The 576716-nt window shown below is 41.4% G+C and overlaps 2 protein-coding genes across 7 annotated transcripts in view; both read left to right on the top strand.

Annotated features, from left to right (window-relative positions):
• Positions 1-69495, top strand: part of abcb7 (ATP binding cassette subfamily B member 7) — a 100700-nt gene extending 31205 nt beyond the window's left edge. The window contains exons 2-17 of one of the 3 annotated variants that reach the window (XM_043704996.2): positions 6189-6269; positions 10153-10236; positions 13451-13570; positions 25102-25234; positions 28393-28661; positions 29420-29508; positions 29606-29693; positions 30993-31167; positions 35527-35684; positions 35914-36077; positions 43091-43220; positions 49073-49244; positions 56508-56611; positions 59077-59184; positions 61384-61579; positions 69213-69495. In XM_043704996.2, the coding sequence (XP_043560931.1) occupies positions 6189-6269; positions 10153-10236; positions 13451-13570; positions 25102-25234; positions 28393-28661; positions 29420-29508; positions 29606-29693; positions 30993-31167; positions 35527-35684; positions 35914-36077; positions 43091-43220; positions 49073-49244; positions 56508-56611; positions 59077-59184; positions 61384-61579; positions 69213-69235 (2094 nt within the window). In that variant the 3' untranslated portion in view covers positions 69236-69495. Of the gene's footprint in view, positions 1-6188; positions 6270-10152; positions 10237-13450; positions 13571-25101; positions 25235-28392; positions 28662-29419; positions 29509-29605; positions 29694-30992; positions 31168-35526; positions 35685-35913; positions 36078-43090; positions 43221-49072; positions 49245-56507; positions 56612-59076; positions 59185-61383; positions 64426-69212 lie in introns of those variants that run through there. The other 2 variants (XM_043704997.2, XM_043704995.2) reach the window with 2 other exon arrangements.
• A 26338-nt stretch (positions 69496-95833) lies between these two features.
• Positions 95834-403816, top strand: LOC122557364 (neurite extension and migration factor). 4 transcript variants are annotated; one of them, XM_087991913.1, is made up of 7 exons: positions 95834-95970; positions 364394-364518; positions 368979-369133; positions 376618-380920; positions 381759-382101; positions 397432-397546; positions 401584-403816. In XM_087991913.1, exons 3-5 carry the CDS (start codon positions 369100-369102, stop codon positions 381922-381924), a joined length of 4503 nt encoding a protein of 1500 aa, XP_087848039.1. In that variant the 5' UTR covers positions 95834-95970; positions 364394-364518; positions 368979-369099; the 3' UTR covers positions 381925-382101; positions 397432-397546; positions 401584-403816. The 4 variants fall into 4 exon arrangements, with proteins under 4 accessions (XP_087848039.1, XP_087848037.1, XP_087848040.1 ...); XM_087991911.1 differs by lacking the exon at positions 397432-397546; XM_087991912.1 differs by lacking the exons at positions 95834-95970; positions 397432-397546 and adding an exon at positions 203947-204015.
• The last annotated feature ends 172900 nt before the right edge of the window (positions 403817-576716 follow it).

The following is a 576716-nucleotide window of genomic DNA, read 5'->3' as shown; positions in this document are numbered from 1 at the left end:
TGGCTACTAAGGATAGCTAGTCATGTCGTTTCGTGAAATCCTAGAGGCATGGCACTCATCCACAGATTCAATCAATAAGCACATCGACCTGGACCCAATATACTGGCCACTGCAGCGGACAGCGGGAACTAAGAACTGGAAGCAGCAGATACAAATCACTATAAATGCCGGAGGAAACATCACAGAAGTGCTTCACAGGAGGCTCCGAAGCACTGAGGATGTCTCCTAGACAGGGGACGAAATGTCTGCAACACAAATTCCCAGCTGAGCAAACAGAACCACAACAATGAGCACCCGAGTTACAAATCTTCTCCCAAACTTTGAACAAATGACTAGTATATGTAAACTACCCACAGTGATGAAATTACTTGTCGTTTAATCATGATGAGGTGGCACCTGTGTACCCTTTAAGTGTCTTATAATTGCTTAGTGAAGTTTAAATAAGCAATCTCCCTTATACCTGAGATGCCGTCCTCTGGTTGCTTTTTAAAACCAACTTCATGTGCGCTTTCAGTGGCGCACACACCTGTTTCCTAGAAGTTTTACAACATCCCATCATAGAGTCATAGAGATGTACAGCATGGAAACAGACCCTTCGGTCCAACCCATCCACGTCGACCAGATATCCTAACTCAATCTAGTCCACCTGCCAGCACCAGGCCCTTATCCCTCCAAACCCTTCCTATTGATATACCCATCCAAATGCCTCTTAAATGTTGCAATTGTACCAGCCTCCACAACATCTTCTGACAGCTCATTCCATACATGTACCACCCTCTGCGTGAAAATGCTGCCCCTTAGGTCTCTTTTTTTATATCTTTCCCCTCTCACCCGAAACCTATGCCCTCTAGTTCTGGACTCCCCGACCCCAGGGAAAAGACTTTGTCTATTTATCCTATCCATGCCCCTCATTATTTTGTAAACCTCTATAAGGTCACCCCTCAGCCTCCAACGCTCCAGGGAAAACAGCCCCAGCCTGTTCACCCTCTCCCTGTAGCTCAGATCCTCCAACCCTGGCAACATCCTTGTAATCTTTTCTGAACCCTTTCAAGTTTCACAACATCTTTCTGATAGGAAGGAGACCAGAAATGCACACAATATTCCAACAGTAGCCTAACCAATGTCCTGTACAGCCGCAACATGACTTCCCAACTCCTGTACTCAATACTCTGACCAGTAAAGGAAAGCATACCAAACGCCACCTTCACTATCCTATTTACCTGAGACTCCACTTTCGAGGAGCTATGAACCTGCACTGCAAGGTCTCTTTGTTCAGCAACACTCCTTAGGACCTTACCATTAAGTGTATAAGTCCTGCTAAGATTTGCTTTCCCAAAAATGCAGCACCTCGCATTTATCTGAATTAAACTCCATCTGCCACTTCTCAGCCTATTGGCCCATCTGGTTCAGATCCTGTTGTGATCTGAGGTAACCCTCTTCGCTGTACACTATACCTCCAATTTTAGTGTCATCTGCATACTTACTAACTGTACCTCTTATGTTCGCATCCAAATCATTTATGTAAATGACAAAAAGTAGAGAGCCCAGCACCGATTCTTGTGGCACTCCACTGGTCATAGGCCTCCAGTCTGAAAAACAACCCTCCCACCACCACCCTCTGTCTTCTACCTTTGAGCCAGTTCTGTATCCAAATGGCTACTTCTCCCTGTATTCCATGAGATCTAACCTTGCTAATCAGTCTCCCATGGGGAACCTTGTTGAACGCCTTACTGAAGTCCACTTGATGACATCTACTGCTCTGCCCTCATCAATCCTCTTTGTTACTTCAAAAAACTCAATCAAGTTTGAGAGATATAATTTCCCACGCACAAAGCCACATTGACTATCCCAAATCAGTCCTTGCCTTTCTAAATACATGTATATCCTGTCCCTCTGGATTCCCTCCAACAACTTGCCCATCACCGAGGTCAGGCTCACCGGTCTATAGTTCCCTGGCTTGTCTTTACTGCCCTTCTTAAACAGTAGCACCACGTTTGCCAACCTCCAGTCTTCCGGCACCTCACCTGTGACTATCGATGATACAAATATCTCAGCAAGAGGCCCAGCGATCACTTCTCTAGCTTCCCACAGAGTTCTTGGGTACACCTGATCAAGTCCTGGGGATTTATCCACCTTTAACCATTTCAAGACATCCAGCACTTCCTCCTCTGTAATCTGGACATTTTGCAAGATGTCACCATCTATTTTCCTACAGTCTATATCTTCCATATCCTTTTGCACAGTAAATACTGATGCAAAATATTCATTTAGTATCTCCCCCATTTTCTGTGACTCCACACACAGGCTGCCTTGCTGATCTTTGAGGGGCCCTATTCTCTCCCTAATTACCCTTTTGTCCTTAATATATTTGTAAAAACACTTTGGATTCTCCTTAATTGTGTTTGCTAAATCTATCTCATGTCTCTGTTTTGCCCTCCTGATTTCCCTCTTAAGTCTACTCCTACTGCCTTTATACTCTTCTAAGGATTCATTCGATCTATCCTGTCTATACCTGACATATGCTTCCTTCTTTTTCTTAACCAAACCCTCAATTTCTTTAGTCATCCAGCATTCCCTATACCTACCAGCCTTTCCTTTCACCCTGACAGCAATATACTTTCCCTGGATTCTTGTTATCTCATTTCTGAAGGCTTCCCATTTTCCAGCTGTTCGTTTACCTGGAAACATCTGCCTCCAATCAGATTTCAAAAGTTCTTGCCTAATACCGTCAAAATTGGCCTTTCTCCAGTTTAGAACTTCAGCTTTTAGATCTGGTCTATCCTTTTCCATCATTATTTTAAAACAAATAGAATTATGGTCGCTGGCCCCAAAGTGCTCCCCCACTGACACCTCAGTCACTTGCCCTGCCTTATTTCCCAAGAGTAGGTCAAGTTTTGCACCTTCTCTAGTAGGTACATCCACATACTGAATCAGAAAATTGTCTTGTACACACTTAAGAAATTCCTCTCCATCTAAGCCTTTAACACTATGGCAGTCCCAGTTGATGTTTGGAAAGTTAAAATCCCTTACCATAACTACCCTATTATTCTTACAGATAGCTGAGATCTCCTTACAAGTTTGTTTCTCAATTTCCCTCTGACTATTAGGAGGTCTATCATACAATCCCAAAAAGGTGATCATCCCTTTTTTATTTCTCAGCTCCACCCAAATAATTTCTCCGGATGTATTTCCAGGAATATCCTCCCTCCGCACAGTTGTAATGCTATCCCTTATCAAAAATGCCACTCCCCCTCCTCTCTTGCCTCCCTTTCTATCCTTCCTGTAGCATTTGTATCCTGGAACATTAAGCTGCCAGTCGTGCCCATCTCTGAGCCTTGTTTCCATAATTGCTATGATATCCCAGTCCCATGTTCCTAACCATGCCCTGAGTTCATCTGCCTTCCCTGTTAGGCCCCTTGCATTGAAATAAATGATGTTTAATTTATTAATCCTACCTTGTCCCTGCCTGCCCTGACTGTTTGATTCACTTCTGTTCTCAGCTGTACCCGTCTCAGACCGATCTCTTTCCTCACTATCTCCCTGGGTCCCACCCCCCCACCTTACTAGTTTAAATCCACCCCAGCAGTTCTAGCAAATTTCCCTGCTAGTATATTAGTCCCCTTCCAATTTAGGTGCAATCCGTCCTTCTTGTACAGGTCACTTCTACTCCAAAAGAGATTCCAATGATCCAAAAATTTTAATCCTTCTCCCATACACCAGCCCCTCAGCCATGCATTAACTAGAGCCACAGACACTCAGTGCTGCTGTATTATTCGTACTTGCCTTAACTGCAATTTGCTGTCTTTGTTTCTGGCTCCCAGTATGGCCTACTCTTTCTCAGAACATTATATTTTTTTAAAAATTGCATTTATACAATGCTTCGTATAACTACAGGGCTTTGTGTATGGGAAAGCATGTCTCACTAACTTGTTTGAGTTTTTTGAAGAGATGACAAATGAGATTGACGGCAGAGCAGTAGCCATCGTCTGTATGGACTTCAGCAAAGCATTCCACAAGATTCCGTATGGTGAACTGTTTAGTAAGATTTGGTCAAATGGAATCCAGTGGAGGTAGCCAATTAAAATAAAATTGGCTTGTAGGTAGGAGACGTGGTGGTGGAGGTTTGTTTTTCGGACTGCAGACCTGTGCCCACAAGGATCGGTGGTACGTCCGCTGCTTTTTGTCATTTTATATAAATGATTTGGATGAGAATATAAGAGATATGGCTGGAAGTTTGCAGGTGACACCAAAATTGGTGGTGTAATGGACAGTGAGGAAGGGTTATCTCAGTACAATGGAACCTTCATCAGATGGGCCAACGGGCTAAAGAGTGGCAGATGGAATTTAATTTAGATAAATGTGAGGTGCTGCATTTTGCTAAGGCTTATACGCTTAATGGTAGAGCCCTGGGGAGTGTTGCTGAACAGAGACCGAGGAGTGCAGGCGCATAGCTCCTTGTAAGCTGAGCCACAGATAGACAGGGTGATGAAGAAGGCATTTGGTGCACTTGCCTTCATTGGTCATAACATTTTGTATAGAAGTTGGGATGTCATGTTGCAGCTGTATAGATTTTTTGTGAGACCACTTTTGGAATACTGTGTTCAATTCTGGTCACCCTTCTACAGGATGGATGTTGTTAAACTTGAGAGGGTACAGAAAAGATTTACAATGAAGTTGCCAGGGTTGGAGGGTTTGAGCTATAGAAAGGCTGAATAGGCTGAGGCTATTTTCACTGGAACGTTGGAGACCTGGGTAATTGTAAAGAAGGCATGAATAGTGTGAATAGCCAAAGTCTTTTTCCTAGGGTGAGGGAATCCTAAACCAGAGGGCTTCGGCTTAATGTGAGAGCAGTGCCTGTATGGAATGAGCTGCCAGAGACCGTCAAGGCAGGTACAGTTAAATATTTACAAGACAGCTGCATGGGTATATAAATAGGAAGGGTTTAGCGGGATAAGGACCAAATGCTGGCAAATGGAACAAGGTCAGATTATGATATCTGGTCAGTGTGGATGAGTTAGGTCGAAGAGTGTGTTTCCATGCTGTATGACTTGAGGCATCTTGAGAACTTTAAAATCAAGAAGGCACTTTTCTTTATGAAACATTGTAGCTGCTCTGACACAAAAAATTTGGTCATCAGTATTAGCAGAGCTAGCACTCTCAAACAACAAGAACCAGAAAATCAGTTTTTGCCATGGTCGATTTGAGGCACATTTGTCGGCTAGGATGCCGGGATAACTCACTCTCCGTGCTTCAGAATAGCGGCATGGGATCTTTTACAGAGCAATCTATGACAAGTTTTAGTTATTCTTGACATTTCTGGCTGCTGGCTTCTTTACGTGAAAGTCATAAAGTAGGCTTGGAAGAAGCAGGCCATAGTGTTAAAGTTTGACCTGGTGCCTAACCCAAACGTCTTGACTGGCTGCTGCCTTTTCTGGGTTTACTGACACTTAAGGCTGTAAAATCATTGCCGTTGTCTCTGCATTATACGTTGTACATACAAAATAGCTTCCTTTTATATAGCATGTAATCCAAATTATTGTGAGCTTTGCTACCAAGCTGCCGAGATTACTTTTATTGTAAATTGTATTCAAAGAGAATAATCAGCCAAGAGGATAAAGCTTATGAAGATTGCAAAACTATATGTTCTCTGTAACTGTTTCTATTTATATCTCTTTCTACATTGTGATGTCATTCTGTATTGGCCTTTTTAGAAAATGAATTGTATTCTGCACATACTTTAGCACAATACATCTCGTTTAAACAAGGTGCTTCTGTGATGCTTGATTTTTATAATTCTGGTGCTGAGGCATCAGTTGACATCTTGGTGTTGCTAAGTCCATTGTTCACTGTGGAAGAGACAAAATGCAATTGTTATTGGAAACATAAAGACACTGAATTACAAGCTTGAATGGTGTGCTTCAGCAAGATTTCAAATATTCAGTTGTGCTGCAATACTTTTGTTCACCTTATTAGCTACTAGATACTGTCTTAATAATCTCCATTTGACAAGTATTTCCACAGTAATTTTATTTGAGTGAACTTTACCTTATTAATTTTCTGCCTAATAAATGCACAGCTCCATCTCTATTTAGTAAATTGTCTTTGAAAACATTTGGAGTAGCTTTAAGATTTCGATTAATATTTTCTGTGTACGAAAAGTGCTGATGCTTCTTTTGTTTTGCATATAGACTTCTCCAACTTATTCAAGATTTGGAACCTTGCAAAATTTGAGGGGAGAAACTGGAAGGCATATATTGGAGACTACAAAGGTTGGATTTTAGTGCTCTGTCTTTAGTGTTCATAGGAATAAGTGGAGACAATTGTATGGAAGAAGTAAATTTGGCTAATTTATTTACCTATTAATGATTTTTTGACACTCCTCCATCTCCTACATAATTTAATTGCAGTCTGTTACAACATTCAACATTTTTATACTTGGAATGATGAGACTCCCTGTGGAATTTTCTCTCTTTGCCAGTTACTTCTTGTCATACTATATATGGTTTGACTAAAACAGTAATTCAAATAATTGGCTTGCATTGCCTCCTCCAAATTTTCCAAATGTTGGCCAATGAAGAGAAAAGAAAGAGCACTCCAGGCTGTTCCTAGAACACTCTAGCCATCAAATTTGGTGTGTAAAGTGGCCTGGCATGCCAAAGCTGCTAATGTTTAATCTATATGTTTGATTTAATTAATTTATTATAATCATTATTGAAGTATATCGCATTAACCATGATCAGGAAAGAGGAATTGATTTACAATTTTTATTACACCTTTCAAAATGAAATTACTAAAATTTATCCAGTGGGCATCTCCTATTGTTCCAACTTTGTGGTAAGGAATAATGTGTCTCACTGCAATCGGAGGAAGATGATCTGAGACTGAAAACCATGAAATTAAGCAGAAATTGGAGGTGTTTATTAATCTTCAAATCTTATTTCAGAAGTAATAGTGCGAAAGAGAAATTTTAATTTGTTACATTATAATAAATTAGTCTTTAATCAAGTGGCTATGTAGAGATTTGAATTCTCCCACTGAAGTTATCTGTGCAAATGTAAAACTTGTCTTAAAATTCCATTTTTTGATTTATAAAATTCAAGTTAACAATTTGATTCATTGTGCAGGGCAGCATGGTGGTTCAGTAGTTAGCATTGCTGTCTCACAGCGCCTGGTTCAACTTCAGCCGCACGCGACTGTCTGTCTGTGTGGCATTTGTACATTCTCCCCGTGTCTGCATGGGTTTCCTTCAGGTGCTCTAGTTTCTTACCACAGTCCAGGCATGTGCAGGCAAGGTGGATTAGCCATGGGAAATGCAGGGTTACAAAGATAGGGTGGGGGTTTACACACTCGTGGTCAGATGAAAGAATTTTAATAAAATAACTCTTCCGCATAATGCATTGTTGAACAAAGTACAGGTAAATCAATGATATTGTCTTTTGTTCTCTGTGGAATGGGATCTCTCAAGTGCAACATAAGGTTGAATATTACATACCCACACTGGTAAGCCAAGAGACTAGCTCACCCCCACAATGTGAAGGATGGGTGAATGCCCAAATTGGCACCATGCCAAACATTTTTAAAAAATAAATTAAGGTTCAGTGGAACTTGTTCAAAGCCTAGTTGACCTTGATAGTATGCTGCCCACTCAATGATTTGTTTAGCATAGGAGCAGCTGTGCAGGAGCAGGCAGTTGTTAGTTTTATAAAATGGATGGAGTGTGGAGAAGAAAGAAGGGTTATTATCTTCAGGGAGTGACACATCAAGAAGGATATTCCTGAAGGTGTACCCACCCACCTTCCCATAGTCCCTCCCCAATGGCTTTTCTTATCCTTCCCAACTGAAAGTGTTGGACTTGAAGCATTCCCGGATCCATACTATATTTTCGAGGGCTTGCCTGACTAGAGAGCTTGTGGCACTCCCAGCACCAATGGAGCTGCTGACCTTTTAGATTGGTTGACAGCTTCTGAGAGTGGATCTTCCTGCCCTCTCCTGTGTCGAACTCTCACAATTTAGCCTAATCAGTGTATTATGACTGTAGGCAGACGTTTTTCATGGCAATGCAGTCACTCCACCCAGAACGTTCAGTCTGTGCTTTCAAATTAACTCTTTGTCATTTGCCACTACCTCCTGCCATGAATACTATCTGTTGTACTTAGTTTGGAGGCAAAGGGTTATGAGTGGAATTTGTCATTCAATTATTATTGTACAGTTCTGACACTTCAGACCAGCATTGGCATAGATTAAACACTTGCCCACTTCTGGACTATTATGCTTTATGAGCCAGAGATACCAGCAAGAAGGCTGAGTGATTTCTACCTGTCAATAATGAGAGCATTCTAAATGTAATATTTGTTATCAATATTAATGCTCTAGAACACCACAGTCACAATACACTGAGAAAACGTGGCTGCTGCCCCTGTTTTGCTCTTCTACTTTCTCATTCTCCATCTAAAAGTTTTTAATAACACTTGCCAACTGTTAAGTTTCTTTACTCATGGCATTCCTTTATTTAAAATAAAAGGCTGGACTGAAGTGAATTTCTTATTTAAGTGATGTATAAGCAATGCACCCAGGTTAATTTTCATCTTTGATTTACTGCAAGGAGATAATCTAGTAAAAAACTAATTCCTGTTGAAATCACATTCATGGAGAGTGCAGCAGTGGATTGGAGTTTTGGTTGTGTTGCGTAATCTTATTATTGACTTTCTGATCATGTTTTTTTCCATTGATTAAACTTTCCTGTTTATCAGTGAGCATTATTTGCAATACTGGAGCTTTTGCTTGTTTATATTATAACAGCCAGGTGAAATGGGGTGATAGGTTTCCCATTTTTAGCATGTGGCTCTTGCTTTATTAAAATCTAATTTACAAGATCAAAATTAAGTAGACAAATTGCATGGGTGAAAGAGAAAATGTGTAATTTTATTACATATTAACCCCCCCAAAAAAATCAAGCAATCTAAACACAATTCCTAAGTTTAAAAGGAAGTAAGTCTAGAATAGGCCATACAGTTGAACTAAAAATTGTTGGTCTTTCAGGAGTTACCTGAGGCAAGTTTCTTAATTGTTGACTTGTATTTTGCAGCAGTGGCGAATTTTAAGACCTTGAATTTTCATTGAATGGTTGCCCCAATTGCTTCTATGCCGGGCACTGACTTGGCGATTGAGAAAAACCAGGAGAGACCATGAGCAGAAGTCAGCCATGTAGCCCATTAATCTGCTCTGCCATTCAGGGATCATGGCTAATCTGATAATCCTTAACTCCACATTCCCCATAACCCTTGATTCTCTTACTGCTTAATCTGTTAATCTTAGCCTTCAATATACTAAGTGATCCAACCTCAACAACCCTCTGCGGTTAAAAAGAAAAATTCCACAGATTCCCAACCCTCTGAGAGAAGCGATTCCTCCTCCTATGTCTTAAATGTGCAATCTAATATGCCCTCTGGTTGTCGACTCTCTCACAAGGAGAAATAGCTTTTCTACATGCATCCTGTCGTCGTCTAAGAATTTTGTTTCAATAAAGTCTTATTTTTGGATATTCCGACAAGTATTGGCCCAATCTCTTCAACCTTTCCAGATAATGTAGTGCCTCCATTCCTGGTGTCAGCCTTGTGAACTTTCTCTGGACAGCCTCCAATGCCAGTATATCTTTCTTGATATAAGAGGCCCAAAACTGTTCAGTATTCTAACCAGGGTCTGACTGGTGCCTTGTATAGTATTAGCAAAACCGTCCTACTTCTATATTCCTTTCTCAATGAAATAATAGCCACATTATATTTTCCTTCCCTATCACTGCTGAACTTATGCGCTAGCTTTCATGATTCGTGGACAATGACTCCCAAATTCCCCTCTCCTAACTTTCTACAGTCTTCCTCCATTTAAATAATATTCAGCACTCTTATTCTTCCCACCAAAGTTTCATTTCAGTTATATTCAAATCTACAGCCAAAACATGTGTTATGAAAACAGTTGGCTGTAGCTTTGAATATAACTGAAATGCAAGTTGGCTTGTAAGTGTGGTATTCAATGTGTAATGTCAATGAGTTAGTTTCTAATTTTAGAAATCAGTAACATAATTTCTGTTAATTTTTTTGACTTTTGGCTTTGTTCTGTATTTTCTTTCTTATAACTGCCTTGTTTTTCTTCCAGGGAACCCAGTGGTGGCAGTTTGCAGGTAAAAGGACAGACTGGCATGGGCATGCTGGTGGAGGCCTTCATACCGACCCCAAAAAAGTAACGTATCTGTTTGTTGTCTAAACTCTGAATGCAGTTTTATTTTCAAATCTGATTTGTCTTGTAGAGGGATATTGTTTTTATGAAATATATTTACTATCCAATTTGCATCTCTATGAATAATTTCAACGAAGCGTTTGTTAAGCACTTTTTAGTATGTTAAAGGTGCTATGTCAATGCAATTCATGAAATCTTTGTTGCAATCAATAATTTTTAAAGTCATAATTTTGCAAAGATGAAATAGGAGTGTCATTTGTGCATTTATACAAAAAATGTTGAGGAAGGGTAACAAATAAGTAATAAGATTTTATTCTTCAAGTTGTTTATTTTGCAAGTGAATGCAGCATTTTTATTTGGGAGGAAGGCTGGCCTAAAAACCTGATCTTGCAGTTCATGTAAGCACTTTGAAGATTGCAGCTTGTGCATCAATTTCATATGACTTTAATCTTCATCCTTTATGCCCCACCCTAGTATTAATGGAGCAATTGAAAAATCAGGTGAATTTGTCTCATTGGATAAGACAATTTAAAGTGATGCATCTTGATATACAATTGATTTTTGGTTCATTGCACTTCAAATTTCTTCTATCTTGTGTTTCTGATCTTTACAATTGAGTACTTTTATTCTTTTAGCCTTTAGAAGCCTACCCCTGAGTTTAGGCTAATATCTAAGTGATTTTCTTTACTCTGAAATAGAGACATTATATTTGTAATCGTTCATCCCTCTGGTGCAACATTTCTATCCAAGGATATTTGAAAGACGATTTTATTCAGCATTCTGAGTTGAGTTTCACCACATTTTCAGTTGAACTTCTTTATCTATAATTATTCCAAGTAATTGTTTCAGCTCCCCTGTGTATCCTCTAATTCACATGAAGGCATGCTTCTGTGGAAGCGATGAAAAAGCATACTCTGCCATTCTTTTATCCTCGATTAGATTCTTTTGTTTCTCAATTATCACATTATCCTTTCTAATGACTTAACTTTGTATTGACAAGATCCTGTCCAATTTCCTTTTTATTCCTTGCCAGTCTAAATTAATGTGTCCTTTGGTCTTTATAATCTTTTGCTTCCCCATTATATTTTTTCCATATATTATTCTTAGAATTAGTATAATTCACCACCTCTGACATATTTGTCCCTACCCAAACCCCATCAACTTTAATGTAGCTTTCTCTTGAGTGTGTTAATAGTCTGTTGATTCAGAACCCTTCAGAAATTCTTAGAAGTGACAGTTCCAAATAGCTTGTTTTGTGATTGGAAAATTGTGTATTTGCAATTAGAGTCATAGTTATACAGCACAGAAATAGATCCTTCGGTCCAACTCATCCATGCCAACACACTGTCCTAAACTGACCTTGTCCCATTTGTCACATATCCCTGAAACCCTTCCTATTCATGTAACCATCCAGATGCCTTTTAAGTTTCATAATTGAACGCACCACCACCTCTGGTACTTGTACCACATACCCACACCATCCTCTGCATGAAAAAGTTGCCTCTCTGGTCCCTTTTTAAATTTTTCCCTTCTCACCTTAAACCTATGCCGTCTGGTTTGGACTCGCCTACCCTGAGAAAAAGGATCTCGGCTATTCACCTTAAACAGATTCCTCATGATTTTATCAGCCTATTCAGCCTCTCACTATAGCTCAAACCCTCCAACCCTAGCTAAATCTTTCCTGACCCTTTCAGGTTTCACATCTTTCCTATATCAGGGAAACCAGAGTTGAATGCAATACCCCAAAAGTGGTCTCACTAATATTCTCTACAGTTACAAAGTGATGTCCAACTCTTGTACTCAATCCACTGACCAATGGAGGCAAGCCTGCCTTCACCACCCTGTCTATCTGGACTCCACTTTCGAGGAGTTATGCATCTGCACCTCCAGGCGTCTTTGTTCGGCAAAACTCCCCAGGAATGGATTTTATGGTCATTGATGGAACAACAGCACTCTGAGCTGCATTTTCACTTTCACTAAGTAAGGTGGAATTTTGTGCTAGTCAAAGAGGGTCTGCACATGTCCATCAATAGAGACATTTTGAAGGAGGGTCAACAAGTTATTGCTTTTAAGTATTCTCATAACAAACCAACAAATGAAGAGCTCAGTTTTCTCATTTTAAGCAAAATTTCAAAGACCGAAATAAACAATTCATGGAAATATAGGATTAAAGTCAAACCAAATATCATAAACTTGTTAAAACAAATTATCTTACTACATTTGAATTTGAATGTTTTATCATGATGGAGATATTTGATATTCCAAAAATTAGCTGTTCAGGGACAGTGTTTATTCAAACATCACTCTGAACTTAATGCATTATTAAAAATCCAATTGTTCATCATTCAACAAATTTTTAGCTTTCTTGAGAGATTTTATCACAAATCTAATAGTGAAAAAGAACTTACTGTATCAGATCATTGATGATTGGATTGATAGCGTGATGTAGGACCTCACTGGGCTGTGTGTGGGGAAACATGGAATCACTGGCAGTTTCAGGATTTCCAGACTCCTGAAGTAGCTATCAGTTTGAGGAATGATCATAGCATATGCTAACCATTTCAATGTGATTAGATTAGATTACTTACAATGTGGAAACAGGCCCTTCAGCGCAACAAGTCCACACCGACCCTCCGAAGAGCAACCCGCCCAGACCCATACCCCTACATTTACCCCTTCACCTAACACTACGGGCAATTTAGCATGGCCAATTCACCTAACCTGCACATTTTTGGACTGCAAATCCTGTGCAATTATGTTAGTGTTGCTGACTGTTATTTTTAAGTCTTGAGTTTTGAAAGTTAGGTAAGTAATTATTTTGCAAATTTCAGCAAATTTGTGTTGCTTTAGCAAAGCAATGAAATATTTTTAAGGATTCAGAAGACCTACAATGTTGTTGTTCTAATCTTTTGAAGCTTTCTCGTCATTAAATTTCCTTGAAAAATTATAACTGGAAATAATTTTAAGCATCCTTCTCCATTTCTAAGTGTAACTACAATAATTTACTGGAAGACTTGGGCACCCAGCCATTAACGAAATACATACCAGTATAATTCTTACCACAAGGGTGACTCAGCACTTGCTGCGTCTGTTAAACAAGATCATTTGCATTGTCAACTCAGTAACCATTAGAAACCCAAAATGTTCATGTTTTTGGAGTTCTTTTTATCAAAATTGAAGTTTGAAAAAATACTAATTTTGTTAAATTATCTTGCAGTTGAAAGATGTTGATACAGGAACAATTCTTAGGGCTATGTTGACGTATGTTTGGCCAAAGGATAGACCTGATCTACGTACCAGAGTGGCTTTGTCTCTTGGCCTTTTAGGTGGGGCAAAGGTCAGTAATTTGTTCATATTTTGAGATATGCTGTGTTTGTAACTTTATCTTTGCAGTTTATTTTGAGCATTTTATTGTGCCTTCCAATTTTTAAAAATTTTTAAAATGTTAAATAATGTATCAAACTAAAATAAAAGGAGTGGACAGCATTTACAGAGAGATGGTCACTCTGCAGGCTAAGATTCCACAGCGGGAGGGATGACCACCAGGCAGAGAAAGAGGATTAGGCAGACACTGCACAAATAGCAATACTCTTCTAGATATGTTGGGGGAATGGCCTCAGAGGAAAATAGCAAGAGACAAATTTTTGGTAGTGTCTGCTGCATGACAGAGGAGGAATAATTGTGAGAAGGCTATAGTAATAGAGATTTAATCATAAAGGGGATAAATCATTTGCAGCCACAGAAACTATACTGCAGGGTTGTATGTTGCCTCCTTGGTGCTAGAGTCAAGGATGTCTTGGAGAGCCCACAGAATACTGTGGATTGAAATGATGAACAGGCAACAGTTATTGTACACATTGGTATTAATGCATAGGTTGAACAAAGCATGAGGTTCTAAAAGCAGAAAATAGGGAGTTAAGCATGTTTTAAAAAGTAGAACCTTGAAGATGGTGATCTCCAGGTTGCTATCAATCCCGTATGCTAGTCAGAAAATATAGTATGATGTTCCCTTTCTGGACCTGTCCACCTCCATCAATGACGACCGACTTAACACTGACATTTTTTACATGTTGGCTATATAGAATAGTCCATCTTCCGTAGTTACACCGGTACCACTCCCCATCTGTTCCTCTGCTACATTGATGACTGCATCGGCGCCACTTCGTGCTCCCGCGAGGAGTTGAACAGTTCATCAACCTCACCAACACATTCCAACCTCTCCTTAAATTCACCTGGACCATCTCTGACACCTCCCTCCCCTTCCTGGACCTCTCCATCTCCATCAATGACGACCAATTTAACACTGACATTTTTTACAAACTCACTGACTCCCACAGCTATCTGGGTTACACCTCTTTCCACCCTACCTCCTGCAAAAATGCTATTCCGTATTCCTGATTCCTCCGTCGTATCTGCTCTCAGGAGGTCCAGTTCCACCACAGAACATACCATATGGCCTCCTCCTTTAAAGACCGTAATTTCCCTTCCCACATGGTTGAAGATGCCCTCCAACACATCTCATCCACGTCTCACACCTCCACCCTCAAACCCCACCCATCCAACCGCAACAACAACAGAACCCTCTTAGTCCTCATCCTCCACCCTACCAACCTCTGCGTAAACCGCATCATCCGCCAACATTTCTGCCACCTACAAACGTCCCCACCACCAGGGATATATTTTTCAGCCTACCTCTATCTGCCTTCCACAAAGACCGTTCCCTCCGTGACTACCTGGTCAGGTCCATGCGCCCCAACAACCCATTCCTCCCCCACTGGCACCTTCCTCTGCCACCGCAGGAATTGCAAAACCTGCGCCCACACCTCTCCTCTCACCTCCATCCAAGGTCCCAAAAGAGCCTTCCACATTCATCAAAGTTTCATTTGCACATCCACCAATGTCATTTATTGTATCCGTTCCTCCCGATGCAGTCTCCTTTACATTGGGGAGACTGGACGCCTCCTCGCAGACTGCTTTAGGGAACATCTCCAGGACACCCATACCATTCAACCCCACTGTCCCATGGCCAAATATTTCAAATCCCCCTCCCATTCGGCCTCCTCCACCGCCACTCCCTCGCCACCCAACGCCTGGACAAAGGACGCCTCATCTTCCGCCTCAGAACACTTCAACCCAGGGCATCAATGTGGACTTCACCAGTTTCCTCATTTCCCCTCCCCCTACCTTACCCCAGTTCCAACCTTCCAGCTCAGCACTGTCCTCATGACCTGTCGTACCTGCCTAGCTTCCTTCCCACCTATCTGCTCCACCCTCCTCCAACCTATCACCTTCTTCCCCACCTCCATCCACCTATTGTACTCTTTGCTACTTTCTCCCCAGCGCACCCCCCCCCCCCCATTTATCACTCCACCCTGGAGTCTCCCTGCCTCTTTCCTGATGAAGGGCTTTTGCCCAAAACGTCGATTTTCCAGGTCCTCGGATGTTGCCTGACCTGCTGTGCTTTTCTAGCACCACTCTGATCTCCAGCATCTGCAGCGCTCACTTTCGCCTAGAATAGTATGATGTCAGTTTAGTATGTGACTAAAAAAATGGAAATTTCATCTTGTGGGAAAATTGAGAACTAGTTATCAATTTAAAAGAAATTAGGAAAATGTTGTTTCTGAGGATCATGTCTTTGGAAGTCTCTTCATGAAATAATTGACAAAGCAGAATCTGATTATTTTTTATGATAGTGATTCATAGAATCTTAAGAGGCTGAAAGATTATTGGGGTAAATGATAGTGGATTTTTTTGGTTACAACGAAATCAGCCATAATTTAATTGAATGGAAGAGCAGGCTTGAGGGGCTGAATGGCCCTACTTCTCCTGATTCATGTAGCTATATGTACCTTCGTTATGACTGTACACATTTCTCAATTTCTTTCACTAATCTAATTTAATCTAATACTTTGGTAATCCTGTCAAGGAAGAGCCTTTATGTTTGTGCTGGTTTCAATTGAAGGAATTTAATCTCAATGTTAGTAAGGAAGCCATGATTAGACTTGTTTTGCACATTATTTTATGCATTAATGAATTTGCTGTGATTGATGAAGTGGTTATAAATCACAACTCCAAATGATCTGTTTCTGCAGCTAAGTAAAGAATGTTCACAATCTTTTAGTATTTACATTTGATCAACTTTGTAATGTAATAATCTAGTGAATGTGATTTGAGTAAAGGCACTAAATTAAAATAAAGTTAAAAATGCAAGAAATAGTAATTTAAGAAATGAACACTGAAAGAAAATGAGGGATTTAAATGAATTTTAGTCAGAAGAAGAACCAAAGTCCAAATAATTGTGTTCCATCTCTGTTTTCATGCAAAAGCTTTTGCTTCAATCCTTTTTAAACTTCCTTTTTTGCCAGGCAATCATGCTGTGTATGCTGTAACACATACGAGCAACAAGGCGACAAGTTATCAGTTAAAATTCTGTAGGAAAAGAGTTTTTTATAGGATCCTGACAGTGTGGAAACAGGCCATTTGGCCCAATAAGTCCACACCGACTCTATCCTTGCATTTCCCATGGCTAATCCACCTAACTTACACATGCCTAGACACTCTGGTCAACTTAATGTGGCCAATCCACATCTTTGGACTGTGGGAGGGAACCAGAGCACCCGGAGGTTGGTAGCAAATAGGAGGATGCACTTCATGCTGATTTTTCTCCAACTCAGCTCCATTCTTCCTCACTTCCCAAAGTTAGTAATGAAGTTTAGTGTGGTCATTGAATTTTGTGTTTTCACCAAACTAAAACAGATTTTTTGGCAACTAATTAAACAAGTTGTATTAGCATCCATTTTGTTAATTTTTAGCTTAGATACCTTGTATTCGTGAAATAGTTTGTGGAGGCTGAAAGCTAAAGACAAAAAAAAAATCAGCTACAGTTCATAACTTGTCACAAAGCTAAATTATACAAATGATTTACAAATGACTCACGTAAGACTTTCTTTTGTACATCTGAGAAGCCAGGGAATGGAACTACATAATTTGTTCCTTCAGAGAACTAAGACCAGCACTACGGGCAGAATGCCTGCTCAGTGTTCTCTGCTATTTTCTGAAAGTCAGAAATTTTAAAAAAAATCATCTTCAGCATCACAAAGAGAGAGATGAATGTTCCGGATGTGGTGGCATGACATAACTTGACTAATAATCCAGAGGAGAAAGTGAGGTCTGCAGATGCTGGAGATCAGAGCTGAAAATGTGTTGCTGGAAAACTTTCCTCATTCCTGAAGAAGGGCTTATGCCCGAAACGTCGATTCTCCTGTTCTCTGGATGCTGCCTGACCTGCTGCGCTTTTCCAGCAACACATTTTCAGCTAATAATCCAGAGGCCCAGGGTAATGCTGTGGGACATCGGTTTGAATCTAAACATGGCCGCTATTAGAATTTAAATTTAATTAATACGTCTGGAATATAAGACTAGTATCTGTAATAACAACAATGAACTATCATTGATTGTTGGAAAAGCCTATCTGGTTACTGTTCTTTAGGAAAAGAAATCTGCTATCTTGATCTGGCCAATAGTTCAGGACTCTCAGGAATGTGGTTGATTTTTGACAGCCGTCTGAAATGGCTGAGCAAGCCGTTCAGTGCAAACGTAATGGATGGACGACAAATGCTGATTTTGTTAATGACACTCCTGGTCCCTGAAAGAAACAAAAGAGGAAAAATGTGTTTCTTTATTCCAACCATTACACTGTGTAGTCAATATTTATCTCTTTCAGAATCTGATTACTCTGCCAGGTATCTTCCAAGAGATCCCAGTTTTTTTATTTTTATTTGCTGCCTCTGTGAACTTTGTTTATTTTGGAGCTTGAAGTCTCCAAATGCAAGTTGTTTCTTTTGACCTGTACTTGCATGGGTCCGAAGCTAGAGGGATCCAAGTTATTTTCTTGTCAGGGTCAAGACACTGGGAGGTAGGGAGGGTAACCTTCAGTCTTAATATTAATATTCAGCAACATAAAGTGTCTAGTATTTAATTATTTAATATTTAATTAAATTTGTCAAGCTTGTTCTGATCAAAATAAGACTTGTAATTAAACGTGCAATCTGTTCAGTTATTACTTGAAATCTCTTTCTTTGCATGCTTTCTTGGTAAATGCAATTTTTCTCTTTAAAGATGCCTTCCAAAATTATACTGATTTTGTTTACAGTTTTATAATATATAGTTATGAAATTAACTGTATACCCTGTGCCCTGAAATCATAGCTTTATTCACTTGGGACACATGACTGCATTGCCCCTAAGCAATTTGGTGTTCTATCCTTATGGAATAAATCATATCATGCAATATACAGTGTTCTTCACAAATATAGGATTTTGTCTTTTGATCTGTGCTTTCCTTAATTTTAAGTGCAGAATTGATGTGCAGTTTTAGAGCATGTTTGCAATGTTTTCATGACAGTTGAAAACAAAACACACTATCTATTTCATTATTCTGTTTAAAATGTATTGCATGATTTTAGCATGTGACTAATTTTTTTTGTCTGTTTATTTGGAAGCTGGCTCTTGTGTATATTAAGTGTGTGTCTAGCAGTCTATATGCACAGTAGGTTTTTAAGTCTGTTAATTGATCCACTAAACAAGTTGTCTACTACATAACTCATGTTGCCGATGTTATATATCATCACTGGATCAGTCAGCCACAGATTCAAGTGGCATAATGGCTTCATGACATTCTCTTATCTCAGGTAAAAACAAGAACTGCAGATGCTGGAAACCAGAGTCTAGATTAGAGTGGTGCTGGAAAAGCACAGCAGGTCAGGCAGCATCTGATGAGGAGGAAAATTGATGTTTCAGGCAAAAGCCCTTCATCAGGAATCTCATGCCAGTGGTAGCCTTTGGTATTTTATAGGTGATTTGTGATTTTACCATTTACTACTAACAAATCTGTTATCAGATGTCAATTTCACTGAACATTCAACAATAAGAACCTCGTATTTACTTTACACCTTGAACATTGCTGGAAAAGCACTGTTATAATGATATAATTTTTGACAGTCAGCAAGGAGATATTAAAGTAAATTAAGGTTAGAAAGGTGATATTAAAGGGCATCTTAGAGGCAGAGAAGATCAGATAGGAGATTTGGAGCTTTGGGTTTTGAAAGCTTGAATGCCAATGGTAGATCAATTTATAGTTGGTAATGCTCAGTAGACCATTAAAGGAGTGCAAATATCACTGAAAATTGTAGATCTGGAGGAGATTAGAGATGGCATGGGACAAGCCATTCACTGATTGAAAATAAATTTCAAATCAAGGTATTGATTAATCCTGGGATCAGCATATGTCAATGAACTCATGGGTGATTGTGAATGCACTTGGATGTAAATAAGAAAAGGGGCAGTGGAGGTTCAGATGGCCTTTATTTTGTGGGCAGTTACAACATGGGAGGCAACCCAAAAGCAGTACAGTAAGACAGTCCAGTCAAGGTATTGACAAAATTTGAGTTCTATACTATTGTTACATGGCTGCATTTAATAACTGAATGGAATCTACTAAAATACAACATGTTTTTCTCTTTATACGGTATTTAGATTGGTTTAGATTAGATTACTTACAGTGTGGAAACAGGCCCTTCGGCCCAACAAGTCCACACTGACCTGCCAAAGCGCAACCCAACCAGACCCATTCCCCTACATTTACCCCTTCACCTAATACTACGGGCAATTTAGCATGGCCAATTCACCTGACCTGCACATTTTTGGACTGTGGGAGGAAATCGGAGCACCCGGAGGAAACCCACGCAGACACGGAGAATGTGCAAACTCCACAAAGTCAGTCGCCTGAGGTGGGAATTGAACCCGGGTCTCTGGCGCTGTGAGGCAGTAGTGCTAGCCACTGTGCCACCCACTGTGCCACCGTGCCTGTCCTTCATTCAGCTACAGCCCACTTGATCATAGGAAACTTAAAATTAGGAACGGGCCACATTTCCAATTGGAAGTATAGACTCCCTTGAATCACTGGTGTGCTGAACGTTTTCTGGAGTGGCCTTTGAGCAAGGAGTTTTTTTTGGTACTGTGGTCATCAGTAAAAAGATGAATACTGTGGAGCTTTATGGAGTTTCCCTTTGACTGCATGGAAGAAGTATCTTAGTTTGAGCCTTGTAGGATGTATTATGAGCTGAAAATGTGTTGCTGGAAAAGCGCAGCAGGTCAGGCAGCATCCAAGGACCAGGAGAATCGACGTTTCGGGCATAAGCCCTTCTTCAAGAATGAGGAAAGTGTGTCCAGCAGGCTAAGATAAAAGGTAGGGAGGAGGGACTTGGGGGAGGGGCGTTGGAAATACCTATCGCATTTCTAACGCCCCTCCCCCAAGTCCCTCCTCCCTACCTTTTATCTTAGCCTGCTAGACACACTTTCCTCATTCCTGAATAAGGGCTTATGCCCGAAACGTCGATTCTCCTGGTCCTTGGATGCTGCCTGACCTGCTGCGCTTTTCCAGCACTACATTTTCAGCTCTGATCTCCAGCATCTGCAGTCCTCACTTTCTCCTCGTTGATGTATTGTGACTCATTTTCCATGCGTTATTTTGCCTTTATCTTTATCTGTTCTCTTTGGTTAGAAACATTTATTTTCGTAGAAATTTACAGCACAGAAGTGAATATTCGGGGTGTAGGTTTGTTCTCTGAGCTGTAGATTTGATATCCAGACGTTTCATTACCTGGCTAGGTAACATCATCAGTGGCAAACCCCAAGTGAAGCGAAGCTGTTGTCATCTGCTTTCTATTTTATATGTTTGTCCTGGATGGGGTTCCTGGGGTTTGTGGTGATGTAATTTCCTGTTTGTTTTCTGAGGGGTTGATAGATGGTATCTAGATCTATATGTTTGTTTATGGCGTTGTGGTTGGAGTGCCAGGCCTCTAGGAATTCTCTGGCATGTCTTTGCTTAGCCTGTCCCAGGATAGATGAGTTGTCCCAGTCGAAATGGTGGGTTTTTTTCCTCCGTGTGTAGGGCTACGAGGGAGAGAGGGTCATGTCTTTTTGTGGCTAGCTGGTGTTCATGTATCCTGGTGGCTAACCTTCTTCCTGTTTGTCCTACGTAGTGTTTGTGGCAGTCCTTGCATGGAATTTTGTAGACGACGTTGATTTTGTCCATGGGTTGTATTGGGTCTTTTAAGTTTGTTAGTTTTTGTTTGAGAGTGTTGGTGGGTTTGTGTGCTACTAGGGTTCTGAGGGGTTTTAGTAGTCTGGCTGTCATTTCTGAAACTTCTTTGATGTATGGAAAGGTGGTTAGGGTTTCTGGCTGTGTCTGGTCTGCTTGTCATGGTTTGTTCTTGAGGAATCTGCGGACTGTATTTTTTTGAGTATCTATTCTTCTTGAATACGTTGTATAGGTGGTTCTCCTTTTTTTCCGAAGTTCACCTGTGCTGCAGTGTGAGGTGGCTCATTGGAATAGTGTTCTGATACAACTACGTTTGTGTGTGTTGGGATGGTTGCTGTGTAGTGAAGTATTTGGTCAGTGTTTGTCGGTTTTCTGTATACGCAGGTTTGTAGTTCTCCGTTGTCCGTTCTTTCGACTGTGACGTCCAGGAATGTAAGTTTGTTATTGGTTTCTTCCTCCTTGGTGAACTTTATGCCTGTGAGGGTGTTGTTTCGTTTTGTGATGACAAAGGTGTCATCTACATAGCGGACCCAGATTTTTGGTTTGATGGTTGGTAGGGCTGTTTGTTCTAGTCTTTGCATTACCACTTCTGCTATGAATCCTGATAGCGGAGATCCCATGGGTGTGCCATTGGTTTGTTTGTAGATTGTTGTTGAAGGTGAAGTGGGTGGTGAGGCACAGGTCCACTAGCTTCATGATGTTTTTGTTAGTAATGTGATTGATGGTGGTTGGGGTGTGTGTGATGGTCTCTTCTAAAAGTGTGGTAAGTGTTTCCATTGCCAGGTCGATGTTGATGGAGGTGAACAGTGCTGTTACGTCGAATAAGATCATTGTTTCGTCTTCCTCTATTTTGGTGTTTTTCATGATTTTTAGGAATTCCTACGTGGAGTGGATGGAGTGCTGTGACTCTTCTCCTAGGTATTTCAGTCTTGCGTGTAGTTCTTTGGCCAGTCTGTAAGTTGGTGTTCCGGGTAGTGAGACTATGGGTCTGAGGGGGGCTCCTGGTTTATGGATTTTTGATAGTCCGTAGAATCGTGGGGTGTTGGTCCCATCTGGTTTCATTTTCTGGAATTCCGTCTTGTTTAATTATCCGGAATTGTGTAATTTTTTTAGGAGATATGTAATTTTGTTTCCTAGTTGTGGGGTCGGGTCTAGCGCCACCTATTGGTAGGTGTTGGTGTCTGCGAGTAGTGCATTGGCTTTCTCTATGTAGACCCTTCTGTTCAGGATGCCTGTGAGCTGACCCTTGTCTGCAGGTAATGTATCGATGTTTTTGTCTTTTTTGAGGTTTCCTAGGGCTTTCTTTTCTTGAGTGTTCAGTTTGTTTCCTTCCCTCTTTCGGCTCAGAGTAGGTGCAACTGTCTGTCTGATCGTTTGTTGTGTTTCTTCCGTGAGTTTGTTGTCCTTCAATGTGGTTTCTAATGCCACTAGGAAATCCTTCTTGTCAGCGTCTCGGTAATTGAAATTTAGTCCTTTTACTAGTACCGTTTTTTGTGTGTCTGATAGGGTTCGGTCTGATAAGTTCTTTATCCATGCCCCTGTGTTATCAGTTTTGTCTTTGTTTGTGAGTTTGTCAAGTTTTTTCTTCAGGTCCCGATTTTTCTTTTTCTGTGTTTGTCATTGTTTGGTGTTTATGGCTCGTTCTACCGCGCCTGTCCATTTTTGATTTGTTGCTTGTTTGAATAACGGTTTTTGGCGCGCAATTTCCCATTTGTATTTTTGGGGTCTGTGGTGGGCGTAATTGATTAGTTCTCGGAGCATTCTGCGGCCGTTTCGTTCTGATAAACTTCTGGCTAACAGGCTAAGAAAAGACATGCCAGAGAATTCCTAGAGGCCTGGCACTCCAACCACAACGCCATAAACAAACACATAGATCTAAATACCATCTATCAACCCCTCAGAAAATGAACAGGAAATGACATCACCACAAACCCCAGGAACCCCATCCAGGACAAACCTATAAATAGAAAGCAGGAGACAACCGCTTCGCTTCACTTGGAGTTTGCCACTGATGATGTTACCTAGCCAGGTAATGAAACGTCTGGATATCAAACCTATAGCTCAGCGAGCAAACCTACACCCTAAACCTCAACCTGAGCTACAAACCTTGCAAAAAAGTGAATATTCAGTAGAGTAGGCCTATGCTGGCCTCCAGATGTCATGGTGGCTCAGTGGTTAGCACTGCTGCCTCACAGAACCAAGGGCTCAGGTTCGATTCCAGTCATGGGTGACTGTCTGTGTGGAGTTTGCGTGTTCTCCCCCTGTCAATGCGAGTTTCTGCCGGGTGCTCTAGTTTTCTCCCATAGTCCAAAGATGTGTAGGTTGAGTAGGTTGGCCATGCTAAGTGCTGTGTCGTGTTCAGGGATATGCAAGCTAGGTGGATTAGACATGGAGGGTCAGTGCAGACTTGAAGTGCCGAATGGCCTCTTTCTGCGCTGGGATTCTATGACTCATGGTCTTCCACTTCATCTTATGCTGTCCCTTTTTGTTTCTTCATTTGTACTTCTCTAGTTTTCTTTAAATGGATATTTCTCTTTAGTTATGCTTTTTTCTGCCCTTCCTCAACTTTGATCATGGAGAATGTAGAATCTAAAGGCCAGGTTAGTCAGCAGGTATGTTGCTCACTCAGTATATCAATTGACTAGTAAGATTTTAGCATGCAAGTATTAACCTTTATTTATTTTCAAAAAAAACTTCTCAAATGTTCTGTGGCAACTGATAATTCCTAAATATCTTGTGACAATCTGATCTGAAACATTTTCCAGTTTTGTGTCGCTCAAGTGACATCCCTATGTCCTCAAGAGTATGTTTTTTTTAAGTCTTTGTTCAGATCGTACCCACAAAAATGGACGTGAACATAGCAAGGGAATCATTCAGCCACCTGTTTGTGCTTTACTGGGCAACCATATCACTGGCTGCATCTGGGATGTATGATTACATGGAGTTCTTTTTCTTCATCTGTGTATCTCTTTCCCCCCCTCCCACCACCACCACCACAAAAGTTCAGTTTATTTCTAGCACCATCATAGAATTGAATATCTGCACACTTAGAAAATAGCAATGGTGGGTTTTTTTTAAAGAGTTGTTGTGATTTAAATGCAGAGGGCTAATTAAGTTCACAAATTTTCCTTTGCCTTCTTGCTGCTTTTTTGATCTGCACAATGATTTGCAGCCACAAAAGGAGACTATTTGGCCTGCCATGCTATGTGTAATTTCTGAAGCTTGGATGAATATTGAAAGAAGTGGAGGAAATTTTAGCCTCTGATCAAACTTATGCCCGTGGGTAGCTTCTAGTGGCTGGATGAAGATTGACATTAGTAGAGGCTATAATGTGAATGATGGTGTGGGTTTGCAAATCCTGGCCTGATTTTAAAAATAAACATTGGGTACTTGTATCAATCTGTAATATTGGTTTGATCAGAAGTGGCTTTTTTTTTAATAATAAAAAGACAGAATTATATAGATCTGCATTGTGTTTTTATGAATGTATTAAATGTTGAGGTGCAACTGTTTACTTTAATACATAAAAATATGTTGCTGTCATTTTTGTTTAAAGTAAACATGTAAATACAGTAGAGCAATGGCATCAGCTGCCAGCTATTAGATGTTGCAATGAATTAAATCTTTACTGCCAACTTTTTACAGCACCAAGGACTTGACATTTAGAAGTGCCTCTAGGACCTTTATTCAGGAAGCTGTAAATCAGTCAAATTATTCACTAGGTGTAGTGTTCAACCTTTTGTAATGTTTGCTCATGTGTCTTTGCAGCTCATGAATATAATGGTTCCCTTCATGTTTAAATATGCAGTGGATGAACTCAACCAAATGTCAGGTAGTGTTTTGAACCTGAATGATGCAACTAGTACAGTCATCACCATGGCAACAGCTGTCCTTATTGGCTGTAAGTAAAATATTTTAATTTGCTTGACAGATGTTGACTTTCTTGCAGTGCAGGTTGCAATGAGTAGCAAACGTTTCTGGCAGGAGAATTGCAGAGAATTTTCTTTTCACTTTGCATAAATTTATGCATTGTGCACTAGATTCTTACTGGAATGATTTGAGTTTACAGATTATATCAAAATATATGTAAATCACACTTCTGTTGCAAAGAAAAGTGAGACATAATGTGGCAGGAAACTAAGCCTGAAAGGGTAATAGATTTATCGTTTTAAATTTGTGTGCTGAAGCAAATAAAAGGGTTAGACCTTCAATCTACTTCATGTGATGACTCATTGCCTCATTTGTTTAGCTGTTGCAGTAGAAACCCTAATGGTGCGGGAGAATCAAACAGCACAGAAAGCAGTTACTCGGTCCTTCATGCTCATGTTGTGTCTGTGGAAGAGCTCTCCAATAAGGCCAACTCCCATACTGTTTTTCCATGCATGCACAACGTTTCAGGTGTCAACCCTTACAGACAAAAATGGGTTTAAAACTGGGTAGTAACATAAAAATGGCAGACAGCATGTACAATATTACAAGTATTGGATGTATTTCAAGTACAGACCATTCTGATGGTCTCAATTTGTAACGATCACTTCTTTTTCGTGTCAAAACAAAAAGCAGGCCAAATGTCTTTTGTGCAATTGATAACGCCGTTTTGACTGCGTTAGTTTTTTTTTCCTCTTCAGTCGAAGACACTAATGACATTCCAAAATTACTAAATAATCAAGGGGCAAAAGAAGGAGAGGAAATAAACACTAAGTATCTCAATAGAAAAAGTGCAAGTGAACCTTCTGGGGCTAAAGGCCAGTAAGTTCAATGGAGCTGCATCCCAAGCTATTAAAAGAACTAGCAACAGAGATAGTGGATGGACTGGTAGTAATTTTCTAAGAGTCCTTAGATTCTGGAAATATCCCAGAGGATTGGAAAACTGTCAATGTAATACTTTTATTTAATAAGGGAAGAAGACACAGAACAGGTAATTATAGGCCACTTAGTTCAATGTCTGTTACTGGGGGAAAGTATTTATGCCCTTTTCTCAAAAATAAGAAAGAAGTTTAACTGAAATTGACAATACAAGTATTGATTTAGATCAGAAGATGCTCTGGCAGTTGGGGGAATTTAAATTCAGTAGGAAAAATTCTGGAATTAAGAATCTAATGATGATCAATGTCTGGTTTAAAGAATGACTAGTAATAGTGTAGCATTTAGAAATATGTAACAATCAGAGTCAACCTGGCTTCATGAAGGGATAATCATGCCTCAAATTTAATAACTCTTTAAGGAAATAAACAGCATGATAGATAAAGGGGAAGCAGAAGATGTAATATATTTGGATTTTCAGAAATCATTTGATAAGGTACTACACATTAGGTTACTTAATAAGCCAAGAGCCTATGGTGTTGGAGGGGGTACATTGGCATGGATAGAGGATTGGATAGCCAATGGAAGACAGACAGTCAGGATAAGGGGGCTTTTTCAGGATGGTAACTTGCAATCTGTGAAGTGCCACAGGTTTCCATGTTGGGGCCACAATTATTTACAACATATATTCATAACTTGGATGAGGAAACTGAATGTACTATAGCCAGGTTTGCAGATGGCACAAAAATAAATGAGAAGGCAACTAACAAGGAACACAGAATCTATCTTGGAATGTAGATATATTAAGTGAGTGGGCAAATGGAATATAATGTGAAAAATAGTGAGGTGATGCACTTTTGCAGGAAGGATATTATTTAAATAGAGAGATTCCAGAAAATTACAGTAGAGGAATTTGGGAGTGTGCATGAATCATAATAGCTAATCAAAGTTCAGTGGTTAATAGGGAAGGCAGTTGGAATAGGAGAAAGTGAGGACTGCCGATGCTGGAGATCAGAGTCAAATATGTGGTGCTGGAAAAACACATCAAGTCAGGCAGCAGCCGAGGAGCAAGACAATCGATGTTTCGGGCGGAAGCCCTTCAGGAAGGATAAAGGCTTATGCCCAAAACATTGTTTCTCCTGCTCTTCCAATGCTGCCTACCCTGCTGTGCCTTTCCAGTACCACACTCTTGAAGGTAATTGGAATGTTGGTCTTTATTCCAAAGGTAATGGCATAATAAAGTTTTTTGCTAAAACTATTAAAGGCAATCCTCAGACCACAGCTGGAATACAGCTTAGGCCCACTATAATCCATAAAAAGGTTGATTAGGCTGATACTGGGTAAGGAGGGACTTTTTATGAGGAGCGTTGAGTAGGTTAGGCCTTCACTCATTGGAATATAGAAAAATGAGAGATGACTGTACTGAAACAACAATTCTTAGAGGACTTGACAGGGTAGATGTGGAAAGGTTTCCCATTTTGGAAGGATCTAGGACCTGAGGGTATAATCTCAGAATAATGAGTCCCACATTTAAGGCACATGAGGAATTGTTTCTCAAAGGGTAATGAACTACAGAGAACTCTAAAGAGTGTTAAGTATATATGAGGCTGCGATAGACACATGTTTAATTAGTACAGGAATCAAAATGGAGTTATCAATTATCAGATCAGCTATGATTTCATTAACTGGTGGAGTAGACCTGGGCTGCTCCTATATCTTATGGTCTTGAGAACGCTGACTTGTTGAATTATCTTTCTTGCAAAGTGGAGTTTGGCATCTTTTATTCATAGCTGAGTTTTAATGGTGAATCTATTCCAACAAAAGGCTGTGTCAAAACTAAGTTACGTACTTGCCTTGATCAATATCTATAGTTTTTGTAGGGCTTGTTAGACAGAGCAGCTATCCTGTCTAACATCTATTCCAAACCCTTCCAAAGTCAGTATTGATGATGCCATTGTAATGTTCTCTTCGGGATCAACTAGCTTACTAATAGTTTATTGAAATTTGAGTTCTTTTTAGTCTGCATGGCTCAGCCTTTAGTGCATCAACTTGCTGAACCATCAGAAAATAATTGTTGTGTTGTATTTTTGCTAATGTATTGTATGTGTAACAAAGACATAAATAATGTCAGTCATAACTTATTGTTCAGTTTTGAAATTTGATTAAAATTTTCATTTTCTTCATGAAGAAATTAACTTTGAAATGATGAAACATGTTTTCAAAAGGTAATTAGATTTTTCTAAAATTCCTTTGCAGATGGTGTTTCAAGGGTTTGTGCAGCATTCTTCAATGAACTCAGGAATGCTGTATTTGGCAAAGTAGCCCAAAGTTCTATCAGGCGAATAGCCAAAAATGTCTTCCTCCACCTACACAACTTAGATTTGAGTTTCCATCTCAGCAGGCAGACTGGTGCACTCTCAAAAGCTATAGATCGAGGGACAAGAGGTATCAGTTTTGTCCTGAGTGCCTTGGTGTTTAATCTTGGTCCCACCACATTTGAAGTGCTGCTTGTCAGTAGCATTTTGGTAAGTGCTGCAGCTTTTTGCGCTGTTTTCAATATTTGTGCCCTTTGTTGAATAAAGTATTTTTAATAAATATGGTGGATCAGGGAATGAAATATAGTATCAGGGATTGTTTACTACAGGAGCATCGATGAGACCATATCTAGAGTACTGTCTACAGTTTTGGTCTCTTTAATTAAGAAAGGACAGAATCGCATTAGAAGCAATGCTAAGAAGGTTCATTGAACTAATTCCTGGGATAAGGAGGTTAATTTGTGAGGAAAGTTTAAACTTGCATCCAGAATGAGTGGATAATCTTGATGAAACACATTCTACGGCACACTTGCTGAATGGAGGTTTTGCGTTATAATGAGGTTACAACTAGGGATACAGTTTAAGAATGAGGTCTCCCATTTAAGACCACGATGAAAATTTTCTGAGTATCATATATCTATGAAATTCATTTTTCCCCAGGGAACAGTGAAGACAATGTTCTTGACTAACAAGAAACTCAAGTTATTAGGGGTAGGCAGAAAAGTGGAGATTCTCAATTCCAAAGTGAAATGGCTGTAATCAGACCAGTCATGATCTTATAGAATGATAAATCAGGCTTGAAGGGCCAAATGGCCATCTGTTACTAATATCTATGCCTAAATGTATCAACTCCTCATTAGAATTCATGTTCAAATGCACAAAACTGCATTTACCTAAAGTTAACAGTAATGACTATAGCAAATTGTAAATTCTAGAAATGTTTCACTTTAAATGTTTATTTCTTACAGTATTATAAATGTGGTGGACCATATGCGTTAATAACTCTGGGAACTTTAACTGCATATTCAGTTTTTACAATTGGCATCACACAATGGAGGTACTGTAGCAATGTTAAATCTATTTCATTTCAGTTTTCTTCTTAACCAACAGTGTCTTTGTGATGACTTTAAAAATGTTTAATTTCTCACTTGTAGGACTCGATTCCGAATTGAAATGAATAAAGCTGATAATGATGCAGGCAATGCTGCAATAGACTCGCTCCTGAATTATGAAACTGTGAAGGTAGGATGTGTAGAATTGTTTTAATGATTCTAAACAACCTTGTATCAAAACAAAAATAATTCCATCTTTTAAGATTATACAATTTGGATTATTATGCTCTTCCTCCCCTGCTCTTGTTACAACTCTCAATGTCAAAGTGTTATAAAGTAATTAACACCCCTAGTATAAGCAATTCTTTGAGCGTTGGCTCTATCATATGAATTTAATTTTATTCCCTTACGAGCTATGAGCGATTTAGATTATACGTCTTAAAGTTTGATTGTGATTGTGTCCAAAAACAAACATTAGACACTGTTGATAAATGTAATCATTGCAATTGCTCCAGAATTAGTGACTGTCTTGGATGTAAGAGTTATTATGCAAGAGTGAATTTCGTGGTACTTAAGGTTTAGATTTTTGCCACATGGATGGAAATGCTGGTTTGGCTGCAATATACCTTTTCTCAAAGGTAGGTTGGTGTAATATTGGCAGAATTCTCTCTCTCTAAGCAACGCTTGCTCATGGAAGTATAGTAAACTTCAACACCATATCTCAAACTGCTCTCTTTGCGATTATATTGTTAGCTGCTGGGAGAGTAGCTAAGTAGGCAATGTTTTACACCAATTGCAAGTTAACCCAGGTGTGAGACTAAGCTGAAAGTATGTATTTTAGCTATCAAATAGTGCCAATGGTGGGAATGTAGTAAACATGACTAAAAAGTTCCTTTGTTACGTTAGTGACACACTAGGGAATTCTCAAAAAAAATTGATAATGCTGGAAAACTTAGCAGTCTGGCAACATCTGTTTACGTTTCAGATTTCCAATGTCTGCAGTATTTTGTTGTTCTTTTTGGGAATTTTCAAATTTCATCCCAGGTCTGCTTTAAATTGATGTCACCTGGAGCACTGAAGAAAAATATTGGCTTGCATGTTGAGAAGGTGAAAATTAGCAAGAGGTAGTGCTGCTAGTTGCCATACAATCAACTTTGTAGTTGGACATTGGATGATCAAATTCGTTTTGGCTGCAATGGCCCCATAGTCAGGTTGTCAATGCAAACATTAAAAATGCAACTTTGGAAAGCTGACAGACACTGTCTGACATCCATGGAAATGTAACTTGGTAGGACCTCGTACTTTCAGAAGAACGTCAAAACATAATATTGAGGAAAAGATGGGAATATCTTAAGAACAGATGCCTTAGATTCTGCGGAAAAGCTTTTCAAACTTATACTTGTTTTTCTATAAATTTAAGAAAGCTCTTGCTGTGCAAAACTAGCTATCCATTGGCAAAAGAGTACTGTAGTTTAAATTCCTCTTTCAGTATTTCAACAACGAGAAGTATGAAGCGGCAAAATATGATGGATACTTGAAGACTTATGAAAATGCTTCTCTGAAGACTGCCTCAAGCCTTGCAGTACTGAACTTCGGTCAGAATCTTATTTTTAGCTGTGGCCTGACTGGAATCATGCTACTTGCAAGCCAAGGAATCCTAGCAGGTACTGTGACTAAACTGGCAAATTTGCTTTAAAGATTTATAGCCTGGACATTTGGATGTGTTATTCTTTGTAAAGTTCCTCCCCTCATTTAGTTGGTTTGTTTTTTGAGTATTAATCCTACTTCCTACTTTTTTTAAAATTCATTGATGACCTGCTGAAGAACCAACTATGTTGGGTCCCAGGCGATATCTCCCAACATCCACCTGTGTTTCTACTTGTTGGAGTCTATATTTACTTTGAGGACCGGGAAGTTGCTTTGCTACACTTGAGGAATAGTGACTCACTGACTGAATTGTTGTGAACACCAGTGGCAATGGCTGCAGGCATAAGACCAATATGCTAGGTTTCTGTTTATTCATTTATAGTATATGGGCATCGCTGACAAGACTAGCATTTATTGCCCATCAATAGTTGCCCTTGACAAAGTGGTTGTGAGCTGTCGCCTTGAGTTGCTGTTGTCCATTTGCTGATGTTCTCATGACGTCATCAGTGAGGGAGTTTCAGCGTTTTGACCCAGGGACAGGGAAGGAATAGTGAGAAGTTCCAAGTCAGGGTAGTCATGTGTATCCTGCAGGTAGGTGACCTGAGGCAATTCAGTGCCTCGAACAAGCAGGAAAATTACTTGACTCCATACAATTCTTGAAATAGCCTATTTAGGAATAATTTGAGAATGCTTCTGTTTTTCCCTCCCGCATTCCCTTTGTCAATTATGAAAAACGTAATTAAATAATACATTTTTGTGCTATGTTTAATCTATTAATTTCAAATCCAGACACCGTTCTCATTATTCATTGCATCAACAGCAATGAACTGACGACTGATCTGAAAATCGAAGGAAGTTTTATTTGCTAAACTGCTATAGCCCTCAGAGCCTAGAAATTCCTGATATAAACTTTTCTTTGAATATTCAGTGTGATGACCATTTCATTTTAATAAGCATTTGAAAAGTGATAATTACAAGTCTTTGTACAAAAACTGCAGCATCAAACTGCAATCACGACAAGATGACTGTGTGTCCTGTTTTTACCAATTCAAAACAATAGGAAAAATTGATAATGTTACTATAATTCAGTGTGCCATATTTCTAAAAAGTGATCTTTAAGACTTTGGTTATTACAATTTAGGCTTATAGCATTAAAAATGCATAGCATTTTAAGCTGGAGTTCTGACATTTTTCTTGTCTCCTTCAATAACCCTGCCATCTTCATATTTGCATCCTTTTGTAAAGATGATCTCTTTGTTATTACCAGCACATAAAAAGCACAAGTCAGGAGTCTGATGGGTGATGCAATCGCACTCAAAGCTCAACAGCATCCAGACTAAAACTGCCTGATTGGCATTTCTCACTTAGCTTAAACATCCACTACTGATTTTTCATTGATGCACATATGATCATATCAGAAAGATAGGTGGGAAAGTACACTGGAAAGTGAACACAGGCTGTATTATAGATAGGTTAATTGAGTGGGCAAAGCTCTGGAAAATGGACTATAATTTTGGAAAGTGTGAAATTGTTCATTTTGGCAAGAAGGTTAAAGTATATTATTTAAATGATGAGAGCTTGTAGAAGGATCTGGGTGTCCTGGTGTATGAATATGACAGACTAGTATGGAGGTACAGCAAGCAATTAAGAATAGATGCTTTTTATGTTCACTTATGGCTAGGCCAGCATTTATTACCCATCCCGAGTTGCCCTTGAGAAAGTGCTTTCTTGAACTGCTGCACAAGGTAGACGTGCAATGTTAGGGAGATAATTCCAGGATTTTGACCTAACCGCTGCTGAAGAAATGGCATTATATTTCCAAGTCAGTTTGGTGATTGGCTTGGAGGGGAAGTTGTAGGTGGCTGTGTTCCCGTGTATCTGATGCCCCACCTAGATGGAGTTGATCATGGGTTTGGAAGATGCTGTCTCAGGATCTATGGCAAATTTATGCAGTACCAATCGGCCAATGCAGTACCAATTCCTGATGCTAATTCATGTTTGTATATTCAGTGTTAGCTGCAGCATGCACTACAGCAACTTGCCTTATTTCTCAAACTACTTCAGTCATCTTGAAGCAAAAGAACATCACATGCATGGGAATGCCATCACTTCTAAGACCAATACCATTTTTATTTGGACATTAATTATTGCTGGGTGAAAATTGCAGTGTGGGAATACCTTTACTTCCAGAAAGCAACCCATCTTCCCCCTACTTAGAAGCAGTTTGGGATAGAAATTGGTGCAGGCATGGAACCAATAATCACATGCCAAGAATGGGGCAATGGCAGGAAAGAACAACTAAAGCTGTGGTTTATATCAGCAAAGTATCGTTGAATAGGTCAGACTTCCCTCCTTGTTTCGACTTATGCTTCCTTCCCCTGTCCGAATTAAAATTAGCACTAATGCTCAATGCAGTAACTGATAAATCCTGTTTATTTTTAATAGTTCATGGAATGTGGGCATTGCTGGCTGTACCAGCATTTACATAATCAGCACATCCCTAATTGCCACTGGAGTGACTTGCTTGTTGGGGCCGTTTAAGAGGGCAGTTAAGAGCCAACCACTTTGCTGCTGGTCTTAACTCGCACAGAGGACAGAAATGTAAGAACAACCGATTTCCTTCCCTGAAGAACATGAGTAAACAGGATAGCCTTTTACAACAATAAATTACATGGTTGCCATTAGAGTAGCTATTCACTCCAGATTTTCATTTATTCAGATTTCATCATCTGCCATGGTGGGTTTCAAACCCACATTCCCAGTGTCCTTGGCCTAATCATTTTCAGCTGCTTCAGTTATGGCCTTCCCTCCAACATAAGGTCAGATGTGGGGATATTCACCATTACTTTACAATGTCAAGCATCCACAAATATCCATTCTCTCCACCACCAACACTCTGTAGTAGCAGTATGTACTATCTTTAAGATGCATTGCAGCAATTCACAAAGATCCTCAGACCACCTTCCACACCCATGACCACTTCCATCTAGAAGCACAAGGGCAGGAGATACAAGGGAGCACTATCACCTGCCACTCACTGTCTTGACCCGGAAATATATTGCCGTTCCTTCACTGTTTCTGGGTCAAAATCTTCTACTTTCAACCCTAATGGCATTGTGGGTCAACCCACTGCAAATGGACAATTCAAGACAACAAGTCACCACTGCCTTCTCAAGGGCAACTAGGAAGGGGCAATAAATGCTGGCCAGCCAGCAACACCCACATCCCACAAATTAATTGAAGAATTCGCCTGGCTTTCTTGGGTTACTAATCCAATGACAATGCCCCATGTATGCTCACATTCAACTTTTTGTATTCTTCCATTGGCTGTGGATGTCATTGAAAAGGTTAGAGTTTGTTGCCATTTGTGATTATCTGGAAGCAGATGTCGTTGAGCTACCTTCTTCAACTGCTGCTGTCCATGCGATGTAAGTATACCCATAGTGCTGGTAAAAACTCCACCATTTTGATCCAGCAATAGGGTATAGTTCCAAGTCAGGATGGTATGTGGCTTGTTGAAGAACTTGTAGGTGGAGAAATTCTCATGTGTTTGCTGTCCTTTTTCTTGAGGAGGTTAGCTTGCCTGTGATTGGAAAGTGTTGTCAGAGTAGATTTGGTAAGTTGCTGCATCATGTAAATGGTGCACATTGTTGCTGCTGTGTGTCACTGGTGGAGGGAGTGAATCTTTAAGTTGATAGATGGAGTGGGGTCAGTAAGGCAGGCTGCATTGTCCTGGATAGTGTCAAACCCAGTGTGTTTGAGATCACATTCATCCAGCCAAATTGAGAGTATTCCATCATCACCTGACTTATGGCTTGTAGATGGTGCACAAGCTTTGGTTGTTGAGGTGTTACTCCCTGCAGAATTCCCAGCTGATGACCTGGTCTTGTAGCCACAGTCCAATTCAGCTCTAGGTCATTGGTAATAACCATCAGCTTAGGATGTTCATAGCAGGGATTCAGTGATGGTAATGCTTTTGGATGTCGTAGAGTCATAGAAATGTACAGTATAAAAACAGACCCTTCGGTCCAACTCATCCATGCCAACCAGTTAGCTTCTTTCTTGTTGGAGACAATCGTTGGCTTGCACTGCGCAATGGAAAAATTACATGCCACTTATTAGCCCAAGCCTGAATGTTTAGGTCTTGCTGCATATGGGTGCAGACTGTGTCAGTATCTGAGAAATTGAAAATGACTGCTTTTTTTTTAGCAATCATCAGCAAGTATCTCTTCTACTTCATTAAATTCACTGCCTTTTATTGGTTAATGCGAATATTGTTATATAGTAATAAGCTCCTGTTGAGGTCTTTGTTAATACTACTTCAAGTTGAATTTATGTCTATATACAAGTTTATGGTAATACTCGTTCTTTTGTAGGTACACTGACAATTGGAGACCTGGTGATGGTAAATGGCCTACTTTTCCAGCTGTCTCTTCCCTTAAATTTTTTGGGCACGGTATATCGAGAGACACGACAGGCGCTAATAGACATGAATACTTTATTTACCTTGCTAAGCGTTGATGCAAAGATCAAGGTAATGTGACACAGTTGTTGAAAGTCAACATGTTGATGTAAGACTCTAACTTCCACATTTTACTTTGTATTCTAAAAAATATAACTTGAAAATGTTTAATAATTTGAGACCTCTCCTTCAGTTTTTTAAGATGTCCCAATGGGAAATTAGATGCAAGTCATCTTGTGTCTTTTTGTTTTAACCTTACATGTTGCTCTTAATTCTTAATTTTGTTTTTTTGGGTTTTTAGGATGTAGAAAAGGCACCAGCACTGCAGGTTTCTCCTGAGAAATCTGCGATCACTTTTGAAGATGTTTGCTTTGAATATATCGATGGTCACAAGGTCCTTGATGGAGTATCATTTGAAGTTCCTGCTGGGAAGAAAGTGGCAATTGTAGGTGGGAGTGGTTCTGGGTAGGTAGTTATTTACACTAGTAATCTTGCCAATTCAAACTTTATTATTTGAAATTTGCCTCCACTTTATTTGACTCCAAAATTTTGCTAAGTTATCTATCAGATGCTTTTTGTTACCTTTCACTTATGGATTGAACCCCTAACTGTTTTCCCTTTTTAATTCAGAGTTGCTGTCCTCTGATGTCTTTGATTCAATAATTGGTTGAAAAAAGGATAGGGGAACTTTTCAGTTGATCTCAACCAATGCTATTTATCTTGTTCTTTTATTTTCCTCTTAATTTGAAAGTGAGCCATTTGGAACCAAATGTTCTTGTTTTTGTTATTCATCATCAACAGTAAACCTTTAATTAAACATTGAGGATTACATCCTGTAGCATGTGGGGCCAGATATATTTTACACACATGCATTTTATAATATTAAAAAATATAGTTACATATCATTAAGAAAGAACAATTCAGATTATTGAGAGACCCAAAGCTACTTTCTGATTCCAACAATGAATTTCGTTCTCTTGCCAATGACTCTTAACCTGCTTCCTGGCTATTTCACCAAACTAGATCAGAACCTTGGCATCATCTCTTTATTTTCAGAAATTAATTTCAAAGCCCCATCATCACCCAATATGTTAATTTTTATATTGTGTCCTCCCCTTACCTCTAATACAGTTAAAGGGGAGGTGATGATGTAATGGTAATGTTACTGGACTAGTAATCCAGAACCCCAGGCTAACGTTCTGGGTGCATGGATTTGTACCCAACCATGGCAGATGGCATAATTTCAATTCCATAATATCTGGAACGAAAATCTAGCCTAATTGCAATCAGGTAGCCAATTATTAAATATCTTTGTTAAAAAGACATCTGGTTAATAACAGAGAGAGAAATTTGCAATCCTTACCTGGTGTGGGCCTCTATGTGACTTGAGACTTACAGGTTAACTCTTAACTGCCCTCTGAAATGACACTCAATTGTATGAAACCACGGCAAAGTCTAAGGAAAACAATGAAACCAGTTGGACAACCTGTCATCTACATAAGAACCAACAATAGTATACCCAACTCTGTGTTTTCACGTCATGTCAATTTTTATGCCAAATTTGGGAGAGCTATCCCACAGACTAGTCAAGCAATAGCCTCCTGTCATAGTCATTGTCTAGAAGATATAATTCCATAACTCTGTCCCAAACAATCACCATCCCTGGGTGTACCCTGTTTCACCATAGGGAGCAAAATGGTGACACAGTGGTTTATAGGTGGAAAAGAATTGCCTGGGGAGTCCTCAACATTCACTCAAATGTAATCAAGTTGAACCTGCTGATTATTGCCCTCGTTTCCACCCCCCCCAGCTGATAAATCAATGCAATCTTTAAATGCCATTTGGAGGAAGCACGAGAGTGCTCAGTATTACAGATGGGAACTTCAATGTCAATTATTGAATGGCTCAGTAGCACCACTACCTGACTGAGCTACCTGAATCCCAAAAGAGAGCTGCTAGACTTTTGTTGTGGTAAGTGGAGGGGTAATCAACAACAGAGAGAAATCAACTTGACCTCATTCTTGTCATAAATGCATACATTCACGATTCTGTGGGGAGATGTAACCACAGCTCAGTACTTGTGGAGATCAAGACCTGCCTTCACATTTAGAATATAATACAATGGAGGTTCTGTGGCACTACCAGTGTGCTAACTTGAACAGACCTTGAATAGTTCGCGTAATTCTCAGTTGGATATCCACAAGGTGCTGTGGGCCATTACCAGCAGAATTATATTTGATTGCAATTTGTAACCTCAGGACCCAGCATATCTCCCTAATGTACCATTCCCATCAAATGACAAGGTTAACCATAATTCAATGAAGAATACAGGAGGATATGCCAGCTGCTGCACCAGGCATCCAGAAAAAGTGAGGTGTCAACCTGGTAAAGCTGATGAACAACACATGCCTGTTGCATTAGAATGATTCAATCAAAAGACTAAATGATCTCTCATCAACAGATCAGATCTAAAACCTGCATTCCTGCCACATCCAATCATGAATGGTAGTGGATAACTATGCAACTAACAAGAGGTGGAGGTTCAGTTAATGTACCATTCTCGACAATGCCGTAGTAAAACTGGGGCTATTGGGAATCCAGGAAAACTCTCCGCTGGTTGGATTCATACCTAACATAAAGGGAGATAATTGTGGGTGTCAGAGGTCAAATATTTCAACTCCAGCACATCACTGCAAGTGTTTGTCAGGATAGTACCCATCTAGGACCCATCCCCCTTCAACAATTACCTCCCCTCTATCTCACAGGATGTTTTCTGATTGCACAATGTTTACCACCATTCAGAAAACCTTAGATATTAAAGCTGTCAGTGTATATATGCAGCAAAACCTGGACAAAAAATAGGCTTCTGTTAATTCATGGCAAGTAATATTGTACCACAGGTGCAGGTGAATGTGTCTACACTGCAAGGACTGCTGCAATTGGAGAAGACTGCTCTCCACCTCCTCCAAGGCATTTCGGGATGAGCAGTAAATGTCAGCCAGTGATGGCCATATGCCAGGAACGAATTAAAACTGTTTTCCATGGCAGATTTCCTTTCTTTCCAGCTATATATGCATGGCTTTTCTTCAAAATTCAAATAACAACATTATCACAAAGCAGAAAATAGAATAATGCATCAAAACAGACCATTCAACCCAACTGTTTCATGAGCCTTCTCCTGCCATTCTTAATCAAACTCTTAGTAATTCTAATGAAAGTCATAGTCCTGAGATGCTTGGTCTATTCATTCTTTCCACATGCTTGACCTGTACAGAATTCCGGCATTCTATTTTTATTCCCTAAATTTGGTATTCCTCTATTCATTTCTTCTTGTGTTTACCTAGCTTCCTTGAATATGTCAATGCCATTTACTGCAGCTACTCCCTGTAATGAATTTCATATTCTAGCTACTCTTTGAGCAGAAGAGGAACATTCTATACCTGTTGCTATTATCAGTGATGTTTTTAATTAATTATCCCTCAATTAGAAATTTCCCATAAATTGAAGTACTTTGCCTTTATTCTCAATATTTCAAGTTTCATATTCTTGAAGGCCTCTGTTAGGTCACCCATCTATCTTTTTCTACAGCAAGAATTCCAGTCTGTTTAACTTTTCCTGATAGAAATATTGGTATGTTTCAAATAAATCCTTTGTGCACCTTCTTGGGTACATATCCATGTTGTTTTATAATATGGAGTCAAAACTGTGCTGAAAATTCCCAATTTTGGATTAACCCAGGTTCTATAAAAATTTAATGAAACTTTGTTTTTTGGAATTCTGTTCCACTAGGAATGAAACCCAGTGCTTTGTTTGCTCGTTTTAATGGCATTATTAACCGTGTTGCTACTTTCATCAATTTGTGTAATCCACATTCCTTTGCTCCTCTGTCATTTGACATTTATTATCCAAAACAGGCCATGACTTTCTGCCAAAAAAGCATTGCCTCACAATTGACTGTATTGAAATTTATTTGCTACTTACACACCCACTCTACAAGTTTATTAATGTCTTGTATTTTGTGGCATTTTTCCTCGGTGTTAATTATAGGCCCCAAATTTGGCATCACCTGCGGATTTTGAAATTGCATTTCTAATTCCCAAGTCCAGAGTTTTTCTGTAAATCACTCACGTTGGTGAATGTGGAATACATTTTCACTTTTGGCAATGTAGTTGCACATAACCCTGAACCCTATTTTTTTACCTGCTCCCGGAGTCTGCATGCTCTGACCTGAGTCAAAGGTCTACTAAGAAGTACCTTTGTGAAGATATTTTGAAAATCCAAGAATATGATCGAACCTTGTCTTCTCCTTTTTGTTACTTCAAAAGAATTCAGTATTGTTGGTCAGCTTTGATCTTTCCTTTTGGAATCCAATTTTTAAAAAAATATCCAAGTGGTCTATTGTATCTTTTAGAAAAGATTCCACAATGTTTTCTGACATCATTATTAAGTTGACTTGTCTTTGCTTCTCCAGATGACTTATTCAAATATTTTGAAACTGAGACTATTCTGCAAAATATACTTTGGGTGAGGGATATCAACATCGATCAGTAAGAATGGCTTAATACCACAAGTCCAAAGATGTGCAGGTCAGGTGAATTGGCCATGCTAGGTGCATTAGTCGGAGGGAAATGAGTCTGGGTGGGTTACTCTTCGGAGGGTCGGTGTGGACAGAAGGGCCTGTTGTTGGGCAGAAGGGCCTGTTACCACACTGTAGGGAATCTAACCTAATCTACTGACTGAACTGGTTGAGACCTAAAAGGCATGGCTACTATCTTGGTCTGTGGCAGTTGATGAAAACGAACAAGTGGGGAAAAATCTACTTGACTTCATCCTCCACAATCTAGCTATTGCAGATGTGTCCACCTATGACAATAATGGTAGGAGTAAACACTGCCCACCATGGAGACCAAGTCCTGCTTTCACCTGGAGTGTTCCTCCCATTATGTTATGTGGCGCTACTATCCTGCTAAATTGGCCAGACTTGAAATCGATCCAACAACTGAAACTTGAGTCGAGGTGCCGGTGTTGGCCTGGGGTGGACAAAGTTAAAAATCACACAACACTACCTGATGAAGGAGCAGCTTGTATTTCCACATAAACCTGTTGGATCTGCTGTCATGTGATTTTTAACTGAAAATTGAATATTCATGAGGTGCTTTGGATTATCAGTAGAATTGTATTCAATCACATTATTATGGCTTGGCATTTCCCTCAGCCTATTGCTTGTCAAGCTGAGAGTAATCAACCCTGATTCAATGAAGAGTACAGGACAGCATTCTAGGAGCAGCACTGGGCATACCTTCGTACCAGTGATCATCCTAGTGAACCTTTGCTGAACGGCCTCCAGTTTATTTCCTGTTTAGCCATAGTTGGTTTATATCTCCTCAGAATCTTTCCTCCTTACTGGGATATATTTTTGCTCAGAGTCATAAATTATCTCTTTAAATGTCTGCCACTGCTTGCTTGCTGTCATTCCTGTTAATCTATTAATCCGGTTGACTTTAGCTAACTATATCCTTCTTTTCATTGCAACTCACTTTAAGTTAAACACAGTTGTTTCTGACCCAAGGTTCTCACACTCAAACTGGAGAAGGGTTACACGTGAAACATTGACTTCTCCACCTCCTGATGCTGCCTGTCTCGCTCTGTTCTTCCAACCTCCTGCTTGCCTATCTTGGATTTCTAAATCTGCAGTTTTTTTTGTCTGTTTAATTTTGTTGACTGTCTATCTTGTGGCTCAGGTACTAATTTGGAGGTTATTACTTTTTTGGTTCTGCTTTTTAATTTAGTCCCTAGCTGCTTATATTTTCACCAGCAGAGCCTTTTTTCTTTTTCTGTCAATATAGCGGCACGGTGGCTCAGTGATTAGCACTGCTGCCTCACAGCACCAGGGTCCTGGGTTCGATTCCTACCTGTCTGTGTGGAGTTTGCACATTCTCCCCATATCTGCGTGGGTTTCCTCCGGGTGCTCCGGTTTCCTCCCACAATCTAAAGACGTGCACGTCAGGTGAATTGGCCATGCTAAATTGCCCACAGTGTTAGGTGTGTTAGTCAGGGATAAATATAGGGTAGGGGAATGGGTTTGGGTGAGTTTCTCTTTGGAGGGGTAGTGTGGACTTTTTGGGCCGAAGGGCCTGTTTCCACACTGTAGAGAATCTAATCTAATTGGTACCTACATGGACCAAGACAAATGGATCATCGCCCTCCTATTCCAAGTTCTGTACAGCCTGGATGAGAAATCCTGAAACAGAACACCAGGCAAGCAATACAGCCGTTGGGACACTCAATCCTGGTCGCAAAGATTGGTGTCAATTCCCCTTACTATATTAACCTAATTACAACTACATTTCTCTTTTAACCTCTCCCTTAACTGACTCTCTTTACGATGGTGCTATGATCAGTTTGCTCATCCACTCTCATCCACACAAGGAGAAAGAATCTCAAACCTGTTCGTCAAGCTCAAGTGCTGAGGCTCCTTCAACACTGCCTTCCTGATCCCTCTGCCTGCCTCACTCATAGTCACAACCTCCTTTACATGGCCACTGCCCAAATTTGATGTAGTTAATCTCCAGGGTGTAACCCCCTCCTGAAACTCTGTGTCTAGGTAACTTGTCCCCCTCCCTGCTGTGTCACAGTGTTTGAAGCTCAGAATCCAGCTCATCAACCCCGATCCCTGAAACAACCACCACTTGCTGCAGATGTGGTCACTATGAACCACAGTGGGGTCCACCAGCTCCCACATGATATTGAATGGCAGTGTGTGATAAAATGCTATCCACTTGACTGGATTGGTGCAGCTGCAACAACATTCAAGCAAGACTCCAATCAGGTCAATACCAGTACACATTGGCAGCAGTGTATACCATTTGCTAGATGTTTGCAATAACTCACCCAGGCTTCTTCAGTAGCATCTTCCAAATCTACATCCTCTACGACCTAGAAGTATAAGGGTTGTGGCTGCTTTCGAATACCAGTCCCTGCAAGCTTCGTTCCAAAATGGACATTATTCTGACTTGGACCAATGTCACTGAATCATAATTTGGAACACCTTTCCTTATAGTGCTTTGGGTGTCCCTGCACTCCAAGGACTGTATTACAGTTTTCTCCAGGGCATTTGGCTATAGGGTTGTTCTAGCCAATGACACCTAAATCTCAGGATTTTTTCAAACAGTCTCCAATTGTCTGATGCAGTTATTATTATTACTAATGAACTTTGATATATATTTCTTAGTCTTTCCATCCCCACCTGCTTTATAGGTGTTTAGATTAACCAATGTGGAGTTGAGGTGAATTCCAAGTTTGGTTATCTCATTCACCCCCTTTCTGTCTTGACTTTATTTTTTTCTAATTTCATCCAATACTTTATTATACTTTGATATTTACCGGGGATGGTCCAGTTTATCATTCCATTAATAGATTTGACTTATCTTTTGACAAGCACCTTTAAATAATTGTACAATTTGTTTTGTATGGTACAGGAAAAGCACAATAGTGAGGTTGCTGTTCCGCTTCTACGAACCTCAGGCCGGAAACATTTACGTGGCTGGTCAGAATATTAAAGATATTAGTCTGGAAAGCTTGAGGAAGGCCATTGGTGTTGTACCACAGGTAAGGATGATTCTGTCCAAATGTTTTTCAGGTCTCAGTTTGTAGGTATGTTTTCAATGTCTTGTTTAAGCAGCAAATTTGATATCAGTGAACAGTGGGTGGAGGGAGGGATGCCAACTGACATACTAATAATTCACATAACAGTTGTCATACTTGAGTTAATTGCATAAGATGCATTGCTTTCTTAAAGTTGCCAGCCAAATCGTTAAATCCTTCTGGTTGCACAGTAATGGTCTGAAATATTCTTGCTTTGGGCAAACTGAAATTCTGAAAGGGGAAGCCCAATTTGAAACTGACTGCAATGACAGATGGCAGGCTGTTGTTTTTCTGATTTAGAATAATTTAACTGCATAAATATATTAACTGTGTTGAATTGTTCCTGTGGATTTCACCCTGCATGCTAATCTTCTGAGGGTTTGACAATAAGTAAACTGTATGCAACAAATCTTTACGATCTATTGCATTTTACATTTCTGAAGTATTGAAGTCTTGGCCAGGCCACTAGGTGGAGTGTTTAAATTCTTCAGGCTCTGTGTAGAAGCTTCATTTTTTCTTTGTGAAGAGCTCAGATAGTGGTGGCAGGCTATGATCCAGTTTTGGCTAATTTCTCAAGTAGTGTCATCCAGAGCTTCCTGGACTGTGGGTCTCAATTCCCCAGTGGGGTACTGAGATGAGTTTTTGGGACCACAATTAACACTGGTGGTCATGGAACTTCGATTACTTTCTGACAGCTGCAAGGACCCTTCAAATGCTTGCATTCTATTTTTGACTATGCGGCCTAATGGACTGCTATCTGAAATCTGATTGCTGCTGGAAAAAGCTGGAGAATAATTACAATAGGTGTATACTTTTAAAGAAACCCTGTCTTTTCATTGTTTGTCCCCACACTTCTGTTCTCCCAATTCCCCAACTCATTTAACGAGTAAACCTGACCCCCGCCTCAACAACTTCTAGCCCCAAAATTTTCAGTCCAGGGTGTCACAAAGCCTAAGGTGTTAAAAAGAGATCACACCATGAAAATGTTTGAGAAGCACTGTTATAGCCTCTGAAGCACCTTGGGATATTTTCTTATGTTGAAGGTGCAGTGCAACTCCAAGTTAATATTTGTGGTCAGAAATCGGCTTGAAAGATATACAATGTGCATATGTGCCTTTTCCATTATGATACAAACGAACAAGCAACAAGAATAGGCCACTCAGCCCTTTAAGCCTGTTCCACTATTCAATAACTCATGACTGGTCTGATTTTACCTTCAACTCTACATTCCCGCATAAAATCAATTCAATCCTTCATTGCCTTAGTAATCAAGAATCTGTCTACCTCTGCCTTAAAAATATTTAAAGATTCTGCATCCACTTCCTTTTGGAAAGGGAAGTCCAAAGACATTCAACCCTCTGAGGGGGTTGAAAAAGGCTTCCTCATTTCAGTCTTCAATGTGTGACTCCTTATTTTTAAACTATAATCCCCAATTCTAGATTAGATTAGATTTCCTACAGTGTGGAAACAGGCCCTTCGGCCCAACCAGTCCACACCGACCCTCCGAAGTGTAACCCACCCAGACCCATTTCACTCTGACTCATGCACCTCACTGTTTGGGCAGTTTAGCATGGCCAATTCACCTAACCTGCACATCTTTGGACTGTGGGAGGAAACTGGAGCACCTAGAGGAAACCCACGCAGAATATGCTAAGTCCGAGGCTGGAATCGAACCTGGGATGCTGGTGCTATGAGGCAGCGGTGCTAACCACTGAGCCATCGTGCCGTCCTTTATTCTTAAACTGAATCTTAATGTATTTCGTCATAAACTGATTAGAATGCAGTGCTGTGACATTGAATATACCCATTTAGTCTGTCCAAAAATACATGACCACATAGGCCTGGAAAGATCCAGTTTCCATCTCTGATTCTTTTGTCTAACCCAATGTCTTTAGGGTGTAAAGGGAATAAAGCTGTTTAGGTTCCCAGTCCTAATCATTACCTGGTGTTGACTGGAAAGGATAAGGTTGAGGTTTCTTATGATCAAATATCCTACTAGAATTCATCACTGTTTGTCCAATGAATTTACTAAACAGTTGCTGCAATCTTTGGGACCCCACTTTAGGAGAGAATGCATTTTCACAGAAGAGACTACAATTGTTTATAATTAGTGACAATGACCTATAGTAATTACTCAGACACTTAAATGCATCATCATATCTCACCACTGCTTCCAAGTTACGTAAACACTCTTTGGGACAAGCTTTCGTCTAACATGTTAAGCAAATGTTGGAAACATAATTATAAGTTGGGCCCGAGGTTTTTATTTTTACAAAATTAAATCCTGAAATGCTTTCACACTAAAACAAAATTGTTCTGTTCCCAGCTGAGGTTATTACTGGGCAAGTCAGATCCCAAACTGAAATCTGACTTAATAGATTAGATCAGATCTTTCACCGAAACAAACCTTCACATGGCAGATTTAGTTTTAACAATAAAATAGACATTTATTATACACAAAAAATGAAAATCCAAGTAGAATAAACTGAACTATTTATTTATAACACATTTAAGGATTTCATAACATGATAAAAGTGAATCCCAAAAGCGTTATTTTACATTTACTCTTACCAGAGAGAATTCCCTTCTCTTTCACATCTATGGCGCTAAGGTTAACTGTGGCTTCAATACTTTCATGAGAATCTGATAGCAGCTCTCTGAAAACTGAGCTGAGACTTTCTCAGCTTGTAATAACTTCCCAAATACTCATGGTCTGGAACCTTACAACTAAATGCTTCCATCAAGGTAATCTATGTCTTAACTGTTCTAAACTATATCCTTTGGAGTAACTGTTTTACCAGATCCAGCTTCTGCCAACAATTCTGCAAAACCTGCCAAACTGAAACTCAAAAGCTATTTCCAAACTATGATGTTTTCCTCTAATCAAAAGGGAAAAAAAATCTGACGTTTCAAACTGAAAGCCTAATGTACAATTGTTTATTTTGATCATAAAAACACTCCGTGAAAACACAACCCCATTGCATATCAAGAACGCATACTTTTTTACAAAATGTGAACATAGTTAGAAATACTTGAGTTGACTTTAAACCTCTTAAGACATGGCAAAACCCACATGCCACTTGTTCAATCCAAACTTTAAAATAAATGATACCAAAAATATAGATAAATCACACCTCTTAAACCACAATTTATGTATATGATGCATTTTAGTTGAACTTGTAACAATTCCAAATCTTGAAAGAGAAATTTGAACAACTGGTAATCACTTGAAAGAACTGCACCATCAACACGTTTTCAGTCAGAAACTATATTGTTTGTTTTTAAAAAAAAGCACTAGACACTTGGCATGTATAGCTAGAAGTTAGTGTTATTAACCCATTTTCACCTTTCCTGGTATGCTACAACCCTCCAGAATTCACCTTAAATTCCCCTGTTTCCAAGCAGTTCTCACAGGCATGAAATTTCATGGAAGCCTATAAACGTATGTACGCGGAGCCCTTCAAGCATGCTCTACTGTTCGGCAAGGTCATGGTTAATCTGATTGTGACCCCTTATCTACATTCATACCTTTTGGTGACAACCTTTCACTCTTTGTTTATCAAGAATATATCTACCTCTGCCTTAACAATTTCAAGGACTCTGCTTTTGCCACTGTTTCTCGGAGAGAGATCCGAAGACTCAACTACCTGAGAGCTTATTGTCTGTTTTAAATGGGTGACCCCTGATTTGCAGAAATGTGGCCCTTGTTCTAGACCCTCCCATAAGAGGAAACATTCTATCTGCATCCATCTGTCAAGATCCTTCTGGATTTATGTTTCCATCAAGTTGTCTCTTACTCTTCTGAGCTCCAGTGGATAGAAACCCAGCCCGTCCAACGGTTCCTATGATATCCTGCCCATTCCAGGCATTAGTCTAGTATGCCTTTTCTGAAACATTTCTTCAGTTACATCCTTAAACAAGATGGCAAACGATGCGCACGGTACTCCAGATGCGGTCTGATCAGTGCCCTGTATATATGTACAGCACAGAAATAGACCCTTCGGTCCAACTCATCCATGCTAACCAGATATTCTAAATTAATCTCATCCCTTTTGCCAGTGCTTAGTCCATATCGCTCTAAACCCTTCCTATTCAAATATCCATCTAGATGCATTGTAAATGTTGTAATTGTACCAGCCTCCATCACTTCCTCTGGCAGCTCATTCCATATGTGCACCACCTTTTGCATGAAAAAGTTGCCCCTTAGATGTGTCTCATCTCTTTCCCCTTTCACCCTAAACCAATGCCCTCTAGTTCTGGACTCCCTTGTCTATTTACCCTATCCACTCCCCTCCTGATCTTCTAAAACGTCACCACTCAGCCTCTGACACTCCAGAGAAAACTGCCTCGGCCTATTCATAAGCTCCTATTTCTCTTGTGTTAAATAATGTTCTATTAGCTCTCTTAGTTACTTGCTGTACCTTTTATCCTAACCATTCGTGCTTCATGCACGTGAACACTTACATCCCTCTATAGTTTAGAGCTCTGCAATCTCTCACCATTTAGATAATATATTCATTTTTCACTCTTCCTGACAAAGTGGACAATTTCACATTATTCCACATACTGTTAGCAAGGTTTGAGAAGATTTGTAGCTTAGGTTGAGGTTTTGGATGTAGGTTTGCTCGCTGAGCTTGAAGGTTCATTTCCAGGCGTTTTGTCACCCTAATAGGTAACATCTTCAGTGGGCCTCAGGCGAAGTACTGCTGAAAGTTCCTACTTTCTATTTATATGTTTGGGTTTCTTCGGGTTGGTGATGTCATTTCCTGTGGTTGTTATTTCCACTACAGGAAATAACTCCACTACAGGAAATAACTTCACAGGAAATTACTTCACCAAACCAAAGAAACCCAAACATATAAATAGAAAGCAGGAATTTTCAGCAGTACTTCGCCTGAGGCCCACTGAAGATGTTACCTAGTAGGGTGACAAAATTTCTGGAAATGAACCTTCAAGTTCAGCGAGCAAACCCACATCCAAAATCCACATACTCTATTTGTCTCATCCTTGCTAACTCTCTTAAGTATCTTTTTTTAACCTCTTGTGTCCTCTTTACATCTTAGTTTTGTGCGTTTCTTTGTATTGTCAACAAATTTGCCAACCGTAACTTCTGTCTCTTCATCTCAGGCATTGATATCCATTTTTTGTGTTGAGAACCTAGCACCTATCATGTGACCTACCACTTAGTGCATCTTACAACCTGATAAAAACGCATTTTACACTCAACCCCTCATATCTAGTAACTAGCCACCCTTCTCACAATCTGCTGCTCCCTACAATGAGTTTTTATTTTCTGCAATAACCTTTCCATAGGGCACCTTATCACAAATTATAGAAATTAAAATGAAATGTAGTTTGATTTGGTCTTGAGATAGAGATTCAGCCATGCTCATGTTGAATAGCAGAATGTGCTCAATGGACCAAATGGCCTACTCCTGTTGTTCTGTTTCCAAGTGAGTCAAAATAGTACCTTAAGATCATTTACTTGTTTCTACAATTAACTCATCATCTTGCTCTTGCTTGAATTTTCCCTGACACCATTCCTAAAAAGTGCAGATAGTCACTTTAACTGCAAGAGTTTAAACTTTTTGTCAAGCATCCATTTCTATTCCAAGCAGTAGTGAAATTCTATGCATGCTATGTTTTTGAAGATCAGATAATGATTACTGCACTGGAAAATGCAGCTTAATTTGAGTATGCAGTGGTTAGGTGTGTTAATGTGTTATGGTTTAACACGTGAAATGAATGCAATCGATCATCATTCATGAATTTTGTATGTTTGCAGTTGCTACTGCTTTTTGTTCTTTGACTTCTAGGATGCAGTCCTGTTCCACAATACCATCTTTTATAACCTTCAATATGGGAACATGACTTCAACTCAAGAAGAAGTATACAATGTTGCAAAGCTTGCTGGGCTTCATGACTCAATACTCAGAATGCCAAATGGTTATGACACTCAGGTTGGTGAACGCGGACTAAAGCTTTCAGGTGAGTCCAAGGAAGACTGGAAATTGTGATTGGAGGTACTAGCCTTATCTCCATTTTAAATAGCTCCACTAATATTTAGAACAGTGCCTTGATAATTTGTTGAAATACATTCTAAACTTGCAGACCAGCAGGTCGGGCTTCCTACTAGGGTGACAGTTTGAATTGTCTATCACATGTATGTGGAAATATTTCTACTTTGGGAACTATATTAATAGGCACTCAAATTATTACATCCAGCTGCCATAAGACATAGTAGTTACTATCACTTACAAGGAGTGCTATAAAAGAATAAATGGTTAGAAGAGTGTGTTAGGAAAAAGGGTTAGGAAAAGTAGTAAGCCAGCAGTAGGATTGAATGCCAGGAGTCAAGTCATTGTCAACTGTTGAACTCAATGTGTTCATAGCTATGGCAATATGCAACATAGATACCGCCAGCTTTGAATCACCCTGTAAGGCTACTGTTCTCTGCTCAGCGTGTGATGCAGCAGAACCGTAAGGTAGGTTCTTAATCCACTTTGTTTGCGTGGTTGAGATCAGCTCTCCAAGTCTTGAAACATTGCAGTACAGAGTTGAACTGAGAGTTGAGTTGTCATTTTTGTATCTCTGAAGCAGAAACCACTTAGGTAATATGTTAGCTTAGACAAATTTTGCTAGACCCATTCATATTGCTGGTTGATACTGGGAATTTTAAATACATTACTGCATACAGAAGTAGAAGAATTTTTATTTTTGATTAGATATATTAGTTGGAAATTACTCCCACAAAGGATTTTAGGCTTAACGTCTGTAAGTGAAAATGTTTAATACGTTTTAAAAAGTACCATTTACAGGTGTTTTATCTTATCATTTCAGATAAACTTTATTGTGGAAGTTCTTAATGAACTTATTCAATCCATTAAAGTCAGCAAGCTTTTAACTTCGAGAAACCATGAGTTTATGTAGGGGTGGAGATACAATGATGTTTTTGGTAGCTTTGTGGTTTCAGAGTTTAAGGTTGCTTTGCTTTAATTTTTTATAAACTAATTTCAATATTTACTGAACTTTGAGCTACACTTTTTCTTACCGTGGGTATCTTTTGTACATTGTATGTTAGTGTCTATTGTAACTGAAATACACACATTCCATTCTAACAGGAAACTTTAAAAAAATAGTAACTTAATCTTGTTTTGAGGTTCGGTCAATCATTTCAGTAACTTTGCAAAGCTTAGGCAAGTCATTCCGATATTTTGCCTCTGTAACATTAAGTGGTTAAGAACATTAGTCCATTGGGATACATGTGTTTCTAGTCTGTCAAAACAGATACTGGTTTCTTCACACAGAAGATCTACAACTAGATTAGCTTTCCTGTTCAAACATCCATAAATAATCCTGTCACCCACAACAAATTTGGTGGTTGTTTCTATGTTGTAGTGAGTTAACTTATATAGCCCTGAAAATGTGTGAAATTGACACTTGCCTTGGAGTAATGTCTCATTCTAAAGAATCCTTTCAGGATGCAGGATGGAGATAGTGAAGGAACAGAAAAATAATTAAAATAGTGACGTATCATTTAACATAAGAGGAGGAGGAGTGGATAATTTGCTCAAATAAATTAAGTTAAGCTTAATCATTAACTGCAGCAGTGTAAATTGCTGTTCAGTGGTAGACTTGAACAATGTATTTCCGTTTAATGAACTGGTATTCAGTTACACAGTATTTTAAATAAACTTAGTAAAACTGTGATTAGTACCTTTGCTTTTTTGAGAATGCTTTAGAAAGCAGCGAGAGTGCAGTTCTGCACAGCCTCTCACTATGAAATGTAGAATGATGTATCATTTTTTTATTGCAAGGATTTAGTATACTTATTTAGGCTATAAACTTGAAAGTGTATGTTTCTCAGCAAAAAAAAAGCCGTCAGATACAGGAGCAAAATTAGGCCATTCAGAGAATCAAGTCTCCTCCACCATTACATCATGGCTGATATGTTTCTCAACCCCATTCTCCGGCCTCTCCCCAAAATCCTCAATGTCCTTGCCAATCAAGAACCCATTTATCTCAGCCTCCTGCGGCAATGAGTTCCACAGATTCATCCCCTCTGGCTTTAGACATTTTTCCATCTCTGTTTTAAAAGGTCATCTTTTCACTCAGGCTATGCCCTTGGTTCCTAAGTCTCTGCTACTGGTGGAACTATCTTCTCCACATTTACTCTATCCAGGCCTTTCAGTATTTTGTAAGTTTCAATCAAATTTCCCCCTCCTTCTAAACGCAAAGTATAGACTGAGTCCTCAACCACTCCTCTTATGTCGTGCCCTTCATTCGAGGGATCATTCTTGTGAACCTCATCAGGACCCCTTCCAAGGCTAGCACATCCTTCCTTAGATATGGGGCCTAAAGCTGCTCACTATTTCAAATGCAGTCTGACCAGAGCCTTTTCCAGCCTCAGTAGTACAATCCTGTTCTTGCATTCTAGTCCTTTCGAAATGAATACTAACACTGCATTTGCATTCCTAACTGTCAATTGAACCCATATGTTATCCTTATGAGCCTGTAAATTAGCCTTAAGAGAATTCTGAAACAAGACTCCCAAGTCCCTTTGTACTTCAGATTTCCGAAGCCGTTCCCCTTTTAGAAAATAGTCTACACTTCTGTTCTTCCTACCAAAGTTCATAAACACTCACTTTCCCACATTCCATCTGCCATTTCTTTGCCCACTCTCCTAGCCTGTCCAAGTCCTCTGCTTTCTCAACACATCCTGTACCTCTAACTATCTTTGTGTCATCTGCAAACTTCACAACAATGCCCTCTATTCCTTCGTCCAGATTGTTAATGTATAGCATGAACAGTTGCGGTCCTAATACTGACTCTTGTAGAACTCTAGCCACTAGCTGCCACCCAGAAAAAGATCCTTTTATGTCCATTCTCTGTTTTCTCCCACTCAGTCAATCCTCTGTCCATAGCACTACTTTGCCCCTTATATCATGGGCTGTTATTTAGTAGCTTTCTGTGCAGCCCCTTCTCAAAAGACTTCTGGAAATCTATTTAGATCCCATCCACTGGCTCTCCTTTGTCTAACTTGCTCATTAGTTCCTTAAAGCATTCTAGGGGTAGACAAACAGGAGGCTAGAAGAGCACATTAAGCCAGGGAGCATCAGGAGGTGGAGAAGTCAGCGTTTCAGGTGTACCTAACAGATTTGATAGGCATGATCTACCCTTGATTTAGCCAAGTTGACTCAATCCTGTGTTACCATGCGCTTCCAAGTACTCCGCAATCTCATCCTTAATAAGTGACTCTAAAACTCTTAGCAACAACCAAAGCTAAAAGAATCGGGTGTTTTGTTCGTTTTTATTAAACTTGAAAGAAAAGTTGAATTGTGGCCACTTATTGGTTTTGAGAGAGCTTGTAGTTTTGGAAGGGTGGATTTGATACTTTTGAGAGACTAATTTTAGATTGAGAATTTGCTTTACAGGTTGCTTGGCCTCTTTCACAATGAATCTCATCCACTCTGAGTGGACAAGACATAACAATCAAAAGATTCTGCAAAGTATAAAATCTTCTAGCTCAAGCCAAGACCTAAGTCTGAATGACCAGTCATTGAATTGACTATTGCCGTGGTCAACCACAATGTGATACCATCACCAAAATCTTTCCAAAGACCTGAGGAAGTCATCCTTTTTGTTGGGAGTTATTTTTCCCTGTATTTTCAATCCATAACATTCCTAAAGAAAGCTGTTTGTCCCTTCTGACCTTTTTGTGAATGAGTTTCAATTTAAAGGGGATATTGTTTGTTTGCATATTAGTAATCCATTTTTGTCAAGTTAAATAAGGTTTCTATAATTCTTGTTTCCTTGATGAAAGTTGGTATAAGTGTTTTATCTTTCCCACTGAATACAGTTGGACATTAACTGTCCTCGTGATTAAGTTAGTTACACTTCACATTGGGATCGCTTGTGCAATAGTGGGGTTTGAATTCTGACACACTTTCCATCAATTTTCATTCTGCAACACAGCTGCCCCTTGATTTGGCAATATTCAGTCAGGGTAGAGAGATTTTTGCCAGGCATCTTAGTGACTGAACAGGCCAAATCTAAACTTACAGCCTTGGGTTTTTATTTCCTTCCCTGCTGTCACTCATCTTTAAAACTTTGGCAATCAAGCTAAATCATGCTTTGAATTGCAATTTGTCAACATTGAGCAATTGATAAGTTCCTCTGAGCCACTAAGGTCAAAGCTGCTCTGATTCAAGGAGAGTTTTAGATTGTCTTCGAAGCATTTTCTTTAACCTCCCTGGAGTGCTGACTATATGAGATTGGAAACAGAGCCCTATGTATTAATATATAGGTAGTTTCCAGTTCATGGAAGGGTGTCACACTGAGTCCAAGCAATCATCCTAAAGTGATATTGACCAGTGACAGGATGACAAACCAGTGACAAACCATAAAGACATTTTGTTTGTTACACAAATGAGTAATGTGGTAGAGGAATTTCAATGCTGGTGTAATTGCAGGCTGTACATTTCAATAACTGGCACATTGTATCCAATAATCTGTTTCTTTGTTTGTAACAAGCAAGAAACGGACTACACCTAACCAGCCCACACTTGGAAAATTCTCAACAGTGTCAACTTGGGTTGATTCTGCGATTGGCACCATTTACTGGATAATCCTGTTTGTGTGTATGTAGGATTACATTGACCATCAGTTTAGGATGGTCATTTGAGCCTTCAGTATGGCACACTTCCATGTAATAGAAAGCCATATGTATTAATGTATCAGGCCCTGATCTTTGCAAACACAAATAACAGATGCACGCTGCCACTATTTCAACTCTCCAGAATAGGGCACTGCCATTCTCTGGTTCTCATCACAGCCCAATGCCTTGATTAATGAGCATCAACATGCCTAGTTTAAAATTTAAATATTAACTGATGCATTCTCCATGACGATGCCTTTACCAATCAAAATCCACTTGCCAGCCAATCATTCTCTTCAACAGAATAAATGTTCCTTTCCCTTTACATTCGTGTTTTTTGCAAATTGTCATGATGAATGCAAGATGAACAACTTTGATAATATAGCTATATATATATATATATATATATATATATATAAAAATCTCTAAAACAAATCACTGTTTTACCTTAAACATTACAATTTTCTTTACTTGTACTTGAGCATTAGAAATGCAAGTCCATTTACACATTTTTATGTAACTAGTGAAAACCATACAAAAAGCAAAAATTGAGTAGTTCAGAGCTCTGATGAACAATGTGTTATGATCCCAGTTAATGTTATTAGACAAACCAGATCCCAAAGTGAAATGTGGCTTGATAGATCATTTCTTTTTGTTTGAGAGGTCTTTTGCTGAAACATGTATACAATGCTACGGATTGGTTTTTACAATAAAACTAGTTTATTATGCAAAGGAAATGAAGGTAAAAATGATAAATTTAAAATATTTATATATGGCACAAGTTTAAAGAGTTTGAAACACATAGTAAAATGTAATCACATTAATCTCTAAAGCACTCCTTTCCAGCACACACTAGATAATTCACTTTTCTATTTGATCTTTTGGGCTTAGTTTAATTGTAGCTTCAATTCCCAGTCTTGAGAATATGAACCAAACACTTCTAGTCCGGAACTTTAAAACTTAACTCCTTACACTGAGCTAACTTATTTTGTTACAGTTCCAAACTAAACTATCTTGTTTCCTTTACCTGTCCAGCTTCAGTGAGATTTCTGCAAACTGCCCAATTGAAACCTAACAACTTTTTTTCCTCAAGACATGGATGTTTCCCCTAACAGAAAGAAGAACAAAAACAATCTCTTCCTTTCCAAATTGAAAACCTAATGCACAGTTGTTTGTTTGCACGTAAAAGCTTTCTCAAAGTAATGTAAGCAAATTACTATTCACCTTCAAGAAAATAGGTTGATTTAAGACCAATGTTATAAAATCACCAGTGCTATAGCAACATGTACAAGTTGATCCTTAAACCCATTCAGACACACAAACCAAAACACTCATGCCATTGGCTCACCTCAAACTTCTAAAATAAATGATGTTAAAATACAATAAATTGTGCACCTTGCATCACCTTTGTGAGGCAGAAGTAAACACAATAGGGGATAAATATGACCTTTTTCCATCAGTATTTGATTGTATCGATAGAGTTTCCCTCTTAAAAACATGAGGCTGTGTCCTTTATTCCCTGTTACACTGTTGTAGTAGAGCCCTGAAATAACAATTAATAGCAGTGACATTACTCTGTTTGCTGGGGCACACGTTGAATCCACATAGAGTATGCAAAATGCAACTTCTGTTTTTTTCTTCAACTCTTAAAAAGCAGATGGATCAGTCATTTAATTTTCCTCTGTATTTGAATGCAGTCTTGAGTTGAACATTTTCCCTCAAATTATATAATTCATCTAGGATATCAATTACATAATTCATCTAGAATGTTAGCTCCTGGATTTTAAATTTAAAAACCAGTAAGGAAGACAGGAAATTATTTTCCTCCAACCTCCCTTGATCTTTTATTGTTGGCTATTTTCTCCCTGAACATTCCATATTTTCATGAAGCAACCTTCTAATTTGAAAATAATAGGGATTTGTGTTTCATATGCTTAATTCAGCATTTGGACTCCCAGCTAAACACTGAAGAGTAACCTTTATTTGAAAGCAAAATACTATGGGTGCTAGAAACTGAAATGAAAAGTTAAATGCTCTAAACTATCAGCATCTCTGACATGATCTGTGGAGAGAGAAACAGGTTGTTGACTTGTATATTTGCATGATGTGTGATCAGTAACTTGTCTGGTTCTTTCAGATGGTTTATCTGTAATCTGTCATTTTAATGGAGAAGCACCCTGCATTTGAAGCTCTAGTTATTTACATTGTAGAGCTGTCTAGGCCCAAAATGCCAGTTTGTCAGTAATAAGAGAGAGATTGCTATTCTTAGAAAACACTACATCCTTCTAATTCCTTTCTAACTTCAATCTCAGTGGGTAATGTCACAGAATCCCCTATGTGGCATAAAACCATGTTGATTGTAACTGATACAAATGGTAAATTATTTTGCAAAATAGTTTAACCTTCACATTTAAATGTGGCATTATATGAAACCAACGGGGAATGTAATGACATTTCATAGTCTTTTAACTTTTTAGTCTTTTTTTCTTTTTCCTTTAACCTGAAGAATTATGTTTGTGGAAGAACTGAAGCATTTTAAATGGACCTTTTGTCATTCATAGCCTAAGGTCAACGTAAGCTGATGTCTCTTTCAGGAGGAGAAAAGCAGCGAGTTGCAATTGCTCGAACAATTCTAAAAAACCCTCACATTATCTTGTACGATGAAGCTACGTCATCTTTGGATTCAATCACTGAAGAGGTATGCTTTTGATGTGTCTGGTCAAATATCACTTCTTTTGTATTCCCAACGATGCGGTTATAACACATTTCTCCTTCACAGCATATGAATTAAATGCCCTTTTTGTAAATCAAGGTAATGCAGCCTTGGAAGTAAATGGCAATTTTTAAACTATTTACTTGGAAGTGAATTTGACCTTCGCCATTCTCTTGGAGATGAACCAAGGAAGTGGCATCAAGGTGATGATCAGTACAGAACCTGGCCCTTTGCCCCAACATGTTTACACTGACCATGTTGCCATTCTAAACTAATTGCATCTACCTGTACATGCTCCATATTCCTCAATTCCCTGTTTGTTCATATGATTATATAAATGCCTCTTAATGTTGCTATCATATCTGCTTGTACCACCTCCTCTGGCTGCATATTCCAGGTACCTAGTGCTCTGTTTAAAAAAACTTTGCTCCACTGACCTTAAGGAGGAGAAAGTGAGGACTGCAGATGCTGGAGGTCAGAGCTTAAAAATGTGTTGCTGGAAAAGCGCAGCAGGTCAGGCAGCACCAAAGGAGCAGGAGAATCGACGTTTCGGGCATAAGCCCTTCTTCAGGAATGAGGAGGGTGTGCCAAGCATGCCACGATAAAAGGTGGGGAGGAGGGACTTGGGGGGGGGGGGGGCGGCATTGGGAATGCGATAGGTGGAAGGAGGTTAAGGTGAGGGTGATAGGCCAGAAAGGGGATGGGGGCAGAGAGGTCGGGAAGAAGATTGCAGGCCAAGAAGGCGGTGCTGAGTCCGAGGGTTGGGACTGAGAAAAGGTGGGGGGAGGGGAAATGAGGAAGCTGGAGAAATCAGCATTCATCCCTTGTGGTTGGAGGGTTCCTAGGTGGAAGATGAGGCGCTCTTCCTCCAGGCGTCCTGTTGCCATGGTCTGGCGATGGAGGAGGCCAAGGACCTGCATGTCCTTGGCGGAGTGGGAGGGGGAGTTGAAGTGTTCAGCCACGGTACGGTTGGGTTGGTTGGTCCGGGTGTCCCAGAGGTGTTCTCTGAAACGTTCCGCAAGTAGGTGGAAGGCCTGTCTCCCCAATATAGAGGAGGCCACATCGGGTGCAGCGGATGCAGTAAATGATGTGTGTGGAGGTGCAGGTGAATTTCTGACAGATATGGAAGGATCCCTTGGGGCCTTGGAGGGAAGTGAGGGGGGAGGTGTGTGCGTAAGTTTTGCATTTCTTGCGGTTGCAGGGGAAGGTGCCGGGAGTGGAGGTTGGGTTGGTGGGGGGTGTGGATCTGACGAGGGAGTCGCGGAGGGAGTGGTCTTTCCGGAGCGCTGATAGGTGGGGAGGGAAATATATCCTTGGTGTTGGGGTCTGTTTGGAGGTGGCGGAAATGACGAAGGATGATACGATGTATCTGGAGGTTGGTGGGGTGGTAGGTGAGGACCAGTGGGGTTTTGTCCTGGTGGCGATTGGAGGGGCGGTGTTCAAGGGCGGAGGAGCGGGAAGTGGAGGAGATGCGGTGGAGAGCATCGTCAACCACGTTTGAGGGGAAATTGCGGTCTTCGGAGAAGGAGGCCATCTGGGTGTGTTCGGTATTAGAATTGGTCCTCCTGGGAGCAGATGCGGCGAAGGAATTGGGAATATGGGATGGCGTTTTTACAGAGGGCAGGGTAGGAGGAGGTGTAATCTAGGTAGCTGTGGGAGTCGCTGATTTCTCCAGCTTCCTCATTTCCCCTCCCCCCACCTTTTGTCAGTCCCAATCCTCAGATTCAGCACCGCCTTCTTGATCTGTAATCTTCTTCCCGACCTCTCCGCCCCCACCCCCTCTCCGGCCTATCACCCTCACCTTAACCTCCTTCCACCTATCGCATTCCCAACGCCCCTCCCCCAAGTCCCCCCTCCCTACCTTTTATCTTGGCACACTCTCCTCATTCCTGAAGAAGGGCTTATGCCTGAAACATCGATTCTCCTGCTCCTTTGATGCTGCCTGACCTGCGTTTTTCCAGCAACACATTTTTAAGCTCTTATCCACTGACCTTAAACCTATATCCCCTAGTATTTGACATTTCCATGTCGGGGAAAAAGCCTCATAATTTTATATACTTCTATCAGGTCGCCCCTCAGCTGCTGACACTCTAGCGAAAGCAATCCAAATTTGTTCAACCTCCTTATATTTAATACACTGCAATCCAGTCAACATCCCGGTTGGTGTCTTTTGCACCCTGTTAAAAGCCTCCACGTTCTTCCTATGGCGTGGTGATCAGAACTGCATACAGTACTCCAAATGTTGCTTAACTAAAGTTTTGTACAGCTGCAACATGATTGCCAACTTTTACACTCAACGCCCTGAACAACGAAGACAGTTTGGCATATGCCTTTTTTACCACCTTATCCATTTGTGTTGTCACTTTCAGGAATGTATGGATTTGCGAGATTTTGTTTTCCATCTTTCTATGCAGCATTAAAGGGATCAATTTCTGCTCTGCTCTCCACAGAATATTCTCAGTTCAATGAGAGAATTGGTGCACCACCGTACATCTATGTTTATAGCTCATCGACTCACTACAATTGTTGATTCAGATGAAATTCTAGTTCTGGATAAGGTAGGAATATTTTAGAATATTTCCACAACTGGGTTACCTCAGTAGAGCTGCAGGCTCATATTTGCTGAAGGGCATCATATCAACTATATTTTAGTCTAAAACTATCTGTAATTGCTAACAGTGACTGAAAGCCTGGATAAGATCGTCCCAAGGAAGGAAAGGGGAGTACAACTACAGGAATGATAGAGGTCCATTAAAATCGTTGGATCTGCATTTTTAAAACCTGGATGTAGGTTTGCTTGCTGAGCTGGAAGGTTCATTTTCAGACGTTTCGCCACCATACCAGGTAACATCTTCAGTGAGCCTCTGGGCGAAGCACTGCTAGTGTTTCCTGCTTTCTATTTATATGTTTGGGTTTCCTTGGGTTGGTGATGTAATTTACCGCGGTGACATCATTTCCTATGCTGATGCCATTTCCCTTTTTTTTCAGGGGGTGGTAAATGGGGTCCAAGTCAATGTGTTTGTTGATAGAGTTACAGTTGGAATGCTGTGCTTCCAGGAATTCTCATGCTTGTCTCTGTTTGGCTTGTCCTAGGATGGATGTTTGTCCCAGTCGAAGTGGTGTCCTTCTTTATCTGTAGTTAAGGATACTAGTGAGATCCACCAGGATACATGAACATCAACCAGCCACAAAATGACATGCCCGTCTCTAAGTAATATCCTTACATACAGATAAGGAAGGACACCACTTCGACTGGCACAACACATCCATCCTAGGACAAGCCAAACAGAGACACGCACGAGAATTCCTAGAAGCATGGCATTCCAACTGGAACTCTATCAACAAACACATTGACTTGGACCCCATTTACCACCCCCTGAAAAAAAAAATGGGAAAAGACATCAGCGTAGGAAATGACATCACCCACCCAAACATATAAATAAAAAGCAGGAAACACCAGCAGTGCTTTGCCCGGAGGCTCATTGAAGATGTTACCTAGAATGGTAACTAAATGTCTGAAAATGAACCTTCCAGCTCAGCGAGCAAACCTACATCCAGAACCTCAACCTGAACTACAAATCTTCTGAAAACTTGCTTTTTAAAACCTGTTTAATTGCTTGGATATTCTTGCTTCCTTTATTCTTTCTCACTATAAATTCAAGCTCTCGTGACACAGTTTGCAGGCTATGAATTGTAGATCTATTGAGCCATGAAGGATGTAGAGTGAAAGTGGCCTCTTGTGGCTACAATATGAGTGCAGTTGTCCTACTGTCTTGTAAAATTGTCAAATCATACTGGTGTTATTTCTTGCATTATTTAAACTAGGCTTTCCAGTGCCACCTGTGTATGAGTAGATCATTTTGTTAATATGGCTACAGTTCTAAACAATTTTCAGAATATCAAAGACTAATGTGTCTATTTGCATGTTGTACAATTCAATTATGGAGACCTATAGTATTTTGAATATTTGAAAATGTTATAAATAATAATGACAGACTCTTAGCTTATTTTTCAACGTAGCACTCGTTCCTTGTCAAGTAGCAAAAAATTCAGCCTGAAGGCTTTTGCAATTAGTGCTTGTCTGTATTTAGATGACATCTTAATTTTTAAAGCCACAGTTTGACCACTGCAATGACTATATATGGCGCATGTGTAAAACTCTGCACCAAAGTTAATGAATATAATAAATATTTTTGCAGAAGCATTTGGCATTATGTCATGGGTAGAACGAAAAGAAAAAGTTAGGAGTGTATCTGTGCCTTGCTCCCTTGTGCCCCTTGCAATCTGGTTATGCTTCAGTACCGAGTAGTAAAGTTTTATGGTTGGGACCAACCATCATCAGGAAGGGTTATGAAGGTTTATTATTTTAAATATGTTTGGATAGAATAACGTGACTTGGCAAAAAAATTGAGAGAAGTAGTCTCGTGTTAAAGATGACCATATTTCACTGCCACAAATAGTTCGATAATCTTTGAATCCATTGTCTCCTGGATTGATCTGGAGTTGATCTTCATCATGAAGGAAACATCTTTTAATGGATTACTAGCATTCTGACGCAAGTTGTGAGTCTAGAATATTAACTTCAAACAAGGAAATTGGCATTTCACGCCTAAATACATTGGCAACAAACATGAATATATTGGAATGTTCTTTAAAAACTATATTATAGATTAATGCCAGTGGATCTTTAGTAATATCTGACTAGACAAAGTTCATCTGAATTCAGAGTTTTGCTGATTCTTTACAATTTGCTGCAGGGTAAGATAGCAGAGCGTGGAACCCATCAAACTCTCCTGGACAAACCCAACAGCCTTTACTCTGAACTGTGGCGAGCACAAAACAGTCGAGTGTTCAACAGCTCAAATTCCCACCATCAAGAAGGGAAGAAAATAATGTCATCCAAGGAAGAGGAAAGGCGAAAGTTATCGGAAGAGATTCTAAACAGTGTAAAAGGTTGTGGAAACTGCTCTTGTTAAAACTGTGTTTTTATACTGGACATTAAACTACACTGACATTTTGCACTGGAAGTATCATTAGGTACCGATGCATGAGTAGACGATTTTGACCAGAAAAGCCAAAACTATTCTTTGTAGGGCAGGATTTTATTTTTATAGCAAAATGGTAAAATATTTTTTGTATCCCTAATATGCTGGAAGACCTTTCATGGAACAGCAAATCAAGTAATTTTAAAATGGATGAAGTAAATTGTTCCAGTGGGTAACAGCCATTCATTTTTCTAAATAACTTGAGGCAGATGTGCATTACTGGTGAGTTACTAAATGTAGTTGTTGACAATACTGTATCAGTATTAGCATGGACCAACTAACAGAAATTGTCATGTGAAGCTAAATCAGTGCCTTCGTCAATTTTTATGATGTGAACAGATCACTGTAATTATTGTAATCTTTACAGGGGTAAATTTAATAAATATTGAATGTTGGGAACTGGATTGAAGGCCATATTACCTCTGATGGTTTCTACCTGGGACAATATTTGGTATGTCGGACATAGAGATGAAGCATATCCCTTCTTAAATATGTCTCTTAAATATTTACCAATAATGCACATTTTAAATTTGTCCACTGTCCATTAATGGTACCTCAAATGATTTATCTGAGGTTTGCTAATTTCTTAATTATTAATTTGAGATAGCATATCAATGACCTGTCATGTGTAGTGAAAAGGCTGTGAAGACATCTTTTTATGGTTTATCTGTTCAAGCACATTGCCAAGATGTATTTTCCATTCTGTTAATTCAATATCCATACGTATATAGTTTTTCTGATATCCTTCACTTTAAATCCTTGTGTCATCTTTATTTGGAATAAAGGAACAACTATCTCATAATAGCCTCATCCTCAATTGCATATCTTATGAGATTTTATTTTCCCACACTTGTGTGTCCCAGAGAAGGTTTTGTCTCTAAATTACCCTGGGTGACCATGTCCGAGATGCTGGACTGGGAATATGGAAGAACCTTAACGTTATTGGAGGTTTAGCACTGGGTAATTATAGTACCCCTTTGAACTAATCTGATCTGTGCAAGGCAATTATCAACTACCTTTAGAATTATGGTTATGATAAAATGGCGACGTTACTTTGTGATCATTTGTAGTCTGATTTTGTGGATTTATTTGCAGAATTGAATTAAATTGCTTTTGGAGAAGTTTGAATGGATTGAAAACTCATTGTGTTAATCTCTAAGAATCAAAACTCTGCAAACAGTTCTGAAACCAACGTCAAGACGTTTCAGTTTCTACAGGGAAATGCACAGCCTTTTTATTCTTCTTTAATTGAGACACGTTTTGTTTTAAAATTTGCTGTAATAGATGCAAATAGTGGATTTAATCTGGTAAACGTACAGCTAGAAATATTAAACTGCAGTTTGCACGTAACTTTATTGGGTTTTTTTCAGCACCAGTGTCGAATGTTGATTCAGAATAGCTGCTGATTTGCCTTTGTAACTGCTTGTGATTTGTGCCTCTGCTGTTGTTTTTCTGTTATGAAGTATACTGCTATGTCATTTTATCTAAATCTCTGCTTGGACCATTGTACTGTAGTAGTTTGCATCTGTGAGATGTGTACTTAGGAGTGCATGTATTGAGCCAAAACTCAGCAAGTCATTGCTTGGAATTGTTGTGTGGAGATCTATTTAAGTTCTGCATATTTGGTACAAGATTATTTTTGTAAAATTCAAGAATGCCTAACTGCCTCCTTTCATTTTATTTCTTTGTCTATGACAGATTTTTTTTTAAATCAGCAAAATAATTACACCAGTTCTTGCAATCTGAGTTTCTAAATCAATTGTACTGCTGAATGTTGAGATTGAGATCAGGATCCCCCAAATCAAAGTTAATGAATATTGACTTGATCCTTTCACCTATTTAGTAACCAAACCTGTAAACTGATATACAGTACTTTTGGTGCAGTCAGCAGCTTTTAGTTGACGAACACAGTCATGAACATTTTTTAAGTTATTAGTCCAGAATTGATATAATGCAGCAGTGTTTTGAAGTCCTTGCTTTCAGTTTCGAACACTTAAGCAGGCTTTCCCTGGTAATATTTTTATTTCCACCCTCATGTGGTCTGGTTTACCATTTATCTAATCTCAACAAATTTTAAACATTTAGATGAATGGCATCAGTACCTCTTTGAAACCCAAGACTTTATTGAGGTTACATAACTATGGAGTTTAGTTCCATTTGTAAGTCTAGTTTGTTCTTATGCCTTTTACTTGAGAGCCATTTGCCTCCTTCACTTAGTGTAACTGAAATGACAGTTTTATGGATGTGTGGTATATTCTTGTACCACTTTCTACATTCACTGGATTTTGTGAATAGATTGACTTAAGACTGCTACAGACATATTATGTTTATTCCTTTATATTATTAAAGTTGACCTGATGTATTAATCTTTATATATTTATGTTCATAAAATATACTTCTAGCAGTTGTAAAGAACCAATGATCGAATACTGTTATAACTGGATAAATACAAAATATAAATGTTTTTATTTCTAATGCTCATAATTAGTCGCTACTTCCTTAGTTGAAATAGAACCAGAAACTGACGGAAGTAATTACACGTGTTAGGATTCCATTATCACTTGATGAAAGAGATGAAAAGTTTAGCATTCTTTATTTGTGAACCATTTAAAGAATTGTCAACTATTCTTAGTCAAAGAGTGAATGTTTCTTTAAGGTTTTATTCAGTAACTGGTATGTTTTCAAACTCCGTTTTATCTGTAAAATTGGTGTGTATTTATAGAATTGGTCAGCCCCAATAAAATTTTGACAATATTTGTGTTTATTGTGCCTTATACCTCTTCCTGCTTTACAGTTGTCTCTCATTTTGTAATGAGCACCACAAAGTTTTCGAAAGCAAACTTGAAAGTTTTGAATTTAATGTCAAACTGCATAAAGAAGTGGCTTTTCTTTTTAAAAATGCGTGAAGCAACAGTAGTATCATGTTTTACAGGTCGTGCTGCTATAATGCAACAGTTGTGTTCCTCTGCAACCTCATGCTATAGAGAATCACGCTGTAGAAGATCACGAACAGAAAATCGCTATACCCGTTCAGTAGAAAGTTTACATCATCCAAACGATGTCCACAATTCGTCAGTCACACACAGCCAGTTTGTGCTGACAAAACGATCTTTTTTAACAGAACGACCTGTACTTAAATTAATAAATCAATTTTTAAAAAGTCACTCTTAATTTTTAAGAATTCATGGAATAGTTTAGTAAGATTCTTCTATTTGAGGCCAGCAGTTGCTTTGTGGTTTAGTTCTTTGTGGGGTAATATTATTGAAAAATACTGTAGTTTTTGCTTTGTGTTACATGATTTGATGTATGTTAGACAAATCAGAGGAAGGGATCATCATGTTGATTGGAAACAACAAATGCTGGAGATCATCTAGACTCAACATTAGCTTGGTCTTTTTCCATGGATGCTGTCTGATCTGCTATGATCTCCAGCATTTGTTGTTTTTTGTACAGATTCCAGCATCTGCAGTAATTTGCTCCTACATCATGTAGATTGGAATTGTTTTGAAACCTTATCATGCTTAACGTTAAACTGCAAATTATTTACAATAGCTTTAACCTTTTTCTCAGTTGGTAGCAATACTTCTATTACCTCAAAGGTAGTCAAATGGATCCTGTTTAATATGAACATGGTAGCACTGGATTTTATTAATGGACCGTTAATCCTGGGCTTATGATTCCAAGGCAATAGTTCAAATCCCACTATCAGCTGGAGAATTTAAATGAAATTAACTAAGTTAATTAAGTTGGAGTGCAAACTGCAGAAGAATGAAAATGCTGGGAGTTGAGCTAAGTGTGGAATTTTAAGGGTATAAAATTAAAATTAAATTTAATCCTTTGCAGCCTTAAAATCTAAAACTGTGGGTCATGGAAAGGTAGATATTTAAGGAAGGGTATGTCTTTCTTTCAGGCCTAAGGAAAGTTTAAACAAACTGTCCCCAGTGCTGTAGCTGATTAAGATATTTAGCAAACTGGTTAAATCTGGTTCTGGTAGCAGGGCAGGCCACATGGTATAAAAGCAAGGCCTAAAGTTCTCCCAGCACAGAGTGTGAATCGCAAGAGAGAGAATGCTGGGAGTTGAACTAAGTATGGGAATTTAGGCAGGCAGGAGAGGGAGGCTTTTGCTGTATATTATTTGGCCATTTTTGCTAGGGGCTAGAGATTCAGATTTTTACCTCATTGGGATCGCTTTTGGGCAGAAGGGAGCTGTACAAGAGTTGCCCTTGAACAGGAAGGAACCAATATCCTGGTGGGGAGATTTGCTCGGGCTACTTGGAAGGGTTTACGCTAGTCTGGCAGAGGGTGGGACCCTAAGCCAGAGACCCGGGTTCAATTCCCGAATCAGGCGACTGACTGTGTGGAGTTTGCACGTTCTCCCCGTGTCTGCGTGGGTTTCCTCCGGGTGCTCCGGTTTCCTCCCATAGTCCAAAGATGTGCAGGGTCAGGTGAATTGGCCATACTAAATTGCCCGTAGTGTTAGATAAGGGGCAAATGTAGGGGTATGGGTGGGTTTCGCTTCGGCGGGTCGGTGTGGACTTGTTGGGCCGAAGGGCCTGTTTCCACACTGTAATCTAATCTAAGCAGGAGTGAGATGAGAGAGAAGGTTGAGGCTGGTACAGAAGTTGAAGAGAGCAAGTTAAATAGACAGGGCAGGCAAGAGCATGGCAGCAAATGAGGGATGGACTGATGAATTAAACTGCATTTATTTCAGTGCAAGAGGCCTGACAGGTAAGGCAGATGAACTCTGTACATGGATGGGAACATGAGACTGAGACATAGCTGCTACAGAAACTCGGCTCAGGGAGGGACAGTACTGGCAGCTCAATGTTCTGAGATACAGATGCTCTAGACAGATAGAAGGGGAAGCAGGAGAGGAGTGGAGTGGTTTTGGAAATGGAAAACATCACAGCAGTATTTCTAAGGTATCATCCAGTGAAGTTTTATGGATGGAATGGAGAATTAAAAAGGTAATTATTTTGATGGGATTGTACTATAGGCTCCCCATCAGCCAGCATAAAACTGAGCAGCAAATATGCAGCGAGATCACAGCTGTAAGAATAATAGAGTTGTAATAGGGAATTTTAATTTTCCAAACAGACTGGAACTGCCATACTGTTAAGGGCTTGGATGGCAAGTGTGTTCAAGAAAACCTTTAATCAATATGTAGATAGCCTGACTAAACAAGGGGCAAAACACTATCTCCGCTTGGGAAATAAGGCAGGGCAAAAGACTGAGGTGTCAGTAGGGAACACCTTGGAACCAGTGGCCAAAATTCTTTTGGTTTTAAAATAGTTATGCAAAAAGATAGGGCTGGTCCACAAACCAAAAGTTTTAAATTGGGGCAAAGCCCGTAGTCACGTTGTGGTTTCATTCTTTCCGGGGGGGGGGGGGGGGGGGGAAATTGCTGTATAAAACTTTCATGAGTTGATTGGAGAGGCTCTTCACAATTAAAGGGACAGTTGACAAGTGGGAGGCTTTCGAAAGTGAGATAATGGGTTCAGGCCAGTATGTTCCTTTTCATGTGAAAGGCAAGACTGGCAGGATGACAAGAAATATTGAGGCTCTGGTCAAGAAAAAGGCGGCAGCATAAAGTCAGATAGAGATAGTCGGGATCAAATGAATCCCTTGAGTTATAAGGACAGTAGGAGCTTAAAAGAGAAATCAAGAGAGCAGAAAGGGGATATGAGGTAGCTTTGGCAGATAGGGTAAAGGAGAATCCAAAGCTATTTTACAACTAAACTAAGGGGAAAAGTGTAAATAGGGAGAGAACAGGACCCTTTAAAGATCAATGAGGCTGTGTATATGTGTGGAACCATAGGAGATGGGTGAGATCCTAAACAAATACTTTGAGTCAGTATTTACTGTGGAGAAATAAATGAAATCTAGGGAACTTGAGCAAATAGTGATGTCCACATTACAGAAGAGGAGGTGCTGGAGGTCTTAAAATGCATTAAGGTAGATAAATCCCCAGGACCTGATAAAGTGCATCTCATGACACTGGGAAGCTATGGGAGAAATTGTGTGGCCACACGGTGGAGATATTTGTATCATCAACAGCCATGGGTGAGGTGCCAGAAGACTGGAGGTGGCTAATTATTTAAGACTGCAAGGAAAAGCCAGGGAGCTACAGATTAGTGAGTCTAAAGTCAGTGATAATTAAGTTATTGGAGGGAATTCTAAGACAGGATCTATGTGTATTTGGAAAGGCAAGGATTGATTAGGGATAGTCAGCATAGCTTTGTACATGGGAAATCATGTTTCACAAAGTTGATTGAGGTTTTTGAAGAGGTGACCAAAAGGATAGGTGAAGGTAGACTGGGTAGACATTATCTATGTGGACTTTAGCAAGGTCTTCAACAAGGTTCTGTATAGGAGACTGGTTAGTTAGGTTAGATCACATGGAGTCAAGGGAGAGCTAACCATTTGGATATAAAATTAACTTAACCGTGGTGAGAGAGGGTGATTGTTCAGACTGGATGCCTGTGAGCAGCAGTGTGCCACAAGGATCAGTGTTTGGATCCACTTTTGTTTGTCATTATATAAATGATATGGGTAAGAATTTAGGAGACATGGTTAGCAAATTTGCAGATGCCACCAAAATTAGTGGTATAGTGGACAGAGAAGATTATCTATGAGTACAACAGGACTCGATTGGGCCAGTGGACCAAGAATGACAGATGGAGTTTAATTTGGATAAATGTGGGGTATTGCATTTTGCTAAGACAAACCAGGGCAGGACTTGCACTGTTACTAATAGGGCACTGGGGCATGTTGTTGAACAGAGAGACCTAGGAGTACAGGTACATAATTCCTTGAATGTGGTTTCACAGGTGGACAGGGTGGTGAAGAAGGTGTTTTGCACGTTTGGCTTCATCAGCCAGAGCATTGAGTACAAGGGTTGGGACATCATGTTACAGCTGTACTGGGCTTTCATAAGGCCACATTTAGAGTGCTGTGTACAATTCTGGCTGCCCTGCTATAGGAAGCAAAGGCATGCAACAACTATTGATAAGGATGTTACTGAGACTGGAAGGTTTACATTATAAGGAGAGGCTGGAATGTTTTCTCCCTAGAGTGTAGGAGGCTGAGAAATGATCTTCAAGGTTTAGAAAATCATGAGGACATATATAAGATGAATAGCCAAGGTATTTTCCCCAGGATAGGAAAATACAGAACTAAAGTACAAAGGTTTAAGGTGAGAGGGGAAAGATGTAAAAGGGACCCGAGGGGCAACCTTTCCATACAGAGGGTGGTGCATATATGGAATGACTGCGAGAGGAAGTAGAGGTGGGTACAATTACAACACTTAAAAGATATTTGGACATGGATAGAAAAGATTTCGAGGGATATGGGTCAAACAACAGCAAATGGGATTAGTTCAGTTTAGGAAACCTGGTTGACATGGATGAGTTGGGCCAAATGGTCTGTTTCTGTATGACACTTTGACTGTTTAAGTCTGGACATTTATGATAACATTTATGATAACTGTGAAGCTTCTATATTGTCATGGAAACCCTCCTCATTCAGTAATTTTCTTTTAGGGGAAGATCCTTACTCGATCTGATACATATGTGACTCTAGACCTACAGCATTGTGATTGTCCTTTGACTGTCCTCGAAATTACTTGGCAAGCTGTTCATTTGCAAAGAAAATGGAACACCACCACAACCAAATCCAGGAAGCATTCCAAGGTTATCTTCAGGGTTAGAAAGAAGTGTGATTGATTGTGATATAGGACTTCAATGACTGTCATTTTTTTAAAAAATGCAATTCCAAGTTGAATTCATTATTGTACATGAAATATTTTTCATTGTATTTTAAGAAATTGAAATACTTGCATTAAATTGATAATTTAATGCAAAATGGAAATAAACAACCCTTGGTCTCTCTATAATTATTGCCAGCTGGATCTGTTATTTGCTGAAGGACTTACAGTTTCATCAATGTAAATAAAATTTTGAATTAAGCTTAAGACCTCTATTAAGCCTTAAATGTGAGTGGCAGTATGAAATCTGAAAACAAAAGCAAGAAACAGGAGAGTAAAACCAAAACCTGCACCACCTCTTACCAGGTGTAATGCCTTTACTTTTCCCATTAGTCTTATTTTGCCAACTCTTCTGAGCTTTCTGATATTCTACCAAAGACTTTTTTTTCCAGCCTGTCCCCTTTCACTGGAAATCAATTATATGGATAACTATTTCTAGATCTGTAAAAGACCATCAATATGAATTCTTAACTGTGCTTCCCTCACAGAAGCCACCTGACCTGAGTATTTCCATCATTTTCAGTCTCTGTCGCAGGGTGAACTGTGAGGAGGATGCAGAGATGCTTTATTGTGGTTGGGACAAACTGAGTGAATGGGCAAATGCGAAAAAATGAGGTGGTTATCCACTTTAGCAAAAACAAGGTTGATTGTGAGCTAAATAATTATAGATTGGATAGGGGATAGTGCAATGAGACTTCAGTAAAGTCTTTGACAAGGTCCCTCATGGGAAACTGGTACAAAAAGTGGACTCACATGGTATCTAGGGTTGAGCTGAACTGGCTTGGTCATAGGAAACAGAGGGTAGAAGTGGAAGGATGCTTTTTGGAATGGAGAATTGTGACTGGTGGTGTTCCAAAGGGATCAGTGGGCTGGGACCTCTGCTGTTTGTGATCTGCAAAAATGATTTGGAGGAAAGCGTAGCTGGTCTAATTAGGGATTTTGCAGAAGATACAAAGAGTGGAGTTGCAGATAATGAGGATTATCAGAGGATGCAGCAGGCTATAGATCAGTTGGAGGTTTGGGCAGAAAAATGGTAGATGAAGTTTAATCTGGACAAATGTGATGTGATGTATTTTAGAAGGTCAAGTACAGGTGGAAATTTTACAGTGCAAGGCAGAACCCTTAGGATTATTGATATGCAGAGGGATCTGGGTCCAGAGGTCACTGAAGGTGGCGGCTTAGGTAGATAAGGTAGTTAAAAAAAAGGCCTTTGACATGCTTGCCTTCGTTGGAAAAGGCACTGACTATAAGGAATGGCAAGTTATATTGTTATTTTATAGAACTTCAGTTAGGCCACATTTGGAATATTGTGTACAGTTCTGGTCACCACACTACCAGAAAGATGTGGATGGTTTGGAGAGGATACAGAAAAGATTTACCATGATGTTGCCTAATATGGGGGAATTTTAACTATGAAGACAGGTCTGATAAACAGGGTTTGTTTTACTGATTGAGGGGCGATCTGATTGAAGTTTCTAAGATTGTGAAGTGCTGGGATAGGGTGGAAACTGAAGCTTTTTCCCAGGATGGAGGGGTCAATTAGTAGGTTCTAGGTGGGGGGGGGGGGGGGTGGGTGGGGTTGTTTAAAAGACATGTACAAGGCAAGTGTTTCTCACAAAGGGTGGGTGCCTGGAATGTGCTGCCTGAGGAGGTGGTAGGAACAGACACAGTAGCATTCAAGAAGCAGCTGGACGAATACATGAATAGAAAGTTAAAAATCACACAAGGTTATAGTCCAACAGGCTTATTTGGAAGCACTAGCTTTTGAGGCACACCTGAGGAAGAGGCAGCGGCTCAAAAGCTAGTGCTTCCAAACTGGTGGTGTGTGATTTTTAACTTTGTCCACCCTAGTCCAACACCGGCACCTCCAAATCATGAATAGGAAGGCAATAGAGGGATATGGATCCTGTAAGTGAAGACAGTTTTCACATAAAGAGCAAGATGTGTTGGGCGCTGGCTTGGAGGGCCAAAGGGCCTGTTCCTGTGCTGTATTATTCTTTGTTCTTTATTTAGTTCTTGGGGCTAAAGGGATCAAAGGATTGGGCTCTAAATTGGATGATCAGCCATGATCGTATTGAATAGCAGAGCAAGCATGATGCGTCCTACTGCTCCTACTTTATATGTTTTTATGTTCTGTTGATGGAAGCAGGTTCAAATGAGACATCCAATGCAGCATGAGATGGCAGTTTTAATAGAAACAATCTTCAGAGTTATGGAGAAATGGACATAAATACCACTAAGTCACAACACTCTGAGCTGGGGCAGATATGACAAGAAGGCACTATAACAAATCTGTGATTTTGGAAGTAAGCACATTAAATGTCAGTCTGTGTACTTAAATCTAATTACCTAACTCAAAGCAGTACAAATTTAAGGAACCATTTTAGAAAACTAACTCCTAATAATATCTGTACCATTTGAAAAAGGAAAATCTTTTTTGACTGCATTTTATTGTTCATGGAAGTAATTATACTCTTAATGGGTTGTGCACTAGTGATAAAGATACAATTTTATCTAAAGAACAAATTCCTAGATCATGGTTATAGTGGGGGAGGCATCAAGCAAAGAGGTTGTACAATACTCTATAGCACAGGAACAGACCCTTTGGCCCACCAAGTCTGTGTTGATTCCTAATCGTTGTTTAGACCCACTACTTATTGGTTATTAGAAGTGAGGACAAAAATATGTCTCTTAAGATTGTTGTGCTTCACCTCAGATGTCATTGCCAGAATGTTGCAAGTAAATTTTATTTGTTTAATGCTGCATGTCAAACAAAAAAGTAAGAAAATTCTCAGAACTATCCTTAAATTTAAATTAAGGTAGAAATTCATCTTAATAAAAAGCAGTTGCACTTTCAAAGAAATTCAATGTATGTGAAACACTTGTTTTCTGAGATGTGATAAGGTGTTACAAAAATGTTTGTTCGGACAAAGATCATCTTATTACAAGAAAAGTGTTCTATAACATTATAAAAACTTAAGTTATATATTGGCAGACATTCGCATTATAGTCAAACAACATGTAATTATTCGTTACCTGAATCCTGTTATGTTTTCTTGTCTGCTTCCATCTTCCCCATCATAACTTCAACTCAGATATTTCATTTTTACGTTTTGTACTTCTGCTATTATCTTTTACTTCTTTTATGTGATGAGTGTTTCTGTCAAGGCCAACATTCATTATTCATCCCTAATTGCCTTTGAGAAACTTATGGTGCTTTCTTGAACTCCTACAATTCTTTTTTTTTCAGGTAAACACAGTCAGCTATGAATTCCTGGGCACTGACCAGGTCACAATACAGCTGCTATGTGTTGGTGGTGGGCACAAAGCCGATCAAGCAACCTTTTTTGAATGTTGACTGCTCCCGAATGTTAGGGCTGCACTTGTACAGACAAATGGGGAGTGTCCATCATGCTTCTGACTTACACCTTGCAGATAAATTAGTTACCAAAAATTCCCTGGATGATCCAATTCTGTTCTGGTCAATGGTACATTAACACATAGCTGGGATGTTGATTGTACTGGATTGAGAATTCAGCAATGGTAATATCACTGAATCTCAGTGGATGACTGTTAAATTTTTTCGTTGCTGATCGTCATCATCTAGCACTTGTGGCATGACTGTTACTTTAACTTATCAACCCAAGTCTGAATATTGTCTGCGTTTGTTGATTGTAGGCATGAACTGCTTCAGTATGTAAGGAGTTTGCAGATGGCACGGTGTCTCAGTGGTTAACACCCCTGCTTCACAGCATGAGGGACCCAGGTTTGATTCTAGCCTTGGGCAACTGTCTGCTTGGAGTCTGCACATTCTCCTCATGTCTGCGTGGGTTTCCTCCGGGTGCTCCGGTTTCCTCCCACAATCCAAAGATGTGCAGGTCAGGTGAGTTGGCCATGTTAAATTGCCCATAGTGTTAGGTATATTAGTCAGAGGGGGGTGGGTTGCTGTTTGGAGGGTCGGTGTGGACTTGTTGGGCTGAAGGGCCTGTTTCCACACAGTAGGGAATCTAATCTAATCTAATTGCTACACAATTGTCTGTAAGCATGCTCATATTTGATCTGACATTGGAGAAAAGTCACTGATGAAACAGCAAAGGTAATCTATCCTGAAGATCCATCGTAGAAATATCCTGCAACTTTGACTGAGAGACCAATGTTCAATTTAGCTACTCCCTTCCTTTTTAAATACCTCTAGAGGCTTTTTCTGTCTATTGTAAACCTCTTTTTGTTTAATTATCCTTTGAGAAACCAAACTTTTGGGCTGCTACTTATCTTTGAAACATTGTGCATTTCTTCTTTCAATTCAATACCAACCATTAACAATTAGCCATCCTTTTTGTAACACCTTCCTTTCTCAATAGACTATATCTTTGACAGTTATGAAATACTCCTTAAAGGTCTACCACAGCTTCTACATCATTATTCCTTTTAATTTATGTTTCCACTCCACTTTAGCAAATATATCTTCATACCCTTGAGTTTTTTTTTGTTTAAGGCAGTAGGTTCAGACCAAATTTTCTCACCCCAACATAAGGTGAAATTCTAAGATTTTATGATCACTCGTGATTAGGCTATCCTTTATGGAAGTCCTTCATTACCCTTTTTCATGACATATTACCAGGTCTAAAGGAGCCTATTCCTAAATTGTTCCTGAACATATTAGTCTAAGAAATGTTTCAAAACCTATTTTATGAACACATCTTTCAGGCTACTTTTTTGTCAATTTGATTCACCTAAAATGGATGAAGGTTAAAAAAGGAAAGTAAGAGCTTGTGCTTTACTAGCACAAGTTATATCATTAGGATATACTGTACTACCACCTTCATATGTAAAGCATTTGAAGTGCAGTCACGGTTGATAGGCTGATATCAGTTAGGTGCCTGTTATTTCTGGTAACTAGAAATTAGTTCTGCAATGGATATTTCTGAGGATGTCATGGTGCCGATCCAATCCATGAGCTTCAAGGGTCAAGAGAATTCAATACATCCTTGAGAAATGCTGAGGTCTTTGTGTGTATAGGGGGGTGGGGAGGGGGGGTGGTTGAAGACAGCTTAAAACACATTTGTTCAAATATCTTGCCATCAAAACATAACCATAATGACTACACAAAATGCTCATGAACATCTAAAACAGATTGTCTTAGACCATTTAACAACCAGTATATTCCTTATAGAATTCAACCCATCCTAAATGCAAACATCTTTTAACTGAATAAACGGAATCCGTGCCTTCAGTCTCCTGCCTTCCATTTGCACTTGGCATCCATTTTACATCAGATTTGAAATCTACACCACCAATGATAGAAATTCCAATATTAGAAAATAAGAGCTAGAAGCGGGAGGAGGTCGTCTGGCCTTTCGATCCTGCTCCACCATTCAATAAGATCCTGGCTGATCTTTTCATGGACTCAGCTCCATGTGCCAGCTTTCTCACCATAACCCCTAATTCTTTTCATTTGCAAAAAAATTATTTATCTTCACTTTAAAACACTTACTGAGGAAGCCTCAACTACTTCACTGGGGAGGGAATTCCATAAATTCACAATCCCCTGGATGAAGAGGTTCATTCTCAATTCAGTCCTAAATCCGTTCCCCTAATTTTAAGCCTATGCATCTTGTCCTAGTTTCACCTGGCAGTGGAAACATCCTCTCTACTTCTATCTTATCTATTCCCTTCATAATCTTATATATTTCTATAAGATGCCCTCATTCTTCAAAATTCCAATGTATATAATCCCAATCTACTTAGTCTCTCCTCGTAAGTGAACCCACTCAACTCTGGAATCAAATTAGTGAACCTCCTGTACACCCTCTCCAGTGCCAGTACGTCCTTTCTCAAGTAAGCAGACCAAAACTGTATGCAGTACTCCAGGTGTGGTCTCACTAGTACTCTATACATCTGCAACATAACCTCCCTGCTTTTAAACTCAATCCCCTAACACTGATATAGTAGAGAGATTCTTCCCATCTCTTTTAGAAAAGGGATGTAGTAATAAAAATGCTTAGTTAGGATGCGACAGATTAAAAAGGTTAGGTTTTGATGCAGCAACATTTCCAAAGAAGCAAAAGCAAAATATTGTTTTTAACAATTTACAAGTCAATGGCAAGTTAAAATTTGTCTGGTAGAGTGAAGATGCTGACTTTTGTAGATTTTTATTCCCTGGTATACTGGCTTTACCCTAGATATCAATAACCAAAGCTGTCCCAACCACAGATTATACCTAGTTTTATTTATTGTAGGATCGTACATACAAAACTTCTGTAATGATAGTACTATTTCACGAGCTTACCCATACATGTTTACAATCACAAGTGATCTGGTGTATGTGTATTTGTCCAAGAATCAGACCAAACAAGTGATTAAGGGCTTTTGCCCAAAACGTTGATTTTCTTGCTCCCCGGATGCTGCCTGACCTGCTGTGCTTTTCCAGCACCACTCTAATCCAAGCAAATGATCAGCCTGCTCTGTCTCAACCTCTCGTTGTTGATCAGGTGATTCCTGTCCTTGAGCTTGTTGGCTAGCTACTGTTCTAAGGCGTGGTTTGTTAGGCTGCTTGTATGGGAAGCAGTATGTGTGATCAAACCTTGACATTGTTCAGTCATCAGTGGTTGATCAATTTGACCACTGGCAAGCATCATAAATGTTATCTACCAAAGTTGGTTGATCTTTTGCTTGTTAGGACATTTGCTTATTTTCTCTGGAAAGAGGCTGATCTCTCAGTTTTAATGAATGTTGACCCCAGGATAGCTAGCTCTCAGCTGCTGCAGTTTTTGTGTTGCCAAATCAGCCACAACTACAAAGCATGACCCTGTAATCAGACACATCTTATTGTGCTGATAAATGGTATGTCACACATCTAGTGCACTGAATCTGTTTCAAGTCAGGACTTTAGCCAGACATGTGCTGTTGCCCTGCTGTAGGCACTTTCAATTTAAAACATGCATAGACCTTCAGAAAATGTTCAGAAATGGCCCAGTGATTTTTTTTTTAATGATTAGTTAACCATCCAACTAGTTTGATCTTACAATGGAGTACACAAACTTTGTATGTATTTTCTTTCTCATTTCAGTTAACCCAGTAAATTAAGGATTACTACCTACACTCTAGGAAAGTGCGGGAATAAATTTTGCTTCCAGAGTTTAACGTTAGGAAGCAGTCCAAGTGAACAGAAAGAAGACAGAAACCACACACTATACAAAATAAACTTGGCTGTTTTCCATTCCTTTCCTGTTATGGTTCTCCACCTGGTCCATCGTTGCCATTTGGTAATATCAGCTATATGGTTACCATAGGCCAAGTTGGTCATTCAAAACCAACATAATACTAAATATGAATTTTATACTGAGTCAGCTACTTGCACTAATCCAAACCTGCTTAGCAATGTATTGTACACAATCCTAGAACACTCAGTTTTATAGACATTTTTTAGGAAAAGACTAATTTTATATATCTTTACATAGCCATAAAAACTGTACAGCATCACTTAAACTGCATTTTTACAAAACATATTTAAATATTTTATATAAGTCTTAAACATTTAACATTATATAATTTGGAGGTTTTAATGCGACAGCTCTGAGCTATAATCTAGTGAGACCAAAAATCTTAAAATTTTATCCTCCCTCTTTTATGCCCTCTGAATCCATGTATTCAATTGAAATATCTTGATATGTAACTCCCTTTTATTTGCAGACAGAATACTGTTTCCTTATGGGTTACTTACATGTGTTTGGCAACATACACGTTCATCACTGATCATGCTTGGCATAGATCCATTTTTGATCAGGCAAAACTAAAGCACATATTGCCTGCCTGTCTATTTGTGTACAATACCCCAGTGTATGATTCCAACTGTTTAATCTTATAAGCGAATCTGAGCAGGTGTTTCTTTAAAAAAAGCTTTCCAACAGATCCATAAGTCTGACCATTAAAATCATTCAGTTATTGTGTTTTTAGCTAAAATAATTGATTGTACACCAAAGGGGACGAGAACTAAGTCAACCCTACAGCAATTAATATAGAAGCTGTGAGGGTAAGGCAATGATAATTACAGGTACATTAACAAAAGTTTACACATTTAAATTATAAGCAAGCATCTTTCCTTTCTGTTGTCATTTTGTCATGTGATTTTTCTTTTTCAAATTACACCATATCAGAAAATGTTTGCTTAAGGTCTTATAGTTGATAAAGTGACATGCTGTTGATTTTGCTCAGTTGGTAGAATCATATCAAGTTTGTAAATCCAATTTGAAGTTCTGACAGGTGTGGAAGCAGCTGCTTTTCTGATTTGGCTTGCACATATGCCACGTTAGCATTGAATTTAATGGCATTAACATAACTAAATCCCCGCACTATCAACATTTTGGGGAGGGGGGATGTTTACTGAATTAGCCATATAAATACTGTAGCTACTACAGCAGGTCAGAGGCTAGGAATCCTGCATAATATAACTCACCTCTTGATCCCCTGAAGTCTGTATATGATTTACAAAGCACAAGTTAGGAGTGAAATGGAATACTCCCCACTTGTCTGGGTGACTGCAGTTCCAACAACATTCAAGAAGCTCAAACCATCCAGGACAAAACAGCACTTGATCAGTACCTCATCCACAAACATTCACACCCTCCATCACTGACGCTCAGTAGCAACAGTGTGACCATTTACAAGATGCAGAAATTCACAAGGGACCCCTACAACCGTCCAATCTAATGACTGCTACCATTGAGAAAGCCAAAGGATGTCAGATACATGGGAACACCACCACATGCAAGTTCCCCTCCACCAAGCCACTCCTCATTGTGCCTTGGAAGTATGCCCTCCGTTTCCTCAGTGTTGCTGAATCAACATCCGGAAGCTTCCTACCTAGCAACATTGTAAATGCATTGTAGCTGTTCAAGAAAGCAACTCATCACTCAAGGGTATCGAGGGATAGGTAATAAATGCTAGCACAGCCAGTGCTGCCCATATCCCATGAATTTTTAATAAATCCCCCACCTCTCTTATCTGTTACTCTTCCATTTCCTCTATCTAACCAGCTCCCTCAAAAGGCATTAATTTATCTTCAGAATAGGTTTCCACAAGCAATAAGCACCCAAACAATTCCTTCCCTAATTGGGTACTCTCCATTTGCAATCCTAGATGTTTCACCAGGCCGAGCAATTACATTGCTCTGCAGCCAGCCCAGATTCTGCTCTCCCATTTGTTTCCCAACATATATACTGTATTTCCAGCAAAGGGTACTAGAGATCTATCAAGAATGGAAGCCTTTCTCCCCAAACTAACAGTATGGAAGTGCTTTGAGGCATTCACCAAGCCCTCAGCACCCCTCTCTCTCTAAAAGCATAATAATTTAACATGGACCAACAACTGAATGTGATCGTTTTGGTTATAATTCTTTGACCACGTACCAACCAAACTATATATGAAAATTCACTCCGTTTTTACATAGTTTGTCATATGTACAAATCAGCTCCTTCTTTTCTGAAGCTAAATGCTTTTAACATTCTCATGGCAGTAACTCTTGTTAAATCACAAATTACTGCTCAATGTATTTTCTAGTAATCTGAAAAATGGATGATAATATTTAAGTGACTTATCACAATGTACCTGTTGCATTACAATTGAAAGTCATCATTTTTTTTTCTCTTGAACAGCTGGCAGCAAACTGCTTTTGCAGTTTATGATATTATCATGACTGCTCAATTGAGTTATAGTTTTGTACCTGACTGGCATCCATCTATTACTCTGTATTTATTGCTCTAATATGGTTGAGCAAAAATTGAGTCACTGTACATTTAAGTCTTTGGACCAAACTAAACATAACTAAACCACTGTCTGTTGCTGAGTATTTATATCTGCTGAGAAAATGCTTATTTGATTTCTGCGGGAATATTCACGGAAGGTGGTTGTACAGAAAACCTGCTGTAGTTAGAATGTGCATGTTACTGATGGCATTCTTTGTCCTTGTACAACCAATATTGCCGTGGGCGGCACGGTGGCACAGTGGGCGGCACGGTGGCACAGTGGTTAGCACTGCTGCCTCGCAGCGCCAGAGACCCGGGTTCAATTCCCGCCTCAGGCGACTGACTGTGTGGAGTTTGCACATTCTCCCCGTGTCTGCGTGGGTTTCCTCCGGGTGCTCCGGTTTCCTCCCACAGTCCAAAGATGTGCAGGTCAGGTGAATTGGCCATGTTAAATTGTCCGTAGTGTAAGGTAAGGGGTAAATGTAGGGGTATGGGTGGGTTGCGCTTCGGCGGGTCGGTGTGGACTTGTTGGGCCGAAGGGCCTGTTTCCACATTGTAAAGTAATCTAATCTAATCTAATTAGACAATAAGATCTCGGATAATTCCCCTGCTTTGAAGGGGCAAAGTGTGTGAAGTGTGCATGTTCACAATAGCACATCTCTGTGACTTTATACAGTGGAAGTGTATTATTCCTCTATTTTCTGATCTGTCCTATACATCACAGTATTCCCAACCAATTTCTTCATGTTTAAAGGAACAGTTTTTAGTATCATAAATGTCTTTTAGTTAAAAAATAGTTAAAGCAAAGCTACTCCTGTTGACATACACTCCTTTTATTAAATAACTGTTTGGTATTGCTGCGGGGGTGTGGAGGGAAGCAGAAATGAACTGCCTGCATCATCCCAAAAGTTTTTCCAGAAAATTAAAAAGTCTTTTCTCTTGCCCCGGTTTCCTTCCTGTGCCAAGAAGCAGTATTTTGTGCTGCCTCTGTTGCAACATGCATCAGGTGACAGGTTGTTGGTGTATATGTCGGATCTAAACCAAGCTCTTTGCTTTCTTTGTCAGGTACCATTTTCACCCAATAAATGTCACTGATTTTTGGTCTTAATTTGGAATGTTGGTTCAGTTTTACTGTTTCATAATCTGTGAGTGCTAAAAACTGTAATTCCACAAATCCAGTGTGGTCCATGTTACCGAATGTATTTACTAACTCAGCTCCTGAGGAATTGTGACATTTCCAAAACATTATTATCAATAAAACCTCATTCGGTTCCTCTATATTGCTAATTATCTCTCTTGGTTGTTTTGACTAAGTCTTTATATCCAACACACATTTCACTGATGATCTGAGGCCAACGAATAAAGTTCATTCTGTTCTTTTCCAAAATGGGAAAGTGATGGGAGTGGACAGTATCAGTGTCACTGTTGGAGAAATATTTGAAGTATTTTACACTCAATTTACATGTACGTGAACTGTTTAACCTCCACAACCACCTGATGAAGGAACAGCGCCCCAAAGAGCTAATGCTTCCAAATAAAGCATTGGACGATAACAGGTGTTGTGTGATTTTTAACTTTGTTCTGGAATAAGCCTCAGTAAAGCACTAGAATTGTCCTGACTGCTATTGAGTATCCTTAACCCAGTTAAGACCAGTCAACTTATGTCTGTTCTGGGGAAGTTGTTAGAGTTGATCATTAAGGATATAATAACTGGTCACTTTGCAAAACCCAAAGGAATGGGGAAGAGTAAGCATGGTTTGTAAAAGAGAAATTGTGTTTATGTAATATGTTGGAATTCTTTGAAGAAGTAACATGCGCTGTGGGTTGAGGGAAGCCCTTTGGTGCAATGTACTTGGATTTCTAGAAGGTATTTGACAAGATTCCACGGAAAACATTACATAACTAGGAGCTCATGGTTTGGGGGTAATGTACTAGCAAAGATAGCAAAAAACAGACTATGCATAAATAGATCTGTCTTAGATTGGCAGCATGTGAAAATTAACCAACCATGCCTTTAATCCCTTCACCTAAATTAGTGATATGAATTTTGAAAATTCATATCACTAAGTTAGGTGAAGGGATTAAAGGCATGGTTGGTTAATTTGCAGATGACACAAAGATAGTTTTCTACTGATGTTGAGAAAATGACATAGCAAGAATGTAGATAGGTGCGGGAAATGGGCAAAAATCTGGCAGATAGAGTATAATGTGAGAAATGTGAAGTCGTTCATTTTATCAGGCACAAGGAGAAAGCAGAGTATAATGTTAATGGAGAGCACACTTTCAGAATTCCAAGATGCAGCAGGATCTAACTGTTCTCATGCAGGAGTCATGGGGTTATTATGCAGGTAATGAAGAAGACTAATGAGAGGAATTGAACATTAGAAATAAGGATGTTAAATTTCAAATCTACAGGGCATGTAGGGCTTTGGCTTCCCTATTTAAGGATGGGTGGGAAGCACTGGAGCCGGTTCAGAGGAGGTTTATTAGGCTGATACCTAGAATGAGCAGGTTGTTTTGATGATAGTTTGGCCTTGTTTTCACAAATTCAGAAAAGCAAAGGGTGACTGGATTGAAGGGTACTAGAATCTGAATGGTCTTGATAAGGTGGACATGTAAAAGATGTTTCTTCTTGTTGGTTAGTCCAAACTGGGGGACACTGTTTTGAAATAATAGGTTGCACATTTAAGACAGAATTGAGGGGAATTTTTGTTTGGAGGGCTGTTGACTTGGAACTATCTGTCTCAGAACACGCATGGAGTTGGGGTCATTAAGTATTTATGAGGCAGAGGTAGATTGATTTTCTTGCTTAATGAGAAACTAAGGTTGTGGGGCATAAAAGGGAATGTGGCATTTGGAATATAAACAAATCAGCCATGACCTTATTGAATGGCGGAGTCGATTTCAAGGGCTTACTTCTCCTAATTTGTATGGATGTCCACATGTGTAACTCTTGTGTCTAGTTCTTACAATCACAAAGTGAATGACCACAACTTACATTTTCTTTGTGACAGTAGCTCCAAGTGATCTACAGATAGTGTTGAGCTAGCCAAAGTCTAAACTGCCATAAGTAACCTCCAGTACCTAAAAGAAAAGAAGGAACAGAATTGAGGAAGAGAAATAAGAACTGGTAAGTCAACAAAAAAGGCAGAAATCTGACAACAAAAACTTACAACAGTGACACCCAACAGATTTCTGAACATGTTTTTAGCAGCTCAATCTCTCTAACTTTCCTGATCAGTCAATTGGATATGGCTGATTGTTTTTATATATTTTGGTTGTGTAAAACATTATATCTTTAAAATTAATAATCTGCTTTTTGGAATTCTAAATTGACTTAGCTTCAATAGCTTTCTGGAGGAGAGAATTCCCAATTCCAGTACCTTCTTTGTGAAGAAGTGCTTCCTGATTTGATCCCCTACAATCTAACCTTTAGTTTAAAGATCAGAAGCTCTTGTTGTGGGCTGCATAAATGGATTGTTTCTTCAGTAATAAAGTCCAATATTGTGATATTTTGACAAAGCGCTCTCCTGTTTTTCTCCTGCAAGAGTTGTGCAAGTACTTTTGTTTTCCTTTTTCTCCTTTCTCCTTTAATGTCAGCAACCCATGTTTAGTTCAAACAAGATGAAGGAAATTTTTATTAAGAAAAGGACAAAAAATCAAAAATGAAGAAAGTGCTTGCATCTCAAGTGAATTCTGAAATCCAGAGAACAAAAATATTCATAATTAGAAATGGGAGGTTTTAAAGAAAGATGAGCAGTCATTAATAAATATTTGTATGTTGAAGATGGTCTTTCCGTGAAAGGTAAATAGTATTACAAATGTTATTTCTGATCATCATGTGTTTCAATGGCAGTAAAATAGATTTTGTGGCCTGTCAGTCACACTTTAGTGTTCAATTTAAAGAGTATCAACTTGAACAATTCTCTCTCTTTCCACAAGGTCAAAAATCACACGACACCAGGTTATAGTCCAACAGGTTTACTTGAAAACACAAGCTTTCGGTGCACTGCTCCTACTAACACCTGAAGGATCAGGGCTCCAAAGCCTATTTTTTTCAAATAAACCTGTTGGACTATAACCTCGTGTTGTGTGATTTTTTACCTTGTCCAACCCAGTCTGACACTGGCACCTCCATAACATCCCTTTCCACAGATGCCATCAGACTGTTTGACCATTTCCAGTATACTCTGCTTTTGCATGTGGTACATTTTTGACTCAGTAACTTTGTTTTACTCACGATAGAATCTTTGCTTAAGCTGCAGTGGGACTCTATTTAACATTAGAAAGCACTCAGCACCAATGGAAGGTGAGATTAATTATGACCAGCCAGTGGAGAACCTTTTAGCTTGCTGTTTTCTCAAATGAACTGATTTCCTTTATCTTGATCTCATCTTTTCTCCTGTGTCCAATCCCTACCCACTTGCACCTGTGATCCCTGATGCCCTCCATCACTTTACATTTTGGCCTTGGCTCAGTGATAGCACTATCATCTGAGTTAGAAAGTTGTGGATTCAAAGTCAGTTCAGAGTCTTAAGCAAGTAATCTAGCCTGATGCTTTTGTGCAATGCTGAGGGAGTGCTGCATTCTCAAAGGTTTCACTTTCACATGAGACCTTAACCAAATTCATATATCACCCCTCAGTTGGATGCAAAATAATCTGACTACACTACTTGAAGAAGAACAGAAAAGTTCTCAAAAGTCCTGACCAAAAGCTATCTGTCCATCAAAACTTAGAAGCACCAAAACAAATTGCTGGAAAAGCTCAGCAGGTCTGGCAGCATCTGTGAAGAGAAATCAGAGTTAACGTTTTGGGTCCAGAACAGATGGTAGCTAGGAAAATGTTGCTTTTTATGCAGAAGTTAGGGTGGGGGGACGGGGTAAAGAGTAAATAATAGGTGGGGACAGAGCCCAAAGAGACAAGGACAGTTGAACAGACAAAGAGGTGGATAATGGTCATGCTAGGAGGATGAATTGCTGTTAATGAGGACTATTGGTGGATAACAGTCTTTCAGGTTTTAAAACTTAAAAGAGATTGGTCATCTATTTCATTATTGTTTGAGATCTTGCTGTTTGGATTTTCATTACATTATGGCAGCTTCAACTACTTTGTCACAATATTGGCTTAACTTCTGCAATAAAAGAGAATGGAAAGACTACTTTAACTTTGCTGTGACCATGAATGTGTACAACTAACACCTTCTTTCAAACTAACCATGGCACAATTGCTCCTGGAACTATCTAAGATCAGGACATTGGCTGCAGCTGAGCCTAATCATCATCCGATCAATCTAAACAGTATTCTCACCACCATGCTGACTGCGATGAACAGGGTGCTCACCAGACTTGAGGTGCAACACTAAGTTTTTTTAAACTCAGAACAGAACTGCAATCCTAGTATGAATGTCAGCCACACTGGCTACCCAGATTTAAAAAAAGTTCATCAATTTGATCAAACAAGTGCTCTCTGGCATCCCTACACACAGTGCAAATATGAATGGAATTTGGAAATACTACCTACAATATGGCACACTCAACCAATGGGAAACAGGAGTGGAAAAGTATTGGTTGATTTGGGGTGAATATCACTGTGGTAGAAACTGTTATGAAGCCAGCAGTCTGATTTCACTAATTACAAAGAGGGATCTGACTAAGAAGATTCTGAACACGTTAAATGCTTCTGAAAGTCTGATAGATTTCCAGGCAACAAGTACTCCAGGATAACTTTGCCAAGAATATCCAGTTGCCCTTTGACACAGGGAATGCTTGGAGCATGTGTGAAGGAATCAAAAAGGCATCAGGCCCATTAGCAAAGATTATGGTAGGAGGGATCATCATTGATAACAATAAACAGTTGAAGGGATGGACTGAACACTACCTTAAGTTGGGCTTCAGGGAGCACTCTCAGGAGAAAGCTCTGCACACAATAGTCAGCCTGTTTGTCAGTGCAGAGTTGGATATTGAAGGAGGAGGAGCTTAACAAAGATTGTTATGAACAAAACCTGAAGTGCTGTTGCAATACCATCTGAACTCAAGGACAAGAAACTGGCATTCCTGCAGCATCTGCCTGTGCTGGTGGAGGTGCTAGTAGCCTGCGATATGGTGAAGTAAAGATAGTGACCCTATATAAGGACAGAAGCAACACAGCATTTGCAGCAACTACTGAGATGTCTTCCAGCTGCTTATCATGGGAACAGTACTTGCTCATGTTGTACTCATTGGCTGCAGGTCTTGGCTGAACACATCCCCAAATCACAGTGTGGTTTCAGAACTGGACAATTGACAATTGACATGATTCTCAATACAGCAAATGCCAAAGCAATGCCATGAATAAAGGAGGCCATTGTATACTGTCTTAATCGATCTCACCAAGGCAATAGGCCATGAAAACAGAGGCAGTCCATTTAAGCTGCTTGAGAGAACTGGCTGCCTGCCGAAGCTACTTCGTGTGATCTCCTCTTTCCATGACAACATGATGGGTAAGGTTGGCTATGACAGTGCAACTTCAGAAAGCTTTGAGATCTACAGTTGCGGAAAACAGGGTTTTGTTCTGGCAGCACACTCTTTAAGAACATAAGAACTAGGAGCAGGAATAGGCAATTCACCTCCTCGAGCCTCTCCTGCCATTTAATACAATCATTTCTGAACTCATCTCAGCTTCAACTCCACTTTCCAGTTCATTCTCCATAAATCTTCAACCCATTACTAATTAAAAATCTATCTCTTCCTCAAATTTACTCAATATCCTGGCATATACCAAACTATGAGGTAATGAATTCTACAGATTCATGACCTTTTAAGAGAAATAATTTCTCCTTTTTTCTGTTTTAAATCTATCAGCTATTATCCTAAGATTGTGAACTCTCATTCTAGATTGTCCCACATGAAAAAACATCCTTTCTACATCGACTTTGTCAATCTTCTTTAGTATCTTAAATGTCTCCATTTGATCTCCGCTCATTCTTTTATACTCCAGAGAGCAATAGTCTGAACTACTTAATCTTTCATCTCTGGAGACTCCTCATCTCTGGAATTTCTTTGATAGTACTGCTGTCATTTGTCTTCAGGTCATCTACCAAGTCTGTGTGTTTTATTCTGGATTAGTGGTGCTGGAAGAGCACAGCAGTTCAGGCAGCATCCGAGGAGCAGTAAAATCGACGTTTCGGGCAAAAGCCCTTCATCAGGAGCCTGAAGGTGGAGAGATAAGTGAGAGGAGGCTGGGGGTGGGGAGAAAGTAGCGTAGAGTACAATAGGTGAGTGGGGGAGGGGATGAAGGTGATAGGTCGGGGGGGTGGGGGGAGGGTGGAGTGGATAGATGGAAATGTTTTAGATTAGATTCCCAACAGTGTGGAAACAGGCCCTTCGGCCCAACCAGTCCACACCGACCCTCCAAAAAGTAACCCACCCAGACCCATTTCCCGCTGACTAATGCACCTAACACCACAGGCAATTTAGAATGGCCAATTCACCTGAACTGCATATCTTTGGACTATGGGGGGAAACCCACACAGACACTGGGAGAATGTGCAAACTCCACAAAGACAGTCACTTGAGGCTAGAATCAAACCTGGAACCCTGAGACTGCAGTGCTAACCACTGAGCCACCGTGCCACCCATCAAATGACAGGGAATATGAAATGTAACAGGATGGCAGAATTAAGCCATCATAATGCATTTGTTGAGCAAACCAAAAGTTGCAAGTCACAGCACTACACTTTAATCACTGTTCAGAGGAGACAGTTTCAAAGTAAATTCCACTCTAAATCTCTCTGAAGAGATATGAGAGCTACAAATTAATTTTTATTTACATTCCTGCCTTACTCAGCTGAGGTACAAGACAAAGATGCCCCAAGTCCTCATCTGAGAATTCTTCTACGCTGACAGTGCCATAAAAGCATTCCACCCTGAGGAGACCCTTCTGAAGTGAATATACAGACTCTCAGCTGTAGAGAGTTCAGCTTCACAATCAACACCAGAAAGACTAGTTTCATGGTATGAAGTGTTGCCATATCATCAGCCATCAACATTGACAATATGATGCTGGTATTAGTTGATCACTTCCCATATCTAGTCTTCACAATCACCTGCAGTCTGTCACTTGATGCTGAAATAACACCCAGTGAAAAAGGTTGCAGCTGTTATGCCCAAACTGTGTAAAAATGTGTGAAAACTGCAAACTGACTGAGAACACCAAACTGAGAGGAGACCAGAACAGGAGAAAAGTTTAAATGGTTTGCGCCACTACTGTTTCACATGTATCTTCTTGGCAGGACAAAGTCACTAATGCAAAGTGTGCCAATTTCATCAGCACCACCATTGCAAAGCCAAAGATACCTGCACTGGCTCAGCTTTGTTTATTTGATGAATGAGACCATACATTCAACTACCTTATGTACATATACCTTGCTATTAGGCTACAAACTCTTGAGTATTCATACCTTTGCTTCAAGGACATGAGCAAGTAAGATATGAAGATGGCAGGTATTGACATTGACGAGAGATGAGGGAGATGGTCGCTGACTGTCACAACATCTGGATACTGACTGTTTGGAAACGCATTGGAATTGACTCGCAAGAATGAAATGTTGATTGAGGATAAGGCACATAGAAAACAGAGACCAGCTAATTGTGTCCACTGTTTCCATCTACAGCAAATGCTGCCATGCCATGGTCAGAATAACATGGTCACCATTCTGCCAGCTTTTGATTGCAGATTTTATTAAATTCAAAACTGACCATTTGCCCTGGTGGGATACAAACCTCAGGAGAAAACAAACAACTGTGGATGTTGGAGATTTGAAACAAAAACAGAAATCGCTGGATTAACTCAGCAGGTTTAGCAGCATCTATGAGGAGAGAAAGAGAGTTAATGTTTCAAGTCCAGTGACCTTTCTGTTTTCACTCCACAGATGTGCTGATTCTACTGAGTTTCTCCAGCAATTCCTGTTTTTGTTCTATGTCCTCAAAATGTTAGTCTGGAGCTCTGTATTACTACAATAAAAGCAAAATCCTGCAGACGCTAGAGATTTGTCTATAAAAACAAAGTGCAGGAGATACTCAGCATATCTGGCAGCAGATGTGGAGAAAGAGAAAGAATTTTTTGAGTGTAATACGACTCTTCTTTGTTCTGAACTTCATGCTCTGGATTCCTAGTCACTGACTTTACCACTTATGCCATTGCTTTTCCCTAAATACAGAACGTTAGCACACAGTTACAACTAATTTGGAAAGTAAATGACATGTTGGCCTTTTTATTAATTGATTAATTGGATGTGGGTATCAGTGGCTAGGCTACCATTTGTTGCCTATCCCTAATTGTCCTCAAGAAGGTAGTGGTGAGCTGTGTTCTTGAGCCAAAGCAGTCCTTAGTGTAGATAATTGTCCTTCATGTGTATGCGAAGTACATGGTACCTCATCATTTTCATGTTCTGTCAGTGTATAATCAGTGCTAATTAACATCAAGGAATGCTTGCTAACAGTTTGGTTGCCATCTGTAAAATTACTTGTTTTTCCATCACTACCAACAACCTTATTTGAACGTTTCCATTCGTTCTGCCTTTGTTTTGTAACGTATAATATCCCCTGGATTAAAGTTTATTTCTGACAATCTTCTCCAATGCCAGAGGTTTCGGTTGAATTTTCCCCTGAAACCTCAAGTCTCAATGAATGCCCTGTTTGTTGCATGTATGGCATTAAGCTGCTCAGAAAATGTGATGCTAATTGTACTCTCTCCCCAAGCTAGGGAATATGAGTTCTTTATGTGGACTGTCCATACCAGGGTAACTGTTAATTTACAATTCTGTTGTTGCACTAATATTTTATGAAGCACTGATTTACTACTGTGTAATTTCCTTCACAGACTCTGTAAAGGGTTTTCCAGTATTGTATTCGTTAACACAATATTCATTTTCACAGATATTCCAAAAAATCATCATTGGTAAATTCACCCCAGTTAGTCCATTAGGAATTTAATTGGTGCCTACAGTATAGTCCCTATCCATTTTTTCAAGACCTTATTCTCTGTGTTATTGTTAACTGACTAAGTTTAGTTGCCATGGCTATGAAGTGAAAGATTAAAATATTTTTTCTTTCCCATTTAAGTCCATTGCTGGAATCTCTTGTTAATGTGAGATCCAATATAGAATTGTAGAATCATAGAATTTCTAGTGTGGAAGCAGGCCATTTGACCCATCGGGTCCACACCAAGCCTCTGAAGGGCATCCCAACCAGAGCAGCCACCACCTCCATCCCACCACCTATCTCTCTAACCCTGCATTTCCTATGGCTAATCCACCTAACCTACACATCTTTGGACTGTGGGAGGAAACCGGAGCACCCAGATGAAACCTACGTAGACACGGGTAGAATGTGCAAACTTTACACGAGGGTGGAGCTGAACCCTTGGCACTGTGAAGCGGCAGTGGTGTCTTCCTATAATGTTTTGTATATCACATATATTGCTGATCTCTTTACATTTAGTGTACACATTGTCTCTCATATCTGCATCATTTAGTAGGATTTTAAACTTGTGAGAAGATGTTGAATGTTCAAACTATTGATGCAGCTTTAAGATAATTAGCAATTTTCCTTTAAATTTCTTTTTTCTGATGCCAATGTCACCTGCTCAATATTTTGACAGGAGTTAGATTTTTGTTAAGCAACTGAAATGGTTTCCAGCTTGTGAAAATTGTAAATCTATTGACTTTCCAAAAACAATTGCCTTGTATCTCATGTGCAGCTTCATTTGAGGAGAAAGTGAGGACTGCAAATGCTGGAGATCTTTGTCGAAGACTGTGGTGCTGGAAAACCACAACCAGTCAGGCAGCATCTGAGGAGCAGGAGAATCAAAGTTTTGGGCATAAGCCCTTCACGAAGGTTCTCCTGCTCCTCGGATACTGCCTGACTGGCTGCACTTTTCCAGCACCACACTCTTCAACGCAGTTTCATTTGAGCCTTTTTCAAAATCACTAGTTACTACATATGCTGATAAAATGGTTTACTCCAGCTATTTTAGAGGGAATTATTCAACATTCTTTATAATGATTTCAACGCATTGACATTGCCAAACCTGAAGCAGATACAACTGTAAAATTCCTTAATCTTACTCCAGTCCTTGCTATTTAAAGAACCAAGCTAACATTTTAACCAATCCATTTCTCACTGTGGAGGTGCATCCACTATCCAACACACACTAATAATGAATCTGTGGCTAAAAGATGTCAATACTGAGCTGAAATTTCTTGTAAGTAGTACAATTCTCCTATGCCTGAGCAGTATGACCACCTATCACAACTGTGCTAATACAAGAAAAGGACCATACCAAACACACACATGCACATCCTGCTCCTCGGATACTGCCTGTCCTGCTGTGCTTTTCCAAAACCACTCTAATCTACTCTGATCTCCAGTATCTGCAGTTCTCACTTTTGCCTATATACATGCACAAATAGATAATAAGTTTAGAAAGGCAAAAGTGTCTGGAATGAGCAGGGACAGACTGCAACTACTGGAGAAAACAGTCCTTTGAGGTGTCATCTTTTAAACCCATGCTAGTTATCCATTTAAGATTGACAAAGGACCATGAATATGCATCTTAAAGGGAATGTTGCTTGTTTATGTGAATCTGTATACTGTATTCCCTGCATGGTGCATTTTACACAGTTTGTAGGGGAATACTGGTAATGGAACAGGGAAAGAACCAAAAGATAGATGTAGAGGAGATATAAATTGGAATAGCAGAACAATTACCTGATTGGGGGCAGATGTTCACAGGTAAAGGGAAATGGGAAGCCTTCAGAAATGAGGTAACGAGAATCCAGAGAAAGTATATTCATGTCAGGGTGAAAGGAAAGCCTGGTAGGTATGGAGAATGCTGGATGACTAAAGAAATTGAGGGTTTGGATAAGAAAAAGAAGGAAGCATATGTAAGTTTTAGACAGGATAGATTGAGGGAATCCTTAGAAAAGTATAAAAGTAGCAGTATACTTAAGAGGCAAATCAGGAGGGCAAAAAGGGGACATGAGATAGCTTTGGCAAATAGAATTAAGAAGAATCCAAAGTGTTTTTACAAATACATTAAGGACAAAAGGGTAATTAGGGAGAGAATAGGACACCTCAAAGATCAGCAAGGCAGCCTTTGTGTGGAGCCACAGAAAATGGGGGAGAAAATAAATGAGTATTTTGCATCAGTATTTACTGTGGAAAAGCAGATGAAAGATACAGACTGTAGGGAAATAGATGGTGACATCTTGCAAAATGTCCAGATTACAGAGGAAGAAGTGCTGGAGGTCTTGAAGTGGGTAAATGTGGATAAATCACCAGAACCTGATCAGGTGTACCCGAGAACTCTGTGGGAAGCTAGGGAAGTGATTGCTGGGCCTCTTGCTGAGATATTTGTATCATCGATAGCCACAGGTGAGGTGCCAGAAGATTGGAGGTTGGCTAACGTGGTGCCACTGTTTAAGAAGGGCGGTAAGGACAAGCCAGGGAACTGTAGACCAGTGAGCCTGAAGTCGGTGGCGGGCAAGTTATTGGAGGAAATCCTGAGGGACAGGATGTATATGTATTTGGAAAGGCAAGGATTGATTCGGGATAGTCAACATGGCTTTGTGCGTGGGAAATAATGTCTCACAAACTTGATTGAGTTTTTTGATGAAGTAACAAAGAAGATTGATGAGGGCAGAGCAGTAGATGTGATCTATATGGACTTCAGTAAGGTGTTCGACAAAGTTCCCCATGGGAGATTGATTAGTAAGGTTAGATCTCATGGAATACATGGAGAATTAGCCATTTGGATACAGAACTGGCTCAAAGGTAGAAGACAGAGGGTGGTGGTGGAAGGTTGTTTTCTGCCTGGAGGCCTGTGACCAGTGGAGTGCCACAAGGATCGGTGCTGGGTCCTCTACTTATTGTCATTTACATAAATGGTTTGGATGCAAGCATAAGGGGTACAGTTAGTAAGTTTGCAGATGACATCAAAATTGGAGGTGTAGTGGACAGTGAAGAAGGTTACCTCAGATTACAACAGGATCTTGACCAGATAGGCCAATGGGCTGAGAAGTGGCAGATGGAGTTTAATTCAGATAAATGTGAGGTGCTGAATTTTGGGAAAACATATCTTATCAGTACTTATACACTTAATGGTAAGGTCCTAGGGAGTGTTGCTGAACAAAGTGACTTTGGAGTGCAGGTTCATAGCTCCTTGAAAGTGGAGTTGCAGGTAGATAGGATAGTGAAGAAGGCGTTTGGTATGCTTTCTTTTATTGGTCAGAGTATTGAGTACAGGAGTTGGGATATCATGTTACGGCTGTACAGGACATTGGTTAGGCCACTGTTGGAATGTTGCGTGCAATTCTGGTCTCCTTCCCATCGGAAAGATGTTGTGAAAGTTGAAAGGGTTCAGAAAAGATTTAGAAGGATGTTGCCAGGGTTGGAGGATTTGAGCTATAGGGAGAGGCTGAACAGGCTGGCGCTGTTTTCCCTGGAGCGTCTGAGGCTGAGGGGTGACCTTATAGAGGTTTACAAAATTATGAGGGGCATGGATAGGATAAATAGGCAAAGTCTTTTCCCTGGGGTGGGGGAGACCAGAACTAGAGGGCATAGGTTTAGGGTGAGAGGGGAAAGATATAAAAGAGACCTAAGGGGCAACTTTTTCACACAGAGGGTGGTACGTGTATGGAATGAGCTGCCAGAGGAAGTGGTGGAGGCTGGTACAATTGCAATATTTAAGAGGCATTTGGGTGGGTATATGAATAGGAAGGGTTTGGAGGGATATGGGCCACGTGCTGGCAGGTGGGACTAGATTGGGTTGGGGTATCTGGTCGGGTTGGACCGAAGGGTCTGTTTCCATGCTGTACATCTCTATGACTAAATGCAAATGGAGGTGCCGACTATGATAAGAATGATGGATGATTTTGGGATAGTGTAGGGGGACGAGCTGAGAATAGTTCACAGGTTGGCACAACATCGAGGGCCGTATGGCTGTTCTGAGCTGTATTGTTCTTTGTTCTATGTCAAATGGTTGAATTGAGTCAAGAAGCCTGCAAAATCCCTAACTGAAAATGATCTGCTGCTGCTTGAGTTTGTGTTGAGCTTTATTAGAATAATTTAGGAGGCACTGGAGGTTGCCTTTGGAATGGGATGCAAAATTAAAATAATTCTTACAGAAAGGTGACTATTTTAATTGGTTATGTTTACTCTACCTGCAAGAAGGGCTTATGCCCGAAACGTCGATTCTCCTGCTCCTCGGATGCTGCCTGACCTGCTGCGCTTTTCCAGCAACACATTTTTCAGCTCTGATCTCCAGCATCTGCAGCCTCATTTTCTCCTAACTTCTGTGATCTGTCTTGTACTCTGAAGTTCAATGTAAACTTCAAGAACACTTCTTGCAAGATGCTTTCCTTTATTGGCTGAGGCATAGAGTATTAGAACAACAAGGTTATATACTAGATCTGTATGAAATACTCACCCATAGCTACAGAATTGCACACAGTGCTCAAGTATGGTCACAAATAAGAAAGCATACAGATATTTACATGGATGCTACTGAGAGAGGTACATTTTAATTGTGAGAAAAGATTAGATAGGCTGGGTGATTTTCTCTGGAACACAGGAGGGCGGGGATAAATTTACTCAAGGTGTATAAAATTTTAAGGAGCCGAGATAAATTCTTCCGAATCACTTGCAGAAATATAAATATCTAGGTGGAATGTTTTAATGTACCTTGCAGAAAGATTTTACAGAATTGTGCTTTTTTTCCCCTCATTCAGAGGGTGATTGAGTGGACATGAGGTTTTCTCTCAGAAAGGGTGTTGATGACAGATCACATTTGAGAAATACTTGGATATGTACGTGAAATGCTATATTCTACAGGGCTATAGGCCAAGAGCTGGAAAGTGGGATTAGGTTAGATAGTTCTTTGTTGACAGTATCAAAATCACAGTCGTTCTTAGGAGGGTGCTCACAGCTGCAAAGGCTCTATGCTCAAAATTTATTAATTTTTACCTGTTTTTTCCCCTAGACGAATGGCCTGGTGTCTGTTTCAAATACATTTCTGTGTTTTTCTTTGTAATTATTTGTACAGCATTACTGCTGCAGCATTTTAATTTCTTTCTCCAACAGGAAATACAAATTTGCAACACAAAGCTACAACTCCAAACCCATTAATGAATTTGTGCAGAAATTAAATCCTGAGAAACTTGAAGAAAGGCTCAGTTGTACCTCAGTTGGCAGTGCTTTCATTTGGGGCAGCATGGTGACTCAGTGGTTAGCATTACTGCCTCACAGTGCTAGGTACTCAGGCTCGATCTGTGGATTTTGCACATCCTACCCGTCGCACATGGGTTTCCTCCCACAGTCCAACGATGTGCAAGTTAGGTGGATTGGCCATGCTAGATTGCCCTGTAGTGTCCAGGGAGGTGCAGGCTAGATGGATTAGCTGGGAGAAAGGCAGGGTTACTGGGATAGGGCTGAGTCTGGGTGGGTTGTTCTTTGGAGGGTTGGCGTGGACTCAATGGGCTGAATGGCCTGCTTCTGCACTGTCAGGATTCTATGATTTCTCAAATACAAGGTTTCTGGATTCAAGTCCCACTTCAGATCTTGAGCACAGAAAATCAAAGCTGGACTCTATATTGAATACTGTTTGTTAGAGGTGCTCAGTATTAAACTGAGACCCTCATCTGTCTGCTTAGGTGGATGTAAAAGACCTGTGGCACTATTTTGAGAAACATTGTCTCTAGTGACCTGAACAGTATTTATTGTTTAATCAATACACATAAAAACGTAAATGATCTAGGGACTGCTGTTTGTGTAACGTCACTGCAACCGTGTTTCTTGTATTTCAACAATAACTTTCTCGCCAACTGAATTAGTTTTTTGGGTAAAGTTTTTTTTGGGAGGGTCTAATGGTGATGAAAAAGCGCTATATAAATGCAGGTTTGCCTTTCTTGAGGCGAGGCGTGTGAAATGGGTAGTAGTAGAAGGAAAAGAATGCAACATACCTGGCGCGGGTGGGGATGGGGGGAGAGGTGGTGAGGGAGAAGAGGCGAGACCACAGGTGGGTGGGGGCGCGCGCAGGTGGTGGGTAGGGGTCACAAAGAGCCCAGACAGCACGCGCATGAGAGGAGCGCGCGCCGCGCCGCGCCGTGCACGCGCTCCGGGTTTCAAGGAGCGGCGCGGCAGAGGCTGGAAACAATGGCATTGGGGCTCCAGCTGACAATCAGCAACTAGCAGATCGGGGGAGGGGAAGGGTGCAGATAGCTTCATCTATGGATAATCAACAAGACCCTTACCCCCTCAAAAAAAATTCCCAATTCCTTGAACAAATTTTATTTTTGCAAGCCACATCAAATTAGTGCTTTTTCTTTAAAAGGAAGAGAGAGCAAATCCGAGGCAGTGCATTAAATGGTTAAATATATTTAATTGTATATTATTTTTCCCTCACCCCTGATGTGTGTGCTGTGTATTTGTCTTGGCGCCGCGTGAAAGGAAAAGATGTAAGAAAGGGAGAGAGAGAGGGAGAGGGAGAGAGAGAGAGAGGAGGGGAGGGGGGTACAGAAGAAGGGGGTGGGTTTGGGAAAAGCCTTTCCTGCATCGGAGAGAGAGAGAGAGAGAGAGAGGCGCGACACCTGCACTGGAAAAACCAGGCGTGGAAGAAGAGAAAAACTGGAGCTTGGACAGTGCCATAGGCCTTCCCCCTCCTCTCACAGACAGATTCCAACCCCCCACCCCCCTCCCCAAAAAAAGCACACACACTGCACCCTGCTAGTGGGAATGCTGCATTCGGATCTACAGGTATGGCAGCTCTCTTCTGGTTTATCATTTCTGTGTAGCTATCAGCGGTTTCCCTGTGTTTTCACCTTCCCTTCTGCATTTAACATTGTAGCAATCTTTGTTACAGCGGAGTGGATCCTTCAATAAGGGTTACATGTTCAGGCCTGTGAGAGTGACTGTGTGGAGATGCCAATTGTAGCAATCAAGTGTTTTTTTTTGCAACCGGAATGAAAGGTGTCTTTTCCCCACACGATAAAATGCAGCAGCTTTCCCTTTCGACATGCTTTCTCTTTTAGAAGCGATTAATTTGCAACTGCAGCGTGTGTGTGTGTGTAGGTTACGTTTGCTTTAGTAGTGTAGTGGATGGCCTACAGCAGATATGAATGGGGTGTGTGAAAGGGTGGCTTAAAAAAAGGAAATGTGGAAACATATCCTATAGTAAATTAGTGCTGTAGTCTGTAATGGAGTTTTAATGTGAGATCTGGGAATAGACAATAAATCTGCATATCACTGATTTATTGGGCCATTAATGAGTTTCAGTTTGCCAAGAAAATATTTTCAGAAATAGTGACAGCCATTCTAATTAAATTAAAACAGCCCATTGTATTCTAACACCCCCCCCCCCCCCCCAGTCTGTTGCTGCAGGTTGGGGGAGGGGAAACCCAAGAATGACAGGTTACTGTAGTTAGCACATAAAAAAATCCTGTAAGTGTTTTTTAATGTAGAGTATAGCAATCATTAATTTGCACATCTAGAAAAGAACACGTTGTCTACAGCGTGGAAACAAAGACCACAAATCTGGTTGATGTTGGAAATAGTACCCTTTCATTTTGCATGAAACCATGCCAGATGTTCAAAGCCTGTTTACTATATCCTTTGGAAATTCAGTAATATTTACCCTTTTAAAAATGAATTGCTTCTGTTAAAAGCAATATCGTTCCAACATTGACTCATGCACAGTATGAATGTTGAAGTCGTACTTCTCTGGACAACAGTAACATTTTCTTTCATTCTGTTTGTGTTCAATCAAATGTCATGCAGTTAATAGTTTTTTTTAGAAGAATTGTTAAATGATATGCATTTGCGTAAAACTGAACTGTGAATGCTGTTATGAATTCTGTTTTTCTGTAATCATCTGTTGCAAAGTCAAGATTTGTAAGGTGTATTTTGAGCTTTAGGTTTACTCATTTAAAGAATGCAGTATGTATCAGTAATTTTCGAAAATCATATGAGATGTGCACTAGAATTTACGCTATTTTGTTTTGCCAAGAACTTATAGCTTATCCAGTTTTGCCTCTTCTGTCCTTTGATTTTTTTTTGCATGTTGGTATGTCTACAATTCTTGAAATACCGATTGTGGCATGTTGGTTGAATTTTATTTCAGGTGAAATACCATTTGCTGAAACAAAAACCTGTTGAAAATTCCTAGTTCTATTAACTGCTTTAACTGGAATATAAAGTGGCATGGTGTAGTCCAGTGGTAATACCAGTAACATTTTGTGAATTTTAAAAAAAATTACATTTGTACATCTATTTTGAGAAATATAGTTTGATTGACCTTCTGATTTTCAAATATGTTTAAATCAGTTTTTTTAATTATGGCCTAACATAATTTGTGATACAGCACCTTGGAATTCATTAAAACGATTGAGCACTGACATGTATTTGTTCACATTCTGAACTCTGTAGTGAAACGAGAGGCCATAATCGGGTGAGGTAGAACACATGAGCATAAAGAGTGAGGGGATTGGCGAGGTGGGAAGTGGAATGCAGTCAGGGAGTCAGGACAAAGTGGAGAGAACCATAAATATGGTATGTTGCAATGAACGTTAACATTTTGATCTGCATCAAACAATGTTGTATCTCTAGTACTGAGCATACTTTGAAAAGCTGTAAAGCATCAGGGAACAAGTCACCTGTTGTCAGTCTGTTTTGAGTGTTCATAAAGCTGCTTATGCAATTACGTTAAAACCCATATTTGATATGGGTGAGATATTTGATTTTCTTTAATTGTGGAAAAGACACATATGTATTCCCCTCAGTTCTCTTCCCCCATCTCTCCTGAAGGTATTGACTCTTGCCCTGAAATTTCATGGGTGTCTTGTACTCTCTGGTACCTCAGCAAAATGGTCATTTTTCATGTGTCACCATTGACAGTGAGTACTGGCAGACCTTTCAGCTGCAAGGAGCTTCACAGCCAAACTTGATTCTGTCTATGCTTAATATGGAGTGATGTGAAGTTAAGTTCAGAAATGGGCGTGCTCTACAGGTAATTTATTTTCTAGAACAGGGCTTATCAAATATTGATACAATTCCAGTAACATCTGTAAGTTTATTCTGACTTCAAAAGGAATGCTGTCTCGATTGTGGAGAACATTTTTATTAGTATGTATGTAACAGAATTAGGTTGCCGAACACACGCAGAGATGGAGAATTCTGAGATCCCATATTTAAGGCACATGACATGTTTGACATTAGAGCAGACTTAACAACCTCTTGGAATTCCTGGGATCTCTCCCCTGGATTCTCTTGGAGCTGTGAACCATCTATCGATAACTTGGGGCAGATCGTTTTGCATATGCTGCCCCCTCACCAATAAGATTTAATCTTTGACATTTTATTTGGTAGATTTTGAAACAGACCTTTTTATATGTACTGAATGTTTTTGGTTGTGTATGCTACAAATGAGGAAATATACTCACTGAACAGGAAGAAAACATCTGTTTGCACATTGACAATCTGTTTTCTTTTATTGATGTGCAAGCTCCAAGTATTTGGTTGACAGCCAGTGTATTACACCATGCTGTAACCAAATATCTGCAAACACAATGCCATAGGCCAATACCATGAATTCTGATCTTAGAAGAGCTAGTAGCATTCCTTCATTTAAGTATAAAGGAAATGATAACTGGACATTCAGAAAGGAATGATAAAGTAGGAAAAGATCATGGATTGATGAGAAGGAAATCACATTTGACAAACTTGTTAGTTGTTTGGGGACGTTACTTAGTAGAGGAGAACCAATGGATGTGTTTTTTGCAGAAGGTCTTGCAAGGAGTTATTAAGATTGAAGTGTGTGGGATTGTGAGCAATATACTAGTAATGATTAAGGATTGGTTAACGGGTAAAAAGTAGGAGTAAACAGATCATTTTCGGGGGGGATGCAAGTTATGGGAAGATTGCAAGGAGGCTTCAAGAGGACTTTGGCTTGAATGTGGCAGATGGAATATAATGTGAATAAGTGTGAAGTCATTCTTTCTGATAAAAAGAGGCAGACAGAATATTGTCTGATATATTGAAAAGTTGGAAGTGTGGGAGTTGAAAGGGACATAGTGTCCTTGTTCATATGTCACTAAAAGCTAACATGCAGATGTAGTAAGCAATTAGGAAGGCATTTCCACGTTGCCTCCATCTCGGGGGGATTTATGTGTGGATGTAAAGATGTCTTGCTGCTGTTGAATCCAAAGTCTTGGTGAGACCTCACCTGGAGTATTGTTTACCTCAAGTTTTGGTTATTTTACTGAAGGAAGGATATACTTGCCATGGAGCATGTGCAACAGAGGTTCACCAGATTAATCCCTGGGATGGTAGAATTGTTTTGTGTGGAGAGATTGAGGAAACTGGGTCTGTACTCTCTAGAGTTTCAAAGAATGAGGAATGACCTCAGTGAAACAATTATTATAGGGCCTGATGAGGTAGATGTAGGTGGGATGTTTCCGTTGGTTGCTGAGTCTAAAATTAATGGACATAATCTCAGAATAAGGGGCAAACCATTTAAGACTGCGATGAGGAGAGATTTCTTCATGTAGAGGATGGGGAAGTTTTGGAGTTTTCTACCTTAGAGGGCTGTTGAAATTTGATCATTCAGCAGATCAGGACAGAAATTGGTAAATTTCTGAACTGAAGATATAAACGGATATGGCGATGATGTGAGAAAGTGATATTAAGTTGATAATTGGAGAATATGGAACAGTACAACATTAGGAACAGGCCCCTCGGTCACCATGTCTGCCCCAACTATGATGCCAATCTAATTGAATCCCATCTGCCTGCACATGGTTCACATTCCTCTATTCGCTGCCTGTTTATGTGTCTGTCTAAATGCCTCTTAAACTTTGCTATCGTATCTACGTCTACCACCGCCGCAAGTTCCAAGCACCTACCATTGTCTGTATAAAAGATATTTGTCTCGCACATCCTTTAAACTTTCCCCCTCTTACCTTAAACCAATGCACTCTGGTATTTTACATGTCAACCCTGAGAAGAAGCCTCCAACTACCCTATTCTTCCTCTCATTACTTTATATACTTCTATCAGGTCACCCCTCAGCTGCCAACACTCCAGCGGAAACAATCCAAGTTTGTCCAACCTCTCCATATAGCCAATACACTCCAATCCTGACAACATCCTGATAACTCTCTTTTGCACTCTCTCCAAAGCCTCCACATCCTTTCAAAGGTGTGGCAAGCAGAACTGTACACAGTAAAGTTGGTTCCGATATAATGCGATAGTTCAGTACCTGTGCAATCATGCTTTATAAGAAAATCACATATTAGCAGCACCATTTAAACCAATGGGGTGGAAATTGTGTTAAAGCCAATACAGGTAAGGAAAGTTCGCATTCTACAAATAATGGTCTAAATTCTTCAATCGCGTTATAGCTAATTTGTGCTGAAGAAATGCACGTCATAGCAAAATGAATTGTCATCTGAATGTGGCCTAACTAAGTTAAAAATCCTGAAGAAGGGCCTGTGCCCGAAACGTCGAATCTCCTGTTCCCTGGATGCTGCCTGACCTGCTGTGCTGTTCCAGCAATAAAGTTTCAACTAAGTTAAAAATCACACAACACCAGGTTATAGTCCAACACGTTTATTTGGAAGCAGTAACCTTCGGACAGCTGCTCAACCACCTGATGGAGGAGCAGCGCTCCGAAAGCTAGTGTTGGACTATAACCTGGCGTTGTGTGATTTTTAACTTTGTACATCCCAGTCCAACACCAGCACCTCCAAATCATTACCTAACTAAAGCCTTATACAGCTTGACATGACTTGTCAGCTTTTATATTCAATGCCTTGACCGATGGAGACAAGAATGCGGTATGCCGCCTTTTATCACCTTATCCACTTGTGTTTCAGGGAGCTATGAACTTCTATCCCAAGATCCCTCTGTTTATCAGTGCTTGTAAGGGTTCTGCCATTTACTCTATACTTTCCTCTTGCATTTGAACCCCAAAATACATGTTTATCACATCAAATGCCATCCAACCTTCCAGCTGATTCCTTGACTACCTTCCTCATTATCCACAACTCCAACAATTCTCATGTTGTCTGCAAACTTAATAATTCAGACCATCTAGATTTTCATCCAAATCATTTTGATTTATTTATAAACAACAGAGGTCCCAGCAATGATCCTTGCGGAACATCACTGGTCATAGATGTCCAGTCAGAAAAATGCACTTCCACAACTACCCACTGTCTTCTGTGATCAAGCCAATTTTGTATCTGACTCACCAATTCACTGTGGATTTGATGTGACTTAATCTTCTGGACCAGTCCACCATGAGAGAACTTGTCAGATGCTTTTAGTAAAGTTCATGTAGACTACATCCATTACCCTACCCTCATCAGTCATCTTTATCACTTTGTCAAAAAACTCAATCACATTTGTGAGACAAGACTTCCCCACATGAAGCCATGCTGACTATCCCTAATTAGTCCTTTCAGTCTATACTTTTGCACTGTGAGTCCTGTCTATAAGAACCTTTTCCAGCAATTTCCCTACAATTGAAGTAAGGCTCGCCAATCTATAATTTCATGGATTATCCCTATTGCCCATCTTAAACCAAGGAATGTCATAGGCTAAAAGACTGCAGAATAGCCAATGGATAAAAGATCTCTGTCAAGGTGCCAGCAATCTCCTCCCTTACCTCTTTCAGTATTCTGGGATAGATTCTATCAGGCCCTGGGGACTGATCTACCTGAATGTTTTTCAACACGCCTAGCACCTCCTCTTTCTTAATATCGACATGGCCTAAAGTATCAACATTACCCTCCCTAATCTGACCATCGTCCCTGTCCTTCTCCTTGATGAATACTGATGTGACGTACTCATTAAAGACCTCATCCACTTTCTTTGGCTCCATGTATAAATTTTCTCCTTTGTCCTTGAGCAGACACACCCTTTCCCTGGTTACCCTCTTGCTCCTAATAAATATATAAAATGCCGTGGAATTCTCCTTCAGCCTACTTGTCAAGTACATTTCATGACACCTTTTATCCCTCCCAATTCCTTATTTAGATTCTTTCCTGTTTCCTTTCTATGCCTCGAGGGCCTTGTCCGATTTCAGTTCCCTAAACTTTACAAATGCACCCTTTTATCATTTTGACTAAACTTTCAAGATCTCTTGTTCTCCAGGATTCTCAAATCTTGCCACCCTTGTTTTTTATCCTCAGCTGCCCTAATGTAATTTCTCTAGTTCCTCCCCTGATATTGTTGTAATTAGGCCCCCCCCCCACCCAATTTAAAATGTTCATCCAAGGGCCGGTCTTATCCTTATCCATAACTGTCACAAAACTTATGGATTATGATCACTGTTCCCAGATCTTTAGTCACCTGGCCAGACCCATTCCCTGATGTAAGCACTACTACAGCCCCTTCTCTCAATGGACCATCTGCATATTGTTTCAAGAAGCCCTCCTGGATGCACCTAACGAGTTCTGCCCCATCTAAGCATCTGGCACTAAGGGATTTCCAGTCAATATTGGGAAAATTAAAAGTTAGCCAATACAGCAATGCAGTATGTTTTTACATCTTTCCATGATCTGCCTACATAACATACCTCTATCTCCGACTGGCTATTGGGAGGCCTTTAGCATAACCCCATCATAATGAGCGCAACTTTCTTATTCCTGAGTTCTACCTATGCGGCCTTGTTGGATGAGCCTTCCAAGACAGCCTCTGTTAGTGCAGCTGTGACATTCTCCTTAATCATTAAATGCAACTCCCCCACTCCTTTTCCATCCCTCTCTATTATGCCTGAAACATCTGTACCCTGGAATATTGAGCTGCCAGTCCTGCCCTTCTCTCAACCAAATTTTTATAATCGATGCAACTCTGTAGTCCTATATACTAATCCATGGCTCTAAGCTCATCTTCCTTCCTGTTACACTCCCTGCATTAAAACAATTGTACAGCACTCTGCCAGGCCAGCACTGTTTATTAACCTGGCCATTCCTGTTCTTCTGATTAGACTTACTTCACTTAATCTGTAACTTCTCCTCAATCACTCCACATGCTAACCTACTGCACTGGTTCCCATCCCCCCTGCCTCACTAGTTTAAACCCTTCCAAGGACACTAATAAACTTCTCTGCAAAGATGTCCCTGCAGTTTAGATGCAAACCATCCTTGAACAGGTCCCCTCCTGGAAGAAATCCCAATGATCCAGATGTTTGAACCCATCTGCCATAACCACCAGCAGCTCTTTTGTCATGTATTCAATTATATCATCTCCCTGTTTCTGGCCTCAGTAGCATGTGGTACAGGGAGTAATCCCTAGTTTACAACTGTAGAAGTCCTGCTTTTCAGCTTTCTACCCAACTCCCCAAGTTTCCTTTGCAGGACCTCATCTTACTCTTCCAACCTATGTCATTAGTACCTGTATGGATCATGACCTATGGTTGCTCATCTTCCCCTTTCAGAATGTCCTGTGCCTGCTCAGACACATCCTTGATCCTGGCACCAGAGAGGCAACACACCATCCTAGAGTCTTGCTCTGGAGTCATGATTGAATGTAATGGCCAAGCAGGCTCAATGGATTGAATGATCTAATCTTGTTCCTGTCTTCACTGAAAGAACACCCTACCCCTACTTTTCCTTTCTGTATTAGAAAGTAGCAGAGAGAAACTACTGTTCAAATTATTCATCTTAACCCTTCTCAAACATCTTATTTTGGAAATTTTTGCAAATGATTTGTGCAAAATTACATTCAACATTTAGATTTTGCGTTATGGGAAGAAAGCTAGGGTTTGGGACTAAATTACTTAAGCTCTGCCAAAGAGACAAGGCAGGTGTGATGGGCTTTGGGTCTTACTTCAGTGCTATAAGATTCTTTTATAAAAGTAGCAATAGAATTTCAGGAATGGGGACAGTGGTGAAGATTTCGGAAGAGAGCTTGAAATTGATTAATTTAAAGGGCTACAGGGATAGAGCTGCAGAATTGGGACTAGTTAGGCAGCTTTTCTGAGAGTTGGTGCAGACATAATGGATTGAGTGGCCTCTGTCTGCACTGTAAAACTCTGTGATTCTATTGCCTTTGGAAGCTTCAGAAGTGTTGGACCTTCTTGGACCTGAACTGAAATTCTCATAATGTATCGACCAACATAGCTTGAATATCTGTGAGCTTTCTGCAGTGCTAGTGACTTTGTGACATTCTCTAACATGATATGTGCTTATCTTTGAAAATTCAGTGTATTTTTTGTGTACCAACATATATCCTCTAACCTTGTGATGAGTAAGTGCTTGTAGTTGCAAAGGTCACTGGACAGTTTTCAAGTGTGAGCTAATTTTATCTAATCCAGAATTACCAAGGCTAGTTGAAGTAGTCTCAGCCACAGCCTTCCACATCCATCAAAGTTTTACTTGCATGTCCACCAATATCATTTATTATATCCGTTGCTCCCGATGCGGTCTCCTCTACATTGGGGAGACTGGACGCCTCCTAGCAGAGCGCTTTAGGGAACATCTCCGGGACACCCGCACCAATCAGCCACACCGTCCTGTGGCCCAACGTTTCAACTTCCCCCTCCCACTCTGCCGAGGACTTGGAGGTCCTGGGCCTCCTTCACTGCCGCTCCCTCACTACCTGACGCCTGGAGGAAGAACGCCTCATCTTCCGCCTCGGAACACTTCAACCCCAGGGCATCAATGTGGACTTCAGCAGTTCCCTTCCCCCACCTCACCCCAGTTCCAAACTTCCAGCTCAGCACTGTCCCATGACTTGTCCTACTTGCCTATCTTCTTTCCCACCTATCCACTCCACCCCCCCCGACCTATCACCTTCATCCCTTCCCCACTCACCTATTGTAATCTATGCTACTTTCTCCCCACCCCCACCCTCCTCTCACTTATCTCTCCATCCTTCAGGCTCTCTGCCTGTATTCCTGATGAAGGGCTTTTGCCTGAAATGTGATTTTACTGCTCCTCGGATGCTACCTGAACTACTGTGCTCTTCCAGCACCACTAATCCAGAATCAGCCACACACCAGTTCAATACAGATACTTTTAATTGTGGTTGAACCTGGGCAGCTGAATAGCTAAGATAGAAAGGGTCTTTGTGCAGTGGTCATGTGCTAGGGGGCTAAGTTTGAATTCTCACCTGCTCCAAGGCGTGTCCTAACATTTTCGATCAGGTTGATTAGAAAACAGCTACAGATCAAGCAGTCACTGGCTAAGCTGCTGAGACATCAGGTTATGATTCTGGCTATGTTGTTTAATTTTCTCATTTATGCATTTCTTTGGCAAGAAAATAGTTAAAAACTGTGGGGAAAGAACAGGGGGTTTGGATCTAATTAGCAGCTCTTTCAGCTGATGCAGACATGATGAACGCAATGGCTTTCTGCGTTCTATGATTTTAATTCAAAGGATGATCAAACAATGTGCAGAAATCCATGCAGTACTTCAATTGTGCAATAGGAGGTGTATGACAACACTTAGAAGTGACACTATAATTTTCATTTAGCCCTCATGTAATGGACCTTGGATTGTGGTCTTACCTCCCTAGAGCTACACAGTAGCTCTCAGGAGACGAGTGGATTTCAATCATAGAATCTCTATAGTGTAGAAGCAGGCCATTCAGCCAACACTGACCCTCCAAAGAATGTCCCACCCAGACCCACCCCTCACACTATCCCCAAAACCCAGCACTTCCTATGGCAATCCACCTAACTTGCACATCTTTGCACTGTGGGAGGACACCGGAGCACACGAGGAGACACTGGGTGAATGTGCAAACTCTACACTGTTGTCGGGTGGGATTGAACCCTGCTCCGTGGCCATGTGAGGCAGCAGCCACTGTGGACAAGGTTTGGGAGAAGGATACAATCTTATTCCATGGCAGTTAAGATTGGTACTTTGAAGCACAGCCAAGAATTGTTTTATATTGAATTTATTAGTAATTATTATAGTCTTCTGAGAGCTGTCATAACGAGCTGCACCATTTCCATTTAAATTGTACAAATGTAACAAAACACCCCAAAGTTCTTCAGAGGGACATTATAAAACTGAATATTACACCAAGCCAGATGCCTCTAGTTTTTTTTGAAGTGTATCTTTTGTTGTAAAGTCCCATCTGGGCCACTAATGTCCTTTAGGGAATGAAACTGCAATCCTTACCTTATCTAGCCTATATGTGACTCCAGATCCACAGCAATGTGGTTGACTTTCAACTGCCCTCTGGGCAATTAGGGATGGACAATAAGCGCTAGCCTAGACAGCGACACCCTCATCCTGTGAATAAATTTTTAAAAAATCAATTGTTGCGTGTTGTGTTCTATCTTATTCTTTCCAGAATTCTATAATTTTTAAATTAAAATATATCCCAATTATTACTATCTCCTAGTATTTGTTTCTGACTTAGAATCTTTATGTACTTTTTGGTCAACTGTGATTTTTCTTCATTGCAAAGTCTTGACATGGTCTCTGTGTTAAGATTAGAGTGGTGCTGGAAAAGCACAGCAGGTCAGGCAGCATCCAAGGAGCAGAAAAATCGACATTTCGGGCAAGAGCCCTTCAGGAATTCCTGATGAAGAGCACCTGCCCGAAACGTCGATATACCTGCTCCTTGGATGCTGCCTGACCTGCTGTGCTTTTCCAGCACCACTCTAATCTTGATTCTGATCTCCAGCATCTGTAGTCCTCACTTTCGCCTGCATGGTCTCTGTGTTGCTAGCTGGTTATGCTTCAAATCTGCAGTACACAGTGTGCTTTAGTTTGAGGGGGGAGGATTTGGAAGGAAATTCAGTCGGATCAATGGGGTGTTCAATGTTGATGACAGTAAAACAAGATCCACGATGCTTGAAGGCATTGCAGAAGAGATCACAAAGAAATATAAACAGAAACTGCTGGAGCAACTCAGCCACACTGGCAGCATCTGTGGAGAGAAAGCAGAATTAACATTTTGAGTCCAGTGACCCTCCTTCAGAACCCAGTGTTCTGAAGAAGGATCATTGAAATGTTAGCTCTGCTTTCTCTCCCCAGGTACTGTCGGATCTGCTGAGTTCCTCCAGCAATTTCTGTTTTTGTTTCAGATCTTCAGCATCCACAGTTCTTTTATTTTATATTAACAAATAAATATATCATGTAAAATGAATTTGTGAAACAAAAATACTTTTGAAACTAGAAAAAGCCACTTGGTTAATGGAGTTTTTTTTCTGTAGCGTATTTCTGTCTACACCTGTGCAGCATGTTTCTTGAATCCTTCTCTCTCTCCAGAAGCAAGTCTGTCCTTTTAATGCAGTTAAACTTTGGCCGTTCCTGGTAATTTAGTTCAGAATGCTAACTTCTATGTTTTAATGCTTTTGACTGTTAATGTCTCCTGCAGTTGTTGGCTTGCTAGATAGACTGCAGCATAGATGTTCAATTTTCACAAATCTAACCTCTTGCAGAAAAAAACAATGTCATGGTTGTGCTCCTGACTATACCAAACTGATTCATATATTAGTGTTCTGACACCAGAACAGAAAGCGGAATAGACAGACTCTGTGCCTTAGCTAAGGCCTGCTGCTTTCCATCCTGGAGTGAGGATTGGTAAAAGATAACACTGGAGCCAATCTTTACCCCGTTTTGAATTTATTTACAGTGTGAAATATTATCTCCTAATGCAACCACACCCTATTTTCAATAAGTGATTGTTTATTTGAACTCAAGTGAAATCCCAATTAATGCATTTTATTTGCATATAATTAAACACAATGAATATGCCATTTAATATACAATTCCAGTTGTTTAAAAGGAAGTGTTCCTACTTGGGGAAACTGGCAAACAGTCTGCTGGCCTCTGGTAAGGCAACATTTATTTCCCTGAAATTCAAGTTTCCTCTAGTGAGAGACTGTTTTGAGATTTTGAGGCATAGATGAAAATAATTTTTTTTTCCCTTGTTAGAGAGTCCTGAGACCTTGGAACTCTCTTCCTCAAATGACAGAGGAAGTGGAGTCTTCCACTATTTTTAAGGCAGAGTGCAACTCTTGATCAGGCTATGATAGGTTATCAGGAGGAGGATTGGATTGTGGGGTAACCAGATTAGCAGAGCAAATTGAATAGCAGAGCAGGCTAGCAGGCTGAGTGGCCTCCTCTAATTCATGTGTTCCACGTCCCAAGAATGATTTTATTTTTAAAAGGGTAACCTGCTCTATCAATTCTGGCCAAATCTGGCTGGGTCACATCCACGATTTCACAACTTCACTATGAGGTTGGAATACACACTAAGCACACAAGTTTTGCACGACCACACACGTCTTTGAACTTCTTTCCCCTGACCACTGAAGTTCCCTCAGTGGTTGTGCAGCCTCTGGGAGGTTCTGTGCATGCCAATCGATGGCTGGTGTATTGACTTTGACTTATACGCTGACCTCCAAGCAGAAAGAAAAGGTTACGCTTCTGACCAGCTGTCCTCCCTTAAACTACTGGAGTGAAGAGCTCATGAATGTTTTTTGCCACTAGGTTTGAGATCATCCATTAGTATTTACAAATGAGAGGGACAGTATTGTTGAAGAGGAGAGTATGAAACTGACTGGTAAGCTAGAGGAGATATTTGTTAGGAAGAAAGATGTGTTGGGCATTTTGAAAAACTTGAGGATAAACAAGTCCCCCGGACCTGACGGGATATATCCTAGGATCATGTGGGAAGCAAGAGAGGAAATTGCAGAGCTGTTGGCAATGATCTTTTTGTCTTCACTGTCAACGGGGGTGCTACCAGGGGACTGGAGAGTGGCAAATGTTGTGCCCCTGTTCAAAAAAGGAATAGGGATAACCCCGGGAATTACACGCCAGTTAGTCTTACTTTGGTGGTAGGCAAAGTAATGGAAAGGGTACTGAGGGATAGGATTTATGAGTATCTGGAAAAACACTGCTTGATTAGGGACAGCCAGCATGGATTTGTGAGGGGTAGGTATTGCCTTACAAGTCTTATTGAATTCTTTGAGGAGGTGACCAAGCATGTGGATGAGGGTAGAGCAGTGGATGTAGTGAACATGGATTTTAGTAAGGCATTTGATAAAGTTCCCTTAGGCTTATGTGGGAAGTCAGGAGGCATGAGATAGTGGGAAATTTGGCCAGAGAGTGGTAGTAAATGGTAAATATTCAGCCTGGAGCCCAGTTACAAGTGGAGTTCCGCAGGGATCATTTCTGGGTCCTCTGCTGTTTGTAATTTTTATTAATGACTTGGAAGAGGGAGTCGAAGGGTGGGTCAGTAAATTTGCAGACGATACGAAGATTGGTGGAGTTGTGGATAGTGAGGAGGGCTGTTGTCGGCTGCAAAGGGACTTAGCTATGATGCAAAGATGGGCTGAGGAGTGGCAGATGGAGTTCAACCCTGTCAAGTGTGAGGTTGTCCATTTTGGAAGGACAAATAAGAATACGGAATACAGGGTTAACGGTAGGGTTCTTTAGTAAGGTGAGGAACAGAGGGATCTTGGGGTCTATGTGCATAGCTCTTTGAAAGTTGCCACTCGGGTGGATAGAGCTTGTAAGAAGGCCTATGGTGTATTAGCGTTCATTAGCAGAGGGATTGAATTCAAGAATCGTGAGGTGATGTTGCAGCTGTACAGGGTCTTGGTAAAGCCACATTTGGAGTACTGTGTGCAGTTCTGGTCGCCTCATTTTAGGAAAGATGTGGAAGCTTTGGAGAGGGTGCAGAGGAGATTTACCAGGATGTTGCCTGGAATGGAGAATAGGTCGTACGAGGATAGGTTGAGAGTGCTAGTCCTTTTCTCATTGGAACGGCGAAGGATGAGGGGTGACTTGATAGAGGTTTATAAGATGATCAGAGGAATAGATAAAGTAGATAGTCAGAGACTTTTTCCCCGGGTACAACAGAGTGTTACAAGGGGACATAAATTTAAGGTGAAGAGTGGAAGGTATAGGGGGGATGTCAGGGGTAGGTTCTTTTCCCAGAGAGTGGTGGGGGCATGGAATGCGCTGCCTGTGGGAGTGGCAGAGTCAGAATCATTGGTGCCTTTAAGCGGCAATTGGATAGGTACATGGATAGGTGCTTAAGCTAGGACAAATGTTCGGCACAACATCGTGGGCCGAAGGGCCTGTTCTGTGCTGTATTGTTCTATGTTCTATATAAGAGCCTTAGTTCCAATCTTTCCTTTCCTTTGCTTTCCAAACCAAGCTGTCCCTCCTGCTCAGGGAAGGACAAAACCATCTGCAACACACTTGCCGTTGCTTCTATCTTGTTCCTAGAATTCTGTCTCAAATTGAAATGGATTGTATAAAGTTAAAAATCAAACACCAGGTTATAGTGCAACAGGTCTATCTGGATGTATTAGCTTTCGGAGTGCTGTTCCTTCACCAGGTGGTTTGCAATGTCAACCTTTTTGACCAAAGACCTGAGCTTCTGGGCCTGTATCAGTTCCATCATAAAGACCAGCTATTTCTGCCTCTATGATGTTACCTGTCTCTGTCCTATCTTTGCTCATCTGTTTCTGATGCCCTCGGTCAGGATGTTGTTGCCACTGGACTTGACAATTTCAATGCTCTCTTTTTTCGGTGTGAATTAACTGACATGAATTTCCTCAGAACAAATTAGAGCATAAATGTGACAATGTGATTTTCATTCTTAAACATTCCAGGAAAGGCTGGGCCCGTTCTGAGGTTTTATACTCAAGAACTTTTACATTGCTTGCATGAAAACTTTTGAGCTGATTTCCCTTTATGCATATGATTGTTTTTACGCATAAACAAAAGTCTTTCACCAGTGAAAATCTATTATTAAAAACAGAATTTCTGATAAAGTGAAATGCATATTATCCTGTGATTTGACATGATAGTACGTGGCTCGGCCACACAACCCGTCTACAACAGTTCAATTGTGCCGCTTATTTTACCTATTGAAAGAAAAATGGTCCTTACATATAGAAGACATCACAATATGGGATAATACGTTATTTTAGAATTTCTTTTAGGTCATTGTAGGAGCAGTTATAGTTTCAACAGAAATCACAGCTCCACATTCTAGAATTCTAATACAAATGTGATTGATTGAAAGAGGTAAAAAGATGTGCAATATGATCCAACCTTTTTTTGCAATTGTGGAAACCACAAATAATAGTGAAATTTACTGAAATTTAATGGAGCTCTGTACAAAATATGTATTGCAATAAAGAATGTCAAATTCAGGAAACATAATAAAAAAATTTAATCCCTTCACTGTATTTAGAGCATTGCACCTTGAAAGAAAGTTTTCATTTTATATGGTGCACATCAGAAGCAGTGTTTCGCAGCGCATCTAATTATTTTTACCTGTACTCACTAATGTTTCTGCCAATTTGTGTGCCATCTACAAACAGAAATATGATGAATGATCAGTTCAACGATTTTAGTGATGTTGTTTGAAGGATAACTGTTATACAGAATGTTAGAAGAATTTTGAGGAATGAGGAAGTAACTTGTTGCAGAGAGTTCAGCCTCTGCTTGCGTTGCCATCATACTGAGTTAACTGTTCTACTGGTCAAGTTCTGATCAGTGGACAACAATGAGGCATTGATAGTAAGGGACTCAGCAATGGTAGCCTCCTTAGCGAGAGTAATATTATTGGGGATTGGTGAGGGGGTGTGGTTTTTCCAATTTGTGTTAGTGATTAGTGGATAATAAATGATGCATATGGAATCATAGAATCATCCAAAGCTAAACTAGTCCCACCTTCCTGCTCCTGGCCCATATCCCTCCAAATCTTCTTTATTCTTATATCTATCCAAATGTCTTTTAAACATTGTAATTGTACCTGCATCCACCACTCTCTCAGGATGTTCATTCCACACGTGAACCACCCTCTCTCTGTTTAAAAAAAAATTGCCTTTATGTCTGCTTTTAAATCTCTCTTCTCTCACCTTAAAAAATGTGCCCCTTAGTCTCGAAATCCCCATCCTAGGGAAAAGACAACTACCATTTATCAATACTTTTCATTATTTTATAAACTTCTGTCTAATACCTTCTCAACCTCCTACGCTCCAATGAAAATAGTCCCAGCCTATCCAGCTGTTCTTCATAACTCAAACATTCCATACCCAGCGACATCGTGGTAAATCTCTCCTGAGCCCTCTCCAGCTTGATGATATCCTTCCTATAACTGAGCAACCAGATCTGGACACACTATTCCAGAAGCGGCCTCACCAATGTGCTATGTTTTTACATATGCCTAGATTTCATCTAAACACTGGAGTTGAACATTGAATCCATCAGCAAATAGGCCCAGTCTTGACTTCATGGTGAAGGGCAAGGGTGCTTCCAAAAAGAATGAAAAAGGCTTTGGTGATGCACCGTCCTTACCTCTGATCCAGGAGACTTGGGTTCAAGTCCCACCTGCTCCAGAGGCATTTAGTAACCCTTCTGAATGTATCAGTTGATTAGAAAATATCACCCTGGAGAAAACTGGTGGCTATGCTGATTTAGATTCTGACAAGCACCTTCCTTTGTAAGGGGCATGACACTAGTCAATCTGGGTGCACAGGTTTTCAATGCTTAGATTAGATTCCCTACATTATGGAAGCAGGCCCTTCGGCCCAACAAGTCCACACTGACCCCCCCCCCCCCCCCCCAAAGAGCAACCCACCCAGACCCATTCCCCTACCCCACATTTACCCCTGACTAATGCACTTGACACTATGGGCAATTCAGCATGGTCAATTCACCTAACCTGCCCATCTTTGGATTGTTGGAGGAAACCAGAGTACCTGGAGAAAACCCACGCAGACACGGGGAGAATGTGCAAACTCCACACAGACAGTCGCCTGAGGTGGGAATCGAATCCGGGTTCCTGGTGCTGTGAGGCAGCAGTGCTAACCACCGAGCCACCGTGCTGTCCCTTATTGCCTGAGCAGTGTGTAGGCCATTTCTCTGCATTACCTCAAGTGGAGTGAACCAAGTTGGTTGGACCTTGACAGCCATGAAATCAGGAGGAGGGCAAATCTGCAATAGCTTTAACTGAAAACCCCCAAAAACTTCTCATTCTGTCTTGCACTTGCTGGATTTCACTGTGATTGAAGATGGGGGCGTTCCTGATGCCACCTTCTCTTCCTGTTCACTGTTTCAGTTGTCCACCACCATTCTTATGTGTCACCTTTCTTTTCTGGCTATTGTTTATTTTGCTATTCAGCAAGAAGTTATCTATGTGGAGTAGTTTCGCTGAGGAGAAAGTGCGGTCTGCAGATGCTGGAGATCAGAGCTGAAAATGTGTTGTTGGAAAAGTGCAGCAGGTCAGGCAGCATCCAGGGAACAGGAGAATCGACGTTTCGGGCATAAGCCCTTCTTCAGGAAGTTTCACTGAGTCAATTATGTCATCTGTCCTGATTCTCATATTGCTGAAGGCATTCCAAATATTTCAGGATCAGTTTCTCATTTTGATGATGATGTTGAATGAGGAGTGAGGAATGTGTTGGGTCATGCGTTTATAGGTGATGGTGATGACTTTTTTTTGCGGCAGGTCCATGGTGCCTCCTGGATGCCCAGTTTGGGTTGCTGTCCCACTCCATGTGATGGCTATTACACATTACACATTACACATTACACAATGGATGGTGTCCTTCAATGCTATCATTTCCTCCAACATTTACTTAATGAAACAGTTTTAATATGGCATTGTGTGGCTAATTAATTAATATTTTGAATGTTTACATCTTTAATTGCCTATGTACTACTGAATTCCTAATCTTAACATTGCCATAAGATAACAATCCTCAGCAGTATCTTTTGTGGAGGTGCAGGTGTAGGATTGGGGTGGACAGGGTCAGAAGTCACATGACACCAGGCTATAGTCCAACAGGTTTAATTGAATCACAAGTTTTCAGAGTACTGCCTCTTCTTCAGATGAAGTGGGGCAGCGTCCCGAAAGCTTGGGATTTCAAATAAACCTGTTGGACTATAGCTTGGTATCATGAGACTTCTGACCAGGTCTGTTGCTGACAGAAGACAAAAGGAAAGTGTGAGGAAAATGTTGAACTCATTCGGCTTTACTCTGGTGTAATGGTTTTAATGGTGATTATCTCTGGGAATGTTTGATTGCGGCAATTTTCCTTTAATGCAGATTGCAGGAGGGAGCAGATCTTATATACAACAAATGCTGCTACGTTTGTGAGTGGCCCTACTTATCGATCACTGAAGCTATCTTGGGATGGGCAGATTACTGTCCTCTTTGGTCTCCAGTCGATGATAATATTACCGGGAACCTGTGTGAAGACATGGACCATTAACAGGAGGCATTGGTTGCGTTTCTGCTGCAGATAAAAAAAAGTTTAGACCGTTCTAGGAAATTTCTTGTAAATTTAATGTTTTTATATGTTAATGTTAATCATCATAGGTACAGTTCTTTCTGCAACTGCCCTTGAAAGCTCCTGTCTATCACCTTTTAAACTGTGCCCCCTTGTTATTGATCCCTTCAACAGCTGCTTTCTGTCCACGTCTTTCATTGTCTTATACATCTCTGTCAGGTCCCTCCTCAACCTTCTCTGCTCCAAAGAAAACAACCTGAACTTATCCAGTCTCACTTCATAGCTAAAGTTCTTCATCCCAGGCAACACTGTGATGGCTCTGAACCTCCTCCATGCATCTTTGCATCCTCCTCACAGCTCATTCTCCCATCCGGCTTTATGTCATCTTCAAATTGGAGATAAGACATTTGTATCCCTCATCTAAATCATAATATTGAGATTAATACATATTGCTGGGGTCCAAGCATTGATTTTATCTTACCCTACTAATCACTGTCTGCCATCAAGAAAATGACTGTTCTTATTATTCCTCTTATTTCTACTCGTTACTTCCTGTTTGTTAATCATTTCTTTATCCACGTCCATATGTTACCTCCAATCCCATGCACTTTTGTTTTACATACTAATTTCTGATATGGCACCTCATCAAACGCCTTCTGAATGATGTAGACCAATCCACTAGCTCACTGTCATCAATTCCATTAGTTAATTCCTCTCAAAAGTCCAGTAGATTTGTCGAGCATGATTTCCCCCTTTCCCAAATCCACGCTGACTCTTTTCCAATCCCGTCACTGCTTTCCAAGTACTCGGCTATTAAATCTTTTATGACAGACCCCAGTATTTACCCTACTACTGACATCAGGTTAACTCATTTATAATTCCTTGTTTTCTCTGTGCCTTGTGTTTTTTAAATAAAGGGGTTACATTAGTTCTAATCCATAGGAATTGTTCCAGAGTCTATAGTATCTTTGAAAAATAACCACCAATGCATCCATTATTTCTAGGGCCATTTGTAAGTATTAAATTCAGGCTGTGGGGTTTGTCAGCTTTTAATCCCATCAATTTCATCAACATTATTTCCCTACTAATATGGATTTTCCTTAATTCCATGCTCTCACTAGACCATGTGTTTCCCAACATGTTTGGGGCATTATTTGTGCCGTTCTTTGTGAAAACAGAACCAAAATATGTGCGGAATTGGTAAGCCACCTCTTCGTTCCCTATTATAATTTTTCCTGTGTCTGATTGTAAAGGACCTACATTTGTCTTCACTAATCTTTTTCTCTTTACCTACATATAGAAGCTTTTACGATCAGTTTGTATGTTCCCTGCAAGCTTACTCTTGTATTCTCTCTTTCTGTCTGTTTGTCAATCCCTTAGTCCTCCTTTACTGAAATCTGAATTATTGTCAGGCCTTGTCTCTCCTACTTTTTTTCCACCAATTTGTATGCTTCTTCCTTGGATCAAATCTTATTCCATGATTTGGCCAATTTACCCTTTGGATTTTAGTGTCAGCCAGGAATGAACAATTGTTCCAGTTCCTCCACGCATTCTTTAAATGATTTCCATTGTTTTTCCACCATTACCTCTTTAAGTAATGCTCCTCAGTTTATTATAGCTAGCTTCTGCCTCATAACAAAATTTCCTCTGTTTAGATTCAAGACCTACACTCAGAATCAACAATGTCACTCTCCAGTTTATTGAATAATTTTATCATTATATAGTCACTCTTCTTCAAGGGGCCTTACACAGCTAGATTGCCAATTATACCTTTTCTCTTTAGACAATACCCAGTCTAGGATGGCCTCTTCTCTATTTGGTTCCTCAGTGGTATTGTCATTAATTTGATTTGCCCAATCAATGTGCAGATTAAAGTGGCCCAGATTACAGCTGACCATTATTGCTTGTGTCTCTAATTTCATGATTAATGCCTTCCCTAAAATTACCAGTATAGCTTGGGAGTCTGTGTACAATCCCAATATCGTTTCTTTGTCCTTGCTGTTTTTAAAGTTGTACCTATACAGGTTTCACTTCACTGGAGCTAATATCTTTGCACACAATTCTGTTAATATCCTCTTTAAGCAGCCATACTACCTACCTCCTTTTCCTCTTTTGTATCCGCTGTCCTTCCTAAAAACTGGTTACTCAGTTCCCATCCCTGGTCACAATGTAGCCATGTCTTCGTAATCCCAAATATATTGTATCAGAGTTAATGATTTTTCATCCGAATTGATGAATATAGACAAAATACATGCCAGACAAGGCACCGTTGCATACTGGTTTATATTCCTTAATTAGCGTTGTGGAAGGTGATCTGGATTTTGCCTTTGTAAGGAGTTCTGCCTATGTCAAGTGAAATAATCATTTAAAACGGGTTCGTCAGACACCTGCTCAGCCACAGTGAAACAAGTGCTTTGGAAAATAAATAACCATTATCCATAGCTTATTAAATATCAAATTAACTTAAATAAACATCTACTTGTATCACAGGGAGCAGCACTATCTGTTTAGAGTGTGGATTTTCAGTCAAAGACTAGGGAATACATATTAATTTTCTTCCTTGTCTTTCTCTTTAATGAATGTATCTGCAGTACTACTTAATGAATTTAAGCAGAATCTGTCTGTAAAAGATTTTTAATTAAAGATATTATCTCAGAATTTGCTTTGCAGTTGAATAATGGTGCAGTTTGTCCTTATTTATGTAAACAATTAGTTTTATTTTACTATTTCAAATATGCAAAAGACAGGCACTACTGTAATAAGCTGGGGTATATTGGCCCTTTTTTTGGCAAAATATCTGCATTTGCTGATGTTTATGTGCATTTGGATCAGCAACTTTAGGCAGATGTACAACTCAACCATCTGGAAGTTGCTATTTGATTTGTGCTCCTTCAGTTTTATCTTTGTGGAAATACCATCTATCCCATGATTGTAATGTACAGAATGACAACGTTTTTGTATTTGATCAGTGGAGCTGAACTAAACTCATAGCAAAAAGTTTGAAACTTGTCCGTTGTACTCCAAGTATAGGTGCCCCATGTGGTGAGTTCACTACAGTCAACATCTTTATCATTGACAATTAAAAAGTATGATTATTTATTTCCTTCAGTTGTTTATTGCTGGTGATTTAAAAATGCAGCCAAAAGCTGCCCAGCCTTTCCTTTCATATTTGCAAAGCAAGAGGCAAAAAGGAATATCCGAGCATGTTTCCAGCATACACGTGTTCAAAGACTAAATCAGATCCCAGACCAAAAATCAGGTGACTAACAAGATGGTGTAACACTAGCAGCCAGGAAAATGTTAAGAATGTGCATGAACAAACATGTCCACAAGGTTCGGAGTCAACCAAGTGAAAAGCAGATTCCACAAGATGACAAAAATTTCTATATTGTTAACATTTCACATCATGTTGATGATATATCAATTAGAAGCTTTTATCATCTTCATTAATGTCATATGTCTATAAAAACACAATGATAGGGAGAGGCTGAATAGCCTGGGGCTGTTTTCTTGGAGCGTCGGAGGCTAAACTTTATAGAGGTTTATAAAATCATGAGAGGCATGAATAGAGTAATGGATAAGAGTATGGATAGGATAAATAGACAAGGTATATAAATAGGCAAAAATGAGGACTGCAGATGTTGGAGATTAGAGTCAAGATTAGAGTGGTGCTGGAAAAGCACAGCAGGTCAGGCAGCACCCGAGGAGCAGGAAAATTGACGTTTCTGCCAAAAGCCTTTCATCCCCGAAACATTGATTTTCCTGCTCCTCAGATGCTGCCTGAACTGCTGTGCTTTTCCAGCACGGACTTTAATCAAGGTCTATAAATAGACAAGCTGTCCACGTACATAGATTCTTGGAAGTTGCTACCCAGGTTGATATGGTTGTGAAGAAGGCATACATGTGTTAGCTTTTATTGATAGAGGGATTGACTTTCGGAGCCACGAGATCATGCTGCAACTGTACAAAACTCTGGTGCAGCCACATTTTGAGTATTGCGTATATTCTGGTCACCACATTATAGGGAGGATGTGGAAGCTTTGGAAAGGGTTCAGAGGAAATTTACTAGGATGTTGCCTGATATGGAGGGAAGGTCTTACGAGGAAAGGCTGAGGGACTTGAGTCTATTTTCGTTAAAGAGAAGAAGGTTGAGAGGTGACAGCTGCAATATATAAAATAATCAGAGGGTTAGATAGGATGGACAGTGAGAGCCTTTTTTCCTTGGATGGAGGTGGCAAGCACGAGGGGACAGAGTTTTAAATTGAGGGGTGATACATATAGGACAGATGTCAGAGAGAGTTTCTTTACTCGGAGAGTAGAAGGGACATGGAACGCACTGCCTGCAACAGTAGTAGACTTGCCAACTTTAACGGCATTTTAATGTACATTGGATAAACATTATGGATGAAAATGGAATAGTATAGATAGATATGATTAGATTCTCTACAGTATGGAAACAGGCCCACACTGACCCACTGAAGAGTAACCCACCCAGACCCATTCCACTACATTTACTCCTGACTAAAGCAGCTAACACTGGGCAATTAAGCATGGCCAATTCACCCGACCTGCACATCTTTGGACTGTGGGAGGAAACCAAAGTACTCAGAGGAAACCCACACAGACATGGGGAGAATATATAAACTCTACATAAACAGTTGCCTGAGACTGGAATCGAACCTGGTCCCTGGTGCTGTGAGGCAGCAGTGCTAACCACTGAGCCACCGTGCCACCCCTGATATGCTTCAGATTGGTTCCACAGGTCAGCACAACATCGAGGGCCAAAGGGTCTATACTGTGCTGTAATGTTTTATGTCTTTTCCTGGGGTGGGGGAGTCTAGAACTAGGGGGCATGGGTTTCGGGTGAGTGGTAAAAGATATAAAAGGGACCTAAGGGTGCTGCGTGTATGGAATGAGCTGTCAGAAGAAGTGGTGGAGGCTAGTACGATTACAGAATTTACTATGAATAGGATGGGTTTAGAGGGATAGGGACCAAGTGCAGGCAATTGAGATTAGATTAGGTTAGAATATCTAGTCGGCATGGACGATTTGGACTGAAGGGTCTGTTTCCATGCTATACATATCTATGATTCTATGACTTATCTAAGGTGGACATGGGAGCTACTGCCAACATGTTACCATTACACATTCTGAAATACCTACCCCGTAATGAGTGTCAAAGCATAGTATAGCCAACAAAATATAGTGTCATTGTAAATAATAGATCATCAATTCCATTCATTGGCAGAACATAGCATGCAGGTTCATTTTGGCTTCCTGAAATCTTCAATCTGGTGAATAACCATCCATTAGTATGCTCAAATCTTGGTGCAGTCACAACTCATGAAAATAATTATACCCACTGTAGAGGAATCTCAAATGCCTGTACACAGACAGACTTGACGTAATTGGAAATGTTATTCTTTTAACTTATTCCTGGGATGTGGGTGTCCCTAAATTGGCATTTATTGCCCATACTTACCTGCCCTGGAGAAGGTGGTGGTGAGCTTCCTTCTTAAACTGTAGCACTCCATTTGCTGTAAGTAGACCCACAATACCATTAGGGAGGGAATTCGAGGATTTTGATCTAGTGTTACTGAAGCAGCAGTAATATATTTCCAAGTCAGAAAGTGCAGGTTTGGACAGGAACTCGCAGGTGGAGATATTCCCATGAGGAAAGTGAATGTACTGTATCCATTATACTATAACACACAAATAGATGGAACGGCAAGTGAGATATAAACAGGTAGATAGAACTTGGCAGATAGATTAATTGGGAAAATGTCAGATAATGCGCTTTGGCAAGAAGAATAGGGGAGCTGGATCTTATTATCTAAATGGAGAAAGACTGCAAGTGCTTGTCATGAATCGCCAAAAAGCTAGCATCAAGTTCTCTGGATAATAGGGAAGACAAATGGAATGTGTGCCTTTACTTCAAAGAGAATGGAGTATAAAAGTAGGGAGGTTTTGCCAAAAATATGCAAGTCACTCGTGCTCACAGCTGAGGTACAATAAACAGTTTTAAGCCCCTACCTAAGGAAAGATATCCTGGTATTGGAAGCAGCTCCAACAACATTCATGAGGCTGACACCAGGAATGGAGGGGTTGTCTTTTGAGGAAGGATTGAGAAGTTTGGACCTTTAGGATATAGAAGAGTGAGTGGCAACCTTATGGAAATATTAAAAAGTCCTAAGGGAGTTGACAGTTAGTCTATGACCAGAGGGCATAATTTCAGAATAAAGGTTGCACGTTTAACGTCGAGATGAGGAGGAATTTCTTCTCTGAGGGCAGTGAATCTGTGGAATTCTTTATTGCAGAGGGCTGCCAAGACTGGGGGTCATTAAGGTATAATCAAGGCTGAAATCGATTTTTAATCAGGAAGGAATCCAGGGTAATGGAGAAAAGGCAGGAGAATGAAGTTGAGATTATCAGATCAGTCATGATCTCATTGACTAATGGAGCAGAGTCTATGGGCTAAATGGCCTCCCCCTCCTCCTTATGGTCTTATTGTCTAAGATATTTCTTATGATCTGCATGATGAAGCTATAGATGTGAAGTTGAATATGGTCTCGAGATTGATTTGTTATACTTTAGCCAGAACCGATGTGAAACAGTTAGAATTTGCAACAGCCAAAGATGAGCATCAACAAGAATTGTAAAAGATAATTATTCAGGGTGGGCCTCACAATATGAAAGAAGCACCTGAGAAGATTTGTTCATTTTGGTTATAGAGAGATCAATTGGTATACCATCACAAGTCATTCTTGAGGGCAAACAAGATCTCGTACCAAAAGCATCACACCAAGATATCATGTCCATTCTACATCTGTGGCACATGGGTATTGAACGTGCAAGATGACTAGTGCATTAATCTGTGCAGTGGCCAGAGATGAATCAGAATATGCAATGACTCACATTTTGCATGCCTCACACATTCATGTCAACCCCAGCAGTGGAAGGAGCCTGAACATCCACATTATGTTCGCTTCCCTTCTTGGAGAAAAGTCGCAACAGACCTATTGACAGTGCATGGGGAATATTATACCTTTTGTGACAGGTAACTTCATTAAATTTCCCTTTTATTCAAAGGCTAAGCAACACTATACCAGCAACCAATGTGCGTATAATGAGCACTCTTTCCAATTTATCAGACATCCTGGAATGGATAAAGTCTGATAATGGACCATGATTTACTGGCAAACAATTTCAATATGTGTACTAAATGGGAGTGACCTATGTCACATCATTACCTGACTATCCTCACTCATAAAGAGTCCACATTACAGAAGAGGAGGTGCTGAAGGTATTAAAACACATAAAGGTAGATAAATCCCTGGGATTTAATCATATGTTTCCCAGGACTTTGTGGGAAGCTAGGGAAGAAGTTGGGCCCCTTGCTGAGATGTTTGTGTCACTGATAGTGATGGGTGAGATACTGGGAGGTTGGCTAATGTGGTGCTATTACTTAAGAATAGCTGTAAGGAAAAGTCAGGGAACTGGAGACTGGTGAACGACGTCAGTGGAGGGTAAGTTGTTGGAGGGGATTCTGCGAGACAGGATTTACATGCATTTGGAAAGGCAAGGATTGATTAGGGATAATCAGCATGGCTCTGTGCATGGGAAATAATCTCTTACTATCTTGTTTGAGTTGTTAGATGAGATGACAAAGAATATTGATGAAGGCAGAGTATTACACGTCTGCACGGACTTCGGCAAAGTGTTCAACAAGGTTCCACGTGGTAGCTTGGTTAGTGAGGTTAGATCACAAGGGATCCAGGAGGAACTAGCAACTTGGATACAAAGGTGGCTTGAGAGTAGGAGACAGGGTTGTTTTTCGGACTGGAGGCTGGTGATATGGTTACTAAGTTTGCAGATGACACCAATATAGATGTTGTAGTGGTCAGTGAAGAAGAATAACTCAGTGTGCAATGGGACCTTAATCAGATGGGCTGAGCATTGGAAGGCGGAGTTCAATTTAACTCAGTGAGAGGTGTTGGCTTTTGGTAAGGCAAACCAGGGCAGGATATAATAAAAACCTGCAGATGCTATAAATCAGAAACACAAGTAGAAATTGCTGGGAAAGCACAAAGAACATGGCAGGACTTATACAGTTAATGGTTGGGCCCTGGAGAGTGTTGCTGAACAAAGTGACCTGGGGATGCAGGTACATAATTCCTTGAAAGTATAGTAGTATGTAGACGGGGTAGTGAAGAAGGCATTTGGCATGCTTGCCTTCATTAGTCAGAGCATTGAATATAGGAGTCGGGACATCATGTTGTGGCTGTACAGAACGTCGGTGAGGCCATTATTAGAATACTGCATTCCGTTCTATAGGAAGGATGTCGCTAAACTTGCGAGGGTGCAGAAAATATTTGCAGGCTGTTGCCGGAACTGGAGGGTGTGTGTTATATGAAGAGGCTGAATAAGTTGGGGCTTTTTTTTCCTTGAAGCGTCAGAGGCTGAGAGGTGACTTTTTATGGAGGTTTACAAAATCATGAGGTGCATGGATAGGGTGAGTATCCAAGGTCTTTTTCCTAGGGTGGGGAGAGTCCAAGCCAAGAGGGCATTGGTTTAAGGTGAAGAAGCTAAAGATTTAAAAAGGACCTGAGGGGCAACTGTTTCATGCAGAAGGTAATATGTGTATGGAAAAAGCTGCCAGAGGAAGTGATGGAGGCTGGTACAATTACAACATTTAAAAGCATCTTGGTGGGCATATGAATAGGAAGGGTTTAGAAGGATATGGGCCAAATGCTGGCAAGTAGGACTGGATCGGGTTGGGATGTTTGGTCAACGCAGACAAAATGAACTGAAGGTCTGTTTCTATGCTGTATGACACTGACTCTATATGATCTAGCAGAAATGTGTGGTACATACTGTTTAATCAATGATCATTGTGTTTAGCAAAAGCAAGAGTTTTGTATTGCTGTATTATCATGTAACGCTAATGGAAAAGGATTACGATCCCCTTCAAACTTGTCTTCAGAAGGAGTGCGAATAACCTTGCCCAGCAACTAATTGTCTAACTGTTCCGAGACACAGGAACCTCATCCTTAAAGACAGAAGAGAATAAAAGAAATATATAATGTGCCAGCTGGTATGATTGGAACTGGCAGTAACTTATTACTGATGTTACATTGCAAAGCAACAAAAACCAGTTCAGGCAAATGTGACACACTCCAATCATGCATGAAGAGAGTGAGGGAAAAACAGTACACCAATGATTATTGTGTGATGATGTTGAGTGATAGCAACTCACAAGACAACCAAGTTGTCAAACAAGTGCAACAGAGAGCAGTATGTACCTTTTCGGATGGATAGACTATCACCAGATCTGGGGGAGTTGTCAAATCTCCAGTGTATTATCTTGCTGATTGAAACATCATCTTGTAAGCTATGTTTTACCTGTTTGTAAATTATCAAATTGACAACATGCATTTATGTACTACCATGTATATCTGTTTGGGATAACTTTTTGTCTTTGGAAAAAGCAAAGTATTGTGTTATGTATCAGTATGTCAGTGTTCCATTATGAGAAAGAGCATCAGTACACCATTAAGAGAACTGCTCATTATATCACCACGATATCATAGCATGTGACCTGAGTGTGTAAAGGTCTCATACTTCATCTTGCCCTGAGATCAATGGAAACATGACGCTGTTGAAAGCATGTTGCTCTCCTGTAATTGAATTGCTTAGCCTGGACACTTACGTGCCTGTCGATGAATTGCTTTATTATATAATAATAGTTACAATAAATCATCTGTTGGATTCTTCAATACCATGTTATCATCGCCTTGTTTCTTGTTGTATGAGGGACGATATAAGCATTGCCGTATCAGGTAAAATACATTGCTGGAGACAAAATCCACAGCACACCGTTGTTTGCCAGATCTAGTCCCAGGTACACATTATCATGTCATTTTCCGTTGCAATAAAATTAAAATATTGATGTGCAAGGGCATGCCTAACTAATGATAGATACTATTTTGCTGCAATAAATTTTAAAATTTGATATTCAAATTTGATAAATACCCTTAAAATTATAACCCAAACTAACTTTATTTTCTGAAAAGTTATCCCTGAATAAATTGTGCTGTACTTGTCTAAGAAACTGGATTTGTAAAAAAAAAATCATTTTTATTATTTTGCAGTTGGCTAAAAATGGCTCTGTGGGAACACTGTAAACAGTAATTTTCCATTGTTGGAGCTTGGGCTTACAAACAACAAGTCCTGGCACACACAGTAAATGGCCAATGTTAAAACATTCCAGCAGTTGTATATATGGATTCAAGCTGGGAACTGTAGTTCCAACTAACATCAGTAGTTCTAGGACACTGCATGAGTTTGTCTTGGGTTTTTCAATATGCACAGGCTTTTGATGGAACACGCTATTGCAACAATTGCAAATGCAGGAAGTGCTATTTTATAAGTACATTTAATGTAAACTTAATTTGTGTATATTTCAATATAAATAACACTTTTTAAGGATTTTGTACTTTTTTTCAATGATTTGTTTGTGTCAAATGTCATCTAATGTTCCACCCGCCCTAGGTTTGAACTTGCATCTTTTAGTGCATGATGGGAAACAAAAAGAAACTATCACAATTATTATGTTCATCTGATTGGCTCCTGCTTCCACCACCCTTTTCTTGCAGAACCATTGACCACCCAACTCCCCTTCTTGGCTGATATATATTAATGGTTCTCTCTCAACAGATGCTATCTTGATGACTTTTTCAAATCAGAAACCAATTCTAGCAGATTACTGCTCCAACCTCCCTTACCCCTCAAGTCTTTGGACGTGTTGTTGGCTCCCAAATCTGTGTCCATTGCTCCCTGAATTCTGTGGCTGAATCTCCTCAGTCAGATTTCCATCTGTCCACAGTACTGCATGGCTCATATGAAAGTTGCAAATAAATCACATTGCTGGTGGCAAATATTGGGTAAAAGAAAACTGAAAGAACTGTGGGTGCTGGAAATCCGAATCAAAAACAGAAATTGCTGGAAAAGCACAGCAGGTCTGGCAGTAACTGTGGAGAGAAATCAGAGTTCATGTGTCAGATCCAGTTACCCTTCTTCAGAACAAATGTTTGATATCCTTGTCTGTTCTCAATCTGTCTGCAGCCTTTGACACATTTGGTCCACTTCTAGTGTCTGTGCACTGCCATCCAACTCAGTGGGACTCCAATTGCCTGGATTTATTCTTTTCAATGTAGTCACAGCGAGAGAATTGCCTGTAAAAGCTACTGTTCTTCCTTCTGCACTATTCTCAATCAAGTACCCAAGTATCCACCTCCACCTCTTCCCATTTCTCACTTTTGAGGTCCTGTGGCACTAACATTTGGAAGCTCAATATCTGTTTCCAATTGTTCCCAGTTCTTTGTCATCACCTATTCAGACCCCTCAGCTATCTCTGTTAGGTTCTTTTTCTTGAGATTCTTACACACTTGATACAACTGCATTACGCCAACTTCTGTGAACAACCAAAATTTATTAAACAAGTACAAGCTTTGGAGGAACCGTTAACATACTTCACTGGGCTTGTGGAGCCATGTTAAAGATCTCCCTGAACAAAGGGACAGTTCTTCCTTTATACAAAATCTTTACATTACAGTCAATAATGCGCACAAGACAACCCCCGCCACTCAAGACACAATGCAGTGACCTGATCATCTCCAGAAACAATGTAATTTGAATCATCCCTTAATGGCCAAGTCTGTTGTGAATCATTTTTTCAACTTCAGGGAGAATTCGAACTGCAGTGTTCTTACTGGTTTCTGAATAGGGGATGATAATGTAATTCTTTTATTCTGAATAACTAGGAAATGGCCATGCAAATGGCTCTGAATGGCAATGTAAATTCCTGACATTCTACCTGTAAGACAGAGACATCCCACTCTAGCCTCAGGACATCCAATTTCCTGCAGATCAGCAGAGCAAATTAACCCTTTAATACCTCATTCCCTCCTTTTGTCATTGCGTGATAACCACTTGAATGGGGGATGAGAAAGGCGCGCTACCAGCTTATTCATAAGAATCTTACAGCCAGTAATTAAGCAAGTTATTGACACTCAACATACAATGATTATAACAACAGAAATCAGATAGTATCTACCCACATGGAAAAAAAGAGTTCACCAGTAAAGTTCTTAAATCCACAGTCCTTAGTGACCACTCCATCCCCTCCAGGTTAAATGAAAATGTGCCAGTTATCCAAAATCTACTTCAGAAAACTCCAACTTGAAAACAAAATCCAGTCTATCCTTGCACACCACTTCATGGAGAAATCTGAACTCTTGGATAAAGGCAGTTAAATACTTAACAAAATTGATAAGACTTTCACCCTTGTGGAGATGCTTCAGATGGAGGATACTAGCACATCTGAGTGTGCAGTGCAGCAGCAGCAGGCTAGTTGAACGTAGCGTTCTTTGCTGCTTCTGCTCCCGCTCTGCTGTTAAATGTCACAAAGCCAACTGGCTGTTGTGATGTAAGCTTGATCAGTGAACCTTCATATGCTTTAAGAGAAGGTAAAGCTCACGTGGTTTAATGTCCGTAGGAAGGTCACTGACCAAAAAGCCTGTGGGTCTCTTTACCGTTATTAGCTGCTTCACTTTTCATGCTCATGAGTGGAGAGCTGTTTGAATCCGTTGGAGCAGATTGTGGAGGGGTCCAAAGGTGTGTTTTACCCGTGAATGAAGAAACTCCAGAGATGATGTTAGCTGCTGAAAGTATCTTTGCTTTCCTCTCTCATTCCTTCCTTGCTAAGGTGGTTATCAGTATGAAGACAGTCATACATTTAACTAGACTAAATTGTGTCTGCCTATTTCAGCATTCTCAGTCGTCTTGAAGTCTGTTACTCTGTTCGCTATTTATATTATCAAGTTTTATGCAATCCATAAATTTCTAAATTGTACTGCCTAAACAATTCAGTCAATTATAAACAACAATCAAACCCTTGGGGACCCCATTCAGGTTATTCAAAAATTATGGTCCTTTAACAAATTAATACTTGGCTAATGTGAAAGCTGTCAAGAAAAGTATTTCCAAAATCTGGAACAGCAAGAAAACAACAATGTTTCCTGTGCTTTAGCCATTGAAGAGGCAGTTTTTGTTCAGATTTAAATCTCAAATATTCATGGCAAACAAATGCTGAATATATTAAAATATGTTCTCCAAATGAAATCTCTATAATTTCTCTGTTAAAGCAAGCAATAACCCACTGCCACATGTATACATATTAGATCGAACTTCAGACATAGTTCAAAGGTCTGACATTAATGACAAAATGGTCCTAATATATAATTTTTAAAGTTTCATGATCAGTGTTTCTAATTAGAATATGTGGTTGCTGACAAACTGACATTTTAAATTTAACTTCCCAAATAAAGCAGTTGGAATTACAATGGTTACAGACCAGTAACTGTACACCTTTGGTAGAGATCAACGTTCTTTAAATTTGCATTATGAAGAGGGCCAATGAAGTCTTAACAATAATTGACAAGACAGAGACATACCACCCTAAGACAGGCATCCCACCCTACCCTCGGGACATCCAATTTCCTGCAGGTCAGCAGAGCAAATTAACCCTTTAATATCTCATCTCAAGCTGTGAGACTGTGTCTCCTGTGTCGAGTACTGGATGAGCAGAACTGACCTCTGACTAAATGATGCCAGTATCAAAGCCATTGTCTTCAAGTCCTGCCACAAATTCCATTCCCTGTCCATTGTTTCTGGGAAACATCTGTCGTATGTGGATGTTGCTGGCTGGGCCAGTATTTATTTCTCATCCCAGTTTGCCTTGGAGAAAGTGGTGGTGAGCTGCCTTCTTGAGCTGCAGTCCATTCTGTCTAGGTAGATCCATTGTGTTGTTAGGGACAGAGTTCCAGGATTTTGACCCAGTGACACTGAAGGAACGACAATAGATTTCCAAATCAGGATGATGAACGGCTTGGAGGGGCACTTCCAAGTGGTGCTGTTCCATGTGTCTCCTGCACCTTCTAATTCTAGATGGCAGTGGCTCTGGGTTTGGAAGGTGCTGTCTCAGGATCCTTTGGTGAATTTCTGCAGTACCTCATGTAGTATATACTGCTGCTACTGAGCATTGGTGGTGGAGGGGGTGAATGTTAGTTGGAGTGCTGATCAAATGAGCTGCTTTGTCCAGAATGACGCCAAGCATCCAGCATGTTGTGGAGCTGCCAGGCAAATGAGGAATATTTCATTACACTCCTGACTCATGCCTTGGTAAATTTTTTAATTCATTTGTGGGACATGGGCTTTGATGGCTGCCAGTATTTACTGCACATCCCTAGCTGCCTTTCAACTGAGGGCATTGATAGGCCATTTCAGAGGGCAGTTGAAAGTCAAACACATTGCTCTGGGTTTGCAGTTACATATAGGCTAGACTGGGTGAGGGTGGTGGATTTCCAATGCCAAAGGACATCAGTGAGCAATGGTTTCATGGTCATCAGGAGATTCTTCATTCCAGGTTTTCCTCTTAATCAAATTTAAATTCCATGAGCTCCGTGATGGAATTTGAACCCAGGTCACCAGAACATTAGTTGAATTTCTGGATTAATAGTCTGATGATAATACCACTGACCGTCATCTCACCCCTAATGCTTTGGATGCATTTGAATCACTGCAGAATTCTGAGCCTCTGACCTGCCACAGTATTTAAAAGACTAGCCCAGTTCAGTTGCTGGTCAATGATAATTCCATTTAATGTCAAAGGGAGATGATTAGGTTCTTTTTTGTTGGAGGTGTTATTGTCTGGCATTAGTTTGGAGTGAAGATACTTTTCAGCCTACGCCTGGATATTGGCAAGTCTTTCTACATTTTGGACATGGACTACTTCATTGTCTGAGGAGTTGTGAATAGTGCTGAACTTTGTGCAATTATCTGCAAACATCCCCACTGCTGACCGTTTGATGGAAGTAAGTCATTGATGAAATAGCTGAAGATGGTTGGGCCCATAATACTATCCTGAGTGACTCCTGCAGAGATGTCCTAAAGCTGAGATGACTGACCTCAGCAACTACATGCATCTTCCTATATGCCACGTATGGCTCCAGCAAGCAGAATTTACTCTTCGGTTCCCATCGATCCGGGTTTTGCTATGGCTCTTGATGCCACACTTAGTCAAATGAAACTTTGATGTCAAGGGCTGTCCCTCACCTCACCTCACATCACATCACCTCACCGCTGTTATGGGCTCTTCTGTCCATGTTTAATCCATGTATTGAGGTCAAGAGCTGAGTGGTCCTGACAGTATCCAAACTGAATGTCGATGAGCAGGTCATTGCTAAGCAAGTGCTGCTTGATAGCACTGTTGATAACACTTCAATTATTTTGCTGGTGATTTGAGAGTTGACTGGTGGTATGGTATTTGGTCTGATTTGGATTTGTCCTGGTTTTTGCAGACAGGACATACCTGGGCAGTTTTACACATTGTGGGGTAGATGCCAGTGTTGCTGTGCTGGAACAGCTTGGCTAGGGGCATGGCACATCCTGAAGCAAAAGTTTCAGTTCTATTGCCTGAATGTAGTCAAGGTAGTAACCAGTGCCTTTAGCTGTTTCTTGATATCACATGAAATGAATCAAATTGACTGACTGAAGACTGGCAACTGTGATGCTGAGTCCCTCCTAAATTGATCATCCAGTCAACACTTCTGTCTGAAGATAGTTGTAAATCTTTTAGCTTTATCTTTTCTTCTAATTTGCTACAGGATGAGGTTATTTGTAAGCCTCCTTCTCCAATGAGTAGTTCAATTGTCCACCAGCATTTATAATAGAATATCGCAGGATTGCACAATGCAGACTGAGCCATGGGCTGTGGAATTGCTTAGCTGTATTTATCATTTATAAGATGATGTTTGGAATATATTGTAGCTTCACACCCAGTTAGACACCTCATTTTTAGGTATGCTTCATTCTGCTCCTAGTTAGTCATCCTTCAGTCTTCATCAAACAAGGATTAATTCCCTGGCTTGATGGTAATGCTAGTGGTGGATAGGACAAGCCATGAGTTGCAGATTGTATTGGAGTACAGTTCTACTACTGATGACCCATGGTACCTCATGGATACCCAGTGCTGGTTGCCTGAATGCCAGGTTGTCAGTTGTCAAAATTGATCCAATTAGCATCGTGATAAAGCTGCATAATACAATGGAGGGTATCTTTGATGTGAAGATGGAATCTTCACAAGGACTTTACAGTATTCTCTGTAATCGACATGGTGATGAACCTATGCTTCTGCAGCAGGCATATTAATAAGAATGAGGCCAAGTATTTTTTTTTCCTTTTTGTAGGTACCCATGCCACAGTCAGCAGTTATGTCTTTCAGGACTTGAATAACTTGGTCAGTAGTGGTGCTACGGAGCCACTCTTTCTGATCTTAAAGTCCCCCATCAGAGTGCATTCGTGTTTGACTTATTTGTGTTTTGATTTCCATAGTGTCATTTATGCCCAGTGACCTTTGATTCCCTGGCCTAACATGAATCTATCTGCCCCTGCTTTAAAAATATTCAATGACCCTGCTATCACTCAGAAGGCAGTGTGTTCCAAAGCCCCTCAACCCTTTGAGAGAGAGAGAAAAAAATCTCCTCATGTCTATTCTAAAAATGGCAAAATCCAGTTTTAAAATGGTGTCTGCCCACTCTGGTGTCACCATAAAAGGGACCATTGTTTCCACATCAACATTGTCAAGAACATTCAGAATCATACACACTTCAACGAAGTCACCTCTCCCTGTACTAAAACCCAGTGGCCTCACAGCCAGTCTGCCCAACTTATCCTCATGGTAATCTGCTGATTCCAGTCATCAATTCAAGCAAACCTCCTTGAACACTTCCAACACACGTACGTGTTTTCTTAAATGAGACCAAAATTGCACACAGTATTTGAGATGTGATTTCACCAAAGCCCTGTATAACTAAAGCATAATATCCTTACTTGAATGCAGAATTCCACTTGTCATAAAAGTAGCCCATGAGCCGCCTTGATTATGTATAATACCTGCATATTAATGTTCAGTGACTTATACACTAGTACAGCTAGATCCCTCTGCATCTCAGAATTCCATAGTCATTCTACATTTAAGCAATATTCTGCGTTTTTATTTCAATGCACAAAGTGAAGTGAACATTTTCTCAAATTATGCTCTCTCTGCCAGTCGTGAGCCCTCTCACTTAATTTATCTATCTCCATCAGCGCACTCTACTTCACAATGTATCTATATTTGTATTAACTACAAATTTCAATTCCATACCTTCACTCCCCTCATGTTAAGTCATTGATGTAAATTGTAAAAAGTTGAAATTCCTGCAGGACTCCATTGGTAGAATGTGATTAATCAGACAAAGACCCATTTGTGCATTTGTTTTCTGCCAGTCCACCAATCTCCTATCCATGCCAATATATTTAATTATTACACTATCAGCTTTTATTTTCTGTAATAACCTTTTCACAAGGCATCCAATTAAATGCCTTCTGGATATAAGTACAGTAACTTCTGCAAAGTTCCTATATCCACATCACATGTTACTACTTCAAAGAAGTATAATAAACTGGTTGAACATGATTTTCGTTTTACTAAGCTATGTTGACACTTCCAATTACCCTTAGTTACTCTAAGTGCTCAACTACAATCTTTATTGATCAATTCTAACACCTATCACACAATGGGACAACAAGCTTTAGCTGTAACAGAGAGAGGAATAAGAGCTTCCACATCCAGCTTCAAGACCCCAGTAATTACCACTGAGCACCTAAAACTTAAAATTCTGGTTCTTTAGGAGCTTGTTCACCCGTTCAGGCTGTTTCTATTGTTCCAACTTTAAACAAATCCCAAGGCCTCACTAGCTGTTTACTTTGTTGGCTTTGAGCAGAGTTGCACTGCTTGCCACTTCTATCTCAACATTTTCTTTATGAATAATACCAGGACAAAATACAGTTCTTAAACTCACAGTATTGTTGCAATCATACTTTCCAATTTTTACCCTTATTTTCCCCCACAAACGAGGATCCAGTCTATTTGAACTGGGTGAATTTTCTAAACTTTGAAAATTGCCATTTTTTTTCCCCATTTTTATCCAATTTAATTTCACTATTACATCCTCCTGCTACATTTGGCAACATCCTTGTCTTTAGAATGCATACACAAACCCTTTCATTGCATTCAGTATTGCCCTCTGCCTCCATAGATTTTTGAGTCGGCCTTTCCATTTTGTGTATATTTATAACTTGGGTTCCCTTATATTTTATTTGGTAATATTTTCTATCCTGCACTTTGCTCCCTTCTCTTTCTTGTTCAGTTTTCTGTAGATTCAGCCTTGATCTTTATCTCTCTATGAATCTGATAATTTTCATTAGCTTCCTTGTTTTCCATTTCATATCAATTTCTATATCTTCATCATAGAAGGATCTAAGGATTTGGGGAGCCCGTTTTTACTGTAATGTAAATGTGTTTAATTTGTATTTAAACTATCTTCTGTTTGAAGGCCTCTTAAAACAAAATTACTGTTTCACCTACTTGTCTCTGACTCCCATCCACCTGGTCCAAATCCATTTTCAATTATTTAAATAATTCCTCTTCATCATAAGTGATTTTCATTTGCTTTTTTCCATAATTATTCAAAACTTAATGATATTGTGGTCTCTGTTTACCAAAAGCAAGCTGATTGAAACCATTCCATTGACCCAATTTTTTTCTCTGAACAAGATTCAGCAATGCTTCCTTCCAAGGTGTGCTGGAAGAATTCTCTTGCACGTGGTTTTGTTTTAAGAATTCCACTCCCTCCTGCTCTTTACATTGCTTTTTTGCCTCCCAGTCTATTTAAGATTCTTCTCCATCATCACTGTTCTAACTTGCTTGCATTTTTCTGTATTAATTGCAATTTGCTCCAGTATTTCTTGTCAGTATTTTCTGGGCTATAGCATACACCCTGCAGCGCATCCTGATGGCATTTCCTGACAAGTGTTGGGAAATAATTGTCTCCAATTTAGCCTACAGAATTCTAGAGAGAGGCTGTTACTGGGTTTGTTCTTCATTTACCTTCTCGCCCGCTGCCACTGCTTTACAACGAATGTTAATTCTCGACAAAGATGGAATGTACAGGATAAAAAGAAAATAAACAGAGTGCTGCAGATTTATGCCATTTGCATCCGTGAGCTCTCCACAGAGCTTTAAACCTTGGACTCAGTTTTACTGCACTGCATTAAAATATTTGGATCTGTGCCCCAGAATCCAAATTCCACACCCCTTTACTGTGGCTTAATGATGTGATACAACAAGATTAAGAAAATGTTGGTTTGAAATGTGAATTGTTTTGAAATGATTTGTATATTTCTCTTTAAAGTGTTTTAATTTTGCCAAATTATTATTTTTTTAAAATTGAAGTGTGTTAATCCGAGGCCTTATTTAAATACAGTATAATTTTGGGGGAGCGCAAATGATGTTCTGGCCTTCTCTTATCCACAAGGTCATGAACTTTTATAATAATGTAAGCTCCCACGTTCAGAGTCGGGGAGAGTGAAAAGCCATTCAATTTAACTGGCTTATGCCCACGTTTATGCTTAGTACAAGTCTCTCCCCACCAGCTTTCATCTCACTGCATCTTTTTCTTTTATTCATACATGAGACATGGGTGTTGCTGGTTTGACCACCATTTATTTACCAATAGTTAAGAATCATCCACATTGCTGTAGGTCTGGAGTGACATGTTGGTCACACCAGGTAAAGATGGCACTTTCCTTCCCGAAAGGACATTAGTGAACCAGATGGGGTTTTCCTGGCAATCAACAACAGTTCAATGCTCATCATTGGATGCTTAATTCCAGGCTTTTATCCAATTCAAATTCCATCATTTGCCACAGAAAGATTCAAACCTGGGTCCCCAGAATATTACCTCAGTCTCTGGTTTTATCAATCTAGCAATAATACCACGAGACCATTCCTTCCCTCCTTGGTCACAAACTTATCTTTATCTCTCCTGAATACATCTCTGTCTCCATTGCTTCAAGCAGTAAACTCAGCACTCCATGGTAAAAGATGGTTTCTCTACATTAGCTTTCGGAGCACCGCTCCTTACAACCACCTGATGAAAGCTAGTGTGCTCCCAATTAAACCTGTTGCGCTATAACCTGGTGTTGTATGATTTTTAATTTTTAATTATTCGTGACTGTCTAATATTCCCAGACCCTGAGTTTTGGACTCTCTCACAATTGCAAACATTTTCTCCAAATTTTCCGTAAAACAGTTTTTTTTAATGTATAACCCAGTGCTGCTATGCTTTCAATTACGACAAAAAAAGAGCCTGATTCAGATAACATGATGATGTGCTGAGAACAGAATGTTTAAAAGCCTGAATGATCCTTCATGTTACACATATTCTTAATTACTATCAGCTGTACTGACAATGATAAATTGTCAATCAAGCAAGTTTTTTTGCACGGAGTGAATGCACTGTAGACCTCCAGCAAAGACTTGTGATCATTTGTAAAAGCAATCTAAATAATCACTTTTCATAACATTCAGGATTGAGATGCCCTCTAGATTTTTTTCAGAAATCTGTGCTGTAACTTGTTGCACGTCTCAGAATGCTATTAAGAATATGATCTATTTTAACCTCTCTAATTTAAAACTCCCAGCTATTAGTAATTAATGTTTTTTTTTATGAAGCGGCGAAGAGACCTGAGCAACAGTCTGCTTTCAAGCACAAGTGCAGCTGCCTGTTCTCACAAAACTGTGTGAATGTTTTTTCCCAGTGGAATTTCACTTAATGATATTAATCACCTCAAATTTGAAGCTTGTCAATGTGCAAAAACACTGTTGCTATATACTTGAGTAAACTGTGGACAGATACTATCCTCATACCCTAGCCTACCATTACACAGGTATTTTTCAAATGTATTAATGGTTGAGGTTGTCGCTGGCTTGGCCGTATTTATTGCCCACCCAGAGGGTAGTTGAGAGTCAACCACATTGCTGTGGGTTTGCAGTCACAAGTAGGCCAGACCAGGTAAGGATGGCGGTTTCCTTCCCGAAAGGACATGAATGAACCGGGGGGGGATTTTCCTGACAATCTACAATCGTCATTATTTGTCCTTTAATTTCAGATTCTTATTGAATTCGAATTACACCATCTGCCTTGGTGGGATTCAAACCCAGGACCTCAGAACATTACCTGGATCTTTGGAATAATAGTCCAGCGAAAATACCCCAAACCTCCGCTTACTATAAAGAATATAATATAAATTAGCAGAAATAGAATGGGCATCGCACAATACTCGACTAAGCAACCTGTTCATAACTGGTAGTAGATGCATCAGCATAGGTTTGGGACAGATCCAGTCAAGTGCAGCTTCCAACACCTTGTTTTTGTATTTAATTTATGGTGTTAAAAATAAACTTGATGTGAGGAGTGGTTGTTGGTATTGCTGGGTGATAAGTGTGTCAATACATTGACTTGCAGTTTCAGAACATGTGGTTGTGCACTGCCATGAAGATCTGTATACTGAAAAAAAATTTATAGGGCAGCATGGTGGCTCAGTGGTTACTACTACAATCTCACAGCGCCAGGGACCCAAGTTCAATTTCAGCCTCAAGTGACAGTCTGTCTGTGTGGAGTTTGCACTTTCCCCCCATGTCTGCGTGGGTTTCCACCAAGTGCTTTAGTTTCCTCCAGAGGTGTGCACGTTAAGTGATTGACCATGGTAAATGTGGGGTAGCGGGGATAGGATAGGATGCTTTTCAGAGGATTGGTGCAGACTTGATGGACTGAACAACCTTTTTTCACACTCTCAGGATATTGCTGAGGCTGTCAGGATGAAGATGAGATGGACTAGCTATTGGACACTTGTGGATGAAAATGGATGTAAATGTAGCAGTCTTGTCTTTTTCACAGACGGATGGGGTCCTTCACATTGGATTGGGATACAAGTGGAGTCTTCTCTTCAAGTTAGTTGTTGAATTGCCACCACCATTCATAAATGGATATGGGAAGGCTGAGAACTTTGATCTGATCATTGGTTGCTTGTCTATTACTTGCACTTCTGTTTAGCATGTGTGTGGTCCAACATTTTAGCTGCACCAGTTGATTTTTCATGTTGATGTTGCTCCTGATATGCTCTCTCACACTCTTCATTGAGCCAGAATTGATCCCTGACTTGGTAGCTATGATAGAGTGAGGGGCATGACGTTCCATGAGGCTACAAATTGTAATACAATTCTGCTGTCCATGATGCCCAGTGCCCGTTTGCATAGTTCTGAGATGCTAGATACATTCAAAATAAATCTCAATTAGCAAAGTAGCAGTGCCATATAACATGATAGAGGCCTCCTCCAGTGGTCCTCAGCTTTAGAAATACTAGTCTTTAGCCAATTCGATTCACTCTATATGATATGAAGAAAGACTTGGAGGCACTGGATAGTGCAATAGCTTTGGGCTGTTACAGTATTCTAGCAATAGTACTGAAGATTTGTGCTCCAGAACTTGCTGCTCCCTTAGCCAAGCTCTTCCAGTATAGTTACAACACTGGCATCTACCTGACAATGTGGAAAATTGCCCTGATGTGTCCTGTGCATTAAAAAGCAGGACAAATCAAACCCATCCAATTAGTGCCCCATCAGACTACTCTTAATCATCAGTAAATTGATGGAAGGTGTCATCAATAGTGCTATCAAGCAGCACCTACTCAGCAATAACCTGCTCAGTGACACCCAGTTTGGAATCCTCCAGGGCCAGTCAGCTCCTGACTACATTACTGCCTTGGTTTAAACATGGACAAAAGATCTGAATTCCAGATGTGAGGTGAGGGTGACAGCCTTTGACGTCAAGGCCATATTCAATCAATTGTGGTCTCAAGGGGCCCTAGCAAAACTGGAATTAATTGGCATCAGGGGGCAAACTCACCAATGGTTGGAGTCATACCTAACACATCAGAAGATCGTCTTGGTTGTTGGGGGTCAGTCATCTCAGCTCCAGGACATCTCTGGAGGAGTTCCTCAGGGTAATATCCTATGCCCAACCATCTTCAGTTGTTTCATTAATGACGTTCACTCCATCATTAAGTCGAGATGTTCACTGATGATTGCAGAATGTTCAGCATCATTCGTGACTCCTCAGATACTGAAGCAATCCATGTTCAACTGCAACAAAATCTGGACAATATCCAGACCATGGCTGACAAGTAGCAAGTAAACATTTGTGCCACACACATGCCAGGTAATCACCATCTCCAATGAGACAATGTAAGCACAGCCCCTAGACATTCAACGGCATTACCACTATTAAATCCACCACAATCTGGTCAATGTGGGTTACTATTGATCAGAAACTCTATTGGACTTGCCACATAAACACAGTGGCTGTAAGAGTAGGTCAGAAACTTGGAATATTGCAGCAAGTAACTCATCTCCTTACTCCCCAAAGCCTGCCCACCATCTTCGCCGCACAGATCAGAAATGTGGTGCAATACTCCCTACTTGCCTGGATGGCGTGCTGCTCCAATAACAGATAGGAAGCTTGACACCATCCAGGGCAAAACAGCCTGCTTGATCGGCACCACATCCACAAATATCTCAGTGACACTCAGTACCAGCAGCATTTACTAACTACAAGATGAACTGTAGAAATTCACTGAAGATCCTCAGACAGCATCTTCCAAACCCATGACCACTTCCATCTGGAAGGACAAAGGCACCACATGCTTGGAAACAGCAACGCCTGCAAGTTCCCCTCCAAACTATTCACCATCCTGACTTGGAAATATTTCACCGTTCCTTCACTGTCACTGGGTCAAAATCCCACAATTCCCTCATTTGTGGCATAACCAATAGCATGTGGATTGCAGTGGTTTCAAAAGGCAGCTCACTGACCCCCTCAAGGGCAATTAGAGGCAGGCAATAAATGCTGGGCCAGCCAGTGACGCCCACTTCCTGTGAATGATTTAAAAAAAAAAGCTCATTGTGAAGTTATACCTATCTCCAGAAGGACTTGTTTGATTGTCATTTCTACCATCGCTGTTATGGACAGATGCATCTGTTACAGAGAGATTATGTCATCTTAGTTCCCTCCCCACATGTTACAGGCACTTCCATTTAGAACTTAGCTCAGTCAGTAGTGGTGCTATCGAGTCACTCCTGCTGATGAACATTGCAGCTTCCAACTGAGAGTACATTTGGTGCTTTGTCACCTTTACTGCTGCTTCTGAGTGGTGTTCAGTGTGGAGGAGTACTGTTTCATCAGCTGAGGGCGGGCAGTAGGTGGCTTTCCTGTCTATGTTTAAATTGATGACATGAGACCTCATGGGTTCTGTTGTCAATATTGGGCACGCCTAGACCTGTGCCCCGCCCTCCTTGATGGCATTTATTGTTTGTGATCCAATGTCTTTTCCCAGTACTCTAACAAAGACAGACAACACTACATTATAGTCCAACAGGTTTATTTGGAAGCACAAGCTTTCAGAGCACAGCTCCTTCATCAGGTAGCTTTGGAGCAGGACCATAGGACGCAGAATTTATAGCAAAAGATTACAGTATCAAACAGCTGAAACAATATATTGAACAAACCTAGATTGCTGATAAGCCTTTCATCTTTTAGAATAGGTTGCAAATTTCGGTTCATTAATATGTAAATCGCAGGACTTTTAAGTCACATTCTCAAGATAACTTAAGGTTTTATATACAAAAAAAGTGACAGCTCAGTTCAGGCAATGTATTAAAGGTATGAAGTCAGAGTCTGTTTGTAGCCCAGTCTTGAGTCAGACTGGTTCTATTTCCAAAGTAGGAATGTATAAAATATGACATGGATTGACTGCCTGCAGATTGTGCGCTTTTCGAGCAAAATAGAATGTATCTGCAAATTTAATTCTGCAAATTCAAATTCACCCGTGTGTGTGCGTGCGCACGTGTATGAGTGTGAGTGCATGTGAGTGTGTGTTTGTATGCGCATGCTTGGCAAAGTGTGTGTGTGCGTGTGTGTGTCTGTCTGTGTGTTGGAGTATAAGCCTGTGTGTGAGTGAGAGTGTGTGTGTGAGCGTATAGTGTAGTGGTGTCACCTGTAGTGTAACATGAACCCAAGGTCCCAGTTGAGGCCATCCTCATTGGTTCTGACCTTGGCTATCAGCCTTTGCTCAGCCACTTTGTATTGCGTATCCCAAAGACCGCCTAGGAGGATGGACACCCGAAGATCCGAGGCCAAGTGTCCCTGACCACTGAGGTATTCCCCGACTGGGGGGAACACCTCTGTCTGGTGATTTGTTATGTGGTGTCCATTCATCTGTTGTTGTACAGTCTGTTTGGTCTCGCCAGTGTACCGTGCCTGGAGTATATGCGATAGACAGTGTTGGCTGAGTCACATGGGTACCTGCCGTATACATGGGGGGTGGTGTCCATGTCGACACTCTGACACGAATTGCAGTGATTACTATAACATGCATGGTGTTGTGGTTGATGTTGTCCTGAAGGATGGGCAGTTTGCTGTGAACAAATTTCTGTTTAAGGTTTGGCAATTGTTTAAACGTGCAAAGTGGAGGCGTGGGGAAGGTGTCGGCGAGGTGCTCATCCTAATCGATATTGTGTTGCAAGCTGCGAAGAACATGTTGTAGTTTCTCCGCTTCCGGGAAGTACCAGACAACGAAGGTAACCCTATCGGTTGCATCCCATATTTGTCTCTTGAGGAGGTCATTACAGTTTCTTGCTGTGGCACGTCGGCACTGACGATCGATGAGTTGAGCATCATACCCTGTTTTTACAAAGGCATCCTTGAGCACCTTCAGGTGTCCGTCACGTTCCTCCTCATCTGAACAGATCCTGTGTATGCCTCGGGCTTGTCTGTAGGGGATGGCTTTTCTAATATGTTTAGGTGGAAGTTAGAGAAGTGAACCATTATGACGTATTCCGTGGTTATCCGGTAGAGAGGTACTGAGATCCATGTGTCCAAGAATGAGACAGGTACTAAAGAGTAGTCCTTGGTAAGTCTGATCGTGGGATGAAACTTGTTGATGTCAATGTGTCGTTGTTTCGTGACTCCTCACCATGAATCCAGAGGAAGAAAATGTTATCAATATATCTAGTGTATAGTGTTGGTTGGAGACCATGTGCATCAAGGAAATCTTGTTTGAACTTGTGCATGAAGATGGTGGCATATTGGGGTGTAAATGTGGCCCCCATGTCTGTTCTGTGTGTCTGGAGGAAGATCTACATCCCAGGGCACTGAAGGAGGTGGCTCTAGAAATCATGGATGCGTTGGTGATTATTTTCCAGAGTTCGATGGATTCAGGATCAGTTCCTGCGGATTGGAGGGTGGCTAATGTTGTCCCACTTTTTAAGAAAGGAACAAGAGAGAAAGCAGGAAATTATAGACCAGTTAGTCTGACCTCAGTGGTGGGAAGTTGAAACTTTATTGCTGGAACAGCACAGCAGGTCAGGCAGCATCCAGGGAACAGGAGATTCGACGTTTCGGGCACAGGCCCTTCAGGCATTCCTGAAGAAGGGCCTGTGCCCGAAACGTCGAATCTCCTGTTCCCTGGATGCTGCCTGACCTGCTGTGCTGTTCCAGCAATAAAGTTTCAACTTTGATCTCCAGCATCTGCAGACCTCACTTTCTCCTCAGTGGTGGGAAAGATGCTGGAGTCAATTATAAAGGATGGGTGGCACGGTGGCACAGTGGTTAGCACTGTTGCCTCACAGCGCCAGAGACCCGAGTTCAATTCCCGCCTCAGGCGACTGACTGTGTGGGGTTTGCACGTTCTCCCCGTGTCTGCGTGGGTTTCCTCCGGGTGCTCCGGTTTCCTCCCACAGTCCAAAGATGTGCAGGTTAGGTGAATTGGCCATGCTAAATTGCCCGTAGTGTTAGGTAAGGGGTAAATGTAGGGGTATGGGTGGGTTGCGCTTTGGCGGGTCGGTGTGGACTTGTTGGGCCGAAGGGCCTGTTTCCATATTGTAATGTAATGTAATGTAAAAAAAAAAATGTAATGAAATTACGACACATATGGATAGCAGTAACAGGATAGGTCAGAGTCAGCATGGATTTATGAAGGGGAAATCATGCTTGACTAATCTTCTGGAATTTTTCGAGGATGTAACTGAAGATGGACAAGGGAGATCCAGTAAATGTAGTGTACCTGGACTTTCAGAAAGCCTTTGATAAAGTTCCACATAGGAGGTTAGTGAGCACAATTAGGACGCATGGTATTGGGGGCAAAGTACTGACTTGGATTGAAAATTGGTTGGCTGACAGGAAACAAAGAGTAGTGATAAACGGCTTCCTTTCAGAATGGCAGGTAGTGACCAGTGGGATACCGCAGGGATCAGTGCTGGGACCATAGCTTTTTACAATATATATTAATGATATAGAAGATGGTATTAATAGTAACATTAGCAAATTTGCTGATGATACAAAGCTGGGTGGCAGGGTGAAATGTGAGGAGGATGTTAGGAGATTACAAGGTGACCTGGACAGGTTAATTGAGTGGACAGATGCATGGCAGATGCAGTTTAATGTGGATAAATGTATGGTTATCCACTTTGGTGGCAAGAACAGGAAGGCAGATTACTACCAAATTGGAGTCACGTTAGGTAAAGGGGCATTACAAAGAGATCTGGGTGTTCTTTTACACCAGTCAATGAAGGCAAGCATGCAGGTACAGCAGGTAGTGAAGAAGGCTAATAGCATGCTGCTGAAAATGTGTTGCTGGAAAAGCGGAGCAGGTCAGGCAGCATCCAGGGTACAAGAGAATCGACGTTTCGGGCATAAGCCCTTCTTCAGGAATGAAGCCCTCATTCCTGAAGAAGGGCTTATGCCCGAAACGTCGATTCTCCTGTTCCCTGGATGCTGGCTGACCTGCTGCGCTTTTCCAGCAACACATTTTCAGCTCTGATCTCCGGCATCTGCAGACCTCATTTTCTCCTAATAGCATGCTGGCCTTCATAACAAGGGGGATTGAGTATAGAAGCAAAGAGGTTCTTCTGCAGCTGTACAGGGCCCTGGTGAGACCGCACCTGGAATATTGTGTGCAGTTCTGGTCTCCAAATTTGAGGAAAGACATTCTGGCTATTGAGGGAGTGCAGCGTAGGTTCACGAGGTCAATTCCTGGAATGGCGGGACTATCTCATGTTGAAAGATTGGAGCGACTGGGCTTGTATCCCCTTGAGTTTAGAAGACTGAGAGTGGATCTGATTGAGACGTATAAGATTATTAAAGGATTGGACACTGGAGGCAGGAAACATGTTTCCGCTGATGGGTGAGTGCCGAACCAGAGGACACAGCTTAAAAATATGGGGTAGACCATTTAGGACAGAGATGAGGAGAAACTTCTTCACCCAGAGAGTGGTGGATGTGTGGAATGCTCTTCCCCAGAAGGCAGTGGAGGCCCAGTCTCTGGATTCATTTAAGAAAGAGTTGGATAGAGCTCTTAAGGATAGTGGAATCAAGGGTTATGGAGATAAGGCAGGAACAGGATACTGATTGAGGATGATCAGCCATGATCATAATGAATGGTGCAGGCTCGAAGGGCAGAATGGCCTACTCCTGCACCTGTTGTCTATTGTCTATTATTTGGTTGACAAAGGTGAAAACTTTGGGGACGAGGATGAAGTGGATGAGGTTTAGGATGGTGCCCGGGGATTGGCAGTTGTTGGTGTTGAGTACTGAGGCTGTTGCCGTGATGCCATCATTGTGGAGGATGCTGGGGTAGAGTGCTGAAACGTCCATTGTGATGAGGAATGTTCCCGATTCGACTGGTCCTTGGGTGCTGCGATTCTGTAAGAAATCTGTAGTGTTGTGACAGAAGCTGGGGGTCCCCTGTACAATGAGTTACAAGATGCCCTCGACATAGCCAGAGAGGATCTCACACAGGGTCCAGTTGCCTGATATGATGGGACGGTCCAAGTGTGTTGGCTTTGTGTTTCTTCAGAAGGCAGTAGAAGTCTCCTACGCAAGAAGTACATGGGATGAAGTGCGTAGGGAACCCTGAAGGACTGGATCAAAAGTCTTGATCAATGGTTTAGTTCACGGGTGTGTTCTTTGGTCAGATCGACCGGTAGTTGCCTGTAGTGTTCGTGGTTGTTCAGTTCTCAGTACACTTCCTTGCAGTAGTCCATTCTATTCTGAATGACGATGGCTCCTCCTTTATCTGCTGGTTTGATGACAATGTTGCGATTGGTTTTGAGAGCATGATGGCATTGTTTTGTGATCGGGTGATGTTTTGCTCTACCTTGTGGGTGTGGCTGATGAATCTGCTATTTAGACATTTCCTGGCAGTTTGAACATACTCGTCAAAGCCAGGACAGCAGCCCTCCGGAGGGGTCCAAATCGACTCCTTATTTGGTCACTCCTCTACGGATCTCTCTGATGACAGTTCCAGTTTGTCAGTTGGCTCATTGGGATTACTGCTGCCATCTTGGAAGACTTCCCAGAGTTTTATTTGTTTGATGAATTCCTGTGTCTGCTGCAAGGCCAATGGGATCCGTTTTGGTGGTGGGGCAGAAATTGAGCCCTCAGCTGAGAACTTTAATCTCTTCAGGTTGAAGGATGTGGTCTGGTAAGTTGATCGATTTTCCCTGTGATGAAAACGTTTTCAACTGTGGTGCCAGGTCAGGCTTGGTTACTGCTGGCATTGTCACCAGGTTTCACCAGTTTCTTGTTCTTGGTGTGTATGGTGTAGTTCTGTTGCCTTGTCTGGTTGGCAGTGTCTTGTAATTGTACTGCTGTTTCTTAAAATGAGCCTGGACCTGTGTTTACTTCTGCAATTGATATTATTTTCTTGGATTGAACATGCATTGTGTCAGTTTTACAGTATAGAATAGATGAGATTTGATACTCAGCATCTTGAGAATTGCTGGGTTAGTCATCAGTATTCAGCAGTATAATGTCCACTTAATATTTTTGAATGCAGAGGTTTGAATTAGGGTTATATTTCTTCTGGTGTATTTTTTTTTCTTATTTGTTCATGCAAATAGGAAACAGATGGATGTCCTGGAGAAAGTAGTGGTTAGCTGCCTTTAACTATTGCAGTCTTTATCATGCAAGGATAACACGACGGTTCGGTTCGGTTATGAAGGAGGTTCAATGATTTTGTGCAAGCTGTTTGATTTTTATTCTTGATTTACATCGTTGTTGTTTGAGCAAGCCTTTTCACTATGTCCTCTGAACTTAAATTGCTGACACCATTTTCTTTAAGTGTTACAGAATCTGCTTAGTCTAGTTGTAGTAGGGGAAGACAACTTCCTGGTCTAACTGTAAAAGTCTCTTGTAGATAATGAATATAATTTATTGCATGTTAGCATCGGTTTTACAGGTTACATTGATAAGATTGCCATATCACAGAGCCTCTGAGGAAAACCAATTCTTAGGTCTCACTTTTTGAGATCAATAGTTCTTCTGGCCATGAGTACTTATTACATCATCTTTGTGGGTATTGAGTTTGGTCCTTCTCTAGATTAACCCTTTCAGACCCTCATAAATGCTCACTATATAAAATGTACAATCCACATTCTTGTACATTCTCCATTGCTTGCTATGCTTAAAGTTCATTTAGAAATATTTTCCCTCTTTAAAACTAATTATTCTTAATATTATTTGGTCAGAAATCCCTATGCTATCATTGACTAAATGGTTATGTTCTGATTTGGATTTAGGTCTAACTGAACCATACCATTCCTCCTTGGAAGTCAAGGCTCTGATTATTTGAATTTTCAGATGAAACTGTGATCAGTGATCCATTTTTAAATCCTCTATACATTTTTAATTTTGGTCAAACTCCACTTCAAAAATTCTGTCAGATAATAAAGGTAAAGATTTTTATTTCTAGCTGTTTAAAATGAGTGTGCAAATAAATCAGAAAATTACCGCAAGAGTAAAAAGAAACTCCCATGATATTAAAAGCATTAACTCCTAGGTTTTAAAAATACTACTTTAAGTTGAATAACTGGCCTTATTGTGTGAATAATTGTATTGGTAAGGACCTGCAAACATTTGTAGTCAACAGGTATCGTTATTGCATCAGTACTGCTTTAAGTACAGGAGCTTTAGTTATTATTTTCACCAAAGACTTTAACAAAATCAATTTTCATTTTGGAGAAGCTATGTGGAGCTGTCCATGTGTAAAAACAGACCCAGACATATAAATTCAGATTTTATCCTTGTTTTGGGCTTATAATATAAGTTAAAGCAAATAGTGTAGATCTTGGAAATCTGAAAACAAAAAAAGAAAATACAGGTATGGGAAACTATCAGCATTTAGGCAGCATCAACAAAGGGGAACAAATTCCTTTGTGGTCTTGTGATTTGTTTATAATCATGAGATCATCTTGAGCTCTCTGCCTGATGGAACGTCCCTGATGATTATTCTTGAACTGTGGCAAAGCGCTGTGATTTTGTTTTACAATGTGTAAGATGGGGAGGCAAGCCATGAATCTACCTCAATCAGAGCAGGATCAAATCCTATGCTGTTGGCCTTTGCCTGATCCACACACTAGCTATCTAGCCCAACATGAGTTAAATCCTTTCCACCACATCCATAGAATAAGAAAGTTAGACTGGAAACTGTTTTCTCTTAGATTGAAAAAGCTGCTGTACATTCCATGATGCAATCCTATTATCATCATCTTTATCTGAGGAATCAATGCTACTATATTATTTTAACTTGGTTGTCAGCTTTCTCTCAGATCTATTGAACCCTAATTGTTGACGTCAAAGATTGTTTACTGTTCGTAAATTGTAGCAAATAATTGATCCTGCTATTTTCAAACATTGAAAGAATCCACTCAGCCCACATCATGCCCTCCCTGGAAGAAACAGTTTCTCTAGCAAGGGTCGTATTGTTATGTGGTTCCCCTTACTGACCACTGCTTTTGTTCTACACCAACTCCTCAAAACTGGTTGTTGCGAACATCTGGCTCAGCTGCTCGTGTCTCATGTACACACACCAGGCATTGCACACTAATAGTGTTGCACCTTGATTTGTCCAACTAAAGCTGTTTGGACAGACAAAAGTTATATTATTATCATTGTTCACAATACAACCTATCAACAGAATATTCAGCAGAATCGTGTAGCTTCCATAGTAACATCAAAATATAGAAAGTATTAACTTAATGAGATAGGAGTATATAAAGTTTAAACGTAAATGCACAATTTTAACAATTGCTGATACACCACTTCCACCATAAGATGTAGGAGCATAATTAGGCTATTCAGTCCATCGAGTCTGCTCCACCATTTGATTGTGGCTGATAAGTTTCTCAACCGCATTCTTCCCGTTTCCCCCAGTAACCCTTGATCCCCTTACTCATGAAGAACCTGTCTATCTCTGTCTTAAATACACTCAGTGACTTTGGCCTCCACAGCTTTCTGCAGCAAAGATTGCCACACGTACATCACCCTCTGAGTCTATCATTTTTTAAATGAATTTCAGGACTGATCTTTTGCAATTTAAAAAAAACAACAAGCATGAAAAATCTTTAATGGTTCTGAAGTAAAGGTATCAAAAAAAATGAATATGTGGCCATGTGTTTCATGATTGGGATTAATATTGACAGCATTGTGAAAAAATTACTTTTTTAAAAATTCAGCAGTTTCTGGACATTGTGTTCTAAGTTGTGTATTCTTGTGTTGCTGCCAGTTTACTGCCTAGACATTTGTTCTCATTTTTATTAGGGGTTTGTTATGAATTATAATTGTCATCTGGAGCATTTTAGCCTATTTGGAAATACTTCTGTCTTGCCTAGTGATTGTCAATATGTCCTGCTTTGGTAGCACGTATATAAGGATGGATGGATGTTGCTTGATGATTTATTCTATACCAGTTTATAGTTTTGGCTTAATTTCTTGCAATCATTACCAGAACTGCAGGACCAAATTATATATGATACATTGAGACCCATATGAATTCAGTTCCTGGCAACCTAGTGATGGAACATGAAGATGAGGCTATTTATGAATTTTATTGGGAGTACTCTGGTAATGGCATTGCTTCAGCTTTGAATTTAGCTGTAGTGTTAATGTTTGAAATCTAAGCTAACTCAATTCTGTATTATACAATACTTGCCACTGTGCATTGCGCAGCAGTGTAGGATGGTTTGAATTTGGTTAACATCCACGCCCCATGAGTGGATCTAAAGAGGAAGCTGCCAAGATACAAAGTCCCCTAATACCGTGAGTACTGTATAGTATGATTGTTTTGCAAGCTTTTTTGGAATAAAGGGCTCCAAAATTTTGTTCATGTGAAAAGTTGAAACCCAATATAGATTGCTCCAGAAATCTGTTCTAGGGTCTCAGATTTTCACTAACAGTACTAATCACTGTAATTGGAAGAGAAGACTGCAGGATGTAAAGAGTTTCAGGGGAAGAATAAATAAAGAATATGAAATGGTGTGAAAGTTATATAATCTTAGTGCTGATTTATTGAAGTTTATTTAAAGGAAGATTTCATTAAATTGCTGCACATTACAAATATGTCTATCACTGCAGCTCAGAACAAGCTGTTTTATTAGTGACAATTATCTTATGTGAACTGTGTCAAGGCAGGATGTCTCTACACTCCATGAAATAGCGGGATTATAAAAGCTAAAATATGCAGTGATTTTTAAAACCATGAAAGCAATGGAAATCCTTGTGTACTGGGGAGGATAAAGAAAATGAATGAATGTGTGGTGATCTTTCATTTTAAAACTGCATTTGGTGAGGGACAGTCTGAACCTGTGGTAGTGATAACAATAATCAAACCTTCAAGTTAATCATTTTGCTCGAGAGCAAAGCTGCAGCCAGACTCTTAAAAGTAACACATTTTAAGCTGAAGTAAGGTGCAGGTGACAAACTACTCAACAATTTCGAGTAGCTAACTCAAAATTGTAGGCCCATGTATTAACAAAACTCAGGTCTGCAATTACCCTGAAGCCTCAGGTTTCACCACATGGTCATTGTATTTGGCTGAAAGTTATTGTAAAAGCACTCACTGTGATAAGAAATTCTTAAAAGTCCGCTATAATGGCCTGTGGCAGTTTACTCAACATAGTACCACAAAGTAGCAAAGTGCTCCACTTTGAAGGAGAAGCTGGGCTGAAATTACCTGTTCTTATTCCAGTTGAAATGTTTTTTTCCAATGTTGGTTCATAATTATAAAGCACCACCAATTCTAATGTGAGGAAAGGACCAAATTCGAATCATCCTACACTCAATACGTAGTGGCAAGTAGCTTGTGATCCAGAATTGAGTTAGCTTCTATTGCAAACTTTCAGACTTCAGTTAACTTCAAAGCTGAAGCAATGCCATTGCTAAAGTATGAAGACATTCGTCATTGCCCAGAGGGCAGTTAAGAGCTGTGGGTCTGGAGTCATACAAGTCAGAAAGGCAATAAGTGATCTAGATGGGTTTTTACAGCAATCAGAAACAATTATGTGTTCGCTATTAAATTAATCTTCGATCCCTAATGTTTATTGAATTCATATTTGATATTTCATATTCATCTGCCATGGTGAGATTTGAACCCAGGTCCCTAAAACATTAACCTGAAGTTCAGGTTCCTAGGCCAGTGACATATCATTACACCACCACCACCTCAGGGAAGTTGTGTAAGAGCTTTAGGATCCTGGAGTGACCTTGCAATGATGTGATGGAGCTGCTCTTCATTGGGCAGAGTAACAGACACTGTTAAGACAAACCTGTAGAGTAGACCAACTAGTAGTGGGAGTAAAGTTTAGTGGAATTGTATTTCAATGTGTAACAGTAAAATGAGAATCTGATGTATATTTGAATATCATGTTTTTAATATTTAATTTTAATATGTAATAAACAGTGCTATTGAGAGCCCAGTCCTGAAGATAGCTGTTCATCATGACTTCTCCAAAACCATTCTCTCTCGAATCCAAATCCATGCGCACTGGCATTAACCACACAACACAAAAGCATAGAATTTCTTCTTGAACAAGGTTGTACTCCACCAGCCTTGGTAACATCAGTGGGATTACCTAATGATCCTCTTGCCATTCTCAACACTTCTTCACGTACCCTGCTGTAAGTGAGACTTCCGGCCACTCTGCATTGCATGTGTCAGCTGCAATCCATGTCTGTCTCCTGGCTTGTACCAAATCTGCTTCCATCTATCACAGATTTGGGTATTGCTCCACTTATTTGCAGGCAAACAGGAGATCTCCGCAGACCAAGTTTAAGCAGCACTGCAATATATGCAGGTATACATCACTGTCAGTCATCGTTCAATGGATAGGTCTTTTGTGTGAGTCAAAAGGTGTATCTTCATTGCCTGCTTAAGAGCTAGAGCACAAAAGCCATGCTGATGCTCCAGTACAGTAATAGGACAGTAAGCCATTGTCGAAGCGTCAGTTTCTGTATGAGATGGTAAACTGATGTCATGTTTTCTTAAGGGATGTAAAAGATCCCAAAGTGTTAATTTGCAGTTGTGCAGGGAAATTTTCCCTAGTGTCCGACCATCATTTATCCCTGAACCCCCAATGAAAACAAACAATACCTAGAGGGCATAGGTTTAAACTGAGAGGGAAAAGATTTAAAGGGGACCTGAGGGGCAACTCTTTCATTGCAGAGGGTGGTGCATGTATGGAGAGAGCTGCCAGAGGAGGTGATGGAAGCTGGTACAATTACAACATAAGTGTTCAAAATTTGTGCGAAGATTTGTAGCTCGGGTGCTCGTTGTTGTGGTTCTGTTCACCGAGCTGGAAGCTTTTGTTGCAAACGTTTCGTCCCCTGGCTAGGCGACATCATCAGTGCTTGGGAGCCTCCTGCGAAGTGCTTCTTTGATGTTTCCTACGGTGTTTATAGTGGTCTGTCCCTGCCGCTTCCGGTTGTCAGTGTGGTAGGACTGTTTGTTCTAACCATGAACATCAACTAGCCATGAAACGACATGACCAGCTATCCTTAGTAGCCACACACGCAGACAACAAGCAACATGAATTCGATTGGGACAACACTACTATCATAGGGCAAGCCAGACAGAGAACAGCCAGGGAATTCCTAGAGGCATGGCATTCATCCACAAACTCCATCAACAAACACATCGACCTGGACCCAATATACCAACCACTACAGCGGACAGCTGAAACTGACAACCGGAAGCGGCAGGGACAGACCACTATAAACACCGGAGAAAACATCAAAGAAGCGCATCGCAGGAGGCTCCCAAGCACTGATGATGTCACTTAGCCAGGGGACGAAACGTTTGCAACAAAAACTTCCAGCTCGGCGAACAGAACCACAACAATTACAACATTTAAAAGGTATCTGGATGGGTATATTAACAGGAAGGGTTTGGAGGGATATGGGCCACATGCTGGCAAGTGGAACTAGATCAGTTTAGGATATCTAGTTGGCACAGACTAGTTCAACCAAAAGGGTCTGTCTCTGAGCTGTATGATTTGAGAACTCTATTATCCCACTTCTTTTATTTTGCATGATATTGCTCAAATTTGCTCAGCATTTGCTACATTATAAGAGTGTGTACATCTCAAAAGTACATTAATGGTTGTATTTTGGGTTGCTCAGAAGTTGTGATATCTATACCTACATAATTGATGTGGATCACAGAGATTGTTTGTCTGAATCCACAGATGACATGAATTATAATAAGTTGTTTGTGTAAGAAAAGGATTTATAAAGGGACAGACAAAGTAAGTGGGCACAATTATGGCGTTCACCGAGAATTGTTAAATCATCCACTTTGAATCCAAGAATTATGCAGAATACGCAGCAGACATACAGATGGTTTCTCCCTATCAATCTATATCGATGTTTGTATTTCACACTAGATTCCTCCCTTGCTATCCACTTAGGTTGAGCCTTGCAATGTATCTTTTTATCCCTTTTTAATCTCCAACATATAATATGCATTCCTGTGGTAATAAGTTTTGCATTCTAACCATGCCTTGAGAAATCACATTTGTATTAATGGCCTCTAGTTTTGCATTGTTCCACAAGTGGAATATTTGTTCCACATCAATTGGTCAAACCCATTCATAATTTTAAGAACCTCCTATCAGGTCACGTCTCAATCGTCTTCCTAAAGACAAAAAAGCCTACATTGTTCAATCTTTCCTACTAACTGTAATCTCTCCATTTTAGTATGATTCTTGTACACCTTTTTCTGCCCTTTCTTCATTGTCATGGTTTTTGTAGTTCTGGTGTTCCATATGAGACCTGACCAGGATCCTATACAGCTTAACATAATTTCACTACTATTTATTTTATTGACCTTAAAGTCCTTTGAGGTACACGTTGGTCTTGGAAGACACTGTAAATTCTGGTCTTTTTATCTTTCGTTAAACTCTATAATTAAATCCTAGCCCTTTACCAACATTTAATTTGCTAGCCTAAGATGCTGCTTTGAATGATTTGTTCATTTCTGTCCCTGGACCCTTATGCTTTTATATGAATTCGTTTCTTGTATTCTAACAAGATGATGTTCTTATTTTTCTTATCAAAGAGTGTTTATTTCTGTTAAAGTTTATTTTTCACTTAACAACCCAGTCTGTGAGTTCTTTCCATGGTCCCTTGTATTGCATACATTGAATATATTGCACATGTTAAATACAATGCATTCTTCCTCAATGTTAAATACCTTTCTCGTACTGCAATAATCATGGGAAAGGTATATTGGCCTCAGTAGCAAATAGTGTAGATTCAACAGATAACAAAATTCAATTATTGGGATAAGTTACATAAAATTAGTTTGTCTTTCCTTGAGTTTTGAGGTTGAGGACTCATTGAGGGGACTTGATGAGGTAGGCGCAGAGAAGCTGTTTTCTCTTGTGGGGAATCCAGAGAAATGGGCCAAAAAGCACTTAGAGCAAGGCCATTTAGTGAAATCAGGAAACATTGCTTCATAAAGGGTAATGTAAAGCTGGAACACTCTCTATAGATGTTGTGAAAGTTAGATTGAATAACCATTTTTAAGGCTGTGTTTGATATTCTTTAACAGCACCATAGATATGGAGCAAAGGCAAGTAAATTGACTTGGGATACAGATCAGTTGTGCTGCATTAGAATGGTGCAGCAACTTCAAGGAGATGAATGGCTTACTTGTCCTTTTGTTCATCTATAATTTATAGGATTTTAAAAGCTTTCTGTCACCATCTAATTGCTATGTTTGCCTCATCTTTTTCTCCAGCTCTTTGGTGATAGTAGCCTCTTGTGCTATAGCTCTTTCTTGATATCCTGAGTTAATAAACTTGCTTTGCCGTCTTCTCGCATTGTTGGAGGATCACCGGAAGATATCAGACATGATGTCTATTCCAGTAACAATTAGAAGAAAAGCTATTTTCCCTTCTGCCTGGAGATCTGGTGGCTAAATTGCCTGTGTATTTTGTATCAATTGCTTTTAATATGGCATCTATTTGGTGTAGTGGCAGTTCATGCAGTTTGTTTATGTAATATGATTGATGCAATTGTTAAAGATGGCAAACCAGATAGATTGATTGGCTGACTTCTTTGCTTTATGATTCCATAATTCTTGACTGGGATTGATAAAAGCAGACATAACAGTAAAATAGCACCGTTTTAATTGTTGTAAGAGATAGTTGAAAGTAACAATTTGTGGGGGCACGTTTGCTGTGGTGGTACTGTCCCTAATTCTTAACCAAGAGGCCTGGGTCCAAGGCTCATCTGAACCGGGGGTGTGTGATAACATATCTGGACAGGTAGATTAGGGCAAGGAAGAAGGGAATATTTATATCTTCTGAGGCCAAAATTATATAGATGAGTAAGTTTCATCATGAAAAATGCTATGCCATAGATTAAGGTAATATTTCAGTTGAAAGAACTCTGTTGAGCAAATTTGATTGGTGAGGTTTAATAGCTAGGTCTACCAACAACCACATTTATCTAGCAAGTGTGCTACTTCATATGGCTTTGGACCTGATCACAATAGAGTCATACAGGATTGAAAGTGGAGAGGCAATGGCCTAGTGGCATTACCACTGGACTGTTAATCCAGAGACCCAGGTAATGTTCTGGGGACCTGGATTCGAATCCTGCCATGGCAGATGGTGGCATTTGAATTCAATAAAAAGGAATGTAGAATTAAGAGCCTGAATCCATTGTCGACTGTCAGTAAAATTCCATTCCGAGCCACTAATGTCCTTTAGGGAAGGAAACTTCATTACCTGCTCTGGCCAACATGTGACTCCAGACCCACCGCAATGTGGATGACTCTGAACAGCCCACTAGGCAATAAATGCTGGTCTGGCCAGTGATGCTCTCATCCTGTGAATAAATTAAAAAAAAAACACAGACCCTTCGGTCCAACTGGTCCATGCCGACCAAGTTTCCCAAACTAAACAAGTCCTATTTGCTTACGTTTGGCCTATATCCTTCTAAACCTTTCCTATTCATGCACCTGTCCAAATATCTTTTAAATTTTTCGCAACTGTACCTGCACTTTCTCTAGCAGTTCATTTCATATACAAACCACCCTCTATGTGAAAATGTTGCCCCCCCAGTCCCTTTTATTTTTTTTTTCCTCTCACGTTATAGATGCCATTAAAGTGGGAATTCAGTAGGTTTCCTGTCAACTAAAAACAGGAATTGCTGGAACAACCCAGCAGGTCTGAAAGCACTTGTGGAAAGAGAAACAGAGTTAAAGTTTTAAATCCAGTATGTGGAGGTGCTGGTGTTGGACTTGGGTGGACAAAGTCAGAAGTGACACAATACTAGGATATAATCCAGCAAGTTTATTTGAAATCACAAGCTTTCGGAGTGCGGCTCTTTTGTTAGGTGAAATGTCACTGGAGAAAGAGCAGCGCTTTGAAAGCTTGTGATTTCAATAAACTTGTTGGACTATAACCTAGTTAGAGACAAAATTAAACTGCAGATGCTGAAATCCAGAGTAGCCAGGCAGGTGGCTGGAAGAATACAGCAAGCCAGGTAGCGTCAGGAGGTGCAAAAGTTGACCTTTTGGGTGTAACCCTTCTTCAGGAGTGGGCTTGAGTGTGGAGGGGAAGTGCAGATAAAGGGGATGGCAGGCGATGGGTGGTGAAGTAGGGATAGGTGAAGACAGGTAGAGGGTACAACCTGGTTTGGTCAATGGGAGGAATGGAAGGGATGGGGAGAGACTGGGAATTTTGGCAATGGGGGAGGCCAAGGATGATCGTGTCGGAAAGGGAGTGGGAGCGGGGATTAAAATGGGCAGTGACTGGGAAGTCTGGTTGGACACTGTGGACCCGGCTGCGATGCTCGGTGAACCATTTCCTAAGTTGATGTTTGGTCTCCCATGTATAGAGAAGACCACATCGGGAGCACCTAATGCAGTAAACTAGGTTGGAAAAGAGGCCGGTGAACCTCTGTCTCACCTGGACTGTCTGTTTGGAGCCCAAGGTGGAGTCGGCGGCGGTGGGGGGGAGTAGTGTGCCGGTAACTTAGTGCCATGTGAAATCCAATATGACTCTGCTTTATATAAGATTTCCTCCATCTAAGTATTTTGTTTTTATTTGACATTTCTTGTCAAATTGTCAAGAAATTAAGAAGTTAGTGAGAATGTTGTGAAGTCAGTAGTTATTCAATATGCACACAGCCATTAAGAGGGTTCAATGGAAACCGTAGGCAGCTCTACCAATAATAATTACATCCAACAGCATTTCTGCTGATTAAAGTAGAACAATTATAGTTTTAAAAGACAACAGTCACAGAGTTATCTCCACCTTTGGATTTGTGTCAACTTTGTCTGCTTATAATTCTGTGAAGGACATGAGATGTTTCCCTGTGTTGTAAAAGCAAGAGGTTGTTTTGTGAGAATGTCACAATGATGTTAAACTCAAATAATGTCCTAAAGCATGTAGTATTAATATATACATTACTGCACATGAGTACATTTAACTTCATACGTAGACTCTGAAGGTTTAGAAATTTGACCTACATTTAGTCATGAGCTTTTTGTTTTATCTATGTTAAGTAGTTAAATTATATTTAAATCTGCTCAATGTTAGTTCACCTTTTAGAAGATATTTGTCAACCTACCTTGTTCAAATCAAAGAGTTATTCCAAAGTCTTGAGAGAACAGGACAAGCTAGCTTCGATATATAATAAGGAGAAGACTATGACTTAATATTTTATGTATCGGTTTTGGACTCTTCATTATTTTCAGCTGCTTTTGCAATGATTATTAAACTTAGCAATATTGCTTTACTGTTAACTTTCACATTTTTTCCTAACTTGTTAACCAATTTCTTCACTTAGTGAAATCTTAAATGAACCCCAATTCTGAAGCTGGGACAATCACATGATAAAGCTAATAGTTGAAAAACTGAGGAGGTTCCTTTGTCCATTCACTAAACAGCAAGAAAGTTGCTTAGATATCTGTGCAAGTAAAAACAAATCCTATAAGAATAATCTGAAAGATGAGGAAAACGAACAAAGCAAAGAAAATGAGAATGTTAAACTGCGTGATTTTGTATTTGAGGAGTTCTGTATGAGTGAAATTTGCTCTTGTGAAGTTATACTACTGAGTAACTTTCAACAAAATTGATTTATACCTTGTAACGTGAATTACATGATCTAATAGTATGTTTGTAATCCTTTTACCTAAAGGCTGGTAGAACATAAGATAGCTAGTTCCAATTCCAGAAATCGATTACAGTAATTAAAGCTTTGTTTGCCTCCTGGCCAATGCTATATTACCAGATTTTCAGCACTAGGAAAAATTAGACACAGGGTTATCTGAAGAAGTATCTATAACAGATCCTAAATGTACAACTGCTTGTCCATGCCTGGGAAAGAAGCTAGACAGAATATTATTCTGTGTGTACTTTTTCACCTCATGATATGCTCTATAGCAGGATTGACCAACATCTGGGATCCGGACATGTATTTTGCTGTCTTCATGGATTGTCATCTTGACATTGTGGAGAAGCTTGTGTATTCTGATGATCCTTTGAGCAGTGCCATTGGGGATTTCTTTGCAACAAGGTCAGGGCAAGGTGCCAAACAAAACATGGTCCAAAGGTACTTAATGACAGAATAGGTGATAGAAGACTATTGGTTTCATCAGCTTTGAAGATGGAAGAAGTACGTTACTCCCAGTTATCGTATTATCACATGCCAACAAAATCTGACCATTAAGCTGTCAAGATTGTACGGACAATGATTGCATGCCAAGGTCCTCACCTTAAGCAAGTCACATGGAAGCTTTTACCTTGGCTTTGATCTGAGGGTCCTGTTGGTTAAGAATTGGCCTGTTCACTCACTTTCCTGGGGCTGGTGATTGCATTGTGTTAAATATCACAGAAAATTTAACTGAAATTTTATTGGACAAGAGAAATTTACATATAGCTATTTTGTTAGATGATAAAAAAGCTGTTGAATTCATCTGGCAGACTTAAATACGTTTCCACAATGTTAAATCTTTAGAACCTCTTTTAAAGGCAATGTAGGTGCCATTTAATCATTACTTTTTATTTATCACTGTCTTTCATATGCTTTTGAGCTATTCTGGACAATGGATCACCACCTCCTCCATTTGTCACTTTTTAAAGATTTTGTCCTTTGCTTTCTGATGAAAGATCTGTAATTCTTCAATCTTTAGTTATATTGACATTTCCGGCAACCGTTAATTAAGGTTGGGCCAGCTGATAATTAGTTACACTGCAGGTTGAGTCCTTGATCAATCAGACTGTGAACCCACCTTAATATGTGTATATATATATGAACTCATTTTATTATATCTTTAAGTATTGAAGAAAATGCCTCCTAAGGTACTGAAACTGATTGTGTTTGCATGTTCAAATGAAGTTGTCTTCCCCTCTGGTTACAGCAAAGCAGAACTCAGCATGTCTTCCAAGTATTTGAGCATACTCTTGCAAGTATCCCAGTCGGCTCAGTACCATCTTTTCAAATTCAATCAGAACATAAGATTGTACTGCTCAGGGAGGAATTTGATGAAGATTTCAAATGCTGCAGTTCTGTAGGGCTTCTTGCATGAGGTCAACAAATTAGCATATGTCAATATTTTATGATGAAATATGTATTGCTTGAAATTAAATTGCTATACTGCATACATTCATATAAAAATGTATTCAATATTCAAATATGTTGAGTAGTCAAGTGGAACTGGGATTCAACAATGCAATTGAATTAGCAATATGATTTTTACCAGATGTTTTTGTAATTTCCCATGCTTAATACTGGAAATAATTGATTCTTTTGATTTATGGGAATGAGAGGGACAGTTTAAAGAAATTGAAGCATAATGCAGTGTTTTTAAAATATCTAGGTTTTTGATGTAACTTTGTTATTTGTTATTGAATATTAACCATGTATGTTAAATGACTAAAGGCTATTAATATTGCCATAGCATGGCAAATGGTGTGTTTCCAATGAGCAAACCTGCTGGACAGTGCTAATCTAAAATGGTCCAAATTAGTATATTGAGAGCGGAAATAACTTTTCATCCTGACTCCATTCACACTGGTATAATTTCAAGTGATAATTCACAAATTCAACATTTACCTGGTACAAATAGGACATGGGGTGAGGTGTGCGAGAGGAGAGATAGAATACCAAGCACAGGTTGATGGATTCATAATGAAAATATGACACAGTAGTTAAAAGCAGAATCATTGACCTGGTGTTTACAGATCACATGTTCAGGGTTGGAGAGAGGGTGTTCAGGTCAGGAAATCTGTGAATATATTACAGGGCAGGGGTGAGGTGAGTAAATGGATCACAGAGGGATTTGCAAATTGTTGAATCTTTCTGGCTGACGTGCAATGCTGCAACAACTGCCAACTTATAGAGCAAACCCTTACCACTGTCTTCTGTCTGCTGGATTTCCTGGTGTCAGATATGTCTGGTTGATGACTGAAGCTCATGAGAGCATTCAAATGGAGGAACTCAACTTTCTCAGAAGATTTGAGAAGATGACCAGCCTCCTCAGACCATATGCCCCCACCCCATCACTCAACATCAAGTAGGTCAGTCCGAAGAGGTTTGCAATCCCATTTGAAATTTTTAAAATCTTACCGTCTCAGTCAATCCAAACCTGTCTGCTTTTTTGAGTTATTATAGTGCTTATTGCGACTGAGCCACCCAGACAAGGTTTAATCTTTGGTTGAGACACATGAAGACCTTAGACAGGTCTGCTGCTGCTGAAGTATCATTGTCAGTCGGCACTTCCACAATCACCAACAGTTCCATACATTATCTACACATTGTAATTGAGCATCGCAGAATCTGTTTGGCTCTAATGTGAAAGTAAAGGCCACCACAAAATAAACAGTCTAAATAAAACTATGCACACACATGCCAGCTAATTGTCCTAATACCAGTCTTCTGTGTACCTAGTGGTACTGTTCAATGTTATCCCAATAATTGCAGCTTGGAAGACTGCTGACTTACAATGGACGGTACTGCAGATGATCATCATGATGACCTTGAGCAGCTCCAGGCAAAGACGCCCACCTGCAGATTTCTTCGTCTTTGCATAGGTAGTTGCAGCCTGAGCTGGCTATCAGTTAACAGCAGGGCTGTTACATAGCCTGTTGAAGAACAGATTGCTGGGTTGCTGTATCACCCTCCAAGCCTCTTTACACACTATAGTCCACAGCCATAATGGCCCAGAGCCATCAAACTTATCTGAATGTTCTGAAGCACAAACCTCTGTGCAATGTTAGCCTCTGGCAAGCTGGTGCCTGCAGTAGCCAGTGCTGTTTTACCATGTACAAATTCTGCCTCTCACCTAATCCTCCATGAAATACATATCAACATTTGAGCTGGCAGTTGAAGTCAAGTGCCAGTGCATATCATTCCTGTTTGCTTGGTGATCATCCAGTACATGCCATGGTTACACTGCTTGAGTATCAGGGTAAAAGGCACAAAGGAAAGGTTGTGTGGGCAGAGTTGGGGAATGCAAGATGTGCATGCTTACCCGGTCTACAGCTTGTAAGTCAGAAGAACATGTGGGATGATGGGAAGATGCAGTGCGAGAAGGAAGGTTAGGCACAAGGCTGCCATAGTTGTTGCTATTATCAACAGTATCGTGCTGTCCACAGCCCCAAATATTGCCCAACACACTCTCCTCCAAGCGATTAGGACATGCATGTTTTGCTGTCACCTATCAATTGGTTCCTCCTGACTGCTTTCGCATTGGCTTGTTCTGAAGGGGAGCAAAAAATGTCAATGCGGCTCATGCCATCAATTTATCTTTGTCATGGCTGAACAGCTGGCAATGTGTGTAAGCTCCAGGATGTGTGCTTGAGGTTGCATTGATTGACCTTGATAACTTACGTGAGATAATTGAGCTTCTTGTAGTACTGCACCCATATGTTTGACTCCTAACATTGGCCCTTCACAGCTGTTAATTTCCATTGGTTCTGACAGTGTGTCTCTAGGGCACCCTGCAGATACATGCCATTGCAAATCTTTTCCATCTCCTCCACCAGTGCAGCTTTGAAAACCTTGGTGTTCCTCCTTTCCCTTGTTTTGCTACTTTCACACATTCCTATGTCAAGGTTCTGATCGGTTATGACTCCCTGCTCTGACAACAATGCATCTCACACGCAGCCACTCAGCTGGCTATGTGCAGTGCAGGCTGTATCCAGCCAATAAACAGCACAGATGGGGGTTCGTTCTTGTGATGCAGTGGTGGTGTCCCTATCTCTGAGACAGGAGAGCCCTGTTCAAGTCTCATCTGTTCCAGAGGTGTTTATTAACTTCTCTGATTAGGTTGATTAGAAAAAATGCATGAACAGCACCGGTGCAGTTGTATAACATGAAGTTGGTACATTGCCTGTGTGATGGGCTCTTGTGTGATGGTGTTGACCCAATCTCTGGACCAGGAGGCCCCTGCTTTAGAAGTGTATGATAATATCCCTGAGTAGGTAGATTAGAAAAGATATCTATGTTGTCTGTATATTTGCTGTGTTTCCTATAAAGCAACAATGATTATGTGATAAGATTAACTGGTTTTGAAGATATTTTTGGGCAGGGGAGTTGAGAATTACCACATCAAGGTGGGTCAGTTGAATTAAAACACAGATCAGCCTTAACTTGATTGAATGGAGGAAAAGCTTGAAGGGCTGAATGATGTTCTATTGTTATATTTCTCCATTAATGTGTTGGGACATCCAGAGAATGGGAAAGTTGTTATGTGAATATATTTTGGGGTTTGGCACAGATGCTAAGAAATTTTTTTTTTCATCCTTGGGATACCCAAATACGCTACAACTTGTTTTTAATGCGATGTTCTTGAAATTAAAAATTCCAGTTGTTAAAAATTGATCATCACTGAGCCATCCCCATGGGGATGATCAGCAAAATGGTTCTTTTAAGCATTTATCTTTCTTTGTATTTCTCATCCTCAAGTTCAGCGCACTTAATATGTCATCATGCTGCTACTGCAGATTGTGGTTCTTCAGCAGCAAATGACTATATCAAGAGGAGTAACAAAGTGATTAGCCTTCAAAGTGGCACTTTTGTTGATAAAAATGAGGAAATAGAAAATATAGATAAAGAAACTTGCTCAAAGTAATGGCTGCATGAAAGAGGAATGCTGACCACAAAGCTAATTGTTGTTTTTCTCAAGGTTGCAGGGAGTGATGTCTACTATTATTGTGCAGTGCTGGCAACTGAACCAGTCGAGCAAAGTTGTGATCTAGCCAATCTTTTTCAGAGAAAATTTCATTACAGCATGTCAAGGCTTGGTGGTCCCCAAAGAATCTGAGGTTTGACTCCTTTAAATCTCATTTTATATTGAAAGCTGTGAAATTTCCAGAAGCCTTTGTTTATTGTGCTGTGGTAAGTGTTTGAAATTGGTAGGTCAACCCTTGCGCAAAGAACAGAGTTGTTCTGTAATTGCTTTTGTGACATAATTTAATGAACTATTTTAGTTTTTGTTAGCACATTCATTTTTTTACTATGGATAGAATATAATTCCTCATGGTTGTCATGATTTTTTTTTTAAAAAATGTAGGTTTTAGGAATGAACAACCTGTGTTTTTAACCCGCAACAAGGATATATTATACATAATATAGCGTTGGCCTAGTTATAGTTTCAATGATGCAAGCACCACACTAATACCCTGAACTGATGATCATTTTTCACTTGGGCAGTAGGGTTGGCAGGTTATTAATTCTTGAACTGAATGCAAACCAGGGATCAAATCCAGGATCTTTCTTGAATGGATGGATAATCTTCAGCATTCATACCATGCACCATTCCTTAAGCAAGTGTCTGATTAGACAATGTTGTTCGATTGCTCTGTTAGTTTAATCATCCATTAGCAGTACCACACAAATAGCCTCATCCTGTCGAGCTCACACTTTTGTCACCTTGTTAAAGGAACAGGACAAAATGGCACCATTTGTATTCACTGAGTTGGTGGAACACTGATTTCAAAAGTGACCACAAAAGGCTAAAAGTTAATTTCTCAGCAATTGTAAAGTTTGCATGTGGAGCAGAGAAACCCAGAAGCAACATTAAGGTTTAGCCTCATAAATACTGTGGCTAGGAGTAGGTCAGAAGCTGGGAATTCCTTTATCAGACAGACTCTCCGCCAACAAGGTGCAATTAGGAGTTTGGTATGTTTCAGAAGTAGGTAACTTGGCCCTCAAGCATGTTCTGTAATTCAATATGATCATGGCAGGTCTGATTTTAACCCTGAACTTTGGATTCCTGGTCAGTCCTGATAACTGTTTACTGCTTTGCTTATCTGCCTCTGCTAAAAATAACGATTATGCTACCTCTGTGTTTTGAGGGCTAGACTCCCAATGACACTCAAGCATCTGAGAGAAAAAAGTTCTTCTTATATTTGTTGTTAATGGGTGACCCCTAATTTTTAAACAATGACAGACTTTTCCATCTGAGGAAACACCCTTTTCATGTCTATCCTATAAAGTCCCCTCAGCTACTTGTATGTTTCAATCAAATTACATCTTACTCTTCTAAATATCGATAGACACAACCCTAATCTATTCAATCTTCCTCATAAGACAACATTCCCATTTCAGATATTAGTCCAGTAATGTCAGATCTCTGAACTGCACCAAACAGATTTACTTCCTTTAATAATACTGAATACAGTGCTCCAGATACTGTCTCACTAGTGCCCTGTAGACACAAAGCATAACCTCTTTCTTTTTGTAATTCGTTCCTCTCGCAGTAAACGATAGCATTTTAAAAAAGTTTTATTAATTACTTTCTATACCTGCATATTAACTGTGTGCAATACATAGAGCCATAGAGTCATAGAGATATACAGCACAGAAATAGACCCTTCGGTCCAACCTGTCCATGCTGACCAGATATCCCAATCCAATCTAGTCCCACCTGCCAGCACCCGGCCCATATCCCTCCAAACCCTTCCCATTCATATACCCATCCAGATGCCTTTTAAATGTTGCAATCGGACTAGCCTCCACCACTTCCTCTGGCAGCTCATTCCATACACATACCACCCTCTGCGTGAAAAGGTTCCCCCGTAGGTCTCTTTTATATCTTTCTCCTCTCGCCCTAAACCTATGCCCTCTAGTTCGGGACTCCCCACCCTAAGTCCTGTCTAAGGATACCCAAATTCCTCTGCTTCTCAGAGCTTTACAATCTTCCACTGTTGGGAGGATTTTGTTATTCTTTGATATGGACATTTCCATATTTTTCAACATTATACTTCACTTTCCAGATGTTTGTCTACTCTCCTAACTTATCTATATTCTTTTGTAGCCTCCTTGTCTACCCTTCACAACTTCCTTTCCTACTTGTCTTTGTGTACTCATCAAATCTAGCAGCCATGTCTTTGGCCTCTTCATCAAATCATTTCTTTCAGATATACGGAGTGGCAAACCACTCATTATATCTTTACAATCTGAAAATGATCTGTTTAGTCTTTCTGCCTGATTCTTAGTAGCTAGCCAATTTACTATCCAGGCAACTATATTACTCCTCACACCATGACATTTTATTTTCCATGATAACTTTTTATGTGGCACCTTATCAGATGCCTTCAGAAATCTAAGTAAAGTACATCTACTGATTCTTGTTTATCCATGGTGCACATTTCTTCCTCAATTAACTCCAAAAATTGGTAAAACATTTCTAAAACCATATTGATTCTGCCTGACTATCTTGAAATTTCCCTTTGGCATAAATTAATCTAACTGATCTATAGTTTCCTGTTTTCTGTCTCCCTTTTTGAGTAAAGGAATTATATTAGCTATTTTACAGTCTAACAGAACCTTCCCCAAATCTAGTGGATTTGAAAATAAATCACCCGAGGAGCAGGAAGATCGATGTTTCAGGCCGGAGCCGATTTTCCTGCTCCTCGGATGGTGCCTGGCCTGTGTTTTTCCAGCAACACACTCTCAACTCTGATCTCCAGCATCTGCAGACCTCACTGTCTCCTTGAAAATAAATCATCCTAGGGGTTTAAAATACAAGGAACCCACATTTCTATCAATTTACTAAGTACTACTTCCTTAGTATCATAGACCATGAAAATAGACCATTCAGTCCAACTCGTCCATGCCAACCAGTTTTCCCAAACTAAACTTGCCCCATTTTCCTGTGTTTGTCCTATATCCCCAAAAGCCTTTCCTTTTTGAAGTTCCTGTCCAAATGCCATTTAAATATTGTAACTGTACTTGCATCTACCACTTCCTCTGGCAGTTCATTCCAATATGAATGGCCCTCTGTGTGAAAAAGTTGATCCGCAGGTCTCTTTTAAATCTTGCCCCTCTCACCTTAAATGCTTTAGATTTGAATTCCCCTTCCTTAGGGGAAAAAAGCTTTGCTATTCACCTTATCGGTGCCCCTCATAATTTTATAAACCTCTGTAAGCTCACCCCTTTACCTCCTAAGGTCCAGGGAAAAAAGTCTCAGTCTATCTAGCATCTCCTTATAACTCAAACTTTCCAGTCTCAGTAATGTCCTTGTAAATCCTTTCTGTTTCATTTCCAATTTAATAATATCCTTTATAACAGATGAGCAGAATTGTACGCAGTACTCCAAAAGTGGCCTTACCAATGTTCTGTACAGCTGCAACATGATGTTCTACCTCCTATACTCAATGCTCCGACCGATGAAGGTGAGCATGCCAAATGCCGCCTTCAACATCCTGTCTACCTGTGACACTACTTTCAAAGAGCTGTGCACCTACATCTCTAGATCTTTTCATTCAGCAACACTCTTCAGGATCCTATCATTAACTGTGTAAGTCCTGCCCTTGTTTGTTTTACCGAAATGCAACACCCCACAATTATCTAAATTTAACTCCATCTGCCGCACCTCAGCCCATTGGCCCAGCTGTTCAAGATCCCATTGTACTCTTAAATACCCTTCTTCACTATCCACTGTACCACCAATTTTGGTGACACCCCCAAACTTGCTAACCATTCTTCTTATATTCTCACACAAATCATTTATGTAAATGACAAACAACAATAGACCCAGCCCTGATCCCTGCGGTGATTGGAATGTTACTGAGTTTCTTCCTTCTTTCCAATTCCTGATTGAAGCCATTTTTGAGATGTTATGGAGTACAGCTTCAAAAGTCCAGCACTATCCTGGACAAAGCTGCCTCTTTGGCACCCCAGCCACCACATTCAAAATTCACTCCCTCCACCACTGCTGCACAGTAGTAGTAGTTATGTGTGCCATCTACAGGATGCACTGCAACAACTCACCATGTCTTCTGTAGCATCACTTTTCAAACCCGCGAGCTGCATTACCTGGAAGAACAAGGAGGGAAACTACATGGGAGCACCACCCCCTGTAAGCCCCCCACCAAACCACACACCATCCTGACTTTGAACTTGATCAACATTCTTTCACTCTTGTTAAGTCGAGGTTCGAGAACTAAACAACGCCATGGGAGCACCTTTTTCACATGAACTGCACTGGTTCCAGAACACTGTTCACCACCACCTTCTCAAGAGCAATCAGCAATGGACAATAAACGCTGGCTTAGCGTATGAAAGATTCATTAAGTAAAACCCGAAGTGAACATTAGCAATAAAAACTTCACTACAATTATATCAGTTGCTTACTCCTAAATTCTTGCTACATCCACTGGGTGCATTATAATTCTTGCTGAAAATTGTTGTTTGGTATCACTGTCTCTGTTCTTTTTGGTACAGATTACAACCACGAACAACAAATTGGTCTAGTTATTTGAAATCATTCATGGTGCTATAGAAAGGAGCTCTTGTTTAAAGTACCGTGTGATTGTCCATCAATGATGTGAGTTCTGTAATGGAATGGGTAAATAACTGCTGGCTTTGCTGCAATTACATGTCAAGTCCTGGTGGAATAAACAAATTGCTTAGTCTGTTGCTGCTTTACAGGGAGGCAGAGTATCTGGTGCTGTAGCCAGCTAATCAGGGAGACGTGAACCTGTCGAGCAGCAAAAGGATTTAGGTATCTATGTAAGCAAATTACTGTAAGTCTGTGCACATGTATAAAAACGATGAAAACAACGAATGAGATTTTGGGCTCGATCTGAAACCTGTTGGAACCTAAACATGAAGCTGTGTGTGGTTGTCCACGCATATTATTTGGTTAGGTTATATGTGGATTACAGTGCTGTATTCTGTTTCGGGGACTGAATATTTGGAGCTTCAGAGAGGATGGGACACAGTACAGAATCTTCAGTTTCTGGAGTTTGTAAGGTTACGTTTCAAGGACACGTTGCATGAAGTCAGTTTGTCTTCCTTTGATGCAGAAACGTTTGTATATCTTCAGGCGCACACAATTCAATCAGAGCAAGGAGAAATGCAAGTTTCTTGGACCTTGGAATTTCCTGAATTAGACAAAGGAATGGGAGTGGAGATAACTATTTCATCTCAGGGGAATTGACAACAAAGGGGCAGAGGTTAGAATTAGGTCATTTAGTGAAATCATATTGCATTCCTTTCACAATGATAATGGAAACCTGGAACATATCCAAAAGATTATTGTGAATGTTGGGGAGTTTCATATGGGGAAAAGGAACAGAATTTGAGTTCAAGAACTAATAAAATGGTGGAGATGGTGTATCAACCTTTGAATCAGGAGGCCTGGGTTCAAGTCCCACTTGCTCCAGAGATGCACAGTAATGTGTTTGAACAGATTGTTTAAACTTCTCGAAAGCTAGCAATAAAATGGTGGTACAGGTTCCAAGGTTGAATGGCCACTTCTCATTTTCAACTACAATTTACGAGTATCTCAAAAGGGTAATCTCAGCATCAACTAGTTATCTGATAATCTCTCCAGTAGATTCCTCCGGCAGCAGTATGCTGTACTACTGACCATGATATGATGATCGGGGGTCTAGTGGCACTCATACTCTGGCTCAGTGGTCATTTTGCACATGTGAAACATGAATCAAACTGGAGCTTTCCCTGCCTACAATGGCTTATCACCATAACAGGTAGTGTCATTGGAGCAGCCTACATCATCTTCCCTGGTTCTCCTGCTTTATGTTATGCATCGTTTTCTGTATCCTGGTGGAATAAGCACATTGCTTTGTGTTACATTGCTGCTTTATAGGGAGGGGCAGTATGTGCAGCTGCAGGCAGTGAATCAGGGAGGGGGGGGGAAGCTTTAAAAATTTGAGTACATTCATGTCAGGTTTAGGCAGTTACTATTTATTTTCTCATCAGGTGGCCTTGGCAAGAGATGGGAAGAGAAGTGCAACACAAAGCAGACAATTAGTACAATTTCAGTGGCACGATGTATTGTTATGTGGCTCCTGTGAAAAATTCTTAGTTAAAATTGGAGCATTTTAAACAGCAGCATGTTCTGTGAAAGCTTTTCTTTTAAAATGAGCTGGTGACCTCGATGTTGCATCATCTTACTTTGCACTCAGATCATTGTGTGTTACGAGTCCCAGTGATGTCAATTCTGTGGAGAAAATATTCTCTTAGCCCGGCTAAGCAATACTGCGTCACACAATGTTGTGAATTTTCACCTCATGTTCCATTTGAATGGATGCCACATTTTGAGTTTTGCCACCCATTGAATCATCACATTGTTGACTTAAATATGCAATTATATTGCTTATCATAATCAGTCCATGCTGCACAATGTCTTATATTTGGGGTGTGTGGGGGGAAGGTGGCGGGGATGACAAAATTCAGTTTGTGGGAGAGGCGAAAGTCAAGACTTGTGCTTAAATCAATGGTTTACATTTATTGCTTTTTTAAATAGCTTTGTAATTTCAAATGTTTTTTGTAAATCTGTCAGGCAATCAATCCTATTGGATATCTGGGCTCGAGATGGGGGCGAGTGAAGATATGTTCTTGGAATTGGCCGTTGCGGATCTACTGATACAGGCAGTTCCTGAATTGTGAATACGTTTCATTTCTGATTCAGTTCGAAAGTTGAATTGTGCACAAGTCAGAGCACAGTATAGAACAATTTAAAGCAGCCATTCATGAGTATAGGAAACATTTGTCGGATTTTTAAAATTACATCCCTGTATCGGATGGTGTTTGTAAGTAGGACACTATTAGCTTTTGATAACAAATTTTGCATTGGGATAAAATATTCTAAATGTGTAATACGTGATGATGCTATGGCTTTAAGAAGTTATTTTGTTCTGGCATTTTTGAAGAACAGTTTTAAGGCAGAGGTGCCAAGCAGCCTACCAGGGCCACTAGAATAAACAGCCTGTGAAGCCTTGGGTTTTTTTAAGTTGGAACAATAGAAGTGGCTTGAAAGGGTGTGGTCAAACTCCCCCAGAACCAGGATTTTGGTTTATCTTTCAGCAGAGGCTGCTGGGATTGTGAAAAGCTGTCATATCTCTCTTTGCTTCAGCTAAAATCTGGAGTTCAATCTCTCTCTGAATTGTGTGTTGATGTTCCTTTCTCCTAGATTACAGAGCTGTATGTGAGGCACTGTTTTCTGCATTTGGCTTTTGCCAAGGGTCTGTTTATGGGATGTTGCTGTTTTAGAACATTCACTTAGTGATAGTTACTGTATCTATTGTTCTTGATCTGCCCAAAGAAGTAGAGAACTGACCTGTCATTTGAATGAAGTTGCTAAATCGCCACATAGTTAGCAGATGCCAAAGGGATCAGTGTCTGTATCAATGACTTGGATGAAGGGGCCTAACATATGGTGGCTAAATTTGCTAATGATGCCAAGATAGGTAAGCGAGTGAGTCGTCAAGAGGAGACAAAGACTGAACTTCCTAGGCCCTGAATAATATAGGCCACGGCAAGTCAATTGGATAAATATAGTGAAGTTGGAAAAATTAGTTTCTTGATATTAATAATACAAGTTCAATTTTCCATTCAAGATTTGAATGGTGAAATAAAGATCTCACTATTAAGTAGTAAGAGGTCTATCTGAATGCATTAGTGCCTTATTATTACCTAATCTTGCCTCATTTTTATGTGTGATGTTGAGGTGCCGGTGTTGGACTGGGTGGACATGGTCAGAGGTTATAGTCCAACAGGTTCATTTGAAATCACAAGCTTTTGGAGAGCTGCCTCTTCATCAGGTGATGTGTAGAGGGGCACATAGGCACAGAATTTATAGCAGAGAGATCAAAAGATCACGCAAATGGTGTGGGTGGAGTGCTGACAGGTTAAATAATAAATCTGTGCAGCTAATCAAAAGTGTCAGGCGATGTTCATAAAGTGTCAACAGCTGAAGAACAAGTGAAGAGATGACCTATGATCCAATTAATTGAGGCAGAGAGACAATTACAAAACATTAAGGTGGTGCCGGAGACAAACCAAAAGGCTGGAATAACATGATAGATATAAGAGTCACATGCTGATAGTCTGACCAAAGTAACAAGTAATCTAAAACTGTACAAACTAATTAAGGTAGAGAGATCATAAGTTATCAATGTGATGGTGTCAAAACAGGACAATAAGGAAGATTTTAAAGATACAAAACAGTATGGTGGGGTTTTCTATAACGCAACATGAACACAAAGATCATGATGGAGGATGTCTTCATGGGTATGGAACTTGGTTATCAGTTTCAGATTGGCAATTCTACATCGCTATGTCTTGAAGGCCACCTTGGAGGACGCTTAATGGAAGATCGGAGCCTGAAGTGTCCCAGACTGTGAGGGAATGTTCCTGTCTGGCAATTGTTGTGCGATGGAGGTGGGTACTGCAGATGCTGGAGATTAGAGTGGTGCTGGAAAAGCACAGCAGGTCAGGCAGCATCCGAGGAGCAAGAAAATCTATGTTTCGGGCAAAAGCCCTGCATCAGGAATTGGCACCACTTTAATTGTTGTGCAGTGTCCGTTCATCTGTTGTTGTAGCAACTGCACGATCTCGTCAATATATCATGCCTTGGGGCATTCTTGCCTGCAGCTTATGAGGTAAACAACATTGGTTGAGTCACATGAGTATCTGCCATCTACATGTCATATTCCCATGAACTGGTGCTACCAGAGGGTAACTGGTAGCACCAGTTTACTCCTTTGGGTCTCTACCCTGGACAGCAGTCCCCAAAGTCTCCAGGCATGCACCAAGAGCAACAATTGTCTGCCCCCTTCTTCCCCTTACTCCATCCATGGAGGTCGGCATCAGACAAATGCCGGCCTCACTAGAGCATAGGATAATTTAGAGTAACTTGGAATAGAGTTCTACGCCTCACTTTGGAGCACACTGACACCTTAGAGCCATAGAGTTCTACAGCATGGAGATAAGCACTTTGGCCCAAACTACTCCATGCTGACCACACTGACCAAAATGTCCACCCATACTATAACCCCATTTCCGTGCACTTGGCCCACATCCTTCTAATGCTTTCCTATCCATGTATTTATCCAAATGTTTTTAAATGTTGTTTTTGTACCCGCATCAGCCATTTCCACTGGCAGCTCATTCCATATGCGTACCACCCTCTGTGTAATGAAGTTATCCCTCAGGTTCCCTTTTATTCATTCCCCTCTAACATTGAACTGATGCCTTTTAGTCTTCGATTCCCCAATCTTGGAAAAAAAGACTGAGTGCATTTACCCTATCCATGCCTGTCATGATCTTCTACAGCTCTGTAAGGCTCCCCCACCTCAGTCTCCTACGCTCTAAAGAAAAACGTCCTAGCTTGTCCAACCTTTCCCTATAACTCAGACTGTTGAGTCCAGGCAACATCCTTGTAAATTTCTTCTGTACTCTTTCTAGTTCACTAACATCCTTACTATAACAAAGTGACCAAAACTGAACATGATACTCCAAATGCAACCTCACCAACATCCTGTATAACTGCAACATAATTTTTCAACGTCTATACTTGATGCCCTGACTGATGAAAGTCGGTGTGCCAAAAGCCTCCTTCATTGTCCTGTCTACCTGTGACTCCACTTTCAGAGAATTGTGAACCTGAACTCCAAGATCCTTTGTTCCACTACCATTCCCTTAAGACCCTACCATTCACCATGAAACTCCTACCTAAATTTGACTTTCCAAAATGCAAGACCTCTCACTTATCTATATTAAACCCCATTTGCCATTTCTTGGCCCACTTCCCCAGCTATTCAAGGTCCTGCTACAATTTCCGATCACCTTCCTGACTGTCCACAGTACCACTTATTTTAGTATCATCAGCAAACTTAGTAATCATGCCTTGTGTGTTCTTAACCAAATCATTGATAAAGATAACAAACAACAATGCGCCCAGCACCGACCCCTGAGGCACTCCTCTAGTCACAGGCCTCCAGTCTGGCAAGCATTCTTTCACTATTGCCTTCTGCTTCCTACCATCAAGTCAAATGTGTATCCAATTTGCCAGCTCACCTTGTCAAAGACCTCACTGAAATCTATATAGACTATGGTCGAGAGTGTGGTGCTGGAAAAGCACAGCTGGTCAGGCAGCATCCGAGGAGTAGGGAAATTGATGTTTTGGGCAAAAGCCCTTCAACAGGAATCACTTTTTCCTCTATATGGACTGTGTCCACTGCCCTGCACTCGTCAACCTTCTTGGTCACTTCGTCACAATGTTGCTGCTAGGGCATGCTGTGCATTGGAATGCATTGCCTGGGTGGCTGGTTGAGGCGGGAAACCTCACAACCTTTAAAAAGTGCTTGGATGAGCACTTGAAATATCATGGTATTCAAGGCTATGGACCAAGTGCTGGAAAGTGGGGTTAGTGTAGATTTGGAGTAGTTTTTGTCAGTGCAGATTCAGTGGGCCACAGGTCTCTCCTGGTTCTATGATTGGGACAGACTCGTGTATATCAGGGCTTTCTGTTTACTCACTTAGACTCACTCATTTTGCACCTCGTTGGATGCTGACAATACTTCTGTCTTGTCTCTCCTTTTAGCACAGACCCAAAGCCAGGCAGCTTGTCATACTTGTCAGCAATGATCAGTCAAAGGGGCGGATGTTTCACTGTACAGCTCTTAGCTACATCAATGTCACACCTACAGCATGTTCCAGCAGCTTCTGCGGCAAACACACTGCTGTGCGTGCTTCTGCGGCAAACACACTGCTGTGCGTGCTTCTGCCAATGGCCATGTCTCAGAAGTCTAAGGGAGGAAGTCCTCAGTCAAATCAAGGAGGACTGTTGTCAATTCGGGGTGCTGCCACAAACGTCAAGGGCAATGTCTGATCTTAGTCCAAGGACTTGCGCACAGTCAGCCATCTTCTTGGCCTGGTCAAGGATTCTGTGTCACCTCCGTACTGGACGCAGACCACAGTCTGTCCTGCAGATCCAATGTAACGAGTCTGTGATTGAGTCAATCAGGAAGCTGCACAGAGATCATTTAGGGCTCTGCATAGCCATCAGTCTGTGCTGTCCGCCCAAGTCAGTTAGTGGGTAAGCCATGGTCGGTTCCGGGGATCTGCTCCTTAAAAGTCATGTGGGTTATCAGGGGTCATCTCCATGGTAAAGAAATTGGGAATGTAGATTGTGGGGATTTGAGGCAGCATACTGGGATGCAGAGGAAACAATAATTCTGACGGGGAAAATAAATATACCAGAGTGGGAGATACTATTGCACTGGATGACGTGGGTTAATTGGGGTCGGGGTTTCACTGATGGTAGGTTTGACCAAAGATGACAACATGGTTGCTATGGTCAAGTTATAGGGCGAGGATTCAGTATTACTTCAGGAATGGAGATTTTGATGAAAGAGTTGGGAGAAACGTATGAAAGCTGAGAGCCAATTGGGGTCAATAGAGATTGCAAGAAATAAAGGAACATAAATGTTTACAGGTTCCCCCAGACTACTGGCCTCAGCTTGTGAATCACTCTGTCGAGCTGAAAATGTGTTGCTGGAAAAGCACAGCAGGTCAGGCAGCATCCAAGGAACAGGAGAATCGACGTTTCGGGCATCAGCCCTTCTTCAGGGCTCCACTCTGTGGAGCAAACTTTGTGTAGTCTTCCAAATTGCAAACATGCATTGGAAATGAAAAATGTCTCTAACACACTTGGAGTGAGCAAGTACGTTTTTTTTTGTGTCTAAGGGAGTGGGCTGTACTTCTGAACAATGTAGTGCATCTCAAGGGGCAGTTGCAATAATGAAACACTTTCACAGTACAGGGTGAACGCATCCATAGCCATATAAACTGCATGTGAAACACATGCATTGTCCAACTATGTAGGATAGGAGTCATGGCCATAAGCAATTTTGACTGTGTCATTGGTCACTGTTTATTGCTCAGACATCTCTATGAAGCCGAAGTAATCACAGGCAACCTTAAGGGTCTCACCTGCAAGCGGCAATTTACCAAAACAATCCAAGATCTTATAGGCTGCACAAGTGCACAGAACTGATTTCCTCTCACCTTGAACTGTAAGTATTTGCCAACATGTTCTTATATTGCATTGCTGAATGTCTTGGGTGATATGGATTTTACGGCAAAGGGGTACAAGTATTAATAATCCTACTATATTATATGCTACCATACTGAGAACTGCGTTAATCCATCACTTGCACGTGATGCAAATGCTGACTGCTTACCTTCCTAAGAACCTGTTCTGTTTTTGATATTTCCCACACAGGTGCATTTATCCATGACCAATAGATCCAACCACAGCAGAGGTTATCATCGCTGTGGTTGTGGTGCATTAAACGCACAGAGAAATTGAGGAGGAACAGATGAGCCAGCAAGGCCATGACCAGCAGCAACCTCCAGTGGCAGCTAAACACTTTCCAGCCCTCCACTTGAAGAGGTCTCAGCTGAAGGTCCATCAGGATATGGAGGAGGTACATCAGACACCGATGCCACATCCCCTCTAAGAGTGAGGCACGTTGCCTCTGCAGACAGGTTGTCCCAGGACAGTGCCACAGAAATATGCCAAACACTGGCACTTGCGATTTGAAGGCAGGGTGCCTATTCCATCTGTTGCCAAGGTGAAAGCTGCATTAAATTTTCCTGAAAATGGCTAATTCCATGGATCCACTGAAGAACGTTGTGAGGGATCGATCTCCCAAGCATCAACCCACAAATGTATCATGCGTGTTACCGGTACATCTTGTGACAGATCGCACCACTTTACCTTGTTTCCTTGTGGCGAGGTCAGTTCTGTGGCCTAGGCAGTAGGTTTTGGTCACATGGCTGGCCTCCCCTAGGTGTAGGGTACCATAGACTGAACTGATGTCACATTGAGAGGGCCATATCATAATGCAGCGGACTCATTCAACAGAAAAGAATACAATCAATGCACAAGTCATCTGTGATTATAGCACATCTTAGAAGGATGTGGTGGGTACCCTTGGAGCTGCCATGATGCCTACATCCTTCAGAATTTATGTTCTTGCTTCATTTCAAGGGTTGGATATCTTACAAAGATGGTTACTAGGAGACAAGAGCTACCCTCTGGAACTGTAGCCAATGACTCTGTTAGGTAGCTCCCTGTCTCTGAGGCTGAGTGTAGGTACAATGCAACCCATTCACCCACCAGGGGCATTGTAAACCAATGATAGGAACCTGAAGATGAAGTTCTGATATTTGGATTGGTCTAGTAGGGCTTTGTAATGTAGTCCAGACTGTGTGTGTCACATAAACCTCATATATGCGCAATTGGAACAGGCAAAGAGGAGATGTGGCGGATGTTGAAAAGCTGAGAGATTGGTAACAGTCTGCTGAGGTGGAAAATGAAAATACTGAGCAAGATGAATCTTGCCCTCACTGTGATAGAGCGGTATAACTGAGTGCAACAAACTATGCAGAACTTGACAGCTGGTTCCAATAGATGTGAGCTGGATGCAGTGATCATTCATTGCTTGTAGATGTATTGTTGCTCAAAGGGCGAGCAGCACTGTTTATTCCCAGCAGCTAACATAGCTCTTTTTGTTTGTCTGTCTTTGCTTTGCCTATTATCCAATAATGTCAACACGTTCAAATGCTGAAGACCTTCCAACACATGATGCTCTCACATTGAACGGTGACAAAATGTCATGCTATGCTGGGCATTAGTGAAAGAGTAGAGCTCACTCGGACAGGGTTCCAACATGGTGTGGCATTAAGAACGTAGCTTGATTGTTTCTGCAGCAATTACAGTGTCAAGTCGATCAGGAAATGTAAAATAGCTATATATCTATAAATGAAAGCTTCAGTTTGCAAGAAGGTTTTACCTGTGCAACCTGCATGTCTTCAGAAGCTTTGTTTTTCTTTCTCTCCCACCACCTGGACTGTGAACTGCTTTTTGTGGCTGGCATTGGTTTACTTGAAATAGCTGGCCTGTAAATATGGTACCAGTGGTGCAAATCCTAGAAATCTTGGCAGTGGTCAGTACACCCCCAGATGGGGAGCATACAATAATGTGAACGCAGCACCATGAGGCATGGTGCAGACATGGTGAGATGGACAACAAGGAAAACTCACTAGAGCTCATGAAGGGAAACCCTCCAGGAAACTCACTGAAATTGGCCAGTTGTTAGGATATTCAGCCCAAAGTCTAGACAGGGATCAAGATAGGTTAGGTAAATGGGCCAGAATTTGGTGGTGGGGTTTAAATGGGACAATATCAATTTGTTAACTTTGGCAGAAAGAGTATATAAAGGCAATGCTATATAAGTAGAGAGGGCTTGAAAAACAAATACACAGGGATCCAGATGTCCTGGCACATCAATTCTGAAACACTTAATATGCAGGTATAGCAAGTGATCAGGAAGTCAAATGGAATGTTTGTCTTCTTTATGAGGAGACTGAATAAGAAATGTTTTATTGCAGCTGTAAAGGGTCTTGGTGAGACCACATCCAAAGTTCTATATTACAAGGTTAGTCTCTGTAGTTGCAAAACAATATAAGAAGGTTCACTGAATTCATTCCTGGGATGAAGAAAGTTTGAACAAGTTAGATCTATGCTCACTGAAGTTATGAAGAATGACAGCTGATCCTACTGAAACATTCACACCCCTGAATGGATGTTTCCTCTTGTTCGGGAAACTAGAACTAAGGAACAGGATTTAAAGTAAAAGGTCTCCCTTTGAAAATAAATACGGGTAGAACTGTTTTAGTAAGTGTATTAATCTGTGAAATTCTGTTTGCCCCTCCGAAAGCTGTGGTTCAATAATTTCACTCAAGGCTGTGTTAGATAACTACTTCATAGAGCTTACAGGAAAGTTGAGACCACAGCCAGATCAGCCATAATCTTGTGAATGTATGGATATAATACTTGGGATGGCCAGATATCCTACTCCTGCTCCGAAAGCCCAATTTCTTATAGCAAGTCTTCTAAAATTTAATATCCAGGTGAAAAAAGGCATTATTAATCCTCTATTCTCATCAATTATACTTTTAATTTGCAAATCCTTTTTTTAAAACAAACATATATTGACAAACATTCATCTGATGGAGGAAAGTAATGATATTTTACATATTACAGTGGGTTGCAAAGATGCTGCTTTTTTCCCAAATATGTTTCTTATTTATTGAAGATCATAAATCTTGCTATGTTACTTTTTGTGGATACTATTGTAAAGGATGTTTGTACTTGCCTTCTGAGTACATGCTGTGCTGAGGATGGTAATCCTTTCTCCATTGGTTTGCACAAAAGTGCAGCAATGCATGTGAAAATTTTGTTTTGTTGCTGGACACTTGATGATTGATTTGATATTGTACTGTACCATATGTTCTGCTAAGCCTTTCAATCATGGAAAGCCAGGTGATGATGTGAGGTCGATCACTCCCCTTTTGTATACATATCTTGAAAATGTTAGCGGTATATTGTGGTCCATTGTCAGACACTTTCCATTCTACTTTCCTGAATAAACCGAAAATACTGCTTATCTTATCAGCAGCGGTCATTGTTGTTGTGTTGCTAAGTTGTTAAAGAATGGGATGTATAGAGAAGCAATTCACCAGAAGGATGTAATCTTTCCAGTACACTGTGAATAGTTCAATTGCTATTTTGGCTAAGGAGTGGACCGAACACTGAAGGATATAAAGCTTCCTGAGGCTGCTGGGGTTGATAGGATCAGCATGGCATGTCCATCCATGAGTAGTTAGTTGTATGTCCTGATTTGTCCCTGATCATGTGCTAGGTGTCTGTGTTCAATACCCATGTGGCTCCGATGTACCCTGGGCATTATGTCTTGGTGTAATACTGTTGCCATTAGAACATGTTTGCCTTTCTAAGTGACTTTTTGTGATAATCCATTTTTTTTTTCTACTAAGCTACTTCATTAATGTTGACAAGCCATCTCTAGATAATGATGTTTTGCAACTCCTGTAGGAAGTTATCTTTCGCAGTTGCTAAACGTTCATACAGCTCAGGCAAAAGTGTGACAAATTAACCTTGAGAACTACTACTTCAAATTTCTAGTCTAGAGTATCATTGTATACATCAAGAGGAATATCTGGTTCTTTGGTTGAGTTTTTTTTGATCTGGTGAGTGTATCAGATGTAATCATTCTGGGATCAGAAACTGAGTAGTAAATCTAGTCACAAATATCTGAACAGTAGCAAAGGTTTGTAAAAAAAAAAATGCAGGCAACAGATTGTTCAAAGTCATTACTGATAATGATGCTACATTGAGAAGGAGCAGAAGCTAGTTCAGACCAATTTGGGACATGGTAATTATGGATGTTAGAATAAGGAAAATAACTCAGATGCCGATGATTGTGTGATGATTTTGAGTGGCAGCAAGAGGAACAAGCTATCCATAGGAGCAACAAGAAATGCACAGTTCTTTGGATAGGTGTGCAATGGTGAAAGCATTACATTGAAGTTTGATTTCTTAATCTTGTAATCTGTGTTTTTAATTGTATTATTCTTGACCTGCCAACACATGACTATGTACATCCATGTACATCTCTTTGACATTTGTTGACAACGACCTGATGAAGGAGCGGTGCTCCGAGCGCTAATGCTTCCAATTAAACTTGTTGGACTATAACATGGAGTTGTGTGATTTTTAACTTTGTACAGCCCAGTCCAACTGGCATCTCCAAATCTTGATAACACCATGTAACAGCATGTAACCTAAAGGTACTAAAGTTTTGGACTCTGTCTTAGCTTGGGCTATGTAAAGCATGATATAGGTAAGAACAAGCTGTTGTTTGTCACTGATTAACTTAGTATTAGCTCAGATACTGAATGTCTTGAGACTGTAATGTATGTACAATTTGAAATCTTTAACAGACGTCTTTGAATCTTTCAGTATTACGTTACCCACTTCTCGTTCTTATGTTGACGGAGCTCACAGAAATATTGCTTCATTAGGGAGAAATAAGTTGCTGGAGGCACAAACCCACATCACGGTGGCAGATCAAAAGCTTTTTACCCTTAATCGCATGCTACAATGCATTGATGATGATGTGAGCACATCTGTGAAAGGTATATTGACTGTGAGACATAATGCAACCACCTCTGGATTAAAAAGATGGAATTGTGTTTAATGGTTCATAAAAGAACATGGTTGTCTGCAGAACTGGCAAAATTGCTGATTGTGACAGCTTGGGAATTCTGTGCGTTAGTTCGTTCTTTCCTCTGTTGCATTGTTTTTCATATCAGGATGCAGGCGTCCAATTTGGTTCAGCTGAGAGGCATGTTTTGAGGCCAGTGACAATTTTAGGTTGCTCCTTGGGGAGGTTTCAAATGAGCATAGTGGAAGCTTGATCACTGACGTTTTGCCACTGAATTACAGAGCACAGATTCAAATCATGTGATTTCTCACATGTCAGATTCCCAGTCTGAGCTGAGGCCTTCTGTTGACAGGAGCGTGGGGGAGGTGGGATATGGTAAATCAGAGATGGAATCAACTTGTGTCACTTTCTCTCACATTCTACCTGTTAAATAATTCAGGAAAGCGCAAGCATAGATGTAGAAGCTTTTCTTCAAGTTGAAAAACTAAATAAAGGTCCAAGACTTACGAATGGATAGAACATTAAGAGAAAATAAATGAAGAATCTATTTCTGAAGTTATGGAAAACAATGATTGGAGCATAAGGCAATAGTGACCTGCCTCACTGGAGAGGGAAGATGATTTTGTAAATGGAATACAATATGAAAAAAGAATGCATATTCCACAGTTGTGTTCCAACCCTAGATTTATTTAAAAACACAATGGAACAAACTTCCATTCACATAGCACCTCACAGACGAGCACTGATTTCCCAAACTAAGGCAGTCTACAGGCTTTTACATGTGTGATCCTGGCAGCATTCTTCAATGGTATCATTGAAGATCAGCACCTGGGTTGGGCAGCTAGCAACCATCAGCATCACCTGCCCAGTGAATTGACAGAAGTCAACATAGCGCCATGAAAACAGGTGCTACATGAATTAATTTCTGATCAACAGTTAATTGGTGATAGAATGTGTGTTATTCTAGGGTCAGGTAGCATTCCATCCAGGTTGCAAGCGTTTTATGTGACTTGCCCCATTATTACAAAGAAATCCCAGTTAATCCAACCCAGAACATGAGGACATCTTTAAGAATACGCAAGTAAAAATGCTCTCGCCCGATGTCCATTTCAGTTCACTGCCCTCTGCAGGGCATCTGTGGGCAAGACCAGCAACAGTGAAGCTGTTCAACCAATCGGATTGGAGAGATCTGATTTTCCCTCCAGGGGAAAGGAGACTGATGGGCCCTCTAGGGAAAGTAGCCGTTGACTCAGAATTTCACACGAGACACCTCCATAATTGGCCTGAAAAGAGGATTGCCATCTATGTAAATATGAAAAGTAATGTGAGTCTGAAGTCAGACAGCCAATCAAAAGCTTTTCAAATTTGTAAAGAGCAGCAGGGTGAAGGAGAAGGTAATAGGGGAGAGGATGCTTCAAACTAGAGGTGTCTCTCTAATTTAAAAAAAATGTTAAAAATGCATCTTCTCTCTGACCAGAGAGTATGGGGTATCGTGGCACAATACTATAGGAACAGAAAACAGGAGCAGGAATAGACCATTTGGCCCATTCATTATGGTTATCGTAAATCATCCCACTGAATAGCCTAATTTCGCTTTTCTTTTATACCCTTTGATCCCATTTTCCGTGATTGTTGTATCTCACTCCTTCTTGTATCCATACCTTTTGACCTTGACTGCTTTCTGTGACCAGGAACTCCACAGGCTCACCAGTCTATTGGTGAAGAAATTTCTATCTCATTCCTAAATCCTCATCCTTACATTGCGACCCTACTTCTGGACTTCCCACTGTCGGGGACATCCTTCCTGCATCCGAAGTGTCTACTCCTGTCAGAATTTACAGGTTTGTGAGATCAACTCATCTTTCTGAACTCCAGTGAATATAATCCTGACAAATTCAACCTCTCTTCATATTTCAGTCCCGTCACCCAGGAATCAGTCTGATAAATACTTGTTGCACTCCCCAGTAGCAAGACCATCCTTCCTCGAATAAGGAGACCAAACCTGCACACAGTGTTCCAGGTGTAGTTTTACCAAGATACTGAATACTTGCAGCAAGACATCCTTGCTCCTGTACTCGAATCCTCTTGCTATGAAGGCCACATCATTTGCTGCCTTTACCACCTGCTTACCAACAGCGATTAATGTACGAGGGCACTCAGATCTTGTTGCACGTTCCCCTCTCTCAATTTATAGCCTTGTGGATGATAATGTGCCTTCCTGTTTTTGCTACTAGGTGACCTGTAACTGCTCTTGCAATCAGCCAGACAGGGAGGACCTCTAAGGCTGCTTCTATCACTCTCTCCCTCTTCCATTTCCTCCAGCACCTAACGTAAACTGGACTCTGCTGCCTGTGGGACCTGGAAGCTGACTGAAAAATCCCAGCTTGTCCTTTAATGAGCTGTGTCTGCTCCCTCCACCCACATTTGGAGCGAAAGGGCCCGAAGCCTGGGGACTGGCACAAGTGTGTTGGTTTTAGCTTCCTCCCCATCTCTATCCCAGTCCGAGTAGGCGTTCAAATTAGTGTGCAGGTCCTGTAAAAATTTGAACCACTAAGTGCAAAAATTAAATTTAATGACTTATTCAAAGTAAAATAAAAATTGGGAAATGCAGATGGAGAGAGAAAGAGAGCTAGAAGAAGCAAAAAGAAAACTTTTAACTTTGAAAATAATATTCAACGCTAGATTTCTTCTGAGGGGATGCGACTCCATTGCTTCTGCTACTACAGGGCATGAGAGAATATCCAGCCATAATCGCTATGTTGGTTAAAAAGTTGCTTCCTGAAACCACCAGCAGAAACCGGTGTGGAAATATTTGGCAAACATCTCAAATTTGCACAGTTGGATTTGTTTTAATTCAAACCTGTTGATGAAGAGTTTGAGCAGAGCAACAAGAAGAATCGGGCACCTCTTTCAGCAACTTCTGGATTGATGTGATTAACTGTGCATGTGTCAATGCAAGAGGTCGCTGCTCAGCTTACCTCATAACGTGAACCTTGTCAGCTACATCATTAGTTAGTCTCTGAGCTAGCAGATAATGTATTCAAACTCCAGTCCAGGACGTAATCTCGGCTAGTGTATGGGAGAGTGCTGAGTGCTGTTGTACTTTTCAAATGATGAAATAAACCAAGGATGTGCCTGCCCCTTCAGGTGAACATGAATGATCATAAGGAACTTTTAGAAGGGAAAGCAGGTAATCCTGGTCGATTCTGTGTGGCATAGTGACTCATTGGTTAGCACCGCTGCCTCACAGTACCCAGGTTTGATTCCAGCCTTGGACGATGGGCGTGTGTGGAGTTTTCACATTCTCTCCGTGTCTCTGTGGGTTTCCTCCAGGTGTTCCGGTTTCTTCCCACAGTCCAAAAGGTTAGGTGGTTTGGCCAAACTAAATTGCCCTGTATAGTCAAGGCTTGTGCAGGCTAGGTGGGCTAGCCATGGGAAATGCTGGGTTATGAGTATAGGATGGTGTGTTGGCTCTAGGTGGGATGCTGTTCGGAGGGTCATTGCAGACTTAATGGGCTGAATGGCCTCTTTCTGCTGGAAAGGGATTCTGTGATTCTTTTCCCTCAAGCTATCAACTGAAAAAATTAGATTAACTGGCTTTTCATTTCGCTGCTGTATGTGAGATCTTACCATGTGTGGAATAGTAGCAAAGTTCATCAACATAACCACAGTGAATGCTTTTCAGAATAATATGTTGCTGAATGGAGCGCTGAAGAAATCTACTGAAATAAGTTTATTTTGTTTCCCTGTTCAACCTACAAAAATAAAATCTTGTCAAGTGCATCCTCCATCAGCAATATGTCCTGGTCTGGGTGAGCAATAATTACAAAGTTAATAGCAAACATCAGCTTGTCCTTTGTAGAAGTGATGTAGACTCAGAGTAATGCGAAATATTGATTGATGCTGGTATATTTCCATCCTACTTTCTTCAGTGCAGCTTGTAGGAAAGCTTAGATGCCAAGTTGGATTCATTATAAATTGTACAGTCCTTCAAATCAATTTCTGGAACAAAAATCATCCCAAAATAGTTTTTAAAAATTTCAAATATAAACAGAAAATACTGGATGTGTGTAGCTGGTCTGGCATCATTTGTGGGGAAAGCAGCAAAGGTGATGGACAAACGTTTTTCCTCATGACACAGAAATAAAGAAAATAGGAGCAGGAGTGGGCCACTCAACCTTTTTGAGCCTCCTTTGCCATTCATTATGATCATGGCTGATCATCCAACTCAGCACCACTTTCCCCCCATTCTCTTTCATGTTCAACCACTTTCTCTCTGGGTGAAGAAATTTCTCCCCATCTCAGTGCTAAAAGCCCTACAGCTTATAACTTTGAGTGTGACCTTTCCTTCTGAGCTCCAAGTTATCAAATAGACCTGCACTGGGAGACTGAAATGTGGCGTGTGTGGAGCTGCAATTTCAAACTTGCTAGGAGTTTTCTCCATCTGTCGCTTCTTGCGGCAGGGAACAGGGTAGATTGCAACCCAACTCGCACTTGTAGAAACATTCGGTTCGTAATTCAAAACTCTGCTTGAAACTCAGCTGTTTTCCCCAAGGTGGTTTCCTGAGGCTGAAGGAACCCTGCCAGATGATTAATTTATGAATGTTAGAACACAGAATAGTACAGCAGAGGAACAGACCCTTCAGCCCACAAGATCTGTGCTGACCATGATGCTATTCTAATCTCATCTGCCTGCATATAGTCCCTGCTTGTTCGTGTGTCTAAATGCCTATTGAGCATTGCTACTGTATCTGCTTCTACCCTCTCTCCTGGCAATGCATTCCAGGCACCTACAAACTTCTGAGTATAAAAAAACACTGCCTCACACATCTCCTTTAAACTTTTCCACTCTCATCTTTAACTTATGGTTCCTAATATTTGACATTTCAACCTGGGAAAAGGCTCCGACTATCCACGCCTCTATTAATTTTATATACTTCTATCAGGTCACCCCTCAGCTGCTGCTGTTCTACCAAAAATAATCCAAGATTGTCCATTCTCTTCATAGAGCAAATGCACTTCAATCCTGGCAACACCCTGATAATTGTTTTGCTCCCTGTCCAAAGCCTCCATATCCTTCCTATAATGTGGCAATCAGAGTTGTACACAATACTCCAAGTTTTGCCGAACTGAAGTCTTATACAGTTGCAACATGATTTTCCAACTTTTATACTCACTGCCCTGACGGATGAAGGCAAGGATGCCATATGAATTCTTTACCACTTTATTCACTTGTATTGCCACTTTTAGGGAGATATGCACTTGAACCCCAAGATCCCTTTGTATATCACTGTTCACAAGGGTCCAGCCATTTGCTGTATGCTTTGCTGTTGCATTTGACCTCCCAGAAGGCATCATCACATTTGATCAAATTAAACTCCATCTGCCATTTCCCCGCTGAACATTCCACCTGATCTATATCCTGCGGTATCCCTTGACAGCCTTGCTCACTATCCACAACTCCAGCAATTTTCTTGTTGTCTGCAAACATGGTAGTCTGACTAATAACATTTTTATTCAAATTATTTAGAGATATTACAAACAGCAGAGATCTCAGCACTGATCCTTGTAGAACGCCATGATTGCAGATGTCCAATCAGAAAAACACACCTCCCTAACTATGCTCTGTCTTCAATGAAAAAGCTAATTTTGTATCCAACTTATGAGGTCACCATAGATCTGATGTGACTTAATCTTCTGGACTAGCCTACCATGAAGGATCTTGTCAAATGCTTTAGTAACTTCCACGTAGACTACATCCATTGCTATACCCTCATCACTCATCTTTTGTCACTTTCTCAAAAAACTCAAATTAGTGAGACAAAACCTCTGCCACACAAAGCCTTGCTGACTATCCCTAATACGTTCATTCAGTCCATTTTTTTGCAAATGTGAGTAAACCCTGTCCCTAAGAATCTTCTCCAGTAATATACCTTCTATCTCACCGACCTGTAATTTTCTGGATTTTCCCTGTTGCTCTCCTTAAACAAGGGAACAGCATTGGCTGCTCTCTGGTCTTCTGGATCTTCAGCTGTGGCTAAAGAGGATACAAAGAGCTTTGTCAAAGTCCCAACAATCTCCTCCCTAGCCTCTCTGCCTGGGACGGATCCCATCAGGCAGTAGGCCAGAGTGGGACGCCTGGCATTACTGAGACGGTGGCAGCAATGTAATTTGCCCAGAGTGGGGATTCCTGGCAATGGCCTAGTGGTATTATCACTGGACTGTTAATCCAGAGATTCAGATAATGTACTGGGGACCTGGGTTCAAATCCTGCCATGGCAGATGGTGGAATTTGAATTCAATAAATATCTTGAATAAAGAATCTAGTGATGACCTTGAATCCATTGTCAATTGTTGGACGATCCCATCTGGTTCACTAATTTTCTTTAGGGCAGGAATCTGCCATCCTTACCTGGTCTGGCCTATAAGTGACTCCTGACACACAGCAATGTGGTTGTCTCTTAATTGCCCTCTGGGCAATTAGGGCTGGGCAATAAATGCTAGCCTTACCAGTGACACCTTCATCCTGTGAATCAATTTTAAAAAAACATGATCTTTCCATAATTCCTATACATCCCCTAATCATCATTTACAGAACTAATTAAATCTTATAACAGCATTGGCAAGTCTTTGAAATGTTCCTGAATCTGGCAGGAAAGTAAATAAGCTTTGGAGATCTTCGAAAAATACTGCTTCACTTAAAACTAAAGTATCAATCAGTTATTCATACTGTTAATAAAACAAAGCTTTGTTCTCTTACCATGTCTTCTCCAAAGAAATAAATAGCATTGAGAAAATACTTCAATGAAAAAAAACTTATTGTAGCCTCATAAAGGTGTCAATAAAATTAATGTTAGCTTTTCTCTTTACAGCTGTGTAAACATTGCCTACAGTACTGACTGCCAGATGCCTGTAAAGGAGCTCAGCCAAGCATTCATACTGAGATTATCTGGCAACTGTATTAACAAAACCTGCCTGTATAGAAAGTCAGATCTCTGTTCCTCTAGATGGCCTTATTAGGTGGAGAGGTTACAAAGGGGGATGGGGAATATGAAGGGGCTTGGTTGTGGATGGGGGTGAATGAGAATGTGTATACGGTATAAGCAGGCAGGGAAAGAGTTCTGAGTTTTGTGAAACAAGAGGTTCAGCGGAGCATGACTCAGATCAGATAAGAATTTACGGTTAACAATGGGGTGCTGGAGGCAAGGGTAATGGGTTGACAAGGTGGAAAAGCATTCATTATATAGAACCATTTAACATGATGAGGTAGCATTTAATATGCAATGTCAGCAAGATGAAAATTATTCATTATGTGAAGCCAGTTATTCATTGTGTAACATCAGATGGCTTAATCTTTACTATTGACACTCGCTGATTGTAACGGTCACTCTATTAATATGGATGTTGCCTTATCTGGATGCTCCTCCCTGTAAAATGACTATATAGTTAGTTGAGAAACTGCTGTTCCAGAGAAGACAGTGATCTCATGTCTCTGTACAAACGGGCGATCGTTCTCTCTCCCTTCAGGGGTCAGAACAAAGATGAAGGAGGTAAAACTACTGTGTCTGTGAGTGTTTTACTTCATTTAGGTTGGGGGGGTGGCAGAAGCGACATGAGTACAAACACTCATTTTTGTTATTGGGATAAACTCCCAGTGAACTGAAATGACCTTTCTAACAAATTTGCTTCTTCATCCACGCACCACCCTGCCACCTCAGGCCTGATTCTATGGGTCGAATTCCAATTTCAGTTTGAAACCAATTCTTGGAAACTAAAGCCGCCTGGGAGTTTCTCAACTTCTGGAGAAATGGTCTTTTCGTGGTTGCTGGTTCTTAGGAAAACATCTGGCCCAATGTTTGGTTGATGACCCTTTGTCAAAATCATTATCTCTTCAAAAGCACCACTTCATCTCCCTGAATTGGTTAATCTCCAATGTCCGAGGAGTCACCTGTAGTATTTTCCAGGCCTCCATTTTCTATCCATCAGCCCTTTCTACTCCATCATTATTTGCAACCCTGGATCAAAAAGCATGCTGAGAGTCACTCTCACCACTGACCCCTATCTCATGTGTTTCAATTTCAAGGACTTATTTGTTATGAGTTTTGTACATCCTTAGCTGATGCTCCTAAATTAAGGGAAAAAGATATGTTCCATAATTTGCTTGTGGTTTTTATTACTCCAACGTTGAACATGAATCTCTAGGAAATGGATAATTTCTTTTGAAAACTTCAATTTATTGGCCATAGTACATGAGGAAAAGACCATTTTGTTGGAGGGGACAGTTGAATGCAGAAAGTAGATTGAGTGATGAAATAAGAGTCATAAAGCTTTACTGCATGGAAGTAGGCCCTTTGGCCCAACTTGTTCATGTCACCCAGTTTTCACAACTAATCTTCTCCAAGAATATGTCCAATCAGAGTTACTAATTGCACTTCTGTTCCTTTTAGTCTGGGGCATGTTGCTGAACAAAGAGACCATGGAGTGCAGGTTCATAGTTCTTGGAAAATGGAGTCGCAGGATAATGAAGAAGGCATTGGTATGCTTTCCTTTATTGGTCAGTGCGTTGAGTGTAGGAGCTGGGAGATCATATTGTGTCTATGCAGGACATTGGTTAGCCAACGTTTAGAATACCACATTCAGTTCTGGTCTCCCTGCTATCGGCAGGATGTTGTGAAACTTGAAAGAGTTCAGAAAAGATTTACAAGGATGTTGCCTGGAGGGTTTGAGCTACAGGGAGAGGCTGAATAGGCTAGGGCTGTTTTCCATGGACCGTCTGAGGCTGAGAGGTGACCTTATAGAGGTTTATAAAATCATGAGGGGCATGGATAGGGTGAATAGGCAAGTTCATTTCCCACAGTGGGTGTGTCCCAAACTAGAGGGCATAGGCTTATGGTGAGAGGGGAAAGATCTATAAGGGACCTAAGGAGCAATTTTTTCAAGTAGAGGATGCTGCATGTACGGAATGAGCTGCCAGAGTAAGTGGTGGAGGCTGGTACAATTAAAAATTTTAAAAGGTATCAGGATGAGTATATGATTAGAAAGAGTTTAGAGGATTATGGGCCAAATGCTGGCAAATGGGACTAGATTAATTTTGGATATCTGGTTGGCATGGACAAGTTGGTCTGAAGGGTCTGTTTCCATGCTGTACACCTCGATGACTTTAAGTCTGGTTTGTAGTTAATTCTGCTGTCAGATTTCTCGTGTTGTCTAACAAAATTTGCCTTGCCAATTTTCTAAATTTGTTTTCTGTCCTCGTTCCTTAGTTCCGTTCATTTGTGCTATTTCCTTTATCTTCTACTGTTAAACATCCTGAGAGAGTGTCACAATATATGGGCGGCATGGTGGCACAGTGGTTAGCACTGCTGCCTCACAGCGCCTGAGACCCGGGTTCATTCCCGCCTCAGGCGACTGACTGTGTGGAGTTTGCACGTTCTCCCCGTGTCTGCGTGGGTTTCCTCCGGGTGCTCCGGTTTCCTCCCACAGTCCAAAAGATGTGCAGGGTCAGGTGAATTGGCCATGCTAAATTGCCCGTAGTGTTAGGTTAAGGGGTAAATGTAGGGGTATGGGTGGGTTTCGCTTCGGCAGGTCGGTGTGGACTTGTTGGGCCGAAGGGCCTGTTTCCATACTGTAATGTAATCTAATATTTTTGAGGGGGCTGTTGTTGAAAAACCGAATGGTCGAAATGGTTGGTGGAATCAGCATTTGAATCCAAGTTAGTACTGAGTACTAAATAAAATCATGAGGTGTTATAAGGCTCAAGTCATAGAGCCTGTTTGTGGAAAATTCTTTGCTGCTGTGAACATGTTAAAAGGTAGTTGGGCAGGAGCCAGAGTTATGACCTCTTGTCAAAAAAAAGGTGACACAATAGGTCCATGCGAATACAGATCCTGGTCTAGCATCGTCAGGAAGTGAGGAATGTTGAGGAAGCAAGATTAAGTCAGTTCAAAAGATTTGTGTTATCATTTCTCTTCACTTGAGCCAAGTATCCTATTTCCACTTTTCACTTGTTTCTCTATCCTTTTATTGAGGCAGTGTTTCTTCTGTTGCAAAAATCCAAATTTTGACTTCCCTCTGTGTAATGATTTCTAATCTCTCCTCAATTTTTTTTAAATGACTATCTTTGATTTGTATCCTCCAGCCTCTCACCATTTAGCATGTTGTGACCCTTTGTAATTTCTAATCTCAACCAGTAACCTCCTTAGCTCAAATGAAAAAGAACCTAACTTCTCAGAAGAATAAGGATTCATTATTGAAATAACTCGTAACATTTTCAAATACTTGAACCCGGTTGTGTAAAGTCAATTAAAATCAAATTTGAATTGCTGCTTGGATTTAATATGTAGGAATCCATCAGAAGATTTTTAAAAAGTATCTGTGGGAGTGGTAAGTAATTGGAAATCTGACTTTTTACTGAAGCTCTTCATTGAACATGTTTGCTTTGCTTTAACCACCTGAACAGCTACATGCGCACATCTACAGAAGAACATAAGAACTAGGATCAGGAGTAGGTCGTCTGGCCCTTCGAGCCTGCTCCGCCATTCAATAAGATCATGGCTGATCTTTTCATGGACTCAGCTCCACTTACCCACCTGCTCCACCATAATCCTTAATTCCTTTACTGTTCAAAACATTATCTATTTTTCCTTTTAAAAATATTTACTGAGGAAGCCTCAACTACTTCATTGGGCAGGGAATTCCATAGATTCACAACCCGCTGGGTGAAGAAATTCCTTCTCAATTCAGTCTTAAATCTGCTCCCCCGAATTTTAAGGCTATGCCCTCTTGTCCTAGTTTGACCTGGCAGTGGAAACATCCTCTCTACTTCTATCCTATCTATTCCCTTCATAATCTTGTATGTTTCTATAAGATTCCCCATCATTCTTCTATTCATTCTTCTTGCATACAATCTACTGAAAAGAAATCACATTATAAGCGGGCAGAGTTGAGCATCTTCTAGCTAAATTCAGTGGCTTGTACTATAAAAACTTTGCAACAGCTTTAAAAACATATGAACAATTGCTGATTATAGAGGAGATGTGTTGTATTTTGCATTTGATGTAAATTGCATCAGTTTTGAAGATTGCATTCGGATCCAAACCTTCAACAACTGTGCTATTGTGAATTTGTCTGCAGCAAGGGTAGGACAAAATGCACCAAATAAATTTTAAATTGTATTAGAACCTGCTTGGTAATATCACTGTTTTCAGCATTAGTTTGTGTTTCTGGCAATGGCTGGGATAAATTTGGTGAGTCAATTGCATCAATACAGGCTGTGCCCTATTGTGGGTCTACTATGAATGTTTTAAAGATAATTATTGTAATTGCAGCATCCATTTTGTACCTAAAAGCAGTGTGTTGAGTTTTACAATAGGTCAATGACCTGAAACATTAACTCTGCTCCTCTGTCCTGCCTGACCTGAGTATTTTATACTTTTATTTTCAGATTTGCACTGCTTGAGGTGTTTAGTTTCTGTCATAAAGTTAGCTTTGCTGTGCAGTGTATGGTCAGCTGTGGCTTAATAGTAGCATTTAAACCTGAGTCAAGTCTCCTTTTAGTTGGTTATTTTTATTCATGAGGCATTGCTGGCTACGACAGCGTTTATAGCCTGTGTTTAATTTCCCTTGACAAGGTGGTGGTGAATTGCTTTCTTGAACCACTGCAGTCCACATGCTGTAGGTAGACCCACAACGTTGTTATTGAGGGAGTTCCAGGATTTTGATTCAGCATTACTGAAGGAACGATGATATATTTTCCAAGTCAGGATGGGGGGTGGCTTGAAGCTGGGCTTGCAGAATTTTCCATGTATCTGCTGACATTATCCTTCTACATGGCAGAACTTGCAGGTATGGAAGGTGCTGTTAGAGGAGCCCTGGTGAGTTGTAGTCGCATTGCATTTTCAAAGTAGTACACACTATAGCTTCTGTGCGTCAATGGTGAAGGAAGTGAATTTTGAAAGTGGTGGTTGCAGTGCCCAAACAAGTGGGCTGCTTTGTTCTGGATGGTGTTGTGCTTCTTCAGTGTTTTTGGAGCCACATTCATCCTGGCAATTGGAGATTATTCCATCACACTCTTGACTTGTGCCTTCCAGATGGTAGACATGCTGTGGGAAGCCAGGTGGTAAATTTCTTGCCTCCGAATTCCCACACTCTGACCTGCTATTCTAGCGACAGTGTTGGTATTGCTAGCCCTGTTCAGTTGCTGGTCAATAGTGACCCCCCAGAATAATGAGAGATTCAATCATTGGAATGCCAGAGCGTGATGGTTAAATTAGTTTCTGTTAGAAATAGTCATTGCTTGGTATCTATGTTGCATGAGTATTATTAGCCAATTATCATCCCAAACCTGGATATTATTCAGATCTTGCTGCACATGGGCATGGACAACTTCCGTAACTGAGAAGTTGCAGATGTGTAGTCATCAGCAAATATTCCCACCCCTGACCTTGTGATGGCGAGAAAGCCATTTATGAGGCAGCTGAAGATATTTCAGCCCTGGACACTGTGCTGAGGAACTCTTTCAGAGATGCCCTTGGATTGAGATGAAATGACTTCAAATAATGACAATCATCTTCATTTTTACCAACAATGACTCTAGCCAATGGATAGTTACTATTGCCAATGTCTCAAGTTTTACTCGGGTTGATTGGTGCAATTCTCAAGCAAACTGCTGGAGTTCAGCTTTTATGCCCATCTTTGGACCAAGGCTGTAATGTGATCAGGAGCTGAATGATATTGGTGGAGCCTAAATGGAGCACCAGTGTGTAGGTTGTTACTCAGCAAGTGCTGCTTAATAGCACTCTTGATCACTCCTTCCATAGACTGATGGGGCAGTACAGGCTGTTCTGCAATAACACGCATTTTGTCAACATGAATTTGTTGTAACGGAACTGACGAATTGGTGACACGGTTTCTAAAATGAGAACTTTTAAAATGTGTGTTGCCTGTAATGCAATTACATTGCCAACATTTTAAGTGCTGTTTCTAAAACACGGTTTTTCTATTATGTGGTGTTGCACAAGAACTCAGCCATCAGCTATAGAAGAAGTGACTGTAATTGGTTGGGTTGGACTTATCTTACTACTGGTAGATAGAATGCACCTGGATAATTTTCCACATTGCCAGGTAATGCCAATGTTGCAGCCGCACTGGAGCAGCTTAGCTAGGAGCATGGCTAATTGTGGAAAGCAAGTCTTTGGTGTTACTGCTGGAATGTCATTGGGGTTTTTTGTAATAACCAGTGCTTTCAGTGTTTCTTGATCGTGGTGAATTGAACTGGCTGAAGACAGATGTCTGTGATGGTGGGGATCTCAGGCAGTGGTTGACATGGAACATCCATTTGATAATTCTGGCTAACGATTGTTGCAGATGCTTCACCCTTATCTTTTGCACTGATGTACTGGGCTCTCCCTGGTTAAGGGTGGGGAGTTTCTACATCCCGTTCATTCATTACTTGTCTGTCATCATTCACGATTGGCTATTGGCAGGACTAGAGTTTAGGGCTGATATTTTGTTTAGTGCAGTTTTACAGCACGGAAATAGGCCCTTTGGCTCACCATATCCATTTTGATCATTTGGTGTTTATCCCATTTTTCAGCTTTTTTTTTAAAAGAACCCCAATAGTGCAGAAGTAGGTCATTCAACCCATCGAGTTCACACCGACCTCTGATGAGTATCTCACCACCCCTATTCTATTTCTGTAATCCTGCATTTCCAATGGCTAACCCACCTACCCTGGACATCTCTGGAAACTCTGAGCAATTTAGCATGGCTGATCCACCTAACTTGCACATCTTTTGACTGTGGTAGGAAACTGGAACACTCTGAGGAAACCCACGCAGACATGGAGAGAAGTGTAGAATCCACACAGTCTTCAGAGGGTGGAATCGAACCTGTTGCTCTGGTACTGTGAGGCAGCATCACTAACCAGTGAGCCACTTTAGGACCCGTGGTCAGTAGTCTTGCATGCTGTGATGTTTCAACTTAAATGCTACTTAAATGTTGTGATAGTTCCTGCGTGTACCACCCATTCAGGCAGAGTGTTCCAGGAACACTGCCACCCATTGAGCAAACAAAAAAATGCTGAAATCCCCCCTAAACCTTTTTATTATGCCTAGTGGTATCCCCTTCTGCACTATTCATTGAAGTTGAGGGCACACTCTAGGTTGACACTCAAGTGCAGTAGTGAGGGAGCCCTGTTCTGTCTTGGGCACTGTGTCTTTCTAAGCTCAAACACTTGTTGTCCTCTAGGATTAACAGAAATGATGCTGGGTGTGAAAGATGACCCAGGAATTCTCCTTATTTATTCCTTCACCAATCTTTTCACTTAAAACCAATGATATGATTGTTGTCTGAATGTTATTTGTGAGATCTTACTGTATGTAAATTTGTTGCTACATTTTCTACAATGTTCAAGGTGCTCCAATCAAAAATATTTTGTTAGTCATATAGTGCTTTGACACGTCCTGAGGTGATAAAAGGTGTTTTCTTAATCTACTTTTCCTTTTACCTTTGCTCTTTCATTTTAAGTGTGATTAGTAATTAAGTGGTGCCCTAATGAGATAGTATCAAATGCTCTGCACAAGATAATGGTGTCTGACAAGGTTCTCGGTCTCATCAGGGTTTGGTAATCTCAGCTGTATTGAGTCTGTGTTGTTCCTTAGCCAGAGTCTTGTAAGTATAGCAGTACAGCATAGATACAAAGGATTCCATTTTCAGTATAATTGTGGACTGGCATAAACTCCCATTTTCCAAAGGAAGTGGAAATATAAATATCACTGATATTTACATTTCTGCAACAAAATAAATGTGAAGTGCAGATACAAAATGTTCAATTTATTTTTAAATGAGCCTCTCTCTCCTCTTCAGAATCCTGGACAAAAACTTGATGTGCTTAGCATTATGAGTATTCGGTGTGCGTTGTGATTAGCCTATTAAAACATTTAGGCAGGTAGTTTCACTGTACGTGGGTTTTGGAAAAGAAAATAATCTTTAGTTTTGAAAATGGCCTCATTAAAGCATGTCTAATATATTCAAAGTGTTGCTCAATCTTTCTGGTGCTCACATTTTAGATTTACCAAGTTTGCTAAATAAAGCGAATTAATTTGTTGAGAGCTTCTGTCATGATAAAATAAGCATCCTTCTCACGTTGAGCCACAGATATACAGTCCTCCAGGCCTGGACAGTTTGAGTTATAAGGAGAGGCTGGATAGGCTGGGACTTTTTCACTGGAGTGTAGCAGGTTGAGGGGTGACCTTTATGAAGGTTTATAAAATCATTAGGGGCATATGGTGAAATCATCAGGTGAATAGGGTGGGGGAGTTCAAAACTAGGGGGCATATTTTTAAGGTGAGAGGAGAAAGATTTAAAAGGGACACAAGGGGCAACCTTTTCACACAGGGTAGGTCATATTGGAATGAACTGCCAGAGGAAGTGGTAGATGCAAGTACAGTTACAACATTTAAAAGACATTTGGGCAGGTACATGAATAGGAAAGGTTTAGAGGGATATGGGCCAAATGCAGGCAAGTGGGATTGGTTTAGTTTGGGAAACATGGTTGGCGTGGATGAAGGATCTGTTTCCATGCTGTATAATTCAATGACATTTTTTATTTTATATGTTGAACCTGCCTCCACCACACTTCCAAGCAGTGCAGTGCATTCCATATCCAAACAACTCACTGTGTGAATAGCATGCATTGCATTTGCTTCTTTAACAAATTACTTTTCATCTGGCCTGTTGTTCTCAATCCTTTTATGAATAATTCTCTGTATCTACTCAGTCCAGACGCTTGAATGATTTTGAAAATATCTACCAAATTTCCTCTTATCTTTCCTTGAAGAAACTTCTCCAAAATATATTCATAACTGAAGTTTCTCATTGCTGGAAACATTCTTACAAACCTTTCTTTCCAATGCATTCAGATTCTCTATGAATGGCACACCCAGAACTTTTTATTAATTTACTTGCAGAATGTGGGTGTTACTGACTAGGCTAGCAGTTATTGCCCATCCCTAATTGCCCAGATAGCAATTAGGCATCAAACATATTGCTGTGAGTCTGAAGTTGCATGTAGGCCAGACCAGGTAAGGATGGTAGATTTCCCTCCTAAAGAATATTAGTGAACCGGATGGGTCTTTCCTGATAATTGAGCAATTGCCTCCCCAGGCTATATACAATACTCCACCCAAGGTCTGACTAGTGTCTTATGCAATTTCAACATACCTTCCTATGCCCCTATTAATAAAACCAAACATATGTATGCTTTATTAATTGCTCTTTCTACCTGTCCTGCCATCTTTGGGTGCGTGTAGGGACCCAGCTATGCCTGTCTCTTTATCGGGTATGTGGAACAGTCCATCTTCTGCAGTTACACCAGCACCACCCCTCACTTTTCCTCTATTATATCGATGATTGTGTCAGCACCACCTTGTGCTCCCAAGATGAGGTTGAGCAGTTCATGAACTTTACCAACACTTTCCACCCCAACCTCAAATTCACCTGGACCATCTCGGACACCTCCCTCCCCTTCCTGGACCTCTTCATCACCGTCTCTGGCGATCAACTAACCACGGACATCTACTACAAGACCACTGACTCTCTCGGCTACCTAGACCACACCTCCTCCTACCCCACCTCCTGTAAAAATGCTATCCCTTATTTCCAATTCCTGTGCCTTCGCTACATCTGTTCTCGGGCTGACCAGTTCCACCTTAGAAAATCCCAGATGGCTTCCTTCTTCCAAGATCGCAACTTCCCTTCCCACATGGTTGATGCCCTCCAGCGCAGCTACCCCACTTCCTGCACAACTGCCCTTGAACCGCATCCTCCCAATGCAACAAGGACTGAACCTCCCGGTCCTCACCTTCCACCCCACCAACCTCCGCATACATCGCATTGTCTTCCGCCACTTCCAAATGAATCCCACTACCAGAGATATATTTTCCTCCCCACCCCTCTGTGTTCTGGAGAGACCATTCTCTCTGCGACTCCCTCGTTAGGTCCACAGCCCACACCCCACTCCTGGCACCTTCCCCTGCCACTGCTGGAGTTGCAAAACCCACGCCCACATCACTCCCCTCACCTCCGTCGAAGGCCCCAAAGGATCCTTCCACATGTGATAGAAATTTACCTGTACCTCTACCAATGTCATCTACTGCATCCATTGCACCGATGTGGTCTCCTCTACATCGGGGAGATAAGATGCCTTCTTGCAGATCGTTTCAGAGAACATCTCTGGGACACCCAAACCCACCAACCCCACTGCCCCATGGCTGAACACTTCAATTCCCCCTCCCACTAAGTCAAGGACATGCAGGTCCTGGCCACCTCCACTGCCAAACTGTCACCACCTGATGCCTGGAGGAGGAATGCCTCATATTCTGCCTTGGGACCCTGCAATCACACGGGATGAATGTGGAGTTCAACAGTTTCCTCTTTTCCTCTCCCCCCACATTATCCCAGTCCCATGCATCCAACCCGGCACCACCCTCCTGACCTGTCTGTCACCTTTCCCATCTATCTGCTCCACACCCCCCCCCCGACCTATCACCTTCTCCCTCACCTTCATCTACCTATTGCTTTCTCAGCTACCTTCCCTGCAAACCCACCCCCTCCCATTTATCTCTTAGCCCCCGGCCTCATTGCTGATGAAGGGCTTATACACGAAACATCGATTCTCCTGCTCCTCGGATGCTGCCTGATCTGCTGTGCTTTTCCAGCACCACACTCTCGACTCTCTCTCTGCCATCTTTAATAACTTATGCGCATGTACACCCATATGCCTCTACCTCTGCACACCCTTTAGAACTGTACTGTCCATTTTACATTGTTTCTTCATGTTCTTTCAACCAAAATGTAACAGTGTATACTTCTCTGCATTGGACATCGTCTGCCACCAAATTTTCAATATCCATTCGAAGTTCTACACTGTCTTCCTTAATAATACTTCCAAGTTTTGAATCATAAACAAACTTTGACATTATCCCTGCACGGGGGAGAAAGTGAGGGCTGCAGATACTGTAGATCAGAGCTGAAAATGTGTTGCTGGAAAAGCGCAGCAGGTCAGGCAGCATCCAAGGAACAGGAGAATCGACGTTTCAGGCATAAGCCCTTCTTCATTATCCCTGCACAACAAAGTATAGATTTTTTTGAAAGAGGTTAAAATTCCTTCAACTCACTGAACTTCCAGCACTCTATTCAAGCTGTGCTTAAGGTAATGTAAATGTTTGCCTGAAGCAGATGCTTTACCTGATGCGGCAATGCTTTCATTATCCCTAAACAAAAGGAACTGGGCCAAAATATTGTGGTTTTGAAGAGTCAAGCAGACATAGAGTACAGTTGACTATTACCTTCCCTGAGGACACATGATATGATAGTGATGAAATTATGAGCTTGCCTTTGGCTGTGAGATGTAATACAACATTACTCATTTTCCAAAGAATCAAACTTATCCCTAACAGATATACATGGCTGGACATGAGCACGTTGTCAGTGTGATCATTTTGCAAATAAATAGAACAGAGTTCTGAAGGCTAACATTTCAAACTTCACTGTAATACTTTGGATATTTGATGACTCATCTGTTCTGCTGATTGCATGCATTTGCTCTCTGTTGCACTTGTTTGACAACTATGGTTTTCTTGCCGCTGGTTGCTGTCACACAATATCATTGCATAATCATCACCAGTAGTGTATCCTTCCTCAGTCTCTTCGAGCATGATTGGTATATTGTACATTGGTCTGAGTTGGCTTCTGTCACTTTGTAACATAGCACCATGATCAGGAATGACTTTGTATGGGGTAAGGGGGGGGGGGGGGGGGGGAGCTATTTGCATATTTTGGAAATCTTTGCTGGTATCCAAGGATTTGTTTTTTTTTACCCTACACAGTGCACAATTTTGGTAGCTCTTGACCTGCTCGCTCATCACATATCTCCTTCATTCTAGTAAATCTTTGAAGGAGTGGTTGGACAGTTGGTTCCTGGACAAGTTGCTTGCACTTGCCTTGTAAATAATTGTTGTGTTGTGGATGGTAATACCTTTACTGTACATGTTGCATGAATTTGCAGCAAAACAATGCAAAGATTCTTGCTATGCTGCTCGATATTTAATGAGGCAGATTCATTCGATAATAACATATACTATCTGATCAAGGATACCAAATAAACTGAAAGCAGTGCTCGTTGTGCCAATGGCAGTCTTCTTTGTTGTGTTGCCAAGTTGTTGAACAATGGGAAATTTAAAGATGTAATCATTCACCAGATCTTCTGTGTAATGTGAATAGGTCTGTTTCAACTTTAGTCCAAGCAGTAAATGATTGTAGAGGCTTCCTGATTTGCCAATCCAGGTGTAAATACATGTCTCATATATGCATTCATGATTCATCCTGATTCAGCCCTGGCCCAGTTCACAGAGTCATAAAGCTGACCGTCTTGTGTGCTCAATATCCATGTATCCCTAGTATAACATGGACATGGCACATTGCTGTAATCTTTTGGCTTTAGGACTTGTTGTGATAAACCAAGTTTGTTTATGGGTGGCCAAAATGAACAAAACTTCTCAGGCACTTCATCAGTATTGTCAAGCTATTCCTAGACACTAAGCTTTTGCAATTCTTGTAGTTGTTCATCTTTGGTGTTCATCGATTGTAACTGTTTCACGCTGACTCTTGCCAAAGTCAAACATCCCACCAGGTTATAGTCCAACAAATCAATTGAAACTTGCACATCCATTCTAACTGATTAAAGCTTTAAGAGCCACCTTGGATGTGTTCAATTTGTTTGCATGAGTTGTATGACCCTTTGATCTTTTCCTTATAAATTCTGTATCTAAGGTCTTCCTCTGTCACTAGCACCTGATGAAGGAGCAGCACTCTGAAAGTCAGTGTTTGCAAATAAATCCGTTGGACTATAATCTGGTGACATGTGACTTTTTGATCTTGTCCAATCCAGTCCAAAACCAGCATCACCATATCTGGCCAAAATGTAATAGATCCACCTTAAGGTCCTCAACTCCACAGTCAAAAGCATTGATGTGTTGATCAGAAGGGATATCATAGAGGATGGGAAACTGCTCAGTTCATCAGCTGTAATCATTCTTGGTATCTGACTTATCTCACTTCAAAGTCATCCTCGCAGATTACTGACTGATTTGATTGAGTCATGTGTCATCTGTTCTATAAAAGTGAGTGTTAGAATCTCATGAATTGTAACTATATTCAGATCTGTGCACACTGATGGTCCTGCTACATGGTATCTATAAAGTGGAAGATTTTGGGAAGCCAAGATGAGCCTGTGTTTGGTACTGTGGTGTGATTCTGCCACTGTTTGGAATTAGTGATGCATCGTGAAACAATCTCTCAATAGGCTATACCATAGACAGATTTTTTTTTTCTGAGGTACATCTTTCAGAATGTGTAGTGTGGCGTGTTGGCAATAACTCCTATGATGATTTTAGCTTTTGTGCGTCATTTTACCTTTTCAGGATTTAAGATATTATTGGTTCTTAAAACTTCTGATTTGAAGGTGCTGGTGTTGGTCTGGGGTGTACAAAGTTAAAAAATCTCAGCACCAGGTTATAGTCCAACAGGTTTATTTGGAAGTACCATATTTCAGAGCACTGTACCTTCATCAGGTGGATAACCACCTGATGAAGGAGCAGAACTCCAAAAGCTAGTGCTTCCAAATAAACCTGTTGGACTATAACCTGCTGTTGTGTGATTTTTAATTTAAAACTTCTGATAATCTTAATCTATCGGCATGGTGTTTGATGTTAACAATGTGAAAAGCTTGGTCATCTTTTGAAATTTGCTTTTCACTTCGTTGATTCTGAACCTTATTGAAGTGTTTGTGCAAATTCTTAAGTTTTTTTTTAGTACTGCCTGCACTCCGTTACACTGTCTTGTTGGTCACCTGTGTTTCTTCTGGAGTCCAGCTTAGCCTTCAGAACCAGGTTGCAATTGTCCAATGTCCTCTCATGGCACATGCTTTAGAGGGATCAAGAAAAACTGCACAGCATTCGAGCAAGTGCTACAAACCACATTTGTTCCAGTTTGATTTGTTTACTACACCTAGCTGACCCATCTAAAGCATGTACAGCATCTGTTGTTAGCCTGTCACTATGGCTTCATGTTGGCATCCATCCTCAAGTATTGTGTCAATGGTATGGGCCTTTTTCTTGCCAAAAGATCCTTCCTGAAGGCTTTATTTGGTGTAGAGATGATCACTTCAATGAGACCTCTCTGACAGTTCCTCTTCGGAAAGGTCTCACTCATGCACGTTGCTACAGGATCTTCCAACAAATTGATCAGTTGTCTTTTGGGCGTAGTGTCTGTATAACGCAAGTCAGTGTCTGTTGATTCTTATCTTGATCTGGGATTCAAAAATCTCCAGATTTTTCTGATTATACAACAAAACAGGAAATTTGTTAATTCTGTGACACCCCTCATTACGAATGGCAAGTAAGTTTTTATAGCTCTTTTCTCAGGACCATTGATTACTTGATTTGTTAAAAAGGAAGTGCCATACATTGCCCAGACTATTGTAATCTATTAAGGGAGCAATGAATGCCAGTCCACCATCAGGTTTCTGCAATCCATGATATGGCCTTAAAGAGTTTGAACTTTCAACCCTAAGCCTATGTCTCCGATTTTGTGTCAGTGTAAGTTAAAACTTCTAGTCACTTCACTTCGTCCTTCTAAAATTGGTCCTTTTGGAATCATTATCTTGCAGTAGAACATTTCTGCTACTATAGCTGGTTTGCATGCCAAAAAAGCAGTGAAGACATTACACAGGCCTTGTTTTAATTTCACACCAATGGCATGAACTGGCATCTGGACATTGTTGTTGATGTTAGAATTAGAATCCTTACAGTGTTGAAACAGGTCCTTTGGCCCAACAAGTCCACACCAACCCTCTGAAGAGTAACCCACCTCGACCCATTCCCCTACTCTGTATTTACCCCTGACTAATAACCTAGACTATGGGCAATTTCGGAGGTAAAAACAATGACTGCAGATGCTGAAAACCACATTCTGGATTAGTGGTGCTGGAAGAGCACAGCAGTTCAGGCAGCATCCAAGGAGCAGCGAAATCGACGTTTCAGGCAAAAGCCCTTCATCAGGAATAAAGGCAGAGAGCCTGAAGTGTGGAGAGATAAGCTAGAGGAGGGTGAGGGTGGGGAGAAAGTAGCATAGAGTACAATAGGCGAGTGGGGGAGGGGATGAAGGTGATAGGTCAGGGAGGAGAGGGTGCAGTGGATAGGTGGAAAAGGAGATAGGTAGGACAAGTCCGGACAAGTCATGGGGACAGTGCTGAGCTGGAAGTTTGGAACTAGGGTGAGGTGGGGGAAAGGGAAATGAGGAAACTGTTGAAGTCCACATTGATGCCCTGGGGTTGAAGTGTTCCGAGGTGGAAGGTGAGGCGTTCTTCCTCCAGGCGTCTGGTGGTGAGGGAGCGGCGGTGAAGGAGGCGCAGGACCTGTCCTCGGCAGAGTGAGAGGGGGTGTTGAAATGTTGGGCCACGGGGCGGTGTGGTTGATTGGTGCGGGTGTCCCGGAGATGTTCCCTAAAGCGCTCTGCTAGGAGGCACCCAGTCTCCCCAATGTAGCATCGGGAGCAACGGATACAATAAATGATATTAGTGGATGTGCAGGCCTATTACCTGCCCTCGACCTCTTCATTTCCAACTGCCGCCGGGACATTAACCGCCTCAACCTGCCTACCCCCCTCCCCCACTCCAACCTCTCACCCTCACAACGCACAGCCCTCCAATCCGTCTGCTCCAATCCCAACCTCACCATCAAGCCATCGGATAAAGGGGGCGCAGTGGTAGTCTGGCGCACTGACCTCTACACCGCTGTCAAACGCCAACTCGAGGACACCTCTTCCTACTGCCCCCTCAACCATGACCACATCCCCCATCACCAAACCATCATCTCCCAGACCATACAGAACCTCATCACCTCAGGAGATCTCCCACCCACAGCATCAAAGGAACAGGTGAATCGATGTTTCGGGCATAAGCCCTTCTTCAGGAAATTGTAGGAGGAAACCAGAGCACCTGGCGGAATGTGCAAGCTCCACACAGGCAGTTGCCCGAGCTGGAATTGAGCCCAGGTCCCTGGCGCTGTGAGGCAGCAATGCTAACCACTGAGCTACCATGCGACCCCAATGTGAATTGGCCTCCAACAGGCTATTTTACTGAATGAGGCAAAGATATGCTACCTAAATATAATATAAATAATTGGCTGTGGATATTGTGGTGTTGGCGACTTCAATAGATATTTATTACAGCTAAGTATTATGTATAAATATTGTATTCTTCAGATGTACAAGTCTCCTGGCTGACATTAAGTAGTAGATTGTAGCAGGACAGCATTGAACAGCATGCTCCCTGTAGCATTTCATGCTTTAAATGATCCTTGGGTACGATGGATTGTGGGACCTTTATACTCTCAGGTCATATGCTTTTATACAGTAATGATATTATGAGCATGTTTTTAACAGGTATTGACTGAGACATGATGCAACACCAAGTTACTTGAACTGAATATTTAGAATTCATAGTGCAAGACTGAATCCTCCTGTTATAATAATTCAGACAGACATGTACGTGTATCAGTGACAGTGTCTGCTTTGCGTATTGGGGACTGTGCAAGTGTGGCAGACTTGCTAACGTTTTGTTCTTTACTGAAAGCAATTAAATTCAGTCTGACAACATGAAGATTTCATTCCTTTTCCTCCTATCCAAGAGATCTGCTGCATTAAATTCTCGTCATCTGATGAGTCCAAGTCAAAATTTAATCCTTTGCAGTGTTATATAAACATCCTGACTTCCGTATGAAAGGAGGGAGTAGGCTCAGAGTCGAAAGTAACTGCATTTTTGAGTTTGCTTATCCAGTTTCCCTCTCCTTTTGAATTGTTCATGAAATTATTTTTTATTAGTCACAAAGACTCTTTATTTTCCAGTTATCTTTTTCATTTGTTCAGCTGTCACTCCTCCTTAAAACTGCATTCATAGCTTTCTTTGTAGTGGTTAGAATGTGGAAGCTCCTACTATACGCAGTCATCGAGGCAAATAGCTGCAAGTAAATGAGGATAGGCAAGGTAAGTACATGAAGGTGAAAGATTGAAAGGTATGCTGATAAATGTAGATAAAGTAGCGTGGAAGGAGGGTCATGTGGAACATGAATACTGACATAGACATTTTGGCCTGAATGGCCAATTGTTGCCCTAATTTCATGTGCTTTTACACATTCAATAGTTTAATAAAAATACAATGAGGGCCACTGATTTGTTCTATAACAGTCAAATAGACCTATCTGTTCAAAAGGGTTTATGAAGCTGTAGGAAGTTAATGAGCGATCCATGATTTGTATGGAAGTCATCTAACTTCAATATCTAATACCTTTGCATAAATCAGCATATCCCCTGACTTTGCTGAGCTTCAGGGACCCCTGCAAAAAAAAAATGTACAGTATGAGAGGTATTTTGCATCAAACACTGGGTTGTTTTTAACTGAGCAAATTAGTACCTTAATCAATTTTGCTGTGCTGCTCTGAACAAATTCCGATATGGTGAAACCATGCCTGGTTTGAAATACTGGAAATAAACCTGACTGCAGGAGGATCTAAATCACAAAATTACAGATTCTTTGGCACAGAACATGATTGGTGTACAGATGTCAAATGTAGACAGATTACCCCCTAAGAACAAATAGTGTTTATTGATTTTGGAGTCAGCATTCTGAAAATGACAAATGCTTTGTTGCATAATGATACTGCAGCCTTGCCATAAAATTTTATATTTTAGTTTATTTCTCTCTTATATTTGTTCCTTTCTCCTCCGCCTCCCCCCCCCCCCCCCCGCCGATTCAGTCGTTTTATAGTCCCTCAGTCTCTCTTTCATTTGTTGACTTCTCTTTCCCTTCATGTTTGCATGCTGCTTTTCCATCCTCTGTCACATTCTTGATCCTGATCTGTCTGTCTCCATTTTGCCTGTGGTTTCACCCTCTTTCGTAGATGCCTGGTTCTCAGAGGCTGCCTTGCTCAATGTTTCTTGCCGCTCCTTGCTCTCTTGCCTTTAGAGGGGCTGCAGACATCATCATGGGTGGTACTTGGGCATCTTGTCAGAAATCATGCTTGACTAATATGAGAAATCTAACCACTTCCCCTTTCTCTTTCAAGAAAACAAACCACTGGGTGAGGGCTGGTGGCCTCATTCAGCTCTCCTCATTGGGAGTCAAACATTTTAGCTTTGAGATAAATATATTCACCTTCAGCTATTCACCTCTCTGGAAACCACTAACTTGTCTGCTAAATGCTTTGCCATTGCAAATGATTCCAGAAGAGACGAAGCAGTACATTAGCTCCTGCTGATCCTGAGCCTCTGCAGTTTACTTACAGTACGTTGCTTTGCATTATTATTCAGCACAAATGGTAAGATGTTTCATGCTGATGGACTGCAGGGCATTCTTTGCTCTTTTCTAACCTCTGTGGGAGGTCCCAGTCATTCAGGTTTGAGAACAGACAAGCCAGTATCAGTCCCTGTATTCTAACTGAGGAACACCAAAGGGTGTAGTGTTTGCAAAGCAGTGTAAGCTTACTGTGGCAAGCCTACACATACCGTCTTGCTGCAGAGCTGGTCACGGACCTTTCCTGAAAGAGCTTATTGATTTGTATTTGATAAAAAGCCAAGTAGTGTATGTTCTGTGTCAGTTGCTGAATGGTTGGCTCCTGGATTTGTAGTAGGTTGGAGGTTTTATCATTAACTTTATGAAAGGAAATCGTGAGTTGCACGGAACATGTACGCGATTAAGTGCCAGCAGCTGCTGCAGAGAAGGAGAGAAAAAGCTGCATAGGAAGAAGCTGTTGTCTTGATAGTAAGTGCTGCAGTATGGCCACTCCTACCATCTGAGACACTTAGCAAATATGTACTGTGACAGTGAATTTGTGCATAGTAGGCAGGCCAATGAGAGCGCTCATCAGTAAGAATCCTGTGGGCGTTTATTAGAACAGGTGTTGATGGAGTATTTCAGCATGGGAATTAATTGGGGTACATAACACATTTTTTGTGTTTCACAGGCAATTAGGTAATTGACATAGAGGGTTATATCCTTCCTTTGTTTCACGAATGTTGCTGCTTCTATTTCAGCAGCCTTATTGTGTAGACTTTTTAAAAATATATTTACAATTAAAGGTTACTTGGTGTCAATTACGCGTAATTTGGACAGAATGTTCTATATTCCTTTCGGAGACAAATGGACTGTACTGTGTTCGTATAACCTGTGTGAATAACATGAACTTGTATGTAACTACAATGTGTCTTTAGTATGGTACCGTATTGTAATGCTGTTTCCATCCCTTGTGAACCCATATACAATTTTGTCAATTCTCCTGTTGGAGAATTGCTTCGATTTGAGGCGTTCACGTTTCAGGTATTTGTGACAGAACAGAAAAATGCAAAAGTACACACAGTGATCATAACATTAATTTTCTGTCTTTGAACCTGACTTGTGGGACAAGCCAGCAATTCCGAAAGCACATTGCTACTTTAGACTGATTGTGGAACAAGGGGCAATTAAAATGTGGTATTTGTATTTGTTGACACCACAAACTATTGCTTCCAAAGGTGCTTTGGAAAACCACACACTGGTTCTTGGTTCCCCCAGTATTAACAGTACCAACTTGTTTGATGGCCATTTAGTAAGTATCAGTTGCTGTTGTGAACAAAGCAGTGAACCAGGAGCATCGATGGACAGTGGAAACCTGGATGAAGAAGAGGCAAAATTGGCTATAGAGTTTTCATGCAGGACAGAGAGGTGATTTAAAAAAAGGGGTTAGGAGTACTGGTTAAGGAATCAATTACGGTTATGAAAAGGAATGATCTACCAAGTGGGTTAACAATTGAGGCTTTATTGGTTAAGCTTAGGAATAAAAAAGGACAGTCACACATTTAGAGTATACTACAGATCCTCAAATAGTGAGAAGGAGACAGAACATATATGTCAACAAATTTCTGCCTGTAGGAATAATAGGGCAATAATTGTCGGAGACTATGACTACCCTAACATCAACAGAGTTTCAAACAATGCAAGAAGCATTGAGGGTGAAACATCCAGGAAATTTGTTTTTAAATAATACGAGACAAGCTGAACGAAAGGAAGGTCAATTCTGGATTTAGTTTTGGGAAATGAAGATGGGCAAGTGGATGAAGTGACAGTGGGTGACCATATTGGAGTTAGTGACCACAATTTGATTGGATTTAGTATTGTTATGGCAGAGATAAATCGGAAGTAAAAGATTTTAACAGGATGGGGTAATGCTAATTTTATAAAACTAGGAAGTAGTTTGGCTGAAGTTGACAGGACAGGAGTGCTAAAGGATAAATCAGTGGGGATCCAGTGGAAGGCATTAAAAAGTGAGATCCTTAGTGCATAAAGCAGACATGTCCCTCCAAAGATAAGAATGGTGCTGTTGAATCTAGGACCCCCGCCCATGGTTGTTGAGAAAAGTACAGAGGAAGATTAAACAGAAAAGTGAGTTTTGAGAAGATTTGTAGCTCAGGTTGAGGTTCTGGATGTGAGTTTGCTCGCTGAGCTGGAAGGTTTGCTTTCTGACGTTTTGTCACCATACTAGATAACATCTTCAGTGAGCCTCCTGTGAAGCGCCGGTGTTATGTGCCAGTTTCTATTTATGTGTTTAGATTTTTTTGGTTAGTGATGTCAGTTCCAGTTCTTTTTCTCAGGGGGTGCTAGATGGGGTCCAAATCAATGTGTTTGTTGATAGAGTTCTGGTTAGAATGCCATGCTTCTAGTAACTGTCATGCGTGTCTCTGTTGGCCTTTTCCTAGGATGGATGTGTTGTTCCAGTCAAAATGGTGTCCTTCCTCATCGGTATGTAAAGATACTAATGATAGTGGGTCATGTCTTTTTGTGGCTAGTTGATCATTATCCTGGTGGCTAGTTTTCTACCTGTTTGTCCAATGTAGTTACTGTTTTTGCACAGTATTTTGTAAATGACGTTCATTTCACTTATTGTCTGTATAGGGTCTTTCAAGGTCATTATCTGCTGTTTTAGTGTGTTGGTTGATTTGTGGGCTACCATGTTGCCAAGAGGTCTGAGTAGTCTGGCAGTCATTTCAGAGTTGTCTTTGATGTAGGGTAGAGTGGCTAGGGTTTCTGGCACGTTTTATCTGGATGTTTGGGTTTGTTGCTGAGAAATTGGCAGACGATGTTTATTGGGTACTCATTCTTCTTAAATACGCTATTTAGGTGATTTTCCTCTACTCTGCATAGTTCCTCGGTGCTGCTGTGGTAGCTCGTTGAAGTAATGTCCTAATGAAGCTTTGTTTGTGGGTGTTGGGTCAATTGCTTCTGTAGTTAAGTATTTGATCCGTATGTATTGTTTTCCAGGCAGAAAATTAGCCAACAGGATACATGAACATCAACTAGCCACAAAAAGACATGACCCGCTGTCACTAGTATCTTTACATACAGATGAGGAAGGACGTCACTTTGACTGGGACAACACACCTATCATAGGCAAAAGTGAGGACTGCAGATGCTGAAAACCAGAGTCGTGATCAGAGTGGTGCTGGAAAAGCACAGCAGGTTAGGCAGCATCCAAGGAGCAGGAAAAGCGACGTTTCGGGCAAAAGCCCTTTATCAGGGCTTTTGCCCGAAACGTCGATTTTCCTGCTTCTCAGATGCTGCCTGACCTGCTGTGCTTTTCCAGCACCACTCTGATCTCTACACCTATCTTTAGGACAAGCCAAACAGAGACATGCACGAGAATTCCTAGAAGCATGGTATTCCAACCAGAAATCTATCAACAAACGTTGACCACCCTCTGAGGAAAAGAACCGGAAATGACAACACCAAGCCGAAGAAATCTAATAGAGTCCTAATATAACTGAAACTAATTTTTCTCACTAAAATTGATGCTTAAATTCTATATTTAAAACCGTGGTTTAGAACTTTGAGTTGCTGCTGGAACAATGTAATGCACAGTAAGTGATCCCAGAGCTGTATTTAATCTTGTCCTCATTCAAGGTGAAGTGGGGACCCTTTCTATGGTTTTTTAAAATTAGTTTAAGGACTGTGAACATTGCTGTTTCAGCCAGTGCTTGTTGCTTATCTCTAATTACCCTTTGAAGAGGTGATAGTGAGTCACCTTGAACCACTTCAATCTATCTGGTGTAGGTAAACAAATTAGGAAGGGAGTTCCAGGATTTTAACCAACAACAATTGAAGGAATGGCAATATAGTTCCAAATCAGGATCATGTGGAGCTAGCTATATCTGTCATAACCTTATACATCTCTATCAGGTGCCCCTCAACCTTTGCTGCCCTAAGGTAAACAACTCCAACCTGTCCAATCTTTTTCTCCTAGATTAGACCTTCCAGCCTCGACAGCATCCTGCTAAGTCTACTCTGCATGTTCTGTGGTGCAAGCACATCATTCCTATAATATGGTGACCAGAACTGCACACAATATGCTAGTTGTAGCAGAACTGAGGTTTTATACAGTTCCAACATAACCTCCTGGCATTTGTATTCTACGCCTTGACCAATAAGGCAAATATTCTCCTTGGCCACCTTATCCAACTAACCTACTACCTTCAGGAATCTGTGGATTTGCACACTGAGGTCCTTCAAATCTTCAGTCCTTTCCAAAGTCCTTCTATTCAAGTGTAATTCCTTGCCTCATTAGTCCTCTCGAAGTACATTACTTCACAGTTTTCCAGATTGAATTCCATTTGTTACTGCTGTCTGCAGCTGACTAGTCTGTCAATATCCTGTGCAATTTACAACAATCCTCCTCACTATTTATCAATTTTTATGATATCTGCAAACTTCTTGAGCATAACCCTAGCTTGTAAGTTCAAATCATTGATGTACATCACAAACACCAAGGACCCTAGGATTGAGCCCTGTGGAACCACACTGTAAACAGACTTTCAGTCACAGAAATGTCCTCCAAGATTTCCATTTGCTTCCTGCCTCTCAGCCAATTTTGAATCTAACATGCCACTTTGCCTGGGCTCCCATGGACTCTTACTTTCTTGAATTAGTAGTCATGAGGAACTGTGTCAAAAGCCTTCCTGAGCTCAATGTAGACCAAACTGAATGCATTACCCTCATGAATACTCACGGTTACCTTGTCAAACAATTTGATTAAACATGTGAAACATAACCTTCCCTGAAGAAATACATGCTGACTATCACTGATTCAACTCTGTCTCTTCAAGTGCAGATATATTTTGTCCCTCGGAATACAATTACTGGTTGAAGAGTCTGTGGGCATTCTGGTGACGTTCATAATAACACGAAGTTAGGCGGACAGGCAGGTAGTTCTGAGGAGGTGGGAGGCTACAGAAAGATTTAGCTAGTTTAAGAGAATGGTCCAAGAAATGGCTGATGAAATTCAATGTGAGCAAATGCGAGATTTTGCACTTTGGAAAAAGAACACAGGCATGGGCTATTTTATAAACTGTGAGAAAATTCATAAAGCCAAAGTGCAAAGGGATCTGGGAGTGCTAGTATAGGATTCTCTAAAGGTTGACTTGCAGGTTGAGTCCGTGGTTAAGAAAGCAAATGTGATGTCATTTATTTCAAGAGGGTTGGAATGTAAAAGCAGTGAGGTGCCACTAAGACTTTATAAAGCTCTGGTTAGGCCCCATTTAGAATACTGTGTCCAGTTTTGGGCCCCACACCTCAGGAAGGACATACTGGCACTGGAGCGTGTCCAGCGGAGATTCACACGGATGATCCCTGGAATGGTAGGCTTAACATATGATGAATGGCTGAGGATTCTGGGATTGTATTCGTTAGCGTTCAGAAGGTTGACTGGAAATCTAATAGAAACTTACAGGATAATGCATGGCTTAGAAAGGACGCTGGGAATTTGTTTCCATCAGGCGGGGAGACTAGGACCCGTGGGCACAGCCTTAGAATTAGAGGAGGTCAATTTAGAACAGAAATGAGGAGACGTTTCTTCAGCCAGAGGGTGGTGGGCCTGTGGAATTCACTGCCACAGAGCACAGTGGAGGCTGGGACATTGAATGTCTTCAGGGCAGGAATTGATAAATTCTTAATCTCGCAAGGAATTAAGGGATACAGAGAGAGTGTGGGTAAGTAACGTTGAAATGCCCATCAGCCATGATTGAATAGCGGAGTGGTCTCGATGGGCCAAATGGTCTTCCTTCCACTCCTATTTCTTATGGTGTGGTCTTATGGACTGCTTGGCATTTTCATGGTTAATCCCTCCTTTTTTATAATGGGACAACATTAGCAATTCTGCTATTATCTGGCACCTCACCTCTGGCTGGAGAGGATTTGAAAATTACTGGGTCTCTGATATCTCCTTCCTTGCCTCCCACAACAGCCTTGGATACATCTCACCTGGGTCTACAGATTAATCTATTTATGAAGCTGTTACACCCACTATTACCTCGTCATCTCTGTCTCTGTTTTTTCTCTAATATTTCACAATCCTTCACTCTAATGTCTGTACCTGCATTGTCCTTTTCCTTTGTGAAGACTGATGGAAGGTATTGCGCTTACCGTACAGAAAGAGCAACCTGTCTGTATTGACTTGTTAACAACTCACAAATGATTACTTTAGACCTAGTTAAAGAATCAGTTTGAACTGAGTAAGCAATAGGTACTAATTCAGGAGTGATTTACTGAGTGGAGTTAGATGATGCATAGTTAGTATTTCTAATCTGTATACCCAATCTGAGTTCAAAAATGCAAAATTATCTACTTTTCACATTTGATGCTAACTGGATGGTTGATAGAGTTTGGCAAAGCAGCCAAAGAACTAAAGGGAATGTTAACATTTAAAAAAAATATATTTGAGCAGTGCTCTGGTGAATTAAATTCAAAACGTGTAAGTACAAAGTGTTACACAAAGCATTAGAAAATGGTGCACCCATTAAATAAATGCAGTTGGACGAACTAAGTGTAAGGCCTAGAGAGATTTGGGAATGACATCTTGACGCTTAGAGTGCCCTGTCATTGCAAAGTCATCAGGCAGCATATCTAAATAGAATGCTTAGTGTTGAAAGCACTTTGCATCATTTCCTCAACTTCCAGAAAAAGAAAAAGGGATTAGAGAGTGGAATTTTGTTCCTTTTTGCATTCGGCAGCGATTATCCCAAGGATGGCTGCTGTGGTTCTGTGCATATCAGGTGTCAATATAGACAGGTTGCTGTTTCTGTACTGTAAGTACAATCCCTTCCATCAATCTTTGCAATGGAAAAGGACGGTGCACAAAAAGACATTAGACTGAAGGACTGTGAAATATTAGAAAAAAATCCTTCCCACCTATCCGTTCCACCCTCCTCTTCGACCTTTCACCTTCACCCCCCACTTCCATCCACCTATTGCACTCTCAGCTACCTTACCCCCCAACCCCACCCTCCTTCCATTTATCTCTCCGTCCCGAGGCTCCCAGCATCATTCCTGATGAAGGGCTTTTGCCCAAAACGTTAATTATTTTTTTGCTCCCCTGATGCTTCCTGACTTGCTGTGCTCTTCCAGCACTACTCTATTCTTGACTCAAATTAGCCATCAGCAGTACCCACTTTCGCCTAGCACATTGGGTATAGCTGTGTAAAAGTGACTGAGAAAGACACTACTATAAACCATGGAAAATGTGAAAAAAAGATGTTGCAGTTTTTAAAGCAAGTTATTGGAACTCACTTTGCAGTGTATCGACGGTGTTGTCTTATTCAGTGGAGGCATTCTGCCCTTGTCACGAGGGGTCATAATTTTAAGGAGGAAGGTATAGAGGAGATGTCAGAGGTAGGTTCTTTATGTAGAGAGTGGTGGGTGTGTGATAGTAGAGTCAGAGACATTAGGGACAGTTAAGCAACTGTTGGACAAGTACATGGATGGCGGCAAATTGAGAGATGTGATGGTTAGGTTGACCTTAAATTAAGATAAATGCTCGGCACAACATCGTGGGCTGAAGGGCCTGTACTGTGTTGTACTGTTCTACAACATTAGGCATGTTGGCTGTGTCTGTGTGTTCAGGGCAGGTTTTTCCCAGAGACAGTTCTTTGATTCAAAGGCAGAAGTTGCTGGAGGAGTGCAGCGGGACTGGCATTAACTATAAAAACAGAGTTAGTGTTTTGATTCCAGTGACCTTTCTTCAGAACTGATAACAACATCTTTTGGAAAAAGTGATATTTATTTTGATGACATGGGCTGGCATGGAGAATTGAACAGATGGGGGGAGATGGAGCCGAGAGATAGAGATAGAGGGGGAGAGAGAGGGAAAAACAGTTAGGTGGACAAGTGGATTCCTGATAGTAGCAAAAAGAAAGATTAAAATGAAAATCCTTTTGGAGAGAGGAGCAAAACCTCAAGATGAGTATACCCGGAAGACATGGTAGTGAATTAACACTAAAATAAAACAAAGGTTCTTTGCTTTTTTTTCAGTTATAACGTCATAGGGTCATACAGCACAGAAACAGATCCTTCAGTCCAACTCATCCGAACCGTCCAGACATCCCAATCTGACCTATTGCCATGTGTCAGCATTTGGCCCATATCTCTCTAAATTGTTCCAGTTCACACATCTATCCAGGTGCCTTTTAAATGTTGTAATCGTACCCACCTCACCACTTCCTCTGGTATCTCATTCAATACATGCACTGCCCTCTGTGTGAAAAAGTTACCCGTCAGGTCGTTCTTAAATCTTTCCCCTTCACCTTAAACTTATGTCCTCTAGTTTTGGACTCACCCACTGGAGGAAAATACCTTGGCTATTCACCCTATCAAAGCCCTTCATTATTTTATAAACCTTTTTAAGGTCACCCCCTCAGTCTCCGACTCCCCAAGGAAGAAAGCTCCAACATATTCAGCCTCTCCTTTTGGCTCTAACTGTTCAGTCCTGGCACAACCTTGTAAATCTTTTCTGCACCAAGATGATTAACAACATCCTTCCTATGGAAAAGTGACCTAGAATTGCTTGCAATATTCTAAAAGGGCCTTATCAATGTCTCATACATCTGCAACATGATATCCTAACTCCAATACTCAATGTACTCAGCAATGAAGGCAAGTATGCCAAATGCCTTATTTACCACTTTGTCTACCTGTGGTTCCACTTTCAAGGAGCTATTTTCCTGCACCCCTAGGACTCTTTGTTTGGCAACACTCCCCAGGGCCCTACATTAACTGTATAAGTCCTGACCTGGTTTGCCTTACCAAAATGCAACACTTCACATTTCTCTAAATTAAACTCTATCTGCCACATTGTGGTCCATTGACACATCTGATCAAGATTCCATTCTGAGATAATCTTCTTCGCTGTCCATTACACCACCTATGTTGGTGTCACCTGCAAACCGACTAACCATACCTCCTATATTCACATCCAAATGATTTATATAAATGGTGACTAATCCTTGTGGCACACCGTTGATCACAGACCTCCAGTCCGAAAAACAAACTTTCACCACCATCTTCTATCTCCTACCTTCAAACCAATTTTGCATCCAATTGGCTAGCTCCCCCAGATCCTATGTGACCTAATCTTACTAACCAGTCTCCAATGTGGAACCTTATTGAACGCTTTGCTGAAGACCATATGGACAATATCTGCTGCTCTGCCTTTATCAATCTTCTTTGTCACTATAGTGATTGTAACAAGGTCAGCTCGGTGAACCTTAGAGGATAAGAGTTCCTAGATTGGGGCTGTTAATCTGGTCCAATCAGGGAGCCCTGGCTGATAGATATAAACAGGAATTTATGTTCATTGTGAGAGTTGGCTCTGAGGAAGCTGGACCAGTGTCAAGTACCATACACATGTAAATGAATGGTGATTTGGTAATGTGATACAGGTCTCTGTGGAGTTATTTCAATGGCAATGAGAGAAAAAAAAAACGGTCCTGAAGAAATTTGCTCGCAACAGTCGTCTCTGAGTTGGGGTAAGCATTTCTGGCATCATGCATTATTTGGGAAGCTTGACTACTTTGATCTTACCGTCAAAGATTGGGCCCAGTATGTGGAAAGAATGCTTTATTTTTTTCCCAGGAAAATGATAATGGGACAGTTGAAAAGCAACAAGTAATTGTCCTGAAAGCTTGTGAACCTGTAGCTTTTTTGTTTATTGGGATCCTAACTTTCCCTGAAGCACCAGATATTAAAACTTTGCAGAGTTGATGGATTTGGTTATGGAATATTACGACCAGAGGCGGCCTCTCATTCCGACATGCTATCTGTTTTACTCGACGGTTTGAGATTTTTGACTGTTTAGATGACTGGCAGAGGCTTGTGACTCTGCTTTAACCCTTAATAAAATGCTGAGAGTGTGTTTGGTATGTGGGATTAATGATGTACCCATGCAAAAGCGTCGACTAGCTGTGGTCTTTGATTCTAAGCACATACAATTACAAGTTGGAACACTGTCTGGGAGACCAAGTAGCAAATGCGGATGCCTTGAGCCAGCACCTGCTGACAGATACCCCAGAAATGATGCCACCTCTGGAAGAGTCCATTCTGGTTTTAAACTTTCTGGTCTCCCTTCCGGTCACTGCTGACAATATCAGACTGAACTCAAAACAATCCGGTCCTGGCAAAACTAAAACAGCTGCTGGTGAAACAACAGGGCCATCCCAATCCGAATTAAAATCTTTCTGAACTCAGTGAGACCAGATCACCATAGAGGATGCCATATTACACGGGGTGGGGGGCAAGAGCGATTGCCCTGACAAACGTCGCCGCCAGATCCTGGCTGAACTTGACCAGCGTCATCCAGGAGTTTCCAAAATAAAGATGTTGACGAGAAGTTATGTCTGGTGGCCAGGATTGGATACCGACATAGCTTTGTTGGAATACCAACAAGGACAAAATTTGCCAGCAGCAGCTCCCCCACATATGTGGGCATGGCCAAGTAAACCTGAGACTCTGTTACATGTTGACTATGCTGGCCCTTTCATGGGCTCAACATTCTTTGTCATTGTAGATGCCCACTCAAAGTAGCTGGATGCGCACAGAGTTCATTTGTCAAACATGAGGACAATGATAGAGAGGCTGTGAACATCATTTGCTATTCATGGACTCAAAGAGTTGTTGATCACAGACAATGGGCCATCATGTACTTGCAGGGAGTTAAAGTATTTCCCAAAGTCAAGTGGCATTTGGCAAATAAGGATAGTTCCATACTCTCCATCGTCCAGTGTTCTGGTGAAAAGAGCAGTTCAAACTTTGAAAGCAAGCTCAAAGAAACAGTCCACAGCATCACTCGATAGCGCACTGTCCCTGTTCGTATTTGATTATAGAATCCGCCCTCATGCGACTATAGGGATAGCTCCAGCAGGATTGCAGATGTGGAGAAGACTCCACACCACCTTAAATCGGATCTTCCCAGAGCTGAGGCAGAAGGGTGAAACAGTATCAGAAAAGCTTATTCTGGACACTTCTCCTCTAAGTGAGAGACCATTTACTTCAGGGGACAAAGTTTGATGACGAAACCACGGATATGGCTCTTTATAGGTAAGAGGCATGGTTATCGCAAGGTCAGGTTTCGTGATGTATAAAATGTGGGGAGGTAAGGTCCTGAACAATCTAGCGGACCAAGTAAAACTTGCAAACAGGAAGTTGCCCTGCGAACAGGGCAAGAGCAAAACCTACCTGGCCCCTCAGAACAGCCAGAAAAGCTCTGTGCACCAGTGGGTTCTCCCCCTCCACTAAGTGTCGAAAAAGCTTCACAGTCTGAGGTAGACACAGTGGATGTCACCGTCTCTATGCCTTTACTGCGTGAAGAAGAGGATGAACTTTTACTAAGACAGTCCGGGTGTAAGAGGAGGGCTACATGCTGCCTGTATCCCAGGCTGAGTCAGAGGAACTGGACGCAGTGCGAAAACGCCTCAGTAGAGGCTACAACAACAGGCCTGCATCCCTGGACTTAGAGAGGGAGAGATGTAGTGATTGTAATGAGACATAACAGAATATGAATTCTCTGTTTGGGGCTGTTAACCTGGTCCATCTGTTCATCAGCCCTGGCTGATAGATATAAACAGGAGCATCAGAGGTTCTTTTCACTCTGAGAGCTGGCTCTGAGGAACCCAGACCAGTGTCAAGTACTATATACGTGTAAATAAAGGATGGCTTGGTGATGGGATACTGGCCTCTCTGGTTTTATTTCAGTCACCTCTTCAAAAAACCTCAATCAAGTTAGCGAGACATGATTTACCACGCACAAAGTCATGCTGACTATCCCTAATTAGTGCTTACCTTTCCAAATGCATATAAATCCTGTCCCTCAAAATTCCCTCCAACAGCTTACTTACCACTAAAGTAAGGCTCACCGATCTATAGTTCCCTGGCTTTCCCTGACAGCCTATCCGAAATAATAGCACCACATTAGCTATCTTCCAAGTCTTCTGGCACCTCACTTGTAACTATCAATGTTACAAATATCTCCACAATGTGCCCAGCAATCACTTCCCTAACTTCCTAAAATGTTCGAGGAAACACCTGATCAGATCCCAGAGATTTATCTCCCTTTTTACGTTTTACGAACTCCAGCACCTCCTCTTCCGTAATATGAACTCTTTCCAAAACATCACTACTTTCCCTAGTTCCCTGGCTTCCATGTTTTTCTCCACAGTAAATACCGATGCAAAGTATTTGTTTAATATCTCACCTGTCTCCTGTGGTTCTACACATAGACACATTGTTCTTTAAGTGGCCCTATTCGCTATTTTTGTCCTTAATGTATTTATAGAATCTCTTTGGTTTCTCCTTAACTCTATTTGCCAATGCTATCTCACGTCCCTCTTTTTCCCTCATTATTTCCCTCTTAAAAATTTTTTACTGCCCTTACACTGATCTAGGGATTCACTCGATTGCAGGTGTCTAAACGAGAGATATGCCTCCTTTTTCTTGACCAGAGCTTCAATTTCTCTTGTCATCCAGTAATCCCTCCTCCTACCTTGCCCTTCATACTAACAGGAATATACTGTCTCTGAATTCTCATTATCTCATTCTTAAAGGCCTCCCACTTCCCAACTGTCCCTTTACCTGCTTCCCCAATAACTTTTGAAACTTTCTCTCTAAAACTGTCAAAATTGGCCTTACTCTAATTTAGACTTTTACATTTTTGATCAGTTCTATCTTTTTTCATAACAATTTTAAAGCTAATAAAATTATGATCACTTTCCCCAATGTGCTCCCTCACTGACACCCCCTAGTCGCTTGCTCTGCCTTATTTCCCACAGAAGGTCAAGTATTGCTCCTTCTGTACTGTTCCTGGATACTATTAAACACAGCATGATGCTATATGTTGTATGACAGATCTGCATCACTGCTCGCCCTTTCAGAATAAAATACTTATTAGGCCTTGGGGGAAGATGTTAAGTATAATTACAAACACCATTATCACATCTCTTCCCACGTCTCCACCTTCACAAGTTTAGGGTGTCTCGAAGTTTCACTTTTTTTCTTCGGAGTGGAAGATGGATAAATATTTGGATTGAGGACTGACCTTGATTTTCTTCTTTATTATGTAAAGTTGGTAAGTCATTTTAAACTAGAGTACCTTTCATTTCTTGAATGTCCTTTGCAGAGAACATTGTTCTTGCTGAAAGGGATAATTTCCCGATAGTATCATCTGAGACATCTCTAATCTCATGAATTTCCTTTATGGAAGATGACTGCTTTGTTGACCCAGCCATGTGCTTCCTTCTTGACTGAATCCAAGATCTTAATCATAATCTTGACCATGTTAAGATTAAATGGCACGGTAGCTCAGTGGTTAGCACTGCTGCCTCACAGCGCCAGGGACCCGGGTTTGATTCCAGCCTCTGGCAACTCTCTGTGTGGAGTTTGTACATTCTCCCCATGCCTGCATGGGTTTCCTCCGGGTGCTCTGTTTTCCTCTCACAGTCACAAAGATGTACAGGTTAGATGAATTGGCCATGCTAAATTGTCCACCATGTTCAGGGATGTATGGGTTAGATGCCTTAGTCAGGGGAAATGTAGGGTAATGGGTCTGGGTGAAATACACTTCTGAGGGGAAGTATGGAGTTTTTGGGCCGAAAGGCCTGTTTCCACACTGCAGGAATTCTAATTCTAATTCACATGTCCTGACGCTGTGGACGTTAGTCATTCCATGTCAGTGATGACTCCCGTGGATTTATGTGCAGCATATCCTCAGTGTGCACGTAGAAAACATTATCTTGGTTTTAGATTAGATTCCCTACAGTAAGGAAACAGACCCTTTGGCCCAACAAATCAACACTGACCCTCCGAGGAGTAATCCACCCAGACCCAATCCCCTACCCTATATTTACCCCTGACTAATGCACGCAACACTATGGGCAATTTAGCATGGCCAATTCACCTAACCTGCACATCTTTGGACTGTGGGAGGAAACCCATGCAGACACTGGGAGAATGTGCAAACTCCGCACAGACAGTCGCCCAAGGCGGGAATCGAACCCGGATCCCTGGCGCTGTGAGGCAGCAGTGCTAACCACTGAGCTGCCTTGCCACCCTTAGAAGTTACATGCCAGAAGTGGCCAATTTGAATTAAAGTGCATAGATTCTGTATCTCAACTTGTTTGTTGGGTTTAATTCTTGAACTCACCCTGTGTATTTGTTTTACTGATGAAACCAACACTTTCACTTCCTCAGTCATGCTATTTGAAGAATTGCTGCTGACTTAACATAATCTATGTCACTGGTCCTGACCATTCAACCTTGAAAAAACACGAAACTGAAATGTTCCTCTTCAACCAGTGTCATCTCATCATGTTTGAATCTGCCGTAATGATTTGTCAACAGTCTGTGTCTCTGTCCAAACAAACTCAGTTAAAAATTTGAGCTTGTGTGGATCATTCTATTAATTATCTTGCTCATCACTTGTGTTTTCTCACAAACCTTGCTGATTTTTGTCATCTGAGCTCACTTATATTTTCTATTCTGTTGTCTTGCAGAGTTGGCTTATACCATACCTTCAGTCTTGAGATCAGTACCTCCTGAACCATGTAGTTTTGCTGTTCTAGGTTGTAACCTCTTCATGATATCTGAGCTGATAAAATGTCACACTCTCTTCAGTTAATGAGCTTTCCATCGAAGGAAACCTCTTCCAGCCAAAACCGTTGGGTTGAAATCATTAGTTTCCTATAGCAATGCCTTTGCTTTATCTTCTATTGTAGCTTGATCCACCTTGCACATATTCAGTATGAGTAGCTATTTGACCTATTGCTGCTGTGTACTGATCTGTTTCTGGAAGTGACCTATTTATTTAGAAGATGAAGCATTGCTTTTTAATAACCGGGCATTGCTGTATCTGCAAGGTTTTCTTGCACCACAGCACTGACTCTGGCTCCCTGTATTTGTTTATTCTCTGAATTTTATTTTATTAGTTCACAGGATGAGGGTGTTGCAGACTAGGCCAGCATTTATTGCTCATCCCAAGAGCAGTTAAGAGTCAACCATATTGCTGTGGGTCTGGAGTCCCATGTCCGCCTCACCAGTTTCCTTCCCTAAAGGACATTAGTGAATCAGATGGGTTTTTACACCAATTGACATCATTAGACTATTAATTCCAGATTTTTTGTTCAATTCAAATTCTATCATCTGTAGATTTGAAGCCAGGTACTGAGAACATTATTGGATTAAAAGTTTAGCGATAATACCACTAGGCCATCGCCTCATGTGAGGAGAAACGTCAGATGTCGTTGTGGCTCCATCCAGCTTCTTGCTTTCATTTGCTTTAGTGCTGGTCTTACCGGGTCTGAACTTATCTTTTTTTAGCTTTGAACATGGAATTTTAACTTGTTACGTATTGTGACAAGTTATTCTTCTGCAGGCTTCTGACTGTTCAGCTCATTCAGCTGCTGATGGTTTGTGTGAATTGCTGTCTTAGCACTGTGATTGAAATATTCTTGAGACTTCATTGGAATTTGCCTTGCTTTCTATCTTTTTTTGTGATACAGCTAAATTAAATTTTAATCCACCCCAATTCTCTCACTGATGTAAGCTGAAGCTAAGCCAACCATGGCACTATGTTGTATGCTGAATTTTCACCACTGCTTATCATGTTGTATGAGCTAACAGGATAAACGGTTGTCATTCCATCATGTTGCCGGTGATGTAACCGGGGTCCTATTCCATTATGTTGCCTTTGTCCTCCATTTAGATTGTTTGTTTGCTTTGTCTAGTGTTGAGGAAAGAACCCATAAGGTACTCGAACAAGAAATCTCTTACACCTGATTGCTATTATGCAATTAACTACATCTTGTCTGAGTCAAGTTACTTAGGATAATAGACTTTGTTACTAAGGGTATGAGGTGATCTATCTGGTAGCCTGTAAATCCCTCGAGTTCCATAGCTGTTGTCTCACCCATGTCCATATTGTTATGAAACAGAGACAGACAGCCAAATCCAATCAGCCTCCCTTCCTCTGTGTGTTCATAACACAGTAAAATTAAAGCTTTAAAAAAATTGCCCCTCATGATTCATAACCAGACCTTTTGAATAAACAGTCCCAGACTTTGTGAATAATTGATACTAGACATTGGGCTTATAGTGTAAACAAAAGATATAACAATTTATTAATAATACAGGAGCTTTACAGGGCAGTGTTAAATCACAAGGTAATATAATTAATGTCTATGATTTTAAACCCAATCTTCCTTGATTCTAATCGCGCCTCTCTCTCAAAGACAGACAAACAGACTCAGTTAAGAAATAAATCAAAAGGGAAACATAAATGAGATGTAACCTGCCAGTTCATGTAAGCAGATTCCACGCTCAGTAACGTCACCAGCACATAGGACTATGTCTTGCTTCGCTTCTGATGCAAGAAAATGTCTTCTAGGCTTTGAGGAATAATTATTTAATTATCCTAATTGAGATTCGATTCTCTGAACTTTCAAAAAATTAATAATGAGAGGACAACCAGCCAGCAATCAAACTTCCATCCTGTACATTTTGCGGGTATAATCCTTCTGACTTGCAACACAGTCCAAAAACCAGGTCTGTTTTTGGCCTCTCTTTATTCGACTGCTTGTCTCCCTATGAGGTCCCAGTTAACATTTAATATCTCCTGTCTGTTTGAACATCAGTCCTCTCCACAGTTGAAGCACTACAGAGCACTTTTTAACAAAAATAAACTTGCAATTAGCTTTCAGACTGGGCCTCATGAACAAGTAACAGCTTGTTTGTTCTTTTCAAGCTGCTCACAGTCCAAAGGTCCCCTTCAGTTTTCAGCTCGAAGTTCACAGCTCCGAACCAAAATTTATAGAGTCGTAGAGAAGTACAGCACGTAAACAGACCCTTCGGTCTAACTCAGCCGTGCTGACCAAATATCCTAAATCAATCTCGCCCCATTTGCTAGTATTTGGCTCATATCCCTCTTAACATTTCCTGTCCATATACCCATCCAGGTGCCTTTTAAATGTTATAATTGTACCAGCCTCCACCACTTTCTCTGGCAGCTCATTCCATACACATACCACCCTCTGCGTAAAAAAAGTTGCCCCTTAGGTCTCTTTTATATCTTTCCCCTCTCACCCTAAACCTATGCTGCCTAGTTCTGGACTCCCCCCACCCCAGGGAAAATACTTTGTCTATTTATTCTATCCATTTCCTTCATGGTTTTATAAACCTCTCTAAGGTCACCCCTCAGCCTACGACACTCCCTGGAAAACAGCCCTAACCTATTCAACCTCTCCCTATAGCTCAAATCCTCCAACCCTGGCAACATCCTTTCAAGGTTCACAACATCTTTCTGATAGGAAGGAGACCAGATTTGCACGCAATATTCCAAAAGTGGCCTAACCAATGTTCTGTACAGCGGCAACATGACCTCCCAATTCCTGTACTCAATACTCTGACCGATAAAGGAAAGCATGCTAAATGCCTTCTTCACTATCCTATCTACCTGCGGCTCCACTTTCAAGGAGCTATGAATCTGCACTCCAAGGTCTCTTTGTTGATCAACACTCCCTAGGACCTTGCCGTTAAGTGTATAAGTCCTGCTAAGATTTGCTTTCCCAAAAAGTAGCACCTCACATTGATCTAAATTAAACCCCATCTGCCATTTCTCAGCCCATTGGCCCATCTGATCAAGATCCCGTTGTAATCTGAGGTAACCTCCTTCATTGTCTACTACACCTCCAATTTTGGTGTCATCTGCAAACTTACTAACTACACCTCCTTATTCACATATCAAGATCAGATCAATTTGTAGTACGTACTGTGTTATCTGACCAAATCTGGAGTGACAATAGTGACCCGACAATTGAGGCTGGGCAAAGGAAGAGATTACATTATCCAAGGTTCAGTTTCAAGTTTTCATACTGTGATTTTGCCAGAAGTTCCAAATGGGGCTTCTGGTGAGGTAGAAGTCCAATTCATCTCTGATACTCTTCCAAATTTCCCAATACTCCCAATCAAAACCATAGGTGAAGAATGGAACACAAAGGTATCAAAAGGCTGCTTGTCTTCATGGGATTCTACACATTCAAAGAAGGAAAGGGAGAGAAAATGAAAGAATAAGGAAATGCTTCCTAATGAGAAAGAATAATAGGTCAGAGATAGCCAGAAAGAATAATAGGTCAGAGCTAGCCAATTCAGCATCTTCTAGCTTGTAAAGTAATTTGCTTTGTAGTGAACAAATACCAATGTGATTTAAATCTTTTCCATATGCAGAGAGCTTAAAATGGTTTTTATGACAACAGAATCATGAGGAATACTCATGAGACTTGCTTTAAGGAGGTTGAATAATAAGGTTAATTTTCCTTGAATAATTGTAAGCTAGAGCAGTTTTCCTACCTTGTAATTGTATTATACTTTGAATCTCATTAGCACTTTTCTGGTAGCTGCACTGGTTTCTCACACCTAATCATTTATTGGGCATTTGGCAAGTTGTGGGAACCTTAAAAATAAATCCTCCTTGAATTGTGGGTGTCACCTGCAGAGCTGCACTTTTTTGTCTATTTCAAAGTGGTTTAATAAGTTAAAGACAGCTCATCAACACCTACTATGTCTCGGTAAGTGCTCATTTTATACCCCAACTGAAGTGAACCGAAAGCCAAAATTTGACATCCAAACCAAACCTGTTCCACTCCAATGGGGCAGATCAGGAAAAAAAAAATGAGTTAACCGTCGGACTTGGGTCCAGCTTAGGCCAGGCCTGGGCATTAGCTTCTCATCTTCAGTCTGCTTTTCATGATGGGATTGCCCACTATACTACCTGGTATATTATATTTAGTTACCCAAGTTGTTGTGATTAGATTTGGATTTACAATCTTCAGACCATTACTCAACAACCACTGACAGAAACCATTTCGACTGGTCAGTGGTCAGTTCAGGCCATTATGTACATGTTTAGCATGTAACATTTTAGGCCCAGACGTTGAGGTTACAATAACCCTGAAATTTCAGCACTACTCTGTAAAAGTGACAACAATTCTGGTATCTGTACAAATGCAGTTAAACAGGTGAATGTGATAGTCATCGTTAGGGATATCCTATTTCTTCACAGGGTGCACTGTTGCAGTTCTTACAGCTGAAGCAGCGAGCTTTGGCTTTGTAAGAGTTGCAACATTTGTCTGAGTCTTGAATAAAATCCATTGGAAGTATATCATGATGAATGATGTGCAACTAGGTTACTAATAACAAACATCTCTGACTTAGAAAAGGTAATTTTAGATATCAGGAGTGTCATTCCTTCACAATTTTTAAAACAATACTTTTAAAGTGTGTTTAATATTTTAGCTTCTGCTTTAATTCTATGTATGTGTCCCAATCTATAATCCATTGTTTGTGAAATGGTTAAAAAGTGACTGATACACAATGACCTGTACATTTTATGCTGTGGATAGCTGTTGGTGAGAATACTTTAAACAGATTGGTTGGCCAGCCTGCTCATTGAGTTAATTGACCCTGCATGCCAGAGATGATCTTAACTGGGGTCAAAATGAAAATAATGTCTTAGTCAGGCAGGAACTTTACCACTAACTAGAAAGTTTAGACCTTAGTTTTCTAGAGCTGCGCTTAATTTAACTTTGGTGCAGTGGAAGAGAACTGATCAGAGTTTGGAAAGAGGTGGATTGGCCATTGTTTAAGATTGTTCTCACAAATAAAAAGCTCTAATTTATGAAGCTGCTAAGGAAATTATAACCACTACTGTTCCCACAAAGACGTAATATGGAAGAATATCACTGTGAATCTAGGTTTATATTTTTCTGAATGTTTTAAAGTTTGGGATTTCATGCTTGCATCTTCGAGTGAGGCTTGAAGTATTCTCATGGTCAAGAAATCTCTACATTCTTTGGAAAGAAATGACATTCTCAGTAAAATGACCTTTCTGGTAATACAGCCTGTTTAGACAGATGCAAAACTGTGTGGGTGGCTGTGTAGTGCTCTGTCATGCTGTGGGTTATATTCCTCCTACTCAATGTTCTCATCTTTCTCATCTTTCTCCTCAGAAGGCTGCTCATGTTCTTCCAGTCTTCAGAGTCCAGCAGATCCCTGCTCCAGTTGTGCAGAATTCAGCAAGCTAAGATTATGCCGCACATCCTGTCCCAAATGCATTTCACCCCCCCGCCAAATGTCCCTGGGTGAAGAACATACTGATTGACTCTCTGCCTCAGACAGAGGGTTGTGTTATGGAGTCATAGAGATGTACAGTACAGAGACAGAGCTTCAGTCTAACTCATCCATGTTGACTAGATATCCTGCATAAATGTTGTCCCATTTGGCCCAGATCGTTCTGAATCCTTCTCAATCATATACCTATCCAGATGCCTTTTAAATGTAACTGTGCCAGTTTCTGCCACCTCCTCTGGCAGCTCTTTCTGTTCATGCACCACCCTCTGCATGAAAAGATTCCCTCTCAAGTCCCTCTTAAATGTTTTCCCTCTCACTTTAAACATATGCCCTTTGGCTATGGGCTCCCCAACCCCAGGGGAAAAATAAACCATGTCCCTCATGATTTTATAAACCTTTATAGGTTACTCCTCAGCCTCCAACTCTGCAGGGAAAATAGCCCTACTTATTCAGCCTCTCCCTAAAGCTCAAACCCTCCAGCTCTGGCGACATCCTTGTAAATCTTTTCTGAACCCTTTCTGATCTGTACATCATGCTTATGGTGATCTATCTGTATTTCTCATAAACAAGGCTTTTCACTGTACCTTGGTACATGTGACAAAAAGTAAGTCAATCAATAAAGTTTCACAACATCCTCCCTAAATCAGGGGAACCAGAATTGCATGCAGTATTCTAAAAGTGGCCTAACCAATGTCCAGTACAGCCGCAGCATAACCTCCCAACTCCTATAATCTATGCACTGACCAATAAAGGCAACACCAAGCATCATTCCAGAGGTGGACCTTCTCTCCAAATAATCATCCTTTTTCGACGTTCAGACCTTGAAATGAAGCAGGAACATGAGAGTTCTTGACATTATAGGCATTATGCAGCTTTTAGAGTCCTTGGCACTGTTACGACACGGGGTAAACCCTCCTGCTTATTTAAAACCAGCAACACCGAAAAGGTTTATCCCATGCAGAAATCTGTGAAAATTCGTGAGGTCAAGAACTATTTAAAGTAAAAATTAACAACTTTAATTATTCTCTGTTATACTTTAAGAAATAAACTAACAACTATTTATAATCCTTCCTCTAACCTATATTTTTACCTTCCTGTTCCATGACACTAATCTGATAAAACTCCCAATTAAGATTAAAAAACCAAACTTCTTATCTCAAAACCAGGCAGCTTTCAGTTTTCTCTATATTCCTGTCTTCTTTTCTTCTTGTTGGGGGTTCTACTTCACAGGTTACTGATCGATAAAGGTGCATTTTAAGAGTGCTATTTTTCAAGCAGTCTTTACATGCTAGTAGCTTGGCAGTCTTCCTCTTAATTGTCCAATTTTCCCCTGTCTTTTACCCCCAGTGCATCAGATTGTGCCATTGGCTTTTAAGATTGTCAATATACTAAATTCAAACTGGATTGGAGTTTGGTATTGTTGGGGTATAGTTTAAACTGATTGGCCGAATTAAAATTTGTGTTTTTTGTCTCATAGCAACTCAGCCAGTGCTGTCTGTCTGAACCAAATTTTACATTGTTTCTTATTGAGAACACTTGGTGCTGTCATTGCTAGTTTTTAACTCTCTTAAAAGTACAGTACACCCACATCTTTATAACAGCACTGACTTCTAAGATATAGTGCCATGATCAGAGATGAATTGCACGTTAGTGGAATGAAGCTCTTTTCCAATGATCAATTCAGCTGCATTTGAACATAATCCTCTCAATGCAACTTGTGTATGGTTGTTAGTGTCCTGCACGTGGGGGAAATCAGCTAGGTTGACAAAGCCTGAAGCTTTGGTCTGGCACAAATTGCATCAGTAACAGCCTTGATAGATTTATAGGTTGAGAATTAAAAGATAACACGTAGGTCCCCAGTGGATCCTTGGAAGCAGTCAGCTGCATTAAAAATTTAGCTGTCACTTTGGCCACCGAGATGGGATTGTCACCTGCCCCTTCACATCAGTAGTCCTGCTCCAGCAGTTGGCGTAATTCTGATTTGGTCTGGCCTTCTGTCCTTGTTTTGTAAGACTGACATGGTCTACTACCTGGACTGCAGTGGTACTGACCCCCTGTCTGTGATGGCCTCAGGGGGATGATTGTCCACGTTCAAGCTCCTGTACTGTTAACCGATATTGCCTGTGTCTGACTGTAATGGGACTTCCTGATTGATGGCAGCTTCCTTTGACCTGACTGATAAATATACCCCTTAGACTTTGAGGCGTGACCATTTGATTGAAAATATACAGTGTGATTGCCGCATACAGTGCTGGCCCAGTAGTGTAGGTGTGAGATTAACATTGCAAGGTGCCATACAGGAACATGTCCAAACTCTTGTTCGATCACTGATGACCCCCACCATAACAGAGACAAAAAAACTTCAGGTAGTGGAGTCCAATGTAGACAAGCAGTAGACTGGAAGAACACAGCAAGCCAGGCAGCATAAGGGGGAGAAGACAATGTTTCGGGTATAGCCCTTTTTCAGGAATGGTTGACAAGCTGTCTGGCTTTGTGTCTGCATGAAACAGAAGGCAAGACAAACATACTGCAAGCTTTTAAGCTCTGGCTTAGGTGGAAACTTGCCAAATGTCAAGGCAAGGCAGGGTTGCTGTAGCTTTGAGGTCGAGTGAGAACTAAGCAAGCGAGCGACCCTGAGATGCAGCTGGCTGAATCCATGAGCTGGGTTCCTCTCTAAAGCAGCATTACAATGAAAAGGAGTTGGCTCACTCAAGAACAGCTGTAAAGTACACACGTGTTCTGTAAGTGGATCGGAGAGGTGCCACAATGATGTGGTGAGACTGATATGTGTTGGATAGCAAGTCTGTGGGCATGGAGTACATGCAGTCAGTGGAGCTTGCCCTGAGATATTGGTGTCTGAATTCCAAGATAGAGACCCGGAGGAAGAAGCAGCAAGCTGGAATCTAGCCTCTGTGGCAGATGGAAGAGTGGAAAGTTGCATATAAATGGGGTGAGATTAAAGAAGATTGATATGCTAATACACACAAATGGGGGAAAATAGCCCTCTAGCCACTCACTCGCGAGATTTTTGTCTCGCTGCCAACACTTGGAGAATTGGGCCTTTTGCTCTGATGTCAGGAACCTCCTTGCTGACTATCTCATGCAATTTTATTAACTTTCTTACCAATGCCCACATCTGAGAATACTGCTCGCCAGATCGGTATGTCTATGCTGTTACATTCCTTTTACATCATGGAAATCCCCATCAATTATTTTGCGAGTGGTGCCAATGTTTATGCTGCACCATCATTTTCTGAAACCTTTCTGCTGCTTTGCCAATGCTGTTGCTGAAACTATGCAAAATTGATCATCAACTTCTCCACCACTCCTCCCCTCTATCATTCTACCACCTGTATTCAAGTCACTGGCATTTGAACATTTCCTGATTTCGGCTGGTCTTCTCATTTAAACTGAAAAGTAGAGCCAACTATAGTATTGTACATTATGTTATAACATTGTCATATTGCGCTGAGTTCCAAACCATTGAACACATCATATCAACTTACCCTGTCAGATTTGTTGTGGGAGACAGCTCAATTCTGCCCTCGGCAGGTCATCGAATCAATAGTCAAATATTTGACCAGTTTAGAAAAAGCCCAGTTTCTTTCATGTGAAGAAGAGAGAATGAGACCACGTGGCAACTATTCAACAACTTAGTGGCAAGTTTTAGAGTCATTTTGGTATATGTTTTTGAGTAAATGCCCTCCTTGGCCTCTTTCCTGGAAATAGGAGATCCAAGTCAGAAACTCAGCAGAAAAAGTGTCCTGTACTTTTTTTTTCTTAAAATATAGGAGAGATGGTGAGAGTATAAAAGTATTTTGAGCTGCCTTAGAGAATTCTCCACATTGATAAAATTTTCTACCAGAGGTGTTGGGTTGCATTGAGAATTGAAGTATGGTGAGGATGTGACATCATGTTGCTGTTAAAGTTGAGAGATGAGGTGAAAGGAAACATTTCACAGAGCAGAACATTATTAACAGCTGGTGGAGAAATCCATGCCCAAGGGATTTGACAGTTTCTTGGGCAACTTTCAAAGCTGTTTGTTGAATTATCTGCTTCAGTTTCGCATGAAACGAATGCATCAGTCAACATGGTGGTCTTTTAACACACTGTCTTCGGACTGGGGAAATGTGTATCCTTTATGGAACTGCTCTAACTACACTAAGGAATACTGAATGAAAAAAGGCTTTCTATGTATATGAGAAGAGCCATGCAGTTTACAAAAATAACTGCTGATGAAGAAACAGGACATTTGCACAAAGATCAGAATTTGAGCAGTGCACATTGCAGGCTACCTCAACAGTGATGAGGTTGTTTTCTGTTTCTCCTGGAAATAAGTTAAAGTGAAATTATAGTGAGCAGTAGGCAGAAGTGCTGATGAAATCTCAATTACCTTTTAGGCTGGCTATGCTGTGTGAGCTCCATTGTTCCAAGCTGCCGTATGCAGTGGAGAAGCTATATCACTGAAAGCACTCATAATACAAAGTGTCACTCTTCTTTACAGCCAAAAATGTAAAATTCACTTTTAAAATATTTTTTCTTCCTAAAGCTACCTTTGTGCGTTGCTATTGTGTGTGAAACTGAGGGTGGTGTGCTACCCATCTCCACCTGCTGAGCTGCCAGAACACCTGCACAGATAATTAGACACAAAATTCCTTTAATTAAAAGGACAATGTAAGGTTTGAAACCACTTAGGTGAATGGAAGGACAGCAAGTCACGTTGCTGTACTCAGGTGTCCACTGCAACTGGAGCTTTTGTAGGTCATGCTGATTTTCCACCAGACAGATTGTTTGGAGAATTTTGCATAAGGTTTTGGATTTTCAGAAGGCATTCAGTCACGTCTCGCACAAGAATTGAATGCATTACCCAAGAGAGCTGCAAATATTCAATTTTCTTCTTGTAAAGTAATCTCTTAAGGAAGAGGATGACTTTCTTCTCATCCGGGGTTGTTTGCTGAGGTGACTAAGCAGTCCAGTAATCCTAACTCTAACCCAGGCACTCTGCTACAGGTGTGGCAGGGGGTGAAATCTTTGTATATCACTTCTGTTTGTAATTGGCCTCCACTTCTGCCTGAGAGAGACCCTAAAAATAATCGGCACCTTCAAGGATGCTTCTTCTCCAGTTTGGACTGTCTTGGGTAAGAGATTTCAATAAGTTGGTAGAAATGTTGCATTTTGTTTCGGGCCTGAAAATTACCTTGAAGTGTTTTCCCTGCCCTCCTGGTAACCACTTACGAAGATGAAGCTTGAAATCAAGAGCTTATTTCTGAAGTCTCATGTCAGGCAGGTGGACAATATGGCTCACCCAACACAACTAATTGATAGTAACCAGTGCTTCGATGCTGGGGACTTTGGCCTTAGAAAGGGCACTAACATTGGCATTCTGACATTAGTGTGTCTACCTGCCATTGGATTTGTAGGTTTTTGCCAAGACAGATGGAAATCTATGTGCAATTCTGGTCACTACACTATTGGAAGGACATGATTACCCTGGAGTAGGTGAAGAGGCGATTCACCAAGATGTTGCCAGGGATGGAAAGTCTCAGTTATGAAAAGAGACTGGATAGACTGGGTTTCCTTTTCTTGGAGCAGACTTGGAGTTATACAGTCTTACAGCATGGAAACAGACCCTTCGGTCTGACTAGTCCATGACCGCCATGCTCTCAAACTAAACTAATCCTACTGCGTGCTTTTGGGTAATATCCCTCCAAACATTTCCTATTCATGAACTTATCCAAATGTCTTTTAACCTGCATCTACCATTTTCTCTGGCAGTTCATTCCACACATAAACAACTCTGTATAAAAAAAAGTTGCCCATCCATTTTAAATCTTTCTCCTGTCACCGTAAAAATATCCTTCTTAGTTTTGAGCTCCCCACCCTAGGGAAAAGACCCTTATCATTCACCTTATCTATGCCCATCATGATTTATAAGCCTCAATAAGGTCACCCCTCAACCTCCTACACTCCAATGAAAATAGTCCCAGCCTTTCCAGCCTGTTTTTCCATTCCAAAGCCTCCATTCCTGGCAACCGAAGGGAGAATCTGAGTGATGTATACAAAATTAAGGGAGGCATAGACAGAGCAGATTGTGAGAATCTCTTCCCGATTTGTCTAAGATCAGAGGGCATAAGTTTAAGATGAGGAGCAAGTGTTGAAAGGAGATCTGAGAAAACGATGATAGAAATATGGAATGTGCTGCCTGAGAGGTACTCCCACAACATTTAAGAAACCCCTATATGAGTACTTAAAATGTTCGGCCATAGTCATCTACGGATCAAGTCCAAGTAAATGGGATTAAAGTAGCTTGGTATTGGTCAGCATAGACATGGTGAGCTGAAGAGCCCATTTCTATGATGTATGACTCTATCACTGGATTATTTCTCAAATTATTGAGCATATACAGACAGATTAACAGATTATCAGACATTAAGGGATTTGGGGAAATGATGGGGAGCTGGATCTGAAATAGAAATTCAGATATGATTTTATTGAATGGTGGAGGAAGCACCAGCAGCCATAGGCCTATTTCTGGTCCTGTTTCTTATGCAGTGTACTCAATCTGGGAGTCCATTATGACATATGCCACATGTTTCTTTATGATTGCTGTAGCCCACATATTTTAATCTGTGTTTACACTATTCAACCTTTTGGTATTTGCTTGGTAAATGTCAGTTGAAACAGTTGTCATTTATTTGATAAGTTTGGAATCTTTCATGACTCGTTCTTAGCATATTGATCTCAGTCATAAATGTACACTCTGTCTGCCGAGGTGTGGTATTAATGGGCAGGTAATTCGAATGATATTCCAAAAATTGAACCAAATGGTAGATTTGTTGAAATCCATTGACATTTTGAATAGCTTGTGATGTAAATGAAACTTTCTCCTGCTTTGGAAGCAAACATTTTCCAAAGCCTCCAAACATTGTTTCAAAATAATATCTTCAGAAATGGGGTAAATAAAATCTTAAAAGTTATTTACAGTAAAACACTTCTTTATAAAGTTGCGGGGCACTGCATTGGTAAAATTATTTATTGGGATGGTACTTCTGTTTATCAATGTTTAGCCGTGAGCAGAGAGGTAATCTCAGTCGACTTGAATGTTATGTGCATTCCTACATGATTATGTAACACAGCTAATGAGGTACCACTTTGTACTTCTGACACCAAGGGAATGAAAGGCGATTATGCTGAAACACACAAAGATATTATTTGTGGGTGGCATGGTGGCTCAGTGGTTAGCACTGCTGCCTCACAGCGCCAGGGACACTGGTTCGATTCCAGCCTTGGGCGACTGTCTGTGTGGAGCTTGCATATTCTCCCCATGTCTGCGTGGGTTTCCTCTGGGTGCTCCGGTTTCCTCCCATAGTTCAAAGGTGTGCAGATTAGGTAAATTGGCCAAATTACATTGCCCGTAGCGTTCAGGTTAGGTGCGTTAGTCAGGGGAAATGTAGCGTAATGGGTCTGTGTAGGATACTCTTTGGAAGGTTGGTGTGGACTTGTTGGGCCTGTAGCAATTCTAATTCTAATTATAAACATTCAGAAGAATCTCTCAATAACTGTACACAATGATAATTTTTGTTGATTAGAAACAGTTACATGATAAAGGGCCAATCATTTTGGACTGAGATGGTGAGAAATCTCCATATTCGCAGGGCAGTGAATTTTTGAACATCCACAGCTCTCTGGAGTTGAGAATTTCAGTTGTTGGGATTTGGGCACAATATAGATAACTTGAGTGGAAAGCTCAATCACCTCATTAAATAGTGGTGAAGCTCAAAAGGCCACATGACTTCCTCCAACTCCTAAATTTTAGATTCTAATGTGTGGAAGGTACTTAGTGCGCACAGTCAATTCTCCCAACACTGGACAACAGTGATCAAAGGGCAAAAAGATAACGAATAAAGCCAGAACATTAGAACAGCATGTTTTCTCCACAACCATGATCACATCTATATCTTACCCTAATATTTTTCATCTGCAGTCTTCCTTAACTATTCCCTAGTATGCTCTTCTGTTCCATTTACCCTGTCCATTTTTCAACACCATAAAACCAATAAATGTTTCCACCCATCTTCAGTTCCAAAGAAGACGCATTGGTTGGAAAACTTTTACCTCTATAGATATTGGCAGACTTGCGGAGTTTTTCCAGTACTCCGTCTTTATCATTGCAAAGATGGGTTTGTTTCTTTCTGTTGCTGCAGTAATGAATGATGTTATGGACCAGTTCCAGGTTCCGGAACCAATTTCTGGTTGAGAAATTTTCCAGACAGTTAATTCATCCATTCTGCCACTCAGGAGCTTCCACAAATTCCATTTGAGCTGACCACTTAGTTCATGAACTGAACAAAGACTCATTTGTAATTTCCTATGGTTCCCATATTATGTTTTTTAATATTTGTTCATGGAAAATGATCATTACTGGCATCTATTTCGCATCCCTAACTTCCCTGGAGGTGGTGGTGGTGAGCTGCCTTTTTGACCACTGCAGTCCGTGGGCTGTATGGACTGATGCAGTGTTATTGGGGATTTTGACCCAACAACAATGAAGGAATCGAGAGTGTGATGCTGGAAAAGCATAGCTGTCAGGCAGCATCCGAGGAGCAGGAAAATCGATGTTTCGGGCATAAGCCCTTCGTCAGAAATGAGGCTTGTGGGTCGGGGCTGAGAGATAAGTGGGAGGAGGGTGGAGTTGGACAAGGACAGAATCCCCCTGGTCCTCACCTACCACCTCACTAACCTCCGTATAAAGCACATAATCCTCCGCCACTTCCACTACCTCCAAATGGACCCCACCACCAGAGATATATTTCCCTCCCCACCCCTATCAGCGTTCTGAAAAGACCATTCCCTCCGCAACTCCCTCGTCAGCAGAGAGCGGCGGGAGCTGGGCGGAAGTGAAAGCAGAGTGCAAAGCCGGTCGGGAAGGTAAGTGATTCTTATTTGAGTGGGTGTGTTCTAGACCCCAGGTCCTACAAAGTAGGGCCTCCCGGCCTCCCTCCCTCCCTCCTCTAACCTAAATTAAAAGTCCACAGACTTGCCCCAAAAAGAGGGTCCAAGGAAGTTCCTGTGGATTGAAGAGTGAGGCTTTAGCTCAGGAGTCTTTGACAAGAAAGTTGGGTGAAGTGATTACGCCACAGTTGAAGAGGGTGAAGACATGACTGCCAAGCTGGTTCAGTGTGCTATGTGCTTGATGTGGGAGACCAACGACTCTGGTGTGTCTGGCTCGTATAACTGTGGAATGTGTGTGCACGTTCAGCTACTGACCGAACATATTGCAGCACTGATGAAGGAACTCAAGGACCTTAGGCTCATCCGAGAGAACGAGATCTTTCTGGACAAGACCTTCAGTGAGGTTATTACATCAATCGTACCAGAAGAGAATAGAAGAGAGCAGACGATGAGGAAGGCAGAGAGGAGACAGGTGCAAGAGACCTCGGGGGAAGTAGCTGTCAGGAACAAGTTGAATCTTTTGGAAACAGGAGAGACAGATGACACTGCCAGTCCGTGAGGCGGCTAGGTCTGTCAATCAAAAGTTGGCGTGGAGACAGAGCGGAAGAGTCGGACATCGCACAGAGCCGTGGTAATAGGGGACTCCATAATGAGAGGAGCTGACCGGGGTTTTTGTGACAGCAGACGGGACTTAAGGATGGTGTGTTGCCTTCCTGGTGCCAGGGTTAAAGACATCACAGACAGAGTGCAGGAAATCCTCAAGGACGAAGGTGAAGAGCCAGAGGTGGTGGTACATGTCGGCACAAATGATGTCGGGAAGAAGAGGAGGAACATACTACAATGGGACTTTGGAGAACTAGGAAGAAGGCTGAAAAGCAGGCCGTCCAAGGTGGTTATCTCCGGTTTGCTGGTGAGGCCAGAAACAGGGAGATAATGGACTTGAACGTGTGGCTGGGGAACTGGTGCAGGAAGCAAGGATTTAAATTCTTGGATCACTGGGGTATGTTTTGTGGTAAGTATAAATTCTACAAGAGAGTCGGTTTGCATCTTAATAGGTTAGGGACCAGCATTCTGGCAGGCAGGTTTGCTACTGCACACAGCTGCATTTAAACTAAGTAGGGGGGGACAAACTGGATGTTTAAGAAGGAAATTGAAGGGAAAGTTAGAACAAGGGAAGTCAAGAAAGACAACTGTACCAATGAGGCAGAAAACTCAGAAAGGGACCATGCTGTAAGGTTGAGTGAAATAGGAGTTGATGGGAAGGGTGAGGGCAGTAACAAATTAAAAATACTAGACATGAATGCACGAAGCATTAGAAATAAGATGGATGAGCTTGAGGCTCTTTTGGAAATTGGCAGGTACGATATTGTGGGGATAACTGAGACGTGGCTTCAAGTGGACAGGGCCTGGGAAATGAATATTCAAGGCTACACGTGCTATCGTAAGGACAGACTGATGGGCAGAGGGGGTGGGGTGACCATAATACAATAAGCTTCAATCTGTAATTTGAGAGGGAGAGGGTACAATTGGTAGTGACAATTTTTCAGTTGAATAAAGGGAACTATGGAGCTATGAGGGAGGAGCTGGCCAGAGTTCAATGGTGCAATACCTTAGCAGGGATGACAGTGGAGGAACAATGGCGGATATTTCTGTGTATAATGCAGAAGTTGCAGGATCAGTTCATTCCAAAAAGGAAGAAAGATCCTAGGAGGAGGCATGGGCGGCCGTGGCTGACGAGGGAATTAAGAAACATATAAAGTTAAAAGAGAAAAAGTATAACATAGCAAAGATAAGTGGGAAAACGGAGGACTGGGAAGCTTTTAAAGAACAACAGAGGATTACTAAGAAGGAAATACGCAGAGAAAAAATAATGTACGAAGGTAAACTGGCCAATATTATAAAGGAGGATAGTAAAAGTTTTTTAGATTTGTGAAAGGCAAAAAAATGGTGAAGACTAAAATTGGGCCCTTGAAGACAGAAACAGGGGAATATATTACGGGGAACAAAGAAATAGCAGAAGAATTGAATTGGTACTTCAGATCTGTGTTCACTGGGGAAGACACAAGCAATCTCCCTGGGGTAACAGTGGCTGAAGGACCTGAACTTAAGGGAATTTATATTTGCCAGAAATTGGTGTTGTAGAGACTGTTAGGTCTGAAGGTTGATAAGTCCCCGGGGCCTGATGGTCTACATCCCAGGGTACTGAAGGAGGTGGCTCGAGAAATCGTGGATGCGTTGGTGATTATTTTCCAGAGTTCGATAGATTCGGGATCAGTTCCTGTGGATTGGAGGATGGCTAATGTTATGCCACTTTTTAAGAAAGGTGGGAGAGAGAAAGCAGGAAATTATAGACCAGTTAGTCTGACCTCAGTGGTGGGAAAGATGCTGGAGTCTATTATAAAGGATGAAATTACGACACATCTGGATAGTAGTAACAGGATAGGTCAGAGTCAGCATGGATTTATGAAGGGGAAATCATGCTTGACTAATCTTCTGGAAATCTTTGAGGATGTAACTCTGAAGATGGACGAGGGAGATCCAGTAGATGTGGTGTACCTGGATTTTCAGAAAGCTTTTGATAAAGTCCCACATAGGAGATTAGTGAGCAAAATTAGGGCGCATGGTATTGGGGGCAAAGTACTAACTTGAATTGAAAATTGGTTGGCTGATAGGAAACAAAGAGTAGTGATAAATGGCTCCATTTCAGAATGGCAGGCAGTGATCAGTGGGGTACCGCAGGGATCAATACTGGGACCACAGCTTTTTACAATATATATTAATGATATAGAAGATGGTATTAGTAATAACATGAGCAAATTTGCTGATGATACTAAGTTGGGTGGCAGGGTGAAATGTGAGGAGGATGTTAGGAGATTACAGGGTGACCTGGACAAGTTAGGTGAGTGGTCAGATGCCGTCTAATGTGGATAAATGTATGGTTATCCACTTTGGTGGCAAGAACAGGAAGGCAGATTACTACCTAAATGGAATCAATTTAGATAAAGGGGCAGTACAGAGAGATCTGGGTGTTCTTGTACACCAGTCAATGAAGGTAAGCATGCAGGTACAGGAGGTAGTGAAGAAGGCTAATAGCATGCTGGCGTTCATAACAAGAGGGATTGAGTATAGAAGCAAAGAGGTTCTTCTGCAGCTGTACAGGGCCCTGGTGAGACCACACCTGGAGTACTGTGTGCAGTTCTGGTCTCCAAATTTGAGGAAAGACATTCTGGCTATTGAGGGAGTGCAGCGTAGGTTCATGAGGTCAATCCTGGAATGGCGGGATTACCTTACACTGAAAGACTGGAGCGACTGGGCTTGTATCCCCTTGAGTTTAGAAAACTGAGAGGGGATCTGATTGAGGCATATAAGATTATTAAAGGATTGGACACTCTGGAGGCAGGAAACATGTTTCCGCTGATGGGTGAGTGCCGAACCAGAGGACACAGCTTAAAAATACGGGGTAGACCATTTAGACAGAGATGAGGAGAAACTTCTTCACCCAGAGAGTGGTGGCTGTGTGGAATGCTCTGCCCCAGAGGGCAATGGAGGCCCAGTCTCTGGATTCATTTAAGAAAGAGTTGGATAGAGCACTCAAGGATAGTGGAATCAAGGGTTATGGAGATAAGGCAGGAACAGGATACTGATTTAGGATGATCAGCCATGATCGTATTGAATGGTGGTGCAGGCTCAAAGGGCAGAATGGCCTACTCCTGCATCTATTGTCTATTGTCAGGTCCACACCCACCAGCCCATACCCCATTCCTGGCACCTTTCCCTGCCACTGCAGGAAGTGCAAAACCTGTGCCCACACCACTCTCATCACCTCTGTCCAAGGCCCCTAGGGATCCTCCCACATCCGTCAGAAATTCATCTGTACCTCTACCAATGTCATCTACTCCATCCGTTGCACCCTGTGTGGTCTCCTGTACATCGGGGAGACAGAACACCTTCTTGCGGATCGTTTCAGGGAACATCTCTGGGACAGCTGCACGCACCAACCCCACCACCCTGTTCCTGAACACTTCAACTCCCCCTCCCACTCTGTCAAGGACATGCAGGTCCTGGGCTGCCTCCATTGCCAAACTGTTACCACCTGACACCTGGAGGAGGAAGGCCTCATATTCTGCCTTGGGTCCCTGCAACCACATGGGAAAATGTGAATTTCAACCGCTTCCTTATTTCCCCTCCCCCCACATTATCCCAGTCCCGAGCCGCCAACTCGGCACCCCCCTCCGGACCCATCCATCACTGCCCCCTCTGACCTATCGCCTTATCCCTCACCTTCATCCACCTATTGCTTTCCCAGCTACCACTGCCCAACTCCACCCCCCTCCCATTTATCTCTCAGCCCTGACCCACAAGCCTCATTCCTGATGAAGGGCTTATGCCCGAAATGTCGATGCTCCTGCTCCTCGGATGCTGCCTGACTTGCTGTGTTTTTCCAGCATCTGTATTCCTCACTTTCTCCAACCCTGAAGGAATGGTGATCATCATGCCAAATCAGTATGAGAGAGTCTAAGGCTTTTGGCAAATAACTCTGTCATTGAAATCCAAGCAGTGTTTCATCTAAGGATTTCAAAGGTGATTTAGCAAATGAGTACATTTAGGACCCAGGAATTTTAAATATTTCGAAGAATGAAGGCAACATCACATGAAATGCCACTATCTCTCATTTAACATACCATCTTGAATTTGAAATATATTGCTGTTGTTTCACTGCTGCTGGGTCAGTGTTGATATCCTGGCCTAACTGTCTATAGCTTCTTGAATCTGCCTTACCATCACCTTCAAGGACAGTTAGTGATGAGCATTAAATGCTAACCTCCCTAATGAAGCCCATAATCCCAAGAATGAGTAATACAAAAGGTAACTCTTTTTGTTCATTGGTATCTTGAACTTGCCTAAGTTTCTGGCTAACAGACATGCTTCCAAAGCAAGAGTAGCAGAGAATCCTAAATACAGTTCACATTTATGCCTTGTTTTTATGTCAACATTTTTGTCGCAAGCCAACAGCACACATTGTCAAAATAGGTGGCTAATCAAAATTACACAAACAAGTTACATCTTGTTTCCATATGTTTGTTGAGTCTCATGACTTGAGGTTGTGAATTCCATAATGCATATAGCAATAACCGTTGGTAAAACATGCTTCTAAATTAATTTGTTTATTTTAAGAAAACACTTTGGAAAGGTAATGAAGTAAGTTAGCACGTTGTATGTTCATTGCACATTGTTATATGAAGGTCATCACACTTTTCTGGCTCTTTGTACTCTACGCAAAAATAGTTTGGGCACTCAATCCAGTTCTTAGTGGCTGTGTTTGCACATCATGAAGACTGCCTCTAATTTTTACACTGAATTGATGATGAGGGGACACAAAGGTGGATGGTGTTGCAGAAAGAACGTCCAATGGTAAAATGAGGATGCTGTTCCAGATTAGGTTCGGGCATATTGTTTGGAAAGAATAAATGTTACATTGCTTTGCTGCTGACAGCATTGCACCAGATCTAGCAATATATGTCTCTCGTACCAGATGCCCAGAATGAGTGGTTGCTGCATTTCCTGTAAGATGAAGTTCCATAAACATGTTGAACACAAAATAACTCAAGGAAGAAAGGCTTATATTTCTTTTAAATTATTTAACACACTCCTTCTGAGTGATGTTTGAGAGCGGGCCAAAGTTGTCTTATGGAGGTGTGCGTGGGATGATCATATGTACTACATAATGACATCAAGAAACAGTTTCCCTATGATTTTTTCCACACTATAGTTGTGAAGGATAACTTCATTCTGAAAGTCAGGAATACTGTATCTGCTTAGATGATCGATCTCTGCTGAAGTTACTGAGAGCATCCATTAATTATATATCTATATTCATTATGTAATATGTAGTGATATTTATTTCTTATTAAGTACTACTGAGCTGCTGAACTTGAAGAAAATTTGCGTCTCTTGGGAAGAGCTTTCATAGGGATTAATTGGAACTGCTGAAACACAAATGCATATAATGTACAGGATAGGTGAGCATTAGGGCTGTGTATGTACAATATTATGTCAGTTCTCTAAACAGTAGGGGATTGCTTTTTGGAATAAATTACTGTTATTGTTATAGATTACTGTAAAACCTTTCCTTGAATAAGCACAGAAATTTTATATCTGTTGATTGTGATGATCTGCCATATGTGAAAATATTTAAACATCTAGAAGCTTGGATCAAATATCAAAGTTACATAGATGTTTCATCATCTTTTGATTTAATCCTGAATATCTCAGCCTACTGTATATAAGAAAGATATGTGGATGACGTAGTACTGAATTGGTGGCATTCATTGAGATTGAGAGGCAACTTGGGTAGGCATTAACAGTGTGTGCTGCCCTAGTTCATACATCATTAAGACGTCAAAAATAATTAGTAGGCAAATAGAGGGATGTAAGGGATACCATTTGTGGAACAGACTCAAGAAAACAAAAAACAGTTCATTATAGTTAATTTTCTTTGCGGCATATTTCATATGTTGGATTGCAGAAGAGTTAAGTTTAGGCTGAGGAAATGTTGCATTCTCCAGTAAGCTGCAGACGTTGCTTTTTCTCACAGTGGAAAATGAACTAAGCTTATGGTGAGCAACTTGGAGCATAGATTTTCAAAAAGGTTTTAGTCAATAAAAACACCGTTAATGCAGGCAAGTCAAAAACAAAGTTTTGATAGTTTTCATATTTCCTATAAATCTTCAAATGATACATTTGTGGAACCAACCAATGGCAACTTGTGGTTGAGAAGCTTCCACCAATCCTCCTTCCTAATTTATTTAGAATCAACCTGTTCAGATATATTTTGAGTTGAAACTTTATTGCTGGAACAGCACAGCAGGTCAGGCAGCATCCAGGGAACAGGAGATTCGACGTTTCGGGCACAGGCCCTTCTTCAGGAATGAGCAGAGAGTGTTCAGCAGGAGAAGATAAAAGGTAGGGAGGAGGGACTTGGAGGAGGGGCGTTGGAAATGTGATAGGTGGAAAGAGGTCAAGGTGAGGGTGATAGGTCGGAGTAGGATGGAGGCGGAGAGGTCAAGAAGAAGACTGCAGGTCAGGAAGGCGGTGCCGGGCTGGAGGGATTCGGCTGAGACAAGGTGGGGGGAGGGGGGATGAAGAAACTGGTGAAGTCCAAGTTCATCCCCTGTGGTTGGAGGGTTCCCAGTCGGAAGATAAGACGCTCCTCCTCCGACCGTCGCGTTGTTGTGGTTTGGCGGTGGATGAGTCCAATGACCTGCATATCCTCGGTGGAGTGGGAGGGGGAGTTGAAATGCTGTGCTACAGGGTGGTTGGGTTGGTTCGTCCGGGTGGCCCAGAGGTGCTCTCTGAATCGCTCCGCCTACTTGCGGAGCGATTCAGAGAGCACCTCTGGGCCACCCGGACGAACCAACCCAACCACCCTGTAGCACAGCATTTCAACTCCCCCTCCCACTCCACCGAGGATATGCAGGTCATTGGACTCATCCACCGCCAAACCACAACAACGCGACGGTCGGAGGAGGAGCGTCTTATCTTCCGACTGGGAACCCTCCAACCACAGGGGATGAACTTGGACTTCACCAGTTTCTTCATCCCCCCTCCCCCCACCTTGTCTCAGCCGAATCCCTCCAGCCCGGCACCGCCTTCCTGACCTGCAGTCTTCTTCTTGACCTCTCCGCCTCCATCCTACTCCGACCTATCACCCTCACCTTGACCTCTTTCCACCTATCACATTTCCAACGCCCCTCCTCCAAGTCCCTCCTCCCTACCTTTTATCTTCTCCTGCTGAACACTCTCTGCTCATTCCTGAAGAAGGGCCTGTGCCCGAAACGTCGAATCTCCTGTTCCCTGGATGCTGCCTGACCTGCTGTGCTGTTCCAGCAATAAAGTTTCAACTTTGATCTCCAGCATCTGCAGACCTCACTTTCTCCAGATATATTTTGACACACACATTCATGGCAGACAGGATTTGAACTCAGGCCTTGTGGCTCAGAGATAGTGACACCACCACTGGATCACGGGAGCACCCATGAATGCTGATATGGCCAAAACAATGAAGACACTGTTCCGAGATGGTCTTTAGCCACCAATCTAACAGCCAAGCATGCTAACACTGCACCGAGAGATTGATGTTGTACTCTCTGAGGTTCATTTATTTAACAATGGCACAGGGTGAACTACTCAAGCCTTAATAAGAAGTGGCAATTGTCTGAACAACATGATACAGATTATTTCTGATCTTAATAGGTAAGAAACTTAGCAGGTTTGGCAGCATTAGTTGGAAGAAAACAGTTAACTTTCTGAATCACTGAATTCAAAGCATCAACTGTTCTGATGAAGAGTCATCTGTTCTGATGAAGAGTCACTGAACTCGAAATGTTAACTCTGCTTTCGTCCTACAGATATTGCCAGATCTCATGAGGTTCTCCAGAAATTTCTATTTTATTTCAGATGTTCAGCATCCATGGTTCTCTGTTTTATTGGAGGTAAAAGTTCTGTTGGCTACATAATCAAAATTACCAGCACTGGCTGGAGTGGGAGATGACAGCTCTGACCTCATCAAGACCTACAGCTGGATTGTTCGATTTCCCCATCCAAGATTGTATCAAGTTATCAGATTGGGTGGAGCTTAATGCAGTCTCCAATAATAACCTATTTAGAGCCATTATATTTTATTACATCTCCTTCCAATCTTCTTGAATCTATATTTAACATTTATGCCTTCACAAACGTAAAGTTTCACAAACGTATAGTATGTATCACTTGCAGATTCACAGGGAGCATGAGATCTATCCAATCTTTGTTTTTGATTGCCTGTATTAACTGTATTCTATCCAAAAACTCACTGACAACTTATACACCAAGTTGCCCACTATACATGTTAGTCACTTTCCACTGCAAGAAAAAGCAATGTCTGGAGCCCACTGGGGAATGTAGCGTTTGACTACTGTTGCAGTTACCGCAACCCCATCTTCCCCAATTTCTGATTCCACTAATTCTGAATATCTGGATGTTTTACAGTTCTTCCAGAATACATTCTCTTAAGACATGTAAGATTGGTGGTTCTTAGGCCTAAGGACTGTTGTTCTTGTTCCTGATCGTATACAAATAATTTCACTGCTGCAAGATCACTTATCTCTAAAGTTTCCTTTGTAGAGGATGTTGTCCCTGCTAAATGTGGTAGCTGGGCCACTGACTTATCTGGATGACCTCTAATTTACCAAATTCCCTTTCCAGAGGAATTCTTAACTACTAACTCAGGTCATTGCTACACGTCATCATCTGGGGACCTTTTAATTTCATAAACATCCATAGTAGAAGACAGCTTCTCTGTTGAAACAAATGCTTTCTTCTTTGCAGTATCCTAAATGTTTAGACCAGGGAATATCATCTTTTAGACTATATTCTGTCACCTGGATTTAATGGAGTTAAATCGTGCTCAATTTCATTCTGTTCATGCAAGTCTTTACCCTCAATCTGCTGATATCTGTAAGCTCATTAGATCGGTTTGTTAATTTGGTTGGATAGCTTCATTTGCCTTCTCTGGTTGTTTATCTGGTGGACTAGACATGTTCACATCTGTGATCATGGTATTAGAGAACTACTGCTTGCTTTGTATTATTTTTGTCCCTGGATCTGATCATTCTTCTTTGAAAGACAGGATTGAAAAGTTGACCCTGAATTTGTATCAGCTCATCATGCACCAATGAAATCAAAATTGCTGTGTCAAAAGTTACAGTTAGACTTCATAATATAACTGAAAAGCAGAGAGAAGAATATGAATTTATAACAGAAGATGGAAGGCTTGTTCTTTTTCTCTCCCTGTTTCTAGTAACCTCTGATATTAGTGCCTGGTGAAAAAAACAGCTTTGGAATATACTTACTGAGGATTCAAAGTTAGAAACTTTACTGCTGTTAAGGATGTGAGTCAACAATCAAACAACTAAAAATTTAAAATGTAATAGTTCAGACAATGTAAGAGCTTATAAACTGTGAAGCTTTGTTGACTATATCACTGCTCTTTGTAAATGTATTATCTGTCTCATGTTTGTGTTTCATGTTGAGTTTTATTTTTTCTCAGGGTTAGTAGGTAGTAAACTTCCTCTTTCTTTTATAGTTTATATTTTGGCGATTTATAATGTCATCAATTGAAAGCTGTATTAAGTACAACCACCTGATGAAGTAGCGCTGCTCTGAAAGCTAGTGCTTCCAAATAAACCTGTTGGATTATAATCTGGTGTTGTGATTTTTAACTTTGTCCATGCCAATTCAACACCGGCACCTGCAAGTCATATTAAGTACAATAGTGTAATTATTTGTTCAACTTGAGATTTAGTATTTAATTTTGAAGCAATCCTGTATCTTAAGGACTGTTTTCTCCAAGATATCCAAAGCTTTCTTCTGTTTGGCCCATCTTTATCATTAAATCTTTGATGTAGAGTCACAGAGATGTACAACATGGAAACAGATCCTTCGGTCCAACCCGTCCATACTGACCAGATATCCCAACCCAATCTAGTCCCACCTGCCAGCACCCAGCCCATATCCCTCCAAACCCTTCCTATTCATATACCCATCCAAATGTCTTTTAAATGTTGCAATTGTACCAGCCTCTACCACTTCCTCCGGCAGCTCATTCCATACATGTACCACCCTCTGTGTGAAAAAGTTGCCCCTTAGGTCTCTTTTATATGTTTCCCCTCTCACCCTAAACCTATGCCCTCTAGTACTATATCTCCTATCATTTATTCTTAATGTAGTTATTTATTCTTAATATTATAAAGCTCTTTTAAATTTCTAGCAATGATGACTTTTAAGTTTTTAATGTTGCTGTGTCTTGATGCTGTTTCAATTCCCTTGTAATGTCTGTTCAAGCTTTAATATTTTGTATTATAAAAATGCTGTATACTTGTCTTTTAATAAAATCACAATTCTGTGAAATGGAAATAGTCTATCTTTCTATTGCTTGCTAAACACCTTTTACGTTAACAGCAGTTAAGAATAAAGTAGTGTGAATCTTAGCAAGAAAAGTATTTACCTTAATGAGAAGATATAGTTTGTTGTGTAATAGATACAAGTTACATTGGCTAGTTCAATGGAATTGTCAAGTCTATCAGGAGCCAAAGATGGCAGATCTGATAACGTCAGGATGTCTAGTTGGACTATTGAATTGAATTGAATTTATTGTCATGTGGACCAAGGCACAGTGAACAGCTTTGTCTTGTGAGCAATACAGGCACATCACACAGTTAAGTAGCGTAGATAAATAAATAATAGGTAAATAGTGACAAAAACATAAACATAGGTACAGGTGAATGTTAAGAGTTTGAGAGTCCATTCAGTGTTCTAGTACCAGTAGGGTAGAAACTATTTTGTGTGTGTGTGTGTGTTCGTTCGTTCGTTCAGGCTTCTACACCTTCTCCTTGGTGGTAGAGGTTGTAGAAAAACATTGCCAGGGTGGGATGGATATTTGAGAATGCTGGCGGCCTTTCCTTGACAGTGGGCCTGGTTGATGGATTCTGTAGATGAGAAGTTGGCCTTTGTGATTGTCCAGGCTGAGTTCACCACTCTCTGTAACAGTCTCCGATCTTGAATGGTACAGTTGCCATACCAGGTAGTGATACATCCAGACAGAATGCTCTTGATGGTGCACTTATAAATGTTGGCATGGGTATTCACCATAATGCCAAATTTCCTCAGCTGCCTGAGGAAGAAGAGACATTGTTGGGCCTTTTGTAACAAGTGCGTCCAAGTAAAAGACCAAGAAAGCTTGTTGTGGATGACCACTCCCAGGAGCTTGATACTCTCCACTTATTGCACCTCTGTGCTTTTAATGCATAGGGGGACATGAGTAACATCCCGCTGAAAGTCAATAATGGGTTCCTTGGTTTTACTGGCGTTGACAGCTAGGTTGTACTCAGTGCACCATTTTTCCAGGTCTTCCACCTCTCGTCTGTAGTCTGTTTCGTTGCCAACTGAGATTCGACCAACTATGGTAGTGTCATCTGAAAATGTAAATGGTATTAGTCTGGTATTTGGTGATGCAGTGAGTAGAGTAGGGGGCTGAGTATGCACCCCTGGGGGGCTCCAGTGTTGAGTGTTAATGAAGATTAAATATTGACCCCAGTCTTCACTGATTGTGGCCTGTGGGTCAGGAAATTGAGGATCCAGTTGCAGAGAGTGGGGCTTAGTCCGAAATCACTAAGTTTAGTAATCAGTCATGAGGGGATAATAGTGTTGAAGGCTGAACTGTAGTCAATGACAGGGATTCTTATGTAGCTGTTCTTGGTGTCAAGGTGTTCCAGGAAGGAGTGAAGGGCAAGTGATATGGAATTCTCCATCCAAGTCTGTATGACATAGTCAGTGTGGGTAAATGTTAATGTGACATTCAACAGCGCGGTTACCTAATGCAATAATACCCATTCACTGTATCCAGGTATTGCAAATGCTTTAAACAATACAAAGCTGGACTTCTCTTTCGAACAAAGCTAATTTTGACAGCTCTGTTTATGAAAGAAAGTCTCTAAGATTCTGTAAGTTTTAGGATGTAGCTAACTGCAACTACTGCTGCTAACCACCCCACCAAAGTTTATGCGATTACATGAATTGTACCATTTTTCAGATGGTGATGTATCTGGATACATAAACCAGCATACATAATTTGATAAGAGAGCAAATTTTAATTTAGTTGTCATCTTTAGAGACCCAAATTTCGATCCTGGCCTGGAGTCTCAAAGTCTTCATCCATTAAATTGAGCACAATTAAAGCAATCTTAATTTTGATTAATGTGCTCAAACCACTTGTAGGCTTGTTATGTTCAAGATCAAAAAATGATCTTCCCTATTACCAGATTTTTTTCCATCTTGAATCTGTATAGAATTATTATATTTATTAAATGTTTGAAACCTTAGAAAATTTTGTAGTTGATATTACCAATAAGTACTTGAAATTGGAACCTTTGCAGCTTGAAGTGATGTGCAGAGTGTTCCAATCTGCTTGTGTTTCAGTCTTTTAAGACAAAATGATACTTGTCTTTGTATTATAAGCCAGAGATTAGGAAAAGATTCAATGATATCTTATTTGCCCATGATTTCCCCTTTCTTAAAATTAATTAATGTGTGTCACTGGCTAGGCCAACATTTGATGCCCATCTTTAAATGTCCTCTGGGCAATTAGGAGTAATCCACATTTCTGTGAATCTGGATCTCATATAGACCAGATCAGGTAAGGTTGGCAGATTTTCTCCTCCTAAAGGATATATTATGTATTTCTGTAATCAGCTACTATGAACCTTGCAATTCGAAAACCATTTTCCTAACTGCTAAGCCATGGCATGGGGTGGAAGGATGTTAAGAACAGTTGAAAAAGGCTAACATAGTGGCTTGTAACACTTCCATTTTTAAGTAAGATTTAAATATCATTATTGAAATATGAAATTGTATGGTACAAAACAACCCACTCTAATAATTTTAAGAATTAAGAATTATAAATGTCTTAAATGTCTGTAAGCTATTCAACATTGCGTTTATAATGTATTTGTACCTTCAATTATTTTTACCATTTTTGTGTACCTAAAGGAATGTATACTCATTCAGCTTTGTTCTTCAATGCAACACCTTTGTAACCAAATAGAAATGCTGCATGAACTCATTAACTTAGTTGACAAACTCGCTTCATGCATTGTGTTGTTAATGGAAGGTGACTTCTAACCTTAAGAAGGATTATCCATCACATCTACCCCCTCAACCTCCCAAGGTTTCAACATTGGAGAGGACCGTAAGACCTTCTGGGAAAGAGATTACACGGGGCTGTCACCAGCTTTGCTGCCAAGATTCCAGTCATGAGTTTTGCAATTGGGGGTTTGTATGAGGCAGTGATTTCTCGGGCATAGTCTTATTCCAGATGTTTGCATAATATCCTGAAAGTGGCCTGAGCTCTGAGATTAACTTAGCCTTGCAATCACTTTTCAGTTTTGAATAATTATTGGATGTTGTGGTAGATTTGTCATTTTTGCTGATGACCTTGCGTACAAATGCCTTCTAAGGAAATTGAACTTGGGAAGTGTTATCAATTACTGCTGTTTTAAATTATTTATAAATGTTGTTTACACTTAAAAATGCACTGTCCGGTTCAGCTTCATTCTTTAGTTTCAATTCTTGAGCACAATACAGACAATTACTACTGTTCCATTGATTTTGCTTCTGTCTGATCCTAATGTTTTCCCCTGGTCTTTTTGAGCTGCCAACAACATTTTTTCTGTTATTAATGATGTGCTGAAGGACAGGGCCCTAAATTGAGACTGAACATCGTACTCATCAATTTAGAATGTGCTATTTTTAGATGTAATATGTATAACTTTTGACCCATTTACAAAAGTGTGAGAATGTCAGTGAGGCCTGCTTTCGCTTTTCAAAGCATCCTGCTCTATTCTTCTAAATTATAATCTATTTTTCTGCCTTTGGAAGAGCTGGTCCAGTGTCTGCTTTTCATTCAAAATATTTTTTGTTTATTTTAATGCGCATAGCCAAGAGCTGGCCCAGAATTAATCAACATAAAATAACAAATTGTTTATCAGGATTACACTCCGAGATTATCAGTGCAATGGGACCCTAGATAGATCAGTCAGTGTGGTTTTAGATGGGGAGCATCCGGCATGACCAATCTGTTTGATGAAGTGGTTAACCAACAATTAATATTGTGCACTAGACTGCAAAGGGTATTGCATAAAATTCAACATAAGCGGTTATGAAAGCAATTCAATGCTGTAGTAATTCAAGATGAAGCCTAGGAAGGAACAAATATTTAATTAAAGAATGTTGGTTGGAAAACCAATGTCAAGATGAATGGCCCTGACCTGGTTTTGGGACCAGCAGTCTATCCAACTCATAACTAAGAAGATAGGTGACATCTGAGGAGACTGTCATAAACTACAGAGCAAACAAACCAAGACAAGAGTGGCTGAATTACAACAATTAAAACCTAATGCATTATTGTACATAGAAAGAGAAAATAGACAATATGCATGTTACAGGACTAGTGTTGAAATAGTTAATAATTATGATCAGTAAAAGCTAGGAACCTTGATAGACTCAACACTTATCTAATGAATGCTGAGCAAAAATCAACAGTGCTAATAAAATATTGAACCAAGTAGCTAAAAACAACTACAAGTCAGAGGAAGATATGATCAGGCTGGACAGATCAAACTTTTATCCATTATATCCACTTCTGCACTTATTTCTGATCACTGAGAGCCAAGAAAAATATACAAGTGAGGAGGGAGAGCAGAGACAAATGACGAGCCATGTATCCATAGCTTGCCTTGGTGTATTGACTTTAATGTAATAAAATCTCCCATGATAAAGCACTGTAAAACAAATTTTGTCAGCAAATCATATCATGCTATATTAAGGCAGTTGATTAAAAAGTTTGTTTAAAGAGGGAGGTTTCAAGGAGGATTTTAAAGGAAGAAAGAGCAGTAGGGGTGGGAATTCCAGAGCTTTAGAGCCTTAGTAACTGAAGGCATGCCCAGCAATGGGGAAGCATTAAAAACTAAGAATGCTCAAGAGGCCACACTTTGGGGAGAGCCAATGTTCTATAAGATTTGGAGTTGGAGGCAATAACAGAGAGAAAGGATTTGAAACAAAGGTGAGTGTTTTTCAATTGAGGCATTGTTTAGCCAGGGCCAGAGTAGATCAGTGAGTGCATAGTTAATAGCTGAAAGTGATTTAGTGTGCGTTGTGATACAAGCATCACATTATTTGGTGATCTCAACTTGGTGGGGTGTAAACATGAGAAGCTGGTTCCGATGCAATAGAATAGTCTAATTTCAAAATAAGAGAGACATGAGTGAGGGTTCTGGGGCATGACTTGAGACCGGAGTAGAGATGGAGAATGTCTTGATGGTGCAGATAGAAACTTAGAAACATGGAAAATAGATGTAGGAGTAGGCCATTTGGCCCTTCGAGCCTGCACTACCATTCAATATGATCACTGGTGATCATATAATTTCAATATCCCATGCCCACTTTCTCTCCATGCACCGAGATCCCTTTAGCCACAAGGGTCATGTCTAACTCCCTCTTGAATATATCTAATGAATTGGGCCCAATTGCTGCTTGTGGTAGAGAATTCCACAGGTTCATAACTCTCAGTGAAGAAATTCTTCCTCATCTCAATCCTGAATGGCTTACCACTTAGACTGTGACCCCTTGTTCTAAACTTCTCCAACACTGGGAATATTCTTCCCACATCTAGACTGTCCAGTCTCACCAGGATTTTATATGGTTCTAAAAGATTCCCTCTCATTTTTCTAAATTCCAGTAAGTACAAGTCCAGTCAATCCAGTCTTTCCTAAAATGTCAGGCCCGCCTTCCTAGGAATCAGTCTGGTGAATCTTTGCGGGACTCCCTCAATAACAAGAATGTCCTTCCTCAGACTAGGAGACTAAAACTGCGCACAGTACTCAAGATATGTGGTCAGTGGCTCATCTCAAGATGATACATAAACCAAAATTTCAAAGGTTCCAGTTCAGCCACAAAAAAAAATAAAACCGTAAATGGAATGGGATAGATCAGTTAAAGTATTACTAAAGATTAAAATCATAGAATAGTTACTGCTCATAAGGAGTCTACAAGGCCCAATGTGTCCATGACTCCCTGTCAGAATGACTCAACAATCACACTCGCACCCTTTTGTTGGAGGAATGCCAATCTTTTCAGATACTTTTCCAATATCTTTCTGAAATTCCTGGTTGAATTTGCTTCCAACACATTCTGAGGTAATATGAAATCCTTTGATATGTTCTCTATTCCAATCCTGTAATGATCTGCTATTGAATGCTGCCACCCATCTTGCTTTCTTTCCCTCCCTAGACTCATTGTAACCTGGAATATCTAGTGCCCAAACTTGTCCTTTTTCAAACCCAGAACTCTTGTGTGGTGAAAGTGAAAGTTGTGCAATTAACTAAGAAAATGTAAGATTCAATATTGGGGTGTAAAGGATTACTGGCTTTGCTGATCCTTAAGTAATTTATGATCTTGTCACTTGTTGCAATAGCTGCCCAGACCTCCAAAAATGTGGTGATATTAAAAGTTATTCATTCACCTGGATTGGTATCAGTTTGTTTTCCTCTCCTTTTAGTATGGTTTGATATTTCACTAAACAATGTATAACATCTGCAAACAATAATTATCCACACACAACTTGGTGTATTAATGAATAGTACGATGTATAGAAAATGCTCGTTATGGATTTTTTAAAAGTGCAGTAAGCACCTTTCTCTTTGCATTACAATCCTCACATTTTAACATAACGTCCACTTATATGTGTTTTTTAAGTCATGGCATTTTCCATTTTCTTATTTGTTTATTGTCTTAATCATTAATCTTTCAGTAGCTTAAGCATTTAGCATTGTGTAAAATCTGTAATGAGGTGACCATTTTCAAATAAGTCAATGAAACGCTTTTCTGAATTAAGCAGAGGTATGCCAAATGCTCACCCTCTGGTTTTTAAACATCCAAGGGTGCAGTTGTTACATAGCACAATGGATTGCTTATTCCTCATGTCTGATTACAGTGTAGATCAGTGCTTAATAGAGGGGAGCGAAAATAGTTTCTGAAACAAGCAACAGTTTGCCCAGAGGAAAGGATTGCGAGGAGTTAGTTCATGAATCAACAGAAGCTCAAATAGGAAGCCAGAATCTCACTCACTATAAATTTATGCTGTTTAAATCATAAAATATACTTAACTGCAAAGTAAGTTTTCCTTATGCCACATTGGTGTTTCATATTTACTGTCAGCCTTCTGGTGTTTTAATCAAATGAATGTTCTTCACAATGGATTAGATAGTGAATTTCCGCAGAGCAGCTTGACAGGACGTCACAGTTGAGCCAATCCTGACATCACCCAATGACCATGGACGCATTTTTGTTTCAATGACAAAGATTATTGGGAACCACTGGAGAGAGATTCACTTCTTGCTTTTTGCAGGCCAGTGTTACTGAAGTCAGTTCTATCGTTTCCACTAACACCTGGTTACTGGAAATAGAGGGTTTGTTTGTATCTTCACTCACACTCTTTCCTCTTTTGGAAAGATTGAGGAAGTGTAGCAAGGTTTAGCTCACTGTTTATCAACCTGTTGAAGCGCATCATGACAACCCTTTCTCTCCGTAACAAGTCTTCGAATGAGACTTGAACCTGGGACTTCTGACTCAGAGGCACAGATGCTATTAATTGAGCCACCGGGTATCTCTGTCCAGAAGGTATTTGTCTAGTAAAAGGAATTCAAATCGTACCTTAGCAGTTTAAGAATATTAATTTTGTTTCTTTTTTGAGAAATGTATCAATTACAAGTATAGCCATGACATCATGTTGTTTTAAAACACCCAGTGAATTCAATAATCTCCTGGAAGGAAGTAAACCTGCTGTTCCAGTCCAGTGCCAGCCAACCATGGCTGATTACACATGACCACTTGCAGGTTAAAATATTTGAAGAAAAGCTTCCCAAAATATTGGTCAAATAGGGTGGTAAGATGACAAAGTGGAAAAATTAATAAGAAAGGATTTCGTTAACTACTTGAAAGTAAATGAAACAAGATAAAGGCTGGTAGGCAGGAGGGAGCAAAATAGAAAGAATGGGGTCATGGAAGTACAGAGTTCACAAAGTAAGTATAAAGTTTTTTCAATGTTTTCAAAATTAGATTTTGAAATCTAATTTTGATTCCACTTTCTGTAGAAAAAGGGGCGGCACAGTGGTTAGCACTGTTGCCTTATAGCACCAAGGTCCCAGGTTTGATTCCAGCTTTGGGCGACTGTCTGTGTGGAGTTTGCATATTATCCCCGTGTATGTGTGGGTTTCTTCCGGGTGCCCTGGTTTCCTCCCACAGTCCAAAGATGTGCAGGTCAGGTGAATTGGTCGTGCTAAATTGCCCATAGTGTTAGGTGCATCAGTCAGAGGGAAATGGGTCTGGGTGGGTTACTCATCGACTGGTGTGGACTGGTTGGGCCAAAGGACCTGTTTCCACATTGTAGGGAAGCTAATCTAATCTAAAATTCTTTGCAAGCGCTTGTCATTTGATAAATGGATATTTGGAAAATTGTCAGGATTATTTTGTTTAAGTATTAATTTCTGAACTTTCATCCATTATGACATCCTTCGGCAGAAACGCAAAGGAGTTTCTAGTAGGATATTGTTCATAGACATAAGATGAAATAAACATAGAGGCACTGAAACAAATCTGCTGGGTTACTGTGATTCATCCTGACAGGTGTGGTGACCTGGACTGAATGGCGAATTCTGACCAGCAGCAACGTGAGTGAAATGCTATTGATGCTGTTAGAGCAGAGGATTTCAAAGCCAGTATCTTGTGTAAATTTGTTCTGAGTGCTGTGTCTGAGGAAAACTAACATCTCTCGTGTGCTGCAGTTGTTCTGTTTGAAAGAAATGTCAACACTTAGTAATCACTCCTATATGACAAATAGTATTGTAAATAGCGCTGGTCAGCAAGAAGCAATTAGTACAATTTTAAGCAGTTGCTTCTGCACTGAGCAATTATTTCTTTCTACGTTAAGCTCTCATAAATGATATTAAATGCTGACCAATTCATTTGTTTGCTTCAGCTATGATTTCTGTAGGGCTTGCAGGAAGTGGAGTGAAAAGCAATAATGAGCCTTGGAATGTGTTACAAAGCTGCAACACAACCAGGGAGGAATTCAACTGACACAAACCATAATGTTCTCCTGGAGTCACCTGAACTCAGAAATTGTGTTAAAATCGTATTATATTGAATTTGTGTGTTACTAAGCCTCTGAAATAATTTATACTTTGAGAAGGTCTTTGACATGAAATCCATGTAAAACTGCCATCTCTGAATAAGTGAAAAGGCATTTTTCTTAAACCCAATCTGTATGTAACTTGTAATAACTGTTCAGTGAATTATATATAATCTAAGCTAGGAGTTCAGCTGATGATCATCTATTCCTGTTGATTAAATTTCACCTGCATAGTCATGCTGTATGATTACTGACCATAGCATTTCCAACACCGTGTACAGGAGTTTGTGAAATTTATCATTCTTAAGTTTGAAACAATTTGTATGGCAAAAGTAGTTCTCCCACAGCACTGGCCAATCCCTCAGCTCAAACACCTCCCCACCTCTGGTCTTCCCCTTTGTTCCTTCTCTCTCTTCTCACCTATGTTTTGACCATCTGATAATTTAGTTTCTGCCTCTAACTTGCCTTAAGGTTTATAAATGTATCTGTCACTAAGTACTGTGTTTACCAGTGATATCCTCTGCATGGGTGCTCATGATACAATGTCCCTCTTTGTCCTCAGCCTCTCTATAATGGCCAACTCTTTTTACTCTGCTGTCTTTCCTTGCACCGTCCTTTCCTCTGAGGTGCAGACCATTGAGACAGTCCTTCTGTAGTTTCGTTCTGAGTTCAAAAAGTTTAACTCCAGCAATAACGTCTTTTACGTCCTCAGCATGTCATCATCTGTTCCCTTAAAAAAAACTTTGATTTCTTTCTTCTATATCTTACGTTCCATTGACTTGCTACGTACAAAATCTGTTTCTCTCGGTATCCAGGAAATATCCAGTTCCTGTTTGGAACTCAAGTGTAAAGTCTGCCCTGACCAACTGATGTCTGAATGATCATGGATAGACAAATTAAATGTTGGTGTGGCCAAAGTAACTGGTTTCAGCTACCATAAAAATTTTCCATCCTTCACTTTTTACTCCAAACCCTCCTGCTCATTGGGCAAATTCTGAGGCTGTGTGTAATCACTACTTTTTACCCATCCTCACTTGAGCTTTAAATCCTCTTCATTGCTAACAGTGTTTACTTTCATCATTAACATATTATCTGACTTAGACAGTACATCAGCAATTTCCCCTGACCCCACTGCTCCCAACTTAATTACACTGTCACAGAATAGTTTAAACTTGATTATAAGAACTTAACAAATGCTTAAGAACACAGGAAATAAAAGGAGGAGTAGGGCATGTGACTCGTCAAGGCTGCTCTGCTATTCAACAAAATCATAGCTGAACTTTGAGATCCACTCATTATATTCCATGTTCCTTGATGCTGTTAGTGCCCAAAATCTGTCATTTACAGTCTTGAATACAGTTTTCTGTGGTAGAGAATTCAAAAAATTCACAACCCTCTCTGTGAAATTTCTCCTCATTTCAATTCTAAATGATTGTCCACTTACTAGGATTCCCCAAATCTCTCAGACTACTAGATGTACATAACCATTTTTCTTACCAAAGTGGACAATTTCAGTTTCCTACATTTTACTTCATCTGCTACTTCCTTACCATCACTTAATTCTTTGCAACCTCTTTGTATGTTCCTCATAGCTTGCTTTCCTATCTGGCTGTGCTTGGTCAGTAAATATGGATCTATTGTACACAGTGTCACTCTTCTAAGACAAGGATAAAGAATGTAATTAGTTGAAGCCCCAAAATGATCCACGTGATACATTATTAATTATATACCATCCGAAAATGCCAGAGATTTCTACTTCTTTATCTAATATCCACTCCTTTTTCCACATTAATGTATCATCACTCAATCCCATGAGTCCTAATCTTCTGTAACAACTATTTAATGGGACCAGATTGAATGCTTTACTGAAAAGCTTAATGTGCACATCCACTGGTTCCCAATATTACCCTGCTAGCTGCAACCTCAAAAAAAACTCTGATGAGATGTGTCAATCACAATCTCACTTGCATAAAGTAATCTTGACTCTGTCTAATCATTTTATGAGCTTCTAGTTTTCCTGTTACCACATCTTTAAACACGACTGTTCGGTATTATCCAAAGTGGAACAATTTGCAGCTAGTTTAAGTATTTCAAGGCAACAATGTCACACTTGCAAAATGGACAGCACTGAATACATTTTGAAGCCAGAAAAAGATTTACAGCAGAGCAAGCTGTAAACAGCTGTAAGCTTGAAAAATGAGTTGAACTATGGTTAAATTGTGGCGAATGTGGTTTAGTGTTTTCAGGTTTTGTAATATTATCTTGAGGTAGAACAGGTTGTGATAGGAATATTCCTTTACAATAATATTTGGAATGGAGGAACACAGTCAAGTAGTCTATTGATTAAAATAATTCTCCAGATGTAGTAATTCCATGAAAGTTTCTTTCATTGAATAGCATAAATATCTTTATATTAGTGTGTTTATGAAATGGTCTGCATTACTACTACTGACCTTACTTCAAGTTCTCTGTTACGGTGCTGATTGCACTGAACTCTGTATCTACACCTGTTCTCTTGACAAACTCTCTGCTTCTGAAATCTTTTCAACCAAACGTTTAGTCAACTCTACTAACCCTCCAATCATTGTCGCCTTTATTCCTTTTACTACTTCTTTCCCTATGTTATATAGATGCACGTTACTGTCTGGCTTACAATCTTGTCAGACTCCCTGCTCCCTTTGCCTGATTACTGCAACTGTCTTCGAATCCCCAGTCATTCTGTCATGCTTGCTTATCACTGCATGAAAAAGTTTTCTGTCACATGTAGACTTCCTTTCTACCCAAAATCAACTGTTACTTGACTCTGAAACAAAAACAGCAGTTGCTGGAAATGTTCAACTGCTTCTGGGAAAGGCCCATTCAATGTTAACTCTGATTTCTTTCCACAGATGCTGCCAGACCTGCTGAACTTTTCCAGTAATTTCTATTTTTGATTTCTGATTTATACCATTGGCAGTTCTTTCAGTTGTTACTTGACTCTACTGGTCCAGTGCCATTGCTCAGTGCTTTCTTTCGTATAGTATGCCCACCGCTGCTATTCCAGAGTTTCTATTCTATTCTTTCCCTTCTCAAATGCCCATTGTAGTCCCAGACTTCCTGCTGCTCATTCTTGCCAACATTGCACTTCAGGGAGTTAGCTGAACATTTGTTCATGATACTGCATGGGAATACTTCAATGTCGTCAAATCTCAAGAAGAGAAAACTCAGGGTTGGTTGACATTTTTTGCATTGCATGGAGGGTGACAAAGGCTGGCCCTGCAGTGAAAGGAGGAATAACAAGAAACTTTTGAAAATTAAAAAAGAACTTTCAAGGTGACCCTTAAATGATAAATATGTATAATAATGAGTGGCCAGATGGCTTCTACCAATATACTGGAAAACCCATGAATATCTTATAAAAATGCGTGGGAAACTATGAACTCATTTATTATCAACAGTAATTAGAATAGAGACGAGTGTCGGCTCTTCAGGGTTGAATAGATCTATTTGCTTGCGTCAAATATAAGATTTCCTAATCTACATACAAGGCTGTGCCCTTTTCAGCAACAAGTAGGGTTTTTTTTGCAGTGAGTTGTGTGGGCCCAGTGCCTCAGTTAGAATGTCACACGGTATTAGTTTTCTGCCAAGTTCTGTCCTACATTGGTTACTCTCCAATTACTTTTTCTTCCATCCATCACAGGTGAAACAAAATAACACAAAATACAAAAAGATGTGAAGCTCAAAAAGCACAGCAAGTCAGACAGCACCCGAGGAGCAGGAAAGTCAAAGTTTCAGCCAAAACCCTTAGTCAGGTCCTGAGACGTCGACTTTCCTGCTCCTAGGATGCTATCTGACCTGCTGTGCTTTTCCAGCTTCACACCTGTTGACTCTGGCTTCCAGCATCTGCAGTCCTGACTGTCTCCAAGTCGCAAAAACCCTCATAAAGTCTTTGCAATATGCTGTCATTCCATTTTGTTCAAATCTCATACATACTGAAGACTTAAATATGGAATACTGCCTGAGATTCTGGAATCCAGCACATATTGTCACTCATTTATCCTTCTTGCTTAAAAGTAATATTAATATTGATTAGTACCAGAAATGCCACACTGACGCTACAAGACCATTTCTAGGATGTAAAACTGGGTTTGAGGGATCTCTGCTGTACACCTTGCTATGGTTCCACTTGGTTTGAAGTCTGGAAAACTGCTCCGACACTAATTTACCTCATCTTGATCAGCACAAAAATCGTAATTAGAGCAGTGGAGTTAATTTCTAAGCAACCTGATATGTATTTTGTTAGGATATCTTAATTTTCTCTGTTATGGGTGACAAAAGGATAGACAAGTCCCCCGGGCCTGACGGGATATATCCTAGCATTATGTGGGAAGCAAGAGAGGAAATTGCAGAGCCGTTGGCAATGATCTTTTTGTCTTCGCTGTCAACGGGGGTGGTTCCAGGGGACTGGAGAGTGGTCAATATTGTGCCCCTGTTCAAAAAAGGGAACAGGGATAACCCCGGGAATTACAGGCCAGTTAGTCTTACTTCGGTGGTAGGCAAAGTAATGGAAAGGGTACTGAGGGATAGGATTTATGCGTTTCTGGAAAGCCACTGCTTGATTAGGGACAGCCAGCACGGATTTGTGAAGGGGAGGTCTTGCCTTACAAGTCTTATTGAATTCTTTGAGGAGGTGACCAAGCATGTGGATGAGGGTAGAGCAGTGGATGTAGTGAACATGGATTTTAGTAAGGCATTTGATAAGGTTCCCCATGGTAGGCTTATGCGGAAAGTCAGGAGGCATGGGATAGAGGGAAATTTGGCCAGTTGGATAGAAAACTGGCTAACCGGTCGAAGTCAGAGAGTGGTGGTAGATGGTAAATATTCAGCCTGGAGCCCAGTTACAAGTGGAGTTCCGCAGGGATCAGTTCTGGGTCCTCTGCTGTTTGTAATTTTTATTAATGACTTGGAAGAGGGAGTCGAAGGGTGGGTCAGTAAATTTGCAGATAATATGAAGATTGGTGGAGTTGTGGATAGTGAGGAGGGCTGTTGTCGGCTGCAAAGAGACTTAGATGTGATGCAGAGCTGGGCTGAGGAGTGGCAGATGGAGTTCAACCCTATCAAGTGTGAGGTGGTCCACTTTGGAAGGACAAATAAGAATGCAGAATACAGGGTTAACGGTAGGGTTTCCTAGTGAGGTGGAGGAGCAGAGGGATCTTGAGGTCTATGTTCATAGCTCTTTGAAAGTTGCCACTCGGGTGGGTAGAGCTTGTAAGATGGCCTATGGTGTATTAGCGTTCGTTAGCAGAGGGATTGAATTCAAGAGTCGTGAAGTGATGTTGCAGCTGTACAGGACCTTGGTTAGGCCACATTTGGAGTAGTGTGTGCAGTTCTGGTCGTCTCACTTTAGGAAAGATGTGGAAGCTTTGGAGAGGGTGCAGAGAAGATTTACCAGGATGTTGCCTGGAATGGAGAATAGGTCGTACGAGGATAGGTTGAGAGTGCTTGGCCTTTTCTCGTTGGAATGGAGAAGGATGAGGGGTGACTTGATATAGGTTTATAAGATGATCAGAGGAATAGATAAAGTAGACAGTCAGAAACTTTTTCCCCGGGTACAACAGAGTGTTACAAGGGGACATAAATTTAAGGTGAAGGGTGGAAGGTATAGGGGGGATGTCAGGGGTAGGTTCTTTATCCAGAGAGTGATGGGGGCATGGAATGCACTGCCTGTGGGAGTGGCAGAGTCAGAATCATTGGCGACCTTTAAGCGGCAATTGGATAGGTACATGGATGGGTGCTTAAGCTGGGACAAATGTTCGGCACAACATCGTGGGCCGAAGGGCCTGTTCTGTGCTGTATTGTTCTATGTTCTATGTTAAAAGCGTGTATGAGTTGAAGAGTACTGAATTTCAGGATATTCAGATCTAGTGGTCGAACACCTTTGTTGTAAATAGATATGTGAATTTATGGTAGTGATCAGCTATTAAAGCTGATCTTATCAATCTCCTGCTGTCATACTATTTTTAATTTGTTTTTCAGACATTGTATGATCACTACCTAAAATATTTCATATACATTGAAATAGATAGTTACTGATGGAATTTAAGGATCAGGAATATCAGAATTCTCAGCAAGAATATGGCTCAAAGACACCATATGGATCCACGACCCCTAAACAAAACCTCTGAAGTACATGATTACAAATAGGAAATAACAGTATCTTAATTTTATGTAACAACCATTTAATATTAACACATTTGGATTATTTTAACATTACAGTATCAGCCTGCTCTGAAGTATTACATAAAGTACTAACTGAATAATATTTTAACCAATTATGACAACACAGCCTTTGTGCTAACACAAATTTTTATTAACTGTGCAATCATAATTGATAGCATTTGAATGTTGAGTATGTAAATAATTGGCAGTGAATTAACCAAATATGTAATATCGTACAAATGAATACACAGTTATGTCATGATCATTCAAGATTATTTTCTTCCTAATTACAAATTTATTGTTAAGATCAATATAAATTGACTAAATTAAATTAAGATGAGACTCTTTATATAGCTGACAATTTAACAGAATTTTCTGGGAATGAAAAAATATGAAAAAGACCCAGGGCCAATAAAGGGGAAAAAAATCTGGAAAATTCTACTTAGATCCTCTCCGGCGATCAAGACTAGTCTAGGAGATTATAGAACCTTGGTGAAATTATGTGAATTACTTGGGTTTACTTTCCAAAATATATGAAAATATGAGCAATCTGAAAATACACAGGCCCTCCAATACACTCCCAGTACAAATTGTCAGGCAGTGCAACCACAGATCCACTGAGGGTTTGGACTAGAGCTTGTCTCTGTCTTTAACATGCTTCCCATGACAGCAAAAGCCTGACTTTTTTATAATTGCAAACATATACTTTAATCATAAAAATACTCTTTCGGTACAAACGCAGTTAATGAAGCCGTTCAGATCTATACCATCTTTATTACAGGGAGTTTGGGGTTTGGCTTTGTCTGTCCTTGCAAATAACCTATAGGCATGTTTCTGAGGCTTTGGAAGGGTCCGATAATGAATGAACCCCCGCTATGCTTTGGCAGAAAGACCTTACATGGTGGTCTTTCCCCAATGCACCTTGGCGGCCTCGAGCTTTAGTGCGTCCCTCAGCCTTGGAATGTGCTAGTCTGCAACACTCAGTCGGGGTCAACTCTTTCAATTGGAAGACCAGCAAGTTTCAGGCAGACCAAAGAGCTTTTGTTATCAAGTTGATGGTCCTCCAGGCGCAGTTGATGTTCCCCCAGGGAACAGACTTTGGAGCACAGAGTACCTCCTCATGGAGCTGCTCAGGGCAAACCTTGACAAAAACCACTGCATCTCTGTCCAGACTTGCTTTGCAAAGACACATTCCAGAAGGAGATGTGTGACAGTCTCGCACCCCCCCTCCCAATGCTGCTGCTTCGAAGGCAGCGTGTGGTGCCGCAAAGAGTCGGGCATGGATAACGGAGCTTACAGATTGTGCCTTCTCACCACCTTTCTGCCAAATTACTTTGACAGTCTGCTCAGGAACAACCCAACAGGATCCACCCTTTCCTTTTTCCCACAGGGTCTTGAGAACATTGCATGCTGACCACTGCCTGATGCTGTTGTGGCCAAAGATATTTTTCTTCGCAAATTTCTCCACGAGACGCAGGTGGTATGGGACGGTCCCCTATTTTGGAGAGTTCTGCAGCAATGAGGCCAGTCCCATCCTTCACAAAGCTGGGGACAGGTAGAACCTCAGGATGTAGCGATGCTTAGGGGTCACACACAGCTTGATGCAGCTGCACACGAAGGTGGCCATCAGGATGAGGGCAGTGTTGGGTATGTTCATCACCCCGCTTATTCAGAAGTTTGTACATGCGGACACTGACCTCCAGGTGAAGTGGAGGATAGCTCAGGTGACTGCAATGACTCAGATTCAGGGAATGGTCCAGACCTACACCACATACAGCAACACCAAGAGTACCTCACACCTGATGACCAGGCTTTTACCTGCAACGGAGAGGGAGCAGTGCGCCCTACTGCCTAGTTTCAGCCTCACTTTGGTGACAAGCTTCTCCCAAGTTTTGGTGCACACCCTAGCCCCTCTGAACCAAATACTCAGCATCTTCAGGTAACCTGCCCTGACGGTGAAAGGGGGTAAAGGATCGGTTGACCCAGTATCCAAAGAACATGGCCTCTCTCTTGCCTCAATTTATCTTGGCTCTCAAGGCCAGTTCCAACTGGTTGTAGGGACTCATGAATCTGTGCACTGACAGCGGATTTGAGAAGAAAATGGTGATGCCATCCATTTACAGGGAGGCAAGAGCATGGTTTAGAGGTTGGCAGTTCCCACCTTGGTAGATTAGGTAAAACCAATGACTTCAGATGCTGGAAACCAGACGTTTATCTCTCCACCCTGCAGGCACTCTGCCTCTATTCCTGACTAAGGGCTTTTGCCCGAAACGTAAATTTTCCTGCTCCTTGGATGCTGCCTGAACTGCTATGCTTTTCCAGCACCACTCTGATCCACCTTGGTAGATTGTTCAGCCCAGGCTAGTAATATGCTGGTTGCTTGGAACATAGGGTGGATTGATCCTATTTTCATCCAAGGTGTGGGGCTGAGTGTGTTATGAGATAACTAACACAGCACTCCAAGTCGCAGAGAAACCTTGTCAATCAGATCATAAAGAGCTTACAGGCAAGCAAGAGCAAGTCTCTCTGCCTATTGTAGACCTTGACACCATTTTTCCAGGAGCTGCCAGCCAATCAGAGGCCTTGGTTTTCAAGTTTGTAGGTCCAAGCCTACTCCGTGTGGGGTCGAGTGACGAGAAACTAAGTTTTTATGTTATAGGGTAGAATTAGCAGGGAGAGCAGGGTTAGTGGTGAGGGCTAGAAGTTGCTTTCAGAAGACACCCCTTTTCCTTGTATTCATGCCACCAATTGTCCCAGATTGGAGCAATCTGACAGTGGGTCAGCATGGTTTCTCTATTGGGAAACCAGATACCTTTGTCACAGGCTAGTGAAACAGGTGGACAAGTTGAGACACTCAAGTGGTCATTTCGTGACCACTTCAGGGCCTTAAGTGGTTATGGGTTGGGAATGTCACCTGTAGACCTTCTCATCAAGAACTTAATTGATGAGGTGGCAAGATTAGATTAGAGGTTACCTACAGTATGGAAATAGGCCCTTCGGCCCAACAAGTCCACACCGACCCTCCGAAGAGCAACCTATCCCCCTTCCCCATATTTACCCCTGACTAATGCATCCAACACTATGGGCAATTTAGCATAACCAATTCACCTGACCTGCACATCTTTAGACTGTGGGAGGAAACCCGCGCAGACATGGTGAGAATGTGCAAACTCCACACAGTCACCCAAGGTGGGAATTGAACCTGGGTCCCTGGCGCTGTGAGGCAGCAGTGCTAACCACTGAGCCACCATGCCGAAAGGGTTGAGTTTCGCTCCAGAGCAAAAGGTGTCTAATTATTTTTCCTTTTAGCCACATCCAGAGGACATGAACATTCATGTCTGAACCTGTGAAAACATTGGGTTTCCATGCAAAATGGTTAATAAATAAATCTGAGTTTGGCCATCACAAGCAACTGACCCATCCTTCTCATTTGTAGTCTGCTTGTGTTCCAAGTGTTATCTCCTAGTAAAATATGATTTAAAGACTTCTAAGTACTTGTGAAGTTTTGGTGCCAATTAGTTTAGGAAGCTTTTTTTAAAGCTTATGCTTCCTCTGTAAACCACAAGACTTTCTAATAGAAACATTTAACTGAGAAAGAAAATGGACTTGATCAGAACTCTGGTTTGTTTTAGAATTTCTCAAATATGCACAGTCACGGCTCATATAAAGCTTATTTGTACAGCTGTGGTTGCTTAGGATAACACTAATTATTTTCCAAATACTTTTCAATGGGGATATGCATCACTCCCCAACTTCTCCACCATAGTGCCCTGGTGGAACAATACTCATTGTAAGCTTTTGAATGATTGATTAGGCAATTTTGGACATACGAACAATATATGTACTCGAGGTTATGTATGTATGTTATTTATGTTTATTAGAGCAGCCATGTGTTTATTAATTGACACTGCCTGAAAACATTCATTTATATTTCAAGGAACAATTAAATAAAAACTCAGCATCATTTGGGAGATTGATCACAAAAGAATTTTCAGCACCCATACCCCTTCCTGATGCTCACCACATTTTACGCTTTCAAAAGGCTTTCATAACGTGCGGCTTTATATATGGAATACTCTGCCCCAGAAGGCAGTAGAGGCCAAGTCTCTGGATACTTTCAAGAAAGAGATGGATAGAGCTCTTCGAGATAGTGGAATCAAGGGGATAAGGCAGGAATAGGATACTGATTGTGGATGATCAGCCATGATCATAATGAATGGTAGTGCTGGCTTGAAGGACCGACTGGCCTACTCCTGCTCCTATTGTCTATTGTCTATTTACTAGATAAGATAAGAGCTCATGATGTTGTGGTCAACATATTTAGGATTGGTAAAGAATTGGCTAATTCAAGAGGGTCAGCTTCAAGATGGCAAACTGTAACTAGTGGAGTGCCACAGGGATCAGGACTGTGATCAAAACTATTCATCATCTATATTAATAACTTGAGTGAAGGCATTGCGTGTACTGCAGTCACGTATGCTGACAGTATAAAGTCAGGCTCCAAAGCAAGATGACGCAAACTGACCAAGAGGGATACTTGGGTTAAGTGAAAGACAGGTAGAGTGTAACATGGAAAAGCATGAGGTATCTAATATAATGGAAAGAAGAGAAAGGCAAAATATTGTTTAATGAAGAGAGGCTCCAGTATGTTACAATGCAGAGAAACACAAAGCTATCCTTAGTAGCCACACACGCAGATGACAAGCAACATGAATTCGACTGGGACAACACTACTATTATAGGACAAGCCAAACACAGAACAGCCAGGGAATTCCTAGAGGCATGGCAATCAACCACTGATTCAATCAACAAGCACATCGACCTGGACCCATATACTGACCACTGCAACGGACAGCTGGAACTGACAACTGGAAGCGACAGATTCAAACCACTACAAATGCCAGAGGAAAGATCAGAGAAGCGCTTCACAGGAGGCTCCCAAGCACTGAGGATGTCACCTAGACAGGGGACGAAACGTCTGCGACACAAATTCCCAGCTCGGCGAACAGAACCATAACAACGAGCACCCGAGATACAAATCTTCTCACAAACTTTAAACACAAAGTAAGCATGCAGGTGCAGTAAGAAATTAGGAAGGCACATGGCTCTTTGGCCTTGAATCAAAGGGGGAATGGAGTATAAAAGTCCTGAAGTCTTGATACAAGTCAGGGCATTTGGGAGTACTACTAATGGTTTTGGTCTCATTAAAGGACATATGAGCAAGTGTTAAGCAAGTTCTCAAAGAACAATACAACACAAGAACAGGCCCTTTGGCTCTCCAAGCCTGTGCTGACACATCTTGCTCTTCCATACTAAAACTGTTTTCACTTATAGTATCCATATCCCTCTGGTCAGACCACATTTAGAGTATTGTGCGCTGTTTTGGGTCCCCTATCTCCAGAAGGATGTATTGGCCCTGGAGTGGGTGCAGAGGAGGTTCACGAGAATGGTCCCAGGAATAAAAAGCTTAATATGAGGAATGTTTGAGGTCTATGGGACTATACTCAGTGGAATTTAGAAGGATGAAGGGGGATCTAATTAAAACTTACAGAATATTGAATGGCCTGGACAGAGTGGACTTTGGGAAGATTTCCATTGCTGAGAGAGACGAGGACACAACGGCACAGTCTTAGAATAAGGGGAAGACCATTTCGAACGGAGATAAGGAGAAACTTTTTCAGCCAGAGAGTGGTGAATATATGGAATTCATTGGCACAGATGGCTGTGGAGGCCAGGTTATTGAGTATATTTAAGACAGAGTTAGATAGGTTCTTGATTGCCAAGGGGGTCAAGGGTCACAGGGAGAAAGTGGGAGAATGGGGTTGAGAAACGTATCAGCCATGATTGAATGGCGGAGCAGACTCAATAGGCTGAATGGCCTAATTTCTGCTCCTGTGTCTTATGCTCTTATGATCTATTCTCTTCCTATTCATGTATTTGTCCAGGTGCTTCTTGAATGCTACTCTTGTGTCTGCTTCCACCACCACCTCTGGCAACAAGTTCCAGGCACTCGCCATCCTTTGTACAAAAAAGCTCGCCTTGTACATCTCTTTTAAACTCTACCCCCCCCCCCCCCCCCCCTCACTTTGAACCTGTGTCCCTGAGTAATTGACCCCTCCACCCTGGTAAAAAGCCTCAGACTTTCTATTCTTTCCATGCCATTCACAATTTTATAAACTTCTATTAGGTCACCCCTCAACCTTCTGCATTTCAGTGAAAACAAATCCAGTCTATCCAACCGTTCTTCATAACTAAAATCCCCCATACTAAACAACATCTGGTCAACCTTTCCAGTACCCTCTCCAAAGTATCCACATCCTTCTGGTAGTGTGATGACCCGAACTGTACGCAATATTTCAAGTATAGTGGAATTAAAATTCTATAAAGCTGCAGCATGAATTGTCTATCCTTATACTCAGTGCCCCTTCCAATGGAGGCAAGCATACCATAAGCCTTTTTTACTACCTTATCTACTTGCGTGGCTGCTTTCAGTGATCTGTGAACCAGCACACCCAGATCCTTCTGCATATCAATACTCCTAAGGGTTCTGCCATTCACTGTATAATTTTCACCTGTACTTGACCTTCCAAAATGCATCACCTCACATTTGTCCAGGAGTCACCCATTTTGGTGCAGCTGAGGAGAAATCTTTTCCAAGAAGGACATGAACAATTAGAATTCACAACCTAAAGAGATCTCTGGAGACTGAGTCATTGAATTTATTCAAGGTTGAATTCTGATGAAGGTTTATATTATTGTTGTACTGGAATTTGGTTTCTAAAGTAGAGATGAATCAATTTTGGTCTTCAGTTCTGTGAAGGTGACTCAGCCCAGGCTGTCCTTGTAAAACTAAAAATGAAAGCATTAGATGTGATTACTGAACAAGCACAAATAAGCCAAGAATTGCAACAATTTACGATGATCAATTGGATTTATAATGCTTAATTCTTATCCTTGCTAGAAGCTACATATGTTCACAGGCAAGGACCAGTCCTCTACAGGCAAAATAAATTTGTCCACACATTGCACCATGACAATTAAACAAAAGCTTGGGGAAAACTATTCCTTGGGTGTATTTTTTTTGCCAATGCATTGATCAATTTGACTACTGTAGCCAACTAGTAAATACCCTGTTTCTCATATCGTTTATTGCCTTTGAAATATTGTATTCTAGCTTCAGGCCTGATGAGTAAAAGAAGAGACACTTTAACACAAGGTCACTTTCTCCAGTAATATTTATCATACCTTCTACCTGCATATTTAACTTCTTTATCATATGGAGATCAAAATGGTTCAGGTTACTCCATGCGGTCTAGCCAAGTTAAATACAAATCTGACAGATCTGCTCTGTTTTTTCAAGTCTAGTAATCTCAAAATAAACTTCAGTACTTTTTTCATGTATCTTTTAATGGCTTTATTTTAGTAATTTATATAACTGTAAAGCTTAGATCCCTCTGCTGCTTTTCTCCAATGAGACCCTTTTTTTCCAAGGAGCATGTAACCTCCTTAATTTCCCTATCAAAATGCACCACCTAGCATTTATCAACATTAAAGTTAATTTACCAATTATGTGCAATTATTCTGCAGGTTGCATAATGTTTTTGTCGCAGTCCTATTCTGCATGAAGGTAACAACCAATTTGGTGTCTTTCTATAGTTTTATTTCCAATTCCTGAGCCAAATTGTTCATGTAAATGATTCTAACATTGATCCTTGTGGACCATTTCCAGTTTCTAGTATTGTCAGTTATTAGATATTTCTGCACTTACCATCACTTAATGACCCTCTTTCCTATTCTAACTTTTTTTTTGCCTGTTGAATAGTTGACTATTTAACTGTATACTCCTTGATAATTTAGTCTTATTGTTTCTTTTTGCTTCCCTAATAATTCTCCTTTAGTTCTTTCCTAATCTCGTTGAACTTATTTTGTCATTCTCTCCTTTGTCTATCCTTACATTCAATTTTCCCTATTTTTTTTCTGCTTCCATGGTATATCATGACTGGCTAGTTTGTTCTTGATTTTTAGTGGGATATATTTCCCGTGGTCTTTTGTTCATTATTTTTGTTTTAGACAATAGAATAGCTACAGTATAGAAAGAGGCCTTTCAACCTGTTGTGTCTGTAAAGGCTGTGTGCAAAATCAATTTGGTTGATCACATTCTATTTCTATGTTTAAGTTTTCTGGTTAATTTTCCTGAATTCCATCTTCTCGATTATTTTATAAATATTTTCTTTAACTTTAATTGGAGGTAGGTGTCATTGGCTAGGCTAACATTTATTGTTCCTTCCCTAATTGTCCTTCAGCCCTTGCTGTGATTCTAGGAAGGGAGTCACAAAAGTTGGAGCCAGCAACTGTACAGGACTGGCGACACAGTTCCAAGTCATGACAGTATGTGACTTGGAAGAGAACTTGCAGTTGCTGGTGTTCCCATGCATCTGCTGTCCTTATTCCTCTTGGTAATAGGGGTCACGAGTTTGCGAGGTACTCCAGGATGAGTTAGATCGGTACTACACAATGCTGCTACTGCATTGGTAAAGAGAATGAATGTTGCACATACTGAATGTGGTGCCAGTCAGACTGGCTGCTTTGTCTTGGTAGGTGTCAAGAATCTTAAGCGTTTTTGAAGCCAAACATACAGAGGAAAATATTCCATCGTATTTCTGTTTTTTGCCTTGTAGATGGTAGACAGGAATTAAGGAGACAGGACATGAGTTACCCACAGCAGAATTCCTACCCTGTGATCTGCTCTTGTAGCCATAGTATTTACTTAGTCCAGGATGTAGGTTTGCTTGCTGAGGTAGGTTAGTTTTTAGACGTTTTGTCACCATACTAGGAAACATCAGTGAGCCTCCGGATGAAGCACTGATAGCATGGCTTGCTTTCTATTGATGTGTTTAGGTTTCTCTGGGTTGGTGATGTCATTTCCTGTGATGATGTCATTTCCTTTTATTTTTCTCAGGGGGTGGTAAATGGGATCCAAGTCAATGTGTTTGTTGGTAGAGTTCCAGTTGGAATGCCATGCTTCTAGGAATTCTCGTGCATGTCTCTGTTTGGCTTGTTTTAGGATGGATGTGTTGTCCCAGTCGAAGTGGTATCTTTCCTCATCTGTATGTAAGGATACTAGCGAGAGTGGTTTATGTCTTTTTGTGGTGGGTTTTCTGCCTGTTTGTCCAGTGTAGTGTTTGTTACAGTGCTTGCAAGGTATTTTGTAAATAACATTAGTTTTGCTTGTTGTCTGTATAGGGTCTTTCAAGTTTATTAGCTGCTGTTTTAGTGTATTGGTGGGTTTGTGGGCTACCATGTTGCCAAGTGGTCTGAGTAGTCTGGCAGTCATTTCCAAGATATCTTTGATGTAGGGAAGAGTGGCTGAGATTTCTGAACGTGTTTTGTCTGCTTGTTGGGGTTTGTTGCTGAGAAATTGGGATGCATGAACATCAACTAGCCACAAAAAAACATAAATCACTCTCACTAGTATCCTTACATACAGATGTGGAAGGACATCACTTCGACTGGGACAACACATCCATCCTAGGACAAGCCAAACAAAGACACACGTGAGATTTCCGAGAAGCATGGCATTCCAACTAGAACTCTACCAACAAACACATTGACTTGGATTCCATTTACCACCCCCTGAGAAAAATAGCAGGAAAGCACATCACCACAGGAAATGACATCACCAACCCAAGGAAACCTAAGCACATAAATAGAAAGTGAGCCATGCCACCAGTGCTTCATCTGGAGGCTCACTGATGTTACCTAGTATAATGATGAAACGTCTGAAAACAAACTTGCTAGCTCAGCGAGCAAACCTACATCCAGAATCTCAACCTGCGGTACAAATCTTCTCGAAACAAGTTTACTTGGTCCAGTTCAGTTTCTGGGCAATGATAATCCCCAGAATGTTGATAGTTGGAGCTTCACCATTCACAACTGAATGTGGCAGGAAGCCAGAACATAGATCTGATCCATTGGTTGTAGGATCACTTGGCTCTGTCTGTTGCATTCCGCTTCCACTGTAATACTGTGCTGTAGCTTCACCAGATTAACACCTCATTTTTAGGTTTGCCTGGTGCTGCGCCTGTCCTTTTGCATTTTTACTGAACCAGCGTTATCTCCTGGCTTGATGATGATCGTAGTATTTGGGATATGCTGGATTCTGAGGTTACAGACTATGGTTGAATACAATCCTGCTGTTGATAGTCCATGGTGCCTCACAGATGCCCATTTTTGAGTTGCTAGATCTGTTTGAAGTCTGTCCAATTTAGCACACTGATAGTGTCACACAACATAATGGAGTGTATCCTTGATGTTAAGATGTGAAATGTGAATTTTATTTTTGTAGTCATTATATTCTTCACAATCTTTAGTTCAAACCTTATTATGTTCTGACGTTTCTCAGTACTTATTTCCCTTTGCTGTTCTGTTTTTTTTCCCCATTACATGATCCTGCTATATTCCCTGAAGAATTATTCAAAATTTAAGGCAATTACTCTTGAAGGAATTGGTTTTTTGTGACTTGCCTGTGACAGAGATCCAGTATACGCAAGCTGAAAACATCAAGAATAAAGGGCAGGAGAAACCTTGGGGGATGGTATTATCGTGGTAATGTCACTGAACTAGCAGTCTCAGCTATAGGTTCAAATGCCGCCATATTCAATTTAAAAAGATCTGAATTGAAAATTAGTAGCAATGATGCTGAGCATGTCATAAAAACCCACCTGGTTTGCTGACATCCTTTAGGGAATAAATCTGCCATCCTTACCAGTCTAGCTTACATGTGACTCCAGAACCACACCGACGTGTTGACTTTTAACTGTTCTCTGCAATTGCTGAGCAAGCTACTCAGTTCAAGGCCAATTAAAGATGGGCAATAAATGTGGTGATTCCCACATACATGAAAGAAAAGCCTCAAAGTTTTAATATATTAGTTCCTGGGACACATCAAATTAGTTGGCAGTTTGTAAATGTTACAGAGATATTGGTGCATTTTTACTGTTTTTTCCAAACTATATGCCTCTTCCCACCTCTGTCATAATCTGCACCAATAAAATACATGCCCTGGTCTTTGTAAAATATTTAAAATCCATTAAACAGGAAGTCAGATGGTCTAATATTGGTGTAGTATCTGTTTTTTGGATGTGAGCATTTCCTAAATTAAACATGTAGCTGACAGCTCATGTAAGCCCTGCTGAAAAATATTAACATCATCGGGGCCTCCAAGTTCTGCGGCTAATTTTACTACTGTCAATGACTGAGTCTAGATTAGAATACCTATAGTGTGGAAACAGGCTGTTCGGCCCAACAAGTCCACACCGACCCTCCGAAGAGAAACCCACTCAGATCCATTTCCTTCTGACTAAAGCTCCTAATACTATGGGCAATTTACCATGGCCAATTCACCTGACCTGCACATCTTTGGACTGTGGGAGGAAACCAGAGCACCTGGAGGAAACCCACGCAGACACGGGGAGAATGTGCAAACTCCATTCTGAGACACCCTCTCCCTGTGAAGCCCTAATGAGGAGGAAAGAAAGATCAGATGAAATTTGTTTGTTAGATCTCAGCAGGTACTTTGGTTCCATGTGTGAATGAAAAGCTTAGCCAGGTTTCTTTTGTTTCATTTACAATACCCCAGTCTGATCAAAACCTGAAACATTAACTCTTCTTTTTCTCATGGTGACTGCTTGCCCTGCTGAGTTTTTCCAGCGCATTTTGTTTATATCCTAAAGTTGACTGTAATAGTTTCTCACTTTTTTTTATTCTCACATGGGACGTGAGTATTTCTGACTAGCCAGAATTTTTATTGCCTGTCTCTAGTTGCCTATGAGGTGGTAGTAGTGAGCTGCCTCCTTGAACCGCTGCAGTCAATGGCTTGGATAGGAACTTGCAGGTAATGTTGTTCCCATATATCTGCTGCCCTTGTCCTTCGAGACAGCCCTGCCGAGTTTTCACCATCCCCCCAGACCTCCCCCTCACTGAGGACAAATGATCAGTCCTCAGCAAAGGACTCACCTTCATCCCCCTCTGTCCACACATCAATGAATTTAATATACGCCATGACGTCGAACAATTCTTCCGTCGCCTCCGCCTCCGAGCTTACTTTCACAATCAGGATTCCCGCCCACCTTCCGAGGACCCCTTTGCCCACCTTCAACACACTGAATCCACCTTGACACCCCGGGCTGGCCTATTACCTGCCCTTGACCTCTTCATTTCCAACTGCCGCCGGGACATTAACCGCCTCAACCTGTCTAACCCCCTCCCCCACTCCAACCTCTCACCCTCACAACGCGCAGCCCTCCAATCCCTCTGCTCCAATCCCAACCTCACTATCAAGCCAGCGGATAAAGGGGGCGCAGTGGTAGTCTGGCGCACTGACCTCTACAACGCTGAAGCCAAACGCCAACTCGCCTACTGCCCCCTCGAACATGACCCCACCCCCCCATCACCAAACCATCATCTCCCAGACCATACAGAACCTCATCACCTCAGGAGATCTCCCACCCACAGCTTCCAACCTCAGTCCGGGAACCCCGCACTGCCTGGTTCTACCCCCTTCCCAAGATCCACAAGCATGACCACCCTGGCCGACCCATTGTCTCAGCATGCTCCTGCCACATTGAACTCATCTCTACCTACCTCGACACTGTCCTATCCCCCCTAGTCCAGGAACTCCCCACATACGTTCGAGACACCACCCACGCCCTCCACCTCCTCCAAGACTTCCATTTCCCCAGCCCCCAAAGTCTCATCATCACCATGGATATCCAATCCCTTTACACCTCCATCCGCCATGACCAGGGCCTCCAAGCCCTCCGTTTTTTCCTCTCCAGACGTCTCCAACAGTACCCTTCCACCGACACACTCATTTGTTTGGCCGAACTGGTCCTCACCCTTAACAATTTCTCGTTCGAATCCTCCCACTTCCTCCAGACCAAAGGGGTAGCCATGGGCACACGTATGGGCCCCAGCTATGCCTGTCTCTTTGTTGGCTACGTAGAGCAGTTGATCTTCCGTAATTACACCGTAAATACAAGGCCCCGTGGCCCAAATTTTCACCACTCCCCACCTCTTCCTCCGCTACATTGATGACTGTATTGGCATCACCTCGTGCTCCCACGAGGAGGTTGAGCAATTCATCAACTTCACCAACACATTCCACCCTGACCTTAAATTTACCTGGACCATCTCTGACACCTCCCTCCCCTTCCTGCACCTCTCCATCTCCATTAATGACGACCGACTTGACACTGACATTTTTTACAAACCTACCGACTCCCACAGCTACCTTGATTACACCTCTTCCCATTCTACCTCTTGCAAAAATGCCAAACCGTATTCCCAATTCCTCCGCCTGCGCCGTATCTGCTCCCAGGAGGACCAGTTCCACCACAGAACACACCAGATGGCCTCCTTCTTTAGAGACTGCAATTTCCCTTCCCATGTGGTTAAACATGCCCTCCAAAGCATCTCATCCACATCCTGCACCTCCGCCCTCAGACCCCACCCCTCCAACCGTAACAAGGACAGAACGCCCCTGGTGCTCACCTTCCACCCTACCAACCTTTGCATAAACCAAATCATTCGCTGACATTTCCGCCACCTCCAAACAGACCCCACCACCAGGAATATATTTCCCTCCACACCCCTTTCCGCCTTCCGCAAAGACCGTTCCCTCCGTGACTACCTGGTCAGGTCCACGCCCCCCTACAACCCACCCTCCCATCCTGGCACTTTCCCCTGCCACCTCAGGAACTGTAAAACCTGCGCCCACACCACCTCCCTCACCTCTACCCAAGGCCGTAAAGGAGCCTTCCACATCCATCAAAGTTTTACTTGCACATCCACTAATATCATTTATTGTATCTGTTGCTCCCGATGCGGTCTCCTCTACATTGGGGAGACTGGGCGCCTCCTAGCAGAGCGCTTTAGGGAACATCTCCGGGACACCCGCATCAATCAACCACACCACCCCGTGGCCCAACATTTCAACTCCCCCTCCCACTCTGCTGAGGACATGGAGGTCCTGGGCCTCCTTCACCACTGCTCCCTCACCACCAGACGCCTGGAGGAAGAACGCCTCATCTTCCACCTCGGAACACTTCAACTCCAGTGCATCAATGTGGACTTCAACAGTTTCCTCATTTCCCCTTCCCCCACCTCACCCTAGTTCCAAACTTCCAGCTCAGCACTGTCCCCATGACTTGTCCGGACTTGTCCTGCCTGCCTATCTCTCCTTTTCCACCTATCCACTCCACCCTCTCCTCCCTGACCTATCACCTTCATCCCCTCCCCCACTCACCTATTGTACTCTATGCTACTTGCTCCCCACCCCCACCCTCCTCTAGCTTATCTCTCCATGCTTCAGGCTCATTGCCTTTATTCCTGATGAAGGGCTTTTGCCTGAAACATCGATTTCGAAGCTCCTTGGATGCTGCCTGAACTGCTGTGCTCTTCCAGCACCACTAATCCAGGATGTGGTTAGATTTTGTCTCCTTTTGGAAATGGTTATTGCATGGCAGTTGTGCGGCGTGAATATTACTTTCCACTTGTCATCTCAATCCTGGGTATTGTTCAGGTCTTGTTGCATTTGAACAGGGACTGCTTCAGTATCTGAGGAGATGCAAATAGTGCTCAACATTTAACTTACATACTCTGTTGATATTTCTTTTTAAAAGTGGTCCAGTCCTTGTGCACCTGTTTCTGAATGTAGGTATGCGGATGCAGTAGATGGTAAAGAAGGCAAATGGTGTGTTGGCCTTCATTGCGAGAGGTTTCAATTACAGGAGCAGGGATGTTTTATTACAGTTATACAGGGCCTTGGTAAACTTCGAATTTATAATCCCTACAGTGTGGGGACAGGCCCTTTTGCTCAATAGGTCCGCACCGACCTTCCGAAGAGTAACCCACCCAGAGCCATTCCCCTACCCTATTACTCCACATGTACTCCTGCCTAATGCTCCTAACCTAATTTGGAGATGCTGATGTTGGACTGTCTGTTGATTGTTGTGCGGTGCCCATTCATCCGTTGTCGTAGCCTTTGCTCAGTTTCCCCAATGTACCATGCCTGCGGGCATCCTTGCCTGCAACGTTTAAGATAGACAACGTTGGCTGAGTCACATGAGTACCTGCCATGTACAAGGTGGGAGGTGTTCCCACGCGTAATAGTGGTATCTATGTCCACAATCTGACACGTCTTGCAGCGTCCACCGTGACAGGGTTGTATGGAGTTGTCCTGAGAGCCGGGCAGTTTGCTACGAACAATGATCTGTTTGAGGTTTGGCTGTTGTTTAAAGGCAAGTAGTGGAGGTGTGGGGAAGGTCTTGGTCTTGGTGAGGTGCTCATCCTCATTGATAATGTGTTGCAGGTCACGAAGAACATGTCGCGACAGAAGCTGGAGATCCCCTGTACAATAGGTTTCAAGATGCCTTCCACATAGCCAGAGAGATTCTCACATAGGGTCCCATTGCCCGACACGATGGGACGTCCCGGTGTGTTGGCTTTGTGTACCTTTGGAAGGCAGTAGAAGTCGCCTACACGAGAAGTATGTGGGATGAGGGCGCGTAGGGAACTCTGAAGGACTGGATCCAAAGTTTTGATCAGTGTGTTTAATTCTCGGGTGTGTTCTTTGGTCGGATCAGCTGGTAGTTGCCTGTAGTGTTCCTGGTTGTTCAGTTGTTGGTACACTTCCTTGCAGTAATATGTTCTATTCTGAATGACAATGGCTCCTCCTTTACCTGCTGGTTTGGTGACAATGTTGTGATTGGTTTTGAGAGCCTGGATGGCATTGCGTTGTGAACGGGTGATGTTTTGCTCTACCTTGTGGGTAAGGCTGATGCCGGGACCTTGGGTTCATGTCACCTTACAGGTGATCACCATTGTACTACACACACACAGATATTCCTACACACACACACACTCTCACATACACACAGACACAGGTACACACAGACGCGCACACAGACACCCACACACACCCTTATAGACACACACACTCCCACACTCACACATGCACCCCTTCACAGACTTAAGACACTCTGCACTCACTACACACACACACTTTCTCACACTCAACCCCCACCCCAGACAGACACACACACACAGACAAAGACCCACATGCACACATATATGTTTGTGGGGTGAATTTGTACTTGCAGAGTTACATTGTACTTTGCTCAAAAACTGCATGCATTCATGTAGAACTCTGAGCTCAAAAACTGCATGAATTTATGTAAAACTCTGTTATCTCACTTTTCAGATTAGAATCAATCTAAACATCATGGCATAGACAGAGAACACAGGGGGCCAACACCTTCAACATATTGTCTAGCTATCACCATTGTTAACAGCTAACCCGAGAATGCAACTTTTTAAAAAAAAGGTTTTGTGATTTACACATGAAAGAAGTGAAACTATCCATGTATTCTAACAGATGAAAGACTCAACAAACAATCAAGGTATTTTTCAATGTATAATTTCAGTTACATCACGCTGTAAACTTTTGCTACAAATTCTGTGTCTTACAATTGTGTCCTCCACAATCACCTGATGAAGGAGCTGTGCTCCGAAAGCTAGTGTGCTTCCAATTAAACCTGTTGGACTATAACCTGGTGTTGTGTGATTTTTAACTTTGTACGCCCCAGTCCAACACCGGCATCTCCAAATCATGAATTCATGCAGTTTTTGAGCAAAGTACAATGCAGCTCTGCAAGTACAAATTCACCCCACAAAAGTATATGTATGTGTGTGTGTGTCTGTGTCTGTCTGTCTGTCTGGGTTGGGGGGTTGAGAGTGTGTATGTGAGTGGAGAATGTCTTTAGTCTGTGAGGGGGTGCTGTGTGAGTGTCTGTAGGAGTGTGTGTGTGTCTGGGGTGGGGGGCTGTGAGTGTCTGTGAGAGAGTGTATATGTGTGTGCGAGAGTGTAGAGTGGTCTGAGTCTCTGAGAGGATACATGTGGGAGTGTGTGTGTCTGTAATGGTGTGTATGCGTGTGAATGTGTGTGTACAGTGCAATGGTCGTCACCTGTAGTGTAGCATGAACCCAAGGTCCCAGTTGAGGCCCTCCCTATGGGTACAGAACTTAGCTATCAGCCTCTGCTCGGCCACTTTTCGCTGCTGCCTGTCCCAAAGTCCGCCTTGGAGGATGGTCACCCGAAGGTCTGAGGTTGAATCTCCTGGACCACTGAAGTGTTCTCCAACTGGGAGGGAACACTCCCGTCTGTTGATTGTTGTGCGATGCCCATTCATCCGTTGCCGTAGCCTTTGCTCGGTTTCCCTAATGTACCATGCCTCAGACATTCATCTTGAGACAAAGTTGAGTGTCTGTGGTATATGTTACATTGGCTAACATTTATTCAGGGTGTGTTCGATTATAGTCAAAGTTGCATTCCTGAAAATCACAGTTTAAAGTGAAGTATTCGTTCCCATGGGAATCAATACTAAAATTAGGGCTTGGTTCTATAGGGTCTGTCACAGAAAAACAAATTAAAACATTATACCTGTGCCCTCTAAATTGAAACGCAGTACTTTATTTAGCTCCCACACTGGAAATGTAAACAATTGTTAAACTAAAATAAATTTTAAAATAAATAAGAGAAACCTGTAATGTTCTGCTGGCGATACCTCTGGTACTGGGTTCTTTGAGAGTGGAACCAGGGGATCTTACTGTACCAATATCTGCCCTGAGATCAGGCCATCATATGTCCCTGGCCATATCTTTCTGTGAGATGCTGGCCTATGCCAGGGGCTCCTGCATCAGTTCATGGCTCAGGGCTGCTGGGGAAGCATTGGCGTAGCTGCTACGTTTCACTTAGGCTGGAGTGATGGCTTTGCCGTGTTGTTCCATGAGGCGCAGTCTGCTGTAGGGGCCGGGTTATGTCTCTGGGGAGGAAGAGGCAAGCTGTGCTGTGTTTCCAGTGGTCAGTACCTCATAGGGGTAGCAAACAGAAAATTTGAAAGGCAGGAACGGGAGATGGAGAAGTCGTAGAGAATTGGGCGATAAGTGGAACGTGGAGGAGGACTGACAAACTCAGGGCTTTGTGATGCAGGATTGCCGGTGAGAGGGCATTGCCAAGCTCAGAGTAGGCCCAGAGGTTGCCAAACCTGGCATTGGTTATCACCATAGGGGCTGGGGTTGGGAGTGGGTGGTATTAGGAAGAAGTAGGAGAAGAGACATGGGGATGAGATATGGGGAAGCGTTGGAAAGGAGAGGGAAAGGGGACCACCAAACTTGCAGTGACTAGAGCTCCATCACCCAGGGTTGGAGGGAGGTCAGCACACGCTGGAGGGTCGGCTAAGCTCCGAGTGCACCCAAAGAGTTTATCAAGCTTGGCAATGGTTGGCAGCTCATAGGCTGGCTCCGTTGTGTCTGGGTATCTCCCACCTGCAGTCTAAGTCCTGGTAGAAATCGCAGACAGCAGAGGGAGAGCAGACAAGCCAGAAAGCTTGGAACAGCTTCCAGTCTGAGCGGGTCAGGTTAGGTGCTGCTTTACTGCAAACAGTGTTCACATGAAGCTAGCGATGCTTAACAAGGTTCCAGTCCTCACAACTTAACAATGTTAAAATGAAACAATGCTGAAAGAGGTGACTTTAAATGCAGACCCTGCAGAGAAAAACCACAATTACATCATGGTGCAGCAAGTGGGCACTCGAAGGGGATGACAGAAAGTGGGCAGTTGAAGCTAGTGACAATAAATGGTACCAAAGTCTGAAAAACAATAAAGGCCATGATTTTTGCAAAAAAAGCTTTTGTCATAACTTATCACCCATCATATGTCCAAGTTCAGAGCTGAAATCCACATATAAGAACAAAAGTTGATAGCTATGACTGCACTTTGTGATGATGCTGCTCCTTTAACAAGGCTATGTTGTCCTTGGGTTTTTTTTCCAGAGGTTGTAAAAGCAAAGGTTCTGAAAAGTCTGGGGTTGAAGGGTTTTAGCCCCAATTTGATTATAGCTAAAGGTATTGCCTCAGGCAAAAGGCCTTTACGTTTCAAAACAAAAATGTACAATGAAAAGAGAGTGGTCAGTTCTCCCAGCTCAGCTTTTCTCTGGTTTGGTCTGTCTATTCACTGAAGGCAGTCAAGAAGTTGAAAGAGCTGCTGGACCCAAAGAAGCAAGTCCAGACTGACCCTCCTCTGTCTCTGATATCTCTCCTGTAAGACCCTGTGTTTGATTTTACCTTTTGTGCCAAATGGGGATTGTTGCAAGTATTTGGAACAGCATCATTAAGTTGGGATGATGGTTGGGTTTTCGGATAAATTATGTTATTCAGTATTCTGCTTTCTTTTGATTATGTTTCATTTGGTAATCGTGTAAATAAATTCTGTTTTGTTTAAAACTATGTGGTTTGACCAACTGCAACCCTCCTGGAATACCTGCGATGCACCTGTTTAAAACAACTAACAAGGTTAGGGTTTGGGTTACTTTCCTGAAATATTTTAAGGGTATCTGGCCTGGTCCATCGCAACGTTAACAGTATACAGAGGAATAATTATAAACGGTCTCTTTTTTTTATTCAAGAAAAGACCACAGCTGATCTGATTTTTTTTAAAAAGGCAGTTTAAAGATGTCGAGTGACCCTTTTGTGGTGCAATGGTAGTGTCCCTACCCTGGACCGAAGGCCCAAGTTTAAGTCCCACCTGCTCCAGAGGTGTGTAATAACATCCCTGAGCAGGTTGATTAGAAAAATGGGTTTAAAAAAAAACTGAAGGTGCTGAAGGACAGCTCCAATCTAGAATCAAGCCCCAAAATCAGAGTATTTGTAGCAGCAGCTCTTGGTGCTTGACTCTGAACCAACTCTTTCAACCATCAGCAAGAACCGTAAAATATCCAAGACATGTACGAGATGTGGATTGTCTCATTCATCGAAATGTTGTCCAGTATTTCATGATGTTTTTTGCTTGACAAGAAGACATTAAGCTAAAATGTGCAAAAGACACAACAACTTGGATAAGCCCATAGTGCATTGCAATTCTCAAATGCAGCATTTGGAGGTGAGCCAACCAAGGAACCAAATCAGACATGTTTCCAAATTTCCATTCGTGGCTCACAGGTATGTCAACAAAGTCGAAGAGGTAACTGCAACTTGCAGCCTACAGTCAAGCAGTAAATGTGGCCACCTTGGCACGCCACAGGGACTCAGTCAGACAAACGGAAGCTTTACTTCCATCCAAGAGATATAACCCAAGAAGATTGGGCAACATTCATTATGTGCCCTGATTGGCTTTGATGAAGTGCAAATATCAACAACAGCAAGAACAGAAATTGCTGGAAAGGCTCCTCTGATCTGCTTCAGAGAAATCAGAGTGAACATTTCAGGTTTAGCGACCCTTCCACAGAACATTTCTGAGTAAGGGTCAATGAACCCAAAACATTGATTCTGATTTCTCTCCATTGATGCTGCCAGACCTGCTGAGCCTTTCCAGCAATTCTGTTTTTGTTTCTGATTTCCAACTTCCGCAGTGCTTTCCGTTTTTATTTTGCAATTATCATCAACTCAATTCATTATCTTGCTCTTCACTACCCTCTGTCTAATGGTCTCTCAGAATTTACTGTTCATACAGTGAAGCCCATGATTATTAAATGCAAAGCTACTTACTCAGATTTTCAGATAGCCATATTAATTAAATCTATGAACTAATCCACAAGGCAATGTTTACCCTCATTGGCAGCTCTCATCTTTGAGAGATATCTGCACAGTTCTTCCATCAAGCTACCCAGCAGAGATGGAAGCATTTTCAAAGTTCTCAAACCAATCAAGGCAATATCTTTATTACATCTAGGTACTGTATTGATGTGTAATAAAAGTATATTTATATATATTTATCAGAATAGGTTTCCTGGGCTTCAAAGGGGAAAAAAGGTGATGTAGCACTGCATACATCTCAGAAAGGCACTGCATCTTTAAGACTGCTTTAAAGATGACACCACAACATGTGGTATAAGAGGTGTCCATCTTACTCTGTTCAGTCAGCATTCAGTCAGTTGGACAGCCAGTCAATCTGATAGTTTATCAATCAGCTATGAATATAGGAGAATGGTAATCGAAGTAAGCATGTAACTCAGACTGCTGGGGCTGTTTTAGCACAGTGGGCAGGTCCTTACCTCTGGGTCAGAAAGTCTGAATTCATTTATTCACGCATGGGGAGACCTTGACACTGAATCAGCTTCCTCAGAGCCAGCTCTCAGAGTGAACAAGATATCTAACACTCCTGTTTTTATTTTTTTTTGTTTTTTTTCTCTCAGAGTGAACAGGATGACTGACACTCCTGTTCTTTTTTTGTTTACTGAACAGGATGTCTGACACTCCTTTTTTTTCTTTCTTTTCTTTTTTTCCCTTTTTTATTCCCCCAGCATCCATGTTGTGTGTGAAAGTCTGAATTCAAGTCTGACATACCCAGGTGTGTGTCATAAGAAGTTGATTAAAGATAACCTTTGTTATGATGCAGACTGTGTATGTAATTCTGTGCTGTTTCATTGGTGTGCGTTGTTAGTTGTTAATAAATTCCAGATATCCTTCGTGGTACGAACTCAAGTCTCTGTGGTCTATGTTACACAGGCTAAACACATGCAAAGTTATATACACATCCTAAGTGACAAAAATGCCATTGTGTTTTCTTTTCCCATCATCTTTACACACAAAAGCTGCACATTATCCCTTTGTGAATACAGAAACGTTTAAGAATATTCATATTTCCATTGTGCTTTGCTATCTATTCAAACATTTAAACACTGAGTGCTGTAGGTGATACTCTGTGACGAACTGGTGTCTCTCAATTCGCTACCCGAGCACACATCCTGCAGACAAAGCTATTGTTAACCACAGCAAAACAGTATTGTCTTATAATTCAAGAATAAGCAATATTGTTTCTCATGTTATTGTCACCTAATAATCAATGTAGGAAGTACAGATATGTATTGTAATGAAAGCATCTTTTCAGGTTTTGAGGATGACAGTTTAACCTACCACCTGGTGGGATCTTAAAAAGACAGGGTGACCAATCTAAACCCTTTAGGTTCCTGCTTGGTTAGATCAAAGTTATATCCTTATTGTTTCACCACTTATATTTTCAGTGATCATTGTAAAATAGCTAGTACCTACTAGCTACCATTTAAACATGACAATCAATTTTACTGTAATACATCATAGTTTTATCATGTGTATAGGGCACATGTTCAGTAAGTGTCATGCTGTCCGGCTCACTCTGAATATTGCCACCGGACCTCCACAAATTAATGAACGTATAGATATCAAACCAAAATATCATTCACAACATATTAAAAATCCTATATCTGCATTTTCTGTTTAATTGTTTTTCATCACGAATTGCTATGCTTATATTTGTAAATTTGTCCTCTACATTTACTCCTTCATCTCTGTGGTAGTATACTGTACTATCTTTGTAACATCTAGTTTCTCAATCTGAATTGCAAAAAGAAAACGGGGTTTCAAACAATTCTGCTTCTGTATTTCCCGAAATTGTTTATGTTTTATTTAGCTGTCTAAAATCATAATGTTAAAGTTCTGGGGTTTACATATCAAAGAACAGAAACCAGCAATATCCCATTATAAAAGATGAAAGTTTTAATCTAAGATTGTTTACGGTATCATATCTCCATGACACTGGACTCTTTTGGCTATAAATTCTGTGAGCAAGATCTTCACCTCCATAACCACCTGATGAAGGAGCGGCGCTCTGAAAGCTAGTGCTTCCAAATAAACCTGTTGGACGATAACCTGATGTTGTGTGTTTTTAACATTGTCCACCCCCACCCCAGTGCAACACTAGCGCCTCCAAGTCAACACTAAAGCGAATATTATGTAAGAGACTGTGAGGACTATATTGCATCTATACACCTACAGGCTGGTCAAGTCCACTCTTTCACGCCACTTTATATACAAATTACATTTGTTCTTGTTTTCCCTGTGTGCACAGTCTCCAGGCGGATACAATTGAAGTGCGGCAGGTTTACTGAAGCAGATTGTATTATAAATGTGGCCACAGGAGCTTCTAGTGAAAACCATTGGGGAAAATACCTGCAGCTGTGTGTATACTTTATAAGCAGATTTCACATGGTTATGTTCACAGTAAGTCAGGCATTAGTGTTTTCAACAGTATATTATCAAGGACACTGATTTATGGTGTTTGAAAAAGTGAAATTGCATCCTTAAGTGTTGAGGGAATGCTTGTATTGTCTGTTTTCAGAACCAACCACTGGCAGCTAATGGTTGGAGTGGAGAGATTCTACCAATCATGCTTTTGACAGCAGGTTGAGGAGCCTGTTTGATTATCAGTAATAGAAGACAACTGTGCGTGAGTCTTAAGAAGAGAGGCACTTGTCTTAACAACAAGATGTTTATTTGTCTTATGAAGAGAGATTGAGCAGTTTATGTCTATGCTCAGGAGTTTAGAAGAATGAGAGAAGATCTAATTGAGGTATATAGGATGTTGAAGGGTATTGACAAAGTAGACAGAGAAAGGATATTCCTCATGGAAGCTACAATGAGGGATCATTGTTTTAAGGTAAGAAGTAGCAGATTTAAACAGAGATGAGGAGAAATTACTTCACTCAAAAGATCATAAATTTGTAGAATTCACTACCACAAAGTGTGATGGATGTTGGGATATTGAGTGAATTTAAGGAGTAGATAGACAAATTTTTAATTAGCAATGGGTTAAAGGGTTTGAACAGTGGACAGGAAGGTGAATTCAAGGCTGAGATGTATTAGGTGGTGGAGCAGGCTTGAGGTGCTGAACTCTTCTTCTTCTTAGTTCTTGTATAGTTTAAAGCATGATAGCAATACACTGGCTGGTGAGACATCATTACGATGACCATCAGCAGTTAGGGATGGTATATTTGACTCCATTGGGATGTACAGCTGGACCTCTCATTTTCCCCACACTGCATGATGTCATGAGATTGGGTGGAGCTGAATGCAGTGTTTATCCATTAACCCTTTTAGAACCATTACCTTATACAACAGTTAGCTGTATAGTTATAGAATCATAGAGATGTACAACATGGAAATGGACCCTTCAGTCCAACTGGTCCATGCCAACCAGATATCCCAACCCAATCTACTTCCACCTTCCAGCACCTGGCCCATATCCCTCCAAACCCTTCCCATTCATATACCCATTCAGATGTCTTTTAAATGTTGCAATTGTCCTAGCTTCCACCACTTCCTCTGGCAGCTCATTCCATACACATACCACCCTCTGAGTGAAAGAGTTGCCTCTTAGGTCTCTTTTATATCTTTCCCCTCTCACCCTAAACCTATGCCCTCTAATTCTAGACTCCTCCACCCCAGGGAAAAGACTTTGTCTATTTATCCTATCCATGCACCTCATGATTTTATAAATCTCTATAAGGTCACACCTCAGCCTCCGACACTCCAGGGAAAACAGCCCAAGCTTATTCAACCTCTCCCCATAGCTCTAATCCTCCAACCCTGACAACATCCTTGTAAATCTTTATTTCTGTGAAGATCAGCAAATGGATGTTTATTAACAAAAATAAATTTAGCAGGTTTCATTCTTTTTTTCCTGTAAAGGCCAATTTCGATTAGCAGACCACTGACAGTCTCTCTGTTTCTATGTTCTGTTCATTGACTGATCTATGTAGGCAGAGTTTTATTGATGCAGTGGAAGCAATGGCCAGACTCGTTAAAAATTTTCAGGAGGATGTCATATTGCCGGGGACTATCAGCAGGAGCATCAGCTTCTTGGTTTCTCCATGAATTTGGTAGTGACAGATGCTGTGTGATTTCTACCAGCCAGCAATTAATATCATCAACAAACATAGTACAAATATATCTGTTTGTTGCACTTGTGTCTAGTGTTTATGAACACAATATGTACAGTTTACCATATTTTGAATAGAATCTATCTCTGCTATAAGTAGAGTACAGTATAATAACTTATAAAGAAGTGATCAGGACATCAGACCGCGCTGATAAATATATTAGTTTGTACTTTATAATAGTTTAGTCTAGTCTATTGATTTTAGACTAAACTTTATAAAGTCAGATATTCATGGATTTATGATAATTCATAGAATTGTCATTACAATATCGATTATCTATATTATTCTGCTTCCTCCTTCCTTTTGAACATCAGATGATCAGGCGATATATCAGAAATCTTTCCATATTTTACTCACCAGGACTGAAATGCAAGAAAACAAACTTTGGAAAAGGAATGGCAATTTGTACGGCATGAGAAGGAAGTGTAAATTGTTTGACTGATAGTTTACAGTGGAATGCAGTGGAAAAGAATAACTTTTAATTATCTGTGTAAATTCAAACCTGGCATGTTGACTCTGATTTGGCATGCCAAGGGTATACAGAATAGATTGCCTGTCTCGGTGGCCCTTCCTTCAGTGGAAAATGTGCAATTATTAGACTCATCCCTTTTAACATGCTTGGTTATCATGCTGTGGACAGTCAAAAGGATGTGCTATTTGATATGGTCTACTAACATAGGGACGTCTGACTTACATACTGAACATCACACTGGCAGTGAAATCCATATACCCCATTATTCATTTGTGTGGTAGGCACAATGTCTTTTTGGTTTAATAGTAGCATCGTTTTAATGGATAATACCTCATACATGTACGGTAAAGTAGCAGCTCACTTTAGAATTGCTCATGTTTTTTCAGTTACCTTCCCCTTCAGGGGTAATCTGAGGAGACAGTCAGGAGTGGAAGTGGAAGCCTTAGACCTTTCTAGCGTAGTCATAGTGATGTAGAACATGGACAAGACCCTTCGGTCCAACCTGTCCATGCCAACCAGATATCCTAACCCAATCTAGTCCCACCTGCCAGCACCCAGCCCATATCCCTCCAAACTCTTCCTATTCATATACCTATTCAGATGCCTCTTCAATGTTGCAATTGTGCCAGCCTCCATCACTTCCTCTGGCAGCTCATTCCATACATGTGCCACCCTCTGTGTGAAAAAGTTGCCCTTTAGGTCTCTTTTATATCTTTCCCCTGTCACCCTAAACCTGTACCCTCTAGTTCTGGACTCCCTATTTATAGACTTTGCCTATTTATCCTATCCATGCCCCTCATAATTTTGTAAACCTCTATAAGGTCACCCCTCAGCCTCCGACGCTCAAGGGAAAACAGCCCCAGCCTGTTCAGCCCCTCCCGAAAACGCAAATCCTCCAACCCTGGCAACATCCTTGTAAATCTTTTCTGAACCCTTTCAAGTTTCACAACATCTTTCTGATAGGAAGGAGACCAGAATTGCGCGCAACATTCCAACAGTGGCCTAACCAATGTTCGGTATATCCGCAACATGACCTCCCAACACCTGTACTCAATACTCTGACCAATAAAGAAAAGCATACCAAACGCCTTCTTCACTATCCTATCTATCTGCACTCCACTTTCAAGGAGCAATGAACCTGCACTCCAAGGTCTCTTTGTTCAGCAACACTCCAGAGGACCTTACCATTAAGTGTATAAGTCCTGCTAAGATTTGCTTTCCCAAAATGCAGCACCTTGCATTTAACTAAATTAAACTCCGTCTGCCACTCCTCAGCCCATTGGCCCATCTGATCAAGCTTCTGCTGTAATCTGAGGTAGCCTTCTTCCCTGTCCACTACACCTCCAATTTTGGTGTCATCTGCAAACTTACTAACTGTACTTCTTATGCTCACATCCAAATCATTTATATAAATGACAAAAAGTAGAGGATCCAGCACGGATCCTTGTGACACTCCACTGGTCACAGGCCTTCAGTCTGAAAAATGACCCTCAATCACCACCCTCTGTCTTCTTCTGTGAGCCAGTTCTGTATCCAAATGGCTAGTTCTCCCTGTATTCCATGAGATCTAACCTTGCTAACCAGTCTCCCATGGGAAACCTTGTCAAACGCCTTACAGAAGTCCATGTAGATCCCATCTACTGCCCTGCCCTCATCAATCTTCTTTGTTACTTCTTCAAAAAACTCAAGTTTGTGGGACATGAATTCCCACGCACAAAACCATGTTGACTATCCCTTATCAGTCCTTGCCTTTCCAAATACATGTCCATCATGTCCCTCAGGATTCCCTCCAACAACTTTCCCACCGACATCAGGCTCACTGGTATATAGTTTCCTGGCTTGTCCTTACCACCCTTCTTAAACAGTGGCACCACATTAGCCAACCTCCAGTCTTCTGGCACCTCACCTATGACTATCGATGATATAAATATCTCAGCAAGAGGCCCAGCAATCACTTCTCCAGCTTCCCATAGAGTTCTACGGTACACCTGATCATGTCCTGGCGATTTATCCACCTTTATGCGTTTCAAGACATCTAGCAGTTCCTCCTCTGTAATCTGGACATTTTGCAAGGTGTCACCATCTATTTCCCTACATTCTATATCTTCCATATCCTTTTCCACAGTAAATACTGACGCAAAATACTCGTTTAGTATCTCCACCATTTTCTGCGGCTCCTCACAAAGGCCGCCTTGCTAATCTTTGAGGGGCCCTATTCTCTCCCTAGTTACCCTTTTGTCCTTAATGTATTTGTAAAAACCCTTTGGATTCTCCTTAACCCTATTTGCCAAAGCTATCTCATGTTCCCTTTTTGCCCTCCTGATTTCCCTTTTAAGTATACTCCTACTTCCTTTATACTCTTCTAAGGATTCACTTGATCTATCCTGTCTATACCTGACATATGCTTGCTTCTTTTTCTTAACCAAACCCTCAATTTCTTTAGTCATCCAACGTTCCCTATACCTTACCAGCCTTTCCTTTCACCCTGACAGGAATATACTTTCTCTGGATTCTCGTTATCTCATTTCTGAAGGCTTCCCATTTTCTAGCCGTCCCTTTACTTGCGAACATCTGCCCCCAATCAGCTTTTGAAAGTTCTTGCCTAATACCGTCAAAATTGGCTTTTCTCCAATTTAGAACTTCAGCCTTTAGATCTGGTCTATCCTTTTCCATCACTATTTGAAATCTAATAGAATTATGATCGCTGGCCCCAAAGTGCTCCCCCACTGACACCTCAGTCACCTGCCCTGCTTTATTTCCCAAGAGTAGGTCAAGCTTTGCACCTTCTGTAGTAGGTACATCCACATACTGAATCAGAAATTTTACTTGTACACACTTAACAAATTCCTCTCCATCTAAACCTTTAACACTATGGCAGTCCCAGTCTATGTTTGGAAGGTTAAAATCCCCTACCATAACCGCCCTATTATTCTTACAGATATAGAGTGAGCATTGATTTGATTAAAGTACCCGTTATTGTGCGAGTTATTTTTGATATGCCCTCTCTTGACATTGCACACATACAGTAAGAACCCTATTCACAAAGCTGCTGAGGAGGCTGATCAGACAATGTGTGCAACTGTCGGAATCCCAACAACTAGCAGAACATATCAAACAAGATGTCCCTCTGCCTATCCATAGTGGGCTGAGTCAATAATATTTAATCAGCCTATGATTGTAAAACTCAGAACACAGTGTCCAACATTTGATGTGATTCTATTGAACGTTTACTCCGTACTCCTGACTGCACTGAGAACGTCACAGGAAATCAATTTAAGTTTAGTAGGCATGTGAAGGCACAGTTATAATATCACTGGACTAGTAATCCAGAGCCCCAGGGGACATCAGTTTGAATCCCACCATGGCAAATGGTGAAATTAGAATTCAATAAAAATTTGTAATTGAAAAATTTGTGTAGGATTACCATGTAACCATTGTCAATTCTCATAAACTCCATCTGGTTTACCAGTGTCCTTTAGAGAAGGAAATCTGTCATCCTAACCTGCCCTAGTCGATCCGTGACTTTAGACCCTGAACAATATTGTTGCCTCCTAACTGCCCTCTGAAATGGCCAAGCACGTTACTCAGTTGTGTCAAAGCCACTAACTAAGTCTAAGGAATGGAATAAAACTGGACAGGTCTCCTGCCAGCAATCTAGTCTCCAGAAATCACAATGGCAAACAGAGCCCAGATGACTCTGCAAAGTCCTCCTTACTAACAACTGGGTGTTAATGCCAAAAGCTGTCTCATGGAATAGTCAAGCAATAGCATGAAATAGGGATATTCATGGAGTTTGTCTAACAGACAATGTCGAGGCACCGCCATCACCATCCCTGGATATGTCCTGTCTCACAGCAGGACTGACCAACCAGCAGTAGTGCCACAGTGGTACACACTCAGAAAGGAGTTGCTTTGGTAATGTACAGTGTTGACTCTGGGCTCAGTGGTGTCATGGTATCAAGTTGAACGTGAGCAAGAACACCAGATGAATCAGTACCCTTGCATGTTGAACACTAATTGGAGGAAACAGTGGGGGATGGTAAGGGCACAGAATTTACGCACAATGCAGGACATTGAAGTCCAAGAGGAGCTCCAGACCACCATTACTGACAAAACTGGATGAGTCCCAAAGGACATAGTTGCTAGAGTGGAACTGTGACAGGGGGTAAGGGAAGTATCAAGGAGAAAAATCTTATTTGACTCTATCCCCACCAATCTACTTGTCATAGATAGATCTGTCCTTGCCAGTATTGGAAGGAGTGGCCTCCACACAGTCCTCCATTGAGTTATGTTGTCACCATGCAACATATCAAGCAATTATTAAACTGGGCATCCATGAGGTGTGGGGGCAGCAGAATTGTTTTCACCATATTCTGTAACCTCACAGCCCTGTGTATCTCTCACCCTGCTATTACCATCAAGCCAAGGCACCAACCCTGGTTTAATGGGCTTGGGCTTGAGTGCAGATGGGCTTGTCAGGTGCAGCACTAAAAATGAGGTGTCAACGTATAAAAGTGACAACACAGGACTATTTCATCCCACACTCAACAGATCAGATCTGAGTTCTGCAGTCTCTCCATGTCCATTCATGAATCGAGAATTGAACAACCAAGAGGAGGAGGAGGCTCTACAAGTTTTCAAATCCTCATTAGAGCAAAAGACGAGACTTGCATCCATCTTCAGCCTGAAGCACCAACTGGATGATCCATCTTAGCCTGAACTATAGGACTGAAACACCATTGCTGCTAGTCTTCAACCAATTCCTCCGATATCATGAAATGGCTGAAGGCTAGTGGATACTGCAAAGGCTAGTGGATACTGCAAAATTCCAGCTATAGTACTGAAGAAGTGCTTAAGAACTCTACCCATGCTGTTCTAATACAGCTACAATGCTAGCATTTATCCAGTACTTTGAAACATTGAGGAGAAAGTGAGGACTGCAGATGCTGGAGATCAGAGCTGAAAATGTGTTGCTGGAAAAGCGCAGCAGGTCAGGCAGCATCCAAGGAACTTGGATGCTGCCTGACCTGCTGTGCTTTTCCAGCAACACATTTTCAGCTTTGAAACATTGCCCAGGTATGTCCACTCTGAAAAAAGCAGAATAAATCCAACCTGGCCAATTACTAAGCTATCAGTCTACTCTGCATCAACAGCACAGTGATGGAGAGGGTTGTTAACCATGGTGTCCTTGAAAAACAATAACTTGCTCACCAACACTCTGTTTGGGTTCTGCCAGGACCACACAGCTCCTGAGCTCATTACGGCCTTGGTCCATACATGGGCGGAAGAACTGAATTCCAGTGCCCATTGACATTGAGGCCACGTTTGACCATGTCTGGCAGAAGAAGCTGACAAACTGGAATCAATGTAAGTTGGAGGAAAATACTCCACTAGTTTGAGTCATTCCTTGCACAAAAGAAGATGATTGTGATTGTTGGGAGTTAACTATCTTCAGCTGTTCGATTCATGATCTTCCAAACCTTTACCACCTGGAAAGACAAGAGCAGAAGATGCATGGGAACACTATCATTGTGTGGGTTTGCTGCAAGCTACACTTGATCCTGACCTGGAAAGATATTGCTCACTCTTCATCCTGGAGCCTTCTTAATCACAACACAATTGGGCCCTAAACCACAAGGACTGCAGCAGTTCATTACTACCTTCTCCAGGACAGTTAGGGAAAGGCAATTACATCAGTGGAGACAGCAATCACCACATCTCATGAACAGACATTTTTTTAAAAATTGAGGTTTACTGTCTGATTTGTTTGTATGTGCTAGAAGCAGCAATTATTCATAGAGAAGGCCATGTCATTTGAAGGACAATTGATATGTCTACAAATTGCATCTTTTTCACTGAGGAAAGGGCTATGGAAACAGCCCTATGACAACACATTCAGAATCTACCTGCTTGCTTTGAATTTAATTCGGTGGCTAAGACAGTTAATGGTTCCTGCTGCATGTCCATGCCGACCAGATCCAACTCATCAGCACCCTCTTTTGCAATTTAAATAGTTGCTCCCTTTCTAAAGAAAGTTTGCACGTGTTTGGATGCAACTGGGTCTAGGTGCATCTGGACAGCTGCATGAGTAGGTGGGGAGCAGAGGGATACAGATGCTTAGGAATTGACCGACAGGTTTAGACAGTAGATTTGCATCAGCTCATGCTTGGAGGGCCGAAGAGCCTGTTCCTTGGCTGTAAATTTTCTTTGTTCTTTGTGTTTCAGTCCCATTGAATGTAACACAAAAAGCTTCAACTTCATGTCTCTGTCTAGCAATGCTTCAGTTCTGTACTACTAAGCAATTACATCATAACCATGTTACACTCTGAAGAGCACTCCTTTTGAACTGGGGTTTCTATTTCCTCCACTCTATCCATTAGTAACTTCTAGTCAAACTCATAAAATATATGCTAATTAATAGCGACATTTGGCCCTTGTTTTCACTGCTGACTCGCTGCCGCGATTGATCTCTAACGCTCCAGATGGTTTTGCAAGCTGTGACCTTTAGCAGCTGACTGCAACAGGCCTTCATTGGGTTAATCTTTCATTTTTTCACCTAATTTTAGGTTGTGCAGAGGATTTTTCACTACGAAGCCTAACGAGAATTTTCATTGTATCTTACCAAACCTGCCAAATGAATTACCTACACCACCCTTCTGGCTTCCCTCACATCCTGTTTGAGCCTTATTATTGTGCTTCATTCCCAAAACAACTTACCACTCAGTGGATAGCTGATAAAAGACTGGCCTCACCTGTGTGTCTGCCATCATTATAAGGTTGTCATGATGTGGAGGTGCCGGTGTTGGACTGGGGTGTACAAAGTTAAAAATCACATAACACCAGTTATAGTCCAACAGATTTATTTGGAAGTACTAACTTTCGGAGCGCTGCTCCTTCATAAGCTAGATGTGGCCACAACCACCTGATGAAGGAGCAGTGTTCCAAAAGCTAGTGCTTCCAAATAAACCTGTTCATTATAATCTGGTGTTGTGTGATTTTTTAACATCATTATAAGGCACTGTGCACCCGGACTGGTGTTGGCGATGTCATCGCATCGCAGCCCTGAAACCATGCTGCCCACGATGAATAGCTGCTCTCTTGCACGCATGTCCCTATTCTGTCACCCTAGTCGTGCATTCACCACATGCTTTACCTGTTTATGGCTACATCCCATCTGAGGACGCTAGAGGGGACAGCGCTATCCTGTCCCCGGTGCCCACTGTAGACCCACAGCTTGTCATTGTCCAGTTAAGGAATATCACACACATAAAATGAGTTGGGCCATGCAATCATGATCTCTAGTTAGAAGTCAGATGACACCACATTACAGTCCAACAGGTTTATTTGAAATCACAAGCTTTCATAGTGTTGCCCCTTTGTCAGGTGACAGGGCAATGCTCCAAAAGCTTGTGATTTCAAACACCTGTTGGACTATAACCTGGTGTTGTCTGACTTCTGAACTTCTCCATCCCAGTCCAACACCGGCACCTCTACATCAGAAATTTTATTTAGAGGAAGGAAAAGGGAACACAAACAAAAGGCAGACGTTCATTCTGACAATGCAAACCAGATTTTGCCCTCATGAACGAAAAGTATGTTATAGTCCACAATTGCCTGCTGCACCTAGCTGTCACCTCCAGGGAATGGGTGCTCAGTGAAGTTCTGTTTGAGTTCTGCCCCCCCTCCTCGGTGTTCTCAATCTCCTTTTTGGAAGGCTGCACCTGTTCCCCCATTCCTCAACACCTGATGTCATTGAAAAGGAAGTGCCTACATTACTCTGACATCCTACCTACTGTGGGCCACACCCATCACCCAACTTCTCACTGCATTCAGTGGCCATCATTACATTTAGATGACAAATGGTGAAGCAAAGTTGTGTGGCTCACACAGAAGCCTTGAAAATTGGACAAAAGGATGCTTCCTCTTCAGCCAGCTTTGGCCTTTTGTAATCTCTGTCGAAATGGCGAGAAATTACTTCTTTCAAAGGCCGTGAATCAGTGGAACTCACTATTCCAGAGTGCAGTGTGTGGTTGGACGTAGAGTACATTTATGGAGAAGATAGATTTTTAATTGATGCTGGATTGAAGGATTATGGAAAATAGGCAGGAAAGTAGAGTTGAAGGGGAGATGAGATCAGCTATAGTAGTGTTAAATGGTGGAGCAGGCTCTTGAGGCTGAATTGCCTCTTCTTTCTCCTAGTTCATATGGTCGTCTGTTCTAACTTCCACATTAATGAGATTCCCAAATTCAATTTGGACAATTCAGTTTCAATATTTCCCTCTCATATGGAGACCCATCACACTGAACTTTGCCTACAGATGTCCTTCCTGCCCCATGAATCCTGTGCTCCCCCTATTGAGGAGGCGGGGTCAGGGGGCAGAGTGATGCTCACTGCTACTAATCCCCCGCTATCCCTCTAGCCCCCTTGTGTTGTCCAACTTTGATTCAGTTCTGCTTATCACCCATTCACCTTGAGTTCCTTATAGTTCCATCCTCATCTCCACCTCTATAGATGGCTCTGCTTCCCTCCTGCCCACAGCCTTGACTCATCCTTTTGATGGGCTCCTCCCAACAATCAAATTTCCACCTCCACTCCTACCCCCACAATTCACTCCCCTGCCAGCTCCAGCTGCTACACTTTGAACTTTCCTTAACAGTTGATGGACACACATCAGACCATTGACTGATTTTGGCAAGCAGACTCACAGATGACTGATCAGAAGCCTGACCATTGTGAGTGCAGTTCCCGAGTGAAGACACGCAATTGCCCTGATTGCTGGTGCTGGCTTTACAGGATGAACTGTAGTTCACTCGCTGAACTGCAATGGGAGAGATCCCCTGACTACCATTGCTCTAAACAGCCGGCTAACCACAAGAAATCTCCTGGAGGCTGCGCAGATTGCGCGAGGACTGACTGACTCCTTGAACTGAGGAGTAGCCCCCATCCATTTTTTGACCTGGGCATTTGGCTGAATGAATGTGTGCCATATTTTCTGTGCTGGCAACTGGCACATGCTGTAAATGATAGATCGACATCTCTGTGTGTCATTTACCAAGATGTATCCCATCCCGGATAGATCCCTCCCGATAAGCATAGCAGGCAGCTTGTCTGGGTGTCTGCGCAAAAAAGTACCACACAATGGCAATACTGGTGGCCTATGGCTCTGAGTGAAGTGCCAGTGCACCAAGTGGCAACATGGCAAGGCCTGTGGGATGCGAGCATGCAGGAAGGTGCTAATTATGCAAGAGAGCCCTGTGATGCAGAATGTCCAAAAGTTCAACTCGGTGCTGTCTCTGCATACACAGTGTCCTTGCAGCATCTTTTCCATGCTAGTTGCAGTGCACTATGCAATGTTAGTCTGTGCTTTCTGAGTGATCTATAAGTGCATTGGAAAGGTGCCATGATGCAGTTGGAATCTTTGCATTAAGATGCAGTTTGGTCATTCACAACCGAGAGGTTGTTCGGAGCAAGCTGTGAGTTGAATCCGCCAGGTTCCACTCTGCTTTTCATATCCATTGTTCTCAGTGTTGACCGAATTTACTAGGTAGGAAGCTGAATATTAATGAGGTGAGGTGTGGCATTAGCAAGGTGTTCAACAAGCAGTTAATGGCTCTTAATTGCCAATCCACTATTATCAAGTGAGAAACATGCCGTTTGTGAAAAGCTGGTGCAGGATGCCCCCAACATCATGATTGATCTCACAGAAGATCGAACAGTCCATAAGTTTCTGTCCAAAGGCTCTGTTTGGTGGAAAATGCCAGGTGAAAGCTGTCATCTCTGGAATTTTCTCCAACTTTCTGTGATTGCAGAATGTTTATCCTTTTGTGTTCCTTTTGCTGCTGGATCATTTTGGGAGGTGTGCAATAATAATCTTGGGAAATTTGGCATAAATCTCCAATGTGACTGTTCCTTTTCTCCCTGCCGAGAAGCAGCTGGTCCTTTTGGCTCCTCCCTGTGATGGTGAGGTTGATATCAATAACTCACCATGTGGAAAGTTGCAGTCTTATGTTACTAATGTATAATGCAGTGCATGCATTTTTCACGTGCTTTACCAGCAAGTTGCCAGTGATGCTTTAGCACCTTTACTATTGGTTCCTATTTTGCTCATGAAGTTGGACGCGGAAGAGTTTAAAGCATTCAGTTGTCAAAATGCTGGCTGCTATCAGCTAGAAGAAAAATAAACTTTTTTCACACTTAAACAATTGTAACATGGGTGCTGCTTTGAAAAGCTTGCTCAAAGTACATCCGCATCTGCTTACTTCAGATCAATGAGCTTCCCATGTTTAATTTTTTTTTCATATTTACTCACAGGATGTTGGTGCCATGCACTAAACCAGCTTTCATTGCCCATCCCTAACTGCCCTTAAGACAGTGATGGTGAGCTGTCTACTTGAACCACTCTAGATCATATGGTGCACGTCCACCATGCTACTGTTAGGGAGGGGATTCCAGGATTTAGTCCAGTCAAAGTGAAAACCGGTTGTGACTTTCCAAGTTAGTTTCATGTGAGGCTTAGAGGGGAACTTGCAGTTGGTGGTGTTCCCACATATTAACTGCCCCTGTTCTTCTAGGTGATAGAGGAAGATACTGTCAGAGGATCCAGCAGTGCATCTTGTAGATGGTACACATTGTTGCAAAATGTTTTTTTTTTATTCACGTATGAGATGTAGGCCTTGCTAGCTGGGCCAGCATTAATTACCCATCTCTTGAGAAGGGAGTCAGTGTGAAAGTGGTGGATATGGTGCCAGTCAGGCTGGTTGCTTTGTCCTCAATGGTGCTGAGCTTCTTGAATGTTCTTGGAGCTGAATTCATCCAGGCACGTGGAGAGTATTCTATCATATTACTGACTTGTGCCTTGTAGGTGGTGGGTCTGCACTGGAGTGACAGGTGATGAGCTAATAATAATGTTGCATATCTAGCCTCTGATCCAGTCATCTACTGTGTCCGTTGCTCTCAATGTGATCTCCTCTACACTGGGGAGACAGGACGGCAACTTATGGAACGTTTCAGAGAACATCTCCAGGACATACGCACTAACCAACCCCACCGCCCTGAGGCCGACCACTTCAACTCCCCCTCCCACTCCACCAAGAACATGCAAGTCCTGGGCTGCCTCCATCACCAAATCCTAGCCACTTGATGCCTGGAGGAAGAACACCTCACCTTCCGACTTGGGACCCTCCAACCACACGATTTCACCAGTTTCCTCATCTCCCCCCCCCCACCTTATCCCAAATCCAATCCTCCAACTTGGCACCGCCCTCTTGAACTGTCCTAACTGTCATCTTCCTTCCCACCTATCTGCTCCACCTTCCACTCTGACCTACCACCATCACCCCCACCTTCATCAACCTATCGCATTCCCAGCTACATTCCCCCCCACTCCCCTCCCATTTATCTCTCAGCCCTCATGGACCCCACCCCCATTCCTGATTAGATTAGATTAAATTTTCTACAGTGCGGAAACAGGCCCTTTGGCCCAACCAGTCCACACTGACCCTCCGAAGAGTAACCCACCCAGACCCATCTCTCTCATGCACCTAGCATTATGGGCAATTTAGCATGGCCAATTCACCTAATCTGCACATCTTTCGACTGTGGGAGGAAACCGGAGCACCCAGAGGAAACCCACATAGATAGAGAGAATGTGCAAACTCCACACAGACAGTCGCCTGAGGCTGGAATCAAACCTCGGCTGATGAACAGCATTTGCTCGAAACATTGACCCTCCTGCTCCTCAGATGCTGCCTGACTGGTTGTGTTTTTCCAGCACCACACTGTTTGACTCTGATCTCCAGCATCTGCAGTTTTCACTTTCACCCACAGAAATTCTGTAGCCAGTCCAATTGTGTTTATGGTCACCAGCAGTCCTTGGATATTGATAGAGGGTGATAATGTCATTGAATCTAAAAGAACTAGATTGTTGGCTCCTCTCTTGTTGAAGATAGTCATTGCGTGTGGTGTGAATGTTGCTTCTTCTTATGAGCCCAAAACTGAATGATGTTCAGGTCTTGCTGCATTTGGGGATGGACTACTTCAATATTTGAGAGAGCATGAATGATGCTGAATATTGCACAATCTTCTGCAAACATCCCACATCTAAACATATGATGGAGGGAAAGTGACTGATGAGGTAGCTCTGAACTGTTGGCCCAAGGAAAAAGCTCTGAGGAACTACAGCAGGTTGCCCAGTGGCTAAGATGGTTGACCTCCAACAACCACAACTATCTTCCATTGTGTTAGGTATGACTCCTGCCAGTGGATTCCTTGCCCCTGATTCCCATGGACTGTATTTTAGCTCGGGATCCTTGACGTCACACTCTGTCGAGTGTTACCTTGATATCCAGAGCAGTTATGCATGCTTTTCCTCAACTTTCAGTTTTCTGTCCACGTTTGAACCAAGGCTATGATGACATTGGGAGCTGAGTGGGAACTCAAACTCAATGGCAGTGAGCAGATTATTGTTGAGTATTGATACGACTATTGACGATGCCTTTTATCACTTTGCTAAGAGTAGATTGATTCACAGTAATTGGCGTGATTGGATTTGTCCAGTTTTTTTTATGTACAGGACATATCTGGGCAAGTTCCTACATTGCCATTGTAGATGCCAGTGTTATAACTGTACTGGAACAGGTTAGATGCAGCTAATTCTAGATCACAAACCTTCAGTGCAATTGCTGAAATACTCTCAGGGCTGAGAGCTCTTGAATTATCCAGTGCTTTCAGCTGTTTCTTGATATCATATGAGTGATCAAATTAGCTGAATCCTGGATAAAAATCAAAAGACCCATGGATCCTGGAAATCAGAAACAAAAGCAGCATTTGTGGAGAGAACTCAGAGTTAACGTTTTGGGTCTGTTCTGAGGAAGGGTTGGTAGACCCAGAATATTAATTCTGATTTCTCTCCACAGACCTGCTGAGCTTTTCCAGCAATTTCTACTTTTGCAGCTGAATCCCAGCATCTGTAATGCTGGAGAGCTCAGGACGAAGCCAAAATGGAATTTCCAATCATCATTTCTGCCTGAAGACTGTTACAAATGCTTCAGCCTTGTCTTCATCATGATGTACTGGGCTCCCCCATCATTGAGGATGGGAATATTTGTGAAGTCTCCACCACCAGCTGTTGTTTAATTTGTAACTGGGTGTAGCATATCTACAGAGCTTAGATCTGATCCAGTTATTTTTTTGTAACCTTTGTATGTTGCATGTTGCTTCCACTGTTTTGTATGAAAGTGTTCCTGTGTTGTAGGTACACCAGGGTGTCACCTCTTTTTTTTTTTGGAATGCATGGTGCTACTCCAGGCATGCTTTGCTGCACTCTTCATTGAACTAGGGCTGTTCCTTGGCTTGTGGGGCTTATTGACTTGCCACTAGGTTGCAAATTATGGTTGAATACTGTTCTGTTGTTGATGATTGTCCACAGAACCTCATGGGTCTCTTCAGTTTCTTGACCTGTTTGAAATCTATCCTGTTTGGCATGATGATAATGCCACAGAACATAACAGGGTATTCATAATGCGAAGGTGGGCCTATGTCACTACAAGGACTGTGTGGTTGCCTCTCTTACTGATACTATTGAGGGCAACTTATCAGCAAGATGCAGATATGTGCGTACAAGGTCAAGTATGTATTTCCCTCTTATTGGTTCCCTCAACCCTTCCCACAGGCCCAGGTATATTATTTTGGACTCAGCTAGCTCTGTCATCAGTAATGCTACTGAGCCACTCTTTGTGGTGGACATTGAAGTCTCCCAACCTTAATAAATGCTGCACGCTAGCCAGTTTAGTGCATCCTCCATATGATGCTCAACATGGAGGTGTACTGATTTATCAGCTTTGGGGAGGAGTGGTAAGTAATAATCAACAGGAAGTTTCCTTGCTCATGTTTGACCTGATGCCATAAGACTTCATGGGGTCCAGAGTCAATGTTGAGGACTCTCAGGGCAACTCTGTCATGATTGTATCAAGCAGTGTCGCCACCGCGAGTCAGTCTGTCTTGTCAGTGAGTTAGGACGTACTCGGGTCTGGTGATAGCAGTATGTGGGACACATTGTGGAAGTTATGATGCCCTGAGTATGACAGTGTTAGGCAGTTTCTTGACGAGTCTGTGAGACAGCTCTCCCTATTGTGGCAGAAGCCCTCACATGTTAGGAAGGTGGCCATTGTTTTCTGTTGTCGTTTCTGATGCCTTGATTGCTGCCAGGTGATGCGTCTGTTTTTTCAGACTTTGTCATGGTTAGATACAACTGAGTGGATTGCTTGGTCTTTTCAGAGGGCAGTTCAGAGTCACCCACATTGATCCTTTAATTTGCAAATGGGATTGTCTGTCTGATACTGCTGCTGGCGCAGTAACACTGTATTTAACAGTGCAAATGCAAACTGCCATTCTTTTGCATTTTAAGTTGAAAAATTAAGAACACCTTTTGAAGATGAGCTGCCAATTTCCTCTCCTTCCATACTGGTGCTTTTTAAAGTGACATCTGGTTGTTGGAGGGCAGTCATCTCACTCCAGGGTCATGTCTATAGCACTTCCCTGAGCAGTGTTCTAGCTAAGCCACTCAGCAGGTCAGCGCACACTGAATGGCATGTGGATGTGCTGACTTCTAGTTGCAGAAGCTGGTGCTGGTGGAGGTCTACACAGCAGCAGGAGAAATAAGAAGGTGTGTAGCCCCAGGGCAGAACCATCTTCAGCTGCTTCATCAATGATATTCTGTCTTTCGTGGGATTAGAAGTAGGAGGGCTTTTTTTTATGATGATTACATACTGTTTAGCAGCTTTTATGACTCCTTAGATACTGAGGCAAACTGACTCCATATGCAGGCTTGGGCTGATAAACAGCAAGTAACATTCACATTAAAGCGGTGCCAGGCAATGGCCATGTCCAATATGGGATGAAATAATTATTGCTCCCTGATGTTCAATGGCATTAGCATTACTGAATTCCACCCCTCCCTCATCACCAATCCCCTGCCTCCCCAGCCGCAGTCAACTTTCTGGAGGTTATTATTAACTAGGAAATGAGCTGAATCATCCAAATGAATATTGTGGCTATAAGAACACTTCAGAGACTAGGAATTATGTGATCGGTAACTCAGCTCTAGACTCCTTGAATTCTGTACATCATCAACTCAGCATTGTGATGGAATATCTCCATTTGCCTGGATGGGTGCAACACTCAAGAAACTTGAGTAGCCTCCACCCCACCCCTCAACATTCACTACTCATTGTGACAATAGCATGTATCATCTACAAGATACACTTCAGGAACTGATCAAGTCTCCTTAAACAGCACCATCTAAACCCGTGACCTCTACAATCAAAAAGGAACACAGGAGCAAATGCTTGGAAGCACCACCACCTGCAGGTTCTCCTTCAAGCCACACACCTTCCTGAGTTGGAAATGTATCGCTGTTTCTTCACTGTCAATGGGTCAAATCCTTGAACTCTCTCACAACATCAGGAGTGTTTTACACCCCTAGGACTATGGCATGGTCAAGAAGACAGCTCACCACCACCTTCTCTAGGGCAATTAGGGATGGCCGCAGAGCCAGGGATGCCTGTGTTCCATTAATGTACTTTAGAAATCTAATTGGCGGAGGTGGGTACTGCAGATGCTGGAGATTAGAGTCAAGATTGGAGTGGTGCTGGCAAAGCATAGCAGGTCAGGCAGCATCCAAGGAGCAGGAAAATCGACGTTTTGGGCAAAAGCCCGCACCACTCTAATCTTGACTTTAAAAATCTCCTATCAGGTTAACACTTCCTTGTACAAAAACAGAAATTGCTGCCAAAATTCAGCAGGTCTGGCAGCATCTGTGGGAAAGAAAGCAACTTAAGGTTTTGAATCCAGTGACACTTCTTCAGAACTGTTCTGAGAAGAGTCATGAGACTCGAAACATTAACACTGCTTTCTTGCTGCCAGATCTGCTGAGTTTCGCCAATTATTCCTGTTCTTATTTCAGATCTCCAGTATTCGCAGTTCTTTGTCTTATCACAGTTCCTGGTAATTCTTTTAATTTTTTTCTGAAGTTTGGGATATTTCATGATTACATCTTATTCTCTTAGTACCTCTGCATTTTTCATCGCCATGTCAAATACTGAAAATGTTTTAAAGTTTTAAAAGAATTACTCAAAATTTCCAACCCAGGAGCTGAGTGGGTAACTGCTATGAAAATCAGCTGGCATTTCTGCATTTATGTATGACAGGGAAAGGCAGGATCTAGCTCCTGTTATGGTCTCAATTACCAATTCTCTGAGGTTCTTCATTTAAAACCACCAACTAGAGTCACCACGACCATAGTGTGGTACTCCAGCGTAAGTCCTCACTCAAATGTAATGGCTGAAACATTTTTCTTTAAAAATGCTGCTTCTTTGATCACATTCCGTGATTGTTAGGTTACAGTGTGGTGCTAGCCTGCATACTCATTGACCTGTTAAAACTCTAACTTTTATTCTATTGATATATAAATAAAATGTAGAGCACAACAACAGACATTCTGTCCAACCAGTCTGTACTGTGTTTGTAATTAGGAAGAAGTGAGGACTGCAGATGCTGGAGATCAGAGTCAAAGCATGATTAGATTAGATTCCCTACAGGGTGGAAACAGGCCCTTCGGCCCAACAACTCAACACTGACCCTCCGAAGAGTAACCCACCCAGACCCATTTCCCTCTGACTAATGCACCTAACACTATGGGCAATTTAGCATGGCCAATTCACCTGACCTGCACATCTTTGGACTGTGGGAGGAAACGGGAGCACCCGGAGGAAACTCACGCAGACACGGGGAGAATGTGCAAACTCCACACAGGCAATCACCCAAGGCTGGAATTGAACCTGGGACCCTGGTGCTGTGAGGCAGCAGTGCTAACCACTGAGCCACCGTGCTGCTGGAAAAGCACAGCCGGTCAGGCAGCATCCGAGGAGCAGGCGAGTCAAGTTTTCGAGCATGAGCCCTTCATCAGGAAGACTTATGCTCGAAACAGCGACTCTGCTGCTCCTGGGATGCTGCCTTGCTGGCTGTGCTTTTCCAGCGCCACACTTTCTGACTGTGCTTATAATTAATGAGTTTCTCATCATTCCTGTTACCTAATTTCAGAATATCGCTAAAAATGTAAACCTGCTCAGTATTTTCTAATCAAAATCTCAATGTTTCAAGAGGCAGCAGTTCAAGAAAGCAGATCACCCAAAGCAATTATTGATGTCAATAAATGCTGGTCCATGCAGCAATACCCACATCTCACAAATTAATACAAAAACTTCAGTTATCAGATTTGCATACCATTTTATGAGACAAGGTTGTAACAAGTTCACATCAAGCTGTTTTTTTTACATCAGTTGTAAAGAAAGTGAGTTTTATGAGAGTGATGTTTGAACAATCTTATTGTGGTATCTGCTGATGATGCATTTTAAGAACTGCTGAAATTTAAACGCAGTCTTGTACAAAAATGTCCCTAACTATAAAGTTGTGATTTAACTATTCAAAAACTCTGAGCAAAGATAAATGAACTAGTTCAATGTTGTTAACATTTAAATAGCTTGCTGGAAAATATCCTTTAGTATTGGACATGCTCAGTCAAAGATTGCACCATTACAAGCATTTCACTAGCTCTCTCACTTAAACATCTCAGAGGTGTGGCTAAGATAACTACTTTCAAGGTTTCCGGCTTGTTAACTGCATTCACTGTTACAAGGTTAGCACTGGGAAGCTTTGGGGGAAAAAGAACTGCCCTTCTTACTCTCTCAGAGAAGTAGGATGAGCTGAAAGCCATTAATTGCAGACCACACTGTGCTGTGCCTTTTCGGTAGTTATATGACATCCAAATATTTTTAATATTCCAGTATAAAGCTACCCCACTTTGCTTTCAGTCACCCTGTCTATGTAATATAGTCATAAGAACATAAAAACTAGGAGCAAGCGTCGACAAACAGCTTCTCGAGCTAGCTCCACCAATTGAGAGGTCATGTTGCGGCTGTAGTGGACATTGGTTAGGCCACCTTTGGAATATTGCGTGCAATACTGCTCTCCTTCCTAGCTGAAGGATGTTGTGAAACTTGAAAGGATTCAGAAAAGATTTACAAGGATGTTGCCGGGGTTGGAGGATTTGAGCTATAGGGAGAGGCTGTACAGGCTGGGGCTGTGTTCCCTGGAGTGTCGGAGGCTGAGGGGTGACCTTACAGAGGTTTATAAAATCATGAAGGGCATGGATAGGGTAAATGAACTTCCTGGGGTGGGGAAGTCCAGAACTGGAGGGCATAGGTTTAGGGTGAGCGGAGAAAGATATAAAAGAGACCTGATGGGCAACCTTTTCATGCAGGGGGTGGTACGTGTATGGAATGAGCTGCCAGAGGAAGTGGTGGAGGCTGGTACAATTGCAGCATTTAAAAGATGTCTGGATAGGTATATGAATAGGAAGGGTTTAGAGGGATATGGGCCGGGTATTGACAAATGAGAGGCATTCGCCTGGTGGTATTATTGCTGGACTGTTAATCCAGAGATACGAGATAATGTTCTGGGGACCACATTCAAATCCCGCCACAGCAGATGGTGGAATTTGAATTCAATAAAAAGTCTGGAATTAAGAGTCTATTGATGACCATGAATCCATTGTCGATTGTTGTAAAAACCCATCTGGTTCACTAATGTCCTTTAGGAAACGAAATTGCCATCCTTATCTGGTCTGGCCTACATGTGACTCCAGACCAAAACAATGTGGTTGACTCTCAACTACCCTTTAGGCAATTAGAGATGGACAATAAATGCTGGCCTGGCCTAGCCAGCGACACCCTCATCCTGTGAATGAATTAAGAAAAGGGACTAGATTAGGTTAGGATATCTGGTTGGCAAGAATGAGTTGGACCAAAGGTCTGTTTCCATGCTGTACATCTCTATGACTCTATAATTAATGAGATCATGGCTGATCTCATCTCTGCCTCAACTACACTTGCCTGCCTGCTGTTCATAATCTTTCAATCCATGACTATATAAAAATCCTCCTTAAATTTACTCAATGTCCCAATATTCGCCACACACATTACATAGATTCACGCCCTTTGAAAGAAGCATTTTTCCTCATCTCTGTCTAAATTGCTATCCCTTACCCTAAAACTATGAGCTGTCATTTTATATTGTCCCACAGAAGGAAATATCCTTTCTACATCCATTTTGTCAATCCCCTTGAGTATCTTCTATAACTCAATTAGATCTCCTCTCATTTTCACTAAACTACAGATCGTACAGCCTAAATTGCTCAACATCCCTTCACAAGACAAGCCCGTCATCTCTGGAATCAATCTAGTTAACCTCCTCTGAACTGCCTTCAATGAAACTACATTCCTCCTCAAGGGGACTAAAATTGTACTCAGTACTCCAGGTACAGTCGTATTAATGCCTTGTATGGTTGTTGCAATAAATGCCAAAATTTCAACTGCTTTCCATATTACCTGTGTGGTTTATTCAGTCATTCGCTGTGTTATACTTGTGTCAGTCAGCTCTGTGTATGCACTGTAGAATCAGTATACACACAATGCAGACTTTGCGTCGTATTCACAGAGCCCAGACTGTGTATATAAGTCTGTGATATTGCAGCCATGTAAATAGACAATGTTGAAAATAAGCTTCAATTCACTTGACTCAATAGTGAATTGTCAGTGGTATATGTTACATGGACATATAGCAAAACAACAAAGCACATCTTTGTAGTGGTAAATAAGCACTAACAGCTAATCGTGACAGATAGTGGGAGCTGCAAACATAGAACATAGAAACATAAAAGATAGGAGCACCAGCAAGCTATCGGAGCCCTTGAGCCTGCTCTGTCATTCAACATCATCATGGCTGACTATTGAGATCAAGACAGTAAACTCGCCCTCACCTGATATCCTTCAATCCCTTCAGCCACAAGTTCTACATCTACCTCCTTCTTGAAAACACATGATGTTTTGGCCTCAATCATTTCCTTTTGTAGTGAATTGCACAGACTCAGCACACTCTGGGTGAAGATTAGAGTGGTGCTGGAAAAGCACACAGGTCAGGCAGCATCCGAGGAACAGGAAAATCAACGTCCTGAGCAAGAGCCCTTCATAAGGAATGAGGCTGGAAGCCTCGGGGGTGGAGAGATAAATGGGAAGGTTGGGGCTGGGGAGAAGGTAGTTGAGAGTTCAGTAGGTGGATGGAGGAAAGGGTAAAGGTGATAGGTTGGAGAAGAGGGTGGAGTGGATAGGTGGGAAGGAAGATTGACAGGTGGGACAGGTCATGAGAATGGTGCTGAGCTGGAAGGTTGGAACTGGGGTAAGGTGGGGGGAGGGGAAATGAGGAAACTGGTGAAGTCTACATTGATGCCCTGGGTTAGTGGTGCTGGAAGAGCACAGCAGTTCAGGCAGCATCCAAGGAGCAGCAAAATCGACGTTTCGGGCAAAAGCCCTTCATCAGGAATTGATGCCCTGGGGTTGACCATAGACATCCAGTCCCTCTACACCTCCATCCACCATGACCAGGGCCTCAAAGTCCTCCGTTTCTTCCTCTCCCAACGTCCCCACCAGTACTCTTCCACTGACACTCTCATTCGTTTGGCTGAACTGGTCATCACCCTCAACAATTTCTCTTTCCAAGTCTCCCACTTCCTCCAGACCAAAGGGGTAGCCATGGGCACTCGCATGGGCCCCAGCTATGCCTGTCTCTTTGTCAGCTACGTAGAACAGACCATCTTCCATAGTTACACTGGCACCACTCCCCACCTTTTCCTCCACAACATTGATGACTGCATTGGCGCCACCTCGAGCTTCCGCAAGGAGGTTGAGCAGTTCATCAATTTCACCAATACATTCCACCCCGACCTTAAATTCCAATGGACCATCTCTGACACTTCCCTCCCCTTCCTGGACCTCTCCATCTCCATCAATGACGACCGACTCAACACTGACATTTTTTACAAATCCGCCGACTCCCACAGCTACCTGGATTACACCTCTTCCCACCCTACCTCCTGCAAAAATGCCATCCTGTATTCCCAATTCCTCCGCCTTCGCCGTATTTGCTCTCAGGAGGTCCAGTTCCACCACAGAACACGCCAGATGGCCTCCTTCTTTAAAGATCGTAATTTCCCCTCCCACGTGGTTGAAGATGCCCTCCAACGTGTCTCATCCACATCCTGCACCTCTGCCCTCAAACCCCACTCCTCCAACCGCAACAAGGACAGAACCCTCCTGGTGCTCACCTTCCACCCTACCAACCTTCGCATAAACCAAATCATCCACCGACATTTCCGCTACTTACAAACGTCCACACCACCAGGGACATATTTCCCAGCCCACCCCTATCCGCCTTCCACAAAGACCGTTCCCTCCGTGACTACATGGTCAGGTCCACGCCCCACCAACAAACCACCCTCCCGTCCTGGCAGCTTCCCCTGCCACCGCAGGAATTGCAAAACCTGCGCCCACACCTCCCCCTCTCTCACCTCCATCCAAGGTCCTAAAGGAGCCTTCCACATCAATCAAAGTTTCACCTGCACATCCACCAATGTCATTTATTGTACCTGTTGCTCCCGATGCGGTCTCCTTTACACTGGGGAGGCTGGATGCCTTCTCACAGAGCGCTTTAGGGAACATCCTCGGTACACCCGCACCAATCAACCCCACCGCCCTGTGGCCCAACATTTCAACTCCCCCTCCCACATGTAAGTCCTAGGCCTCCTCCGCTGCTGCTCCCTCACCACCCGATGCCTGGAGGAAGAACGCCTCATCTTCCATCTCGGAACCCTTCAACCCTTCACCAGTTTCCTCATTTCCCCTTCCCCACCTTACCCCATTTCCAAACATCCGGCTCAGCACCATCCTCAAGACCTGTCGTACCTGTCAATCTTCCTTCTCGCCTATCCGCTCCACCCTCCTCTCTGACCTATCACCTTTACCCCTTCCTCCATCCACCTATTGCACTCTCAACAACCTTCTCCCAAGCCCCATCCCCTCCCATTTATCTCTCCACCCCCGAGGCTTCCAGCCTCATTCCTGATGAAGGGGTCCTGCCCGAAACGTCGATTTTCCTGTACCTCGGTGCTGCCTGACCTGCTGTGCTTGTCCAGCACCATTCTAATCTTGACTCTATTCTCCAGCATCTGCAGTCCTCACTTTCGCCAATGCTCTGGGTGAAGAAATTTCTCCCCATCTCAGTCCTAAAAGGTTTACCTTTTATCCTCATAATGGTTCTTGACTGCCCAACCATCGAGAACATCCTTCCTGCATCTAACCTGTCCGGTCCTGTTAGTATTTTAGAGCGTTCTAAGAGATCTAACCTCATTCTTCTAAACTCCAGTGAATTAAATCCTAACTGACTCGATCTCATCTCATATGTCAGTCCTGCCATCCCAGGAATCAATTTGGCAAATCTTCGCTGCACATTCTCGATATCAAGAGCATCCTTCCTCAGATGGGGCGACCAAAACTGCACAGAGTATTCCAGGAGTGGCCTCACCAATGCCTGTATAATTGCAGCAAGATGTCCTTGTTCCTGTAGTTGAATCCTCTCACTATGAAGACCAACATACGGCCTTCTTTACTGCCTGCACGTTTACTTTCAATGAATGGTACATGAAGAAACCCAGGTCTTGTTGAACGTTCTGCTCTCAACTTACAGCCACTTAAATAATAATCCACCTTCCTAATTTTGCTAACCTCACATTTATCCACATTTTACTGCATCTGCCGTGCATTTGCCTACTCACTCAGCCTGTCCAAATAACTCTGCAACATTTCTGCATCCTCCTCACAGCATTCCCTTCCAATCAGTTTTTTGTCATTTGTAGACTTTAAAATATTACATTCAGTTCCTTCATCTATATCATTCATATATAATGTGAATTGCTGGAGTCCGAGTAACAATCCCTGCAGTACTCCATTAGTCACTGTCTGCCATTCAGAAAAAGACCCATTTATTCCTACTCTTTGTTTTCTATCTGCTAATCAATTTTCTATCCATCTCAATTCACTGTCCTCAGTCCCATGCACTTTAATTTTACACATTAATTTCTTATGTGGGACTTGATCGAAAGCCTTCTGAAATTCCAAATAAACCACTTCCCTTATCAACTCCGCTCAAAGAATTTCAGTAGATTTGTCAAACGTGATTTCCCTTTCGTAAATCCTACTTCTTCTATTATATATTACAGTGCAATTATAGCAAACAGTACGAAAGCCTGCATCTGTTAGATCTAACACTTCTGCCTCTGAATCTCACAGTTTTTGGATTGAAACGCTACTGTCGTACTTGATATAACCTAGACTGACACTTGACCGCTGAACTGAGGGAGTATTGAATTATTAGAGGTGTTAGTCTTCCACTGCGAGATTCAATTGAAATGATGTCTGTCTGATTTGAAGGGTGTACAAGCCTGATCCTGCACTTTTTGAGAAGGTGCAGGAGAGTTCTGCTCTCCTAATGGTTTCCTTCCTATCGGAAAGATGTTGTGAAACTTGAAAGGGTTCAGAAAAGATTTACAAGGATGTTGCCAGGGTTGGACGATTTGAGCTATAGGGAGATGCTGAACAGGCTGGGACTGTTTTCCCTGGAGTGTCAGAGGCTGAGGGGTGACCTTATAGAGGTTTACAAAATTATGAGGGGCATGGATAGGATAAATAGACAAAGTCTTTTCCCTGGGGTTGGGGAGTCCAGAACTAGAGGGCATAGGTTTAGGGTGAGAGGGAAAAGATATAAAAGAGACCAAAGGGACAACTTTTTTCACGCAGAGGGTGGTACGTGTATGGAATGAGCTGCCAAGGGATGTGGTGGAGGCTGGTACAATTGCAGCATTTAAGAGGCATTTGGATGGGTATATGAATAGGAAGGGTTTGGAGGGATATGGGCCGGGTGCTGGCAGGTGGGACTAGATTGGGTTGGGATATCTGGTCGGCATGGACAGGTTGGACCGAAGGGTCTGTTTCCATGCTGTACATCTCTATGACTTTATGACTGTAAGGTCTTGTCCCAGCCTGGAGATCTCGTCAATGTGGAGATCTTCTTCGACGGTGTCTCCTGGGTATTCCAGCGTTCGTCATCTTAATCAACTTTCCCCAAACTAAAATTGATTTGAGATGAACTCCATCTTAATTTTTGTTTTTCTCTTCTCTATGACTTCTGTCATTAATACCACTCTCTGAAAGTTAGTGTGCAGGCATCGTGGTTTGGTGACTTATAAAACTTTTCACTGTATTTCTTTTGTAAAAAAAAAGTGAAATAAATTGCTATTCTATTCTAATCAGCATCACTTGGAATCATATGACTGTTTAAGTTTTGTTGTCTTTTTGTGCATTAAGTTTATATATAGGTGACTGAGATATCCTTAAATGTAAGTTCTTTACTTTTGTGTATCACAGTGTAGCACAGGTTTGGCTGTTTTTAAGTACAAAACAAATATGCTCATATAAATCATTGTGTTCCTCATATTTATGTTTATATTTTGAACAGAATTGTCAAAAGAAGTTTATAAACTTGTTTTAATTCATGATCATTGACCATATGAGGACACATTGATATATGTTCAAATGTTTCTTGTGCTAAACTTTGCTCTTGAACAGTCAAAATTGCAGGCTTTTAGTGCAGGGGAATGAAGCTTAAGATTTCAGATGAGATGAACTGGTGAAGTGGTGACAATGAAAAGTAGTTTATTATATTTGCAATTTTCATTTTCATTGCTGCAACTCTAGAGATTTTAGCTCAGCATGGGTCGTTACCAAGTATGATAATTGAGTTTCACTTTTCAGTAAGGGATTGTCAGTTTTGGCTTTTTGAAAGAGAAAGAATGTAGAAACAATTGGATATATTAAAGGGAAACCATTAACAATTAAGGCTGATGCATTTGAGATGCTGGAGGATAATTTGAACATCTTTGGTTTAAATGATGTAAGGTAGCTTGCTGATATGGGGAAGCAAAGCATAGACTTTATGTTTTATCATTATTTCAAAGTTGCACTGAGTGATCTAAGTGAATCTTTCTTAGATGTTCACCTTATGGGAAAATATAAAAATTGGTTTTGAGCCTCACCCTATCAATGTTAAATAGGTCAGAAATATTAACTAAGTACATATATGGGTGACACATATCTGTTTCAAGTCACGTTGGGCTATTATTATTTCAACCCCGGGTTATAATATTGTATATGTAGATGTAGGGCAGTGTGATTTAACATCCAAAGCATATCAAAATGGTCAGATCACAGCAATTGGCACCACTGAACTCAAGTATCTATGCCATACTGCAATTTGTAATTCAGTAGCAGCTTAAATTCCAATTTCAAAACAGTTACATCCGATCCTTTTCCGATCTTTCTCTCTCCTTCGATTCAATGTAAGGTTTTTAGGAAAAAAGAACTGTTGCAAATCTGATACTGAAGGATTTACTTTTCCACATAGCCATATATGTTCAAAGTGGATATTAAAACTTTTATTGGTTTGCTGTCATTTGTAACTGAACTTAGCTTATTGAGAGATCCTTTGGAAGCTAAATATTTACTAAAAGCTGGTAGGTTTTTTATATTAATTAATATTGTATTCAGTCATGCAGTTTGTCATGGTGGAATTTGAGCTGCTGCTTTGAGCTGAAATAATACCACAGAAGCTGGTATCCTGTCACCAAGTTACTCTTTATTTACACGTGTAGAGCACTTGACATTGGTCCAGCTCCCTCAGAGCAAGCTCTCAGAGTAAGCTGAACCTCTGACACCCCTGTATATATCTGTCATCTAGGGATTCCAATTAGACTAGATTAATAGCCCCCATCAAGAAACTCATATTCTGTGAGGTTCACTTGGCTGACCTCATTATAGACACTACAGAGCATGCGTGAATGTTTTTAGATGCAGTTAACCCTGAACATTTAGAGTTCTTTAATGTAAAAATAAACATAACTTAAATTAGGTTAGATTCCCTACAGTGTGGAAACAGGCCCTTCGGCCCAACCAGTCCACACCGACCCTCCGAAGAGTAACCCGCTCAGACCCATTTCACTCTAACCATTGCACCTCACACTATGGGCAATTTAGCATGGCCAATTCACCTGACCTCAACATCTTTGGACTGAGGAAATCCACGCAGACACTGGGAGAATGTGCAAACTGCACGCAGATGGTCACTCGAGGCCGGTATTGAACCTGGGACCCTGATGCTGAGGCAGCAGTGCTAACCACTGAGCCACCATATTAAGAAGGAAAAGAAAGTGTGTTTGAAACCAAGATGAGGCTGATGATGTGATGATTGGCGGTCTCTCTGCTGGGTGGGAGGTTCCTTTTGAAAGATTGATAGTCCAATGCCAGGTGGGTGAGGGCCTGCAACACACATCAAACCTTGCCTGGCATTTAATTGGCAAAATGTATCTGAGTTGTGGAAGGGAAACTGTGAGTGGAGTGAACAGCAATACTTTTGTCAGAATTGGAAGCTTCAGGATTGTCTTGAGGTTGCAATGTATAAGCATAGGAGAAGGGCTTTACTCCAAAATAGACTGTGCTGCATCGACCATGGGAATAAAATTGGTACTCGGAACCTTTGAAAGAAATATTCTCAATACTTCTTTTTTCCGTCAAAAGACAGAATTTTGAAACTTGAGAGGGTTCAGAAAAGCTTTACAAGGATGTTGCCAGGGTTGGAGGATCTGAGCTATAGGGAGAGGCTGAACAGGCTGGGGCTGTTTACCCTGGAGTGTTGAAGGCTGACAGGTGACCTTATAGAGGTTTACAAAATTATGACGGGCATGGATAGGATAAATGAACTTCCTGGGGTGGGGAAGTCCAGAACTGGAGGACATAGGTTTAGGGTGAGAGGGGAAAGATATAAAAGGGACATAAGGGGCAACTTTTTCACACAGAGCGTGGTACGTGCATGGAATGAGCTGCCAGAGGAAGCGGTGGAGGCTGGTACAATTGCAACATTTAAGAGGCATTTGGCTGGGTATATGAATAGGAAGGGTTTGGAGGGATATGGGCCCGGTGCTGGCAGGTGGGACTACATTGGGTTGGGACATCTGGTCGGCATGGACAGGTTGTACCGAAGGGTCTGTTTCCATGCTGTACGTCTCTATGACTCAATGACTCTAAATCTATTCTGTGTAAATATTCCTGCTACGTTTGTGCAATAATTTGAGATTTCCGTGGCCCTAACCTTACAACAGCCACCAACCTCTCAGGTCCCTAAACTGTATGTAAAACACTTCTTAAAACATCTGTTTGATTTTGTTAAAGTGTACCAATATACATCTCACAACTGTCAAATGTTTACAATAGGATATAGTAATTAACAGTCTGTTTAATTCAACCTTGGACAAATTTTCAATTTTGTAGCAAATGAAGGAAGTAAACTGTCTTAAAACAATTTAAATAAGTATTCATTTTCTCAGTAGGACAGTGAATTAATTTTTAAAAATATATAAAGTGGGAGAAGACACCGGGTGGCCTGGTGTGTTAGTAATTAAATCACTTTGTGTGGAATCTGGTTCCCAGGAACAGGATATAAGGCAAGCACAGTAATCTTATTGTGTACGTGGCCAAACACCAGCTTCCCAGTGGTGAGGTCAAACTTTGAAATTAAGATTTGGAGATGCCAGTGTTGGACTGGGGTGTACAAAGTTAAAAATCACACAACATCAGGTTATAGTCCAACAGGTTTATTTGGAATCACTACCTTTTGGAGTGCTTCCAATTAAAGCTGTTGGACTATAACCTGGTGTTGTGTGATTTTTAACTTTGAAATTATGTATGCTGAACTTTAAAGGCTGGTCAAATTACTGGTGGCAGGCAACAGGAAGATCTTTTGCAAGGTTTGCATGCCATGCATGCTCATTAAAAGGTCGTCTTGCCAGAATTAAGTTCCCTTTTTCGATTAAGCTATCTGCAAGGAGGCAATAATTGCCTTCAGGTTCCTGACTGTGTATCAGTGATGTGCAACATGCAGGGTCATATGGAGCTGATGTTGCCTCGTGGTCTTTGGGGACCATGATTCAGTGAGGCATTGAATGGGATAGAGTGGGGCAGTCCAAAGGGGAATGGAGCAGGGAGGCAAGTTGAGGGAGGCTGCCTGTCCCGGACTTTGAGACTGTCCAAGGAAGGCTCGGTGTGGGGGAAGGGGCCATAGATTCTGTGGATGAAAGGGGTGGATGTAGGGAGAAGGGCAAGGTGTCTGAGGCAGAAAGGTACAGGATATTTTGGGACACAATGAATAGGGAAGGAACCAAGGCAATTAGTGTGGTGCTCCTCGAAGTGTACAGGAGTTGGTTTCCAGGCAGGAAGAAAAAGAGATGTTCCTCAAGAGTTGGGTTAGTGATGTCCCCTGTAGGGTTCTAAGGGTTAAACTGATGGTATTGGATGGTGGATAGAATAGTGACAACAAAAAGGGCGAATGTAGGGTGAATATTCCAGGATCTTGGTGCAGCAGTGGATGGTTTCTTGGAAATGGAGAATCTCAGAAAGCTAAGGAACAGTTAGCTTGGAAAGCAGGAGGAGTCAAGGTCAGGATTGGCTTGGGGATAGTGGAGACAAATACTCTGGCAATATTTAAGAAGCACCTGGATAAGCAGTTTAAATGGCAGGGCATAGTACACTGTAGACCAAGAGCAGAAATTAATTGATTGATTGATTTGTTGTCACATATATCAAAAAGTTTTGTTATACATGCTATTCAGGCAGATTGTACCGTACAAAGTGCATCAGGGTAGCAGCAGAATAGAATGCACAATGCAGCGTTACATCTGCAGAGAAGGCGCAGAGAGAGAGATCAGAGTTAACATTTGAAAGGTCTGTTCAGAAGTCTGCTGAAACTTTATTGCTGGAACAGCACAGCAGGTCAGGCAGCATCTAGGGAACAGAAGATTCGACGTTTCGGGCACATGCCCTTCTTCAGGAATGAGCAGAGAGTGTTCAGCAGGAGAAGATAAAAGGTAGGGAGGAGGGACTTGGAGGAGGGGCGTTGGAAATGTGATAGGTGGAAAGAGGTCAAGGTGAGGGTGATAGGTCGGAGTAGGGTGGAGGCGGAGAGGTCAAGAAGAAGACTGCAGGTCAGGAAGGCGGTGCCGGGCTGGAGGGATTCGGCTGAGACAAGGTGGGGGGAGGGGGGATGAAGAAACTGGTGAAGTCCAAGTTCATCCCCTGTGGTTGGAGGGTTCCCAGTCGGAAGATAAGACGCTCCTCCTCCGACCGTCGCGTTGTTGTGGTTTGGCGGTGGATGAGTCCAATGACCTGCATATCCTCGGTGGAGTGGGAGGGGGAGTTGAAATGCTGTGCTACAGGGTGATTGGGTTGGTTCGTCCGGGTGGCCCAGAGGTGCTCTCTGAATCGCTCCGCAAGTAGGCGGCCTGTCTCCCCAATATAGAGGAGGCCACACCGGCTGCAGCGGATGCAGTAGATAATGTGGGTGGAGGTGCAGGTGAATCTGTGGCGGATATGGAAGTTTCCTTTGGGGCCTTGGAGAGAAGTGAGGGGGGAGGTGTGGGCGCAAGTGTTGCACCTCCTGCGGTTGCAAGGGAAGGTGCCGGGAGTGGAGGTTGGGTTGGTGGGGGGTATGGATCTGACAAGGGAGTCGCGGAGGGAGTGGTCTCTACGGAAAGCTGATAGAGGAGGGGAGGGAAATATATCCTTGGTGATGGGGTCCGTTTGGAGGTGGCGGAAGTGACGGCGGATGATGCGCTGTACATGGAGATTGGTGGGGTGGTAGGTGATGCTGCCTAGATGCTGCCTGACCTGCTGTGCTGTTCCAGCAATAAAGTTTCAGCAGGATGCCTTCCTGTTCAGAAGTCTGAAAACAGCAGGGAGGAAGCTGTTCTTCAGGATGCCGAGCAGTTCATTCAGTGAGCAGAGAAGCCCCTCAGGTTGTAAAGCACACTGAGCCATGTCTCTGTAAAACAGAGCACTCAGCAGTCTCTCATTTCCCTTTGGAAGATGAGTCCAGCCTCGGTAAATGGGGATAAGCACAGTTTGGCATGGACGTGGTGGGCCAGAAAGCCTCTTTCTATGCTGTATGACTCTGTTTCATTGACCATGATATTGGACTTCTTCACTAGTGTCTTTTCTCAAAGCACCTTGGGAATCATCAGACATATCCCGAGCTTCCACACTTGCACTTGCAATGGTAAGGTCACAAGTGCCCTATTCAGGAGGACAAATGATTTTCTAAAGTTCACTACTGACTGCGAGAGGCATGCTGCCAAAGCTGTGAGTTTTACTGTTATTGCCTGTTTTCCACAAGTACAACGTACACCATCCTGCGATCTGATCTTCCCTAGGTGATGGTGTATCTAGCAGAGGAGAGACACTGCCTGGAGTTCCCTGGGGATGAAGCCCCAGGATACCTGAGTGATGCTCCTTCTCTTTGGTGTCCAGTAGCACTGCCCAAACTCCTCAAGGAGAAAGGGTACCTGAAGGGAGGTCAAGGTGCCTTGTTGCAGCCTGCAGTTCCATGCACATATCTGGAAGATGGGAGTCCCAAGCTAATGACTGCTACCCTTTCCATGGAGACACCCAAGTGCTAGAGCCAACACAGCAGATTGAACTTAGATGGACTCCCTCATCTTTCATTGTGGTCTGTTCATGGCGTTTGGCATCTCCCCTCAGTGTTCACCTGCCAGCCTCCACATCCCCAATGGATCTCTTACAACTGAATCCCGAGTCTCAGCATTTAGGTGGACCTCTGCAAAGGCCTGGAGGATCAAACACCTCAGTTGTCATATCCTCAACCACATGCCTGCGCTCACCAGGTTGTGACCCTAAGCCTAATTTAAAATGTGCATCCAGAAAGATTAGTGTGTCTGCACCGGTGGACAGGGCAGGTGAATACTGTGATAGTGCATCCTCTGGGGATTCTGAATCCACCTCCGCTTGAGGTGGATCATAAAATTGTACAGTACACAAGAGGCCTTTTGGCCCTTCGAGTCTGTGGAGCTTGTTCCTCCTCAGTTTTTGACTTAGTGCAAGGAACTACAGTGGAGAACAAAAATAATTAATTGACGGTTCTGCACACTCTCTTCCCTCAAGAATGCTTCAGTCTTTAGTCCTGCCTATTCATTTGTCAACAGCAGACTGGAGGAATTCCCACTGGATTGCTGTGAGACTCTGGTCTCTCAGTTTGGGCATGCTCAGTTCCCAGGCCTTCCCAGGAAATTTGGCAGCTTTCCCCTCAGAGTGAGGACTCTTGTGTTATGGCCCTCCAGCAGTCATGGTGAACAACCTTTGACTCTGAGTTTTCCCTGGCAGACAGAAGGAAGCATTGAGTACTTTCTTGATGGAAACCTGAGCAGTTTTTAAGCTTGCCTGCCTGTGACAGCTCCTGAGCCGTCCCCAGTAGAGGTTAATGACCGCACTGTCCTACAACTGATCAAACTTTCACAGGATTAAATGGCCCTGCATATTCACCTAGGTAAAAACAATGACTGCAATGTCTTTGGAAACCAGAGTCTAGATTAGAGTGGTGCTGGAAAAGCACAGCAGTTCCTCAGATGCTGTCTGAACTGCTGTGCTTTTCCAGCACCACTCTAATCTAGACTCCTTCATATTGAATCCATGTGTTCCGTCTGCTTCACACCTGACAGCCTTTTGCATTTGCGCTACCTGATGCCCCTAGTGTCAGTGCGCAGTGACTAGTTGGTGCCACATACCCTTGCAGAGTACAGAGGATTGTTCAACCTGTTCTTGTACTGCATTCGGAGTGGGCTTCTTGGTCAGTAATCATTGCTGTGACTTCCAACCAGGCTTCTTTGGTCTGATTGGACGGCCTCTTGCTGCCATCCTTGGGAAACCTCCTACCTCTACTGGATCATCTGGAGGAGAACCTGCAGTGGGGCATCACCGAACACTGGGCTGTCTCCTCTGAGACAACCTGATCTGCAAGACATTGGGTGGGTGGAGGATGAGAAGGGCCAGAAGATTTGGATTCAGTCCAAGACCTAGAGTGATGCCCTTGGTCTCTATCCTTTAAATATAACACTTGTCTTTGAGGCTGAGATAACAGCAGGGGTATTAACTTCCTGCACACCCTGCCCCATGATTCACCATGATGCAAATGCATAACTAATTGTCTGGCTATATCTGATTGCATGTGGCTAGTTGTGGCAGCCTGAAGCAGAAGTTAGTTGGGAGTGTGGTGCTGGAAAAGCACAGCATATCAGGCAGCATCCAAGGAGCAGGTGAATCAATGTTTCGGGTAAGAGTCAAGGGCCCTGCTGTACTTTTCCAGCACCACACTCTTGACTCTGATTTCTAGCGTCTGCAGTCCTCACTTTCTCCCTCTGCTAGGAGAAGTTAGTCATTTCTGCGAGACTAATCAAAGCCTTTAAAAAGGAAACTTCAGATAGAAAAAAGGCCATAACATTGACACATTACTTGATGATGGACACAAGTATGAAGCCATAGTGACAGGCTAACAATTACCTGCTTGAAGTGAAGACTGTGTTATTGCTGCAGTCTGGAAAGTGCACTTAACCAACAAAATTTGTAAGAAGTGTGATTTGTCATACCTACCCACATGCTGTCCAACTTTTCTTGATATCTGTAAAGCATGTGGCACCATGGGATGTTGGGTACAAATGTGCAGGACATTTGGTTCCAAAGGTCAAGATCTTAGAATGAAGCGCAGATGATGAAAAAGACAGTCCAACACTACAGTAAGGAAAATGTTAAGAATGTGAAAAAATACAACTCAATTCTGAAGCTCAGAGTCAACTCAGTGAAAGGCAAACTTCAGAAAGTGGCCAGACTTCACATATTGTTAACCTCACACATCATATTGACAGAACACAGCAATCAGAAGCATTTGTAATCATTGATATCAAAAAGGCAGAGCAACACAAACTAGAAGCTGAAATTGACACTGGAGTTAGTGCCAACGTATTACCACTATTTTCCCTAATGACCTTTACCTCAGCAACTGGCCCTCCATGGTACAGCCTATGTCTCACAACATGTAACACTTGATGCAATCGAATCAGCCATTAATCTGTAATGAAATGACTTGGAAACCAGGTTCTGCAATGATTACATCTGATACACTGAGCAGATTATCCAACCCACACCATGGCCAAGATATTTGTTTTGATCCACACGCTGATGCTCTCGATGGTGAAGTTTAAGCCATTCTCAAAATCTACCTTTGGCACTTTGGTTGGAACAAATGTGAACAGTTGCAAACAGCAGCTATCAAAGATGAACAATAAGAGTTGCAAAAGATCATTTATCCAGGACTGAACGGACATAATTTTAAGGATGTCCTCAAGAAGATTTGTTCATTCTGGCCTATAGAGTTGTAATTGATATATCACAACAAACCATTTTCAAGGACAAAGCAGAACATCATACCTAGACCATGTTACGCCAGGGACAGATCATATTAAACACACAAGACACACATGAATCTATGTACAGGGCCGGGGCTGAAATCAAGTGTTCAGTGATTCCTGAATGCCAATTATATCGACCCCAACAATAGAGGGAGCCTCTATATTCACACCCAATGTTCCATTCACTACTTGGGAAAAAATAAAACAGACTTATTCATGCTGGATCAGAAAGATTACATCCTCGAGATGAATTGCTTCTCTAAATTTCCATTGTTCAATCACTTAGCAACACAATGGGCATAGATGCCATCAGCACCACGAGTGCCACTAATTACAGTTTATTCACCTTTTCAGATCAGATAGTATCTGACAACGGATCACAGTCCACCCGCAAACTGTTTCAAAACAAAATCCAAGTGTGTACATATCGCGTAATTACCCCACTATCCATGCTGCAACAGTCCAGCAGAGCATACAGTATGTACTATCAAGTCAATGATAATCGTGTCAAACAACAAAGCAAGACTTTTATATTATATTGCTATATTTTTATGCAACACCAATGGAAAAGAGGCTATTAGCATCAGCACAGCTTATGCTTGGAAAGCAAACACAAATGGCCTTGCCCAGCAACTAATTGTCTAACCATTTTGAGACACAGCACATTCTTCTTCAAAGACAGAAGAGGTTGAAGAAGATAAACGAAGAGCAAGCAGTTAGAAAACTACCAAAACTGAGCACTGGAAGAGAATTCAAGTTAGCAATATAAATACAAATACTTGGATACCAGCAAAAAATAGAATAGAATAGAACCTCTCCAGTGAAGAAACAGGCTATTCGGTCCAACAAGTTCACACTGATGGTCCGAAGAGTATCCCACCCAGACTCAGCCCCCATCCTATCCCAGTAACCCTGCATATCAAGGCTAATCCACCTAACCCACACATCCCTGGACATGACCCGTAATTTAGCATGACCAATCCACCTAACTTGCACATCTTTGGACTGTGGGAGGAAACCCCATGCAGACGCAGGGAAAACATGAAAACTGCACATAGACAGTCATCTGTGGCTCCAATTGAACTTGGGTCCCTCGTGATGTGAGGCAGCAATGCTAACTACTGAGCCACCATGATTTCTAAAACATGCAGCCAGCCCAGAACATACAAAATCATCACTGGTCATGGAGTTAAATTATGAAAAAAGCTAGCTCATACCAATGTACAGTACATCACTCGTGTACAGAGAGAATGAAGAGGGATATTCTGATGTTAATAGTTTAAATGTGTGTTGGATTCTTCAATACCATAATATCCATAACCTATTTTTCAATTCTCTGATGCCTTTGGCATTTATTACCCATCCCTAAATGCTCAGAGGGCAGCTAAGAGTCAATCACATTGTTGGGAATCTGGAATTATCGGCCAGACCGGAAAAGGAGGCAGATTTCCTTCCCTAAAGAACATTAGTACACTTGATGGTGTTTTTTTGACAGCTGACAATGATTTCATGGCCATTATTAGACCCTTAATTTCTTTCTTGAATTTGAATTGCACCATTTGCCATGGCGGGACTTGAACCTGGGTCTACAGGACATTAGCTAGGTTGCTGGATTAATAGCCTAGCGCTAATACCACAAGACCATTGCCTCCCCTAATATTGTAGGAGGTAACATTAGTATTGCCACAGAGGTAAAATATCCTGTTGGAGACAAGCTCATTTCAATTTTGAGATAGTTAATTTGAATAGTGGGTCCTTTAACATGGATGTCCTATCAGATTATCCACATATACATATACTTTTGGGTTGGTAGAGCATTGCCTAAACTTCAATTGCTTCTTAATTAAGTTAACTTATCTCTTTCCTCCCTCTCCTCCTCCTGTAACTGTTTGAACAGGGGAAGGTGCCTGCTTCCCTCCATTACCTTTCTCAATTGACTATGTCTTCAGTGTCAGCAGATTTTTCCACCGTTTCGGAGCATTCCAACTAACGCTTCCTTTCTCTTCTTTCTCTGAAGATGACAATGTGTTATAGTCAAGTATGCCCCTACATTACGGGTGACCTTCATGAGTGAAAATTGTATTCCATTCATTATGCAAGACCTAACTTTTGCAACCTCTGTCATATCAAACAGTCAAACATGTAATTATCATCCTGTACAGTCAGTACTAAGATTTGGATTCACAGATGATTTCTCATTGACCATCACTCACTCATCTATCCACCTACATTTCGCCCAGAATGCTGAAGGAGGGTTTACATCTTCAGCCTGAGGTAATTTAACTTTACAGCAAAGGCTGTAATTGAACCAGCAACTTTCCATGTATACAAGGCTCAACACAACTCTCGCATTCATTCGCCACATTTTAAAATAAATAATTTAACAGCAGTGAAATCATTATTATATCCAGAAAATCATGTCAGATCATTTTATCGTTTATCGTTTCAGACATACAGCTTAATCTACATTTTAACATGACAACAGACATTATTATTAATTAAAACAAATGTAACTCATTTTGGTGAATAAAATCTTAGCAATTCTGTTTCTAAAAGATGTATTCATTTCTATTAAATGCCACCCACTAATTTCTCCCTTTTGAGATTTCCATGAGCTACATGCTTTCCAAAGATGTGAATGATAGGAAGGTGACACCTCCTGATCTTCAGCCAATATCATGATGTTCCAGCTGTGGCTAGGAGGTGGCTATGGGTGACTTAGTTCTCTGTGCGCTCTCTCTCTCTCTCTCTCTCTCTCTCTCTCCATTTATTGGACACTTTCCTTCCTCCCAGTTACTGCCACAGACCACGTACAGTTATGTAGATGTCATTCTTTGGCCTGGAATTTCTACACAATTTCTGTTTTCACTGTATTCAGCAAAATGCACAAAAAATGTCCTCGTCTAAATTTGTTGCTGAAAAAATGTTCTTTCTGATGAATCTGTACAGAGGGTGGTTATACTAAATAAATATACATAAAACAAAAAGAAATCAAAGGTGGAAAACAAATAGTAGCAGTGGCTTAACAACAACCAAATAACTCCATGACCTCAACTTCATCTTCACAAGAATAAGGCAGCTGTTGCTGAAAATGTTGCAATCAGCAGCTGCATCCTATTTGAATGCATCACTGTCATAAATTGTGATAAACACTAAAATACACAAACATTGCAAACATCTACTCACAATTGCATCACAAAACTCTTCATCTCACAATAATTGTTATAGCAGATAAAATAATGTACCCTGTAGCTGCAAATCCTCACTTGGAAAGCTGTGTTATCTTTTTATACTCAAAATCAAAAATTTCGTGCAGAAACATTATGACGAATAAAGATTCTGGAGTTCCTGCCTAACCGGATTAAAAAAACACATAGAAATCAATAACATTTTAACCTATATACTGTTATGAGAATTTAAGTATGTTTTAACTTGATTTCCTGTTCAAAAGGTATTTGTCATTTCAACCGATTTTGTACAGTGGTGCTCTTTACTGCATTGAGTTTCAATAGAGCCATGATTGTATGCTAAACTGCTGTTTTTGCGCTTAGATTGGGAAGATGAGCCACATACACAAACAGCAGACTCCAGTTCTATTTAAATCCACACTGAAAAGCACAAGGTGGTCCTTTGACTGAGAGAATCAAAACTTGATGGGCCGTGATGTAACTGAATACCCGAAGGATTGTAGCCGGTGGAGGGATACCATTAAAAAGTGAAGGGGCAGGGAGGGACACCGTTGCTGCTTTACCCATGTGCATACTCGGGTATAGCATAAAAGCTCCTTCATAAAATCTGGAAAAGCAATTGAGCTGACTGCTAGTTGTGACATTAGAAAGCAACCAATTAAACTATTCTATAATCTGTATTTTAAAATAATATCGCTATAGTTTAACTTGAAATACTGACTGGAGAAAACCATTGCCAATTTTTCATCTCTGAAATCCCTGCATAATAGCTGCTATATATTTATGAAATATAGAAAAATTCTGCCATGATGGTGGTTTTAGTGATTGATCTTAGAAACTCAAGGTCTTAATTTATTGAGTCGTTTCATCCAAAGGTCAAGTTTTGTTTTTTTTCACCTGCACTATTGCAGAATGAATTTCCTGAGAGCAGGAAATTTGTCCCTTAAAAGCAAAAACAAAGCAAGCTTTTCATTATGTCTTAAAGAATTAACTAACATTCATGCTAATGTCAGTCAGTTCTATGAGTAATTGACTTATTGTGGGAATTGGATGATAATAAACTGAAATGTCATCCAAACAAAGCAATGTTCTGCTGGTGCTAACTTAATAATTGTGATTTGAAGATGCTGGCGTTGGACTGGGGTGTACAAAGCTAAAAATCACAGTACACCATGTTATAGTCCAACAGGTTTATTTGGAAGCACTAGCTTTTGGAGCTCTGCTCTTTCATCAGCTGGTTATGGAATATAAGATCGTAAGACGCAGAATTTATAGCAAAAGTTTACAGTGTGATGTAACTGAAATTATATATTGACAAAGATCTGGATTGTTTGTTAGAGGCCTGTGACCAGTGGAGTGCCAAAGGGATCGGGATTGGGCCTACTATTTTTTCATCATTTATATAAATAATTTGGATATGAGCTGATGACACCAAAATTGGAGGTATAGTGGACAGCGAAGAAGGTTACCTCAGATTACAATGGGATCTTGATCAAATGGGCCAATGGACTCAGAAGTTGCAGATGGAGTTTAATTTAGATAAATGTGAAGTGGTGCATTTTGGGAAAGCAAATCTTAACAGGACTTATGCACTTAATGGTAAGGTCCTTGGGAGTGTTGCTGAACAAAGAGACCTTGGAGTGCAGGTTCATAGCTCCTTGAAAGTGGAGTCGCAGGTAGATAGGATAGTGAAGAAGGCATTTGGTATGCTTCCCTTTATTGGTCAGAGTATTGAGTACAGGAGGTGGGAGGTCATGTTGCGGCTGTACAGGACATTGGTTAGGCCACTGTTGGAATATTGCGTGCAATTCTGGTCTCCTTTCTATCGGAAAGATGTTGTGAAACTTGAAAGGGTTCAGAAAAGATTTACAAGGATGTTGCCAGGTTTGGAGGATTTGAGCTATGGGGAGAGGCTGGGGCTGTTTTCCCTGGAGTGTCAGAGGCTGAGAGGTGACCTCATGGAGGTTTATAAAATCATGAGGGGCATGGATAGGTAAATAGGCAAAGTCTTTTCCCTGGGGTTGGGGAGTCCAGAACTAGAGGGCATAGGTTTAGGGTGAGAAGGGAAAGATATAAAAGAGACCTAAGGGGCAACTTTTTCATGCAGAGGGTGGTGCCTGTATGGAATGAGCTGCCAGAGGAAGTGTTGGAGGCTGGTACAATTGCAGCATTTAAAAGGCATTTGGATGGGTATCTGAATAGGAAGGGTTTGGAGGGACATGGGCCAGGTGCTGGCAGATGGACTAGACTGGGTTGGGATATCTGGTTGTCATGGATGAGTTTGACCGAAGCGTCTGTTTCCGTGCTGTACATCTCTATGAATCTACGTCTCTTATCTTTTAGAATGAACATGTTAGTTTTTATTCTTTCATATGTAAATCGCAGAACTTTTTTAAAGGTACATTCTCAAGTGAACTTGAACAATTGGTATCATGTCGGCCTAGATAATACATTAAAGGTGTGAGGTGCCCTGTGTGAGACTGTCTGCGCCACAATCACATTTTCAGATGGTATCACCTGCCCACAAAGCATGCTGTCAATATATCATAGCTGAAGCCACTAACGTTCTTGTTCAACCCCTCTGTTGAAAGTGGTCACTTGAGTCTCTGTGACCTGGGACAGTAAAATAGTGATGTGTAGGACAGATCAAACAGCATCAGGTTCACTCTCCATTTTGTAAACTGACATTCTTGGTACTGGGTAGCCCTCTTGCCTCTGAATATGAAAAGTGTAGGTTCAAGCTTGACTCCAGTGTGACAAGCATATTATTTCTGTTGGTACTTCCAAGCAGTGCTAAGGGAGTTGGTAAATGTTGATGAGATGTTGAACCAATTCACAACTGATCCGTCAGATGCCACAATTTGAAGAAGAGTTAGGAGTTCTCTAGATAACTTGACCAACCCTTCACATTCAGTCAACATCACTGAAACAAATTAGGCAATCAGTCATTTCTGTTTGTAAAATTTTGCTGAATGAAAGAAAGACTCGCATCTAAGGTCATCCCAAAGCACTTGAATGAAGTCACTGTTGTGAGGAACCCACCAATCAATCAATCACAGAAAAGTACCACAAGCACAAAAAGAAACACACTATGCAGTCATTTAGATAATGTTGATTAAGGGATACATTTTAGCCTGAATTCAGAGAAGCTCTATGTTCTTCAAAATGGTACCATAAAATATTTTGCATACATCTAATTGGGGCAGAGAGAGCAATGAGTTTTAATGTTTTCTGAAAGATACATATGACAGGGCTCTACTAGCATGTCAGCCTTGATTTTTGAGCTTTTGTCTCTGGAGTGGAACATGAAGCCACAACCTGCTGTGATAGTGCTATGACTGAACCAAGACTGACATTCCAAATTCATTTTGTCACTGCTTCTCAAGTACTTGTAGGAGTCAAGGGCTTTGGGATATCCTGGTGTATAATATATGCTATAAAATACTATAAACTAAAAATGGTGCTGTGTGTTAGATGATCTTAGCTGGAATAAGACCTTGGATATGAAAATGGGAGAGATACTAAATGAATATTTTGCATCAGTATTTACTGTGGAAAAGGATATGGAAGATATAGACTGTTGGGAAATAGATGGTGACATCTTGCAAAATGTCCAGATTACAGAGGAAGAAGTGCTGGATGTCTTGAAACGCATAAAGATGGATTAATCCCCAGGACATGATCAGGTGTACCCTAGAACTCTGTGGGAAGCTAGAGAAGTGATTGCTGGGCCTCTTGCTGAGATATTTGTATCATCGATAGTCACAGGTGAGTTGCCAGAAGACTGGAGGTTGGCAAACGTGGTGCCACTGTTTAAGAAGGGTGGTAAGGACAACCAGGGAACTATAGACCAGTGAGCCTGACCTCGGTGGTGGGCAAGTTGTTGGAGGAAATCCTGAGAGACAGGATGTACATATATTTGGAAAGGCAAGGACTGATTAGGGATAGTCAACATGGCTTTGTGCATGGGAAATCATGTCTCACAAACTTGACTGAGTTTTTTGATGAAGTAACAAAGAAGATTGATGAGGGCAGAGCAATAGATGTGATCTATAGGGACTTCAGTAAGGCGTTCGACAAGATTCCCCATGGGAGACTGAATAGCAAGGTTAGATCTCATGGAATACAGGGAGAACTAGCCATTTGGATACAGAACTGGCTCAAAGGTAGAAGACAGAGGTTGGTGGTGGAGGGTTGTTTTTCAGACTGGAGGCTTGTGACCAGTGGAGTGCCACAAGGATCGGTGCTGGGCCCTCTACTTTTTGTCATTTACATAAATGATTTGGATGCGAGCATAAGAGGTACAGTTAGTAAGTATGCAGATGACACCAAAATTGTAGGTGTAGTGGACAGCGAAGAGGGTTACCTCAGATTACAACAGGATCTTGACCAGATGGGCCAATGGGCTGAGAAGTGGCAGATGGAGTTTAATTTAGATAAATGCGAGATGGTGCATTTTGGGAAAGCAAATCTTATCAGTACTTATACATTTAATGGTAAGGTCCTCGGGAGTGTTGCTGAACAAAGAGACCTTGGAGTGCAGGTTCATAGCTCCTTGAAAGTGGAGTCGCAGGTAGATAGGATAGTGAAGAAGGCATTTGGTATGTTTTCCTTTATTAGTCAGAGTATTGAGTGCAGGAGTTGGGAGGTCATGTTGCGGCTGTACAGAACATTGGTCAGGCCACAGTTGGAATATTGCGTGCAATTCTGGTCTCCTTCCTATCGGAAAGATGTTGTGAAACTTGAAAGGGTTCAGAAAAGATTTACAAGGATGTTGCCCGGGTTGGAGGATCTGAGTTATAGGGAGAGGCTGAACAGGCTGGGGCTGTTTTCCCTGGAGCGTCGGAGGCTGAGGGGTGACCTTATAGAGGTTTACAAGATTATGAGGGGCACGGATAGGATAAATAGGCAAAGTCTTTTCCCTGGGTTTGGGGAGTCCAGAACTAGAGGGCATAGGTTTAGGGTGAGAGGGGAAAGATATAAAAGAGACCTAAGGGGCAACTTTTTCACACAGAGGGTGGTACGTGTATGGAATGAGCTGCCAAAGGATGTGGTGGAGGCTGGTACAATTGCAACATTTAAGAGGCATTTGAGTGGGTATATGAATAGGAAGGGTTTGGAGGAATATGGGCCGGGTGCTGGCAGGTAGGACTAGATTGGGTTGGGATATCTGGTCGGCATGGACGGGTTGGACCGAAGGGTCTGTTTCCACGCTGTACATCGCTATGACTCTATATCACTGTTAGTCTGAGAAATTAAAGTGGGGAAGAAATTAAATTGGGGAAGAAGTTGGCCAGAGGTCCCAATCCTGATTGGGAGGATAACAGGAAAGTGAATGTTTTTGAGTGTTGTTCAAAAATCCACACTGTCAATGAAACCGCTGAAGCTCATCTTATGGGATGTGGTTGAGACACTCCGGTGTTGTGGGCAAATAGAGAGCTCTAACCAAGTGAAGTCACCTTCCCTGTGGGAAAATTCAGAAAAAAGAACAAAATTGCCGTGAGGTTTAATTCATATTGTGCCATGTCAGTGGAGTAACCATTGGGGAAAAGGAATTTCAAATCAGAGAAGAAAGTCCTTCTATCTTCAAGCTTCCTAATTAATACAGTAAATTTAAAGGGCTTAAACAGACCTGGCTCTAAAGTTATAGTACTCTGTACATTTGAAGCTGGTCTGAACTGAAAGCTTGGCTTTGAAGTACTGGATCTTGCTCATCCACAACACAAACCTGCAATTATTTCCATTGCAATATGAGTAAAATGTACAGTTTATTGTAATTTATGATTATGTGCCCTTTGAGATAGAATATCCAGCACTCACTGAAAAAAATACTTTGCTCATAAATAAACCTTGTAGAAGACTGTAAAAGCACTGCGGTTCTATATCAAATTTTGTCTTCATAGATATATTGGTATAATTGGTTACACTGTTGAGAAGTAAGACCCTCTAGATTTTGGCAGGTTCCTGTTCAACAACACAGCTTCAAACAGAATTTTCTGAAATGTTCCATAAAGTTATTATGAAGATGGTGAATGATATGGATCTGCAGCATCTGTCCTTGGAGCACTTGCCTTTCTTGACAAGCAAGAAAAGGGATAATACAGGGAACTGAATTCTATTATCCAGGGTTTTAACTGTGTTCTGAAGGCTTGCTTGTAACTTGAGCTGTAAATTCTTGTAGCATAAAATACTGTAGAAGAGTAAGGCTAATTTTCTCTAAATATAGATACTATTTTTTGTGAAAGCTTACCAAAGCTTACCTGCTGACCAGATTGTCAGAGCAATAACAGAATTGAGCCCTTGAGGCTCACTGATGGTGAACACTGCATGGTATAATTCAGGAATGTCTTATGTTATTGCTTCCCAAACTATTTTCTAATGTGACCCTGTTTTAACAACTGATAATTAATGTGAGCCGAGATACCAGTGGAAACAAAATGGTAACAAAACAGCATTCAGTATATAATTATTAGATTGTATTTTGTAGATTAACATATGCATCATATAAATATGAAGATTTTTGTTTCAAAGTGCTTGTAAAAAGTTTTATTTTATGTACTCAGGATTCTGTCAAACTCTCCATTTTTCTTGGTGGCAGAAGACTCAGTGAGACCCTTCTCTGTGCAACCCTCACCCTCACTCACTAATCTTCATGCAGCCATTACACAAACCTGCATCTCTTTCCAAATCCCCCTACCTCACTCACGCACTCAGCAACCCATCTTCCTAAACCCCCTCCTTTTCAATGTCTCACTAAATCCCTCTTCTCAACCTTTCCCCACCTCATTCAGTCACTGTGCAGACCCTCTACCACTCTTTTGTTCTGGTTGCTAGTCACTGTAAAGCAACGTTGCCAGCCCAGCAACCACATTTTCAGTCTGTTCTCTGTTTAGATGTCCTGTAATCCAATTCCAAGGCGACCACAACCTGAGGTGAGACTTGATCCTGGATTTCCTCGCCTAGAGGGACAGTCACAACCACTTTGCTACAAGACCCTTTCTGTTTCCATTTTTAAACAATATTTTTAATCAACCTCTTTGGACATGTTTTGGCACACTTCTATGGCAGGTGGGACTGGAATCTGACTTTTCTAGCCCAAAGCTTAGATACTACCCTTGTACCACAACACACATTTAAGTAGTTGCAATTTCCATTTTGTAAAATTAACTTTTTCAGAAATGTTATGACACACTCCCAAAGCAGATGAGATTGGAATCAAGGCCATTTAGCACAGACGTAAGGGAGCTGTAACTAATTCTGCAACTTCTTCTAATCTTATGTATAAAAGCATGAGTAGATCCCGAGCTAATGCCTTCAACTTACATACAATTAACATCTTTCTTTCTGTCCCTGATCTGCACTTAGTCATATTTACTTGGTCTCAGGATCTCCAGATTTTAGTAGGGAGAAATTAGCCAGAGCTCTGTTCTGGACATTTAGCTAATATCTGTAGCCAATGATTAAAGGTGAAATATGTGTGTGATAGTTGATATCAGCTTCACTCTGAATTTTCCCAAGATCAGGGTGGCACTCACCATTCAAGTTCACACATTGAAGGTGACCACTGGCTGATACTAGTGCGATCACACTGCAGAACGAGTCACCATCTTCAGGAAATTCAAGTAACGGAGTGGTATTTGTTGTTATTTGTCCTTTAAAATTTTTTATTTGAAGTTATTGTATTCAGAATATTCACAATTGCACCAACAATAGACATTGGCAATTCATTTCTGGGTAAATTTAAGGACTTCTGTGGTGCATTGGTAGTGTCCCTACTCCTGAGCCAGAAGGACAGGATTCAATTTGCCCAGAGGGGTGTCAGAGTTTTTTGGAAGTGGTCAATTTTTTTTTAAAGTTGGAGTTTGTAACATGGTTCATTTTACTGCACTTTAAAACAAGTTATTTTTCCAGTTTAAGGTGCTTGTCTCTCATAGGACATCAAAAAAATTACCTTGCAAACTACTCTTACAGGACCCATTCAGTGATCTAAAGATCGTTAGACTGAATCGTGCTGGCCAGCAAGTGGTAGGTGAAATGATTCCACAGAGGCTGGTATCCCATCACCAAGTCAACCTTTATTTATATATGCATAGTACTTGACACTGGTCTGACCTCCTTAGAACCAGCTCTCAGAGCGAGCACAACCTCTCACATTCCTGTCATTTCTGTCAGCCAGGGCTTCCTGATTGGGGCTGTCAACCTGGAACTCATATTCAATAAAGTCTACCTGTTCTAGTCACTATAGTAGGAATGAATGTGAGGGGAACTGGGTTGAAACTGTTTCCAATCACTAGGCAAAAGTATGTTGAACAGTTCATCAACTTCACCAACACATTCCACCTCGACCTTAAGTTCATCTGGACCATCTCAGACACTTCCCTCCCCTCTTCATCAATGGTGACTGACTCAACACTGACATCTTCTACACACCCACCAACTCCCACAGCTACCTGGACTACACCTCCTCCCACCCTGCCTCCTGTAAACACGTTATCCCTTATTCTCAATTCCTCCGTCTCTGCCGCATCTGCACCCAGGAGGACCAGTTCCACCACAGAACACACCAGATGGCCTCCTTCTCTAAAGGCCACAATTGCCCCTCCCATGTGTTTGATGATGCCCTCCAGCACATCTCATCCACTTCCCACACCTCCACCCTCCAACCCCACCCCTCCAACGACAACAAAGACAGAACCCCACCGGTCCTCACCTTCAACCCCACCAACCTCTGTATACATTGCATCATCCTCCTCCATTTCTGCCACCTACAAACGGACCCCACCATCAGAGATATATTTTCCTCCCCACCCCTATCCGCTTTCTGTAAAGACTGTTCCCTCTGCAACTCTCTCGTCAGGTCCGCAACCCCACCAACCCATGCTCCCCTCCCGGCATCTTCCCATGCCACCTCAGGAATTGCAAAACCTGCACCCAGACCGCCCCCCCCTCCTTCCATCCAAGGCCACAAAGGAGCCTTCCACATCCATCAAAGTTTTATCTGCACTTCCAAATGTCATTTATTGTATCCATTGCTCCTGATGTGGTCTCCTCTACATTGGGGAGACAGGATGCCTACTTGCAGAGCGCTTCAGAGAACATATCCGGGATACGCAAATCAATCAACCCCACTGCCCCGAAGCTGAACACTTTTACTCCCCCTTCGACTCCGTCAAGGACATGCAGGTCCTGAGCCTCCTCCATCACCACTCCTTAAATACCCGACGCCTGGAGGAAGAATGCCTTATCTTCCACCTCTGGACCCTCCAACCCCACGGCATCAATGTGGATTTCACCAGTTTCCTCATTTCCCCTCCCCCACTTTATCCAACCTTCCAACTTGGCACCACCCTCATGACCTGTCCTACCTGTCCATCTTCCTTCCCACCTATCTGCTCCACCCTCCTCTCCGACCTATCACCTTCAACCCCAACACCATCTACCTATTGCACTCTCAGCTACCTTCCCTCCAGTCCCACCCCCCTCCCATTTATCTCACTGCCCCCTCAGCTCACAGCCTCATTCCTGATGAAGGGCTTCTGCCCAAAATGTCAATGCTCCTGCTCCTCGGATGTTGCCTGCCCTGCTGTACTTTTCCAGCACCACATTCTCGACCCTGTTTCCAATCACTGTCCTACTTCTGAGCAGATTGCTGGCAGCTGGCTCTGAGGCAAACCAGCTCCCGCATCATTCCTTCACTGGGGCAGACAGCCATCATGCATCATTAAGAGTCCAATTGTGGACCATTTAATGGGGCTGCTGCCAACTTGCTGACAATGGGTGACACTTTGGCTCAGTGGTTAGCACTGCTGCCTCACAGCACCAGGGACCCAGGTTCGATTCCAGCCTTGAGTGACTGTGTGGAGTTTGCACATTCTTCCTGTGTCTGCGTGGGTTTCCTCAGATTGTTCTGGTTTCCTCCCATGGTCCAAAGATATGTAGGTCAGGTGAATTGGCCATGCTAAATTGCCCATAGTGTTAGGTGCATTAGTCAGAGGGAAATGGGTCTGGGTGGATTACTCTTTGGAGGGTTGGTGTGGACTTGTTGGGCTGAAGGGCCTGTTTCCACACTAGTGAATCTAATCTAATCTAATGAGTGATCACTTTATAGTGGTATCTTATCGGTGATAGCCCAGTCCTCTTGACCCAAATGGTGTGGCAGACATGTTAGGCTGCTCCCAGGACCCAGTGATTCCTCCACAGGGGCTTTCCATCTGCACTGTACTTCCACATAAATTTTAATTGTTATTGAGCTGACCATGATGTGATACTCCTGATGCCGCCTGCTGACCTCAACAGTGCCTATCTCTCCTGGTGATGTTACTGAGGCTTCAGATCTTCCATTCCCTGAGCCACAACATCAGGACACCCCCAGCCCCCACCTTTGCCTCCCCCAACCTCTGCCATTAATTGGACACAGAGGCCTCAAGCAGCAGTTGGTAGATCTTGTGTGGTAAGAGCACCATCTGTTCCAGTTGCTGGACATGCATGGGCTTGGGCTCTGCTTTTCAGCCCTAGCCACAGTGAAGTTCAGCCCAGTAGATCCCCATTCTGAAAGGCAACAATGGGACTCAGTCAGCTTGTCACCAGAAAGCGAGAGAGAACTTCATAAACATTTCCACTGGGTGACTGAAGTTGTGTGGTTTTATTTCCAAGTGATTGATCTGATACAATGCAGACTCCAATAGATCTAGTACCTGAAAGAGGGCCTGAAGATGTTTGAAGAATAAGTACTGTAGTAAATTGTATTTATTTGATTTGATTTTATTGTTACATTAACTCAAGTAGAGGAGTACATTGAAAAGTATATAATGTCACCACATAAAACGCCATCTTAGGTACAAGTACCAGGTGCAGAATCTTAAGGACAAGGGAGAAAGAAAGAACAAAGTTAAAAGTTAAACATTGCAATAATTGTAGTATAGCATAAAACATACAAGATAAGGTTAAAAGTTACACATTGCAGACCTTAGTTTTAAGTTGAAAATGAATAAAGCTGGAAGTTCAAACATTACAGTCTTTCTTAAGTGTTTAGCCACAGTTAGGCTGCACTTTGAGGAATTGCCTTGAGTTCGGTAGTCCATGCTGAGGCCATGCAGGGCTGAGGGACTGTCGCGTACCATAAAAGGCCACCATTCTGGACATAGAGACCACCACACTGGGCCACTGAGAGATCGCCAGGCCGAAAGGCCGCCTGGCTGGGTCTGCACTGAGTTCGAGGCTGGGAGTCAATGACTGGGAGAAGAAAGAAGAGGGAAGCAGTAAAAAGAAAGCTCAAAAGAGAAGAAAAAAAGAGAGTAAAAGGAAACAGACTGAGCTGACGAGTTCCATCTGAAGCTTCCTCCTCTACCACCTTCCTACCATCTTAGGTGGGAGGAGGATAAGATAGAGTAGACACATTGGCATTGGCCAAGCAGGCTGTTCCTGTGCTTTAAATTCTAGACAGAGAAATATTTTTATCAATACTTTCTGAGGCATATTAAAGTGGGAATTTAACAATGAAAATGCAGGGTCATGTTCAGGATATTACAAAAATTGAAAGTATGTGACTAGGTAAATTAGGAAATGGTGACAAGTTTATAGTTTTGTTTTAATATCCTAAAGGATATAAGGAAAAGAAGATCAAAGGGTTTAAACAAGTCCTTAATTTTGTGCTTCAGGGAAAGAATGGGATGTAAGTGTGAGGAGTCTGGATTACAACACAGTGAGGATGTGGAGACCACAGCTGCACACACTGCACATTGTTTGCAGATTAGGGGAACAATAATGAGAGGAACACATTGCTACATTCAGATGCAAATTATGATCTGTGAGAGCAAAGTTTGAGTACTTTATTCACTGCCATCTGAACAGAGACATTGAATTCTTGAAAAATACTGAAAGCCTCTTTATAACTCCCAGAGTCAGATTATCGAGAGTAGTTTATTCTTTTGACTGTTTTGACTGTGGCATTTCTTTTCCTGTTTGGTGCTATTTTAGATGTTAGCAGACTGCAGGCTGCTCTGATTAAATCATCATTTCACCTGAGTTGCTTATGTTCTAATTGATTTAAGCTATTACAGTGTTCAATTTTATTTCACATTCTGTGGGACTGGTTTAGTTAACACAGTCCAACAAGTGGGATTATATTTCATCTGATTTTGGATGATGGTAATGAACCACTAAAATTGTACCCATGACATTTTGCCCTTGTTTTAACTGATTTATGACTGTGTTCTGCATTCGACAAACTCTCTGTGTATGGTGATTAGAGGATAACAGAAAATTCATTCATTCTACTTACTCTACTACGTCATTAATTAGAAATCAGTTATTCAATGTCATTGCTTCCAGATAAAAATAATACTGCCTCATTCTTTTCATGTAACTGCAACACCAAACCTCTGATTCTTTACATTATTCCTTTCTCTGACTTACATTCTTTGTCTGTATTAGTGTGATACGGAGGAGTCCTGACTTCAGGTGACATCAGAGATTTAGATTTGACAACCAGTGAATTGGTTTGATGTAACAAGAATTGCTTTATCTTGACCAAGATTCTTAATTGAACCATTACCACCAAAATCCATGAAGTAGCTCTTCTCATTTCAGTTTGTAGAGTCTTGCTCTAAAATGGCTGCTTCATTTGTTGACACTAAACAATATTTGTTGAATGTGAGAGGACCTCATGAGAGATCAGATGAGACAGGAGATGAACAACACCTTGACCATCTCTTTCTCTGTCTTAACTTATGTATCAAAAGCAGTTAAACATTCATATAATCTTTATAATTATTACTTGTTTTGACAATTAATGGCTTTTATGTAACTGGAATTATTGAAGAATAGTTTGTTTTTGAGCACAAAAAATTCCCATGAAGCAAAGAGCAGCTTACTGGGAGCTTAGGATCCTTTGTTGTCTACTGCAGTGCCTGTTGAAATTCTTCCAGCTCCTCATCCTTCTCCTGTCCCCTGTGGCATATTTTTGGGTGCTTCGCCTGTCTACCTGAGAACACAACTGTCAAACATGTCTTCAAATAAGGGAGCAATGAGAACTGACACTTTCTTTGTCTGAGCAGTACGGACCCTCCCTGAAATCTATGTATTAGAGTCATAGAGATGTACAGCACGGAAACAGACCCTTCGATCCAACTTGTCCATGTCGAACAGATATCCCAACCCAATCTAGTCCCACCTGCCAGCATCCGGAGCATATCCCTCCAAACCCTTCCTATTCATATACCTATCCGAATGCCTTTTAAATGTTGCAATTGTACCAGCCTCCACCACTTCCTCTGGCAGCTCATTCCATACACGTACCACCCTCAGCTTAAAAAGGTTGCCCCTTAGGTGTCTTTTATATCTTTCCCCTCTTACCCTAAACTTGTGCCCTCTACTTCTGGACTCCCCCCACCTCAGGGAAAAGACATTGTCTATTTACCCTATCCATTCCCTCATCATTTTGTAAACCTCTATAAGGTCACCCCTCAGCCTCTGATGCTCCAGGGAAAACAGCCCCAGCCTGTTCAGCCTCTCCCTGTAGCTCAAATCCTCCAGCCCACAGAGCTGAACATCGTCAACCACGTCTGAGGGGAAATTGCGGTCTTTGAAGAAGGAGGCCATCTGGTTTGTTCGGTATTGGAATTGGTCCTCCTGGGAGCAGATGCAGCAGAGGTCAAGGAATTGGGAATATGGGATGGTTTTTACAGGGGGCAGGGTGGGAAGAGGTGTAATCTAGGTAGCTGTGGGAGTCGGTCAGTTTATAGTAAATGTGCGTGTTGAGTCGGTTGCCCGAGATGGAAATAGTCACAAATTCATCTGCACCTCCACACACATCATTTACTGCATCCGCTGCACCCGATGTGGCCTCCTCTACATTGGGGAGACAGGCCACCTATTTGCGGAACGTTTCAGAGAACACCTCTGGGACACCCACACCAACCAACCCAACCGCCCTGTGGCTGAACACTTCAACTCCCCCTCCCACTCCGCCAAGGACATGCGGGTCCTTGGCCTCCTCCATCGCCAGACCATGGCAACACGACGCCTGGAGGAAGAGCGCCTCATCTTCCGCCTAGGAACCCTCCAACCACAAGGGATGAATACAGATTTCTCCAGTTTTCCCATTTCCCCTCCCCCCACCTTATCTCAGTCCCAACCCTCGGACTCAGCACCGCCTTTTTGACCTGCAATCTTCTTCCTGACCTCTCCGCCCCCACCCCCACTCCGGCCTATCACCCTCACCTTAACCTCCTTCCACCTATCGCATTCCCAATGCCCCTCCCCCAAGTCCCTCCTCCCTACCTTTTATCTTAGCCTGCTTGGCACACCCTCCTCATTCCTGAATAAGGGCTTATGCCCGAAACGTCGATTCTCCTGCTCCTTGGATGCTGCCTGACCTGCTGCGCTTTTCCAGCAACAGATTTTTCAGCTCTGATCTCCAGCATCTGCAGCCCTCACTTTCTCCTGTTCTGATGTTGTTCTTGGTTCCACATCTGGATCCAGGAAATGCCATGATCCATGTGAGACATATTTATTATGGTAATGTTTCACAACTTTTGTCCCGTGGGGTTGTGATAGTTCTGATTCCAGATATAGCAAGAAGGAAACACATTGCATTTTGTGTCCCAAATCACTCCCGAGCCAATGAAGTGTTTTTTTATTTATAGTCATGGTTGTCCTATAGCAAATAGAAAGATTGTAAAGTTCCATAAACAGTATGTGCTAAGTGGCCAGGTCATGTAGAGCCTACAGACATTTAAAAAAAAACATAAAATAGGGTCAAGGGGGAGAAAATGATAAAAGGTAAGCATTAAACATTTTACTTTAAATAACTTACTTAAATGTGCATATTGTTCAGAACAAATAAATGAATTAATAACACAATTAGAGGTTCATGGGTGTAATATAGTCATTATGGAGACATGATTACAAGGAGATCAAAAGTAGATAAGCAGAAGGCTGGAAGAACACAGCAAGCCAGGCAGCATGAGGAGGTGGAGAAGTCCGATATTTTGGTTATAACCCTTCTTCAGGTTTGGGGGTGGGGCAGTTGCACATAACTATTCTCCCCACCCTCCACCTTTTATGGGTGGGGAGAAGGGCAGATTGGTGAGGTGGTGGTAGGTGAATACAGGTGGTTGGTATGACCTGTTCGGTCAACAGGAGAAATGAATCTGGTCGGAAGCTGGAAGGAGAGGTTGGTGGAGGAATGGAAAGCAGGGGGAGGGGCTGGAAGGGGAGTCTGGGGATGAGTGGGAAGGTTGTTTGAAATTGGAGAACACAATGTTGAGTCCCCTGGGCTATAGGCTCACCAAACAGAAAATGAACTGTTGCTCCTACAATTTGCACTATGGAAACGGAGAAGGCTGAGGATGGACATGTTGGACAGGGAGTGGGAAGGGGAATTGAAATGAGCGGTGACCAGGAGGTCAGGATTGCCCTTATGGGCCCGGCTGAGATGCTCGGTGAAACGTGTCTTAGTTTACATTTGGTCTCCCCAGTCAAGAGAAGACCACATTGGGAGCACTGGATGCAGTAAACGAGGTTGGAGGAGAGACAGGTGATTGTTTGGGGCCCTGAGTGGAGGTGAGGGAGGTGGTGTGTTGGCAGGTTTTGCATCTTTTACGGTTGCCAGGGAAGGTACCGGGGTGTTCGGGGTGGGGGGTGATGGTTTGGGATGGTATGATGGGGAAGGTGGCACGAGCTAAGGAGTGGCGAATTGATTGGTCCTTGTGAAGGCAGAGAGGGGTGGGGAGGGGAAAGATGTTTTGCAAGGAGAACTAAGTTTTCAGGGGTTAGTGATTTTTCAAAAGGACAGTCATGAAGATAAGGGTGGTGGAGTCATTTTATTTGTGATAGCAAGAAATGGTCTTAGATTGGAAGGTGTTGAGGTAAGAAATAACAAGGGAAAGAAAACAGTGCTAGGAGTAGTCTGTAGGCTTCTTAATAGTAGCAATTAGAGTCATAGAGACGTACAGCATGGAAACAGACCCTTTGGTCCAACTTATCCATGCCGACCAGATATCCCAACCCAATCTAGTCCCACCTGCCAGCACCCGGCCCACATCCCTCCAAACCCTTCCTATTCAGATGCCTTTTAAATGTTGCAATTGTACCAGCCTCCACCACTTCCTCTGGCAGCTCATTCCATACACGCACCACCCTCAGAGTGAAAAGGTTGCCCCTTAGGTCTCTTTTATATCTTTCCCCTCTCACCTTAAACCTATGCCGTCTAGTTCTGGTCTCCCCAACCCCAGGGAAGAGACCTTACCTATTTATCCTATCCATGCCCCTCTTGATTTTATTAACCTCTATAAGGTCACCCCTCAGCCTCCGAAGCTCCAGGGTAAACAGCCCCAGCCTGTTCAGCCTCTCCCTATAGCTCAAATCGTCCAACCCTGGCAACATCCTTGTAAATCTTTTCTGAACCCTTTCAAGTTTCACAACATTTTTCTGATAGGAAGGAGACCAGAATTGCATGCAATATTCCAACTGTGGCCTGACCAATGTCGTGTACAGCCGCAACATGACCTCTCAACTCCTGTACTCAATATTCTGACCAATAAAGGAAAGCAAACCAAATGCCTTCTTCACTATCCTATCTACCTGCAACTCCACTTTCAAGGAGCTATGAACCTGCACTCCAAGGTCTCTTTGTTCAACAATACTCCCGAGGACCTTACCATTAAGTGCATAAGTCCTGCTAAGATTTGCTTTCCCAAAATGCAGCACCTCGCATTTATCCAAATTAAATTCCATCTGCCACTTCTCAGCCCATTGGCCCATCTGATCAAGATCCTGTTGTAATCTGAGGTAACCCTCTTCGCTGTCCACTACACCTCAAATTTTGGTGTCATCTGCAAACTTACTAACTATACCTCTTTTGCTCACATCCAAATCATTTATATAAATGATGAAAAGTAGTGGACCAAGCACCAATCGTTCTGGCATTCCACTAGTCACAGTCTGAAAAACAACCCTCCACCACCACCCTCTGTCTTCTACTCTTTGAGCCTGTTATGTATCCAAATGGCTAGTCCTCCCTCTATTCCATGAGATCTGACCTTGCTAATCAGTATCCCATTGCGAACCTTGTCGAATGCCTTACCGAAGTCCGTATAGATCATGTCCACCGCTCTGCCCTCATCAATCCTCTTTGTTACTTCTTCAAAAAACTCAATCAAGTTTGTGAGACATCATTTCCCACACACAAAGCCATGTTGACTATCACTAATCTGTCCTTGCCTTTACTAATACGTGTACATCCTGTCCCTCAGTATTCCCTCCAACAACTTGCTCATCACCGATGTCAGGCTCACTGGTCTATAGTTCCCTGCTTTTCCTTACCACCCTTCTTAAACAGTGGCACCACATTCGTCAACCTCCAGTCGTCCGGCACCTCACCTGTGACTATCGATGATACAAATATCTCTGCAAGATCACTTCCCTAGCTTCCCTCCGATGTACACCTGATCAGGTCCTGTGGATTTATCCACTTTAATGTGTTTCAAGACATCCAACACCACCTCCTCTGTAATATGGACATTTTTCAAGATGTCACCATCTATTTCCCTATATATATCTTTCCCCATTCTATATCTTTCATGTCCTTCTCCACAGCAAATTACTTGTTTAGTATCTCCCCCATCTCCTGCGGCTCCATACGGGCCGCCTTGCTGATCTTTGAGGGGCCCTATTATCTCCCCAGTTACCCTTTTGTCCTTAATGTATTTGTAAAAAGTGGCATAGAGAATAAATCAGGAGATAATGAGGGCATGCAAAAACCACAGTACAATAATCATGGGTGTATTTAATCTTTATGTAGATTGGGAAAGCCAAATTGACAGAGATGGCCATGAGAATGATCTCACAGAGGGTATTTGGAACAGTTTCTTAGAACAGTATGTCATGAATCCATCCAGGGATCAGGTTATTTTACATACGAGAATGTGTAAAGAGATATGTTTAATAAGTGATCTAGGAGTTAAAGATTCCCCAGGGAACAATAATCATAATGTGGTAAAATTTAGCACTCAGTGAGAAACTCGGGTCAGAACCAGCTGTGCTCAACTTAGATTAGTTTAATTACAAAAAGAAAGGGCAGATTTGGTTGGAGTGAACTGGGGAAGGAGATTACCAGCAAAGATGGCTGAGGAGTAATGGCAGACATTTAAGAAAATAGTCCATGGTTCATAGTGAAGATTGATGGGAACGGAGGGGACAGGAAGCAAAAAACCTGTATTCACTAGACTTTAGATGAATGAAAGGAGATCTGATTGAAACATGTAAAATTTAAACAGGGCTAGATGGACTAGATGCAGAAATGATGCTTCCCTTGGGTGGGGAGTTGAGAATCAGGGGTCACAGTCTCAAGATATAGAATAGACCATTTAGGATTGAGATGCGGAAACATTTCTTCACTCAGTGAGTACTCAACCTGTGGAATTCACTTCCACAGAAGGCTACAGAGACCAAGTTACCAAGTGCATTCAAGAAAGAGATTGATAGCATTTTAGATATTCAAGCCTCAAAAGGTAAGAAGAGCAAGTGGAAATATGAGTTAGAGAATTAGCTATAATAATATTGAATGATGGAGCAGGCATGAGGGGCTGAATGGACTACGCTCAGTTTCTATATCTCAGTGAGAAAGGAGGATTCCCACAAGGAGATCAGCCAACCATGGTTAGCTAAGGATAGCATCAAATTGAAAGAAAAAACTTGAAATCTGGCAAAGGTTAATGGTAAGCCAGAGGGATAGTAATGGAGGTGTGTGCGTTCAAGGGTTGGGATGGTAAAAAGACTGGTATGATTACATGACAAAAGGGACACTCTTACAGATGGAACAGCAATTTATTTGTAATTTCACTTTAACACACTGTATTTGCTGCTCACGACATAGTCAGCTCGATGGTTGAAAGACCAAATGCTGATTGATTGCTTGCTTGCTTGCTGAGCATGTATCTTCAGTCCACAAGTAGTACCTTGAGTTTCCAATTGTCTGCTTGCTATTTAAATTCTCTGCCACTCTGAGTCTTTCGCACCCCAATCTGTCTCAATAAGAACATAAGAAATTTGAGCAGAGAGGGATGTACAGTCCCTAGAGCCTGCTCCAGTAAAACCATGAATAATTGTTAACCTCAACAATGCTTACTTACCTGATTTCCATTTCTCATATCCATTACAGTTCAAACATTGATTGTGTTCACCGCTGGATATACACAATGAATGAGGTTCCTGGGTTGCAAAATTCCAACAACGCACAATTTTATGAATGAAGAAATTTCTGCTTTTCTCAGTCCAAAGTGGTTGTTGTGTTATCCTGAAATTGTGCTCCCCAGTTTTAGAATCGCCCCCAAGAAAAAACAATCTCTCAGTATCTAATTTAACTGATCATATGACTCTATCTCTCTTTCTTCGAAATATCAGAGAATTTATGGCCATTATACTATCCTCACATAACAGCACACTAATCACACAAATGAGTTTAGTGAACCTATATTGCACCCCCTTTACAGCAGTATATCCAGCTTTTCGAGTTGTCCTTTGATTAACTGTACTCTGCTGGACTTGTTCAGTTGATATGCTCCCAAGCCACAGCCATTAAGAGGCCTGTACACCTATCCTTGTGACACCCCACTTTCCTAGCGAATTGGAAAGCAAAAAGAATCTTTATTCATCAGGGCAGTGCTTGTTTGTCAGCCAAACAGCCTTTATTTCCAGTTTGGTTTAATGAAGTTAATCGTTAGACCCATTGAAGCTGTGTCGCTTTCCAGTCCAGATGTCTGACCTAAAGCCAGCCCTTATTCCTACATTCACAATCTGCTTCACTTTTAATGGGCTGAAATGGGTACTGCAGCTGCTGGAGGCTAACATCAAGATTAGAGTGGTGCTGGAAAAGCACAGCAGATCAGGCAGCATCCGAGGAGCAGGAAAATTGACATTTTGGGCAAGAGCCCTTCCTGATGAATTCCTGATGATTTTCCTGCTCCTTGGATGCTGCCTGATCTGCTGTGCTTTTTCAGCACCACTCTAATTTTCACTCTTAATGGGCTGAGAAAATTATCTGAGTCATCACGGAGGGGCTGATCCACAGAGGCGACACTGGGGGCTTGTGACATGCAGAGACAGTGGGGCTGTCCTCTGTTAGTGTTGTCTTTACCCTCCATTCTTCCTTGGGAACATTGCTGCTGCTGGCTTCCTGGAACTGGAAGTTCTGGGTGTCTCAATGCACATGTCCATTGGGGTTGAAATGCTCTGAGGCCCAAATGAAACATTGTGTCATTTGTTATGTGTTGTCTATTGATCTTTGGTGACTCTATTGTCTGAATGATGTCCTTGCAATGGGTATTAGATGTTTTCAATCAACTTGTTCAGTCAGTGATAATTTTGGGGCCCTCTTGTGGCACCGTGGTATTGTGCCTGCCACCGGACGAGGAGGCCTGGGTTCAAGTCCCACCTGTTCCAGAGGCATGTAATCAAATTTCCGAACAGATTGATTAGACAAAGATGTTAATGACCAAAAAAAGAGTACCATTGTGATAGATGTAGAGTCCCTCCCTTTGGACCAAGTAACCCAGGTTAAAATCCCACCTGCTCTTAATAACATCTCTGAACTGGTTGATTAAGAAAAATGGATTGAATAATAGAAAAATGTGTATTATTGTTGCCACATAATGTCAAGAGCAAATAAAAATAATTTTGCACATTCATCTTTAGTTACTTCCTGACAAATCAAATTTAAAAAGTCACTGGTGTTATTGTGCATTGATGTTCACTAAATACATGTCGTTTAGACAGGAACTTTAAGGCTATAGATAATAATGAAGTAAATACACTGAATTACTACGTATTAACACAGAGATCCAGAATGACTAACTGTAATATACAAATTCATTTCACCACGATATATATTTTGTAAATGCTGATAGGTGAGCATGATGCTAGTTCTAGGGGTAGATTGTATTAATTGTAATTAAACACTCGGTTGGTTAAATAGCAAGCATGTAAAATAGAATAATGCCAATAGTATGAGTTCATTCCCTGTACCAGCTGCGGTGCTCGGAGGCCTTGCCCCTCAAGCTATATAACTAATTGATTTTCTTTAATGTGGAAGATGTTATGATCCTTTGTGGACAATGGCTAATTACCTATAAATAAGAAAACTATTAATTGTATTTTCTCTACTTTCAATGAAATTACACAATCTCGTATCTCTCCCAAGATGCCATTGCTATTTACAGCTTGCCTTAGACTCTTCGAAGCCACTTGTTCAACTGATTTCTCTTAATATTCCTTTTAATTTTTTTGAGCTTGCAGTTTCTTCGTTTAAGTCATTTGCATTTCATAAATGAATTTATGCCCTTTTTCTGAGCCTTCTAGGGAATAACAATTACCTGGTTGGGTGAGGAAGGCTATTATTTAACTGTAGAACTGGATGTGTGGATTGACTCTGCAAATTGTTGTGGGATTTTTCTGTTCCTTCATGTCCTATAATGTGCTGCTCAAATATTACCGGATATTGCTTCAGATCTTTCTAAGACAATAATCATTCAGGTTCCATATTACTGCATTAATCAATTGAAATATAGAGGACTTTTAGTCCATGATGTTTCCTTTTTTTTGAAAAAAAAGAAAAGGTTAGAGGAAAAAATAAACAGTATAAAAATAGAATTGAAAGGAAATAAGATACATAGTCATTTAGTTTCCAGACTTCGGGTTCATGGTGGTTCTTGTGCTCCTGGGATCTGGGAAATGTCACTTATGAAATTAAACTTGCCAGGGTTGAATAATGTGATTGATAATATTAGATTGATATTCTTGAGATTTCTTTGATTATTTTCAAGGCAGGAGGGTTGCCATCTTGTATCTGGCAAGTTACAACATACAGCGGACCTGGGAAAATTGTACTAACTCACGCATGAAATGGGCTGAATGAGCTTTCGCATTTCTGTTTTACTTAAAATCTTGCAACATATGACAACATCTGAAAACCACCTTCTCAAACTAGCAACATGCTCCAGTGATTTATATTAGGCAAATCTTTAGGATTGGTTTGCAGTTTTATAATTACCTTTATGCTATCTATTATTCAGCTTGCCTAATTAATGTGGAAGTTCAATGTGGTCATTATGAAATGCAATTAAAATGTGAAAGTAGCTGCATGTGATTGAAAAGCCTAAGAAAGTGTGAGAATCACAATCATATGAACTTAATTTCAGGATTACCAATAGAAGACCAAACATTTACAATTTTTCACAGAACCACTAGAACATAATGCTTTACCATGGACTGATAGGCAGGGGCAAGCTATAATATTGTTTGAAAAGGATTGGCTAGTGTTAGAACCAAGTCCAGTGGGATTAATAAACTCCTCTCTTTTCATTCCTGCAGCTCTTTATAACAGAATCTGAGTTTTAAAAAGATGTAATTTCTCATATCACTGTTTACAGTACTCGACAATACAAAAGAAACAACAAGAAATAAGCCAGGCAGATCTGTTCAGTTAGAAAAATTAAGGAGTAAATTTTATTGTAAACTCATTCAAATGAAGTACAATTTTTTCTAAAAAAGGTAAAACGCATTCCTGAATCCTGCTTAAAACACACGCGTGCAACACACACACATCCAAAAGAAAGAAAAAAATACAATTGACTTAATACAAAGAATTATATGTTATGATGTCCTTTTGATGACCATGAAGCATTTGATATTGCGGCCTGTGTAAAGCTGGGTGTTCTGATGGAGACCATGTCTTTTAAATTGCAATCCATCCCTTTCCAGATTGGGTGCTATGGCACTTGTAGTTCCTTTTACTTTTAAATTCTCTTTCTTTGCAATGAGCAGCAGTTACTATCCCATCTTGCGGTTAATCCCTTCTATAACAATAAGACAAGTTTTCATCAGGGTATTTTTTTAATATCGCCTGACATTTGGATATTGAAATACCATGAGTTCAAAATGTGTCATGAAGGGACAGTTGATGTAGGATCAGTTGTTAATTTTAAATCTGAGATATGTTGATTGTTAAGCAAAGGTATTAAGAGATATGGGCCAAAGGCTGATATATGAAGTTCAGTCACAAATCAACTATGGCTGAGGAGCTAATTGGCCTACTCCTGTTCCTGTGATGGACATTGCCTGGCACTTGTGTGGCTTGAATGTTACTTGCCACTTGTCAATCCCAAATATAGATATTGTCCAGGCCTGCCTTCAGTTTCCAAGGAGTCATGAATAGTGTTGAACATTGTGCACTTATCAGTGGACATCCCCACTTCTGAACTTATGCTGAACGGACAGCCAGAAAAGAAGCATTGAAGATGGTTGTGTCTAGGGCAGTACCATGAAGAATTCCTGCAGTGTTTTCCGGGAGCAGAGATGGCTGACCTCTAACAACCATGACTATCTTCCTATGTGCTAAATGTGACTCAAACCGGCAGCGGGTTTCTCCCCCCTCTATTCCCATTGATTCCAGTTTTGTTAATGCTCCTTGATGTCACACTCAGGTTAAATTCTGCTATGATGTCAAGCACGGTCACTCTAATCTCACCTCTGGAATTCAATTCTATTGCACCATTTTGTCCATGTTTGAACCAAGGCTATATTGAGGTCAGGAGCTGAGTGGCCCTGGTGGTCCCCAAACTGAATGTCAATGACCAGTTTCTAAGCTGATGCTGCTTGATAACACTGTTCATGACCGTTTTCTTCACTATATTGATGATTGAGTGTAAACTGATTAAATGGTAATTGGACTGGTTATATTTGTCCTGATTTTTGAGTGCATAGAATATCAAACAACAATCAAACATAATAAAAGTGTAAAGGAAACAAATTCTGGGGAATGTTTAGAGAATTAAAGTTATCAAGCTATATTAAAAAATAAATGGTGTGGGTAAACTAGAGTATTATTTTAAAGTACAGCAAGGATTGAAATTATAAATTGGTGAAAAGAAAAACTTTTAATGTAAAACATTAAAGTTCTCTGCAGACTTTGGCATGGTTCAGTGTTTTCCTCCCCTGTCCAGTTCATTAGATCTCTCCCACTTTGATTCATTTTCAGTAATCCAGTTGGAGTCATAATGTCTGCAGCAATTCAAAGTTTGGGAGAAGATTTGTAGCTCGGGTGCTCGTTGTTGTGGTTCTGTTCGCCGAGGTGGGAATTTGTGTTGCAGACGTTTCGTCCCCTGTCTAGGTGACATCCTCAGTGCTTGGAAGCCGCCTGTGAAGCGCTTCTGTGATGTTTCCTCCGGCATTTATAGTGATTTATACCTACCGCTTCCGGGAGTCAGTTCCAGCTGTCCGCTGCAGTGGCCGGTAAATTGGGTCCCATAGTATCACTACCAGGGACACCATCACACAAACTGGCTAAAGAACTACAGCAGAAACTGAAACACCTGATCAGTGGATCCAGACACTCTATACAGTCAACACAGGAATTCTTGGACATCATCAGAAATATACACATAGACAAGGAAGAATATGGTCTCATTCGATGTAACGGCACTGTTTACCTCTATCGACAAAACCCCAGCCAGAGAAACAATAGCCAACCTGCTGGACATACAGAACAGACAACAAGACGGGGAACCTATCAACAAAGACTGCATACTCAAACTACTGGACCTGTGCCTCACAACACACTTCACATTCAACAACCAAATATATGAACAAATCAACGGCACACCCATGAGCTCACCCATCTCTGGACTCATAGCAGAAGCGGTAATGCAAAGATTAGAACAAACAGTCTTACCGCAAATTCAACCCAAACTCTGGGTCAGATATGTGGATGACACCTTTGTAATCATTAAAAACACATAAATAGAGAACAAACAAGGGATCATCAACGCCACACTCACAGGAATCCGATTTACTAGAGAGGAAGAAAAGGACAACCAACTCCCATTCCTAGATGTGATGGTACAGAGAACACCGAACGGAGATTTCACTACAAAGGTATACAGGAAAGCCACACACACACAGACCAAGTCCCAAACTACGAAAGCAACCACCCCAACACACACAAAAGAAGTTGCATCAACACACTGTTCAAAAGGGCCACAACACACTGTAGCACACCAGAACTGCAAAAGGAGGAAGAAGAACACCTATACAATGTATTCGCCAAAAACAGATACCCCCGCAATTTCATCAACAGAAGCCTAAGGGAAAGACAACAGAATGAGGACATGCCACAACCCAAAGGACTAGCCACACTACCATACATCAAGAACATTTCTGAACTGACAGCCAGACTACTGCGACCACTAGGACTCATAACAGCACACAAACCAACAGCCACTCTCAGACAACAACTCACCAGGATGAAGGACTCGATACCCAGCATGAGCAAAACCAACGTAGTGTACAAAATCCCATGCAAGGACTGCACAAAACACTACATAGGACAAACAGGAAGACAGCTAACGGTCTGCATCCATGAACACCAACTAGCCACGAAACTAGCCACCAGCTATCCTTAGTAGCCACACACTCAGATGACAAGCAACATGAGTTCGATTGGGACAACACTACTATTATAGGACAAGCCAAACAGAGAACAGCCAGGGAATTCCTAGAGGCATGGCACTCATCCACAGATTCAATCAATAAGCACATTGATCTGGACCCAATATACTGGCCACTGCAATGGATAGCTGGAACTGACAACCGGAAGCGGCAGGTACAAATCACTATAAATGCCGGAGGAAACATCACAAAAGCGCTTCACAGGAGGCTCCCAAGCACTGAGGATGTCATCTAGACAGGGGACGAAACGTCTGCAACACAAATTCCCAGCTCGGCGAACAGAACCACAACAACGTCTGCAGCAATATTTTTCCTTTTAGCTGTGCATTGTTATCTCGAGATTTCAAGCACCTTGCATTGTCTGCCACCCTCCTCTACCTCATCTACATGCTGCTCATTGGTGATAACACATTCTCTGTGATAATAATCCAATCCTACCTTGCATCATTTTTCTCATCTCCTTCACGGATTCTACGCTGATGCATTGCTTGTCCAACATCCGTAACTGAAAAGAACCATAATTTTGTAGAGGTAAAGCCAAGGGAAGATCAAAGTCAATATCTTCTGGATAGTGCTGCAAACTCTGCAATTTCTTCATTGTGAAAAGGTAACGTCATTGCAGTCTTACTGGCTGTTCTCTTAATGAGGAGAGACCATTGGTGGTGTTTTAACCTGAGGGTTACCACACCTCAGGGAAGAGGAGAGGTTAAGAAGGAGAATGCCTCATGGTATGAACCCATGAGAATTGAACCCATGCTGTTGGCAACACTCTGCGTTTGCAAAACAGCTATACAGCCAACTAAGCTAACTGACTTTCAGTGTTTTCATTGTGTCTTTAGTTGTAAGGGTTAACATAAGGCGATGTGACTCGACACCTCCCAAAATAACGTAAGGAAACTTTTGACTGAGAGACTAGAATGGTGTTTGATAACAGCTTCAGCAGAGTTAGACATACCCAAGTAAAGTGGCACAGTGGGCGGCACAGTGGCACAGTGGTTAGCACTGTTGCCTCACAGCGCCAGAGACCCGGGTTCATTTCCCGCCTCAGGCGACTGACTGTGTGGAGTTTGCACGTTCTCCCCGTGTCTGCGTGGGTTTCCTTCGGGTGCTCTGGTTTCCTCCCACAGTCCAAAGATGTGCAAGTCAGGTGAATTGGCCATACTAAATTGCCCGTAGTGTTAGGTAAGGGGTAAATGTAGGGGTATGGTGGGTTGCGCTTCGGTGGGGCGGTGTGGACTTGTTGGGCCGAAGGGCCTGTTTCCACACTGTAAGTAATCTAATCTAATCTAAAGCTCTATCCAGTTCCTTTAGATGTAATAAACTAGTTATTATTTCAATGTAAGCAGTGGCTTACTAATCTCTTTAAAACTAAACTAATCAACTTGCAAGATACATCAATTTTACTCTGCCTCCTTCTGTGTCAGCACGTTTGCAGCTATCATTATCATCCATGGCCTCATCATCTCCAGGAGGGAATTTCCCTATGGACACTTGGCTGGCCTTCCACCTTGTGTCCCATCAACTAATTCAAAACTCTACTGCCAAATTTTATCTTTTAGTACCATTCAATCTTGTCTTTTCTTCCTTCACTGTGTCCCAGTGATGTGACAAACATTAGTGATTCACTGTTGTCAAGTGGTAGAGTGTTTGTCGAACCTATTGTGTGTACTGCCATGCACATTACATTGAAATGCAGGCAGAATGACTGTTGCAAAAATGATGCTTCAAGCAATCTCCTCAAATCTTCAAAGGCTTTTATGAAAGCAGAATCCTCTTTAACAATATTTTCAAACAGTTTTCATTATTTCAACTGCCCATTCTGTCATTCTGTTTTGTATGACATATTGGATAGTTCCTGCATTTGTTGTCATTTTGCAGGTTTTAAAAAAGGAATCTACTTCAGAAGGAAGCAGAACAACAATGTGGTAAAAGCAAATAGATTAGTTTGGAGTTTTCATTAAAGAACACTAAATTCTGGTTAAACATTAACTATGTAATATTATATAAATATTATTGTGTTCAATGCATCAAGCCTGTCCTGCCATTCAGCATAATAGTGTCTGATCAAACACTTGAATGCCTTTTGCCCAGCCCATGCTTATAACCCTGTACACTAATAGAAATCAATCAGTATCTACCTTAAACATATAGTTCCAAATTCTTCTGCAGTGGAGAATTCCAGAGGTGCGCAGTTCCCTGAGTAAAACAAAATTATCTACATTTCAGCCCAAAGTGACATCCCACTTCTTTTCAAACTGTGCACTGCCTCCCCCCTCCCTGCCACTAGTTCCAGACATCAGACGTGGGGAAACATCTTACCTGTATCTATGCTGTCCATCCCTTTTAAGTATTTTGTAACTTTCAATAAGATGACCTCTCATTTTTTGAAACTCCAGAGTCTATAGGCTTGGTTTGCCAGTAGGACAGTTCCACCATCTCGGAAACAAGTCCAAAGAGTCTTCATTGCAGTCTCTCTCAATGATATTTTACCTGAGATAAGGACATCAAGACTGCATACAGTACTCCAGATGTAATCTAACCAAACTGCTATATAATTGAGAAAAAGTGAGGACTGCAGATGCTAGAGATCAGAGTCGAGAGTGTGGTGCTGGATAAGCAAAGCAGGTCAGGTAGCATCCAAGGAGCAAGGGAATCAATGTTTTGGGATGAAGGGTTTATGCCCAAAACAGCGATTCTCTTGCTCCTCAGATGCTGCCTGACCTGTTGTGCTATAAAATTGAAGCAAGACTTCACTACTGTTGTACTCAAATCCTCTTGCAGTAAAGGTTGACAATCTAATAGCCATTGTAGTAACTTGCTGCACCTGCATATTAGCCCTCAGTGAGTTTTTGACAAGGGCGCCATCTTGTGATGCAGTGGTAATGTCCCTACTCCTGAACTGAGAGGTCTGGGTTCAAGTAATACCTGCTCTGGAAGTGTGTAATAGCATCTCTGAGCAGGTTAATAAGGACACCTAGGTATACTTTCCAATCTCTTACCATTTAACAACTATTATGTACATCTGTTTCTTCTAAAGTGGGTAACTTGACATTTTTCCACATTACATTCTACCTGCCATATTTTGCCAAGTCACTAAGTCTATCCAAATCCTCCTGAAACTGTTTTGCATTTTCCTTGCAATAGGCATTCCCGCTTAGCTTTATATTATCTGCAAATTTGGAAATATTCCATTTGCTATCAGTCTCCAAATCATTGATATATATTGTGAACAGCTACAGCCCAAGTACTGATCCTTGTGGTACCGAAATAGTCATAATCTGCCAATGTGAGAATTACCTATTTATTCCTACTCTTTGTTTCTGTCTTCTTAAAGCACCAGATCAATATTATGAGGGTATTTGGTAGTACCACCCTTGCAGGCAGTTAATTCCAGATTCGCACTAACCTCTGGGTAGCAACATCTTTTAGCACATCCTCTATGCGCCTTCTGCCCTTACCTTAAATCTATGCGTGGGTTTCCTCCGGGTGCTCCGGTTTCCTCCCACAGTCCAAAGATGTGCAGGTCAGGTGAATTGGCCATGCTAAAATTGCCCGTAGTGTTAGGTAAGGGGTAAATGTAGGGGTATGGGTGGGTTGCGCTTCGACGGGTCGGTGTGGACTTGTTGGGCCGAAGGGCCTGTTTCCACACTGTAATGTAATCTAATCTGTAATCTATGACCCTGTGCATTGATTTCTCTATCATGGTGAAAATTACCTTCCTAACTACCCTGTCTCTGCTTCTTATAATTTTAAGCATCTCAATCATTTCCTCCCTCAGTCTCCTCTGCTCCAAGCTGAAATCTCCAATATATCCAATCTCATCATAACTAAAACTCTCGAGCCCAAACAACATTCTGCTAAATCATCTTTGCACCTTTCACAGCACCATCATATTCCTCCTATAATGTGGGTTCCAGAACCGCACACAATACATGTAGCTGCAGCCTTACAAACATCCTATTCGTTCCAGCTTAATCATCCTGCTTTTAAAATCAATGCCTTGGCTATAAAGACAAATAGTAATAATAATAAAAGATGATAATATAATGTAGGCATAAAGGCAAAGAATTTAGGAGCTAAGACCTAGCTACATCCCTGACAGATATAGCTCTGTCATGCATGTTCATTCCAATGTTTGTGGGTGATTGCTTGACCTTTGAATCCCACGGTCTTCCTCCTTATCTGCTTCATTTTCATAATGGCCTAATCACAACAACAATTTTACATGCACCTTTGTACAATAAAACTTCTCAATGAGAATGTGGTGTAAGAAATCAGTTTAATTTGAGTTTTTGATAAATGGACTTTAAATTCTGGTTAAGCATCACGTGTCGCTGATAAATAGTGAGAGGCTCCTCAGAATGTCATTAAACCCTGGCTCACTAATACAGCTTTATTTACCTCATCTTCTCCTCATCTCTGTCAATTTCGGCATGGTGTGGCATGACAATCTTTGGTCTTTCACCGAGGTGGATTCATTTTAAATGCCCTACTCCAATAGTGAGATCATTCATGCAATGCACACCCACATGTCAGTCTGCAAGGAAGAATGGCATGTATTTCAGGCAATCCAACAATAAAATTCAAGAATTCAACAGATTAAGTATCTATAATATTCTACATGATAAAATAATTTTATGTATATATAGAAGAGTACAATTTAAGAAAACATAGTATAGGCTTGCTATCATCTTGGTCCTGAATTTTATGCATTGCTATTCCATGAGCTGCCATTCGGGACTACTCTCATGAAATATAATAATTTAGACCTTGTACTTACCTGGTGATGTGCTGTACTGTGTAATTGCATCTCTAGCACTCACAGAAACTGAAAAGATTGTCAGGAAATTAACCACTACACCACTGCTGAAGGTTGAATCTGTACAAGACGTCAGGATCCTTTGCTTTTTTGAGGGAACCTTTGATAGATTCTCAGTTGTTCTTCCTGAAGATCAATGCTGACATCTTCCATAGAATTGTCCTTGGTAAACCAACTGTCATTTGAGATAATGCCCCTGTGTTGTGTTGACTGTTTTCTAATTATTTTGTTGTTCTAATCAAATGTAAAATATCTCACATGAAATTGTATTGCCAGTATTGTGAGCAACCTATATACCACCTTTAATGTAACAAAGCATGTTTCTTAGGAGCATTTAAAAACAAAATCGCATGTTGAGTCTCAAAGTGAGATGAGGTCAGATGAGAGGTAGAATTCAAGAGATTTTGGGAAAGCAAAGTAGAAGAGCAGAGAGGTATAAGGAGGGAATTCCAGAATTTGGGGCCAAGGCAACTCTAGGCACTGCCAACAATAATGAAGCAATTAAGACTGATGATGCATGAGAAATAGATTTAGAGGAATGCAATTATCTCAGCGAATTGGGAGGCTGAAAGACCTTATTGAGATCATGAAAGGCTGAGATCATGGAGGGTTTGAAAATTAGGATACGAGATTTAAAATTAAGACTTTATCGCCTGGTCAATCTGTGTAGATCAGTGGGTTAGGGGAATGGGATCAGTATGAGTTATAGAGTCATAGAGATGTACAGCACGGAAACTGACCCTTCGGTCCAACCCGTCCATGCCAACCAGATATCCCTATCCAATCTAGTCCCACCTGCCAGCACCTGGCCCATATCCCTCCAAGCCCTTCCTATTCAGATACCCATCCTGATGCCTTTTAAATGTTGCAGTTGTACCAGCCTCCACCACTTCCTCTGGCAGCTCATTCCATACACCTACCACCCTGTGTGTGAAAATGTTGCCCCGTAGGTCTCTTTTATATCTTTCCCCTCTCACCCTAAAACTATGCCCTCTAGTTCTGGACTCCCCCACCCCAGGGAAAAGACTTTGCCTATTTACCCTATCCATGTCCCTTATGATTTTATAAACCTCTGTAAGGCCACACCTCAGTCTCCGATGCTCCAGGGAAAACAGCCCCAGCCTATTCAACTCTCTATAGCTCAATTCCGCCAACCCTGGCAACATCCTTGTAAATCTTTTCTGAACCCTTTCAAGTTTCACAACATCCTTCCATTAGGAAGGAGACCAAACTTGCATGCAATCTTCCAAAAGTGGCCTAGCCTGTATGGCCACAGCATGATCTCCCAACTCCTTACTCAATACTCTGACCAATAAAGGAAAGAATACCAAATGCCTCTCCACTATCCTATCTACCTGCGATCCTACTTTCAAGGAGCCATGAACCTGCAATCCAAGGTTTCTTTGTTCAGCAACATTCCCGTGGACCATACCATTAAGTGTATAAGTCCTGCTAAGATTTGCTATCTCAAAATGCAGCACATCGCATTTATCCAAATTAAACTCCATCTGCCACTCCTAAGCCCAGTGGCCCATCTGATCAAGATCCCATTGGACTCTGAGGTAACCTCACTTGCTGTCCACTACACCTCCAATTTTGGTGTCGTCTGCAAATTTACTAATTATACCTCTTATGCACACATCCAAATCACTTATATAAATGATGAAAAGTAGTGGGCCCAGCACCAATCCTTGTGGCATTCCATTGGTCGCAGGCCTCCAGTGAAAAACAGACCTCCACCACCACCCTCTGTGTTCTGCCTTTGAGCCATTTCGGTATCCAAATGGCTAGTTCTCCTTGCATTTCATGAGATCTAACCTTGCTAACCAGTTTCCCATGGGGAACCTTGTCGAACACCTTACCTAAGTCCATATTAAAGAGTTTAGATGACTTCAGAGTCAAGAGGAATAGAATGTGGGAGACCATTCAGGAGTACATTGGAATACTTGAGTTTAGAGGTAGGGGATGCATGAAATAGGGTTTCTGAAACAGGTGAACTAAAACAAATGCAAAGTTGTTTAATCCAATGGAGATGGGAACAGGTAGTCTTTGCAATGACATGAATATATTATTGAAAGCTTGCCTCAGGGTCAAATGTGATGCAAAGAGCAGACTAATGTAATCTAGACTTTTGTCAGGGAGAAGGATGGAATCTGTGGCTAGGAGCTGTGTTATGAGGAGAGACCAAACACAATGCCTTCAGCCTTCCCATTATCTAGTTGGAGGAAGTTTATACTCCTCTTATATTGGAGGTGGTCAAGCAATCCAATGATTTAGCAACAGAGGAGGAGTTGAGAGAGGGCAAGGTCATGTAGAGGATCACATCATCAAGTGTACATATGAAAGCTGAAGTTGCGTTTTCAGATGATGTCTCTAATCTCTTGTAGGTGAGGAGGGACCCGAGGAGAGATCAATACAGCAGAAAGAGAAGAGTAGCTGAGACTGACCATTCCAACCTCTCTTCTGCTGCTTAGTTCAGTTATGGCTGATCTGCATTCCAAGTCCGTTTGCAAGTCTTGTTTCTAGATAACCTAATATCTTGACCGAACAAAAATTTAAGTCCAGTTTTTGAAATTTCAATTGACCCTACCTGCCTGCAGATTCTATTTTAGTTTTTCTAGGGAGAGAGTTCAAGATTTGCAATATACTTGGTGTAGAAGTATTTCCTGACTTCACTCCTATATAGCCTTGCTCTTAATTTAAGATTGTATCCCCCCTGTTCTGACACCTCCACAAGAGGAAATAATGTCTATATTTCTGCCCTTTCAATTCCTCTAATTATCTTAAACACTTTAGAAGATTCAGCTGTGAATTGAGTAAGCTCAAGGGAATACAAGACTAGCATTTACAATCTGTTCACATAATTTAACCCTTTTAACCTGAATATTATTCTAGTAAATCTGCATTAGAAATCCCTTAATGACATGTATATCTGACCTGAGGTGGGAGGGAGCTTTTGTAGCACAGTGGTGATGCCCCTACCTCTGAGCCAGAAGTCCCAGGTTCAAGTCCCACATCCTCCATTGGTGTGTCACAACACATTTGATTACAAAATATCCATCCTCCCTGATGACAGCCCTCAGAAGGAACACAATAACCCAGATCTGTTCATACTGGAACTTGTTACAATTGCAGCATAATTTCTATCCCTTTATATTCAACCTGGTAAATATATTGTACTATATATACATACATGTGTTTCAACGAGATATAGTCTAACATTATATTAACCTTTTAAAACAGGAAAGTTGCGAATTGGCATAGCCTAACATTGGATAACTCTGCTACTTACTGTGCAAAGTCAGTCAGCCATTTGGACTTACACAACTCCAGATCTAATTGACAAAGTAAAGTTTATGCTATTCTTGTACACATGACCCCTATGAGTCTGTGGGCTTTCACCATCAGTAGGTGATATTGAAAAGTCACAGGCAATAGTTTCAATTTGTGCAGATTGGATCTACCACCCCACTGATGGCAAACAGCCTTGGACAATTTGTCATAAAGATTTGAGGCTTGCACTTTCTATATTTTAAAAACTCATTCTCAAGACCTTCTTGAAGCACTACAGTCCAGGTCTTGAAGGATCTTCCACAATGCCACTAGGAGGGGTTTTGACCCAGCAACAATGATGGATAGGCTAGCCTAGTTGGTCATTTGGAGAGAAGCTTGGCGCTGATGGTTACCATGTATCTGCTATCCTCATCCATCAGGCTGTAGGAGGCTGCAAGTTTGGGAGATATGCCAAAGGAATCTTTGTGATTTGTTATAGTGTATCCTATAGATGCAGCTACAGTATATCGATAGTGGAAGGATTGTGTGTTTATGTGAGTGTATAGGTTGCCAATCTAGCTGCCTACTTTATAAGGGAGAGGTGACATTAGGAAACATGAAATTAAAAAAATAAATCGCACTAAAACAGAACTGTTGGTTGGTCAGTCAGCGCGTGAATGAAATGCATGGCTTAATATTTTGGCTGGGACACACAAGTATGTTCCTGATTTTAATAGACTTCCTGTCAATATTGCTAACCTACCATTTTCGTCCAGTTGCTAATCAATTTGCTCATGTTTCCAGCAATTTCTGTATCTGTATGAAAATAATTAGATGTTTTAAATTGCAGTAACCTCTTGACTTTATAATAGGTTCACATAATGATTAGAGCACCTCATTTGTGTCATCCTAATGCTAAGATACTCATAGCACTACAGTATGATAAAACTATTCAACATCATGGCCCTTGAACACTATGTGCTTTATATCTTCAGTATTCCTCACGTACTGCAATTAAGTCGTGTAATATGCTTGTGAATTTACATTAGCATCGAATTGAAGGATTAGGCTGTTGGACTGATGCATGAGTCCTACCAATCTTTCTGTCAAGTAGCTTATCTTGAGTTCTGTGCCATTGTACACCCACATGTACCCTTCACAGTTTAAGCAATGGGAGGGGCAAACTGTCACTCTTTTGCTTTTTCTGAAATTATTAATGATGAGCCTTTAAAGCAGATATTATACTGAGAGTAGTTAATTTCCAAAGTCACTGCATTTTGCCAAGTATGCATTATAAAGCTGCAGCATATTTGAGTTCTCTCAGAGTTTTGGGACACTGAGCCACCTTGGGCTTCTCTCCCAGCATCCACATTCCTTTGAGGTTGATTTGGAAACAGAGGCTGAACATTGGTCATTCCACTTTGCATGTGAAAAGGAAAGTTTCAAAGTTACTTAATGCCATGACATGAGCAGACGAGTGATCTTGAGTGGTCCAACATGACCACATATTTCCCAATGTTGGTTGTAGATTGGAAGATTTTGAAAAAACAAAATCTTTGTAATGGAAACAACACAGACTGGCAGGCTTGTACTTTATAGTGCCAAACACGGAACAACGAAACAAAAGAGCCATGATACCATTCAATACAGATTGCTTCCCCATGGTACAGGGCTCAATTTCAAAATTTCAGACAGATACAAAACTTGGAACATTGTGAACTATGAGAAGGACAATGTAGAACTTCAAAAGTTGCTGGAATGGATGAAGTGGCAGATGATAAAATTCAATGCAAAGACGTATGAAGTGATACATTTTGGTGAGAAGAGCACAGAGACAGCATGAAACAAGGGAGACAGTTCTAAGGGGGTTGCAGGTGGAGAGGGACCTAGATTACACGTGCATAAGTCATTGAAGGTGGTGAGACAGCTTGAGAGAGAAGCTAATAAAGCATACAGCATCTTAGGCTTTATTAATAAGAGTTGGGAGTACAAGAAAAAGTATTTATGTTAAACGCATGTAAAGTATAAGTTCAGCCTCACTGGAGTGTTCTGCCCAGTTCTCTGCACTGCGCTTTAAGAAAGATTTGAAGTCACGGGAGAGGAGGTAGGAAAGATTCATAAGAATCATTCTGTGGATGAAGAACTTCAGTGATTTACATAGACTGATGAAATTGGGATTTTAAACTTGGAAGAAGTAAAGGTCAAGAAGACATTTGATAGAAATATCTAAAGTTTTGGAGGTTCTGGAGAGAGCAGATAGGGAAAAAAAAGTTTAGTCCAGATCTTCCAATGGGAAGATGGTCGCTGCAGCAGTATAGACAAGAATTGTGTGTTGAACTCCCAACACAGCTAACTGTTTCAGGAATTACCTATGATGTTGAAGCTTCCAACACACGCTTACCAAGAGTATGAAGTCTTACAAGGAAGGCCTCAGCTCTGAATTAGTTGGAGATTTTGGAGGGTTTCAACTCACTTATCTTAATAATTACCCAGAAAAATTTAGAGGAATTAAAATTTGCTATCACTCCTGGGTACTTATTAAACTGACAACCCCAACTCGCCACTCACCACCATCATGCACCCCTACCAGTCCTAGCCTCCCCAGACCCCTGACTGCCTACCCAACATTCACTATCCCTCTGATTTGACCTCCTCTGACTCCCTGTTGAGCTAATCCCAATCTGATCTGAGCCAATATCCCACCCATCCACATACCCCATGCACTCAGCCACTTACCTCTCACCATGTGGCAAGCCTACCTCCACACCTCTCCACCTACATCCCCATCTACCTGCAATCACCGCTCCCTCAAAATTATGGCCCACTCGGAGGTCCCATGCATTGACTTCCTACAGTGGTGAAGCAGGTCTCTTGGCCCATCGCATCTACACAACCCCCGATGAGCATCCCATCCAGACCACTGCATTACCCTATCCTATCCCTGTTACCCTGCACTTCCCAAGGCCAGGCCATCTAGCCTACACATCCCTGGGCCATATGGTCCAGTTTAGCATGGCCAATCCACTTGACCTGCACATCTTTGGACTGTGGGAGGAAACCAGAGAACCCAGAGGAAACCCATTCAGACATGGGGAAAATGTGCAAACTCTACACAGACAGTTGCCCAAGGGTGGAATGGAACCCAGGTCCCTGGTGCTGTGAGGCAGCAGCACTAACCACTGAGCCGCCATGCCAGAAGACCCTGCTGTGCACAACAGGAAATAAAATTACAGAAAAGGTAGCCTGCGATATACCCAGTACATCAAGTCCTCACCAACCTGCTACCCCAACCCCTCATCATCTGGCACATTGCCCCTTTATCCATGTGTTGTTTTACCCCTCACCCACCTACCACGTATACCTTTTCATCCAACCTTCGCTTGACCCTCTCACTCACGCATATTTTTCTCTCAGTTGCTTTGGAAGTGATTTCAGGATCTTTCAGGATAAAAGATGTGGCTTTCAAAACCAATCCATTTTGCCACCGGCAGTTGGGATTCAGTTGGGAAGACTCCTGGTCAGGATAGAGAACTCCTCTAAATGGAAATATCTTTTCTTTTGTCTGATCTGGATTGGAAGATGATTTCCGGCCCTGGTCAGAAGTTCAGGTGCATTGATCTTTAAAATGTCAGAAATACATACAGCAAATAATCAAAAAAGTGAATGGAATGCTAGCCTTTTATACCTAGAGGACTGAAGTATAACGATTCAGAAGTTATGCAAAACCCTGGTCAAAACTAATGGAGTACTATGAGCTGATCTGGGTACCATATCTTGGAAAGGATATATTGGCCTTAGAAAGAGTGTAATGTAGGTATGCAAGAATGAAATCTAGATTTCAGGGGCTAAGTTATAAGAAGAAATTATATAAATTAGACCTGTTTTCTCCAAAATTTAGAAATTGAAGGACAATCTGATTGAAGTCTTCAAGCTATTAACAGGAGAAGACATGGTAGATAAAGATAAATAATTTTCACTGTTTGGGGATTCTCGGGCTAGGGGGCATAGTCTGAGAACCAGGGCCAGACCATTCAGGAGAAATGTTGGGAAGCATTTCTACAAACACAGGCTGGTGGAGGATTAGAAGTCTCTTCTATAAATAGTGGTGGATAGAGGATCAATTATTAATTTTAAATCTGAGATAAACATTTTTTGTTCAATAAAAGTATTAAGTGATATGGGCCAAAGGCAGATTTATGTATTTAAGCTCCAGGTCAGCCATGATCTCATTGAATAGTGGAACTGGTTCAAGGATCTGAATGGCCTATTCCTATGTTAAGATAAGAAGACATGAGAAACTTTTATTTTACACAGAGAGTGCTGGAGATCTGAATTACTGTGCCTGAGAATGTGATGGGGAGGAGGTTCAATTAAGGAGAAATATGCAGCAAGAAGGCACAAGGTAAAATACTCCTTCAGAGAGCTGGTACTGATGTGACAGGCCAAATGGCTTCTTCCTGTGCTGTAATGATTCAGTCAACCCTCCTACTGGATTCTCTCCACCTTCTCCATCACCAGCACATACTGTTGATTAATCTAGAAGATGTTGTAAGCAACTCGGTGGCTCAGTGGTTAGCACTGCTGCCTCACAGCACCAGAGACCCAGGTTCGATTCCAGCCTCGGGCATCTGTCTGTCACATTCTCCCCGTGTCTGCGTGGGTTTCCTCTGGGTGATCCGGTTTCCTCCCACAGTCCAAAGATGTGCAAGTTAGGTAGATTGGCCATGCTAAATTGCCCATAGTGTTGTGCATTAGTCAGAGGGGAATGACTAATGCACAACACTATGGGCATTAGTCACTATGGGTAGGGTGGGTTCCTCTTTGGAGAGTCGGTGTGGACTTGTTGGGCTGAAGGGCCTATTTCCACACTGTAGGGAATTTAATCTAATCTAATCTAATCTAAAAACTTGCCATGCTTAGTTTGCCAGCTAGTATCCTGTTCATTGGTTTCAAACATCAAGAAGGGTATGAATAGCATTGTTACAGGGAGAGCATCATCTTCATGTCTCCTTCAAATTCTCCAAATCACACAGACTCCTAATTTGGACCTAATCATCATTTCTGGAAGACAGCCCTGGAATTTTCAAAGCTTTTGAGAGCACCAGTTTTGAAAGCTGTGTAGCAGATTTCTGTCCTACACCAACTGTTGTTCCCAATTTTGGACACATTAAACACCTGTTCAATGGATTTCAACAGGGATTTAAAGGCAAATCTCCTTGTACCCTAACCCAAGTTGAAGATCAATAAGAAGGCCTTGCATTGAGTCGCTTGGCCATGGGTAATTAGTGATGCAGAAAGAGAATTCTAGCTGACTTAACTGTCAGACAAAAGAGGGATCATATCCATACAAAGAGAGAAAAGGCTAAATTTCATAAACAGTATATTTAGTTGCTGGGAAGTAGCTTTGGTGCATTAATGTAACCTGGCAGGTGCTGGACGAAACTGGTTATGTCAGTGTCTCACATTGTTTGTGCCAGTGGGCAGATGTGCATCTAATCCCACATTGTGTACAATGGATGTGTGGTACCATGTAATGTGAGGTGGATGAAGACTGAACTTACCCCCAGGTCACTATCAGCCTATGTTTGAGAGAGCAAAGCGTGTAACTAACAGTAAGGCTGATAATTGGAATCTGAAACAAGTCTATTTAATCTACATCTAGGAAGAATATTGTGAATACCAAGTTTAGTCACTGAAGCAGATGGTCAGATTTCAGGTGAAATTTAACCCTTCGGTTAGTCCAACTGCACTGCTGAGAACAGTGTTTTGGCTTCTTTCAAACTTTACTTGTGTAAATAGGTAGACAATGTGCAGCATGAAGCTATATCATCCAGGTAAAAGTTGCAAAGTTGAAATGGAGATGGTTGGTCTTAGATAGGACAGCAAAATGTATTCAAGGAAGTTGAAGATCAACATAGGTTCTTGCTTTAAGAGATATACAGCATGGAAACAGACCATTTGGTCCATCTCGTCCATGCTGACCAGATATCCTAAATTAATCTAGTCCCATTTGCCAGAATTTGGCCCATATTCCTCTGAACCCTTGCTATTCATATACCCAACCAGATGCCTTTTAAATGTGATAATTATACCAGCCTCCACCACTTCCTCTGGCAGCTCATTTCATACATGCACCATCCTCTGCATGAAAAGGTTGCCCCTTAGGTCCCTTTTAAATCTTTCCCCTCTAACCTTAAATCTATGCCATGTAGTTTTGGAATCCATCACCCCGGAGAAAAGACCTTGTCTATTTACCCTTTCCATCCCCTCATGATTTTATCAACCTCTACAAGGTCACTCCTCAGCCTTTGACGCTGCAGGGAAAGTAGCCTTAGTCTATTCAGCTTCTCTCTATAGCTGAAACCCTCCAATCCTGGCAACATCTTGTAACTCTTTTCTGAACCCTTTCAAATGTCACAATATCTTTCCTGCAGCAGAGAGATCAATATTTCACACCATATTCCAAAAGTGGCCTAACCAATGTCCTGTATAATCACAGCATGACCTCCCAACTCCTATACACAATGCACTGATCAATAAAGGAAAGTATGCCAAACGCCTTCTTCACTATCTAATCTACCTGCGACTCTACTTTCAAGGAACTATGAACCTGCACTCCAAGGTCTCTTTGTTCAGCAACACTCCCCAGGACCTTGCCATTAAGTGTATAAGTCCTGCCCTGATTTGCCTTTCCAAAATGCAGCACTTTGCCTTTATCTAAATTAAACTCCATTTGCCACTCCTCTGCCCATTGGCCCATCAGATCAAGATCCTGTTGTAATCTGAGATAACCTTCTTCTCTGTCTATTACACCTCCAATTTTGGTGTCATCTACAAACTTACTAACTATACATCCTATGTTCACATCCAAATCATTTATGTAAATGATGACAATCAGTGGACCCAGCACCAATCCTTGTGGCATATCACTGGTCACAGGTCTCCAGTTTGAAAAACAACCTTCCGCCACCACCCTCTGTCTTTTACCTTTGAGCCAGTTCTGATCCAAATAGTTAGTTCTCCTTCTATTCCCTGTCATCTAACCTTGTTAACCAGTCTACCACGAGGAACTTGTCAAACACCTTACTGAAGTCCATATAGATCACATCTACCGCTCTGTCCTCATCAATCCTGCTTGTTACTTCTTCAAAAAACTCAATCAAGTTGGTGAGACATGAGTTTTCATGCACAAAGCCATGTTGACCATCCCTAATCAGTCCTCGCCTTTCGAAATACATGTAAATCCTGTACTTCAGGATTCCATTCAACAACTTAAGCACCACCAATCTCAGGCTTACCAGTCTATAGTTCCCTGACCTCTCCTTACCATCTTTCTTAAATAGTAGCACCACGTTAGCCAACCTCCAATCTTCTGGCATCTCATCTGTGTCTATCAATGATACAAATATCTCAGCATGGAGCCCAGCAATCACTTCCCTAGCTTCCCACAGAGTTCTAGGGTACACCTGATCAGGTCCTGGGGATTTATCCATCTTGAAGATATCCAGTGCCTCCTCCATTGTATTATGAACATTTTTCAGCATGTCATTATGTATTTCCCCACATTCTATAACTTCTATTTTCTTCTTCACAGTAAACAAAATGCATGTTTGGTATCTCCCCCGTCTCCTGCAACTCCACTCATAGCCTGCCTTGCTGATCTTTAAGGGGCCCTAAGCTCTTCCTAGTTACCCTTTTGTCCTTCATGTATTTGTAGAATCCCTTCAGATTTTTTTTTTAACCCTGTTTGCCAAAGCTATCTCATGTGCCCTTAATTCTATAAAGTTTCTGTGTCAACTGTGGTGGCACAGTGGCTTGGTGGTTAGTGCTGCTGCTTCACAGCGCCAGGGACCTGGGTTCAATTCACTTTTTGGTGTCTGTGTGGAGTTTGTACGTTCTTCCTGTCGGTTTCCTCCAGGTGCTCCAGTTTCCTCCCACAGTCTAAAGATGTGCAGGTGAGGTGGGTTTGGCCATGCTAAATCATCAAGAGATGTGTAGGCTAGGTAGGTTATCCATGGGAAATGCAGGGTTATAGGGAAGGGGGAGGAATGGGAGGGGTGTGGCCGGTGCAGTGGATCTGAATGGAATGCTTTTCGGAGGGTTGAGGTTGGTTCCACTGGACAAATGGCCTGCTTCCACACTATGAATGGAATCTCTCCTCTGAATCAGTAAGACGTGCATTCAAGTCCTACACCTGAGATTTGAGTGCAAGGATGTTGGCTGACACTTCAGTATATTAATAGTGCAGCACTATCAGAGGTGCCATTTTTCAGTTCAGAAGTTATGCCAAGGCCCTGTCTGCTCTCTCAGGTGAACTATCAAAGATTGTATCATAGAAGATCAGGAAGTTATCCCCAGTACCTTTGACAATATTTATTCCAGTGTCAAAATTAGTCTTGTTCATAGAAGTCAGAGGGTCATGGTGAAAGAGTGTTTTGCAGGCTGGAGGTCCATGACTAGTTGTGTTCTGCAGGGAGCTGTACTGGAACCTCTGCTGTTTGTGATATATATAAATGACTTGGATAAAAATGTAGCTGGGTGACTTAGTAAGTTTGCAGATGATACAAAGATCGATGGAGTTATGGATAGTTTTGAAGGTTGTGAAAGGATGCAGCGGGATATAGACCAGTTGCAGATATGGGTGGAGAAACGGCAGATGGAGTTTAATCTGTGTAAGTGTGAGGTGCTGCACTTTGAGAGATTAAATGTTAAGGAAAAGTATACAGTTAATGGCAGGACCCTGAACAGCATCGGTGTACAGAGAGATCTTGGGGTTCAAGTCCATAGCTCCCTGAAAGTAGCCATGCAAGTAGATAGGGTGATAAAGAAGGGGTATGGCATGCTTGCCTTTATTAGTCATGGAACTGAGTAGAAGAGTCAGAATGTCATGTGCACCTTTATAAGTCTTTGGTTAGGCCACACTTAGAGTATTGCATTCAGTTCTGGTGGCCACATTACAGGAAGGGTGTGGAGGGTTTGGACAGGATGCAGAAGAGGTTTACCAGGATACTGCCTGGATTAGAGGGCATGAGCTATAAGGAAAAGCTATAAAAACTCAGGTTGTTTACTCTGGAGTAGCGGATGCTGAGGGGAGCCTTGATAGAAGTCTGTAAAATTTTGAGATGCATAGATAGGGTTGACGGTCAGAGTCCTTTTCCCAGAGTTGAAATGTCTAGTACTAGGGGGCATGCATTTAAGGTGAGGGGGGTAAAGTTCAAAGGAGATGCGAGGAGCAAGTTTATTACACAGAGAACGGGAGACCTCTGGAAAGCGCTGTCAGGAGTGATGGTGGAGCAGATACTTTAGGGGCATTTAAGAGACTTTTAGATAGGTACTTCAATATGCAAGGTGTGGAGGGATATGGATCAGGGGCAGGCAGAAGGGATTAGTTAAATTTGGCATTATGTGCAGCACAGCATTGTGGGCTGAAGGGCCCATTCCTGTGCTGTACAGTCCTATGTTCTTTGGTGGTAATTGTAGTGTTGTTTGTAGGAGCTCATTGTGTGCCTATTGGCTGTTACATTACCTATGTTCCAATAGCGACTACTTCCTTTTAAAAAAAACTATTTTGTAAAGTATTGATTCATTTTGAGGTCGCAAAAGGTGCTATAAGCATGCAAGTTTTTGTTTTCCTTTTATTTTAAAATCCTTGAATGTGGAATCTGAATGACCTTCGCTGAAATGCCTCACATACAAGACAGTGATATTTAAGACCAGTTGTGAACAATAACTACAGTACTTGGTCAAATTATGGTGTCTGGCAATCTGTGTAAAAAAAACCTCAGCAAATTTACAAATTCTGTAGATTATCCTCATTGCATTTCCACATGTAGAAAGGTAAGGAAGAAGTGGGCTAAAGGTCTTCATGATGATGAATTGAATGCATTGTCAGGTAAAACTCTTGCTTTCAGAAGAATGTGAAATCAGGCAAATTGAAAAATACTAATCATTTTTTAAAAAAACGTCCGTTCTGTGATTACAGTGATTGAGCTGCCGGTGACACAGTGATATCTTCCAAACGGTAGCAGCAATGATTTTAATAATTCCATTCATTTCAGAGATCTGTGCATTCTGAATTGGTTCATGTCTGTTAGAGATGGAATGATAGTAATTACACCAGCATTGTTTTGTAGAATAATGGAGACATTAACCTTGTGCCCCCCCACTATCCGCCATGTATATGTAAAAACATCACTCACAAAAACACCCCCTGCAATCCATGAGACTATTGTATCAAGCAAACTAATGGTAAAATGTGAAGACAATAGATGGGCTTGTATTGTTCAACACAGTAAATTGCTGGATGAGCTTTATTTTGACTGCAGTTACAGTTGTGTAGCTGTTGAACAGTTTAAATGGACTGTATTCAATGTATTTACAGAGTGGCTGGAAACAAATGATTCTTGAAATAAAGAATAACAGGGAAAATTGATGGATGAATAAGAAAAGAGGTCTTGAATGGACAGAACTACAGCATGGCAGAGCTTAAGAGGGTCAATCTACATGGTAAGGAATTAATAAAAACTATAAAATAATTATTCAATGATGGTTTAACATGAGAATTTACATTTTCAACGGTTTATGGAAAAATGTATTTAAAAGGCATTATGTTTCATACCTTTACAAGAGCTGAAACTACAAAACAATATGCCAAACTTAGCTTAAGTGGACATAAACTGGAGGAAAATTGCTTGTTTCACAGATTAGAATGTGTAGGTGCTTGTCCTGTAAGAACTTGAAATAATACTTTTTTTTAAGTTGGGGTAATAGGATACCTATCAGGTATGAATTGTAGGTTTTCAAAAAAGCACTGACATCAAATTATTTTTATGATAATAAAAATTAAAATCTTTGGAGTTGAGATGTTGCTCGGTCAAACTCCATGATTGTAGTTTACGTTGTTCTCGGATTGATTAGGCACCAATCCTGTTCTGTTATCTTGACTGATCTTCAATCAGTTAGCCACAGTCTGGTCTCTTATATTGATAGAAAAGGGATCAAAGATTCTACTTAGTGTCAACAAAGAACTAAATCAGGGAGAAATCCAAGAAAGAATGGAGTTTATAGCTTTCCCTTTCAGGATTCTAATTCAATGTGTTAGATTGACTCAATACAAGTTGACTGTACAGTACAATATTTTACTGCAGGCACCTATCCCCTCACCTGCTTTTAGGTTTTACACCAATGTTGATTTGGATTCCCAGGAGCGCATGTTAATTTGGGGATAACATCTATCACCTCACCCACTCTCTGTCCCTTTTCTGTCTTCATTCCAAATGCGACATAGAGTACTAACTTAGTGCATCCACCATTAACCAGAAACCTAATTGGATGACAGGTAAAATCCAGGAGTGTGAAGAAATTCCTGCAAACCTGATGAATGAGTCCAGTCCAACAATATTCAAGAAGCATGAAAGCAGGCCGGACAAAGCTACCCCTTCAATTGACACCCCATCGATTTAACATTCACCTCTTCCACCACCAATGCATTGAGGCTGCAGTGCATACCATCCACAATATACACTGCCATAACTGGAGAAGTCTTCTTCCAAACCCGTGACTTCTACTACCTACAACAATGAAGGCGATGGCACGTGGGGGCATCACCAACTGCAAAACTGTTTAAAGTACTAGTTTTTTGAGACAGTCGTTTTTTTTCTGAATCAAATCTAACGGAGTGCAAATTAATTTCAGGGAGCGATATTATTATCCAAAATCATGGCTGTCAGTGCTGATCTTCTGTGTTTTATGCCGCCAATCTGACCATCTGTTTGTCACATTTTGAAAACCTTCTGTTCAGTTTGAGCTTGCTCAGCAGAGCCAGAACTATCTTGTTTCCAGGAACATGCTCCCTCCTAATTCCCATCTAAGTCACACAGCACCCTAACTGGAAAATATGTTGTTACTTCTTTGCTGTCAATAGGTCAAACCAACATCACATTGACGGCAAAGGAACAAGAAGGCAGCTCACCACCATCTTCTCAAGGCTGATTAGAGTTGGGTGCTAAATGCTGACCTTGCCAGTAATCGGGGTAAACTTATCTTTTGTGGGCTATTTTTGAGATTTTCTCAGCCTACATTTTTGCTTTTCAGAGACTCTTTTTCCATTCTCATTAACTCAATTCTTTGGTGATATAGTCATGCAATAACAACATCTTTGGTATTTATGTTGATATGCACGGAATTTAAAATCTCACAAATTAGAAGAATTCAACAATAACCTCAATTATCACCCTCCGTTAAAAAACCCCCACCACACAAGGAAGCTATTTATTTCTTACTGCTTAAGTTGGCATAGGGCATCAGGCATAAGTTAGCTTAAAAGTTATTTTTCTCAAAATAACTGACACACACTTCTACACACACACAAAAAAAACCATCAACCTAAGCACCCTAAACGCATCTTTTGTAGACTGTTAAGATTATAAGCAATGCATTTCCATTGGGTAAACATATAGCAAGAGCATTTTAAAGTGACTCTTTTCCCACTGCTCACCTCTGTCATTGAATTTTCCTGGGCATTTTGGGAATTTTGGAGAAAATTCTTTGGCTGTCCTAAGTGATTTGAACTCTGCCAGAGATGCCCATGTGCATGGCTAAATTTTAAGAAATATGTAGAACCTAATTAGTCTGAAGTAAATCGCTTAATTTTCCATCAATTAATTATCCATAAAGCCCATCCCATATCTAGGGTCAGGGTCACCTAACATGTTTGTAGAGTTAGACTAAACACGTTAACTCCTGTGCCCATGTGCTGTCAGTTAATACTTCCAAGCTACATACTGTAACTTTCCTTGATTCTCTTTATTTCACTAGTACTGCAATGTTCAATGCTCTTCTGAACTTCATTGTTATCTGCTTTTCTCAAGTACAAATACCTCCCTTCACCTTTCCAGCATCATTTCTGAGATAAAAACAGAAAAACTCAGCAGGTGGAGAGAAATCAATGTTAACTTTTTGGGTCCAGTGACCCTTCCTCAGTTCTGATTTTTGTTTCTGATTTCCAGCGTCTGCAGTTATTTCAGTCATTTCAGAGATGTCTACTCTAGTTTATTTCTTAAATCCTTTTACCCTCTTAATTTTTCTCCCTCCTCCAACCCTTCAAGCTTGTACAGGTTCACCACATAATTATAGAAGAAACAGTCCATTTAGTTGATTACAATTCATTCATGCAACAGCACCTATCAGTGTTCAAAATACAGCATCCAAGCTAAGTGCTGCCTATATTACTTCCCAGTTTATTTCATCTCTATCGCAACCTTAATGGTGGCTTTCCCTTAGTGACCCTGACCCTTCATGTTGGTTTCTCAATTTTCTAACTCTAACTCTAAGTGATTACGTTGCAGGCAACCCTATGCCAATTTTATTCGTACACAAAAAAAAAATTCTTCCTCCATGAGATGTTCAGTCCCTAGTATCAGCAAATGCTGGCTTTATTTTCACAAAAAAACTGAAAAAAGAGAAGTTTGCTGAAGTTTCACATCTTTTGATTACTCCTCTCATTTTATCCTTTGAAGTGACAAGCAAAACACTGATTGCTGTGCAACTGGAGAACGGCTGAGTAAAGTTTGTTTTTTTTACCCTCGTGGATGAAGCAGTAAATCTTTTTTTATGAGTCACATCTCAAGTTCTAAAATTCTGGGTAGATTTGTCAATCAGGAACCATGGAATTAGAGAGATTTCACCTAGGTATGGACTGAAATGTGCTTGATGGAAGCTGTCACAGAATTTAGATTAGATTAGAATCCCTACAGTGTAGAAACAGGCCCATCCCCTACCCTATATTTACCCCTGACTAATGCACCTAACACTATGGGCAGTTTAGCATGGCCAGTTCCCCTGGCCTGCACATCTTTGGAATGTGGGAGGAAACCAGAGCACCCGGAGGAAACCCACGCAGACATGGAGAGAATGTGCTCCACACAGACAGTTGCCTGAGACGGGAATTGAACCTGAGTCCCTGGCGCTGTGAGGTTAGCAGTGCTAATCACTGAGCCACCGTGATGCCTACAATTTAGTTTATTGTTTAAATTTATTGAGATCCAGGACATTGTAAGTGACCTTGTACCTGTTAATTATTATATTGAAAATTAATTTGTTGATCACTGCTTTCTTCCTACAACATCAGAAATCTATTGGCAATAGTTGATTGAGTGTAACAGTCTTTGTCTTGCTTAGGTTATTAGAAACTGTAAAAATGTTAGAACTGAGCTATTCCTATCTCCCTGACCTGAAAGAACAAGAAAAGTTAAAACCTTTTTGGTTTAGAGATAATGAATAGCTGTCACCAAGTTGCATTCATCCTTTCATAGGTGTGATAACATTCCACCCCTGAGTAAAATGTTATGCTCCTTAGCAAAAGACAAGGCTGCTTTAGAACTTACAGTCACTGAATCTGCAAGAAGCCTTTGGGTGGTAGCTGCCACTCAGCCAGGAATTCAGTCAATCATTTCAGCAATGGTTGAAAAGAATATTGGTTTGAATGATTGTAAAAGGCCATTAAATCTGAGCATAGTAAAGCAAGCTGTGATACTCTCAGGCAGGCGAGTGCTTTGAATCATCTCACCTCTTCCCGTCATCTTCACAAGACTAATCCTATTTGGCTAAATTATCCCGACATTAGGGATGACTGCATGCAATTTTTTTTTTGGGTTCTCCTTCCAAGGTTGCGGTGAGTACAAGTGCGAAACCAAAATCATGCAATGGCATAGCCTGTTCGAATTGGGGATCCATTGCACAATCTAAATTATCTTCTCAGGGAGCAGAAACCATTGTAATAGCTTTGATTCCTCCCCCAAGTGCCTGTGAATTAAGGGCTAATCCTACAATCCTTTGAACAGACATTGATTTCTCTTTTATACATTTGATAAAAGACAAAACATCAGAAAAATGAATGACTGGAATGTTAACACATTATTCTTTTATTGTTTCTTTGGCCAAATAATGCTTTGATTTTGTTTTTGCAGGAGAACTTTTCTGAAACCTGTTGGTGACAGTGATATAAACAGTGCCTGTGCACCAGCGTGATGTGGTCTCACAATACTTTGGCTATCTTTACAGGGAGAATTTAAGCCCAGCCAATATTTCATGTTTATCGAAGCACAGAACATGGAAACAGCAGGTATGTCAATGAGTTCATAAATTATTCAGTCTTGTTGCAGATTTTTTAAAAAGTGCTAAAACTTTGACATATGTTTCTGATTCCATGATGTACGTTTCAATGAAAGTCTTACAAATGGCCTCACTTGAGATTAGTAGGTTGAGCCAAACATCGAAGGCAGCTGCAAAATTTAGATCACTTTGTCAAACATTTGATTGCCTGCTGATAGACTTTTGGGCAAGATTCCTAAAAGGGCAGAAAGACTCCAAGGTGTGACATTAGGAACTAGCATGAGGCAGAAAAGCTTTTCTGTTTACTGTTGTAAATAGCTTTGGTGATCATTTTTCTGAATGCCATCATAGAGAAAAATGCCTTTCACAATTCTAGGAAGTCCAGAGACAAGTTTATAGTTTAGTCACCGCCTTCTTAAAGTAGAGAGTATTGGTTATAGTATATTTGTGACATCTTCCTGATTCTAGGAATAGCAGGCAGGATCTCGATTCCAACAGATCCAGTTTTTAATGGGAGTGCAAATGGGGAGAGGAATAATTCACACAGGAGACCCGATCTCATCAGGTCCATTTGAAGTCAATACAACCAACATTTTGACTGCTGTAAGGCCATTAACCTACAGCATGGAATTCATAAATCAATGGAGTCGATGTAAATAGGACAAGTACATATTGTCACGATTTGAAGGTTTTAAAATCTTCTGCTCCTTAAACTTTAAAAATAATCAGGCTGTGGCTGTCACCGAGAATTTAAAAGAAAATGTGTTGGATTGCTTCGAGTGACATGCCATCTATATGTTCACAAAGTCTTAAGGGGTTTCATTTTTGATATTTCCCCTAGGAAATGTTATTATCACCGTGTCCTTAAAGAACAATCAATTTTAAGAAGAAATTCAAACTTCTATTTGATAGCTGAAAGAATGAAATGACAATAGTTTGTATTTAAAGACTTTACTTTAAAACAAACCACAATGGACTGAACAATTTGGCCACATATATTTCAAATCACATTCAGAGCATCCCCCTTTCTTCTTCCAGCACAACTGAAAATGCACGTCCTAGGTATATATTTACACTGTTCTTTAAGTAGACATTCAAGTCTCCAGGTAGCGAAAGTGTTGGACAAACTCAGCAGGTCTGAGGGCATTTGAGGAGAAGAAAGCAAAGTTAATGTTTCAAGTTCGATGTGATTCTACTTCAGAAGGCGATTCTTAGTTCCTAAGGGTTTATTTCTGATCTTTTCCTTTTTGAGCCTTGGAACTTGTAATGTGGAGTGCATGTGGATTGTAATCTTAGAACATAGAAGAATACAGCGTAGTACAGGCCCTTCGGCCCTCGATGTTGCGCCAATCCAAGCCCACCTAACCTACACTAGCCCACTATCCTCCATATGCCTATCCAATGCCCGCTTAAATGCCCATAATGAGGGAGAGTCCACCACTGCTACTGGAGACATGGATACTTTTTCTTTAGCTAGGCAAATCTTCCAGCCTCATTTCAAATCCCCTTTTTTTCGATTTGACTGCGCATTGCCTTTAGCTGACCTTCCCCTCCTGATGCCTGGAAATCTAACTTTGCTTTTGCGATTTTGAGGGTACTTTAGACCCTTGTGAGGTTAGGAATAGGAAAGGTGAGGTCACCCTGTTAGGGGTTTTCTACAGGCCTCCTAATAGTCCTAGAGATGTAGAAGAAAGGATTGCGAGGATGATTCAGGAGAAGAGTGAAAGTAATAGGGTGGATGTTATGGGGGACTTTAACTTTCCAGATATTGACTGGGAAAGCTATAGCTCGAGTTCGTTAGATGGGTCGGTGTTTGTCCAATGTGTGCAGGAGGGTTTCCTGACACAATATGTAGACAGGCCAACTAGAGGTGAGGCCATACTGGATTTGGTTCTGGGTAACGAACCAGGCCAGGTGTTAGAATTGGAGGTAGGTGAGCACTTGGGACAGTGACCACAATTCGGTGACTTTTACTCTAGTGATGGAGAGGGATAAGTGTGCACTGCAGGGCAAGAGTTATAGCTGGGGGCAGGGAAATTATGATGCGGTGAGGCACGACCTAGGATGCGTGGCTTGGAAAAGTAGGCTTCAAGGCATGGGCACAATTGATATGTGGAGCTTGTTCAAGGAGCAACTATTGAGTGTCCTTGATAAGTATGTACCTGTCAGGCAGGGAGGAAAGGGTCGTGTGAGGGAGCCGTGGTTTAATAAGGAATTGGAATCCCTTGTTAAATAGAAGAGGGCGGCCTATGTAAAGATGAGGCGTGAAGGTTCAATTGGTGCGATTGAGAGTTATAGGGTAGCCAGGAAGGACCTGAAGAGAGAGCTAAGAGCAGCAAGGAGGGGACATGAAAGGTCCTTAGTTGGTAGGATTAGGGAAAACCCTAAGGCTTTCTATAGGTATGTCAGGAATAAAAGAATGATTAGGGTAGGAATAGGTCCAGTCAAGGATAGTAGTGGAAAGTTGCGTGTGGAGGCTGAAGAGACTGGGGAGACACTGAATGAATACTTTTCATCAGTATTCACTCAGGAACAGGACATTGTTGCCGATGTGAATATTGAGTCACAATTAATTAGAATGGACGGCTTTGAGGTATGTAGGGAAGAGGTGTTGGAAATTCTGGAAAGGGTGAAAATAGATAAGTCCCCTGGGCCAGATGGCATTTATCCTAGGATTCTCTGGGAAGCAAGGGAGGAGATTGCAGAGCCATTGGCCTTGATTTTTATGTCCTCGTTGTCTACAGGAGTAGTGCCAGTTGACTGGAGGATAGCAAATGTGGTTCCCTTGTTCAAGAAGGGGAGTAGGGATAACCCTAGTAACTATAGGCCGGTGAGTCTCACTTCTGTTGTGGGCAAAGTCTTAGAGAGAATTGTAAGGGATAGGATTTATGAACATCTGGATAGGAATAATGTGATCAAGGATAGTCAGCATGGTTTTGTGAAGGGCAGGTCGTGCCTCACAAACCTGATTGAATTCTTTGAGAAGGTGACGAAGGAGGTAGATGAGGGTAAAGCGGTAGATGTGGTGTGTCTGGATTTTAGTAAGGCGTTTGATAAGGTTCCCCATGGTAGGCTACTGCAAAAAATACGGAGGTATGGCATTGAGGGTGAGTTGGAGGTTTGGATTAGGAATTGGCTGGCTGGAAGAAGACAGAGGGTAGTAGTTGATGGTAAAGATTCATCTTGGAGTGCAGTTACTAGCGGTGTTCCGCAAGGATCTGTTTTGGGACCATTGCTGTTTGTCATTTTTATAAATGACCTGGAGGAGGGGCTAGAAGGTTGGGTGAGCAAGTTTGCGGATGATACGAAAGTCGGTGGAGTTGTTGACAGTGAGGAAGGATGTGTCAGGTTACAGCGGGATATAGATAAGTTGCAGAGCTGGGCAGAAAGGTGGCAAATGGAGTTCAATGTAGGTAAGTGTGAGGTGATTCACTTTGGTAAGAATAACAAAAAGACGGGGTACTGGACTAATGGTCGGATACTTGGTAGTGTGGATGAGCAGAGGGATCTTGGTGTCCATGTACACAGATCTCTGAAAGTTGCCATCCAGGTAAATAGTGCGGTGAAGAAGGCATATGGCGTACTGGCTTTTATTGGTAGAGGAATTGAGTTCCGGAGCCCTGAGGTCATGTTGCAGTTGTATAAGACTCTGGTGCGGCCGCATCTGGAGTATTGTGTGCAGTTTTGGTCGCCATACTATAGGAAGGATGTGGAGACACTGGAACAGGTGCAGAGGAGGTTTACCAGGATGTTGCCTGGTATGGTAGGAAGATCGTATGAGAAAAGGCTGAGGCACTTGGGGCTGTTTTCATTGGAGAAAAGAAGGTTTAGGGGTGACTTGATAGAGGTGTACAAGATGATTAGGGGTTTAGATAGGGTTGACCATGAGAACCTTTTTCCATGTATGGAGGCAGCTATTACGAGGGGGCATAGCTTTAAATTAAGGGGTGGTAGGTATAGGACAGATGTTAGGGGTAGATTCTTTACTCAGCGAGTCGTGAGTTCATGGAATGCCCTGCCAGTAGCAGTGGTGGACTCTCCCTCTTTATGGGCATTTAAACGGGCATTGGATAGGCATATGGAAGATAGTGGACTAGTGTAGGTTAGGTGGGCTTGGATCGGCGCAACATCGAGGGCCAAAGGGCCTGTACTGCACTGTATTTTTCTATGTTCTATAATTAAACATTGTCATTCTGAAAGCTTGTCTGAGTTTCAAAAACTACATTTACCTCAGTTGGGATTTTTGAGCCTACAGTATGAATGACATTTTAAATAAATACCTGGCTTTGTGGGATATGATTGTTATACATCGTTAAATATTTAAGATTTCAAAGCTATGAGTGGAGTATTCTTTTCAATACCAAGTGTCTATGAATGAGAGTTGCATTAGATTGTTTAGAAGCTTAGTTTTGTTCATCTTCACATGGCTTCGGAGGTCTGCTCAAGGTGGTTACTGAGTAGATGTGGCTATGGAGTTAGCTAGGGGGATATGATGCCCGTATGGGGTGAGTGACGATCATGGGTTGATGTGGAGGGTACGATGGGCCATCAGGATGCATGGGTGAGCTAAGGTCTGTGAGTGATGAGGGCCAGAGGACCTACCAGCATCTGAGACAATGGGGACAAAATCACAGAGAACGAATGTTGTCCTTCTAACTGTTTGCCTCGGCACTTACTCAGAACTGACCACACAATCTCAGTTTCTGTGGTCTTAATGACCCCTTCATGCTCCACCTCTAGCCCCTCCTTCCCCTGCGCAGAGGTTGCAGGACCCAGGCTACTTATTACCAAGGTGAGCAAGGCAAGTCCAAAAACCCTTCAAGAGATTATGGTTTTCAAAGGGGATGAGCATGTTAGAGAAAATTGACACTGGGGCTTCTTCTATCTTCTGGCCCGGACTTCATACAACACAGTACAAAGAAAAGTAATGCTGATAGGAAACATTTTAACAATCTGCATCTAAGAAGAAAAATTGTTACCTGAACTCTATGTTTATTTGGAAAGCAAAACTGGTGTGATAACATGAAAGAGAATAATTGAGTCACATTATAGCATGGTACAGTATATTTGTAAAAACTTGCTGTTAACTCTAGAAATGTTGGTTTTCGATCATTACAGATAATACACGTACATGTCTTGGATAATCATTTTTTAAAGCAGCAATCTATTCTAAGTGTGTAAATAAAAATGAGGGAGAATGGCATAATGGTTTAGGACCTTCAGTTTCTGAAAATGAATTTTGAATTCCATGCTGATCAGGTAAAAGTCTCTCTTTCACACATAGAAGGGTCTTTCTTGAGGGAGTTTTGATTAGTCTCAACCCAGAGCATTGTGGGCATTAAACATGATACCACCTACGTTCTTGTTCATTAATTGTCACTGAATTGACACTTGCATTAATTGAAGCCACAAGAACAGTGACTCTGGGAAATGAAAATGTCACACTGGTATTCTGCACTGAGTGTACTTATCTAAGATTGTCAGCCAAGGAAATTGTTGGAGCAGCAACATAAGACCTTTACCATCGAAGCTTTAGGTGCTTTTGAGAATATTTGATGTAGACACTGTATGATTAAAAAAAAGGAGTACTTAGATTTACAGCACCGATACTTAACAGAAAGTGACGTTAAAATAAAATGTATTCAAATTATGTAAACTAAAGTATATAAAATTAAATGGCCAAGGGAGTAAATTGTTTTTTGCCTTATGTTAATTCTGGGCATAAATCTTAGCATACAGTTCTTCCTAAATCTCTTCAATTCCCACGTGTGACTAGCAGCCAGGAGTTAAAATTAACTGAGAGCCTGGTCACCAACCTTTCATCCCCTCTGGAGAGAGAACTTTCAGCTGCAGGCTCACCAGCCTTTCTGATAGCTTGACTGACAACAGAATCTTATGGGTTTGAAATGATGTTTATCTGCTCTGTGCTGTCGTTTGGATTTCGTTTTAAATGAAGTATGTTATACGTGTCTTTTTCTCAAAAAAGAATTTGTTCAATTGTTTAAAGTCACTTTAATCTAATTCAGAAGTGGAGATCTTCTTGAGTTGCTGTCAAGAATGTGAGATGGATTTGGAATCTTTCATTGATTATCACTGTCATTAGCCATTTAAGCATGCTACACATATGTTTCTGCAGTTGGCTGATACTTCTGGTCAACTACATGAATGTGACTTTTGAAAATGAGTAGTTTTCATTAAGGTGCAGTGTTTTTTATTGCTGCTAAGGAAATTGCAATAGATGCTGTAAGCAGACTCCATTTTAAATATCTATATCCACATGTATAATGCAATCTTGTTATACTCTAATTGCACCTTGTCCCAATGAAACTGCTGCAGTGACCATGGTTGGGATGGTGTAAAACTACACGACATGTTTACCTTAGGAATGTAAGCTATACATATGGACTTAAGCTAAGGATATGAACCAGTATTATAATTGTGTACATTGAAAGTTAACTTTTTCCACGATAAATTGTTTTATCCACTCGTTAATGGAAACAACTTACATAAACTTGTTATGCTGTAATAAAATCCTTGTCTTCATCCCTGCCCCATCCTCCCACATCTCTTACCACAGCAGCAACACTGGCAGAGGATATAATAGCAGTAAGAAGTTGATATGTGCAACTTCCATTATATAGGCAAATATAACAATAGGTGCAGAATTTATAACAATTACACCCAATTATTTCCGATGGTCTTGTTTTACCTGAAGACTACACTTGGACTTGAATCTTAGTGTGCAAAGACACAATCAACTAATGCAGCTGATACAATGTGTCATTATATAAACTGTATTGTATATGACTAAAAATGGTCAAAACATAAAGGTTGATGTAAGTACCATTCTGCTCTGACTGACTTTTCTTTCTCTTGTTGTGGTTGTAAAGGTTGTTTCCAGCCTGTTAAAATTTCAGTTTACATCCATAGTTACTTAAGTGATTAGTCTTTCAAAACTGCGATTGTTTCAATTTTTTGCACCACTGACACATTTTAAAGATTCCTGATGAAGGGCTTTTGCCCGAAATGTCGATTTTCCTGCTCCTCAAGATGCTGCCTGACCTGCTTGCAGCATCACTCTAATCTTGACTCTAATCTCCAGCACCTGCAGTACCCACTTCTGCCACATTTTAAAGAAAGTCTAATTACCAAACTAAATGAATGCATAATTCTCAGAGTAACACTGAATTGGAGCCGAGATGACAACTGAACTATAGCATAACTATAATGAGATTTTAACAGATTCTGCCACATCCTTTTGGCTTCTATTGAGATAATCGTAGTTTGATAGCAATAATACAATTTGTATGCAGACTACTTTAGTTCCCTTTTCTTAAAGTATTCCTTTTGATTCACAATTGAAGACATTTATATATAATTGTTCTTATTTCTCTTTAGTAATATACTTTAAGCTGTTTACCTGCTTAGCCTAAAATTGGAACTATCTTATGGTATTGCATATTGAAATTATTTAACTTTCCTCTTTCCATGTAGAATCATGTGGTGCAGGGAAAATTATGAAGTCTTACAATGCAGCAGATGTTGCAGTTACCTTGTCATCTTTCATTTCACCAAAAGAAAATGAACTGGGCCACAGGGTGTTATCTTTACCAACTTCAAAAGAGGCCTGCCTGTTGGACCCACCCTCTCCTCTAAGTCTAGCTGATGTGCCTGAACATACTTCAAATGATTCCTCCACACATGCCATTTCCCTTACATCTTGTGTTACAAAAGGTGTGAGTTATTTGTCTGTGCCAGAAGATTCTGACAAAGCCCCATTCAGGTATATGGAGCCCAAAGGCATTTCATCGCTGTCTGACGATTGTTTGATGCAGCAGAGCAGAACCTGTTTGGGCTGCTTCATTGAGTCAAAAGAAAGCATTGACGCAGAGCCTGGAATAAGCATGAAAATAGGTGACATGAACAAGGATTGTGACACCTGTTCGGTCTCCGATATTGGGATTCAGTGCATGAGTACAGGAGAAAGTGCAAGATATGGGGATCAGCTGCTTTCAGACCAACTGTTAAGCTTCACTGTGCACAAATCTAGGACTACAGACAAAAGAGATGTGGAGAAATCTGACAGTGAGTCGGAAGATATTACTCAAAAACATTACTATGAAGGATTACTGCTAGACAAATGCAATGGAGAAGAAGCTTTATTGTCGAATCCTAGCCAGGACTGGGCTTATTTTGAGTCTTTTATTAGTGAAAGCAAAATAGAACTGCTTGACCTATGCTCGAAAAATGAGCTTTCAGTCAATCTTTTTGCAGAGGAGGAAGTGGACAATTATATGTTTGATGATGAGTCAACTCTCAGCAGCGATGTCTGCTCTTTAAAGATTAGGTACGAATCCTTTCAAGACAATGTCAGGGAAAAGACAAATGTGCTTCAGGAAGAAGCGCAATTAAGCTTTTTCCCCAATGTCATCTCGAACTGCACAAAAAAGGAAGGCAAAGCATCCGTGAAAATCAATGCAGATGCATCACAAATCAAATCTGATGAGATTGACATCTGGGAGGAAGATGACCAATCGGAAGAGAGGGCAGGAACACAAAAATATGGTAGCACTGTGGATGTAAAGCTATATACGACTTCTAAAAGAAACCATTTCTTTGAAACAAATCATTCTGTAGAAGACTCAGGAGACTACAGTGATGACAGCTGTGGAACAGATTCATCGTATGACACTGTCAAAGGCAATGTGGATAGCATTAGGTATCTTTCAAGGCAAAATGTCAATTGCTCTGGTCAACTAAATTATGCATTACGTGCCAAGAGGAAAGTACGGTATAGCGATGACTACTTGTACGATGTTGACTCCATAGAAAGTGAAAAGATTTCAGGAAAGAAAGAATGGCCAGTGGATGGTCCTAAGAAAGAAGATGATGATGAATGGTGTCCACGAAAGCGCCGAAAGTCAGCTCGGAGAGGGCCGCCAGTTATTATTAAATACATAATTATTAATAGGTTCAAAGGTCAGAAGGATATGCGAGTTAAAGTCAGTAAAATTGATGCCACCCAAACAACTGTCAGTTTGACTGCTGAAGCACTAGGTAGATATGAAAAGCTTGCACCTTTAAAGGAGTTTTGGTGCCAAAAACAATCAAAGCATCTGTTGTCAGCACCTACTGAAAGAAGGAAGAGGCTGCATTTAAGTAGCACTGTGTCTAATGTGTTTCTTTCCCATCCTGCCAAGAGGAAAAGCAAACAAATTGCAAACAGGCACAGGGCACGTAGAGTTCGACTTGAACTGGGGCCCAACAAACAGATTGCATGTTCTTTTGATCCGGTTGGAACTCAGAGGCTGACCTGTGCTGATGGAGAAGAGGTGGAGTTTCTCAATGCCCAAACTGTTGCAATAGAAATCCCGAGCTGTGCAAATGGATTGTGTTCCACGAACATTACGTCAGGGACTGCTACAATGAGAAGCAAATCACAAGGAAAGTTTGACAACAGAATGAAGGAGAAAGGCAGACTAAAGAGACTGAAATTAAAAGCAGAAGGCAAACTGAAAAACACCAGCAAAAAGATCAAGATGATAGGAAATGATGACATTGAGACAATGACAAATGCAAGTGAGGTGGATTCAGCTGTAGCACAGCAGAACAGTTCAGGTGTTCTACTGACTAATGCCATTCATTGTGTCCCAGACAACCCCCATTTATCTAAATCTTGCCAAGCAAAGGCTGCTGCTAAGAATTCTACTTTTTCACCAGCCACCTGCTCTTCTGACAAGCCTGTGCCATCTGCTAATACTGCGTCTACTGTGCAAGTAATCCCCGGGGGGTATTTACAGACACTGCTGGATGCATCCGATTCCATAAGCCATACCGGGCTCTCCTACTTCCCACATCATTCTGTCATTGCTTCCAAGCCTCAGAATCATTTCAACCCTCCAACTCTCGCACAAAGTTGTGTCATGTCCCCTCCCTCTGAATCCGAACAGCAGCAGTCACCTCTTTACCAGGAGGGAAAACAAAGCTTTGAAAAGTTGTGGCATACAAAACAGGAGTACTCAGTCATTGGCAGAACACCTGCCATCGTGTCGACTAGTATGGTTGGTGTTGCATCTCTATCCCCAGAAAGCACTAATCTTCCCAGAACCGTTGATGACAATTATCAACAAATAGAAATACACAGCGATGAACTTGTGCTCAGCAAGAATTATTCTCATAACCAGCCACTGCAGTCAAATACCAGCTATCAATCATGCATAATAGAAGACAGTGATGGCAATTTTCAGCTCCATCGAGATTCAGTAGCTCCAGATGACACCAGACTCATCAGTTTTGATTCAGTGGGTACTTTGTCAGCCAGCACCAATAATTTTAGCTCTTTAAGTTTGAAGTCATGTGAAAATGATGGTGAGGATGATATGAGTGATGATTTTTTGGCCCATTGTAGCCCCAAGCTCGTGATTCAACAAAGTGTTGATGAAGTGGCACCATTAAAGGAATCTACTGACCTCCTTGACATCTCTAACTTTACTCCTGATCGATTCAGGCAAGTGACACTGACTGAGATTTCCCCACCCATTACGCCTGACCTCTCACCTGAAATAGTAGGACCGGAGGTCAAAACGTCAGGCAAACCCAAAGACTTTCAGGACCATGCTCAAACAATGCTGGGAGACCCAAATGAAATGAAATGGGCTACAGCATCCCAGGCACACGATCAATCAACGGAGACATTTATTTTGAATAATCATCAATTTCAGTTTCATACCTTTAATAATGAAGATACCATTGAGATGACTGAAACCAGTCCATTTGAGAAACAAGCTGGCATGCTGAAGTTAAATAACAGTAATAGGGGACAAAAAGGGAAGAAGAGAAACACTTCTAGTAAACATGTGGGCCCAAACCAAAGCTCAGTTCCGAAAGGTGCAAAAAAACCAAGGAAGCCAAAAGCTGCTAAATCTACCGAGAAAACTCAAAACAGAAGTAATTCCCGTCAGAACGCTGGCACGTCCAAAAATTCCAAAAAGTCAATCAACGCAACACATGCTAAAAGGAGTGATCAGATGCAGGTACCTACAGCTAATGGCAAGTCACTGGATGTACTTGTTAACAAAACCAGCATCTCACCTTGTGTTCAGCTGCTGAATGAGAGCCTTCCACACCGCAGTCCTGCTGCTGTCCGAGGTAGAAAACAAAACGGAGGAGGTAGTACCTGGCCTTTGAGTAAAAGGGCCAGTGCTGGCTGGTCTGGGCAGACTGTTGCAAACAGTAATAATCTGTTAGTTGATGATCAGAGAGAGTTTGAAGAGCCAAGCAATATACTGTCTAATATTGCCTCTGGAATGGCTGAAGTTCAGCGTTTTATGATGGCTTCTATTGAACCAATCTGGAACCCTGGGGGACACAATATTGCCTCAGGTCCATGCCAGTCACTTGAGGTAAATAGCCTGAAGTGGAAAACTTTGAATATTTTGGGTGGTACTGTGTCAGAATCCAAAAAGAAATTAAATAGTTCTTTGCCTGCTAAAAATCGGAGAGCGACAGCCAAGGCCTTAAGTAACAAAAATCCTGCAAAATCCACAGTTCCTCATATTGCTGCACCAACCGGTCCTAACAATGAATTTCATTTCAGTTCTGGCATGCGAGGTGGCATTTTTGACAGAAGCTCTGATACTTCAAGTATTCCTGCCAGTAACGGTCCCATCCATAAAAAAATGTACCGTCACAAAGCAACATTAAAATTGTCAGGGGATGAAAAGAGTAAGGTAAAGAGAGCAGAGCGTGAACAACAGCACAAGAACTCACCTGTGACAGCCTCTCTTGAAAAACTGAGGTAATACAGCACTAAAGTTGCTGTGATGCACCCTTTGTTTTCCCAGCACCTTCTAAGCCCAGGCACTGTCCCCTTAATTTCCCCCCTTTTTTGACGCACGAATTGCATGCCAGAGGCAGTTTTTGTTCCCCTTTTCGAAAGGAATGATTTGCATGAGAACTCCTAGAATGGCAAACTAATTGAGGGATACTTTGTTCTGGCTTGGCTGTGATACAATTAACATGGTTGCCATTAATACTGCTATTTCACTTCTTCAGTTTATTCTTAGTCCTTGACAACATTTTAGTAGACTCTCTACATTTTCTACAGCTTCTGCAAAAAAAAATTGAAACCCTTTGAACCATGGAATAAATTGTTTGGTTTTCCTGCAGCAAAAATGACTGCAGTTTGCTCTCAGTAAAAATGGGGCCTTTTGAATTTTACCTTTGTTTGGAGAAGATTAATTTTTTTCCAGCAAAACAATTGTGCTTATGTTTAGTGTTCTTCGGGATAATGTTTCTCAAAAGAAGAATTATTCAGAGGCCTTGTCAATGATCAAACAAAAAAAAAATGGAAGTGCTGGAATTAGAAGAGATGTAATTGTTGTGTATCTTGAAAAATTAAATATCTTGGTAAGACTTCAGACTCTATGCTGTAAAGGGCAATAGAGCTTTTTATCTTCACTGGTGATAATGTACAATAACACATGCACTACTTGCAAAAATCTGTGCCAAACCGTGAACAAGTGTAAAGATAGTTTTATGACAATAGGAACATAACAACTTTGATGTTATTTTTTTCTTTATATATGTTTTCAAAAAAAGAGGGAAATAAAGACAAATTGAACTTATTATTCCAGTAATATTATGGCAAGTCCCTTGAAGCACCTGCAGCTCAATGTGGATTATGGCACCTCAATCATTACCAAAACATTGACGACTAACAAATTCAGCACTGGTTCCAGTTTGCCAAAAATGCTTACCTCATCTGCTTGGCAACATGCAAGCTCGCTCTGGGGAGTCTAGATGGAATTAACTGGTTTGTGTTCAGTCTGAGCTTTATCGAAGGTTCAAGCAAGCGATATATTTTCTATTTGGAACAAGTCTGAGAAAAGCAGGAAGTGCTGTCGATGTACTGAATGGAGGCTCCCTTTCCATTCAATCTTATGACAAGGTCACTTTGGACAATTGGAGATGGCTAAGGTAAGTGTACGTTTTGATAAAGTTAAGAAATGCATGTTTTTAAAAGGAATAAAATCACATGATAGTGTTTCTATTGGTTCCTATTGATTGGTTTTACAAGTTCAGGTTCGGCTTGGTTCCAGAGGTAAACATTTTGAGGTCTGTCCAGAGACCCTGAGTAAGCTAGTGATCATTATTCCCCCCCCCCCCCCCCCCCCCCCCCCCGAACAGATTCGGTCAATGTAAGAAGGTCTATGATTTGGATAAGTCAAACACTGAAATGCATTTGGAAAGTTTTGGATTGCAGTTCAGAACACTTATGGATCTTTGTGTACGATAGTCTTGGAAAGCGCTGTGCAGTTGGGTCATTGTGCCTTGAGAGCATTTAAGTGCGATTGGATTTAGGAAGATGTGGTCTGCTCTGGAGGGATGAAATTCTGAACAAAAAATGGCTTAGACAACTGTATTCACTCTCACTTGAGCAAAGACTCAGGGCGAATCTGATGAAAGATGTAGGTGCAGGAAGCAGGTGTTGGATAGTAATATAAGGCTAGAAGATCCAAGTATCAATTTCACAGACTCTGCATTTCACAATGATGTCAATTGACTTTTTTGAGGAATTTTAAGGTATTTAGCCCATTGTAGATTCATCCCTCGTCTCTCCAATCTTCTCCCCAGAAAAACCCTTCCTGCCAACCAGTGCCCTCTTCCTATCTCCAGTTTGGTGGCTATGATTTAAGCCACACAGGTTCCATACTCTGAAATTCTGTTACTAAATTTTGTTACTTTCCTTAAATCATACACCTTTGACCAACTATTGACTATCTATCCTAATATGTTCTTTAACATGACCTTTATTTTCTTCCTCCTATGGAGTACCCAAGGAATTATTGGTCGATGTGAAATGTACATCATTGCTGATGTTTGTGCTGGCTTTTTTCTCCCTGTGGGAGGAAGTTGGGAAACCTGATGAGGAAGAGGAAGCCCATGGTAGAATAATCATTTTTGTATTTTGGAGGTAACCGACATGGTGGACCACGTTATATATCCTAGTTCCCAACTGCATCTTTATGTACTTGCCATTGTGAACTGTCTTTTGAATTTGATTGTATGCAGTCAGCCTTGGGTTCAAACCCTGTCATATTGAAATGTGTAGTCTTGGAAAGGATAAACTAGTGGACCAGCCTTAGCATTTAGAAAAGCACCTTCCATCTGTAAATGATGGAACAGCATTGCTAAAGGTGGGACAGATTTTGATTTTCAAACCACTCGATCTTCACATTGAACGGAAAGTGTTTGAAGGTTGGAGATCTAGCATGAAAAGCAATTTGGAAACAAATTGGAAAAAATAATTTCCTCATACATTGACTATATTTGTGATTGCAATGGGAGAGGGTAAAAGTAATCTCAGTTCACAACCGTATAGACTTTGAGATAAAACCAATTATATTTCAAATGATGAATGCACCTGAATCTTTTTATAAGGTTATGCTGCAATTTTTAGCCTTAGTTATGATTATCTTCTTAATTATTTGCATGAAGTACTAAAAATACTTCAAAAAAGGGAATAGAATAATGGATTGTAGCTCTTTTTCAAACAACTTCAGTGAGTGTCTGACTGCTATTCAGTGACAGGGGTTGTTACAACAAAGCTTGATTTTGTCCTCATGAGACACCTACATGCATACACGCTTTCCAGCAAAAGACAAGGATGGTGATTAGAAGTAACAATCTCTGTTTATTATTTCCCCACTTCATGGTTCTTCAGGGTGGTAGACAATTAAAGCACTCCAGGCATTGCTGCAGATGAGATCAGATTTAGCTACACAGACCAGAAACTGACTTCATACCGAGAGGAATTTTCACTTTCACCATGCTAATTGAACACAATGGATTACCCACCCATTATGAACCTGCCTGATATCAATAGGGTAACAATCAGGCAGGTTCTGCAGTAGATGGGTAATGTTCTCTGCCGAGTTACTATCTATGTGATGAAATTACACATGATCTTGGGAAATGTCAAGCTAAAGATAGATAAGTTCCATCTTAAAACAAGCACGTTTCCACTTAAACAAAAGAATTTCAAGCAACTATATCAAGCATTCATACGATAGTAATGCAAGCACAAATTCCAGCACTAAGGATAGAATGTTATCAGGTTCTGGGCTGTAGTGACTTGACCAGTAGAACCAAACAAACTTCTTGGTGATCCCACCTTGATGTCAAAATCTCGGCGCAGCTTGTTTGTTTTCTCAAGTAGCACCGTGAGATTCTTGCTATGCAGCAGCAAGCTCCCAATTGACTCTCATTAATGCTCATTTAACACTCTGTTAACAGTCCAACCTGCCATGGATTAGAATCACAGAGTCCCTACAGTGTGCAAGCAGGCCATTCAACCTGTTGTGTCCATACCGAACCTCTAAAGACCATCTCATTCCAGGCCCACCCTTCTACTCTATCCTGTAACCCTGTATTTCCCATGGCTAACCTGCACATTTTTGGACTATGGAAGGAAGCTGGAGCACCTGGATGAAACCCACATGGACACGGGGAGAATGTGCAAACTCCACACAGTTGCCTGAGACTGGAATTGAACCTGAGTTCCTGGTTCTGTGAAGCAGCAGTCTGAACAACTGAGCCACCATCATGTCCATTAAGCTTGGTGAGCTTAGTAAGACTGTGATTTTACCAAGCTTGCCATACAAACTAGCTTTTGGGAAAACTCGCCATGGTAACCAGAGCAGGTCATTGGCGGGTCCAACACACCACTTGCTTCAAAGGACCTCCAGGCTGCCCACAGCCAAACTGCAGGGCAGGGCAGCATCCACCAACACCAGCTCTATGTACCCTTCCCCCACAGGCATTAACACTCGACTTTCAGAGAGTCACTGTCATCGTCCTGGCATTATCAATACATTGGCAGCGCACACTGCAAGGGCAGACTAGTCTGGCAGGACACACCAGCCAGCTGTATATGGCTATATTAGGTACAGGTATGGCACAGGGGCTAGAACCCATGACATGGTTCAGGTTGCCTTTGCTCCCTCAGAGTGCATTCAGTTGAGACCCGCAACATGCCCATAGCATACCTTATGGTGCCCCTCTCTGCCTTGCACTGGTAGTTGGCACAGTCATACTGTAGGTAAAAATCCTTCCATATCCATCAAAGTTTTACCTGCACATCCACTAATATCATTTATTGTATCCGTTGCTCCCGATGCGGTCTCCTCTACATTGGGGAGACTGGGCGCCTCCTAGCAGAGCGCTTTAGGGAACATCTCCAGGACTCCCGCACCAATCAACCATACCGCCCCGTGGCCCAACATTTCAACTCCCCCTCCCAATCTGCCGAGGATATGGAGGTCCTGGGCCTCCACCACCGTTCCCTCACCACCAGAGGCCTGGAGGAAGAACGCCTCATCTTCCGCCTCGGAACACTTCAACCCCAGAGCATCAATGTGGACTTCAACAGTTTCCTCATTTCCCCTTCCCCCACCTCACCCTAGTTCCAAAATTCCAGCTCAGCATTGCCCCCATGACTTGTCCGGACTTGTCCTACCTGCTTATCTCCTTTTCCACCTATCTACTCCACCATCTCCTCCCTGACCTATCACCTTCATCCCCTCCCCCACTCACCTATTGTACTCTATGCTACTTTCTCCCCACCCCCACCCTCCTCTAGCTTATTTCTCCACGCTTCAGGCTCTCTGCCTTTATTCCTGATGAAGGGCTTTTCCCCGAAACGTCGATTTCGCTGCTCCTTGGATGCTGCCTGAACTGCAGTGCTCTTCCAGCACCACTAATCCACAGTCATACTGTAGCTGAGTGGCATGCTGTACAACAGCCTCCAATCTTGGTAAGAGCCCATGATGTTGGAGGTCATAAATTGGCCTGAATAGAGAGTTGGCTATTGAGCAGGAAACAGCGAGTTTCTTGGGGGTCTTCTTGAAGTTAACAATCTGTAACCAGTGGGAGTCCACAAGGAACATTGCAGTAACTGCAACTGATTACATCTATATTAATGACATGGAGGAAGGAAAAGGTTATACTGTCGTCAAATTTGCCGATCACACAAAAGCAGGTGGAAAGGCACGTTGCGAGACAGATACAAGCAGTTTACAGGGAGATATTGGTAGGTTAAGTAAGTGGGTAAAATATTGGCAAATGGAGTCCAGTATGGAAAAATATGATGAAGTACATTTTGAAAGGGAGAACAATGAACATTATTATTTAAGTAGAGAAAGCTGCAGCACAACGGGACTTGATTTAGGGTTAGTCATGAAACACTTCTACACAAAATGCAGAAAGCTAGCACACTAAAACAGAAATTGCTGAAGAAACTCAGTAGGTCTGGCAGTATCTGTGGAGAGGAAGCAAAGTTAACATTTCATGTCCAGTGACCCGAGCCAATTTCCATTTTCATGGGTTTCCCATCTCCAAAGTCCACAGTTCTCTATTACAGAATTGTTTAATAACAGAAGGCTAGCGCAGCAGGTAAGGCCAATAGAATGTTGGCTGTTATTTCAAAGAGATTAGAGTACAAAAGTAGGGAAGTCTTACTGCAACTGTACAAGACCACATCTAGAGTACGGTCAGCAGTTTTGAGCCCCTTATTTAAGAAAAGATATCAGTTGATTGGAGCCAGGTCAGAGAAGGTTCACTAAGGTGATCCCTAGTACAGAGGGATTATCTTACAAAGAGAAAGTGAGGACTGCAGATGCTGGAGATCAGAGTCGAGAGTGTGGTGCTGGAAAAGCACAGCAGGTCAGGCAGCATCCGAGGAGCAGGAGAATCGATGTTTCGGGCACAAGCCCTTCATCAGGAATTTATACCTTCTGATGAAGGGCTTATGTCTGAAATGTCGATTCTCATACTCCTCGGCTGCTGCCTAACCTGTGCTTTTCCAGCACAACAATCTCAGATTGTCTTACAAGCAAAGGCTGAAAAAGTTGAGAAGTGATCTCCTTGAAACATAAATGATTCTTAAGGGTTTGACAGGGTAAATGTTGTGAGGATGTCTCCTCTCAAGAAAGAGTCTAGGACCACAGGACATAGTCTCAGAAAAGGGATGCCAATTTAAGACTGAGATAGGAAGGAATTTCTTTTCTCGGAAGGTTGCGAGTCTTTGGAACTCCTTGCCACAGAGAGCTGTGGGGGCACGATCCTTGCGCATCTTTTAGACTGGGATAGATAGATTCTTTATCAGTAGGGGAATCAAGGGTAACAGGAAAAGGGAAGAAAAGACTTGAGGAATGTTTGATCAACTGTGGTCCTGTTGAATGGCAGAGGAGGCTCGAGGGGCCGAATCGCCTGCTTCTGTTCCTATTTCTTATGGTCAGTTGGCCTTCTGTTAGTGTGCCATGTCACTTTACCACCTGCACTACGTGGCCTCAGCATATGCACCAAACACAATCTGTAGCAAGCAATGGAACATGTCTGAAGTCTTAGGGGTGTAGTCTGGCATGAGGTTTGGGGAGGGTGTACTTGTCAGTCAGGAAGCCCCACACCATTAGTCAAGAGTAGCCTCCCATACTAAACCTCTAGTTCCAGTTACAGTCAGGTGTCTGGGTTGGTGTTGTCACAGGAGGTCTGTACCCCTGGATCATCCCAGGAGCCATGGTGGGAGGGTGGGGGAGGTAGGGTGGTGCATTGACAGAGAGGTCTCACCATAGCCAAGGAAACAAGTAGGTCTAGGTTGGTACTGTGGAATATGGTTGCTTGAGGGATTGGGCCATGGCCATCCAGTTGCCTCCAGAGAAACTGAGAATGAATAGGGATTAGGAGAAGGGTTGGGAGTTGTAGGGCAAATTCATGGTTTAGTTTATGACCTTGTAAAGTGTGAGGTGTAGGAAGTTGACTAAATCACCACTTAGAAAGGAGAGCGTGACTTTGGGGGCCTTCATAGCAATTTAACACTGAGGCAGATTAGCAGTGATAGAGGAACATGTCATGAAACACATAGCTCACAAAGTTGAGGAGAATGGCCCAAAGGTAAGTGATGTGACTTGTGAGGGAGGAGACTGCATTTGAAATTGGTCACTGCACCTTCACATGGGGAACATTATCCTCCAATACTCTACATTGGTGACACAGGCATCAGGCTCTCTATGGCCCGGCCATCCTGCAGCATTGACCTACTCTGCATGTTACACCTCCCTGTCACCTGAGCTCCCTGAGATTGACACTCTGGCAGATACGCCGAGGATCATCCTGCTGGGGCAGGAACTTCCTGGATCTAGGTGTCTCTGGCTAGACCAGCATTAATTGCCCAAAGAGCATTTAAGAGTCAACCACATTACTGTTGGTCTGGAGTCACATGTAGGCCAGAACTAAGTATAATAGTGAACCAGATGGGTTTTTCAAAATAATCAACATTGATTTCCTGGTCATCATTAGACTCTTGCTTCCAGATTCTTTATTGAATTCAAATTCTACCATCTTCCATGGCAGAATTTGAACCCGGGTCTCCAAATCATTAGCTGAGTTTCTGGATTAATAAATCTCATGATAACACCACTAGGCCATTGCTTCCACTCCAACTGTCAGGGACCCTGGGGAGTTTCGCCCTCACTGCGGGTGGAAATCTCAATATCTGGAATTCACTGTGTACCCTTAGGGAGCTCACTACAATGTCCTCATCCATACTGCCGGGAGTCAAGGTGACGGCGTACGTGATGGTCCCTCGGAAGTATTCACATTGTCAGCTGGGGAGGTTGAGAAATGAACCTATCCAGGAGACAGACTGATACTTGGGAGAGTGGCTGCACCTCTAAGACATAGGAGATAAAATACATTGCAGCTGCTGGTTGGGAATGGTTAATGGAACCATGGCAGTTGCATGACAAGTGTTACTTACTCAGGTGTCAGCACCTGGTCTTTGTAGCTCTGCAGGAGTGGTCCCTGTCTTCTGTTGCCAGGGCTATATCCTTTCCTCAGATGGGGTGAGGACACAGATATGCAGCAACTCACCAACTGGCCTAAGGGACTGTTATGTGATGCCTTCTTCTGTAATGACATAAATAAGTAAGACGCAAGTGGGTGGCATGGGTGTTAGGATTGGTGCATGTGGGGGAAGGGTGTTGAGATGTTCCAAGAGAGTGAGGAGGCAGTATGGAGTTAGTGATAAGAGTCTGGAAAAATAATGAGGGTGAATGAGGGAAGGTGTTGCCTGGAACAGAATGGGTGTCAGAACACAAGCTTTAGTGGGTGGTGGCTGGGTTGGCACAGCTAAGTGTGAGGTAGCAGAGTGCTGTGTATTGCACATAATGTGGAAGTGGGAAGAAGGTCATTAACCTTATTCCTCCACTGCTGTCCCATTTCCTCACTCCTTCCGCAGCTAGGCAGCACAATATCCAGATGGCAACACTTGTACCGATGCACATTGGATTTTGGAAAATGGCACGGTTGCAAGGAATGCCAGTCTGAGGGAGGAGCTCTGCTAAGTGGTGGGTTGCTTCGGGGACAGTGCATGGTAAAAAGGAGCGGAAATTGAAAGTGATTCTAATTGTGAGGGTTGAAATGTCAATTAATGCAGCGAGCATGGTAAGATGTGCTAAGGAAACTCATCCAGCCTTGCAGTGAGAATCACTTGTCTGAACATGACGTGACATACAGAACCACAAAATTCAACCTGATATTTTGTAAATCAGCTTGGGGAAACGTGCTGTTGATAAGAATACTGAAGGTTTTCTTCACAATATGTCTAAGTGCTTCAAAGGTAGCTGCCTTAAAATCTGCTTAAACCTTTATTTGATGTATGTTCGGGTATTTTTTTAGATTAGATTAGATTAGATTAGATTACTTAGTGTGGAAACAGACCCTTTGGCCCAACAAGCCCACACCGACCCTCCGAAGAGCAACCCACCCAGACCCATTCCTCTACATTTACCCTTTCACCTAACACTACTGGCAATTTAGCATGGCCAATTCACCTAACCTGCACATTTTTGCACTGTGGGAGGAAACCAGAGCACCCAGAGGAAACCCACGCAGACACAGGGAGAATGTACAAACTCCACACAGACAGTTGCCTGAGGAGGGAATTGAACCGGGTCTCTAGTGCTGTGAGGCAGCAGTGCTAACCACTGTGCCACCATGCCACCCCTGTTTGTTTTGGTCAGATAGATTCTATTAGACCTGAAGGGTTAACATTTGTCTTCCTTTAGTTTTGTCCTGAGAAAACAAACATCTGAAATGCTACTTTCACTGTTACAGTTTATAGAGTAGAAATTAACACAAAACATTGCTCCATGAAGGTGTGAATACAGCAGAGCGAGAGCCGAAGTAATTTACAAGAAAGGCTCTAGGAATGAGGAATGTCAGTGATGAGGACGGATTGAAGAAGTTGGGATTGTTCTCCTTGGAGAGAAAAAGGCTGAGAGGAGTTTTAATGATGGAGGTTTTCAAAGTCACGAGCAAGGCGGTTAGAGTAGATAGGGAGAAGCTGTTATAAAAGCAAAAAGAACCAGAGGACATAGATTTAAAGTGATGAGCAAATGAAGCAAGGTATGTGTGAGAACAAAGCTTTTTCACGCAGTGAGCAGTTCAAGTATGAAATACTCTTCCTGAAAATGTATTGGAGGTAGTTTCAATGGAGGCATTATCGATGGCATTGAATGATTATTGGATAGAATTGGCATGCAGGGAAATGGGAAACAAGACAGGAAATTGGCACTAGGGGATAGAATCAGTGCAAGCACAAAAGGTCTCCTTGTGCGAGATAACAGTCCTGTGATTCTGGGTACAAAATAAGGCACGAAGCTAAACTCGACCACATTAGCCTCACAGACAGCCTCACTACTTCTGCTCCAAGTTTCACGAATCAGTTTCCAAACAAAAGTGATGAATAAGTACACATATGTAAAAAAATAAATTTGCTATAGATGATACATTTTAACCTGAGATACTGTTTTGAGGGTGAAGTGGCTCATCACTAAGAAATTGCAGAAAACTCGCATTGAGGTTTCTACTACAAATGCTTCATCAAGTTTAGTGGGAAGTGTATTGCATCCATCTGATCCAGTGCTTTGAATTTTTAAGGAGGTATGGTCTAATAGAGTTTGAAATAAAAAATGCAGACTGTCTTAATTAGCCTTTGATCCAATCATTAACTGACCTTATTTGCTTCCAACCAATTGTTTTATCCTCTGTCCACAGTGTACCGTTGTGGATTATGATGCCACTAAACACCTTAAAGGGTTCAGGTCTGAGCAGTCTCTGCAGGGGAGACAATGCAGTAACAATTCACTAATCTGATTCATTGCATTTCAACTTTGGAGACCTGTGCTTCCAGCATGTTCCTAGGAGAGAAGATAAAGTTGAGGGTCTCTGCTCCACGATCAATTATTGTAGGGAGTTATGCGTTAATTGAATGAAGGAATCTCTGTGGACTCAATCAAGGGCTCGAATTTAATAATTTTCCAAAGCAGCGAATATTTCCTAGTGTTTATACTTGCCACTTATAAATTTTAATTTTGACTCAGAAAGCGTATTTGAATCAAAGTAAAAATTAAGATTGAGCCTTACACAACGATGACATTGTTCTTTGTAAACTGGGGCAGCACTGAAATCAGTTTAAAATTCAATTCCAGTTCCAGCCATGGTTTATTCGTAAACCTGGTACAGAGAGAACTGACACATGAATTTCCATCCCGTTTATCTAGAGTCCAATTGCAGTTTACATTCCAGTTTCAATTTACTTGAAAAAAAACAGTGATAGTGCAGTATTGTGTTGCTGAATGATACATCATGAGTGATGTATGAATGCACTGGATTTTTCTTTAAAGATAATTTCTAATCAATCCATCCACATATGTAGTCTCTGGAGCAGGTGGGACTTGAATCCCTGCCTCCTGGCTAAGAGATAGGGATATTTCCACTGCATCACAAGAGCCCATTGTTAATAACAATGAGAAATGCAGTCAGCAGGATTTGAACGTGTACATGATCACCCCAAAAGATTCTAAGTCCATGAACTTAATCACTTGGCCCTGACTACAGACCATAGAAGCAATCCAATCTCTGGGTCCAGATAATGAGCCAGGCTGCTGGAGGTTTGCTGTCATAGTATGCAATATCATATGAACTTCCCAAATGAAATTGCAAAGGATTCTTTCGATATTTTCAAATCAACCTGTTGAGAGATGTTTTCCACACATCTTTGGAGTACCTGGGATTTGAACCCAGATGTTTTGGTTCAGAGACAGGGACATTACAAGAGCTTTACTGGAATTTGCTTTACGTTTATCACAAAGCCAGTGCACCTGGTCTCAGCTGGGCAAATGTGCTCCTATTCAAACAGACTGAAATTTAATTGAGTTGAATTCTGATGCCAGTTAGTTTCTCAACGGATAAGCCACCAATAGTATGTGTGAGTCACGCTGACAGCTCATCCTTGGCAACAAAATGTGCTCCAACTACAGAAGTGGTTCATACGTAATGGTAAAGGAATCAGCCATCGCCAACACTTTACCCACCCATTCCATGACCAATATGGCAATTCAAAGTCAACCCCATGAAGTTAAATGGTCATGGAGTCCAGTAAAAGTCGAGATGATTATTTCTTCAACAGCTGAATCAAAAAAACCATGATTGTCTATACTGAGAAACTGCTCTCTGACTAAGTTTCAGTTAAGATCGGATGAAGATTAACACCAGTGTGTTGAATTTGGGCACAGCAATGTTCTTTGGAGCAAAGGATCTGAGAATTAGGGTGGCATGGTGGCTCAGTAGTTAGCAGTGCTGCCACACAGCGCCAGGGATCCAAGTTTGATTCCACCCTCCGATGATTATCTGTGTGGAGTTTGCACATTCTCCCCCAGTGTCTGCATGGGTTTCCTCTGGGTGCTCGGTTTCCTCCCACAGTCTAAGGATGTGCAGGTTAGGTAGATTGGTCATACCAAATTCCCCAAAGTGTCCAAGGATGTGTAGGTTAAGTGGATTAGCCATAGGGAGTGCAGAGTTATATGGTAGGGGTGGGTCTGGGTCTGGGTGGGATGCTGTTCAGAGAGTCAGTGTGGAATCGATGGACTAAATGGCCTGCTTCCACATTGGCAGTGAGAAATCTAATCATTATGTGAGGTGAAACAGATTTTTGTAACAGCTTGTCAGAGTAGATAGGCTTTTTGAGATTCCAGAGCAAGAGAGCAGAGTCTAACAATTAGGGCCAGACCTCTCAAGAGTTCTAAGGAAGGTTCACTTGACCCGAAACGTCAACTTTGATTTCTCTCCACAGGTGCAGTCAGATCTGTTTTAGTTTTCTCTCAAGAGAGATTTTTGGAAGCACTTCTGCACACAAAGGGTGATAGAGATTTGGAATAAAAACAGAAATTGATGGCGAAGCTCAGCAGATCTGGCAGCATTTGTGAGGACAAAGCAGAGTTAACCTTTCAATTCCAGTGACTCTTCATTGGAACAGATAGGAAAATATCATAATGTTGAATATGATTTTGGGGGGAGGTGGTGGTGTTGGACAGGTAAGCAGATAAGTAGAGACAGAGCCCATAGAGAGAGCGAGATATGAAACGGATAGGCAGACAAAGGGATTGCTGATAGTAAGCCGGGACAGAAGAGAAGATGAATAAATGATAATGAGAGTTAAAAATCACACAACACCAGAATATAGTCTAACAGGTTCAAAGAGAGCTAAGAGAAGGAGAGAAGGTGTAGGCTGTGCTGAAATCAACCCATATAATGTGATAATGGACCGAGAAGTATGTGAGAATGGGTGACTGTGCTAAATGCAACCCATGTCATAACAGGACTGGGTGTGGGCTGAGTAAATACATGGAAGAACAGAATCAGGCTGTAAAGTTATTGAACTCAATGTTGAGTCCTAGAGGCAGCGAAGTCCTAAGCAGGAAATGATGTTCTTTGAGCTTGTGCGGAGGCTCACTAGAACACTGCAGCAGGTCTGTGTTGGCCAGGAAATCATGCTTGACTAATCTTCTGGAATTTTTTGAGGATGTAACTCTGAAGATGGACGAGGGAGATCCAGTAGATGTAGTGTACCTGGACTTTCAGAAAGCCTTTGATAAAGTGCCAAATAGGAGGTTAGTGAGCAAAATTAGGGTGCATGGTATTGGGGGCAAAGTACTAACTTGGATTGAAAGTTGGTTGGCTGACAGGAAACAAAGAGTAGTAATAAACGGCTCCATTTCGGAATGGCAGGCAGTGACCAGTGGGGTACCGCAGGGATCAGTGCTGGGACCGCAGCTTTTTGCAATATATATTAATGATATAGAAGATGGTATTAGTAATAACATTAGCAAATTTGCTGATGATACTCAGCTGTGTGGCAGGGTGAAATGTGAGGAGGATAATAGGAGATTAAAGGGTGACCTGGACAGGTTAGGTGAGTGGTCAGATGTGTGGCAGATGCAGTTTAATGTGGATAAATGTATGGTTATCCACTTTGGTGGCAAGAACAGGAAGGCAGATTGCTACCTAAATGGAATCAATTTAGGTAAAGGGGCAGTACAAAGAGATCTGGGTGTTCTTGTACACCAGTCAATGAAGGTAAGCATGCAGGTACAGCAGGTATTGAAGAAGGCTAATAGCATGCTGGCCTTTGTAACAAGAGGGATTGAGTATAGAAGCAAAGAGGTTCTTCTGTAGCTGTACAGGGCCCTGGTGAGACCACCCCTAGAGTATTGTGTGCAGTTCTGGTCTCCACATTTGAGGAAAGACATGCTGGCTATTGAGGGAATGCATGAGGTCAATTCCTGGAATGGCAGGACTACCTTACGATGAAAGACTGGAGCGACTGGGCTTGTATACCCTTGAGTTTAGAAGACTGAGAGGGGTTCTGATTGAGACAAGTAAGATTATTAAAGGATTGGATACTCTGAAGGCAGGAAACATGTTTCCGCTGATGGGTGAGTGCCGAACCAGAGGATACAGCTTAAAAATACAGGATAGACCATTTAGGACAGAGATGAGGAGAAATTTCTTCACCCAGAGAGTGGTGAGTGTGTGGAATGCTCTGCCCCAGAGGGCAGTGGAGGCCCAGTCTCTGGATTCATTTAAGAAAGAATTGGATAGAGCTGTCAAGGATAGTGGAATCAAGGATTATGGAGATAAGGCAGGTACAGGATACTGAGTAAGGATGATCAGCCATGATCATAACGAATGGTGGTGCAGGCTCGAAGGACAGAATGGCATACTCCTGCACCTATTGTCTATTGAAACACGGTGGTGTGTTGAAATAGTAGGTATCTGGAAGCCTGGGGTCATTTTTATGGACAGAAAGTAAGCATTTTGCCAAGTGATCACTCAGTCTATGTTTCCTTTCATCCAATGTAGAGGAAACCACACTGTGAGCAGCAAACATATAGGCAGCATTTCAGGAGCAGGAAAAGTGACGTTTCGGGCAGGAGCTCTTCATCAGGAATGACGTGCAAGTAAATTGCTGCGTCATCTGCAAGATATGGGGCACTGAATGCTGAGGTGGGAGAGGAAGTAATGGGCAGGTGTTACCCGATCTGTGATTGAATGAGAAGGTGTCATGGAGGTGTAGGGGAGGTGTTCAGAATGGAGAAGAATGGGGGTCAATTTGTGTCTGGTCATGGCTTCCTGCTGCAGTTGACAGAAATAGAGATAATTTCTGTGGTAGCTGGTGGGGTGGATTGAGGACCAGAGGGACTCTATCGCTGTTGTTGGAAGGAAGAGAAAGGGGAAGGGCAGAATTGAGGGAAATGGTTTGGACACAACTAAGGGCCCTGTTGACCACAGTAACCGAGTTCTTGGTTGAAGAAAAAGGTGGACATTTCTGAGGCCCCCTGTGAAATCATCAGACCAGATACAAAGGAGATAGAGAAATTGGAAGAATAGGATAGAGTCTTTATAGGAGACAGGCTGTGAGAATGTATAGTCCAGATAACTGTGGGAGTCGGTGGGTTTGTAATGGAAATTGGGGGCCAGCCTATCCCCAGAAATGGAAACAGAGATGTCGAGGAAGGGAAGGGAGGAGATAAAGATGGTCTAGTTGAAGGTGAGGGCAGGTTGGAATTTGGAAGCAAAATTGATAATTCCAAAACAGAGAGGGAAGCAACACCAATGCTGTAATCAATGTAATAAAGAAAGAGTTATGGGTGGGGGCTGGAGTAGGACAGGAACAAGGAATATTCCACATATCCCACAAAGAGATCGGCAAAACTGGGGCCCATATGGTTAACTAGGAGAAAGTGAGGACTGCAGATGCTGGAGATCAGAGCTGAAAAATCTGTTGCTGGAAAAGTGCAGCAGGTCAGGCAGCATCAAAGGAGCAGGAGAATCGACATTTCGGGCATAAGCCCTTCTTCAGGAATGAGGAGGGTGTGCCAAGCAGGCTAAGATAAAAGGTAGGGAGGAGGGACTTGCGGGAGGGGTGTTGGGAATGCAATAGGTGGAAGGAGGTTCAGGTGAGGGTGATAGGCCGGAGTGGGAGTGGGGGCGGAGAGGTCAGGAAGAAGTTTGCAAGTTAGGAAGGTGGTGCTGAGTTCGAGGGTTGGGACTGAGACAAGGTGGGGGAAGGGGAAATGAGGAAGCTGGAGAAATCTGCATTCATCCCTTGTGGTTGGAGGGTTCCCCCATCCCCACACCCTGGTCCTGTTATGACATGGGTTGCCTTTAGCACAGCCGACTCATTCTCACCCACTCTTAGTCTTATTATCACAAGACATGAGTTGATTTCAGCACAGCCTACCCATTCTCTCCTACTCTTCAAACTCATTATTCATCTTGTCTTCTGTCATGGCTTACTATCAATTATCCTCTAGTCTGCCTACCCCTTTCATATCTCTCTCTCTATCTCTCTCTGGACTCCATCTCCGCTTGTCTGTTTATTTGCTCCCAACGCCCCCCCACCCAACTTCACCTTCAGCATAAATACGTTTTTCCCTTATTGTTACAAGTTCTAATGAAGTGTCACTGAATTCAAAACTATCTGCTTCCTGTCCACAGCTACTGCCAAACCTGCTGAGCTTCATCAGCAATGTCTGAATTTGTTTCAGATCTCCACCATCTGCCGTTCTTTGTTTCATTAGGAACTCTTCCACAAGCAGTAGCCATTCTAGATGTTCATTTTAATCTTGAGCTGGATACGTTTTTCACTACACAAGTATATTAAGGGATAGGGGCCAAAGGTGGGCATGTGGGGTTAGGCCACAAGTCAGCCAAGGCTAAAATTGACAGGTTTTAATCAGTAAAGGAATGAGGGGTATTGGGAAAAGGCAGCAAAGTGGGGTTGAAGATAATCAGATCAGTCATGATCTGATTGAATGGTGAAACAGCTAAAGGGCCTACTCCTGATCTTACATTCCTATGTAGACAAGATGCTGAAACAAAAATGCTTTGGTCTTTTTGCCTCAGGAAGGATATGCTCAACACAGAAGGAGTGCACTGCAGGTTCACCAGTTCGATCCCTGGGATGGTAGAATTGTCTACTGAGGAAAGATTGAGGACACAACCTTTTGAAGAATGAGAGGTGATCTCATTGAAACATATACCCTGTTTTGGCCTGTAAGAAGTTAGTATGTGGGTCGTGTAACAAGAACTAGGGGACCCATTTCAGAATAAGGGACAAGCCATTTTAAACAGTGATGAGAATATTCTTCACTCAGGCGTGGTGAATTGTTGAAATGCTCTACTCCAGAGGGTTGTGCAAGCTCAGTTATTGAACAGGCTCAAGGTGGAAATTAATAGATTCCTGGAACAACAATAGAAATACTGAAGAAATTCAGCAGGTCTGGCAGCATCTGTGGGGAGACAGAGTTAATGTTTTGTGTGTGACTCTTCTTCAGAGCAAATAGATTTCTGGACACATCAGGGGAAGAAGTAGATGATAAACTAAGTTAAAAATCACACAACACCAGGTTCTCGTCCAACAGGTTTAATTGGAAGCACACTAGCTTTCGGAGCGACTCTCCTTCATCAGGTGATTGTGGAGGGCTTGATCGTAACACAGAATTTATAGCAAAAATTTGCAGTGTGATGTAACTGAAATTATACATTGAAGAATTGATTGTCTGTTAAGCCTTTCATCTGTTAGAATACAGTGATAGTTTCACTTCTTTCATGTGTAAATCACAAAACCCTTTTTTTTAAAGTTGCATTCTCGGGTTAACAGCTAACCCGAGAATGCAACTTTAAAAAAAAGGGTTTTGTGATTTACACATGAAAGAAGTGAAACTATCACTGTATTCTAACAGATGAAAGGCTTAACAGACGATCAATTCTTCAATGTATAATTTCAGTTACATCACACTGCAAATTTTTGCTATAAATTCTGTGTTACGATCAAGCCCTCCACAATCACCTGATGAAGGAGCGTCGCTCCGAAAGCTAGTGTGCTTCCAATTAAACCTGTTGGACTATAACCTGGTGTTGTGTGATTTTTAACTTTGTCCATCCCAGTCCAACACCGGCATCCCCGAATCATGATAAACTAAGGTCTACTTGAACGGTGGAGTAGTCTGAACAGGCCGAATGGCCTACTCCTGCTCCTAGTTCTTCTGTTCTTATGAAAGTGCACTTCTCTTGCATTCTTTATGTGTGATCTGGCTTTTGACACAAAATACAACATTAAAATACCATGTTCTTCAGAACCCCTATTGTGCTTCTTAATTGTAACAAAAGCATTCCCAAACATTGGTTCACACTGAACTTCTTCACCCTGAAAAAAAATCCATACAGAAAGCAATTATAAATAACATGAAATAAAATGGAAGTGAAGGTAATAATAATGATTATGGTTACTGACAGCACAGCTGTCTCTACATCTTTACAGCTGGCATCTATTTTCATTCCTATCCACACCAGAATGTTAAGCACTATTTCTTGCAGATTAAATAAGCAAAATTATGAGGTTTTTTTTCAAACTTGGTTTGTGATGGATTAGGGAATTAAACCACTGTTTTATATCCTAATTTCAAAACCACGAGTTTAGTTATGCTCAAGTATCTGATTGCCTTATTATTTTAATCTTAATTACCTTAAGTATCTTCATTAAGACATAAAGGAACACTTCTGTTTATGCAATGCCCTTCACAGCAAATGAAGTATTTGAGAAGTGTACTGTCGAATGTGAGAAATCAGTGTAGAAAACATGGAAGCCAGTTTACACATAGCAAGATCCCATGACACACAAGAATGACCAAACCATAGTTTCTGGGTGGTGATTGAGGGATAAATATTGGTCAAGCCACAGTAGAGGAATCTCCTTTGAATATTGGCATAGGATTCCCTGGAAAGGACTGGCTATTCTTGGTTGAAAGTCTTATCTGCACCTCTGACAGTGCAGCAAACCCTCGGTAATCGCATTGAAGTATCAGCCTAGAAACTCTGGAGGATGTGTAGAACCAACAGGTTTCTGAGCAGAGGTCAAATTTCTGCCAATGCTAACATACGCAAGAGTCTCTCCCTTGGTTCAGGGTGGAAGTGTGTAGTGAAAGTGCTTCAGTAATAATATTCTGCCTGAGAGCCTTTAGAATGGTTTGTCAATTTGATGGTATTATTTACATAATGATAGAACATCAGTACTGTAAGAATATTAGAAGTAAAAGAAAAACTAAATTTGAAATCTAAAATAAAACCATGTGAACATCTGAGAAAGAATGCAGCTTAACATTTTGTTTAGGAATTACTTGTCAGAACAAGGCCTACATTCTGAAAAATAACTAAAATTCTTTTTTTGTCATGGTTGGTAGATGTGCAATTTATGTTATTTTCTGCTTCTAATGCTTTATCAACATGTTTTCCCATTAAGCTTATCAGGCATCCAATTTACAGATGCCCAGTCTTTAATCTGACCAGTTACAATTTCAACTATCTATTAAACACATGGCTGAAACACATATAAAGTTGTCAATTCCATTGTGAAACTTTCAAAGTACATTAGTATTGAATATTTGTGAATATGAGCCATATTGCCAGTCAGGATATTTATCGAACTTTGCTAAATATTTTGGCGAATAATTTACTGCTTCCTCTAGCCAGCTAAAATACTTTGGGATAGATCAATGATACAGATGCACCATGAATGTTTGGATAGCAATAGATGAAACTGAAAGAGACTTTGTAGTTTTAATAGTCAGTGTTAATAATGCCCAGTTAATGCAGAGCAGCAGCCAACAAAACTAATAGAATATTGAATCAAATAGCCAAAAGCATATTCAAATGAAATAATGGTCAAACAATAATGTGCTGTGCTGTGAAAATATATTGAATACTGTGTTCAGTTCTTGCCTTCAAGAAACACGAAGTACATTCAAGAGCCAAAGGCAGTGTTCAGAAGAGACTTGATGCTGATCTTCAGTGTCAGGGGTCTGAATTACATGGAAAGACTGTAGGGATTTAGGATTTTCAGCCTAGAAATTAAACATTTGAGCAGTGATATTATAGAGGTTTGTACCATTGTTATCGATATACAAAGTGCTTAACCAGCAAGATCATTTTAAATCCACCTGTAGGGCTAGCTCAGATATCCAACTACCAAAAGGTACATTTAGAATTACAAATTGCAGGAAATGTTACTTTACGTAGTGATCATTGTGAAGAACACACTTAGAGTTAGAATAGAATTAAACAAATGTTGGAACAGCTTAAACAGTTAGATGCTGCAAATTTAGGGTGTTGGAGCTCAGTAGACAGAGAACTAAGATGATCAGAATAACCTTCCTCATCTAGATTTACATTGTGTTTTGCATTATATGCCCTAATAAGGCTGGAACATTACGTGCTTGAGCTAGTAGGAGCATGTCTCGTAGTATGTACTGTTTCAATGTTAATAGTGCTAGGTGCTATCCTGATTAGAAATAAGTGAACTAAACAAGCAAGCGGTGCCTCTGTGATGGAAAAATTATTTTTAAAGGAATTTACTAAAATATGTTTTTTAAATTCTAATACTTAAAAACAATGGGTTTTTTTTCTGTGCAAACCCACTTGCCCATTGCAATCACATCCTGTTTATAAAAGCGAGAATGATAATATTACTGGAGCTTACCCATGGCAACAGACATTCGCTCAAACCAACTCTTGCTCACATTGAGAAATAATCAAAGGGACTCCAGCCTCCCAGCTCCACAACTGGCATTAATTAAATCAATGTGGAATATTTTCATTCTAGTACCCAGGACATTGCATCCTGAGCTTCACTTCCAACTATGCTTTGTGTAGTTCCTATTTGGGTTGTGCATAGACCTGCAGGACTAACAGGTCACAAATAGGAAGACGGTCAGTAACATCACACTGCTTCAAACACTGAACCACCGTAATAATAAAAGCTTATGAAATGTTATTATTCCTTCAGTGCCATCTGTGGCCAGCCTGCCTTTTTGAAAATTAAATTTGGAAAGCACATCAGTGACACTGGCGATTCAGTGCCATCACCTGAATTGCACCTGCCTACCAAGAAATAATATACTGTATTATAGAGTGATTGTTTAACTGTTTCTATGGGTCACATATTCAATGTTGTTTTTAACTTTGGCTTTAACTTTTTTTTTGTTTTTCTGACTTCTTCAGTCACTAGGATCCAGGGTGAAACTCAATGGGTTGCTACACTGAACTCAGCTGCCTGCTGTTCTGGCTATTAGTTTGCTTATTGCCTTTCAAACATCTACCTACTGAGATTTGAATGTACATACAGAGCTTAAAGAAAGTAGAGGTACCACTGAGCTGCTAGTGTTTCATGGTGCTAAAAGAGATGCATTTCCTAAATGAAGGAGAGAAAGAAAATCTCACAGGAATGTAAAAATAAAATGTTTTGAGATGTATCAAATACAATACTAAAACAAATTAGTATTGTTCGCCTTTCTTTAGAATGAGCTTTATAAATATTGATCTGTAGAGTTTAAAAAAATTCTAAAAGAACTTTGATGTCTATAAATTCTTGTATATTTTTCAGTGTGCCAATTTGTAATATATTTTGTAAGTGTATATTTTTCTTAGAAGTGATGTGATGTGTTTGGATGTGTGCGTAACCCTTTTATTCCTCAGGGTGTTAATAAAAGGACGTAGCGTTACATTAACTGCTCTGGAAAACCAAAATACCGAAGAGAGAGAAAAAAAGGCAAGCATTTTGTTGGAGGTTTTGTAATAAGCTAAATTATGTTGTGAAAGAGTGTAGTGAAACAGTGAAAAAAAGATAAAAAAAAAGACAAAAAATGTTTGCAAAAAATTTGTGGGCTCTACTATTTTATAGAACCTTTCTTTCTCTTGTAAATTATTCTGACATTGAGTTTTTGTTGTAATTGTTGCAAAGGTTTTAAATATTTGTGCTTTCAAATGCTGTACGGTACATGTAAATGTCATTCTTGTTAACTTGACGAGTTTTTGTAATACTGTCATTTATCGAATAAATGTAAAACATAAGAATTAACATTTTGAAAGAATGACTGTACGAAGACTGCTTAAGCTACTGTTCAGAAATAGACCTGCATCAAAAATTTAGCTAATTGACTTTTTTGGTGTACATTACTTTTTTAAATAAAAGTTGTTCAAAGTCAAACATATGACATTTTTACAGTACATGGAAGTACATTTTGTTTTTATGGTGTTGATGCTGATAGAATTCCAATTTTTAACCTCCTGTTTTTTGGTACTGAATGCCATTCCCTAAAAGGCAGCTTTAATCTCATTATTTAAAGCTGCAGTATGTTATATAATGTACAGAACACACATGCAAAACATATTTTAAAAGTGACAAGTGTTGCAAATTCGTTATCAAGCCAGTGCAAGTTGTTTCACTCATATAATATATAGTGATAGTAAGTTTGCGATGGTAAAATGTTCCTATTTCACAAGCCCTTTCCCTTGCATTAGACCTAAGAACTTCCATCCTAGTTATTGTTTTGTGGACAGTTGCATGACCAAGTGATTTTTTTTTTTCAAAATACTGTGTGGCTAATTACGAGGTCATTAGATTGAGTGGTGTATTTTAAAGCATGTTAATCTCCCTCAGCATTTTTTTAAAGAAACTCTATATTATATAAACTAACAATTGTGTTGGAGTGAGGTACAGATTGTAACACAGTCAGAAGATTCTTGCATCACCCACAAGCTACTTGATATCTGTTTTTGTGTAACTTAATGCAAATTCTTAATTTGTCGTACAGCTTTTCTAACATGTTCCAACTCTGAATATTTAACAATATTTTACAGTGTGTAAATATATAAAATAGTAAAATATGTCTATGTATATATATATATGTTCTAAAACTACAGTAAGAAAAATCTGATTATATAGTTCAGGTTACAGAGTTTATAAAATTTAATGATTTTTGTTTCTTTTCTGCTGTCTTTTTAAATATTGCATTTATATCAAGTAATTTAGTTCTGAATTATATAATATATTGCAGTTTTAAATCTACTTTGAAGGGAAATTCAGAAGAACACAGGAAATGCTCTAAATAGCACCATCTCTGTAAGCTTTTTAATGAACCCATTGGGTTTAATTTTCACTAGCTGTTTATGAGTGTGTGTTTCAAGGAAAAGTTTTCTGCAAGTATTGTTAAATATTTATTTTGTATAAAGTTTGTGAAATGGTTGCACTCATTAGTGATTTATTTTATATTGTCTGCACCTTACCTATTGCCTGCAATCATAGTTTGATGGAATGACTGGAAATGTTATATGCAATTATTTTGTTAAATGGCATCAACAATTTTTCCCCTTAAGCTCACAAAGAGAAACCGTATCATTGTGCTGAAGTATGTCATGTTTCTTTAAAGGTATATCAAATAAAAATTAAAAATTACATGCATATATGCCTGAGGTATTTAGAAGTTCAGAGATATCCTTCAGTCCATTCAGTAATGTCATACTGTTTATTGGCAGTACTTTTTGTAATGCTGGGGCTGTGGAAGTTACCTTGTGACAACTTTAAAACTGGTTTAAAAAAAGCACAGTCCTATTATATTAGATTGTTCCAGAAATAACTTGGAAGGGCATTGCCTTACTAATGATCAAACATGGTGTAAAATTGTTCTGTTCCACAGCACTGGCTGGATACAGGACTGTATAGAACCACAGAGGTTTACAGCACAAGGAGGAGGCCATTCAGTCCATCATGCCTGCAGTTGCTATGTGGTAGATCTGTGGATCAGCTATTCATTCCAGATCTCAGCTGAGCAATGGATGGAGAATGCAACGAGTCACACAAAGTGCTTTTCTATACGAAGTCTGGTTAATTTGACTTCCTCCTTTGACTTCAATAGTAATCAATAGAGTAGATGGACAATTCATATGCAAGAAAGAATACTACAGATCTGAAAATGAAACAATCGATTATTTAAAATGTGAATAATTTTTCCCATTCTCTCTTAAGTGAAAATGTTGAGCAATTTTCCATCAAGATTAATCCAGAGTGAACCTGTAACTCTGCTAGGTGTACAAGTGTTACCTAGCAATGATTCTCCTATTGTTTTTCTTCTCTGGCAACACAGATGTGATTTTTGAACCTTGTGTATGTTAGAGATTAGAAGCAGAATTCCAAGAATTGCCACTCTCTCAAGCCATACACATGTTGTTTTAAATATCCGCAGATTAGGACCACAGTCCCAGAAATTGGAGGGCAAGTTGAGATCTTTCATTTATCCTGCATTAAAGTCATATATGTGTGTCACATAAAATTAGTTTAGAACTCACTTTATGCCTTGCACAGGTCATAGAAATAATGTGAAGGGTACTGAGTAAGAAACAGGATGGCCAAATAGGGAGAAATAAGAAGAATTTCTAATGCATCTAGATCAATGATGAAATTTCATTGTTGGAATTTGGTATTGAGTGAATGTGACAAATCAGGGTACTATCTACTTTCACTTCCAAGCTGCTCTTCCTGTGCCATGATACCAATTTATAATAACTACCGATAGCAATTTTGCTATTATTGAATAAAGGCTACAAGATTGAAAGATGCAAATGAAGCATCCCTTAATAAGATCATTAAATCTGCTGAGAAAGTCCTTAATGTGCAAAGAACAACATTGGTTGAAGAAGGTTAAATTATATTCATTTCAACAAATCTGAGGTTTTCTGACTTCTGTTTGAGGTATTTCTTTTATTTTAAAAGTATACTTTATTCATAAAAATATCTTTATATACATACATAGTCACTAAAGCAGTTTGGTTCTGCACTGTAACATATGAAGAAACAGAGAAACATTGGAGTTTGACTCAATCCAGCAAAAAAAAACTAAAGGCATTTCTTACCTGTAGACAATTATATTTACATATATTTGAGGCATTGGGAGGGTCCGATAATTGAACAGACCCCACCTTGCAGCAGCTGCCCTGGCTTTATTGCGTCCCTCAGCATGTAGTCCTGGACTTTGGAATGTTCTGGTCTGTAACATCTTGTCAAGTCAACTCCTTGCTCTGGAAGATCATTAGTGCAGTGGATATGAGTCAGAAAGCTTCCCAGTCAGATCTGAGGTCAGACAGGGTTGCCCACGCTCTCCTTCCTTGATTTTGTGTTGTATAGAGCCCTTTGCTGAGTCCATCAGGAAGGAGGCAAGTCTGAGAAGGGTGACTATTCCAGGCAGCAGGTCAAAGCCTCTCTGTACATTCACAATGTTATCGTTTTCTGCTTGGATCCACTGTCAGTCTGTGACCAGTTTGAACTGGTCTCAGGAGCCATGGTAAATCGAGGCAACAGTGAGGCCATGTTCTTTGGGAACTGAGTCGACCAACCCCTTATCTCCTTCATCGTCAAGACAGAAGGTGCTGGAAATATGGTTCTAAGGGGCTGGGGTGTGTGCAAACTCTTGGAAGGAGCGCATCACCAAAGTAAGACAGAAACTGGGCTTTTGGGAGCACTGTTCCCTCTCCATTGTGGGTAAAAACTCCGTCATCAGGGTGAGGTACTCTCTCTGTTGTATGTGGCATAATTCTGGCCTATTCCCAGAACTTGCACCGTTGCAGCCACCTAATCCATCTGGAGGTCTACGACAGATCCTGTCCACGGGACACCAAGTTCAGAACTCTGGATAATGGTTTGGTGGGTGGGGGGGAAATGTATCCAACATCGCCCTCATCCTGATGGCCACCTTGGTGCGCGGCTGTTTTAGGCTGTACCTAGATCCTCGGTACCCAAACGCCAAGTGTCACTATGTACTGAGCTTCTATCTGTCCCTGGTATTGCAAAAAATGAAACTGGCCTAATTGCCATGGAAGGCTCCAAGTAGTTGGACCACTCTGTACCACCTGTCCTTCTCAGAGACATTCGCAAAGATAAACTTCTTTGACCACAAATAATCCGGAATGGTCAGCATGTAGCATCATCGAGACCCTGTGGGAAAAGGAGAGGATAGATCCTGTCAGGTTGTTCCCTGAGCAGATTGTCAAAGTCATTTGGCAGAATGCCTCATCACCACGACTTTCCAACAAGCACCAAGACATCACTTATCTGGTGGTGAGAAGGGCACTACCTGTGAGATCCTTCATGTATGCCCGGACTGTGTGCCTGAAGCAGATGGCGGGGATTAGAGACTGTCACACATCTCCTTCTGCAATGTGCCTTTGCAAAGGAAGTCTGGAGAAAGGTGCAGTGGTTTTTGTCGAGGTTTATCCTGAGCAGCTCCACGACGACAGGGCCCTGTGCTCCACGCTCTGTTCTCTGGGACGCACACCAGGCCAAACATCAACGGCACCAGGAGGACCATCAACTCGGTTTGAAATTCATTCAATACTGTGATCACTACAAAATGACAAAAATCCACAACTGAATAAATTATGTTACTACCATTGGAGAATGCTAAGTAGTTCAAGCTGTAATGCCCGACAGAGTCTGGCTTCCTGCATGCAACATGGCTGAGATTCCAAGAATCTTGGTGATCCCTTTGTTATTCTGAATAAAATGGGTAAGAAATGGCGCAGTAAACTATAAGAAGTTTAAGTGTGTTCAGGCTCTGCATTGGTTGGAAATAAGAAGCTATTTTGCATAATGTAATGTAATGGGCCAGTTTTGAACTCATTACCTTCAGTGAATACATACATTATCAGGCAAGTTTATAAAAATATGCACATGGATTTAAAAATCCAGTTAGAATTGGCAGACGATGAAAGTAGGAATTAGTCAATCCCACGCACCTCCTCCCAAAACAAGGAGAGAGCACAAATGCATACCACAATTTGTAAATACATCTCACATTGCAATCACTGCAGAATGAATAGTTTACAGTTTTGATAGAATGTGAAATGCTTATGAAGTGAGGTCCCTGAAATTAATTTGACTAGAATTCCAGTTGACATTGTGTTTATAGTGAGAACATTTACAGAGAATCATAGTCCAGATAAACAGCTGATAGTTTTTCATAAGATGGAATACAGCAATTCTTTAAGGTTAAATAAATTCCATTGCATGAAGAAATATTTGGTGAGGCAAGTGGGATACTGTCAGTGAAAAGAAATCTGACCTTATTATGTATTATGTGTATATATACATATATTTCTTCAGCCCATCATTGATGACCATGCCTTCAGTCATGAGACAAGAGGCTCCTTTCCTGAACTTCTCTTCCTCTACATCTTTCTAATATTCTTCTGTTAAATATCTTTTCAAGCCAATCTTTTTTATTTAAGTTTTTAACACTCTTCCCAGAGATTTCTTCTTTGGCTCAGGGTAAATTTCTTTTTGTTTGCTTATGTTTCCAGTGGAGTGTTTCAGGATACTTTGTTAAATTAATGGCACTATAAAAATGTGAAAAACTAATATTGATTGAACTTGTAAGACGCAAGGAGGTAATTCATTTAAGATTTCTCGGATTGTTATTTCTGCCAATATTATCAACATTATGGATGTGGAAAAGTTGTCAGATTAATTTGAAAAGTTCATGAAATGGAGAGAATGGTATGGGCACATTTTTCATTGTTGAAAATTTAGCCACATTTGGCAACAATGTCTTATTGTTTCAGCTTTTTCCCATTGCTTTATGCATTTAATGTAGGCATCTGACAAGGCAGCAATTCTGAAGTCAGGTTTATATGTGGGGAGTTTTAATGGTAGAGCTATTTAATATAAGTTCCGTTCATTATTGGGTGAGGGAGTTGGATGAATTGATATTTAAGGTGGTCAGGAGATTCAATTGTAAATGGTTCAACTGCTGATTGTACTGGAGGAACTGGACAAAGGGTTTCTGGGAGTGTAGGTCATTGGTCTCTTAACAATCCTGTTCTGAACTCTGTCAGCCTTTATTTTCCTCTCTAGTAGCAGGCCATCTCCAGGGTGTAGATGGTCTGCTTGCCCAGAAAATCCTGCCTTCCAACCTGGATGGATGTGAGACTTGTCCCTCTTTCCAATTTCCGCCGTCAAAATGAAAATAAGGCCCTTAGTTCTTTAATGCCAGCTACTTACTCAAATAGGTCATACTGCTGTAAAAATTAATGTTGTTATGCAGTAAATACAATTTTGAAACACTTACATTTTAACAAATTTAATGAGCATTTGGAGTAGTTGTTGGGAAAAATAACATTTTGCATTATCAGTTGTAGTACATAGGTCATTGCGGGTTTATATTTGTGAAACACCAAGGGGATTTCAATTTAGATGATTCACACTCTAATCAGTAACCTAATTAAAAAGACCTAATTAACAGATTCAGTGCAGGGATAAGCTGACATTATTTGGGCCCAAAGCTGTTTTTGTGTGATTCAGTGATGACACCCTTGTTTCCTCAACCTTCCCAAATCATGGTGGGGAACTAACCATTTGCAACACTACTTCCAAATCTAATTCTGTACAATGAGAAAGAAAACTTTGATTATTGATATAGGGAAAATAATTTCCAATTGTCCTTTTAAGATAAGACCAGAATACCACTAATAAGTAGTAACTCCCTTATTTCCAAGAGTTGCCATCTCATGAATACTCCAACTTGCCTCGCTTTTAGAGATTGCTGGAGAAACTCAGCAGATCTGGCAGCATTCACAGGGAGAGAAATTGGGTTAACACTTCAAGTCTGCGTGTTCCGGTTCTGAAGAAAAGTCATACTGTACTCAATACATTAACTCTATTTCTTTCTCTCCCCTCAGATGCTGCCAGACCTGCTGAGTTTCTGTAATATATATTATTTGTTTCATATTTCCAGTATCCACAGTATTTTGTTTTTATTGCCACATTTATATGCATCTTGCAATTCTCCCCATCTCTCCCAAGAAACTGGCTAGTGACATTTCCCAACTCCAGAGAATCCCTATAATGTGGAAATAGGCCATTTGAGTCTGCACTGACCTTCCGAAGAGCATCAGACCCAGCCACCCCAACCTATCCATGTAATCCTGCATTCAGCGTGGCCAATCCACCTGACCTGCACATCTTCAGACTGTGGGAAGAAACCAGAGCATCTGGAGAGCACCCATGCAGACGTAGGGAGAACGTGCAAACTCCACACAGTTACCTGAAGGTGGAATCAAACCTGGGTCCCTGGCGCTATGCTAAGCACTGAGCCACTCTAGGGCAGTTACCTGGCAGAAGGCAGTTAGGTTGAAAGGGATGGAAGAGAGACCAAAGGCGTAAAAAGGGTAAGAGTGTGGCTGCATGTTGTTGGTGTGAAGAGAGGGAGGTACCACAGAGAAGATAGATACATTTGAAACCTGTCGACTAAAGAACTTTCAGCTGCCTGGTTGCCAAGAAGAATTGAACACATGGAGGTAATTAATTATTTGCAACTGAATGTAGAATCTCTAACTTAATGCTGCATTTGTTCAAGAGCTACTATATGGGTATAAATGCATTGGCTGTTATTGTGATGAGTACTGTGTTGACTGTTAAATTTAAATTTGAGTTAGAATCTGAGATGCAGTTAGAAGGATAGTATCTGTCTGATTAAAAATATTGCGTGAATATGCAGTAGAGGTGCATGAGCTGTCACCTCGCAAATTTAGAAGCTGTGTTTAGATTGATGGCTTTTTATATGTAGAAATGTGTGTCAGTTGTTTAGAAGAAAACTTATTGCTAACTTATATGACTGTAGTATGCCAATTTAAAACTTGCAATGCAGAAGACATTAATGTTTTCCTTGTATGCCATGATTTTAAATTTAGTCAACGGTTGGTAACCATGCAGGATATTGAAAATTTCTTCTAATTCTCAGTGAATGCAAATACAGAATGTGATGTTACAATGTGACTGCATCACCAAATAATTGATGAGTGAAAATGAAAAAGTGACTCCTGAAAACCAAAAGCAGCTCTTGAGAAAATTTCAAGAGAAATCCTCACACGCACATGCTCAGCTGTTGCTGCTAATTAAACCCCTTCCTCACACCTCCACTCCATGAATTCTCTGCCACCATTACAGGCCTGAGTCCTGGGCTTCAGTTGGTGGTTGTTCTGCCAATAGTCTTTGTCTCAATGGTACTGCTGCCCGAGGGTCCCTGATCCTGGGGAATCCCGTCCCTGCCCTGTTAAATGTCTGAATAGTATTTGAAATAGAGCACCTTCCCTTAAAGAGGTCAAATGGGGCTCTTGCTGACACTCTAGATAATGGACAAGATCTTCTTTGATAACTAGCCAAATGTATGGGCAGATGGAAGGTGAACAAAAGATTCACACATGGAAGAGTGCCTTTTGAAAAGATATATCAGTACTTTAGAAACTTAAATGGACAAATGAGCTTCACTGGATGTTTTGGAAGCAATATGCTGGGCAGGACACATCCTAAGTAAGAAGACCCCAGTATGTGTCTGGTGTAAATGATCCCAGTCTGGTGTAAATGGTAAAGCTTACCTGTATTCACTCTGTTATGCAATACAGAATCATTTTTGACAAGTGTTTATATATAAAATAGAACAAATATGATGGTCCAAGTGTTTGAGACAATAGATAGTCAACTTTTGTGATTTGTGCATCTAGACAAAAATCTCCTACAGATAAAGTGAATCTGCATTTGGCCTTGATATTGATTCTAGTTTAACAGTCGAGTTGATATGTATTTCACTAAATGGATCATATTTTTCCACATGATTTTGATAGGCATCTTTCCATATTTAAAAGAATTAAGCTGTAAAATGAGATTAAAATCTCATTGATTTGAATGTGTGCTCAGCACCTGCCTCAACAAAAAAAATCCAAATTTCACGAAATAACACTGAACTAAAGAAACTGTTCTGTTGGAGGTTATGTCATTGCTAGCCTGTGTTGTTTCTAAGTGTACATTGTTTTATGCTGTGTCTGTTAGCTGTCCTTGGTATGGTCCCATTGTGAGTGAAAAATCTGAAGTGATCTATCTTCTATAACCTTCAAGGGTGGCAAGGTGGCTCAGTGGTTAGCACTCTTGCTTCACAGTGCCTGGGACCCAGGTTCAATTCCCACCTTGGGTGACTGTCTGTGTGGAGTTTGCATATTCTCCCCCTGTCTGTGTGGGTTTCCTCCAGGTGCTGCGGTTTCCTCCCACAATCCAAAGATGTATAGGCCAGGTGAATTGGCCATCTAAATTGCCCATAGTGTTAGCTACATTAGTCAGGGCTAAATATAGGGTAGGGGAATGAGTCTGGGTGCGTTACTGTTCGGAGCGTCTGTGCGGACTTGTTGGGCTGAAGGGCGTGTAGGGAATCTAAATCAACAATGAAGTTTAAATCCAAGTTTCAATGGCTTTTGTATTTAAATTTCCTAAGAAAACTGGTTACTTGTCCCCTCAAAATCATTTGTTTGTTAGAGGTTAGAGGGATGGATCAATTAACTGTACTAACTGATATCTCAACAGAAGAATGGAATTGACGTTATTTATGGGATTTGAATTGCTTGTGGATCTAGGAAATGGATTAATGATGTTGGAGAGGTTGAGGTTCCAAATGTAGAATAAAATGATGAGAGAAAACACAACGACAAAGCATATCAGACTTTCTCTTCAATGACATCCAAAGTGGCAAAGTTTACTTTTGTCTCTTTGCTATTCGGGTTCTCGGATAATATATTGTTAAATGGATGTGGCTTATTTCAACAGTTATCAGAACATCTATTAGTATTGAGCCTGTACACATCGAAGCAGCTGTATTTGACACAGACAAACAAGAAAAGTTCTAATTTGACAACTGCAGTCAGCAAAATTTAAGAAATAAAGAGAAGCAGCAGGAGATGTTTCCTGGACATCCCTGGTGTGTATCTACGCTTATTGGACAGGATTTGTTCTGCGTGCCCCACTTCAACATCACATGGCAATGTCAGTAAATTTATTTCAGTCAACTAGAATCTCAAAATATCAATTTGGAAATCGACCAGTGGCTAATTAAAAAGCTAAGAAATGAATCAGCAAGTCTACAAAAAAGTAAAACAAACTTTTAATTTGTTCACCGGTTGTGGTCTTTGTTGGCAACGTGAGCATTAAGATGATTGAGAATGTTAGATTGGGGTTGATGGGTCAGAATGAGCTGCCTTCTTGATAAAGGGCAGGAATTGGAAATTGGAGGGGCACAGTTAGGTTGTTGTGAGGGGCAAGCTAAGACCTTCATATCTTCAATGAAGCTGGGAGAACCATTCCCTGGACATCCAGTCTCCGCATTCAAATACTGGTCTCTGGTGGTCATTTTTATAAACAGTTGGTTAAGCCATGTTTTTCTGAATCCCATTTTGTACACAAGGCCTCAAACCAGCATGTGTTTTTTCTTTTGCACATACAGGTAGCAAAACCTTAAGCATGTTTTCAGTTTGAAGCTCTTGACTCCTCTTTTCTGCCTTTCTATGTGGTAGCAAGAATATATACAGCAAACAATGAGCATGCATGGCCTATGAAGCTTATAGAACACAAGAAAATAGTTCTCCCACCTGAGGCAAGGGGTTTAGGATCATCAAATTTCTAGGTGCTACAAGTGAATTCCATTGTCTCCAATGATAGAAAATTGCTGGGAATAATAAAGTTCCAGCAAAGGAGGAATAAGAAATATTGTTTCTATAAATCATTGACATAAAATATAATTTCATTAACTTTTTTGAGTCTTTTCAGGAGTCTTGTGGATTCTGGATCAGGAGTTCCAAGATCACTTCTCCAGATTTGTTACTATTGAGGGGTGTTGTGTTACATCACACAACTAGTGTGTGGTCTACCTTTAAGAGGCATAGTTAAAAATCACACTACACCAGGTAATAGTCCAATAGGTTTATTTGAAAACACTAGCTTTCAGAGTGCTGCTCCTTCATCGGGCGATTGTGGAGGTTAAGATCACGCTTACAGAATTTATAGCCAATGGAGTCCAATGTCATGGTGATGTGATACAGTAAATTTCCATCTTTTATAATGGGATATGCTGTTTTCTGTTCTTTGATATGTAAATCCCAGAATGTGTTTTAAATTACATTCTCAAGATAGTTCAGGTTTTTAAGCAACAGGTGTGAAGTCAGTCTGAGTCCCAATGCTATGTCAGACTGACAAACCCTCTGTATAATTATACAGAGTTTTACATGGATTCATGCAGTTTTTGAGCAAAATAATGTGTAATTCTGCAAAAACAAATTCACCCTATCAGTTCATATGTGTGCGCGTGTAAGAGCGTGCTCATGATGTAATTACTGTCACATAGCATGTGAATCCGGTATCATGGTGGTGAAATAGGATGCTCCAGCCGGAACTCCTCCACTCAGCCAACTCACTTTCTTCTTTTCTCCCTCTTTCCTTCCTTCCCTCAGCCTTACACTCCCAGACCCAACCGCTGAAGTGGAGATGCTAGTGGCCTGGTGTGAAGTGGGTATGTCAGTGTCCTGGTGTGAAGTGGGGATGTCAGTGTCCTGGTGTGAAGTGGGGATGTCAGTGTCCTGGTGTGAAGTGGGGATGTCAGTGTCCTGGTGTGAAGTGGGATGTCAGTGTCCTGGTGTGAAGTGGGGATGTCAGTGTCCTGGTGTGAAGTGGGGATGTCAGTGTCCTGGTGTGAAGTGGGGATGTCAGTGGCCTGTTGTGGAGATGTCAGTGTCCTGGTGTGAAGTGGGGATGTCAGTGGCCTGGTGTGAAGGGGGATGTCAGTGTCCTGGTGTGAAATGGGGATGTCAGTGGCCTATTGTGGAGATGTCAGTGTCCTGGTGTGAAGTGGGATGTCAGTGTCCTGGTGTGAAGTGGGGATGTCAGTGCCCTGGTGTGAAGTGGGGATGTCAGTGGCCTGGTGTGAAGTGGGATGTCAGTGTCCTGGTGTGAAGTGGGGATGTCAGTGTCCTGGTGTGAAGTGGGGATGTCAGTGGCCTGTTGTGGAGATGTCAGTGTCCTGGTGTGAAGTGGGAATGTCAGCGTCCTGGTGTGAAGTGGGGATGTCAGTGTCCTGGTGTGAAGTGGGGATGTCAGCGTCCTGGTGTGAAGTGGGAATGTCAGTGTCCTGGTGTGAAGTGGGGATGTCAGCGTCCTGGTGTGAAGTGGGGATGTCAGTGTCCTGGTGTGAAATGGGGATGTCAGTGGCCTGTTGTGAAGTGGGGATGTCAGCGTCCTGGTGTGAAGTGGGGATGTCAGTGGCCTATTGTGGAGATGACAACGTCCTGGTGTGAAGTGGGGATGTCAGTGTCCTGGTGTGAAGTGGGGATGTCAGTGTCCTCGTGTGAAGTGGGGATGTCAGTGTCCTGGTGTGAAGTGGGGATGTCAGCGTCCTGGTGTGAAGTGGGGATGTCAGTGTCTTGGTGTGAAATGGGGATGTCATTGGCCTGGTGTGAAGTGGGGATGTCAGTGTCCTGGTGTGAAGTGGGGATGTCAGCATCCTGGTGTGAAGTGGGGATGTCAGCGTCCTGGTGTGAAGTGGGGATGTCAGTGTCCTGGTGTGAAGTGGGGATGTCAGTGTCCTGGTGTGAAGTGGGGATGTCAGCGTCCTGGTGTGAAGTGGGGATGTCAGTGTCGTGGTGTGAAGTGGGGATGTCAGTGGCCTATTGTGGAGATGACAACGTCCTGGTGTGAAGTGGGGATGTCAGTGTCCTGGTGTGAAGTGGGGATGTCAGTGTCCTCGTGTGAAGTGGGGATGTCAGTGTCCTGGTGTGAAGTGGGGATGTCAGCGTCCTGGTGTGAAGTGGGGATGTCAGTGTCTTGGTGTGAAATGGGGATGTCATTGGCCTATTGTGGAGATGTCAATGTCCTGGTGTGAAGTGGGGATGTCAGTGTCCTGGTGTGAAATGGGGATGTCAGTGTCCTGGTGTGAAGTGGGGATGTCAGTGTCCTGGTGTGAAGTGGGGATGTCAGTATCCTGGTGTGAAGTGGAGATGTCAGTGTCCTGAAGTGAAGTGGGGATTTCAGTGTCCTGGTGTGAAATGCGGATGTCAGTGGCCTGTTGTGGAGATGTCAGTGTCCTGGTGTGAAGTGGGGATGTCAGTGTCCAGGTGTGAAGTGGGGATGTCAGTATCCTGGTGTGAAGTGGAGATGTCAGTGTCCTGGTGTGAAGTGGGGATGTCAGTATCCTGGTGTGAAATGCGGATGTCAGTGGCCTGTTGTGGAGATGTCAGTGTCCAGGTGTGAAGTGGGGATGTCAGTGTCCAGGTGTGAAGTGGGGATGTCAGTGTCCTGGTGTGAAGTGGGGATGTCAGTGTCCTGGTGTGAAATGGGGATGTCAGTGTCCTGGTGTGAAGTGGGGATGTCAGTATCCTGGTGTGAAGTGGAGATGTCAGTGTCCTGGTGTGAAGTGGGGATTTCAGTGTCCTGGTGTGAAGTGGGGATGTCAGTGGCCTGTTGTGGAGATGTTCGTGTCCTGGTGTGAAATGGGGATGTCAGTGTCCTGGTGTGAAGTGGGGAAGTCAGTGGCCTGGTGTGAAGTGGGGAAGTCAGTGGCCTGTTGTGGAGATGTCAGTGTCCTGGTGTGAAGTGGGGATGTCAGTGTCGTGGTGTGAAATGGGGATGTCAGTGGCCTGTTGTAAAATGGGGATGTCAGTGTCCTGGTGTGAAGTGGGATGTCAGTGTCCTGGTGTGAAATGGGGATGTCAGTGTCCTGGGGTGAAATGCGGATGTCAGTGGCCTGTTGTGGAGTTGTCAGTGTCATGGTGTGAAGTGGAGGTGTCAGTGGCCTGGTGTGAAGTGGAGATGTCAGTGTCCTGGTGTGAAGTGGGGATGTCAGTGTCCTGGTGTGAAGTGGGGATTTCAGTGTCCTGGTGTGAAGTGGGGATTTCAGTGTCCTGGTGTGAAGTGTGGATGTCAGTGGCTTGGTGTGAAGTGGGGATGTCAGCGTCCTGGTGTCAAGTGAGGATGTCAGTGGCCTGTTGTAGAGATGTCATTGTCCTGGTGTGAAGTGGGGATGTCAGTGTCCTGGTGTGAAGTGGGGATGTCAGTGTCCTGGTGTGAAGTGGAGATGTCAGTGTCCTGGTGTGAAGTGGAGATGTCAGTGTCCTGGTGTGAAGTGGGGATTTCAGTGGCCTGTTGTGGAGATGTTCGTGTCCTGGTGTGAAATGGGGATGTCAGCGACCTGGTGTGAAATGGGGATGTCAGTGTCCTGGTGTGAAGTGAGGATGTCAGTGTCCTGTAGTGGAGATGTCAGTGTCTTGGTGTGAAGTGGGGATGTCAGTGTCCTGGTGTGAAGTGGGGATGTCAGTGGCCTGTTGTTAAGTGGGGATGTCAGTGTCCTGGTGTGAAGTGGGGATGTCAATGTCCTGGTGTGAAGTGGGGATGTCAATGTCCTGGTGTGAAGTGGGGATGTCAGCGTCCTGGTGTGAAGTGGAGATGTCAGTGTTCTGGTGTGAAGTGAGGATGTCATGTCCTGTTTTGGAGATGTCAATGTCCTGGTGTGAAGTGGGGACGTCAGTGTCATGGTGTGAAGTGGGGATGTCAGCGTCCTGGTGTCAAGTGAGGATGTCAGTGGCCTGTTGTGGAGATGTCAGTGTCATGGTGTGAAGTGAGGATGTCAGTGGCCTGTTGTGGAGATGTCAGTGTCCTGGTGTGAAGTGGGGATGTCAGTGTCCTGGTGTGAAATGGGGATGTCAGCGTCCTGGTGTGAAGTGGGGATGTCAGCGTCCTGGTGTGAAGTGGGGATGTCCGTGTCCTGGTGTGAAGTGGGGATGTCAGCATCCTGATGTGAAGTGGGGATGTCAGCGTCCTGGTGTGAAGTGGGGATGTCAGTGTCCTGGTGTGAAATGGGGATGTCAGTGGCCTGTTGTGGAGATGTCAGTGTCCTGGTGTGAAGTGGGAATGTCAGCGTCCTGGTGTGAAGTGGGAATGTCAGTGGCCTGTTGTGGAGATGTCAGTGTCCTGGTGTGAAGTGGGGATATCAGTGGCCTGGTGTGAAGTGGGGATATCAGTGTCCTGGTGTGAAGTGGGGATGTCAGTGGCCTGTTGTGAAGTGGGGATGTCAGTGTCCTGGTGTGAAGTGGGGATGTCAGTGGCCTGTTGTGGAGATGTCAGTGTCCTGGTGTGAAGTGGGGATATCAGTGTCCTGGTGTGAAGTGGGGATATCAGTGTCCTGGTGTGAAGTGGGGATGTCAGTGGCCTGTTGTGAAGTGGGGATGTCAGTGTCCTGGTGTGAAGTGGGGATGTCAGTGGCCTGTTGTGGAGATGTCAGTGGCATGGTGTGTGGCATCAGCGCTCAATGTGGATTGGCAGCAGCGCCCGAGGCAGATTGGCTGCAGCGTTCAGTGCAGAGCAGCAGCCAGCAGTCAGGCCAGTTGGTGGCCTCCTGTGCTGGTTTGAATCCCCTGGATAGAGACTGCAATGTTTGTCTTTTTAATGCGTTTTTCTGACTTTCTGACCTGTGGTTATACTGTGTATAGCTATAATGTAACTGTTTTTTCTTCATTTCTCTATTCTGTACCTAAAGATTGTACCTAGGTACTTTGTACCTAAGATGGTGCCATGTGGTGACATTGTTAGAGTGTAACTAATCTGTACCTGACAAAGCTATACCTGGATACCTTAGTACCTAAGATGGCAGTGTAAGCAGCAACTTAGCAACTTTTCACTGTACTCATTTGAGTAAGTGTGATAATAATGTTCATTCAATGCAGTTCAATTATAAACATCTAAGTTTCCATCTTTACTGCAGCCACTTGAAGCATGAAACGCTAATGGAAGCATGTTAGTTTTTGCAACTGAATCGCTTAGTATTAGTCCAGACACCAAGTTCATGATTATAATATATGTATAGTAAATGTCTGTTAATTTTTTCCATTCTACATTAACCACATCTAAATCTTAGATTATTTGGAGCTAACATAAGCACTATATTATCAGGTACAAATACCCTCCTGGAGACAAAAATCTTCAGCACTGTGGCAAATCATGGTGTAAGCAAAGTGGTAAAAAGCAGTGACTGCTGATAAAGGAGTCTAGCTTTTCAGTGGTAGACACTTGGAAACATAATTGAATATCAGCTAAGTGACAGCCCTGGACTTAAAACCATTCAGAAAACCATCAGCACCAATTTCTGTGAACAGAGATCTACAACAATTACAACCTTCAGGAAGGATCTTCTGGATAAGCAAAAGAGCCATACCATTGATGTATCGTTGGAAGGTGGACATAAACATGAAGCCATTATGGTAGGCAAACAACAATTATGCTCTTGACGTGCAGTCAACAATATTATTATGGTCAGCAAAGTGCACCAAACCAACAAGATCAGGTTATAGGTGTTGTGTGATTTTTAACTTTGTACACCCCAGTCTAACACCGGCACCTCCAAATCAATATCTGTAACAGCTGCCGTAGGTTTGGCATCCACCTGAAAGCTGTGCCGCCTTTTCATCATGTCTGAAAATCCTGTGGTACGCAGCTATAATAAGTATCACCACATCAGATACAGAAATATCATCTCATCAAGTAGCAAAACACGACGTCACAATCAGAATTTGTTCAGCATCTCACGCTTCAGAAAGTGTGTTTGTAACATGGTCAGTAGGTTAGCTGTCAGCCTTGTAAAGCTTTCCAAAATACCTGGTGGTAGGTGGTAAGAGCGAGAAAGTTTCCTTGTCAGCCATTCTGTGGAACATGGTGGCAAACTGCTGCAGTGCTTTATTCACAGGCATGGATCACTCCAATGAAAGTCCATGATTCAATGAAAATGGGGGAAAAGACAGACACACAGAATTAACCTTGCAAGCAAAAATGTTTATAAGACCATAAGAAATCGGAGCAAGAGCAGGCCATTCGGTCCCTTGGGTCTGCTCTGCCACAAAATAAGATCATGACTGATGTGATATTCTTCACATCTACTTTCCTCTGTTAATGTTACACACGATGTCCAAAATCCAGCCGGCAAATACAGGGAGTGAACCCAACACCGTTCCATCTGATGAGAAATCCAACCATTAGGAAAGGAAATAGAAGCAAAATATTGCAGATACTGGAGATCTGAAATAAAAACCTAAAGTGCTGGAAATATGCAGCATGTCTGGCAGCATCTATCAAGAGGAAAAGAGTTAACTTTAGAACACTGTAGAAGCATCATATTCAACTCTAAATGTTATTTTTTTCTCCACAGTTGCTATCAGACCTGCTGAGTTTTTCCAGCACTTTTGCTTTTATATTTAGATAACAAATGTTTGGTCTTGTTCATTGTACTATTATAGATGCTAAATTAAGGACATCAAATTTACAGTGTGGAGCTGCAGAAATTGCCCTCAAATTTCCATTTTGTATCTGCTTTTATTTTTTTTAGATGTGTTCTTTAATTTTGCAAGTTTGGTAAGGATTGTTTTAGCTGCTATTTGTTGTTGATGGATGAACCCAACAATTCAGGATATTAGGATAGATTAGGATCAGCAGCAACATGAGATATGTTCAAAATGAATGTAAATATATATTTAAACCTTGATAGGGTCCTCAAAGCTTTATTTAAATAATCCACAGAGAAAAATATTAGGATAATATTGATGTAAATGGTGACAACAACTCTAATTTCTATACATGCATATATGAGCAGTGATCACTTTGAATTCTGAATATAAACAATAGTAAGTTCTATTGTTCATATTTGGAGAGATATTGGTGATGAGTGTTCTGAATTTTTTTTATTTTGAAACACAGCTGTTTTGCAGATATTTGGTAAAGAAAGATGCAAATACATTGGATTTCTTATAAAGTTTTATGAATTTCTTGCCATTTCCTTTAAAAGATAGGTACTTGATTCATAGATCATTGGCATGTTTCTGGGTTTCTTAAATCCAAACAGTATGACTCAACGTTCATATAATCCATTTGGTGTGATAAAGGCAAGTATTTCCTTAATTCTTGATTTTAATGGCACTTGCCAGTACTCCTTTAATAGATTAGGTTTGGGAAGAAATCAGGCACCTTGTTGATGCAATCTTCCAATCGAGGAATTAAATATCAATCTGTTTTTGATGCTGTAAATCCATTTCTGGAGTCTATGAAGTATTGAGTTGATCCATCTGGTTTAAGAACATTAGCTGAGTTTTTGGATTAACAATTTGCCGATAATGCCATTAGGCCATCACCTGCTCCTATTTTAAATTCAGATTTTAAATTCCTTCAAGAGGTGATCTCTTTGAGAGCCCCATATGCTGTTTCAATTCCTGATGTTCATTGCAACCTGTCTAAAGTACTTTGGTTAGCCCTTTCAAATTCAATGTAAGTTTGCCCAAATTATTAACTTAAATTTAAAAGTATTCTCCTGTATGCTTCAGGGGCTTACTGATTTGGATCAAGGATAGCTTTTTTCACAGTGTCATAATCCCTAGAAACCTTCATTGTCAGTATAGTATAAAATTTCTGTGCTTTAGTTGTTAATGGTCAATATCCAGTTTTCCTTCAGTCAATTCATTTGTCCATTTTCTCAAATGGCATGATGAATTCTTCCATATCCTTTTCCACAGTTTTTTTATAGGGCCGGTACCAACTTAAACAATTACATACCAGATTCTTGTTTCAGAATAGAATTTTCGCCACCAGAGACGACATTGGCATCTGACAGCTCATTCCTGATAAAGGACTTTTGCCCGAAACGTTGATTTTCCTGCTCCTTGGATGCTGCCTGACCTGCTGTGCTTTTCCAGCATCACTCTGATCTAAACTCTGGTTTCCAGCATCTGCAGTCCTCACTTTTGCCTAGCTCTTTTTTAAGCTGTAGCATTTTAAGCTTTTATCTGTGTTCCCTATCTTTCCCTTCTTTTTTTCCTTGCAATTCTAATTCTAGTTTTTGCATTTCCATTTCCATCTCTAGCATCTTAATTTTCCCTTATTTTCATACTGCTTTAACTGTAACTGATTCTAACCTGTTACTATTTGGAATATCTGGTCCCTGCTGTATTTCTATTAAGCTGAAATGCTGTACTAGTTTTTCAATTATTTCTGCCTTTAGAGTCCTGGCTAACAATTCCACTTCTAATTTACTTGCTAATTTATCAACCTGAGTTTTGTAATCTCTTGTAAATTTTCTCAAGAATTTCTCTTTTACATGCAGGAAAACTTGACCAGTTCCTCGTCACACATTCTTTTTGATAGTACATAACTTCATATTTCCCTTTTATCCCGTTACCACTTAACAGCTCCACAACCAGGCTTTGTTGCAAAATACAGGTAGTTCTCATATAACGCTGTAGTTGCATTCCAGCAAAACCCTTAATAGAAAAACCCTTAATATAAATAATGGGGCCTATGGGAAACGTGGAGTTAAAGGCAGACCAGCTAAAATATGACTCACAATCGCTAAATAGTTACCTAAAAGTCTAACACAAAGTATAGCATAGCCTGAATGAAGATATAAATTATATTCGTCAATGAAACAAAAGTAAATTTAACACAGTACATTTATAAATATTGTTAATGCAGGGACAGAGGGTATTCATGGTGCGTAAGGTAGACTCCCTTGTTCCTATTAAGCGAGCTATATCCTTATGCTCAAAATGCTTTATAATATGTATCTTCTCATCCAATGTTATAGCCTTTTATCACCAGGATGCTTCTTGCAAACATTCTTGTCACTATGCCCATCCATTTTTTTCAAAATAAGGGATAATCTAGGAGTAGTGTACCTTTCACAGCAGGCTGCTCAATGTATCTCTCCCAGAAAGCTGCTCTCTGTACAGTAACTCTCACAGATTGGAAACTAATAAGGGAGAAATATCTGTTCTGTTGGCAGCTGACATCAGTGCATGCGCAGAACAAAGCACGCAAAACGATCTCCGCTGGAATCGCACTACTGTAAACAGAGGTAAGCATTCTCGAAAATATCATTCCTTAATTCCTCAGCGATGTTATATGCAAATTGCACTGGCAGAGCACGCATTAACCGAGAATTACCTGTATCCCAGCCCCAACAGTCCCAGTCTTTGGGGCAATGCATTGGAAATCGAATGCACTGGAACCATCACAAATGTGAAGATTTTTAGTCAAACTATCCAAAGTTCCCAGCTTTCCTGACTGGTGAACTCAGATTAAAAGAAAAGATTCACCACATCTCTGTATTTAACAAGAAAATAACTCTTTCTTCGGAACAAGTTTTCTTTAACCAATGGCAATTAGCAAAATATGAATTGCTAACTTATAGCTCGTAGAAATTAAACTCTACCCTTTCTTAAATTTCCCCTGATGGATACCAATGGACAAAGAGTGGCTAGACGTAGATATTTAGGGTCAAAAAGGAAAAACAAAATCTGAGAACCACCAATCTGGACCACAGAGTTGATGAGGTTTTTTGTTTGTTGTTGACACAAGGTTGTTTGCACACCAATGCTCTCTTTTGTTCACTGGTTGAGAATTCATTATTTCATTGTCTTAAAAGGCACTTTATTCTTCCTTCAATAGGGTATTTGCGGAAGAAGGTGAATGGAAGGCAGCTAGCTATTAATGAAGACTTTTCAGTGCCTCCACACAGGGGATAGACACAAAGAGAGAGTTTTTGGTGCTTTCCTTTTGCAAACCTGACGGTTCTCTGCTGCACATTTGCCGCACAAGCCATAGTCTCCTGGTCAACAGCCAATCAAAACATTGTTGCTAAGTAATTGTCTCTTAGTGAGAACCTATCAGCTTTGTGGTGTCTGCTTTGCTGATACTTTTCCAAGAAACATGTAATATTGCATACAACTCATAGTGTGCTCCAGTAAACACTTATAATCAATATGAGATTTATTCAACGGTCCAAAAATAAGAAAGTAAAAATATGTCGTACTTAGAGTAGAAATGAGAAACCTCTGACTTGCAAACTATATAACAACACTCACTTCAATCAAGCCCTTGACTTACCAAAATATTCAATGTGCTCCCAAAAGTAAGGGGTGGATAGAAAGCAGTAGTTAGGAAATATGGCACAAATTGTGTTTTAAACAGGAATGTTTAAAGAGACCTTTGGAAGAGGATAAAGGTGAAACTTGGGAATAAGCTTCCAGAGTTAAAAATGTATGATGGCTGGTAGCGAATACACTGTAATTTTAGATTCTGTAATTGCAAAGGAGCCATTTTTCAATTCAACAATGATGCCTAATCTACTGTTGATTGAGCAGATTTATTTGTTTTGCCTGCAAAGTACAGAAATACAGAAAAGAAGCAAGAATGCCAAGCGAGGAGTGTTAGTTGCTATGATGGGTAGGGAAAAATCATCTACTTTCCCTGAATTCCAGTTTCCCTTGAGTGGGAGTTTGTACACCCGCTGTTATCCTGGCAGATGGTTACTGAGCTACATTGGCAGAAAGCTGGGAGCAGCTTGCTGCTGGTCCTCTCTCATCTGGGGAATCTGTCTCATCAGAGAACCTGAAAGTATGCTGCAAAATTGTTTCACTGTCACAAATGTTTTTTTTTAATAAATATTTTCTCCCCTGTCAGTTTCCAATTTAAGATTCAGACAGAGGATGGGATAGTTCCATTGGGGGTGAGCAAGGGGCAACTCTTTCAAAGTGTCACTTCAATTGTGATGACTGGGAAGCAATGTGGCACCTTTAATGTTCCATTAATTCTCCAGTATTTTGCATCATCAACACAAATATCACTGAAACCTTAAAATCCATGAATGTGCTATCTTTTAATTTTCTAATCAGAACAAGATTATCTGCTGTTTCAGAAATTGACCCTTTCATAAAGCAGATTTGGATTCCAAGCAGCTTACTGTACATCAGCCTTTCTTTTTACAAGGAATCTTGAACATGTGTAACAAGAAGTCTCAAAGTGATAAGACATAATGTGACCTATTCCCCCTGCTCCAGGGTGTTCTGAACCTTTATAATTTGATTCAATATAGTCAGCTTACTTTCGAGATGAAATTTGCAAGACAATATATATAAGCATTAATTCACTGTCTCTTCTCAATTTATTTTAAGTCCTTTATTAGCATTTGGTTGTTAGATCTGGTTGAGTGGAGTTTGTTAGTTAATTATGTTGACCCTCAGAAAGTCACAAAACAGACTCTCATAATGATAGCTAAGTACTGCTTCAGAGACATTTGATTAAGGAAGAGATGCAAATTCTCACAATGAAAGCAATCTACATGGAGCTGCCAAATTTGTTCAGCAAAATATGTTCGCTGCTCACTGATATTTTTTGCCACATTGGAATCATCTATTATTGCCTCGTAAATTCAGCATTCTGAAGCTTTAGTAATACAACAACAAATCGCTTGATTATTGATGGGAAATGAGCATGTGTTTGCTTTAAATAATTAGGAGTTTCATGCATATTGAAAGAAATCTGTATGGTACAAGGTTAGTGCATTACCAGTGGACAGGTTAGAGGTTGATTGGTGCTGAGAACTCATGCACAGTGCTGTCTCCTGGAATAGGAAATCACTGGGCCTACCTCAGGAGGCCCCTGGCCACCACTTTGGGGCAGATAACTCTGCAGGATTGACAGAGGTCACAGAGTTGCAAGTTCAACTGCCCACTCTGACAGAAAGATGACAGAAAGTGACACTTTTGTCTGGTTTCAATGTGGTAGCTGTCCTTTAAGACAACCTATAATTGTATTTGGAGTTTAAGCTGCCAGCTGCAGCCAGAAACCATTCACCCAACCGACTGTAACAGTCTGTTGCAGCCTGTATCGATTGTGAGGAAGCAACAATGTGTGATTGGTTCCCGATGTACTTGACCGAGAGTTGCTTTTTGAATGTGAAGAATCAGATATTAATAGTCCAGGGACGTAATGGCAACTTTTCTCTACAATTTAATAGGAATACTTTGGTTTCAGGAGAGATAGATAGAAAATCCAATTCTGAAACCTTAAAGAAGCAAAGAAACTGTTTGAAAACCTCAGCAGTGATACTCCTGAATGAGTGTGTGCATTTAAAAATCCTTATTCAGGATTTAGTTTATAAAGTGTAAATGGGTGGCAAAATGCTCGATATACCATACGGCAATGCCGTTGCATATGCCTTCTACTCTGGAAGTGCACCTCATGCCATGTTGGTCAAGTCAGGAAAACGGGTTATTCCTGCACACTATGGCATTGAGGGCTATGTGACCTACATTGTCAATGGTAAATATGTGCAGGACGCAGCACAGTTGAATTTGGTGTGTGTTAGGATATGGATGACAGAGTTTAGAATGAGTTTTAGTTTATAGAAGGGGAAAGATGAAGGATTGGCCCAAAGAATATTAGGACAGTCAACTTTGGAGGTGATAATAGCATAGATTCAATAGCTGGCTTGGCAGGAACCAATGTTATAAGAGGTGGGAGTAGTTGGTCTTTGTGAAAAAAGGATATGGGTTAGTAGCTCAGTTTGGGGCAGAGTTTGCAAACCATCTGATTCAACCTGAAACTGGTTGACCTTCTTAAATTTGTGTCAATTCTCTCATGACCTGACCTCTCAGTCCAACACTTCAATATCTCCCATCTTGGCACAGTATCTATTTTTGTCTGATATCCTTCTGTAAAATGTGTTGGAAAGATTTTCTGTGTTAAAACAACTAAGAAAGTGTGAGTTGTTTTGGTGAGGGAACAGAATTTGGGGTGATATCTTTGGTTCTCCCAAATGCTTAATTGGAAGGCTTTACAATGTATCCAGCGCTGGATGATAAACAGGTAGTCTGATAACATTTAGATAGGAGATTAGAGTGGTGCTGGAAAAGCACAGCATCCGAGGAGCAGGAAAATCGCCGTTTCGGGCAAAAGCCCTTCATCAGGAATAGAGGCAGAATGCCTGCAGGGTGGAGAGATTTTAACATTTAGATAGTGAAGGGGCAATAGGCTGGGTAGGGGCAGGGTCAAGGGCGAAGAAGGTAGAGAAGGAAATGGATGGTTATAATTAACTAACTGAGATGGAATGCATGGGAGTAACACACGACTATGAGAGATGGAAAAACTTGGCAGTTAGCCTGGGAAGAAGATGTGTAACGAGACGTGCTTTTAAGAGGGATTTGTTCTGTTTCTCTTGAAAGCAAGTATTATAAACGTGGAGCCATACTATCTGCCCTGTGCCCAGCCATGTAGCTAGCTTGTTTTTTTTTCAAGTAGACAAAAGAAGCATGAGTGGGTGGAGTCAGGTTGACATAGGCCCAGAGTTTGCAGGTTTTGCTTTCGGTTAGAATTTTGGAAGAAATCACAGCTGTCCCTCTGTAAAATCTTATGTTCTCTCCTTATCATGTTTTAGAGATTTCCTTTCGATTTGCCTTTGCCAAGGATGTTTATGGGAGGCTGCTGTATTGGAACAGTTAACCAGTGTTTGTGTTTTATAAAAATTTGTTAAGTATTTTGATAGAATTACAGTTAAGCCAATTTTTAAAATTTTTATTTTATTGGTATTTTAACTGTAGTTTAAGAATAAAGTGTGTTTTGCTTCAAGCCTAGTAGTTTGACCAATCAAGTCACATCTAGAATGCAACGCCTTACATGTACCTTTTAATAAGAAAAAGATTAGAGTCTAGGCTATCTCCTTGATATATTTTGAGGGGGGTTGGTCTGATCCATAACAGATGACACTAACAAAGAAACTAAATTGCTCTTGGGAAAGTGGTTCTGTCGTACCATTATGAGTCTGAGCAGATTGCAGTACTGTTCGAAAGGATTTTGACCCAGCAACAGTGAAGGAATAGTGATTGTATTTTCAGTTCAGGATGGTATGTGACTTTGAGGAAAAGCTGGCTGCGGTGGTTCCCATACATCTCCATCATTCTAGATTATAAAGACCACGGGTTTGAAAGATGCTGTTGAAAAGATTTTTTTGAGTTGGTTTTCTTTTGATTGGTTATATTTATTTTACTCAACCTGTTCATTTTATTACATACCTCTGGAGCTAATGGGACTTGAACCCAGGTGACCTGGCCCTAGAGGTAAGGACACTACAATTACAGCACAGGAGCCCCCTTTTTTGAATTGCTACAGTTCACCTTGTTATATGTTGCATATTGCTAGAGGAATAATTGTTTACGGTGGATGGGATGCCAATCAATTAAGTTGCTTTGCCCTGAATGTTGTTGAACTTTGAGTGTTATTGTAGCTGCAAGGTAAGTGAGGAATCATCCATCCGTTGTTATTAGTCCCTTGAAGGTGGAGGGAGGGTTATGAGGAGTCGAGAGTTAATTGCTGCAGAATTTCCAGCCTCTGTCCTGCTCTATAGCAATTTAAATAACTGAGTGAGTTCAGTTTCTGGCTAGCAGTAACTCGCAGGATAATGACAGTGCAGAGTTGATGGAAATGCCATTGAATGTCAAAGAAAAATGATTTGATTTTCTCTTGAAGGTGATTATTGCTTGGCACTTATGTGGCGTGTAAAGACTTTCTGACAGGAGTAATGCAATGGTAATCAAGCCCCATTTCTCCATTAGTGTAAATATTTTGATTTAATCTCCAAAATGGTTAAATTATTTCCTCTAATTGCTCTTATCCAGATGAGAAAAAGACTCAAAAATAACTTGTTTAGTATGTAACAAAATATATTATTTAAACACGTGGCAAAACTGATTAACGACTAAGCTATAATCTGAAATTAAACTATATCCCTTAAATCCAAACGGGTACACTCACACAACAAACAAGACGATATAGTTCTACAGATTTTGCTTTGTAAAAGGTAAAGGGAAAAATACACCCTGTGGGCCAAGGGTCTCAACTCAAAGATAAAATGGGATGACTACTTATGTTCCCCGAGTTTCCTGTTAATTACGTTGAAATGCAGAACCACTGTAGGATGATGGAAAATCTTCACATTAGTCTTTAGTTCAGTGAAAAGTCAGTTAGACTTACATCTTTGAATAGAAATAACAGTTCATCTTTCAGAGTTTATGAGGAAGTCACACATATTGATATCTAGAACTTTCCCAGGTTCCCAGAAATACTTCACTGAGAGGGATCAGCAGTGTGTCCTATTGTAAGGTTTCTTCTTTTTCTGGAGAGAGTGACTGACTTACTGCACACTACCAAGATGTTTTATTTCTACTGACACATCCTGGGCCTGGACAAACAGGAACCGGCTCCAGTGAGTGTGGCTAGGCAATAGCTCCCATCTCTTTCAAATCAAATTCATGCAGCAATTAAAGCCATAAGCCTCATTTCTTACCTCGTTTAAAAGCTTTGCTTGTCTCATTTCCAATGTTACTAGTCTTGCTTTATTGTCTGAGGCAATCATCAACCAACTTCCCCACTTCTATCTTTTAATGGAAAGGAAGTCATTGATAAAGTTCCTGAAGATGGTTGGGCCATGGACTCCACTCTGCAATGCTTTCCTAATGCTGCTTGTTAGAACTTTAACTGCCCGAGGGTATTTAAAGCAAACACCTACAGGCTTCCTATTCAACCACAGATTTGAAATTATCTTCATGCTGCAATTTGTGTGGACTCCACATCTGCACTGCTACTGAAATTATGAAATTTACTAGTTTACACATCACAGTAATTTCAGAATTGCTCAGAGTCCAAGGGAAAGGATACATAGATTCTCAGATATGACACTGGGAGACATAGTGGAGGATGACCAAGGCGGGGTCATGCTTCTGTACCTAGTTTCTGCAGTAGCTATTCCTGTTTTGTCTGATTTTATATTCACCTCTTGTTCCTTTTGCAGACCAAAGGATCATTAGCAAAACACCCATGACCAAGCACTGTCTCTCTCTCTCTCTCTCTCTCTCTCTCCTGGTTTCTTGTGAAAGGTGTCCAAGAATACAATACTCACTACTTTTTAGGTGAAGTGTTTGGAAAAATTCTGGAATAAATGTTGATGGATTGTGAGTTGAATATACCGAAATGTCCCATAACATTTTCCAATATGTTCTGTAAGTCCTTTTCAAACTTCCATCCACAAGTAAAAGGTCAGAATACCTGTCAGTAGAATTTGAAATTCTCAGCAATGATTTGTTTATTCATGTTTGCTGTTTGAATACAGCATTTAGATTAAATGCTAGTTATTAAATGCTACGCAGCCTCACTGATGAGTGCTAACAGGAGATTAAATATCAATCAACATACCAAAGATCACTCTCCAGGCAACCATTTTAACCCTTTTCCAACATAGCCATATTTAACAGAAGTTGCTAAACTGTTGTTTCAGCTCAAGAACCATTTGTGACTTCTCAGACACTAAAGCAATCCTTGTTCACGTGTAGCAAGACTTGGGCTGATAAGTAGCAAGTGGCATTTCTGCCATGCAATCTCCACTCAAAAGAGTTTAACCATATCCTCTCATTATTCAATGGCATCATCATCACTGAATCCCTCATTATCAACATCTAGAATTACAATTGATCAGCAACTTAACTGATCCAGTTGCATAAGGCTACAAGAATAGGTCAGAAGCTGGAAATTCTGTAGCAAGATACACACTTGCTGAGTTACCAAATCCGGACATAAGTCCGGTGCATGATGGAATACTGTCCACTTGCCTGGATTAGTGCAACTCCAGATACATTCCAGAAGCTTGATATCACTTGATTGGCACCCTTTCCATCACTCTTAAACACAAACTCCACCACTGGGGCACAGTGTCAGCAGTGTGTCCCCTCTACAAGATGCACTGCAGCAACTCAACAAGCCTCCTTTGACAGCAACTGCCAAAGCTATGACCTCCACCACTGAGAAGGACAGGGTAACAGATGCAGGTTCCCTTTTAAGCCACACACCCCTCTAATGTGGAGCTACATCACTGTTCCTTCATTACATCTGAGACAAAAGCCTGACGCTCCCTTCTCTTCTTACCTAAACCACATAAACTGCAGAGGTTTAAGAAACAGCTTCATTGCCCATTAGGTTCAAGAAAGCAGCTCGGCCACACCTTCTCAAAGGCAACTAGAAATGAGCACTTAATGCTACCTCAGCTAGTAAAATAAGAAAGATGAGGAACAAATGCAGGCTTTGCCAATAATGCCTCTAATGTAAGAATTTTAAAAATCAAATAGACAGCTGGAGATCTATGATGCCAAGTGGATGACCAATGGTCTGGAGGTAGAATTTTGAAAGTGCCATCATGAGGGACTTATGGATTGTTCACTTTGGGAGCTGGTGCAGCATCTAGGAGAAAGTGAGGACTGCAGATCAGAGTCAGAAAGCATGGTGCTGGAAACGCACAGCAGGTCAGGCAGCATCCAAGGAGCAGGAGAATCGACATTTTAGGCATAAGCCCTTCATCAGGAATGTGAGGTAGGGATGGGGAAGGAAGGGGGCTGAGAGATCTTTGGAGGAGGGGAGTTGGGGTTGGGGTTGGGGTTGGGGGAAGGTAGCTGGGAAGATGATAGTAGATGCAAGTGGGAGTGGTGGTGATGGGTAAGGGGAGGGTGGAGAGGATAAATGGGCAGAAAGGTGGATAGGTGGGACAGTTCAAGAGGGCAGTGCCAAGTTGGAGGGTTACATCTTGGATAAGGTGAGGGGAGGTGAGATTAGGAAACTGGTGAAATCGATAATGCCATGTGGTTGGAGGTTCCCAAGGCGAAAGATGAGGTGTTCTTCCTCCAGTTATCGGGTGGCTAGAATTTGGTGGTGGAAGAGACCCAGGACTTGCATGTCCTTGGTGAAGTGAGAGGGAGAGTTGAAGTCTTTGGCCACAGGATGGTAGGGTTGTTTAATGCATGCATTCCAGAGATTATCTCTGAAATATTCCGTTGTGTCTCCCCAATGTAGAGGAGACCACATTGAGAGCAATGGGCACAGTAGATGAGTTGTTTGGATGTGCAGGAAAATCTCTGCCAGAGTGGAAGGGTCCTTTGGGGCCTTGGGCGCAGGTAAGGGGGGAGGTGCGGGTGCAGGTGTGGGCAGCAGCAAGGGAAGGTGCTGGGAGTGGAGGGTGGATTGGTGGGGGGCATGAACCTCACAAGGGAGTCACAGAGGAAATGGTCTCTGTGGAATGCTGATAGGGGTGGGGAGGAAAGGGAAATATATCTCTGGTGATGGGGTGTGATTGTAGGTGGCAGAAATGACAGAGAATGATGCATTATATCCGGAGATTGGTGGGGTGGAAGATGAGGACCAGGGGCTTTCTATCCTTGTTGCGGTTGGAGGGGTGGGGTTCAAGGGTGGAGATGTGGGAAGTGATTCAACATGATCTATGGTGCTGGAGGCTATTAGAGGGATAACGGTAGTATTGGGTAAAAGTAAAGTGGTCTTTTGGGTGCTTTCTCAAAGTATGCTTTTACATGAGAAACAGGAGCAGGAGTTGGTCACGAGTCTCTTTTGAGTTTGCTCTGCAGTTTCACAGCTGTCCGGATCGTCATCAGGATCAGGTATGGACCTTTTCACCTCGGGGACAGGGAATTCTTTTCTGTCATATTGTAGTTGTCCTTCTACCTCAACTCCTCCTTCTCACAGTAGTCCAAATTCCTAATTCACTGAACACCCAACACGCTGTTAATCTTCCTGAAGCAGGGGATTACTATGACTTATAACTCAGAGCAGTCAAATCTTTCCTGGTCTCAGCCCTGAATGACCATACTCTGACACTATAAACCTCTGTTCAAGATTCCCCAACAAGTTGAAATATGCCTTGGTGTCTACCCTAGCTGTCACGCCATTTAGGACTTTTATATTTCGGTTTGATCAGCTCTATTTCTTTTAAATGCTTATGAATATGGGCCTACTCTATTCACTTTTTCCTCATAGCACAGCCCTCATCCCAGTAACCTGCCCAGTGAATCTTTGTTGCAGTCCATTTTGGGCACATCTGCCCTTCCTTGAGCTTTTATTTTTATTTACTCGTGGGGACTTGAGCATCACTGGCCGGACAGCATTTATTGGTTCTTATCATGGGCTTCTTATTGCAAAAGATAGCAAGATCTTCTTTTATTCGTTCATGGGATGTGGGTGTCGCTGACTAGCTGTTTTATTGCTTGCCCTGAGTTGCCCTTGAGAAGGTGATGATGAGCTAGCTCCTTGAGAGGTGAATTATTCTGGCTGAAGAAGAGCCCTCTTGCAGCGGGTGGCATGTGTCCATTCGGGCCATCCTTCCAGTTTCACAGCTGTCCGGGTCGTCATCAGGATCAGGTATGGACCTTTTCACCTCGGGGACAGAGAATTCTTTTCTAGTGATTTTATCAAGATGTAGTCCGTGGGTTGGAACAGATGAATGGGCAGTGTTTGGGGTGTGGGCAACACGGCCCTGATCTGGTTGTGTGTAGCACTAATGCTCCTACTAAGAGCCTGGACATACTCTAGTAGGGTCTCTTGAGTTAGAGGGAGGACTGTGTTGGGTCAGTTTCCGGGGCCTGGTAGCAGTGGGCATAGGGCGCACCATAAGTACATCAAAAGGAGTGAGCCCAGTCATTCGGGTTGGCTACACATGAATAATATAGAGGGCAAGTGGCAAGGTGTCTGGCCAGGTCAGTCCTGTGTCCTGGGTGATTTTGATCAGTGTGGTCTGAACAAAGAGACCTTGGAGTGCAGGTTCATAGCTCCAAAGGACAGGTTGAATAGGCTGCGGCTGTTTTGCTTGGAGCATCGGAGGTGGAGGGGTGACCTTATAGAAGTTTATAAAATCATGAGTTGGGGAAGTCCAGAACTAGAGGGCATAGGTTTTGGGGTGAGAGGAGAACGATATAAAAGAGACCTACGGGGCAACTTTTTCATGCAGATGGTAGTACATGTATGGAATGAGCTGCTACAGGAAGTGGTGGAGGTTAGTACAATTGCAACATTTAAAAGGCATCTGGATGTGTATATGAATAGGAAGCATGTGGCGGGATATGGGCCAGGTGCTGGCAGGTGGGACTAGATTGGGTTGGGATATCTGGTCGGCATGGACAGGTTGGACCAAGGGGTCTGTTTCAGTGCTGGACATCTCTATGATTCTATGACTATGACTCTAAGATTGCTGCAAATACACCTCGCACTGATGTGTTGGGTTCTTTTGTCATTGAGGATGGAGATATTTGTGGAGCCTCCTCCTCCAGTGAGTTGTTTTATTGTCTTCACCATTCACAACTGGATGTGGCAGGACTGCAGAGCTTAGTTCTGATCTATTGGTTGTGGGATCGCTTAGCTCGGTCTATCTGTTGCTGCTTATGCTGTTCAGCATGCAAGTAGTCAGTTTTGGTAAATTCACTGGGTTGACTCCTCATTTTTAGATATGCCTGGTGCTGTTCCTGGCCTGCCTTCCTATCGTCTCTATTGAACTAAAGTTGATCTCCTGGCTTGACAGTAATTGTTGAGCGAGGGTCAAGCTAGGACACGAGTTTGCAGGTTGTGCTGCTGTTAAGGGCCCAGTGTTGCTGCCATGCCATGCTTGGTGATGGACATTGAAATCTCCCATCCAGGGTACACTTTGTGTCCTTGCCACCATTAAGGTTATTCCACATGAAGGAGTATAGATTCATCAGCCAAGGCAGGACAGTACATGGTTTCCTTACCCACGTTTAATGTGAAGCTATGGGACTTCATGGGATCCAGAGTCAATGTTGAGGGCTCCCATGGCAACTCCCTCCTGACTGTATACCACTATACTGCTACCTCTGCTCTGTCTGTACTGCTGGCGAGTCAGGACATACGCAGGGATGGTGATGATGTTGTCTTGTCTGTAAGGTATGATTCCATGAGTGTGACTATCTCCAGGCTGTTGCTTGACTAGTCTTCGAGGCACCTCTCCCAATTTTGGCACCAGGCCTGTTTCTGCCATTTTTTTGCCAAGTGCCTAGGTGCCAGATGGTCTATTTGGTTTTATTCCTTTGTTGAGACTTCATAGAGATTGATACAACTGAGTGGCTTGCCAGGCCATTTCAGAAGGCAGTTGAGAGTCAACCACATTGCTGGAGTCACATGTCGTCCAGAACAGGTGAGAGTTTGGCAGATTTCCTTCCCTAATGAGCCAGATAGGTTTTTCTGACAATTGACCATGATTTCAGGGTAATCAGTAAATTCTTAATTCCGCCATGACAGGATGTGAAGCCGGGTCCCCAGATTATTATCTGAGTTTCTGAGTTAATATTCTGGCAATAATACCATTCACCATCACCTCCCCTGAAATAAGGAGATGAATGGAGCAGTCCAGTTGTAGCTCACTGTGCCTTGCATAAGTTAAGTTGAAACTTCTTTATGCTATACTTACACTCCTTTATGATATCATTTGTCTTGCTTGTTGTAACTGCTTGTTAATATTCAGTAATTCATTGAGAATGACACCTAGGTTCTTCTAATAGAGTCATAGAGATGTACAGCATGGAAACAGACCCTTTAGTCCAACCCGTCCATGCCGACCAGATATCCCAACCCAATCTAGTCCCACCTGCCAGCACCCAGCCCATATCCCTCCAAACCCTTCCTATTCATATACTTAATGCTTCTTAAATGTTGCAATTGTATTAGCCTCCACCACATCCTCTGGCAGCTCATTCCATACATGTACCACCCTCTGTGTGAAAAAAGTTGCCCGTAGGTCTCTTTTATATCTTTCCCCTCTCACTCTAAACCTATGCCCTCTAGTTCTGGACTCCCTGACCCTAGGGAAAAGACTTTGCCTATTTACCTATCCATGCCCCTCATAGTTTTGTAAACCTCTATAAGGTCACCCCTCAGCCTCCGACGCTCCAGGGAAACAGCCCCAGCCTGTTGAGCCTCTCCCTATAGCTCAAGTCCTCCAACCCTGGCAACATCCTTGTAAGTCTTTTCTGAACCCTTTCAAGTTTCACAACATCTTTCCAATAGGAAGGAGACCAGAATTGCACGCAATATTTCAACAGTGGCCTAACCAATGTCCTGTACAGCCGCAACATGACCTCCCAACTCCTGTACTCAATACTCTGACCAATAAAGGAAAGCATACCAAATGCCTTCTTCACTATCCTATCTACCTGTGACTCCACTTTCAAGGAGCTATGAAACTGCACTCCAAGGTCTCTTTGTTCAGCAACTCTAGGACCTTACCATTAAGTAAATCCTGTGAAGATTTGCTTTCCTAAAATGCAGCACCTCGCATTTATCTGAATTAAACTCCATCTGCCACTTCTCAACCCATTGGCCCATCTGGTCAAGATCCTGTTGTAATCTGAAGTAACCCTCTTAGCTGTCCACTACACCTCCAATTTTGGTGTCATCTGCAAACTTACTAACTGTACCTCTTAGGCTCGCATCCAAATCATTTATGTAAATGACAAAAAGTAGAGGACTCAGTACCAATCCTTGTGGCACTCCACTGGTCACAGGCCTCCAGTCTGAAAAACAACCCTCCACTCTCAAACAAAAACTAACAAACTTAAAAGACCCAGTACAACCCATGGACAAAACCAATGTCATCTACAAAATTCAATGCAAGGACTGCCACAAACACTACATAGGACAAACAGGAAGAAAGTTAGCCACCAGGATACACGAACACCAGCTAGCCACAAAAAGACACAACCCTCTCTCCCTCGTAGCCCTACACACGGATGAAAAAAAACACCATATCGACTGGGACAACACATCTATCCTGGGACAGGCTAAGCAAAGACATGCCAGAGAATTCCTAGAGGCCTGGCACTTCAACCACAACGCCATAAACAAACACAAAAATATAGATACCATCTATCAACCCCTCAGAAAACAAACAGGAAATGACATCACCACAAACCCCAAGAACCCCATCCAGGACAAACATATAAATAGAAAGCAGGAGACAACAGCTTCGCTTCACTTGGAAGTCGCCACTGATGATGTTACCTAGCCAGGTAATGGAACGTCTGGATATCAAACCTACAGCTCAGCGAGCAAACCTACACCCTAAAACTCAACCTGAGCTACAAACTTTCACAAACCTTGCAAAAATCCTCCACCACCACCCTCTGTCTTCTACCTTTGAGTCAGTTCTGTATCCAAATAGCTAGTTCTCCCTGTATTCCATGAGATCTAACCTTGCTAATCAGCCTCCTATGGGGAACCTTGTCGAATGCCTTACTGAAGTCCATATAGATCACATCTACTGCTCTGCCCTCATCAATCCTCTTTGTTACTTCCTGAAAAAACTCAATCAAGTTTGTGAGACATGATTTCTCCTGCACAAAGCCATGTTGATTATCCCTAATCAGTCCTTGCCTTTCCAAATACATGTACAGCCTGTCCCTCCCGGTTCACTCCTGAATGCAAAAGTTTCCCACTGCCTCAGGAAAGCTACCAACAATGATCAACAACCCCTCCCACCCCAGTTATATCCTCTCCCACCCTCTTCCATCAGGCAGAAGATATAAAAACTTGAAAACGTGTACAAACAGATTCAAAAACAGCTTCTTCCCTACTGTTATCAGACTTTTGAATGGACCGCTCAAATACTAACTCTGATCTCTCTCTCTCTCTCTCCCTGCACCTTCCCTGTGGCTGTAACACTGTATTCTGCACTCTGTTCTGCTAGCCTGATGCAATTTGTATAGTGCGATCTGCCTTTATAGCTCACAAAACAACACTTTTCACTGTATCTCTGTACATGTGATGACAATAAATCAATCAATCAATTTCCCAGTCTCATTCAAAAAAAAGTCTCTTTTTAATTTTTTCCATCAATGTGGATAACTTCACATTTTCCCAGATTTATTTTATCTGCTAGATTCCACTGAACCTGTTTATAACCTGATATATCCTCTTTGCAATCTGCTCACCATTTAATTTCCCACTTAATTTTTAAACTCCAATAAGTACACTTAATCTTTTCACATGAATTATGGATTGGAAATATCTAAGGCTCAAGTATTGATTTTATGGTAGCCTCAAGATTAGAGTAGCGCTAGAAAAGCACAGCAGGTCAGGCAGCATCTGAGGAGCAGGAAAATCGACGTTTCGGGCAGGAGCCCTTCATCAGGAAGCATGCCTGACATGCTGTACTTTTCCAGCGCCACTCTAATCTCCGCATCTGCAATCCTCACTTTTGCCTTTATGGTAGCCTGCCAATTCAAAATAACCTGCTTATTCCCACACCTTTCTATGTCCATTACTAAATCCTCATCCCATTGTGATCTATTACCTCCAATCCTATGAGTCTTAATTTCACAGAATCACATCACTGTTATGGTGCAGAGGAGGCCATTCAGCCTTTTGAATGAGTCTTGTAACTATTTTAATTTTAATTTTATGAAAAAGCCTCTCCAGTGGCATCTATTCAAATGTTTTTTGAAAATAATTTGCATAACATTGTACTGGAACCCCTTATTCATCTTGTTAATTACATCCCAAAAAAGTGCCAACATTTGCCTAGCATGTTTTTCCTTTCATTAATCCATGTTGAATAAGCTTTATCATATAATGATTTTCCAAGTGTCCTGTTCCACATCTTAAATAATCATTTTGAGGGTTGTGTCCCCAGTGGTTTGTCTTCAGGGTGTGTATTCAGATTGTTTCTTCAGCATGCGTCCACATTTGTCTTCAGTATTTTAGTTTTGGAAACAAGATAATTTTCATCGGTAACTTCACAGCAGGAAAATGCTGGCGTTTTATCTTTGTGTCTGTAAAACCACAAAATTTCAAAATAAATATCATGGCACTTGTTTTTATTTATAAATTGACACAAGTTGAAATATATTTAACTATTTTTAATGATCAACATTGTTCTTACTTTCTTTGTTATTTAGGTACCAACATAAATTGCTTTGATGTGCGTCTTTGATTTAATTAATTTATTTGATTGTCATGTGTATTTTGTTACAAAGTATATTGAGAAATGTTAATAGTGTCACCATTCTCCAGTGCCATTTTAAAACGCAGAAAAATTAACCAAAACATAGAATATAAAGGCAGAAAAATGAAGAAATAAAGTGTCCAACTTTCAGGTGGCAAACATTGAAATTATATGTTCTTCTGAATGTGACATATTCTTAGTAAATTCTGTAGATGCAGAGCTGTAAACGTTACCACAATTCCCCTCAGCTCAAATTGAAACTGGCACAGTCGGCTATCATATATTTCTCTACTGAACTGGAGTGCATTTATAGAATTAAATCTGACATGATCCTCATTTGTAGGCCATGATCTCTCAAAGAGTGTCAGAAACCTTTACTTCTGCATGTCTGCTTTAACAGACAGAAAAAATAGTGGAGCCTCCTCTTTGCTTCTTCTACTTGTGCAGTTTACGATGGGTACCTACGATGTTCTGTGAGATCTAACCAAAATGCGAGAAGCAATAAATCTGTTTTTAAACATGTTTGTGCAGAATGATTGTTAGGTCGTTTGCTTAGTGTGGCTGCACTATTTAGACATTCATTCCCAGCCTCAAATGCAGAGGGAGCATGTACACAATGAAAGAGCAATGGCTCAGTGTTCTCAGTTCCCACTACAGAATTACAGAGAGGCTCTGTGCTGTTTTAACTCAAACTGCATGCTTCTTGCATTACAATCAAGTGTTCTCTGCATCAACACCAGGCTCTGCATTTGAGATCTCTTGGCAATGGAATATTCTGCTTTGACATGAGTCTATCTGACATGGTTGAAATATTTTGATTTCTGAAAGTGATAAATTCTCAGTTCTCTGATACGTGAAGCAAATAATGGGAGTAGTGACCTACAGTGCATTCTTTATGTAGAAAGCACATTTGGGCACTGTGATTCCACACATGGTGAGTTTCTAATTTATTGATATTGTTGTGGTGAGACACCAAACAAAGCTTAGCCGATATCCCCCAGAGGCTGTGGGGAATTATGTCACCGAACTGTGCGCTTACATTTTCCAGAAACCACACTTGGAGCATCAATAGCAGAGCCTGAGAACAGGCTTAGTGATCAGTTATCACTTGGTGATGATGTATTAGAAGGAGAAGAGGAAAAAGAAATATATATTTTAATTAGGAAACTAAAAACTCAGCATTGGTGACTTTTGTATTGTTAATTCATGGCATAAGCATGGTTCCCCATCATTGGCAAAGGTTCTCACATGATTGAGAACATCTCAAAATTCTAAATAATAACAAAATGTAAATTATTGGAAATAGTCACTGGCATTGAAGCAAAGGGGAAGGGGAGGGAGGTTATTAACTGGGAGAGTGTTTCAGACTGCTAGGCCAATTCATGTGTATCAATCCCTCTATTATGAGATCGAGGACTGGTATGCCCATAGGAAAATCTAACTTCAGGACCAAATCAATCTGAGGATAGGTTTGGGAGCAGTTTGGCAATCCCAGAGAGGGAACAGTTAAAATGAAGTGTGGGGTGTCAGTATATTGAAAGATGTGAAGGACGGAGTTAATAAAAGTTCCTTGGAAGGCTATAATTAGGAAACTGGACTTCGTGTCCTCTCCAGCTTATTGACTCCTCACTTACATAGCTCTAAAGGACTGGGGAGCTATTAAAGTATCTAACTCACTCAGTGTAATATTACACTGATTGTCGGTGTAACACACACCCAGGAAATGGTGTCATTTAATATCACTGCTCTGCAAATGTCTCAGTCTGTGAAATGACAGAGACCGGCTAGACATATATTTCATCCTCCGGACAATATCCTCACCAGAACAATCATTGAATGAATCTCCACCAGGTAGAAGAAGAAATGACAAAGTACCTTTAAGGAGGACTTTCACGAGCAGGACATTATCTTGGACTGAAATGAAAGAGATTGTGATTCACTGAGGCTGATGGAATTGTTGTCCCCTGTCCGACAACGACTGGAGGAATGAAGAGTAGCCAAGCCTAAATCCGCTTTGCAAATGAGCCATGAAGGTCTTTCACAGGTTTAAGATTGCACTGTTCAAAGAAATCGAGGAAATTTGCATTTAATGCAATAACTGCACTTGGGCAGACCAAATGTTATTTTCTTCCATATTTTTCAGATAATGATGACAAAACAGCACCAAGGCAACTGTAGGTTATGAGGAGGCTTACCCCCACCAGCACTGGGAATGCGGATAGATTATGAGGGACATTTAACTAATTTTACCTAACAGAAACTAGATTATAAGGGATTTGGAAAAAGTGAAAATTCACTTTAAAAATGAACTGGATGACCACCCTTCCTACTCCCATCCCACCATGTTGTTTGGCAACATTATTTTCAATGGCTGGTACGCCACCCACCTATTTCAGATGGGAGCCTCAAAGCTAACCAACATCAATATAATGCCCCTTGTTTGTTAATATCAGTCTGTGTGGGGTCTCTCTTTGTGAATAGCTGTGCTAAAGACCTGAGCAATGTGAACTTGGGAGCTGTCAGGACAGAAATCTTGAAGGAAATGGATTCCTTCTAACATGTAGCAGGCTGGATCTTCCACTTGGCTATCACCCTTAGGCAGCTGAGGGTCAGAACTGGGGACTCTTGCAGGATAGCTATATTTCCCAAGTTACATGTTGACACATCCATGGTACACAAGTTGGCAAGCGAGCAATAGCTGATGGATATGAACTGGAAGCAGTTCCAGCCCCAGGGCATCCAACTCAGTTGCGATGCCAACTAATCTGTCTCCTCATTCACCAATGCAAGGGCCATCAGTGGCTAGATTGTCAGATGCCTTCATTGACTGCTTAACTGCACTACAGCAACAGCACTCCAGTCGTGCTGTCTTCCTAGCACATCACTGGGTGACACCGAAGCACATCTCTGGGTGACACCAAAACACATTACCAGGTAACACCGAAGCACATCACCAGGTGACACCAAAGCACATCACCAGGTGACACCAAAGCACACCACCGGGTGACACCAAAGCACATCACCAGGTGACACCGAAGCACATCACCAGGTGACACCGAAGCACATCACCAGGTGACACCGAAGCACATCACCGGGTGACACCGAAGCACATCACTGGGTGACACCAAAGCATATCACTTTGGCGGCCTGAGAAACCTCACCTATGTAGTGAAGTCTGAAGCTAAATAAATCGGTGATTTCCCAATATACAATTTGTGGCCATAAATTTTTAAAAATCACAAAATCAGTGCCCACTGTATTTGAAAGTTGGAAAGCTTTGTGATGTGAAGATGAAATTGTGGAGGGTGAGGATGTTGGGAAAAGTCTGGAACTTTGCATGGGAATTGTAAAGTGAGAAGCAGGAGTGGGCCATTTGATTTAGCAAGTCTGCTCTGCCATTCGATGAGATTAGTTGATTTTCCTATATCTTTAATATCTAGAACTTGATCAATCTCTGTCTTGAATTGTTAACAGCCAGATTGATATTATGGAGTGAAGGGTTGGTAATACAAGCATTTCTTTAAGAGGATGAAAAGTGTGATGGTACCCAGAGATGGGAAAGGGGTTGAGAATAGTGTGATGTTACTCTTGCCTGCTCTCACGATGTGTTTTCTCTCCTATTTACACCTGATCAGTCCTGGGTGTGAAAGTGTTCGTGCCGGTAGCAGCTCTCTGTAGGTGTCAAACTGATCATGGTGTGAAGGTCGTGTGAAAGAAAGAGGTAGGAGTGTGAGGCTTTTTTTCTTGTTACACTTGCAGGAAGCCTTGGAAATCTTCAAAAGAGAAAATGGCTGATCACCAGGGAACTGGTGAAATCCGAGTTCATCCCTTGTGGTCGGAAGGTTCCTAGGCGGAAGATGAGGCGCTCTTCCTCCAACCGTCGTGTTGTTGTGGTCTGGCGATGGAGGAGTCCAAAGACCTGCATATCCTTGGTGGAGTGGGAGGGGGAGTTGAAGTGTTGAGCCACAGGGTGGTTGGGTTGGTTGGTCCGGGTGTCCCTGAGGTGCTCTCTGAAACGCTCCGCAAGTAGGCGGCCTGTCTCCCCAATATAGAGGAGGCTTATGCCCGAAACGTCGATTCTCCTGTTCCCTGGATGCTGCCTGACCTGCTGCGCTCTTCCAGCAACACATTTTCAGCAGCATCTTTATGATCATGCTTGATCATCCAACTCAATAGCCTGTTCCTGTTTTTTCCTCAATATCCTTTAATCCCTTTAGACCTAAGTTCTATATCCAACTCCTTGTTGAAATCATGCAATATTTTGGCCTTGAATTCTATCGGCTCACAACTCTCTCTGAGTGAAGAAATCTCTCCTCCTTTCAGTTGTAAATTGTTTACCCCATCTCCTTAGCCTGTGACCCCTGGTTTTGGAATTGCCTGTCATCAGAAACCTACTTCCTGCATCTACCTTGTCAAGTCCTGTTCGCATTTTTGAGGATTTTATGACACCACACCAGAGCCACCGGTGCAAGATGAACAGCCTTTTTTTCTTTTGAAGCTCTCCAAGGTTTCCTGTAAAAGTAACACAAAGAAAGCCTCAAATGCTTGGCTCAAAGGGCTGAATAGCCTCCTCCTACTCCTGTTCTCCATGTTTCCAATGGGCAGAGTACCAATAGGAACTGATGCTATGGATGAGAGATTTTTCAGGTGATTTGGTGGGACCATAGGATGACTATGATGTAACTGACATTGAGAAGAAACTCAAGACCCATATGATTATTCATCTCAAGCTTCATAATTAATAAATGATAAGTTGATGACATTTTATTACAGAATTTTAAAAATAAACATAATCCTAGCATTATTTGTGCAATTACAGATTGGAATTTTGGATGCACAAATAAGCACACAAATGGAATAATTGATGTGCATGCACCTGTTGGTACAACATTTAACAATATGAGTTAATAATATGATGTGCCAGTGAGAGGCAATATTTGTGGAACGATACACCAATGGGAATCAATGCCTATGGGACTGTAAACTAGTGAGAGGCATTGTCTTTGAAACTATCTGATTTAGAGGCATGGTGTGTGGAAGAGTTCAGGCAAAGTCCTTTAGTTACCAAATGAATCAAGAGGAATCTAAAGGAGCAATAAAAATCTATTAAAACCAAATGAAAGTAGAAGCCTGCCTTTACATTGTACACTGTTCACATTTGAGTTGTATTGAGGATTGATTAGCTTGAATGGTTAGTTTGCGTGGGTTCAATTCCTGCACTGGCTGGGTTACCATGAAGGATTCTCCTTCTTCACCTCTCTCATTGCCTGATGTATAGTGACCCTCCGGCTAAATCACCACCATTTGCCTTTCTGTTAAGTCCTGTGGTCTGGTAAGATTATGGTGACTATTTTTGTACTGTGATTTCAGCACAGGAATACTTTCTATCAAATAAAATGCCTCTCATAACACATCCAAATGTTGGCACATTCTTATCTCTCTCTACATGCTGACTGATGTAACCTGCTGTGCATTAACAGTATTTTCTGTTTTAATCTTTCATTTACAAAAATGATTAATGAAAGTGGTTGTTATTTCTCTGGGGAGAAACAGTGGGAATGAGTGAAGATTTGTAGCTCTTAGTGAGGGGAGTCTGAGAAAAGAACCCATTTCAGTAGGAAAGTTTATGGATGGAGTAAGTATGTCTTCTTTTGTAGCAAAATTTACAGTTGGAATTACTGCTATAATTTATTTCCAAAGTTTAGAATTAAAAGGTTTTAAAATGGTTACATCAGCTCCTCAACTTGAAATTGAAAAAATTTGAGGATGCCTGCTGAATATTAATCCTGCATTTTTTTCAATAACTTTCACTTGCCTTCATTATGTTAGAGGTGTGTGATTGAGTCACTAATGAAAATCTAGTACAGAGACTTAACAACACAAGAAATTAATGTATTAATTGGTGGAGGGAACAGGTTGTGAACACAGATTATTGACTTCCTCAACTCGTTTCAATCAGTACACAGAAGCACAGAGCAAAGGCAATATGATTGACCCATATAAAGGAGGAGATGGTTAACTTCAGGTCAATGTAGAACACTATTGCTGTAGTTTTCAGAACAGTTTGCCTTCTGCCCTTTTGTGGGTATGTTATAATGTCTTGTTTGAAAGGATATAATATATACAATGATTTCAGGGGTGGAAGGGCAAGAAGGATATACATTGAACAGATGCTAACGTTAGACTTAATTAAAACTCTCCCATGGCTCTGTGGGTTATTATTTGTGATATTGCTGAACCATAATGGCAGGGGGTCCCATGTTTGAATCCATGGGCTTTATGAATGCAGTTGGTTTTGGGTAATGTGCTGCAATGTGTAAATTACCACAAGCTACTTTTAATTCAGTGACTTATTAAGAAATCTTACAGCCAAACAAATACAGAAACAATTACTTAAGGTTTATTGCATGTAACAACCAAATTAAGACACCTCAAGTAAGCAAGTTAAGACTCACAACTCAACAATTGCCTGATTAATGGTGGAATTTAGTGACAATTCCAACCACCAGCATCTGTCTCTGGATGTCCAGAGTTTGATCCTTGTGCAGTGTGGTTCTCTAGAGTTCTGCTGCTAAAGAATTCTGAAGTTGAATTCTTGTAGTATTTTCCCTCTTGTGAAATTTGTGGTGTGACATTATTGATAATTCTATACATCTGTTCATCTCCAAAACTGATTATACTTCTGAAGTCATCAATTCTGTAGCTTGCCTTCTTATCAAGAGTAGCTTCTCTGTGCCTTGTTACAATCAGCGTTAGCTAAGTATTTGAAACACAACCATTAACCCTTTCACCTCAAGGCATTCCTTATGGAGGCATTTCTAAATTGTCCATTTGTCACAGGCAGCAAGGTTAACCAATGGCTGTTACCTCCTCTCTCCCAGAAAACAGATGTCGGTTACTACGTACAGTAAAGCTTAAGTAATTGTTTCAGTATTTGATTGGCTGAGAGATTTCTTAATAAGTCACTAAACTAAAAGTAGCTTGTGGTAATTTACAGACAGCAGCACATTATCTAAGACCAACTGCATTCATATGTTTATGCTGCTTTGACTTCTTCTTCCCAGGGATGGTGACTGGCATGTTGCTTTTATAGAGTCGTAGAGTCACACAGCATGGGAACAGACCTTTCAGTCTAACCAGTCCATGCCAATCGCAATCACAAACTAAACTAGTCCCATCTGCCTGCTCACATCCCTCCAAACCTATCCTAATTATTTACATATCCAAGTGTTTTTTTTTAAACACTGTAACTGTATCCACATCCATCACTTCCTCAGGAACTTCTCTCCACACAAACCACCATCTGTGTAAAAACAAATGCCCCTCGTGTCTTTTTCAAATTTCCTCTCAGTTAAAAATGCACCCCCTAGTCTTGAAATTCTAGAGAAAAGACACCTACCCATAAACCCCTCATGATTTTATAAATGTCTACAGGGTCACCTCCCAATCTCCTACACACCAGTGAAAGAAGTCCCAGCCAATCCAGCCTTTCTTTATAACTCAGTTTATCCTTCTCCCTTTCATCACAGGAAACAGTTTATTTCAGAAAGAGTTTCTTTCAAGCCCTGATTAAAGTTTTGAAGTTTACTGTACCAAAGTGCTACTACTGTACTGATTACCCCGTAGCTTTAGACTGCAAAGGGAAGAGACATTAACCAACCACATTTCATATTCTTGAGTTCTGTCCGACAGCTACAGGCAGTACAGCAGCTGGTGAGGACAAGGCGAGATTCCGTGGTAGGTTCTGCATCGCAGGTCTCAATTTTCATCTTCAGACCATGAAGCTTGAATCAGCTTTCCCAACATTGCATTCCTGACTTTGTAAAGTCAACCCATTCACCTGGAATCTTCATCCAGAAAAGTCGGGTGCAAGCTGGAAACAGGATAGCTGTCTCAGGGAATGATCACAATGTAGTAATGGAGACTTGTAGACACTAAGGTAGGCACATTGGAAGACTCACTTCCATTTACTGGGAAACTGGCCCAGTTCTATTCATGGCTGTTAGGTCTCCTGTCCCTCATGTATTACCACCCCACCCCCACACCAATATCTGTGCCTAAATGATACTGTCCTAACGCCCTCAAAGCTCCTCCCTATACATTATGCAACTTTAATAATCTTATGCCCCTCTCTACCTCCCATACCTTGATGAATTTGTCATCCCTACTCACCCAGTATTCACTAAAAAAGAACTCATCAGCCATAGAATAACACTGAAAAGTCTTTGAACTGCTTAGGGAACAAATAAAAAAATCAACAATCCCTTGATAAAGAAATTTCCCTTCTTACAAGTTCATAAAACTGTCAATGAACTTTCTCACTGAGAAAAGCTTCAAATCCTAATAAACCATTTCAAAAACAGATAATCTTGGATGTAGGTTTGCTTGCTGTGCTAGAAGCTTCGGTTTCACGATGAAACCGAAGCAATCCTACATTCAGGACCTCAACCAGAGCTACAAATCTTCTCAAAACTCGCTAACAGATAATCCTATTACACGCTCATAAAACTGTCAATCAAACAAAGTTAACAGTTCTCAATGCAGTTGTCTGACCATTTCCCACAGGGTTGAACCCATTAGTGAGTCTGACCCCCTAGAATACTCTAATAGGGCTTATTATATAGCTTTGAACTTAAAGGATTGACATTGTACGAGGTTCCAACAGTGCCAAGTGATAACGTGGCAAAACAAAATAAGTCAAATAATATTCCAGTTTTGATTCTTTCTCTTTTCATTTATACTTTATCGTGTTTCTTCGTAGATTCTCTGTAGCTCACACTGTTCCTGGGACCAGGTGACCCACACAAAGAACTCTACCAGTGGGCCCACCACATGACGTTACTGTTGGGGAGTAACACTGCTCAAGCAAATGCTTCAGTCTCGCTCAATACTCCAAACCGGGAACTCTCAAAGTGGCCTTAGAGACATGCTGTTGCTATGATGCCAGCTTATTAACCAGTGACAGTACGATGGAACTAATGTTTGAGAAAGCACATTTCTGAAGTACCAAGAAATCTTACAGAAAACTTGGCAATTCGCAGAGGTCCTTCCCTCCTTATACATGTTCCTACCAAACAGCTCATAACGAAAGTAGCAATCAGTTTTATTCTCTCTAAAGTGGCATTTTCAGATAACAATTTGCAAGTCAAATCCTTATCTGTTTATTTCATTTATAACCTAAAATTACCACACAGACTTGTTGTTTTCTTTCATTCATTTGTCACTAAGCTCCAGTATAAAGCGAGACTGCTTATTCCATACACATTAATTTGATATTGAAGCTGGCTGGCTCATTGCAAAAACAAAATTCTTTCTAAAACAAACATTTGCTGCACATTTAGTTCTCTTGTTCATGGTCTTTAGGGAAAGGATGGAGTTTCACACTCTATATACAGGCTAACCTTTTGTTGCAAACATAAACAAATGGAAATTAATAGACCCAATTGTGATTTACATTTTGTTACATTAAAAGTACCAACAGATATGTAATTTAATCCCATGGTTTGATGCCGCACAGTAAGTGTTTGGTTCAAGACAGATGGATCAAGAAGGCAAGTTCAGAACTGATTTAGACTTCAAAGTAACTCTATTTAATAAACATTAATACTAGTACTGCTGTACATAACAAACATGGTCATATTGGAATCTAACATAGTTACATTGAATAAAGACAATTCTATCTTATTTGTGTGTTGATATCCATGTTCTCTTAAGATTTTCCAAAGTTCTAGTCTGATGTAGTCATGTTCTAAGTTGGCCCACACTGTCTATTTATGCTCAGTAACGTGTCATCATTACAAGGTTGTTCCAGAGTCCCAAAGCCCTTATGCAACAGATAGGTGTTGTTATCATAATTGAACTTTTCAAAAAGATCATAAGAGGGGAAGATTAGTGGCAAAATGTGGGCTGGTGAGTCAGTGCTTTCATCTTCCTGAATTCAAGGTAGGGAAATTGAGAAAAAACCATGAAATTAAATCCCTCCAGCCAAATGTGCACGTCATAGGACTGCTAGCCACCACTTTCCTGTCTAATTAGTATTTTGTTTATTTGTGAAAAAAAAACTAGTCCTTTAAACTGGCCACGCTAAAAATTCAGTTGACCAAAATAAACAAAGCAACAGCAAAAACGTGAAGGAACAATGCTTTTACTGTGGCTCCTGCTTTTATCTTTATAAATATAGCATCTGATTGATTTTTGTCACACATTAAATAATATTGTCACATGCATGAAAAAGGGCAAAAGAAGCATTTTGTTGATTTCACACTTCTTCCTCCCAGGAAATGAAAATTGCAAGGAACTTAACTTTGTAAACTCACCTTATCACCAACACTTTATCTTTAATTGATTTGGTAGACTTAAGTGGAAAGGTGAATTTAAAGGGGTCTTCACATTAGCTGCAAATTAATATAAGGTGCACTGCGAGGTGTAACACAAGTTATTAATTTACAAACCATAACACAATTTACCATGAACAATACCATAGGACCTTTGTTTATGAAGTTAAGAAAAGTTCAGAAAGAAGAAATATTTTTGCCCCTTCTCCAGTAGCACATGATGGCAATCTAAATCAAAAGGATCCGAGGAGGACCAAAGAATGAAGGTCAGCAGCTTGCCCCAGTAGGGAGATGACAACAGTGGGAGAGTTGCCCGATTAGAGGAACTCATTACATCTCATTATTAGCCACTTACAGTTAACGTTTAAACAGATATGGGAGGGCATCCACTATTTGATCACTTTGACAGAATGTGGAAGGAAAGAAAAAGTTATTCAAATAAACCTCAATCTTGCATAAAACAAAACTCCCATTCACCTTTCTTGGTGACAGCCATTCCCTGACATCAGATAATTTCCTTCAAGAAATCTATTTACTAATGTCACTAAGTGGTCAAAATTTAAAGCTATTTCTTCAAAAGGCCTGAACATTGCTTCAGTTCAAAAAGGTGAACTGAAATGCAGAAAAAGAATGTTTGTGGCTTGGGGTACACAGTTAAGGGCAAGCAAAATATTCATTGTATAGTAGCAGCAAGCTGATTATCAACATACCAATGAAGCTGAACACCCAACTGGAAATAAATGAAGCATGCTTTAACATTTGTGAGGCCTTCTTGTGGAAACAGATTCAAAATATGTTCTGCATCTGCTGTGACCAATGTCAGAGGTTGCTTACAGCCTTCTTATTCATCCATCTGGATGAGGTCAGGGCATGCCCTACAGCCTAATAAATTTGCCTGAAAATACAAGCTTAGTTAAGCTAACATAAGCATCCTAAGATTGCAAGTAGTGTATTGAGTTGAGCCACAGTATTCACAAAACAATATTAGCTTCTGTTAATGAGCAGCAATTCAGATCAGGATTTCCACAGCATGCATTATTGTGGCTACAGGTTCTTCTGTATAGTGATGTGTGTTGTAACTGAAGCTTCGTTGGTAGTGCCTGCCAAAGCCTGAACCTCCAATACTACAAGGATAAGTACTGCAGATGCAGACTTTCACTTCTGGGATTCTTCTCAGTCACATCACTGAAAGTGAAAATTCTTGAATCACTAAAGTCCACATGGTGTAGGTGCACCTTCAGTTTCTTTTTCCTCCACTACCTGATAGTTTCCTACATCATTTCAGAAGGCAATTAAGAACCAACCATGTTACAATCAGTCTGGTGTCATACATAGGCTAGATTATATGAGGATGGTAGATATCCTGCCCTGAAGGATATTGCTGAACCAGACAGGTGTTTATGACAAAAGTGAGGACTGCAGATGGTGGAGATTAGAGTCAAGATTAGAGTGGTGCTGGAAATGCACAGTAGGTCAGGCTGCATCCGAGGAGCAGGAAAGTCGATGTTTTGGGCACTGTCATTGCAACTGATCTTTAACAATAGTTCAAAACAGAAACCATCATAGAGTCGGACACTGTGATGGTCCGAGGATTGTTACTAATGAGATCAGTATTTTATTTTCAGATCATTCCAAATGTATTGAGTCACTGAATTTAAGTATCTCCAACCCACAGTGGAATTTGAACTCAGTTTCCAGAATATTGACCAAGGTGTCTGGATTCTATTTCAGAAACATTACCATTCTGATTGCATACCAAAAAAAAGACCCACATATACATACACACATGCATACACAAATAATAATAAAATAAAAATGATGTTTTAACTGATGGTAGGTCCTCCATCTAACTGAAATAAAAATGATGCTCAGTGACCCTGCTCATATATTTGGAAATACTTGTCATGTGGCAAGGCAGTTGCAAATGAAGTGACAGCATGCTTTTGAACTCACTTCCTGTTCCCCCAAACAGCTGTACAGCTCAAATAATTATTTCAGTTTCTTGGCAGTGATACAGCCAGGCTAGTCCACACCAATCAACCTGTAAGGCCACTGCTGTTCCTGCAGAACCAAACAATCTCTGAATCAGCTAATTTCATTCACACCACAGCATTCATATCTAAATGGATCAGTTAAGAGACAGCAGTCATTTCACCCAATTCAGGAAAAATTATATTATAATTAAATTGTGTGTTTTTGCACTTTTTATTTTCATTTGTGAACCCATTTTTAAAAAATTTTCTCACTGTTGAGATGTGGACATTGTTAGTAAAATCAGCATTTCTTGCATGTCCAGGGTTCCAGTGAGGAAGTAGTCATGGTGGACTTTCCTGACCAATGCAATTTTTGTGGGGTATATAATATAGCCACAGCTGAGGTGCCAGAGGACTGGAGGATGGCTAATGTGCCTTTATTTAAGAAAGATTGTAAGGAGAAGCCTGGTAACTATAGACCTGTGAGCCTGACATCAGTGTTGAGTGAGTTATTGGAGGTGATTCTGAAAGATAGGATTTGTATGTATTTGGAGAGGTAAGAAACGATTAGGGATATCAGCATAGTTTTGTGCAAGGGAAATCGTGTCTCACAAACTTGTTAACATTTTTTGAGGAAGTAACCAAAAAGATTGAGGGCAGTGCGGTAGACATTGTTTACTTGGACTTTAGTAAAGCCTTTGACAAGATTCTGCGTAATAGACTAATTAGTAAACTTAGATTACAGGGGATACAAAATGGCATTATAATAGGAGACAGAGGATGTTGGTGGAGGATGACTTTCAGACTGGAGGCCTGTGACCAGTGGTGTTCCACAGGGATCGGTACTGAGTCCAAATGATTTGGATGAGAATATAGGAGGCATGGTTAGTAAGTTTGCAGATGACACCAAAATTGTGATATAGTGCGCAGTGAAGAAGGTTGTTTAAGATTATAGCGAGATCTTGATCAACTGGATACATGGGCTGAGGATTGGTAGACTCCAGTCTGAAAATCATCCTCCACCAACATCCTCTGTCTCCTACTATAATGCCATTTTGTATCCCAACGCTTTGAAATTTGCAACATATGTATACAGGATGGTTAAGAAGGCATGCTTGCCTTCATTGCACAGACCTTTGAGTATAGGAGTTGGGATGTCATGTTGAGGTTGTGCAGGATGTTGATGAGGCCTCTTCTGTGTGCAGTTCTGTTCACCCTGCTATAAGAAGGATATTATTAAATTGGAGAGGGATCAGAAACGATTTACCAGGACGTTGCTGGGAATGGAGTGTTGAGTTATAAAAATAGGCTTGATAGGCTGGGACTTTTTTCACTGGAGCATTGGAGGTTGAGGGATAAACTTATAGAAGTTTATAAAATCACGAGGACATAGGTAAGGTGAATAGCAAGGGTCTTTCCACTAAGATGGGAGAGTTCAAAACTAGGGGTAATACTTTTAAGGTGAGAGGAGAAAGATTTAAAAAGGACATGGGGGCAACGTTTTTTTACACAGAGAGTGGATAGTATGTGGAATGAATTACCAGAGGAAGTGATGGTTACAGGTACAGTCACAACGTTTAAGGGACATTTGGATAAGTACACGAATAAGAAAAGTTTGAAGGGAAATGGGCCAAGCACATTTCCAAGGCCAAGGTGGGAATAATTTAGTGTGGGAACATTATCAGTGTGCACTAGATGGACCGAAGGGTCTGTTAGCATGCTGAATGGCTCTATGACGGTTCCTGTTTTGAATATTGTCAAAGATCAGTTGCAATCAGTGTGTATCTTCTACGCAACAAATTCATTTTCTTTATCTACATGAAGACTCTTTGTAGGGCTCTGTGACATTTTCTTTGATGTTAAGTCATGGTTATCTGTCATACATCCTGTAGCACAGCAACGATCCATAGCATTTGAGACTGGCAAAGTGAAATTTGGTAAGAAAAGATAATGCTTAATAGAATAACTCAGATAAAATTAATAAATATTTTATCAAATTGTTGTCTGTGCTTTGCACACTTTAGCCAGTTTATGTTTTGAAAATGCTTTATCCAAATACTCTTGTTGATGAGGTGGACAAAGGGACACAATTCAGATTACACTTCAACTCATTTTATTGACCAAAGTATTCCTTATTAAATACTATGTGAGCATTTCCTAAATTCCCATAATATCTTATGGCTGTCTAGCTCTATCCACCTGAGAGAGGATATTACCTGCAACAAACCACATGTTTGAGTTGGGCCATTAGAATTTTGTTCCTCTCTGACGTAGGATTGGCTCTCTTCCACAAATGTGGATCTTGCAGATCAAGGCAAATCTTCTCCTGGGTCTTCCTGGGTTGTCGCACGGTCTCCGGCTATGAGAGGTTGGTTTCCAGTTGTATATTTTTATCCCCCTCGCACGTGACCTTCCAGAACATTCTATGGCTTTTGGCCAGATGGGTCATGAGCTGGGTTCAAATCATCCAGTGGAGTCATGTTGACAGCCTTCAGTGGTGCACTGGTGGGAGATGTAAAGTGTACATACTCAGGTAGTCAAGATGCCAGAATGTCTGATGGACACTACTCCAACACATAGTCCTCGAGATGATTGTAACCCATTCCCTTTGAACTTTTGTAACCTCTTTGACCTTGGTTTCTGCTGTTCTCTGCAGCCAGTAACTGCTGATTGCTGTTTAGTTTAGTTTAGTTTGGCCAATTATCTGTCGTGCCCTGATTTCTCCAGCTCTGAGTCAATTTAAAATGTCCAATTTTGGACCTATGGTCACTGGACCACACATTAATGTTAAAAGACTTGTTTAAAAAGTCTCTCAGTCCTGAACCAAGCACACCAACTATCTGAAATGTCAGCTGCTGATGGTGAGGCCTTGCCAAAGTATTGAGAATGTAGCAGAGATATTGCAGAGGCGTCTCAGCAGGATACTGTGCCTCTAGCATCAGTAGAAATTTCCACAGATTATGAGGCATGGAATTAGATTAAAACATTGTAGAGCTGTTATGTAAGGAAAATTGTTCATTTTTCTTTTTCTTAGGGGTGTAAAACTTTGTTCATTGGATTTTTGACTCTTTTTCCTTACCCTCCCATGTTAGGAGGCAATTACCTGCCCCAGGGTCATTGCTAATATTGCTTATAAAAAGTTTTTGGTATAAATGTTTCCTTTGGATTTTTCTCCTCTTCCTAGGTATACTGTTGATTGCTACTGCACCTTCCCTCTGCTCAGTACTTGCATTCAACAACAACAATGCTAACAGGAAGGAGCACTATTGTGTTTGGTCTCACGGTCAGTTTGTCAGTGTGCCTTTAAGACACATGCTTATGATATTATCACTGTATCATAGAAAAGGACATGAGAGTATAAAGATCTCATACTTCACCTTATCACGGGATCATTTGAAGCATGACACACTCCATTATTATAATTAATAGCTTAATGTTAAGAGCTCAGACCTTTATATACCTTTTAAAATAATGTTCGAACAAATCAGTCAGCTGTGATAAATGTCAAAAAAAAACAAAAGAACTGCGGATGCTGGAAATCAAAAGCAAAATATTGTTGTAAAATGCACCAAGCCTGGCAGCATCTATGGAGAGAAGTCAGAGTCAACTTTTTGGGTCCGGTGATCCTTCTTCAGAACTGATGGTAGCTAGGAAAAAAAGTTATTTTTTTAATAGAGAAGATAAGGAGGAGGTAAAAAGTAAACAATAGGTAGAGATCGAGCCCAAAGAGAGAATACAGTTGGACAGACAAAGGAATGGACAACAGTTAGCCTGGAAGGATGAATAGACACTGATGGGGATTATTAGTGGTTAACAATGGGTTATGTTAATAACGACCATGTGATACCAAAACCTGGAGTGTGGGAATTGGGGTGAGGACATTAGGAAAAGATGTCTCAAGCCCTAAAATGGTTGAATTTTATATTAAGTCTAGAAGGCTATAGAGTTCCTAAGCAGAAAGTGAGATGCTGTTCTTTCAGCTTGCGCTGAGCTTCACTGGAACACTGCAGTAAGCCTGAGACAGAGATGCTGGCCAGGTGTTGAGGTGCAGGCAATTGGAAGATGATGGTCTTTTTTGAGGACAGGTGCTTTTTGAAGTGGTTACCCAGTCTACTCTTCATTTCCCCAATGTAGAGGAGACCACATTGTGAGCAGTGAATGCAGTAGACTAGAGTTTGAGAAGTGCAAGTAAAGCACTGCTTCACCTGGAAGATATGTTTGGGCCCTCAGATACTGAGCATGGAGGATATAAATCGGCAGGTATTACACCTTCTCTGGTTGTATAGGAAGATGCCAGAGGGCTGTGGAGGTGAGGATTGCTGGGTGGGGGCTAGGGGGGGGGAGGTTGGGTGTGAAGGAGGAGTGGATCAGCATGTCCCAGAGGGAATAGTCTTTACAGAAGGCTGACCAGGGAGGGGAGGGGAGGTGGAAGTGGCAGAAATGATCCTCTGGATCTGGTGGGTTTGTAGGTAAGGACAAGAGGGATCCTATGGCTGTAGTAGGAGGGAAGAGACAGGGTTGGGGGAGGTTGCGAAGTGTGGGAGATGGGTTGGACCTGGCTGAGGCCCATGTCCACTGTGGTGCTTGGAATCCTCAGTTGAGGAAGAAGGTGGACATTTTGGGGAAAGCCTGACAAAGTTGGCATCACCAGAACAATGCAACAAAGCTGGAGGAACTTGCAGAATGGAATAGAGTCTTTACACGATGCAGAGTATGAGGATGTATAGTCAAGCCAACTGTGGGAGTTGGTTGATTTATTGGAGATAATGCAAACATTGCATCAAGTAAAATATGTGTTGCCAAAAGGTATTTCTCAAACTTGGTTTCAGATTCTAACTTTTGAAATGAACCTATAACAAAATACTTTAAGATGAAATCAAAGATGAGTTTTATTAACAAAACATTCAAAATACAAGGAAATTACATTCCTACACAATCTATACATATACAAGTATTCAGTAAATTAAGGTGAACTCGACAGGAAAGGAGATAGTTTGCAAGTTTTCATAAATCTAGAGTTATTAAAAAAACAATTACCATGAGTTTCATAGAATCATAGAATTTTACAGTACAGAGGGAGGCCATTTGACTCATTGTGTCTGTCTGGCTCCAGAAAGCACTCCCTTGCTAGTCCCATTCTCCAGCCCTATCTCCATAGCCCTCTAAATTCATCACTTTCAAATATACATTTAACTCTATTTTTAAACTTAATATGGAGTCTCCCTCCACCCCTCTCCCAAGCAGTGCATTCCAAATCCTAACAAATGTTGGAGTAGTGTCTTCACATTTCACTCCTAGATCTCCTGCTGACAATTTTGAAATCATGACCCCTAGCTACTAACATGCCAACTAGTGAAAATAACTTTATCTTGTCCAACTTCGTTTACCTTGTCAAAATTATTCCTAATTTTGAACTCCTCAAGAAGGTCACCTCTTAATATTCTCTACTCAATGAGAATAAAACCTAATTTCTTTAATCTGTCCTTGTATTTAAACCCTTCAAACCTGATATGATTCTAGTAAATATCCTTTGCATTCTCTCCAGGGCTTTAATGTCCTTCCTTAAATAAAGTGCCCATAACAAATCACAATACTCCAAATGTGATCTGACTAATATTTTGTAGAGGTGTAGCATCAATTCCTTGCTTTTGTACTTTGTTCCCTTATTTATAAACCCTTGGATCCTATATGCCTTCTTAACTGTTTCAACTTGCCTGGTCAACTTTGGAGAATTATGCATGGGAACCCAGAGGGTCTCGCTGTTCTGCACTCCATTCAAAGTTGTACCAATGAGCCTATATTGTCCCTATGTGTTTTTTCTACAAAATTCATTACCTCACATTTCTCTGCACTGAAATTCATCTGCCAGGCATCTGCTCATTTGGTCAACTTGACAATGTCCCTCTGCACTCTCTCAGTGTCATCCTCACAATTCACTATTTTCCCAAGCTTAGGAAAATCTAAGAAAATCTGCAAATTTAGAGACTTTTCCATGAACATTCATCTCCAAATCATTGATATAAATCAGAAAAAGCAATGGTCCCAACACTGATCCCTGGGGAGCATCACTTTCACCTCATCTCCAATCTGAGAAATGCCCATCTGTTTCCCATCTTTTATCCAATTTCTAATCCATGCTGCCAAGGACCCATTTTGAATTTACTAACCAATGTGCCATGTGACACTGTATTAGATGCATTCTGAAAGTCCAAATATACGATATCCACAGCACTACCCCCATTGATTGCCTGAGTCAAAGAGCTCAATTAGATTTGTCAGACATGACCTGCTGTTGATAAATGCATGTTTTCTGCCTGGTATTAACTTATTTTTCTCTAAGTGAATATTGTTAGGATTTGGAATGCACTGCCTAAGAGAGTGGTGGAGGCAGAGTCCATATGTAGTTTAAAAAACGAACTGGATACATATTTGAAAGTGATGAATTTAGAGGGCTATGGGATAGGGCTGGTGAATGGGACAAGCTGGGCAGTGTAATACATTAGTGTACATTGAGTGTATATTAGTGTAATACTTATCCTGTATTATGGCCTCCATCAGTTTTTCCATTTTGACATCAAATTGATAGTTACATTGTTGAGCTGAAAGTGCCCAACAGGTTCTTTGAGGTCTGATCAAAATGAATACAAGAAGACACACGCGCTTTGATATAAAGCAAATTTATTAGTTTAATCTACTTTACATATATGTGAACTAATAAGTGAGTCTATTAGATTAAAGTTCTTCAGACATATTCAACAAGTAAGTCTCATTGCTTTCCAGCCATCAGGGAGTCAGGCAGGACATCGAGGACACGGAACTCTATCTCAGTTTCCAAAGCACCCATCCTGAAATCCCAGTCAGATGGTCAAAGCCCATGGCTCTAGTCTTCCCAGCCTGATCTATTTGGGAAAGTCCCTTAGTGGGATAGAGTCCTTGTTATTAATACTATTCTGGTTATGTGCCGTATCACCATTTCATAGTACCTTCAGCACATTTACAGTCTAAAATAAAATGAAGTCCAGGTGGCCCCATTTAGACTACACACGTGGATGGTTCTCACTGCCCTTCAAGCTCAGGCAATTTCATCTCCGTCAAAACAGCCTGATTTACATTAGGCCTGTGTTTTAAGTACTTTTCCAATTTATTTCAATTTCTCATTGTCATGTCTAGTTAACCCTTAACAATTAATTCTTAATGGTCTGATTTTAGGATATATTTTTTGAGCCCACCATGACGACAGGTTTGTAGTTTCCTGGACTATCCTTTGCAATGGCATCAGATTTGCAATCCTCCAGTCCCCCAGGACTAATCCTGTGCACAGAGAGGCTTGGAAAATTTCTGTCAATGGCTCCATGATTTGCTCCCTTACCTCTCTCAGCAATCTAGGATGCATCCTATCTGGGCCTGGCAACCTCTCTATCTGGAGTAGTGCCAGCCTTGTTAGCAACTCTTCTTTATCTATCATTATGCTGCTCAGATGCTCAATATCCATACTTTCAACCGGGACATTACCACCATCTTCTTATTGGTAAAGACAAAAGCAAAGTCTGCATTTAGTACCTCCACCATACCGTTCTGCTTCAGTGAGCAGCTTAACCCTGCTTGTTCCTTATTGGCCCCTCTCAATCCTTCACCATTCTTTTACTGTTAATATGTTTGAAGAACTTGCTACTATTTCTGCACAGCCTGCATTCTTTCCTCATGCTTCCCCTTAGCCTTCCTTATTCCAGCCTTAGCCTCTCTCCTGCATTTGAGATACTCTTCCTGATTTCTATTATATGCATCATATGTCTCCATATCCTTCCTTATTTTTTTATCAATATCCTTAGTCATCGAGGTTGTCTAGCTTTGGATATGCCAAAGCATGTGAGTATTTCTCATAGTTTACATCTTATTCATCTCTTTTGAAATTCTCCCAATTGTCATCCAATGTTTTATTCACCCAAATGTGTTTCTAATCAACCTCCTCCCATTCAATTTGCCCTTTTCCTATCTGGAGTCTAATTCATTGACTGATTTTTATCCTTTTCCAAATTAACTTTGAACCTTATTATGTTCAAAATGTACTGTTCCAGAAAGTTCTTCTGCACATACTCTCCCCTTATGTGCCCCACACTTTACTTTGTTCCCAGTCTATCCCAGGGTAATGGAAATCTCCAAATATCACAAACTTACTTGTCTTGCAGATTTCCATAACCTGCCTACAAATGTTCTCTTCTACTTTCTCCCCACTACTTCGAGGTCTACTTCAGGAAAGACACACATTTGAAGCAATAGTGGCAATCCAACAACAATGTCAGCCATTAATAGCTTTAAAGCATGTGACACCCAAAGACAATGGGCATACAAGTGCAGGAAATTAGGTTTGAAAGGCTAAGCCAGATCAAGAACAAAACACAGACGACCAACATGATAGTGCATGACCACCACATCAGCAGCAATGCAAGTGTTAAGGAGGCGCACAAATGCAAAACACTAGGATTCAGGGTTAACTAAGCTAAAGGCAAATTTCAAAAGGCAGTTTACCTTTCCATATTGTTAACCTTGCAAACCACATTTACAGAATAAGGCAATCAGAAGGCTTTAATTTTGACCGTATCTGCCGACTTCAATACTGATGCAGTCCATGCCTAAATGCATGTTTGGGTTGACAAGTGGCAAGAATTGTTTGTGCCACAATAATACCAGGCAGTGAGCATCTCAAACAAAAGAGAACATAACCATTGCACTTAAACATTTAATGGCAACAGAATCACAAGCCTGGGGATTACCACTGACCAGAAACTGAACTGGACTGGCCATTTAAATACTGTGGCTACAAGAGCAGGTCAGGGGCTAGGAATCTTGAAGTGTGTAAGTCACTTCCTGACTCGCCAAAACCCCTGTCTACAATCTACAAGGCACATATCAGGAGTGTGACAGAATACTCCCCTCCACGTGCTGGATGAATGCAGCACCAACCATACTGACTGTGATGGAACAGAACACACATACACAGTCAATTCGTTCAATGATCTCCAAGAATATGGCTTTGAAGTGAGATATAACCAAGTACCAGGATGATGACATCTGATACACTGAGCAGATTACCCAACCCATAGAAAGACTAAGCTATTCCTCCTCATCTATGTGTTGATGTTCCAGTCTACAAGGCCGAAGATGGTCTTAAGGCTGTCACACTTCAACTGGAGTCAGTGTGAACAGTTTAATTTGGCAACTGCCAAAAATGAACAACTAGAAGTGTTGCAAAAGATCATTATCCAGGGATGGCAACACAGACACTGCTGGAAAACTCAGCAGGTCTGGCAACATCTGTGGAGACAAGGCAGAGTTAACATTTCGAGTCCAGAAGATTTGTTCATTTTTCCTACAGAGAGGCAAACTTGGTTTATCACAAGACAAACAAGTTGTAACACCAAATGCATTACACTATAATATCACATCCATATTACTCCAGGGACACATGGATATTGAACATATGAGATGGATAATTCATGAGCCTGTATATTGGCCAGTGATGAATCAGGATGTTCATTGACTCCTATTGCATGTGAGGCATTCCAAATGTACCAAGTCCAACAGCAGAAGGAGCCTCTACATACATATGACGTTCCATCCACTCTTTAGATGAAAGCAGCAACTGAGTTATCTATAGTATATGAGAATGTTACATCCTTGTGATGATTACTTCTCTAACTTTCCCAGTTTTGTTCATATAGAGACAAACCTTTTATTTCACTTCAACTCATGTTTAAGGACAAATAAGTCCTGATAATTATAGCATTACACTAAGATATCATGTCCATATTACAAAGGGAAACATGGGTTATGATAACACATCTGAAGACTTAGCAACAGAATGAGTGTGACTATTGCAGATAGCATGACTGCTATCTCCAGTTTATTTGGTGTCTGAGTTCATATAGTATCTGACAACAGACCACAGACTGGCAAGCTGCTTAAAGATGTGTAATAGTTGAGGAGTGACCCATATCACATCCCCACTCCATTATCCATGCTGAAACAGTTCAGCGGAATGAATGGTCTGTAATAGCAAATCAATGATAATCAATGTCAGGCAACAAGACAAGACTTGTGCATTGCATCGTTGTTTTTTTGTGCGACACTAATGTTGAAGGGATTACTGTGTCCCAGTACAATACGTTCAGAAGGTAATTATGAACATTATTTCCCAGCAACCAATTGTCTCACCATTCTGAGAAACCAGACATTTTTCTTCAAAGGTGGCAATGAGTTAAAGAGATACACCGCCAGTGAGCAGGTATAAAATTAAACAAAGCAACAGAAAGTGTAAGTTAGAAATTTGAATACTTGGATACTAGAAAATGTTTCCAAAATATGCAGTGATCACATGAAGTCATAAGTGATCATGGTGCTACATTGTGAAGGATCAGAAGCCACACTAATCAGCATAAAGAGAGTGAGAAAGGATACTCCGATAACTCTGCAGTGATATTGAGTGATAGCAGCCAGCAGCAAGAAAACCAAGTTGTCAACCAGTGCAACACAGAATAACATGTACCTCTGCAGGTGAGTAAACAATCACCATATCAAGACAAGTTGTCTAATCTCCAAAGCTTTACATCGAACTTTGAAATGATAGCCTTGTAAACTGTTTTACCAATTTATATAGTTATGGAATTAATAACCCTGAAGAAGGGCTTATGCCCGAAATGTCGATTCTCCTGTTCCTTAGATGCTGCCTGACCTGCTGTGCTTTTGCAGCAACACATTTTCAGTGCTAACAATGTGTGTAACCAAGATGTAAAGATCTTATACATTGTCTCACTGGAAGCATGCTCCTATATTATAACTAATAGTTTAATGTGTACTCAGGCACTCAAGTGCCTGTGAAGATAATGGTTTGTACATCATGGTCAGCTGTAATAAATATCTGTTGGATTCTTCAATACCCATGATATCCATGTCCAGTTTCTTATATAAAATACTCTGTTTGAGGCAAACTCAGACCAAGCAGTGAGACAGCAAATTCATAACATGTACCAAGTATATGAAATAAAACTGCTACTACTATTTCCATGTGGTGACAAAAGCATTTAAACAAATGTTTAGTTTTGATTATCCATGTGATGGCCTCCTCAAGTGCTCAGTGAAAAAAATGAGTAGATGTGACCAGGAAAACAATTTTAGTGGACAGCGTCAACCTGATGTGTTCCATGGTCTGAGATACATGACCATAACTGCACTTCACACTGTCTCTGATCTTCCACTTCGGTTGTAGGTAATCTCATTTTTCTTGCATAAGGCTTCAGATTCAGTTAAATGCTTTCCACTGTCTTCGGAGGAGTTTGAAACTGAAGACTTCTTTGATTAAGTGTTGGTTCACGCTGCTGTGTGCATCCTTCTGTTCTGGCCATCTGGATAGTGAAATGGTGCCAGTTATATTGAACACAAACATTTGTGCATGTTCATCATAACTCTTTCATTCATGCATTGAAACTTGTCTTTTACAAAATGTTACAGAGCCATTTTAGAAAGTAAGGGAAGAGAAATAAAGGCTTGTCATACAAAATAACACTGTCTTCTCAATCAGACAGCATTCAAGAGCACTTGCAGTGCAATTGGAATTCAATCCTCAAAATTAGCAGTACGGATTCTTGAATCAAATGTAATGAAAATAGAAGAATAAGGTCCTAGAGAGTGTTGCTGAACAAAGAGACCTTGGAGTGCAGGTTCATAGCTCCTTGAAAGTGGAGTTGCAGGTAGATAGGATAGTGAAGAAGGCATTTGGTATGCTTTCCTTTATTGGTCAGAGTATTGAGTACAGGAGTTGGGAGGTCATGTTGCGGCTGTACAGGACATTGGTCTTCCTATCGGAAAGATGTTGTGAAATTTGAAAGGGTTCAGAAAAGATTTACAAGGATGTTGCCAGGGTTGGAGAATCTGAGCTACAGGGAGAGGCTGAACAGGCTGGGGCTGTTTTCCCTGGAGCGTCGGAGGCTGAGGGGTGACCTTATAGACGTTTACAAAATTATGAGGGACGTGGATAGGGTAAATAGACAAAGTCTTTTCCCTGGGGTCAGGGAGTCCAGAACTAGAGGGCATGGGTTTAGGGTGAGAGGTGAAAGATATAAAAAAGACCTAAGGGGCAACCTTTTCACGCAGAGGGTGGTACGTATATGAATATGTGGCAGGTGGGACTAGATTGGGTTGGGATATCTAGTCGGCGTGGACGGGTTGGACTGAATGGTCTGTTTCCATGCTCTACATCTCTATGACTCTATAAATGCTTTCTCGGAACAGTCTATGTCTCTCTGTACATCATACACTGGCTATCCAATCATGAAGTCCATTCACACTTTGGCACCCTTACCATAATTTCAAAGAAATAAAAGAAAATTGAAGAGTCATAGAGTCATACAGCATAGAAACAGACCCTTCCATCCAACTTGCCTGCACCGAACCAATATCCTAAATTAATCTAATCCCATTTGCCAAACTTGGCCCATATCACTCTAAGATGGAAATGTGTTGCTGGAAAAGCGCAGCAGGTCAGGCAGCATCTAGGGAACAGGAGAATCGACGTTTCGGGCATTAGCCCTTCTTCAGGAATGAGGAAAGTTGGTCCAGCAGGCTAAGATAAAAGATAGGGAGGAGGGACTTGGGGGAGGGGCGTCGGAAATGTGATAGGTGGAAAGAGGTCAAGGTGAGGGTGAAACGTCAGACTGGGGTGGGGGCGGAGAGGTCGGGAAGGAGATTGCAGGTTAGGAAGGCGGTGCTGAATTTGATGGATTTGACTGAGACAGGCTGGGGGGAGGGGAAATGAGGAAACTGGTGAAATCCGAGTTCATCCCTTGTGGTTGGAGGGTTCCTAGCCGGAAGATGAGGCGTTCTTCCTCCAATCGTCGTTTCGCTGTGGTCTGACGATGGAGGAGTCCAAAGACCTGCATATCCTTGGTGGAGTGGGAGGGGGAATTGAAATGTTGAGCTACAGGGTGGTTGGGTTGGTTGGTCCGGGTGTCCCAGAGGTGTTCTCTGAAACGCTCCGCAAGTAGGCGGCCTGTCTCCCCAATGTAGAGGAGGCCACATCGGGTGCAAAGGATGCAATAGATGATATGTGTGGAGGTACAGGTGAATCTGTGGCGGATATGGAAGTTTCCTTTGGGGCCTTGGAGGGAGGTGAGGGGGGAGGTGTGGGCGCAAGTCTTGCACCTCCTGCGGTTGCAGGGGAAGGTGCCGGGAGTGGAGGTTGGGTTGGTGGGGGGTGTGGATCTGACGAGGGAGTCACGCAGGGAGTGGTCTTTACGGAATGCTGATAGGGGAGGGGAGGGAAATATATCCTTGGTGGTGGGGTCCGTTTGGAGGTAGCGGAAATGGCGGCGGATGATGCGCTGTACATGGAGGTTAGTGGGGTGGTAGGTGAGGACCAGTGGGGTTCTGTCCTGGTGGCGGTTGGAGGGGCGGGGTTCAAGGGCGGAGGATCGGGAAGTGGAAGAGATGCGGTGGAGGGCATCGTCGACCACGTCAGGGGTAAATTGCGGTCCTTGAAGAAGGAGGCCATCTGGGATGTGCGTTTTTGGAACTGGTCCTCCTGGGAGCAGATGCGGCGGAGTCGAAGGAATTGGGAGAATGGGATGGCGTTTTTACAGGGGGCAGGATTGGAGGAGGTGTAGTCCAGGTAGCTGTGGGAGTCGGTTGGTTTGTAGTAGATGTCCGTGTTGATTCGGTCGCCTGAGATAGAAATAGAAAGGTCGAGGAAGGGGAGGGAGGAATCTGAGACTGTCCAGGTGAATTTGAGGTCGGGGTGGAAGGTGTTGGTGAAGTGGATGAACTGTTCAACCTCCTCGTGGGAGCACGAGGCGGCGCCGATACAGTCATCGATGTAGCGGAGGAAAAGGTGGGGGGTGGGGCCAGTGTAGTTGCGGAAGATGGATTGTTCCACATATCCTACGAAGAGGCAGGCATAGCTGGGGCCCATGCGGGTGCCCATGGCTACTCCTATCGTTTGGAGGAAGTGGGAGGATTGGAAAGAGAAGTTGTTCAGGGTGAGGACCAGTTCAGTCAGTCGAAGGAGGGTGTCTGTGGAAGGGTACTGGTCGGTACGGCGGGAAAGAAAGAAGCGGAGGGCTTTGAGTCCTTCGTGATGGGGGATGGAGGTGTACAGGGACTGGATGTCCATGGTGAAAATAAGGCGTTGGGGACCGGGGAAGCGAAAATCATGGAGCAGGTGGAGGTCATGGGTGGTGTCCCGAACGTAGGTGGACACCACCCACGAAGGACTCAAAGCCCTCCGCTTCTTTCTTTCCCGCCGTACCGACCAGTACCCTTCCACAGACACCCTCCTTCGACTGACTGAACTGGTCCTCACCCTGAACAACTTCTCTTTCCAATCCTCCCACTTCCTCCAAACGAAAGGAGTAGCCATGGGCCCCAGCTATGCCTGCCTCTTCGTAGGATATGTGGAACAATCCATCTTCCGCAACTACACTGGCCCCACCCCCCACTTTTTACTCCGCTACATCGATGACTGTATCGGCGCCGCCTCGTGCTCCCATGAGGAGGTTGAACAGTTCATCCACTTCACCAACACCTTCCACCCCGACCTCAAATTCACCTGGACAGTCTCAGATTCCTCCCTCCCCTTCCTCGACCTTTCTATTTCTATCTCAGGCGACCGAATCAACACGGACATCTACTACAAATCAACCGACTCCCACAGCTACCTGGACTACACCTCCTCCCATCCTGCCCCCTGTAAAAACGCCATCCCATTCTCCCAATTCCTTCGACTCCGCCGCATCTGCTCCCAGGAGGACCAGTTCCAAAAACGCACATCCCAAATGGCCTCCTTCTTCAAGGACCGCAATTTCCCCCCCGACGTGGTCGACGATGCCCTCCACCGCATCTCTTCCACTTCCCGATCCTCCGCCCTTGAACCCCGCCCCTCCAACCGCCACCAGGACAGAACCCCACTGGTCCTCACCTACCACCCCACTAACCTCCATGTACAGCGCATCATCCGCCGCCATTTCCGCCACCTCCAAACGGACCCCACCACCAAGGATATATTTCCCTCCCCTCCCCTATCAGCATTCCGTAAAGACCACTCCCTCCGTGACTCCCTCGTCAGATCCACACCCCCCACCAACCCAACCTCCACTCCCGGCACCTTCCCCTGCAACCGCAGGAGGTGCAAGACTTGCGCCCACACCTCCCCCCTCACCTCCCTCCAAGGCCCCAAAGGAAACTTCCATATCCGCCACAGATTCACCTGTACCTCCACACATATCATCTATTGCATCCTTTGCACCCGATGTGGCCTCCTCTACATTGGGGAGACAGGCCGCCTACTTGCGGAGCGTTTCAGAGAACACCTCTGGGACACCCGGACCAACCAACCCAACCACCCTGTAGCTCAACATTTCAATTCCCCCTCCCACTCCACCAAGGATATGCAGGTCTTTGGACTCCTCCATCGTCAGACCACAGCGAAACGACGATTGGAGGAAGAACGCCTCATCTTCCGGCTAGGAACCCTCCAACCACAAGGGATGAACTCGGATTTCACCAGTTTCCTCATTTCCCCTCCCCCCAGCCTGTCTCAGTCAAATCCATCAAATTCAGCACCGCCTTCCTAACCTGCAATCTTCTTCCCGACCTCTCCGCCCCCACCCCAGTCTGACCTATCACCCTTACCTTGACCTCTTTCCACCTATCACATTTCCAACGCCCCTCCCCCAAGTCCCTCCTCCCTATCTTTTATCTTAGCCTGCTGGACCAACTTTCCTCATTCCTGAAGAAGGGCTAATGCCCGAAACGTCGATTCTCCTGTTCCCTAGATGCTGCCTGACCTGCTGCGCTTTTCCAGCAACACATTTCCATCTCTGATCTCCAGCATCTGCAGACCTCACTTTCTCCATATCACTCTAACCCTTCCTATTCATATAATCAAACAGCTGTCTTTTAAATATGGTAATTGTACCAGCCTCCACCACTTCCTCTGGAGCTCAGTCCTCACATGCACTACCCTCTGCATGAAAACATTGCCCTTCAGGTCCCTTTAAATCTTTCCCCTCTCACCATAAACCTATGCCCTCTAATTTTGGACACTCCTACCCTGGAAAAAAGACATTGGTTATTCACCTTTCCATGTTCCTCATAACTTTATAAACCTCTAAAAGGTCACCCCTCAGCCTCTGACACTTGATGGAAAAAAACCCAGCCTATTCAGTCTCTCTCTATAACTCAAACTCTCCAATCCTGGCAACATCCTTGTACATCCTTTCTGAACCTTTTCAAGTTTCACAACATCCTTCCTGCAGCAAGGTGACCAGAATTGTATGCAATATTCCAAAAGTGGCCTAACCAATGTTGCAACATGACATTCCAACTCGTACACTCAATGTACTGATTAATAAAGGCAAGCATGCCAAATGCCTTCTTCATCACTCTGTCTACCTGCAACTCACTTTCAAGGAAATGAGAACATGCATCCCCAGGTATCTTTGTTTGCTAACAGTCCCCAGAGCCCTCCATTAACTGTACAAGTCCTGCCTGGTTAGCCTTACCAAAACGTAATACCTCACATTAAATTAAAAGCCATCTGCCACTCCTTGGCCCATCTGATCAAGGTCCTGTTGTACTCTGAGATAACCTTCTTTACTGTTCACTACACTAGTACACTATCTGCAAACTTACTAACCATTCCTCCTATATTCACATCCAGATCATTTATATAAATGAAAAGCAGTATACCCGGCATCGATCCTTGTGGCACACTGCTGGTCACAGGCCTCTAGTGCCAAAAACAACCCTCTATCATTACCCTCTATCGCCTACCTTCAGGCCAATTTTGCACTCAATTAGCTAGCTCCCCCTGGATTCCATGTAATCTGACTTTGCTAACCAGTCTACCATGCAGAACCTTGTCAAATGCTTTGCTGAAGTCCGCATACACAATGTCTAACACTCTGCCTTCATCAATCTTCTTTGTCACCTCTTTAAAAAACCTCAATCAAGTTTGTGAGATATGATTTTCCATGCACAAAGCCTTGCTGACTATCCCTAATCAGTTCTTGCTCTCCAGACTATTTAAAACACATATTGTATTAAAGATATTCTGGCATGCCCAACATGTTCTTCAGCATTTTTTAAAAGACTGTCACTACCAAATCATGCAACCAAAGGATGATGATTATTTCTGGTAGATTAGCATAATAGACTAGACTAACCTGACACATTTACTTCCTTTATCTGAATACAATAAAGATCAGACTAACCCAGAGAGGATAATATTTCCCTTTTTTGATTAATTCTTACGCAGTTTGGTGTTTGGCCTTTTTTTGTTGAAACAGTTGTTCAGTTGAAATATCAACCTTGACAATGAAAAACTGGATGTTTTTAATTCCAATTATCAATCTCTGGGATTCAGACCTACAGATAGATTTAAAGTTGAGCTGTAGATTTACCACATTTACTATACATGTTTTAATACTCAGGGGCAACTGGAGAGAACACCAAAATTCATATCATGTGTTTGAAAGCCTTACTGCCTTACAATCTTCCTTAAACATTTCAGGCATCAGGGTGAAGAATTTGATATTCCCTCCTTCTATTAAATTAATATATACTAATACATCAAGAGGAGAATATAGCTGTTAGGCAACTTCTAAGTTTATTAATTTCTGGACAATTGTCATAGAGTCACAGAGATGTACAGCAAGGAAACAGAATGAATATTTCTAGGACAGACATCTCTATCATGAGTAGGTATGTGCAGCCATAAAGATTTGGCAGTTTTGCAATAGAAACAAGGAACTTGATAACATGGGGCTCATGTTGTGACACAGCTACAGACTGACATCTGAACTCACTGGATGAGGCAAGATTAATCATTCACCTATCTTTTGACCAATTCCAACATGTTCCTTATGTTGTCCTGGGAATTTCAGGATCACAGATTTGAGCACCAACATCAGTGAAGGGACAGCTGGCTGCTCTGTGCACTAGTCATGCAAAGCTGGGGCATGGAGTACATGGGGCAAGGGGCTCAAGGAAGGGAGAAGGGTTGTGGTCATTTTTAAAGTTCGAACAGTGGTCATTTGTATAGGTCCTGTTTAACTGGGGTTCAGGCACCAACTGACATTCATCACGTGAGGTATTCTAATAATTTCTGCTTATCTGTCTAACTCCAGATCAGATTATTCAACACATTTTGCCACAGATTTCCAGACTCCATTTTGAAATTTGATAAGGAAGGACAGCTTCCATTTTAAGCTGAATTATTTTAAAATTCTGTACAGAGATAAAGACTGAACTTTTCCAATTTGACATAAATGAAAATCTGACTTTCGTCAGGAGTTCTCTTTCTGTTAAGTTACAGTGCCTGATCCTTTCCAGATAGCTTTATAATGGATGGGTTGTAACTCAATTTTGTGCTGAATTAAATGCAAGAAGAATCATGACCTCAATACTGAAGAATCTTCTTTCAGCATATGCTGCATCTTTTCTCATCCTATTGTGCAAACCTTCACTCATCCATCTAATACATATTTCTTTAACCCCTCTAATGTACTTTTTCATGTTTCTCTGACTCTTCTATCATTACTCCCATTAAAATCTCTTCCCTTAATCCATCTAACTCCTCATCCTCTTCATATAATTTCCTTCATCCCATGTTATACACCTTGCCTCATCATTATTACAGATTTAGTCCTTTTCCACTGTAATAGTTCAACAAGTTACTTTCAGATCTTGACTCTTGTTTATAAATCTGCGTATTCACTTTCCTTCGCTAATTGGGATCTTCTTGATTGTCAGCGCATAACCAAATAATTGGAATTCTATAAGATGCTGAAAAATGTACTGTGGATTATCTAGTTCTATAATTTTGAGAGCTGCCAACTATCCTAAAATTGGAACAATCTATACCATGAACATTCAGTTAAACATAACTTTAGTAATGCTACTTATTGTCTACTTGAAACAGCTGTGAACTTGGATTCCAAAGCACAGATATATCAGGCTGATTGTTGTATGTATCCCTGCACTTGGAAACTCATGAGTGATTGAGCAGGGAGTCAGGTGTTGTTTTACTTGTGTTCATTAGAGAAAGTTCAAAATCTAATTGTGGGCATTTCTCAAAAGATTCCATAGAAACTCAGCTAATGACCTCAGCCTAGCAGATAAATCTAGAACTGGGCTTCAGCCAGAAAAATGGCAGATTTTTGATGCATTAGCTGGTCAGAGAAGATTGTATGCCACAATTTATGCCAATGGAACTCAACAAGAGAAGAGAAGAAAATCATCAGTGGTTTTGGCTTCTGTTGAAGAGTGTGGGCGGACGTTGGGTGGTGCCAAGGTGGCAATTGTTTGCCATGCTCTTTCCGTGCTCTTTCACGGTCTTTGCCTGGTTTTCAATGGGGCTGAGAAGTTCGACACCTTGTTAACACCATTCAGACAGTTCCACTTTGGCAAGGGCCCATCATCGGGTGTTAAAGTGCCCACCTGGTTCCTAAGACAGGCCCATTTTTAACCTTGTATTTTGGACCTTCTTGTGGTGCAGTGGTAATGTCACTGTCCCTAGAATGAGAGGCCTCGGTTCAAGTTCCACCTATTCTAGAGGTGTCTAATAACATCCCTGAAAAGTTGATTAGAAAAATAGGTTAATGAGAAAAAGCATATCATTTGTGGGGCTCTTGTGGCTCAGTGGTATTACAGCATGCATCTTCATCTGAGCCAGGACCCTCAATTAAAGTCCCACCTGGCTCTGAGATGTGTAATAACATCTCCAAACAAGTTCATTAGAAAATATCTAGCATGACATTTGGACTTCGAGGATTAAATAATCCCTCATTTGGCATTTTAAGACAGAATTGGTTGGAGCCTATAGTTCTGTGGGATATGGAGCTTGTGTAGCCTGTTGAAATGTGAGGTTTACTGTCTTGTGAGTGAACGTTAACAGATTTATTGCAAATAACTATATAAAGCATGGTAAGAGAGGACATGCTGAAGCAGCCTTAAAAACTCCAGTTTCAGTTCCATGTGATTTGATTGTAACAATATTAAAGCTCCTTTCAGTCCTCTATTTAACCACGAACATTTAAAAGTGGACATTAAACTCTTTCCTCCCACTGTTCACCCCTTCCACCTCCAACCCATGTGAGAATCTTCATTGATTTTTCATTATTTTTATTGTTATTCTTCCATAAATGTTTGTTTGGAGCTGTGAACTGGGAATTGTGAACTGTGAATCCCTTGTGAACTCTGAAACAGCTTATGGTAAAAGGGAAAGAACAGATTGAACAAGCTTTTGTTTATTTGTGAAGTCAAACCTGGAGGCTAAATAGCAATCTGATTCTTGATTAAAAGAGTTCCTACAGGCACAGTGATCAGGCACAGTGATCCTGGGACAATCATTGTGTTTAAACAGTTGGGAGAAGTTAGGTATTAATGAGGTCAATACATGGAAATTGGTTCTGGCAAGTCTGGAAGAAACCCTGTGTTCAAGAAGATGGCAGATATTGGATGGCCAATGAGATGTTGGGAAAATACATTCAGTCTATCAGGGTGGAAACTCAGTTGGAGTTGTGTTTGAACTGTATTTTCTGGAAATGAACTTGGCTGCTGATAGCACCTAATCTTCCAAATCAGCTTCTGAAAGCCCTGAAATAGAAAGTTGAGTTAGAGATATCACTACTCTTTCCTGAGTGAACTGAGAGGGTGACCCTGATTGACAATTCAAAAAAAGCAACTGAGTCTGCATCTATACCTGTGAGGCTACGCACTGTGAAAGCCATTTAAGTAATCTGATCAGTTTTTCTGTTTTATTTATCTCTTCATTGTTTTTGTTTAAAGTTAAAAATCACACAACACCAGGTTATAGTCCAACAGGTTTAATTGGAAGCAACTAGCTTTCGGAGCGACACCCCAATCCAACACCAGCATCTCCAAATCATGACTGTTTTTGTTTGTGTGTGAATGGAGACAGAAAACAAATGTTTTAGGTTTAAAGGACAACGATTAATCATATTACTTTGTTGTTTAATGTTTTGCCTGCTAAAGTTATTGTGTATTTAATAAATTGTTAAGTCTTTTTGAAAATCTGTGTTTGGAATTAATTATCCACAGTGATTGATTATTTAAAAGTCTGGTTGGAACCAGAGTCTTCAGTGGTTTAATTTAATTGTGTTTGCATACAGAGGTCGAAAGGCTGATTTGGTTGGCAGACTGTCTGCCTGCAGTAACACCCCATCACCACAAGTCTCTTTGGCGTGAGGTAACAATCTACAATAACATTCTCTGTTCTCTTAGAAAGTGGATAGGATGCATGAGGTAATGACCTGAATCTCTATGACTATATTCTGATAGAGCAAACCAAGGTCTGAAATGCTCTTGGTTGGCTGGTCACCTCCTTTGGGTGCATGTTTTCCTTCTGCCATGAGTAGTTTCTCCTTCGAAAGAAATAAAAGGCTTACATTTCCTATTTGCACTGCCAGAGATAATGTCTGCAGTAAAAAAGATACATGGTGCATTGGATCAACTTCTGTTTCTCTAATATCTGCTCACCAAGGAATATTTGAAGCTTTACATGCAGTTTCATTTAATTTTAAAAAGCACAATGATTAGGGTTTTAATCATAGAATCCCTACAGTATGGAAACAGGCCATTTGGCCCAACAAGTCCACCCTGACCCTCCAAACAGTAACTCTCCCAGACCTATTTCCCTATGTTTTACCCCTAATTAAATACTATGGGCACTTTTAGCATGGCCAATACACCTACCCATCTTTGGATTGTGGGAGGAGATCCACACTGGCAAGGGGAAAATGTGCAAACTCCACACAATCAGTCACCCAAGGCTGGAATTGAAACCAGGTCCCTGGTGCTATGAGGTAGCAGTGCTAACCACTGAGCCACTGTGCCCCACTTAATGATGGTTTCGTTCATCCATCAACCATTGTAGCAAAATGTACCATGCATCTGCCTTTTCACTCTGATTCTAATATGCTTAGATATCCCAAAGTTCAGGATAGTCTGAGATGTTTGGCACACTTTCCTTCATTGCTCAGACCGATGAGTATCAGAGTTGGGACATTATGTTGTGGTTGTACAAGATGTTGGTGAGGCCACTTTCAGAGTACTATGTTCAGTTCTGGTCGCCCTGCTTTGTAAAAATATTATTAAATTGGAGAGGGTGCAGAAAGGATGTCACCAGAATAAGAGGGTTTGAGTTATAAGAAGAGTCTGGATAGACTGGTATTTTTTTCAGCACAGTGTAGTGATTGAGGGTGACCTGACAGAGTTTTATAAAATCATGAGAGTCTTAAATAGGGTGAATAGCAAAAGTCTTTTCCCTAGGATAGGGAGTTCAAAACTAGAAGGCATAATTTTAAGGTGAGAGGAGAAAGATTTAAAAGGGACAACTTTTTTACACAGAGTGGGTCATTTGTGGAATGGACTGCCAGAGGAAGGGGTAAATGCGAGTAAAGTTACAGCATGTACATGAATAGGAAAGATTTTGGAGAGATATGGGTCAAACACAGGCCAGTGGGACTGATTTAGTTTGGAAAACTTGTTCATCATGGACAAGTTGGAATGAAGGTTATGTTTCTGTGCCGTATGACTGTATGTTCCTTTTCTTTCACTGTTCTGTAGTATTGAAAGGAATTGCCACATCTGTCTTGTATTGAAATTAAAAATAGTTTAATTGTCATTTATTATTTATCCTGTGGATTTATCCTAATGCAAATAAAAGAGTTGAAAACGTGTGATCGGCCTGCCACATCCCCCAAACAAAGTTCATTCTGTCCTTGCATGTTGCTGGGATCCCCACAGACTGTAGTGGTCAGTGTTACATTTTCAGCACTGCCACAGTAGCTGTGACCTGGTCTCTTGCTCTTGGCAAATAAACCCTCTATGGAACTGTCTGGAGTGAGCCCCGCCGGTGGGCTCCCTAATTGGGTCGACTGCATCCTGTTTCTTTGTGTACTTGATATTGATGAATTTTTGAGTGTTTTTCTGTTCCCATCCTCTACCTTTGTTTAAATGTAATGCTTTTTTCTCTCTAAAGCTGATCGATTTTTTTCTTGTTACCTGTTGCATGCTGTGTTCTTTGCTGTGAACCTTCTGTCACAAATCTCAGTTTTCATGTGGGCTTTCCCTCTCTGCGATTCCATGCTTAATTGGACTTTGAAATCTAGCACAAATGCCTGTTGTCAATAAACATCTTTTCAGGCATTTTCCCCACTGCTGGGGTTGGCTTGGTGGGCTGGTTTCTTGTTTTACCCCTTACCATGTACTGCCACTTAGCTTCACTTAATACTCCTACTATCATTTACCTCCAGCTTTATAGATCCACTCACCACGTAGAAGTATGAAGACTATGCTCATGTGAGTGAAAATGAACAGGCTTTATTGAACAGAACTGTTTACAAGGCATGGTAAGACAAGGGCTGCTGCTGTAGTTTTATGCAATCAGACTCCAGTCCATGTGATCTTATGTCACTGTACAGAGCCACTTTCACAGAAAGTCAGTAGCTATAATTATTAATAATGAGTATAATTAACCCTTTACAATACAAGACCCACCAAAGAAGTGTTGAATTTTTTAATGGGCCTTGGAAAAACAGGGTATTATTGCTTGGCAAACTTCATCCAATAACTTGACCCGCACCCCAATGTCAATGGCTCCTCAGTCCAATGTGGAAACACAAATTCGAAATTTGCATTGCCATCCGTTGCTTTAGTGTAGTTTACCAAACCAGATGTAAATGAAACTGCTTCCTCAAAAATTATCAGGATCTCCTCAAGATGGAAGTGAGTATCTAGTCAGTATGCTCTGCCAGTCAATTGACCAGAAGTCAAAATTGACTCCCTTGGTTGAGTTCACATAAAAAGAAGACATATTGTTGAATTGCTGGTGGAATTGAACACCAGCAAATAACAACAGTCTGAAATATGAAAGAAGGGGAGAGAGTGCCTTTCCAAGAGAAATTAGTTTGATCTAAATCCAGTTCCTCAGTGGTCATAAGCCCACCAAAGTGCTGCGGTGATTGGCAGTAATTAGAAATGAGAATTATAATAAATTACAAGGCAAACTCATTTTACAATATGACATAAATAGTGCTGCATCAAAGTATTTGTCTCTTCAAAACAAAATTTTGCAAAATCCTGACATTGCTGCAGAATAGTAATTATTTCCACCTATTATGAGAAGAGAATGTTTTCACTGATGTGGAAATTAATGGAGAGATCATATGTAATGTAACACTATTCAATGCTTGAGAGTAATGATGTGCATATTTAATGACACAGTGAAAGCCAAAATGAATTTAATGCATTTGGCCTTTGCCTACTGTATTATTCAATGGCAAAAGTCTGAAGGGATGATTAAGCAACACTGGAAGCTGTGGTATTACATTCTACTTCATGTAAGAGATAAGGTTAAGAAGGTTACGTTTCCTCCATAGAGTATGCTTTCATGTTATCCATTGGAATTTGTTTTGAAAATACAATCCAGCTGTCTTTCCAATACCTACATCACTCTATTGTATTGTTTTGCAGAAACTGTTTTCCCTTCACCATTGAGCTGACCCCTGAGTATCAGGGAAGTATATCCTTGTGCAGCAATGTTCTTTTGAACTGCCTCATTACTACTGTAATACATGATGTCAATTATATGACTGCACCTTCTAAACTGTGACAATTTTAAAAATTGTCTCAATTCAGAGTTGTTACAATCTCAGATACCTGCAACCAGCTACTGAAAGACACTGTTAGTTATGGTTTCACTGCGGCTAAGCCAGAAAGTTGCTGGACCTTGCTGCCAAACATGGCAGTGAGGAGTCCCAGTACAACTGAAAGAACTAGGAATTGAGGATAAACTCTCCACTAGTTAGGGTCATACCCAGCTCAAAGGAAGATAGTTGCAGTCATTGGACGTCAATAATCACATTTCATGCATTTCATGGCAAGAAAATCTGATCCTCCTAATTATGTAATCCATGCCTGAAAAACCTGGACAGTATTTAAACATGGGAAGATATCAGGCAGGGAATCTTTGGAACAAATAAGTACCGCGTAATGTCCATTTCCACCAAGAATCTAAGCATTTCCTTCTTAATCACACTACAGGTATATCTACACCAGACTGATAGCAGCAACTTAAGACCAGCAGACCATCACCAACTCAAAGGCAATTAGGGTTAGGCAACAAATGCTGGCAATGAAAGCAATGCCAACATTCTCTGAAAGAATGGCATTACCATTGCTAAATCCTCCATGATCAATTTTAACATTAACCTGAGTTTTACAAAAACTGGCAATATAAACAGTTATCAGTACAAAACCAGGTCAGAGGCTGGGAATTCTGTAACAAATAACTCATCACCTGACTCCCTAAAGGCTGCCTACCATCTACAAGTCAGGAGTGAGACAGAATTCCCTCCACTAGCCTTGAGGAGTAACTAGAAGGCTGGAGATGGAATGCAGGTTTGACAAAGGGGCTGAGCAGTCAGTGGGAACACACATCACACTTGATGTGCACCTGGGTACATGGAACAATTGGACTAACAAAACCCTCTACCATGCTGATAATCACATAACACAACAAAATAGACTTTTTTTATGTATCACAGTAATCAAGATGTATCTTTACAAGGGACTCAGACTGGATTCTCAGTCTGAGGTGGTTGCAGAGAATCAGGAAATTTTCTGGCTTGCAAAACTGGCTTCCTTGGGAAATTATATACTCAATGGTGGGATCTTTGCTCTGGGTGTTGGATATGTGCTGAGATACAAATTGGAGGCAATTATAGGGTCTCTTGAGCGCTGAAAGTGGGAGGTTAAAAGGCCTGATCCAGTTCTCTGGGACTTCAGAACTGCATTGTTACATCTCTAACTCTGTGGGCTTCACACTTCCTTACTCATCCAACACTCCCTGTACCCCATTTAATCCAACTCATGCCTCCATTCATCACTCTTTGCCCTTACATTTTCCATGTCAACTTACCCAACATTAACCATAGGCAGGCTTCAGGACCTATACTGAGATGAAATTAGATAATGTTATAAGTATCAATGACAGAACACGAAATAAGAAGTCAGAAAAGCCCATGGATTACAAGTAACTCTCAAGTACTTAAGTCCTTATAAAACAAGAAAGACACAACAAAGAGAGCTAATCCTTTAATAACCCCTTTGAGTTGTCAATCAAACTGTGAACTTAAAACTCCCTGCTGTGCTAATGATAGGTTGTTGAGCAATCAAGAATGGCACTATAATTTTAGATCGTAGAATCCCTACAATGTGGGAGCAGGCCAATCAGGCAAATGTGAGGACTGCAGATGCTGGAAACCAAAGTCTGGATTAGAGTGGTGCTGGAAAAGCACAGCAGGTCAAGCAGCATTTCAAGAGCAGGAAAATCGATGTTTTGGGCAAAAGCCCTTCATCGCTCCATTCCCGATGAAGGGCTTTTGCCCGAAATGTCGATTTTCCTGCTCCTCGGATGCTGCCTGACCTGCTGTGCTTTTCCAGTACCATTCTAATCCAGAAGCAGGCCATTCAGCCCATCAAGTCCACACTGATCCTCTTAAGAGCATCCCGCCCAGACCTACCCCAGTACCCCATTCTTGTATTTCCCAAGATTAATCCACCTAGACTGAACATCCCTAGATACTATGGGCAATTTAGCATGGCCAATCCATCTAACCTGCTCATCTTTGGACTCTGGGAGGAAACTGGAGCACCCAGAGGAAATCCACATAGACACGGGGAGAATGTGCAAACTCCACACAGACAATCACCCAAGGATGGAGTTGAATCCAGTCCCTGGTGCTGGGAGGCAGCAGTGCTAACTACTGAGACACTGTGCCATCCTAATAACATTAAGGCTTATGCCACCAAACAACTGCTGAATCAGCAAGCAGAAATTTCTTTCAGCTCCCAGACATAGACAGGCATTTTACAAAATTTAAAAGAATTTTAAATGACATCTTGACAGTTTCATTGAACATGCCCCCATTTATTGGTATTTGCATCCACTCTAAAAAAAATTCATGCCATACGTTATGGGGTGAGGCCCTTGTTCCAGCGAAATGCTGTCTACTCAAACTCAGCAATGATTTCAAATCTTTGGGGTGGCTTGGTGGTGAGCACTGCTGCCTCACAGAAACAGGGACCCCAGTTTGATTCTAGTCCTTCAGTGACTCTCTGTGTGCAATTTGCATGTTCTCCCTGTGTCTGCATGGGTTTCCTCTGGGTGCTCCAGTTTCCTCCCACAGTCCAACAATGTGCAGGTTTGGTGGATTGGCCATGCTAAGTGCATGGTTATGGGCCTAGGGAGGATCAGTGCAGTCTCAATGGGCTGAATGGTCTCTATTTGGCTGTATCTTCCATCACTCCATGATTGTATGAAATGGCATAGCCTGATTCCTTTCCCACACTAGCATAAAATAAGACGTGTCATAAATTGGTGAGGACCCAGCACCAATATAGACTAAGAAGGGAAAAATTTAATGTTGGAAAAGCTTGGAAAGTAACATGTTGTTCTATACTGTGTCTGTACTTGTGATAATTCAAATTATTTACATACAATACATCCTTGCTTTAAGTTGTTCCCCTTAAAATCATTTTGTTTTAATGTCATTTATTCATTTAAGCCATTTTATTTTGAGTGCCATTTTCATGTTACCATCATTGGCTTGCCCAGTGGGAATTGGAGTTACATGTCAAAATCAGAATATTGTGTCAGAATCAAACATCATCTCCACAGATCAACATACAGGTGCAGTCCAAAAATGGAAATTGCTGGAGAAATTCAGCAGTTCTAGCAGCATCTGTTGGGAGAAAGCAGAGTTAATATTTTAAGTTCGGTGACCCTTCTTCAGAACCTATACAGTTTACATCCTTGACCATACAACAATCAGGCAGCTGGTTGGGTGCCAGGATGCTTCCTGCTGGAATTAGGACCCAGGAGAAGGAAGCACCAACCACCAAGAGTTGTTGGCCAATGAGAGGCTGATAGTTCCAGAATACTCCCCAGTTCTCTCTGGACAAGAATCATCCCCGGGAAAGGTAAATGTTGTTTGGGGTTGTGGGGGAGAGAAGGGAAATATTGTATGATGATACCTCATCAGTGACCATCCAACTAATCAATTTGCTGCTACCATCCTCTCTCCTGGTAGGGATACACAGCATTTGACTGGTCTAGTGTCATAGAGGAAAACCACTCAGTAATTGAATGAGAACTCACGCTCATCCTAAACAAGATGTGGTTTGTTACATGATAACAACTGGGAAGTGTTAAGTTGGCACAAAAGACATTGTTATTAAGACTATGAACAAGACCTCAATACTGGGGTATGTTCCTCCACCCGGTTCTGTATAATATCATCATATTGGGTGATGCTTAATGCAATCCTCAACACTAACACTATCAGATACACAAGCACTTACAACAGGCAGAGGGGTTAGCAACAATAAGATGGCTTTCAGTGCCCACTTCTCTGCCCTCGATTCAGTCCCTTGGTTGTGCACAGATCACAGCACATCGCCATCACCTATCCACTACATCCCACCAACTGATACCCTGCCCTCATCGGTTAGACAATTAGTTCGGCCAACTCTTTCTCCTTCCACCTGGAGCTGAAATAATTACAGCTCAGTTGGGATGAGGTCCTTAAGAGGCCACTTAGTGACCGCTTAAGGGCCACAAAGAGTAGTGATAAATGGCTCCATTTTGGAATGGCAGGCAGTGACCAGTGGGGTACCGCAGGGATCAGTACTGGGACCGCAGCTTTTTACAATATATATTAATGATATAGAAGATGGTATTAGTAATAACATTAGCAAATTTGCTAATGATACTAAGCTGGGTGGCAGGGTGAAATGTGAGGAGGATGTTAGGAGATTACAGGGTGACCTGGACAGGTTAGGTGAGTGGTCAGATGCATGGCAGATGCAGTTTAATGTGGATAAATGTATGGTTATCCACTTTGGTGGCAAGAACAGGAAGGCAGATTACTACCTAAATGGAATCAATTTAGGTAAAGGGGCAGTACAAAGAGATCTGGGTGTTCTTGTACACCAGTCAATGAAGGTAAGCATGCAGGTACAGCAGGTAGTGAAGAAGGCTAATAGCATGCTGGCCTTCATAACAAGAGGGATTGAGTATAGAAGCAAAGAGGTTCTTCTGCAGCTATACAGGGCCCTGGTGAGACCACACCTGGAGTACTATGTGCAGTTCTGGTCTCCAAATTTGAGAAAAGACATTCTGGCTATTGAGGGAGTGCAGCATACGTTCACAAGGTCAATTCCTGGAATGGCGGGACTACCTTACGCTGAAAGACTGGAGCGACTGGGCTTGTATACCCTTGAGTTTAGAAGACTGAGAGGGGATCTAATTGAGACGTATAAGATTATTAAAGGATTGGACACTCTGGAGGCAGGAAACATGTTTCTGCTGATGGGTGAGTGCCGAACTAGAAGACACAGCTTAAAAATATGGGGTAGACCATTTAGGACAGAGATGAGGAGAAACTTCTTCACCCAGAGAGTGGTGGCTCTGGATTCATTTAAGAAAGAGTTGGATAGAGCTCTCAAGGATAGTGGAATCAAGGGTTATGGAGAAAAGGCAGGAACAGGATACTGATTAAGGATGATCTGCCATGATCATATTGAATGGTGGTGCAGGCTCGAAGGGCAGAATGGCCTACTCCTGCACCTATTGTCTATTGTCAATTGACAGCAGGGCAGGAAGGTGGAACTTGGGCCTTCCAACCAAGTACTGACTTCAGGAAAAGGTGGGTAAGCGGCAGGGATTAGTCTTCCATCATCCTGTCTAAACAGGTTCACATCCGGCTTCCAGATCCCTGCCTATAGGTCCAGAAGAATCCACCACAGTTTCACATATAACCTTACATTACCTCTCAAGTGAAAGCTTCACTTTACAGGGTATACACCTCAGAAAACTGAGCATGGAGTACACGTGGCCAGTTGCAAATTATTTCACTAAAAGAACTGGAACCAGTTTTAGATACTTAATTTATACAGTAATAGACCAACATCTGCTTCAGGGATTTACCCTATGGAAGGACTGTATCTTTTCATTTTGTGTTTTTGTTTTAGAAAAGCTATGGACTGAAATAAGAAAGAACTTTTTTTTTAAAGTGTGGCTATATGTTTTGAAACCAAGACACCGAAAGCAAGCTTCATGTAAACAACTATTTGAACAAATGGTACTTGAAGAATGAGTAGCACACCCATTGGAACTAATGTGGGGGTGGTGATGTACAGATGTAGCTTTTGCTGGCACCAAGGAGTTGGTTAGTCTATGGGCTTAGGACCAATTATCAATGACAACGCCTTTTCGCCTGTCAAAAACTGTGTGAATGGATCTCAAGTAACTGAACAGCTTGGAATTTAGAATAAGTTATGGACAGAGAGAAGTGTTCAGTTCTTCCCCAGATTGGGAGCAATTTCTCTGTTCTCTGCAGTCAAAACTCACTGTAAATCTGAAAGAAAGCCAGTTTCTCTTTCCTGGAGCAGTTGTTAAAAGCTGTGACTTTTAACTGATAAATCAAATACTTTTTATAAGCCAACTAGCCAGCTTGTGTTTTTTTTCCTTTACTCATTCCCAGGACAAGAGTGTCACTGGCCAGGCAGCATTTATTGCCCATCGTTAATTGTCCAGAGGGCAGTTAAGAGTCAACCACATTGCTGTGGGTCTGGAGTCACAGGTAAGGATAGCAGTTGTCTTCCCTGAAGAGCATTAGTGAACCCAGATGGGTTATTTTCCCCGACAGTTGCTCCCAATCTGGGGAAGAACTGAACACTTCTCTCTGTCCCCGACTTGCTGGACTTGTAGTCCAGCAAGTAGGCTAGCTGTTTGTCAGGATGTCCAAGAATGTAGGGAGGCTGTGAAGAAGGTAGCACTGACAGGGAATACTTGCGGACACAGAGATGGGTTCAAGTGCGTATACTTCAACGCAAGGAGTATCAGAAATAAGGTTGGTGAACTTAAGGCGTGGATCGGTACCTGGGACTACGATGTTGTGGCCATCACGGAAACATGGATAGAAGAGGGACAGGAATGGTTGTTGGAGGTTCCTGGTTACAGATGTTTCAGTAAGATTAGGGAGGGTGGTAAAAAAGGAGGGGGGGGGTGGCGTTGCTAATTAGAAATGGTATAACGGCTGCAGAAAGGCAGTTCGAGGGGGATCTGCCTTTGGAGGTAGTATGGGCTGAAGTCAGAAATAGGAAAGGTGCAGTCACCTTGTTGGGTGTTTACTATAGGCTCCCCAATAGAAGCAGAGATGTGGAGAAACAGATTGGGAAACAGATTTTGGAAAGGTGCAGAAGCCACAGGGTAGTAGTCATGGGCAATTTCAACTTCCCAAATATTGATTGGAAGCTCTTGAGATCAAGTAGATTGGATGGGGCGGTGTTTGCGCAGTGTGTCCAGGAAGCTTTTCTAACTCAGTATGTAGATTGTCCAACCAGAGGGGAGGCCATATTGGATTTGGTACTCGGTAATGAACCGGGACAAGTGATGGGCTTGTTAGTGGGTGAACATTTTGGTGATGGTGACCACAATTCTGTGACTTTCACCTTGGCTATGGAGAGAGATAGGTGCGTGCAACAGGGTAGGTTTTACAATTGGGGGAAGGGTAATTACGATACTCTAAGACAGGATCTGAGGAGCATAAGTTGGGAGCATAGGCTGTCAGGGAAGGATGTCGTGGAAATGTGGAACTTTTTCAAGGAACAGATACGACGTGTCCTTGATATGTATGTACCTGTAAGGCAGGAAAGAAATGGTCGTGTGAGGGAACCTTGGTTGACGAGGGAGGTTGAATGTCTTGTAAAGAGGAAGAGGGAGGCTTACATAAGGTTGAGGAAACAGGGTTCAGACAGAGCAGTGGAGGGATACAGGTTAGCCAGAAGGGACCTGAAGAAAGGGATTAGGAGAGCTAAGAGAGGGCATGAAAAATCTTTGGCGGATAGGATCAAGGATAACCCAAAGGCATTTTATGCGTATGTGAGAAACATGAGAATGACGAGAACGAGGGTAGGTCCGATCAAGGACAGTAGTGGAAGACTGTGTATTGAGTCAGAAAAGATAGGAGAGGTCTTGAATGAGTACTTTTCTTCAGTATTTACTAACGAGAGGGACCGTATTGTTGAAGAGGAGAGTGTGAAATGGACTGGTAAGCTAGAGGAGATACTTGTTAGGAAGGAAGATGTGTTGGACATTTTGAACAACTTGAGGATAGACAAGTCCCCCAGGCCCGACGGGATATATCCTAGGACTTTGTGGGAAGCAAGAGAGGAAATTGCAGTACCGTTGGCAATGATCTTTTCGTCTTCACTGTCAACGGGGGTGGCACCAGGGGACTGGAGAGTGGTGAATGTTGTGCCCCTGTTCAAAAAAGGGAATAGGGATAACCCCGGGAATTACAGGCCAGTTAGTCTTACTTCGGTGGTAGGCAAAGTAATGGAAAGGGTACTGAGGGATAGGATTTATGAGTATCTGGAAAGACGCTGCTTGATTAGGGACAGCCAGCACGGATTTGTGAAGGGTAGGTCTTGCCTTACAAGTCTTATTGAATTCTTTGAGGAGGTGACCAAGCATGTGGATGAGGCTAGAGCAATGGATGTAGTATACATGGATTTTAGTAAGGCATTTGATAAGATTCCCCATGGTAGGCTTATGTGGAAAGTCAGGACGCATGGGATACAGGGAAATTTAGCCAGTTGGATAGAAAACTGGCTAACCGGTCGAAGTCAGAGAGTGGTGGTAGATGGTAAACATTCAGCCTGGAGCCCAGTTACAAGTGGAGTTCCGCAGGGATCAGTTCTGGGTCCTCTGCTGTTTGTAATTTTTATTAATGACTTGGATGAGGGAGTCGAAGGGTGGGTCAGTAAATTTGCAGATGATACGAAGATTGGTGGAGTTGTGGATAGTGAGGAGGGCTGTTGTCAGCTGCAAAGGGACTTAGATATAATGCAGAGCTGGGCTGAGGAGTGGCAGATGGAGTTCAACCCTCCCAAGTGTGAGGTTGTCCATTTTGGAAAGACAAATAAGAATGCGGAATACAGGGTTAACGGTAGGGTTCTTAGTGAGGTGGAGGAACAGAGGGATCTTGGGGTCTATGTTCATAGATCTTTGAAAGTTGCCACTCGGGTGGATAGAGCTTGTAAGAAGGCCTATGGTGTATTAGCGTTCATTAGCAGAGGGATTGAATTCAAGAGTCGTGAAGTGATGTTGCAGCTGTACAGGACTTTGGTTAGGCCACATTTGGAGTACTGTGTGCAGTTCTGGTCGCCTCACTTTAGGAAAGATGTGGAAGCTTTGGAGAGGGTGCAGAGAAGATTTACCAGGATGTTGCCTGGAATGAAGAATAGGTCGTACGAGGATAGGTTGAGAGTGCTAGGCCTTTTCTCGTTGGAACGGCGAAGGATGAGGGGTGACTTGATAGAGGTTTATAAGATGATCAGAGGAATAGATAGAGTAGACAGTCAGAAACTTTTTCCCCGGGTACAACAGAGTGTTACAAGGGGACATAAATTTAAGGTGAAGGGTGGAAGGTATAGGGGAGATGTTAGGGGTGGGTTCTTTACCCAGAGAGTGGTGGGGGCATGGAATGCGCTGCCTATGGGAGTGGTAGAGTCAGAATCTTTGGTGACCTTTAAGCGGCAATTGGATAGGTACATGGATGGGTGCTTAAGCTAGGACAAATGTTCGGCACAACATCGTGGGCCGAAGGGCCTGTTCTGTGCTGTATTGTTCTATGTTCTATGTTCTAGTTAGCAATGGTTATCATTAGACTCTTAATTCCAGATTTTTTTATTGAATCCAAATTTTACCATCTGCTGTAGTACAATTCAAACCCAGGTCCCCAGATCATTACCTGGGGTCTACAGTCCAGCGATAATAACATAAGACCATCTACTTACTAACCAGTAGAATTGTCTGGAAAAAGACGACTGAAACAACAAGCTGGCCAGCATGGATTCAAAAAGATCATCCCAATAACAGGGCCTAGAATTAACAACATATGTACTTTTTTTTAACCAGTTTTCTCTCTACCATTGCATATTTTTATCCTGTTTGTTTTTTATGTCTGTATTTAGGAAGTGTTTTTAAGGGGATTCGAGTTTTAATTAGTAGTGTTGTATGCTAAGGTTGATAACTGCTAATATGTAACTGGAGTCTACTTCTCATAAACAGGAAAAGTTTATCATCATGAAATCTTTAAATTTTGTGATGACTGTGAGAATAGTGGATCTTCATTTCTAGTGCACTACCTCAGTGCGTTGTCCCATTTGGATGGCTCAGAGGGCTGTCATGAAAATGGCAAGTGCAACGTAAGAATATACCAGCTGTATTACATGCTTAAGCAATTTTGGTTGGCTTCAAAATGCTGCTCTGCAATCTAATTTATTTGTGTCTGTGTTTAACACTTGGGAGTTAACCTTGAATGCATGAATTTCTGCTCAGGTATTGGGCTGGATTTTGCAGTCAACACTGAGACCAGAATTGCACACAATATTCCAAAAGTGGCCTAACCAATGTCCTGTACAGCCGCAACATGACATCCCAACTCCTGTACTCAATACTCTGACCAATAAAGGAAAGCACACCAAACGCCTTCTTCACTATCCTATCTACCTGTGACTCCACTTTCAAGGAGCTATGAACCTGCACTCCAAGGTCTCTTTGCTCAGCAACACTCCCAAGACCTTACCATTAAGTGTATAAGTCCTGCTAAGATTTGCTTTCCCAAAGTGCAGCACCTCGCACTTAACTGAATTAAATTCCATCTGCCACTTCTCAGCCCATTGGCCCATCTGGTCAAGGTCCTGTTGTAATCTGAGGTAACTCTCTTCGCTGTCTACTACACCTCCAATTTTGGTGTCATCTGCAAGTTTACTAACTGTACTAACTGTACTAAATGTAAGAGAATCTCCAAGTATCCAGCAACAGTGGATACATTGATTAAGGTAAGCAGTCCATCATGTTGAAGTATTCTCACAGATAGCGACCTAAAAAGTAAAACCCATTGAAACTCTTTACTGTATAATTTTACAAATCATTTCTATGATGTTGGAACAATTACTTGACGTTAGGGTAGAAACTAAAATATAAAAATAAACTTTTCTTTTAAATGTGGAATTTCTTATCATAAAAAAGAATTTTTCCATTCTATAAATATAAAATGACTACTAGATCCAGCTGAGATAGGTAGAAATAATTACAAACTTAATACAGTACTAAAAATCCAATAATGCCTTATTCAAGTTTTCTACAGTTTTTACAGTGAGACAGAACATAAAAGTGGAAGTTGTCAAGTCAATAATTTCAAAATCATTGCAATCTAGGGCTATCTCAACTCACTGGAGAAGCATCCAATTACTGATAACAACATCAGAATTTCTGCTTTTAACTGTGCATATAAACAAAAGGAATCATGCCTGCTTCATGTTAAATGGTAAATTGGGGGTGAGTACATTGAAAAGCCTTTTACAATTCCGGAATTAGAGCAAAGGCAGATGTTTGCATACTTTTTTCTTCTGCTTACAAACAGACACACAACTGTTGTATGGAAGCATTTTATTTTGTAAGTGGAGTTTTCACACAAAGAGATACATGCAAACTGCACAGTTACCACAGAAACAAAATAGAACTTGAAAAACCTACAAAAAGATACTGTGTTCACAAGAGTTGCGCATAAAGACATTTCAGCCTACTTATTATGACAATTTTACAAAGATAATTGGAATGGAGTAAATACAGCATGCAGAAAAAAATCATCCAACCGGGCAAGATGACTAATGGTACTTAATTTCCAGAAGAATACATATCAACATGACTGCTTAAAGCATGTAGCTGCTATTATAATACCTCAACTTGAAAATTCCAAATACTGCATTTCAGTAGTGGGACAACTTCCAATTATTTTGTGGTCACTTAATACTGCTCAAATAGATATGACAATCTGGAGTTTTGGAATTGTCTTCAAAGCTTTTAACTGATCTGCTCGTAACACTGATTCCAATTTCTGCCATACTTTTTAATTTCTTCCACAAGGCCGAACTGCTTGAATCGGATTGCTTCCATGATTTTCAACAGAGTGTGGTCTTTGCTTTTCTATGGTCAATGACAGTTATCCTTTTTTTTTCCTTCTTAAAATATACAAGTTTCTGCCCTTTCACAATTTCTGTTTTAAAAAGGTCAAATGACAAGTGACATCTGAAGTAATAATTGCTCCCAGAACTCTAGTTCGTTAGGATATTTAAAGGGCAACCTATCAAAGGATACTTTCAAACTGAACAGGATACTAATCAGCTTCATTAATTCCAACATTTGTGACATGAACATCAAGGTATAATTCATGAAGAACAAGTACTATTGTTAGGAATTGCTCATCTGAATTTCCTTCTTGGTGATTCCTAGAATATAAATATCAGCCAAATATACTCACAGGCAGGGAATTGATGAAATCTGTGAATGCCTCACTTTCTTGCAAATTTATATGCACTCATTCTGAGTCCTGAGCTCTGTAGTCTTGCACCACTGAAAACATCCTATCTGGATGCATCACAGCACGACTGCAAGAAACTACAGAGAGTCATGAACCAAGTCCAGTTCACCACACAAACCAGTCCATCAGGCAGAAGGTATAAACATTTGAATACATGTATGAATAGATTCAAGAAAAGCTTGTTTCCCATTGGCATAAGACCTTTGAATGGATGTCTCAAATGTTAATTCTGATCTCTCTCTCTCTCTGCACCTTCTCTGTGGCTGTAACACTGTATTCTGCGCTCTGTTCTATTGCCCTTATGCACTTTGTATGGTACGATCTGACTGTATCGCACGCAAAAACAACATTTTGCATTGTATCTCAGCACGTGACCATAATAAATCAATCAATCACTTCCTTGCTGGATCCCAGTATTTGAGAGGGAATGATCTTCAGCTTTATTTTCCAACTGCTTTGAATCCACAGTAGGTCATCTAGTTTGACATAATCATGGGGAAGAGTTAGCTCTACTGGTTCAATGACTTGTGCAGTTCAGAGTAACAAGAACGGATTGAATATAATTCCTGTTCTGATTAAGATAGGCTTGAGACAGCCTCTTCATTGTGCCCCTGAGGATGGATGGCAATAGCATACCATCACGAACAAAACTGTCAACAAAGTTCTCCTGTCATTCAGCAACTGCAAACAACGGACCAAAGACCTGCCTTCAGGTAGTGTGCACAAACTATATTTGCATCTGTTTTAGCAGAAGCCTTCAACTTCCTTATCCAGTTTGACATATGAAATTCCTGTTTTTATCATAACTTTAACTTGAAAAGAAATAGCCTTTCAGATTTCTTAATTTTGTGTGTGAATCTGATGGCAGAAGGAGGTGATATTAATCAAAGAGCAGAATCCTAATGTGTTTAAATTGTTGAAAAATGTTTGTTATTTCCATAGTCTTCAAGTCAAGGTGCAACATCATCTAACTAATTTTCAGTCCTAGTCCCCTTGATGGCACACTGTGCTTGGTTCACAAATGTATCTTTTTATTAAGAATTGTCTAGCCTACGAGAAAGCTCTGTGGTCAATCTCGTTCATGAATAGAAAAACGCAAAGGGTAGAAATTCACCTTGGACAAATGACAGCATTGTTATATTTTGCCTGATATCCAGTTTCATTAACTGCATAACTCAACCACTTTAATATCTGCCTAATTTGTGGCACCATCCAAGATGAAGTTTCACCCCAATTCAGTTGAGCACTTCCTATTAAGTATTATAGAATAGTATCATGGAATGGTTATGGCACAGAAGGGCAATTTGGATGGTTGTCATGCCAGTCGTCTAAAGAACAACCGCAGCCAGTCTCATTCAACCAGTTTTTTCACTTTGTTGAATGTGTACCTTGCCTTGAAGAGAATTCTCCATTCAGGACTCCATGCGCTGTGTGTGTACAATGTCGCAAATTTGCCTGGCCATCGATCTATTGGAGATTCTCATGCTGCAAACCACAGAAAAGTTAGTTTTGCAACAATGTTGGCTTCATAATTTGTATTGTGCTTTCCTGTTTTAAATAATTACCTGCTAAATAAAAGTATTACATAATTATCATTGACAAAGCACACGTAGACTTCTGAGTTATTTTCTTTCGGATACTTCCTCAATTGCATTTTGAAAGCCAAAATTGAACCTGACTCCAGCACAATCTCCATTAGTATATTCTAGATCCCAAGTACCCAATGCCTCATATTACATTGATTCTTTTGATGATCACTTTAAAATGGTGTCCTGTGGTTCTTGATCATTCCGCCAATAGGGAAGTTTCTTTATCGATCAATTTGATTGAAACCGCACATGATTTTGAACATTTCTCTGAAATCTCCTCTCACGTGTCTCTTCCCTCAGAAGAATAACTCCAGCTTTGATAATCTACCAGCACAACTGAAATCATTCAGCACAAACAAAGTTATCATAAATCTTTGCTGTTTATCTATTTGCTTGATTTATTTGATAGATAAATATGTTTAGATTCAGAGTTGTTTCTGCAAAAATTTAAAACAAATTTAATTTATAAGACACTACACAGAAGAGTCATGTTTCATCTTAAAGATTTTATTGTCCTTTAGACAAAATCACTGGCAGAACCTTCTCAGCCTCTGAACAATGTGGGCAGTGGTAAGTCATTTGGAAAAAGTAGGGCAAGATGGAAAAAAATTAAAATGTAGCTATTTTTCCAGGCAAAATATAGAAACTAGACAGCAAAATTTCCTGGCAGAATGTCTGAGAAAGTCCATGGTGGCTCCAGCTCACCACTTACTCATCTGGCTCTCCAGCTTGACCAGCAATCCTCATCTCTGCCTTGCCTTGTCTAGCTTTTTTTGTGCATTGTCATTTCATTGAGAATTTACAGCCTCACAGTACTTCTATATTACCCCCCCTCTTAGTGCAACTTGTCATAATTGCCAGCAATGGTTAGTCAAGGGGGTGGCCATATTGTTGTACAGCATCACGCAATGTCAATGTCATACCCACATCACGTGACAACAGCTTAATCACATTGCATGTGCTTCTACCCAAATAGCCATGTCTCAAAGTTTAAGGGAAGCTGACTTCAGTCAAAGCAAGGAAGACTGTTATCTGTCAGGGGGTCCCACCTAAAGATATTATCTGATCACAATCCAGGGGCTTGGATACAGTTAGTCAGCTGCTTGGGACGTTCAGAGTCAAGTGTCCCACATCATTACAGTCCAAGGACTGGGCCAAGGTCAGTCCTGTGGGTCCGGCGTAACCAGATGGGAATTAGCAATAAGTCACTAGGAAGTCACACAGAGATCAGTCAGTTAGGAGAAAGTGAGGATTGCAGATGTTGGAGACCAGAGTTGAGAATGTGATGCTGGAAAATCACAGCAGGTCAGGCAGCAACTGAGGAGCAGGAGAATCAAAATTTCAGGCATAAGCCCTTCATCAGGAATGAGGCTTGTAAACTGGGGGGCGCAGCACCACCCTCCCGTCTGACCTATCACCCTGCTATCCGACCTAGCACTTTCTCCCGCACCTTCACCTACCTATTGTATTCTCAGCTACCTTCCCCCCAGCCCCAGCCCCCTCCCATCAATATCTCAGCCCAGGCCCACAAGCCTTCATTCCTGAAGAAGGGCTTATGCCTGAAACTTTGATTCTCCTGCTCCTCAGATGCTGCCTGACCTGCTGTGATTTTCGAGCACTACACTCTCGAGAGAGAGATCAGTCAGTGGTCTGTCCAATTATTAGTCAGGGCTGCCCTTCCAAGTTACTTTGAGAAGTGGCACACAATCAGTCCTGGGGGCCTGATCACTGAAAGTCAGGTCACTCAGTAGGGTAACTCAGGGAGCACTTCACTGAGCGAGCTGCAGGCTCAGGCTGTTAATTTAGGTGACTCTCCTGAAGTTGTTCCTTTCTTCCGTGCACACTTTGTCAACCTCATAGTTCTGAGCTTCCACATGTTCCCATCACTTCTTTTATTTAACTTTTCTTCACCCCACTTTGCCTCCTGAACCCCAGGCTGACAAAAAATAGTTATGCCAACCATCATGATGCACTGTCTCACTATTGAAGCCAGGGTGGTGGTGACTGTCCCCACCTTCCCCACCATAACCTGTGCACTCCAATGCTCAATTGTCTCCACCATTATATATGGAGGTGCCCCCCCTTCATAGTTATTATTCCCTCTGCATTCCAGCATGCTGCTTCCAGTCTCCACGCTTGACTTTCTCAGCTTGCCCACCACTGCAGTTTGTTCTTAAAAACAAATACAATTCTTTTGTTTCTTTCTTTTTCCTGTTGTTAAATAAAAGTTAATGTTAACAACTATTTGAAGGGTTTCTAACATGGGATGCTCCCACATTCAACAATGACAAGGTATTATGCTGCACTGAGTATTAGGGAAAGAGCAGTACTCCCCCTAGACAGAGAACTGAAATGGGACAGCACTCAGGATAGGCAGATTTATTCTTGTATCTACAATTATTGACAATCTATCAGACCAGCGAAATATAAAGTGGAAATACATTTATGAATGTGATCTGCTCTATCCAGTAACATGTCACCTCTGCCCACTATGAACCCTCAGAAGGTTTTCTTTATTATCTTCTTTCCACTATGTGTATAATGAAGCACTATTCCTGTCCGACAGTGTCTGATGAGGTGCATAGCTAGGCTTTAAATATGGCACAAACAGCATGAATCCTGAAAAGGTCCCAGGAGCAAGGAATACATCTGCTACTGGTGAGACCACAATTGTGCATGGTGTTTTTATAAGATCTTGACCAGTGGAGAATTGTGTGAGTAACTGCCTAAAGCTTATAGAGAGAAACCCTCCATGTAACTCCCTTGAAATTGACACTTGGCCAATTTTTGCTCAAATTCAGTCCACAATTGCTTTGAATTCAAGCAACCCACTAATAAAAATATAGATGGTTTATACGTACAACCACCCTTTGAATGATCAGTGTAGTGTGGATGGCAGATCCTGAGAGGTGAGTTGTCGAACCAAATCACCCCTTACAAATGGAGTCTTGCTATCCCTCCTTTACTGTCCTTTGGTTCTTGTCCTGCTTAGTAAATTCCCATCATACCAAAAGTGTGAGGAGGATTCCTGCCCTTCCACCACATCCCAGTATTTGGTGACCAATCCATCAATCACATTATTGATTCAAAATGTCCATCAATTTCTCATTGAAGTCTTGTCAGAGTCTCCAAGAACTGTCAGTCCACGCCACTCAGACCTAGAGGATGTTTGTTCATACTTGAGATTTGTAAGAAATTATAGAAAGTAAGTACCAATCTTAAACTATTTTGTTGCCGTTAAGACAAATTCCAAATACCTTTCCTTATTGCATGTATTGAACAGTACACCAACAATGCTTCAGGAGCTTTAAACATACAACCAACTTGGATGTCTTACGAGGACAGGTTGGACAGATAGGCTGGAGTTTAGAACAGCAAGAGGTGACCTAAATATCACACATAAATTTCTCAGGGGACTTAATGGAGTAGATGAGAAATGATGAGAGGCAATGTCCTCGTGGTATTATTGCTAGACTTTAAATCCAGAAACTCAGCTAATGTTGTAAGTACCTAGGTTCAAATTCTGCCATGGCGCATAGTGGAATTTGAATTCAATAAATAATCATGAATTAAGGGTCTAATGATGATCATGATACCATTGTCAATTGTCAGAAGAAACCCATCTGGTCCATAATGTCCTATGGGGAAGAAAATCTGCCAAAGCTACCTGTGTGGCCTGCATTTGACTTTAGACCCACAGCAATGTGGATGACTCTTAACTGCCCTCTGGGCAATTATGGATGGCAATAATTGATGGCCTAGCGAGTGACGCCCACATCCGATAAGTGGGAGAATCCAGAACTAGAGGTCTCTGTTTAAAACAAAGGGCCACCTGTTTGAGACAGAGACGAGGAAATATTTTCTTTAAGAGGGTTGTGCATCTTCAATTTTCTTCCTCAAAAGGTAGTGGTAGCAGAGCCTCTGAATATTTTAAAGGCATAGATAGATATAGATTCATGGTCAGAAAGAGGTTGAAAGGAGATCAGGAGTAGGCAGGAATGTAAAGTTGCGGTTACAATCAGATAACCCATTCTTACTGATTGGCAGAGCACATTCAAGAGGCTAAATTCTTATGTAGATCTATATGTTTGCAGAATAGCATTTTGTAGTTTCTACTTGAATTCCCTCAGTTGTATTTGTGTTGTAAAGGTACATGTGCAAAAGATCATAGATTCCTCTGCATATTCTGTACAAGGTATTCTTTTACAAGCTAATTTCGAAAACAGATGGTGATTGTTCTAACCTTTCATTTGATTTGTCCATCCTCTGCCCTCCCTTGTCAATGCTACACTTTTCTCTCCACAACAGTACATGGTCCTCTCCTGTTCTCCGGGGTCCCCCCACCTCCGTTCTTCTCCAGTCTTTCCCTGTGACTGTCAGTCTTTTCATTATTTCCTTTGATATTCCCCAATCCCATTCCCATTCAGTTCTCCACACCCAGCCTTATAACACCCCTTAATCAATTCAACTACTCTTTCTCCTTCCCCCCCTTCCTTGTCTCCTTTTTCTGTACCTTAGTTAATTCATCCCTCTGTATTCCTGTTTTCTCACTCCATTCCTAGTATCCCTCCAGTACCCCTAAGTCCCATTCCCGGCCATTTCTTTCCACTCAAGATGTCTTTCTCTGAAGTGTTTGCATTGACCGTCTTTTGAGTTAAGTCCTGTTTGCCTGGTCTGCTCAGGTTTGCAGACATCATTCTGGGTGATTGCCTTATTTGGACTTTATTCACCCCTTGCTTTTTCTTTCATTTCAAAAATATACTTTATCTATAAATGATCTCCAATTATAAGCAATATAATAAGTGCATGCAGTTCAGTAACCACTTTGCAGACAATTTGCCCTTTACACTATAAACGTTTACCAACAAGAGTGAAGATGTGTATGACTGAGGCTTCTCATGAGTTGGTTGACCCACTTCCTCCCTTACATGCAGGTGTATGCGCACAAAGAAATGGCTTTGGTGCACAGGAGCAAATGTACTGAAGCATTCATACTCACTGGAGCTTGGAGGAAGAAACCTAACCCCACTAGGTACACACCTCACATAGCCCTTGTTTTGCCTAACAAGTTTGGACCCATGCACGCATTTCCTGTATATATAAGTATTCGTGACATGCTAATAAATGCAAAGGAGATTCACAATAGACAATGCTGAACCACCTTAAGGTTTCTGACAACTTAGTATAAAAACTTTAATCCACTGTTAGAAAATAAATTTTTACTTCCTGCCCAATTAACTTCACCCATCTGCTCTTCAAAAAGCTACAAGTTCGAAGAATGAGGAGGGATCTTGTAGAAACATAAAAAATTATGAAGAGAATAGATAAGATAGAAGCAGGGGGATTGTTTCCACTGGCCGGTGAAACCAGAACTAGGGGACATAACCTCAAAATAAGAGGGAGCAGATTTAGGACTGAGTTGAGGAGGAACCTCTTCACCCAAAGGGTTGTGAATCTGTGGAATTCCCTGTCCAGTGAAGCCATTGATGCTACCTTGTTGAATGTTTTTAAGGCAAAGAACAGTAAAGGAATTAAGGATTATGGTGAGCAGGTAGGTAAGTGGAGCTGAGTCCACAAAACAAAAAAACCATGATCTTGTTGAATGGCAGAGCAGGCACGAAGGGCCAAATGGCCTACTCCTGCTCCTCGTTCTTATGTTGTTATGTACATGCAGGTTCAAGAGATATCACTCTTTTTTTTCTATTTTTATCAATTGGAAGAGTGTTTGTTACACTTAATTACTTTATTTTACATCAAAATGTCTTTTGTCCTGATGAAGCATTATAATATCCACATGTGCTATTTTCACCTAGGGGGCTGTCCCAGGCTTCATCCCAGCATGAGTTGAGTTAACTACCTGACCCTGGCTGGAGATACAATAAATTAGCTTAGCGGCTTTGGGCTGGGGGAATGAGTAATCAGCCAAGGATCGCAGTCCCATTTCTTACACATTGATTTCTTGCCCTAAATTTTATGTGTGGTTGTGTGTGTGTTGGATGAAAATAAGATTGTTTTGAGTTATAATACCCCGAATGTTGAATAATTTACCATCTACTATTCAGACAAGAAAAATGACCTTTTTAGATAGGAAACCCAGAGGGCTGCCCATACCCATAAGAGCCGTATGGCAAGATTAACTCAATATTCATGGGGAATGGGGGGGAAAGAAAAAAATTTTAAAGTCAACTCACTTCTGAGCGGCAGAGATTTGTTTCAGTGTTACTTGGTCTTTGGTGGAGTACAGTGATTGGTAACAGTGCATTTGGGTCTCAAGTGATCATGGAAGACTGTGTCCTGCAGTTGATAGTTACGAAGATACTCCATTGCCTGCTGACTGTAAAGTTACTGTCTGAGCTTTGATTTCAACTCATGCCTCTGAGCACATATCAGCTCCTGAAACATGGTTCTAAATTGGCAAACTTGCTGGCTTCAAGGAAACAATGTGCTCAGAGATTATGACTCAGTTACTATTTGATTTCACTTTACCTCAGTTGCTTCAGTGTGAAAGAGAAAGGAAGTCTGTTTACTGTTTAATGCAAGGATAGTACAGCATAGGAGAATTGCTTACTCTGTTTAATCATGGAATTACATGTGAAGAGCGGAAGAAGATTTTAATTGAATTAACTGTGCAGAGAAAGCCAAGCCAGAATAGGTACTGGTTGGGGGAATAGGGGAAGAGAGGTTTTATTGGTGCGATTAATCAACACACTAATGCTACATAGGAAACGCAGCCTTTGATATTTTATCCATTACTAGAAACTCATGGACAAACTGCTCTGGTCGAATTGTTTTGATAGCTGCAAGGTGACAACTTGAATATTGCTGAAAAGATACACCTTGCTGAAGCATTTCCCTTTACACTCATCAGGACAAATTCAAAAATTCCAAATTTAAAATGATCACACAATTTATCTTATAGGAGAAAAAGCTGCTGGTTAGTCACAAGTCAACTTTGAAGGCTTTGTGGTTTATATTGCAAGGTTTGGCAGATTGATCAAGCAGCATTTTTCTTCATTTCTTCATAATAGGCAGAGAACAGACCATATTCACACAGCCCACACTTCGAAAACCTAAAATAAAATGTATACACATAGATGTGATTCCATGAATAGAGACTGCACCTACTGAACAATCATGAGTGTGCTAACACCAAATTAACAGCAATTTAAAATAACCAGTCAAGTTTATAATGTGGAGAAAGTGAGGACTGCAGATGCTGGAGATCAGAGTTGAGAGTGCGGCAGTGGGAAAGCACAGCAGGTCAGGCAGCATCCGAGGACCAGGGGAATCGACGTTTCGGGCATATGCCCTTCATCAGGAATGAGGCCTGTGAGCCAAGGGGATAGAGAGATAAATGGGAGGCGGAGTGGGGCTGGGGGTAGGTAGCTGAGAATGCAATAGTGTTTTAAAAAATTCTCAAGGTCAGGTTCGTAGGAGAGTAGTCTGACACAGAACAAACGACCAAGAGGCGAGTCTGCTAGAATATGGGCATTTTATTCCCCGCAGCGTCGCCAGAACGGGTCTGGCTTATACTCACTCTACATGTTACCAAAACTGGGAGCGGTCAGTTCTCGTAGAGCGGTTGCCAACAACCCACGCTCGGCGGTTAAACGTAACCCCGGAGCAGACTCACCGAACTGGAGACTTTTCCAGCTGATATACTCTTTTCCAGATATAAACATTCATGTGAACAGCAGAGCAAGGCTAAAAAACACATTCCATTCTGGTTACATACAGATAAGAAGATTCACACGGGACTAAGCAACACCTCCATTCCGGTTAGATTCACACATGTATTGGGACATAATTTTTAACCGTTTCACCACATTCCACTGCTTGGAATTTTACACCACATTCCACTGCTTGGCCCAATACATGTGTTACATTATGATTCACACATGTATTGGGACATAATTTTACACCACATTCCACTGCTTGGCCCAATACATGTGTTACATTATGCTTAATTCAGTTCAATTCGTTTCAGTTAATTTCAGTTCAGTCAATTCAGTGTAATTCAATTCAGCTCAGTTCAGGTCTGTTCAGTTCAATTCAATTGTGTTCAATTCAGTTCCGTCCATTTCAATTCAATTTAGCTCAGTTCCATTTTGTTCCGTTCAATTTGATTCACTTCAGTTCCACTCAGTTCAGTTCAGTTCAATCCCATTCAATTCTGTTAACTCCGCTTCAGCTTTTTGGACATGCCCACATCCTCCGCTGTACCCCAGGCAAGGGGTTCTTCGGCAGGACTGGGATCCTTTCTCAAACAAACTGCCACGTACATGCCCACATCCATGCCATCCCGGGACGGTCGGGACCTCCACAGTTTGTTCTTCTGGTTTCTTAGTCTTTTTCCAAAACATTGTTCTGTATCAAAATCTCTCCTCAATTGCGATTGACCCTGCTCGACTACGCCAAATGTTTTAAAAAATTCTCAAGGTCAGGTTCGTAGGAGAGTAGTCTGACACAGAACAAACGACCAAGAGGCGAGTCTGCTAGAATATGGGCATTTTATTCCCCGCAGCGTCGCCAGAACGGGTCTGGCTTATACTCACTCTACATGTTACCAAAACTGGGAGCCGTCAGTTCTCGTAGAGCGGTTGCCAACAACCCACGCTCGGCGGTTAAACGTAACCCCGGAGCAGACTCACCGAACTGGAGACTTTTCCAGCTGATATACTCTTTTCCAGATATAAACATTCATGTGAACAGCAGAGCAAGGCTAAAAAACACATTCCATTCTGGTTACATACAGATAAGAAGATTCACACGGGACTAAGCAACACCTCCATTCCGGTTAGATTCACACATGTATTGGGACATAATTTTTAACCGTTTCACCACATTCCACTGCTTGGAATTTTACACCACAAATAGGTAGATGAATGTGGAGGTAATGGTGATAGATCAGAGAGGAGGGTGGAGCAGATAGGTGGGAAGGAAGGTGGACAGGTAAGACAGGTCATGAGGGCGGTGCCTAGTTGGAAGATTGGTGTTGAGATAAGGTGGGGGGTCGGGGAAATCCAGATTAATCCTGTGTGGTTGCAGGGTCCCAAGGCAGAAAATGAGGTGTTCTTCCTCCAGGCATCAAGTGGTTAGGGTTTGGCGATGGAGGAGGCTCAGGACCTGCATGTCCTTTGCAGAGTGGGAGGAGTAGTTAAAGTGTTCAGCCACGGGATGGTGGGGTTGGTTGGTGTGGGTGTCATGGAGATGCTCTCTGAAGCACTCTGCAAGTAGGAGTCCCATCTCTCCAATGTAGAGGAGATCGCATTCTTTGGGGCCTTGGATGGAGGTGAGTGGGGTAGGTGTCGGCGCAGGCTTTGCAATTCTTGCATTGGCAGGGGAAGGTGCCGGGAGGGGAGAGTGGGCTGGTGGGGCGGGGGAGGTGGGGGGGGGGGTGGCGTTGGTCTGACAAGACAGTCGCAGAGGGAATTGCCTTTACGGAATGCAGATAGGTGTGGGGATGGGAATATATCTCTGGTGGTGGGGTCTGTTTGTAGGTGACGAAAATGGCGGAGGATGATGCAATGTATCTGGAGGTTGGAGAGGTGGAGTTCAAGGGCAGAGGCGCGAGAAGTGGACAAGATGCGCTGGAGGGCATCATCGACCATGTGGAAGGGCAATTGCAATCTTTAAAGACGGAGACCATCTGTGCTGCAAATGGTCCTCCTGGAAGCAGATGCGGTGGAGACAGAGGAATTGGGAGTAAGGGAGAACATTTTTACAGGAGGTAGGGTGGGAGGAGGTGAAGTCCTGGTAGCTGTGGGAGTCAGTAGGTTTGTAGAAGATGTCCATGTTGAATCGGTCACTGTTGATGGAGAGGTCCAGGAAGGGAAGGGAGGTGTCTGAAATGATCCAGGTGAACCTAAGGTCGGGGTGGAATGTGTTGGTGAAGTTGATGAACTGTTCAACCTCCTCATGGGAGTACAAGATGGTGCCGATACAGTCATCAATGTAGCGGAGGAAGAGACAGGGAATGGTGCCGGTGTAACTGTGGCAGATGGACTGTTCCACATAACTGACAAAGAGACAGGCATAGCTGGGGCCCATGTGGGTGCCCATGGCTACCCCTTTCATCTGCAGGAAATGGGAGGATTCAAAGGAGAAGGTATTGAGGGTGAGGACCAGTTCAGCCAAATGAATGAGAGTGTCAGTGGAAGGGTATTGGTGGGGACACCAGGAGAAGAAGAAACGGAGGGCAGATGAACATGTGTATGTCCATGGTGAAGATGAGGCATTGGGGGCTGGGGAAACGGAAGTCATGGAGGAGGTGGAGCGCGTGGGTGGTGTCCCAAACATAGGTGGGAAGTTACTGGACCGAGTGGAATAGGACAGTATCAAGGTATGTGTTGATGTGTTCGGTGGGGCAGGAGCAGGCTGAGATAATTGGTCGTCCGGGGCAGTCAGGATTGTGAATCTTGGGAAGGAGGTAGAACCTGACAGTGCGGGGTTTCTGAACTATGAGGTTGAAAGCTATGAGTGCGAGATCCCCTGAGATGATGAGGAAGATGATGATTTGGTGATGGGGGTGGGGGGGTGAGGTCATGGTCAAGGGGGCAGCAGGAGGAGGTGTCTGTGAGTTGGCTCCTGGATTCAGCCGTGTAGACGACAGGGTGCCAACCTACCACTGCAACCTCCTTGTCCACTGCTTTGATGGTGAAGTTGGGGTTGGAGCAGAGGTACTGGAGGGCTACACGTTGTGAGGGTGAGACGTTGGAGTAGGTGAGGGGAGTGGACAGGTTGAGGCAGTCAATATCCCTGCAGCAGTTGAAAATAAAGAGATCGAGGGCGGGTAATGGATTGTATCCATCACTCCTGATGCTGTTTCCTCCACACTGGGGAGACAGGATGCCTACTTGCAGAATACTTCACAGAACATAAGGTTTGATAAGGTTCCACATGGTAGGGTATTACACAAAATATGGACTTTCAGGATTGAAGGTGATTTAGTGAATTGGATCAGAAATTGGCTTGCTGAAAGAAGACAGAGTATGGTGGTTGATGAGAAATGTTCAAGCTAGAGCTCAGTTACCAGTGGTATGCTGCAAGGATCTGTTTTGGGGCCACTGCTGTTGGTCATTTTTATAAATGATCTGGATGTGAGCGTAGAAGGGTGGGCTAATAAATTTGTGGCTGACACTAAGATAGGCGGAGTTGTAAATAGTGCTGAAGGATGTTGTGGGTTACAGAGGGACATAGATAAGATGCAGAGCTGGGCTGAGAAGAGGCAAATGGAGTTTAATGAGGAAAAGTGTGAGGTAGTTCACTTTAGAAGAAATAACAGGAATGCAGAGTACTGGGCTAATGGTAAAATTCCTAGCAGTGCAGATGAAGAGAGAGATCTCGGTGCCCAGGTGCATAAATCCCTGAATGTTGTCACCCAGGTTGATAGGGTTGTTAAGAAGGCATATGGTGTGTTGGCGTTTATTGGTAGGGCGATTGAGTTTTGAAGCCACGAGATCATGCTTCAGCTGTACAAGACACTGGTAAGGCTGCACCTGGAGTATTGCATGCAGTTCTGGTCATCACATTATAGGAAAGACGTGGAAGCTTTGAAAAGGGTTCAGAGGAAATTTACTAGGATTTTGCCTGGCATGGAAGGAAGGTCTTATGAGGAAAGGCTGAGGGAACTGATGCTATTTTCATTGGAGAGAAGAAGGTTGAGAGGTGACATAATCGAGACGTATAAGATAATCAAAGGGTCAGATAGGGTGGACAGTGAGAGCCTTTTCCCTCGGATGGTGAAGGCTAATACAAGGGGACATAGCTTTACATTGAGCGGTGATAGATTTAGGACAGATATCAGGGATAGTTTCTTTACTCAGAGAATGGTAGGGGCGTGGAACAATCTGCCTGCAACAGTAGTAGATTTGCCGACATTAAAGGCATTTAAATGGGCATTAGACAGACATATGGATAATAATGGAACAGTGTAGGTTAGATGGGAATCAGATTAATTTCACAGGTTGGCGCAATATCGAGGGCTGAAGGGCCTGTACTGCGCTGTAATGTTCTATGTAACATCTCTAGAACACACGCACAAAGAAACCCCATCACTCCGTGGCCGAACACTTCAATTCCCCCTCCCACTCCTCCAAGGACATGCAGGTCCTGGGCCTCCTCCATTGCCAAACCCTAACCACCTGATGCCTGGAGAAAGAACGCTTCATCTTCTGCCTTGGGACTCTCCAACCACACGTGATTAATGTGGATTTTACCAGTTTCCTCATTTCCCTTTACCCCATCTTATCCCAGATCCAACCTTCCAACTTGGCACTGCCCTCATGACCTGTCCTACCTCTCCATCTTCCTTCCCACCTATCCTCGTCACCCTCCTCTCCAAACTATCACCATTACTCCCACCTTCATTTATCTATCACAGTCCCGGCTACCTCTCTCCCAACCCCCCATCCTTCTCATTTATCTCTTTACCCCTTTGGCTCACAAGCCTCATTCTTGATGAAGGGTTTATGCCCAAAACATCAACGCTCCTGCTCCTTGGATGCTGCCTCATCTGCTGTGCTTTTTCAGCATAACACTCTTGAAGTTTATAATTTGGCTTACTTACACTCATAGAAGCAATCCATTCATATTCAGGGACCAATTTGTTGGAAGGAAAAATAATATGTTCAAGCTTTGCATCCTTTTTTAATACTCAGGTATTTGGGAACCTGTAGGGTCTGTTGCCTTTAGGGCAACACCCTCGCCAATCATATTTGACATTGCTGCACCAATCAGCACCCTTTTTTCCTGCAGTTCAAATTGCATTAATTTGAAATCTGATATTTTTGCATTTATCCTGGTGAATGCAATAGAAAAGCTTTGTCAATATGTCTCTCTTATTGGCAATGTTTGGTGCTATTAAGAAAGCCCTTTCACCTCTGAGAATTAAGGCTAGACTAAGAGCTTCAAATATGTTTTTCAATCTTGGTGGTTCCTTTGTCACCTGCTGCAAACCTAAACCCACTGGCCCAGTCCTTCAGAATCAATGAACTCAGTCAGTCGTGCAACTGCCAAGCCACACTTGGTGATGGACATTGAAGATCCTAACCAAAGTACATTCTGCACCTTGCTTTCCTCCAAGTGTTCAACATGGAAGAGTACTGATTCATCAGTGATGTTAGGTGAGAAATGGACACAGTACATTATTCAACACTTCTTTTTGTCCATGTGTGACGTGATGTCATGTGACCTCAATGTGTCTGGTGTCAACATTGAGAACTTCTAGGTAGTTGCCCCCAAATGGTACACTACTGTCCCACCCCCTCTCCCCAACCAGATGGAGAAGACATATTCAGGGATGGTGACAGTAGTGTCTGGGATATATCAGCAGCATGGAACAGAGCCTTCAGTCCAACCAGTCCACATCGACCATGTTTCCAAATCAAAGTAGTCTCACCTGCCTGCACTTGGTCCACATCCCTCCAAAAGTGTCCTATCATGAACTTATCTAAATGTCTTTTAAATGTTATAATTTATCTGTATCCACCAATTTCTCTTGTAGTTCATTCCACACATGAACCACTCTCTGCATAAAAAGTTTGTCCCTTGGGTCCTTTTTAAATCTTTCTCATCTCACCTGAAAAATATGCCCCCTGGTTTTGAAGTCCTCCACCATAGGGAAAAAAGAACTCTTGTCATTCAGCTTATCCATACTCCTCATGATTTTATAAACCCCTATAAGGTCACACCTCAACTTCCTACACTCCAGTCAAAAAAGACCCAGTCTTTCCAAATTATTTTTATAACTCAGGCCTTCCATTCCCACCAAAGTTCTGATAGCTCTTTTCCAAACCCTCTCCAATTTAATTAAATCCTTCTTCTAACTGGGTGACCAGAAATGCACACAGTATTCTAGAAGAGGCCTTGCCCTGGTCCTGTGCAACCTCAAGATCGCATGTCAACTCCTATACTCAAAGGTCTGAGCAATGAAGGCAAGTGTACTAAACACCTTCTGATCTACCCTGTTTATCTATGATTCCATGAGTATAATGATGCCAGACTGTTCCTTGACTAGTCTGTGAGACAGCTCTCCCAATTTTGACACTAGTCTCCAGATGTTAGCATGGAGAACCTCTCAGGCTTAACATAGCTGTGTTTGTCATCATCGTTTCCAAGGTCTGGGTTAGTGCAAGGAGGCTGGTTTGCTTTTACTTGAAGTACCACACCTCCTACTCTTTCTGCACAGTGCTACAGAAGACTCCTTTAGCCTAGCATTATGTCAGTTTTTTTCCTTTTCCCAGTAACGAATTACATTGTACAATTGGTGACAGCAGAATGTTCCAAAGTACTTTACAATCAATACAATTCTTTCCAAATGTGGTCATTCTTAAACAGAAATCTAGGGGAGGTAATTTACATAACACAAAAGCTCACAATTTAGAAATGAAATAAATGACTAGTCTGTTTTAGTTGAAGTTTGAAATTTAGCCAGAACAGCTTGTGGATACTTTGCTTTGGAATTGATTGAACAAACAGATGGAGTTTCAATTTAATGTCATTCAGAAGGTGTCAATTCAGATAGTGCAGCATTCTCTTAGTACTTTGCTGAAGGCACAGCTTTGATTGTATTAAAAAAGATGTTTCAATTGACTGAGTAAAATGCATCATTCCTACTTCCCATAGCTAAAGAGATCTATTCTATGGGCTCTGTTGCAATTTTTGACTTATTTTGATAGTCCCCAAATACACTTCACAATTATTATTTTCATAAGTGTGTTTTTTTCACATAGAAATAAGAATTATCCATTTTTTGTTGTTTCAATATTCAGTAATTGTAGCAGACCAAGGAGCTGAACAAAAGCTCTTGTCAGTGTATTCAACTTCCTTGGTAACCCATGTCCCTAGAGTTATCCCGATCTTCATCTCTCTTCTTTTGCACTCTACTTTAAAACTTACTATGATCTGAAGTCCCCACCTGCTTCAAGAAGACCACCATCATCCCAGTGCCAAAGAAAAATCATGCACTGTGCCTCAATGGTAGCTCTGTCCTCCATAATTATGAAGTGCTTCGAGAAGTTAGTCATGGCTGACATTAACTCCAGCCTACCAAATTGTCTTGACCTTTTGCAATTCGCCTACTGATGTAATGGATCCACAGCAGATGCCTTCTCCCGAGCCCTACACTAATCCCCAGAACATCTGGATAACAAGGACATTTATGTCAAGCTCCTGCTTTTTGACTACAGTTTCACCTTCAATTCCAAACAAACTCATCCCTAAATTCCAAGACGTAGATTTCAGCTCCGCCCTCTGGATTTGGATCCTCGACTTTCTGACCTATTGACCGCAATCAGTAAGAATAGGCAAAAACTTCTCCACCATAGTCCTCAACACTGCTGCCCTAAAAGGCTGCTTGCTCAGCCCTTACTATAAACCTCATACACTCACCACTGTGTGGCCAAATTCCGTCCCAACTCTACTAAACATTTGCTGATGACATCACCGCCATAGGGCGGATCTGAAACAATGACGAGACAGAATACAGGAAAGAGCTTGAGTGCTTAGTGGCATGGTGTAAAGACAACAATCTCTCCATCAATATCAAAAAAATGAAGGAGCTGATCATTGACTTCAGGAGGCGATGTGGAGGGCACGCCCCCATCTGCATCAATGGTGAAGAGGTGGAGCTGGTCTAGAGCATCAAGTTGTTGGGAGTGATGATCATCAACAATCTGTCCCGGTCCAATCATGTCGATGCAATGATCAAGAAAGCACACCAAATCTTTACTTCCTCATGAGGCAAAGGAAATTTGGCATGTCCTTAAAGACTCTTGCCAATTTTTAAGTGTACACCATTGAAAGCATCCTATCTGGATGTGTCACAGTGTGGTTTGGCAATTGCTCTTACCAAAACTGCAAGAAACTTCAGAGAGTCATGAACACGCAAACCAGCCTTCCGTCCATTGGCTCCTTCTATATCTGCCTTGGGAAAGCAACCAGCATAATCAAAGACCCCTCCCGCTCTGGTTATACTCTCTTGCACCCTCATCCACCAGGTAGAAGATATAAAAGCTTGTATGCACAAATAAATATATTCAAGAACAGCTTCATCCCCTCTGTTATTAGACATCTGAATGGATCTCTCACATTTTAAATTTAATGTTGATCTTGGTCTCTGTGCACCTTCTCTTCAGCCGTAACATTGTATTCTTCATTCTGGTCTATTATCCTTTCCACTTTGTACGGCGTGATCTGCCTGTACTGCACGCAAAACAAAACTTAGATACCGAATAAATCAAATCAAACCAAGTGAAATCAAACTGTCTCCCTAACCGCACAGAGGGTCTACCTACACTGAACAAAATGCGAGATTCCAAACAACAGCTTCCAACCATCTTCTCAAGGACAACTAGGGATGGCTGATAAACGTTGGCCCAATCAAAAATGTCCACATCCCATGAATGATTAAAGAAAAATCAGACAGTTAAGCAAATGCATTAAAAATAACTTCGTTAAAAAAGCCATTGCGACAGCAGACAGATTCACAATGTTATTCTGAAGAATAGAAAAACCTCCCCTTCAAAACATGAATATAACGATTACCTCAATTTCAATGTAATGTTAGACGTGAAACAAGAGTCCTACCTGTAACTTTAGAAGGGAGTTTGCAGCTAACCTCCCTTGGCCTTCTCTGTTTTCCTCTCCCTCTCACTGTCATAACGAGAAAAAAAATTAAAGAATTGGAACAAGCCTCTACAAGATATATTTCCTGGTAGCTACAAAGTTCGACAAGGGACAATGGAAATTAAATATGTATCTCTCCTAATTGCATCAGGCTGTCAAACATGCAAAGAATGTCGGAGATAATGACCAAGCTTCCCAGAAATTGTCTCCCAGAAGACCACCAAGGGATTGGTCCAATTTTGTGCAAACAGCTGACTGGAAATATATATGCAAATACACCGCCACTAAAACACAACATAGCTCACCATCCAGCCAACAGCTGCTAGTATAGTTCAGTTGCCAAGTTGTTACAACCACCACTTTTGAGCTCCTGAAACAAAGCAAGAAGGTTGCAATTTAAAGTATTTACATATTTATGTCCTGCTGAGACCCACAACAACAACTTGTATTTACAGATTACCTTTAACATAGGAAAATATCCCAGCATGCTTCACTGGACCATTGCCAAACATCAGAGCTGAAAATGTGTTGCTGGAAAAGCGTAGCAGGTCAGGCAGCATCCAAGGAGCAGGAGAATCGACGTTTCGGGCATGAGCCCTTCTTCAGGAATGAACGTCGATTCTCCTGCTCCTTGGATGCTGCCTGACTGCTGCGCTTTTCCAGCAACACATTTTCAGCTCAGATCTCCAGCATCTGCAGTCCTCACTTTCTCTTCCATTGCCAAACATCCCTCAAGAAGGGATCAGGGGTGGTAACCAAAAACCCAGTTATTAAAGGTAGGTTTTAGGAACGTCGTGCAACTAGAGAGATGGAGAACAGATCGATTTGGGGGAGTATTTCCAGAGTTAGGGCCTTTCATCGTGGGGATGCAATGGTGGAGTGGTATTATCACTAGATTATTAATCCAGAAACTCAGCTAATGTTCTGGAGACCCAGGTTCAAATCTTGTCACAGTATCTGGAATTAACAATCCACTGATGACCATGAAACCATTGTCTGGTTCACTAATGCCATTTGGGGAAGGAAATCTGCCATCCTTAGCTGTCTACAGCAATGTGGTTGACTCACAATTTCCCTCTGAAATGCTTTAGCAAGCCATTCAGTTGTATCAATCGCAACAAAGTCTCAATTAAGAAATTAAACAATTGGATCACCTGGACACAGAAAAGATAATGGCAAAAATAGCCCTGTCGATCCTGCAAAGCCCTCCATACTAATTCTAAGTGTCAAAATTAGGAGAGCTATTCTCATAGACTCGTCAAGCAACAGCTTGACATAGTCATACTTTATAAACATACTTTATAAACAATGTCCCAAAACCAGCATCACTATCCCTGGATATGTCCTGTGCCACCAACAGACTGGCACAGTTGTCTACAGTTGGGAGAGAGTTACCCTGGGAGTCCTCAACATTGATTGTGGACCCCACAATGTCTCATGTCTTCAGGTCAAATATAGTCAAGGGAATGTTCTACTGTTTAACACGTACTGTCCTCCCTCAGCTAATGCATCAGGACTCCAACACATGGAGGAAGTACTGAGGGTGACAAGAGCACAAAATGTACTCTGGATGGGGAGTTCCATGTACCAAACCTAGAGTGGTCAAAAGTAGTATCAATGATCGTGATGGTTGGGTCCTAAAGGCCATAGCTATTAGTTTGGATCTGCAGCCAATAATGAGGGGGCCTACAAGGCAGAAAAAAATACTTGATCTCATCCTTACTGGTATTCGGCAAGAACTTTCAAAAGCTGATTGGGGGCAGATGTTCACAGGTAAAGGGACGGCTGGAAAATGCGATGCTTTCAGAAATGAGATAACGAGAATCCAGAGAAAGTATATTCCTGTTAGGGTGAAAGGAAAGGCTGATAGGTACAAGGAATGCTGGATGATGAAAGAAAATGAAAGAAGCATATGTAAGGTATAGACAGGATAGATCGAGGGAATCCTTAGAAGAGTATAAAGGCAGTAGGAATATACTTAAGAGGGAAATCAGGAGGGCAAAAATGGGACATAAAATAGCTTTGGCAAATAGAATTAAGGAGAATCCAAAGGGTTTTTACAAATACATTAAGGACAAAAGGATAACTAGGGAGAGAATAGGGCCCCTCAAAGATCAGCAAGGCAGCCTTTGTGTGGAGCTGCAGAAAATGGGCGAAATACTAAATGAGTATTTTGCGTCAGTATTTACTGTGGAACAGGATATGGAAAATATAGAAAGTAGTGAAATAGATGGTGACGAGGTAACTGATGAAGGGCTTTTGCCCGAAACGTCGATTTTGCCTGTCCTCGGATGCTGCCTGAATTGCTGTGCTCTTCCAGCACCACTGATCCAGAAATAGATGGTGACACCTTGCAAAATGTCCATATTACAGAGGAGGAAGTGCTGGATGTCTTGAAATGCATAAAGATGGAATAATCCCAAGGACATGATCAGGTGTACCCTAGAACTCTGAGGGAAGCTAGAGAAGTGATTGCTGGGCCTCTTGCTGAGATATTTATATCATCGATAGTCACAGGTGAGGTGCCAGAAGACTGGAGGTTGGCTAACGTGGTGCCACTCTTTAGGAAGGGTAGTAAGGACAAGCCAGGGAACTATAGACCAGTGAGCCTGATGTTGACGGTGGGCAAGTTGTAGCAGGGAATCCTGAGGGACAGGATGTACATGTATTTGGAAAGGCAAGGACTGATTAGGGATAGTCAACATGGCTTTGTGTGTGGGAAATCATGTCTCACAAACTTGATTGAGTTTTTTGAAGAAGTAACGAAGAGGATTGATGAGGGCAGACCAGTGGATGTGACCTATATGAACTTCAGTAAGACATTCAACAAGGTTCCCCTTGGGAGACTGATTAGCCAGGTTAGATCTCACAGAATAAAGGGAGAACTAGCCATTTGAATACAGAACTGGCTCAAAGGTAGAAGACAGAGCGTGGTGGGGGAGGGTTGTTTTTCAGAATGGAGGCCTGTGACCAGTGGAGTGCCACAAGGATCAGTGCTGGGTCCTCTACTTTTTGTAATTTACATAAATGATTTGGATGTGAGCATAAGAGGTACAGTTCGTAAGTCTGCAGATGACACCAAAATTGGAGGTGTAGTGGACAGCGAATAACATTACCTAATTTCAACAGGACCTTGATCAGATGAGCCAATGGGCCGAGAAGTGGCAGATGGACTTTAATTCAGATAAATGTGAAGTGCTGCATTTTGGGAAAGCAAATCTTAGCAGGACGTATACACTTAATGGTAAGGTCCTAGAGAGTGTTGATGAACAAAGAGACCTTGGGGTGCAGGTTCATAGCTCCTTGAAAGTGGAGTCACAGGTAGATAGGATAGTGAAGAAAGAGTTTGGTATGCTTTCTTTTATTGGTCAGAGTATTGAGTACAGGAGTTGGGAGGTCATGTTGCGGCTGTACAGAACATTGGTTAGGCCACTGTTGGAATTTTGCGTGCAAATCTGGTCTCCTTCCTATCGGAAAGATGTTGTGAAACTTGAACGGGTTCAGAAAAGACTTACAAGGATGTTGCCAGGGTTGGAGGATTTGAGCTATGGGGAGAGGCTGAACAGACTGGGGCTGTTTTCCCTGGAGCGTCGGAGGCTGAGGGGTGACCTTATAGACGTTTACAAAATTATGAGGGGCATGGATAGGATAAATAGACAAAGTCTTTTCCCTGGGGCTGGGTAGTCCAGAACTAGAGTGCATAGGTTTAGGGTGAGAGGGGAAAGATATCAAAGTGACCTAAGGGGCAACTTTTTCACGCAGAGTGTGGTACGTATATGAAATGAGCTGCCAGAGGAAGTGGTGGATGCTGGTACAATTGCAACATTTAAAAGGCATCTGGATGGGTATATGAATAGGAAGGGTTTGAAGGGATATGGGCCGGGTGCTGGCAGGTGGGACTAGATTGGATTGGGATATCTGGTTGGCATGGATGGTTTGGACCGAAGGGTCTGTTTCCATGCTGTACATTTCTATGACTCTATGATTTGCCGGCTGCAGATGACAGGTCAGGATTGGTAAGAGTGATCACTGTACAATCCTTGTGAAGACAAAGTGCCACCTTCAGAAGACCCCAAGCTTCACCATGCTAAATGGGATAGACCTTGAACAGATCTAGCAATTGAAAACTGGTAATCCAGGAGGTGCTGTGGACCATCAACAGCAGCAGAACTATGCTCCAGCACAATCTGCAACCCCATGGCCCCACTCAACCCCATCCCCATCAAGCCGGGGATCAACCCTGGTTCAATGGAGAGTGCATTTCAAGACTAACACCAGGCTTACCTGAAAATGAGGTGTCAACCTGATTAAGCTACCAAACTGGACTATTTGCATGCTAAACAGCATAAGCTGTGAGTGACAGAGAGAGCTAAGTGATTCTACAACTGACAGATTAGATCTAGGCTTTGCAGTTCTGCCACATCCAGTTGTGAAGGGCGATGGACAATTAAACAATTCACTGGATGAGGAAGTTTGCAAATATAATCATCCTTAATGTTGGAAAAGCCCAGCATATCAGTGCAAAAGATAAGGCTGAAGCTTTCAAAGCAATCTTCAGCCAGGAGTGTTGAATGATGATCCATCTCAGCCTCTTCCAGTGGTCCCCGGAATTACATCCAACTTGATTCACTCCACATGATATCAAGAAACAGTTGGAGGCACTGGATACTGCAAAGGCTATGAGCTTTGACAACATTCTGGCAATAGTACTGAGGACTTGTGCTCCAGAGTTTTCCACTCCACTCGCCAAGCTCTTCTAATACAGTTATAACACTGGCATTCGACCTGACAATGTGGAAAATTATTCAGGTATGTCCTGTACGTAAAAAGCAGGACAAATCCAATCTTGCCAATTACCGCCCCATCAGTCTACTGTCGATCATAATGGAAAGTGTCATCAATAGTGCTATCAAGCAACACCTGCTCAGCAATAGCCTGCTCAGTGATGCCCAGTTTGGATTCCACCAGGGCTACTCGGCCCCTGCCCTTATCACAGTCTTGGTTCAAAATGAACAAAAGCTAGATTCCAGAGGTGAGGTGAGAGTGACATCAAGGCTGCATTCTTCTGAGTGCGGCAACAAGGAGCCCTAACAACACTGGAATCAAGGGTGTCGGGGAAAACTCTCCACTGGTTGGAGTCATACCTGGCACGAGAAAAGATGGTTGTAGTTGTCAGAGATCAGTCATCTCAATTCTAAAACATATATGCACGAGTTCCTCAGGGCAGTGTCTTAGGGCAAACCATCTTCAGCTGCTTCATCAATGACCTTTCCTCTATTATAAGGTCAGACATTGCGATGTTCACCAATGATTGCACAATGTTCAGCACCATTCGCAACTCATCAGATACTGAAGCAGTCCATGTTCAAGTGGACAATATCCAGCCTTGGGCTAACAAGAGAAAAGTAAATTCATGCCACACAAATGTCAGGTATCAACCATCTCCAATAAAAGACAATCCAACCACCGCCTAGACATTCAATAGTGTTACCATCAATGAACCCCCACTACCAACATCCTGCACAGTTACCATTGAGCAGAAACTCAAGTGGATTTACCAAATAAACACTGTGGCTACAAGAATAGGTCAAAGGCTAGGATGACTACAGCAACCATCTCATCTCCTGACTCCCCAAAGCCTGTCTTCCATCTACAACGTACAAGTCAGAAGTGTGGTAGAATATTGCCCACTTGCCTGGTTGGGTGCAGTTCCAATAGCACTCATGAAGCTTGACACCATCCAAGAGCTAGCAGCCCCCTTGACTGACATCACATCCAGAAACAGCTCCTCCCTCCACCACCAATGTTCAGTAGTAGCAGTGTCCACTATCTGCAAGATACTTTGCATAAAATTGTCAAAGATATTTAGAGAGCATCTTCCAACCCACGACCACTCCCACCTAGAATGATAAGGGCAAGACTTACATGGTAACACCACCACCTGCAAGTTCCCCTCCAAACTCTCACTATCCTGACTTGGAAATATATCACTGTTCCTTCAGTGCTGCTGGGTCACAATTGTGGAAATCCCTTCTGCCCCATTGACATTGTGGGTCAACAGACTGCAGTGGTTCACGAGGCAGCTCACCACCACTTTCTCAAAGGTAACTAGGAATGGGCAATAAATGCTGGCCAGCCAGCAATGCCCACATCCCACAATTGAATTAAATAAATGCAGCTGAAGCCAGAAGTGAGGAAAACAAAAGACCAGGATTAAAAACTTAAAAAAAATAAAGTGGTCTGATTTATACTCAACAGCTCTGACCCTGAGATCCTATGTGTGAAAAATATAGTGTTATCTTCTTAGTGAAGCTGTTTTAGGATATGAGATCATAAGAAATAGGAGCAGGGGCAGGCTGTTTGGCCCTTCAAGCCTGCTCTGCTATTCAATAGGATCATGCCTGATCTGATATTCCTCACATCCACTTCCCTTCCCTTTCCATGAACCCTTCATTCCCTTCTAATCAAGAATCTATCTATCTTTTAACATACACAGGAGTCTGTCCCCACAGCTCTCTGTGACAAGGAGTTCCAGACTTACAACACTCTGAGAGAAGAAATTCCTTCTCATCTCAGTCATAAATTGGCAGCCCTTTATTCTGAGACAATATCCTTTGGTCCATGAGGGCAAACATCGTCTTAACATTTACCCTGTCAAGCCCCTTAAGAATCCTATATGTCTCAATTAGATCATCTCTCAATTTTCTAATTTCCAATGAGTTGAGTCCTAACTGCTTAAATTGTTGATTGTAAGACAATCCCTCCATACCAGGGGAGGTATACTGACCATTAAAATAACAAAATAAGTAGATGTGATGGCCAGATTTTGCTGGAGGGGGACTTATCCCAAGTAGGTAAGGAGAGAAAAAGGGGAAGGAAAGAAAGATTACATTTAGAGTGAGAACAAAAAGAGACTTTTTAAAAGTACATTTAAAATTTTAAAATTCTCCAAGTATTTACTACTTGCAGAAATGAGACATTGCAAAATCAATTGTCTTCTTTCTGAGCTGGAAAGGTCGAATAGTGATTCCAAAGCACATCTTTCCATTGAAAGAGTTCTTACACTTTTAACCACCAGCCCTAATAGTCAAGTTTATTTCACATTCACACAAATGCAGAAATTCTTGAAACTCTTGAGGAGGTTTATGATGAGCTCTTATAATAGCAAATTGTCCAGTAATTTGCGACGATTTGCAATTCACACAATTCCCTCACCACAATTTGCTGGACAATTTACAGGTTAATTAAGATGTGCAAGTTAGACTAACCATTGTTTAACTACTAACTTACAGTCATTATGGCATGTTCGTAATGTTACATTTTATTGCATTATATACCTAACATGAATTTCATGATTTCAAAATATTTTCTTAACTCCAGTATTATATCTTCACACCAAGGACTGCTACCTCTGATAAATCCAAACCAAAGCCAAATTTCAAATACCCTTTTACAGCTGAGCTGTTATGTTTTACGTTGTATTCCTCAGAATTATGAATTATTACTATGATTGACAGGTGGAGATGATATGTCAATGGCTTATCATTACCATGAGATCTTTGAGTTATCTTCAAATTATGAAAAATTGTGAAAATTTATTTAGCTGTGGAAAGACTTTGGTACTCTAACTGCTTGTAGGGTTTTCTTTCATTGGAGTTTTCACCAGTCTTTATGTTACATTCTTCTTGGTTTAATTTGTACCGTAGTTTAAATTTGATTTTGGTTTTTACAATCAGGGGTTCTAGTTTTCACTTTAATAACTCGAGCATTCATTTCTGTTTGCCTGGAACATGTTGCTGTGCTCTGTACAGTTACAAATTTATTTAATGCTGTTTATGTTAATCTGCTGTTGTCTTAACAACCAACATTGAGAGGAGAATTTATTCACAAGGCAAAAAACAACAATTAGGAACACCAGCCTTTAAACCATCAGGTTAGAATTAAGCAAAGAGTATGGGAGGTAATTCATCATTTACAATTTTTAGTTTCTGGGAATTGCCTGGAAATAACGCCAAATACCAGGGAATCCTTTTCTTAATTTGTGAAAAACAAAAAGGTACAAATGCATCTTTGGCAGTATTGCATCTGCTGCTTGTTGTAGATACCAACACATATTCTGTTCTGTTGCACAAGATGACTTTCTACTCCGCCTTCATTTACCAAAAGGAAATTGTGTTAAGACTGCAGAAAGCTGTTTTCATTAGTTTTCATTCATAATGGATATGACAACTAAAATGATACATTGTTAACAACTTCAGAAATATAAATACTGCTGAATGTTAGCCTGGTTCTACACATAGTGCCCTCATTGCTGGGTCAAATGTTGTGGATTTAATATCAATATCCTGGGTGTTAACCAGAACTAGTAATTGAACCAGTAAGATAAGTACTATAGCTACGAGAGCAGGTCAGAAGCTAGGAATTCTGCAAACTAACTCACCTTCCCAATGCTTGTCCTCCATCTAAAGGCATGAGTCAGGACTGTGATGGAATAATCTCCACTTACCTAGAAAAGTGCTGTACTAAAAACACACAAGAGGGTTGATACCATCCACTTGAGTGGCACTTCGTCCACCACCTTCAAAATTTATGCCTCTAGCACCAATGCACAGTGACAGTAGTGTGTTTCATCTACAAGATTCACTGCAGTAATTCACCACATGTACCTCAAATCACTTTCCAAGTGAACCCATAATGTTACTGCCAAGAAGGAAAAGGGCAATAGTTGCATGGGAACACCACCAACTGCACATTCCCCTCTATTCTGTACAGATTGAAACCATGTTACCATTATATACAACGATGTGGGTGAACCAACAATGCAAGGACTGCAGAGGTTTTAGAAGACAGTTCATCGTCATCTCTCCTTGGAAATTAGGGATGGATAATAAATGCTAGTTGAGTCAGCAATGCCCACATTCTATGAATGAATGAAATTTATAGTTTTAAGTGTATAATCTTGGCTTGTTGCAATACAGAGGGAGTACTGCACTTTTGGAAGTGATTGCTTAGAAACAGACTCATTTTAGCTCTCTAGTTGAATGATTTTTACATCTGAATGGGTAGACCCTAAGCACCAGCCAAAACTTGTTCCATGAATCTGTTAATCTAGCTTTGCTTGCTATGCATTTAAAAGTAGCTTAATGTTGAACTGGAATCGAAATTTGGGCCATCACATTGCTCCGTATTCAGGGAGGTATGATAAAGGAAATGTATCTTTTTGGTGGAAGTCATGCATGGTCACATTAAGGACCAGTTATTTCACATGGAGAACTTGTTTTCATCAAACTGACACAGCAGCAATTTCTTCAAGAATCCACAAACAAGTGTGAGGCCTACTATTTGCAAATGTAAAGGGTCAGCACTTGTTTCAAATATGGGCCTTGCACACCTCTTTTTCTGCCTTCATCAATATGATGAGTGGCATACTTATAGTTTCTTGGTACCTGACAAAATGGCATGGCACCAATAAATACAGCACATCTGGCTCAGTGCCCTTTAATATTATACATATGGATTACATAGTCAAACACTAACTACCTGGATCAACTGACCAGACATAAAAACGTTGAATCTATGGATAAACATTCCTTCACTTTCTGTAAGGGCACAATATATTTAAGGTTACACACACAATTTAAAGCAAGGAATTAAAGAGTGAATGAAAACATCTATGGGTATAAGACCAATTTTCCAAGTTGGAAAGGTTTGAGGCAATTCTAAATGCCAGTATCCTAGCTATTCTTTTATCAATGTGCTTTAGGAAACAGCTGTACCACTGCCTGCCGAAGAATTGGACTAACACTGAAGAGATTTAAGGCATCTCACAATGTCTCATTTATTGTATAAACCATAAAAAAAGAAGTTTTAACTTGACCTGTGGTAAAGTAGTGAAGACATTCACAATAGATAAAGGGATAAAACACTTTGGAACTGTAAACGGTATGTTACAAAATGGTATCCTCGTACCTTGCAGAAACACAGTCAGATTTAATACTGATCCATTTACTGTATATGGCTCTGTGTAGATAGTTTTACATACCATAGATTGTAGAGCATATGTTGGCCATACAGACAATACTATTTCCTCTACCCCAAAAATCATGTTTTTGCATAAATAGACCCCTCTTTTTGAGCCATTACATAGTGCAGTCACACTTGTAGTCAGCCTCAATGTTTCACTCCACAACTGAATGTTACACTTCCTGGTACCTTGCAACTAGGTGCAAAGGATCAAGCAGGTGATATTGGCTGTGTTGTGAAGATCAATGGGAGTTTAAGGTAAGTCCAAACAGAACAGACCCCATGTGGTGAATGACAGATAATGAGTACTCACACTGGCAGTTTACTTTTACTCTCAGTGTATAAGTTGACCCCATTTTTGGAAGGATTTTACAAGATTTCAAAGCTGACATCTATAGTATGACAGTTTAATTTTTCAAATAAGTTTGATATAGATCTTGTTAAAACAGTACGGCAGCAACATCCAAAGAGAGCACTTGATATAAACAAAACCTGATGTTGATTCAACTCTGAAGTTTAAAGGAAGGTGGATGCTGGAGATCTGAAACCAACAAAGACAGAAATTGCTGGAGAAACTCAGCAAGACTAGCTGCATCTCTAGCGGGAAAACAGAGTTAAAGTTTTAACAAGTTCTAAAGAAGTGTCACTGGACTTGAAAGGGTGACTCTGTTTTCTTGGCAGAGATGCTGCCAGATCTGCTGAGTTTCTGTAGCAATTTTGGTTCTTGTTTAATTCAGCTCCGTTAGATTAGACCGCTGGAAGGAGCAGATGGCTTTTCTGTCTGCATTATATAGCATTGAAGAAAGCCGGACAGTTACATCTATAGCAGTGAGTGTAAACTTTTTAGATTAGATTAGATTAGATTACTTACAGTGTGGAAACAGGCCCTTCGGCCCAACAAGTCCACACCGACCCGCCGAAGCGCAACCCACCCATACCCCTACATGTACCCCTTACCTAACACTACGGGCAATTTAGCATGGCCAATTCACCTGACCTGCACATCTTTGGACTGTGAGAGGAAACCGGAGCACCCGGAGGAAACCCACGCAGACACGGGGAGAACGTGCAAACTCCACACAGTCAGTCGCCTGAGGCGGGAATTGAACCCAGGTCTCTGGCGCTGTGAGGCAGCAGTGCTAACCACTGTGCCACCGTGCCGCCCAAAGAGGTTAAGTCAAAAATGTTTTGATTTTTATGAATAAATCATAAAAGTCAGGACCAGAAAATGCTGAAAGGTAATCTTTCACTAGAAAAATAGCTCTGCATTTCTCAGTATTCAGCCTTATTTGTCCAAGTGGTTCTATAAGTGATTCACAATAACATGAGGTTGACAAAGGAAAATACTGGTCTAATTATATATAAAAGCTTTTTACAAGGAGAGGAGAAGGCACCTGTTCCTTTGAGCTCTTCTGTTGTACATTTCGAGCAAAGTTGATATATATTCAACTCCATCTGTTCACTTTTAATTCTGTACCCATTAATACGTTTGCCTGACAAGAATCTTTCAGCAGAATTTTGCCTGCCCTGAGGCCTAGAGAAAATGGCAGTGAGGCCTGCTGGGAAATCTCTCCAACACTTTCCCAACGTTGGGAGGTTTCCAGGGAGGGGACTGGCATGCAGATCAGTTAAATGATGTAAGGTGACTGGCAACAAATCTGAATGTGGAGTGACCCAACTACTGGAGGGCTAGTTGCATGTTTTCAGTGGTGGAGTGGGCCATACTGTTTAGGAAAACCAGTAAGTCAATGGATGCAGCCTCTCTTTAGGAGAGTGGGGGTACCAAATAATGGCATCAAAGGGCGCATCTGCTCTGATCAAATCGGTCAGGCTGCTTGAATCCTTTTTAAAAATGTGTAGACTTTTACTTCTCCAACTGTACCTCCATAACAGGTGCCCATGCAATCTCTGACTTGACCCAACAGTGGCCATGTCTGTCAGTAGGACTGTCAATCCCCTAGGGTTCTGATAGACCAGCAGCCTCCAAAGGCCTCCCATCATCATTAATTATGTGGTGAGCTCAGAGACTGTCATTTAGAAAGCCATCACGTGGGTAACAGGCCTTCTCATCTGGCTGACATCTGTGGTGGATTTCAGGACCCTCCTTTATCTAGACATTGGAATCTGAAGGCTGCAGGAAAATGCTGACCTATGAATCAGGTTTTCTTTTAAATATCAGTTCATCCCCAGCCTCATTAACTAAATAAAAAAGGTTTGAACTCATTTGCGCTTGTTCTGATCTGCACCCCATTTTATTATATCCATTTTATTATATCCGAGTTACTTTGTCATATTTGGCAGTTTCTCACTGTTAGAAAGTAGCCAGCTACTGAAAAGAGGACAAGCTTGCTGGACCGATAGTGGGAATATGACTACAGTGAAAAGAAATACAAGCATAGGAGCTCAGGAATAAACATGTCCTGAAGATTGGAGTTAATCTCCTGTTAATGGCTGTAAGACCAGTCTGAATGCAGCCAGATGAGAGGAGTGGAGGCCATAAGAGACCTAATCTTTTAATAGAGGATGCCTACACACATCATTGCCACCTCCTGAAGCCTAGTACCACCTCTCCTTTAGCATTCCCAGAAGCAATGATAACACAAAATAGGAGGAAAATTCACCTAAAACCTTAAAAATCACAGAGAGGTCAAACAAATTGGAGCTTTATTTATTTCATGGAAAAAGGTGTAAACTGTTGCTTAGTGTATTGGTAAAATGGGACGTGGGAAGAATTATCACCCACGTAATAGTAGGTCAAAAGTGAAATTGGAAGACAATTCTGCCTATGTAATGTTTTCAGTACATGCAACATTTTATTGCAGGTAATATCAATGGTTGAAGTGTTCCTATTTACATCTTACTGTCCACAATAAAATGAAAGAACTGAGAAAATGGAAAACAGTTCAACCCTCAAGTTATATCTGACTTATTAGTTATGGAAGAGCAGCTTCCTCAGACTCAGTTTAAAGTTCAGGGTAAACTTGGGGTAAGGCCATAACCAGAACTCAATGATTCTCCATCAAGCAACTGGATTAAATATCTATTATCTCTTGGTTCAACAATAACTGTCATTGATTCAATGGAGGAAACTTAGGAGGGCTTTGTATAAAGATGTCATTCCTAACTCAGCTTGCTCTTCTCAATCACCAAACTCTCAAACATAACTTTCGAATCATCACTTTTCCCACCCTCATGTCATCACAGAAACACTTCTCAATACATTAAGTCATAGAATGGTTACAGCACAGAGCAATATCAGTCAGCACATGCCTGTGTCCAATCTCTGCAACAATAACTCACATAGTCTCAATATAGAACAATGGAAATGATACAACACAGAAGGGAACTATTTGTCTGTTCTCAAGAAGGCTAAGAGGGGATTTGATAGAGACATACAAGATGATCAGAGGATTAGAGGATTAGATAGGGTAGACAGTGAAAGTCTTTTTCCTAGGATGATAACGTCAGCTTGTACGAGGGAGCATAACTACAAATTGAGGGGTGATAGATTTAAGACAGGTATCAGAGGCAGGTTCTTTACTCAGAGAGTGGTAGGGACGTGGAATGCCCAACCTGCCAATGTAGTTAACTCAGCCATATTAGGAAGATTTAAACAATCCTTGGATAAGCACATGGCTGATGATGGGATAGTGTAGGGGGACGAGCTGAGAATAGTTCACAAGGTCGGCACAACATTGAGGGCCGAAGTGCCTGTTCTGCGCTGTATTGTTCTGTGTTCTATGTTCTATGTTGTCCCATCCTGTCCAAGCCATCTCCTGCCTTTCCCTCACAGACTGCCACGCAATTTTTTATTCTCTTCACATAATTTGAAACTCACAATTGAATCTGCTTGCACCAGACTCTCAGGCAGTGTATACCAGATCCAAACTACCCAGTGCATAAAACTCTTTTTGTTCGTGAGGCTTTTGCTTCTTTGGCCAATTACAATCAATCAATGTTCTCTGCGTCTCAATTCTTCTGTCAGTTGGAAAGGTTTCTCTCTACCTGTACTGTCCAGACTCTTCATTATTTTGATAAGCTCCATGAAATCCCATTTAATCTTCTTTTCTCCAAAGAGAAAATCTCCAGTTTCTCCCATCCATCCGTATAACTGAAGTTCCTCAGTCCTTGAACATTCCAGTACTTCTTTTCTGCAGCTCTTTCATGTTTCTTACGTGTGGTGCCCAGAACTGGACACAAAGCATAAATTGAGGCTGAAACACTGTTTATACAAGTTTATCATAACTCTCTTGCTCCTGTACTCTGATATGCCCCTAGTCATAAAGCCAAGGTCCTTATGCTTCATTAATTGTTTTTCATCCTGTCTTGTGATCTTTGATGAATTACACACATATACTCCCAGTTTCCTTTGCTGTTGCATCTCTTATACATTTGTGCACTTCATTTTATATTGCTTCTCTTTGTTGCAGAATAAGTCCATAAAATCTAAGAGCAGAATTAGGCCACTCAGCCCATCTACACTGCTCCATCATTTGATCTGGCCTTCTCCCCATAACCCCTGATCCCCTTACTAATCAAGAGACTATCTATCTCTGTCTTAAATACACTCAATGATTTGGCCTCCACAGCCCATTACAGCAAATGGTTTATCAGATTCACAACACTCTGGCTGAAGAAATTCCTCCTCATCTCAGTGTACAAAGTTGCCCCTTCACTCTGAGGCTGTGTCCACAGGTCCTGGTCTCCCTAACTAGTGAAAACATTTTCTCCGCATGCACTCTAACCAAGCCTCTCAGTATTCTGTAAGTCTCAATCAGATCCCCCCATCCTTCTAAACTCCATTGAGTACAATTTCAGAGTCCTCAACTGCTCCTCACATGACAAGCCCTTCAACACTTGGATCATCCTTGTAAATCTCCATTGGACATCTCCTTAGATACGGAGTCCTAAGCTAATCATAGTATTCTAAATGTGGTCTGACCAGAGACTGATACAGCCTCAGCATTACATCTCAGCTCTTGCTCCCTTCCCTCTTGAAATACCAACATTGCAGTTCTTTCCGAGCTGCCAACTGAACCTGCATGCTAACCTTAAGAGAATCCTGAACTAGGACTTCCAAGTCTCTTTGCATTTCAGATTTCCAAAAGCTTTCCCCCATTTAGAAAATTGTCTACACCTCTATTCTATCTAACAAAATGTACAATCTCATACTTTTTCACATTGTATTCCATCTGCCACCTCTTTACCCACTTGCCTGGCATGTCAAAGTTCTTCTTCAGCTTCCCCACTCCCAAACACTACCTGTCCCTCCACCTATCTTTGTGTCATCTGCAAACTTAGCAACAATGCCCTCAGTTCCTTCGGCCAGATCTTCATATCATCCATTTCCGACCAAATGAACCACTTCTATCTCTCTGCATTTAATTTCACTTGTCGCATACCTGCCTATTCTTCCAGATTTTCCATGTGCTCCTCTTAAGGTTTATCACCCATCCTCTTGGTGTTCACAATGTCCATTTGTGTCATCATCACAGTTTGCAATTGTTCCCTGTACACTCAGGTCTATGTCAGTAAAATATGTGCAGTATTAGGGAAAGGGGTCCTAAGACTGTCAACAAAGGAACCCCACAGTATATCTTTCTTTAGACTGTGAACAAAACATTAACCACTATTTTCTTTGCTTCCCGTCATTCAGTTAATTTTGCTGGTCAATTCCATAGACCTTACTTTTGCTGACAAATCTCTCTGTGCCATTTTATGAAATGTTTTTTGGAAATCATGTGCACCACATACACTCTCAGTTACCTCATTTAAAAAAACTCAATCAAGGTGGTTAAACAAAACTTGCTGTTAACAAATCCATGTTGGCTTTCCTTAATTAATGCACATTTATCCAAGTGATAGTTTCTTTTTCCTAAATTATTCTATGTTTCGCATCATCAAGGTTCAACTGACTGGCCTCTAGCTGCTAAACTCTTTTACACATCTTTCTTGAACAATGCTAAAAATCACACAACACCAGGTTATAGTCCAACCGGTTTAATTGGAAGCACGCTAGCTTTCAGAGCGACGCTCCTTCGTCAGGTGGTTGTCCCAACCACCTGATGAAGGAGCGGCGCTCCAAAAGCTAGTGCTTCCAATTAAACTGGTTGGACTATAACCTGGCGTTGTGTGATTTTTAGCATTGTTGTGTGATTTTTAAGTTTGTACACCCCAGTCCAACATCGACATCTCCATTTCTTGAACAATGGCATAAAATCTGCAATTCACCGGTTCCCTGGCACAGCCTGCATTCAAGCAAGATTCAAAGATTATGCATTGCTGCCACAATTTCCACCTTCTTTCCTTCAGTATTTCTTGGATTCACCAGTACTGGTGATTTACCAACATTAAGTATAGCATCGTCCCTTTTATCAATGGTTTGCCCGTCAAGTGTCTCATCTATTTTCTCTTTCTCTATGATTTGGACAGCAAAGTCTTCCTTGATTAAGGTAGGCAAAAACTCCATTTTACTTTCCAGATGCTACACTGGGATGAAAACAAATTTGTATTTCATCCAATCAATTGCCTTTTTAACTTCAAGACAAATCACCAACTCATTGAGATCTGGACAAGAGTGAATAACATTAAAGCGGCTGTAAAACTTTTACTGATTGTTGGTACAGAGAATGGATTGGTAATTTGCTAACTTTTATGAGAGAAGAACAAGCTTTAAAATTCCAGCATTAAAAATGTTTAAGATCATATTAAAAAAAATCAGATACTATCAGATACTAAAGCTAATTCAAGTATGTAATTTTAAATACAAGCACTGACATAATACTTGCTCATATTGTCCATATGCTTAAAATTCTTCCAGTGAATCCTTACTATGTCTGTTAATGCAAAGAGTACCATTAATGATTCTTTTTTGTGGTTTATAGGCTTGTTAAACAGCAACAAATAATAGATATGCAAATGTTTGCCATCAAGCTGTTACAATGTTCATGATGCTCACATTCAAGGTGGCAGGAGTCCAGTGTAGTGCAGAGCAATAAATGGTTCAAAGGAGGAACTCTGTTGTTTAAATGCACATCACAGGGACATCAGCAAGGTCCATTTTGCTGACTGTATCGAAGGGAAGGACACCACAGGGGATCTAAGCAATAGAAGATTTACCAGAACTCACTACAATCCCAGGTAATGAGGTAAGTTTTAACTTTGTGCGATAATGTAAAATGAATGATAAGTGTCAGCAGCCCATCGTACAACTCTCCTGGATTTTATTTCTATTGAAGTCAATGGTAAAGGTCGGCTGCCAATTCACAATCACCTGTAGAATGCTAATATACAAAGTCAAAATGAATCCCCAATACTTTTGCCCCCCATAAGTAGGGAATCAAGTTAGATTATTGCTCGTGTATCAGCAGCCCGCTCAAGAACAGCACAACCAGAAACATGGGATCAAGTTACATCTCAGTCTCCTATGTCACAGGATGTTGCATAGTGGAAAGAATGGCAGGAAGTCCTGAACTAGGTAATTCTAGTAAAATGTTTTAGTGAGGAAGATAAAAGGTTTCCATGGGATGAAAATAGGAGAAGAAAACAAATATTAATAAAATAAATCAAAAAATATTTATTTTCTTTAAATCATTCACAAGCCACGCTCATATTTATTGCCCAATCCAGAGGGTATTTAAGGGTCAGTATTCACAAGACCAGGTAAGGACAGTATTTTCTTCCCGAAAGGACATTGTTATGCAGATGTTTTTCCCCCACAACCATGGTTTCATGGCCATCAGTAGACACTAATTAGCAATTTTAAAATTGAATTCAAATTCCACCATTTGTCACATACAGGATTTGAACTAGAGTCTGCAAGAATAACTGATCTCTGGATGAACACTCTAGCAACAATATCACTTGGCCAACAGCTCCCCATTGGCATCATAGCTAAATATAATTATCTTCATTAAGTTAGTTTTCAATAGCCAGATACTAATTCTTAAATACATTTGCTTAAAACTATGAATATAGTTTTGAATATCATCCTATGTATGAAGTAACTCAGAGACACTCTGACATGTTTAAATTATGAAATGTTGACAGCATATTCCTTCATCACAGAAAGGCAGTGCAGAGGCTTCTCAGCCTTTTATGAATCTAAAAGATGCTAGCTCCGTTACTATGCATGACAGCATTTATACCTATGTCAAAACATAAAAAGGTTTAGCTTTTTATTTCATAAAATGATAGCACTATCTATAAATCAACTTAAAATTATGACTGTTATGGACTTTAACTTGGACTGTGCCATTAAGGTTATGGATATGGTTCAATTATTTGGATAATAACATCTTTACAATTTCATTTCATTGTAATTGAATCTACAAACCCCAGGATTGCTTTTAAAGCCAGCTTTTGAACTAAGTCAAACTCCCAATTACAATTTGATTCTGCTAAAAATTGTCCGTTTCTCTGACCTTCTCTTCATTCATATTGCGTTCACTTCTGAAAAAGGCAGGGTTCACTGTAGCTAAACCCTTTCTCTCATGGGTTAGTTGTAGAAACATATACAATGTGAGCAGGAGTATCAATTCCGCCCTTTGAATGTGTTCCACCATTTGATATGATCATGGATGATCCAATTCAGTACTCTGTTCCTACTTTATCTTTGATCCCTTTAGTTTTAAGAATTATATAGAATCCCTACAGTGTGGAAGCAGCCATTTGCCCCATTGCATCCACACTGACCCTCCAAAGAGCATCCCAACCCAGGCACATCCCACCCCTAACACTCCACATTTAGCATGGCTAATCCACCAAGCCTGCTCGTCTTTGGACTGTGGGAGGAAACCAGAGCACCCAGAGGAAACCCACACAGACACGGGGAGAATGTGGAAACGCCACACATACAGTCATCCAAGGCTGGAATCAAACCCCAGGTCCTTGGCACTGTGAGGCAGCAGTGCTAACCACTGAGCCACCATGGCACCCCATATTCAACTCTTTCTTGAAGACATTCTCTGTTTTCTGTGGCAGATAATTCCACAGGCTCACCACTCTCTAGTGTTAGGGTTAGGATTGGAGCAGATAAGAGGGATAGGGTTAGGGTAGATAATGGGGTGAATTTGGTAAGGTATAGTGAAAGATCTTATTAGGCCTCATGGTGAGAAACTCTCAAAGAAACTTGACAAAATTGACATTTAGCCAAAAAAGGTTCAGCCCTTCAGGTTTATCCAATTATATAAATGTCCAAACCACCATCAGGACATAAGAAAATCATTTTTTTAAAAATCAACTTTCCCCTCTTAGAGTCATAGAGATGTACAGCACGGAAACAGACCCTTCAATCTGACTTGTCCCATGCCGACCAGACATCCTAATGACCTCCTCAGGAGACAGACACGGGCTGCAATTGACAGGGTACCCTTCGTTGTTCAGTACTTCCCAGGGGCTGAAAAATTACGCCATGTTCTTCGTGACCAGCAACACATTATCAATGGAGATGAGCACCTCACCAAGGCCTTCCCCACACCTCCACTACTTGCCTTTAAACAACCGCCAAACCTCAAACAGATCATTGTTCGTAGCCCGGCTCTCAGGACAACTCCATACAACCCTGTCACGGTGGACGCTGCAAAACGTGTCAGATTGTGGACATAGATACAACTATTACGCATGGGAACACCTCCCACCGTGTACATGGCAGGTACTCATGTGACTCAGCCAACATTGTCTATCTTATACGTTGCAGGCAGGGATGCCCAGAGGCATGGTACATTGGGGAAACCGAGCAAAGGCTACGACAACGGATGAATGGGCACCGCACAACAATCAACAGACAGGAGGGTTCCCTCCCAGTTGGGGAACACTTCAGTGGTCCAGGACATTCAGCCTCGGACCTTCGGGTGACCATCCTCCAAGGTGGACTTCGGGACAGGCAGCAGAGGAAAGTGGCCGAGCAGAGGCTGATAGCTAAGTTCGGTACCCATAGGGAGGGCCTCAACAGGGACCTTGGGTTCATGTCACATTACAGGTGATCACCATTGCACTACACACACAGATATTCCTACACACACACACACTGTCACATGCACACGGACACAGATACACACAGACGCGCACACAGACACCCACACACACCCTTATAGACACACAGACTCCCACACATACACCCCCTCACAGACTGAAGACACTCTGCACTCACTACACACACACACATACACACTTTCTCACACTCACAACTCCCACCCCAGACAGACACACACACAGACAGACAAAGACCCACATGCACACATATATATTGTGTGTGGTGAATTTTTTTGGTACAAAGTTACATTGCACTTTGCTCAAAAACCACATAGATTCATGTGAACTCTGAGCTCAAAAACTGCATGAATTTATGTAAAACTCTGTTATTTCACTTTTTAGATTGGAATCAATCTAAACATCAGATCATAGACAGAGAACACAGGGGGCTAACACCTTCAACACATTGTCTAGCTATCACCATTGTTAACAGCTAACCCGAGAATGCAACTTTAAAAAAAAGGGTTTTGTGATTTACACATGAAAGAAGTGAAACTATCACTGTATTCTAACAGATGAAAGGCTTAACAGACAATCAATTCTTCAATGTATAATTTCAGTTACATCACACTGTAAATTTTTGCTATAAATTCTGTGTTACGATCGAGCCTTCCACAATCACCTGATGAAGGAGCGTCGCTCCGAAAGCTAGTGTGCTTCCAATTAAACCTGTTGGATTATAACCTGGTGTTGTGTGATTTTTAACTTTGTACATCCCAGTCCAACACCGGCATCTCCGAATCATAATCTATTCCCATTTGCCAGCTCTTGGCCCATATCACTCTAAACCCTTCCCATTCATACACCCATCCAGATGCCTTTTAAATGCTGTAATTGTACAGCCTCCACCGCTTCCATACGCGCACCACCCTCTGCGTGAAAAAGTTGGCCCTCAGGTCTCTTTTATATCTTTCCCCTCTCAGCCTAAATCTATGCCTCCAGTTCTGGACTTCCCCACCCCAGTGAAAAGACCTTGTCTATTTATCCTATCCATACCCCTCATGATTTTTATAAACCTCTATAAGGTCACCCCTCAGTCTCCGACATTCCAGGGAAAACAGCCTCAGCCTATTTAGCTTCTCCCTATAGCTCAAATCCTGCAACATCCTTGTAAATCTTTTCTGAACCCTTTCAAGTTTCAGAACATCCTTTCTATAGAAAGGAGACCAGAATTGCATGCAATATTCCAAAAGTAGCCTAACCAATGTCCTGTACAGCTGCAACATGACCTCCCAAATCCTATACTCAATGCTCTGACCAATAAAGGAAAGCACACAAAATGCCTTCTTCACGATCCTATCTCCCTGCAACTCTACTTTCAAGGAACTATGAAGCTGCACTCCAAGGTCTCTTTGCTCAGCAACACTCCCCAGGACCTTACCATTTAGTGTATAAGTCCTGCTCTGATTTGCCTTTCCAAATTGCAGCACCTCGCATTTATCTAAATTAAACTCCATCTGTCACTCCTCAGCCCATTGGCCCATCTGATCAAGATCCCGTTGTACTCTGAGGTAATCTTCTTTGCTGTCCACTATGCCTCCAATTTTGGTGTCATCTGCAAACTTACTAACTATACCCCCTATGTTCCCATCCAAATCATTTATATAAATGACGAAGAACAGTGGACCCAGCATGGATCCTTGTGGCACACCACTGGTCCTCTTATCTACATGTCTCACCTTTTCTTGCATAAAGATGACCCTGCAAACAGACTTTGCAATACATCTCATATGCAGGTCTATTCCTAGAGTTTGTGCTAGTTGATTTTTAAACTGATAATTATCTTACACAGTTTCTGCTGCAAAATTTCCCCATTGTGTCCCAACCAATTTAATGGTTGTTCTTCCCTTTTAATGTTTCTCATTGATACATCAATTTCCTTTATCATGAAACTGTTAAGGACAGTTAATATTTTAAAAACAGAATCCAAATGAATCAAGCAATTACTGATGGAATTACATCACTAAACTTCACTTGTTTGAATAAAATCAAACTTGACTGGATACCAAACAAAGTAAGCCCTGTGACATTAGCACTATAGATTACAACTATGTATGTTATGAGTCGAGAGTGTGGTGCTGGAAAAGCACAGCAGGTCAGGCAGCATCCGAGGAGCAGGAGAATCGATTCTCCTGCAAAGTGTCAATTCTCCTGCTCCTCAGATCCTGCCTGACCTGCTGTCCTTTTCCAGCACTACACTCTCGACTTGATCTCCAGCATACACAGTCCTCACTTTCTCCTATGTATGTTATGAACTCAGGTTTGCTTTTATTTCTCCCAAGAATTGCCTTAGAGACCAACTGAACTATATGTCACAGCCCTCTGAAAATTACTTAGTTGTCCCAGGGTTCCAGCTATCCTCTGAGGTACAATGCTGTGGGAGTTCCTTCTGTTAGCTGTGTGATCCTCCACTTTTCCTTTACAGACCTCTCATCTGTGGATGCCTCATGTCTTTGTTTGTATTGACAGCAAATAGCTCACTACTTTCCAATAGATTTTTAGGCTAACTTTGTTGACTTTGATAACCCTAAGAATGGTAAGCCTGAGGAATTCTCTGCCACAGAAAGTGGTTAAGGCCAAAGCAGTGAATGTTTTTAGGAAGGAGTAAGGTATAGAATGCCACAAGGCTTCACAGTGACCACTGAGCACTTCTCCTTTGGCTGCAAAGTAAAGCTGTTTTTCCATCACAAAAGCTAGATTGAGATTTAGCCCCAGCCACATTCCACATATTGAACGATGAAATTCATATTTTCTAGGATTGAAAGAGCTAACTATTACTTGCACTGCCCTCCCTCAATCTGATAAGATGCAGTCCACATCTGAAAATGCCTGCTTTTGTAAGCAAACACCTGGATAACTTAAGTGAAATCACTTCCTACTCCTACACCACACCCCATGACTACACTGTACGCTTCAGGGTGTTCTCAGATAGAAATGTAAGCAATTCTTTTATCTTCTGTACCACTCTTTGATTTTTTTTTACTCCTTTTGAATAATTGATATCGCAAATGAGGTTTTATGATTCTTTCTCTAGATCTTCTAGCTCCATTACAAACTTAGAATCGAATCATTCATTTTTCAAATGTTCTTACCCTTTCAACTGTGAGATAAGTGTAGGTTAATTAAAGGTGATCTTGGTTGATTCGCTTTTACATTAAAGTTGTGTTTACCAGTTTTGCAATCAGATATCCTCATTTATCTAGAACCTTGGGGTCACTATTTAAAACAAACATCACCCATTTAAGACAGAGATAAGGCAATTTTTTTTCCCTCGGAGTTTCACAATTCTTTAGAACTTTCTTCTTCAAGTACTTTTAAGGCAGAGCAGGATAGATTCTTGATAATCAAGGGGGTGGGAATGCAGAGTCCGGGTTACAGTCAGATCCAGCATGACCTTGTTAAATGGCATAACAGGCTCAAGGGGCCAAATGACCAGTACTGCTTCTAACTCATATGTTTGTATGTAAGTAGCTAGTGTTAAAACTTTCATTTTTGAAACTACATTTTATACGGTAAAACGTATGAACTATGAACTAAGAACATTGAAACTGTTGATAACTAATGCTTCACTGCATAAAACATGAAAGTAAATTGAAAAATTGTATGCATTGTCTTAGATTTTAGAATCTATAAACAACATGTCCAAAAGCTGTAGCATCCTGCTTTGCATACAGACTCTCACATCCACACATCATCCTGGGATTCTTTGAAGCTATGAACACTTGGTTGTGTTCTTCACAAACAAAGCATCCAGCTGCTCATCAGGAGATAACTTCAATCAGCTTAGACCTGTCCTAACAGGCATAACAAGGCACCAATTCTCTTGCAATGTATCACAGATACAGAATTTTCTCAAAGACAAATTGAAGACTTGAAGTATATTGTTGGAGCAGACAATGTGTACACCATGCAGTCTCTCACATCATCAAGACTGTACTGAAAGAACTCTGTCACAATCTTTCAATCTTTAACAATTCCTAATATACTGACAGCCTGTTAAAATCATGTCTCAGACTGAATAAGAGTTTAAAAATACATATGTTGCAACATTTTTATCAAACATCATTTTCTCTTCTAAACTTTGCTTTCTTTTATTTTCCAGTAATCAGCAACTTTGAGCCCGTCTTCTTTTCATTTTTATATCTTGTAGTTGGTCTCTTAATTTATATGTGCTCATCCTCTGGTACATGATTTCCAAGTTCCTCTGTTTTTAGCTAATCATTTTATCTTATTTAGAATCAGAAACAGAAAATGCACAATTTTTAGAAATATTAAACAAAACCTTTTTTGTCAGAAAATTCCCCCCTCACAGAAGTGGAATGTAACAAATGTAGCCACCAGGCCATCCTAGGGTGTTAGGGGAGGGTAACTAAAAGTTTGGTCACAGAAATAAAATTTAATCATAGACTCCCTACAGTGTGGAAGCAAGCCATTCAGCCCATCAAGTCTACACCAACCCTCCAAAAGATTCAACCCAACCCCATCCCACTAACCTAACGCTGCATTTCCCATCTAGCCTGCACATCCCTTGACACTATTGTCAATTTAGCATGGCCAATCCGCCTGACCTGCACATCATTGGACTGTGGAAGGAAACCAGAGCACCCGGAGGAAACCCACACTGACACGGGGAGAATGTACAAACACCACACAAACACCGCCAGGGGCTGGAATCAAACTGGGGTCCCCGTGCTGTGAGGCAGTAGTGCTGACCACTGAGCCACCATGCTCAAGGAGGGCTTTAAAGGACTACAATAAGAGACTGAGGTTGTTTTTAAATGATACAGAACAGAGGGAGGCAATTCAGTCTGTCTTACCTCTGTCAGCCCTCTAAATTAGTGCCCAGCTTCTGCTGTTCCATGTTATCCTGCAAAACATTCCTTTCACGCATTGTCCCAATTCCTTTTAGAAAATTATTGTTGCTTCTGTTTCCATGGATGGCACCTTCCAGATCACAGCAAATAAGATATAAATATTTCTGTTTCTTTTGTCAGTTACCATGAATTGGTGTCCTCTGGTTACCAAACCTCCAGCCAATGGAAACAACAACTCTTGTACTGTCAAAGCCCTATTAGAATGCCTCTTTTAAGACTTTCTTTAATCACCTTAGTCCTAAGAAATATCACTTCAGCCTCTCTAGTATCAGCACATAACTGGAGTCTCTCATCTCTGGTACCACTGAAATCAATTTCATCTGCACCCTCTGCAAGGTCTTGAAAGATTTCTGAAAATGTGGTGCCCAGAACTAAATCCAATACTCCAGCTATAAACTTGTCAAATTTGAAAAGTAAATTCAGAGATTTAAATGTGGACAGCTGAAGACCCACCATCAATGAGGGAAGGGAGTGGAAGATAAATAAGCTAGAATTTCTATGATTCACCCTTGCCACCTTTTCCTACTGCTGCTGGATAAATTATCAATCGTAACATAGGTGACGAAACTCATCTGACATATCCTGCTCAAATAGCTAAGTTATCAAAGTCCCTACATTATTAGTTGCTGATGTTACTGCATTTTCCTTTGGACTGTTGGGGTCAGTTCTTCCTCCCAGCTAGCAGCTTGTGTTAATGGCTGTAGCACTGCAGTCCCCTTTCATTATGCAACTCAATTACTCCTCCCCAATAATTTTCCAAATATGTTTTCAGAATGTCAACAAGAAAATCTAGAAAATAAAATCAAATGTTATAAATTATCATAACTCTTGATGAATTGTAGTCTGTAATGTATTTTTTAAACAATTTTACAGACAATAAACCAGCATCTTGCCAGTCATTTTCTCTTGGATGATAGCCAATTTAGCAATCAAACTAGCAGCTGATAAACCAATTACAATGTAATATTTGATACTAAAACACACCAGATAAAATAGTTCATATCGGTCATAGTTCTCTGTTACTGTTTCACCCTTTAGTTTTAAAAGGAGCTTAAACAAAACCTGTTGCATTTTATATCAAACACGTCTACACATCAAAGTCCACTTGTCAACCAATCAGCACCCTCTTTCTATGCAATATAAATTGCTGTTCTCTTTGAGATTTGGCATTCTTGCAATTGTATCCTGATGACTGCAATATAAAACATCACAGCTAAAGGTTCCTTTTTCAGAGCTACTCAAGGTCTGACTTCCGAAGCAACTCAAAAAGTATATACAGGTAGACAATCCCTTATCCAAAATCCGAAATCTGAAAAGTTCCAAAATCCAAAGGTTTTCTTGTGAATTTTTTTTCTCATTCCACATCCACTCGATGCATGTCACTCAGATGTGATGTGGGTGGGTGTGGCCTAGCACCGGCAGGTCTCACTTCTGTCTCAGGGCCCATATTACTCACAGTGAGTCTACTGATCGGTAAGAATTTCTTAAAATTTCATCGTCAAACTGTCACTTATTCTGAAATTTGAACAATTCCGAAAGCCAGCTGGTCCCAAGCATTTGGGATAAAAGATTGTGTACCTGCATTATTCATGTGTCAACTTCAAATGAAAATATTTCTGACAAACTTTTCTATTACACTTTAACCATAATTCTTTTTCCCTCTTAACACTTTTTAACTTAACACTGGAAATTTTTTTTACCCAATTCACTTAAAATTTAACTTTTGAAATCCCAACTGTTTCATTTTTGACTCTGCATTTCTATAATTACACATCTGTTCAACCACACCTTCTCTCTTTTTGATGCTCTAGTTACCATTAATATCATCCATCTGTCACTCAGCCTGGTCAGTGTGGTTCCCTAAGGCAACAGGAAATAGACTTGATTGGAAAGGACAGATATGCTTTAGGAGTAAGTGAGGACTGCAGATGCTGGAGATCAGATTCAAGAATGTGGTGTGGGAAAAGCACAGCCGGTCAGGCAGCATCCGAGGAGCAGGAGAATCAATGGACATACTTTAAACATTCACTTTCTTTTTTGTTATATAATATATTTTTATTAAGAAAAAATAGATTTTTAAATATTACAACAAATACAAACAATGCAATTCAAAACAGTACAAAAATAGTACAAAACTAAACCCAAATAATAAAAAAAATTCCCCAATCCACCCTCGTATACAAATGTATAAACATATATAGAGAAGTATAAAATTAAAAAAAAACCTAAACTAGCTATTTAATTAACGAGATAAATATCTAACTACAAAAAAAAATTAGTAATAACTCAGCCCAGCCAAACAAAACACTCATACATTCACAGTTCGTCCTCCCTGGATATTGGACTCATGAAACACAATCGTTACGGTTATATAAAATCCCTTGTTAGTGTGGCAGATAAATCTGTGTCCAGGTATTTCAAAAAGGGTTGCCATGTCTTGTAAAAATTCTCAGTTTTGTGGTGTACCATATTTGTAAGAAAATCCAGGGGAATATGCTCCATAACAATCTTACGCCAACCTGACAGGCCTGGGGGGTTTTCAGATATCCAACCTCGCAAGATATTCTTCCTTGAACGAATGTAAAAATATTGAAAAGTTTTGCCTTATGCGAGTCTGCAGGAAATACAATGGGTAGGCCCAAAAGGAGCGAAATAGGGTCCTTCTCCACCCCTACACCTAAAATCCTCTCCATTGCACCCACCACAGCGCTCCAATATGTTTGAAGCCTGTCACAAGACCAAAGGCAATGGGTAAGAGTACCCGTACAGACCTTGCACTTGGGGCATGCTGAAGATACCCCTGGTTTAAATTTTGACAAACAGTGTGGGGCTAAGTGAACCCTGTGGAGAATCTTCAACTGTAAAGCATGGGTCCTATTGCAAATTGATATCCTTGCATTCTCCCAAATACCCTCCCATTTCTCTGAAGAAACTTCAATACCCAGCTCTCTTTCCCACATCTTGCAGAGTGAATCAGACTCATCTGAGGTGGCACCCCCCAATTGGTGATATAGAGTACTGACAGAGAGTGTACTCTTAGCCCTTAGTACCCCTCTTTCTATGTCAGATTTGTAGGGATCAGTCAAAAGTGTGGTCCTTTTTTGAATAAAATCCCTAACTTGAAAAAATGAAAGAGATCTCTATTAGGTAACTCGTACTTCCGTACTAACTGATCGAAGGACATAATTACATCTCCCTCAAATAAATCACCCATGCAAGATATACCCCTAGCTGCCCAACGTTTAAATCCTGAATCTATCATACCTGGTTGAAAACTCGGCATACCCACTAAAGGTGTAAACAAAGATGTTTTGCCAATAGTACCTTCCCTCTGCCGAATTGGCCTCCATGCTTTAACAGTATTGATGACTATTGGGTTATGGCAATATTCCCTAACTGTCCTCACCTTGTCCAAAAACAGCAAACTGGTAAGGGGGCACCTTGCCTGGGAGACTTCGATATCTAGCCATATTGAAAGGGGGTCCCCACAAACCCAATCACTTATGTAGGTCAAAAGCGAGCTTAACTGGTAATTTTTAATGTCCGGAAAGTCTACTCCCCCCAATCTGTGAGGCAACTGCAGTTTGGCTTATTTAATGAGGGATCATTTACAGTGCAAGATAAAGGAGCTGAACAAACTGTTCAGCCTCCTGAGAGTTTGTTTATTGAAAATCAGGGGAGCATCCATATAGGGTATTGCAAACGAGGGAGAATATTCATCTTAATAAGCGCTATCCGACCCAACCATGAGACTGGAAGTGCCTCCCATCTTTGGAGATCTTGTTTATTTTTTTCAAATAATTGAGTAAAATTGGCTTTGAACAGCCAGTCCAGAACTGGAGTAATGAATATGCCCAAATACACAAGACCCCCCTGTGACCACCGAAATGGGAATCTATAGTCACTCTCAAGAGCCAACTCTTTCGTAAGACCACCCATAGGCATAGGCTGTGATTTAGCAAAATTAATCTTATACCATGAAAAAGCGCCAAACACGTGAATGCATTTTATCAGGCAAGGTATTGAGACTGCTGGATTTGTCAAGAAAATTAGAAAATCATCTGCATACAGCGAGATCTTATGTAATTTTGACCCCACTTCTGGAGCTGATATAATGAGAATGGCCTTTGCCAATGGTTCAATCACCAATGTGAAAAGCAATGGTGAAAGGGGACAGCCCTGCCGGCTGCCCCTAGAAATATTAAAATTGCTTGATCGTACCCCATTGGTAATGACCGCAGCGAGAGGTACACTGTAGAGAACCTTTACCCATCTTATGAAAACTTCGCCCAGACCAAACCGGTCTAGAGTATAGAAAAGGTACGGCCACTCAACTCGGTCAAAGGCCTTCTCTGCATCTAAAGAAATCACCAATCCCTATATTGTCTGCTGTTGGCATGCATGAATTATATTAAGCAGCCTCCTAACGTTATTGGAGGATATGTGACCCTTTATGAAGCCTGTCTGATCCTCTTTAATAATAGAGGGTAACACAGTCTCCAGCCTTAACGCAAGAGCCTTACAGAGGATCTCAAAGTCCACATTTAAGAGTGAGATGGGCCTGTATGAGGCACAGTCTTCCGGATCCTTCCCTTTTTTAAGGATAAGTGAAATATTGGCCTCTCTCAGAGATGGTGGGAGACAAACATGACTGTATGAATCATTAAACATATTCAGCATTGGGCCTGACAGTATACTTATAAATTCCTTATAGAATTCACTGGGAAGTCCATCAGGACCAGGCGCCTTTCCACTCTGAAGCTGCCTCACAACTTCCTGCACTTCTTGCTCTGATAATGGGGCATTGAGAAAGGACTGTTGTTTCGGAAGTCACACCCGGGAGCTTCAGATCTCTAAAAAAGGATTCCATTTTGGCCTGCCCCTCCTCACAATTCTCAGACTGATATAACTTAATCACTGGAACGCCATATTAATCTTTTTAGAATCACATGTTAGGTTCCCAGACCCTTCCCTAATCGCTGTAATGGTTTGTGGAGCACTTCTCTTTCTGGCAAGGTATGCTAAGTATTTGCCTGGCTTGTCACCATGCTCGTATAACTTTTGCTTTGCAAAAGCCAGCTCCTTCTTTGCCGTCTGTGTGAGCACGGAATTTAGTGCAGACCCCAGTGCCGTAATCCTCTGTAGTTTGACCAATGAGGGTCTGTCAAAATAGACCTTCTCGGCTGCCTTCAACCGTGCTTCAAGGAGACGTTGTTGCTCACCCTTCTGCTGCTTCCTACTTGTGGAATATGAAATAACTAACCCTCTGCCTTAAGCTTTGGCAGTTTCCCAGAGAACAGATGAGCTATCAACCGAGCCGATGTTGATGTCTAGGAATGCCCGAAATTCCCTAGAGAAATACTCCACAAACTTGCTGTCCATGAGAATAAAGGGGTCTATTCGCCAGTACCTGAATCCACTGTAACATCCTTAATTTTAACCATGAGGTACACTGGAGCATGATCAGAGATGGCAATATTACCAATAATACAGGATGCCACCAGATCCAGGGTTACCACAGGGGTCAGAAATAAATCAATTCTCGTGTGACATCTGTGCGGATTGGAGAAAAACATAAAATCCCTACCTGTAGGGTGAAGACACCTCCAGATGTCCGCCAACCCTAATTCCCCACACAAACAGATTAACTGTTTAGTTTGTGCAGAGGGTATCGAGGGACCTTTAGGCAGCCTGTCTACTGTGGGGTCCATGAGGCAGTTAAAATCTCCCCATATAATGATGTGCCGAGACTTGAGACTTATCAGTTTAGAAAAAGCATCTCCCAAGAATTTAAGAGGATGAGCTGGGGGACAATAAACATTTAAAATGCCATATTCTTTCCCATTTATCAAGGCTTTAAGAATCACAAACCTCCCATATGTGTCTTTAACACATTCCAACAATTTAAATGAGAGATTTTTCCTTACCAATATAGACACTCCCCTACTCCTGGTATCAAATGATGAAAAATAAACTCAGTCAAAGCCATTCTGCTGTAATTTCAGATGCTCCTTGTCATCCAAATGTGTCTCCTGTAACAAAGCAATATCCACGTTCTCCTTTCTAAGACTCAAGAGTACCTTCTTCCTCTTAATTGGTGAGTGACTTACCTTGATATTCCAGGTACACCATTTAATCAAATCATTAGCCATAATCTTCTGCAATTCCATTTAAATTCCAGAGAGGAGGAACCCGAACCACAAATTGCTGAGCCTTAGTGCCACATGATCCACCAAATATAAAAACTACATAAACTAAAACCACTACATTTAACAAACATACAAAATTATTAAAAATAAAAAACAAAAACCAGAAAACAAACCAACATGTAAAGCACCAATAGCGCTGAGTAGGGGAACTCACCCCCGCCCGGAGGAGGCAACTACCCGTCCCGAACTGCCCATAAATAGGCATCTAACCATCTCAACCACCTTCACTTCACCCAGCTAGAGCCGCATCGCAAGCACAAGCTAAAAAGAATAAACACCCCACAGAATATCAATATGAATAAAAAAACATTCTTTCATTAAAAAAAGGGGAATAAATACCCCACCCATCCTTTCGTATGTCCTAACATAGAAATTTAAAATGTACATCTTAACCACCGCCAGACATAGTTTGAACCAAATTATTATCAATAGAGGGAAAAAAAGGGGAAAAACAAAGCTCCAAATGGATTTCCTCCACTTCTTTTACAGAATGATAAACACATACCCAAGCAACAATATTTATACATACTACAATTGTTTAAATTAGGTTAGTTTGTCCACAAAGTCTCTTGCCTTCTCCGATGTGTCAAAGAGATGCATGGATCCATCTGAGGTGATCCAAAGCACTGCCGGATATCTCAGGGAGTAATAAATCCCAAGCTCCTTCAATCTTCTCTTGACACCATCATACGATTTTCATTTCTGGATCACCGCCGCTGAAAAGTCCTGAAAAAACATGATCTTAGACCCCTTGTAAATTAGGGCCTTTGGATCCTTCCCCTGGAGTCTGGAAGCCTCCATGACTCTCTCCTTATCCCAGTAATGATGGAACCGCACCAGGAAAGGACGAGGGTGTTGACCCAGACCCGACCTCCGTGCTGCGACCCGGTGAGCCCTCTCTATCTTCAATCCTCTCATGGCAGTCTCCAAGTCAAGGAATTTCGGAAGCCAATCTTCAACAAATTCCGCCGGCCGCTCACCTTCCTTACCCTCAGGCAGACCGATGATCCGAATGTTTTTTCTCCTGCCCCTGTTTTCAAGATCATCCACTTGGTCACGCAAATTACGAACCTGCATCTTCAGGGCTTGGATCTCTTCCTTGAATGAACTGGCATCAGCTTCCACCTCTGTGACCCTGTGCTCCACCTCATCCGTCCTCTTCTCCAGGTCTCCCAGCTGCTGCTCATGCTTCTGCAGCATGAGAGAGACTGGAGCCCGCTTCTCTTCAATCTGTTTCCCCAACATCTCGCGAGATTTCGAGAGCTGGTTCACCAGGTCCTGGAGAGTAATCGGCTCTGAGGCTGCTGCAGGCTGAGCTGCAGGCCTAGCCTCAGATGCTCCTCCTCCCTTTTTAGGCATTTCTGGATAGCTGAAAATACAGGTAAGTCAATTTTTAAATGTTTCTTGGGGCTCCACAAACTTTCCAATGCCCCAAGAAATCCTGATCACCTGGGTTGGGTGGGTTAAAGGACCGTCCTGCTCCTGCTGCGATGCGAAGCTCTGCAGTGTGATCTTCTCAGATCACCACCATCTTAGATCCCCCAAACATTTACTTTCAAATTTGACTGGATCATACAAAGCCCTAACAGGCCTTCCTCTCATGTATTGAAACTATTACTGTTCTAGGATGATCCTGAAATCTAAAGATATTCCATTCCTATTGTACTAGTTTTCTTAAACTATTCTCCCCTGTTCTCTCCACTCATCCCTCCAAGGAGCTCATGGATTCTTTGTCACAAATATGGAGGCTTTTAATGCAGGTGCCTCTTCTGCTTCCCCTAGTCTACTGAATCACAATTTCTTCAAGACTTCCTGCCTAATTCCTGATGTGCAGCTTACTCTACATTTTATTGTTTTCTCATCTCACATTTGTTATGCTCATTGCCTGCACTTTGTATCTACTCCCACTAAACTGTTGACCACTCAACTTATTTTCCTGTTGGTTGACATCATTCATGATGCTTACCCCTCTTCTACAGAAAACTGAGTAATCTGTCTTTCCTCCCTATTCTCTTCAAATGCCTTTTACACGTTGTAGCCATCCAAACCTACGCCATCTTTCCAAGAACTCCATTTGAACCCATGCAATCAGGTTACCCCTCTGCTTTAGTATCAAAATCCCTCTTATCAAAGCCACAAATAACATTCCACATGAATGTAGCAAAGATAAGCTTTGCCTCTTCATTCTTTTCAATCTGTCTCCTTTGTCACTTTAATAAGGTTGACACCATCCTCCCCCAACATTTCTTTTCCATTGTCTGGTTGGTGGGACTACTCTCACCTGATCGTCTACTTGTATCTAGTCATTGTCAAAAAATCACCTGCAATGACTGCACTGTTGTCCCTCGTGTCCTCCAGGGATCTATCATTGGGCAGCTCCACTTTCTCATCTGCATGCTGTTCCTCAGCAATATCATCCAGAGTTAGCTTTAATAGGCACACTGAAGACATCCAACTCTAGAATCATAGAATCCCTACACTGCAGATAGAGGCCATTCAGTCAACTGAGTCTACACTGACTTTCTGAATAGCATATCAAACACATCTACCCATGTTATCCCCGTAACCCTGCATTTGCCATGGCTAATCCACTTAATCTACACATCCCTGGACACTGTGGGGCAATTTAACATGAGCAATCCACCTAATCTGCACATAGAACATAGAACAGTACAACATAGTACAGGCCATTCAGCCCTTGATGTTGTGCTGGCCTTCTATTCTACTCCTAGATCAGACTAACCTACATACCCTTCATTGTACTATCTTGCATGTACCTATCCAAGAGTTGCTTAAGTGTCCCTAATGCATCTGACTCTACTACCACTGCTGGCAGTGCATTCATGCACTCACCACTCTCTGAGTAAAGAACCTACTAAATGTTTCCCCTAAACCTTGCTCCAATTCCCTTAAAATTATGCTCCCTTGTGATAGACATTTCTGCCATGAGAAAAAAGTCTCTGGTTATCCACTCTATCTATATCTCTCAACATCTTGTATACCTGTATCAAGTCACCTATCATCCTTCTTCGCCCCAATTAGAAAAGTCCTAGCTCCCTCAACCTTTCATCATAAGACATCCTTTCCAGTCCAGGCAGCATCCTGGTAAGTCTCCTCTGCATCCTCTCTAAAGCTTCCACATCTTTCCTATAATGAGGCGACCAGAGCTGAACACAATATTCCAAGTATGGTGTGACCAGGACTCTGCAGGGCTGCACTTTGGATTGTAGGAGGACCTGGAGGGAACCCATGCAGACACAGGGAGAATGTGAAGATTCCACACAGACAGTTCTACCTCACACCATTCACTCAGCTCATCCTCCATCTTTACATTGTCAGACTGCTTTTCCAATTTAGAGTAATAGATGAGCAGAAATTTCCTCTGAACACATTGAGAAGCCTGGTCAGGAATGTACAGAGATGAAGTTGAGGCATCAGCGGGAGCATATAAATCTCTGAACTTTGTGAAATTACGATAATTAGGGAGAAAGTGTTAAGTAAACTAATGAGATTAAAGGCAGATAAATCCCCCGGGCCTGATGGCCTGCACCCGAGGGTATTAAAGGTGACGGCAGCAGAGATAGTGGGTGCATTAGTTATGATTTTCCAAAATTTCCTGGATTCTGGAAAGGTACCAGTGGATTGGAAACATGCTGTAATGTGACACCCTTATTCAACAAAGGAGATAGGCAAAAAGTGGGTAACTATGGACCAGTTGGTTTGCCCTCTGTAGTGGGGAAGTTGCTAGAATCAATCATAAAGGAGGATATAACTGAACACTTAGAAAAACAAATCTCAATTCACCAGCATCAGCATATTTTCATGAAGGGTCAATTGTGCTTGAGAACCTTGCTGGTGTTCTTTGAGGGTGTAACCAGCAAGATGGATAATGGGGATCCGGTGGATGTAGTATATCTAGACTTCCAGAAGGCATTTGACAAGGTGACACATAAAAGACTGATCCAAAAGATTGGATCCCAGGAGTTTTAAAGACAGAATATTGGCTGATTGACAGAGAGCTGAGGGTGAGGATAAATGGGTTCTTCTCTGGATGGTGAACTGTAACTAGTGGAGGACCACAGGTTTCAGTTCTTGGACCTCAACTATTTACAATCTGTATAAATGATCTGCAAGCAGGGATGGAGGGTAACATAGCAAGGTTTGTGGATGATACTAAAGTAGGTGGGAATGGAAGCAGTGATGAGGAGATAAGGAGTTCACAGATGGATATTGATAGGCTAAGAGAATGGGTCAGAATCTGGCAGATGGAGTTTAATGTGGATAAGTGTGAGGTTGTCTATTTTGGCCAGAAATATAAAGGGGCAAATTATTATTTAAATGGGAAGCAGATTCAGTGCAGAGGGATCTGGGTGTCTTTGTCCACGAATCACAAAAAGTGGCTATGCCGGTGCAGCATATAAGATAGGCAAATGGAATCCTGACATCTACTGCAAATGGACTGGACTGGATCATAAAAGTAAAAAAAATGTTGTTATAATTATATAAGACATTGGAATATTGTATCCAGTTTTGGTCTCCTTACTTGAAAAAGGATGTGGTGGAGGTATTTCAGAGGAAGTACATAAGGTTGATTCCAGCCAATGAGAGGGCAGCCGTATGAGGATAGGTTGGACACTTTGGGCTTGTGCTCAATGGGGTTCAGAAGAATGAGGGGGAGTCTGATTGAGATATATAAAATGTTAAAGGGGAATGATAAGGTGGATGTTGAACAGATGTTCTCCCATGTGGGACAGTTTTGAACAAGAGGTCATAGATATAGAGTGAGAGGAGGTAGGTTCAATATTGAGATAATGAGAAACTACTTCTCTCAGAGGGTTGTGTATCTATGGAACTCACTGCCCCCAGAATGTAGTGGAGGCAGAATTAATCAACAGATTCAAGAAAGAAATAAATATGTTTCTGATAGAGGGATTTGGGGAGCAGGCAGGGAACTGGAGTTGAGATTAGGATAAGATCAGCCATGATCGTATTAAATGGTGAAGCGGACTTGAAGGTCTAAATTGCCTACTCCTGCTCCTAATTCCTATGTTCCTGTGTTGTTCCAACGAACTCTACGAGTGCTATCTACCCTGTTTCTGGCAGCACCTGCAAATCACAACTTAGACTTGCCACCTATCTTATAACCTGTCAAATTGGAGGAGAAACAGGTTAGTCTTAGTCCAGAGAACTGCCTAAAGAAAAGGAACTTGAGAAACTATTTCATTATTTCTTTCTCATGACCTCAAGACAAAAGGACATTTTCCTTAGTCTCCCTTTCCTTCAGCAATCTTCAATCTCCAAAAATCAATCCCTTGCCAACTCTGTTTTGTCATTTTTCCCAGTCTTGGTGCCTCTATCATTACAGGCCACATTTCTTTACTTTGGTTCCTCAATTAAAAAATCTGTGAGTCTGAAAGCTAAGCAATAGACAGTCCTCATCAAAACCTAGGTGCGTCCTAGAACTTAAGATAGCCACATTTCAGTGAAGGGACGACACGGTTTGACTTACGTCACAACTAGATTAGAACAAAAATTTTGTGATTCCCACAACAAAAAATGGATGAGGCGAGGAACACACAGATCAAGAAACAAATACCAGAGGAAATGAAGGATTTGAGTTGCACGGAAAGGTTGGCTGAACATGAATAGTTATGTCACACAAATTTCATCTTGCAACATCACCAGAGCACCCCCTGCTGGTCAGCAACAAACTGCTAATTTCCAGAAATAAGAGCCCAAATAAACTCACACCCATCACTTTCAACAAAGACATCTGAATTGACATTAACCTTTCACCTCAGAATTCCTTTCTACACCACAAGACATCAGCACAATTTGAAATGTAATAAACTTAGCTAATTTATATGACATGGTCTCCCGAATATAAAAATGCCTCACTCTAATTTGAGACTCGATTCAGGTTTTTGATACCATAACTACTTTGTTTAAAATACAAACTGTAATATCAGAAAGTAACATGTTTTGGATCAGATGCTAATATTCCATGCCTTGCAATCTGTATTTCTACAGGAGGTGATTCTTACAATATATCAGTCCCAACACTTTAAAAGTATTTAGTCAAACAATCAAGAAAGACTGGAATTTATTTTGCACTTCTCAAAACCACCAGTAATCTCAAATGTTTCATCGTCAAGGAAGTATTTTTGCAATGTAGAAACATGGCAACCAATTTCGATCTGACAAATTTTCACAAGCCATATGACATGATCTCTTTTTGTGATGTTTGATTGAGGGACAAACATTAGACAGGCCACCAGTGATAACTCATCCATTCTTCCTTGAAATAGGACCAAATGGTTATTTTTATCACTGCAATAATCAGATGGCGCCTCAGTTTAACACTTCAGCTTAAGGAGGGCACCTCTAACAGTGCAGTCCTTCCGCAGTACTGCCGTGAAGTACCAGCTTTGACTTTTGTGCTCAAATGTAATGAGTCAGACATGAACCCAAAACCTTATTAGATTACATTACAGTGTGGAAACAGGCCCTTCGGCCCAACAAGTCCACACCTACCCGCCGAAGCGAAACCCACCCATACCCCTACATTTACCCCTTACCTAACACTACGGGAAATTTAGCATGGCCAATTCACCTGACCCTGCACATCTTTGGACTGTGGGAGGAAACCGGAGCACCCGGAGGAAACCCACGCAGACACGGGGAGAACGTGCAAACTCCACACAGTCAGTCGCCTGAGGCGGGAATTGAACCCGGGTCTCAGGCGCTGTGAGGCAGCAGTGCTAACCACTGTGCCACCGTGCCGCCCACAAATGATTCAGAAGTAAGAGTGTTACACACTCAGCTATAGTTGATCCCAAAAGTTTTACTGAGAAATGCTTTGGTTGTTCTAACAAGTTATTAATTTGCTTTATTTTTGTGTGACCTGATTAATTAATTTATTAATGCTCTGAAATCGCTGACACTTACTTAGCTTGACCAACTGTTTTGTCCACTAAGTACTGCTTCAGCTCAAAGAATAGCATTGTAGTGGATTTGTTGGGGAATTGTTTGTTTCCCCAATCAACTGTGTCAAATTCAAAACAACAAAATCATGATTTGTATGTTGCTGTTGGAGAATTTCTGTAACATAAGGGTTCCAGTATGAGAAACACTTGAGGCATTATTATTTTTTAGTCTGAAGAAAAGGACATTTGCTGCCCTATCCACCCAGGGGTTGTGACATATACTTCAGGTTATGTTTTGTAATTTGACAAATTGAAACTGGCAGCCTATGTCTGCAGTTGAGCAGATTTTGTCGCTTGTCAGCATGATTTTATGTTAATGCTTATTTTTCCAACAGTGTTACCACAGCAGACTGAAGGGTGCACTCAATGCATTCCTACACAGGACTGAAAGCAACCACAATTTTCAAAACTTTAAAGAAATTTCTTTATTTCTCGCCCCCCCCCCCATCCCCCAGTCACACATTGTATGCAATCATGAATGTATGCAACAATTAGATTCATTCTTATTATGGGGACAGAAAGTTTAAACTTTGTAAGAAACGATTGTTTAAGCTAATTCTTTCATAATTAAGACAGATTTTGCATGCAGTTTACCTGACGTTATGGTTGTCAGCATGACGTTTATTGAATTGGAATATAGACAGTTAAGTTACTATCATGACCGAGCTCTGGATGTCTTTGGAAGAGAGCTGAAAACCTTGCTAGTAAACATTTATCAACTATTTACAGTTGTTACGGTGTCAAACTTTGTCAGGACTCCAGTAGAACATTCTTCCTTCAGGTTTGAGTAAACACATGGCCTGATGTCATCTGACTTTCACTGTAGATGTCAGCATAAGAACTATTAGCTTTTTATATTACACCTCCCCAAAATCTTTTATTCTGCCTATGAAATACTTACATCTTTGTCCACTCTCACTTCTTCACTGCCACCCACAAAGTCGCTGCTAGCCCTTCCAAATCAGATGCTGTTGTGGCTAAACTAATCTGCAGACTGTCGTCTTGTTTTTATTGAAAGAGGTGGAGGATCACAGGTATCTTTTGGAGATGACCCAGAGATGGCTGGCTTATCTTCCCTTTCAGCTGGGTGATCCACCTGGGCCAGCAAGAACCACTTGCTTGCGGACTCTAAAGCAGCTCTGTTGCGTCTGAGGGCACGGTGGCCAGTGTTGAACAGGTAAAAGTGGGAGTGAATCAAAGGGCTTAAAGCATGAGCCAGGTTCTGGTCTCAAAACCAGTCACATTCCTCAGAATTCCTCACAATAACCCTGCAGCAATGGTTAAAGGTGACAGCAATGGTTACACAGTAGTAATCCTCCTCCTCCTGCTGAACCTTAGCTAAGACAATATCCTTGGTACCTCTTTGGAGACTATGCTGGAGACTTGGCAGCTGGGTACCTAATCTCCTGGCCATAAGAGTTCTGAAGGTGCCAGGCTATTGTGCAACAGTGTGACGGTAACTAAGTAAAGCCAGATCGATGTTGTCCTTTGTCTTGTACTGGTCTTTGACAGTATGAATACATTATCTAGCTTTACTTTTGGCTTGTGGGGATCTCAGGAAGCTAGATATGGATGTGTATTTCCATGAAGTGTTTAAAGCAGTCATTGGTGTACTGCATTTCTCTATCAAAAATAGTTATCTCAGGGATGTCATGTGTGGGGGAAAATCTCTTCAAGCTCACAGTTAAAGAGGATCTCCACTGACATATGATCTGTTTGGATCGTGAATTTAAGGGTTAGGATATAATTAGAGAACTTTTCACAGGCCCAGGTGACTGCCAGGGCCTCCTTTTCAATGACCTCATACTACTGGAGTCATAAAACATTGGTGTCCATAATACTGGGTCTGGAACAAGTCATAATAATGGTGGACAGGTCCTTGTCATAATGGGTTTGGGGTGGGATAAACATGAGCATGTTTTTGATTTTATCAAGGACCTGTTGTTGGTGTATGCCCCAATACCAAACCTGACCCATTTTCGGAACTACTGAAGAATAGCCTTGGGCTGTTGCCTGTATGGAGTTTGCACATTCTCCCAGTATCTATGTGGGTTTCTGTTGGGTACTCCAGTTTCCTTATACAATCCGAAGATGTGCAGGTTAGGTGGATTAACCATGGTAAATGCAGGGTTTCGGTGATAGGGAAGGGGACTGGGTCTGAGTGGGATGCTCTTCAGAGGCTTTGTGCAGAATTAATGGGTGACTAGCCTTTCTCCATAGGGATTCTATGATTCTCACTAGATAGGCTTCCCTGTATGGTGGTGGGTGGAAGTGCCAACGCCCAATGCCTTGGGCCCACCACAGTGCCTGGTCAAAAGAGTAACATCCAAAACATCTCCCTCCTTTCTGGCAATCTTCTCCCTGATACTTTTATCCAGCCACAACAACCACTCTGTTGGGATCCCGCCACAATGCCTGATGAAGTACACAATGTAATACTGACAGTGGCTGCCACCTCCAGTGATGTCCTCTGATTGGTTGGTTACTCCGTAAGGCAACTCCCAGTTCCTGAGGGAGGAGAAATTCCACCTCCTGTCTCCTAACAGCCAATCGAAATGTAAATGATTACAGGGCTCCAGATCCTCCCCTGGAGGATCCAGTCAGCCCCAAACACTTTCAAAGTGGTCAAAGACTTCAGCATCCTGTTAAATCCAACAAATGCAGCAATTAGCTCTAAAGGTTTTTGACTTAATTGCTATTTTTCCCTGTTATAAAAAGGGCTGTGAATGAAAATTCCATTTATAAAGTAAAAAACTGGCACGTAATTGTGTGATCACTCCTTTTAGGTAGGAGAAAAAAATGATAATGCACATCTGTTGTGCTCTTGGAATAATAAAACAATTTGCAGTCATACCATACTTTCAACAAAGTGTGAATGTGTCACTAGTATCACTGGCTGTGCTAAGCATTTCCTAATGAAGCAATCCAATGAATATATTTACTGATTTATTTCCCTCTGCAACTTTAAATTACATTTTTATGCTCTTCTCATTTGTAGGTAATTTTATTGCTCGTCAGAAGCCCTCTGTTGTCTGTCATTTCCTTGCTCATGTGTCCATCACAAGAGGTGATAGGTGCAAAGCTCTATGGAATGGAGCAGAAAGGGTAATTATAAAGTGTTCCTTTTGAAAATAGGAGAAATTCCCAGGATAGTTCTTCCATGGAGAGTGTCAAACAACCCCAAACGAGTTTTAATAACATTTTGTCATTCCATTATTATTGTAAATTGTGTTTATTGGTATTTCTGATTGCTGCTACATCATCGAGCCTTAATTGAAAGTAAATATTTGACTTCAACCTTTAAACTATATGTTGATGGTCTACCATTCAGAAGATGGAAAACATCATTGGGATGAAGTTATATTTCAGTATGTATATTGGAGCAATTGCAACACTTGTTATTCCCAGGACACAAGGACGCATTACAAAACATATGGTATCTTGATTGTATGAGTTTTTTCACATGCCTCTGTCTTATTTTTTTGTAACAAGGTACAAAGGTTCTTTTCAGGGGATCTTCTAATGGTAGCTGTCAGGGATTCTGCAAGCGCAGTGGCTCAATGCTTTGCTATTCTGTTTTCCCTCTATCTCAGCAAGGTAACAGCAGGCTTAATCATGACGCTAACCACAGATGGCAGAACCAGGAACACGAGCAGACAGTGTGGAGAATTAATTTAGCTTCAAGTGACTGTCTGAGGCCTGTTTACACACTTGGGGGAAGGAAAATCAGCATTTTCTTCAGCTGTACTGGATTATTAGAACAAGTTGTAACAATTGCAACTCCTTAGCTGCTCATGGGTCAAAAGGAAGTAAATAAACATTGAAACCAGATATTTAAGCTGAAGAGTCTTAGATGCCACAAATGAATATCCTGCAACTCAATGATTTGGGCATCGTGCTTCTTTACTAGGATACTGAATATATCTTACAGCTACAGGTGAGTTTCTAATTCTAGTTTCAATAAAGGATGAACTATCAAATATAAATTTCTGTATAAATCAATGCTCCAATACAGCTAAGACATAGATTTAAAAAATGGGGTGAGGTCCTAAAAGCAGAATAAAGGGAGTTAGGAAGTAAATTTAAAAAGGACATCAAAGATAGCGATCTCAGGATTACCATAAGTGCCATCTGCTAGTCAGAATAAAAATATATCAATATGTGTTGTATATATTCGATATATCAGATGAACACATGACAGAGGAGTGGCAGGGTTTCAGGTTCCTGAGCTGTTGGGACCAGTTCTGAGGGAGGTGGGACTAGTACAAAGCTGAAGAGTACTAGTACTAGGTGGATGAATTGTGCCTGAGCAGGACTGGGACTGATTTACTTGGGGGAGTATTTGTTGAGTGGTTGGGGAGATTTTAAACTATAATAGCAGGGGGTTCAAAAACCTATGCAAGGAGTCCAAGGAAGGGGAATAAGAAGAATGTTAGGCAGAGAAATCAAGGCCAGGATCAAACAAGGCCACAAGAAAATAATAGGAAGGGATAAGTTCAAAGATAAGCCTTAAAGGCTTTCTGCCTTAATAGAACATAGAACATAGAAAAATACAGCGCAGTACAGGCCCTTTGGCCCTCGATGTTGCGCCGATTCAAGCCCACCTAACCTACACTGGCCCACTATCCTCCATATGCCTATCCAATGCCCGTTTAAATGCCCATAAAGAGGGAGAGTCCACCACTGCTACTGGCAGGGCATTCCATGAACTCACGACTCGCTGAGTAAAGAATCTACCCCTAACATCTGTCCTATACCTACCACCCCTTAATTTAAAGCTATGCCCCCTCGTAATAGCTGCCTCCATACGTGGAAAAAGGTTCTCATGGTCAACCCTATCTAAACCCCTAATCATCTTGTACACCTCTATCAAGTCACCCCTAAACCTTCTTTTCTCCAATGAAAACAGCCCCAAATGCCTCAGCCTTTCCTCATACGATCTTCCTACCATACCAGGCAACATCCTGGTAAACCTCCTCTGTACCCGTTCCAGTGCCTCCACATCCTTCCTATAGTATGGCGACCAAAACTGCACACAATACTCCAGATGCGGCCACACCAGAGTCTTATACAATTGCAACATGACCTCAGGGTTCCGGAACTCAATTCCTCTACCAATAAAAGCCAGTACGTCATATGCCTTCTTCATGGCACTATTTACCTGGGTGGCAACTTTCAGAGATCTGTGTACATGGACACCAAGATCCCTCTGCTCATCCACACTACCAAGTATCCGACCATTAGCACAGTACCCCATCTTTTTGTTACTCTTACCAAAGTGAATCACTTCACACTTACCTACATTGAACTCCATTTGCCACCTTTCTGCCTAGCTCTGCAGCTTATCTATATCCCGCTGTAACCTGACACATCCTTCCTCACTGTCAACAACTCCACCGACTTTCATATCATCCGCAAACTTGCTCACCCAACCTTCTAGCTCCATCTCCAGGTCATTTATAAAAATGACAAACAGCAATGGTCCCAAAACAGATCCTTGCGGAACACCGCTAGTAACTGCACTCCAAGATGAACCTTTACCATCAACTATGTGCGAGCATTTGTAATAAGTGGGTGAATTAATCACTCAGGTATGAAAACAGGTATGATATAGTCAGGATTATGGGCAATGACTGCGGGGTGACTAGGGATAGGAACTAAATATAAAGAGTATTCAGTACTTAAGAAGGACAGACAAAAAGGAAAAGACAGTGGAGTTGTAGAACATAGAACATAGAAAAGTACAGCACAGAACAGGCCCTTTGTCCCACAATGTTGTGCCGAGCATTAATCCTAATGTAAAACAAAATAACCTAACCTACGCACACCTCAACTCACTGCTATCCATGTGTACATCCAGCAGTTGCCTAAATGTCCCCAATGACTCTGCTTCTACCACCAACGCAGGCAACGCATTCCATGCATTCAAAACTCTCTGTGTAAAGACCTACCTCTGACGTCCCCTCTATACCTTTCCCCTAATATCTTAAAACTATGACCCCTCGTGCCAGTCAATCCTGCCCTGGGGAAAAGTCTCTGGCTATTGACTCTATCCATTCCTCTCATTACCTCATATACCTCAATCAAGTCACCTCTCTTCCTCCTTCACTCCAGAGAGAAAAGTTCAAGCTTAGTCAACCTCTCTTCATAAGGCAAGCCCTCCAGTCCAGGTAGCATCCTGGTAAACCTTCTTTGCACCCTCTCCATAGCCTCTGTATCTTTCCTATAGTAGAGCGACCAGAACTGGACACAATATTCCAAGTGTGGTCTCACCAGGAACTGTAGCAAAACCTCGCGCCTCTGAAAATTAATCCTCCTGTTAATGAAAGCCAAAACACCATATGCTTTCTTAACAACCCTATCCACTTGGGTGGCAACTTTGAGGGATCTATGTACTTGAACACCAAGTACTCTGTTCCTCCACACTACCAAGAATCCTGTCTTTAATCCTATATTCAACATTCGAGTTCGACCTTCCAAAATGCATCACTTCACATTTATCCAGTTTAACTCCATCTGCCATTTCTCAGCCCAACTCTGCAACCTGTCTATGTCACGCTGCAGCCTGCAATAGCCCTCGATACAATCAACGGCACCTCCAACCTTTGTGTCATCTGCAACTTTACTAACCCACCTCTCAACCTCCTTATCCAAGTCATTTATAAAAACTACAAAGAGCAGAGACCCAAAGACAGAGCCCTGCGGGACCCCACTCAACACTGACCTCCAGGTAGAATACTTTCTATTTACAACCACTCCCTGCCTTCTGTCAGCCAACCAATTTTGAATCCAGATGGCCAAATCTCCCTGTATCCCATGCTTCCTGACTTTATGAATATGCCTACCACAGGGAATATTTTCAATGCCTTTCTGAAGTCCATATACACCACATCCACTGCTTGACCTTCGTCAACCTGTCTTGTCACCTCCTCAGAGAACTCAATAAGATTTGTGAGGCATGACCTGCCCCATCACAAAGCCATGCTGACTACATTTAACCATGCTTTGCTTTTCCAAATAGTCATAAATCCTATCCCGCAGAATTCTTTCCAAAACATTTACTGACCACAGACATAAGACTGACTGGTCTGCAATTGCTAGGGATTTCCCTATTACCATTCTTGAAAAGAGGAAAACCATTCGACTCCTTCCAATCCTCCGGTATGACTCCCGTGGAGAGTGAGGAGGCAAAGATCTTCGCCAGTGGCTTAGCAACCTCTTTTCTTGCTTCCCGGAGCAGCCTAGGATAAATCTGATCTGGCCCTGGAGACTTATCAATCTTAATGTTTATCAAAATTTCCAGCACAACTTCATCAATCTTGATCTGGTCAAGCCTGTATCCCTGCTCCTCAAAGTTCTCATTCACAACAAGGTCCCTTTCCTTAGTAAAAACCAAAGCAAAAAACTCGTTTAGGGCTTCCCCTATGTGCTCAGACTCCATGCACAAGTTCCCTATGTTATCCCTGACCGGCCCTACTTTCTCCCAGATCATTCTCTTATTCCGGGTGTAGGTTTGCTCGCTGAGCTGGAAGGTTCATTTCCAGACGTTTCATCACCCTACTAGGTAACATCTTCTGTGGGCCTCCAAGCGAAGCTAGTAGGGTGACGAAACTGTTGGAAGTGAACCTTCCAGCTCAGCGAGCAAACCCACACCCAGAACCTCATCCTGAGCTACATATCTTCTCAAAACTCATTATTATCTTTTTCCTCATGCATGAGTAAAATGCCTTTGGGTTTTCCCTAATCCTTCTTGCTTAGCCTTTTTCAAGCCCCCTCCTGGCTCTCCTCAGTAATCCTCACTTCCAAGGTTTATCATATTGACTTCCCAAAACATTGTGCCACATACATCATCTCATAATCTCGTCCTTGGTGGGGGCTTAGAGAATTTTGTTTGGGTGTAGTCAGTATCCCAGAATTTATGAGGAGCCAGCTGAATCAAGCTCTGCCGAGGTCTACCAAGGTAGGTTAAAGAATTTATGTGGACTTAGCCTACTTCAAGTCCTGCTGAGGCGAGCAATGCTTTGACCTTTGTTAGAGTCTTAACTGGTGTTGTGTCAGGCAGCTCTTGGGTCGTACAAAGGACAGTCAAAATGTATGTTACAAGCAGGGGTTTGCCAGTTTTCCCATCATGCAATTATCTGTTCCACACAATTCCACAATATTTGCTCCTAAAATATGAAATCCGTATGGGAAAAACTGAGAAACACGAAGGGACAAAAAACAACATTAGTGTGGGTTGTATATAGACCCCAAAACTCTAGAGGTGATGTTGGAAATAGCATTTAGCAGGATTTTACAGATGCAAGCAATGGACCTTATGGATAACAGATTCGATGGCGGTTATTTTCTAAGATTCTATAGAATCTGGAGCAATTCCTACAAATTGGATGGTAGTTAATTTAACCCTTCTATTTAAAAAGGGAGACAGAGAGAACATTTGGAATTATAGACTAGTCAACCTGACTTTGGGAATGGAGAAGATGCTAAAGTCCATTATAAGTAAAGGAACATTGTAATTGTGTATGACCTTAACCTGCAAATAGCTTGGGTAAATCAAATTGGTAACAATACCATAGAGGAGAAATTTCTCAAGTGTACACGGGACAGTTTCCTGGACCATAATGTTAAGAAACCATCTCGAGGACAGGCCATCCTAGACTGAGTATAGTGTAGTGGGAGAGGAATAATTTGGCAAACTAGTTGTTTGAGACTACCAGGGGATAAGTGACCACAATAATATAGAATTCCTTATCAAGGTAGAGAATGATGTAGTTGATTCCGAAACTAGGGTCTTGTATCTAAAGAGAGGAAACTATAATAGTATGAGGCACCAGTTGATTCTGATAGATTGCAAACAATTACTTAAAGGAATGATGGATGTAAGTTTGCTTGCTGAGCTGGAAAGTTCATTTTCAGATGTTTTGTCACCATACTAGGTAATGTTATCAGTGAGCCTCCGGTGAAGCACTGGAGTTGGTGACCCGCTTTCTATTTATGTGTTTGGGTTTCCTAGGGTTGTTGATGTCATTTACTGTGGTGATGTCATTTCCCGTGGTGATGTCATTTCCTGTTCTTTTTCTCAGGGGGTGGTAATGGGGTCCAAGTCGATGTGTTTGTTGATAAAGTTGCAGTTGGAATGCCATGTTTCTAGGAATTCTCGTGTGTGTCTCTGTTAGGCTTGTCCTAGGATAAATGTCTTGTCCCAGGAACTGACTTCACCAATGGAAATGACATCACCAACCCAAGGAAACCTAAATACATAAATAGAAAGTGGGTCACTAACACCAATGCTTCACCGGAGACTCACTAATGATGTTACCTAGTTTAGTAGTGAAACATCTGAAAATAAACCTTCCAGCTCAGCAAGCAAACTTGCATCCAGAACCTCAACTTGAGCTGCAAATCTTCTCAAAAAGGAATGATGTTTAAAAGCAATGGCAAACATTCAAAGAGTGCACAGGTGATCTGCAACAGTAGTTCATTCCTGTGTAGCACAAAAGTAAAATGGGAATGTAGCCAAATCATGGCTTACAAGAGAAATTAGATTTAATATTAGATCCAAAGAAGTTGCATACAAATTGGACTTTAGAATTGAGGTGAAAGAAATTTCTTCAGCCAAAGCGTGGTGAATCTTTGGAATTCATTGCAGTGGAGGACTGTGGAGGTCAAGTCTTTGAGTGTATTTAAGACCGAGATAGGTAGGTTCTTGATTATTAAGGGGATCAAGGATTACAGGGAGAAGGCAGAAAAATAGGGTTGAGAAACATATCAGCCATGATGGTATGGCAGAGCAGACTTGAAGCCTGAATGACCTACTTCTGCTCCTGTTTTTATGGTCTAAATAAATGCCAAAAATATTGGGGATTACAGGGTTTAGTGAAAGTGAGGTAATAAGTATTAGTCATAAATGGTATTGTGGAAATTGATGGTGTTGAAGGCAGATAAATCCTCAAGGCCCAATAACCTAAAGCCCAGAGTAGTTAAGAAAGTGGCCCTAGAAATAATAGGTTCTATAGAATCTGGAACTATTCCTGCAGAATGGATGGTAGCTAAGTTTCCCCCTTTATTTAGAAAGGGAGTCAGAGAGTTAGGAATTATAAACTGGTCAGTCTGACTTTGGTATTGGAGAAAAAGCTAGAGTTCTTTATAAAATATTCAATTGAAGAGCACATGCAAAACAGTGGCAGAATCAGATGGCATCAGCATGGATTTATGAAAGGGAAATCGTACTTGACAAATCTATCCAAATTCTTCAAAGATGTAATTCTTAGAGTTGATCAGGCGAGCCAGAGGATGTGGTTTATTTGGACTTCCAGAAGGCTGTTGACAAAGTCCTGCATTAATGTGTAAAGTGCATGGGATTGGCGTTAGTGCATTGAAATGGATAGACAATTAGTTAGCAGACAGGAAAGAAAGTGTAAATAAAAGAGTAGTGCAGTATTTAACAGGTACCCGGGTTTGATTTCATCCTCGGGTGACTGTCTGTGTGGAGTTTGCACATTCTCCCAGTGTCTCCGTGGGTTTCCTCCGGGTGCTCTGGTTTCTTGCCATAGTCCAAAGATGGGTAGGTAAGGTGGATTGGCCATGTTAAATTACCCATGGTGTCCATCAATGTGCAGGTTATGTGGATTAGCCATGGAAAATGCAGGGTTACAGGAGTAAGGTAGTGGTTGGGATACTCTTTGGAGGGTCAGTGTAGACTTGATGGGCCAAATGGCTTGCTTCTACTCTGTAGAGATTCTATGATTTTAAATGGGTGTTTTTCAGAATAGTAGGTAGTGACTAGCAGGATACCACAGGGATCCGTGCTAAGATATTGTGGAAATTGATGGGGTTGTTCACAATATGAATTAATGATTTAGATGAGGAAACTAAATGTAACATCTGCAAATGACACAAAGCTAATTAGGAGGGTGAGCTGTGAGGAGGACGCAAAGATGCTGCAGTGTGATTCAGACAAGTTGAGTGAGTGGGCAAATGCGTGACAAATGCAGTATAATGTGAATGCAGGTGAAGTCATTCACTTTTGAAGCGAAATCAGGAAGACAGATTATTATTTGAATGTTTATAAATTGAGGGTGAATGTACAATGAGAACTGGGTGTTCCAATGCATCAGTCACTGAAGGTAAAGTAGGCGGTGAAAAAGGCAAATGCTATGTTCACCTTCATGGCAATATAATTCAAGTACAGGAGCAAGGATGTCTTACTGCAATTATACAAGGCCGTGGTGACACCACATCTGGAATATTGTGCACAATTTTGGGCTCCTTATCTGAGAATTTAGAGTCATAGAGTCATAGAGATGTATAGCACGGAAACAGACCCTTCGGTCCAATCCGTCCATGCCGACCAGATATCCCAACCCAGTCTAGTCCCACCTGCCAGTACCTGGCCCATATCCCTCCAAACCCTTCCTATTCTTATACCCATCCAGATGCCTTTTAAATGTTGCAATTGTACCAACCTCCACCACTTCCTCTGGCAGCTTATTCCAAACACGCATCACCTCTGCATGAAAATGTTGCCCCTTAGGTCTTTTTTACATCTTTCCGCTCTCACCCTAAAACTATGCCCTCTAGTTCTGGACACCCCCACCCCAGGGAAAAGACCTTGTCTATTTATCCTATCCATTCTTGACATTTTGGAGTGCAAAGAAGGTTTTCCAGACTGATTCCTGGAATGATGGGACTGACTGATGAGGAGAATTTGCTGGAGTTCAGAGAATAGAAGAAGGGAGGGAGGTGCTGTCACAGAAGCCTACAAAATTCTAAAGAACTAGACAGGGTTGATGCAGGAAGGATGTTCTTAGCGACCTCGAGTCCAGAACAAGGGGTCATAGTCTAAGGATATGCAGTAAACCATTTAGGACTGAGATGAGGAGAAATTTCTTCATCCAGAGATTGATAAGCCAGTGGAATTTGCTACCATAGAAAGCAATACCTATCAAGGATGAAGTAAACATTTCTGCAAATGATGACACAGTAGAGCAATGACAATATCAGGATCATGGCTATTGCCATAAGGTCAATGATAGTGCAGGATGCCCTTTATGGACAAGATCATGTTCTGCACAGATTGACAGGAGGAGGACAGCAATGGTATTTGCTTTCTCTGATCCTTTGTTACCAATCAATCCCTTCTGGAGATTGAAGTTCTTCCTGACTCTGCCATTCAAATTTCCTAAGGGGATCAATTTGTTACCTGTTGGGACTCAGGCTAGGGTTTGGTCCAGGTCAATGTAGAATGCTTCCCTCATCTCCGTTGTTGCAAGAGGGTATATGCTAATAATAATGATGTGCTGATTCCTCCTTTGGGTGAGTAGGGCAGTCATGGGACACTCACTTATCCTGGGGAGCAGAGTTGGTTGGGGGAGTCACTGAAAGTTCCAAACAAACTGAATGTTGATAGCAAAGCCTAACCTTTACTGTGTGCAGTATTGGTCTCCTTGACTCAAGGAAGATACATGTGTCATTGAAGGAGCTTAGTGGATGTTCACCAGGCTGATTCCTGAGATGGTGCAACTGTCTTGTGAGCAGAGATTGAGGTGACTGGGCCTTTATTCTCTGGAGTTCAGAGGAATGAATGGTGATCTCATTAAAACTTACAACATTCTTGAAGGTACAGAGTAGATTCAGAAAGATTACTCCCCTGGCAGAAGAGTCCAGAGCCAGGTGACACAGCTTCAGGATAAAAAGCAAACTCTTTAGGACTGAGGTGAGGAAGAACTTCTTCGCTCAGAGTGTGGTGAATCTTTGGGATTCTCAATGCCAGAGGGTTGTGGAAGTTCAATCATTAAAAAAGTTCAAGGGACAGAGACTGATAGATTTCTAATTACTAACAACATCAAGGAATATGGGGATATTACAGAAATATGATCAACCATGATCTAAAATGACAGGAAGGCTTGAGGATCTGATTGCCCTGCTCCTGTCCCAAACATTATTTCAATGAATGGGAGATGTCTGTGTAAAAACAATGACTGCAGATGCTGGAAACCAGATTCTGGATCAGTGGTGCTGGAAGAGCACAGCAGTTCAGGCAGCATCCGAGGAGCAGTAAAATCGATGTTTCAGGCAAAAGCCCTTGTCTGTGTATGCTTGTTTATAATGTGGGATCATTGTTACAAGCCAAATACCATCCAGAATGGGACCTTGGTCTGTTATGTTATGTCTCATGGTCTATATGTGAGTACACCTTTAAAAGATATGCTGGTGGTATCTTTGCTGCATCATAGGATGTGACATAGGTGTGTAAAGTTCATCCATTTGACTTCACCTTGTATTACTTGAAGCACAATACTCTACTGGAAGGAGATTGCAAATTATTAGCTTAATACTCATCCAGGCATTATGCGCTTGAGGAATGTAATGTACATTTTTAAAATTCATTCTACTGTACCACTACCTCCACCTACATAATAGTTGGTAATAATAGATATTTGTTGAATTATTCAAAACGAATATATTGATGCTCAGTTTCCTATGTTAACAGAGATAACATAAGCATTGCCACAATACCTATTGAAGACTAGCTCACACCATGTTAGTAGAAGTGGTCGTCTGGAAAAGATTCTAATAGCTTGATGGTAGATATTTGGAAAACAAATTGAAGACCAACCAGACAATAGTTGTGGACAACAAGAGAACTTGAACAGTGGGAGAAATGCTCACCCTTAAGCCGCATCAGTTTCTGTGAGGAGGGTTGAAAAGTGTGGTGCTAGAAAAGTACAGAAAGTCAAGCAACATCCGAGGAGCAGGAGAATCAATGTTTCGGGCATAAGCCCTTCATTGGGAATTTCTGTGAGTACAGACAGCTAAACAAGATCTGTAGATAGGGCAATAATCACTTGAAAAACCAAACTAATTTCTCTTTGATTAGAATATAAGTTATTTCAAGACAAAAGATACTTATAATATTGTTTTAATTAAAAGAAAGGAAAGGAAAAATTAAAAGACTGCAAGGACCTTTGAGCTGAAACACAAAAGTCAGCTGGAGGCTAGAACACTCTATTCCTACCAATTGACATGTAATAAACCAAGCTCTCAGACAACAACTTCTGAGTCTTGGCTTAAAAGTATAATTCAGCATTTTTAAGGCAAGACAATGGATAGCAGAACTCTAGTAAAGAATGGGCATCGAGTGATCCTTTACTGAATTATAACTATTCACACAATGTATGCAGTTTTATTTTACAGATCAAGTAATAGATACAACTGAGAAAAGAGCTCTAAAAATCTTGCTTGCACTTGGCCCAGCCATTGTGAATAGTTTCAATTCACAACCACCAAAGAAGATCAGTGATAGGATTTGCAAAAGATCATTATCCAAGGATGCCCTGACAGTATTAAAGAAATACCTAAGAAGATTTATAAATTTTGACCATACAAACTTGATATATCGTGATAAAGGTGAATAAAACCATGCCAAATGTCATGTCATGTTTCCTCAGGGACATTTCAGCATTGAACTATTACAAATGACATAAGAGATACAGTGATAGCATGGGAATATGGCATTGAAGTAGATGATCAGCCATTATCTAGAATCACAGAGCAGGATCGAGTGGTTGAGGAATGTAATGTACATATTTTTAAATTCATTCTACTGTACCACTACCTCCACCTACATAATAATTGGTAATAATAAATATTTGGTGAATTCTTCAAAACTAATATTCCTGCTCTTATGATCTAATATTCCTATCATCCAAACCTCATTTTGACAAATGGAAGATGACCAAATATCATTTGTTTTAATGTAGAGTAGTCATTGCATACCAACCATCATATGACCTCAGCTGAGCAGAGCCTTGGAATCCAGGCTGTTCTGGAAGACATGAGCACATTCATGAATGAAGCTACAACACATAAAATGCAGTAGTTCAAGAAGGTAGCTCACATGACTTTCTCAAGGGATAGGCAATAAATTCTTGCCCCGTCAGTGAAGCCCATTTCCTGTGATCAAGCAAAAACGATTAAGGTTGACACTATTTGCTGCAGGTTGATGTTGGTGTCTCAATTTCAGCTGCTTCAGGCTCTGTTAGTGCGGTGGAGGTCTCCAGCCACTTCTGCTGGTTTGTGGGTGGTAAGAAGAATCATAAAACAGTGGAATTGTTCCAATGGGCCTGTGTCATCTCTTTCAAAGAACAATTCTGTTCATTCCGCTTTTCAAATGCTGCTAATTTCCCTTATCTCAGCAAATGTTTCCTGTCAAGTTTCCTGTGGACGGCACGGTGGCACAGTGGTTAGCACTGCTGCCTCACAGCGCCAGAGACCCGGGTTCAATTCCCGACTCAGGCGACTGATTGTGTGGAGTTTGCACATTCTCCCCGTGTCTGCGTGGGTTTCCTCTGGGTGCTCCGGTTTCCTCCCACAGTCCAAGGATGTGCAGGTCAGGTGAATTGGTCATGCTAAATTGCCCGTAGTGTTAGGTAAGGGGTATGGGTGGGTTGCGCTTCGGCAGGGCGGTGTGGACTTGTTGGGCCGAAGGGCCTGTTTCCACACTGTAAGTAATCTAATCTAAAAGTGTTTATCAATTTCCCTTTTGAAACCTCTTAATAAATCTGTAGCCGCTTGGAAGTAAGTTCCAAGTCCTAACCATTAATTGCAAAGAGAAAGTTCCCTCATGTTACCTCTGGTTATTTTGCAGTTCAACTTTAAATCTTGGTGTCACGGTGACTGAGTGGTTAGCACAGCTGCCTCAAAGTGCCAGAGATCCATGTTCAATTTCTATCCTTGGATGACTATCTAGGAGAAAGTGAGGACTGGAGATCAGAGTCAAAAAGTGTGGTGCTGGAAAAGTACAGCAGGTCAGGCAGCATCCAAGGAGCAGGAGAGTCAATTTTTCCAACATAAGCTATTCCTCAGGAATGAAGGGCATATGTTGGAAATGTCACCTCTCCTGCTCCTCGGATGCTGCCTGACCTGTCGTGCTTTTCCAGCACCACACTTTTTGACTTGGGTGATTATTTGTATGAAGTTTGCATGTTCTTCCTCTGAGTGCTCTGGTTTGCTCCCAAAGTCCAAAGCTGTGCAGGTTAGGTGGATTGGCAACCCTAAAAGGCTTCATAGAGTCCAGGGATGTGTAAAGTGGGTGAATCAGCCATGGGAAATAGAGGGGTGGGTCTAGGTAGGATGCTCTTTGGAGAGTCAGTGTGGACTGAATGACCTGCTTCCACAATGTAGGGATTCTCTGATCTCTGATTTCTGAAAATCAATCCTCAAGCCTTAGAAATCAGTTTTTCTTTATTTCCTCTGTAATGATCCTTTATGATTTTAACTCATCTATTAACTGTCCTTGGAGCCTTCTCTGCTGTAGGGACAACAACATCAGCTTCTTTGTTCTTTTCATCTCACTGTGATCCCTCATCACTGGAACCATTTTAGTAAATTTTTTAGCATCGTTTCAAAAATGTCTGCTGCCTGTCATTTTCAGTGCAGTGTAACAAAACATTCAAAAATGACATTCACAACAATTTTATCACAACAGAATGTCTGTACCATACAAAATAATTGAAGATAATCATGTTGAAACCTCTGAAACAATAGGGAAAGTAGAATTAATAGCAACATACAATGCCACTTGAGAAATGTACAAAGTTAAAAATCACTCAATACCAGGTTACAGTCCAACAGGTTTATTTGGAAACACTAGCTTTCAGAGCACTGCTCCTTCATCAGGTGGTTTGGAGTATAAGATTGTAAGACACAGAATTTATAGCAAAAGTTTACAGTGTGATGTAAGTGAAATTATATATTGAAAACGACACACACACATGCACACATACACATGTAGGTTTGTGGGGTGAACTTGTACTTGCAGGATTACATTGCACTTTGCTCAAACACTGCATGAATCCATGGAAGATGGAAGATTGTTACACTGCACTGAAAATGACAGGAAGCAGACACTTTTGAAAGGATGCTAAAAGATTTACTAAAATGGTTCCAGTGATGAGGGATCACAGTGAGATAAAAATAACAAAGGAGCTGATGTTGTCCCTACAGCAGAGAAGGCTCCAAGGATAGTTAATAGATCAAGGTGTGTGTATTGGGGTGTGTGTTGGGGAGTTGGGGGGCGGGGTTATGAGTGTCTGTGAGAGAGTGTGTGTATGTGTATGTGAGTGTAAACAGGTCTAAGTCTTTGAGGGGGTCTACATGAGTGTATGGGTCTGTAGGAGAGTGTGTGTGTCTGTAGGAGTGTACATGTGTGTAGGAGTGTCCATGTGTCTGTGTCTGGCTGTGAGTGTGCATCTGTCTATGTGTGTCTGTCTGTGAGTGCGCATCTGTGTTTGTGTCTGTCTGTTAGTGCGCATCTGTGTGCGTGTGTGTCTGTGTCTGTCTGTGTGTGCGTCTGTCTGTCTGTGAGTGTACGTCAGTGTGTGTGTGTCTGTCCGTCTGTCAGTGTCTGTATATGTATAGTGCGGTGGGGTCACCTGTAGTATGACATGAACCCAAGGTCCTGGTTGAGGCCATCCCCGTGGGTATCAGCCTCTGCTCGGTCACTTTTCATTGTTCCCTGTCCCCAAGTCCGCCTTGGAGGACGGTCATCGGAAGGTCCGAGGTCGAATGTCCCGGACCACTGAAGTGTTCTCCGACTGTGAGGGAACACTTCTGTCTGTTGATTGTCGTTCAGTGTCCATTCATCCGTTGTCATGGCCTCTGCTTGGTCTTGCCAATGTACCATGCCTCAAGGCATCCTTGCCTGCAGCGTATGAGACAAACAATGTTGGCTGAGTCGCATGAGTACCTGCCACGTACATGGTGGGAGCTGTCCCCACGTGTAATGGTGGTATCCGTGTCGACATTCTGACACATCTTGCAGTGTCTACCGTGACAAGGTTATATGGTATTGTCCTGAAAGCCGGGCAGTTTGCTACGAACATGTCACATGCACAGCTAGACGCACACACACAGACACTCCTACACACACACAGACACAAACACTTTCCTATAGATCATACACTCATGCAGACCCTCTCTCATACTCTCACGTATATACCCCCACACCAACAAACGCACTCTCTCACAGACTTATGCCCCTTTACACTCACACTCACACACACACTCTCTCACATACACTCATAACCCCTACCCCCAACAACCTCACCCCCACCCCCACCCCCACCACACACACCCACATGCACATATTCACATATCAGTTTGTAGGGTGAACTTGTACTTGCAGAATTACATTGCACTTTGCTCAAACACTGCATGAAGCCATGGAAGATTCTGTAAATCCGTTTTTTAGATTAGAATCAGTCTGACCATTGTGGGACAGACAGTCTCACACAGGGCACCTCACACCTTCAATGCATTACCTGGGCCGACATGACACCAATTGTTAAAGTTCACTTGAGAATGTAACTTGTAAAAAAGTTTTTCCATTTACATATGAAAGAACTGAAACCAACATGGTCATTCTAAAAGATGAGAGACTTAACAAACAATCCAGGTCTTTTTCAATATATAATTTCAGTTACATCATACTGTAGACCTTTGCTATAAATTCTGTGTCTAACGATCTTATACTCCACAACCACCTGATGAAGGAGCAGCACTCCAAAAGCTAGTGTTTCCAAATAAACCTGTTGGACTATAACCTAGTGTTGTGTGATTTTTAACTTTGTACACCCCAGTCCAACACCGGTATCTCCATACCTGAGAAATGGTGTCAGTGGAATTACAGCACATAGCAGTGGAAACTAATTTATGCTTTCTATTTATAGTTTCCTATATCACTTATAGAGTCATATTTAACTCATCGTTTCAACAGAACATAGGAGGGCCAACTTTAATAAAAAACATTTAACAATGAGATAGGCCAAATTATACACTTCTGTACTGTAATATGATTCTATGAATAAAAAATTATAAAAACCTTTTGTTTTCAATTAGTGACAGTACAATTGCAACATTTAAAAGACATCTGGATGGGTATATGAATAGGGAGGATTTGGAGGGATATGGGCCACGTGCTGGCAGGTGGGACTAGATTGGGTTAGGATATCTGGTTGGCATGGACGGGTTGGATCAAAGGATCTGTTTCCGTGCTGTACATTTCTACGACTCTATGATCATGAAATTTACAGTAGTATATCACATACAAAAAAAGATATACACTTGGACAAAAAAACCCCTTAACACAAAATTGGTCCTAGTCAGATGGAACACAACTTTTTTCTGCTGTTCTATATTCTAAAACATTTCTAAACTTCAAATAAAATTTGAATCACAACAAGAATGATACAGTAATGAAAATTATCCAAACTAGATGCGAGGACTAAAAGATTCATTCTCCCTAAATTACTCATTTGATGTAGGTCAATAAGTGGCACAAATAAACTAACAAATAGATACTCGTGTCTTTTGTTGCTCCCATCAATTGGTTGGCATGAAAGTCATGATCATGTCATCAATAAGAGAACTATTATAAGAGCACACGTAAAGATCTGTGCATTTGATCCTCAGGGGTTTTACCATAGAATCATAGTGTCATAGAGATGTACAGCATGGAAGTAGACCCTTCAGTCCAACTCATCCATGCTGACCAAGTACCCAAAATTAATCTAGTGCCATTTGCTAGTACGTGGCCTATACCCCACTAAACCCTTCCTATTCATATACCTATCCAGTCTTTTAAATGTTGTAATTGTACCAGTCTCCACCACTTCCTCTGGAAGCTCATTCCACAAATACACCACCCTTTGTGTGAAAAAGTTGCCCCTTAGGTCCCTTTTAAACTTTTTCCCCCTCACTGTAAACCTATTCCCCCTATTTTTGGACTCCCCCAACCCAGGGAAAGGCATTGTCCATTTACCCTATTCATGCTCCTCATCATTTTATAAACCTCTATAAGGTTTATAACCTCCTCAGCCTCCGATGCTCCAGGGAAAACAGCTCCAGTCTATTCAGCCATATTGAAGATTTGTTAGAAAATGCAGGTCAGAGTACAAATCTGTATTCAGTCACAACAACTAGTCATCTTCCTCCATTAGTCCCAAATATATTCCCTGATTAAAAGTATAAATGCCTTTCTCATTCTGTATCTCCTCCCATTATGTTCCTAATCAGCACGTTAGTCTATCTTAAAAGCTAAACTAACCATTTCTGCCACATTCTGATTTAATTCCACGTTGACAGCTTTAACTTTCACTCTGGGCTGATAATACCTTCATGGACAATGCTTGCTGTGACACATGGCTCACTGACTGTGGTGCTTCGGTTCACAGTTGCCACACTCAGCCTGCTGCTGGTTGGTTTTAACCTTTTACCATTGCTTGAAACAACTTGTATTTATATATTATCTTTAATTATAATAAACATCTCCCATGTTGTTTGTTGGGACAGAAATTATAACACTATTAGCCATATGAGGTGATTTTAGGGGTGATTGTGAAAGCTTGACCAAAGAGTTTTTTAATAAGTGTCTTAAAGAAGGAAAGTGAGGTAGAGAAGGCTAAGTAGAGAATTCTAGAGTTTATGACATATATAGACAACAGCCAGTTTTGGAGAAATTTGGGAATGCTCAAGATCCCAGAATTAGATGATGCAGATATCTTGGACTGTTGTGGGATTAGAGGAACTCACAAGGCCAGCACTAAATATATAAAGGCTCATTCACCCAGTCTATTCTTTCAACCTGCACTTGAACATTGGCCTAACTCCCACCAACAATCTATGAATCTGTCTTTACATGATCCATTGGGGGGAGGGGGCGTGTGCAGCACCTAACAGCCTTTATGAATGATAAAGTCAAAAATCCTGAGTTTTCACGTGCCTGAAGAACATGAGTGATGCTTGATTTCACTTTGAAACCATCTTTCACAATAAATGTGAGAGAGTTGGCATGTCTGAATATGTGTGTTTGCTAGATGATTAGCGCTAATGCTGGATGAGTGTTTTACTCCTTATCTATTTTGATTTACAAACCTTGGCTTTAAAATGTGAGCTATTTTTATGAGTGTCACTCCTGCAAATGAGCACAGCTCCATTTGTTTAAATGACTTCACTCTCTGTTTTACCAATTGGGATTGAAAAAAAATGATTGTTAACTTTCAACTGTCAAATTGCCAGCTTGGGTTCTTAAAAAGTTATATCCAAAATGGAATGTTAACTCTTTTTCTGTTGCCATGTCATGACCACATCACCAAATTTATGTTATGATTTGGCTGGAGGCCAATGACTTAAAGTAGAGAAAGAATGAGATTCCAGATTTTTATTAAAAGAATAAAGCTACAAAATTTCATGGCTTTTAAACAAATGACAATAAACTTTATAATTCAAAGCTGTAAGTGTAATACAATGTGTAAAATATATGCAGTATTGTTAATACTGTATTGAGATGTTAGAATGAGGCAACAAGGGTGTAAGCTCTTTGCTTTCACCTTTCACTTTAACTTTAAATGCAAGATGTAAGTAAATTGCAATGATAATTGGACATGTTCTGACAGACTTCTAGTAGATGGGACTAGGATGTGGATCTTCTGGCTCAGAGATTAGAACACTACCATTATGTAACAATACCCTCTCAAGTACAATTATATGTTGAGTTGACAGAGCTAGTCTAAAGGTTTACGATCCAGATTAGTTGTAGGACCCTTTTCAGGTGCAGTCGCTTAATAGTTTTTTTTGCCTAGCCCAGAGTTACATTCACTTGAATCATAAACCATATAAACTTTACTTTTAACCCAGGCCATTTTGCTATTCTTCCTCATAAAAGCAAATTTAAATAGAATAAAGTTTAATATTAAAGAAATGGTGGAGGAATCGAATAGGTACTTTGCATGAGTCTTCATAGTGGAAAAAAACCCGAATCATATCAAAACTTCAAGGTGGCAGAGTGAATGTTGTGGCCATCATTAAGGAAAAGGTGCTGGGAAAGCTGAAAGATCAGAAGGTGGGTAAAACACCTGGACCAAATGGACCACACCCCAGAGTTCTGAATGAGATAGCTGAGGTGAACATGGAAGCATTGCTGGTGATCTTCCAGGAATCACTGAAGTCAGGGAAGGTCCCAGAGGACTAGAAAATAGCTAGTGTAATACTCCTGTTTAAGAAGGGAGGGAGGGAGGAGATGGGAAATTATAGCCCGGTTAGCCTGACTTTGGTTGTTTGTTAGATTTTAAAGCCTATTAGTAAGGATAAGATTGTGGAGTACTTGGAAGTGCATGGTAAAATATGGCTGAGTCAACACGGATTTTGAATGAGAGGTCATGACAAAAATCTAATGGAACTCTTTGAGGAGTTAATGAGCAAATTAGACAAAGGAGAGGCAGTGGGTATGAATTTGAATTTGGATTTCCAGAAGGCCTTTGAAAAGGTACTGCATGGAGGCTGCTCAATGTGGTAAGAGCATATTGTGTTAGAGGCAATGTGCTGTCATGTATGGAGGATTGGCTGACTGACAGAAGGCAGAGAGTGGAGAGAAAGGGCTCTTTTTGAGAATGGCAACTGGTGACTAGTAGAGTTCTGCAGGTGTTGGAACAATTGCTCAGTTTGCAGATGGCACAAAGATAGGTGGAGGGACAGGTAGTGCTGAGGGAGCAGGGCGGCTGCAGAAAGACTTGTACAGGCTAGGAGAGCAAAGAAGTGGCAGATGAAATATAATGTGCATTTGGTAGGAAGAATAGAGGTGTACGCTATGTTCTATGTTGATGTGATCTATTTTGACAAGGTTCCACATGGTAGACTCGTTAGCAAGGTTAAATCACATGGAGTACAGGGAGAACTAGCCATTTGGATACAGAACTGACTCGAAAATAGACAGAGGGGTGAGGGGTTGTTTTTGAGACTGGAGGTCTGTGACTAGCGGTGCGCCTCAAGGATTGGTGCTGGGTTCACTGCATTTTGTCATGTATATAAATGATTTCAGTGTGAACATAGGAGGTATAGTTAGTAAGCTGGCAGATGACACCAAAATTGGAGGTATAGTGGACAGTGAAGGACGTTACCTCAGAGTACAACTGGACCTTGATCAGATGGGCCAGTGAACCAATGAATTTAACTCCAGAAGGAGTTTAATTTAGTTAAATATGAGGTGTTTCATTTTTGGTAAGGCTAATCAGGGCATGAGGGATACACACAATGGTAAGGTTTTGGAGAAAGTTGTTGAACAAAATGACCTCGGAGTGCAGGTTCATAATTCTTTAAAAGTAGAGTCGCAGGTAGACAGGATCGTGAAGAAGGCATTTTGTATGCTTGCCTTTACTGGTCAATACTGTCACAAAGCTAGTCCCTTTGTTTTCTAAAAGCTGCTCCTTGGCTCAAGGATACTCTGTTCTTGATATTTTTCAGAGGGGTAATAAACTGGGCTGGGCTCTTATCAGTCTGGTTTGGTACAGGGAAGAAAAGGATTTTGAGAGGCCTTTTGTTTATATGTAAACAGATGAGACTTCAGGCCAATGTGGTCATGTTTTAGAAGTGACCTGTATAAAGAAAGGGAATTGGTCAGCTCTCTAGCTAACTGAGCTGAGCAGTTTTAGTTAAGTCTTGAACTGGTTGGATGTTCAACTGGGAGTTGTGTGGAAACTCTCTCTCTTGCTTTTGTCCTTCAACTTCAACCTGTATGCATGTGTTTCATTTATACTGGTTTTTAAAGGGAGTTTGTTTATTGGGACTGTTGTGTATATTTGGAACAGCATAATTAAGTTGGAGAGGTTGAGTTCTGTGGGGTTCCTTATTCTGTTCTTTGTGTTTCATTGTGTAATTTTGTGAATATATTTTTATCTGTTTTAAAATCTAGTAGTCAACCTAGCTAACTTAATCCAGGTAATTTTCAGTGTACACTTAGGAAAACAAAATGCAAAGTTATGGTCTGAGCTGCTCTTTAAGAATGTTTAGAGTAGTCTGGCTTAGTCCATAACAGATTGGGGTCTCTTTCCGGGATTTTAAACAGTAAGTGGTAGGTGTTAATGTCTTTATTTCAGGTTTTGGTTTGGTTAGATAGACAAAGCTTGGGATAGTAATGGCTCTTTCAGACGACAGAAGTTTTCTGGATGTGGATGTAGTGACTTTGGAACTTGTAAGACCAAGTTGCAAGACTTAGCAGAGAAGCTGGAATTGTAACTGCCTGCTTCTGTGAGGAAAGGAGAGATAATTATAGCAGTAGCTCAGCATTTAAACTTGCTGGAGAAACCATCAGAATCTATGGAGATGGCCAGAATTCAATTGCAAATGAAGCAGCTTGAGTTAGAGACAAGAGATAAGGAAAGGGCAGCAGAAATGCAACAGTTTGAGTTACGATTAAAAGCAGATCAGAGAGAAGAGAGAGCTTTTGAACTTCAAAAAACTGACACTTAATAAGGAAAACCAGCGTAAAAGGCTGGAGGTAAAGGCTGAGGGTAAGCTTAGTGAGGAAGAGAGTGAGGATGAGCAAGTCCCTGATAGTCAGAAGCCTAGTGAGAAACTGTATGTGTAGCCATTGCCTAAATTTGATGAGAAGGATGTGGAAGACTTTTTAATCTCATTTGCTAACCAAATGCAGTGGCTAGTGGTAATGTGGGTTTTGTTGATCCAAATGTAACTTGTAGGTAGGGCTAGTGAGGTATTCACATCACTATCAGAGGAGGTATCTGGGGAGTAAAAGAGGTGAAAAAAGCCATTTTAAGTGCATATGAGCTTGTACCAGAAGCCTATAGACAACGTTTCAGGAATCTAAGGAGGGACCCTAGTTAAACCTATATTGAGTTTGAAAGGATCAAACAGAGTAATTTCGATAGATAGATAAGAACTTTACAAATCAAGCAAACCCTTAGAGAGGTAATTATTTTGGAGGAATTCAAACTTCACTGCCTGAAGTAGTGCGAACTCATGTGGAAGCGCAGAGAGTTAAAATAGCAAGATTAGCAGCTAACATGGCTGATGATTATAAGCTGGTCCATAAAACTCGGTTTGGCTTCCAGAATCAACTTCAGTCCATTAGGGATAGAAACTGGGGCAAAGAGAAATCGTCACGTGGAAAGGGCAAGGTAGATCTCAGTGAAGATCATAAGGAGAACTTACCACGGGTTAAAAAAGAAACCCTTGAGGGGGACAAAGAAGTTAAAAAGCTCCAGTGCTCTCATTGTAATAAAATGGGCCACAAGAAATCACAGTGTTGGTGGGCTAGGAGAAAGTCAGGTGTAGGAAAACCAGGCAAGCCTGGATGCTTTGTTGGACTAGTAACAAAAAGCACAAGGAAAGATAGACAACTGCCTCAGAGTGTACAAGTTGATCAGAGGTTGATTAAGGAGGAAGTGCCAAATCTGCTTAAAAAATATACATGCAAGGGTAGGTTTTATTCACATTGACCAGGAGTAATAGGTAAGGAAGGACAATATTAAGGGACACAGGATTCTCTCAATCTGTAAAGCTGAAGGATGAGGAGATATGCACTCCTGAAGGACTATTGCCAGAAAAGGTACTGATAACAGGAATTCATGATGAGACAGAAAGTGCTCAATTATATAAAGTGAGGCTACAGAGTCCAGAGAAGAGAGGAGAATTTGTGGTAGAAGTACTGGACAAACTCTCTGCTCCTGGAATACAATTTGTCCTTGCAAATGATATAGCTGATTCACCAGTAGGCGTGCTGCCTACTCTAGTTGAAAAGCCAGTGGTGACGCATGCAACTGAAAACATGAAGAGTATTTATCCAAAAATTTTCCCTGATTGTGTGATCACAAGATCACAGAAGCACAAGGTGAATCAGGAGAGATCAAAAGGCACAGACAAGGAAGATGACATAACATTATCTGAAACTTTCTTTGATCAGATAAGTGGAACAGAGAGGGAGCAAATAGGTAAACATGCAAATATCTTTAGCTCTACTAAGCTGATTGAATTACAGCAGATAGATGAGGAGTTAAAACAGTTATATCAAAAGGCATTTACTGAGAAAGAGAGCGAATGCATTTCTGTGTGTTATTACTTAACAAATTATGCCTTAATGAGGAAATGGAGACCAGCACACATTCAAGCAGATGAGAAATTGGCAGAGATTCAGCAAATTGTTTTGCTAGTAGGGCATAGAAAGGAGGTGCTGCGAGTGGTGCATGAGCTACCACTTGGAGGTCATTTAGGGGTGAGGTAAACACAGGCTAAAATACAAAGACATTTTGTTGGCCTGGACTACTCAAAGATGTTTTTGAATTTTGCCAGACTTGTCAGACATGTCAGCTAATCGGGAAACCACAGGCAGTAATAAAACCTGCACCTTTAAAACAATTCCAGCATTTGAGGAACCTTTCACAAGAGTCTTGATTGATTGCATAGGTCCCCGACCTCAAACCAAAAGTGGGAATAAGTATTTATTAACAATAACGGATGTGTTGACTAGATTTCCAGAGGCAATCCCATTACACAACATCACAGTTAAAAGGGTTGTAGAAGAATTACTTAATTTTTTTACTAGACACAGACTACCAATAGAGATCCAGTCAGATCAAGGATCAAAATTCACATCCAAACTATTCAAGGAGGTTATGGATAACTTGGGGATAAAGCAATTCAGATCTGTTGAGCACCATCCAGAATTGCAGGGAACGCTAGAGAGATGGCATCAAACACTAAAGACCATGTTGAGGGCTTATGGTCAGGATTATCCAGATGATTGGGATAAGGGAGTTCTGTTTGTACTTTTTGCAATCAGAGATGCATTGAATGAATGGACTAAATTCAGTCCATTCGAGTTAATTTTTGGCCAAGAAGTAAGAGGACTGTTAAAATTGATTAAGGAGAAATTAATAAGTCAGAATTCATTGACCACCCATTTGGACTATGTGTCAAATTTTACAGAACAATTAAATAGAGCTGGAGAGTTGGCAAGACAGCATTTAAACATAGGACAGCACACAATGAAACAAAAACTGCATAAGAAATCACAAATTCACAATTTTGCAATTGGGCTTAAGTTATTGGTGTTATTTCCAGTAACAGGTGAGCCTTTAAAAGCAAGGTTTAGTGGACCATATCAAACTGAGAAGAAATTGAGTGAGGTGAACCACTTCATAAGGGCTCCAGGCAGGAAGAAATCTCACAGTGTGCCATGTGTATATCTTCAAAATGTATTTTGACAGGGAAGGAAAGCAAGAGGAGAAGGTGTTAATGATTACAGCACAGAAGGAAGAGCCAAGCTCAGAGGATTCTGAATTAGACATTCCTCACATCAAATTGGACAATGAGCAAGTTGTCAAAAATTGGGATAAATTATTGAGTTAACTTCCACAAGAAAATCGAAATGACCTGAAAGAGTTATTACTATCACATGGGGAGATATGCGGAAATAAAATGGGAAGTACTAACCTAATTGTGCATGATATGGGAGGTGCTGTTCCAATTAAGTAACATTCTTATAGGCATAACCCTCTAAAGTTGGAACAAGTTCAGAAGGAGATAGAGAGCATGCTCCAAGATGGCATAAACGAAGTGAGTTTCAGTGACTGGAGCTCATCCATAGCCATGGTCCAAAGCCAGATGGTCCCCAACGGTTATGTGTAGACTATCACAAAGTCAACGCCATTACAAAAACTGATACATATCCAATTCCACGGTTGGAGGACTGTGTCGAAAAGGTGGGACAAGCAACTTACATTTCTCAGTTGGACTTGCTCAGAGGCTACTGGCAAGTACCTCTGTCAGAGAGAGCAAAGGCAATTTCGGCTTTCCTAACGCCAAATGGACTATATCAGTTCAAAGTCATGCCATTTGGTATGGAAAATGTTCCAGCCACATTTCACTGTCGGATTACCCAACTATGTGTTGTATGTTGATGACCTAGTGATTTTTAGTCACTCATGGAAGGAACATTTGCGGCATTTATCGGACTTATTCGATTTACTTTGGAAGGCAGGCTTCGTGATAAATCTCGCTAAAAGTGAATTTACCAAAGCCCAAGTCACCATGGGCAAATGGCCCGACGGGATGTGAGAATGAAAGTAATTTGTGAATTTTCCATACCATCGACTTAAAGCGCAGTACTACGGTTCCTGGGGCCGACTGGATTTTATCAAAAGTTTATGCTGAATTTTAGCAGTGTGGCTGTTCCACTCACCGAATTGTTAAAACAGGGCAAGAAGTTTCAGTTGACAGTGGACTGTCAAAAGGCATTTAACAGGCCTAAAATCTGTGATAATGACTGCCCCAGTACTAGCCACAGAAGATTACATGAAGCCGTTCAAGGTGGCTATCGATGGCAGTGATGGTCGGTGCGGTTCTCCTGCTGGAGGATGATGAGGGGGTAGAAAGACCCATCGGGTAGGTTTCCAGAAAGTTGAATGTTTGTCAACAGAAATATTCAATGGTGGAGAAAGAAACTTTAAGGTTGGTGTTGGCATTACAACATTTCAGTGTTTATATTACCGGCAATGCAGCTGAGTCAATCGTATACACTGATCACAACCCATTGACATTTGTGGAAAAATTTATGGACAAAAAATGCCAGCCTGTTTAGATAGAGCTTGTTGTTGCAGCCATTCAGTTTGACAATTGTACATGTGGCAGGTTGTGAAAACATGATTGCCGATGCGTTATCAAGGCTAAAATGAGATACAGAGGCGTTCGGTGGTGGGTGTACCACAGCCTGAATTTGCATGTGGTTGTGCATGTTTGCATGTTTATAGTTAGTATAGCGTATATGTGTGTTCAGACTACTAGCCTGGTTTTAAAGGGTTAAAAATGAAGCCATCTTTTGGTATTGATGGTTCTTTATTTTAAGGGAGGAGGTGTCACAAAGTTAGTCCCTTTTTTTTCTAAAAGCTGTTCCTTGGTTCAAGGATATTTTGTCTTTGATTTCTTTCAGAGGGCTAATAAATCAGGCCAGGCTCTGATTTGTCTGGTTTGGTACAGAGTTGAAAAGGATTTTGAGAGGCCTTTTGTTTATATGTAAACAGATGAGACTTCAGGCCAAAGTGGTCAGGTTTTAGAAGTGACCTGTATAAAGAAAGGGGAGTGGTCAGCTCTCTAGCTGAGGTAAGCAGTTTTAGTTCAGTCTTGAACTGGTTGAAAGTTCAACAGGGATCTGTGTGGAAATTCTCTCTCTCTCTCATTACTGCCCTTCAACTTCAACCTGTAAGCTTGTGTTCCATTTATACTGGTTTTTAAAGGGAGTTTGCTTATTGGGATTGTTGTGTATATTCGGAACAGTGTAATTAAGTCTAGTTGGATAGGTTGAGTTCTGTAGGGGTTCTTTATTCTGTTCTTTGTGTTGCATTGTGTAATTTTGTGAATTATTTTTTGTCTGTTTTAAAATCTAGTAGTCAACCTAGCTAACTTAACCCAGGTAATTATCACTGAACACTTATCAAAACAAATTGTAAAGTTATGGTCTGAGCTGCCTGCTTAAGAATGTTTTGAGTGGTCTGGCTTAGTCCATAATAGTACATTGAATATAAGAGTTGGGAGTCATGTTGCAGCTGCACTGAATGCTGGTTAGGCCACGACTGGATTACTGCATTTAATTCTGGTCTCCCCTGTGTAGGATGGCTGCTGTGAAACATGAGCGTCTTCCGAAAAGATTCACAAGGATTTTGTCAGGTTTAAAGGATTTGAGTGATATGGAGAGGCTAAATAGTCGAGCGCTATTTTCCCTGGAGCATTGGAGACTGACGTTATAGAAGTTGATAAAATCATGAAGGGCATAGCTGGGTGAATAGCCAAGGTCTTTTCCCTGGGGTAGCAGAGTCTAAAGCTAAAGGGCATAGGTTTAAGGTGACAGGGGAAAGATTTAAGAGACCCAAGGGGCAACTTTTTCACACAGAAGGTGGTTTGTGTATGGAATGAGCTAGCAGAGGAAGTGGTGGAGTCATAGAGTCATAGAGATGAACAGCATGGAAACAGATCCTTCGGTCCAACCCGTCCATGCCGACCAGATATCCCAACCCAATCTAGTCCCACCTGGCAACACGTGGCCTATATGCCTCCAAATCCTTCCTATTCATATACCCATCCAAATGCCTTTTAAATGCTGCAATTGTACCAGCCTCCACAACTTCCTCTGGCAGCTCATTCCATACACGTACCACCCTCTGTGTGAAAAATGTGCCGCTTAGGTCTCTTTTATAGTGTTGCCCCAAAGTGTTAGGTCAATTAGTCAGAGGGAAGGAAATGGGTCTGGGTGGGTTACTCTTCGGTTACTCTGGGTCGGTGTGGACTGGTTGGGCCAAAGAGCCTGTTTCCACACTGTAGGGAATCTCATCAAGCACCAGATCCAGTGTGGCCTCCCCTTTGTGGGTGGCACGGTGGCACGTGGGCAGCACAGTGGCACTAGTGGGCGGCACGGTGGCACAGTGGTTAGCACTGCTGCCTCACAGCGCCACAGACCTGGGCTCATTTACCGCCTCAGGCGACTGACTGTGTGGAGTTTGCACGTTCTCCCCGAGTCTGCGTGGGTTTCCTCCGGGTGCTCCGGTTTCCTCCCACAGTCCAAAGGTGTCCTGGTCAGGTGAATTGGCCATGCTAAATTGCCCGTAGTGTTAGGTAAGGGGTAAATGTAGGGGTATGGGTGGGTTGCGCTTTGGCGGGGCGGTGTGGACTTGTTGGGCCAAAGGGCCTGTTTCCACACTGTAAGTAATCTAATCTAATCATATCTTTCCCCTCTCACCTTAAACCTATGCCCTCTGGTTCTGGACTCCCTGACCCCAGGGAAAAGACTTTGCCTATTTATCCTATCCATGCCCCTCATAATTTTATAAACCTCTATAAAATCATCCCTCAGCCTCTGACGCTTCAGGGAAAACAGCCCTAGCCTGTTCAGCCTCTCCCTATAGCTCAAATCCTCCAACCCTGGCAACATCCTTGTAAATCTTTTCTGAACCCTTTCAAGTTTCACAACATCTTTCCAATAGGAAGGAGACCAGAATTGCACGCAATATTCCAACAGTGGCCAAACCAATGTCCTGTACAGCTGCAACATGACCTCCCAACTCCTGTACTCAATACTCTGACCAATAAAGGAAAGCATACCAAACGCCTTCTTCACTATCCTATCTACCTGTGACTCCACTCTCAAGGACCTATGAACCTGCACTCCAAGGTCTCTTTGTTCAGTAACACTCCCTAGGACCTTACCATTTAGTGTATAAGTCCTGCTAAGATTTGCTTTCCCAAAATGCACACCTCACATTTTCTGAATTAAACTCCATCTGCCACTTCTCAGCCCATTGGCCCATCTGATCAAGATTCTGTTGTAATCTGAGGTAACCTTCTTCGCTGCCCACTACACCTCCAGTTCTGGTGTCATCTGCAAACTTACTAACCATACCTCTTATGTTTGCATCCAAATCATTTATATAAATGACAAAAGGCTGGTACAATTCCAACATTTCAAAGGCATCTTATGGGTATATGAATAGGAAGGGTTCAGAGGGATATGGGCCAAAAGCTGGCAAATGAGGCTCGATTAATTTAGGATATCTGGTCAGCACGGACAAGTTGGACTAAGGAATATGTTTTCATGCTTTACAGCTCTATGACTCTATAACCATGATCAAATGTGAGCAGATTCAATGGACCAAATAGCCTGATTCTGCTCCTATAACTTATGGTTCTAATATAAAATTAATTCCTCACTTGCTTAATCGGGTCACAATAACTGAAAACTAACTCAAACCTAAATAGTTTACGGATTGTGGTTGAACATATCATGTGGCAAATGCAATCAGATTTCACAGATTCTCAGCAATTTTCCTCCTCCCAAGTCAAGGTAAGTGACACTGAAGAACGGCAAATCTCATTCAAATTTGTAATCTGTATTCTAGCACTTGATATCAGGATCAATTCCAACTTTTCAGATAGTTGGTTTCACTAAGTTTGTATTGCTCTTGAAAATTTTTGTCTTTTATTTTTGCTCAGATATGCAAGGTAAATACTACTTCTGAAGTTTTCAGACACCATCCTCCGGCAGAGTGAAGTATTAATTCATTGCAGATTTCTTCTGAGGTTCTCGGTTTCCTGGACTTTCCAGAGCACTAACTCCAACACAACAGACAATAGACAATAGGTGCAGGAGTAGGCCATTCTGCCCTTTGAGCCCACACCACCATTCATTATGATCATGGCTGATCATCCTCAATCAGTATCCTGTTCCTGCCTTATCTCCATAACCCTTGATTCCACTATCCTTGAGAGCTCTATCCAACTCTTTTTTAAACGAATCCAGAGATTGGGCCTCCACTGCCTTCTGGGGCAGAGCATTCCACACACCCACCACTCTCTGGGTGAAGACGTTTCTCCTCATCTCTGTCCTAAATGGCCTACCTCTTATTTTTAAGATGTATCCTCTGGTTTGGGACTCACCCATCAGCGGAAACAGGTTTCCTGCCTCCAGTGTGTCCAATCCTTTAATAATCTTATACGTCTCAATCAGATCCCCTCTCAGTCTTCTAAACTCAAGGATATACAAGCCCAGTCGTCCAATCTTTCAACATATGATAGTCCCACCATTCCAGGAATTGACCTTGTGAACCTACACTGCACTCCCTCAATAGCCAGAATGTCTTTCCTCAAATTTGGAGACCAGAACTGCACACAATATTCCAGGTGCAGTCTCACCAGGGCCCTGTACAGGTGCAGAAGAACCTCTTTGCATCTATACTCAATCCCTCTTGTTATGAAGGCCAGCATGCTATTAGCTTTCTTCACTACCTGCTGTACCTGCATGCTTGCCTTCATTGACTGGTGTACAAGAACACCCAGATCTCTTTGTACTGCCCCTTTACCTAACTTGACTCAATTTTGGTAGTAATCTGCCTTCCTGTTCTTGCCATCAAAGTGGATAACCATACATTTATCCACATTAAACTGCATCTGCCATGCATCTGTCCACTCACCTAACCTGTCCAGGTCACCCTGTAATCTCCGAACATCCTCCTCACATTTCACCCTGCCACCCAGCTTTGTAGCATCAGCAAATTTGCTAATGTTACTATTAATACCATCTTCTATATCATTAATATATATTGTAAAAAGCTGCAGTCCCAGCACTGATCCCTGCGGTACCCCACTGGTCACCGCGTGCCATTCCGAAAGGGAGCCGTTTATCAATACTCTTTTGTTTCCTGTCAGCCAACCAATTTTCAATCCAAGTCAGTACTTTGCCCCCAATACCATGTGCCCTAATTTTGCTCACTAATCTCCTATGTGGGACTTTATCAAAGGCTTTCTGAAAGTCCAGGTACACTACATCCACTGGATCTCCCTTGTCTGTGCTGCTCAAGAGTTATCCAATGTTTGTGGGACTTTTCCATGAACCTTACTGTATAGAAACAGCAGCATTCTCAACAACAGATTTCTCATGGAGCCTGCGTTTGGCTCTCTTACTTACTCTCCAACCGCATGTAACTCTTCGATTCTTGGGTCCCTTGAAGTGTTCTGAGTAACTCATTGAAAACCTTGCAATAAACCTGATCTTGTTCCTTGGCAGGACTGAATTTTAAATAGTGGAACTCAAATGCAGTAAGTGCTCATGTCTGTCTGTTCCTTCAATGTTCACAACCTGCTAGGGTTCACTGGGAATAACAGGGCTCTTATGCCAGGACACCCAGGTTTACCTGCCACCTGCTCCAGAGATGTGTCTCTGAACAGGTAGAAAATATTTAGACGAGAAAAGAGGATTTCATCATGCTCTCTCTCTCTGCAGCTGCTGTCTGACCTTTTTCATTATTATTATTCATTCACAGGATGATGTCACCTCTTGCTTAACTAG

Source organism: Chiloscyllium plagiosum, unplaced genomic scaffold, assembly GCF_037043375.1.
Source record: "Chiloscyllium plagiosum isolate Xiang-an unplaced genomic scaffold, Cpla_swu_hap1 HiC_scaffold_11, whole genome shotgun sequence".
NCBI lineage: Eukaryota > Metazoa > Chordata > Chondrichthyes > Orectolobiformes > Hemiscylliidae > Chiloscyllium > Chiloscyllium plagiosum.
This window is presented reverse-complemented; position numbering and strand designations above follow the sequence as displayed.

Coding starts and splice junctions, on each gene's coding strand:
- LOC122557364 (XM_087991911.1), top strand. CDS start 369,100: ATGTTTATCGAAGCACAGAACATGGAAACAGCAG. Junction 369,134..376,617: donor ACAGAACATGGAAACAGCAG/GTATGTCAATGA, acceptor CTTTCCATGTAG/AATCATGTGGTGCAGGGAAA. Junction 380,921..381,758: donor GCCTCTCTTGAAAAACTGAG/GTAATACAGCAC, acceptor TTATTATTCCAG/TAATATTATGGCAAGTCCCT.